A 541883-nucleotide genomic window follows, 5' to 3' on the forward strand; every position below is an offset into this window, starting at 1 on the left:
GTCTTTGCTTTTGTTCTCTTCTGTCTCTGATTCTAACACCAGAGGGTGGCCCTCTCCTTTGAGTTTGCTCCTTATCCAGCATTCATCTCCCTCAATGGCAGGCTTTCTGGGTCAGCTCAGTCCTTTGTTTCCATTCATGAGCTTTGTCTTCAGATTTTCCACTTTGTTTTGACTAGAATATTTCCTTGAATAATGTTTTCAGAAAGGCTCATGTGTTCTCCGTTTGTGCATGTCTAAAATCAATTCTTTTGGGGCGCCTGGGTGGCTCAGTCGGTTAAGCGTCTGCCTTCAGCTCAGTTAGGGAGTCCACTTCCCCCTCTCCCTCTGCCTGCCGCTCCCCCTGCTTGTGCCGTCTGTCAAATACTGAAAACCTTTAAAAAATAAATTTAAAAATAATAAATCAATCAATCAAATCAAATCAAATCAGTTCTTTACCTCTCCGGTGAGAATTATGGATCTAGAATCCTGGCATCAAATTTTTTTTCCTTCACGCTTGGTTCTAGTGTCTGAACATTGAGTGTCGTTGATAAAAAGTCCTCCCTTAGCTTGATTCTTTTTCCTCTATCTTCTGTGTAGAAATCCAGTCCCCCCGCCTTTATTTTGTCTTCTGTCTAGAATATTATAGGATATTTTCTTTATCTTTGGAATTCAGAAGATTCATTAGGTTGTATCAAATATCAAGGAGTTTGTTTTAATATTGTTATCTGGCATCACAGGGCCCATTGCTTTGAAGAGCCAAGTCTTTTTTTTCACTTCAGGGATCTTTTTTTCCTACTACATACTAACATATATTCTGCCACATTCCACCAACAATCCAAGGAAGCTAACTGTAAGAATAATGGTAAAATAGAAGTTTGGTCAGAACCTTAGAAAGCGAATTATCTGTGGTAAGGGCCAGCATGGTAGCCATGGGTGAGTCTCGAATTTGACTCTGAGCTTTCTGGTTGGTAAAGAAATCATTGTATCAAATTGACTATGTTCTTTTGCAAGCATTTGAAAAAAATTAACTACTTTTAATTTATACAAGGTATATGTATGTGGTATTTAAAAAAAAAAAAAAAAGGAAATTCCCCTGAAATGTTGCCAACAAACCATGATGAACCTTTGTTGATATTTTACTATTTATCCTCTCAGATTGTGAATATTTGAGTGTGTCTGTGCATGAGAGACACAGAGAGAGAAAGAGAGAGAGAGAGAGATTGATTATACATACTGTTCTCAAACCTATTTTAAATTGTGACTGTCCTTCAGTTATTTGGCCCTCATGAACTAGAGGCCTACCTCTCTGAAAGAGCTCTATTGTATTGTTAAGCCATATTTTATTTAAAAATCTCCTGGAAATTTTAATTTCTAGTTTTTTCCTATTACTAATATTGCTATAGTGGTTATAGATTACACAGGTTTAATATAAAGAGAAATAGAGGAAAGGTCCAGAGAGTAAATAATTACAGTACAAAGGCATGAGTATTACCATTAAAAAGCCAAGCAATGTGAATTTGAAAATTCACCCAGGATTCTTTGAAAAACTATTCAACTTCATTATAATCAATGAGTTACAAACTAAAGTAATGAGATGCCATTTTCCCCTTATTATATTCCCACAAATTAAGAAATACATATCCAGTGTTTTCCTATTGCTCCGAGTGATACCTGAGTATCTTTCCTGGGATTTTGATAGGTGTAGTCTTTCTGCAGGATGGTCTGGCTTTATTAAAATCCATTTCAGGTTTGAAAGTTTATCCAGAGGAAATAATTCCATAATTGTGCAGAGTAGCAAAGGCAGTATAAAAAATGTTCGTTATAACATGAGGGATCACTAGGGAGAAGAAAGCTAAGTGACTCTTCGAAGGGGATTTCTTAAATTACGATTATGTTTATGCTTTGAAATCTTACATTGCCATTAAAATGATGGTGTCAACCTTCATTCGTTGCCATGGAGAGAAGCCCACGATTTTTCTTAAGTGAAGAGTGGGTAGGGGGAAGTGTAGTTTCAACCTATTTTTATTTTTTAAATAAAAGTGTTTTCTAATATCCGGAAAAATTCTGGTGAGCTAAACTCCACATCTAGCAATGATTCTATTTGTGTGTCGCGTGTAGGGGTAAACTCAATTTTCGTATTTATAGTTTTCTGTCTTTTCTTTATTTTCTTTCTTTTTTTTTTTTTTAAAGATTTTATTTATTTATTTGACAGAGATAGAGACAGCCAGTGAGAGAGGGAACACAACAGGGGGAGTGGGAGAGGAAGAAGCAGGCTCATAGCGGAGGAGCCTGATGTGGGGCTCGATCCCATAACACAGGGATCACGCCCTGAGCCAAAGGCAGACGCTTAACCGCTGTGCCACCCAGGCGCCCCTTTTCTTTATTTTTCTTATAATGATTATATATCTCTTTTTTAGTTAGGAAAATAAAAACTCTTTAAGAAAATACTTTCATTCTTTTGGAAGCAATGACACCATTCCTCACACTCTATCCTAAGTGATCAAAAAGTGGACTGAAAATTATTGTCAAGAATGTACTCTTCCCCCAGTATTCCCCATATTGTTACATGGGACCAGTCCCCATCGAGCTGCCCCGGCCAGAAGCTGAGCAGCATCCTTGAGTCCTCTCTTGCACGTACCCTGTACATCCTATTCGTAGGTGAAGGTACTTGTCATCTCTGCCTTCAGCACATCCCAAATGTGCCCCCCTCCCCGCCATGCCAGTGCAGACTGCCATCACCTCCTTCCAGTCCCCTGAGTGGCTGCTCTGCACCTGCCCTTGTTTCCCCCCACCCCCAATTACAATCCATTTGTCACACCACCATGGCGATCCTGTTTAAACAAAACTGCCCTGTCCCTCCTAACCCTCAGGGATCCTCTGAAGAAATTCCAGATGTCTTCCTATATCTTACAAGACCCCGTGTGATATGGTTCCCGCCTACTTCTTTTCCTCCCCTCCCAACACTGTCTTGTTCCCTCTTGCTCAGGCCACACTGGACAAATCTGGGTTCCTGGACAACTCGAAGCCGACGCTTGCCTTACATTCTTTCTGACTGGAATCCTCTTTCCACCCACATTTTTGCGTGGCCAGCTCTCATTATTTAGATCCCACCTTTAATTCTGCTTCTTTATCCCCCAGTTTGAAATGTCGGCTCGTTTACTCGTGCTGCACATCACCTTGTTTTTGTTTGTTTTCCTCATTCTCTTCACCCCCAGGACTCATCATCCCTTGTTTATTTGGTCGCTTGGTCACTGTTAATACCCTGCTGCTAGAATTTAAACCTTACAAAAACTGGATTCCTGTCTGATGTGTTCCCCATAATCCTGATCTTGACCTTTGCGTGGTGGCTACTCAGTAAATAATTGCTTGAACGAGTGAGGAAATGTCCATCATAACACCATGTACAGCACTGGGAGGAGTTCCAAAACAGCACCAATCGAGGCCCTGGGTTTCGGAGAGCTTTTTAAGTCCCACAGCTCTTCTGGTTTTTGCTTATAGCCTCTCTGCAGCTTTCTCGTGGATTTACCTTGAGTAAGCCGGTGACTGACACAGGAGAGGGAGCTGGGGAGTAACACGACCCGCTGAACTCAGAAGTGCTCTGTCCCCTGCTGACCTGATCTTTGTTCCTGGAGCAGGTTCCTGGCTGCTCTCATTGGAGGAGCTTCCCTCGGAGCTCACCCACATACAGCGTTCCACAGACCCTCTCCACCCAAGCGTGTCTCCCATGCTTCTGCTTTCTCGTATCCTTCTTTCTCCCCATGCTTTCTTAAGAATCCAGGATGTATTTGTCAGAAATCCTTGTATATTTTGGTGTCACTTTTCTTTATTCTCAGGGCAAGGGAGACTTACCCGTTTTGTTTATTTTAGGATGGGAGCGCTTGTTTGAAACTACAGTTTCTGAAGAAGAAAATCAGGAAGTAATGAATAAACTCCTGGGTGACGGTCCTTTTGACTTCAGGTTGGGGAAAGTCTACAAAAATGAGGACAAGCTAGAGAAGCAACAAGTCAAAAAGAACAAACCTTTCAGGAAATTCTTAGTCACCATCAGAAATACCTACGTGAGGGAGAGGAGCTTTACAAGTATTGAGCTCGGGAAAAATCTCAGTCTGAAATCATCCCTTATTAGAAAACCCAGACTTGTTTCCAGAGGAAGGAAACCCCATTCCCAGCAGTATTCAGTTCTGTTTAAACAATTGGGAGTCAATACGGTGCGCAAATGTTACAAATGTAACATTTGTGGGAAAATCTTCCTCCACAGTTCTTCCCTGAGTAAACACCAGAGAATCCACACTGGAGAGAAGCTCTATAAATGCAAGGAATGTCGGAAAGCTTTCAGCCAAAGCTCGTCTCTCACTCAGCATCTCAGAGTTCACACAGGAGAGAAACCTTACATCTGTGGCGAATGTGGGAAAGCCTTTAGTTTCACCACATCTCTCATCGGACATCAGAGGATGCATACCGGAGAGAGGCCCTATAAATGTAACGAGTGTGGCAAGACATTTAAAGGAAGCTCATCCCTGAATAACCACCAACGAATTCATACTGGAGAAAAGCCCTATAAATGTAACGAGTGTGGGAGAGCCTTTAGCCAGTGCTCATCTCTTATTCAACATCACAGGATTCATACTGGAGAGAAACCCTATGAATGTAGTCAGTGTGGGAAAGCCTTTACTTCAATATCACGGCTAAGTAGACACCATAGAATTCATACTGGAGAGAAACCCTTTAATTGTAATGAGTGTGGGAAAGTATTCAGTTACCACTCAGCCCTTATCATACATCAGAGAATTCACACTGGGGAGAAACCTTATGCATGTAAAGAATGTGGGAAAGCCTTCAGCCAAAGCTCTGCTCTGATACAGCATCAAAGAATTCATACGGGAGAAAAACCCTACAAATGCAACGAATGTGGGAAGGCCTTCTCCTGGATTTCACGGCTTAATATACACAACAGAATCCATACTGGAGAGAAACCGTATAACTGTAAAGAATGCGGAAAAGCCTTCAGTTCCCACTCAGCAGTTAATACTCATCGGAAAATTCACACTGGAGAGAAACCTTATAAATGTAACGACTGTGAAAAAGCCTTCAACCAAAGCTCAGCTCTGATTCAGCACCAGAGAATTCACACTGGAGAGAAACCGTTTAACTGTAAAGTATGTGGGAAAGCCTTCCGACAAAGTTCCTCCCTTATGACACATATGAGGATTCATACAGGAGAAAAGCCTTATAAATGTAAAGAATGTGGGAAGGCTTTTAGTCAGAGCTCATCCCTTACCAATCATCAGAGGACTCACACTGGAGAAAAACTATAAATAAAACACATGTGGAAAGTCTTCCAACTGAAGTTCATTCCGTAGTCAATTTCGAAAAACTCATCCTGGGCAGGAAGTGGTGAAGAGTGGTTAATTGTGAGTTAAACTTCAGAATGTAGACCTCCTCAGACATCAGAGACTTCATAATGCAGGTAACAAACATTAGGTGTATTAGGAAAGCTGCTATGAAATGTTTTTTTTTTTCATAGTATTTAAGTTATTACTGACTGTAAGGTAGAGAATGTGTAAGATTCTTTTATCTTCACCCTGGTGATGTGCAAGAAGAGCCCCCAGCTTTTGCAAGCTTCCCTGGGAAGTGTGTTGATTTATGTAAAAGTGCAGCCATAAAATCCAGACTTTAGATTAATCTAGGAATCTGTTTTTTGAAACGGCATTTAAGTGTTATGCAAGCCAGTGTGGATTGTTCTGGAGGAGAAATGTAAGCAGGTGACCTGTAGCTACCTCACTGCCGCTAAAATGTATTCTTTAATAGTTTAAAGGCAAAACGTGTACTTGATGGTTGTGAAAACTTTTTGGGTTGTTTCTTCTCTGCTTTCCAAGCCATTTACCTGAAGAGAAAATCACTCTGTAAACTCTGCAGGCATACGGTCCCGTGAGTTTTCTCCCTGACGACTTGTTCTCAGCTCTGAAGCTGATCTAAAAGTCACTCTATTTTAAGTCAGAAAATGCATGGTAGTTCACTTGGTTTTATCATAAAGTGATTACCTTTGCTGTGTGAGGTTGAGAATTAAAGGTTATTCAGACAACTACTGCTTTTGCAAGTTACTCCACTGATACACATTAGCAGTGATCTTACAGTGTAAGATGGGAGCATGCCTCTTGGCACCCAGGCTGTGCCTGCTTCATTGAGCTCTCTGGTTACCATCCAGGAAGGCCCAGCAACAGTGTGGATCACCGTCCTAGCTGGAGGTAAAGTGAACCAGGTAACTTTCACTCCCTCCCACACTCTGAGGGCCACGAGACAGAAATTCAGAATCTAAGTTCAGTAAATGGGCTGTTAGACGCTTCAACAAGTTAGCATGTTTCAGCATTTTTAAAATGTGAATAATAATTCTGGTGACGTAAAAACAGTTATCTCCCAAGTCAAACTAAACTCGTTGAACTTTATAGAAGCAACATCCTCTAGTGTTGTCCAGTATCACCAGAAGTGGGCAAGCACCTAAGGACTGAACTACCTGTTTTGTTTTTAAAAAGGGGACTAGTTTCTTTCTCTTTGTCAAGAGTTTTAAAAAAAAAAAACACCTCAGAAAAAGTTACTATTGAGGGTGGAGACTGAGCTAAAGCAGAAATCATTGAATTCAACTTTTGCTTCCTGGGACCAACTAATCAGTCTTACTGTTCCAGACTCGTGAGGAACAGACTTTTCTGGGTCATGTTATCCTCCACAGCAGTTCCTCTTTCCCCATAACCATTCTATTAAATTCTCTAATTTCTGGGAAAATTTCTAGGAAAATATAATTTCCGTCTTAGTCCACTTAGGTTGCCATAATGAAATACCGCAGCCTGGGTGGCTTATAAACCACTGAGACCTACTTCTTACAGTTCTGGAGGCTGGGAAGTCCAAGATCATGGCACCTGCACAGGTGTGTCCTGGTGAGGATCGTCTTCCTGGTTCCTAGCCGGTGGCTTCTTGGATCCTCACATGGTGGAAGGGGCGAAGGAGCTCTCTGAGGCCTCTTGTGAGGGCACTAATTGAATTCATGGGGCTCCACCCTCATGACAGTCACCTCCCAAAGGCCCCACCTCCTAATACTTCCACCTCTGGGGTTAGGGTTTCAACGCGGATTTTGAAGGGGCGCACATTCAGACCATTGCATCTCCAAGTAACAGTATAGTCCTAAAAATAATCCCACCAGATATATCTGAATAAAGTTACACAAAGAAAATATCAGGCCCAGTTATTTCTAAGTTGAGGTCTCTCAAACTTGCAAGTAACAGGCCATTTGAGTCTTACGCAGGATCTTCCAGAGGAGACCGTGTACAAGAACAGTGATTCCAATATAACCCAGTACCAAAATTGACAAGGAAAGTACAAGCAAAAGAAAAAATGCAGGCCTACATCATCCATGAACAAACACGTAAAAACTCTAAACAAAGCAAATGTAATCCAGAAGTACCTCAACATAGTTAATGCATCATGATAAATGTGGATTTTTCAAAAGATCGGGCAGGTTATTTAGAATTAGGAAACTTACAGATGCTGTGTACCACCTGGGAAGCTTCAAGGTGCAAAATCCGTATGTTCATCTCAATGCAGACAAAGCAACCAAAATACTCAGCACCCATTCATTGTAAAAAGTCTTAGCCAAGCAGCGGAGAGAGCTTCCTTAACCTGGTAGAAGGGTATTTACCAGAAACCTGCCGAAAAAAATGGTAAAATGTTAGAAGTAGTCATGACAGGAGGAGTGTAGAGAAAAAACAAATTATTCAATAATGAATAATGGCTTTGAGATAAATGGTTCATCCACATAAAAGAAAAATTGGATGCCTACCCTCACCACAAAAAGAATTCTGTGAAAGGCAAAATTGTTTGTCTTTTGGAAGAAGATGTAAAGAATAACTTTATGACCTCACAATGGGGAAGGATTAAACAGGACACAGATAAGCCATGAAATCTTTTTCTATATTTGCTCACATTAAAAAAAAAAAAAAGACATCTGGTTATCAAAATATACCAAAATGGAATTGAAAAGTCAAGACATAAAATAGGAGGTCTTTCCACAACATTTTTGACAAATGCTTATTGTCTGGAAAGTTTAAATACTTTGTACAAATCAGCTTAAAGGAAAAAAAAATAAAAAAGACAACCTTGTAGGGAAAAAAAAAGTGGTCCAAATACATGACTACTTATTTCACAGAAGAGGAAATACAGATTTCTAAAAACACAAAAAGATGCTTAAAAGTGGAAATTAGGATCACAGGATTTTTTGAGGTTCTTTTTAAATAGACATTATTTTATTATTTTATTTATTTATTTTGGTAGGCTCTGTGTCCAACGTGGGGCTTGAACTCACAATCCCATGATCAAGAGTCACACACTTCACTAAGCCAGCCAGGCACCCCAAATTTTATGATTTTTTTTTTTTTAAGATGAGTGAAAACAAAGATGTGTGACATTACTGAGTTTTGGAATGTATGCGGAAGAACTGGAATCCATACTCTACTAGTGGGAGTGTAAGTTGATACAGACCATCGGCATCCTATCAAGTTGAACTTGTGCACGACATAAAACACAGAAGTTCCACTCCTATGTATGTATGATAGATAAATGTGTGCATATGAGCAGTAAGAGACAGATATAAAGACATTCTTAGCAGCACTGATCATAGAAGCTAATATTTCAACGTAGTCTGAATGTTAATAGGAAAATGGAGAACTCTGGAATATTAACAATGTAGAGCAGCAGGGAGAATGAATGAACCAAAGCTATAAGCAAACACAGATGAATTTCAAAGCCTGTTGACTTTTCAGAAGTCAGAGGAAACAACATACGGTATAACAACATGTTCTGCAATATTAAATTGATTTTAAGTGATTTATACATGTAAAGATACTAAAAATAGCAAGTGATTGAATAACAAGATCTTCTAGCCATCCGTGCTGTGTAACGACTCATCCCCAAATTTAGTGGCTTAGAACAACACTTTATTAATACCGTTGGTTCCAATTTGGGTTCAGTTGGGCAGTTCTTACTTGGTGTCTCTAATGCATTTGCAGTCAGATGGCGGCTGCCACTCACCTACGCTTGGTGTCCAGGGAGGCCGGCATCCAGTGATGTCTGCTGCTGAGAGCCCGGTTGGGCACTGGACAGAAGGGTGGCTGGTTCCTGAGAGACACTGTCCCAAGAGCTGGCATTCTAAAAGATCTACAAAGTGTAGACCTTAGAACTCAGCTTTGGAAGTCACATGACATCAGTTCTGTATTCTCTTGGTGGAAAATTATTTATAGACGAGGTCCAGATTCAAGGGGAGGTGATACAAGGGTGTGAATACCAGGGTCGTGGTTCATCGTAGGGACCATATTTGTAGACTGGCTACCACACAAACACACAACTCAGCATGGTGATTACCTCTTGCCGTGAGGCAAGGAAATGACTTGGGGAGGAGCACAGGGCTCCTCAGCTTGGCTGATGCCTGAGAGAGCCTGCCTTCTCAGGAAGAGGTTGCCCAGGCCAGCCAGAATGAGGATCAGTAGGAAGGCCAGTGTGTTTATCAGTAAAAATGATTAAATAGAGTTTTTTGGCCCAACTCTATACTGGGTCATTTGATGTAGGATAAAACAGATCTTACTGCCTGCTCACCCTAGGTGAAGTGCACATCAAGTTTAAGAGGTTGTACCCAAGGGCCACTTCAAGGTCATAGCTTTTTTTTTAAGATTTACTTATTTTAGAAGAGAGTGAGAGCAGGGGGAGGGGCAAAGGAAGAGGGAGAGAGAATCTCAAGCAGACTCCATGCTCAGCATGGAGCCTGACTCAAGGCTCAATCCCACGACCCTGAGATCATGACCTGAGCCGAAACCCAGAGTCGGGTGCTCAACCAACTGCACCCCCAAGGTCATAACATTTTTCGGGCCACTGTTGAATTTAAACATCTCCTTAACAAAACTATCAACACCCCCCTTTCCTGTCTATACTTTGCCTTCTCATTCATCTCCCTAGATCACCAGAGGAAGAGAGATTGGTTCCTATCCCAAGTCAGGAAACACACACTAAACTAAAAAAATGTGCATAAGAGGATTAGGCAAAGAAAGACTCATCATTGAGTTGTGAACATATTCACCTTGCCTGGTTTCTCCTCTTATTCTCAAAGAGGCTTGTTCAGAATCTAGGCAGAAGAGAATACTGTCCATATTTATAGCTTCCTAATAGGCCATTTTCAAAGCAACCTTTTATAATACGACTGACATGCCCGATACATTTAATTTATAGTGTTCATAGTAATGAAATGATTTAAAATGTCCACCTTTTCAGGTGGGTTGGGCCCTTTTCTTGTTGGCTGTTGCATTACCAAACCCGTTTTCTCATGAAAGCTCTGTGAAATGAATAGGCTTTTTTTTTTTCTAGACTGTCCTTCCATTGGCTTTCAACAGTGTTTTCCACATGGTTAGGTTTATGTTGTGCTTTTTTGGTAAGAAACCCACCAAAGCAATTTTGTATTCTCAGTTCATGGTCTTATCACACTGGGAGCCTGGCGATGTTAGTAATTTCAGCTTTATCTTGGTTGAGGTGGTGTTGGCCTTGTCTCCCCCTCTAAAGTCACTGTTTTTCTCTTCACGGTCATTCGTATCTTGAGAGGCGATCTGATGATTGTGGATGTCTATCTGTACTAGACAAACTCACCTCCACCAGTTTTAGCATCTAAGGATGACACTTGCTTTATTGTCATCACAACGGTTTCCACATGGAGATCTCATAATTCTGTCATTTCTTATACTCTTATTAATTGGCTTTCCACTTTAGGGGAGTGTTTTATCTTCTGTTTTTATGACTGGAAGCATGGTTTCTTATGTTATTCAATGGACTGTAATCTGTGAATATCGTTGTGTATGTTGATGCCAAAATTGTCCCAGACTTGGCCTCAAGAGCCCCTGCAAGCTCGTTTCTGTGTCCTTTCTGTCATAAGCTTGAGTCCGTATATAAAATCTGTAAGTCACGTACCCCTACTTCTGTCTGTATAGAAAAATATGATTTTTGACTAGATAGCTTGGGGTTGGAGGAGAAATTGTGGGGTCAAAAACATTTTGGGGGATTTTCTCTCTTTTTCTTGCAGGATCTTCTACTTCCCCCTTTTGCTACTTTCCTCCTTGACACATGGTTTCCACATCACTGTCTTTCCATTAAAAATATTCTCCCCATAAAGCATCACCTTCCCATGGATGTCTCACATCCTGCATGTGTTGTTTTTCTTTTCTAAACTACGGTAAAATATATATAACGTAAGATTTACCCTTATAATCATTATTAAGTGTACAATTTGTGGCACTGAAGATATTCACAATGTAACCATCACCACAATCTATTTCCAGAACTTTTCATCATCTCAAACAGAAGATCTGCATCCATTAAGCAGTAACTCTCCCATTTCCCCTGCTGCCAGCCCCGGTCACCTCTTATTCTACTTGCTGCCTCTCTGAATTTGCCTCTTTTATTTTTTTTTTAAAGATTTTATTTATTTATTTGACAGAGATAGAGACAGCCAGCGAGAGAGGGAACACAGCAGGGGAAGTGGGAGAGGAAGAAGCAGGCTCATAACGGAGGAGCCTGATGTGGGGCTCGATCCCATAACGCCGGGATCACGCCCTGAGCCGAAGGCAGACGTTTAACGACTGTGCCACCCAGGCGCCCCTGAATTTGCCTCTTTTAGATTCCTGACATAAGTGGAATCATACAATATTTGTCCTTTTGTGTCTGGCTGATTTCATTTAGGACAATGTCTTCAAGGTTAATCCATATTATAGCAGGTGTCAGGATTTCCTTCCTTTTTAAGGCTGAGTAATGTTCCATTGTGAATATCTACCACATTATATTTAACCATTCATGTGTTGATGGACAGTAGGATTATTTGCACATTTTGGCGATCGTGAACAACACTGCTGTGAACATTTGCATACAAGTGGACATTTCTCTTGGGTAAATACTTAAGAGTGGGATTGCAGGGTCATATGAGGAGTGGTTGTTATAGTCAAACACTTTGCCACCGTGGCTGCACCATTTTACATTCCCATCGGCAATGTACAAAGGATCCAGTTCCAATGTGGGTGGTTCTACATCCTCCAACACGTGGTATTTTCTGGCTTTCAGGATCCAGTTCCAATACGGGTGGTCTATATCCTCCATCACTTGGTATTTTCTGGCTTTCTTCCTTAATGGTCACACTCACAGGTGTGCAGCAGTGTCGCATTCTGGCCACGATTTGCATTGCCCTGATGACTAGTGATGTTGAACGTCTCTTTTATATGCTTTTTGGCTATTTTATATCTTTTGTTGAGAACTATCTGTTCAAATCCTTTGCCCATGTTTGGAATGGGCTGTTCTGTTGTCGAGTTATAGCGGTTGTTTAGATATCCGGCATGTACTTTGAAGCACTTCTATTCCGTTCTCTTCTACACCTGTACGGTTTTGCATATTTTCACACATAGAGCATACTTTCTCCTCCTGGTGGTGGTTTTATATCCGTTTTAGGAACACTACTGCCTCTTTCCTCTGCCATATCCTTTGTTGTTGTTTTTTTTTTCAAAGAATATGATGGGAGTTTCAGATTTATGCCACAGTCACTACCTCACCTACCCGAAGAAACGTTTTGGTTATCTTCTCAGCAACCACACGTCATGTCTACCCCACTTTTCTTTCTATCTTTAAGTGCCTACTGTGTGCCACACCCAAGAACTTCATTGTGCCCAAGCCAGAACAAACCCTTGTCACCCCTGTGGCAAGAGGTCTAAGAGCTGCTCTGTAATCATCAGGCGTTGCTTTGTGATCTCTGTTTCAGTAAAAAGACATGGGCAAGGGGCACCTGGCCCACTCCTTTGGAAGAACACGTGACTCTTGATCTCAGGGTCATGAGTTCAAGCCTCACACTGGGCATGGAGCCTACTTTAAAAAAAAAGGGCAAAGAAAACAAGTGGGCAAGATTTCAATTTGTTTTAAGCAAATTATGTACAATAAAAAAATTGTAGGTTTTCATGACTCCATAAATGTATAGGGTTGTGGTGGAAAGACCCAGATGGAATTACCCCTTGGATCCCTATTCCAACGCCCTCCTGCCCACGCATCTCTTCGCTTAGGTCAGTTGGGTTCTTTTTCCTAAACAAATGTTTGCAATCACCCTTGAATGTTATAACACACTTTAAACTTATAAGGGAGTTTATATGGGACAAGAAGATGTAAACAGTTTATGGCATGTTTCCATGAGGACATTCACGTCCACAGTAGGATCTGGGTAGCATTTTCTTTCTTTTTTTTTTTTTTATATAACTACATATGCAGATTATTTTTATTATTCTGGTTTAGTGTACTTTTTTTAAAAAAATAATTTCTTATTATGTTATGTTAGTCACCATACAGTATATCATTAGTTTTTGATGTAGTGTTCCATGATTCATTAGTTGCGTATAACACCCAGTGCTCCATGCAATACGTGCCCTCCTTACTACCCATCACCAGTCTATCCCAATCCCCCGCCCTCCTCCCCTCTGAAGCCCTCAGTTTGTTTCCCAGAGTCTCTCATGGTTCATTCCCCCTTCTGTTTACCCCCCTTCATTCTTCCCTTCCTTCTCCTACTGATCTTCCTATTTCTTAAGTTCCATAAATGAGTGAAACCATATGATAATTGTCTTTCTCTGCTTGACTTATTTCGCTTAGCATAATCTCCTCCAGTCCCGTCCATGTTGCTGCAAATGTTGGGTAATCGTTCTTTCTGATGGCTGAGTAATATTCCATTGTATATATGGACCACATCTTCTTTTTTTGGGTAGCATTTTCGACAGTATACCCCGTGTCCCCAAATCCAGCCAGTGCATCGGCCTCCGTCCCACACTGTACAGGGACAGATGTCATTTAGATCATCCACTGCTGGAGAGAAGGTGGAAGGGGCGCTGTTATGCAATTCTAAACACTGCACATACTTCACTTTAGCCTTGGTAACCTTGAACAGGGGGAACAATTCCTATTTCTCCTTTTCCTATAATTTGGTTTTTGTTTTTGTTTCCTCACTGTGAAGAGAAAGGAGGAAGGAAGGGAAGATGGGAGGGAGGGAAGAAAACTAGTCCATCTCCAGTTACACTGCACTGGCCCCACGGAGCCTGCTACATGGGGACAGTGGGTTTCATACTACTTCAAGGATGCTCTGTGTAGTGTAGACTTTTTTTTCCAAATACACGGCCATTTTAAATTTTTATTTTTTTAAAAAAAGATTTTATTTATTTGGGAGAGAGAGCGAGGAAGAATCTCAAGCAGACTCTGTGCTGAGCACAGAGCCTGACGCGGGGCTTGATCTCATGACCCTGGGATCATGACCTGAGCCGAAATCAAGAGTCTGGTGCTTAACCAACTGAGTCATCCAGGTGCCCCACCACACCATTTTTTTTTTAAAGAATAAACTACATTTGAAACAGTGGGAAAATAATAACTTTATAAATCGGATTCTGTATGCTTGGAAGATAAATTCGAAGAATCCTCTCAGAAAATAGAAGAACGCAATTAATGAAGCATCGAGCTTTACATCGGAAACCAGGGATGTACTGTATGGTGACTAACATAATATAATAAAAAAAATTTAAAAAAAAGAAAATAGAAGAAAAGACAAAGAATACCAGAGTGAGGTTATCAGAGATACGAAAGCCAGACTTCAAGAATAACAGTTTAAGATGTTAATGAAGAAAGCAGAAAAAACCCCAGAACTCAGCCTTTCCCTTTTGTGTGTGTGTCCAAGACAAAAACAATGAAAAACCGGTTGCTAGATACTGGGGTAGGGGTGGGGGTGGATAGAAGTACTTATAAATACAGGAAAACAGAGGGGAGGGGAGGGTGAGTTTTTTTTTTTTTTTTAAGATTTTACTTTCTTGAGAGAGAGCAAGCAAGAGAGAGAACACAAGAGGGGGAGAGGGGCAGAGGGAGAGGGAGAAGCAGACTCCTTGCTCTGAGCAGGGAGCCTGACATGGGACTCAATCCCAGGACCTTGGGATCATGACCTAAGCCAAAGGCAGATGCTTAACCAACTGAGCCCCCCAGGTGCCCCAAGGGTGAGATTTACATAACAGTCAAAGTAGAGAAATAAAGGTTACCTTCAAGGGAGGAAAAAAACCAAATTGGCCTCAGGTTTCTTCAGAAAACTGGGAGGGCACTGATAAAAACTAGTCGTGAGAATGTGAAAAAGGAACAGAAATACCAAGACCCAAAGAGAAACCTAAGCAGGCAGTCACAGATGTGACCAATGAGGTTACAGGATAAAATAGATTTACTTATAAATAAATATAAATGATAAAACTCGAGGAAATTGCCAGAATTCGTAGCTGAGAAAGTAGAATATAGATGTATTAAAATTGGATACTGGTGGTCATGGCCTATTAGCTCATACTGTAAAAATTGTAAATGGGACAAAGTAGGGGCGCCTGGGTGGCACAGCGTTAAGCGTCTGCCTTCGGCTCAGGGCGTGACCCCGGCGTTGCGGGATCGAGCCCCACATCAGGCTCCTCCGCTATGAGCCTGCTTCTTCCTCTCCCACTCCCCCTGCTTGTGTTCCCTCTCTCGCTGGCTGTCTCTCTCTGTCTGTCAAATAAATAAATAAAATCTTTAAAAATAATAATAAATGGGACAAAGTAGAATACATTTGCGTTTGGCTTAATATATAAAGGAAGTCAGAAGAAAAGTTAGTTCTTAATTTTTACAGTCAGAAAAATGGGGCATAAAGAGTATTTTTAAAAACATAATTGCCAGGACTATTTTAAAAAATACACTTCATCGTTGAAAAACATTATGTTCAAAATGTTCTTAACATCCTCATCTTTTCCATATTTTGAGCTTTGAGCTGTTCCAACCACTTGCAACGACTCAGCCCATACTGCTGTCTTCTCTCAGAATTTACAGCCATGGCCTTCTAACTAATCCCAGTCTCCCAGCTGCTGCCTTTGACCCTTCGGTTAAGTCTCAGCACTGCAGTCAGAGTGATCATTTAGAAAGCGACATCAGAGGATGGACAAGGGAGACCGCGGGGGCCCTGAGGCCTCTGCCCAGCCTGTCCCCAGGATGTTCCCTGAGGCTCTAGGTCTTGTCCCAAGAAGATTTCAAGGAGAGACGAGACACACAGTTGAGCGGTGTAAGTGGGAAGGTTCATTCAAATGAGAGTACGCTCTCCAGACCTGAGTGCAGGGGAGCTCAAGAGGAAGCTGGGTTTGGGTCTCCGTATCTTTTACTGACAGGTACGGGGTGGAATATTTGTTACTTGGGGAGGGGATTTCCTGGGAGCAGGGTTTCTTGCCTTTTCTCCCTTGCCTGATCAGGGGCTCCAGCCTTCTTTGTCTTGGGTCTGTCTTGGGTTGATCCGGCTTCTTTGTTTTGGGGAGTGCTGTCAGGACAGGTTTCTAACTTCCCCCGTGGCTGACCCTGACTCCCCATTTGCTGGCCTCCAGCATCCTGTTAACACCTAAGTAACTGCCTATTCCAGCATCTCCACTGCTCAGAGCATTATCTTCCGAGTAAGATCCAGGGACCGGGACCAGTAAGAGCCTGCACATTCTAGTCCTCTTGCCTCTGGTTTCTGCCGCCTTTCTGCTTCAGCAACAGTATTCATGCGTCTTCAACAGGCCAGGCGTGCTCCCACCTCCAGGCATCTGCTTTTCAGCCTGCCAGAAAGCCTTCCCACGGATCCCGAACTCCGCTCACTCCTCACCTCTTTGCAGATCTTTCTTCAATGTCACCTTCTCAGTCAGACGTTTCTTAACTACTTTGTATACATTGCAGTACTCCCAACCCCGCAGCCAGGGTCACTGTTCCCACTTTCTTGTTCTCATTAGCGCTCATCACTACCTAAAAACATACCATTTGTTACTCTTGTTTATCATCTTTTTCCCCTCTCCACCCAGAGAATTTAAGCTGCATGAATGCAGAGGTTTTGAGCGTTTGGTTCAACCAGAAATACTGATGTATTTCTAGCATCTAGACAATGCCAGGAGCAAGAGAGGTGTTGAATATTTTTGTCGCTGTTGTTGAATGAATGAATAAATAGAATCTTATACAGCAGTGATAATGAATGAACTTTGCATGTATCAAGATGGGTGAAACTAAAAGTTATTAAAGATCACAGGCTCAAAAGGGATCTCTCAGGGTGAGTTCCCCCCCTCACCAAAGACTTAATTACAGTTTCAGCTCTTCCAGAAATGTAATGGTAAACCAGCCAACCAGGAACCGTGTGATCATCATTAGTTAGGCAATCTGCCTGATAAATCTTTGCCATCTTCTGTAGGGAAACTAACCTTGCAAAAACCAATCCACTTTTTGCCTAGTACAACTTCCTTGTTCCTGCTCCGTCTGCCTATAAAAGGCTTGCATGTAGTACTTCTTGGAGCTCCTTCCTCCCTGCTGGACAGGATACTGCCTGGTTCACGAATCACTGAATAAAGCCAATAAGATCTTTAAAATATACTCAGTTGATTTTTTTTTCAAACAGCATTCCTGGTGAGCGTTATGTCACAGAACATACAGCAGATTCCATTTATATAAAGATCAGAAACCTTGCAAAAAGAAACACTTATTGTGGAATGCAATACCAGCAAGCTAAGCAAGGCAAACGCGTTGCACAATTTAGACAAATGACAGGGGAGCATTGTGGACCGGGCTTCAGAAATTCTGGTCAAATCTCTCTTCAAGCTAAGTGTTGGGCATGTGGGTATTGGTTTCTTGTTTAAACTGTACCTATGCATTCATCATCTGGGTATGCTACGCATTAAAATAAAAACCATAACTAGCTGGTGGGGAGCTGTTGTGGCCCACAGGATTCTCCTAAAGGCCTCTAAATTCGGGTTTTGTTTTTTCAAATCACCTTGCCTGTCTAGCACAACAAGCCCCCGGGAGGATGCAGGCAGCGGGCACTGCGGGGGAGACCACCGGCCTTACCCGTCACGCGCGCGGCCTCGCGTTCCCGCGGACTTCCCGGGGGCAGACAGAGGGTCGAGAGCTCGCGGAGGGCATCTCCCGGGGGTCGCCCAGCCGCCTTCTGGGAAATGTAGTCAGCGCGCGGCCGAGGCATGCCGGGAGTGGTAGTCCTGAGGCTCGCGGGGTTGCGGGACTGCTCCCGGCCTTTCTGGGGCCGGTGGCGCGGGTGACCCCGGCTGCGCTGGGGCGGCCTGCCTGGGGCGGAGACCTCCCGGGGGCCTCTTGCCCGCGGCGGTGGAGCCAGCGCCTGCCTCGTGTTGGGTGGGGAGCGCGGAGCGGGCGGGGCGGCGCGCGGGCACCCGGAGACGCGGCGCGGCCCGCGGGTCGGGGGCCGGTCCCCGCGACCCGGACGGCGGTGCGTTGCGGGCGTCGCAGGTCCCCGGGAGACGCGCGGGGAAGGGAGCGCCCTGCCAGGTGAGCTGGGGCGTGCCGGGACTGCTGCGGGCGGGGGTCTCTGGGGGGCTGTCTTCTCGGAGACTTCTCTGTGATGTAAAAACAATAGCTTGTGGCCGCCGAGCCCTCGGTGTGCCGGCAGTGGGCTAGCGCCTTGGAGGAATTCACTCATTTCATCCCTCGGCATTTGTGCCCTGTAAGGTGGCTGCGCGCAGCCCCCATTTTACAGACGGAGAAACGGGGGCAGAGCGGCCAGGTAATTTGCCACATTCAGCGAGGGCCCTGGGCCGGATCAAGGCTACCCTTCCTGCCCGTTACTTACCATTTTCGTTTCTTTGGCAGATCGCTCCGACTCCGTAAGTTCTCAGCCTCTCTCGCATCTGTAAAACGGGGTGGCAATACTTTTTAGGGTCCTTGTGAGGTGTAGAAACAGTACACGCAAAGCACCCCCGACGCTGGCGTGGAGGAGGCGTGCATCACGGAGTGTCTATGGTTACTCCTACAGCGCTTCCCTCACCTGGCTGAGGTGCCCAGCCCCAGATGACACCCCACACTCAGCTGGCCGAGCTCTCACGCCAGGTGCTGCTCCCCGGAGAGCCCTCAGCAAACCCCGCAGCCGGTGCAGGCCGCTGTGGCCGGGCCCTTCTCTGACGCTTGTCTGGCTGCTCCAGGCGCCCTCCTCCCGTGTCCTCCCAGCTGGGGTTTGTGTGTGAGAAGGAGGGCTGTTTCCCCCTGTGGGTGCTCTCAGAGGTGACCCCTGTGGAATGGGTGTTTAGGAGAGACCGCGCAGCAACAGTCTGGCGTGTATCTGTGCGAGAGGGAGTGTTTAACCACAGTCCTGTGGGTGCGGTATAGTCTTTGGTCGGACCTGACGCGGGGGCGCGAGGAGGAAGGTTTGCAGGTGGCGTTCTATCAGGGAAAGCACCTGGGTGGGTCATGAGGCAGAGAGACAAGGCAGATGTGGGCAAGTGCCTTCACCGTGGTTTCTTCGGGAAGGAAAGGGCTAGGTGGGACAGGCAGACTTAGGATTGGCTGTCTGTGTTTGAAAGTGGCAGCCGGGGAAATTCACGTGCGTTGTGGGTTTTACAGTGTGTACGGTTTAAAGCTTCCTGAGGCCTCCAGGTACCTAGGGGAGAGCCGCAGTTTGCCGAGTCACAGCTGGTAGACCTTAGGTGATGGTAAAGCACCGCCTTACAGCAATTAGAATATCGTTAATACTGGGAGATGGAGATGGGCGAATTGTCTTAGAGCTTCATTGACTTGGTAAGCACGTGTTCTGTGTCATTTCTGTGCTGTGGCTTCATTGCGACCTGGTAGACGTCACGGGTGGTTGTAACTTCCTCTCTCCAAGCCGTCCCTTGACACCAGAGTTCCTCATGACACCTTTTCCTCTCCAGACCTACCCTGTCGCCGGTCTGCACGCCCTCGATAGAAAACCAGAAGGAAAGAATGGCCGTGGATTTGCTGCCCACTAAGGTGACAGTAAGTGAAGTTTGTCTGTTTCATAAATTGCTTTCTGGGTTTAGAGATGGTGGATGTGTTTCCATTCTTTGGGTACTTTTGTGTCCAGCGAAAACTGTGGGCAATCCAGAGCTTTGTAAGTTTTCCCCAGGATGCAGGATTCATGGAGGGAGTGCTGAGGAATGTGCCTCCTCTGTCCCCAGGTCACTCTTAATTCACTCTAAACTCAGTTTATGACCAAAGATCGAGTCAGCTCTGAATATATGCTTCTGGCTACCATCAGTGCTTGGTGCGGAGTATGGCATATGGCGTATTAGACAGTCTTTGTCTTCACAGAGGACACAGTCCGCTTGGGGCAAAGACATGGAAGGAGCAAAGACACCCTCAACGAACATTTATTGAGCACTGACTGTACACAGGATGCTATGGAGAGCACCGGAGTTACAAAGAGGAAAGACGATATTTCCGTCTTCGGGGAGTTCATGGCACTGACCTTAGGAAATGATTCAACGTCCAAGAAGAATCAGGAAAAGATCCTGGGTGTGGGGTCATTTCGAGCTGATACTGAAGGCGAGGGCCGCTGGTGGTGGGCATCCCAGGAGTCCAGCTGAGATTGGGCACTGAGGCCGGCACTGGGGAGGACAGAGGGCTGGGAGTTGCTATGTCGAGCGCAGCTGTGCTGGCAAATTGTGCACGTGTCCCCCTTCTGGATCCAACTGATGTCTCTGTCTCCGCTGATTCTTGTCCCCCTGCTACTTCACACTCCCCTCCTGGGCCTTTCTTGCTCTTTGCCCTTTTGACCTCCATTTTCATTACCTTAACCTTCCGAAGATCTTTCCCAAATCTCTGTCCTCAGGCTGGAACTTTTCCCTAAAGATGCAGTCTGTCATTCCCTAACTTTTAGGGACTATTTCCACATGGGTCACAGCTTCCCCCCAACTCCAGCTCCTGTTACTTCCGTGAATTTTCCATTCTGCCATCCCCAAAGCCTCTGTTTTCATTGCCGATTTCCCCAAAAGTAGTGGTAGCCTACAGGTTACAAATGTGGACCCTGGAACTTGAGTTCCTAAGTTCACATCCAAGCTAGGGATGTGACCTTGGCAAGTTATTTTCCATGTACCTCATTTCCTCATTTGTAAGCAGGATTAATAATATGCGTACCTCATTTGATCCATACAAGAGGACTGTTAATATCTGCATTTAATAGGTAAGGAAGCTGAGGCCTGGAGAAGCAAATAACTTGACCAAGGTCTCACAGCTGGCCTTGACCCCAGACAGGGTCAACTATACAGTTAACATTTCTCTCTGAGAAAGTATATGTAAAATGCCGAGACCAGTGCATGTTAATTCTCAGTAAATTCTGGCTCTTATTACTGTTTTTATCATCGTAAGCAGCAACAGCATTATTTTAGGACCTGCTGAATTTGATATGCCTCTTGCCACTAGGCTAGGTTTTGCTTTGATTCTTGAATTACAAGGGGATGGGTGTTTCAGGAAACCAGAATGTAAAGAGAGGCAAAATGCTGTGCAAAGCAATATCCAGCAATGACCGGGCTGCCCTCTGCCCAGAGGGAGGGCTCTTCACTGTCTGAGCTCTTCCATACCCGCAAGCTGGAGACCGTCTTGGTTGTAGCTAAGGGAAGCTGGAGAGGAGGGTCTTTGCAACCCAGAGCCAGTTTTTTTTTTTTTTGACCACTAATTTACTGAAAACCAAAGATTTGAAAGCAGACAGAATAAAGATGATCATACGAAATACAGAGCATCACTGAATGCCCATTGGCTTCTCATCAGAAACGATAGAATGACATTTTATATGAAAGAAAGAAACTGTCAACCCAGAATTCTATAGCTAATGAAAGTAGTCTTTAAGAATGAAGACGAAAGGAAGTTCTTCAGGCTGGAAGGAAATAATGCCAGGTGGGAGCTCTCATCTTGGCAAGGAAGTGACGAGCATTAGAAATGGAGACTATAAATATAAATATAGAAATACTTTTTGCTCTCAGTTGCTTTAAAATGTCTAGATTGTTTAGAGCAAAAACATACTGAATGGTGGGGTTTATAATATAGGCGGGTATAATGCATATGACAGCCGTGGATCTAAGAGTTCATTTGTGGCTGGCCTGGAAAAGCTCCATCTTTAACTCTGGGGATGCCCGGATGGCTGATTGTTGAGCCCTGGGCACGATAAAAGCAGTGGGTGTGCTGTTTAAGATCCCAGTGCCCCTGGCTGCCCCCAGGGTCGTCATCTTCGCTGATGGTTGGCAGCTGGCCTACATGATTTGACAAGCCTCGCTTGATACACAAAAGACCCCTGCTCAGAGTTTCCCGAAACTTCGAGCTCTCTCGAATCAAAATTCCTCCTATAGATCCAAGGACATGGCCTTGTCCGTGTGTGCAAACAAGGGGAGATTGCACATGGAACATCTCTCAGTCCCCCGGGGCCTCAGTGCACTGTCTTATTGCATCATACCCGTTGCCCCCCATGAGCGTGCCTGGTGAGGTCTGGTGAGTGCTGTCAACTGTCTGAACTGGGAGCGTCTTTCTAACAAGGGGAGCATGAGGAAGTGGTGGTGGAATTTCCCCCTATACTCGCAGGTTCTTGCACTCTATGTGAAATCAAACGTTAGCTCTAACTAGACCATAAAGAACCAAGAACGTATATTATAATTCCCAGAGCAACCAGTACGAATGCAAAGAGGTAGAGCTGAAAACGCAATACACAAATTAAAATAGAATCGAAAAAATTTCAAAACAAATGCACACATCCTGTTAAACAATGTAAGGGTGCCAAGTAATAAACAAAAGATTGCTTTTCTGCCCCTCCACAAACATGAAAGAATAATAGGGGTGGACAGCTTGTTGTATTCTTCCAAATGTATCTGTATAGAGAGGTAGATAGATAAAGAATTTTTCAACAAATATGGATTGTTTTGCAGCTCGATTTTTCATATGAATCAGTGGTGTGTCAAGGTCAAATTCCAAGGTCAGCCATGTAGATCTACCTCATTCTATTTAGTGGTTATACATATAAAACATTTCATGGAATCAGTGTCCTGTAATTTGCTTATCCAGTCTCCTGTTGATAGATTTAGGGCGGTCTTCAAGTTTTCACTACTGTCTTAGTTTCCTATTCTGCTGTAACCAATTGCCACAAACGCACTGGCTTAAAACCACATAACTTTCTTCTTCTGCAGTTCCGGGGGTCCAAAGGCTGAAATCGGTTTCACTGGCTTAAGGGCAGTTTCCTAGCGGGGCTGGTTTTCCCTGGAAGCTCTCAGGGGGAATCTGTTTCCAGGCCTTGTTTGCACCTTGGGCAGCGGCCTGCATTCCTTGGCTCGGGGCCCTTGCAGCCGTCTTCAAAGTGCATGACTTCAGTCTATTTCTGTCCTCATGTCACCATCTTGTCCTCCTCTGGCTGTGACTCCTCTTGGGTCCTAACAGGGATCACTATGATTACACTGGATCCTCCTGGATAATAATCCAGGCTCTTCCCATCTCAAAATCCTTAAGGAGCACCTGGGTGGCCCAGTCGGTTAAGCATCCAACTCTTGATCTCAGCTCAGGTCATGATCTCGGGGTCGTGAGTTCAAGCTCCACATTGGGCTCCATACTAGGTGTGGAACCTACTTAAAAAAAAAAAGATCTTCAGAGTCCTTTTATTTTTGTATTTAAAAAAATTTTTTTAAAGAAAAAAACAGAAAGCATAAGCGGAGGGTGGGGTGGTGGACGGGCAGAGGGAGAGGGAGAATCTTAAAGAGACTCCCTGCTCAGCGCAGAGCCCCAACGTGGGGCTTGCTGTCAACGACCCTGAGATCATGACCTGAGCTGAGATCAAGAGTCGGACACTTAACTGACTGAGCCAGCCAGGTGCCCCCAGAGTCCACACACACACACACACACACACACAGAGTGTTCACAGGTTCGTTACTCAGCCTACCACAACTGTTGGCTTATCCGTAAAGTGCCAGTGAACATCCTTGAACAAATATCCCTACCCAGTTGTGAGAGGATTTCTTGTAGTAGAATCCTAAAAGTAGAATCACAGTGTCAAAACACATCATTTTTTCAGGCATTCCAGCTTTTTCATACAAGAGTTGGGGTCTGGCCAACCTCTGCTTTCTCACATGTTGGGGTTTAACAGGGTTTTCTTGCACGAACTTCCTTTTCTCACAGTTCCCTTTGGCTCCTGTACAGTCTTGTAGGTCCTTGGGGTCTTTTTGTTTCCGTAGACCGTGGAAACCCACGTGACAGTATAGCCGACAGATCTGTCTGCCTGAATTCAGTTCCAGTCTCCACCAATTTCCAACAGGATTACCTTGGGAGGTGACGTAACCTTTCTGAGCTGTTTCTTCATCTGCAAAAGTATTTAATTATAGTATCTTCTTAATAGGATTTCTCTGAAACTCAGCAAAGATACTGTGAACAAAGCTCCCGTCATAGTCCCTAACATACAAGTATCCAATAAACGTGAACTAATATTATTCTTATCACTTGCTTTACAGCTCAGAAATTCCATTTTGTTTCTGTTCTGCTAATGGCATTTCCAGAGTTTTCTGGCATTGCTCTAAGTGTATTCTGATTTTTTTTCCCTCCCCTTTCATGTAATTGGGATTTTGAGTGAGAAGGAGGTGAATGTACGTGCTCGGTTACTCTGACAGGTCCTAGGCTGGGATTGAAATTCCCCATTGGCAGGGACTTTGTCTTTTTCCCCCCTACCCTCCCAGCACGTGGCTCCCAGTGGGCTCCCAGTAGGTATTTGTGACGTAGTTGCTGGGTGGTCCCCAAAGTAACATAAATAGTCGAGGTGAAATACTTCGAATCCTGGGAAGTTTTCAGGATAGGTTGCCACACATCCCCGAGCCAGCCCCGTACCTACCGAATGGTGGAGAAGTTGGTCCCGCTGAGCAGGGGTGGATTTCCCATTGCAGGAGTCTGTGACATTCAGGGATGTGGCCGTGCTCTTCAGCCGCGACGAGTGGCTGCGCCTGGACTCCGCGCAGAGAACTCTGTACCGGGAGGTGATGCTGGAGAACTACGGCACCCTCGTCTCCCTGGGTAAGGACCTTTCCTCGTGATGGAGCGTCTGCCGGGGGGAGCTGCCTCTTTGGGGTTCAGAGTCCACAGCTTCTCTCCTGCCGTGCCCCTGGGAAAGGATGAATCTCTGTGGAGTGGAAAGTGTGCATTGATGTCAGGCCGCCCTTCACGCTGTGCTCTTCTCCTTCCTCTGCCTTCCTCCCACCCCGCCTCCTGACCAGTGTCCTCCTCTTCCAGTCCCTGAGTGCCCGTGTAGAGTCTGAGAAACATACAGGACTGCCGTGTTAGAGGCATTCGTAGCCGGGGCCCCATATCCTTTCTGAGCCGAGCCCGCCTCCTGATCCAGGGCCCCTCAGAAGGGCTGGTGCTGCCTGCTCTGCCTCCCCAGGCTCCCCTCTCTGCACTGTGGGTTCTGCTTTGTGGGCTCTGGGGTTGCCCTTCATGCCACCCATTCAAACCCTTCCTCACGAGCAGGGATTCCGTTCTCAACGCCGAAGGTGATCTGCCAGTTGCAACAAGGAGAAGATCCCTGCGTGGTGGACAGGGAGCTCCCTCGGGACGCCTGTCCAGGTGAGTGAGTGGCTGGGAAACGGGCGCAGGGGATTTTATACATGAGCCGGCCATGAGGAAGCAGTGCTGGGAGAACTTCCCTGGGAACTCTGAGCCAGGGCCTCCTCACAGGAGGCTCCATGGTTGTGATGGTTTTCTCGGCATCAGGAAAGCCCTTGTGTAGACCTCTTTCTTCTCCTCCCTAACACTCCCCTCATTCTCTACCTCTTTTCCTTTCCTGCGGCTTCGCCCACTCCCCTCCGCCATCTCAGCCTCTTGGCCTTCATGGTTTTCTTCCCATCTGCATTTACACACGTTCACGCCCGACGGATTTTAAGTACTTTACACCCTCTGTCCTGTTTTGAATTCTTTGTAATTTCTTTCACCAACCACATTCTTCAGAGTGTTGTCAACGCCCCCATGTCTCTGATTTCTTAACTCCACATTCCCTTTTATCTCCCCGGAGATTGGCCTGTCGCGTCCCAGTTAGAGTCAACCAGCTCTCCTTGACCACTGTAGCCTTTCCAGCCCAGGGGTTGGCACACTTTTCCTACAATAGGGCCAGATGGTACATAGTTTGACTTGGGGGCCATGGGGTCTCTACTGCAACCCTTTCACTCCCCGTTCGTAATGCAGACACAGCCAGAGACAGTGGTACGTGGATTGGTGTGGCTCCCTTCCAGCGACAGCAGCTGGGGTTTGGCCCCCAGATCTGAGGCTTGCACACTCCTCTTCTAGCCCCAGCTAATCTTGCTGGTCTTATCCTAAAACCATAGGTTGTTGGAGTTGGAGGGTCACTTGAAGACGGTCAGGTTTAGTCACCTCTCTTTATATCAGAAGAAACAGTGCATCAGAGGTTGTAAAACACTTTGCTTACAGAGCCAGAGAGCTGAAGAGCAGTGGCAGAAACCTAGATCACCTCTGTCCTTTCTGTTTACCATGTGACGTGGATTTGCAATATTTTGCTTCTGTCTTTGTGGGTTGGCCTTTGATCCACGATTCTTGAATTTATTGGCTTTTTTTTTCACAAATACTTTTCACTTTTATTAAAATACATTCTTCTCTAAAAAGTTAGTGAGGGGTACAGGATAGCACTTAAGATCATGGTTTGAATTGACATTCCTAAGCTCACGTTACGCCTGCCATGGCTCACAAGTGCTCTGTGCCATGGGAAAGTTACCCGCCCTCTCTGAGCCTTGTTCTCCTCTCCCACCCTCTGCGCCAGCCGCAGAGTGATCTTTTCGAAACTCAGGTGTTAATCCTGTGCCTCAAGAGACTTCGTTGTTTCTCGGTTATTATCCACAGAGGCACGTACCATTCCCTACTGTGACCTTCAACCTACTTCATAGCTTGTGTCCATGTTGCTTTATAGGCATCGGTGGCCCCTTCCATGCCAGCTCATGTTCCCGCCAAACCCGCACACTCATTAAGTTTGTGTGTTTTTCCTTCTTGGATTACCGCCTCCATCTTGTCCCCTGAAACCCTCTAACCCTGCAAGACCCATCTGTCCGCCTGACCTGTAGATTTTCCTTATTTCTCCTACTTTGCAGTCACCGTTCATTTCTCAGTCACTCGCATTCACATGGCACTTCCTCCATGCCTCGCACGCGTCCGTGACAGCGCCTGTCCTTTGAATTATAGTTACTTCGTTACTATTTATTTTCCTAATTAGATTGTATATATTTAAGGAAGAGACCGGGTCTTTCTTTGAATTCTGTGCCTCCGGTATCAAATATCCTGCATTGACCTACGAGTGTCTGAATTTAATTGAGCTGCATTTATGATGAACTCCGTGCTGATGAGGCTCAAAATTAAGAACTTGGTGCCGCCTGGGGGCGCCTGGGTGGCTCAGTCGGTTAAGCATCTGCCTTTGGCTCAGGTCATGATGCCGGGGGTCCTTGGGATCGAGTCCCGGAGTCCCGCATCAGGCTCCCTGCTCCGTGGGGAGTCTACTTCTCCGTCTTCCTCTGCCTGCCATTCCCCCTGCCTTTGCGCGCGCGCTCTCTCTCTCTCTGTCAAATAAAAAAACAAAATCTTAAAAAAAAAAAAAAAAAAAGCCCACGGCCGCTGCATCACTGCTCGGCTTCCACTCTGTCCTCGTTCTGGTCCAAGCTGCCCACTCTGCTGGCTTTACCAAATATTCCTGCATCGTCTTACTATTACCTGCGGAAAAGTGGACAGCACCTGTATTATTCTTCCGAGTTCCTCCGCCCATTGTTCAGGACTCTGTGCTTGGCCTCATCCTGTTGAACCCAAATTTTAACGAATTCCAACCTGGATTTCCTTCTTTAGTCAATAAACCTCCCCTGAATGGGTGTACCTTCCCCCCAGATGACTGCTCAGGCCTCCTTTCTGATTCACAGGGTCCTCTTTCTTGCTCTGCTGAAACCCATCCCCTCTCCATTATCCAACTTCCCTCATAAAACCACTGCCCGCTAACACTGTCAATGCTGGTTTGTTGGTTCTCTGAGCCTCAGACCTGAATGAGACGGTCGAGGCTTCTCAGACAAGGGGAAACGAGCTATTCCTGTCTAGTCATTTGTTTGTCTCATGTTATCCTTGCTGATCATTCACTATTTGTTCAATGAATGACTGATTGGGCTTCAGGAATCCAGCACGAGAGGAGAGAATCTCTTCATTTTTAAGGTCACCGGCTCTTTGTAATTTTTCCAACTTACTCTGCCCGTTCATTCATTATCTTTTTTTTTTTAAAGATTTTATTTATTTATTTGACAGAGATAGAGACAGCCAGCGAGAGAGGGAACACAAGCAGGGGGAGTGGGAGAGGAAGAAGCAGGCTCCTAGCGGAGGAGCCTGATGTGGGACTCGATCCCATAACGCCGGGATCACGCCCTGAGCCGAAGACAGACGCTTAACCGCTGTGCCACCCGGGAGCCCCCATTCATTATCTTTTTAATATAAGACATTCTAATTGTGTACTTGTTGTGTCCACAGTAGGGGATTCACAAACAACCGTAAGACGTAGCCAGTGTTCTCCTTGAACAAATACTTGAATTATTTTCAGGTTTCATATATGTATATATTAGTTAAGTGATAGAATATATAAGTAAAACATGTTGTGAAATTCTAAGAAAGAGATGGCTAATTTAGGCTTTACTAGTTAAATTTCTTTAGAAAAACGAGGTTAGAGTAGCCTGATAAGTTTCTGGATGGGCAGGGAATGCCACATTGTGGTCAAGGATGACAAGAGAGAAGGTACCCTGGTTGATCCTTTAAAATCCAAACTGCTGGGTTTCCCATTAACATCATGCAGAAAAATCTGTATTTTTATACAGATTTATAGCCTGTATGTCTTTTTCCTCTTACTATTTGATTTTAATAAAATACGTTTTCTTACTAAAACTCAATGGATTTTATTAACATAAATAACCTAGTTATACTTTGTTTTATTAAGTACATACAATTACCTCATTACAAAGACCTAGTTTTAATCTATTTTCAATCATGGATTGATTAAAGAGAGCCAGATTTTAACCCACAGTTCCTTAGAATCAGTTCAAGCTAAACCCTTTCACCTACCATCAGATCTGACCGTGGGGCTTGGGCATATTTCAGAACTTTGGGGCATATTGACTCCACATTTCTTGCAGACTTTCATTAGCCTAAAAAGATTCCTACAAAGGAGGTTAATCTTCTGGTTGCAGCTTATTAGAGGAGACAAATATATCTCTTTCTCCTCAGGATCAAATAGGAAGGAGAAAAGTGATGGCAGGGTGGTATGAAGAACTGTTATGCCTCCAATCACCAGGGACAGATTGTTGCAGGTGGCCGATTGATTCCGTATTTTCCTCCTCTTTATAGTCAGCATCTTGAATTTAGATCAGATATCCTCAACACAGTCCTGCTTCAGGGCTGCTGTGCGTCTTAAAAGCTGAACGTCCTCTTTTCACAGACGTTGATATGAAATCAGATTCACATACAACTTCACAAAACTTAAGGAAAACATTCCAGAGATTCTAAAATTATTGTGTGTAGAGTTTCAGCGAGAACATGGGGAAAAACATAATAAAAGCCATATGTGAATAGAAAGGAGAAAACAGGGGTGCCTGGCTGGCTCAGTCTATGGAGTGTGCTATTAGATCTTGGGATTGTGAGTTGGAGCCCCACACTGGGTGTAGACATTACTAAAAAAAATAAGTAAGTGAACTTAAAAAAAAAAAAAAAAAGGAGAAAAGACAAGTTACCTGCTTCATTGCTCCATATACAGAGTAGGAAATGATTACCTGAGGTATCCCATGGTATCCAACTGCAGCTTATGAGCTGACATTTTTCTGTAGCCTCATCCCTTCTGCTCAACCAGTTCTTGTCTCTGCGTTTACTTCTCTCAAGTTCCAGTGTTTCCAGCATTAATTTGTCCGCTGTACTCTCCTCCACCACTCCTTCCCCTCTTCACCTCTCTTTCCAGCCCAGATGCAAGACCATATTTGAGATCAAAAGATTTCAGAGCTCTTTTACACGTACTATTGCCAATTTTTTCGTCCCACTGATGCATGTCTGTCTCTCTGGGTAGAGGTGCCATCATTCATGCTTCTGACTCCTTCCAGGTCTCAAGACTCAGCCTGAAATGGAAGCCTTGCCTCCCAGACAGGGCATTTCTATAGAAGAAACATCTCAGGGAATAATGAAGAAAAGGTCCATTAAGTGTAGTCACTGGGACAACAATTTTGGACAAACCTTGGGATTTGAGAGCGGGACGGAACAGGAGCAACCGAAGAAACCTCTTCGGCAAGTCGTGGCCCCCCACAAAAAACCCGTGAGTGGAGATGGAAAGCAGACAAGTCTTGAACTGGGGAAAGGCTTACTTATAAACACAATTCTTGTTACACGGCAGAGTGTTCCTATAGAAAAGATACCCAATATATATTACGCCTTCGGGAAAGATTTTAAACAGAATTTTGACCTAATGAGATGCTTCCAGATTTACCCAAGAGAAAAACCTCATATTTGTCATGCATGTGGGAAAAGCTTCACCCAGAATCTCCATCTGATTGAACACCGGAGAATTCATACCGGCGAGAAGCCCTACAGATGTGACGAGTGCGGGAAAACCTTTAGCCACAGATCCTCCCTTCTTGCTCATCAGAGAATCCATACGGGAGAGAAACCTTACAAATGTAATGAATGTGAGAAAGCGTTCAGCAGCAGTTCGACCCTGATCAAGCATCTGAGGGTACACACTGGAGAGAAACCCTATCATTGCAAGGAATGTGGGAAAGCCTTCAGCCAGTGTTCGACCCTCACCGTACATCAGAGAATTCATACCGGCGAGAAACTCTATAAATGTGCCGAATGTGACAAGGCCTTCAATTGTAGAGCAAAACTTCACAGACACCAAAGAATCCATACAGGGGAGAAACCCTATAAATGCAGTGAGTGTGGGAAAGGTTACAGCCAGTTTGCATCCCTGGCTGAACACCAGAGGCTTCATACTGGGGAGCAGCTGTGTAAGTGCTTGGAATGCGGGAGAACCTTCACACGCATCTCAACCCTTCTCGAACACCGGCGAATTCACACCGGCCAGAAACCCTATCAATGTAACGAGTGTGGGAAAACCTTCAACCAGTATTCCTCCTTCAACGAACATCGTAAAATTCACACCGGGGAAAAGCTCTACACCTGCGGAGAATGTGGGAAAGCCTTTGGCTGCAAATCCAACCTGTACAGGCACCAGAGAATTCACACCGGAGAGAAGCCCTACCAGTGTAATCAATGTGGGAAGGCCTTCAGCCAGTATTCGTTCCTCACTGAACACGAGAGAATCCATACCGGGGAGAAACTCTACAAGTGTATGGAGTGCGGGAAGGCCTACAGTTACAGATCAAACCTGTGCAGACACAAAAAAGTGCACACGAAGGAAAAACTCTATAAATGGAAGGAATATGGGAAGCCTTTGATCTACAGCTCCTCCCTTACCCAGTATCAGAGATTTCTTAGAGCAGATAAGCCCGGTGAAGTTTAATTCTTCCCTCAAGTAATTCAAGACTCCTCGGTGGAGAATAATAAATAGGGCACAGACTCTGGATTGGAATAAGTCTTTTTTTTACTTCTGGAGAAAATATTATACTAGTTCCTGCTAAGTCATGGTGAAATTGATCAGTGGGATTATGAAGAGCACTGATTTGTCAAATTTTCTAAGAACCATTAAATGCTAATAAGGTTTCTAAGAACATAGAAAAAAATTTTTAATTTGTAGAAAAATATAAAAGGCCTAACTTTAAAAAACATGAAAATAATGGAGTATACATTCTGCTTCTTTCATTAGAGTTTATTCCCTTTCTAAGACCAAGCTTCAATATGAATTTTCTTCTAAACATAGTCTTTGAGTTAATAATGTGAATAGGCGTGAGGCCGTATTTGCTAAAATGGCAGGCCAGCACAGGACATGTGCTTTTCCATGAAGAGAAGCTCAAGGTAAAAAGGAATTCTTTAAATTCAAATTTTCATGTGGAAATAATGAAGCTTTTTATGAACTGCCCCAGCGGCAGGCTGTCTATATAAATATATGTATGTGGACATAGGACATACAGACATACACACATAGCTTTAGCATATATGTATATTTTTCCCAGAAGTCTCTGATGATTAAAAAATGTGGTTTCATTAATTTAGAATTAGTTTTCGAAATTAAAATTTTGCCCAAAAGGAATTTCTTTTCCTTTTCCTTATATTATTTCTTAATTTGGTATGATTCGACACTACTGAATAGCATCTTAGGATAGTAGAAGTTTCAGTGCACTGAAGCGAGGGAGACTCATGCAGATACTCTCTTATCTGTTGCAGAAGGTAAGTATTTGCAGAATCTGACCATACACCCCTAGCTCATTAGAGCCAGGAGGAATTCTCATTTAGTTTATTTAGCCTTTCATTTCACTAACAAAATTGAGCTCGTTGGGCAGAGTCAAGGCTAGAATCTAAGTTTTCAGCTCTGGTTTTCTAGGATAATTGTAGATACGAATTATAATCTTTGGCTTCCAACCTCAAGTCCCGAGAGTACTACTATTCACTATTTATTTTGTAAACTGGTTAGGCACAATCACAGTAATTTAATCGGTTCTATGTCTATGTTTGACAGGTTCCCCCAACTGCAGTTTTTAAAATTGACTTACAGTCCCGTTCTTTCTTTTTCTTCTGTGTCCGTAATTGTACCTGCTTTTATAATAACTGTCCATAAATCCTCAGACTCCGCTGAGGTCCAGAGGGCAAAATTGCTTTTGGGGTTTTCATATAGAAGATTGCCTTTTCGTTTGTTTTTGTTATTCGTTTTCTAGGAATTCTTTTGTGTAAAGTGATATGTGAATATTTTATTATTAAACATTCTAGTCATCAGTTAAAATTGGCTTTCCAAACATTGCCATATTTTTAACAAATTTAACATTTGCATTGTCCCCTGGGCCCACTTCCCACAATTTTATATCTCACTTTCACAATTGGTATCATTTAAAAGAAGTGTTCTAATAAAAGAAGCTAGAACCTTCTGTCTGTGAAAGGTTTTAGAATTAAATGCAGGCATTCGGCATAGCATATTTCTTGACCTGCCTTAGCTCATTTGAAAATATCTTTTTATTTATTGAACTATATTTATGAGGAAATGAGCTTATAAAAAGACCTCAGTGTTTAACACTGGACAGAGCCATTTGTTAGATATTCTAGAGAAAAACATGTTTGGTTACCCAATAGCAGTGAGCATGCTTAGTACCCAGATTTTGGTTTCGAAATGCTGTTCCCTGTGAAAAGGAACCCAGGCTCATTGGAGAAATGGCTGATTCCGTATCTGGAGCAGAGAAAGTAGATGTGTCTGAGGTATCTTTTTATGAAACAAAAGAAAAACATAGTATTTAAAGACTAAGCACTCAAAGGATAATGTCAGAAGGACACGGGAGCCATCCTGAGGGTGCTCTCACTGGTCAAATTTAAGATAATTTAAAAATCAAAAATAACAGTCAATGTAAGTGGTTATAACATGCTAAGTAAAAATGAGCCCATAATGAAAACATGGTGGGAAAAAAAGGAAAGCTTTCTATAAACTGATTTGAAGAATGCCATCTTTTAACTGTACAAGGAATGCCAGACTTAGAAAAATCACCATTTTATACCCTTCGTGTAAGGAAACTACGCAAATTCAATGGATGATGAACCCGTTAGGTGAAAAAAAATGTAGGAACATTATACGGTGTCAAAGGTCACAGATACCAATTGCAAAGAAAAGACACAGCTTTCTAATGGAGAGCTCTGGCTGTCAGACTGAGTTTCCCTGCTAGTGGGACAGCCTGACATTATGTGGCTCCTGATGAGATACAGCGTGAGGCTCACGTGATCATCTGTGATGGATTCTTGCCAAGAGTGTTTAATGAAGATCTAACCGAACCTCTTATCCAGCTTTCTGTTCCTGTTTACAAGAAAGACAAGAGATAGAGGAACAGGTTGAACTCCACAATGAGGAAACAGACAAACCCAGAGTTGGAGACTTTGTACAAGACCACTGGTCTGGACTTTTCAAAAAGCCAATGTAGTAGAACAAAAAAGAGACTTTTAGATTAAGGCACTCGAGAGTCATAAGCAAGGTGTGATCCTTAGTTGGCTTCCGATTCAGAAAAATTAGAGCAAGCATAAAAGACATTTGGGAGGGGATACTTGGGGAAGTATGAGGATGGAATGGGTTTTAGATAATGTCGTATGTTTAATTTTCCTAGAAGTGATGATGGTATTGAGGTATTTAGGATGATGCCCTTATTCTTAGGAGATGCATGTAAAAGTTTTCAAGTTTGAAAAGTCATGATGTCTGCAGCACATTTTCGGGTGGGTATGTAAAAAATTAGTCAACTTGTGAAAAATTAGTCAACTTTGTGGAGGATATAGAGATGGTCATTGGTCATCCTTTACATTTTTCTGTATGTTTATAATTTTAATAAAAAATTGAGGCAAAAAGTGAGTGCATAATGTGATGAATATAAAGCTTCCCATCAGAATTTTTCCTTTGTACTTAGGTAAATTTCCTGTTTGAGAATTTATCCCCTGGGGATGTAATCATTGGGAATAAAATAACTTTTGGTTCATTCTTGTTTCACTTTATTTTTCAATGTGGTGCTTGAACTCATGACCCTGAGATCAAGACCTGAACTGAGATCAAGAGTTGGATGCTTAACAAAGAGAGCCACCCAGGTGCCCTGTTCTTGTTCCAGTTTAAATGGAGTATGCACCTGCCATCTTGTCTCTCCCACCAAATATAAACAACAACTCAAGAGACAATGCATGGAGCAGCCATCTGAGAACCCTGACTTGTATGGTAGAAGACAGATTTAAGAAGGAAACCAGAATTTGAAGTAAGACCACTCTGGTACTCCCAGACATTCCTGTGGTAAGGACAGTGGTGGTTAAGCAGGCATCTAAACATTTGAGGGAGGGGAACCCTTATCTCCTTTCAGAGGCACTACTTCCCTGCTACTTGGACCTGGAGGTAAATATATCCATGAGGTGACAGCAGAGAGAGCCCAAAGCCTTGGATTTTTAACCAGAAGACCAGGAAAAGGAAGTAGCCCCTCGGAGCTGGAATGTGTCAGGTGGCGAGAGAAAAAGAAACCCAGAGTATTCTCCTAGAGTTGTGTATACAAACCTGGACTCAGCCCTGATCTGGACCCAGAGTCTCATAATATTCAAAATGTCCAAGATATAATGCAGAATTGCACAAAATATAAAAATCAGAAAAATCCCAACATTTCTAGGAAAAGGACAACAGACACTATCCTAAGATAACACAGATGTTGGAATTATAAAGTAGGTATTACAATAGTATTTCAAAAAGTATGACCATTCTTGAATGGAAGCTTCAAAATTCTCAGGAGGAAAATAGATAATGTTATAAAAAAGGAACCAAGTGGGTATTTTATTTTATTTATCTTTTTTTAAGATTATTTATTTATTTATTTGACAGAGAGAGAGAGAGGCAGTGAGAGAGGGAACACAAGCAGTGGGAGTGGGAGAGGGAGAAGCAGGCTCCCAGTGGAAGAGCCTGATGTGGGGCTCGATCCCAGAACGCCGGATCATGCCCTGAGCTAAAGGCAGACGCTTAACAATTGAGCCACCCAGGCACCCCCCAAGTGGGTATTTTAGAACTGAAACATAAAATAACAAAATTTACCCAAAAAAATGGAAGAATTCAGTAGCAGAATAGAAATGACAGAGAAAAGAGTGAACTCGTAGAATCACATGTGTTATCCAAACTGAACAAGAAAGAAAAAAAATACACAGCCAAATCAACTGGTTGGGGGGGGGATAAAAAAAATTAAATACCCATTTATGATAGAAACTCAGGAAACTAGAAAGAAAGGAGAAATCAACCTAATGAAGGGCATCTACCAAAACCCCACAACTAACATCATGCTTAATGATAATCAATTGAATGATGTTAAGATCAGGAAAAAGTCCATGTGTCCACTCTGGACACTCCTACTCAACTTTGTACTGGAAATCCTTGCCAGTGCAATCAGGCAAGAAAAAGGAATGAAAGGCATTTGGTTAGAAAGGAAGAAATAAAATGGTCTTCATTCAGATGATGCAGTTGTCCACTTAAAAAACCCCAGGGAATCAACAAAGGTGCTCTTAGGACACTAAGAGTTAAACCAGGAGTTTAACAAGGTTGCAAGATACTAGGTTAACATACAAAAATTAATTTCTGTATCTATGTATTAGTGATGAGCAATTAGAGAATAAATTTCAACAAGCTACTCCATTTGCAATAACTCCAAAAGGAAAAAAAGAGAAGAGTTGGCTAATGTGTGGCACCTCTATGTTGGAAACCGCGAAATGTGGATGAGTAACATCAGAGAACGCCTCAATAAATGAAGAGACATGCCATGTTTACAGATTGGAAGATGTCATATAGTTGTCAATTCTCATCAGTTTAAGCTATAGATTTAACACAATTCCAGTAAAAATTTCAGTAGGAATTTCTGTAGATACAGCCAAGCTTATTCTAAAATTTATGTGGAAAGGCAAGGCAAGTAGAGTCGCCAAAGCCATTTTGAAAAAGCAGAGTAAAGTCAAAGGACTCAAAATAATCAACTCCAACTCTTATTACACCCAGGCGAGCTGAGAGCACATTCTCATTCGTACCATTGAAATACCCTAAACCAATGAAAACTGCCTCATCTGTCTATGTTTCTGGTGAGTGATTGTCATTATTATACCAAGAAGTTCCCACGTTGGGTCCCTAATGGTTAGTTACTTAAGGCCAGAAGGTATCTCCCTTCTATTGATCCATATCCTGTGTCCTCTGGTGGACCAATTCTTCAATTCTGTATCCAGATTCTTGCTCTTCCCTCTTTTAGGAAGGATACAGAGGACTGTGGCAGAATAAGCAAGAATAAATCTTTTCAGAATGAATGCAGGACAGAAACCAGTCTTTTCCCCAACCCTGTAATTAGCAGCTAGGAAGTCATGGTGTCAGAGGTGACAAGATTGGTGTGACGTACACCAAGAGGGGCTGCTGGTGGTTGCTTCTGTTCTGTCTTGTTGGGAGACTAGCATGTGGAGAGATTAGTTTGCTTCATGTGTTTTCTTGTGACCCTGTTTGCTTTCGGAGCTTTGTACTGCTGTCTGTTGCCCCACCCAATTCCTTAGTTCTTTCTTTCTTCAACCACAGAATCACATTTCCCACACTGAATGGACAGAAATTTTAAAGGCTTTCTTTGTTAAATATAACATATTCAACAAAACAGTCCCTGGTGTTGAAGGAGCTAAAACTGGAAATAGATCCTGAAAATCGAGACTGGGATAAAAGCTCAACTACCTTTTGAAGGGCAGGGGAAACCATGTTCATCTTGGAAAAAGCTGCTCGTTCTGGAAAGGAAGTTGGTTTCTCAGGGTTAGTACTATGTTGCCCCTACAGGACAAAGGCAAGCTGCCCCAAGTTACAACCAGTGGAGAGGTGAAAGCAAGCATGATAAAACCCAGGGAAGAATCTTCTCTCAGAGGAAAAGAAAGGCAGCGTCACCTGTACCCGTCCTGGGTCTGGGATCCCAGCACAGCAGAAAGTATAGGGTGACAGGCTGTCCCAAGCAGCACAGCTGTGACTTCATCCTGAGCTCTACTCTGGGGAAATATCCTCCTCCTCTTGCTCTGGCACATGTGTGGCTCTGCAGGTGAGGCTCCAAAACAGTGGTGGAGATAGCTGTTCTATAAGGAACTACACTGACATCACCACAAGAATGTATTAGTGTTAAAATGGGTTGTTTCTGAAATTGTCATGAGACATTTATTTCAATAATGACTTAAAAGTTATGCATTAGAATCCTATATAATGTCTCTAGAGTCTGCAAATTTGAAGGGGTATATAGTAAATATTTTAGGCTTTGTGGACCAAAAGACAAGATCAAGGATGTTATGTTTGTACTTGTATAGCAAGGAAGAAATTTCCATACATTTTTAACGATGAAAATAAAAATATAACAATTGAGTAATTTTTGTTGTCGTACAGGCCTGCTACTGAGACTAGAAATCTTTTCTGGGGGTGGGGGGAGTAACTATTTTGCTTAAAGTTAGTATTCCTTATCATCAAAATGGACCTTACCAACATAATCCAATGGGAACAAATCATCTTTCAACAAATGATGCTGGGACACCTAAATGCAAAAGAATTAAGTTGGACCCCTACGCCACCATATACAAAAATAAACTCAAAGTGGATTAAAGACATAAGGCAAGAGCTAAAATGATAGATAAAATTCTTAGTAGAAAATTTAGGCATACATCTTTGTGACCTTGGATTAGGCAATGATTTCATAGATAAGACACCAAAACAACAAACAAGAAAAGAAAAAAAAATGTGTGAATTTGACATCATCAAAATTAAAAACTTTTGTGGACCAAAGGCCACCATCCAGAAAGTAAAAAGACAATCCACAGAATGGGAGAGAAATCATGCAACTCATATATCTGATAATGAACACATAAAGAACTACTAACAACTCAATAATAAAAAGACAAACCAAACAAAAGTGGGCAAAGATCTGAACAGACATTTCTCCCAAGAAGATACACAGATAGCGAAAGAAACGCATGAAAAGATACTCAACCTCATTTACCATCAAGGAAATGTAAGTCAGAACTACAAGGAGATACCACTTCATACCCATTAGGATGGCTAGAATAAAAAAAAGAGATAAAAAGTGTTGACAAGGACGTAGAAAAATTGGAACCCTCATGCACTACTAGGGGGAGTACAAAATAGCTCAGTCTCTTCGGAAAATAATCTGGCATCTCCTAAAATGGTTAGGAATAGAGTTGCTCTATGACTTAGCAATGCCATTCCTAAGTATATACTCAGGAGAAATAAAAACATACATCTATATAATAACTTGTACACAAATGTTCATAGCAGCATTATGCACAATAGTCAAAAAGTGGAAACAAACCAATGGTCATTAACTGACAAATGGCTAAATACACATAGTAGCATCAACAATGGAATATAATCTGGCAATGAAAACAAATGAAACACTGAGAAATACCACTAAATGGACCGATCTTGAAAGCATTGTGCTAAGTAAGGAAGCCAGGCACAAAGGACCACACATGGTGTGGTTTCGTTTATATGTAATGTTCAGAATCCAGCTTGGAGGATTGGGGGAAGTGGGACTCCTGGCCATGGGGTATCTTCTTGGGTAATGAAGATGTTCTAAAATGGATTGTCCTAATGGCTGAGCAACTCTGTAAATATAAAAAAGCATCAGGTTGGACACTTTAAATGGGTGGAATGCGTGGTGTGTGAATTCTATCTCAACAAAGTCATAAAAAAATCTGCCAGTGCTTATCTGTTCATAATAATACGGATCTGCTGATCTGTAATGACATTTTGAAAATTTTGTCTTTGAAAATGTGCTTTCACATGGATAGGCATTGTTAAATTCCAATATTAGTGCATGAGCATGAGTGGAATTGAGCAGATTCATTGCTTGCAATTCATTTATAGAATTTCATCAGATTGTTCTGGGGCACCTGGGTGGCTCAGTTGGTTTAGCATCCAACTCCTGATTTGGGCTCAGTTCATTTTTCATGACCTCAGAGTCGTGAGATTGGGCCCCACATCAGGCTCTGCGCTGGGCGTGGAGTCTGCTTAAGACTCTCTCTCTCCTTCTACCTTCCTCTCTCTCCCTTCCCCCACTCGCTCACTCGCTCTCTCTCGCTCTAAAAAAAAAAAAGAATTTCATTATATTGTTCTTTTGATATTTTCCCATTAGTGTATCATTACATTTCAGTTTAATCGTTTCCAATGAGAGGTTAGGTGGCTCTTCCTCTATTGTACCATTAAATGGATTTTGAAACATGGAAATTTCCTTTGCACTTGCATTGAGATCCAAAAAATCTTGCTAGAACTGAGTCTGTGCTCAGAATCTGTATCTGCAGAAAATATTTATGGGAATAGAGATGGCACTTTTTGTTTTAAATTTTGACAGTGTAGCATGTGTATAAAGCGTCTTGACATTACTTGTGATTCAAATATTAGTTGTTATTGAAATGAATTTGCAGCAGAATAAATCTTGCATAGAAAGTCTGATTTGCCCAAATTTTCAGCTGAATTTATTAAGAAATATTTATTAAGTCTGCAGCAAAAGCTAATTTCCAAAGCCACCCCATGTTTATTAACAGTGGTCAAACACAGTTCTCGCTCAGGAAAATTCCACTCTCAGCCTTGACTTTTAAAAATGGCAATAAAACTTTACTACCGCTAAGTCATTGAGCTGCTGCATAGCAGAGCAAGTCAGGATATTCAGCTTCTATTTCTGAAAGAGAAAATTCACGGAACTGACAATAGTTAAGTCCACAAGGGCAAATGAAGGTCACTATTGGCCACAAACAGAGCTGACAATAGTTAAGTCCACAAGGGCAAATGAAGGTCACTATTGGCACTACTTGCTCAATACAACAGGACAGACTCCAGTTGATTTCCTGCATGAATAAGCACAGGTTTAAGACACTTTACATTTTCACAGTCTTTGTAAATGTGTTCGACTAAGCCTCTTTTTGTGCTTCCCGTGTTTTATATACGTCACATGTTCAAGTCCGTTGGAGCACTTCTTAGTGACTCCACTTTGGGTTATCCTCAATGAGCGTTTTTTCAATGTCTTTAAGAATATTCTTGCCTATAGTTGTTCCACACAGACTATTTATAGACGCTAGTTCTTCCATCATTTTTAAACTCAGCATCGACTCATCAAATAAACACCGACCAAGCAGAATCATGAACAACTGCTGACTCATCCAAAGCCAAAGGAAATCAGTTAAAGTCATCCATCTTACTCTTTACTTGACTATTGATATTGCTAACAATGTCCTCAACCCTTTGAAGGACTGTTCCACTGGAGGGCTTAAGCAAGTTTATCTTCTCTGGACGTATTTCTCTGGCTGCTGCGACCAAACATTTAATTAACTTACCATCAGTAAACAGATTTCCTTGCTTAGCTAACAAATGATCCATCAGAAACTTACTTTGGCTAGCAGCCTCATTTTCATCTTTTAGTTTTTGTGAAGAAATTAGGCTGTGATGAGATACTCCAGTTTTTATCTTCAAATATTCCCTCCATTATTTCCCTGAAAACAGGAATGTTGGATCTTCTCTCTTTTTTTCTTTCTTAGCTTGGCTACAAGTTTATCAATTTTACTGATCTTCTCAAAGGAACAGCTTTTGGTTTTGTTAATTTTCTTTGATTTCCTGCTTTCAGTTTTATGATTTCTGTCCCGGTTTTTATTATTTTTTTCCTGTAATCTAAACTTATATTTCTCTCTTTCTCTAGTTTCCTTAGGTAAACCTTTAAATTGTTGATTTAGATCTTTCTTCTTTCTTAATATATGCTATAATTTTCCACATAATCACTTCTTTTACTGCATCCCATGGATTTTGGTAAGTTGTATTTTATTTTCCCTTATTTAAAACACTTTAATTTTTTTTTCTTGAGACTTCTTCTTTGACTCGTGCGTTATTTAGAAGTGCATTGTTTCAGGTGCCATTGAAAGTGATTATCGGTATAATATCTACCATGTTTGTAACAATCTGCTATTCATTGTACACAATTCTTTATTTCTTATTTTCCCTTTCTTTTTCTGCCTTCTCTGATTTTAACTGAACATTTTGTATCATTCCACTTTGTCTCCTCTCTTAGCACATCAGTTATACTTCTGTTTAAAACCATTTTAGTGGTTGCCTTGAGTTTGCATTATCATTTATGACTACTGTATGTTCACTTGCAAATAATACTCTACTGCTTCGCGTGCAGTGCAGGAACCTTCAGACAGAGTATTCTCCATCATGCTTTCCCATCCCTTATGACGTTGCTGCCCATGATTTCACTTATATCCATATGCTATAACCTCTCGACACACTGCTGCTATTATTACTTAGGACACAATGTTATCTATCAGATCAAGTAAGAATAAGAAAAACACAGGACTTTATTTTTCCTTCAATCTCTGCCTTTCTGCTTTTCACTAGGAAGATCTGACTTTCTGACCTTTATCATTTTCCTTTTCTCTGAAGAACTTTTAACATTTCATGTGAGGCAGGTCTACTGGTGACAAATTCCCCCAATTTTTGTTTGCCTGTGAAAGTCTATATTTCTCCTTCACTTTTAAAGGCTAATTTCACTGAATACAGCATTCTAGGTTGGTGCGTTTTTTTTTTTTCTTTCAACACTTTAAATATTTTACTCCACTCTTCTTGTTTTCATGGTTTGTTGTGAGAAGTCAGATGTAAATTTCATTGTTCCTTCTTAAGAAAGGGATTTCTCCCCCACTCTGGCTGGTGTTAAGATTTTTCTCTTTTCTGTTGGTTTTCTGCGTTCAAACACGATATGGCTAGGTGTTAGATTTTGAGGTATTGATCCTATTGTTGTTCTGGGAACTTCCTTGATATGTGATTTGGTGTCTGTCATTTGATTTTGGAAAATTGAGAATATTGAAGAGAAAACTGAGAAGCCATTATTGCTTCAAATATTTCTTCTCCATTTTTCCTTTCCTCTTCTGATATTCCCATTATGCATACATATATCTTTTGTCTTAGATCTTCTTGGTCTTAGATCTTCTGTTCCATTCATGTGTATGTGTAATCTTTAAAAATTTTTTTATTGGTTAAATCCCTAGGAACAGAATTGCTAGGTCATGTGGAAAGTGAATGCTTAACTTTAGAGGAGGCTGCCAAACTGTCTAACTGGTGGTTCCATTTTGATTCACCAGGCACAGTGTATGGGGCTCCCGTTCCGCCACACCCTTACCAGCACTGGCTATTGTCAGGGGTGGTTTGTTTGTTTTGCTCATTTGTTTTCATTTTAATCATATTAACAGGTTGGCAGTGATGTCTCATAGTGGTTTTAAAAGCATTTTCTCCTTAATCCAGTCATCTGTTGAAGGGCATCTCGGCTCCTTCCACGATTTAGCTATTGTGGACATTGCTGCTATGAACATTGGAGTGCATATGGCCCTTCTCTTCACTACGTCTGTATCTTTGGGGTAAATACCCAGTAGTGCAATTGCTGGGTCACAGGATAGCTCTATTTTTAACTTTTTAAGGGACCTCCACACTGTTTTCCAAAGTGGCTGTACCAACTTTCATTCCCACCAACAATGTAAGAGGGATCTCCTTCCTCCACATCCTCTCCTCAACATTTGTTTCCTGCCTTGTCCATATGTACAATGGAATATTACTCAGCCATCAGAAAGAACGATTACCCAACATTTGCAGCAACATGGACGGGACTGGAGGAGATTATGCTAAGTGAAATAAGTCAAGCAGAGAAAGACAATTGTCATATGGTTTCACTCATTTATGGAACATAAGAAATAGCAGGGAGATCGGTAGGAGAAAGAAGGGAAGAATGAAGAGGGAGTAAACAGAAGGGGGAATGAACCATGAGAGACTGTGGACTCTGGGAAACAAACTGAGGGTTTCAGAGGGGAGGGGGGGGGGAATGGGATAGGCTGGTGATGGGTATTAAGGAGGGCACATATTGCATGGTGCACTGAGTGTTATACGCAAGTAATGAATCACGGACTTTACATCAAAAACTAGGGATGTACTCTATGGTGACATAATATAATAAAAAAAATATTATTAAAAAAATAAATAAAAGCATTTTCTTTTTTTTTTTTAAAGATTTTATTTATTTATTCATTCGACAGAGATAGAGACAGCCAGCGAGGGAGGGAACACAAGCAGGGGGAGTGGAGAGGAAGAAGCAGGCTCATAGCAGAAGAGCCCGATGTGGGGCTTGATCCCACAACGCCGGGACCACGCCCTGAGCTGAAGGCAGACGCTCAACCACTGTGCCACCCAGGCGCCCCAATAAAAGCATTTTCTCTAATGACTAATGATTTTGATCATCTTTCATATGCTTATTTGCCATCATCCGTTCATCTTTTTTAATGATCTGTCTGTTCAAATCTTTGCCATTTGGGAGGTTTCTTTGTTTAAAGCTGAGAATCAAGAGTTTTTTAAAAATAGATTTATTTATTTATTTATTTTTAGAGAGAGAGCGAGCACAAGCAGGAGGGTCATAGGGAGAAGGAGAGAGAATCCCAAGTAGACTCCACACTGAGTGCAGAGCCCAGGGCAGGGCTCGAGCTCAAGACCCCGAGATCATGACCTGAGCCAAAACCAAGAGTCAGGCGCCCAATCAACTGCACCACCCAGGCGCCCCAACACTCAAGAGTGTTTATATAGTCTATAAATGTCTTATCAAATAAGTGATTTGCAAATATCTTACCCTAGTTATGTGGCTTTGTTTTCAGCAAAGCAAAAGTAATCAACCGTATTCAGATATATATGTACACACCCCTCTAGGGTGGAGGCTTTGCCAATTTCTCCTTGAGGTTATGACAACTTCTGATATATTAACCTGATTAATTGAATTGTTAGAGCTTTATAATCATATCACGATCCTTCTCTATCCAGTAATGTTTTTTGCCTGAAGATCAAAAGCTAGCATCTACATAGAATTATAGTCCTTTATATTATAAACATTGTCGTTTAAATTGTCTTAGAAGCAGGGAAGGAACTGTTATATTTGGGCACTTTGCCAGGAATCTAAAGGCTTTGAGTTCTATTCTCTTCTACCGCTCAGCCCAAACCTTTGTTAAAAGTTTGCCACGTTACCAGAAGTGATACCTAGTCCAATTCCAACAAATAGAAATAGACAACTTTGAATTAAACATTGATAAATGGCATCCCAGAATTGTCAGATTGGATAATTCAGGCCAAACATCCTACTGAAAATAACTAAACAGATTGAGCAAGAGAAACAAAACTCTTGAATGCATCAAATAGCTAAGAGGCTATTGAGAAAGCCTCAGCCGCTAGCGCGGAGCAGATCAGAGCCCAGAGAGGTGAACCATAGCCACTAGGAGACTTACACAACATTATCAACTGCTTCAACCTCACTGACATCTGCACAGCACCCTACTCAGCAACAGCAGAATATGCACCATTGTCCAGCGCATGTGACCACATAAAAGGCCATAAAAATGTCTCAATACATTGAAAAGGATTGAAATAATGCAAAGCATGGGGTTTTCGGGCACAGTAAAATTAAATTAGAAAAATCAACAACAGAAAGAAAAAATTGGGAAATACCCAATTATTGGGAAAATTTAAAAAACACTTTTAAATAACCCACGGGCCAAAGAAGAACTTATAGGTGAAATTAGAAAATATTTGAACTGATGGGGCGCCTGGGTGGCACAGTGGTTAAGCGTCTGCCTTCGGCTCAGGGCGTGATCCCGGCGTTATGGGATCGAGCCCCACGTCAGGCTCCTCCGCTATGAGCCTGCTTCTTCCTCTCCCACTCCCCCTGCTTCTGTTCCCTCTCTCGCTGGCTGTCTCTGTCTCTGTCGAATAAATAAATAAAATCTTTAAAAAAAAAAAGAAAATATTTGAACTGAATGCAAATGGAAATACAACATATCAGCTAATTTACAGAGTGCAGCTAAAATAGCACATGAGGGCAAATGTGTAGCCATAAAGGCCTATATTAGAAAACAAGAAGGATCTCAAGTCAATAACCTAAGCTTTCATGTTGAGACACAGGAGGGGGAATCACTGCTTCCAGGTTACTGGATGACCTCGAGCTCTTAGGAGCAAGGTGGCGTTTCTCTGGGATCCGCGTGTCTTCTGTGATGCCCACAGAGGTGGAGCTCTGCTCCTCCTGAACCCAGTGGCCAGACTTGCTCATGTCTCAGCATTTCTCCAGGACCGACCCACCCCAGGATGGTGTGGAGGGCAGCACATTCACCTGTCAGCCAGTCACCATTCTGGTTCCAAGACTGCATCTTTCCTCTGGACTGGTGACGGGGTTCTCAGTATTTGCTCCTGAGCCTACTTCTAGCTGTTTATTTGAATACTTGCTCTGTGACAGACAACTCCCTGGATGTAGTCCTCAGGCTCCACAGTCACTGGGGCCTTAGACAAGTTGTGCATGGGGATACATTGCATAAAGTGAAAAAACGGAAGAATTTATATTGTGCAACCACTAACTAAAAGCTGACATAGCTATAACATTATGGGGGAAAGTTTCAAGAGAGAATTAATGCTGGAAATAACATCTGTTAATTCCTAAAGATGAGGGAAAATGTTACCAAGAAGAAATGCAATTAAAAATTTGTATGCTCCCATTAATGTGGCCTCAAAATAGTAAAATGGCTTCTTTTTTTTTAAAAGAAGGGTAAAAATCAATAAAGCTGCAAGGAGAAATAGAAAAATCCACAATTGGCGAGAGGTATTAGAACAACTTTCTATCACATTAATAGAAGAAGACAAAAAATCAAGATATAAAATATTTGACTAACACATTTGACATAATGGACATTTATAGAACTATATCCAACAACTTCTAGTTACAAATTCTTTTCAAGTACAGGTGCGATGCTTAGAAAAACCACATCCTGGGCCATAAAGGCAACTTCAACAAATTTCAGAGGGTTGAAATCTTCTAGAAAATATTTTCTGACCACAATAAAATAGCTGGAAATCTGTAACAACCCATAACTAGAGTATCTCTTAATGTTTGGAAATTAAGCAACATGTTTTAAAATAACTCTCAGGAGTCACAATGGAAATCAGAAAATATTTGGAATGGAATGATAATAAATAGTTGAAATACCAAAACTTGTGGGGGATAGCTAGTACTGTGCTTAGAGGGAAATTTGTAGACGTAAAATGCACAGAATTTTTAAAAAAGAAAGAAAAGTTGAAAGTTGTGATCTGAGTGTTCACTTAAAGAAACTAGTACCTTCGTTGAACCAAGGCAGTGGTCGCTTCGATGCACGGAGGCTGTGTCTTTGTGTATCTTCTCTGTGTATTTGAGGCTAGTGTCTTGCTGGAGCCCTCACAGAGAACAGTGTGGAAATCTCATTCTGAAAGGCAAACAGTTCCTGGTCCCTGTCTGTTGTCTCCACTTGCCATGAGTAGGTGTGAAATCTTCTGTGTAGGAAAGTGGCGAGTGTAAGAAAAGACCCTCCAGGACGTCTGCATGACCCGAGTGGGCATATGAAAATTTGGGTATAAAATCATGGGAGTATGGCTAAGGAGCGACTCAACTCAAGACAGTAAAGAAATGATGTGGGGTCATGAAGGGCAGAGGGACTGGCCACATGGCCTCTCAATGGGCGTGTATTATGTTCCCTGGGCTAAGGATGCACAGTAAGGCATAAGCCATTGACTATGACCATGCATGGCCGCTTGGTGCCTGGGAGTCAGGGGCTGATGTGGTGTGCAGAGGAGGGGGTGGTGGCCAGGACCTTGGTAATGTGATCATATGCTTCTCCTAGCCATTAACCAGCATGCCTCAGAGAGCACAGACAGAACCTTCCTTGCCTGCCATTCCTTCTATACCTTTGCAAATACCTAGTTTCAGTCAGTTCTGCTCACCCAACTGCACCTTGCCCCCACCCCCACCCTGCGCTTCCTAATACACACACTCACACCCATCCCAAGTTCCTCTCCCCCGTTATAAAGGACTAACTGCACTATAACAATGGAGTCAACACAAGTTACAATGAATAGGATGAGAAATCCTATGCATTCCCAAGCCACCTCCAACCTCAGTACAGATTTGTAAGTTTGCCCCCTCTCCCCAGCACTGTGCACACATGGTCTGTCTACCTCCTCCATGGCTGGGGGTATGGGGAGCCATCTCCTTTTCCTTCAACCTCCCTCCCTCTCCCCAACACTGCAAATATCAAAGAGGGCCAGAGAAAATGGGCTTGTCTTTAAAAGTGGAATACTGATTATGAGGTGTGGGGTTGCCTCATTTAGCAAATAAATGCATAGGACTCTCAGCTAAATTTGAACTCCAAAGAAACACCAAATAATTTTTTAGTATAAGTGTGTCCCCAATTTTTTTTAAGAGACAGAGAGTGAGAGCGAGTGGTGGTGAGGGGCAAAGGGAACGAGAACCTCAAGCAGGCTCCACACCCAGCATGGAGCCCCGCACAGGGCTCGATCCCACAACCTTGAGCTCATGACCTGAAATGAAATCAAGAGTCAGACGCTCAACCGACTGAGCCACCTGGGCGCCCCAAGTGTGTCCCAATTTTATACTAAAACGTTATTTGTCATTTCTCTGACATCCAAATTTAACTCAGCATCTAGTAATTTTTCTGGGAACCCTAATTACAGGAGAGAAGGGGTCGTAATCAGGGAGGAGTTGGAGTCAGGGGATTCTTCATCTTCTCCTGGAGCTAAAGGTTAACTTGGAAGCTACGGGCTACGTGGTGTCTTCTGGGCAGGGGAGCTGGGCGAGGGACCCGTCCTTCTGGGTGCCCCTGGCCCTTCACGGGGTTCCGACTTGAGCAGCCATGGCTCGGTGCCCCCTGGTGCGGCCCACACCCACCCCTTGGCCTCGCGAGGGCAGCACGTCCTTCCACGTGGCCCAGTTCAGGCTGAGGACGGGGGTAGCATACTCAAGGTAACACGCACACACAGGCATGATGTGCAAAAACACAGACATTTTGACTTTAATAAGTTATAAAATCAAGAAGCCAATTTTTTCTCTACAGAAAACAAATGTGTTGATGGCTGTGATCAGTAAGATAAACGCTGTGATTTGAGTTCAGCACCATGATGATTCCTGGGGCGGTTGCCTGGCGTTTGGGGATACAGAGTCCTCCCGCTTCATCTCGAAGGAGCGCTACTGAGCACCATTTATAGACGCCAAACAAACAACCAACCTTAAAATACAAACAGAAGGCTTATACGGGAAATTCCATGGGTTTTCCAAAAGGAGCAGATCAGAGAGCCGGGTCCCCAACCCCAGCAGGAGTCTCCCCACAAACGCAATTTTCTGGAGCCGCAGACAGAGAGCTCTGAGTCTCTCTATGGTGCTCTGCAGCCTCAGCTAGAAACCCTCCTTGGCCTTCAGGCTGCAGGGGCCTCCAGACACGGACACCGGCTCTGGAAGTTCAGGACTGTTGCTAAGCTGGCTCTCCCACCGGTCCTGAGCTCAGTGGGGATTAGGAGTCTCTCAGAGTCTGCTAAACCCTGTGTTCCTTAGACAGAGAGACCTTGGAGGACCATCCGGTTCTAGAGAACTCAGAGGGTATATGGCCCCAGGCACTGAATATGATGGCCTATGGGACGGTGGCCATGCTGGCCTACAGTTCCCAGAGGGCGTCTCTCTCCTTCCAGAAGAAGACAGGCAACCCTGGGTATGTCCTGCCTGGAGCCTCTTCCTGAAGTCTTCCAGCCCCAAGACATGTAGCCCTGCTCTGCCGGGATCTGGGAATGGAGTGTTCCCATCCTGAGCCCCCCAGGCTGAGTAAACTGAGTAATACTCTCCGGTTAGGGTCAGTCACCCTGAGCTTCCTCTGCATTCCAAGACAGACCCACGCAAGAACTGCCCAGTCCTGCAGCCCGTGAATAGCACCAGTGGCCATGGGTTCAACCAGTAGGGGAAAGGCGAGGCATCCATTTCCTGATCAGAGAGAGACAGGAGTGCAAAGTGCTGTAAACCACATCTGTTAAAGAAGTGATACTATGAGAGATATCCAAAAAATGTTTGTTCCAGTTTGCTTCTAAGAGGCAGCAAGCTCCCTTGAGACACCAGGACATGTGTGAGTATGTGTAGGACGCAGTGACAGAGGGGAGGGAGGCCGCCGGACCAGGTGGGGGTGAGAGGCAGTTAGTTATCACCCAGCGGGGAGGTTAAGCATCATGCCAGATAGCGTTCTCACTGGTTCCTACACCCTCACCTTGTCCCTTAGATCACACACAGGCACACACCCACACACACACACAGATCAGAAAAACATACTTAGCACCTCAGACTCAGTGTAAAGTAGCCATCATGGTATTATCCTGAACCTCGGTGTTCCCATCCATAGAATGGGGAATTTTAGAGAGCTCTTTCTCTAAAATCTATGACTGGTGAGAATACAAAGGCTCTAGAACTTTCCTAGGCAGGGAAAGCTTAAGAATTATGTGTGAGGAGCAGCTCAAGGGCCCTGGATCTTATAATTTGGGGAAGTTGAGGCTACAGTTCACAAAATATCCATGCAGGGAGGGGTAAAAATTAGCCACCGTCCTCCCGTCCACCCCCACTCCCTTCCTGTTTCTCTCTCATTCACATCTTGCTCACAAAGCACCATTCTGCCAAAAACAGAAGTTGTAAAAGTTTGGGAACAGCCAAAGATAAAGCGGGTTCTCCCCACCTCCCACCCTGTGCTTCCCTGATCTCACAGGTCCCTGCTGGGACTTCCAAGGCACAGAAGGAGGCTCCATAGGGCTAGACAGGGCAAGGCCACCCCCACAAGCAAAGCTGGTCTTCAGGAGCCAACCTGAGCCTGCAGAGCCCCATCTCAGAACCCCGAGCATGGCCCCCACAGTGGCAGCCACCCCCTCCCACCCCTCTAGGAGAGTCATGGGCCTTGCATGCAGGCCAGGGTTCGTGGAGATGAGAGAGGCCTGAGAGAGGCTGGAGTGCACCCCACTGTCTTCTCGTGGAGAAAACGTGGCCCACTGTTTAGATCTACAAAGTCCTAGTACCTTCCCAGGAAGGAGCAGACGGCTTCACAGCTAAGTCTGGGCTGAGGCGAACAGCGGGCATGAGCACCAAACGGGCCAGGTGGCTTTTCTGAAGTCCTTCCTCTGAGAGGCTTCATCCGGCCAGGCCTGGAGACCAGAGGCTGCAGCCTGGCAGCTCTAGACCCTAACAGACCTTCCAGACCCCCCTGACATATTCTGAGTTGAAGTTTAAGGACTGAGGATTTTCGCACGCAAAGCTAGACTTCTACTGAAAGCACATTATCTGGCATTGGGGGCCAGCTCCCCCAGAGGCAGCAATGGCTGGAGCCCGCAAGCAGCTCTAGCGGGGTGCACCTCCCAGGTCGGTCGTGGTCCCCGGCAGGTGACCATGCTTATCCTCACCACCTGCCTGCCTTGGAAGTCATTGGCATTCAAGTTCACGGCCTCCACTTCATTGTGCACATCTTAGTGATGGGTCGATTAGCAAATCACTTTATCCTAGGAGTCCCCACGGACCTCCCTCGGTCTGGGGAGGGGTAGGAAATGTCCCGCGGCTCCAGAAGGGTTGGTCACCACCAAGGAAAGGAAGATGCCCAATCACTGCTCAGGAACTTGGGGACACGTGTCTCCTCTCTCCGAGTTAGCCTCCTGCCTGCCCTCACTGATGGTGCTCATAGAGCCTCTGTATTCCTCTCCATCCCACACCCGGTCCCAGCACGGGACTTAGAACATTCCGGGGCTGGGGAACAAACACGTGCGGAGCGGGCTGCCATATGCTCACAACCATATGCATAGATGTTTATGTCATTCTCTCTCTCTGTTTTCTCAAAACCCTTTTGGAATCAGAAATGTTTCCTTCATCTCCACGATTTGCCATCCCATGGAATATATCTATAAGCAAGGGGGAAAAAATGCTATGGATGCTATCTTTCCATTTTATTAGAACTTCCCGAGCATCTCTCTCTTCCTCATCTCATCAATGAGCTCTTGGATTCTCTGGTTTCTGGTCTTCTCGTACGGGCTCGGTCGTCGAGGGATCAGGTTGGGCGGCTGGACCTCCTCGTCCAGGCCGCTGATTTTGTAGGGCACGTCGACCGCGTTGGTGTCTGGGTGATCCTCAGTGCCATTGGTGCTGGAGGCATTGAGGGGCACCCGTGGGGGCGTGCCCGGTGCAGGCTGCACCTCCATGATGAGGGTGGGCACCGGGAGGGTGGGCACAAGCTCTTCAATGTCATTGAGCTTCCCGGGCGGTGGCTCGGCCCCATCGTCCACCTCGGTGAGGTTGTCGTGCAGGTTACAAGACTTGCAGCACAGCTTTTGGTAGCCTGGGATGGAGCAATAGCGAGACAAGACTTCCATCCTACAGAACATTGACTTGTCGCCTTGGCAGCGGCCCTCTGAAAGAGAGAAGTGGGACAAATAACCAAAGGACAGGGTAAGGGGGACCTGGTTCCCCCAGAGGAAGCAGGAAGAGGCGTGTAGAAGAGCCCAGAGACGGCACAGCGGCAAGCGAGCTCACGCAGAAAGTCCCTGTGGTTCTGATGTCAGAGCAGCCCCGGAGCACAGTGCTGCCACATAAGCTGTGAGCAATGTTCCCCGCCTCCAGGCAGGCCCCCGGGGTTTTCTGTCTCTCTCAAAGTCTGAGACAGACATGAGGCGTGTCTGTTCTTAGGCAGTGATTCCAACTCGTCTTAAACAATGGGACTTCGTCCGGTTCCTATTTGATAACCCAGCGGTAACCCCCATGAAATCCTGTGTTGGAGTTTGGCCCTATAATAACCTATAAGCAGTAATGATAACAAAATTGAACGTGAAGGAACCAATTTCTAAAACCCAACAGAACATATCCCAGAGCCTTGGTGGTGGCCTCACCATGTTTGCCCTCAGTATGTTCCCATCCTCACTGAACTTCTCTGGATTTGCTTCCCCTCACCTCGACTTACCGCGCAGCCCGCCACACTGAGCTCCTGGCCAACTCCCCAAAACTGCTCCCTAACCTGGTGCCTTCGCACAGGCTCACCCTCCTCCCCTCTCCTTCCTGCCCAAGAAGCTGGCCGCCCACGGTCTAGCCTGCATGGCTTCCGTGACAGCCTGGTGTCTCTGCCCACACAGCTGCCTTCCTCTGGGCCCAGCTCCAGCTCTGTCTACAGCTGTATCAAACTGGACCCTTGAACTCCATGGGAGTGGGGGGTGCCAACCCCCGTGCAGTTGAAACTCCACATCTAACCTTTGCCTCCCCCCAAACTTAACTACTAAGAGTCTACTTTGCCCAGAAGCCTTACCAATCCCGTACAGTCGGTTAACATAGATTTTGTATGGTATGTGTATTATACCCTGTGTTCTTACAATAAAGTAAGCTAGAGAAGAGAAAGCGCTATTAGGAAAATCATAAAGGAGTACAGTGCTGTATTTATCGCAAGAATCCCACGTGTAAGTGGGCCAGTGCAGTTCAGACCTGTGTGGTTCAAGGTCAACTACGGTCCCACCCACGCAACCCCCCTTGTTCTTGTTCTTAACTCTCGTTCACTGTCTTCTTCCCCAGTTTCCTTCCCTCTTCCCTGCCCCCCACCACCTCATCCCACACACAACACAAAAATTGAGAGGACTTACAAGAATTCACTCGACAGGAAAGAGTAAGTCATGTGACAGCACAGCAGGGGATGTCAGATCCCTTGTTAATTTCCGATCCCCAGCCTCAGTGGGCCCCCTACCTACTGTGTCTCTGCTCAGCCACCCTCTGCCATCCCCAGCGAGCATCTCAAACCTTTCCCGCCCTCTCCCTCTGTGACCGCCTCTCCTCCTGAAGGGAAGGAAGGATCCAGGTGGGAAGGAAGGGCCAGCCAGGGGTGAAGCCCCCTCTGATGGCTCTGAGGGCCTGCGCCAACATGGGGCGCGGTCCACACCCATGCCTGCGGCTCCGCTAGCCCATAGAAACTTCCTGCAGCAACAGACAAGCAGGTCCCCTCCGACTCGGGAGGTCCTGACGGCGCTCGCTGCCTGCCCACTGCTCCAGCCTGAAATCTGCCCTTCCGGGCTGGTGACCCCCTGGGTTGGACACTGACTGCAAACCCCTGGAGCTTCAGACACTCAGAGACAGCTACCTACGAGACGGGGCCCTGACCTCCACAGCCCCCAACGTGCCAGAGACCCCGCAGGTCCAGCGCAAGCCTGGGGCCTCTGCTGGACCCCCTGTCTCAGAGAAGGGGCTCTCCAGCGCACAAGCCAAACCCCAGGTGCCCCCCCATCCATTCACCCCCAGGTCCGTCAGTATCTCCTCCTCGACGCTCTCAGATATGTCCGTGCTTCCCTCTCTCCCACCTCCGTGGGGTCAAGCTGCTTTACCTCTTGTCTGTACCGTGCTAAAAGTCTTCTTTCTGCCTGCCTATCTCAATTCTTTCTCCTTCTTGTCCACTATCCTGCTCTAGTCAGAATGCAGTTTTTCAACTGAAGATGTGACCATGTCACTGTCCTGACTGAAGCCCCTGTGCTACCCCTCGTTTTCAGCGTGAAGACCTGTCCCCTTCACCTCTCTGGCTTCACTCAGGCCTTGGACCCCCTGCTTTATACTGTGCTCCCTCTGGCCCCAGGGCCTTTGCACATACCATGTCCACTTCCTCTGTCTTCCTTCAGTTGCTCTCCTCTTCTCTTCTAGGCTCAGCTGAAATGCATCTTCAGGCAAGCATAGCCTACGCTCCCTTGGGGGGCCCTCCCTTTCCTAGCACTCTATCCCAGTTGGCAAGTTCACACTTAATTGTCAGATAAGTTTGCCTGACCTACAAACCAAGTGGAGTGGTCCTATTTGAAGCTCAGGGGTGCTCAGAGCCCCACCTGCTCCCTTCCCCACTCCCTGGCCCTTCTCCCCTTTCTGGCAGCCTCCAGGTGAGCCGAGTGAAAACCACTGAGGCCCAGGCCTCGACAAGACAAGGACAGAGCATGGCTGGAGGTGCTGCTGGGAGCGGGGCCATCCCTGCTACAGAGCAGCGACCTCCCATCCCCTGTGCCTTCTCCTTCACACAAATAACAAGACTGCTGGTAAACCTCTCCCTCACTTCTCTCCCGCAGGCTGGGACCCTGGGAACCAGACGTCCCATAGGTAGAGGGCAGGGGTCAGCTGACGGCACCCATGGGCCAAGTCTGTGCCTCCACCTGGTTTTGTGAAGAAGGTTTAACTGTTACCATCTGGCCGTTTAGAGAAAGCTTGCGGACCTGTGGTCAGGTGCCCGGCAGTGTCCCAGTGCCCAGGTCAGAGCCTGATGCAGAGAAGCACTCGACAAATGTCCTTGAATACATGGGCGAATCGGGGCTAAGGGTCCATCTCCCTGCCACAGGCAGGCGATGGCTGGGGGGCCAGGCCCAGGTTCCTTTGATCAGTGGCTACATTGCTTTATGTTTTTAAAAGTGAGAATGAATGAATGAATAAATAAGAAAGTCAGAGGCCAAGAGCTTGGCTACGCTATTATCAGCCTAGACAAATTTCAAAACCATCATTCCCAACCACTTTTAAGGACACCAATGGTTGGGTATTTTTAAGTTTTATCACTGAGCAGAGAGCCCTCCAAGGGGAAGGGGATTCCACCACCAAGGGACCCACAACGTGTCCAGAGGCAACGGCTGGCGGAGGGTCCCTACACCCAGAGAAAAATTCCACTTTCCTAATACTTGCTCTTCAATAGTTCCCAGTAGCAATGACCTAGCAAGACCCACTCCCTTCCAGCGAACAACAAACCACTGAGAGCAAACCCATTCTCATAAATTGAAGCCATTTGTGAGCCCTTCCCACAATCTTGGCTCCAGCCAAATACCACCTGTGTTCTATTTTGCCCACTAGTTTCCTCCTTTAAATGAACTCTTTTTTTAAAAACTTAAAATTTATTTTAGAGGAAAACTTTACACTACCACCGTTAACGGGAAAGGAGCGGCGGTCAATAAAGGGGACCCTAACCGGGAATGCAAAGAGAAATTTTAAGTGGGTGTTTAATCCCTCAAACTCCAGGAAGACAGCCCTGCCTGTGCGGCTCCAAGCCGCAGAGAAGCCAGCAAGCGTGAGGGAGATGTTGGCACCCCTGCTCAGTGGGGCTTCCCCTCCAGGAGCCACGAAGGGGACAGGGAGCTAGGGAGGGGCTGCTTGGGGGAGCTCAGGCCATATTCATGCACCACCTCAAACCTGCCTGTCTCCCACGCTTCAGGAAAGGCTGGGATGGGGAAAACCTGGTTCTCTTTTTCCTCAGTCGAGCCTCACATAGCATTTCACTATGCAAAGTTCGGGCCTCAGGGTAAGGAAGCGTGGGACCCCCGTTGGCCTGCGTCCTGGTGCACCCCAGCTGTCTCCGGGTGTCGGGAGCCCCTTCAGCGAGGGTTCCTTCTGGTCCGGTTGGGCAGGGACAACTTGGGTGCAAGTTGTCCGGGTCTCCTGTGTCTCTGGAGCCGGGACTCCTTTCAATGACCAGAGCTCTGGGCAGGGTGAACCTAGCCATGCTACTGTGACCCCACACTTGCATGCTGGCACCTGGGGCCTAGCCCTGTGCCCTGAAGCCTGTCTCCATGACGCTGCGTGGCCCCATGTTGTCCTTTCTCACAATCTCCTCCTCCCTGGCACGGGATCCCCTTCATAGGAAAGGCAGGAGAGAGAAGCCCACTGGCGGGAGGCCCCTGTTGGATCCTGACCCACTGTCTGGTCCTGGTCAGCGAGGTGAGCAAACACTCCAGGCCCCGTGGCTTCTGAGGTAAGGCCTCGGGAGACACGGGCAGGCACCCCTGAGCACACGCTCACATGAATGCACAGGCCAGGTGCCCAGAGCCACTGCTGCCGTGCCCTTCTCCTGACCCAGACCCCCAACCTGAGAAGTGGGCGCCTCTCCCTCCCCGAACAGGTCGCCTAAGGCTGAGAGCTGTGCCAGCAGCCAGGGCAATGGCTTGAAAGTGGCTCAGGGTGCTGTGGCCTGGACCAGCCCTGCCTGGGCTCCTGACCCCACATTCTCACTCCACTGATCCCAGAGAGGGGGAGAAACCCACCCCTGGGCCCTTTCCCTGACGGTGAAACCTCCATCTGTGAGGAGAGAACCCAGATGGTCCCACGAGGGGCTCTCGTTTAGCAGGAACCATTCAAAAGTCAAAGTCACAGTGGAGTGTCTCCACGGGCTGCTGTCACGGTTTGAAAAATGCCTGGGATGGGGGGGTTACATCCTGCCGTGGGGGAGGGGCCTACACAGCCACCTTGGGCAGGGGGGCAGGCGGGGGATGGTAGTCATTTGAAGCAGAAACCCAGCCACTAATGCGGCAGAAGGGCAGCCGCGGAGGTGAAGAGAAGGAGCCAGCCGCGGGCCAAACCCACGCACCCAGTTTCACGGAACTTTTATTGACTTTATTTGTGGGATGCATGACAGGAAGTCTTTCCATCGTTAGTGAGGAGAAAAGGTCATTTCCACAGTCACTTTGGCACACACTAACGTTGTCTCATAAAAAAACCAGAAAAGCGACGACAATGGAACCTAGGTATTACGTCATTGGATACATACAAAACACTAATAAAATATCCCTGATAAACCAAAGTGCATATAGACAGAGAGCACGATGCCCAGGACCGTACCGCACCTTCCCAGAGGCAGAGTCACTCACGTGGCCTAGTCAAAGTTGGAAGTTAACAGTCGTGAGAATTAGTATGCGTTACACACCGAGTATTTACATAACAGTAGTCAGAGCCGGGGAGGAGGCAGCGGGATGCTGTTAGCAGGTGGCAGGGGGGGTGGGGGTGCGACACGGGGCCTGGGGCATGTCAGGGGCTGGCGCGCTGCCCTCTGTGTAAGGCAGCGCCCGGGACGAGGCTCAGCAAACAGTCAGTGCCGACTGGCTGCGCGGCCTCAGAGGGGGTCTCCTCTCCGCAGAGCAGAGCGGGCTGGAGCCAGCACGCCCGGGGCTCCCCCCCACCCCGCACAGGCCGAGGGCTGCAGGAAACCTTGGATGAGCCAGAGGGCCTCCCCCTGGGCCTGCGCTGCCTGCCTCCTACCTGGATCACGACCCGCTCTGAAGCTGGAGTCAGCAGCCAATTCTGTTACCTTTCAACTTTAAGGCATTTTCTACATAGTTTTATCTAAGCAAAAAAAGCAATAAAAATTGAGGTAATTCTGTAGTTGTTCACACTGGTAGGTGGCCGCATCCACATCAGACAGTCTCTCTCTCTCTCTCAATCTCTCTCTCTCACTCTCTCACCTCTATGGATGGGGTCATGTGCGCACGATGAGAAAAGGCCATTGGAGCTAATGGACAGAGAGTGAAGTGGCGGTGTGTCCCCATGTCCCACTGGAGGGACACGTCCCCTGCCACCTCCGTGTGACCCAAACTCCCCGAGGGGATGGGGCACGGGGGCCAAGGGCTGTGGAAGTTGGACGCAAAGGCCACAGGAAGCAGGCCACAGTCGCACGAGTCAGGAGGACACACTGAGCACAGGGTCAGCAGCAGCAGCAACAGCAGGGGCGGCCGGGGAGCCCCCAACGCACCCCTGGAATCTCGGGGCTGGGCCACCCGGCGCGGCGACACAACATGGCGCGCCCCAGAACCCGTCTGGCCTCGCCTTGCTGGTGGGCGGCGTCTGAAAGGGGACCAGCGGGTTTCCCCCTTGACTTCCGACCGGCAGCTCCAGCTTGGAGGGATGTGGCCCCAAGAGGTGGTCACCAAGTGGTCACATGTGCACTCTGGCCTCTGGCCCCTCCAGCACCAAGACAGATCTTTGCCCCTTTACACGCCATCACCAACCAGGTCCCGGCCCCCCACAAGAGGCCAGTGCCCCGGGGCCATGCCTCTGCAAGGCGGGCCTCCCGGCCACACAGCCGGGGCAGCTCCAAAGGAGACGGCCGAGCACAGAGGCCCGGGAGAAATCAGATTCAACCGAGAGAGCGCTCAGGAAGAGTCAGGGAAGTTTTCCATAGAAAGAGAGGAGGGGAGCCCACGGCAAGCTCCACAGGGCGCAGGGCATGCACTGGAGGGCAGAGGCAGAGTTATAAACGGGCCGGTTACTTGACGAGGTCTTCTGGACAGGAGAGTCGGGGTCCGGTCGGGACAGCCACTGAACCACGTAGCTCTTCTTGGAAGGATCGGAGATGTTTCCTAGAGAGGAGAGGAAGGGCTGTGGCGGCTAAGGCCCCACACTGGGCCCTCACGCACCCACCGCCCCAGGCATTCGGGGGCAGCAGGAGGGCCCTGACTCCCCAGTGTGCTGTTCATGGTCACCGTGAATCTGCTTCTGTCTCCCAGACCACCGGGGAGCTGCTAGGAAGGCAGTCAGGGCTGAGTTCCTTCCATTTCCAACTAGGGAAAGGTCTCAGCCCTTAGCCCTTCCGTCTAGGTCACAGATGCTGAGTCTGGCCCAGCCCCCCTCACCCTGGGCCTGCTGTACACTGGGGGCTGGGGACCGGGGGCAGCAGAAGGCTTACGGGGACAGGAGCCCAGCCTGCAGATCCTGGCTGTCTCAGGCCGCTCCTCACGGCAGATCCCGAAGTTGTCATCCGCGGTTCGGCAGAGCACGGGCCGCTCCTGGGTGCCATTGCCACAGGTCACCGAGCACTGCAGGTGGAGAATCGCCTGTCAGAGCCCACCTCCCACGGTCAGCCGGGCCTGAAAGAGCTCCCATGCACGTGACCCGAGAACATACGGAAGGTGGTGAGGGGCAGAGGATAGAGTACGTGCTACGGGCCGGTGCTGCCTTGCCCAGGTGGCCGACTATATCTCCCGAGGCTCTGAAGAGAGGATGCATGGGCCTATCTCTCTGAGTTACTACGAGTTAGAGCAAACATACAGAGCCTGACACTTCAGGTTCTCAACGGGCATCTCCCTTTGGGCCCAGGAAAAACTCCTGTGTGCTGGGGGCTGCTGGGAGAGCTCTGACCTCGTCTGGGAGGTTTTGGCAGAGGACCCCTGGACACAAGGCCCTATGCCACCAGCACCGTCACTGGCCCCTCCAGCCCGGCGCCCCCTCTGCCTTACCGCATGGGGCCCAAAGCAGTCACACCCACACTTGGCCCAGCCCCGCAGGGAGAATTCCCAAGTCCTCACATTATATAGTACAGGAAAGGGTGGCCTCGGCAGTCCTGGGCTGCTCAAACCCTACAGAGCCCCAAGGAAGGCCTGCTTTCAGGACCGGGATTTGGGAAGCTCCTGGGGACCAAGCTCATGGAATGTTCTGTCTGGGGGGAGTGTTGCTGCACGCCTGAGGCCCTGAGTCACACTGCACCAGTCTGTCCAGTTAGTTTATACCAACATTGTGCTTGACGGTGAGCACCTGCCTCCCCCTGGGGGGTCTGAAGCTTCAGTAACTAGAGTCGGGCACACACGGAAGCCCCTGGACACCCAGGCTCTCGGGGGCTCCCCTAGTTGGCAGCATTTCCTGTGTGTCGTCCCATGCTGCGCTGAGAGAACAAAGTGCGCCCCTGGGACCTCACTGGGAGGGGACACCTAGAAGCTCGTGCCTGGCTTCCCCTGGGCTTGGCCACGCACATTCCCCCTTTGCTGATTCCACTCTGTGCTTTCACTGAAATACACTGTGAGTGTGATGACGTATGAGTGCTGTGAGTCCTTCCGGTGAATCACTGAGCCCGAGGCTGGTCTTGGGGACCCCAAACCACCAGGCCTGTGAGCTGGATGTCAGTGCTCACGTCAGCTCAGCCCTGGCCTCTGGACTGCTGCTCCAGCCCCTGAGACCATCCTCACTATTCTTCCCAGCTGCAGTCCAAGCCCTCCCTGGCCCATGTTCCCTCCTGCCAGCATGGCCGGCCTTCCAGACCACCCCTCTGCCCTCGGTCTCCCAGGACTCCAGGCTCCTGTAGCACATGGCAGCCTCTGCCTTGCAGAGTGAAGACCCATTCCAGTCAGTTTCTCAGCGGACCACTGACCATGTGGCACCCCCTGGTGCCCTGAGACCCACAGGATATGGCCTGGGGCCAGGAACTGCATCCAGACCCAGGTGAAATGCTCTGACCACCTTGGTCCTGCCCAAGCTGGATTTGGGGGCTGAGGATACAAGGCCGGGAGCCAACAGGACCACTTACCTGGGACCAGGGTCCAGCCCGCCACCGCCCGGGGCAGAGCTCACGGTTGCAGGCGCGGCGGCCCTCGGGCCGGGCGTCGTTGCAATGCTTGGTGTGCACGGAGCGGGTGGTGTTGTTGTGCAGGGGCTGTACGCAGCGCACAGAGCGAGCCTGTGTGCCTGTCCGCCCGCAGCTCTGACTGCAAGGCTCCCATTCACCTGTGACCCACCTGTGGGGGCAGAAGCAACAGGTCAGCCCCCTGGAGAGCCGTCCTGGCTGTGGCCCAGGGGTGCAGAGAGAAGGCAGCCTGCTTCCCCGGGGGCCTCTTCCCCTATTCTCAAGAAGATGGCATAGAGCCTGGAGGGGGCTCTGTCCAAGGTCCTGCAGGTGACAGTTCCACCGCTGGGGGGGCCTTGGGCGGGGTGGGAGGCATGGAAAGCCCTGGGTATGTCCCTTCTCAGGCTCCTGGCTCTGCCTTCTGCCCTCAGTGGCTGCTGACGTCACAGACCCTTCAGGGCAGCAGGGTGGACTCCCTCAGCACCCATCCCCACTCAGCCCCCACAGGTCTATGTACCAACCACCCTCTCCCCTCAGGGCCCTGCAAAAGGAATCTGGGCCCCAAAACACAGCCCTGCCACAGCCCTGTGCCAGAGGGTCAAGGCTGCAGCTGCCACAGTGAGCGGCCTGGGGAACATTTACTACAGAACCTGAAGCAGGCCGGGCCCCTCTGAGCCTCAGTTTCCCCATCTGGGCATTAGCACATGTCATCATCTCTAAGATGCACATGACTGTCTCAGTGCAGCAGGTGCGAAGCAGGGCTGCACCACAAAGCCTGCGGGGTCTTAGACTCCATGACACGTGCTGAGGGAGAAAGAACCCACCAAACGTGGCAGGGGATGTAAGGCCCAGAGCTGCTCAGAGCCTACACCCCACACCTGCCTCTCCACGAGCCCTGGGGGTCTGCCTTCTCCTGTCTTTCGGGACCCCGGGCTAGGGGTGGAGGAGCCGGGCAGCCCCGGGCACTCACACTGGCTGGGAGCACTCCTGTGTGTTGCAAGCTCGGCGGATGGCTTTGGGCTTTGTGAGGGCGTCGCAGAAGCCTCGGTGTACCATCTTGTGGTCCAGCCTCCGGCGGCAGCCATACTTGGTGAACTGGGAGCCTAAAGACGAGAGCTTGAGGGGGCTCATGGGGCAGTGTGGCCCCTCCAGGGGGCATGGAGAAGCAGCTCCATGGGCAGCTTCAGCCCTTTTCTCCCCAGCCTTCTGATGGGAGGGGGGGGCAGTGTGCCAGGGCCGGGCCTTAGAGATGACCAGCCTCGTGTCCACCCAGCACCCCAGGCCCAGTGAGGTGGGAGGCTGGGAAGAGTGGCCACCTTGTTCCCTGGGCCCTCAGCTGGCTTCCTGGGGCAGGAGGGAGGGCTCTATTTCCTCTCCATCGCTCAGCCACGTACTCCACCTTGAATTAACCTGCACTGAGGCCCTGCGATGAGCCAGGAGGTGGCTTAACACAGAAACGTGGCCTGCAAGGCTCCTCCCACCACAGTCTCAGGCAGCTGTTCTCAACTGGGGGCAATTCTGACATCGGGCAATATCTGGGACACTTAGTTGTCACAACTCAGGGTTGGGGGGTGCCTGCATCTAGCAGGTAGAAGCCGGGGATGCTGCTCAGCATCCTATAATCCACAAGACAGCCCCCACGAGAATTACAGAGAGAATCCTAGAGCCCAGTGTGTCAACAACTCCAAGGTCTCTAAACCCCAGGCTAGTGGGTGAGACGGGAGACAATGTGGCCGGACAGCCTGATCTAACCTGGGTGTCTGGAGATGTCCCAGAAAGCAGAGAACAGAGGGACTCTGGTTTAGTGGGAAGGCAGTATCGTGGCTCCCAGGGAGGAGACAGCCTGTGCAAAGGCCCTGAGGCGGGAGCACGGCATGTCCAGGAAAAGCAGCTAAGGCCAGTGTGGCCAGGGCCTGGTGGGCAAGGGGTGGGGGCACTGATGCAGTGGGAGAGGTCAGCAAGCTTCCCAGACCACAGAGACCATGAAGAGAATTTCGTTTTTATCGCAGGAGTAGAGGGAGCTGCTAAAACCATGCCACCAGTGCCAGAAAGGGACCTTTAAGAAGGCACTCTGGGGGTGAGAGCAGACACACAAGGGCCAGCTGGGGAGCAAGGATGGTGTCAGGACGGGGAAGATGGAACAGCAGATAGGTCCAAGAGATACAGAGGAGGGAGAGTCAGCAGCACGTGCTGCTGAAATCCAGGGGGGCAGGACGGCTCAAGGGAGGGTTGGGAGCCATCCACCCCGGTGGGAGCCCCGCAGAAGGAGCTGTCTACCCGCCTGGGCCACAGGATGGGTCTCCTCCACTTTGGCAAAATCCTCTCTGTCCTCTAGGTGTGGGACCTCTGAGGGAGCCTGTCCTGGCTACCTGCTCCTGCCTCTTGGCTTGTCCTGCCCCCCAGAAGCAGTGACCACATGTGGCGGACCAGCATCTTCCTGTCCACCTGTATGTCCCACCCAACTGTGGCCTCTTTGAGGTCCAGGGCAGGTGGGACACCTCTGCAGGAAGCCCTGCCCCAGGAGGGTCAGGAGGCCCTTCTGAATGAACGCGGGGAAGGACCCCCACAGAGGGAGCCCCTCTCCGGGTCTCCAGCACGGCCTGAGTCCCTCCTGTACCTGCCTCGTGAGGCACAATCCACCCAAGCCGTCCTCACACCAACCTCCCGCCAGGCCAGCCCCTCCCTCCCACACCGATGCAGCTGCATGCTGGTGACACCTATGCCCCACGTGCCCTTCTGGCTGCCTTTGGCCCGCTGACCCGAGCACCCCCTTCCTTCCCGCCCTCTGCCCCCTACCAGGTGGGTCATTGCCTTGGCCTCCTGCCTCTGGGGCCAGTCTTCTCGTACTAGGCGCATCCCGCAGGCCAGGCAGTCAGCAGGGCACTGTGGGCTCAGGAAGCCCTTTGCCCAGAAGTCCCCTCCAGCTCTGAGAAGGCCCCTCACCTCCACCGCAGGGCTTGGAGCACGGAGTCCACTTCTTGAGGGCCCACTCGTAGCTCACAGAGTCGTCCTCCAGGACGTTGTTGCCGTCCACGTTGAGTGAGTCCTCGTGGATCATGTACTTGTAAGTCAGCGAGATCCGGGCGTCTCCCTGTGGGATGACCTGCGCCCGGGGATGGTTGTGAACGCGTCTGCCCCACTGTCCACCCGCCCTCGGCGGCCAGTTTAGAAACACATGCCCCAGCCCACGTGCAGACGGTTCTCTTTCTGTGCCGTCGTTATGTTCTAGAAAGTGCCCGAAAGCTCTGAATTTGCTGATCCTGCACCACGGCTGGTGGGGGAGCATGGGGCGAGGGTCCTGCCAGCCTCTGGTCAGGATACTTTCATCCACTGTCAATACATAGACTTATTTTATGTGTGTTTCTGCTCGAGGCCACCTTGGTTTATGCGGCTGACTCGTTCACGCTGACCTCACGGCCGCTGCACTGAAACTCCGGCCCAAATGAATGGGCCAGCACACTGATGGGCACACCACCCACGCTTGTGCTCGGAACACCCGACAGCACTCGACGCTACGCCTGGGGCCACTCCGAACGGCGAAACCATCCCCCCAGGTGGCACAAAACTGTGGAAAGTGCAGCCCCACACGCACGGGGAAAAGGACCCTGGTTTTCAGCACAGGACTGAATGAGGAGCAGAGCGGCCCCCCGTTCCGCCTCCGCGGGGACGACTCAGATCTCTTGTTGCTCTGCCCGCGGTCTGGGAATGGCTGTGGAATCACCACCAGCAGAGACACAGGGATTACTAACTCGCTTCGGCAAGCAGGTGAATTTGCCAGTATGGAGACAGCAGCCGCCGAGGCCCGGCTGCGTCTGCGCTGCCACAGCCAGGTCACCGAGGGCACTTCCGGGGGTGAGGTCCCTGCAGGTGAACTGAGCAGAGGGGCGCACGTGCATGACACACACCCATGCCACAGCGGCCCGCCCTGGTATCCCCGGGCTCAGGTGCCCAAACCCAGCCACGGGCACTCGCCTTCGAGGAGGAGTTAAAGGCCCCTGAGCCTTATCTGGAGTGTTTTAAATTTTTCCCAAATAAAACATTTTACTTATGCAACTGAAATTAACTTTCAAAAAACGATTAGAAAATCAAGACCCCAGGGCACGTGGCTGGCTCTGTTAGTGGAGCGGGTGATTCTTGATCTTGGGGCTGTGAGTTCGAGCCCCACGTTGGGTGTAGAGATTACTTAAAAATAAAATCTTGAAAAAAAAAAAAAAAGAAAGGAAAAGAAAATCAAACCCCCTCTGGATTCTCATCACCAGGAGCGGGTCTTGGATGCAGGAGAGTTGGGGTCTAGCCCCGCTTAGGGACAAAGTCCCATGTGACCTGGGTCTGGGAGTCTAACCTCCTGAACCCCACCAATCACTCCTGGGGCACTGCAAGATTTGGATGGGATGGCAGACGTGAGCAGACATGATGAAAGGTGGCCGTGAATGCCATTTGGAAGGGGAAACTGAAACCCTTAGAGGGGAGAGTTTGACTACGGTCTCCTGGGGCCCAAGGCAGAGCCCAGATTCTCATGTCTCAAGGCTCCATGTCTGACATAGATGGAGACCTTGGTCCAAAGGGCAGGCCAGGGGAGCTGTTCCAAGAGGGGCCCGAAGGACCCAGCGTCCCCAGCGTCCCCAGGCACCTCCTCCATCTCCATCCCAGGCAGGCCTGGCCCCTGCCAACACTTACCAGCACGGTGATGGTTCCGTGAAGTGGGCCCATGGTCTGCAGTGTCTCCCGGCCGTCCTCATCCCGGTACTCCCACTCCACACCCATAGCAATGAAGGTTTTGGAATTGGGATCCACGTCATTCTCTTCATTTAAAATGAACTTGCCTGTCTCCAGGTTCTTGACGGCTGAGAACGGCAGAAGACAGCCCCCCCGCCATGATCACTCAGGGGCAGGAGCCGGGCACGTTGGGAAAGAGGCTGGCAGGGTCCACAGGACTGGTGAGGGGAGAGGTAGGGAGCAGATCCTCCTGTCTGTCCCAGCCACCCTCTGCCAGGGACCCGTCTGTGCCAGGGACGGCCCAGATCGCGTGGGAACCAGCCTGGCCCTCTGCTGCTCGGCGGAGCTACACTTCCCAGGACCTTTTCCTGGATCTGCCCCCACAGGCGTTGGGGGTGCAAGGGCTTCACGCAGCCGCTGTCGGGGCCACCTCCCTGCAATCTAATCAGAGCCACTCTCTCCTGCACCCCCCCCCGCCCCCTGGGCACACTGCTGGGGTGAGGCTTCCTGCCATCGGGTGGGTATACGTCCAGCTGAAAAGCAGAGTCTCTTCACCCCAACCTGGTGCCCTGTGAGGTCCCCACACATGGTCAGAGGCCTGGCTTGACCAGGGGGTAGCATGGGCCACAGGGAATACCCCAGGATATGCAGGTGTCTGAGCCAAGAACCAGGTGGTCAGGAAGCCCCAAGCTTCCCACAGTGTGGATGGCAGCTACTGGGGGCCTGCTGGAAGATTTTAGGAGGGCCCCAGACAGGGATCACAGAAGGAGGAAGTTGGTCCCTGCACAGGTCTCCGGTAGTGCTTGGTCCATGCCACAAAGGAAGCCTCAGCAGGGGCCTGCAGGCCCTCAACTGGCCACCCACCTTGGCTCCTCTTAAGCAGAGAGATCAGGCCCCAGACCTGGAGCCTGTAGCAGGAAACTGTGTAGATAGAAGTGTCTTTCCCTCCAGGAATCAACTTTAGATTTACTTTCCACTTAAGGCAAGTGGTACTGGTTTTGCATTTTGGGTAGCAATATAAAGTTTTCTCTTAAAATAGGGAAGAAAGAAAAATGTGCATTAAAACAGAGTGGGGTGTTTGCTGTGTGTCAGTGGAGGTGCCCGACAGTGGCACTTTGGGAGCCCCTGACCCAGTCCAGTCTCCAGGGCATGAGGAGGAAGGTGGGTGGGGCCCAAACTGGGAGAAGGGACTTTCCAGGATCTCCCCAGTGACCCCCAGCATTACTTTGGACTTGAGCCCACGACCACCCAGGAGGCAGGACCAGGTGCCTTCAGGGGGTGGAGGTGAGGATGGGTGAAGGCTGCAAGGGGTCATGGGAATCTCGGAGGGCACGGTCCCACGGGCAGGCAAGGTCACTCAGAGTTTTATGAACATCCACATTTGCAAGAGATGCCAGAAAGCCCTATTTCCAGGTAGAATCTCTTGAGTTTAAAATTAAACTAATTGGAAATATGCAAATACAGGTTGTGACCCCATCCGCAGGCCAGCCCAGGCGCCTTCTCGTTGGTGTGGTGGCTGCTGCCCAGGACTCTGCCTGCCTTCCAGTGGGTAGGGGGGCCTTCCCCCTTGGCCTTGAGATGGAGGAGGGGGTAGGCAGTCACCATTCTGTGGGCTGGGAGTATGGCATGCTTTAGACACATGTCCCTCCCCAGCTGCTGCCAGAGGAGCCTTTCCACCAGGAGGTGACCCCAGGAAAGATCCCCGTGGGCTGAGCCAGGGACAAGGGAGATGGAGCTGCGGCTGGGCCTCCCAGCCTGACCTCTGACCCCTGGGCTCTCTAGCCACCCCCAGACCTGCTGCGCTTCAGAGACTCACCCAGGTGGTGGCTGGTGCTGTCTGCCTCCTGGATAAGCAGGTGTCTGGCTCCTGCTGGGATCTCAAACATCTTGATGTAACCTTTGTTGGGATGTGGGGAAACAAAGCCAAATGAGTCAGAAGAGGCTGCTGGGATGCGGGCAATGCATGGAGGGGTCTCGCCCTCGAAGGCTGTTCCAGAGGGCTCCACGTTTCGTGGGCTTTGACCGCCCACCCGAACAAGGGCCGACAGGAAAGGCAGTGTGTTCCAGCAGGCCAAAGCCCTTCTGCTCCTCTTCAAATCCCAGGTGCTCCCTGGGCCTTTTCCCTTGGAAATGTGGCAGGAACCCTCGGGACGACCCTGGGGCCACACCTGGGCTTGAAGCTAAGATGCCATGTCTGGGAGGGAGGCCCTCAGTGAACTGCTTGACCTCCTGGACCTTAGCCACTTAATCTGCAAACTGAAGACCCCTGGGCTCCCGCAGCCTGGTGCCAGCTCTGAGACATGGTGATGGCCCTCTTCTAAGAGGCAAACCAAAGTGGCTTCTCCCCATTTCAGACAGCGGTATAGACACTGCAGGCTCACCCAGAGAGCTGTTTTTCCAGAGCTCAAGTCGGCCGGGGACCCCCAGTTCCCCAGCCCCATCGGCGGCTCCACAGTCGTGCTTAGCAGCCCAGGGCAGTGCTCCTGACAGCCAGCTGGGGCAGGAGCCGGGAGCAATGGACCCAGAGGCCAGCTGGGCAGCTCTGGAAGGCAAGGGAGGGGTGCCCTATGCAGGCCCCAGCCTCAAATAAAGACTGAGATCTGCCTTGTGCACCTGTAGGTTGGCATTCTCTGCCCTGACCCCCAAGACCTGGCTTCCCCGTTCTGCATTCACCCTGACTTAGGCTATGCCTGACTTACATCCTTCTTCCACATCAAGGCCACCCCCTCCCCAATCCCGCCGGGTGGCAGACAATCAGGCACTAGGGGCCAGAGGGAGGGGCTCACTCACCGAGCTTCTTGGGGGAGCGTGTGAATGTGCCCTTGACCACTTTGCAGTGGGTGTTGTCCCCTCCACACACGCCGCACTTGTCCTCCTGCTTGCTGGAGCCGATCACTCCGTCGCAGCCCACCTTCTGCAGGGAGACAGGGTGCAGTGTGTACTGGAGAGCCCTCTCCATGTGAGCCCTGGCCTGATCTATGCCTCAGGGCCCTGCCATCTGTTTCCTCTGCCCACGCCTCCCTTCGCAGTTCCTGATGCAGGAGAAGGAGACAGGGCTTTGGAGCAAGACAAACCCTGTGTGCCCACCCATGGACCAGCCACTGCTGCCCCTCCTCTGCTCATCTGGACAGTGTGACCTCACAGGGCTCTGCACAGCCTGACGGGGACCACCTGCCGAGATTGTCCTGGCCTGGCGAGCTACCCTCTGCATGGACGTCTCTGTCCCCATGGCTGTGAATCAGACCTGGCCTCTCCCCTTCTCCCAGGGGGCGACGCAGTGCAGCCCATCTGGGGCTCCCGCCCAAAGCTCAGGCCCGCACACCCCAAGAATGCAATGCCCCCTTTAGTCTGTCTCCAGGGTGTCTGCACAGGAGGTGACAAGAATTGGTGAGAACAACTGGGCCTCCATTCGTTCAACAAATCCTCTCAATATCGCCCACTCCAGTGTCAAAATTATTCCACACCGAGCGGGGATGCTCCCTTGCCCTGAGCCACCTGGTGCAGGTAGTAATAAGTTCAGGTTCCTCTCCTCTCCATAGCTCTGGAAGCACACCATTCCCCAGGGCCAGGGAAACTCCACGGAAGGAGCTCTTGCAGGACAACAGCCCTGAGCATTTAATGTGAGGCCACTCTGTCCTAGCTCCGCCAAGGAAGACAGCCCAGCCTCTGAGCTGGTCAGCTCCCTCTGCCTGTCCTAAAGTGCGCCAGAGTGTCATGGGTTTCCCTTTTTGCCAAGCCTACCAGGAAGCTCAGAGCCAAATTTCCCCTTCATGGTAATCCCAACCACCTACCTCTAGAGAAACCCACTTTTCCCTCTGCTCTTTGACTTCTGACATTTGTCTTATGAGGCCCTTTGAGGGCAGGGGCTCTGCACCATGAAAGCGCTACAGAGGAGTGGTTCATGAATCATGTTCGAAGGTATGGATAGACATTGATGATCTTTGGTCTTACCCATCTATGTGTAATCATAAGCTCTTTGAATCATTTTTGGAAGCGAGCAGGGTGAAACACAATCAATGAAATGGACATGCTGATGTTTATTTTAATGATTCCCGAGGGGAAAATTAGCCAAGGAAGACAGCGTGATCTACCAGGGAAAAAAGAAGACCAAACGAAACATCAGTCCTTAAAGGCGCAGAACCCTGAGCCGAACGTGCACACCTTGTTTCTAGGTGTGTGGTCTCCGGGGGCGCACTGCTCAAACTCTTGAGTTTGTTTCCATGTTTGTGACATGGTGTCAGAGCAGCCCAGTGTGCGGGGGCTGTTGCTACAGGCGAGAGGAGATGGTGCTCGCAGTCACAGGCTCCCTTCCTCGGGAAGGCTGGAGGTGATGCGGGGTGGGAGGGGGACTCCCTTTCAGGCCAGGACAGTTACACTCCCCGGGAGAAGGGCTGCTCCAGCCTCTCACCTGAGGGGGATTCATGCTCAGTTCCAGACAGAATAAACCAGAAGCAAAAAGCCTCAGAGCCATTGAGGCAGGTGGGAGCCAAGGCAGGTGTGTGCTGGTGCCAGGGAGCAAAGCAGCATCTGGAAGGTGCTCTCCCGGACTCCCGGACTTCAAAGTCCACGCCAGATCATGCACCTTAAGTGAGAACCAGCTCTAATCTAGAAGCTCTTCACTGGTTCATGTGCTCTTTCTAGAAAGGCTTGCAGCCCATGTACAACCCAAAACACTAATTAGAAATTCAGCTGGAGGATATCTGGACAGAGGGAAAACGAAGCAACAGGCTGCATTTCAAGACACTTGCTCCAATGGAGACTTTGTTCTGAGAGTCACAGAAGGTGAGCAAAAGGGAAAACAGAATAAATTAACTGCCTGATCTGTCAGAACGCCAGAGATATTAAAATAGCCTGTCACCCTTTTTCCTTACTTCTCAGACACATTTTTCGTATCCTTTTCCTTTTTCTGAAATCAAGGTATGTCTAATAACCACGGCGGACAGGACCTTGCCTGCCCTGGAGAGGAGCGGTTTCGTCTGGGCAGCTGCTGGGCAGCTCATCGGGTGGCGTGACTGCCAGGCACAGGCAAGCACCGTCCCCGGCTCGGGGAGCCTCCAACCCGGGCAAGTGTCTACGGACCTTCAGGAGATACTGTTTTAACACTCGGTGGTCTGAACGAGGGGGAGCGTGCTCCTCAGACGTTAACTGAGTAGAAAGGTTGATTTTGAAAACCAAGGTCCTCGCGTGGGCCTGAAATCTCGCTTGCGGTCCTATTGGGGTTGAGAGCTCCGGTGGGGAGGGCTCGTGTCCCCAAGTGGCTCTGCGTGGCTGCTGCCCGCGGAGGCCACGGCCAGAGAGGGCTGGCAGCTGGACTCTGCTCAGATTCAAGCCCGGGGGTGGGGGGGAGACACTGGTGGAGGTGGTGGGCTCCCTGTCCCTCGGGGAGGGGCCCACAGGCAACGAGGTGCTGCTTCCCTCCCTCCCATCTGTTATGAAATCCTGCGGGCAAGCCCTCAGATCAGGACAGATGCTAGCTTCTTTTAATCTCCGCCTTTCTCATTGCAATTTTCGGATGACATATTGACAGCACACTATTACTTTCTCAGGCCAGTGGACTGTGCCCCTTATCCCCTCGGCCTCATTTAATTTTTGATGCTCTTTTCATTCCCTGCTCTGTGGGCGTGCGTACACGTGCATCTCTGGTCTCCTGACGCGTCTTCTGCTGTCATTTCACCCTTAACCTTCCTGAGGTGTTGTGTTTTGATATTCCCTAATTGACAGCGTCCACTTGGACATGATTTTGGGGCCAGCATGAGATTCTTTTACAAGACGGGCTGCACATCCCCAGGCATTGTGAGGACTTGGTACCTCGTCTTAACTACTGCTCACATCTTCGGTGCGGCCCCAACCTTTCTGTCTCCTTTGCTTTAGAACTTCTGCATTATGACCACATATAAACGTAAACATTTCTATTTTCCAATGATGCAAAAAATCTCTCATCTTGCTGTTGTTCCTTCAAAATCACCATTAATTAATGAAATGCTTCATCTGTTTCTCGACTGTCAATGGTGGGAGCGAAGCTCTGGCCCCCGAGACGGTGAATGAGTACTCTGGCTTCTCTGTTATGTTCACGACCACATCAGAGCTGCCGTTTAAAGCAACTTCTATTACTAAATGTTTCCCACGCTCACGGCTTGTGCTGGTCATTGTTCTAAAATTTTCTGTGTCTTACAATGTTCTGTTTTGTTTTTAAAAGATTTTATTTTTTTAATTTAGAGAGACAGAGAGTGTGTGCGCACGAGCAGGGGGAGGGGCAGGGGAGAGAGAGAATCCCCAAGCAGACTCCTGGCTGAATGCAGAGCCCGACGTGGAGCTCAATCCCACAACCCCGAGACCGTGACCCGAACTGAAATCGAATCAGATGCTCAACCGACTGGGCCACCCTGTGTCTTATGATGTTTTGACATCTTAAAGAACTTGCTGGCCAGGGACAGGCTGCCCCTCCCTCATGCCTGCTCTTGGGGGCAGCAAAGGGCCGGTCTGGGAGCACGTTTCATATGTAAACCAACATTCCCCCATCACCCCCTTTTTTGCGTCTCATGCATGAGCTGATACTTCCCCTGCTCGGAATCATCCCCAGGCCAGATACCAGGAAGCCAGGGCCTCCCCTCCAGCCCGGAACCCTCCTGCATTGTTCATACTCACCCGTCCTCAGCTGTTTCCTGTGCCCGGCCTGCCTTTCCCGAGGGAACCCCCATAAAAAGCGCTGCCCCCCCACTCCTTCCCCACCCCCCGACCGAACCTGGTGCTTCCCCAAGGGGCCCTGCATAGCGAGGTGAGCCCTTCCCTTGGGAAACCTAAGTAACCCACTCTTCCTTCAATGGCATTGACCTCTCTGGGTCATCACTCAGTCACCTTCATAAATTAAAATACCACAGGAACAAAGGCAACGGTGCTATCTTTGTCCTCAGTATGTGGTTTCAACCCCTGAGCAGACTGTGCAGCCTGGCCTCCCTGCTAGACTCAGCGCCCCCCCGGCCTCTGCCGCTGCGTCTGGAGGAGCTCCTTTGCTGCGGGCTGTGGGCCACCCTCTTCTGTGAGCGGACAGAAGCCCTGAGCACAAGTCTGGCGGCCCCGCACCCCACCTCCTCACTCTCCTGGCCTCACCCTCTTTCTCGGGGGCGCCTGCAGCAAACTGCCAGGTTTTCTGCCCGAGACCTCCCGAAGATGCCGTCTCTCAGGAAAACAAGACGTAAGTCAGCCTCTATGGTCCTACAATCAGTCCTGCCTCCTCAGACTCTAGGGGCCCCTCCAGCTGTTTCTAGGGAGCCTGACAGAGGGCAGGCCTGTGCACACGCCATGATTGTATGCCAAGCTTATCCCACCCTTGTTTCTTGCGACAGCCTGAGATTGAAGCCGAAGACGCAATAGTGATGGAAAACACAGCAGGGCATTTCTACAAAGAGCCGAACCAACGAGACCCATGGTGGGCCCCCCTGATCGAGAACGAGCTGTCCGGGGCCCAGCGGAGTGCAAGGACGTGGCAGCACTTTGCTGCGGGTCGCCTGTGAACCACGTGCGACAGAATCACCCGGGAAGCATGTAAAATTCACGCTCCCAGGCCCAGCCTGGAGCTACAGAATCAGAACCTCTGAGGTGGGGCCCTCAAGCTCCCCGGGGGCCCTAAACGCACTCCAGTCCGAGAACCCTTGGCACAGGGAAGTGATCATGCCTGCCCTGCTCCAGGCACTGATTCCGACACTTTGCATGCTCAGCTTCTGTGAGGCCATGAGGCCACCCAGCAACCCCAGGAAGCCGACACCCTGGGGGGGGGCACGCCCCTGAGCCCCCCCCCCCCCGCCCGAGCACTCACCCTGCACTCCCCGCGCACACAGAGGCTGAAGGCGTCCTTATAAGAGCAGCGCGTCCCATCGTGCACCATTCGCTTCATGGACACCACCTCACCGGTCTCCTTGGACTCGCAGTAGAGGTGGCACCTCTCCTTGGCTGGAAGGGAAGCGGCAGGATGTCGGCGAGGAGGGCCAGCTGCACGGCTGGCTTTCACCCCAAGCTTGTTCAAGAGAAGCACCATGCAAGAGAAAAGTTCTCGCCAGACTCTTCATGGGATACACTCGCCCCCTTGCCCTGCCACATGCCTGCCCTGGGCCTGGGACAGAAAGCAAAAGGGGGCAGGTGACTACAACCCCCTTGGGGACTTTGACCCTAGGCTATTGGATTTAGAAAGAGCTTTTCCCAACAGAGCCAGGCTGATGTTGGCACAGATCCCAGAGGCTCTGACAGCCTTTCCCTGCAGACTGCAGCCCCCCTCTGAGATGGAGACCCTGTCTGCTCTGCCACCCACTCCCAGAACCGCACAGGCTGGGTGTGTGGCAGGTGCTTGGCTGCTGTAACGCACATGGGTGATGGAGACAGCACAGCAGGCCTGTGTCTGGTGGCCCGCCCCTGCCCAGTGCTGGAAGGGGCAGGAACGGTATGTTTAAAGTTCTGGGACTGGGCCCTGTAGCAACACCTGCTGACAGCCCCAGCCTGCCCACAGCCTGGGCATGGCTGCTGAGCACCCGCCCCACTCCATCCCGGGGGGCTCACCGTCCCGGTGCTCGTGGGGCAGCCAGTGGTGCTGGGCGTCACCGTGCTCAAAGTACAGGTCCCACTGCCGGCATTGCTCCTCGCGGAAGTCAGCCAGGGAGTCAGGGCAGTCCTGGGAGTTGCAGAGCTGGAAATCGTAGCCAAGGCCTGAGCAGGTGCGGCCCCCATTGGCCGGGCTGCAGGAGAAAGGGGAAGGCCTTGCGGCTTGGTGCCGCCAGGAAGAGGCCAGCATGTGGGGTGCCACTTGTGGGATTGTGGGGATTCCTGCATCTCAGGCATGGGGATGCAGCTGTGCAGAATGAAGGGACCCAGCCCTGACCCGTCCTGTCTTAGCTGCAGGCCCCGGGCAATCCCCCACCACCCATTAAGTATAGAGCGGCTGGTAATCCCTCCCTCTGGGACCCCTGTGGGACGGCAGCGTCAGCTGGGCCCCCATGCACGCCCCCCCTAGCTCCTGTCCCTGTGACTGAACCAACAGTGGGCTGTGGCTGGCTGTTAAGACTCTGCCTTTTCTGGGACATAAATCCCAAGATGGAGGAGGTGGGGGAGTCTCCTCTACATCCGGGCCTGGTCCCGTGCCTGACCCATGGTGGGGACTCAACAATTCCAAACCAGCAGAATCCCGCCGCACAAGTTCCCAGCAAGGGTCAGGAACGCAGCAGACACTCTGTTTCCTGGCTTCCCCCCACCTCAGAGACCTGGGCTGAGTTTCCCTAATTTCCTCACTTCGCTGAGAACAGCTCTCATCCACAAAGCACTAGCCCCGCAGCAAAGGCCAGAAAAGGCGCCAGTGGTGGGTCGGCAGGTCCCTCTGGCAGGCGGGGTGGTGGGCACAGCAGGACTGCACCCCGGGAGGAGTGGGTGTCGCCTCAGTGTCGCCATTTGCCCAGCATGGCAGCGCCAAGCAGAGCCTGGGGCCCCACCGGAGACTTGGGCAAGGGTCACGCTGTGCCCACGTGACAGGGGTGGTCAGTGCGACTGCATGTGGCACAGCAGAGCGGACAAGCACCGGGGCTGGCTTCCACGAGGCCCCTCCCCCAGGGCCGTGTTCTTGAGGGAAGGCGGTGGGAAAAAGTGATACAAGAAATCTGCGGAGAAAGCAGCAGGAGGCCTCCGTGTTGGATGGGGTGGATGAAAAGAAGGAGCAGCTCTGAGATTTACACCAGGGCTACCACCCATGGGGTCACGGGGAATGACAACCCGACCAGGGCGTCCCCAGGACAGTATGCAGGTGTGGGAAGCAGCAGGAAGGAGGCGCACTGGTTCCAACGGAGAGCCACGCAAACTCCAAAATAGAAAGTGAGCTGGAGAATTCAGGGGAGGTGGGCAAGGAAGACCAAGTGCAGAGCCGGAGACGAGACCGCCTGTGGTTTTGCTGTCACAGAGTGGGGAGAGCGAAGGACACAGGGGGAGCCCGGGCTAGTGAGCAGGGGCAGCTGGGAACTGCACAGCATCTCCAAGCTGGCCCCCGTGCTGCGGGAAAGGCCGCAGACAGACGAGCGCAGGGAGCCACAGCTTGCGGGACAGCGTGCGATACGGTGGTCACCCCCGGGGAGGATGCACGGAAGGGCAGGTGCGTGGGGCCTGCCTAGGTTGCTGACACAGAGGCTGCATGGAGCCCAGGAGCTCTGAAATGCTCTGGGCCTCGCAGCTGCCCAGGTCGCCCACTGACGCTGGTGGAAACAGTTGTCATGGCTCCCTGACAGCGCTGTCTGACCAGCACTGATGTGGAGGGAGCGCCGATCCTGGGCCTGATGGCTCGTGTGAACAGACAGCTCTTGTCTCGGTTGCACTGGTCTCTTGCTGCCACCAAGGAGGCTGGCAGCCGGAGGAGTAAAAACCCCGTGGAGCACGCAGGTGAAGAAGGACAGAAGAACACGGGGCCCGTCTCCCCAACCTCAAGCCTGGCCTGGAGATGAGTGCTCCAGACCTGAAGCACCCAGAGTCAGGCACCAGGCTTCAGGGTTTGGACGCCAGGGGGGCCGGGCCAGATCTGCTCTCTTGACTGTGAAGCCTGGACCAAGTCACTCTATCGGCACATGAAGGGGCAGCAGAGATTAAGTACAGGTCCTGAGGCCTGCTGCAGGCCAGGTGCCGTGCTGTGGGATGGGAGCCCTGGCGGTCCTCACCCAGCACCCCAGAGCCTCTGTAGTTCTAACGTCCTATCTTGTCAATCTCGTATCTCATCCTGAGGCAGGTATAATAGTCCCAGGGCTGCTTGAAAGGAGCCGGGACGGGGTACTCTGCATCTGACCAGGATGGGGCCTGGAGCCCTCGGGTAGGAACTGGTCAGAAGCACGGGGAGAATTCTCCAGGCATGATCTGGGGCAACTGGCCCCAAGCACAGGTGCCCCCTGAGGTTTGGGCTTTCCCACTGCTGGACCCCAGGGCATGGGTCCCTTCCCGACTGATGTGGACTCGACCTCTCTCCCCAGAGCTGAGACTGCTGACCCCCTCTGGCTCCCTGGGGGCCAGTTCAGGGCCTAGCCAAGTGGGGCATGGGAACTGCTGCAGAGGTCAGAGCCCAGCCCGTCTGGAAGGGCCTCAGAGACCTGCAAGGCTTAAGTTTTGGGGTCACAAGCTCCTTTGAGAAGTTGATATGAAACTGGAAACCTGCTCCTCCAGAAAAACACACATGCACATAAAGTCATACCCAATACTCCTGAGGCTGTGGTGGGACCCAAGGCAGGGTGATGAGCTTAGGACTCAGGCTTAGGGCTTAGGGCCCCAACCCAAATATCGAGGGGGTCCAGGTGGCTGGAGTTGGTGAGTGAAGACAGCTGGGTTGGGCTGCCCCATGAAGGGGGTGGCCTGAGTTGTTCATCATCCACCAGTCTGTATTTGGGCCTGGTGTTGCAGGGATGCCCAATCTGGAAGCTGGAAATAGGATTCTCTTTTTTTTTGATGTGAAAGTCCAGATATTTTTGTATTTTCTTGTGAACCAAGATCTTTAAAACATCAAACAGGCCAAAGAAAGAATGACAAAAGCCACACGTCTTCCTGCAGCCATGGGGCATCCCCGGGAAGGTGGAAGACCAGAGTAAGAGGTCATCTGTGGGGGGTCCCGCTCACATGACTGTACCTACACCCACAATCAATCCATGAGGTAGGCTACCTGAGGCCTGGGGGGCTCACTGATGTGCCCTGAGTCACACAGAGCTGCAGGGGCCCAGGCTGCACAGCCCCCTTTCCATGGGCAGCGCACTGCATGAGGCAAGGTGCAGGACTGGCGGGGGCCAGACCTGAGAGATAGTCACAGGATGGGGTGAAATGGGGGGCATAAAAGGAACCTGGGGGAGGACAGCAGAGCACAGGGCTTGGGGCCTGCATGGGAGGCAGGAGGGGGAGCACAGCTGGGAGTGGGAGCCTGGCAAGCACGGGGACACCCTCCCTGGGCGACCTCAACCATACACGCCCAGGATGGCATGTCGCTGCCCCTGCCTCTCGCCTGACTGTACACAGCTGCTCTCCTGCTCAGCCTCCAGCATCCGGGAGCCCAAGAGGGCCCTCCTCCTTATCCCCATTTCCCTGTCTCTGCTACACCTTCTGTCTTCCATGCCCTTGACCAAGAAGCGCAGAGTAAGTTGGTGTCTAGAGCAGGGTGCAGGCCAGGTTGGGGGAATGGCCCCAGGCCAGCGGCCCAGGGGACGAGGTTTCTAACACTCCAGGGCTGGCTCTGCCCCAGTAGGCTGTGTGACCTGAGTCAAGACCCTTCCCTCTCTGAGTCTCTGCTTCCTCCCAGGGATGGTGACGAGGCACCCGGGCTGCCTGCCCTACACCCTCTCCAGAAGTGACGGACAGCCACGGGGGCCCTGCAGGATAAGGCCGGCCAGCGAGGGACCTGTGAGGGGCCTTGGGGACCTCAGCTATCACACAGGAGGGTGAGAAACAGTGGGGCCAACTCACTGTGGGTTGTCACACTGGCGGGTCCTGAACTTCACGCCTGTGCCACAGGTGCGCGAGCAGGAGCCGAACGGACTCCAGGCACCCCAGTTGCCATCCCGTTTGAGGATGTCAGGCGTCAGCCAGATGCAGTGTCCTTTGAAGCAGTGCTGAAAGACAGAAGGTTACTCCTATGACCCTCTGTTCCAGGGCCACTCAGACACCTCATCCTCTTCAGCCTGCAGTTCCCCTAATGTCTGCTTGGCCCTGGAGGCACTGGGAGAGTGGACCTCATGTCCCCCTAGAAGTTCAGAGCCCCATCAGGAGGCCCAGTGAGGTGCTGGCCTGCCTTGTTCCCCTTGACCGCCACCCCGGCCACCCACCATCCTCCACGTCTTGTCCAGCCCACTCTGTCCCCTCAGCCTGAGCGTGCCCCACACCCCACACCCTACACCATGTCTCCGGATGAGGCCACAGGTGTACCTACACAGGGCACGTTCATAAAGAAGCAACCAGCAGGTCAGGCCAGTGACTCCAGAGACATACAGGACCTACCAGCTTATGTTTAAAGGACATACAATGGAAATGAAGGTCGGGTGACAAGCTGACACGGTAAACATTCATGAATGCAGTGAGCACAACACCAGCGCTCAGGGAACACAGACCTACAGCTCGAATCTGGTCGCACTGCTCCCCAGCCCCCCACGGGGAGGACACTTACACAAACTAGGGCCACTTTAGGAAGACGATTACAACATGTAAAACACTACCTTAGATCTAAAATGGAATACTGATTTAGAAAAAGAAAAGACATCACAAAAAGTTAAAAATTTAACAATGGACCAATACCACACACAACCAAAAGCAGAGAACAAGGATGTTTATCTAATGAACTGACTGCCACAATTTTTCCTGCAATTCCGACGACGTACTCGCCCATCCCCTCTTCATATGACCCCCGACCTGCGGGTACAGGCACAGGAGTCGGACGGACTCCAGGAGCCCCGGCTGCTGTCTGGTTTCAGGATGTCAATTTTGTAGGTCTGTCTTCCATATTGAGAACAGAAAGATAATGCTGCCATTCCTCGGCGAACTTTCTCTGTAAGGGCCGGTGGCTATTTTGGCTACGTGGTCTCAGTTGTAACTACTCAGCTCTGCCACCACAGCATGAACGCAGCTATAGACAACACATCAGTGAATAGACATAGCTGTGTCCTGATAAAACTTTATTTACAAAAACAGGCAGCAAGTGGAAACGTCTACAGTGGACCTACACTGGTGAGCATTATTTTTAAAAAAACAACCACTTAAAGTACCTGGAAATTGTCCTAAACTCTATACAACAGATGGAGAAATATTGATTCAAGAATGTCTATGAAATCTTGGTAAGAACAGTGGAAGTCTATGGCATTCAGGCCACAACCCTTGCCCATACCTTCCCTCCAGCTCAAGGGGCCAGAAGCTTTACGGCCTGGAAGATGGAGCTATCTATCCTCCCTGCTCCCAGTCTGGGGCTACGGTTTGACCCTGGGAAAGGCAAGCAGCTGGCACCTCCCAATTCACAATTTTGTGTTGCAGAAAGTCAACTTCAGGCAGTAGAGGCCAAGAGGACTGGGTCTCCCATTGCTGCGTGAAGACTCCACCCCGGAGAGGTCAGGCCAAGAATACTGGCTCTTGACAGCCCCTTTCCCAGATTGATTGTAGGGCAGAGGTCCCATTAAAAAAGAAAAAAACCAAGAAGAGTAGGGGCTGCCATCCCCACCCAGTGACCACTCGTAGGCCAGGATGTAACTCTGGGAGAAGTGGGCCACCCTGGCCTTCATTCCAGTGCAGTGGTGTAGTGGTCTTCCCGGGAGATAGGCAGAACAGCCAGCTCCATAGCTCTCCCTAGGGGGACTGACTCTATTTGGAACAGAGCATGGGGAAGTTCATACCTACAGGCATTGTCTAAAACAAGAGAAATCTTAGTAGTGAGTTGAGCAATTAAGAGGAGGCCAGGAGCTCCATGATGCTAATAGCAATAAGTAAAATGGTAAAACAACCAACAGCATAACAGAAAGAACCAAGGCAAGACAGCTAAGAGCCCTCCTGGGGTCTGAGTAAGGCTCAAACATGGGCAACATCCTGCTTTTGTGAAAGGCTCAGAATTTCACTGGGTCATACTGTGGACAAGTCGTACTTGACGGCATTCTCAAAACCACACGGGAACCGGTTAGCAGCTAGTGAAATCTAACTGGGTGACACCAGTAGAGGCAGAACAGCCAGAAGTTTCCTGGGAAAATCAGAGAAGGAGACAGAGACAACCTGGCTAATACCACTGTCCGGGGGCGGGGGGGGCGGGGGGGGGGATTCGGGGGGTTGTCTGGTCAGGGTGATGACACACAGGCCCAAGGCTGTGACCTCCGAGGAGGTGGGGCAGTATCAGCTGCTGCACAATGCAGGATAAACAAATACAGTTTATGGAAACAGTGCAGCCGAGTCGCTAAACAAAGAAACAAGCAAACAAGCAAACAAGCAAATGACAGGACAACAAGGTACAGGGGCATCAATGTCTGAGTCTCTTCAGTGTATTATCTACAATGTCCAGTTTCTACCAAAATTTCTGAGACATGAAAAGAAACAGGAAAGTGTGATCTGCACCCGGGCTAGTAAGCAGGTGATGGAAACTACCTCTGAGGAGGCCCCGATGTTGGACTTAGCAGGCAGATTTCACAACAGCTCCAAGAACAAAAGGGAACCATGTCTAAAGAACGGAAGGAGGGGAAAGGACAATGTCGCACCAAATACAGAACATCAGGAAAGAGGTAGAAAGTGCTACAAAAATGTGAACAGAACTTCTGGAGTTGAAAAATACAAAAACTGAAGTAGTAAATTCACCGAGGGCTCAGCAGTGATCTGAGCTGACAGAAGTGAGAGTCCATGAACTTGAATACAGATGGGTAGCAATTCTGTAATCTGAAGAGTGGAGAGAAAAAAGAATAAATAAAAATGAACAGAGCCTCTGAGAAACATGGAAGGACCACTGAGTTCACGGCAACATGCATAGTAAAGGTGCTGGGAGGAGAGAAGACCAAAAGGAGAGGAAAATATTCAAAGACATGATGGGTACTCAAATTTGATGGGGGAAAAAACCTATACACCCAAGATATTTAACAAACTCCAAGTAGAATAAATGTAAAGAGAGCCATACCCAGACACATGATAGTCAAGTTGGTGAAAGACAAAAAGTCAAAAGCAGCAAGAGGAAAAAGACTCATCATGTATAAGGAAAGCCCAATAAAATCAAGAGCTGACATTTAATCAGAAATAATGGAGGTCAGAGGCAGTGGTGTTAACCAAGAATAACCAATTCTGCCAACAATGAAGGTGAAATAGAAATATTCTCACACAAACGAAAACAGGAGAATTCATGGCTAGCAGACTGCCTCGTAGGAAAACACTAAAGGAAATTATTCAGACTGAAAGCAAGTGATACCAAAGACTAATTCAAATCCACATGAAAAAAAACAACAACAAAGAGTGCTGGAAATGGACAATTTTCTAGAAAGACACAGACTACCAAAACTGACTTAATAAGATACAGAAAATCAGAATAGACCTATAATAAGTAAAGAGATTAAATGAGTGATTTAAAACTTCCCACAAATAACAGCCCAACCCCAGATGGCTCCATTGGTGAATTCTACCAAACGTTTAAAGAAAAATTAACACCACTCCTTCATGAACTCTTCCAAAATACAAAGGAAAAAAGAAATTTCCCAATTCATTCTATGAGGCTAGCATTACCCTGATAAACCAGACAGAGGTACCGCAAGAAAAAACTGCAGACCAATATCCCTTGCGAAAATAGACACAAAAATCCTCAACAAAATCCTAGCAAACCAAATCTAACAGCATATTAAAAGTTTATACACCATGACCAAATGAAATTTATCCCAGGAGTGCAGGATTTAATATCTGAAAATCAATGTAATAAGCCATATTAACAGACTAAAGAACAAACTGTATTCACAGGATAAAGAACAAACTGTATGATTGCCTCAAGACTCAAAAAAAGAAATCTGGCAATAGCCAACATCCTTTCCTGAAAACACACATACACACACACACACCAGACAAGGAGTAGAAGAGAATTTCCTCAATCTGATCAAGAACATTGAGGAACTACCCATAGCCAACATCATGCTTAATGATGAAGGAATGAACTATTTCCCCCTATTATCAGGACCAAGACTTCAAGTCAACATCATATGGAAGTTCTAGCCAGGACAAGTAGGCTGAGAAAAAGAAATTAAAGGCAACCAGATTGGAAAAGAAGAAGTAAAACTATCTCTATTTGCAAATGACATAATCTTATATACAGAAACTTCTAAAGAACCCACTAAAAACCTATTAGATCTAATAAAGAAATTCAGTGAGATTGCAGGGCACAAGATCAACATAGAAAAATCAGTTGTATTTCTATGAACAGTTTATCCTATAAATAAACTGGAAGGGAAATTAAGAATTTATCTATAATAGCATCAAAAAGAAGAAAAAAACCTTAGTAATATATTGAACAAAGGAAGTATAAAACATGCACAATGAAAACTACAAAACATTGTTGAAATAAATTCAAGATCCAAATAAACAGAAAGACATCCCATGTTTATGGATCAGACTGCTAATATGTCGATACTCTAAATTCAATGTAATCCTGTCAAAATCCCAGCTGCAGTTTTGCAGAAATCGAAAAACTTCTAAAATTGACATGGAAATCCTCACCAACACCTGTTATTTCTTGTCTTTTGGATTCTAGCCATTCTGACAGGTCAAAGGACCGGAAACAGCCAAAGCAATCCTAGAAAAGAAGGAAGTGGGACAACTTGCACTTCCTACTTCAAAGTTTAATACAGAACTGCAGTAATCAAAAGAGTGTGACTCTGCCTTAGGACAGACAAATCTGTGGATGGAACAGAATGCAGAGTCCAGAAACGAACGCTTACATGCAGTCAGTGGGTTTCCAACAAGGGTAGCAAGATGATTCAACAGAAAGAGAACAGTCTCTTCAACAATGGGCTGAGATGACTGGGTGTCCACATGCAGAAGGATGAAGTTGGACCCCTACCTCACACCTTGCACAAAAGTCAAATGAAAATGGATCATAAGCCTAAGGGTAAGGGCTATCCTCAGAATGCAACACAGAAATAGATCTTACTGACCTAATGGCAATGGTATCTTAGATACAAGACCAAAAGCACAGGCAACAGAAGAAAAAAAATAGATAAGTTGGACCTCTCCAGAATTAAAACATTTGTGCATCAAACGATACTGTCATGAAACTGACAAGACAACCCACAAAACGGGAAAAAGTATTTGCAAACCATGTATCTGATAAGGGACTTATCCCTTATACTTAACCCCGATAAGGGACCTGTATCCAGCATATATAAAGAACTCTGATAACTCAATAATAAAAAGATAAATAATTAAAAAAAATAGCAAAGGATATAAATAGACATTTACCCCTCCCCCAAGACACATATATATGAATTGCCACCAAGCACATGACAAAGAGATGCTCGATATCATAGGTCACTAGGGAAATGCATGTCAAAACCACAACGCACCGACACTTCACATCCCCTGGGATGGTTACAACAAAAAGACAGATGGTAACAAGTCTGGGCGAGGATGTGGAGAAATCAGAACCCTCATGCAGTGCTAGCTGGAATGTAAAACAGGTGCAGCTGCTTTGGGAACCAGTCTGGCAGTTTCTCAAAATGAGCAACGGAGCTACCATGAGATTCAGCAATTCCACTCCGAGGTACATATCCAAGAACAGTGACGCATTCCACCCATAGCTTGTACAGGAATGTTCACAGCAGCATTTCTCATAACAGCTAAAAAGCAGGAACAATTCAGATGTCCATCAGCTGGTAAGTGGATAAATAAAACACAGCGTACCTGTACAACGGATGAAAATTCAGCCACTAAAAGGAATGGGGTACCAACACGTGCTACAACACGGATGATGCTTGAAAACACTATGCCAGTTAAATAAAGCCAGACACAAAGGACACATTACATGATCCCATTGATAAGAAATGTCCAGAAGAGGCACATCTACAGAGATAGAGAGTAAATAAGCGATTGCTCAGGACTGGGATGGGGGTGGAGGGGAGAGGATGAACCAGAGAGACTGCTAATGAGTACGGATGGCACTTCTTTTTGGAGTGAAAACAGTGTTCTAAAATTTGTTATGACAATTGCACAACTCTGTCTATACTGAAAACCACCAAACTGTACACTTCAAAATGGGCAATTTTGTTTTATTTTTTGCAAGTTATTTATTTATTTGAGAGAGAGAGAGAGAGAGAGAACAAGCAGGGGGAGGGGCAGAGGGACAAGCAGACTCCCCACTGAGCAAGGAGCCCTGCAAGGAAGTCGATCCCAGGACCCTGAAATCGTGTCCTGAGCCGAAGGCACACGCTTAACTGACTGAGCCACCCACGTGCCCCTAAAATGGGCAATTTTAAATGTGAATTGCATCTTAACAAAGCTGCTGTTGGGTTGGTGGGTGGGGAACAAGGTGGCAGGTGGCACTGCTCTGTGGGTGACAGCTTGCTAACCCTGGCTCTAGCCTGTTGAGGGACATATTTTCTTTTTTAAATTATTGATAATTTAGAGAAGTTATTGGTGGTGTCATGGGAACATTTAGAGGATCGAACTGGAGACACTGCTCTCCGGTGTATTTCCTGATGTGGATTTCAGGGCATTTCAAGTTTTCTTGGTCAGAGCCTGATTTTAAACATAACACTCAGTAACTGTTGCTGTTGACGTTGCTGTTGTAGGGGAAACGTTCTGAGCTTGGGATTGTCTTTGATGTTGTCAACATTTCATGTCAAGTCAGAAAGCAGTTTAAATGCTTCTCCCATGTGTTCATCAGATTCACTCCCCTTCATTAGCTGGATTGTCAAACATTTCAAGAACCTGTCTGTTACTTCCCTATGATGTTTATTTCTTCCACCTAATGAATGGCTGCTCTGGGTTTGATCTGAAACCTTCTTTTGTTACAATTAAATTTCGGAAGTCGGAGTTACCTCTCCTGATTTCTTTACTCCCTTTTCCCTCTCGTTTTCTATTAATTTTTATCTGAATTTTTTTAAATACATAAATCTGAAAGTGACAAAAGAAGGTACCTTTATCCATCTACCTGAATCGCAGCTTGCCATTTCTCCCTTATTTTATTGGAGTGTTCCAGAACAACTTTCCAAAACTGCAGAGCAACTGGCATATTCAAGCTTCATCAACATTTCGAATAAACTTTTTGCATCCCATTTGCACTCAGATTTCTCTCCTGGTCTTTGAAAATTTATTTTAGCACCCCTTATATTTTGTAATACATATGTTGTGAGGCGTGGACAGCTTTTTAACAAGCAGACCATCTGGTTACACTTAGCCTTTTTAAAGAGACATCCAAGCCGGATCTGTGCTTAGAGGAGCCCATCTGCAAGACAGACCCCGAAAGCAAACACAAACTATCGTCCATATGGAAGCCGCCGTGACCTCAGGTCCAGCTGAGGCTCCTCCTGTCCACGCATACGACACGTTCCACAGTGACCCTGAGGGAGCTGGCGAGCTGGTGGGAGGAGTGTCTCTGGACGTTATTCCTGCACCTGGACAGTGACAGTAACTTAACTGTATGTGAAAGATACTGAGACCACGTAAATAAGCCAATAAATGGGCCTCAAATGCAGTTTCTCCCTAGCCAAAGCCACAAAGCACCCACAGCCAGTGAAAGAGGTCTATTGGAGGGGAAGGGGGGGTGAAAAGAGAAGTGATCTTAACTGATTATGGTTAAAATATCTTACTTTTGCAAAACTTATGAACACACACAACTGTGCAAACACATGGCAAGGCCCCTCCCGGGGCCCAATAAGGGGCCCAGTGGAAGTGAGAGGCCCCGGAGCTCAGGCATCCTAAGCTTCATGGTAAATTCACCTCTGCTTCTCTCTCAAAACCTTCTGCAGGCACCCGGGCTGCGGGATTCAGACTAGCTCTTTAGCCCGGCACCAAAGTCCCTGCATGACCGGCTTTTACTCGCCTCTCCTGCTTCATCTTCAGCCACCATGCCGGTCGCCTGGCCACTGACTGCTCTCTGAACAGACCACACTGTCTTTCCTCCCTGCCTCTGGGAATGCCTCTGCTCAGGAGGCCCATCATCACTGCACTTCCTTCCCCCACACCCAGCGCTGCAGACGCCAGAAGAGATCCCCCGCCAGGCTCAGGCTCTCACTCCCTGAGCCACGAAGCATATTGGCTCCTCATGCTCACAGTTGAGTCCCTCTCCAGGACACACCCTCAGCCAAAGTGTGCTGCCTAGCCCAGAGTCGTGCCTCTTTCCTGAGGACAGCCACAGCCAACCACTGGTCAAGCTTGGGCACAACTTCAGAGTCGTGCCAGCCTAGAGCTTTTTGGGTTGGGGTCTGCTGAGCCCCATATTGCGGTCGTATTGCTGTGTGATGCCTTGCTCTCCCCATAGACAGTGATCCTGCCAGTGCTCCCCAGGAAGATGGCTGCAGCTGCCATCTCCATGCCCAAGTCACTGCCAGGCATGCCTCCTGGATCCCATCTCTCAGATGGGCCCTCCCTGCCTCCCCTACCTCTCTGCACATCTCTGTCGGGGAGTTTCCTTTCCTTCCTTCCTTCCTTCCTTCCTTCCTTCCTTCCTTCCTTCCTTCCTTCCTTCCTTCCTTCCTTTCCTCCCTCCCTCCCTTCCTTCCTTCCTTCCTTCCTTTCTTCCTTGGTTCCTCCCTCCCTCCCTCCCTCCCTCCCTCCCTCCCTCCCTCCCTCCGTCCCTTCCTGACACAGGCCCCGCATCCTTCCTAACCCACCGAAGGACTCCCAGACCCACCTTCGCACCAGTGTGAGCCCTTGTGAGGTGTGACAGAGGCAGCCACCCTCTGGATTCCCCTTTCTGGGCTCTGGGCAAGCGGTCAATGGCTCCACCATCATAGGCACACAACTGGCAAGCCTGGGATCAGGCGGGCCTGGCTGCAGGCCACTGGTGATGCTGGTCATGTCCTTCCAGGCCATGGTGACCCCATCTCTCACCCCAAAGTGCCCCTCACTCAACCATGGAAGGGAAGGGAAGAGCCCACAGAAACGCTGGCTGGTGGCCCCCTAGCTGGTGGTGAGAGGGGGGCTGGCAGACAAGGAAGAGGGCCCAGGTAAGGGGGTGCTGTGGAATGAATGTTTGTGTCCTCCCCAAATTCATATGTGAAAGCCTAATGCACTAATGTGATGGTATTAGAAGGTGGGGGCCTTTGGGAGGTGACTGGGTCACGAGGGTAAAGCCCCTTACAAGATCGGTGCCTTTAGAAGACACGAGAAAGATGATTCTGCAACCCTCACCAGAACCCAACCATGCTGGCACCCTGATCTCAGACTCCAGCCTCCAGAACTGTGAGAAATACGTATCTACTGTTTAAGCCCCCAGTCTGGCATTTTTGTGATAGCAGTCTGAGCTGACAGGACACAGAGGGAGGGAGCGCTCCTGGCATCTCTGAAGGCTGGGACCGGGACCCAACCGCCAAGTCACTGCTTGTCGAGAGAACCAAGGACCAGGAGGATGGAGAAGGCCAGACAGTGGTCCCCTTGTCCCTGTTGGACCAATCAGTCCCAAGTCTGGAAACAGGGAGCTGGGCCCAGGACAACTCAGAACATCCCACAGGCCCACAGCGTGACCGCCTCCTCCATGGACTCAGCTCCAAATGCACAGAGGCAATACTCAGGCATTGTAGAAAATACGAAGCAAGGCAGGAAGAAGGGAAAATCACCCTTCATTCCGCTGCTCAGAAGCTATCCTTCCAATATTTTGGTTTCTTTCCTCCTGGATGACTGTGAGCCTTTAACATTACCCCAAATGAACAATTTCATACTCGGATACCTCAGAGCCATTATTTTAAAAAATATGTTTAACGTTCTTAAAATGCTTTATAAACATACGTTTAAACGCCTACAAATACTTCCATGCAATGGAGAGGCTTGAACATGTACAAGCATGAAGTCGCTTGTCCTGAGTGAATTCTGAGCCCAGGACAAGCTGGCAAGGCTGCCTCGTGGGCGAAATACCGTGGAGAGCGCTGACACACCCTGCAGGGGCCCGGGATCCTACTGGGTGGCTCTGAAAGCCTGCCAGGCAGGACTGCTCTGTTTCAAGGAAGTGCACGCGTTCAGCATTTTGGAACCCCTGTGATCCTCACCCTTCCTCCACCCACCAGCGTGCCCCAAGCGGGTACCACATGCCAGGAGCCTGAGCTGTGAGGGCCAGTGAGCTGGACACTTAGGTGACTTGCCAGAGAGAGAGAAAGGATGGCTCAAGGTCCCACATGAGGAAGGAGACCCAGGGCTCCACCTCCGAGGCCCAGATCCTGGGCTGTCCCTGTCACTGCCTGCCCGGCCGTTCTCCACTCTCCAGGGAAACAGGAAGCTTGACACAGGACCACTGCAGGGCCTTTCCACCAGACACGCGTCTCTGAAACGGAATTCATGAAAACCGAGGGTGGGTGTCGCTTCCCCAAGATGCTGCATGCGAATGTGAGAGCATATGGAGGACTCTTTCCTGCCAAGACACACTGAGGCAAGAGCCATCTTTGACCTCCTCCCTGGGCCTGCAGGCCGCCCTCTGCCCTGACCCTGGCTCACGCAGGGAGGGCAAAGGGAGTCCACCAGCCTGGCCTGCAGGGCAGAGACATCTGGGAGCACCCTCTGTGCTGGGCCTGGCCCAGCTTCAGGGTATCCAGGGCATGCCTGTTGCCAGCACCCTGAACAGGGCGGGACAGGAGCAGACTATCATCATGGCCTCCTGGGGAACCATATGGAGTACTGTGTCTTTTGTTTTCTGGATTCTGACCCTAAAGGGACTGCCCCTCCCAGGATTAGCCAATTTCTAGAGACAGTGAATAACTCATACAATAGTGTGGTTTTTAAATGCAAACCAACCAATCCAGAGGTTATGATCCAAACACATCCTCTATCAGGCTCTCATACTCAAGGCCCCATCCCCTGCCCAAATCACCCCAGGGACAGGTACCAGATGATTCAGAGCAGTCCCTCTGGCCCAGAGCCCACTGACATTATTCACACTGGCCAATCCAAAGTCTGCTCACCCTGCCTCGCCAGTCCCTTCCTACAGAAACCACAGTCGCCCCCACCCTTTGCCTCCTGGCCCACCCCAGTGCTTCCATGCACGGCTCCCTGCAGCCCTTCCTTCTGGGATCTGGGAGAAACAAACTGTGTTTTCACTGGTAATCATCTTCTGGTCTGTTGGCCTCACTCTGCCTCAAATTTTATATTAACATGCTGTATTTTAAAACACCTCCCCTCCCCATCTCATCTGCCCTCCCTGGCCCTCCTCACCAGGCTCCTGCTCTGCAGGATCCCTCCCTGGATTGCTCGTCTCACTTCCCCCTACCTTTCAGGCTTCAGTGGGGTCACTAACAGGGAAGACTCTCTGAGTTTCCTGACAGGCCACTCGCGGGCCCTGTCCTTACTGCCTGTCACGGCCGCCTCTTCCCACGCACGGCCGACCCCCACAGGTGGTGAGGTCTGAAGGAGGCAGAAGGGGGCCGACACATGCAGTGGATGTGAATGAATGAACGAACGTGCACCTGGGGTAACCAGGCAGCCTGATGCGCAGGCCCACTGCTCGCTTCTTTGCCCAAGGGCAACACACTCACCTCTCCCTTCTCGGCCAAAGCCACCTCCTGATTCCTGATTCCGTGGGAGAGCTCTGGACCACTGGCTCTTGCTCCTCACCATCCTTATCCTCTCTGCTTCATCTCTCTGAGGTGCTGAACCCCAGGGTGCTGCCGACATCCCCTGCCTACCCGGCCCCCCCAGTGTCCGAACCCAGGGAAGGCTGTGAATGAACTATGAAACCAAAAGATGGAGGGTGGGTCGTTCTTTTGCATGCTCTCTCCAGGTCAGCCCTGTGTGTGGAATATAGATCCGGATTGTTCTGTCTCTGGGAAATGGTGGATATGGGCAACTGAGTAAGCAGGGGCCCAGTCTGGCTGTGGAGCCCAAGAGGGGACGATGTGCTTGGGATGAGCTGCTGGAGAGCGGGCACAGTGAGGATCCCAGGCAGTCGCACTGTGTCCCAAGCCTGGGCTCTGGCACCCCCTGCCCGGGGCTGGGGTCCCCGAAGGAGAGCTGAATAATTCACAGTCCTCATCCCTGAGATGTCCTGCTATTTCTCCAACCCGGCCAACCTCCCCCTGCTCCCTCCTCACTCCCCTCTCTCCTTGCCCCTGTGGCTTTTCTTGCAGGAAAGGGAAAGATAAGGGAGGGCTGCCTTCCAAATATAAAATTGCTTGCAGTAATGAGTAACATATTGAAAGATATGAACGCACACAGGCAGAGGAGTCTGATAGGTCCCCCAGGAGGTGCCCCGGCCTCTCCCTTTGCCCCTCCACCCACAGCCTCACACACCAAGAATTCCTGATGTGGGTCAGTTTTCGCCCTGTGCTCTGGTGAACCAAGGCAGCCTGAGCCCAGTCCCAGCTCTGCCCCCAACACTTTCAGCACAGCTCTGTCTTTTAACAAATAAAATGTAATTGTCTTTACTGGGCTAAATGAACAAAGGATCCCACCACCAAAATGAATGAAGGGCAATGACCAGGTCAGTGGTTTCTATGAGGAGAAGCACTTCTGCCACGTGTGCACCTTCCTCACCAGACCCCCCTGCTGGGGCAATCGGAAGTGCAGGCATTCCCTGGCCCACCTTCTCCCAGCAGCTGGGGTTCCTATGGGGTAAAAGCCAGCCCTGCAACTCTGGGCGGGTACGCCTGTGCAGGGCGGGCCCCTGATCCACCTGTCTTCTCTCTGTGAAGGGTGGGACAGCAGAAAGTGAGGACACAGTGGGGTAGGAAGCTATGCTGAGCTAGTCTCAGCCCCCAGCTCGGTGTTTACTGAGCTCATCACAGGCGTTGTGGCAAATGCTTCCAGGCCCCCGCTCCCTCCACCGAGCTCCTGTGGGGAGGAGGGCTACATGGTCAGTTCTGGCTTCACAAGGTCCCTGGCATATTATCAACCACATCCCACCTCCAACTTCTAACAGTTCATGAAGTCGGGGGGCACAGCTCAATCACCTGGGTGCACCCTAAAAATACCAATTCCCAGATCTTCAAACAAAAATCTGTACACAGATGTGCATAGCAGCATTATTCACAAATGCCAAAAGGTGGAAACAACCCAAATGTCCCGCAGATGAACAGATAAACAAATTGTGGCCTAGCCCTACAGTGGAATATTATTCAGCCATACAAGGAACAAAACACTGATGTGTGCTACAATACGGATGAACCTTAAAAACGTTCACTGAAAGCAGACAGACACAAAAGGCCACATACTGTATGATTCTGCCTCTGTGGGATTCCAGAATGGGCAAATCCACAGAGGTGGAATGCAGATTAGTGGCTGCCAGGGGCTAGAGAAAGGACAGGAACGGGGAGTCACTGCTTAATGGGGTCTCCTTTTGGGGTGATGAAGAAATTCTGTTACTACATAATGATGACGGCTGCACGACATTGCGAATGTACTAAAAAGCCGCTGAACTGTATAACGTGGTTAAAATGGCAAATATTGGGTCATGTGAATTTTGCCATAATTTAAAAAACAAAAACCAAGGACAAAACCAAAACCAAAGCAATTCCCAATCCTTACTTCAAAACCTACAGGGGTGAGCCTGGGGATCTGTAACTTTAAGAAGGTGTACCAGGAATTAAAATTAGTCAGAATTTAAGGCCTACATGGAGGAATCTCAGGCACAGATGATCTGCGGCCCTTTCTAGGCCTGATGTTGCGGCCCATGCGCTGGTGTGCACGCCCCACTCCCGAGCCCCACACTGCCAGATCTGTGGAGCTGGGCGGTCACCCAGGCTCATCTGCATAAGCCAGCCCCCAGCCGGTGACTGGCTGAAGAGAGGGCACGTGACCTTATCTGAGCCTATGAGAATCAAGCCGAGAGTTTTGGCTGAAAGGACACCGTGAGAAAAGCCTGTCTTTTGTCAAGTTTCTGGAGGGTGGGAAGTGGGTCTGGGTGGCTGGCAGGTGCCGGGAGCAGCCACGGAGCTGCCTCAAGTCACAAATGTGCCCTCCAGGGGGCACACACGGAGGCCACAGGGATGGAGAGGCTAAGCCTGATGCTGAGCCTCGGGACCCAGTGGCCAACAGCCCCCAGTGCTGGTCTTAAAGTGAGGTGACCAGTCACCTACAGTGTCTGTGGGGGGACAGAAGGCGGCTCCTCAGAGGAGGGGATTCCCAAGTTGCGGGGGGCGAGGGGGTGCTTGAAGCACAGAGAGGAGCTGTGGGACACCAGGTTTGCTCCGACCGAGAACTAGTGCGTTGGAAGTAGAGGGGGCAGAAACTCTGGAGTGTCACCTGTGAAGAGTTCTTAGAAAGGAAGCAGGGGTCCCCCCCACCCATGCTGTGGTGCCTGTCCCTGGAGATCTGTGCATACCACACTGCCTGCCCTCTGCTCCCACTCACCTTGCCTGGTGCACACATGGTCCCGTCCAGGGGGGGCCCCTTCTTGGTCTTGCAAAAGTAGGGGTTGTCAGGGTGGCTGCACCACAGCTGCTTGCACGGGTCGAAGGTCCGGAACTGGAAGAGAGCACTGCAGCTCGCCCAGCTGCCTCCCACTGCCGGAACCCTCCGGGGGCCCGCCCTGTCCCCCAGGGTCCTCTTGGACAGGGCGGACGCAGGCACACCTTGGCTGCCCAGGACAGGCCTGTGCGGTGCCCTGCGCCCTGTGTGATTCTGAGGCCGTGACAACCTCCAGCATGCAGTGGCTGCTTCCTGTCACCTGTCTCGGAGCCTGCACAGACAGCTGGGAGCCAGTGTACCTGGCGGGAAGGCTGTGTGGGCATCCCTCTGGCCCAGGTAGGAGTGGCTGGGAGGGGCTGTCACTGCAGGGTCCCATGGGCACCTACTGTCCGCCCGCTGAGGACTCCACCTCCTGAAGCCCTCCCCTCTGTCCTTCTCTTGCTTCAGCCTTGGCCTCTGTTCCCTGGACCACAGTCACCTCTTCTCTGGCCTTTCCGCTTACTGTCCTTCCTCCAGGATGTCCCTCAGGGATCCAGCTGAAACTCAGACATGGCCATGCCACTCCCATTTCTAGAGCTCCCCATTGCAATGAGAATCAAGCCCACCAAATTCTTTAGGCAGCTACGCAAGAGCTTAGACCACCTCCATCAATACCTGAGCCCACCACTTGCAGCTCTGTGGCCTTAGGCATGTTACCTAAATGCTCAGTTTTCCTCAAATGTAAAATGGGAATACTTCGCTTGCTTCCTTCCTGCAGCTGAGAGGAGCTTTAGGTCTGACACTAATGGACACTAAAGCTCTTGCCACATTGCCTTGGATCAGCAGGTTGGTTCTGATGAGTGGGGTTCCTGCTGCTGGCTCTGCCCTGGTGCCAGACCCCAGGGACAACTGGTTGCGCCTCTGTATGCTATGTGCCCTCACCTCTAGGCCTTTGCACATGTGATTCCTGCCTTCTGCAATGCCCTCTCCTCCCACTAGCCTTTATACCTCACTTCTTTCTCAGGGACGCCCTCCAAACACTGCAGGCAACACAAGGGCCTCATCAGCACCCCTCCCCCCATCCCTTGCGGATCCCGTGGTCACAGCCCTTGTCACCAGGACCATGTCTGGTCTGGCCAGGTAGGCACTGGGTGCTGAGCGGGTGAGGTGAGTGGATGCAGAGGGAGAGACTGACGCTCTGGAGGCCTGCTCCACCGCGCCCTCAAGAACCACCCCAACACCCATCACTTCCTAAGAAGCTAGCCAGACGGGGCAGGAGCACCCAGGGGTGCTCGGACACTCACCGCCGTGCACATCATGTAGCCCAGGCCGAAGTCGAAGCGGCACTGCTCGTTCATGGAGTAGTGCAGCCCCGGGAGCTGGGGCAGCGCTGGCCAGTCGTGGGCAAAGGGGTCGTCCCGCAGGCAGTCATAGGAGCTGTGAGGGGACACGTGGGTGCCACAAGCAGCCTTCAGCGGGGAGCGTCCAGACCATATGAGGCAGCTGCAGCCCCTTCTGGAGTCATGGTGGGGGGCCTGTCTGCACACTACAGCCCTCAGCCGTGCTGCCTCAGTTTCCCTGCTGCATCTCTTTTCCTTGATGTAAGCTCCGGGGCATCCCATCAAAGGTGCAGCAGCTGTGCCCACTTTCCATTCAAGGCTGAGCCCCCTGACAATGGGACCTCCCCCACCATGCACACACTGACCTGAGGGCTCTCCCTTCCTTCCCCTGCACCTTGGGCTGGAGGACTGAAGTCTGAGGCCTCAGGTGAGACCCAGGCACATGGGGGGTTGGGGCATCCATCCTCCTAGAGCTGAGCCCAGGGCTGCGGGGTCGTCCTGTGGTGGTACTCACTGCAGGTAGCGGCTCAGCTCCTGCTGGCTGCAGCGGGACCAGTGGAAGCGGTGGAAGGCGGCCTGCACCAGGGGCGCCATGATGCTGCCCAGCCGCACCTCGTCGCCACAGCGGTTGCCCTGCCCGTCGTGCTCCATGCCCAGCCTATGGGGGGGGGGGGAGGGCAAGGCAGCCTCATTGGACCCTCCCCTGGCCGCACTGACCTGGCAGCCGGGGGGCCGCCCCAGCCTCCCCCAGCGCCTCCCCGGAGCTTTCACTGGTCTGCGCTGAGTCGGGTTTTCCACCAGCTAGATTCTTTTTTTTTTTTTAATGATTTTTTATTATATTATGTTAGTCACCATACAGTACATCCCTGGTTTCTGATGTAAAGTTCGATGATTCATTAGTTGCGTATAACACCCAGTGCACCATGCAATACGTGCCCTCCTTACTACCCATCACCAGCCTATCCCATTCCCCCACCCCCCTCCCCTCTGAGGCCCTCAGTTTGTTTCTCATAGTCCATAGTCTCTCATGTTTCATTCCCCCTTCTGATTACCCCCCTTTCTTTATCCCTTTCTTCCCCTACCGATCATCCACCAGCTAGATTCTTAAAGCCAGGGGCGAGCGGGAGACGTGTCCAGAGGCCGCCCCTTGGCATCCTGCCCTCCAGGGGGCACTGTTTCATGAGCAGGCAGCAGAGACGGGAGGGGGTGGGCATCCGTAGCCAGAGCTTCTACACACTCAGCAGTGTGGGCTCACGTCCCTGCACCCACCCAGTGGCACTACCAGTGTCCCCAAATTCAGGGGGTGCCTGGGGGCTGCACACCTGGGTGGAGCTGTGGCTTCCCAGTCTCCGGCTCTCTAATTCCAGGCAGGGCTCCCTCAGAGGTGTGTAAAATAGTGTGTAAAATGGGGTAAGGTGTGTAAATGGGTGTGTAAAATGTAAGGAGGCGCCCTGCCTGGGGGGTTGAGTGACATAATGCCTGGAAGGCCCTCAGCACCCTCTTGGCCCTTTGATTTGTTCCCTTGGCAGAACGTGGACCTCAGGCCTGCCCTGTGCAGTGCTGGGGTCAGGACTTTACACCCCAGGTGCTTTTCACACAGGATATGTCCCCCCCAGGGCACAGAGGCTCGATCTTCCCCAAGCAACAAGGACAGCGAAGCCACTTACACGTGGCCGGTCTCGTGGGCCACCACGAATGCTGAGGAGAAGCCATCCTCGTGGTTCAGAGTGCAGCTGCGGACGGGGTGGCACATCCCAGTGACAGGAGCATAGCCTGGGAGGAGACAAAGGGCAGCTCTAGCTCCCAGGCCCAGAGCTGGGCCTGAATCAGGGGTGCCCTCCCCAAAGCCCCCCAACATCCCCAGAGCAAACGAGCCAAACCAACTGCCCCCCTCCAGCTGGCACAGCTCAGGTGACGTGCACCCCAGGCAGCCAGCCTCAGCCCTGCCCATCATTGTCCACACTGCAGCCGGGGTCCGTTTCCCAGATACGGGTCTCAAGTGCTAGGACTCCCTGCCACCTTGGCAGCTTCCTGCCTGCTGTTCTCTTTCCTGCCCCCCCATCTTCCCACTTTGCTGAGTAACCTTCTGGTCCCCCGGACAACACCTGCCTTCCACACCTCCTCCCACTGCTGTAGGAACCCTGGTCCTTGAGCCCACTCCCCCTCAGGAGGGTCTTCCCTGGGTCCCCCGTGGCTTCTCCGGGTCCTGTGAGACCCCAGCTAGACCCATTTCCATAGCACACACACAGGGAGCAGTGAGGGTGGACCCCCGAAGCTGCTCAAGGGCAGAGCTCAGGGACGAGAGCCAGCAAGCCACACTGCCCTGCTGTCACGTAGCCAGGACTGGCCAAGAGGACCGAGGAGTAGACCAGCTGCAGACAACAAGGCTGTCGGAGCTCTCAGCCAGTGAACCTGCACTCTGGCTGAGGACAGTCTGAGCCATATTCTTTCTGAAGGGTTCCCCATTTCCAAGGGTCTGTGGGGAAGGAGCCAGACCCAGGCAAGGTGCCTCCAGAGGCAGAGGGTGGGGGGCGGGAGTGGGGAGGGTTGGCTGCAGCAGGCCACATCCCCCAGGCATAAGATGCCCAAGGACACACCCCCCTCACCTGCCCAGCCCCATCCCCACTCAGGTGGCTTAGAAAGAGCCACTGAATTCACAGGTAATGGTGAGGAGACACAGCACATTTTGCTGTGTGGCCCAAAGAAGCAGTCAGGAAATGGAGACACACAGGGACCAAGGGGAGGACTGAGGAATGAGCAAGAACAGCCCAAGCAGGGAGGCGAGAAGGCCTGCAGGTGGTCGGCCCTGGGTGGGCTGAATCTGATCACAGAGTGCGGTTGTTCTTCAGATGTCTACACGGAAGCTTAGAGGACAGCATGCCCATGGGTGAGGAGGGGGAGGCTGGAGGGGGGCATGACCCCGAGACCGCACCTACCACTGAGGAAAACCAGGGAATGGGGCCTAGCCACTTGCCCCCGGACAAGATAAAGAAGTACACACCGAGTTGTGTGTGCAGAGGGGGGCCTTTGCTAAGACACCACCTAGAGGCCCACCAAGCAAGGAGCCTCCACCCTCGGAGGCTGACCTAGCCTCACTCCTTGCAGACCCCACGGGGAGGTCCCAAGGCAATTTGTTCGAGGGGAAGAGTAGAGAAGAAAGGAAGGAGGGCTTGGTGTTAGACTTGTCTGTAAAAGCATCTTAATCGAACCACTGTCTTTCCCCCCTTGTAATAAACAGGAAAATCTGTATCTTATTTTTTGCTCTGCAGATTTTAAGACGATTGTTCTAGAATCAATGTCCCAGAGCCAGACTTGGAGATCTTCTCTTTGTTCGTTGTATGCAAAGCCTGCATGTGCCTATTCACACTACCTAGCATATTACATGGGTCTTTACAGCCTGAAGGTTTGCAAAAGTGTCTTTATGTTCTTCTTTAAACCCTTCCCGCTTATTTTATTTTGCTATTGCTCTTTCTTTCTGGAAATCTTTTTAGATAGATATTGTACCTCTTGGATTGAACCCGTATGTCTTCGTCCTCCTATTTTAATCTTTTTGGATGCCCTTGACTTTTTTTTTAAGATTTTATTTTGATTGATTGATTGATTTAGAGAGCATGCACAAGCCGCAGGAGGAGCAAAAGGAGAGGGAGAGAGAGAATCTCAAGCAGACTCCACACTGAGCACAGAGTACAAAGTGGGGCTCAAACTCACAACCCTGAGGTCATGACCTGAGCTGAAATTAAGAGTCAGGCACTTAACCAACTGAGCCATCCTGACACCCCTGCCCTTGACTTTTTATTTCAGCTTCCGAATTTTCTATTTTACCCATTATATCTTTAGTTTCATAAAAATTCTTTGCTGTTCTCTAATTCTTCCTAGCAACCTGTGCTGGGTTTATGGAATGTATTTTCTCAAACATTCCGGGAACTATCACAGTTTTAAAAAGTTCTTCCCCAGTCTCTAAATTATCTCTGTCTCCTCTAGAGTCAGTTCTCTGATTTTATTTTGCATCTTGGTCTGACTTTTTTGTGGTGTAAGTTTTTTAAGAAAAAAAACGTCTTGCCATCCTTAGCTGTGCTTTCATACTCTGAAACAGAGGAGGAGGCCACTTGCTAGAGAAGTTTTGGTGGTTTCTCTCCCTATGGATCAGTTCTACTTCCCACTTGAGCTCTCACCTGGACAAAAGTGCCGACAGAGCGCTCTATCACCTGGCTTCCTGCTGTGACAGGGAGCTAGCAGCCCCTCCAAATGAAGAGGCACCAACACCAACCAGGAGCCTTACTCTGTGCTCGGTGGGATCTGGAGTCCCACTCTGTGCTCCCACCTGAATCCTATTGTGGCACCAATCTGTGTGGCTAAGGGGGCAGCTGCAGGGCCAGAGAGATGTTTGTTAACACAAACTGATCTGGTCTTTGGTCAGGGTCACTCGGGAAGTCCCCCTAATTATGCAGATATGAGCAACTGGGCCGCAGAAAGAAGCTAAAGGTCAAAAGAGTGGAGGAAGATGCAGGGCAATAAGTGTAAAAATTCATGGAAGGAAGTGATGGATGTAATGACCATGTACATGATATAAGTCTACTTATTTTTATAAAAAGGATCACTAGAATGATCAACCAGAAACCAATAAAAATGACTATCTGTAGAAAATGGGAATGGGGTAAAATGGGTCCACTCTTCTGAATATATATTTTATATAGTTTTTTAAAGCTCTTTCTTTTGAAGTGTGATACACATCCATAAAAATGCACAAGTCATAGGATACAACAAGTGAATCATCACAAAGGGATCACACCTGTGTAGCCACCCCCCCCCGCCCCCCCCGTTAAGAAATAGAACTGTATCAGCACTGCAGCAGCCCCTTCTTGCTGCCTCCAACCAGGACATCCTCTCTCAAAATTAGAGAAAATATTTGCAAATTGTACATCTGATAAGGGGTTAATATCCAAAACATACAAGGAACTCAAACAACTCAATAGCAAAAACAAATAAACAACCCAATTTAAAAATGGGTGGAGGACCTGAATAGACATTTTTTTCAAGAAGACATACAGGTGGCCAACAGACACATGAAAAGATGTTCAACATCACTCATCATCAGGGAAATGCAAATCAAAAACACAATGAGGTATCACTCCACACCAGTTAGAACGGCTAGTATCAAAAAGACTAAGAAACAACAAATGTTGGTGTGGATGTGGGGGAAAGGGAACCCTTGCGCATTGTTGGTGGGAATGTAAATTGGTGCAGCCACTGTGGAAAACAGTATGGAGTTTCCTCGAAAAATGTAAAAACAGAACTATCTTATGATGCAGCCATTCTACTTCTGGGTATTTATCTGAAGCAAACACAACACTAACTCAAAAAGCTGTCTACAGCCCCCATTAACTGCAGCATTATTTACAATAGCCAAGACATGGAAACAACCTAAATGTCCATCAGGGGATGAATGGATAAAGAAGATGTGGTGTATATACACACAGGAATATTATTCAGCCATAAAAAGGAAGTTCTACCATTCACAACAACATGAACGGACCTCGAAGGTATTATGCTCATTGAAATAAGTCAGGCAGAGAATGACAACACCCGTAATCTCACTTGTATGTGGAATCCAAAAAATAAAAAATAAAAGCCAAACTCATAGATACAGAGGCAGTGGGTAGGGGTAGGCAAAATGAGTCAAAAGATACAAACCTCGGGCTATAAGATCTGAGGATGTACTGTACAGCATGAAAACAGTAGTTCATAATACCGTATTGTGTATTTGAAAGTTGCTAGGAGAGTAGATCTTAAAAGTTCTCATCACAAGAAAAAATCTTATAACAATGTGTGGGGATGGATATTAACTAGATGGTTGTGGTCATTTCACAATACATGCATATATCCTATCATTTTGCTGTACACCTGAAACTAATATAATGATACATGTCAATTATATCTCAATGAAAAAAATTAAATTAAAAATCGGAGGAGTGTCAAGCTTCATTTTCCCCCCAATTTGGATATTTGCCTGACCTGACACCATTTGTTGAAAAGACCATCTTTCCCCTCCACTTCACAATAAATCAAGCGTCCATCCGTGCGTAAGTTCAAGTCTAGACTCTCTGTTCTGTCCTAATGATTCATTTGTCAACCCTTGCATCAAAATACACTCTTCAACTACTGTATTTCCGGGAGCACTGAATGCTTCGCTCCCCTTCTCCAATTGCTCTTGACTGCTCTTGGCCCACTGCATTTCTAGGTGACATTAGAATCAACTTGTCGCTATCCCCAACTATTCTGCTGGATCTGAACTTGGTCGGGAGTGCACTTGCATTCTCCTGCAGGTCAGTTTGGAGAAAACTGATTTCTTTACAACAGCGAGTCTCCCTATCCATTAGCATGGCATGCCCACTTCACTGATTTCATCTTTTATAACTTCCGTATGCGTGTTTTACAGTTCTGGGGGTCCAGATCTTGGACATCTTTTGTTAAACTTATTCCTAGGTGTTTGCTATTCTTATTCTTTTATTATTCTAAGTGGTACTAGTTTTCAGATTTTAATCTTTTGCTGTTAGAATACAGAAATTCAATTGATTTTTATATATTGACATTATATCCAGGAAATTACTCAATAATGCTAATGATTTATTTGTAGACTTTTTGGGTTTTCTATGTACACAGCATATTATTTTCAAATGAGAGATTGATTTCTTCCCTTTCTGACCCTTATATTTTTATTTTTTTCTTGCCTTATTTCACTGGCTGGGACTTCCACTACAATGTTGAAGAGAAGTGGTGATAGCAAGTATTCTTGACCCATTCTCAGGTCTACAGGAAATCCTTTCAACATTTCACCATTATATATGATGTTTATTAGAGCTTTTTTTTCTGGTAAGTATCCTTTATTACATTTAGAACATTTTCTTCTACTCCTAGCTCAATGAGACGTTTGATCATAAATGGATATTGATTTTTGTCAAATACTTTTTCTGGATCAATTGAGATGATTCTATAAGCTTTTCTCCTTTGTTCTATTAATTTGGTGAATTACAATGACTGATTTTCGTATGTTAAACTTTACATTCCTAGGATAAGCCCAAATTCATTGTCACATAGTGCTTTTTATACGGAGCACTGGATTTGATTTGCTAATACTTTGTTTGAGATTTTGTGTGTATATATATATGTATATGTATATATGTATATATATATATATACATTTTGTGTGTGTGTATATATATATTCATGGGAGAGACTGGCCTATAATTTTGTTTTCGTAATGTCCATCTCAGATTTTGGTATTAATGTTAGCAGGTGTCATAAAATCAGTTGGAAAAATGTTCCTTTTCTTTTCATTCTGTGAGAGTTTGTGTACGATTGATACTATTCTTCCTTAACGATTGGGAAAAATTCTCTGGTGAAGCAATCAAGTTCTGGAGTTTACTTTGAAGGAAGGCTTTTAATCATGAATTCATTATCTTTAGTTGATCTGAGACTACTCAGCGTTTCCTTTTTTTCTCAGATTTTATGTTTTGTCAAAGAATTTGTACCTTTCATCTAAATTAACAAATTTATCAACATAATACCGTCTCATTATCTTATTACCCTTTTTAAAGTAAGATTTGTAATTATATCCCTTTTATATTCCTAATCTTAGTAAACCTATATTTTCTTCTTTTTTTAAACTAGCATGGCTGGGGGCATTCCAGTTCTTTTTTTTTTTTTAAAGATTTTATTTATTTATTTGACAGAGATAGAGACAGCCAGCGAGAGAGGGAACACAAGCAAGGGGAGTGGGAGAGGAAGAAGCAGGCTCATAGTGGAGGAGCCTGATGTGGGGCTCCATCCTGTAACGCCGGGATCACGCCCTGAGCCGAAGGCAGACGCTTAACCGCTGTGCCACCCAGGCGCCCCAAGGGGGCATTCCAGTTCTAATTTGTGTTTTTCAAAGAACCAAATTTTGGTTTTACTGATTTTCTTTACAGTTGTTATCCATTTCAACAATTCTGCTCTTATATTTATAACTTCCTTCCTTCTACTTTTGTTGAGTTTAGTTAGCTGTTCTTTTTTGAATTTCTTGAGATAGATGTTTCTATGATTGACTCTTCAGCCCTTTTGGTTGATGTGGTTGGTTGGTAAGTTGATAAGGTTATAGATATAATTTAATCATTAAGTTAGCTACATCCACAAGTGTTGATATGTCATGTTGTCATTATCATTTTATTTAAAAATATATTCTCATCTCTACTGTTACTTCCTTGAACCACAGATTACTGATGACCATACTGTTTAATTTTCAAGCAGTCGTAATTTTCCGAGTTATCTTTCTTTTCCCGTGTGTGGTTTCAATCTTCTGTATTCTGCTGAGATTTCCCCATGGCCCCGCGTAGTCTGTTTTGATATGGCTTAGTGCTGCACTCATCAAGAGCGGGTATTCCTCAGTCGTTCGGCGTAGTATTCTATAATTCATTAGGTCGTTTCTTCATTCAAGTCTTCTGTATCCTTACCAATGTTCTCATCTGTTGTTCTATCAGTTACTAAGAATATGTTAAAATCTTCAATTATAATTGTAGGCCTTGTCAATTTCTCCTTTTAGATCTGTCAGTTTTATATAGTTTGAATTTTTAAGTGAAATCCTTTAACTTCTAAAGATGGAAAACTTATTCCAATTTGTTTTTTAAAAATGAGGGGAAGCAAGCAACTCCGCCTTGGATCCTGCCTGGTCTTTGGGCTGCCAGCCCCACGCTCTACACATTTCACCACCCATTTCACCACCTTTGACCTTTGCTGTCCCCCTGCGGGATGCAGTTTCCTGGGGGAAATGGCAGAGGCCCTGGTGGTTTTCCATGAGCCAGGAGGTCACCAGCACTTATGCAGCCCCTCACTGGCTAAGGCGGCCACAGCCTCTCTTTGCCCTGACTCCCTTCCCAGCCTGGACCAAGGCTGCTGGGGACACTTGCAAGGGCCAGTGGCTCATGCCCAGCCTCCCTCCTTTCTGTGCCCGTGCGGAGCTTAGGCTCACCTTGCATGCCCGAAGGCCCGAAGTCTTGCCGCGTGAGGAAGATGGCGTGATCGTGGTACTCGTCATGACCTGTGTCCGGCTTCTGCTGGAGGTAAGCCCAGCGGCAGACATTCTCCAGGCTCTGAGAGGGGTTCCCGATCTCAATGAGGCTCATGGACTGCAGGGGGGCGGGAGAGACGGAAGCGAGGGGTTAGCATCTGGTGGACGGGATGGGAGCTGAGCAGGCTGTAGTGCTCAGAGAACCCCTCTGCTGGGGCACTGGTCCAGGTGGTGCTGAGTCCAGTCTCCCTCAGGACCCACCTCCCACTTGGCTCCACTCTTCTGAGTGGAGGGAAGGCTCCCCACAACTCACCTGAGTGAGTTTCTCCACAAAACCACTGCCCGCTTCTCACGTGAGACATAGAAGCCAAGCTCTGAGGCCATCCAAGGCCTCCCACAGTCCACCCTGCCCAGCCCACTTCCAGGGTCCCCTGCAGTGGTCTATCAGGCTCTTATTCTGGGCGACCCTGGACAGGAGGCAAATGCAACACGGATCTCATGCTGAAGAGCTCACAGTTCTGGCAGGGTCCAGGGCAGGGGAGATGGAACTCCCAATGTGGTGTGCAAGCCCAGGGAAGGGGACGGGAGCCCTATGTTGCCCCCCTGTTTGAAGGTCTTACGGCATGGAGGAGAAAAACTGCACCAGATATAGCAAAGGAGCCACATACAGAACAGGGGCACGGCGATAATTCCCTCAGGAACCACGGATAGGAAGCCACTGGAAGCCCCACATCCCATTTGTATCATGACGCGTACCCAAGAGCCAGGGCTGGCTGCGGGATGGGCAGCACGGCAGCCCGCTCTGCACCATGGCGTTGGTGTTCCCTCTCTCAGTAAGATCTCACAACCACCCTGAGAGGCAGGATAATGAGGCTCAGAGAGGTCAAGTAACTTGCCCTTAGCCACACAGCTGGGAAGCCTAAAACCAGTCTACATTCAATGCCCTGCCCTAAACTGCCTCCCCAAACAAAACATACGTCATATTGTCCCCAAAGCAAGCCTCCCCATGAGGCATGCTTCCCAGTTCTCTCAGCTGTCCTCACACCAGGCAGTGTGTATGCTTCTCTCACTACGGACTCCCACCACCAAAAAGCTCCCTCCATGCAGAGTCGCAAGCATGTGCTTCTCTTTCAGGACCCATCTGTCCATAAAGGAGAGATATGCATTTCCTCGTAGACATATATGCAGGTGTTCTCTTTCTTCTCTGGCATAAATACATCCATCAAGCATAGCCACATATTCCTTTTCATGTATATAAATAGTGAAGAGTAGATATAGGCTATTGCTGGTAAGCCAGGCTGTTCCAGAAGCAGGAGAATGATTCAAGGCCAGAGAGGACGCTCACTGCCAATGTTCTCATGCATTATCCAAGTCAATGAATGACTTACAAGATGGCGCACCAGTTCCCAAGTCCCAAGCAGAGAGCACCTGGGAGATAAGAGTGCTCGTTATAACGAGACATAGTGAGTCCTAATGAAGGAAGTCACAGACTGGGGTGAGCGGTGTGGTGACCAGGACCTGCTGGACACAGGCATAGAGATGGATAGCCCAGGAGAAGCCACAGCAGGGAAAGGGAGGTGCAGGACTGCCCCAATCATGACCAGGCAGAGAGTGTGACTACCTCTGGCCAGAGAGCTGTGAGAGAAAGTGCCCTGTGCCTCTTCCTGGTCGGAGTATTTAACTGCCCACAGGAGACCCTGCAGAGATCTCTCCTCGCTATCAGCAATGTCGAGATGGTGGCTGCTCTGTCACCCAGGCCCTGAGCGACAGAGACACGGAACACGTAACAGGAGCAGGAAATAAGTGTCTGTTGTCACAAGGCCGTAGCACAACTTTGCCCACCCTGACTGACACAGGAGAGGCAGAGGGAGTGTGGCATCTGTGTCCCATCTAAGCCAGGCACCTGCAGGTCAGCCCGAGTCCCTGCCAGGCAGTAGCTGCCTCCAGAAAACCTCGAGAGGTCACAGCTCTGAAGAAGGAATCTGAGAGGATCCCCTTCCTAGGGAACGAGCTTTGGGTAGAAGGAGAAGGGAAAGACTCTCATGGGCAGATGTGATTTGGGGCTAGAATTTGGGGCCTGTGCTCGTACCCACTGAGCTTAAGATTGCCAGGGCAAGCCCCAGTCAGAGAGAGATCGCCAGGCTGCTACTGAGCGCTCGATCTAGGACAGCCACAGAGCCCCCACTGGAGTGCGACCTCCCCACTCAGCAGCCTTGCTGGGCTGCCTCCCACGGCAGAGGCTGTTTCCTCCAGGGCCGTGTCTACCGCCCACGTGTCAGGAGGTTATTGCCCATGATGGGCTGGCCTGCCCTCGGGGTCCTTAGGGTTCCTCGTGTTGGGCTAATTCTAGTCTGGTTCCCTCCAAGGCCCTGGTGGGCTGCAGTTACTTGTGCCTCGACTTGTCTGACAACAGCAGCCCAGGCCCCCTTCGCTAAAACATCCCCTCTGTCCACCTGGGTCCGACCCCAGGCTCCGCTGCAGGAGGGCTCAAGGCCTGGCTGATCCCAGCACCACATCTTTCTGGCACGGTGATGGCTTGGAGTGAGCACATAACCAAAGTGGGCCAGGGAGCTGGAAAGGTGTGAGACCGTGAGTCTGGAGCTGCTGGCACCCCACCACCACCACCATGGGAGGAGACCCCACCTGAGGAAGAAGCTGACACAGAGAGAGCAGGGCCCAGGCTGGAGAAGGGTCAATTCCCAGTGTCCTCACATGACCACCCGGCTCACCCAGGCCTGAGGCCAGCCTGCTGTGGATCTGTTCTTTATGTCACTACATAACAGGTGATTCCAAAAATGCATGGCCTGAAAAACTCCAAACATTTATTATCTCACTATTTCTGCGGGTCAGGAATCCAAAAGCGACTTATCTGGGTACTCTGGCTCAGGGTCTCTCCTGAGATTGCTGGCAAGCTGAGGCTAGGGCTGAGGTCTCATCTGAAGGCTCCCCTGGGGGAGGACCAGCTCCCACGCTTGCTCGCATGGCTGCTGAACCAAGGGTTCCTGCCGCACCCAGAGCAGTCACCTACCACAGCCTGCTTCCTCCAGCAACAGCGACCCCAGAAACGGCAAGACAGTGCGCATCCAAGACAGGAACCATAGTCTATTTAGACGGGAATCTCGGTCCTGCCCACACTCAAGGGGAGGGGACTATGCCACGGCATGATCACCAGGGGTTACCAGGGGCCCTCCTAGAGGCTGCCTGTCGCAGAGATGCGTCTCATTTGTGTGTGTCACTCGCTACTGAGAGTCTTGAGCAATGCTCTTCTTCCTTGGGGGAACCACGGGAACCCCAGTCAAGGGCAGTGGCTGGTCTCTGGGGTCCAGCTGGTGCACCCCACCCCAGTGGGAGAAGAGCTCTGGCCACATCTTTGAGGAGTCCAAAGTCTGGCCAGAAAGACACACCCATTTCAGGGCCAGAGGGCAGGAAAAGGACCATGCGGTTAGGGACAGAACCAAAGGCAGGAACCAGGCTGAAAGAGGCTGAGAGCGAGCAGGAGGGGAAGAGAGAGAGGCCAGAGCACTCAGGAGGTGGGCTTGTGGGAAGTGCTGGAAGGGTGTTGGACCTCCAAGTGCTGACGGGGCCAGGCAGGTGATGTAACTCAGTGAGGCAGGTTGGCTGTAAGAAAAACAGATCTATCTTTTGTGTTGCCTGTTGAGAAGGGATAAGCGTACACAGAAATATTTCCCCACCATGGTAAAGAAAGTAGGGGTCGATCAGTGGTAAGCAAGCACAGTAGCAAAGCCAGGAGCCCCTACACAGTTGTCAGGGTGACAGTACCCAGCACCCCGTTACTGTAGGTATGCAGAAACGGGGACCCCCCAAATTCCCAGATGGGATTTCTGGGGCCAATCTTTGAATCCGGAGCTTCTAAACTAAGCCCATCTCCTAATAAATGTTGACCCCACTTAAAGTCAGTTATGTGGACAAAACAAAACACTTGCCCCCGGTCACCGGGTTGAGAACCCCAGAATAAAGGTCCTCAGGCAGACAGCCCCGGAAACATGCCCTTCTCAGCTGGCCCCGACACCAGCGAGCGCCTCCTTCCTCCCAGAGATTCCTATGGTTCAGCCCAGCCGCCCAGCCCCTCTGGCAGCCCGAGTAATTTTGCTGCTGCGGCAGGATAATTTATTGAAATATTGATTTGCGTTTTGTTCTCGCCTTGTTTCTTTGCCCATTTCAAGAAGGCAGCCTGCCACGTGCATTCTCGGATCCCATGGGGGCTTGGGCTGCAGGGTCTCGAGCAGAGATTGTCTGGGACCCCCTCTCAATTTTTGGGTTCTGAGGACACTCCCCGGGGGGAGAGGGGTGGAGAGAGGGGCTGCAAAGGGCTGCACCAGGATGGAGTGGTTCTTGGGAGGCAGATCTCAGAGAACGCTGGCTGTGTGCTGGGCTCTGGGAGCGAGTGGCCCAGATGGGACTCTGAGAGAGGGAGGAGGAGGGTGATGTCAGCTTTCGGGCATCCAAGAGGCAGAGCTGCTTGTATATCCTCTCTCTCTGCCTATGTCTCAACTTTCTCAGGGTTCTGGCCCATCTAAGATGAGCATAAAGGAACCTAGGACCAGGATCCTCATCCTTGCTGGGTCTGGAGCATTCAGGACAGTGTGGATACGAAGGGCCCAGACTGAGAGCTGATAGTGACCTGTGCTCCGTAGCAGGCACTGGGCCTCTGGGTCATTGAGGGGGGAGGGGAAACGGGAGGGGGACAGTGTGGAACAGGAGCATTGCTGGTGCCCTATTAGCAGAGTCCAGATCACACCGTGACAGAAGATGAGCAGGGGAGGTGTGGGGCTGGTAGGTGGGGGAGGAGTGGGCTTCTGGCTTTGGTGGAAGGTGGCAAGGGGGCCTACACGGGATGTGTGAGGAGAGGAGTGCGAGCTTGCAAGGGAAGTGTGGGGTCCGCAGCTCTTGGGGACACCGTCAAGGGATTGTCTTCTGCCTGGCTTGCTTGCTTGGTAAGAGCTTGGCAGTTTTGCTTTGGAGCACTCTCCCGTTTATCCGGGTACAGCTCCTGGGGGATCAGTCCAAGTGCTCTGCCCACCCCTGACAAGGGCTGGCCTGGAACCGCAGAGGCTCAAAAGGACTGAACAGGTTGAAGCAGGCTTTTTCCTGGAGAAAACCCCCCAAAACAACCTCCCATGAGCCTCTGCCTCCTGCACCCCAGATTTAGCCTTTCCTCCACCTGCTCCTCCCACTTCCTGAGAGCCACCTGGCCCTCCCACAGGTTTCTGGAGCTTTGGAGGACTCCTGGCAGACAGAGATATCCAAGCAGAGGAGAGAGGAGAGCCCAGGAGAGGGGTCTGGGCCAGCCCACGTGGGTCACTTGGACTCTGACGGTTCCTCCTGCTCCAACCCCACCCCCATCTCTGCCACCCAGCCGCATCCACACAGCCCTCTGATGGGCCCCACTCTCTGGGGCCCCATGGACCCTGCCCTATTTTTGCCATGGACCACAGCTCTTGAGGGAGACGAGGAAACCTCTATTTCTCCCATCTGGATCTCCTTCCAAAGTGCCAGAGACTGTGAGAGTTGCCAGCTCGCTTGGATCACCTGCGTTCCTCCCAGCCCTCAAGGCACCTGTCTCTTGGCTGCCTGCTCGCCTCTACACGGGTTTCTCTAGGAAAACCTGTTTGTACAACTCACCTGTTCCCACCTGTGCAGGGATGGGGACCATGCGTGAGCCCAGCAAGTGGGTGGCCACAGCACCGGCAAGGACCTCGCAGATGGGACGCTCCTCCCCCCGGGGGGAGCCGTGGGCCCCAGCTGCACAGAATGAATTGCAGTACAGTGGTGGTCATGCTGTGTTCACCATGGAAGGGGCATTTCTGCACCCTGGGGGCTGGGTGGGTAGCTCCAGGTTTATAGGTAGCCCCTAATTTAAACTGTACAATTGCCCTAAGATATAGCTGCTGTTATTATCCAGAGGAGGAACCGCATCGGGGACAACTGAAGTAAACAGCCCCAAGTCTCACTGCTACACCGCGGTGGAGGTGGGTCTGGAAGCCACGCTGCAACCCGAAATGTTCTATTCCCAGGGCCAGAGGGACGGGAAAGCAAGGGTGGGGCCCCGAGGTGGCCACCAGGTGGCGCTGCTGCCACAAGAACGGCAGTGCAGGGTCGCCGGCTGCGAGGACACCCCATGCTAGGCTGCTGCTCTAAGCCCAGGCAGGCACAGGGCAAAGGGGACTTTGGAGGCTAGAGACAATCTCTGGGGTCCCACCCTACATACGCCAATTAAGACCTGTTCAGAAGCTGTGTTCCAATCACTGCTCTCTGACATTTCCATTGTTTGCCCTTGAATGAACTGAATTACTTATGTTCTTCCCTCCTTCTGTCAAGGACCAGTAGCCTGGAGGCTGGTCTAGCAGCCTGGAATAGCATGCAGCCCTGGGGCAGCTATACTGGTGCAGACCGGGTCGGGGAGCCCCACAGACCCCAAACCTGTCCAGCAGCTCGCCAGGGCAGGTGACGGGGGGCTCACCTGGGCAGTATGAGAGTCCCACGGTTGGAGACCTGCTCATCTCTCCTCCGCGTGTGCTCTGGAACAAGTTACCTCACTGCACTGAGCTCCCCACCTGCAGAATGGTTGCAACCACAGTACGGAGCCAGGAGCACAGGGGCTTCTGTCAGTGACGGTCAGCACCTACAAATGTTCCCTGTACCGGCGCTGCGGTGGCAATGATGATAAAGATGCAGGCTTGATGCCAGGCCCTTGCAGAGCCGGCCCACCTTCAGGGGCTGCCTGCAGCTCATGTTCCAGGAGATCGGGCTTCAACCCACCAAAGCCGGCTCAACTGCCCCGGGCAGCGTGCCCAGAGCCCAGACCTGCAAAAGCGCAGGCCCGCTGGCTTCAGGCGAGCAGAGCATGCTTCCTGACCTTGGCACTGCTGACACTGGGGGCCAGGTACTCCTGTTGGGGATGCTGTCATGTGCAAAGTAGGGGGTTCAGCAGCACCCCAGTCTCTGCTGCTGGATGCCACTGGCATCCTCCTGGGGGGACAGCAAAGTCAGCCTCCGTGGGGAAGCAGCCAAGGGGAGCAAGGGGAAGGAGCCTGGGGCTTGCACACCCCACCCAGTGGACTAATAGCATTGCAGCCTCCTCAGAGCAAAGTAGCTCCCACGGTGTGACCCACACAGGCCACCCGCCTCCTGGAGCAAGCATCCTCATGCGCCTGCCCCGTGGCTGCTCTGTGCGAATGAAGTGAGCTCAGAGGTCATCATGACGGACATCTCGGACGGGAAACAGGCCTGAGGCCAGAAGGCGAGCCCCTTCTTTCTCTGCTTGGGACTCCCACCCCATGAAGGCACGCTCCAGACATTTTCGCAGAGCCTGGGAAGCTATTTCCAGAGAAAGCCAAGCTGCCAGCATGGGATTCTCAGCACGAACCTTCCCAGGCTTAGCCATGGCAGCCTCTGAGGGACAGGGCCCAGCCCCTGCGAATCCTCGCGCTTCTCTGGACCCTGGGAAGTCTGGCTCGGGAGGTAGGCCGGGATGACAGGGGCCAACTACCATTAAGTTGGGGCATGGGACCCAGACTCTGGGGAGACTGGGAACTGTCCCTGAGGTACTCCAAATCCCCTCATACCGATAGGGCAGCTGAGGTCCAGCACAGGTGAGCACTGGCCAAGGACGCACAGTAAGAGAGACGGTGGCACTAGGCCCTGGGACACAGAACCCTCGTCCCCCGCACTCTCTTCTCTTGCTTCCCACTAAGGCATGCACAGCCAGAATTTCTTAGACCTTTCCCCTCCAATGCTGAAAAATTCGTACGAGCGCTCCACACTTGGTCTTGACTTGGGTCTTTCATGACCAGATATCTTATGTTCTTCTCTGATTGTCCCCAAGTCTCTGATTTCCATTTGCTTTGATTTCCATCATCCTAGGAAATATTTAAAATGAGAACAGTTCAGTAGCTTTGGTGCCTTCTCAAAAAAATCAATTGAAAAGCCAGTTGCTATGCAACCCTCAAGTGTTGCTGATGTTCTGCTCCCTGGCTGATGGCATATTGTATAAAATAAGATAATCTCTTTTCTTCTGTCTCTCTTTTTTTTTTTTTTAAGAAATGGAGAAAAATGTTGTTTTAGGAAAAACTTGAGATAACTCAGAGGCTTCTCATAAGCTGGAAGACAAACAACATGTCACTCGTGTAAATACTCCTGATTTTATCCCCTCTGGAGCGTCGTGGGGTCTGGGGACAGGCTCGGGGGAGCTGGTCTATTCCCATCACAGTTTGGAATGAATGACAGGATCTGAATACGTGGGCCACTTTCTGCCCCGAGTCTGTCTTGGCGTCATTGCCCCAGCTGAGAACCCCAGATCTTGGGGGGCGCCGCTCAGTCCCCTCTCCTCACAGGGGTCCCGGCTACACTCATCTTGGCTTGCCTGATGCTTAAACCCGTGCAGGGATGGGGTTCTCCCTCCTTGCCAGGAAGTAGGAGTTCCCTGAAGAGCAGCTCACCGGAACACACGTGCAGATGAGCCAAACCCCATCTGCAGACCCCCAGTCTAGAAGCCCTGCCCAGTTGCTCCCTGAATGAGGAGACCTCATTCCCTCCGACACAAATGCTGGGCTACTTGTTCCTCAGACCCCGAGGGTGGGTGGTCATCGGCCCGGCCACTCCATCCGGGGCCACCCCTGCTCGATTTCCTTCAAGATGCTCCCCTCAAAGGAAACTCTGAAACGATATTGTTTCACTTGTGACTTCACGGGGAGCTCACGCTGGGTCTGGAGAGCACGCAGGGCCCCGGATTGACCTGCTCCTCCTGCTCCCACGACGCCCCGCAGAGACCTCCGAACAGGGCCTCACCCCCGGTGGCTGTGCAGAGCGGGGTCTGCGACCGGCGGACACACCCTGTTAACCGATACTCCAGCAGTATCGGTCAATGATGGACCTTCGGGGCTGGGGCGTTCCGTGTGTCTGGTTCAGCGACCTCGGTCCTACGGCTGCTCTTCAAGGATGGTCACTTTCCTGTGTTGCCGACTGCTCCAGGTCAGTGGGACAGGCCCTACTTTCCCGTAGCTGCTGCTCCTGAGTCCTGTGGCCATGACTGTGCTCACTTCAATCACCCAGAGCCCACAGCCAGGCACACCGCGCGGTCCCTGGGTTCCTAATGCCCTGTGCCCAGGGCCGAACACCCTGCTCCAGCAACACTGGACCAGCAGCTGGGGCCTCCCCCCAGTCCCTTCACGTCAGGGTACCTGTGCAGCGCCAGCTCCCCTGTGGTTGGCCAGCCGTGTCCTCCTAACTGTACTATCTCCCTGCCTGCCCTGCTGCAGCGTGTCCTCCCTCAGGAAACTGAGAGCCACACCATGGAAGCTGAAGGAGCACTGAGCATCAGTCAGGCCCGTAATTTTCTGGAATCTCCCAGGGCACACGATAGGAGCCGGCCTCTCCAAAAGACCTCCACCACAGCTTCATGGGCCTGACCTGGGCCCACGGGCTTCCAGGGGACAGGCAGGGTGGGGCAGGGCAAGGTGGGCAGAGCGTGGGGTGAGCTTTGCTTATAGGAGACTGGTCTGCCCAGCTGGGTCCCCAGGGGCCAGAGAGGGCCAGGCCGAGGGGACTGAGGATGGGCAATCCCCCACATTCTGCTGTGTTCTCTATCCTGACTCCTCTGATGTCATCCACAGAGGTCTGAGGCCAGTCTACTGAGCCCTTGGCTGGGGCACAGTGGGTGCTCTCTGAATTTAGCTCTGAAAGCACGCATCCCACTCCAGATTCTCCCTTCTAATCCCTAAACTCCTTCGCAGCATGAAGTCGGGTGGGGGGTTGGGAGGGGCATTGGTCCCCCTGTGCCCCTCTTGGTTTCCACTGTACTGGTCCTGGTCTCACTGAGGCTGTCCTACTGCCCAGGTGGGCTGCCAGTCGTGGCCTCCAGGCAGCCCCACAGCCTGCCCACCTCCCCATATGTCCCTGGGAAGAGCAAGCTGCAGCCTGACAATGGGGTCCATGCCCACTCCCCTTACTCCCCACTCTGCCTACGGGAGACTTGGGGGGTGTCTCACATGGCCGTGGCAAGGAAGAACCCCTTCCCACAAGGCAGCACATAAGAGGCAGGGCCAGACTGGCCTTGGCTATGAGGTGATTTGGCCTCACCTGCAGGTAAGGCCGCTCACCTGTGGCAGCCTGCATTCCAGCCCAGATGGCTTGTTCAGAGGTCCCCTAAGCATGCAGGTGGCAGGGTTCCTGGGCCCAACCACAGGAAAGGGAAGACAGTGACCCTGAGGGCAGAAGGACACAGACCCTTCCCCACCTGCCCCCAAGCCACCACAGAGAGGAGGTGCCAAGTGAAAGCAGAACGTCCCTCCTATGTCCTCCTTCAAATCAGGAATAAAATGTTGGACATGTCAGAGCCCTGTGGCATGCTACTCAAGACCCTACCGGATGCATTCAGTTAAACGGGATTACTTGGACTCTACCAGTTTTAAATGCTTTTTTAAAAAAACGTAAACCAGTTTTGCATAATTAAAAATGCACTATTTTAAAGGAAACATGCTTATTGTGACATGTTAAGAAAATTCAGTAAGGTGCAAAGAGGAAAATAAAAATCCATGGCCTACCACCCAGAGAGAGGTATTAGTTACCTTTGATGTATTCCTTCCAGTCCCTTCTGTACAGATACTTATACACAAAACTAAGATCTTACTGTAAGTTAGGCTCCTTTTTTTCAAAAAGCAAACAAGTTAACTTTAGGCTGTAACCATTCCCCAGTGCTCTCTAGGATGCTTTGGAAATGGGATTTCTACCACATAGACGTATTAGAATTTATTTAATTAGACCCCTATGAGTGGACGGTTCAGATTTTCTCCCGTTGTTTACATTAGAAATAAGGCCATGGCCTTTGTCTTCTTCCTAAACCTTTGTCCACAGCTCTGACAACTGTTTTGAGATAGAGTCACAGAAAGGAATGAATGAGGGCAGTGGTGAGTACTGTCACATTTCCTTCTAGAAATATGTGCGCATGTATAGTCATATTGGAAAATTGTCTTGCTTCATCCAACCCAAACCAGCAGTTATATCCCTCTTTCTAATCTTAACACGCTGATGCTTTAAAAATGGTAAACTGTTTTATTTATTCACAGTACAATTAAATATTTCCTCCTTTATTTTTGGCCATTTGTTTTTTTCTTCTGTGTACCGTGACATCCACCGCCAATTCTCTTTCTCCTATGATTTGTAAGAGCTCTTCACAGATTAGGATATCTTTGCCATATTGCAAGTGTTTTTCATGCTTGGGCTTTGTCTTTTAATTGACAGAAGCTTTATATTTTCAGTATTCAAATATATCTGTCTTCCCCTTTACAATTCCTTCTCTTCTACTTAGGTTTATGGAGCCCTTGGCAACGGATGTTTTCTTCTTGATCTTTGTGGCTTAAGTCATGGAATGTGCTATTGGCCTGTATTTATCATATGTTACATTTCATTTACTACATATGAAATGTGTATCAGTCCTACATTGATTTTTGACACTTAATAGCCATTTCGCTTACATTTATCACACAGTATCTACAGGGAGTGTGTTTTCAGAGCTACGGAGCTTCCTCGATTGATCTGTGCACGCTTATGCAGATACGGTATGATTCTAATTTTTTTCACTTCACAAGATGTCTGGAGTAAATCTCTCCCTATTTGTTTAGCTTTCAAGGTTTTTCCCAGCCAGTCTTGACTGGCTTCTTAGGCCTCCAGATGAATCTTGGAATCATTTCATCCAAGTTCCAATTATTAATTTGGGAAACATTGATATCTCTACTGTCCCGTCTTCTTGTAGGGAGCTCTCATTTCTATCTCTTTCCTTCCAGTAACAACGAGCAATTTTTTTTCCAATAGGTCCTACGTGTATCTTGTTAGGACAAGGCCAGGTATTTTATATTTTTGGTTACGTTTGTCAAGAGAACTTTTCATTCCCTATTATACCTACTACTAGGGCCTTGTGGCTTCATGCAAAAATTAGTGATTTTTACAGAATTATCTTACATTTGGGGGCACCTGGGTAGCTCAGTAGGTTAAGTATCTGCCTTCAGCTCAGGTCATGATCCCAGGGTCCTGGGATCGAGTCCCGCATCGGACTTCTTGCTCAGTGGGGATCCTGCTTCTCCCTGTGCCCTCTGTTCATGCTTTCTCTCATTTTCAGTCAAATAAATAAATAAATAAATAAATAAATAAATAAATAAATAAATCTTTTTAAGAAATGTTTAAAAAAAAAGAATTCTCTTATATTCGGCCAATTCACTAAGCCTCTTCATTAACTCTAAAATCTTTACAGTGGATCCTTCTGGGTTTTCCAGGCACACCATCATCAGCAAATGATTCTTACGGTTTTATCTGTTCTTTTCTGACATTGGCTCCACATCATAAAGACACTGTCTGGAATTTCCAGAACCTCAGTGACAAAGCCACCTTCTTGTTGCCAACTTTACTGTGACCGCCTCCGGACGGGTGGCATTTTCCCAGAGTTCTGTAGAACACTGACTCCAGGAGGAGAAGGGTTCCATTCAGAACCAGGTTTGAGAAACCATGTGTGCCGATCCATCTCCTGAGATTCACCAGGCACATTTCTGTCCTAAAGCCTCTGAGAAATTCTGCTGTCAGGAATACTTGTTTTATGTTCTTTCACAAGCCTTTCCCAGACTCGTTTGACTGTAGAACCCCTCTATTTTCCTGTGTGAACATCGACAAACATCCTAAGAATTAGCCAGGCAGAACGCTTTTGGGGACATGTGCTTCTTTCTCTACCTTTAAATAAAATCTTGGTTGTCATGTTACCATCTGTTTTCAGATTTTTGAATACCAGGAGATCCTCTCCCAGCTCCCATGCAGCAGGTCACACCCCTTGCCCCAGCGGTGCCTTCAGCGTCAGGAGCTCCTGGGCTCGCTCTTAGCTGCCCCCCGCTGGGCATACTTCCCTGTGCACCGCTCCCCCTCCCCCCGCCACTGGTGCCTTTGCAAGCAATGCTCAGCTCTTCTCTCGAAGCTCCAGACCCCCATGCCGGCCTCTCCCTGGCTGTCTCTACTGGGATGGCACTGGGCACCTCAAACTCAACATATCTCAACTGAACTCATTGCCTTTCTCTCCAATACACTCTTCTCCTGTGTTCTCCATCTCAGGGGTGGCATCATCATGCACCTGGCTGCCCAAGGCCTGGGCCCAGTGTCTCTCCACCTTCATCCACCCACTCACCACCCCTGCCCTCGGACTTGGTCTCCTACCAAAGTTCTCCTTCATCTGCCTTCCTTACTCCAGCCCATGGCCATGGTCTCAGTAGAGCCCACTGCTGTCCTCCCTTCAATGGTGCACCCTTCCCAGCCAGGCTCCCACCCCCCATTCTGCACACAGGAGTCCACGGATTGTCTTAGAAATGCACATCGGATCCTGGAAACATCCCTGTGCTGATTCTTCTCCCTTTTACTTCCTTCTAGTCGCTTGGCCTGACCCCGTGAGGCCTGCCTGCCCCACCTTTGCCCCCACGGGTCTCTGACCCCTCATTATAATCCTTTCCTTGTCTGTACCTCTGCTCTAGAAACAGCCCTGGCGGTCGGGGACCACCTCAGTGGCCCAGCACAGAGCTTGGCACACAGAAACCCTTCATGAAATATGTGATGAACTATATGAACAGACTTCCTGATAAGCCAACAATCGCCTTATTCCCAGGATAAAACCTATTTTATCATGGTGGGAGTTTCATTTTATGTGTTATTGAATTAAGTTCTTAAAGTCTCGGGATTTTTTATATCTATTTTTAGAAGGAAGACAGGTCTGTACATTGTCTTGGACATGCTACCTTTGGCAGCTCTGAGTATAGGAATCACACTGGCTATAAAAATAAATTGGGTGGATGTCAGAATATATATATGTATAGCTCTGAAACGATTTCAATGGTGTTCTATTATCCTTGCTTAATAATTCCTTAGAAATGAATAAGAATGCACTGGCAAAAATAGATGGTCTGACTCTTGCTTTAGAGGTAATTTTCAGAGAACTTTGAAAACGCTGGAGAACTTCAGCTCCCGCCATGGTTATGGGACTGATTATCGTGTTTTATACACAAATATTTTGCAGTCCACTTTGAAATATTCTCATTTCCCAAGAAATCCTTGACTTGCCAGGATCTCTGTCTACCTTCAAGTTCTCACTCTTCTACAAATGGTGGACTGGGGTCATGAAAATCTACCGGCCCGCAGCAGTGAAGGGGAGAAGAACCACAAGAAGAAATGGCTTTGGGTGGGGACAGTTTAGCACAGAGCCTGCCAGGGCATAGTTAAAATAAACCAGAATTTGCCTCCTTGGGCAATCAACACTTACCAGGCTAAATAAGAGCCAAAGCTTTGCCAGCACCGGTAAGCAATTAACCATGCACGATTTCCAAAATTTCCTTTTTAACCAATATGGAGGCAACCAGGGGCGGAGGGGACGCAAGCTGCCACCTGGTTCCCAGACCAATCCGCGGCTCTCCTCTTTCTATTTCCAGGGCCGACCTGAAGTTTCCCATTTCCCCCCTCCAGCAGTAAAGGGAAGGGGTGTGGGATACAACTGTGCCCACGGCTCCCCAAACTCTCCTATAGCCGAGGAGGGTATGCGCATCCCCTGCTCCACTGATTACACTGGGCATCCAGAGGGAGGGGATGGGGGAGAGCCCAAGTGCAGGTCTAGCAGATGCCTAGTGTGGCAACTGCCCCAGATGCCTCCTCTTCTGCCCAGATAAGCAGAAGAATAAGGTTACATTATGCACGCCCCTTCTCATCTTTTAGTTTGTGCTTCCTCCTTCTCTCTCTCTCTTTTCTAGATTCATATGCCAGAAGTTTGCTTTTTGCCACAGCTCCCTTCTTGATTGGGTCAATTATCTCCATGTCCTAATTTCTTAATTCTGCTTTTCTGAAACTTATTTCCGTTTTTTTGTTCTCCCTAGGTTTTTGGTTTGTGGCTCTTGGTGACATTTGTGTTAACATTACTGAGTTCGATGCAGGGTTACTGTGTATTCATTCTCTCTTGTGCAATCTTGGGAAGCACCTGCAAATTTGCCTCTGAATACAGCTTTGGCCACACCCCACAGGTTCTGATCTCCAGTACTATCATTTTCATTAGTGTTCCAAGTAATTGCAGTGCTCATAGTCTCCCTCCTAGCTGGTTGTTTTTCAAATGTTTAAAGACATTGGATTTGGGGCACCTAAGTGGCTCAGTTGGTTAAGGGTCTGCCTTAGGCTCAGGTCATGATCCCAGGGTGCTGGGATCAAGCCCCACATCAGCCTCCCTGCTCAGTGGGGAGTCTGCTTCTCCCTCTCCCTTTGCCTCTCCCCACCACTCAGGCTCTCTCTCATCTCTTTCTCTCAAATAAATAACCAAAATCTTTAAAAAAAATAAAGACATTGGATTTTTTTTTCCAGTTAATATATCCCTTCCCTCCACCCTATTTTAGGGCACGGAGTCAGAGAATATAGCCAAAGAGTTTTAGCTGTATAAAATTCACTGCAATTTTCTTTACAACCTAAAGCACTTTTGTAATTTTCAAGGGTTCTATGATTCCTCAAAAAGAAGGCACATATTTCTGTAGGGCAAAGGAAAAAATGATATAACTGCTAATTTAACTTCGTACATTATTATTATATTATTTGAAACTTCTATGCCTTTTAAAATGTAATCTGTTAAAGGTCTTGAAAAGAGTACAAAAGATTCCCGCAGTTAGGTTTTCATCAATTTCTCCCTTGGCCTCACAGTTCGCTTTGATATACTTTATGTTCTCTGTGGGGAGCACAAAGGACCATGACTGGTGTCCTCACTGTGGCCGCTTCTACTTTGGAGTGACATGCTTCCTGGGTAAAGAGAGTGGTCTCAACCCAGCCATTCGAGCCCTTCGTTGTCATTTTTTATGCCACGGGCCTTATAAGTTGTGTGCAGTCGGATTTTATTTTTGGAGACTGAGAACCTCTGTCTTTGGGCAGAGGAGTTTAACCCTGCACCTAATTACCACGTCCAATGATTGATTTTGTACATACTGAGTGAAGTCAGACCACGGATTCTGGAATTCGGCTGCGAGGGTGAGAAGCCCAACTCCCAGGGAGCCAAATGACACTGGCCACTCACCCAGCACACCACCAACCTGCTTTAAGCCTCAGTGTTCTTATCTGTGAAATGGGGATCGTCATAGCTCCCGCTCCCCATCTACGCTTGCACTCAGTGAGTGAACACAGGTAAGGTCCTTCTGAGCTGCCCGGAACAGAGCTCCTTCCTTCCTCCCCATCTCTCCTTTCTCTGCACCCTCTTACCTTTCCATGTCAGGTCACTGTCTCTAGGGTCTTTCTCCCCCTGCTACACGGACCCCCACACGCTGCTAGGAAAGATGGCTCCAAGTTTGACAACAAAAGGGGGCAGCAGGAAGGGGAAGAGAGCCCAGTTAGGGTGGACGCTATGCAGAGAACAGAGAAGCTAAGGAGGGGAGGACACGGGGAGAAAAGGTGGGCGGTGGGCAGGAGGCCAGGTGAGGGGCCAAGTAACCTCAAGTTTCTGATGCTTTGAGGCCTGGGGCCACACTGACCCTAGAGGGACTGCCCCTCCTGAGGTTAGCCAATTCCTAGAGATACTAAGCCACTGGCTCTGGAGCATGCTTTTCAAATGCAAACCAACCAATTCAGAGTCTACACCCCCAGCCACCTCCTTCAAGGGGCTCTGCGGCTCCAGTCACCCCCGGGGAAGGCACTAGCCAACTACGGCCAGAGCCCGCTGGAATTATTCACGCTGGCCAGTCCTATGCCCACTCACCCTGCCATACCCAGCCCTTCCTGCAAAAACAACAGCTCCCCACGCCCTCCGCCTCCTGACCCACCGGGGTGCCACCCCGTGCGGCCCTGTGTGGGTGACGAACCATCTTTTCCATGGTAGTCATCTCTAGATTGGTTGGCCTCCCCACACCTGAGTAATAACAAAACCTACATTTTAAAACAAGGGGCAAGGTGAAAGGGGGTCAGGAATATGGGCGTGGCTCATACGTTTCTTGTTTCTTTCAGGTACCACACGGCAGCTGGGGACAGGTGCCAAGGTTTTGGCCTTTAGAGGAGGCCCGTGCCGCACTGGAGGGCCCCCTTCATCCCACAGCGAACGGGGGCTCTGCAGCGTTGGGAAGACACCGGCTCACTCACCTTCCCGTAGCTCAGCAGGATTATCCGCACCAGGACGACATTGATGTGGGCCCCCAAGGACTCGTCATGATAGATTTCGTTGACCTGAAAGACAACGGGGGGGGGGGGGTTGTCAGCAGGAACTACAGGCCCAAGGACCACCTGCCGCTGACAAGGGAGGGCCCAGGGGAGGCCCTGCCGACTCACCCACGCCGTGCCGTGCCCTCCATAAAACAGCCTCAACAGTCCCCCTCTTATGAAGCTTTGTGAGCACTGAATTTCCCCACGTGTGCAAAGGAACGGTGCTGGTGAAAACAGTATGATGCCATATTTGTCACCACACTAAATCAGATTACCCGTAGGGCCCCCCCCATGAAGTCACAGGGGACAGGGTGCACACCCCTACACACAGACACCCTTGCCCAGCTTTAAGGGTCTAACTCGATTTTTTAGTCCACAGTGAGACCACAGCCCTAAAAGCCAGTTTTTCTTAAGAGAGAAAGGGTTTCCCTCTCTCTCCATCAAATAAAGAAATAAAATCTTTCCGGGGGGTGGGGTGCCTGGGTGGCTCAGTCAGTCGAGTGTCTGCCTTCGGTTCAGATCATGATCCCAGGGTCCCCACAGCCAGCTCCCTGCTCAGTGGGGAGTCTGCTTCTCCCTCTCCCTCTGCCACTCCTCCTGCTTGTACTCGCTTGCTCTCTCTGTCAAATAAGTAAATAAAATGTTAAAAAAAAAAAAAAAGAGGAGAGAGAGAGAGGGTTTTTTATCTCCGAAGTATCGCTTTATCTCTCATGGGCAAGCCCGGCCAATTTGGCTCACGGCCTTTGACCGAGAGTCATGGTGTAGAAGTGAAGAAGGCAGTGACACGGGGAGGTCCTTGCTGCAGCTGGGGGTGGGGGGGGGGCAGGAGGGAGGAGAGGGCAGAGAAAGGCCGGGCGGAATGGCTAGGTTTCACTGTGCTTCTTCCACCGCTAACCCCTCGCCTATGCCTCGAGTTGGGGGACAGGGCAGAGAGGGTAAAAACAGCCCCAATATTTGGGAAGAAGCCAAAGGTAGAGAGAGCTTGCTTCTGCTGTCTGGGACCTGGGAGGGACAGGTTCATATCAAGAAGGGGTGGCTTCGGAAGGCCCAAAGGACAGTAGCTCCCAGCTACACTTAGGGGATCCAGGGACGGTGGGCAGGATAGTTGGGGGCTGGCCTGGGGCTGGGAGGGGGGCACCACTGGGCCTCGGAGGGAGCCCAGGGGGTGCTGGCCTGCAGGAGAGGAGACAGATGTTGCTTGGCCACAGAAGAGAGAATAAACCCCGACTGACCCCAACTGCAGGGCCTCAGCCTGGCAGAGCATGCTGGGACAGATGTGTGTAGATGCAGGGTGCCTAGGCCATGAACCACCCCTACCCATGGGCTGAACTGTGTCCCCCCAAATTCATTACTCCCAACAGAATGCAATTTGGAGGTGGGGCATTTGAGAGGCAGAGATGATGTCATGAGGGGGGAATCCCCATGATGAGATTAGTGCCCCTACTGGAAGAGACACCAGAGAGCTCCCTCACTCGCTCTCTCACTACCATGTGAGCACATAGCAAGAGGGAGGCTGTCTGCAAGCCAGGAAGAGAGCCCTCACTAGGACTGACACCTTGATCTTGGACTTCCAGCCTCCAGAACAGGGAGACATTAATGTGTGTCATTTAAGGGACCCAGCCTGCGGTATTTTGTCAGAGCAGCCTGAGCTCTAAGACAAGCCCAGAGTCAGCGCTTACCCTCTGACCCGACTACTCCCCCTAAAGCCTTCTGAACCGGAAAAGCCTGAGCCACCTCTCAGGAGCCAGGTCACATTTTCCCTTCTATCCCGGAGTGAGGGTGGCATCAGATAGAAGAACCAAAGAAAGCTGCCTTTTCCCCCACGCTTGAGCTTTAGTGTGTAGATCTCGGTCCAGCCATGCATATAACCCCCCAGCCCAGCAATGAGCCCCTTACAGATTCGCAATGGGACTCCTCAAACTGAGCCACCCTGGCCTCTCATTGAGCCCACCAGTCCCTGGGTCCAGAATCACCTGGCCTGGCCTCTCCCTCTCCACAGACCTCAGCAGGTACCCAGCTGACCCAGGAGAAAGCTATTGGCCGCAATGCACGTTAGCATTTGGGATTCAGCAGTGAACCAGCCCGGAGCTGGCCCTCTGTCAGGAGGTAGAGAGAGACACTCAGAAATCGCAAAAACAGCTTCACGACCATGACGATGCTGATGAGGACCTTGAGGGACAGGCAGGGAACCTAGAGGGCATAGTCATGGTGAATTTGCCCTGGTGAGGATTGGTGGGCCCCCTAAGGATGAGGCATTTCATCTCAGAGATAAGAAATGAGAAGAAGATACATCAGCAAAGCCGGCATAGTGCTCCTGGCAAAGAAAGCAGCATGTGTCAACATCCTGGGGTCAGAGGCAGTGATGAGTGTTCTAAGGACTGGGCAGGGGGAGAGGGCCCCTGAGGCCAGACCACACAGCTATTCAGGTAGTGAGAAGGGTTCCAGTTCTCTTCAAAGAGCAGTGGAGGATATGGAGTCATGAAAGAAGGATAATGACACTGCATTTTACAAAGACGACTTTGGCTCCTTTATGGAAAGCAGATTTAAGTGCCCACTATAGCATTTGAGGTATCAAGTGTGGGGCTCAGATCTGGGGGTGAGTGGAGAGAAGGAACAGATGTGAGGAGTGATATGAACTGGAATGGGGGGCAACTCTTACACATCCCCGGGACACTCTGCGCCACCTCAGCCCCATCCCCTTGTTGGCAGATGGAAGCATTTCATCTTAGCTCTGCATGGCGTCAGGGAAGGAAAAATGTCTCGTGGTCACTCCCAGAGCCTCCCCAGAAAACTAGGGGTCGAGGCTCCCTCAACACCCTGACCGTGTCTCCCCAGGGCCCGCGCTCTAACGGCACTTCTCAGAGCTGGTCTGGGGTGCACCTCGAAGGGACCTGCCCCCTTGCGTGCCCGGTGAGGCTCTAAGCCCAGGTGTGACAAGCTTTAGGAAGACAGGAAACCTGCCTTGGTATTCGGAAGGGATTCAGGGCTGAGCTCACAGCACTAGCTCATTTTATGCTCCCAACAGCCCTTGGAGGCCAAAATGCGAGGTGGTCAGTCCCACCTGAGCAATGGGGAAGCTGAGGCTCTGAGTGAGGGGTGCTTGCTGGTCCCCACAGGGAGGAAGGAGAGGCAGGGCTGGTCCCCTTCCCACTTCCCGGCCCAGACTTCGCCCACCAGGGTCCAGGATCCTCCTGTTCCCCTGAGCCCTGCCACTGTGCCCAAAGGTAGCCGCTTTCATCTCAAGTAAGGGGTCCTGTGTCCTTCGATACTGAGCAGCTCTGACCCTGACTCCTGATTCGGGACCGGGCATGACCAGAACCCCAGGAACCCCACCCACTCAGCGCTAAGCTCTATGAGGCAGAGGCCCACACCTGCTGGGGCTGGTGGCAAGGCGACCAGAGTCTGGGGTGTCAGGCCACTGAGTGGGGGCCGGGCAGGGGAGGCCCTGCCTTCTGAGCTGCCCAGTGGCTGCCAGCTCGCATCGGCTGGGCTGGGCTGGGCACCCTGCCCCCAGCCTCCCGAGCTGCAGAGCAGCGCACCCAGCAGATAGCCAGTGAAGAGGCCAGGCTGTGGGTCAGGCTGGCAGCTGGGCCTACTCCAGAGACGCCCCAGCCCTACCTCCCTGGTCATTTTCATGGTAGGCCTTTCATGGTTCTCTCCTCGAGGAAGCCTCTGTCCCTTCCAGAGGGGCCATGGCTCCACACAGGCTACTCCTCTGGGGGAGTTGGGCTGTGCCCTGGCCTCCCTCTGTGACACCTTTCCGAGAATGCAGGGCAGTGCTGAGAAGAGGGGTCCCCACAGCCCTTTGCCTCTGCTCGCCTGAGGAGGGGGCCGTGCCCTGCCCGCCAGGGGAACATGAGCCTTTCAGGGACCTGTAAGATTGTCACAGCCCTTGAGCCCACGGGATGCTGCTCAGACGCTGCTCAGATGCTAGAAGCCAGCAGGGCCCACCTGGCCATGGAGACCAGTGGGAAAGATGAGTACAATTTCCAGCGAAACGCTTGCATCCTTAATAGGAACAGAGCTACAATGTTTCTGCCGAGCAGAGAACTGACAGACGTGGCAGAGTGTCACTGAAGACGGAAGGCAGCCTCCAAACATCTCCCTCACGTCTCCCCTGTCCTCTCTTGACCCCGACCCATCAACCAGATAAGCAGGCAAGGGCGGGATCTCCCCAGTGCCTTTCTGCCTCTTGTCCTGCCCACACCCCCGCCCTGCACTGTTTTCACCACAGTCACCACTCAGCAGATCCGGCCTCCTCTTCCTCTGCCTGAAACCCTCAGTGCCCCCCCCGCCCCCCTCTCCCCACCATGCCTTCAGGAGCAGCCCCAGCCCCTCGGGGCTCTCTCGAAGCTGGCCCTGGCTGGCTTCTCTGTGCTCCGTCTGCTTCCTACTTTGCTCTGGGGCCCCCTCCCCCCCCACCGGCTCGATGGCTCCGCCTTCTGCAAAGCCTGGCTGCCCTCTCCAGCTGCTTGTGCAGTGGCTCATCCCTGGAATTCCCTCTCTCCCTCTCCAGCCCCAGAATTCTTGAAATATCTGAAGAGCATCTGCAAAAACAAAGTCATGGTAATAAATGTGTTTCAAAGAAGGGGGGGCAGTTACGCTTCGGCTTAATTCCCATCCACTCCAAGGCCTTCCCACTGCAACTGGAATAAAATCGAAGCCCTGCTGCCTCTTCTCAGGCTGCCCTGGCCTTGCCCACTGTGGTCCAGCCACTGGACTCTGGGCACCTTGCCCACAGAGCCCATCCCGACCTCAGGGCCTTCGCACTTGCTGTGCCCTCTATCCACTCATGCTTTCCCCCCCACACGACTGTCTCTGCTCACCCCAAAAGTACCCCCTAAAGTAGTTGCTCCCAGACTGGACTATGCACTTGATGTGAGAGGCACCTTTCCTCCTTGCTCACTGCTGTGTCCCCAGCAGTGTCTAGCACCTAGGAAAGGCTCAGTAAAGAGTTTTGAATGAATGAATGAATGAATGAATGAATGAATGAATGAATGAATGAGTGAATCACTTTGGAGAATGTGGAATGAAAGGAAATGGGCAAACTGTGTGACAGGGGCGGGGCCCACAATGCCCTGTAATGACTGAGACCCTAGCTAAGTGCCCAAGTATGTTCCCCATCCCACTCCACCTCCCCCGGAGACCTGTGTGCTGGGGAGAAGCTGCTCTCCTCTGCCCAGACCACAGGGGGAGGGGAAGCCAGGACAATGTCCTTGAGCCCTGTCTTGAGAAATTGATCCTGGAATCTTTAAACCTTGGGGGAAAATGTTCAAAGCCACAGCCCTTCTCCGTGCAGAGAGAGGCCAAGGGCTCTCTTGTTTGGGGAAATACATTGTAAAGCACCTTTTGCTTATGCAAAGATGCGGCCAAGCTTCTGTTCTGGAATAGGCAATAAGGAAGGACACAGGCTCTGCATGATAATGTAAAAGTTCGCCTTCTTTGTGGCAGAGTTCCACCCTGGCCACCAGTGAGCCCTGGCAGGAGGCCGAAGGCTGCTGGGCAGAGGTGACTTTCTCCTCTGCTGGGAGGATGGGGGGATGGGCGGGCGAAGGAAGGACTGGGCAGGGCCGGGGCTCCCTACCGGGGCAGGCAGTGGTAGAGCTGCCGGCTGGGTTACCATCCTTTATGCCCAACTTACCATCTCTTCCCCTGAGCTGCACTTTGGCAACTAAGACCGCAGTGCGAGCTGCACCCGCCACCACACCGGAGAACAGGCCAGGCCCGGAAAAGTCTGTCGTGAGGCCTCAGGAAGTGGGGCTCACAAGGTGCTCGGCAGCGGCTTCTCCGCGAAGCCCTGAACTAACTGGGAAGAAGTCGGTCTCTCTGAGGACCCTCAGGAGACAGCGTGGAAAAAGCGGTGTGGGAAGCAGGGGCAGAGAGGTCTGCGGACTTCGGAGGAAGATGTTCATCGGTGCACATCTCCAGACCCACGAACAGGGCCGCAAAAGCCTGGTCTTATTGCGCGAACGAACGTGTCCTTTACAGATCTTCTCCTCCCACTGGTTTCTCAGCAATGCTTCACAGGCAACGCAGGTACAAACGTGGCCCTAGCCTCTCTGCTCAAAAGATCAAATGGCCACAAAATCCAAATGGGCAGGACTGGTTGTACCATACAACAAACATGGGAGAGGGGTAGAGTCCTCCTTCAACACCGGGTCCAAGAACACGGCCCCAAGAGCCCAAGACTCTTCCAGTGAGGCCCAAACTGTTCCTGTCCCTGCAGGTCCCCAGGGTGGAGACAGGGCTCCTCCACCCCCAGGCCAGCAGCTGGATGCCCAGAACCCAGTGGAGGCTCAACGAATGTTCACCAGGCAAACAAAAAGCAAAGCTGCCTTAGGAAACAGTCCCTGTCGGTGCAGATTACCGCTGGAGCTGCCCCTTCCCTGTCTCTCTGTCAGGCTGCACAGGTTCCAGGGTGGGCTTGGCCACCCTCCCGCCCTGTGACCCGGGCCTGGCACATGGCCTGTTTGTGGCTCAGTGTCCTGATCCATGAAATGGAGGTGATGGACCTCACCCCTCAGGCTGTCACCAGGACCGGCCTCAACGCTGTATTTAAAGCATCCAGCAAAACCCCAGGCATATAGTACGCTCCCAGGCCCGCTGGGCGCTCTCCTCGGGGCCACCCAGAAGGGCCTTGGTGGACAGCAGTGTATGCCAGGCATTTTCCGAAGCCCACGCTGCTGCCCACCAGAGGGGTATGTGTGCGTATGTGTGTGTGTGATCCACACCAGGGGTTCTCCCTGCCAGGCCCCGCTGCGGGTAAGGGACGGCCACCCCACCATGTGGGACCAGACATTCCCACTCACTGACCAACAACTCATCAGAAAGGGGGTAATGCTATGGAACAGAGAAAGACAGACTCTGCTGAGGCTGCAGGCCAGGGCCTGCTGTTCCCCTGAGGCCACTGGCAGGGAAGGAGCACAGAGAAGGCAGGGATCTTGATTCTTGCTAGCAGCAACCCCGGCCCCGGAGAGCCCAGGGGCATAGCCTCTCTGATGTTCCCCGGAGCTCCTCGGCACTACCTGACCACAGAGCCCCAGGGACCGACATGGTGTCTCAACCAGAAGAAGCTTTTGGGGGAGGGGCCCCTCATGGCAAGACCTCATGGCACCCTCACCTACCCTCAACCAGTCTGAGTTTGAGCATGACCTTCACCCCTGTGCTGTGATCTCTGTCACCTGTGTTCAACTGGGCACAGTGATGTCATCTGAAAACAATGCTTTTTCTTGCCTTCTGTGATTCCCATTTTTCTGCTGCCCTTTCACCATTTTGAGCCCAAGAAAGAGAGGTAAGATGCCATCGTGAGGAGGTGTGGCCAAGGTACCCAGGAAATCCCTGGGGACAGCAAAAGGGGAGGAGAAAGTGCCTTGCCTGATGAAGGAAGTCAGGGAAGGCGGCTGAGGAGAGGTACGACATCAGACCCAGGGTCACGGCGCCCCATCCCTGCCACTGCCCCCCACACCCTCAGGGTCAAACAGATAGATTCTGAGGGCTATGGGTCCTGCTTCCCACTTGGACTCTGATGGCAGAGTCCGCTCCCAATGTAGCGCTAAGTGCCAGGTGAGAAATGGGGGGGCTTGTGCGAATGAAGCAGCCCAAGCAGCAACCTGGTTCCCCCCAGCCCCAGAGGGGTGTGCGTGGGCTCCAGAAGCTCTTGTCTTATGCTGGCTGTGGACCGAGAGAGGCTGCAGAGGGGACAAGGCATCACAGCACCTGCCCTGGACCAGGTGGGGCCCGGCACACCTGAGCAGTCCAGGTAAAGGGCCCCAGGGCTGGACCCGACACCCCCCCCCCACAGCAAAAATGGCCAGGGCTCAGGCCAGCATCCCCACTGCTGCCAGGGCCCCAGGGGTCTCCACGTGATGAAGGGGAAGGGAGGGACCCTGCCAAACAGGCGTTGACCCAGAAAAGACTGAGAAAACCAGGACAGTTTAGACTGTCATCTGTGTCCCCGGCACAGGCAGGGCTCCCAAGGAATTCAGAGCTCCCAGCAAAATTCAGCAGCTTTGCTCCAAGCCTCCTCTCAGCATTCGACTCACTGCCAGGCTTGTCTGCCGCGAACACAGCCCTCTCTGAGAGTGGTTCACTCACATTTAGCGCCCTTCCTAACATCCAGGGCATAAGGAACCTCCTTGAACACAGTAGGAAGTGGTTTTGTCCTTGCACGCGGCACGTGGCCCTTCCCACCATCAGAGTCTGTCTGAGTCACCGAGCTCCCCTGCCAGCTCTTCCTTAACCCACCTGGGCCCAGGCTCAGACCAAACAGCCCGAAGTGTGGAGCATGGGAACCAACTGGCAGAAGAGAAGGCAGATGAACGCCCTCTGCTACCCAGGGAACCCAGGACCAAAGGGACATGTCTTGGAGGCACAAGTTCTCGTTGCCAGACATGCGCAGGGAGGAGGTTTGTGCACCGCCCTGCCCCCACATCTGGCTGTCTCCCGCTCCCCGGGCCCATGTCCCATGTTCGCTGGGTGCTTGCTATGCTAACTCGGATGCTGCTCCCCTGCAGGCTGTTTCCTCTGCCACCATCACCATCTTGAATGCCCTCATGAGTTTGTTAGATTGTCAGCTGCCCTCTCCCTCCACTGGACCTGCGCCCTGAGAGCCGAGGGGCTCGAGAAACTGTTAGCTCTTAAAGCTTTAGGATGAAACCCAAGCTCCCTCCATCTGGCTGGTTCCATCCCCCTGGGGCCTCCGGGCCCCAAGTCCCCAAGCCTGCCCCACCCCACCTGTCCCATTCCTGGGACACGCCAAGGGTGTGGCTCCTTCAGCAGGAAATAGCCCCAGCTCTGGGCTCCCCTCCACGGTGACCTACTCCCCAGTCAGGCAGAGGGTGCTAGCTGGGCCCCTGTCCACCTTACTGACCTAAAGCAGGTGAGTGTGTCCCTATGAGAGCCAAGCTTCTCAAGGACAAGAGCTGGGCTGGTTTGGCAGATGTCACAGACAAAGGAATGACTATGACGCCTCGTTGGTAAGCTATGACCTTCTAAGACCTGTGCCGAGTGCCTCCTCAAGTCATCATCTTTACCTCCCACACCCTGCTGAGTGAGCTTTATTAGCGCTGTTTTACCAGTGGGGAAACTGAGGCTCCAAGAGATTGAGAAATTCACCTACTGAAATACAAGTGGGAACTGGGGCAAAGGCTTTTTTTTTTTTTTTTTTTAAGATTTTATTTATTTATGTGACAGAGAGACAGCCAGTGAGAGAGGGAACACAGCAGGGGGAGTGGGAGAGGAAGAAGCAGGCTCCCAGCGGAGGAGCCCGATGTGGGACTCGATCCTGGAACGCCGGGATCACGCCCTGAGCCAAAGGCAGACGCTTAACGACTGCGCTACCCAGGCGCCCCAAGGGGCAAAGGCTTTTGAGAGTGCCATTTGGCAAATCTGAAATTAAAACCGTGCGTCCTTGTGACCTGATGATTCAAGCTTCTAGCATCTACGGTGGAGAAAAAACTTTGATCATAAGGAAGGGACAAAGACACTTAGCCTACTGGGACATCTTTTCCATGGACAGGTAGAGTCTATTTTTTTTTTTTTATGGGAGTCTGTGGGACCTAGTCACTTTATGAGAATTCACTCACTCACTAATTTACTCAAAAGGTGTTTACTCAATACCTATTATGTGCTGGGCCCTTTGCTAAGTGCTGAACATGCAAAGCAGATAAGCAAACCCCCTGAGTTTGATGTTCAATGTGTGTCACACTTTTCTATGAACTCCTAATCCTCTCGAGACCCGCCACCAAGCATGCCCCTGGCAATGGAGCAGGACCCCCCAGGATCACTGCATGGGAATTTGGCACTGATGGAGCAGGCTGGCAGCGAAGCGCAGGCTGGCCCAGACCGGGAGCCAGTGGGGTGCCACACTCTCTGCTTTTCCAGCTCCGCTGTCACCTCCTTGCTGGAGTCTGCAGAGACAAGGTCCGCAGCTGCCTCTAGCTGTCACCAAGGAGTGACGATGCCTGGCCCTCCTTGTCCACGAGGACTCTAACTCCTGCGTTGACAACCATCAGCTCCCCCAGTGAGGCCAAGGGCAAGCTGCTCCCAGATTTCCACATCACCTGTCAGCTGGCCTCCTGGAGAGGGGAGGGAGGTCAGGGAGAATCCTGGGGGTGGGGTGGGGTGCCACACGCTTCAGGGAAGAAGAGGTAGCATGGTACCCCCCCACTGGAACTTTCTCCACCTACGTGATCATCACTGCAGCGGGGGGAGGTGTCTACTGTCCTATTGTCTATCCCGCCCCCACTGCAATGTGAGCTCTGTGCAGGCAGGACGCCCCCCCACACACACACACACAAACACCAGGCTTCCTCAGCAGCACATTCCAGCTAAGTCTGGCACAGGCAGGTGCTCTGTAAACAGCCACTGGATGGGTGAATGAGTGAGCGAGCAAATCTTAGAGAGAACAGGAAGGCACAATAGATAGAAAAGCCAGAGGAAAAACCAGGAGAGGCACAGAAGTCGATGGAAAACGATCTGGGGCAAGGGCAAGTGATGTCAAACGCTGCTGGGAGATCCAAGAGCCAAGGTGAGAACATGCCTTGGCTCTTCCTCAAGGATCTGGGAGCGCTCGCTCTTTAGGCCACAACAGCAGGGAGGGGACAGGCACCTGGGCCAGGTCCCCAGGGAGGGCCCATCTTCCCCCACGCATGTGAATCCCATCTGCCATGCCCTAGCTGCACCACTCAACCTCTCTGAGCCTCGCTGAGCTTACCCAGGAGAGGGAACTCATGGAGCCACCGGGACAACGTGGACACGTCAGCTTAGTGCCTCCTCACATGGGGCTGCCAAGCATAAAACCTCAGTCTCCCCAGGCTGTGGGGGGAGGAGTTTCTGATAACAGAAAGCATGAGTCCCACACTCTTAAAGAGAGAAGTTTCTCTTTTTAGACCCCAAACAAACCTCATCACTTCCCTGTCATAGTATGGCAGGGGACCCCAAGCATCAACCCTCTTGGGTGCCCCTCAGCCCGACACAAAAGGCTTTGCCAACCTCATCTCCTGCTTCACTCCAGCACCCTACACCCCGGCAGGGCCCAACCTCATACTGTGATGCGGTGATGCCACTGGGCCTTTGCACATGCTGTTCTATCACCTTCAGCAACACCTGCACGCACCAGGCTCCCCTCCTCGTTAACCCCTGCCTCTGCTCTGGGGCAGCTCAAGTGGCCCTCGTCTGAGGCGCTCTTCCCTGTGACCTCAGAATGCCCTCAATTTGCACAATCAGCACTTACATTAACCACGGTGTCATTACTCTTCCTTTCCTTGCTCCCCAGCCCTCTCACGTTCCAAACTCTCTCAGCACAGGGACATGACAGCTCGCTTCTATACCCCAGTGCCCAGAATGGGGCCCGACTTAGGCCAGGGGTTCAGAGAGTGCCCAATGCACAAACACATAGCCAGGAATGGCTCACGTCCACAGGATGCTCTCCACGGGCCCAGCATGCTGCGAAGCACTTTTCTGGTGTTTAACTCGAGTCACGCTCACGCCAGCCCTGGGAGGTAGCATTAATTATCCCCTATCACGGACACAGCAGGGCAGGCAGTTGCCTCCTTTCTTCTAGGCCAGAAGGAACCATCCACCAGCTGACTGGCCAGACTTGTCCTGCGGTCGTGTTCTGATTCACTTGTACAATGTGAGGTCTTAATTTCAATTTGTTGCTGACATTGAAAAATAATTAAATTTCCCATAAAAGTTGGATTTCCAGTTTCTCATGAAAAAACAGAAGAGCTGGCAACAGTGGGTCCACTTCTTCCTCTGTGACCACTAGTGCTCAGGACCAAGGAGGGGACCTCCAGGGGTGTGGCCTCTCCTGTCACCCCAGTCCCCACCACTCCCTACTGCCCACAGCCACCTTTACCCGGGCTTATGCCTCCTGCCTGGCGCCTGTCAGCATAGGAGAGTGTGGCCCCATCTCAAGCATTCTATCTGCCTCATGCACACACCGCCGGCCCTGATGGCTGTATCTCCTTGGCAGCACACGGGGCCGTGTTCTCAGGCCAATGGGACACGTGTGAAGATGCCCCGCTATTGCCCACAGTGCCAGCACAGCCCGGGGCCTGGGGCAGCTGCCGTGCCATGATGGGAACTTCTGCTCCCTGTTCTCCCACTCGTGCTCTGGCCAGGCCCAACCCCAAACGTGCCCCCCCCGCCCCCGCCCCGTGCCGGAGAGCCCTGCTCACTTCCCTTCAACTTACGGGAAGCCAGTTTCAGCGTCCGGTTCCAGACATGGTTTTCTCTTTCCCAGGAACCAGAGCCAGAGACATGCGAACGGGGACTGGGGGCAGCGCCTTCGCCCTGGCTAGTTTGTAATTCCAGGGCCAGTTCACGAGATGACACCGCCCCCCTCCCCTGTCCCCCTGGGGGACCAGCAGAAAACATTTCGGTCCTGCCAAGGCCTTCCCCACCATCACCACACGGCCCCAACATTCTTGGAAGTTGGTGAGAAATGGAGCCTGTATGCCTCTGATTATTTGCAAACCCTGGCAGGGCTTTGGTAAACCCAGGCCAATTTCTGGATTAAATTAGAAAAGAAAAGAGGAAAAATATCGGAATCCTGGCACAGACAGAAATCATTCATTCAACAAAACTTGTTTAAGAACATACTGTACAGAGGCCTGTCCCCATGCTAGGGGTGTCAAAGGGTATGGCCTCTACTTGTAAAGCTCAGAAGCCTCTGCAGAGCACAATTCTCTGTAGGCCTAAGGAGCGTATCTGCCCTCCGCAGAAGAGATGATCTGGGGGCTCAGGAATTCTTCCGGAACACAAGCAGTTAACACAGCTGGGAGAGACAGCTCTGTCTGTCCAGAAATCTGCTCTTCCTACTCTACTGTTTTAAAATGATTCTTAGGACCAGCTCATTTCATTGCTTTTGAAAGAATCCCCAAAGTGACCTCACAGGTCCACTGAGCTGGCAAGGCTAGGGTCGGGGTGGGGGTGGACGGAGGTCTGAGCTAGGAGAGGGTGGAGCTTACTCAGCTCAAGGGCGAGGTCCCTGATGGTGGCCTGCAGGAAAAGGCTGCTCCAGCTGCAGAGGACTGGTGGGCTGAAAAGGGTGAGGGGAGCCTAGTCTCCTGGGGACTATGCAAGCCTTTAGGGGTTCTCAGAGTCTGTGGAAGGTATAAAGATGAAGAAACCAAGCGCAGGGCAAGGTGGGAACTTTGCCAGGTATGTAAAAGCCAGGACTAAGATGTAGCCGTTTCTGGCTCCAAAGCTGGTCCTCATTCTATACCAGTCACTTCACTAGTACAGACACACAGTGGGACGTGAATGCAACCTCTAGAGCACTGGGGCCACAACTCAAGGTGAGCTCAGAGCATGCGGGAGATTTCTTTAGAGCCGGATAACAAATATTTCCTCAGCACCAGGAAGTGACCGTGTTCAGTGCTATGGACCACATGTCTCTGTCCCGGCTACTCTGCTGTGATGGCCCAAAAGCAGCCACAGACTATTCATAAATGAGTGGGTGTGGGCTGGATCCCAAAACTTTATTTTAAAAAAAGGATGATGGGCCAGATTTGGCCCTTGGGCTGTAGTTTTGGGAAACTTACTTTAGAATCTCTGTTTATCTTGAAAAGTTCTGTGCATTTTGCTTTAATTCAGTAACATGCCCAAGGCTGGTTTCATATAAAATTGATGTTTTAAAATGTTTGCCATCCAAAAGGAGTGGCACTTCTGGGGCACACCGTGGTGGCCTCAATGGCCTCGGTGGTCTCTGTGGCCTCTGGCGGACGTTATCAGAGGCAAAGAGAGGATCGTGGGCCACCTTCTGGGGCAGGCCATCGCCCACCGCGATAGTCTGCCTCACACCTGCAAGGAGGGCAATGGGACCAGCAGCTCCCTAGGCAGTTCTCTTTGTGGCTACTGAGATCCCAAGTAACACACAAAGGCCTTTGGTTTCTCAGGGAAGAGCAGGATTAGTTAGTGCTTCAGCTAAAGGCTATAAGCCCACATAAGCAACACCAGTTTGGGGCCCAAATTGTAGATTTCTTGAAGTCTTGGCACGAATTTCACTTTTCAAAATGCACGTGTGAACATGTTCCTTTAATCAAGGCTCTAGTCTTCCCATAAGGTATTCGTCACCTGAGCCAGGAGAACAGCCACCATCTGTGCCTGGCAAGGTAACTGGAGGGGCCATGAACAGGGAGGCTGCATCCTAGCTCGGCTCCTGGGGCCTCCAGACACACACGGCCACAGCACCAAGTTTGGAAGCACAGACTAGCTCAGGGGCTGGCAAAGCAGGTCTGTGAAAATGTGGTTATGCCCCAATATACCAGCAGGTGTGTTCAGGCGTGTTGACCGCAGCCCAGCCTGGGAGCATCAGGCACAGCATGGAACACATTTCTAAGGAGAAAGGGTCAAACGGAACAGCAGTTCCCAGTGCACTGAGAGCCTGTGAAAGAGGGGAGTCCTGGGCAGAGGGAGCCTCCTCATTCCCAGAGCTGGGTCCAGTGGAGGCCATAGCATGAGCCAGGGTTGAAGGCAGGCAGGAGCAGGAGCAGGAGCAGGAATGGAATGACAGAGGAGGGAGGCCAGCCGTTGAGAGCCACATTGAAGCAGGGAGCCCAGGTGGGGCCCAGCAGCAGTGCGGGAATGGGGCCTGAGGAGCCAGCGTGGCTAGACAGGCCACCTACCTGGCCACAGCTCCTAGTTCTGCTCTCACAGCCCTCCCAGCGCTAGCAGGGAGACCCTTCCTCCCTTGAGCAGTGGATAGAGGCTCTCAGATGGGCTTCCCAGCCTCTCTGACCAGACTAAGGACCCCAGGGCCAAGGGGACGGGGCCTAATCCCGGGTTTGCTGGCAATCTTTGAGGCTCTGGCATTTGAGAGCTAAAAACCAGTGTGAGGGCCCCAGAGAATGAGGTCACTGCCCAAAGCCTGTCCCCAATGCTCAGAAGGCCCTAGCGCCCTCTTAGGCACAGCCTTCTTCACCTGGGCAGAAAGCCGAGAGTGGGTGTAGCTTTGGGCTGAGCCTCTGGACAAGCAGGAGGGCCATGGAGAATGGGGCCCTGAGGCAGGATGCACAGACCACATCAGGTATCTGGGGATGGCCAGGCTGGGCTGCGGGGTCTCAGTGCAGGGCTTGTGTTCCCGAGTTCATGGACCAGTGACCAGGGCCCTTACCTTCAGTTTGCCCTGGGCCCCAGGGGTTTGATAATAGGACTGGGTATAGGGCTGCTGTGGCTGAACTCAGTAAGAAAGGCCAGGTGGTCAGTGCAAGGCCATGGGTTTGGGAAATGATGCTGCTGACAACAAGCCATGGGAGTCTGCCAGGGGAACCGGAGTGAAACTCCAGAAAATTAACTGCTGGGGGAGGACATGAAGTACCAAACACAGCACCCAAGGGAAAAGCCGAGGAGAGAAAGATCTCAGGACACCACTATACACAAAAACATAAACCATCACAAACTGCCCCCAAACAAAACAAAGGGCAAAGAACCAAACCGTGGATAATATTTCCCACCCACATGACAAAGAAAAAATTTAGCCTATTCTAATATAAAGATTCTTCAAATTAACAAGAAAGAAACTAATATCCCAAGAGAATAAAGGACATAGATAGGCCCATCCTAAACATGGAAGATGATTGCTGTTTTAAAGTATATATATATATATATATATATATATATTTTTTTTTTTTTTTAACAAACGCAACCTCATTACCATAAAATAAATACAACTTAATGACAAAAAGCATATCCCAGCTATAGCTTTCAAATTACCATAGGTGAAAAGGATTCAGTGGTATGAGGAGGAGGGGAAACAGGCATTTGCTCAATGGAGTGTGAATAGGTGAAACCCTAACAGAGAACATTCCAGCAGAGAAAGCTTTAGAATGCACATATCTGTTGACCAGGCACTACACTTTTAGGGACACAGTTTAAGGAACAGTAGTAAAGGACAAGTGATAGATTTAGCTGTAAGGATGTTCACTACAGCTTAGTGGCCGATTTGACCTCTAATAGAGAAATTAATTTTGTTATATGAATATGTCATATCAATAATCAGTTACATAAAAAGTATGCCATGTGATTCAATGTGATGCCACCATTAAAATGTGGTAGTAGGAGAAAATATTCACATACCTATAGGAATATATTCTAATTTTCCATCATAAATAATATGTTGTCTGTGTTAGATACAGCATCTTTTAATAAATGAAGAATGTTATTTTCTAGATTTAGGGAGGAAAAGTAGGAAATAGAACCTGCCAGGAGGTGCTGGAATGGGTTGGTGAGGGTGGGGAGTCTGAACGCCATGAGACCTTTTCTGCACCCAGGTGGCTCTTGGGATGCTCAGCAAACATTTCCAACTCTTGTCACCTTCCAGAGAGTCCAAGATGGAAAGAGGGACAGATTGATTAATTCCCATTTCCCTATGAAAAAAAAGGGAATAAAATGTCTTGCCCATAAATGCAGGAAGGAAGTGGCACCTCTAACGATTTCCCACTGCCCTTATGGTCACATCCAAGTCCCTCTCCACATCCAGTGACTGGCCCTGCTCACTGGAAACTTCCCTTCCTACCTGGGCCCCTTGTTCCCCAAATAGCCTTTTCTCACACTTTCGAATGTGCTAACCTCATTCCTGCCTCAGGGCCTTTGCACCACCTGTTTCCTCTGAAAACTATTCTGACCCTTCCCACAGTAATCCACTATCAGTCAAGTCTTAGTTCCAATGTTAATTTCTGTGCATGTCCTTGCTGACCACCTGTATAAAGTGGCCCACCTTTCCCAGCCTTTCTCCCTTCTCCACCTCACTATTTTATTTCTTTCATTATCTTTATCTGAAATTATCTCTTTTGCTTTTCACTTGAATATTATCTGTGCCCCTGGCCAGAATGCAAGCTATGGCTATGTCCTGTCTTGCTCACAGCTATACCCCTTGCCTGACATATAGAAGATGCCCAAAGAACATTTGTTGACTGAATCGTCAGGTGCCAGGTGTATTAATCAGCACAGGATGAGCTATGCTGCATAACAAAGTCTCCACCTCATCAGGAGCTTAACACAATAAAGCTGGTATGTGTTTCCTTATACACGTCACAGTCCAATGCAGGCTGAATGGTCCTGCCCCATTTTGTACCTCCACCTACTGGAATGTATGGCTCCCAAGATCACTGTGTTAGGGAAAGACAAGAGGGAGGGACACACTGGCTCTTAACTGCCTTGGCCAAGAGGTGACACACATCACTTCCTTACACGGAGGCCACTAGGTAAAACTAGCCACACAGCCCCAGATTAGGTGCAAGGGAGACATCCAAGGAACCTGAAATGTCTATGTCACACCAGGACCCACACATCCCAGCCCAGACTCTGCCACAAAGAGACCCCAAAGGGAAACCCTACAGGCAGAATCACCCTGAACGATGAGGGAAACCAGCCTAGCTGTGAGCTGCTAGGGTCCAACCACACCTGCCTCCTGCCCACCTTGGCCTCTGCTCCTCCTCAGAGCCTGCATTCCCTGGGTCCCTGCCATCAGAACCCCCACCAGACCCTCCTCCCAGGACCTTTATGGTCTTCCTCAGGGGATACGCTGTGTCCATCCAGGGCTGATCCCCAAGCCTCAGAAGCTGAAAGCGTTTCCACCCTGGCCCCGGACGACCTCACAGCTGACCAAATGCCTCACTTGGAGCACAGTCTGGGCCAGCTGCCGCCACATCTGTCCTCCACGTTGCTGGCTTGGCTCTGGGCTGGGAAGCCCCATAACCAGCTGTGTACTTACGGAGGGAGGGAGACCTGCCCTGGCCAGGCCTTCCAGGGCCACTCGGGGCTCCAGCTGCAGCTCCAAGCAAGCCAGCACCCTAGGGTCTCAAGGCCACAAGACGGTAGCCACTGGTCACAATGGTGATCTAAATCCAAATGTAAATTAATTACAAAGAAATTCAATTACCCACTGAATGGCTACCATCCAAAATAACAAGTATTGGTGATGATGTGGAGAAACTGGAACCTCAGGCCCTGCTGGGAGGGAATGCAAAATCGTGTGGCCGCTGTGGAAACAGTATGGAGATTCCTCAAAAAATAAAAAAATAGAACTGCCCTATAGTCCTGAAGTTCCACTCCTGGGTATATACCCGAAAGAACCGAGAGCAGGGACATGAAGAGGTATTTGTACACCCGTGTGCAAAGCCACATTATTCACAATAACCAAGAAGTGGAAGCAAACCCAGTGCCCCTTGACGGGGGAATGAAGAAACACAACACGGTAGAGACACATAACGGGCTATGCTTCAGCTCTAAACAGAAGGGCATTCTGGCACGCGCCATGGCAGTGATGAACCTTGAGGACATTATGCTAAGTGAAATAAGCCAGTCGCAAAAAGACAAACAGTTGTCTTAGATGAGGTGCCTAGAGTAGTCACAATCACAGAGACAGAAAGTAGAATGGTGGTTGCCGGGGGCTGGAGGAGGGGGTGGAGAGGGTTAGTGTTTAATGGGGACAGTTTCTGCTCTGCAAGATGAAAGACGGCAGGGGATGGACGGTGGTGATGGTTGCACGACAGTAGTTCACGCCACTGAACTGTATGCCTGAAAACGGTGAAGGGGGTCAACTTTACTCATAGTTTACCACAGTCAAAAAACTATTTAATTAAAATTGTAAAACTCCCTTGAAAATAAAATGAGATAAAAATTCAGTTCTCCCATCATGCCAGCCACGTTTCAAGTGCTCGAGGGCTGGCTTCTGCGTCGGACAGCGCAGAAGGTTTTGTTGGACAACGTTGCTCTGGGAGGTCATCCTTTATCTCATGTACTCACGATTCCTCAGTCTCCCTCCTCCCCAAGACCACCAAAGGGGGTGTGACTTCCATCAGCTCCTGGGACTCTCTTCAGGGTGTGCACGGCCCTGAAGGAGGACACAGAGCCTTACAGAATATTAATTGTCAGGGCAACGCACGCTCAGGCAGGGTGCCTCATCTCCCCCGCCACACTGGGAGGGGGAGCTCAGGTTAGAGGGGCAGACATCCCCCCTCCTCCCTGGGCCCCAGACTGAATGCCATGCTCTGGGACAAGCATGCGTCCAATAAACGCTTGCTGGATGCCACAGGGAAAAAAGACTTGCCCCAATTACTTTTCCTCAGCTCCTCCAATTTATCTCCTAAAATCCTTTTTTTGCTATGATAAACTATGTTTCAACTTAAGAATGTTTGCATTTCTCAGGCTTTTCAAGAAGCTAACCAAACCATCCTACAATCCGAAGTTGGGGTCCAGTGGAGCTTGAGGGCGTACATGAATAAACTGAAGTTTACTCTCCGGCAAAACCAAGAGAAAGTTCGAGACTTCCTCCTCCTGGCTCATGCAGCACGGGGCATGTGTGACAGAGGGACCCTCCACACCAGGTCATGGTGGGTCCAGGAGTCAACCCAAGTGTGACATAATAATAGATACATACTGGTCTCTGCCCGCCCCCTCCCCCTGTTCCTGACACAGACCCCCTAAACCCTGTAAATGTCCAAGGGACAGGGGTGACAGGAGCAGCCCTTTCGACTGTACCCGAGTTCATGTGATGTGGTGACTCTTGCTGGGCTCTAGATAGCTTCAGGATGGGGGCTGGCTGCCAGAGGAACCCACCCGGTGATCAGAAGGTTGGAACTTCCAGCACTGCTCCCCGCCCCCGCCCCAGGCGTCTAGGGAGAAAGAGGAGCTGGGGATTGAGTTCAATCACCCACAGCCAAGAAAAACTCCATAAAACCCCAAACTGTGGAGTTCTGCAAGCTTCCAGGTGGGTGAGCACACCGAGGCGCTGGGAGGCTAGTGTGCCCGAAGAGGGCAGGGAAGCTCTGAACGCCTTCCCACCTGCCCTGCCCCATGCGTCTCTGCCATTTGACTGTTCTGGACTTGCATCCTTCAGAATATACCAGAGATCGTAAGGAGGGTTTTCCTGAGTTCTGTGAGCTGTGCCGGCAGACATGTGAACCTGAGGAGGGGAACACTTGATTTATGGCTGGGGAGTCTTCCGACCAGGTCAAACGGGTGACGACGCAGGACTTGTGAGGGGTGTCTGAAGTGGGGCTGGTCTTGCCCCGTGGGGTCCGTGCTAACTCTGGGAAGTTAGTGTCGGTGAGGAAAACCCACACATCTGGCATCAGAAGAGCTGGTGTGACTACAGAGAACAGTTCTCCTTCAGCAGGACCCTCAGCTGGGCTGGAAGGCAGGGTGATGCTGGGGGAAGAGCGCACGTTTTCAAGGCTGGCGAGAGGTTACATTACCAGTCTCACAGAGTTAGTGCAAAGACTGCCTACGATGATGCCCGGCGTGGGCCTGGCACCTGGTCACTCATGACGGCAGGCATCATGGTTGTTTGATTATGATTACAATAAAGGTACTTTTCAGAAACGAGATGAGATTAAGTGTGACAACACTCTCCAAAACAGAACACGCTCTGCAAACCTAATGGACTTCGGCCACACTCTGCCCATGAGAGGGCTGAATTCCAGAAGGTCGATGACTCACCTAAGACCAGCGGAGAAGAAGGTGGACAGACAGGCAGGGGTGTCTCGTCCCAGCCATCAGCTCACGCCCATCCTCCTGCCCCTGACCTGCCCCTCCACGGGGGCCCCGGCGGGTCTTGCGCGTGGACTTGGTTACCTCTGTCAGCCGCCCCACTCCACCCCTGCTACCGGCCCCCACTTACAATGTTCATGAGCGTGAGCAGGTACTTCTGCACGTGCTCCTTCCCGTGGAACTGGACCACAGAGTCGTCCACGCCCAGCAGGACCTCGATGTTGTAGTCGCCGTCGGTGGCATGCCTTCGCGCCCTGCTCCTTGAGCCATTGACACGCTCCTCCAGGACACCCAGGGCGCGGCTGAGGTTATCCAGGCTGCCCGGCGGGGCCCCTGGAAGGACAGAGGACACAGTCTGCAGTAGCAGCCCAGGCTCCCCAGGGACATCCAAACAGGGCAAAACCCCACCTGGGTGCAACCTGGCACCAGCCTGGCCATCACCTTGGTGAAAACTCATACAGTACCCACACGGTCCCCATTTTACAGAATGAACTGAGATTCTGGGAGGGCAGAGTGCATGCCAAGTGGGCTCAGACCCAGAAGCATGCAAACCAAGTCCACGGCCATCACTGAGCCCGGGCCTGGCACCCAGCAATGAATGGAGAGGCTGAGATCATGCCGCCAGGAGCGGGCAGAGCCAGAACCAGCTTTTTTCACTCACTCACACATTTGAATGTCCGAGAAGAGCTGCCCAGGTGCCAAAGGGCTGGCCTCCCCGGTGTGGCCACCACATTATAACTAGGGAGACTGAGGCCCAGCCCTGGTGGTGTGTCCTTAGGCAGCTCCCCTCCCGGAACTTTCCTCCACTGAAGCAAGGCCCCTCATCTGTGGGCCAGGCCCACCTACCCCCCTTCAGGGTCGAGACCTCCCATGGGCACTCCTCCCCCAGGCACAGCCGTGCCTACCCCTGGGCACTAAATGGACACATGGGTGACTGCCTGACTGAACTGTGCAGGGGACCAGGGCCCTCTAGTGACAGCTTCCCCACAGTCTGCCTGGGGTGGGGGAGGGGGTCCAAGGGGCCTCAGCCGAGGGCCCCAGAAGGTCATCTCACTGTCTGCACAGCTGCAGTGTCTGCCTCGGCTCTCTCCTCCTTCATCCCTGGACCTGGAGCCCACTCTGGACCAGAGCTCAGGCTCCCAGCCCTTCCCTGCCCCCACCTCTCAGGGTGGCAGCTGAACTGACCAGGCTGACCTTTGTCACTGCTGGCAGCCCCAGACCACCCTGCCTGCTAATAAAGCCTTCTGGAAGCCCCCTGCATCCCTGTACTGGTCTCTGTGTCTATGCTGGGGCCGTGACCCCAGGGTCCTGCTTCTCCTTGGCATTCCCAGATACCAGCCCTGGGAAGGGCCTAGGATCTCAGGTCTTCATGCCATCACCCACCAGGGTGTTGTGTCCAGTCCCTGTGGTCCCTTGTAGCTGGAGGTGGGGTCGATGCCCCCTGAAGCACCACCTTTCTACAAAGAGTCTTCCAGAATAATTCTCACTTGTCCCCGAAGCCTCTCGTCTGCTGCCTCCTCCAGACGGGAGCAGGAACTCTCTCCATGTCCCAGGGGCACATGGCAGATGCTGGAGGCAGAACAGGGCCTCAGAAGGCAGCGTGGCAGCTCAAAGTCAGGCGAGGCAGCCTGCCCTCGGCTCCGCCCCACCACTCGGTGCCCAGGTCTCCTCAGCCAGGGCTGACAAACGGGCCTCTGTGGTGTACACGGCTGTCCCCACTTTACAGACAGAAAGACTAATGGAACTCCAGCCCGGCTGACTCTCAGCCAGGAGCTCTCTCCTCTGCACCTGCTGTCTGTGAGGTTTGAGGCCCAAAGCTGCCATCTGGCCACGGGACAGGCACCAAGGAGGGAAAGTGGGGATGAAGAAGGTGAAGGAGATGAAACCAAAGGGGGGGAAGGGGGCTCTGAGAGAACCAAGGACTAAGTCAGGCAGGGGCTGAGTGGCTGCTTGCATTTCCATACTTCCTGGGTTCCCTGTGGCCCCTGCTCCAGCCCTGCCATCCCCTGGGGCACGCTGACCTGCACACGTGCGCGCACACACACACACACACACACACACACACACGCACAGGGCCCCTCCAGGGGCGGGGACGGGGGCTGGGAGGGCAGGCATGCAGGCAGCGCCCATGCAGAGCTGCTCATTCTGCCGGGCTGCCTGGCGATGATTCAGGGCCATCCGTGCTGCTCCCAGAGGAGACACCAGCTACTTAAACCTGACAGGGGGTTTGAGGAATTGCTACTCTATTTTTACACATTTATTTCTTTGCATTTCCAACAAGCAGGGACAGCTCACCTTCAGAACCACCTTGGGAAGCAGAAAAATGGTAATTTCCATTAAAAAAAAAAGAAAACCCTTCCCCGGGGAAGAGGCTAAACGTTCCCCTCTGCCCCTGTCAAGCCAGGGGTCACTGATGGGTGGTCCCTGGGGCAAAACCAGACCACAGAGGCATGTATTAGCGCCACACGGTGTTTTAAAAATAACTTATTTGGTTGACAGTGTGTCAAAATTGGGAGAGTTCATGTTAAACAAAATCTAGAATAGCATCTTCTCTTGAGGAAGCAGGACATCGGGTCACCGGGTTAGGGGGAAGTGACGGGCAGGTAACACTGGGCTGAGGATTGACACGACACACTGGGCCCGCGTCCCCAGGCCACCTGGCCTGCTGCTCTCGCTGCCCTCCTGCCCCCTGAAGGCATCGGAGTGTGCCCCTAGCCCTAATCCTGGGAGCTGCTGTGCAGTGCCCTACTCCCAATGTTCCCTGTGGGGGGGGGGGTGTGGTGAAGGGGCTGCCACTGGGCCAGAGCTGGCTGGGACGCATCCTGTAGCTGCTTCTGCCAAGCAAGCATGGTGTTTGGCTCAATTTATGTTACGGGTCCATTAAAAACACCAACATGTTCTAAAGATGCGACAGAAATGACAATTTCACCCCAAGCATAATTATTACTGTTCCAGGTATTCCTTTAATCATGATGATTTGGGGGTGTGACTTGGACATGATGTTCTAGAACACCTTCCCCCAAGACCCAAGCCCTGTAGGGATGCCCCAAAGTCCAAGGTCAAAGTGCAGATGAGGAGAGGGGCAGGTGACAGCCCTGCCCTGCAGTCCAGCCCCTGGAAGCCTCAGCCCTACTCAGGCCTGGCAGGACATGGGAGCAGCCCCAAGATCAGCAGGGTCTGCCAAGCTCCCAGGCCCAGGGCCACCCGAGCAGCCAGGCTGACATTCCTTCCACCGTGTCAGTCTTGGATGTTTCTTCCATTTCCCGACAATGGGCTTAGTCCTGGAGCCCAGGCCAGGCAGAGACCCTGACCACACCCTGGTCCTAGCAGGCCTGTCCCTCATGCCAAGTCCTGCTGCAAGGAGCTCCAGCTCCTGTCTGGTCCTGGGTCAGCTGCCCAGGAATTCTGACACCAATGCTGGCCTTCTGGGCCCGTCCATGTGTATTGGGTTGCTCACCTGGCCTAAGGGCCTGTGCTCCTCTCAGTCCTTCAGGGTGGGGGTGGGCTCTTTGCCACTTTCCCCTCCTCCCCCTGGAGCTCCTGCACGCCTACAGCCCGTGTGCTAAGCCACAGTGACACAGAGCTCACCCCGCCCTTTGCTCCATCCCTCACTACTGCTTCAGGCCAGGATAACAAGCTGTCAGCACAGCCCATCTCCTGCTGAGGTGGGACGACAACACCAGCCTAGCTCCTGTTGCCCTCTCTACACTGCCTCCCGGACAAGAAGTTGCTGGTCCCCACGGGTGGCTGATCCATGAGAGACAGAAGACTGGGTCCCTGCAGGCCAGGGCCCCCCTGACTGGGGGCATGTGCAGCGGGACCCCATCTTTCCAAAAGGTAACAAAAGAGATTTTATTCCCGGCATTCCCTGTGCTGGGGGGAACCCTTCTGCATGGCAGCTGGGGCTTCTGTTGCTCATGTCTCAAGCAGAGGATGACAAGGCAAGAAGCTTCCAAGAGCTGTCCCCAGTTTTCAAGTCTCCAGAGGGGATCAAGCAGGATGCCCCAGAGAATCAAGGAAAGGGCAGGATAAGGGGAAATAGAATTGATCCAGGGAATCCCAAAGCACCTGTCCTCCAGGGAATCAGTGGGTCACAGTGGCCGAGCTCATCCAAAGGCCTTGGAGCACAGGGTGCTGCCTGCACCCCCCCCCAATCTGGGGGTGGCCTCGGGGACAATATTCTGCTGTCCCAGCAGCCATCTGATCCCCACCTCGAGAAGAAGGCTCCTCACTGTCCTCATTTCTGTCCCCATTTTAGCATCAAGGAACACCAGGAACAGAAAGATTAAGTGACTTAGACAAGCCACACAGCCAAAGAGGAGCTGGGGCCCAGCCTGGGCCATGAATCCCACGTTGTTAACAGGCCCCAGAGCCGTCCCCACACGTCACCAGCACTGAGGGATGGGTTGGGGAAACCGAAAGTGGCAGAAATAGAAACATTTAGCCTGGAGAAGTGAGGCCTCCAGGTCCTGAGCCTGCAAAGGCCTCAGGAGCATTGTGTGGGAGGCGTTGATTTTGTAGGTTCAAGGGCACCTGTGTGTTTCCAAATCCCACAGCCAGGACTGTGCCACACTGACCTCTTCACCTGGGCCGCCCTTCCTGCTGCTGCTCCTGCCCAAAGTTAGCACTCCCCACCAGGCCTAGCAGGAGTCCCTCAAAAGGCCCGGAGGGAAGGAGGTCCGCAGCCCTCCTGCACTGGCCTCAGGGACACGTGTGCTCCCCATCTGCCTCCCCCACAGAGCTGGCTGCACATCTCCGGGGGACGGGGCACACAGGGCCTTGAGAACACACTTCTCAGTGACAAGGGAAGACTGTCCCCTACCCATGGAATCATCGTCCCCTCATTTCTCACTGGACCTGCTCCTCCTCATCCTTCAGGTGTCACCTGAAATGTCACCTCCTCAGGGAAACGAGGTGTATTTCATCCTAATTAAACTAGGCTCTCCCCTGCCCCAACGTCTCCCTGACAGCATCTTGTTTTCTTCCGTCATAAAACACCCCACCATGTGCAGTTCTAATCTCATTTGTGAATCTGCTTGGGTGTCAATGGCCTCTCCCGCCTTGGAGAGAGGTCCCCTGGAAGACAGGGGCCACAGGGTCTTGTGTGCCTCGGTTTCCTGAGTGCCTGACAAGTCACGGCAGGGCTGGGAGGGAAAGGAGCCAGGGCAGTAAGGCAATGGGAGGGAGCACAGGGCCCCACAGCAGGGCTCGAAGGAGAGGCAGGCGCAGCAGGGCCAGGGAGGCCAGACTGGGGGGAGGGGGCAGGAGCAAAAGTGAGGTGACAGGTAGAGGGACAGGAGCTGGCGCAAAAATCCAGCTGTAAATTACTTAACACACGACAAAGCTAAGATAAAATGACCCAGGGGGAGTTAAGACGAAGGGGGCAATGAGAGGGGTACCATGCAATTTCCAACAACAACAACAAAAGCCGGCCTAATGATATTTCTGAGATAAAATATAATCCGAGGCATCGATGGGATAAACGGACACACAATGCATTGAGAAGATATAAAAGATACGAAACATTATCATATGATTTCTCTCATCTATGGAACATAAGAACTAGGAAGATCGGTAGGAGAAGAAAGGGATAAAGAAAGGGGGGGTAATCAGAAGGGGGAATGAAGCATGAGAGACTATGGACTCTGAGAAACAAACTGAGGGCCTCAGAGGGGAGGGGGGTGGGGGAATGGGATAGGCTGGTGATGGGTAGTAAGGAGGGCACGTATTGCATGGCGCACTGGGTGTTATATGCAACTAATGAATCATGGAACTTTACATCAGAAACCAGGGATGAACTGTACAGTGACTAACATAATATAATAAAAAAACATTAAAATAAAAAAAAGATACAAAACTTTATGCACCTAACAATGCTTCGACCTCTTTCCTAAGGAAAAAAGAGACAAACCACAGTTCTGTGTGCATTTTTATGCATTTACTTCAGAAAACAAGGGATGAATTAGATTAAACACGAGGTAGGGCTGTCGGGGAACTGCATGACGGAGACCGCCTAGTGCTTAAACCCAGCAACCTGAAAACGTGCCCTTTCCAAGCACACACGGGACAAGTCCCAAATGTGACTATGTATTAGGACAGCAAGAAAACTCAAAAATCAAGTCCACGGTCACCACCACGAGATAAAATCAGAAAAAAAAAGAAGAGACCAGACCAGACCAAACACCAGAAATTAAAGATACAGTCTTATATAAGCCTAGACTACATGAAGGATAGAAATTCCAATCACTGGCTCAGTTTAGGACACCGGAATAAACCTCAGAGGAAATTGAGAAAGCAGTCAAAGAAAAGCCTAGAAGGTTTTACAAGACAGTTTTACCAAGACTACAAGGAAGAGACGCTTCCCATCTGATGTACAATGGGCATGCGAAGACCCAACACCTTCCTTTCTAGCTAGGAAACAGAATGGGGAAAAGGGCTTATCCACCAGAGCAACAAACCCCATGAAATATCTAGGAATGAAGAAAAAGAATGAATGTATAAAGACCACAAAGAGTAGCATGACATAGTCCACGACTCCCCAAAAGTACAAAGGAAGACCTCGATAGATGGAGATACGATGCGATCCTGGATGGCAAGTAGATTCTCCTCCAAATCTGTGTACAAACTTAGTGCAATCTCCATCAAAGAATTACAAAAACCCAACAAAATAACCAAGGTGATCCACCTCCAAATCAACCTACAAAGTCAACATGATCTCCATCAAGGAATTATGAAAACCCAACAACATAACTCTAAGATGTAACTAGAAGACTATATATGAGAGAATAGCCAGAAAAATCTGGAAGATCTTGAAAAATAATAGTAACGGGGAGGTACTTATCTTTCAAATTAACTGAACATATTACAAAATACATTTACACTATTTGTATGTGTAATATATTAACATGTTTAATATTACAAAACATGTTAGTACATAGTGACACTGGTGTTAGGAGAGACAGATCAGTGGTACTGAATACATGCGACGCCTGGGTGACTCAGTTGGTTAAGTGTCTTCCTTTGGCCCAAGGCATGATCTCAGGGTCCTGGGATCGAGTCCTGCATTAGTCTCCCTGCTCAGGGGGGAGTCTGCTTCACCCTCTCCCTCTGCCCCCCTCCCCCGCTCGTGCTCTCTCTGTCTCTCTCTCAAATACACAAAAATCTTAAAAAAAAAAATGGTACTGAATACAAAGTCCCAACACAGATCCAAGCATAGGAGGGACTTCTGGGTAAGATGAGAGATTGAACACATGCATCCAATTTGTCTTCTTCCTGGAACCCCATTACAACTTTGGTAAAGTGATTTTTTTTTTCAATCACAGGGCTACAAGGACAAGGACAGCAGCTGAGGAAATACTAACAGAACTGTTGGAGGCTGGAAAGCAGATGGTCTCGTAGTAATGGACTTCGTATATCTGAGAAAGTTGAATCCCAAGCTGGCAATGAGGAGAACCCAGAGACTCTCCCAGTCTGCGTCATAAAATTCGCCACAGGCACCAAACGCTTCTGGACGTGGGAGTGAAGGGCAGATTGAAATAAGTAGGACTAGTTGGTGGCAGATGCCAAATCCCCTGCCCGTACACCGCGCCCCAGGAACAGCCCTGATAACTAACACTGGCATTGGTCTGGAAGCGCATTCTCTCTCCGAAAGGTGGAAAAGAAGTTCTCTGGGCTGCAGGCACCACGTGTGGCTGAAAGCAGAGGCACCAAACTAAAACCAGGAGGACTAAATCAATGTGGAGGCACTAGCTCCCTTCCATAATTCACCCCCAGAATGCTAGAGGTTAGGCCTCCCCCCACCCCAAGCAGGACATCGGGAGGGGTCTGCTCTAGGGAATCTGGTCAACCAAAGACAAAAAGCTAGTATCTCAGTCCATGGTTCGCCCTGCCTACATGCAACGAGCTCCCACTCACTTCTTTTGTTGCCCAACCTTACACATGAACTGACAGCCAGGGATCACCAGCTCTCCTGGGAAAGCCCAGACGTGGCCGATGGAGGCCAAGACAAAGCAAACAACTCAACAGGAGCAAAGTGGAGGAAAAAGAGACCGTACAGGAAGCTGAGGGGAGACCTACCATCACTAAGTTCTGAGAAGAGAGCTAGGAGAAGGTATTATATCTGTTCAACAAGGACAGGACGGGAACAATAGAAAGCGTCCTTTGAGATTAAAACCATTTCAGCAGAAATGATAAACTCCGTGGAAGGACTGGGAAGATAAAGTTGAGAGATCCCCCGGCCGGTAAAACAACGAGACAAAGAGACTTGAATAATCAGGAAAAAGTCAAGAACAGTAGAGGACCAGACTGGAGGTTTATCATCCATACAACAGAAGCTTCATAAAGATAGAAAAGGGAAAACAGAGAGGGAAAGAAGTCATGAAATAATTCAAGAAAACGTCTCACAACGGGGAGGTGTAAGGGCCCAGCTACCCGGCACCGTAGATGAAAGTAGACCCGCACAGCGGCACAGTGTCATGGTGTTCCAGAACACAGAGAAGATTCTGCAGACCGTCACAGAGAAGGGGAGGTAACCGGGGGAGGCAGTTACAGAGGGGCGCACAGAGCATGGGGGTCAGAATGGCTTCAGACGTCCCCAAATTCAAAGAGGAAAACAATGGAGCAAAGCTTTTGAAAGCCTGAAGCAAGACTATTTCTCAACTAGAATCCTATACCCAAATTCTCTATCAAGAAAGTGGAATAAAGACATTTCCAGACGTGTAAGTTCTCTAAAGTTTTATCTGTCCAGCACCCCTCCTCAAGAAGCTACTGAAAGACGCACTCCTTCAAGGAAGTGGAAGATGGGAAACAGGAGACCCAACACCAGAGATGCGGAGGGAATCCCTTGGAGGATGACGGATTGCTCCCAGGACGGCAGCTGTGCTCCAGATGTGGACAGAGCTGAGCCATCCTGCAGCCGTGTGACCCCAGAGACAGCCGGCCATCATGAAGACCCTCCCACTTCCATCAGGCCATCTTCTTAAATCAAGGACAGAACGCCCAGGACGGCTTGGCCCAGATTCTCATCCGGATCTGGCTTGTCTTGACCATGTGCTCCCGAGAGTCTCTCCCCTGATGCTCTGCTGAGCGCATGCACGTCCCTCACAGAAGTTCTCAGCCTTTCCCTGAGAGCGGGAGGCAGCCCCTTCCCTCTGACCATCCTTCTGCCGCATGTCCAGTGCCTGGTCCATACCTCAGTCTTGCCTGACACCCCACTGTGGAGAGCCCCGTGTTTCCTAAGACTCACTGGTGACCCTGCTTGCAACTTCCCCAGAAGGGGCCTTGTCAACTTCCAGAGAAGGGGAAGTCAGGCCACAACCCAAAGACTGTCCTCACTTCCTCCTAGAGCCTCCATCGGGCAGGGGCAGTGCTACCCTCTCCTTGCACAGCTAGTGTGTGCTTACCCTCCATTGTAATATTAATCACTCTTGACATTCATTTATATACAAACTGTAAGTAGTCCATCAAAAAATAAAATAGTGAACAGAATTAGTAAATGACAGGGTAGGAGTTGGAAAGCGGGGGTTGGTAACTGGTGGGAGTAGAGCAAGCATGGACATTCTGGCACCATTCAGCCAATCACGCGTAAGAGCCCCTGCTGGCCAGTAATTTCGCTCTTGTCTATGACATAAAGACACAGGATAGCTATAGGATATCCCAGGCGCCTCCTTGGAGCAACCCTTGCCCTGTGGGCCATTTTTCACTGCCCTGCACAAGGCGTGCAGACAGGCATGCCTCTCAGGTCCTTAAGGAAGCAAGGCAGCGTTGCTTGGGCAGGTTTTGGGGAGTTGGAGGCAACCTGGCTGTCATCAGAGGGCAAGAGGAGGGGCAGAATGTGGCAGGTGCACCCCACACAGTGCTATGCGGAAGTCAAAAACTTGACATCTGCATACGCGACAGAGGCATACACGACAGAGGGATCTTGGAAACGGAGTGCCAAGCGCAGAAAGTAAGAAACAGCTAGATGTACAATGTAGCACCATTCAGACCAGTTAGACATATCCATGCTCAAGCAAGGAGCAACCCTGATTTTGCAAAAATATACAATGACCGAAGGATACCCTTTGATCACCTTAGAATGGCCGCTCCCCACAAGGCGGGGAGGAGAGGGGAGCGAGCCAGTTGTGCAGATTTTTAATGATGTTGGGACAACTGGTCACAGATGGAGGAAAAGGTCAAATCCTGGCCTCAGGTGGTAAGCAAAAACAAATTCCAGGTGGACTGGTGGCCCGGGATGACAAAAATGAAGTCACGAAAGTGCTAGAAGAAAACTCAGCTAAATGCTTTTTTATGATCTCAGTGCTGGGCAGCCTGTGGACTCCAAGGCCAAGGCCAATATGCATTCCAGGTCCCCCCCCCCCGCCCCGCCCCAGAACTGACCCAGCCTCTGCTGGGCAAGCACACAGGGGTTGGGCATGCTCACTGGGGGCCTGCTGCTGCCCAACCATCAGGCACATGGATGAGAACCAATATCTCTCCCTTCCCCCATGCTAAGGAGTCCCAGAAGCTCAAATCCCGATGAGCAGGACTGTAGGCAGGGTTCCAAATAAGGGGAGAGTGATACTTACAGAGCTAGACCAAGGCCAGAGCACCAGCCCAGGCCTCCTGCTGCAAACCACCAGGCCCCAGCATAAGTGGCAGGCCAGGCCCAGGGGACCAGAGTCCTGGGCACCAGTAGCCTGCAGCCTCCAGGAGCATGTTGGTGCCCCCACCCAGGGGAGGTCATCCAGGAGGAAAGTCATCCCCTCCATTTGTTAACAACCTCAAGACAAGCCCTCCGTGACTGCAAATTCCCCTAAAGATGATCATTAAGATAAAATATGTTTATGTAGAAGCATAATCAGGACACAGCAAAGGGCCTGCTTGGAAGCAGGCAGGCTCTTTGGAGGCTCTGGGAAGCAGAAAGCAGGCTCAGCCCCGAGGGGGCCATCAGCACAGAGCCCCACTGGTGAGCTTTATTAAAAGAAGCTCATTAGGATTATTTCATCCCAGCCCTTTATAATTTTATGACCAGATCGGAATTAATTTTTTGCAATGCTGGCAGGCGTGGCTCATCCAGTGTCTTTTTTATGACTCGAGGTGGAGGGGAGGCATGGGAGGGGCCCCTGGGGGTGGGCCAGCCCCTCAGTACTCGTTCATCAGGGCCGCATCTGTAACAGCATCTGTAACAGCTGCCAGGACTCTCAGAGACAAGAGCTGGAAGGTCTATAAATTGCCTCAAGTCCCAGGCCTGCTTGCTTTTTCAGAGCTTCAGGTCAGAAATGGGAGCTCCGGAGAAGGGAGAAATTTCTCTTGGCTTCTCCATCAGGAACTATCCCCAGAACGTGCCCTTCCAGGGTGTGGCGCAGCAGACACTCCTCGGCGGTGGACGTGGAATATCCTGGCCTGCCTGGCACCCACCTGCCCAGCTGGAGAGTACAGAGCCGCCTGCATTGCACCACATGGCAACCTGCTTCTCCTTTAGGTACTGCTCCGTGACTTCCCTTTGATGTTCAGCCACCCTTGCCACTCCCAGGCCACACGCCTCTGGGGGAGCCAAACCCGTGGAGCCCTTACCCCAGGAGCACCCACATGGCCCAGGCAAGCCAGTGAACCCTGGTGACAAGCAGAAATGAAGAGAACAGGTGACACCACTTAGGTCCTGAATCCAGCCATGCCTAAAGTCGTTACATCCCTGGGCTCTCCAGCTCTGGGTCAGTTCATTTGGATTTCTATCTCTTGTAGCCACAAAAATCCTAAAACGTACCGCCCTACACACACATGTGTAATCACACGCACTGTCAAAAGTAAGCTCAACACTGTGGTTTGATTTCATAGCCATATGCCCTCAGACCGTTAGCATCAGCCGGTGCCACTCTGTTGCACCTCCTCCTTTTGGAGAGAGCCTGGTGCAGACAGAGTGGGGACAGGGAAAGTCCACTGTGGATTAAAGGTATGTGGCCAAGAGAAAGGGGCCAGGCTCTGGCTTGGCCCCCACAGATATGTGTCCTTGGGAAGTGAGAGGACCTGCCAGATACCACAATGGCCCTGGCAGAGGTGTTGAGGCCACCGAGGTTGGGCCCAAGCCAGCAGGGCCATGCTGAATGACCAGGAGCCCTGAGCCCTCCCAGGCTCCCTGCAGCAGCACTAGGCCCAAAGCAAGAGCACCAGCCCAGGTCTCCTGCTGCAAACACCAGCAGGCCCCAGCTCAAGGGGCCCACCGTCTGCAGCCTTCATGCAGAGGGCCCCGAACGCCCCCTTTCCAGCTCCGCAGCCTCACATCAGCCACACGACCTCGGCTCCTCCACACCTGGCCTCGCCCCACACTACCCTCCTGACAGCTCCTGAAGCCCCTCTACCCCCAGGGGTGCATGAGGGCTCCTTCAGCAATCAGGTCCCTGAGGTCCAGGAGCTGAAAGCCTACTGCCCTGGCGAGCTCTGGTGCACAGCCACTGCAGGGCAGGTCGGTGGGACCGGCTGTAGTCTCCAGGGCACCGAACGTCCTCTCTGTGGGCAGTCAGCCGAGGGAAGGGGAGCTAGCCCCGAGTTACCTCCCCACCACCGCTTCCCAGCACACAGCGGCCAGATGGCAGGATACAACGGAGAGACTGGCAGATCGCTTAATGAAAATATTTACTGTGAACTTCAGAACAAAACACAGACACCCACAGGTCCCAACAGAAGGGAGGATTCCCCGGGATTTCATTTTCAATGTGGGGGAAGTGGGAGGCTGGCGAGTGGGATGCTGATGGCCAATGTCGGAGGCCACGGACCTGGAGGCTCCCCCCTCCCATGCACATCTTGTACAAGTGCATCAGAGGCAGGTAAATCCCATCGCCAGCTCCCTTCACACTCCTGAGTCCTGGATCTGGACATCTGGCAGCCTCCTGGGCATCACTCCCCAGAAGGTCCTCAGGTACCCCACACAGAATTCCAGGACTGAACACCTCCACCACCCACACCCACACCTCCAGCTGCACCCCCCCTCCACCTCAGGCCATGGCACCTGCGTGCACCCAGGCCCCAGCCAAGAGGAGGGCCTGCTTCTGCCCAACCCACAAAGTCCACTCCTTCCTCACCCTCGGGGTCCCTGAACCTGCCCCCCCCCCGCTCTGCTTGGCCCTAGAGCATGCCTCCCCAGGAACAGGCTCCTCATTGGTCTTCAGATTCTCCAAATCCAAGTTCCAAGGCATTTCTCTTCAGCTGCCAACCTCAGATTCCTGTGCTGAGCCCTGTGTCATGCGGAATGGGTGAAAACAATGCAGGGAGGGGTCCCAGTGCTTTAGGAGGGGCTCAGTGCCAACACGCACACAGGAGGGGTGGGCTGCTGCCCAGCTCCGCCAGGAGTCCTCTCAGACCAGGCCATGATCCAGATGCACGAAATCACAGCTGCCTTCCCAAGCCCCCTCCCCCAGCCCAGGGACAGTCCCCTACTCCCCCACCACTCCCCGCACCCCTCTCCAGGACCCACCAAGGCCCAATCACATGGAGGGGATGGGGCCAAGATACTTGGCTCCTCCCAGCTGACGCCAGGACTCAGCGTGGCAGTGCAGGATGGGCCGTACTGTACCACCAAGCCACCTTAAGACAAAGAATTCTCCAGACACCCTCATCAGTGGCAGGATGGGGAAAGGCCCCTACTGATGACAGTGAAGATGGCATCGGCAACGTGGAGCACCAGGGCTTTACAGACATCCCTCTTTATTCTTCACGGCAGCCCCGCAGGTCAGGAAGGAACTCTCTCTGATGCAGATGAAGGAGCGTGCTTGAGAAGGTCACACTCGAACCCACGGCCTCACAGTGGCAGGGGGCGGCCAGAATCCAGCTCAGCCCACCGCACAAGCCTCAGATGGGGCCACTCGGAGCCAGCTGCACTGGGGCCAGTAGATAACAGGCTGCTCTAAGGGTCAGGGGACCTCCACCAGGCTGGGGACCTCATCCCAGGTCCACGCCCACCAGGACCCTGCAGACCCCAGTTCTGCCTCACCCTGTGCACGTCCAGCCCCGAGGTATGGGACTCTAACGAGGACCCAGAGAAATGAGAGTGTTTCAGCCCGCTCAGCACCCCCGCTCAGCACCCTGCGGGCCTCGAGCCTTGTATTACTGGTGTCTTGCTATGAGCTGGAACTTGAGATGCTCTGCGTGGTGTGCTGGGTGGTAGGAGGGAGACACTGAGGGTCCACTTTCAGGGCCACTGCACACATCGGTGGCTTGGACAGCTCCAGGGGCTGGGGGCGCTCTTCACCTTCACACAGACTCTGCTCACAAGTGCGTGCCCTGGGAGATGCGTGCGCACAGGGCCCTTCCACTTTATGAAAACCCGGCAGTGGAGCAGACAGGAAAATGCACCGGAAGATCCCAAAGATCCCATACAGGGCAAGTCAAAGGGGGCAGGATTTCTACCAGGAGAGACAGCCCACTGACCACTGTTCCTCATGTCTGTCCCTATCTGGAGTCTGCTGAAGGAGCAGACGTGAGCGACTAGGGACTGTCCCTGGCCCTCTCCACTGATGCGGGGGCGCAAGGGGTGCAGTGGGGAGGCCTGGAGGGAACTGCGTCTTGACTGATGGTCCACGGAGTAGGTAGGGGGACACTGGCAGGGTTAGACACCTCGGATCAGCCCAAGAGCTCCGCAGGGGAGGGACTCCTCTTCCCGAGTCCTCCACCAAATCCTGCCGGGTCCGGGAGCCCCGAGCGCCCCCATCCCCCTGCCTTCTCTCCCAGGGAATGTTGGGCAGGCCCTGCCTTCCTTTCTGTTTTTCTGGCCTTTCTCTGTCTTCCACGGGGAGGAGGCACAGGAGGGGACTGCCGTGAACCTCCCCTTTAGGACCCAAGGTGCAGACGGGGTGGATACCACATAGAGGCACCTGCCCCCTGGGCACATCATCCAGGCCCGCAGATAATGGGGTTCCATCCTGTTTGTCTTCTTGTGTGAGCTCAGTGGGTTCAGAAGCCTGGGGGGCTGGTGTCCCAGGGGACACCAACTAGCCCTGGTGGACCCCACACATCCCTCTCCCATGATCCTTCCTGCCTTGAAAGACCACGCCCTGCAGGCACTGAAGAGGGAAGGGGCTCCCCTGCTCCCCAGAGACGTGGAGCCACCATGCTTCCACAGCGGCCAAGGCACACTCGCTACATTCCCCACCGCACCAGCCTCCTGTCAGCCCACGGTGTTGACAGGGCTTAATTTGATCAGCCCCATTTAGAGAGGGGAGGAAATGAGAAATCAGAGCAAGTGCTGAACGCTGTAAATTTAATCCATGACACAGTCCCACACAGGCCTTTCCTAAGAAACTGGGGAGGGGGGGGGATGCACTCCAAGTCCGGATCCCGTGGCCACCCGAAGGCTGCCCTTCCCGCAGACAGGATGGCACAGAGCCAGCTCACCAGGCCCCTGGCTGTCCTGGACAGCCCAAGGGCTCCAGAGGACAGGCCAGGCGGCTGGGCGGGCAGGGATGACAAAAATCATCACGTTCTGCTTTAAAAGGTCTGGGGTTTTCTTTCCTAGGTTTAAAGCAGATGTGACTCAGCCAGGTGTGCATGGAGACACAGTGGATGAGTCGCTGCTCTGGGTCCGGGCTCGCCAGCTCGTGGACCGTGGAGCTCCTGCCTGGCCCTGCCAGGGCGCTGGGGCCGCCATCACTGTTGTGCACGTAGGGCACCCAGCCACCCGGGGACTCGTGCGGAGGGGGCTTGCTACTCCCATCTCCTGCACCACCGAGTCGGACACTAAGACCCTGTGTGACCCAGGCCCAGTCCCCCTGCCCCGCCTGTCTTGCTTGCTGGCTTCTCCCCCAGCTCAGGTCTCTGCACACTGCTCCACGGGGCATTCCAGCCTCCATGGGTCACCCCCGCCCCCAGCCTGCCTGGCAAGTCCTGCCGCCTCAAAGTCCAGCCCCAACCCTCCTCCTGTTTGGGACAATTTCTGACCACTTGCCCCCTCCACCAGGCCGAGTTAGTAGTTCCTTCCCTGGCCCCCAAGCCCTTCATTTCCACCCATCCATTCATTCAGTCATTCGCTCATGAAGCATGCCAGCACCAACCACCTGCAAGGCCCCACGCCACATGACCCCCACGACAGCAATCTGCAATGTCACTATCACAAACTTGCTGACTTGCTCGCACACATGCACACTTGCACACACACGTGCACACTTAAACCCATGCTCATGCTCACACATCCAAACTCACACCCTCTATCATGAATTCCTGGAAGACCGAGGCCGCCCTTGGCTCCTCTCCAGGTCCCCAGACACCCACATGGGGCCTGACAAAATAAATCAGTAAACCTGTTGGCGAGCGGAAAACCAGCGTTATCCTTGTGCCACTGATGAGCAAACTGAGGCCGGGAGGGCAGGGGAGGCTGCAGGCGTGGAAGCAGCCACGGCGAGTATTTTCTTGGCAGGAGCGGTTGCGGGCAGACATTCAGGAAGGTGCGGCTGCTGTTGCTGGCCGTGGTTTACAGGGGCAGGGCACGAAGGCAGCGGGGGGCTGGCTGTTGCCACTCACCTCTCCTTCTCCCCCTGGGAGGGCTGCTGCCGTGGCTCCCAACACCCCCACCCCACCCACCACCTGCAGGCGCCACGTGACACCGTGCCCCGGGTCCGAGCACGGGCCAAGCATGGTGCCAAAGCAACCCCCCGGGGCCTCCACGGCCCTCAGGATGCCCAAGGTGCCAACTGCATGGACTCGGTGGCTACAGGGACAACAGTTTGGCGAGGCTGGGTGCATTCCATGATGTTCTCCCCTTTCTCTCTCTGACCTTGTTTACTATGAAACATAGGGAGATGGGCTGTATTTCCAGAAAGAAATATGTTCTCCCCCATTTTTCCTTGAAACGTGAGGCCCTCTTGGCTTATGTTTTATTTTTCCACTTTTCACTTCCATAAGAAAAAGCCTTGTGGGAAGGTGGCCTCGGGCCAGGGCCATGGGGCCACGGCAGGCGCTGGGCATGCTGGAGAGTTCGGGTGGGCAGCACTGCCTAGAAGGGTACGGGTCCGTGTTGCTGGGACTTATCTTGGTAAAGAAGTCCAAAATCTGGATTTGCATGTGAAGTCTCTGACCTTGAGTTACTGGAAAGCAATTCCGTAATAATGGAAGTGCTGGGCTGCCTGGTGAAACCAGCCCAAGGGTTTCCCAGGTCAGTCTACAATCTTGGCGCCCTGCTCAGCACGCCCATTTCCCAGTACTGTCCTCCTACCTTCCTGGGGAGCCTGTGGGACCACACGGTCTTGACAAACCAGAGCAAGCCGCCTGTCTGCAGCCCCGCGGTAACTGAAACTTCCTCAGCCGCAGCTCATGCCCACTGTTTACCTGCGTCTCTTTCTTCTACAAGCCAGCTGCTGGTGGGTATGATTTATTGTGAGATCCTCACACGGAAACCCAATGAACACTCGCTGGTCATCCCCACAGCGACAAACACTCGGTGAACCCCAGGCCCTTCCTCTCTCTTGGGGGTCTTGCTCCAGTCCCACATAAAGCCACGGGCCCTCCAAACATTATGTGCACACAGAGGACCCATGTCCTTAATATGTAAAGTGCTGCTTCAAATCAACAAGAAATAGCCCAGCAGTTCCAAAGTAAAATGGGCACTGGTATAAATGGACAGTTCTCAAAAAAGAAAACCAAGTGGCTTTTACAGATCTGAAAAGATTCCCAATAAAAGATTCCCTCTATTATTTAATAAAATACTTGTGTCAGATTGTCAAAATACAAATGTGTGAATCAGGCACACGTTGATAGAAATGAGCGAGGGAGCCACAAGCGGGGTGTGGCACAGAGGGCCGAGGGGAGGGGAGGTCGGGGCAGAGGCCACTGGAGCCCACCCCATGTGGAAGATCCTCACACTGAGGACAGGGCGAGAGATGTGGCTCAGTCTGTTCTTCAGACCAGCCCCCATTTCTGTGACGAGGGGGATGTGGCGGCAGAAAGGGGTGGAAGGACAGAGGCAGCAAGACGAGCACACAGAGGGCTGAAGGGCAGTGTCACCATCACTGCGGAGATGCAGGAAGTGGGAGGCTGAGCCAGGCACCCTGTCACCCTGGGAAGCCCCTTGCCTCAGGGGGAACCCCAGGAGATGCTGGGGCATGTTGGGCCTGATGCTGCTGTGGGGACCCCAAAGACAGACGTCCACGAGCCACTCGGGTATGAGGTGTCTGGGGCATAGAGGGAGGGCTGGGCTCGAGGGTGGTCTGGGGTCCTGGGTGCATGAGGTTAATGGAAGCCATGGGGTTTGCCCTCCGGGATGCATAAGGGGAAGGACATCAAAGCAACTGCAAACAGGTGAACGGAAAGTTACGAGCCTCATTCTTGACGCCTGCCCATTCCCCAGAATCCTGCTGTTCTGTCCTGTCCAGCCAGGGAGGCCAGACGCGGTCCACCTCGCCACAGCTCAAGGCCTCCAGCAGGATGGGCCGGGGGTCCCTCCACCCCCCACAGTCTAAGGTCAGCCTGGGTGTGAGATGGGAGGAGTCCCTGTCCAAAACCTGGCTCTCAACCCAGTGCAGCCACCTGGCATGTGTCTGTCTGATGCCTCCCAGAGCAGCAAATGTGCCCACAGCTGGAGTACCCCCTAGACGTGTCTGGGTCTGCCGGCCCTGCCCTTGGCACCAGCACGATCCCAAACAGCCAAGCCTAGCTGGTATTCACCACCCTGCCAGTCCCACCCTGAGCACCCACAGGAGCACCCCAGGGGCAGTGCCATCACACCTGTCACCTCGTTCACTGATCTAACCATCCAACCGGAAGTCCTCATACCCCTTCCAAGAAGAGTGCTCAGACTCAGTCTGGACAGAAATCTCAGTGGTGAGCGCGAACCCTGGATAAGCTCGGCCAGTCTAGCAAGATCCCCTGCTCCCCACCGACACCTGAGAGGAGCTCTGGGTTCTGATCCCAGCAAGGCCACTTACCAGGTGAGACATGGCCAAGCCACTCTCCCTCCCTGGGCCTGTTCCCCTGTCTGAAAAACAGGGTATGTGTTCAGTGCACATAAAATAGCGGAAGCTCAGGAAAAGTGAGGGGTCTTAAGGGCCTCACCAGAGAATCGAGGTAAAGGAGGGGACAGAGAGTCAGACTCAGATGGCTTGGAACTGCCCAAAATATGGGAATGGGCCACAAACACCAGACCCCTGCTTCTTGCCCCCTTGCCTGGGCCTCCAGCTGCTCCCACCGAAAACTCTTTTGAGGGGTCTTGCCCTTGTGCTTGAGGCTCAGGGGCGCATCCCCCAAGGCTCAGCCCTCCAAGAAACACCCCTCCCTGGCTGCTCTTGAAATCACCTCCAAGAAGAAAGAATCACTTCTGCTTCCAAAGACATCCCCAGGCAGGAAATGGGCCGCAGGCACCATGAATGTTTAATTACGTTAATTGTCCAAGTTCAGAGTGCACCCTCGTTCCCTAAGTACTTTATGGGAAGTTGTAATTAAGCGTGAAATGGCTCACTTGTACAACTCCCCTTTCTCACCCTCTCCAGGCTGCGGGGAGCTTCCCACGGCCACTCAGCCTCACTAGCTAATGCTCACCTTCGTTCTTCCTTATTCAGTTTTCTGACCTTCTCTCCTGACATCCCCGTCCCGCACATTCCTGTGCTTCGGTACATAACACCAAGCACCGCAATTACTTAACTACAAACCTCCTGTGGAAATTCGCTTTTGACTTTGTTAGAAAGCACCGTAATCAAACCTCTGAGAGTCCCGATCGATGGGTGGCCTGTCGGAGGAAATACATGCAGGATTAAGTGGCTTAGCAGAAGGAGGCCCCTGCGGGCGGGCGGGTGGGTGGAGTAGGCAGGCAGGTGGGCAGGTAGAATGACTAGAAAGTCTAGCCTGGCCCTCACGGGGCCACCAGGTATGGCAAGTGTTGACCCCGAAATGCTCCCCTAGGTCCAGCTGTGACAAGTATGTGCAGGTCTTGAGGGGGTCATTCCACATACATACTCTGGGACCTGCCCCTGCAGAGACCAGAGGGAGACCTGGCCTTAAATACAGACCAGGTACATACTTTTGACAGTATGTCCCAGGAGGCTGCACATACAGGTGCACAGGGCAGGCGAGGCATGGAGGGGGGAGTCAGGCCCATCTCGGGAGCCCCCACCTGTCGGAGACTATGGACTCGGCAGGCGCTGGTGCTGCGCGTTTCTGTCTGGTGTGAGACTACCTTTATCTCACACCCGCACGTAACATGTGCCATGACTCACGCACCGGTGCAGCACCCCTGCATTTTTTAAAACAGTGGGGGCTCTCCAAAAATGAAAGTGAGCCAGGCCTCTCTTGTACATCTGAGTCTGCGGTTGTGCATGCTGTTCACACACACACACACACACACACACACACACATGCACACGTCTCATGTAGAGACCCCTGGGGCCGAGTAGGGGATGAGAACCAGGCACCAAGGCTGGGGGACTACCCAGTGCCCAGGGTCCCCCTTCCTGGAGCAGCTCCCCCGATCCTAGCAATCCCCGTCCCTCACATACGCACAGCCCTCTTCTATCCATTCAGTGCCTCCCTCACTGGATGCGGGCCCTGAGCCAGGCAGGGCAGGAGAAAAGCCCACTCACAGCTGTCCAGCCCCTCCTGCCGCTGGGACTCTTCCAGGTCCTTCCCCAGCCTGGCTTCTGCCTCCCCACTGACTCTGTCCTCCCAGTAATTCCACTCTGGCTCAGGGCGGCCAGACTCCATTCATGCTGTCTGCCACAGAGGCATCCCCAGCAGGCGTCCAGGGACATCACCATCCCGTGCACAGCCCTGGCACCACAGGGCTTGACCCCTGCTCTGCCAGGAATTCTGAACACATGGCCTCATGTCACCCAGGTGGGAAGTCCCAGGAGGAATCTGCCAGCTCTGCAGGGAGATGCTCGGTAAGTGAGCAAGGCCAGATCCCCGCAGGAGACGGAGCCCAAGAGACTTCAGCTCGCCCACGCCCCAGTCTGTCTGCTCACCACGGAAAGCTAGGCATCCTTGGGGCTTCACACTCACTCCTCCCTCCACACCTGCTGCCCTACCTCCAGGACCATGCGTGGGCCGACAGACACCTGCCCCTCTGCAGTCTGCATCATCCGCCAGGCTCCAGCCCCAACCCCCAGCTGTCCACAACTCTCCTGGGCATCCAGGGACACTTCCGTGCCAACAGCCCCAGACAAGCTCCTCACTTTTCCCCACCCCAATCCTGGAAGATGTCAACGACCCTATTCCCCCTCTCCCCCAGATCCTGGGAGTTATCAGATGCTGGCACTTCCTACCCTGTTCCCTGAAATCTACCCCCTCCCCATGGTCCATGGTGGGGTCATACCTCATCACCTCCAAATAGCCAGCAGCAGCCTCCTTACACACCTCACACGTCAGACCCTGCAGCAGTGCCTGGACTAACCCAGGAGTGTGATCCTCACCAGCCAGGGCCTGCTGATAGGCCTGTCACTCCACACATTTGTGTCCCGCCCAGGAGACCCCCAGTGTCCCTGCATTGCACTTGCAGCTGTGGGTCTCAGAAGATGCTGCTTGCTCTGCGCCTGCCTGCCCTTTCTGGCACACTCCCAAACTCAGCTCCATTCCCCAGCTCCTCAGCCCTGCAAACAGAGCAAGTCACTCTCTTTTCTAGACTCTCACAGCATTCTGTACTTTGTTAAAACACAAACCATGTGGATTATAAAGTCATGAGCTCCTGAAGGAGAAGAATGTGTTGGATTCATCCTTGGGCTATCAGTCTGGACCAGGGTGAAGGTCTGTGCATGCTGGAGTGAGGGAATAACCGAAGAACCAAAAACAAGCCTACCCCCACCTGCAGGACACCATGAAGCACTCGGGGTGTGTGAAACTGAGGCAACATCCTTTGCGCTATGGAGCCAAGTGCCCACCTGTGTGTGTCTGAGTTTTGCCAAGTATGCCAGGCCCAGGCCCAGTGGAAATCAGCTGGACCCCAAAAAGAATTGGCTGGTAGGCCTTGAAGACACCTACCTGGCCCCGTGGTCTCAGGTTCTAGGGACTGGTACTACAGAGAGTTCTAGGTCACAGGGGAAGGGCCTTGTTCTCCAGGGGAACAGTGAAAGGGCTCCTGTGCCGGGCCATGCCTTGGAAGAGGAAGGGAGTTAGGAGGGAGGCAGGAAGGAGGGTGGACCACTTCTTCCCAGAGCAAAGTTAGAATCTAGTACTGACACCAACCAACTTGCTCCTCTCTATTGCAAGGCCCCCACATGAACTGCTGAGCCCCATAAAGAGCTCCTAGGAGCCCCCCAGGTGCCCCCTGCATGAGGACTGTTCCAACAGTCCTCATCACCTGCCAGGGTGTGGGTCATCCCCTCACCTGGCTCAGCCCCTTTTCAGAACTCTTTGAGCCTCAGCCCTGCTCCTGTCACCTCTGTGTCCACCTGGCCCTAGCTCTGGTCCCAGCTGCCTTCCTTGTTACAGCTGCACTGAGCAGTGCTCCCAGCCATACGACAGTGCTCGGCCATGAAGGCCCCTGCCACACCCTAGCTGCCAGAGATAACTGTGCTTTCTGAGATGCTGACCCCTCAGGTGGCTGCATCCTGCCTGGCCCTTTGCCCCAAGGCTGGCTCAACTCTGATGGAGGGAAGGGCTGCCCCAGGAGAGAAGAGGGGCATCCCCTCTCTGAGTAGGTTCCAGGTTATCCCTCCCCCACCAATCCTGTAGACTCTGGACCCAGGAGCCACACTCCCTCCCTTCTCTGTGGGCAATGAAAGGGCAAACACTTCCCCCAGGTGCTTGGGGAAGATGGACACCAGTCCCAATGGTCCTGGCAACCCCCGTGAGGACAAAAGAGGAATCTAAGTACCAAATCTGCCAAGAAACCCTCACCTCTAGGCCGTGACTGAGGTCCTGAGGCCCCAGCGAAAAATACGGAGACAAAGCCAGAGACCTTAAGCCGGGGACATGGACAGCCCATCACGACCTCTGATACAGGGCTTTTCAAAAGGCTTTCCCCCTTTGAGAACCCTTTAGTTCCTTTGAACCCAATCACATCAGGTAGTGATGCTTCACAACAGTAGGGAAGTGTGGCCACCACTGTCTAAGGTCAGTGGATGGATGGTTATCGGAGCCACCATATGACAATGTCTGGAAGAGTTTCCTGCTCTGGGGCCTCTTCTGGAACTCTCGGGGTTCCCAGGAGTTGGGGGGGGCTGGCTTCAACTGCAAAGTGTCAAGGAAAGGAGCAAGCGTGTCCCCTGGTCTTGCCTTCATCCCCGAAATCACCGGGACACAAGAGCCCAGTGCTCCCCGTCCTTCAAGTTACCGACAGAGGAGGCACAAAGCTACAAAGCTAAAGAAGCTGCGACCTCTGTCTCTCCCAAATGTGCTGGAGCACGGGCTGCTCTCTCGAGTGTCCATGTGGAAGGAGGGCGAGTTACCCAGAACGGGGAGCTGCCCCCATGAAAGCCGTGGTCATCCTACAACACACACACCAAGCCCTGTCCTTAGACCCTGGCAAAGCCACGGGCTCTGGAAACAGCTGAGCTGCCCCATGGCCTTCCAGCCACACAAGGGGGCATGGATGTGCTTCCTAAGCCCTGAAGGAGGCCACAGAGGAGTTGCAGGGGGCAGCTCTAGTTCCCCGGAACATGCCGACACCTCTCCGTGGAGCAGGGTCCCAGCCGTCGCCTGCTGGCATGCACAGATCATTCCTCCCACCGCCCCCCCCCCAACTGACTGAGGGCCTCCTACGGGCCCAGACTGCTCCTGGCACACACCTGCCAGCTGCATGCCACCCCCTGCTTAGGGGGCTCCCGTTCTACTGGAGACGGAACGTACAGAGCGTGCTGACGACCGTGAGTGCCGTGGTGAGCAAGAAGGAAGAGCGGGGAGACTGAGGGCGCTGTGGCCACCACAAAAGACTCTCTAAAAGGGGACATGTGAGCAAAGCCTTGAAAGAGGTGAAGCAGGAGCCATGGGAGCACTGGAGGCGGCAGGAAGGGCCCGTACAGGGCCGGGAGGCCAGGATGGCAGAGTGAGCGGGACAACGAGAAAACAGCAGGCAGCAGGCACAGGGCGGCAAAGGGCCAGATGGCGCAGCGCCTGGTAGATCGCAAGGATGCCGTCTTCTAAGATGAATGACGTGGGGCCGCTGTGGGGTTCTGAGCAGAGGACAGACAGGATCTGAGTGAAGACATCGAAGAAGCACTGATGGAGAACCACAAGTGCAGGGTTCCATTTCTACGAAATGCCTATGGAAATAGGCAAATCCAGGGACAGGCAGGAGGTTCGTGGTTGCCTAGGGCTGGGGGAGGCAGGAATGGAGGGTGATACCAGAGGAGTGAGGGGTCTTTTGGGGGTGATGAACATGTCCTGCACTGACTGTGGTAATGATTGCACAACTCTGAGAATATATTAAAAGCCACTGACTGTACACTTTAAGTGGGTGACTTGTATGGTATGTGAATTATATGCCAATAAAGCTGTTTGAGAAAAAGAATCCCTGCGGCCGCACTGGGACAGACCCGGGGAGGGGTGTTGCTGGGGGTGCATGCCCCATGGCCACACTGGGGACAGAATGGGGGCACTGGGGGTGCACAGAGACCCAAGAGGAGGCTGCTGCAGCCATCAGGCAGAGGAAGATGGCTTGGCCCGAGGTGGGTGTGCGGTGGTCAGTTCTAGTGAATTTTAAAAGGGAAGCCAGCAGATTTCCTGACAGGTTGCCTGCGGCATGTGAGAGGGAGAGAGGAATCAGCGATAACTCGAGACCTCCACTGTGCCAAGGTTTGCCATCCACAGAGATGGTGGGTGCAGCAATGGTGGGGGTAAGATAAGGAGTTTGCTTTGGGGCACGCTGAGTTCAATATCTGTGTTAGGCATCCCAGGGTCAAGGAGGCAGTGGGACTAGGAGTCAGGGGGAAGGGAGAAAAGTCTGGGCTGGAAGTACAAGTCTGGGAGCCATCGGCATTTCGATGGTGCCTAAAGCAACAAGATGGATGAGATCACCAAGGTGGGGTGTGGAGGGAGACAAGAAGAGCTCCAAGGATGACGGAGCCCTGAGGGACACCGACACTCAGGGCGGGGAGAGAAGGGAGAGGATCAGCAAACACTAGTAATGCGGTCAGAGTCCAGGAAAACAGGGCATCCTGCAAGCCACGTCAGGAGCAGGAGGGACCCACCCTGACACAGGCCACCAAGGGGAACTGAGCACTAGCCAGCAGATGTGGCAACGCGGAAGTCACCAGTGACCTCGGGGAGGCCAGGTTTAGAGGAGTGATGAGGGCAGAGCTGATCGAGTGGGGGTCAGAGAGAATCTCCCATTCTCTCAGGAGGAACTAGAGACAGTGATTCCTCTTGAGGCCATTTTTCCATAAAGGGAGCCTAGAAGGGGACAGTAGCTGGCAGGGGGGAGAGGGATCAGCTATACGTGAGGATGGGGACGCTGGGGGTCTGCTCCACCCTGACAGACACAGCCGGGACAGGCATTCACACAAGTCCTGTCATTGCTCTGGCCCCATAAACGTTCTCGGATTCAGAGCTGAGGTTCCCCCTCTCCCGAGGGTTTTGTCCCAAAAGGGAAGTGGAACATGCAGTTGGATACTCCTGGCAGAACTCGATGGACCCCATGGAGGGCAACCTTGACGAGCCTGGCCCAATCCGGGAGGGGGTGTCAGGTTCGGTGAAAGAAAACAAACCCACCCCTCAGGAGAACTTCAGGAGAGGAGCTGGCTTGAGCCTTGGTTTTGCTGGCAGACGGGCATAGCTACATGGATGAGGTAAACCCAAGCCCTTCGTGGAAGCTGCTGAAGGACAGTGGAACCCTTTGGCCAAGAAGACACTGGAATGTGGAATGAGGAAGACAGGAGAGAACCTGCCAGAGCTGCAGGGCAGGCCGCCAGGGCTGGGCTGAGCAGAAGAGTCGGGTCACTGTGGCCGCCAGGACCATGTGCAAACACCTAGAGACCGCGCAGGACAGTGTGGACAATTCCCTCGTCCCCCGGTCTGTGTGACCCTGGACCGATGGCCAGTGCTTGCTGCCCCAGACAACTTCCAGGAGGCACAAGCTGCCAGAGATGACCTCAAGCTGGTGGAAAACCAACCCAGGGAGGCCCCCCTCATCCAGCAAAGCGAGGCAAGATCAGTTTGTTATCCTGCACTTTCGTGAGTCAGAGTTTTCAGCCTCATTGCTATCAAAACAGAGTCAAAATCAATTTGATGTCCAAAATGACATGAAAATTGCCGTGTCAAAGGCCATACTGTAATTTCAATTTATTAAACCCGAGCAACCGCAGCCCTCTTGGAGAAGTTTACCTCTGGGCAGGATTCAAGTTTGCTCTTTGTTTTACTTGCGCAACTTGAATTCATTTCAGCGTTTCAGGAAACAGCCATTCGTTTTTGCAGGAAGAGTGCAGTTAAAAGAGATGCAGCTCTCACAAAGTCTGTTTTTAAATTCTGAATACGTGAAAGAGACTCACAGCGCGTGAAAATCAGTTGCGAGCAAAATTGTGCGTGTGTGTGTGTGTAAGCACATTTTAAAAGGGGCAAGTAGAGGCCGTTGGTTAACTTCCCAAACCAGCACCCCTCTTTCTGCTGGGAAGAGCCCTGCCTCACCCCATGTGGCTGTGGTGTGTGCAGATCCCATCCCACCTGCCTCGGCTGGCCCATAACCCGCACCTGGGGCTTCACTCCCCTCGCTGCGGTGACTAGCACAGAAGGTGGTACGTGACTGCAAGGAGGCTAATCCCTGGTGCTCCGTGAGATCTGGACACTGGAAGAAAGAAACCTTCCCTCCCTGGATCTGCGAGCTCACAGCATGAGCCTGGGGCTGCTTATGCAGGGAGCCGATCTAAGGAGGAAGTCTCTGCAGAAGAGCCCAAGTTGAAAGAAAGAGGGAGAGACAGAGCCTTGGCAGCTTCCTGTGGGCCAGTTGTGCCTCCAATCACATGTGCCAGTACATTTCCTTTTTTGGCTTAATTAGATTTGTGTCTCCATCACTTACGCTGACAGATACAGAGTCCTCTACTTTTGTCACTGCTCTGGTCCCAAGCGAGGAGAATAACCGGTCTTAAGAGTTCCACTTCTGGAATGGTGGCATGACAAGCCCCATGGACCTGTTTCCCAGCACAACAGCCATAACTGATGGAAATAATTGAAAGGAAAACCAACAATAACAATTTCAAGTCTCTGGAAACTGTCCTAAGGGCATACAGTAAATGAAGTATCATTTATTCAAGAACATCTACTGAATCGGGGGGGGGGGCAATTCAGTAAGAACAGCAAGAGTCTATGGCACTTGAATCATAAATTACTCCTTCTTTTCCCCCCAACCCCACCAGTTCAATCTAAGGGAAGCTCTACCCTGGGTGGGTGTGCCCAAGAAGATGGGGCTCCCTCTGCCCTTGGCTCTCAATCAAGGGATATAGTCTCTCAGTGGGGATAGGCTACCTGCCAGCGTTTCTCATCCCTTCCAACTCTGAGCTGCAGGGGTAGAATTCCTGGTGAGTGTGGCTGAGAGATCAGTGGCTCCCTTCCCCCACCCAGCTCCCACCCATGGGGCAGAGGCTCCACCCCAGGTGCAACAAGGTGAGAATACTGGGGTCCCATCACCCTTGCCCCAGCTTGTTTGTAGGAAAGAGGTTCTGTGATGGAAAAGGCAAGCCCAGAAGAGCAGAGGCTCCCTCTGATGTCCAGGGCCTAGTGCAGTGGCTCGGAGATTTTTGCTTATGGAGAGTGGCAATCCGGAACAGATTGCTCCTAAACTCTCCCCCCGAAAAACTGACTTTATTTGAATCTGGGTATGGATAAGTTCAAGCCTGAGCATGCTCTTGAAAACAACAGAGATTTTGGTGAATGCATTTAAGAAGAGGCTGGTAGCTCTGTGAGAGCAACAGGCTAAACCTAGGCCAGCTAGTTTACTAAAGAGAACAGGAAAATACCCAGTTATGAAGACCCCTTTGAGGGGTAGAACAAATCTCAAAGACTGGCCTTAAAAACTAGCCCTAGCTAAGTTCAGTTGGATTGGACTATGTAGCAACTTACGCTCCAGGCCATTGCTGAAAATAACAGAGCCATTGGCCGTCAATTAGTGGAGCCTAAAAGCTGGGAGTGATGCCAAATGAGGCAGACAGCTTAACAGAGAGATCAGGGAGATACAAAGAGCCCCCACTAAAGCCACTGTTGTCCCAGGGTGACTGTGCACCTGCCCAGGGCCGTGAGTGCCCTCTGAGGAGCAAGATCAGAGGTCTCACACTGCTGGGGACACAGACTTCACTACAATAGTCAAGGCAGGCCAAGAAACAAATAACTAAGCAAACAACAACAAAATCAAGCCCCAGAGTAAGGAAGGGGAAACAGTATCCAGAGTTGCTACATTACCTAAAATGCACAGTTTCCAAAAACAAAAAAAGTGAGACAGGCAAAGAAAGAAGAAAGTGTAACCCATACGCAGGGTGGGGAGGTGGGGAAGCAGGCAACACAAACTGCCCGTGAGCAAACCCATATGTCAGATTTAACAGACATCTCAAAAGAGCCATTTTAAATACATTCAACGAACTAAAGGAAATCATGACTGAAGAAGTAAAGGAGCTATGATGACAATGTCTCATCAAATAAAAAATGCCAACAAAGACACTGCAATTATAAAAAAAGGAACCAAACGGAAATTCTGGAGTTGAAAAACACAGTAAGCAAGAGGGCACAACAGTAGTTTTAAACTGACAGAAGAAAGAATCTTGAAAACAGATCAACAGATGTTACATGATTTGAGGGACAGAGAGGAAGAGAATGAAAAAAGGAACAGAGCCCAAGAGGAAGGAAGAACACCATTAAGGGCATGAATGTATACATAACAGAAGTACCAGAAGGAGAAGAAAGAAAGGAGCAGAAGAAAATAGAAGGGTGGCTGAATAGTTCTAGAATTTGATGAAAAACATTAGTCTTTGTATCCAGAAATGTGACAAACTCCAAGTAGGATAAATACAAGAGATCAACATCCAGAGACATCACAGCCAAAAACAATGAGAAAATTTTGAAAGTAGTACCTGAAATGACTTGCCATATATAAGGGAGCCCCACTGGGACTCATAATTGACCTCTCATCAGAACTAATGGAAACCAGAAGGCATTGCAATGGCATATTCAAAGTGCTGAGAGAAAAACACCTGTCAATCAAGACTCTTATACCCAACACAACTATCTTTCAAAAATTAAGGTGAAATATAGGCAATCCCAGATAAACAAAAACTGAGATAATTTGTGGCAAGCGTCTTACAAGACATCCTAAAGGACATTCTTCAGGTTGAGAGCAAGTGACCCCAGATGTTAATTCAAATTCACACACAATAAAAGAAGAGCACCAGTAAAATTAATTACATAATTATAAAAAAGCATAAATGCATGTCTCTTCTCCTTTCTTCCTTTAACTGATTTAAAAAGCAATGCTGTAAGGATGACATGTATATAATTGCATTGTTGGGCCTGTATCATATAGAAATGTAATACATTTGCCAATAACAGCACAAAGGATGTGGGTGGGAACAAAGCTGTGCTGGCACAAGGAAATGATACCAGATGGTAACCTGAATCCACAGGAACAAAATGAAGAGAACTAGAAATGGTAAATAAGATGGTTAATACAACTATAAATATATACTTGTTCTCCTTTCTTTTCTCAGTTTCTTCAAACATAAAATTACATAAAATATTAATTACAACAACATGCTGCTGGGTTTATAAAATACACAGATGTATGATACACAGAATTATAGCCCTTGAAAGATGTCCACGTTCTAAATCCAGATCCTATGAATATGTAAGATTACACAGTAAAGAGAAATTAAGGTTGCAAAGTGTCAGATAATTTTATGATAGCAAAATTATTCTAGGTTAGCCAGGTGGGCCCAATGTAATCCCAAGGATGCTTAAAACTGGAAGATGGAAGCAGAAGAGAAAGAACCAGAGAGATAGTAGATGAGGTACTTGCCCTGATGTTACTGGCTTTGAAGCTGGAGGAAAGGGACCATAAGCCAAGGGATGAAGGTGGCCTCCAGAAACTGGAAAGGACAAGCAAACAGATTCTCCCCTAGAGCACCCAGAAGAAACAAAGCCATGCCAATAGCTTGATTTTGGCCCAGTGAAAACCATTTCAGACCTCTGACTTTCATAACTGTAAGATAATAAAAAATGTTTTAATTTTTTTAAAAGATTTTATTTATTCATTTGACAGAAAGAGAGACAGCCAGTGAGAGAGGGAACACAAGCAGGAGGAGTGAGAGAGAAAGAAGCAGGCTCCCAGCAGAAGAGCCTGACGTGGGGCTCAATCCCAGAACTCCAGGATCACGCCCTGAGCCGAAGGTAGATGCTTAACGACTGCGCCACCCAGGTGCCCCAATAAAATTGTTTTATTTAAGCCACTAAATTCATGGTAATTTGTCACAGCATCAATAAAGAACCAATATAAGATGTAGAGGAATAACAGCTCCAAGAGGGATAGAAAGAAAGTTGTATAGGAGGAACAATTCTATAGCTTACTAGAATTAAGTCAGCATAAATCTGCAGTAGATTCGGATTAAGATAAGATGTAATGGTAAGAAAAAGGACATCACCAAAATAGTACAGTGAAAAAAAACTCCAAAACTCTGTCCCTTCACCAAAGCAACAAACAAGGTGGTAAAATGTGTCAGAATCAACTTCCTTGGAGCTCCATAATTTAATTTCAAAAAATTTACAATAACCAAGGAAATGCCTAATGAAGAAAGAAGCCCTGTGGCATTTTAACCGACCTGCTTAGCCTTCCCCACTCCCAGCTCACAGGCAGCCATGAAGAAGGAAGCCAGTACCAGTGGGAGCAATATGAACCTTAGTTCCAAAGAACTGTGGCTTGTGTTTTGACCTGCCTGGTGGATCCCTGAAGAATCAGCTTTAGGGCTTGCCTTTCTTCACCTGCCTTGGAACTTTCCGAGTGCTGAAGTGGGGCAGTTTGTTGAACGGGTTTAAAGGCAAATGTATTAGCTACAGCCACGTGGCACAAGGGATGACAACTGGGACAATGCAAGCCATACACAAATCAAAAACCTTGGGAAGGAAGAGGGTGGGGAAGGAGATAACTTGGAGAAGTCAGGTCTTTGGAAAGATCTCACACACACCAGGGAATCTGGAAGGCCACCCACACACCCAGTGTGGGGCACATGTTCAGAAAAGACCCCAGAAGACCCAAAGCTTTCATCTTTGGCTGACATTTATGCTCTATGCAAATAGGAAGTGAATGATAACACAGAGTTGGAAATGCTCTGGCTAAACATTGGAGGGGTGCCCTAACAGAGTCAATCTGCAAAGACCGGGAGAGTACTTTTTTCCCCTTGGCCCCAGGCATTTAAGGAAATCTCTGTCAAATCGCTAGCTGATCACTAAGCTAACAAAATAGTCTTTAATTGCCCTACACAACAAAGAATACAGAGTTTACCAAAGGAGTTTTATTTTTTATTTTTTAAAGATTTTATTTATTTATTCAACAGAGATAGAGACAGCCAGCGAGAGAGGGAACACAAGCAGGGGGAGTGGGAGAGGAAGAAGCAGGTTCATAGCGGAAGAGCCTGATGTGGGGCTCGATCCCATAATGCCGGGATCATGCCCTGAGCTGAAGGCAGACGCTTAACCGCTGTGCCACCCAGGTGCCCCTACCAAAGGAGTTTTAATAAGTCACTAAACAAACAAACAACAACCCACAACAAGCAGCAGCAACAAACCCTGAAGAGGACGGAACATCTGATTTCCAGAGTTGCCATATTATAATATTCAAAATGTCCAGTTTCTAGCAAAAAAAAAAATATGAGGCATGCAAAGAAATAAGACAGTATGGTCTATTCACAGGGGAAAAAAGAAATTAAAAAAAAAAACTTTCCCTGGAGAAGTTCAGACACTGGATTTAGTAAACAAAGACTTTGAGTTGACGGTCTTAAATATGTTCGAACAGCTAAAAGAAACCATGAACAAAGACCTAAAGTATAATAGGAGAAAGACGTCTCACCAAATAGAGAATGTTAATAAAAAGAAATTATTAAAAAGTACCAAAAGAAATTTCGAAGTTGAAAAGTATAATAACTGAAATGAAAAATTCACTGGATGGGTTCATCAGCAGATGTGAGCTATTCAGCAAACACAGAGTTAGGTAAATTACCCAGGATGTAGAGAAAAAGGAAAAAAGAATGAAGAAAATGAGCAGAGTCTAGATCTGTGGGAAACCATCACGTGCACCAACATACACATAATGGGAGTCCCAGGAAAGGGAGAGAGAGAAAGGGCAGAAAGAGCATTTAAAGAAGTAATGACCAAAAAATTCCCAAATTTGATAAAATGTGAATCTACACATCAAGAAGCTCTAAGTTGGATAAACTCAAAGAGATACAAACCGAGACACTTTATAGTCAAATTGTCATAAAGTAATTATTAAAAAGACAAAGAGAGACTTTTAAAGGCACCGAGAGAGAAGCAACTCCACACTTACAAGCGATCTTCAATAAGATTAACAGCTGATTTCTCATCTGAAACTATGGAGGTTTCTACATAGTGGGGTGACATATTTAAAGTACTGAAAGAAAAATACTGTCAAGCAAGAATTCTATATTCAGCAAAACCATTCCTCAAAAATGAAGGAAATACTAAGACATTCCCAGAAAAACAAAAACTGAGTTTGTTGCTAGTCAACCTACCATGCCAGAAATGCCAAAGGAAGTCCTTTAGGTTGAAATAAAAGGAGACTAGTCAGTAACTCGAATTCATATGAAGAAATAAAGAACACAAGTAAAGGTAACCACATGTCCTTGGATTGTAACTCTTCTTTTTTTCCTATACAATTTAACAGACGAATGCATACAACAATAATTATTAATCTATGTTAATTGGCATGCAATTTACTAAAATATAATTTGTGACAGTATAATAAAGGTGAGGAAGATTGAGCTGTATAGGGACAGAGTTTTTACATACTATTAAAACTAAGTTGACATTAATTCAAATTAGGTTGTCATACACTTAATAAAATAATTATAATCCCCTGGTAGTCACTACGAAAATAACTTTAAAGTATACAAAGATATAAGAAAAGAATCAAAATAATACACAAGAAAAATTAAACACAAAAAAAATACACAAGAAAAATATTGGAGAAATTGAGGAACAAAAAAGATATGACATGTAGAAAATAAACAGCAAATAGCAGATGTAAATCCTTCCTTGTCAGTAACTGCTTTAAATGTAAATGGATTAAACTCCTGAATTAAAAGATGCAGATTGGAAGAATTGAATTTTTTAAAACCATGGTCCAACTGTATGCTGTCTATGAGAGTCCCAATTTAGATCCAAAAACACAAATGTTGAAAGGGAAAGGCTGAAAGGATGAAAACAAATTCCATTCGAATAGTAAGCAAAATAATATTGTACTATAATGATATGATGTGATAAATATTTTTTCAGTGGCAATCATATTACCATATATAAATGTTTCAAAATAACACATTATACACCTTAAATCTACAAATTGTAACATGCTGAATTTATCAAATAAAAAAGTTTTAATAGTAAGCAAACTACTAAAGCAAACTGGGGTGGCTATACCAATATCAGACAAAATAGACCTTAAGTAAAAATATTTTGTAACATAGGGTGCCTGGGTGGCTCAGTCAGTTAAGCATCTGCCTTCAGCTCAGGTCATGATCCTGGAGTCCCAGGATCGAGCCCTGCATCAGACTCCCTGCTCGACGGGGAGTCTGCTTCTCCCTCTCACTCTCACTCTGTGCTCACTCTCTCTCTCAAATAAATAAATAAATAAATAAATAAATAAAATATTTTTAAAAATATTTTATAACAAAGAGGAACACTATATATTGATGAAAGGGCCAGTCCGTCAAGAAAATATATATGCATCTAAAACAGAGTCCCAAAATACATGAAACTGAACCTGACAGAATTGAAGGGAGAAATAGTTGGAGACTTCAATATTTCACTTTCAATAATAAATAGAATAACCAGCCAGAAAGTCAATAAGGAAATAGAGGATTTGAACAACATAACCCAACTAAAGCTAAAAGACAGAACACCCCAGCCAAAAACAGCCGAATATACATTATTCTGAGGTACAGTGGAACATTCTCTAGGAGGCCATGTGTTAGGCCACAAAACAAGTCTCAATAAAGTTTGGAAAACTGAAATTAAATGAAGTATCTTCTCCAGCCACAATGGGATAAAACTAGAAATCAATAACAGAAGAAAAACCGGAAAATTCATAAGAATGTGAAAATTAAACATACTCTGAAACAATCAATGGGTCAAAGAAGAAATTATAAAGGGAATTAGAAAATATCTTGAAAGAAATGAAACTAAAACATGAAATATCCAAAACTCAAGGGATGCAGCAAAAGCAGTACTCAAAGAGAAATTTACAGCTATAAACCCTGATGTTAAAAAAGAAGATCTCAGATCAATAACCTGATTTATACCTTAAGGAACGACAAGAAGAAAACTAAACCTAATGCTAGCAGAAGAAAGGAAATTACAGTAAATACTCGAACACAAATAAAATAGAAAATAGAAGAAAACAATAGGAGAATCGATGACACCAGAGGTGGTTCTTTGTGAAGATCAACAAAATTAACAAACATTTCGCCAGATTGACCAAGATAAAAAGAGGGAAGGCTCAAATTACTAAAATTGGGAGGGGGGAATGGGGACATTATTATTGACCTTATGGAAATTTTAAAAAAGGATGATAAGAGAATACTGTGAACAATTTTATACTAACACATTAGATAAACTAGACAAAATGAAAAAGCTCCTGGAAACATAAAAACTTCCAAAACTGGGTCAAGGACTCATAGAAAATTCGAACAGACCTATAACAAGTAAAGAGGCTGAATCAGTACTCAGAAACCCCCAACAAAGAAAAGTCCAGAACCAGATGGCTTCACAAGTGAATTTTACCAAACATTTAGAGAATTAACACCAATCTTACTCAAGTTCTTCCAATAAAACTGAAGAGGAGAGACACAGACATCATAAGAAGACTTCAGACAAATATTCCTTATGAAGGTAGAGGCAAAAATCCTCAACAGTATACTAGCAAACCAAATTCAGCAGCGCATTAAAAGAATTATACATGTGACCAAGTGAGATTTGTTCCAGAAATGCAAAGGTGGTTTAACATAGGATAATCAATCAATATAATAACACATTAATTAGAACGGAGAACAATAAACCACATGATCATGTCAAGTGCAGAAAAAGCACATGGCAAAATCCAACACCCCTCCTGACAAACCACTCAATAAACTAAGAGTAGGCGGGAACTTCCTCAACATGATCAAGGGCATTTAGGAACAGCCCACAATTGATGTGGTACTCAATGATCTGGAACAAGACAAGGGTGCCTACTTTTGCCACTGCTATTCAACATAGTATGGGAAGTTCTGGCCACAGCAATAAGACAAGAAAAAGAAATAAAAGGCATCTAAACTGGAAAGGAAGCAGTACACTTCTTGAGGGCAAATGGAAGATGGATGCTAAGGACTATGATGAAAATGTTCAGAAGTTGATTGTGGTGATGGCTGCACAACTCTGGGACTGTACTTAACAAAACCACAGAATTGTGCACTCTGAATGGGATGAATTATAGCATATGAATTATAGCTCGAAAAACCTATTATAAAGAAAAAATAAAAGAATGACATGCCCCTTGACCTCTGACTTCTCAGAGACATTCCCAGTCAGGCCCAGGCCCCAGGTGACATTTGGTGGTGACCCATGTGACCGCTCACACATTAGGCACCAGCAAACAGGGCCTCTTGGTCCTGCTCTGTGGCTGTCCAGTGTTGCGTAGTGCAAGGTCCTGGAAGGACACTGGGTTAGCTGTGTTATCACTAAAAAGGAGAGTGTGAACTGCTAGTGAAAGACAAGCGTGCTCTTCCTTACAGCACTAATTCCCTCACAGAGACAGCCTCTGCTCATATCCAGACAGCCACAGAGTCAGCTCCCAGGCACCTTCCATTCTGACCCCCTCCCCAGTGGCTTCTGCCAGTGGGGCCCTAGCTGACTGGACAGGAGAGCCCCAGAGGTGTCCACAGTCCCCCAAGGGAAGAAGTAAAGACCTTGTCTGCTTGTCCTCTTGTTCATCCCTCACAGGGGCTCAGGAAGCACCTGAGGCTAGTGTAACAGAAAAAACCCACGTTCTGTCTCACACCAGCTCGGGTTCAAGTCCCAGCTCCTCCAGCTTCTCATTGTGTCATCTCTGAACCCTCCGTTTCCCACCCATAAATGGGGGTCGTCTCTCCAGGCCCTTGAGAGATAGTATATGTGAAAATGACATCCACGTGATACTGGAAGAAAAGCTTGAAGAGGCTTGCCAGACGGGGAGGGCTTGAGCTTCTTACCCCAAAAAAGCCTCAGGAATTATATTTCTGCCAGTGAGGGATCCACTCCAGCACAGAACCAATGTGGAAAGTATTCTCCAGCCAAAAGAAGCAGAGCTCAACCCCCCTCCCCTGCCTCCCTAATTTCTGGATAAAATATACAGGCCGGGGTCTGAGAACATCCAGTCCTGGGCTGGGAAAGAAACCAAGGGACAGAAAGAGAGAGGCTGGTCTCTGCTGATGGGGAACAAGTAGCAAGGCCTTCTCAGGTGTCTGCACGGGAGCCCTGGGGATACAGTCTGAGAACTCACAGTGAGCTGACCACAGTACATACGCAGACTTCCAACTGTGCTGTGGATAGTAACCAGCCCTGACTCTCCCATGTGGTGGTGGGGGGTGCGTCATGCTCAGGACACTTTGCGGCGGGCACTTCCTCAAGAGGTTAAACAGAGTTACCATAGGACCCAGCAGTTCTCTTCAGTTTGTAGCCAAGAGTAATGAAAATATCCATCCACACACAAGCAGGAACACAAATGCTCATAGGGGACAAGACAGCCCAGGGACAGACACTGCGTGTGGAGGTGGCCCCGGGGTCCCACAAGCCGGGCCCGGGACTGAGGCTCACCTCCCGCCCAGAGCCAGGGCAGTCCTTTTCACTGAGTCAGCTCTGCCACCCTGTGAAACCCGAAGGGAACAGGCCCTCCCAGTGCTGTTTAAGAGAAGGCAGGGCCCATAAAGACTATGTTTTGTTTCAGCCCGCACCATATTTTTCTTAATACAGAAATTCCTCGCGAAATTACAAATTTTTGACTTCTCTTGAGAAACCAAAAGATCTGGCAACACTGAGCCGGCATCCTCGTAAGAGCAGTACTCATCAGAACTGAGAGGTTTTCTGCTTCATTGATTTCGGCTCTCATTCTGTGTTTTTCTTCCCTTCTACTTTCGTTTGGGTAAATTTGCCTTTTTCTCTCCTTACACTGGAGATTTATTTCTTTAATTTGCAGCCTTTCTCCTTTTGAATATAAATTTCCATCCCAGTTTTTATATTTAGTGCTTTTTTTAAACCACTCAGATGTGTTTTTATAGTTCCATTATTATTCCTTGTTTTATTGTTTAAAGTTTTATTTTTTAAAAATTTCCCAATGATGGGGGTTTTTGTCAGGGAGGTTGCTAATTTCTAGCTGAAAAGCATGACGGTGAGGGAATGTGACCTACATTAGAACTATTCTTTTAACGTTTGTGAGACTTGTTCTTACCGATCAATATTTGTGTTGCAAATGTGCTCAGGAAGAATGAGGTCCCTCAACTTGTCAGACGCAGAATTTATCTACGTCCCTCAAATCAAGCTCATTGGCGGTGTTATTCAGAAACTTCTTTGTCTTTGCTTAATCCAGCACTAATTGGGAAAATTGGCTGAAATCTGGCAAATTTGCCGGTTTCTCCATTTCTAACAAAGTTTCCATCAAATACGTTGAGGCTGTTACATTGAATGAATGGATGACCCTTTGGAGTGTTCTGTCATCCTGGGGAAATGAAGCTGTGCTCGTTAGATGGTGACCTGACACCTTGAGTCTGCGGGGTCTGAGATTGATGTCCTGGTCACGGCTTGCCTTTGGCTGGCTGCTCGGTGTTTCTGGCTTCCATACTTTTCCTGTCGACCTTCCCTTGCATTTACGCTTTACTTGTACCTCTGGGGCTAGGACGCAGCTGGCTTTTGCATTTGGGTCTGGTTCAGCTGATCTACTATGACAACGTCTGTCTTTGAACTGGGGTGTTCGATCCGTTCACATTTGCTCTGATTATTGATATAAATTTGGACTTGATTCTCTTATCTTAATCTATTATTTCAATTTCTTTTTTGTTGTCGTTGTTTTGTTCCTTTTTAACTGTTCTTATAAAAATGGCATCCCTTTTCTCTAACCCATGCTCTCATGGCTGTGGTGGCCCATGAATACATGCACGTACACACGCAAGCCCGTACCAGTTCCAAATGTGAACACCAGCTCCAGTTCAGTCTCTGCAGGGGGTCTCATGTTTTGTTTTGTTATTTTCTCTCTTGGGGTGAAGGTTTGCATTGTTATTTCTCAGATTCTAACATTTCCCAGTTTAGAGCTTCCCAGTTTAGAGCTTAGAAGCTAGCTTGCCATCTTGGAGGGAACCTTGAGTAACACTTCCGTGTTGACTCCACTGAGCCCCCTTCAGGAGCGTGGGGGAGGCCACCTGTCAGTGGAAGCCTGTGCTGGAATTGTGTTGCCAACTTTATTTTCTTTTATTATTTGCTTTTATTTTTCTCATCATGATAAGTGCACTCCTTAATCCCCATCACCTATTTCACCCATCCCCCCATCCACATCCCCTCTGGTAACCATCAGTTTGTTCTCTATAGTTAAGGTCTGTGTCTTGGGACTCCCGGGGGGCTCAGTCAGTTAAGCGTCCACCTTCGGCTCAGGTCATGATCTCAGGGTCCTGGCATCAAGTCCCGCATCGGGCTCCCTCCTCAGCGGGGAGCCTGCTTCTCCCTCTGCCTCTGCCTGTAACTCCCCTGCTTGTGCTCTCTCACACTCTGCCAAATAAATAAATTAAAAGAAAAAAGAGTCTGTATCTTGGTTTGTCTATTTTTTTTCCTTTGCTCATTTGTTTACTAAATTCCACACATGAGTGAAATCATATGGTATTTGTCTTTCTCTGACTTATTTTGCTTAGCATAATACTCTCTAGCTCCACCTATGTCATTGCAAACAGCAAGATTCCATTCTTTTGGTGGCTGAGTAATACTCCATTGTATATATACACCCCTTCTTCCTTATCCATTCAACAGTCCATGGACACAGCTGATTTCCGTAATTTGGCTACTGTAGATAATGCTGCTATAAATGGAGGGGTGTCTGTATCCCTTTGAATGAGGGCTTTTTGTATTTTGCATTTTCTTATTCTGTGTTTTATTGTGTGATTACTGGATTGTGGGCATAGTTCTATTTTTATGTGCTGGATTTTTTTTTTTACCATAGTCCCCACTGCTCCCTATTGTGTTATGCCCCTGGGCTTCACAAAGGCACATTGCTGGCTATTCTAGGCATGTGTGATGCAGCCACTGTCACAACGTGATCTCAGGCCCATCTCTGGATCTGGTGATGGGAGCGGGCAGAGGAGATGCAGCTGCCCCGAGCTCAGCCAGCCCTAGCAGGGCCCTCCTCCCTCTGCCACTGAGAGCTACTTCGCAGACTTGTAGCAGTCACAGCACTTGTACCATTCAGCAGCAGTAGCAGTACTTTATATTCATGTCTCCAGGCACATTCTGCTCCCACATGCACGGAGACTGCACACCCTCCCTGACGTCCTCCTGAGGGACAGGCCTAGGGAGCACATGTGACAGGACCTTAAACTCAGTGTTTTTCGAAGAAATGAATAAAGTCCCTTCATCTCTGCTTCTGGAAGGGACCTGGAACCAACAGAGAAGTGGTCATGGTCACAGACAAGTCAGGAGGAGCCAGGAGGCCCGAGCTAGGAGTCTGAAGAGTGTGGTCAGGGGCACAGGAGTGTGGCACAGGCTCTAGAAGATGTGGTGTGACCCTGCAGAGCTGGGGCCAGGGGAAGAGCCTCAGAGACCCGATGAGGGTCAGGCCCGCCAACATGGAAGGAGAGAACCAGTCAACGTGGCCACGTGGGTGAGCCGTGAGCCTGCATGCCAGCAAGACGGCTTATTTTAAAAGACCAGGGGTAAAGCCAGACCCAGAAGGCCACAACTGTGTGATTCCGTTTATATGGAGTGTCCAAAATAGGCAGATCCACAGAGACAGGAAGCGGATTCATGGTTGCCAGGGGCTGATGGGAGGGTGAATGGGGAGTGACTGATACATTCAGGACTGACAGGGTTTCTGGTTGGGGGGGAATGAAAATGTTCTGGAACTAAATGGTGCTGATGGTTATACCACATTGTAAATATTCTAAAAACCACTGGATTGTAGGTTTTAAAGAGGTTTAAATGGTGAATCATATGTTATGTGAATTATATGCCAGAAAACTAATAAAAGGCCAGGGGCAGCACCTCACGTGCTTATAGGAACCCAGAGGAGATGGAAATGAATGAACCCAGCTTGGGGGGTGCAAATGAAGAATACCTAAGCCACCAGGTCACACAAACTCTCCCTGTCACAGACCCTCTCTGCCTGGCTGTCCTAGACCAACTCATCATAGTGCCAAGAACACAGAGAAATAGATTTCGGCTAAAAGAAAGACAACAGGGCACAATGATGAAGGATCCCAAGCCCCGGGCTCCAGACTGAGGAGTCCGTGAGATGGTGGGGACTGGGAGAGAAGCGAACGTCCTCCAACCCAGGAAGACCCACTGGGGCCACAAGGGAGAACAGTGGAGGCTGGGTGCTGTCAAGGGTCCTGACTTCTCGGGGAAAGCTGAAAATCCGTATTTGTGTACAAATCCTCTTAAATATTAGCTCAGTTTGTTCAATTTGTTTTGTGCCACTGCAGGAGAACAGCACACCACGGTGTCTGACAAAGCTTGTGGCAGGCCATTCTCATCTTCCGCCCAGGCTCTAGAAGGCCCCGGGTGCATAGAGCAGGCTCTAAGGAGAAGTTCTACAGCCCTGTCTCTCGGGACCACCCCGTACCGTACATCCTTCTCCAGGATGCCTGTCCTGGTGCAGCAGGCCGAATTGATAACCACCCCCAAGACCTCACTGGCCGCTCTACTTCAAGACCCATTGCCTCATGCTGCCTCTGCTTTCCACACCTGAACTGGCGAGGCAAGAGGGCAAACTGGTCTGGTCCCAGGCTGCCCCCTCCAGAGCCCAGGGCACAGGACAGCAGCCCAGCAAACATCTGCTGAATAAATGCGGTGTGAGCAGCAACCGCTGGGAAGGAGCTGGAGGTGCACAAGCCTTGAGAATTCTTTAAGGAAACCTTTCTCTTCCACATCTCGTGGCCTAGCAGCAATCAGGAGAGTGAAGGGCAGCTGCAGTGTCTGTAGGCTGTGGCCCCTGGGAGGGACTGTGGAGCTTCTGGGATGGGAACAGGCACAGGGAGACCCAAGGCAAGACTTCCCCACCCAATCACGACAACACCTCATCTGTTAGCACACAGGGCTCTTCACAGTTTTGATGGGGTCTAATCCTCCCCAGAACCCTATCAGGTAGAAACCCCTTATCTCTGCTTTTCTGTTAAGGACACAGGCACAGAGATGCAGAGGGAGAAGCCAGGATTTATCCAGGTAGCAGGACCTCAGAGTCTGTGAACACCCTGCCTTGGTCCCTGGAGCCCCAGAACAGCTACCGGGCCTTGGGGTCTGGCTAGAGCAGTCTGACTCTGGCGAGTTTCCTGGAGCTCATCAGACCAGGGCAACATCAGCTGCCCATGCGCCAGGCCTGTCCAGCGGGTTAGCAGCACTTGTCATGGTTTGTCCTCTTGTCTGCCTCTCCCCACAGCAGGGACTCCTCAGGGGCATAGACCAAACTGGGCATGCTCAATGCCTAGCACAGGGCTGGCAACAGGGCACTGGCAAACACCTGTTGGATAGATGGATGGATGGATGGATGGATGGATGGATGGATGGATGGACAGACGGAAGGACAGATGGGTGAATGAGTGAATGAATGGACTCTGACACTGGAAAGTGAATCCTTGCATCCATGGCAACTGAGCCAGAAACTAAGTCAGGGGTGGGGGTGGTAGCAGTGCCATTTCTAGGCATTTTAACTGTAGAATTAGTTGGGCTTGTCCTCAGATCCGTTCTAGATGGGTGAGAGGAAGCTGAACATGATAGCTCAGGACAGCTTCCTTCAGGGACCAGTAATGCCAAGGCCAGTTACTGAAGTGGGGCAGAAGCGGGAGCCTGTCAGGGAGGGGGAGGTATAACCTTGAATTGAGCTGGTGTGCCCCCAGTCTCTGCCAGGTCTGCAGGGCCCCCTCCCTGCTCTAGAATCCACCTTAACTCAGAGAGACGAGGCAGGCCACCATAAGAGCCTGAGGAGGGAGCAGGGGTCTGTTTGGTGGCTCAGAATCGGGGCCTGGATTTGGGCCTGGGGGTGTCTGACCCAAGACCTGAGCACCACAGCCACGTGTTCCTCCAAGGGGCAGTTCGGGGTGTGGGTCGGAAGCTGGGGAGAGGGGACAGGGCTGAGGCGTCTGATGTGGCCTCTGCATCTGAAACAGACGGGACTTAGATCAACCTTACCCTCCATCTTCCTTGTGTCCCTCCACTGGTGAGGTCAGACCCTTCCACCATTCAGTCTCAGGATCCCCCAACTTCTGTCCCCTCTTCTGCAATTGAGTTGGGGCCTGGCTCAGGAGGTCAGCAAAGGCCTGAGGCCAGCCCCTAAGACTGTGGAAGTGGGGCTCACCCCACCTCCTTTCAAGGGGCAACAGTTGAGCCCCTTCAGGTGGGAGCACAGGTGCCTCTGACCCAAGCTGGAAGCCCACTGGCCACCTTGGCCCAGGGCACACCAAGCCCCCAGGTCCCAGGCTGTCTGGCCTTGTGACCATAGGTATCCAAAGGGTCCTGGGACTGACTGAAAGTCAGGGACACAGCGTCAGGGTGACTCATGGAGCTCTAAGAGCCTGAGGCTACCTCCAAGGCCCACGGGAGTAGGACTTGTCCAGGATGCATCCAAAGACAAGCCAGACACGGCTGTGCTGGCACCCAGCCCGGGGAAACTCCTCAACGTCCCACGGCTCATTCCATGAAGACACAGATGTGTCTGTTCCGTGCTCGTGTGTGTGTGTGTGTGTGAAAGAGAGAGAAACAGAAAGTTTGTACAAGTATAACCGTCCACCAGAGGTCATCTTTGTCCCGGAGCCTCACTCCATTGCCAACCAGGCCCGGCAGGGCCAGAATGAGTAGGTGGGCCAGATGGGAAACAGTGGGGAGAGAGGACTGTGTGCACGCCTCACACACACTAAATACTGGCTGCAAGGAACAGGCCCAGGGTTTACCAGTCCTTCTGATTCTTCTGAGAAACTGAAAACTACGATTTTTAATGTGAAACTTCCTGATTTTCAAGCATATAGTCACAGTTTTTGAAGACACTGTGTGAGTGAAATAAAGCAGGGGGTGGGGTGTGGGTCACAGCCCAGGAGCCTTGGGATGAGGCCTGGCTTTAGTCCAGTGCCCTCAATTTTGCAAATAAGGAAACTGAGGCTGGGCCAGAGCAGGGACCAGCAGGCCAGGGCCACACTGAGTCCCCTGGCTCCCTCGACTCATTGGCAGCCACAGCCCTTGGGGAGCACCCACACGTTCCAGGCAAGAGACACCAAGAAAGAGGGGCGCGTACCTTCCTCACCAAGGGCCCGAATTGAGTTTTCTGAGGTGGCTCAAGGAGGGTCTTGCAGTGCTGGCCTCTTCCGGGCATGAAGACCCTGAGCCCCTCTCCGTCTAAGGCCCTGGGACAAACCCAGGTCCTATTTTGTCCTACTGGTGATGAAAGTCAAGAATGTAAGTAGCTTTTGGGATATCGCCCAGAACAGAGGAACACGGTCATCTGACCACAAGCCTCTTGCACCTATAATCGACCATTTGCTCCTCAAGCTGCAAGGGCCTTGAGAATGGACCATCATCCCAGGAAAGCAGAACCTCAGGCCCCTGGGACTCAGGGCCTGACGTGTCCACCCAGCCCCGTCCAGCCTAACTGATGGGTCGGGCTGCCCCAGTGCCTGGTGGGGAGGGAGGCCGTTTCTGGGGGTTTGGGGGCTGATCCCAACCAAACAGCCACCCCGCCCAGGTTCTGTCTGGAGGCCTAGATGGAGCCTCCCCCTGCCACACCCCCCCTAATGCTCTGCAGATGGGCTCCCCCAAAGGCCTCCAAGAAAAACACGACGACCGCAGATCTCTCCTCACAGAAACGGAACCTCTGGAACAGTCTCTTGTGACGTTCCCGAAATGAAAATAAAAATTCCTCTGAAGTGTATTTCAGCTCTGAGGCAGCACTGGCTGCATCGGGAGCTCGGTCCCAGTCGCCACGGGAACACTGTGGGCTCGGGTTCCCGCGTACCGAAGCCACCCCATGACCCTCTCACACCCACCGCCACCAGGGACCTGCTTGGCCCATACACAGTCTTTGAAAATTTCAACTCGGCTGCCAATGTTGGAAAAATTAAGAGGTTTTACATAAAATCACAGTTTCTGGCTTCTCCTGAGAAATCGGAAGCCCTTTTGCAGCTGACCCCAAATTGGCCTGTGCCCCCACACCAGCCTACCCCTGCCTAGGCTGCCCATCCAGCCTCACCCTGCCCTCAGTGGATCTGGGCAAGGATGCAGAGACACGAGCTCCTGTCCTAGGGGCTATGACCCGTCTAGGGGTCCAAGCCTCTGCACCTCCTGAGCCTAGGCGCTGGGTGCAGATTCACACACCCCGTGCATAAGCTCCAGCCCGTGGCTCCGAGCCGCATGGGTGGGGTCTAGCAGGCCACCACGCCCCTCGTCTATAACCTGAGCCCCTTTGAGCCCCCAACCCAAACAACCTTAACTGAACTTCGCTCAACTTGAACCCCTGCATCCCACTGGGGACTCAGGTCTGTGCTCTGGGGGTCTCGGGGCGGCCCTTAGTCCTTCACCCCACCAGACCGGCCCAGTGTCCCAGCTCTTTGTTCTCCTGATTCCTTCACCTGCCCAGAGCACTGTCCTCTCACACCTGACCAGTGCTGCCCCATCCTGTGAACTGCCAAAGCACTAAGGATCAGGGGTAAACACTAGCCCCTGTGGCACACCCTGGAGTCCACGGAGTCACTAAAGAAACTTCCAGCTAGGAATCTGCAGATGGCGTTTTAACCCGTCCCAAGCATGAGTCCAGAGGCTCTGGATAGAAGCCTTAAAAAAAAAAGCCCAAACACACGAATACCTCCCAGGCCTGGGCCCCAGCGAAGAGATGATTCTGGCAAGCGCCACCTCCCCTGGGTCTGCAGGCCAGAGTGGGGGCAGAGGGAAGGCGGGAGGGGCCTGGCCAGGAACTGGGGTGCTGGCTCCTCCCTGACCCGGGGGCAAGCCTGGATGGGAATGTGGTTCCTTCCGGGGCCAACGTTCTCCTCTGACCACCACGGAAATGACTTGCCAGGACCCCCAATATTCCTGCAGCTCTATGGCTCCACGTTGCCTCCTCTCCATCCCCCTGCCACTTGGGTCCAGGCCACAGTCTCTCCCCTGGGCCACATTAGTGGCCTCCTCCACGGAAACAGACCATGCTGTTTCTCCACTTAGAGCAGGGCACCACCCCTCCCTCTAAGACTGAGCCGCGAGACCCACCTCCATTTACCCCTTGGGCCCTTCCTGCCGCACCCCCCAAACAGGCCACATCCACTCCCCTCAGGACACTCAGCCCTGCTGGCTCCGCCCATCTTCTCCCCCAGTGAACTGCAACCCACACTTTCAGATGTGGCTCCAACTCCCAGTTACTGTGGTCGGTTCACGGTATTTCCCAACATTTCTAACTGTGCAGGCCTTTGGGGACCGACCGGGTCACCACAGCTGTATGAGGGCGGGGGCGGGGGTTGAAAGGGGGCTACGTCTGTCTGGTTCTCAGCATCCCCGAGCCTGGCCCAATGCCGGGCCCTATGTGGGCCAACTGTAGAGATCTGGTGAATGAATTGAATGAATGGGTAATTGAACAAGGGATATGGTTTCCACGGGGCACTTGATGTCCAAAGACAATGGCACAGGGAATGGCAGCCAGAGCATGCTGAGGGCAGCGAGTCTCCCCCAGGACAGCAGGAAAGGCCCAGGATCACCTGGCACCCCAGGAGGCCCTTGGCCCCAGCAACATTCCAGTTCCACCGGGACAACACCAAGAACCCACAGCCAGGAGCGTAAGTGCCGTGGCAAGCCCTCAGACACCAACCAGGCGCAACTGCTTCCCCAGGAATAAGGACCACGTGGCCAGGCTTCCAGAGCAGCCATATTCCTTCCTTCTTTTCACAGATACGTAAGCACTGACCATGAGCCAGGCACTGCTCCCAATGCTGGGAATTCCGCAGCGAGCCAGAGATTCTCCCCACGGCTAGTAGGTGGAGTGACCCGAGATACTCCTGCACGCCCTTGCTGCGGCTTCTGTTGCTGCATATGCTCAGAAGACTGCCTGCATCCCCAGAACGGCCAGCCTGCAGGTGGGAAGCCCTGGGGGGTGGAAAGGAGATGCTGCACAGGGAGCCAGCCAGGCAGCCCCGGCTCCAAGCCTGCTCCTCCCTGCCACACACGGAGCTCTACAACTTACCAGCCGTGTGGCCTCCAGTGCCTCGGTTGTCATCTGTAAAACGGGCACAATGGGGTTGTTACACGGATCCCTGAGATGATGCGCCTACAGTGCTCTGGGGAACGCCTGCACAGGTGAGGCCATCCTCCCATAGGCCCTCGATAAATGCGTGTCCCTGAGCCACCGGCGCAGCTCCGGGGGCAGGAGAAGAATCAGTAACGGACTGGGCTCTGGCAAGACTGGCTTTTGTGCGACGGAAACCAGTAACACTGAATAGAAAAGGGGAACCAGAGCCTGGGGAAAAGGCTTGTATCAAACGTGACAGAAAGTCGATAAGCAGATTAAAGGTCTTATCTCCGTATGTAAGACCCCAGGAGATGAACGGGGCAAGGACTTAAACAGGAAGAGGAGACGCACCAAGTAATCAAACACCGGAAGATCATTCATCCTCGCTGGCGATCAGAGGAGCACAAAGTAAGGCAAAAGCAGCACTGCTTCCCTGCTGGATCGGTGAAGTAGCAGTGAGCAAAGCCCCCTGTAGTGGTGAGGAAGTGGAGACACTGGGGGGCCGCGCTGGGAAACCAGCCTGGTTCTGCTCCGACAGCTGTGAGACTGTCGTTCGCCTGGATTCCATGATTACTTCAGCCACTCCGCAAGTACTTCCTGACAGCTGTTCAGAGCCAGGGCTCAGGGCGTCGGGCTGGCTCGGGCTGTGGCCTACAGGGTCAGCAACAGGAGAGGGATTCGAGGCCCCCTGCCAGGAGGGCACTAAACTCAAATAACAAGAGAGGTTGCACTAAGGGCACGCACGTTAGTTACCACCGCCTCGAAACGCCGCTGGGCACACAGCCTGCCCTGCACACCCTCGCAAGCTCCCATTCACCCCAGCAGGTCCAGGGCCCCTCCCCCTGGCGGCAGAGTGGGAAAGAAACACCTGGCCTGTCAGAGGGGCAAGGACGCATGGACATCCTCAGGGACCCTGGGCCGCACGCCGTGCCCGGCAATCCTGTCCCACAGACCAGGGTCTCCATGTCCAGGAGTGAGAGGAGCTTCAAGTGCCCACCTGTGCAGCCGTGTCTGGGGTCCCTGCCCCCACCCCAAGAGTCTGGAAGCCAAATGGGCTTGGCTTGTGGCCAGCACCATCTGGTTTGGGAAACCCCCTTGCTCTGAACCAGGGCAGCCAGGAACAGTGCATGGGGCAGGGCTCAGAAGTCCGAAGAACAGGCCCCAAATCTGGCTTCTGCACTTGGCCCAGCCACCTAACCTGACTCTTCTCCCCCAGGATCCCCACCTTAGTTGTGTCCCCACCATCCCCCATCCTCCTGGAGCCATCCTTTCAAGAGCCAGGAGCCTTCCCTGGTCCCTTCCCTCACACCCACGTATGTGAGCTCTACCTCCAAGGCGCATCCTGAACGCATCTGCCCACCATCTGCCATCAGCCACCGGGCCCACCCAGGGCGCCACACAGGCCTCCCTGCTCCCACTCTCTCCACTGAGAGCTCTCCAACAGCTTCCCACTGCTGGGAGAACAAGGCCCACCTCGCACCACAACCCCACTGACCCAGCCCTCCCCACCTCCCTGGACCCAGGGTCAAGTGCTTCTGCACCTGCTGCCCCCCTCTCTGGGACGGTGTTCCCCGGGGCAGCCAGGTCCGCCTCACCTCCCACCTGGAGTAGCTCCCTCCCTTACCTGCCCTCTCTCATGTTACCCTTTCCCTGGATTTTACCTCGCTCCCAGATTTACCCCTCTGTTCACCGTGTGACCCCACTGGCTGGCAAGCTCTGGAAGAGCAGGGATTTCACATGGCTCATTCCCTGATGTATCTCCAGCACCCAAACCAGCCCCAGACACAAAGTGGGTGCACCGTAAGAATGTGAACGACTGACTGACTGACTGACTGACTGAATGAATGAATGAAAGAACAAACGTGCCCCTCTAAGCCTCAGTGTTCCATCTCAGGAGTACAGCTGTCATTTCTATTGCTCCCCCCATGACTGGGGAGCATCACTGGGCACCTGGTCCGTCCCCAGCCCTTCACTGCCATCCACCTCCCTGCGCAGGCCCTGCTCCAAGGCCATCTCCTCCACCCAGTCCTGGCCCCGGACTTTTCTGAATCTCATGCAACCTCTCGCCCGAGCCCTGATCTTGTCCCAGCTGTGCACTTCGCCCTGCCTGGACATCCCCCAGGAGGTGTTCTAGCCACACAGCTGCAGATGAAGCCCACATCCCAGCACTGAGCCCAGACCGATGGGGCCAAAACAAAGGTATGGAAGAGACACCGCAACTCCGGTCCCAGAAGCCGGCCCACGTTCCAAACACGGGTGAGCGTGTGTGCATGTGCAAGGGAGAGGGGGAGTCTGAGAGTAGGAGGGGGAGAGAGTCAGACACCAACCTTTCCCCCCTAATTGTGTGACCTTTTCCCAGCTCCAAGTTCCTTCAGGGCCAAGTGCACAGCGCTGCTTGGTATTAATTTCAAAGAGAAATGGGTCAAGGAAAATGGGAAATTTTTCTAGAAAACACTTTAGGCGTGGAGCTGGCTGAAGTGTCTGCTGCCCTGTGGAGATTTCTGAGAGGAAACGGGGACTGTGATCAGGGGTAATCAGGGGTGTCTACAAAGTGGCAGAGTTCAGACCCTAGGCCCAGACCCAGTTGCTGCTTCTGGGGCAGGGCCTTCTGTCCCCTTCAGACATCCCTGGAACTATTTCTGCAGCCCCATCCCCCCGATGCTGGGAGCGAGCACTTCTCACTGGCCACGCGGCCCCTCTGTTTGCTCAGGAGGCCTGTGTCCTGGGACCCTGTCCCTCTGCCCCTCGTTGTGTGGACACAGCACGCAGGAAGCCATGTCTCCTTCACAATCATTCCAGGAGGGTACCCGAGGTGTAGAGAGAGGCTCATCGGGGTCCTCGGGGATACTCAGGCCCAGCTGTTCCCACCCCTGGCAGGCCGGCTAGTACATCTGAAGCACAAATGCCACAGACATGTTAAGTTGCCCCTAGAGACATCACGTCTTTTCCAGAAACATCCCAGTCTGCTGTGCTGAGGACCTGCAGAGAGCAGGCCACGCACAGCCCACAGCCGACGCGACAACCAGACGCACTGCTCTTGCTAATTAAACTCCAGACACAGCCGAAGCAGACACAGCTTCACTCCCCAGCTGCGTGTTATCTGGAAAGCAGGCATGGTTACCGCATGCCAACGACGAGAAGCTCTTTGGGGGACATCAGCAACACGAACATAAGGGAAGGAAAGAAGGAGCAACAGTTGATTGTGTCCGTGGAAGAGAGAGCCACGGAGAGGGGCGACGAGGGCAGAGGACCTCAGAGCCTGAGACAAAGAGCCGGAATCACAAGGACAGGTAACAGCAAACATGGAGCAGGCGCCACACCGCGGATGAGATGAGGATTGGCTTGTCTTAACTCCCACCATTACGATCCATTTTACAGATAAGTAAACCGAAGCACCACAGGGGTAGGCACACTGCCCAGGCAGGTACACTCGACCTCTACACCAAGCCACCTGGCTCCTCCGAGAACTGTCCCTTGCATCTGAGGGCCACACCCAGGCCAGAGCCAGAGCCAAGCCACTGTCCCCTAGTGGCACTCATCATCTGTTCACCGTGCCCCGGCAAAGATCAGGTCTCTCCTGGGCCACATTCACTTGGCTGGCTCCACCCCTGAACAAGATCCCACACCAACTCAGGAGGAGACAGGGAGGGAGGGGGTGCAGGCCAGAGACACGGAGACAGCTAAATTTATGTCTGAGGTGAGCAGCTGAGCATGTGGGCTGTTCTTGGGGAGGCACGCCTGGCAATTCTTCACCGCCGTAATGCCTCTGCCCTCATAACCCACTGGACAGGGCCCCCGTCTGCAGACCCCAGGCAGAAAGTGCCCCCGCTTGCCGACAGCTCTGGGGCGCTCTCCAAGTCTGAGCCCAGACCACTCCAGGCCTCAGAGAGTGTGCAGCCTCGGCTGTCCCCGTGCCAGCCCCCGCCCACCCCTCCAGCATGAGGCCACGTCACCGCGCTGGCGTCTCCTCCAGCCGTCCAGGGGGCCGGCCACAGAGCGGCGGGAGTGCTGAGGCCTCTGCCAAGGGTGCGCTCAGCTCTGAAACACGCCTCCCAGAGCCCAGAGCCGGGCCAGCTGCCTTGGATTTCACAACCAAATGCTTGTCCTTGGGTTTCCTCTGGTCCCTGAGCTGCAGGCACAGCCCAGGGGTGGAATGAGGCAGAGGAACGGACAGGGCCCCAGGAATCGAGCACCGAGGCACCCAGGCTTTTGGCTGCACCTCTGAGCTGGCTGGGCGGGGCACGAAGCCAAGTCCGGTGTGAGAGCCCCCCAGGTCGCCACCTGAGAGGGCCAGGCCCAGCCACAGGACTCCAGCCAGCAGCTCAGAGACACAGAAGCCCCCAGATGCCAGCCAGGCCTGGGGCTCAGGATGCAAAGCCAGCCGAGGGCCTCTCTCCCCACTCCAACAGAACCCCAGGCTTCAACATTTAGATACCGTGTATGCTGAATCACGGCTCCCAGGATGTCACAGCCTCATCCCCAGACCCTGTGAGTGTTGCCTTTATGGCTCAAGAGACTCAACCTATCCTTAACTTAATCACATGAAAGATCTTGAAATGGGTAGTCTCCTGGATTACCCCAGTGGGCCAAACGTAATCACAAGTGTCCTTGTAAGAGGGACACAGAGATTGGTCTACAGGAGAGGAAACTGTGACTGTGGGAGCAGAGACCAGAGCAATGCAGCCACCAGCCAAGGGATGTCAGCGACCACCAGAGCTGGAAGAGGCCAGGAAGAGATCCTCCCACTGGGCCTCCCACCGAGCCTCCAGAGGGAACCCACCTTGCTGACACCTTAATTTTTGCCCCTTCAGATCTGTTTTGGATTTCTGGCCTCCAGAACTATAAGAGAATAACCCTGTGTTGTTTGTGGTAATGTGTCTCGGTTGTCATAGAAAACTGAGATGGACGTCAATCACTGTGAAGAGGAAAGCCTCCCTGAGCTGGCCTCCAGCAAGTTAGCGCCCCCTCCACGCCCTCTGCAGCCCTTAGCCTCTCCCTTACACCTCACACCCACTGCGTCACCCAAGTAGGCCTGGTGATTTACCGGCCATTAAGTGCAGCCTTGCCCACCTCCCATCCATGGCCTGTCCTGACAGGACTCCACCCTCTTCCCAACCCCTCAGGACTCCCTGCCTCCAGCCTGGACCACAGTGGACTGGCTGTGACACAGAACGATCTCTCAGGCAACTTTCCTACCAGGGCTGCTCACTGCCTATAGGACACCATCCACACTCTGGAACATTCCAGGCTGCGGGTCCCAGCATCAGCTCTGGCCCCCTGGCTCCTGGCACTGCACACCTACCTCCAGCTTCTCCTGAGGCAGCCCCTCCCCGACTCCTCAGAAGCCTAGAAACTCCTAACTGGCTCAAGCCAATGTCACAGGATGGACGGAAATGTGCAGTGGGTCAGCAGAGGAAAGACTGGGCCGCCAGGTATAGAGACTGAAGGCCGGCCACGTGGAGGAGCCACGCGGAACAGCAGAGAGCGCCAGCACCCTGTCCACTCTCTCTCACCAGCCCCTCCTGGCAGTGGCAGGGCAGAGCGCTCCCGAGGGTGGCACGCCTCCTCTGCCCGCCAGGGAGGATGCCGCAGCCTGACAGCAGCAGGCAGAGGCTTGGCACGGGCTGCTTCCAAGGAGGTGGCAGCCAAGGTCACGGGCACTGAGCTGTCTGACTTCTCTTCCTTCAGCCGGGGCCCAGTACAAGGCAAGGTGGGAGGGCACAGTGGCCCATTGGGTGGTTCTGTGGGATGGGAACCAAGCCCCTAGGCAGGAACACAGAGCACCCCCCTGTAGGGGGCCGAGAAGAACAGCCCCCACTAGAGCATAGAGGACACTTCTGCCTCTGCCTCTTGTAAGCACAGGTGGCCAATGGGGGACATGTTTTATTTGGCTCATATGGTGCTTTTTAGAAATGTGAAGCAACATTTCAAAATCACGAGGGTTCCCATAAAAGTTCTGATATCTGGATGCTCTTGACAGTGAGGGGATCACTGCCCCAGGCCCACACTCCCACCAGCTCATGGTCAGGGGAGCCGAGGAGGGGCCGCCCCTGTGGACAAAGCCTCTGGTCGGCCCTGTGCCCATAGTGAGGCCAGGGCTGGATGCCATGGGCCCATCACACTCCCGCTACTGTTTTCCTTTTAGTAGAGACACATTCTCGGTGCCCATCGCCTATATCAAAAGGAGGGAAGTGAAAGTCAGGCCAAGCACTTAGCCTCTGCCACAGTCCTCACTGGCATCGCTGAGTCCTGGCAGCCTTGGAGTTTATGGCTCTTGTCTTGGCATAGCAGTACTCTCTGCTAGTGGCACCATGTGTCTAGCAGGGAGACCACATGCCCAGCTTGTGATCCAGGGATCTTTCCCACCCTGTGGGGACCTTCAGCCTCCCGCACACAGCCAGGCCCTTCGTGTCTGCAGCCAGGCCAGCTTTGTGCGTGTGGTCTTGGGGCCTGCCTAGCCACACCATGGCCCAGCCTCTCCAGGGCCCACAGTCTGAGGCTGGACGAGGGCCCAGCAGAGGCAGAGGGAAGGGGTCCTGCCTGAGCTGCACCTGAGCCCTGTCCCCGGACAAGGAGCGAGGGGTGCCTGCTCCTCCACAGACACGCCTCCCGCTCACTGTGCAGCCAGCCATGCACGGGAGGGCGGGGTCACTTCCTATATAAGCTGAGTGGTGGCCCCCAAAGATACCAGGTCCTTCCTGGGACCTGTAAACGTTTCCTTACGTGACAAAAAAAGGACTCTGCAGATGTGATTAGATCACAGATCTTGAGATGGGAGAAGATCCTTCTGGACTATCTGGATGGGCCCTAAATGCAATCACATGCATTCTTGTAAGAGAGGCTGAGGAAGATTCACACACACACACACACACACACACACACACACACAAACACGACCAAGAGGCAGAGACTGGAATGATGTGGCCACAAGCCAGGGGATCCCGGCAGCCACCAGAAGCTGGAAGAGGCCAGAACAGATGCCCCTGCAGCCTCCAGATGGAGCACGGCCCTGCCCACACATGACTTCTGCCCGGCGATACTCATTTCAGACTTCTGCCTTCCAGAACTGTGACAGAATGACACACTGCAGCTGCTTGCAGTGACCCAGCTGGTGGTAAGACGTCGAGGTAGCCAGAGAGTAGGAGGCAGTGACATGCCGGGGTCCCCAGTGCAAGTACGATGCAGGGCTTCCGGCCCAGACTGGGGCTCCTCTTCCCACACTTGCCGGCCCTGGCGCCCCCTCAACAACCCCAGACAGGGTGGACAGATGGCAGCCAGGGCAGGGCTTGGGCACAGGCCCAGCAGTCCAAGAGGGACCCTGTCCATGTATGTGTGCAAGTGCAAACACACACGTGCATGCACACACACACACACACACACACACACACACACACACCAGGGAAGCTGATGTTACACAATCCCTGGACAGAGGGCTGGCTCAGAGTGGGGACAGACAACGGGACCAGGTGTACCTGAGAGAGGGCTAGTATGGAAGAGGCCTGGAAATGCCTCAACCACCTGTCCCCAAAAGGCCACCCTGGCCCCCTGGCCTCAGCTCTGCCCTTCTGCCCCTGCCGGGCTCCTGGGCCCAGGAGAGTGGAGCAGAGACACTTCTGCTATATCTGCAGGGCCATGAGGAGAGAAAAGGCACGCCCTGAGACCCTCCTGTGGGGCCCAAGAGCAACACTACTATATGCTACACTGCTCTATGCACACGCCAGACCTGGGCCTGAGTCTGTGAAGACATGTGAACACCTTCATTTCCCATCCATTTCCCCAGGGCAGTCTGCAACCCAGCAACTGACCTCAGATGATGGAGACTACTGGTGATAACAATTCTCTGAGGCTAGGTGAACCCCCCGAGATCACTCCAGGAAGGCTGCTGGCTGCTCAGGGAAAACAGGAGTGTGTCTCAGGACCCTGGAGGAGCCATGTGGGACATACCACCCCCCCACCAGGCATCCCTACCCCCAACCCCACCCCAGCCAGATGCCCACCTCCCAGACTGGAAGGCCCAAAGCAGATGCTTCCCCTTCCCCAGAGGACCCATCCTACCCACTGCCCATCACGGGGTTTCAAACCCACTTCCAGGAGCTGCCTTGGGGGAAGAAGGACAAAGCCTCAAGTCGGTCCCTCTAGCTTGCTTCAGCCACAGCCATGACGATCTATCAGGGTCCCCATCAGAATTCACTAGGAAAAAAGGACCGCCTGGCTTACATACACACACACACACACACACACACACACACACACACACTCGCCTCCTAGGGTTCTGTGCCCAGCACAGAGCAAACATGCCCCGCCAAGGACACTGCCTGCACATATCTCCTGGCTACACTCTGGGCCCTCACAAGGCCCAGGCTAATGGAAAGCTGGACCGTCTGAGGTCACCATGGGCCATCAGCCCAGCCCCAGCATAACATGCATTTGGAACCCCTCCAGCCAGCAAGTGGGCCTGAGCCCAGGGCTGGGTGGGAAGGGACATCCAGGGAGAAATGTACTCTCTGTGGACCAAATCACCCCCATGGGGTCATGCTGACACTGGGCACAGACATCACGGAAAGGGGACTTGGCCCCCGACCCTGGGCCTGTGGCCTGGCACTACCACACACAGCCCACAGTCTGGAGCCCACATGCCCACAACCCAGGCCTGAGGCCCAGAGCCCAGCCTGGAATACCTTCACTGCACTCCACCACCTTCCAGCATCTCAGTCTCCAACCTGTACAGCATCTACTTTTTTTCTTTTTTAAGCTGGGCTCCACACCCAGCGTGGAGCCCAATACGGAACTTGAACCCACAGCTCTGAAATCAAGACCTGAACAGAGATCAAGAGTCAGACGCTTAACCAACGGAGCCACCCAGGCACCCCTCCCCAGCATCTTCTAAGGCCACTGGTTTCTGAGTTTATCCTGAGTTTGAAATTCCCTTCCCGCATTCTGAGTTCGAAGCTCTCACCAGCAATAGGTGGATGGCAGGGGGAGGGGAGGACGGATTTAATAGATGGTCCCAAAAGACCAACAAAAGCCCAGAAAATGAGGCAAGGCCAGCACAGCCACGGGGAGAGCTGCCATGTTCAGGAGACAGGCACCATATGGAATCTGGGATCAGAGACAGCCCCTCTTGGCAGACACCACCTCACCTGGCCTAAGCAGGACCCAGAAGCACCAAGCCCAAGGCCCAAGGTGCCAGCTCTCTGAAACACAGGCATTTCTAATTCCACTGGACAGAGAAGGCAGAAGCCAGAGGCCTGAACGTGCCCGACGGCAGCTGGCCAGCATGGGCCTAACCCCTGGTCTGGGGCACTTCCGCTGCCCCATTTTCACTCCCACTCCCACCCTACCAGGTAACTCTCCATTCCTCCCCCTGCAGAGAAGCCCAAGGGTAGGACAGAGGCAGGAAGGCTGAGGCTGGGGAAGGCCTGGCAGACAGGCGATTCATCACGTGGGAAAAAGGGTCCACCCAAAGTATTGATCGGCTCCAGAGAGCGCTGGGCTTCCTGAAGGAACAATTTCTGTGCAAAGGTATCTGACATCACTCCTTGAAATTAGAATGGTGCCCTGCCAGCCTGCACCCAATTTATCTGTCAAGCTTGGAAGTCAGACCAAGAGACCTAAAATAAATAAGCCAGGACTGTTTGGGGTGATGGGAGTGTCCCGGCAAATCACAGCACAACAGGGTTGGCCCCGGGCAGGGCAGGAGCGGGGGGCGGTTCTGGGGTTCTCAGTCAACATGCAGATGAGCCTGACATAAGACCAAGGCCTCCGGGCCCCGCTGTTGCCACCTGCCCTGGCCATCAGCAGCCAGGGGGCCAGGACCAGAAGCTGAGGGCTAGCCCAGCCCTTAACCGGGCATAAGCAAGGCAGTCTCATTTGATCCCTGGGGCCCTGAGGACCATGAGGCCTGCTAGGACAATGGTCTGACCCCAACCTGGTCTCACTGCAGCCTAGAACCCAAGATTCCAAGAATGCTGTGGAGGTTTGGGCTTGAGGTCTCAGAGGCTGCAGCCGGGGGCTGTCACCAGGCCCACCCAGAAGCTCCTTCCACGCTTCCAGGCCCAGAGTGCGCTTTGGTTCTAGGTCACAAAAGAAAAAAAATCGTTTGAGTCTGTGCACAGGCTGCGGAGGCCTGGGGGGGCCCCTCTGGGGTTGTTGTCACGCACTTCCCTCCCCTTCCTCCTTTTGACATGCCCATGTATCCCAGAGGAAGTGGGGTCCGAACGGGGCCAGAGGAGAACTCAGGGCCTTTCTCTGTGAGCAGCCAGGCAGGGGCGGTCAGCCGTGATTGCAGGGAAGGTGGACTGCACAGAGGAAGAGGGAGGCTGTCTGGGGCCAGCAGACATCTTCTTGAGAGGCACGGGCTTAGAGACCTGAGCATATGGGCCCCAGGCCCAGGTACAGGCCTGCTCCGTGCTTCCCCCGCTCCTCGACACTAGCTGGACCTCAAGCAGCAGAAGAGGGTCCCCTAGGCAGCCCCCACTGCAGGCTATGGAGGTCCCAGACCTGCCAGCTTGCGGCCCATGTGCAGCAAGAGTAGAGGCCCCCACCCCAGCACTGCAGCACCCGCACTGTCCAGACTGTCAGTGAGAGCAGGGCTCAGGCTCAGGTGGCTGGGTCCCCCAGGGGAACAACCAGGCCCACCAAGCAGCCTTACCTGTGTCCAGGGCCTGTGGCCCCCCCAGAGGAGGGGGCCTCGGGGTGGGTGGCCGGCGATATACCACATGCACACGGCCCTGCTCAGCCTCCTTGGCCGCCAGCCCCTTCTCCAGGGGCTCGATGAAGAACTCCTCCTCCTCCATACGGATCAGGCCAGCCTGCAGGGCAAAAACGAAATGGTTCAAATTCCCAGAGCACAGCAGATCAATGATGGGCAACAGCAAGGAGGACCTCCCACCAGACTGACAGGACCAGAAGGACCCTGCCCGGCACCCCAGCTAGGCACCAGGCTTGAACCCCAAACCAGGGAGGGTACAGACAGGTGATCCCAGAGATCCCATCTGTTCAGAGCCTCCACTTCTAGTCACTGAGGCCAGAGCCCTGGGTGGTGGTGAGCCCCGTCGGGGGAAGAAGCTCTGTCTGGGCCATTCCCACCCCGACCCCCGCTCAGATGACCAAAATCCAAGATAAAGGCCCAAACTGCCAACTGGGGACTGAATCTGCCACAGACACGTTCAGGTGGACCCACAAGGTATTTTCAAAGTTCTGAACCCGACACTCAAAATGATGAGATTTCATGTTTCAAAACCGGAATTCCAGTTTCCCTTGCAAAACACAGGCTGACCCCAGTGCATGCTGCCGAGCAGTGGATGCCCCGTATGGAGCAAGCACCCCTACAGCTGACCACAGTCCCTGTGTCCCCAGCATCGGTCACCGGCCCAGACTACAGCACGGACCTGCTGCCTCCCCCAAGATGGGCCATAGCCCTCCCCTGCTGGAGAGCCCTCACTGGACCCCTGTCCCCGCCAGGATTTGGGTTGCTCTGTGTATACTCTGGCAGCCAGGCCCTCAGCCTGCCACTGCCTCCCAGGCCCTGGCTCACACATCTCACCCCAGCGCCTGGGACAGTCCCATCCTGCCAATACAGCCCTCACGGCTGGCCCTCCTCACCTTTGTCATCTGGTAAACTCTCATTCTCCCTTCAGCACCTGGTTCGGATCCCCCAACTGGCACCCCCCCCCCCCCAGCCAACTGCAGGCACACAGCCCTACTCCCTTTGGCCCTCCAGCCATCACAGCCCCGTCTAGCTCCCATGCTTCTCATTTTCCATCTATTACCCATAAACCAATGGTCCCACATGGGGGGCTCCCAATGTATTGACCTGCAGATGTATTTCCTTGAGATCACACATTTATGACCCACTCGGGGTGTTTCGGGGGTTTTTAACCATTTTATTGAGATATGATTGGCATGTAAAAGGATGTGCATAGTTAATGTATACAATTTGATGAATTTGGGAATGAGTACAGACTCATGAAACCACTGCCACTGTCAAGGGCATAAACATATCCATCACCTCTCAGAGTATCTTCTTAGCCCCTTTAACATCATTTTTTCGTGGTCAGAACACTTCATATAATAGCATATTTTAAGTATACAATAGAATATTGTTAGCTATAGTCACTGTGCTGTGTAATGGATCTCCAAAGCTTACCTTGAATAACTGAAATTTTGTACCCTTTGACCCCTCCCCGCAGCCCCCGGCAACCACCATTCTATTCTCCACCTGCTATGAGTTTGAGTATTTTTTAAAAGATTGATATATTTATTTGACAGAGAAAGAGAGAGAATGTGGTGGGGGAAGGGGTAAAGGGAGAGAGAGAATCCCAAGCAGACTCTCTGCTGAGTGGGGAGCCCCACACAGGGCTCGATCCCATGACCCTGAGACCACGACCTGAGCTGAAATCAAGAGTCGAAGTCTGAACTGACTGAGCCACCCAGGTGCCCCGAGTTTGAGTATTTTAGATTCTACATTTGTCTTTCTGTGGCTAGCTTATCTTACTAGTATAATATCCTCCAGTTTCACCATGTTGTCCCAAATGGCAGGATCTCCTTTTTTATAAGGTCTGAGTAATAGTCCACTGTATATACGAACCACATTTATCAATTTGTCATCTACAGACGGACATTTAGGTTGCTTTCATGCCTACTGTGAATAATGCTGTAATGAGTACGGGAGTGTAGCTATCTCTTCAATATTCTGTTTGCGTTTCCTTTGGATATATACGCAGACATGGAATTGCTGGATCATAGGGTGCTATTTTTAATTTCTTTTGAGGAACCTCCTTAGTGACATGTGACATAGTGACAGAAGCAATTCACATTCCCACCAATAGTGCGCCAAGGGTTCCCTATCTCTACATCCTTGCCAACACTTGTTATTTTATATTTTTCATAATCATTCTAACAGATGTGAGATGATATGGTTGGTTTTGATTTGCATTTCCCTGATGTTGAGCACCTTTTATGTATTTATTGGTCATCTGTACGTCGTCTTTGAAAAAAACGTGTAATTTAGGCTCTTAGCTCATTTTAATCAGATTCTTTGTTTTTCTGCTCCAAGTCGTCTAACTGCCTTGTGTATTTTGGATATTAACCTCTTAACTGAAATATGGTTTGCAATATGTTCTCTCCCATTCCATAGGCTGCCTTTTCATTTTGTTGATGGTTTCCTTGGCTGTGCAAAACCTCCTTCATTTGATGTAGTCCCGCTCGCTGATTTTTGCTTCGGTTGCTTATGCTGTCGATGTCATATCCAAACAACCATTGCCAAGACCAATGTCAAGGAGTTTTTTCCCTATATTTTCTTCTAGTTTTAAGGTTTTAGGTCTTACACTGAAGTCTTTAATTCATTTAGGGTTAACTTTTGTGAGTTATAGGTATAGGACTGGGGTCTTGTTTCATTCTTTGGCATGTGACTAGTTAGCCCAACATCATTTATTGAAGAGATTCTTTCCCCATTGAGTATTCTTGGCTCCCTGGTCAAAAATAAATTGACTGGATATGTGAGGGATTATTTCTAGGCTCTCAATTGTGTTCTATCAGTCTATGTGTCAATACCATACTGTTTTGATTACCGTAGCTTTGAGATCTAGTTTGAAATAAAAAAGAATGATGCCTCCCCCTTTGTTCTTTCTTAAGATGGCTTTGACTATTTGGGGTCTTGGGTTGTTCCATGCAAATTTTAGGGTTGGTTTTCTATTGGAATTTGGAATTTTGATAGTGTTCCACTGAATTTAGAGATGGCTCTGAGTAGTACAGACATTTTAACATTATTAACCCTTCTGATCCATGAACACATTATATCTCTCCATTTATTTGTGTCTTCTTTAATTTCTTTCATCAATATCTTTTTTCTTTTTTTGGTGTATAGGTCTTTCACTTCCTTGGGTAAATTAATTCCTAATATTTTTAACATTTTAGATGCTATTATAAATGAACTTGTTTTCTTTCTTTTTCAGATAGTTCATTGTTAGTGCATAGAAATTTAATTGATTTTTGTATGTTGATTCTTGTATCCTGAAACTTTAATACATTTGGTGATTAATTCTAACAGTTTTTGGCAGAGTCTTTAGGATTTTCTAGATATACAAGATCATGTAACCAGGAAACACAGACAATTTTATTTTTTCCTTTCCTATTTGGGTGCCTTTTCTTTATCTTGCCTGACTGTTCTGGTTAGAAGTTTCAGCATTGGGGCAGCTGGCTGCCTCAGTCAGAAGAGTATGAGACTCTCAATCTTGGGGTCATAATTTCAAACCCCATATTGGGTGCAGAGATTACGTAGAAAATAAATAAATAAACTTTTAAAAAAAGAAGAAGAAATTCCAATACTAAGTTGAATACAACTAGTGAGAGTGAGCACCCTTGTCTTGCTCATGATCTTAGCAGGAAAGCTTTTAACCTTTCACTACTCAGCATGATGACAGCTGTGGGCTTGTCACATACAACCTTTATGATGTTGAGCTACGTTCCTTCTATAACCAATTTTTTGAGAGTTTTATCATGAAAGGAGGCTGAATTTTGTCAAATGTTTCTTCTGCATCTATCGAAATGATCCTATGAATTTTATTTTTCATTATGTTAGGGTGGTGTACCACATTTATTGATTTGCGTACGTTGAAATAACCCTGCATCCCAGGGAGGAATCCTCCTTGATCATATGCATGATCCTTTCAATGTGCTGTGGAATTTCGTTTGCTCGTAGCTTTTGGGGAATTTCTGCATCTATATTCCCCTGGGATATTGGCCTGTAGTTTCCTTCTCTTGTAGCATCCTTATCTGGCTTTGGTATCAGGGTAATGCTGGCCTCATAAAATGAGTTTGGGAGTATTCCATCTTCTTGGATTTTCTGGAAGAGTTTGAGAAGGATTGGCATTAATTCTTCTTGAAATGTAGAACTGGTAGAATTCACATGTGAAATCATCTGCGCCTGGGCTTTCTTCGTTTGGAAACATATTTGATTTCTAGTTCAATCTCCTTACTCATTATTGGTCTGTTTAGATTTTCTATTTCTTCCAACTCGGTCTTGGTAGGTTGTAGGTTTCTAGGAATTTATCCATTTCTTCCAGGTTGTCCAGTCTGTTGTTGTATATTTTTCATAGGATTCTCTTATGATCCTTTATACTTCTGTGACTTCAGTTGTAGTGTTTTTTTAAAATTTTATTTACATCTTAATTTTATTTGGCTTTGTTGATCCTTTTTAAATGTTTTTCTGTTCTCTGCTTCATTTATTTCCGCCACGATCTTTGTTATCTCCTTCCTTCAGCTAACTCTGGGCTTAGTTGGTTCTTCTTTTCCAAGTTCCTTGAGGTATAAAGTTAAGTTGTTTATTTGAGGTCTTTCTTTTTCACCGTAGGTATTTATCACTATAAACTTCCTTCTTAACTGCTTTTGCAGTATCACAGAAGTTCTGGTATGCTGCATTTTCGTTTTTGTTTGTTTCAGGATATTTTCCCAATTTCCCTTTTGAGTTCTTCTTTGACCCACTGGTTGTTCAAGAATGTGTTGTTTAATTTCCACATATTTGTGAATTTTCCAGTTTTCCTCCTGTTGTTGATTTCTAGTTTCATACCACTGTAAAAGTTATTTGGTATGATTTCAGTCTTTTGAGAGAGAGTGAGAGACTAAGAGAGAGAGAGAGAGAGACAGTGAATGCACAGATACAGAGGGAGAGGCAGAAGCAGACTCCTTGCTGAGCAGGGAGTCCGACACGGGGCTCGATCCCAGGACCCTGAGATCATGACCTGAGCCAAAGGCAGAAGCTTAACTGACTGAGCCACCCAGGCATCCCTTCACATGTTCTTATGTTACTAATTGGCACCCTTTTGTTTCAGCTTAAAGAACTCTTTTTCAGCATTTCTTGTAAGCTGGGTCTAGTGTGATAAGCTCTCCTCAGCTTTTGTTTGGCTGGTAAAGTCTTTATCGTGCCTTCATTTCTGAAGGACAACTTCGCAAGATAAAGTTATTCTTTGTTGGTAGTTTTTTTTACTTTCCTTCAGCACTCTGAATATATCCTCCCAGTTTCTGTTGGCCAGCAAAATGCCTGCTGAGAAATCTGCTGAGAGCTTTATGGGGGTTCTCTTGTAGGAGAGAAATTTTTTCTCTTGCTGCTTTTGAAAAGTATTTCTTTGTCTTTGCTTTTAGACAGTTTTATTATAACGTGTCTTGGAGATCTTTTTAGATTGAAATTTAGGGGTGATCTTCATGAACATGGATGTCCAAATCTCACCCCAGGTTTGGGAAGTTCTCAGCCATTATTTTTTTAAATAAACTCTCTTCCCCTTTCTCCTCTCTTCTCTTTCTGGGACTCCCAATAATGCATAGATTGTTTCTCTTAGTGGTGTCTCCTAAGCCCCACAGGCTTTCCTCATTCCTTTTCATTCTCTGGCTCTTCTGACTGGATAATTTCAAATGATCTGCCTTCCAGCTTACTGACTGTCTCTTCTACATGGTCCTGTCTGCTATTGATGCTCTCTACTGAATTCTTCACTTCAATCCTGTTTGGTTCTTTTTCACATTTTCTATCTCTTTGTTGAACTTTTCATTTTGTTACTGTATTGTTTTCCTGGGTTTTGTTAAATTGTTTATCTGTGCTCTCTTAGAGGTCTCTGAGCAACTTGGGAAGAATTATTTTGTGGGTTTTTTTTTTAAGAGTTTATGTATTTGACAGAGAGGCAGCGAGAGAGGGAACACAAGCAGGGGGAGTGGGAGAGGGAGAAGCAGGCTTCCCGCTGAGCAGGGAGCCCGATGTGGGGCTCGATCCCAGAACACTGGGATCATGACCTGAGCTGAAGGCAGATGCTTAATGACTGAGCCACCCAGGTGCCCCTATTCTGCATTCATTATTAGGCGATCCATGTATCCCCATCCCTTTTGGATCAGTTACTGGGAGTCTACTGTGTTCCTTTGATGGTGTCACATTTTTCTGATTCTTCATAATCCCTGTAGCCTTGCAAAGGTTTCTGTGCATTTTCAGACTTTATGAACTGACTTCAGTAAGGAAAGACCTTCACCTTCAGGTGGGAGTATGCTGTGACCTCAGATCTAGTGGGCAAAAGCAGGGCACCAACCGCAGGGGGTGTGTGGTGGCTCTGGGTCCAGGAGGAGGCAGGGTAGGGAGGGAGAACATGACATCGCATTGGGTTAGGCTGCTAGGATCCATGAAATTGACAGCTGCATGGTCTTTGGTGAACACTGCAGGGGTCTGCAATGGCTACAAGCACTCTTGGGGTCTTCAGTGGCACCTCCAGGCCAAGTGGCTAGGGATCAGGGCAGGCAGTGGTGGTGGCCAGAGCTGGCGGTATGCACACACTCAGCTGTGGGGACCAGCTGTAGCTGCCTGTGTAGTGGCAGGGTCTGGTTGCAGACATACACATGACAAGCGCCAGGACCAGCAGAAAGAACCAGAGCCAACTATAGAGACACTAGCAGTTACCAATGACCTGGCTGTCAGTGTACATTCCCATGGCTGCAGGGTCTCACCATGGGTACACACATGGCCGTGGAAGTTGATGACACGAGTTAGGTCAGGGGCATGCATGTGCACAGCTGGAGGGGCTAGCCCTGTGTGTACATGGCCGTGGGGGGGCAGCCATAGGGTCTAGGTTGCTGTTTTGCACTTGTGCAGCCACAGAGGCCCGGGCAGGCTGCTGATGCAGATCCCATGCGTAAGGGGATGGGAGGAGGGAGCCGGAGGGATTCAAGCAGCTAGTTTCTGTGAACGTGAAAGCCTGTGGGGTGCAAATCCAGTGGGAAAATCTGCAGGGGTTCACAGCAGCTGTGCTGGCAATTGGTCTTCTCGGCAGCGAAAGCTGCTGGTGTCCCCTGCATAGCAGACGACTGGGAACCATGGTCACCCCTCATGCGGGTAACCCCTGCCCTTCTATTTCCTAGCTGTCTCTGGACATCTCAGCTTCACTGGTCTCTGGATGGGATGACACAGACTGGGTCCTTTGTTCACTGCCCAGAGAGGCTGGGGAAACTGCTTGCTCACCGACCACTCTCTTTCCCGGTGTGGGAAACTCGTGCTGTGGAGTTCCCTCTTGGCACTGAGCAGCGCTGGCCTGGGGGACGGGATGATGTAAACAACATGGAGCTGCCTTCCTTTTTGTCTTGCGACGTTTTTCTCAGGGTTTTTGTTCTACTGTGTTGCCGAAGTTTCTTAAGTGGACTCCAGAGCTCTCCCAGAGTTGTTGTTTGTGGATAGCTGCCTAATTATTCATCTTTGTTGAGGGATGGAGGCTGAGTCCCCTACTCTGCCAACTTGGTGACCTCACTCAGGGCTTTTTAAAAGCTTAAATTAGTTGCTCCAGCTTAAGAGTCAGAGGATTTCACATAAACGACCAGATTTTCAAATTCTCTCAAAACATCAGAAAAGCTGGCACTTCCTGTTGCCCATCTGACACACCAGCTGAGCTGGCACTGGCCAGGAGTTCCCTCGGGTTCTCCTCTCGAGCCTCCAGAGACAGCAAAGCCCTGCCCAACACCTTGACTTTGGCCTCCAGACCTGAGAGAGAATAAGTTTCTCTTGTTTTCAGTAATGTGTTACATCAGCTGCAGGAAACTAATACAGGGTCCCAGTGGGCAGTGGGAGGAAGGGGGTGGCCATTCTCTGAGGGGCACAGGATGAGAGAAGCAGGAACGGCAGCCCCCCTGAAGACACGGGTTTGCAGCATCTTGGACTTCCGGGGAAGGGGTCCAAGATGCAGAGGAAGAGTAGGAGCCAGAGCTATGGGGGCCAAGACCGGGGTGCCAAAATCACCAGTTGGTGGGAGGAGAGAGGGGAGGTCAGGCCCATGGGAACTCTGCAGGCCCCCACACTCTGATTCATACCTAGATCAAAGGGTCCTGCCAGGCCAGACGGGGAGTGAGCAAATGCTTACAGATGAGTGAATAAATGACCACAAAACAATGGGACTTGTCCTCTGAGACACAGACAGGAAGGTCAGGGACACCATGGGCCATCCCCTTCCACCACCATGCGGGTAAGGGTGGACAAGAGCAACAGTTTCTTCCTCTCTAGTGCCATTGACATCTCCCATGTTTGCGGTTTAGGGGCAGACTGGTGTCTCAAACACATCTTATTAATGGAACCCATTCAAGTACATGTAGGAACGGCCCATGGCACAGGAGTAGGTGAATGGTCCAGAGTCAGCGTGTCGGGTTCCCAACACTGTTTCTGTCTGGCCAGGTGACCTCAAGCAAGGTGCGAAGGCTTCCTGGGCCTATAAATGGAGTTGGTCATCCCTCCCCCTCACGTGTGCAGCCCGGGCCACAGAACAAGGGGCACAGCTTGATGGTGCTCTGCAACCCATGTGATGGCACCCGCCTGCTTGCTCTCCAAATGAGAAAACTGAGACCGGGGTGGGGGGGCAGCCTGCCGGGGACACACAGGGTCTAGGAATCAGACCCCGGCCCCAGGTGGAAGGAGCATCTCCTGGGCAGGCCCCTGGGCTAGACCAGGCCTACTGCGGCAATTAGGGCAGGATATCAGCAAACAGCAAGGCAACCCCCTCATCTGGAGGGACCCTTGTACCCCAGGCGGAGGGCCATCTATGCCAGAGGCCTACAGCCCTGGGGTTATTCCAGAGGGACCCAATGTGACCATGACCCAGAACTCAATCTGGTGAGGAGCAGCCCTCTCTGGCCTCAGAGATCCCAGGACAGTTAGAGGTCTCCCTCCATGCCAAAGGTCAGGCTCTCCTCCCTGGCAGGCCTCCAGGTGGGTTGACCCAAGGGCACTGAATCTACTGGATGCTGTCCTGGGCCTTGCCAGAGTCAGGAAACCCAGGCTCAAATTGGCCGAGCAGCCTGGCAGGGACTCTCCCAAATGCCCATCTGAAGGGCACTAGTGCTCACTGAGATCAATCTGAAGTATGATGCCCAGTTACTCAGATTTCCTCGTGAAACCAGAGACCTCTGACACTACTCATAAATGGACAAGTCAGACACTCCTCACCGGCATCAACTCATCTTGCAGGTATGGTGGAATGCACACACGGATGTCAGACTGATGACCATGGGTGGCCCCTGCCCCAACACCAGTGACTAACCACACTGGGTCCAGAGGCTGACCACCCTGAGACCGCACAGGCTGCCCACCTCGAGACCAGCACTGCCAGCCCAGGACCAGTGGATGACCCCTGAGACTAGCACTCGGTCATCCTTCCAGACCGCCGGCCAGAATAAGCTTGGTGGGGGGCTCTGCAGAAAGAAAGTGGGGTTCGTTTCACTGCCTGATTTTCAAGCATCTTCGTATGCATCCCAGGGATGATCTGTCTCAAAATCTGCAAAGGAAAATTGACGAGAGAGCAAGATATGGAACGTGGGCTCCGTTTTGCAGAGTTTTTTTCCAGGACTTGGATTTTCCTGCTGCCAGGGGCAAGTATATCTGTTTCTACATGTAATTTTTATTAAGAATCTGTTTCCTCTCCCCATTTAATAAACATGAAATAAGTCCCTGAACCATGCTAGTCTGTCCAGCCTGGTGTCTCTTAGACCCTGACACTGGTTCTTACCCCAGACCCACTCTGCTCTTGAACTCTGTGACCATCTGCCCAACCCAGCCAGGAGGGAGGCTCACGGGGAGGACTCAGGCGCTACTGCAGGGGCCTGGAACCTGGCTCTTTGCTCATCAGATCAACTCACTAGTTTCTCAGAACTTGGTAAATTATCAGATGCCTGCCCTACTCCTTCCTTCTAGGCTCTCGGCTCTGTTCCTTTGCTGTTTGGTTTATGACAAAGTAGTCACTGGAAAGGAAAACGAAGAGTTAAAAAAAATGTATAAGAATCTAAAGGCTGAACAGATATCCTCTGCTACTTTGAATTTTAAAGTGTTCAAAACACTGATATCCTGAGAGCCAGGGTCTCACTGGGAAGCAAGTGTGCCTCCTGTTCCCATCCACAAGGCACCCAGGTCACTGTCCTTACGGGCTCCTTCAGTGGGAGCCACAGGCTGGAGCATCCAGCAGGGTCCCACATGTGCGCGACGGGGACCAAGGCTGTCTCTCAATCTTGTCATTCTTGTAACCTCCTGTACCAAGACTGTCAGGTGCCTGTCAAGGTTGCAGTGGTGACAGTCGAGAATAGAAAAAAAGAAAGAAGCTGGTCCAAACACAGAAGGATCCAGACTCTGACAGAAGACAAGACAGCACACGTCTGCATCAGCTTGCTGTCACCCAAAACTCGACTTTGCTTGGAAACACACACGCGCGCGTGCGCGCGCACACACACACACACACACACACACGTGCTCTTGCCATAGGAATGCCCTGAAATGCTGACATGTGGTAAGCTTTCCACTCCTGGAGCTATTTTAGCTCTCAAAGAACATATCCCTTCTTTTCTCCTCCCCTTTGGTAATGATGGTCTAGTGGGTGCACTGCCAAAGTGGGGTCCACCACTTCCAGGGCATCCTTCCTCTCCTAGCCACCTGGGGAAGGGGAGAGCAGCCCTGGATGTTTTATGGCGGGGGCAGTCGGGGGGGGGCACTGGACCCCAACCGCCACACATCACAGGCCTGAGAACTAAAGCCCATGGGATTTGAGCCATTCTGTCCCAACCAGCAGGGGTTCCTTCACCGTTCAGCCCCCCAGAGGATATTTTACATATTCATTTTTCCACTTTTCCAAAAGAAGCACCAGCCATCTGTGGGGGGCACTGGCCGCCAGCAAGTGAGAGCAAGCCCGTGGAAACATTTGACCTCTTCCCTGTGTCTCCATCTGCTATTGCTCTGCACCTTCCAGAACATCCCCTTCTGGAGGAGTCTGTCTGTGGATGCCCTTGGGGCAGAGTCCCTGCCTCCCCTGCTCTCTGACTCATTTGGTGGACTCATGTCGGGCCCTTGCCATGTGCCATCCATGCCCCTCCTTCCTTATGCGGAGCCATCCCTCCCCGCAGTGTGCAGGCTAGAATTTTCCCTCCCAGTTTGGAGGGGAGGCTGTCTCTGGCGCTAGGCCTTCTAGTGTTTTCCCCAGCCAAGTGACCACAGATAGGTCCCTTAGTGCCACAGTCCTGAGCCTGGGTACCATAGGGCCTTGGTAAGTTCACCCGGTAGGCCCTGCCCTTTCCTGGTTTCAGGCCCCTCAAGATAACTTTGTTCCAGAAAATACCTCTTTTGTCCAAAGCTGCCCAAGGTCGGTTTCCGATGCTCAAAACCATGAAGTCTCAACACCCATGTGCCCCAAATGCCAAGCTCCATACCCAGCTGGGTGCTAAAGAAAGCTGGACCCCACTTTGAAGGACAAGGAGAAGGGAAAGACCATCAAGGGGAGCAAACACTAGATACAGAGCCAGAAGACCTGGCTTCAAATCCTAGTCTGAGGCCAGTCTTGTTCCCTCTGCAACCCCTGGTTCCCTCATCGGCAAAGTGAGGAGCTGGGCCAGGTGATTTGCGAATTAGGCACTGGTCATCTTTCCATAATTCCAAAAGGACCTAGGAGAGCTCCAGTAGAAAGACCCCAAACAAATAACTAAGAGCAGGAAACCCTCTCCTTTCCTGGATCATTGCCTCTGCCTACAAAACAAAGGCCAAGGCCTCCCTGGGGGCCACAGCAGCTCACTCTCTATCTCTGAGCAGACCTCCATGTGCCCCGCTCCTTGCTGGGGATCCCCGCTCTGTGCCTCAATGTGGCAAGCCTCTGCCCTTCACTCCTAAGGGGCATGATGGTACCTGAGTGACCCCTGGGCTTGAGTCCCCACTGTACACCAGGTGGTCTACAGAGATCTTCAAATATGATGCAATTTCAAACCTCCCTAAAATTCTATAAGGTGGAACATTCCATTTCCAGGGGACTCTAAGGCCCAAGGAAGTCAAGCTACTAGATCAGATCTCCCAGTGGGGCAGGAGCAGGCTTGGGAACACAGGCCTGCCCCCCAACACTGGCCCACAGGAGATCCAGTGGGGGGGGGGATACCAAACTCCAACATTCTCTTCACCACCATCACAACTCCTGCCTTACCCAGTTTTGTTAAATTCTAGCTGGATAATCCCATAGGCTAAGATTCTGAGTCTGAATCTTGATCTCTCTGTTACAAAAAAATTGAAGAGGCATTAAAGACCTGTTAGCCTCAAACTGAGACTCTCTTTGACTCAATCCAAAAGTTTAAAATAGAATTGAGAGAGGAATAACTTTCTCACTATGAGACTTGTGCTTTTTTAATACATAACAGCTTTACTGAGCTATAATTCACATATCATACAATTCACCCACTTACACAGTGTATAATTCAACCATCACCACAATCAATTTTAGAACATTTTTATCACCCCCCCCCCAAAAAAACCCCGTATACATTAGCAGTCACTCCCATATTCCCCCAGTGTCTCCCCCACACAGCACAAGCCAGCCCCTGGAAACCACTGATCTATTTTCTGTCTCTATGGATTTGGTTATTCTGGACATTTCCTATAAACAGAACCATACAGAATGTGATCTTCTGTGGCTGGCTTCATTCACCTAACATCATGTTTTCAAGATTCCCATGCTGTAAAATACATCGATACTTAAATTCCTGTCTTGTCATCAACTAATAGCCCATCGTATAGATGTGCCACATTTCATTTGTCCATTCGCTGGCTGATACACCTTTGCATTCTTTTGACTTTTGGGCTCTTGTGAATCACTCTCCTTTGAGCATTCATGCGCAAGTTTTATGTGTGGACGGAGGTTCTCATTCATTGTGGGGATATACCTAGAAGTGGAATTGCTAGGTCCTAGGGTAACCCTATGCCACACTGTTTCCCAAAAGCAGCTGCACCATTTTACATTCCCACCAGCAGGGAGTAAGGAAGCAGCAGTAAGTATTCTGACCTCTCCCTCTCCTCGCCAACACTTGTTATCACCTATCTTGTTTCTTCTAGCCATCCTTGTGTGCGTGGAGTGGCATCCCACTGGGGTTCTGATTTGAATTTCTCTGATGACGGAAGATGTGATGAATCTGCTTATTGACCGTTTGTTTCTCTTCTCTGGAAAAATGAATACTCAGACCCACTGCTCATTTTGCAATTGGATTATTTTCATTTTTTCATTGACTAGTAAGAGGTCTTCACATATTCAAAATACAAGTCCCTACTGGATTTGCAAACATTTCCTCCTCATTTTGTAAGCTGTCTTTTCACTTTCTTGATGGTGTTCTTTGAAGTTATAAAAGACGTTTATAAAGTCCAACTTACTTTTCTTTTGTTGTTTGTGCTTGGTGTCCTACCTAAGGCTTTGCCTAACCCCAAAGAATGAAGACCCACTCTTCTATTCGTTAAGAGGTTTAGCTCTTATCTTTAGATCTACAATCCATTTTGAGTTAATTTTTTATAGGGTATGAGGCAGCAGTCCAAATTCATTCTTTTGCATGTGGATGTCCAATTGTCTCAGCACCATTTGTCGATGAGACTATTTTTTCTTCCATTGAATTGTCTTGGCACCCTTGTCAAAAATCAACATGAGGATTTATTTCTGGATCCTTAGTTCTACCTCATTGATCTGTACATCTATCCCTCTGCCAGTACCACACAGTCTTGATTACTGTAGTTTCGTAGTTAAGTTTGGAAATCAGAAATTATGAGTCCTCTAACTCTGTCTTTTTCAGTGTTGTTTTGGCTATTCTGGGTCTCTTATATTTCCATATGAACTTCCGGATCACCTTGTCAAGTTCTGCCAAGAGGCCAGCTGGGATTCTGATCAGATCCCGTGCTTCTTCAATGCCATGTTTGGTGCCACATTAACCCACCTCTTTTCCTAATGCTTAGGGAACCATGGCCTAGAAAGCACACTGCCTTAGACACTAAGAGATTGGGATGGGAGCCTGAAGTCTACAAACTAACCAGGTACATGACCTTGAGCAAGTCAGAACCTCTAGGAGCGGGGGACATAGAGGCACTGTGCCCCACCTCTGCTGCTGGACAGAGTCCTCTCCATAGCATCTGTCTCAGCCGTGCTTCAAACCCCTCCCCATCGTTCCTTGCCTGCTGCTTCATGCAACCCAGGCTTGATTTCAAAATCAAGTTCCCACAGATGGGGAAATCACAGTTGAAAGTACCAGAACTGGCCTCTGCATCCATTCCACTGTGATAATTATAATTACAAACCAGATGTTGTTTGCCGTACATTCTCGAAAGGAAAACTATGCAACATAAAAATAATCCCTAATTCAACTTTAATAAGTTGGGGCAAAAACTGTCAAACAAGTCCATAAAAATGAAGGAGAGGGCACAGGAGGGATGAAAGAAGTAGCTTAATTGCAATTAATTTCTTAATCTTCCACAGAAAGATCAACAGTTACTGATAAGCTGCTAAACTTGATAAATACTAGTTTAAGCATCCTATTTGAAGTTGTAAATGCCACAACCTATAAAACTAACATATGCACTCCAAATTCCTGGAAATGAAGGCGATTAGGTCATATAGTAAATACCTAAGACTAGAAAAACAACACAAGAACATAAAAACAGAAAATGTAAATAAGATGACAAGTAACAACAAACATATCTGTTACAACAATAAATGTAAATGGTTAGATTGCTTTCAAAAATCTCTTTGACTTGCAAAAAAGTTACAGAGCTTACAAATTCATGCTAGGTCTAAAGAGTTTTGCAGATGAGACTTTTTACCACTTAAAGAATACATCCATGATGTACTGTTGACTAAGAAAGGCAGGCCCAGTGGCAGTATAATGCTCTTATGTAAAGTCACATATATCTCTGTGCCGAATGTTAGCTGAGCCTAACAAATCAGGGCAAGGCCTCCAAGTCACTCTGTTTCAATTCCAATCCTGGCCTCGGTGCTGGCTAACTGTGTGGACTCTGTGCTTCATTTCTGCTCCTACAAAATGAGGGTAACAGTATTTGCACACCTGGGGTGATGGTTAAACAAGATACAGCATGCAGCACAGTGCCTAGCACACTAGCCAGTTATTATCATTATCAGTAACATGAAATGAGAAGGGTCTGGAAATATGTGTGACAAAGAGTTAACAGTGTTAAGGTTTGGGGTGGGTTCTGCTTTTTCATTAGTATTTTCTGTATTTTTTTTTTAGATGTTTACAAAGGACTTCTATCAATGGGTTCAAAGAAAGGAAGAGGGAAGGAGTGGGAGCAAGAAGAGAAAGATATGGGAGTAAAACAGGATAGACAAAATGCCAGCAAGAGTGCCTCCTGGAAGCCAGCGCAGGGGCTGGCCTGGCGGTCTTCCCACTAAATGAGGCTGCACCAGGGTGGCTCCCATGGGAGCTGGGCTGTCCAGCCTGTGAGAGTCCAGACTGTCTCCATACTTGGCCTCCGAGCACACCAGCGCCAGAGAAGGCCTCCAGGAAATGGAGCTAGAAATCCCAGCCTGGCCAGGGCAGAGGGGTCAGTGGGTCAGATTCAGACCCTGGGACCACGACAGGCCTGCCCATCTATCACAAGAACTGACACCCGTCCCTGACAGATGCTCCAGTTGACATTTCCCAGGTCTCGCTCAGCATGAAGACTGTGTCGGGGAATGTCCCCAGTCACAAATTAACATTCACATAAATAACAGGGTGCTCTCCACTAAAAAAGAAAAATGACTCTTGATGCAAGAACGTTTGCCAAAATATTGAAAAGTGTAATTTTTCTTTCTGAGCTCCCATATCTCACCAGCTGGGCCCCAGCAGATTGTGGCCTTGAGACGTGAGGTGGAGGAGAGCTCAAGGAACAAGGTCCAAGTTCCTTGTTCAAGGTCCTTCTGACAGCCCCTTCCCTCGGCTGGCATCCACCCTGGGGCAGCCCAGTCCACACAACACACACACCAGCTGGAATTAATCAACCTCTTTGCCCTACTGTCGCATCAGGCCTCCCTGCCTCCTTGAAGGCCATGCACACCCACCTTTCCTCCCGTCCTCTGACTTGGCTGGGGGCCAGCACTTATGAGCTCCTCCACCCCCAGCACGGTCCCGACAGAACCTGCATGGGTGGGTCAAGCCGCTGGGGGGCAGGGGCACTCGTCTAGCAGCACCAGTGTATGCTTTCTTCCTAAACGTGTGTCATTTGGGGTGCTGAGGATCGTTGTGAGGGGGCTAACACCTCCATAAGCAATGTTAACTGGTGACAGGGACCTTGGGCCAAGGTGTCACCAGCCATGTGCACCCATAGAACCCCAGGCCCCAGAGACACACTGCCACCCAGCCATCCCAGACCCCCAGAAGACTCACCCTGGTGAGCAAAGCCCACTAAGTCCTACCACGGGGCCCACAGGCCTGATGACCCCAGGACCATTCCTCGGCATTCACCCAGGCTCACTCTGCATCTGCCAACTCCAATGCTCTGAGAAGAAGCTACCAACATACCTTCCCTCAAGACAGTAGGGCCAATGCCACGCCAGCACCACTGTCTTAGTCTGCTCAGGCTGCCACAACAAAGTACCACAGTCTGGGCTGCTTCAACAACAGAAATGAACTTCTCACAGTACTGGAGGCTGGAAGCCCAAGATCAAGGTGTTTGCAGGGCTGGTTTCTTCTGAGGCCTCCTCTCCTTGGCCACTTTTTCCTTGTGTCCTCACATGGTCACTCCTTTGTGTGTGTGTGTGTCCAAATTTCCTCTTCTTATAAGGACGCCAGTCACATTGAACCCCATGTGACGTCATTTTAAACTAATTAACCTCTGGAAAAACCCAATCTCCAAGTGCAGTCACATTCTGAGGTACCTGGGAGGCTAGGACGTTGATCTATGAATAGGGGGTGGGGACACAATTCAGCCCGGAACAGCCTCTATGCTCCAATGTCACCCAGATGTGGTGCTGACTATTGGCAGAGGTGCTGGGTGGTCCCTGGGTCCTGAAATGACAGAGCTGAGTGGGGCTGCTTCTCAGAGAGCACTCCAGGTAGCAAGAAGGAGGGGTACCACCTGGGCTGGGCACCCCTGAATCAGGCAAGGAGAAAGATATGACTCCAGTGAAGTCAGAGCATGCCCAAGGCTGGCCACATGGGGCACCCAACACTCCCCCTACTAGAGTGGACATTCCAGGCCCTGTGACACAGAGCAGTGAGTGCAGGCCCAGGGGGATGGGAATGCTGCACAGCCAGTTTTAAGAGGAACAGGCGAGAGGACCTGCCTTCCAAAACCCCTCTGTGGGGACCAGCAGGAGCCCCACTCCTGCCCCCACTGGGGGCAGCTCCAGGCAGGCATCTCTCCTCCATTCCTGTGGAGAGGATGGCTCTATCCCCAGAGGTAGCTAGGGCTTCTGCCATGGAGCTCTTCACATGCCCCCAACACCCCCAAATTTCCCAGGAATCCCAAGGCTGAGCCTACACAGTTGCTAGAAGGGAATGCAATTCTAGATGGGTAGCATGATCCAACACTCTTTCCAGAGAGGAAGCCCCAAGTTCCAGGGGCCCAGGAGGCCGAGTCCTGCTCCTCCAGGAGGGTCCACCTGGCCAGAGGGGAGACGTGGGCCACCGAGCGTCCAGTGGCCCAGGTGGAGGACAAAGATTGGTTTGGTGGGCAGGGCTTCTCCCCAGGGGTTGTGGGGCAGCTGGCCCCCACAGGAAGCAGGCAGCCTCAACCTGGAATCCCCTTCACACAGGTCTGGTCGGGGTGGGGGCAGGGCAGCCAGTCAAGGCCACAGCAGGAAGCCGGGACGCTGTGTCACGGCCAGAACAGTGAGGGGGAGATGCACTGCCTGGCGGATGTGCCCCTCAGCGGCAGAACAGACACAGGAGCCCTGACGGGGAAAATGCAGGCCTCGCTGTGCAATGCTGGCTCATCCCTTCTCTCTCTAAGCCTCAGTTTCTCCCAGAGGTCAAAGGAAGGACTGAGAGGGTGAGACTGGGAATGGAGGGGACCTGTCCTCTGTGCCCACATGTACTGGGTCCCCAGGTCTGGAAGTTTTCCAGGCAAAAGAGCCTGGCTTACTCTTTTCACCAGGGGCTGCCCCTTCCCTGGGTCCCTGGGCCACCGGCCCCTTTTTGGACATCTCCGTCCTCACAGGCACAGAGAGCCTGGCACCCTGCCCGACTCTGGTTTCTTTCAAATCCGGCTTCTGTTCCTGCTTGGATCTCTGGGGCCTGCCGCGGTATCCAGGGCAGGCTGACCGCCGACCGTCCTCTGCCCGCCTGCCCAGCTGCCGCTCCCGGGGCCGGCAGCCCTCCCAGGGCCTGAGGCTCTCTGCGGCCCCTTCGAGTCCAGATTTCCCAAAACAAAAATCAGGCCACGCCATCTGACGAAGGATCTTGTCTGGTTTATTTATGGGAAGAGCCGGGGCTCTAAGGGCCAGGCTCTCTGGGCCGTGGCCAGGATGCTCTGCAGGCCTTCAGACACTCCCCGTGCTGTGTCCTCGCTTGCCGAGAGCTGTGCCGGGTGAAGTGCTGGGCTCCAGCACCAGCAACCTTGGGATGTTCATTAAGTCCAGAGCCAGGACGGCAGCCCACATGGCCCTGGGCCGCTCTGTGAGTTGCAGGAGCCTAGACATGGAGCCAGAGTAGCAAGGCCAGCCATGACCAAAAGCACCACATTCAGGATAAAGGCAGGCTCAGTGGCCCAACTGTCACTGAATGCCACTGCTGGGCACTTAGGGGAGGAGGACGCGTGGGATCGGGCACCCCATGAGATCCTACTCCCCACAGGGGACCAGGCCACCAGGCCTCACACGAGGAGACGAGGGCAGAGTCCAGGGCAAGAAAGGTGACATCAGGCAAATGTCCGGTACCCATCCTTCCTCCAAATCCCTGCCCCACAGACACCCCTGGCACTGCCTGGCATCCGTGCAGGGCAACACAGCCCACCCACCAGCAGTGATGAGCCTGGGCCCGCAGAGCCTCCCCTGGAGGCTAGGCAGGTGAGCTGGTGGCAGCTGCAGACCAGGCGGCTTCAGACCACATGCACCTCATGCTGTCCCCAAGAGAAGGCTGCTGCCCCTCCTCCTTCAGGCCTCCACCCGCAGTGGTGCCTCCTCCTCAGGGCCGGCTCGCCTCACCCGCCCAGATGACGTGGTGTGGCTATTGTGGAAAACAGTGTGGCAGTCCCTCAAACAGTTAAAAATATAATTACCATATGGCCCAGCAATTCCCCTTCCAGGTATATGCCCAGAAGAACTGGAAGCGGGGCGTCAAAGGGATATCTGTACACCCACGTTCTCAGCGTTATTCATAACAGCGGAGACGTGGAAGCAAAGCAAGTGTCTATCAGATGAATAAACAAGCGGAATATAGTATATGCACTCTGCACCGGAATACTACTCACCCTGCGAAATAAAGGAAACTCTACAGCATGCCATGGCACAGACGAGCCTGGGGGCACTGTCCTAGGCGAAAGAAGCCAGTCACAGATGCCGCGCGATTCCACGCGTGTGAGCTACTTAGAGTCGTCAAATTCCTAGCGACAGAAGGGGGAATGGCGGTTGCCAAGGGCTGGGGAAGGGGGACAGAGTTTCAGTTTCGCAAGATGGGAAGAGTTCTGGGGATGGATGGGGGTGGTGGTTGCACAACAATGTGAATGTGCTTAACACCACTAGACTGTATGCACAAAAAAGGGTTAAGATGGTAAATGTTATGCGAAGTGTATTTTACCACAATGAAAAAAAAATTTTTTTAATCACACCCAAGCGTGGCTAAAGGCCAGAGGATCCGATCTCACTTGCCAAATCTGAGATAACTTGAACAAAACAATAAATAATGATAGTAATGGGTTATAACCCACAGAATAAAATAAATATCCACGAGTCCACACTGGTATAAATAAATAATTGAATAATAAATGGAGCAGGAGGAGAAGCTGGTCCTCACAGTGGATTCAATTAATTGACGTAGAAGAAATGATGGCAGATACAAGATCACCATGGTAAACACCACCGTAAGGATCACCACAGGTGAGAATCATCCACCGATGCTAAGAATCAGTGTGAGAAAGTATGCTGATAAACAGAACGTTCGCATAATCTCAAAGTATCTCTCCAGGAGATACCTATGAATTAAGAAGGGAAAAACAGTAAGTTTACAGGGGAGAACCCCCGCAGATGAGGGCAGGGGTCCTCAAAGCAATGAGGACCACTCCTGCCAATAGCAAAACAACTGGCCATCACGTACCCCGACGTGGCATGCTGTAGAGCACACATGCCTTTTATGCCACAAATGCATAAACTCAGTCCTCGGTCTGACCTGAGGACACATCAGACAAACCCAGGGGGATGCCCGCTCTACTAAAGAACTGACCCGTCCTCTTCAAAAGTGCCTAGGTCAGGAAAGACAGATGGAGGAACGATCTCATACTGGAGAACGCAACGGAGATGCAACAATTAAGCACCACGCGGAATTCTGCATGGGATACTAAGCCAGAAAAAGGTCAGGAGTTGGTACGCGGGTAGGATTCAGATGCAGTCCAGAGTCTGAGTGACAGGAGAACATCGTATCCATGTGAATCCCCTGGTTTCCATCACTGTGCTGGTTAGACGTTAACGCTGGGGGAAGCAGGGTGAAGGGACTTTCGGAAATTTCTGTGCCGTTTCTGCAACTTTGTTCTAGGTAGAAGTTATTTTTATATATTTTTTAATTTAGATTCAATTAGCCAATATATAGTATGTCAGTCTCAGAGGTAGTGTTCAATAATTTATCAGCTGCGTATAACACCCAGTGCTCATCACATCATGTGCCTTCCTAATGCCCATCACCCAAACTTTAAACACATAAAAGAAAGAATGCACCTGAGGCCACTCTCAGCACCCTCTGGCCAGTACATTCTTCATCGTTCGCTGGTTGCCTGTTGGGCACGTGCTGGCCACTTCCCCCTGGAACAGAGGCACCAGGCTTGGCTGTTACACCCCCGTGTCCAGGGGCAGGCCCTGCAGGAGCAATGAGTTCCCGGGGATGAAGCAGCAAGTGCAAAGGCCCTGAGGAGGAAACGAGCCCAGTGCATTCCAGGAACACCAAGGAAAAAAGTGTGGCCAAAGCAGTGTCCTTGGGCAGAGGCCCACGACTGACTCCTACCCATGTGTACCCTGCTGCTCCCCTGGGGAACCCTCTCCAACCCTCCAAACGGCATGTGGGGCCCACCAGATGCCCCAGGAGCTCCAGGATTCATGCCCGCTAGGTTGTCCCAGGGTCTTAGGCAAGCAAGCCACCCCCACCAGCCAAAGGGGTATGTCCTTCATGGACATGAATGGGACTGAGCCATCAGAGCAGCACCCGACACCATTGTTTTGGTGACTCTCAATCACATCAGACACAGAATGAGTTCAGGACTCCGGGCTCTGATCCCCAGGACCTGGCTCTGAGCCTGGGCCACACATATGGGTTCGTGCATTGGCTCACACCCATCTGTGCTCCAGCTGCAGTGCCACCCCTGGTTTCTGGCAGCCAGCGCTGGGGCAGACAGCAGCAGGTGCCCTTTGCCCTGTGCGCCCAGGGGCATGGCCGCACACTCTCAGTGGCTGCACCTGAGGGTTCTCAGAGTTATTGCTCTATGTCCTGCTGCCCAGTGATGCCGCACGTCACCACTCTTCTAGGCTGGGCCACCGAGGGATGGCATGCTTCGAACAAATGGTGCGGCTCTTCTCACTCTGCCTGCTGGCAACAGCATGCTTCAGGCAGGGCTGTGCTCCACGCTGAACGCTCCGGTTATAGGGGCGCAGCCTAAGGACCGCAGGGAGGATGTGGCTGGAAGAGGTGTAGTCCTTCACTGACACTAGAGATTTCCAAACGGCAAATGGGACATAACCAGAAATAAACACCAGCTCACATTTCCTGCGTACTCTGGGCCAGATCTGCACCAGTGGTCGTCATCAACGAAGCATGGTAACAACCTTCGACAGAGCCAGAGGCCAGCATTCCCAGGCAGATGGATGAAGCCTAGTCAGGGGACACACGATCAGCAGCACTAACTGAATACATGGGACTCGGGAATGCAGGGCAAGAGAACTACGGTGTCTCTGGACAGGAGGGTTCCAGAGAGCCATGCATTATGAATAACAACTGCACTGCTACCCTTTCTGCCTGCTGTGGGAAATATAAATATGAGCGGCTACTTGACAATAAAGAACACAGATTGATGGTTTCTGGACCTGACAAAAGAGATAATGCATGTGCACTGAGGATTTTTGCAGGCACTGATGGGACAGGAGACAGACGGGTTAGCACCCCTTCTCCCCTATTCCTCTAAATCTGCATCAACACTTCACGATATTCCACGTGGGCTCAAGGAGCTTGTAATACATTTTTAATCGTATTGTTATATATAGACAGGGGCCCTGCAAAAAATATTTGCTCGGAACTCCTGCACACCCTAGGGACAGCCGTGCCTCTGGGAACAGTCTAGAACTGTTAATAATGAGTCTGAGTGGGCGGGGGGGGGGGGGCAGGAAGATCAGCTCATCCAACATGACGTACTCTTCCTGGATTGTACAGGACCACAGTGTGGACAACCTAAGCCCCCACCCCACCTCAGAGCCCTGACCACTGCCCACAAAGCTTCCTGAGGCTCTGGCTGGGGTCCTCCAAGACACCCCATTTCCAAACTTCATTTCTAGCCCTCCATGGCTTACCTTTTATTCTCTTCTGCCCGTGGGAGTTGGGGGTTGGTTTCTATGGGTCACTGTTATCAAAAGAGAAGCTGGGTCACCATCAAAGAAAAGCCGGGTGCTGCCCGACCTCTGCCCTGTCTTCCCAGAGGTGGGCAGAAACTTTGCGTGTCAGCTCTGTCCACAGGGCCCCTGAGCCATTCTTCCTGCAGTTCTAGGCACTGTGACCCACCTACGAGGGCCTCTGGCTTCTTGCTTAACCGCTCGGAGTGAGTGCTAACCCGCAGCCTCCCTCCTTGTTGAGATGGCGGGTAGATGTGGGAAAGCAGCCCAGCCCAGTGTCCCTGTGCTCTCCCCAAATCAGGGGCACAACTCTGTGCTGCTTTGTCCTGACAGACTCGCACTTCCTCAAAAAGTGCTAATCTTCACGAAGGAGGCTGGGGCGCTATGCGTTCCTCCAAGTAAGTCAGATTAATTAGCTGAGTCACACATGAGGGGCCTCTTATTCTTGCAGGGTTTGTTTACAGGTCAGAAATGAGACCGGCTAGAAGCTCCCTCTAGGTTTTGAGCACCACCCAGCAGGACCAGCCCGGCCCAGGAAGGCCAGGCAGACCCAACTGCTTCAACCCTGGGACCCCACACCTTTAGAACCCCGGGCTCTGGGAAGCAGCAGGGCTGCCCCAGGCACTGGCCCTGTCCCCCCAGCGCCCCCCCCCCCACAGCACTGCCAAGGGCCCCACTGTACCCGCTAGGTGGCCTCGACACTGAGCTCTCAGCTTCCAAGGAGGGCTTGCCGGCCAAGTGAAGAGGGGCCAGCTTCTAGAGTAGGCAGGAAATGTCAAGATTATCCCCCCAAATCCCTCAATTCCTGTACAGTTGAGGAAATGTGGGTTTTATAGACACCCAACATGAGAACTCTTTCCCACACCAAATGGGGAGCGCCACCGAGGCAGTCTAAAGAGGGAAGAAAAGAAAGTCCACATGCGGACATCTGGCACTGAGACCCTTTCTGTCGGCCCGTCACTACTGCCTCCCAGGGGAATAGTGCAGGGGCGAGGCCTGGAGAGCTCCTGCTGCAGTCCATTGGTTTCTGCTCCAAAACAAGGCCTCTAGCTCCCGCCTGGGGGTTGCGGGTTTGTTTGTCGTCCTCAAGGTGGGACAGCATCCAGCGCCAAGACCAGGCCTTTACAAGTGTTGAAGAAACAGGTTCTGGACTGGGAAGGAAAGCTGGCTTTGAAAAGACATAAAGACGAATGTGGCTTCTGCTTCTCTCTTTCTCTGTGGCGCACCCGGCCCCCTACAGCTCTGTCCTGCCCTGCACCAGAAGCTGACTGGGTGGGCAGCCTCTCCCTGGCTCTTTTTGCAAAGAAAGACACGAACGGGAAGTCAGAGGCTGGACAGAGAGGCTTCTCTCTCTCTGTGCTTCCCCCTCTCGGTGGTCCCCAAATTCCACCCACCCCTGTGAGTTACATGAGGTATGCCTTCATTCCACTCCCTGCTGGTGGGGCATCTGAGTGGATCCTCCGGGACGCTGGCTCCTGGGCATTACCCACAGAGCAGCACTCACTCTCACAGCCCGGGGTGCTGGCCCCACCTCCTGGGGTTGGGATAGGACTTCCACATCTGGCCAGATTCCTGCCCTGAAGCATACAGGGTTAGCCTGCTCCCCGCAACCATGACATGCAGGCAAACAGAATCCAAGGCTCGCCCAGACATTCTGAGCCAAGCACACAAGCCCCTCCCACTGCTGCTATGGGCGGTCCCCACCAGGAGGAAAGAGTCAGGGTAGGATGACTGGATGCTCTGGAAGGAATTTAGGAACAGCCCATCAAGGTCATTCTCTGCGCACACACCCTGAACGTCTCTTCCAACTGAAACAACTCGAAGGGTCTGTGCTGAGAACGAGGGGGTATGCAGGCCACATACCGTGGGAGGAGGCTGTCCCATGAAGAGGGAGGGACCCTCCAACCCAGGGCACCCCATCCGGGGAGGAAACAGCCTTCTAGGTCATGGTCCGGAAGACCATGCACACAGCCCACAGACCTCCCAAGCCCCCTCCTGCTGGGGACATCCTGCCCAGTAGAGAAAGTGGCCTCACCACCACAAAGGCCCCCACCAGCTAGGGAAGAATACAGAACATGCAGACAGGGGCACGTGGGTGGCTCAGTCGGTTAAGCCTCTGTCTTTGGCTCAGGTTGTGATCCTGAGGTCCTGGGATCTAGCCCCATATCCAGCTTCCTGCTCAGCAGGGAGCCTGCTTCTCCCTCTCCGTCTGCTCCCCCTGCTTGTGCTCTCTCGCTCTCTTTCTCTCAAACAAAGAAAATTTTAAAAAGAAAAGAAAAAAAAAGAAAGAACACGCAGACAGGGAAGGCTCAGTCCAGAAGCAACAAGAGCAAACAACAGCCTGAGACCAGTGAGGTCTAAATTTTCCTGAATACGGTTATGAAACATAGTATAAAAACCAAAGACAACTCTTGAAACAGAAGACACATTATTTAAAAAAACCAACAGTATCGACAAGTTTAAGAAGCCCAAATCTATAAAAGATCTATAAAATCGGTTTGGTTGGTACATGGTTGGGAGCGAGATGCTCCCATCCTCTTGAACGGAAAGAGTCCACAGATGCTGTTTGGTTTCTGGTGGTGAGTCTTAGAGAAACTTGAGTTTAAGAAGGTTTTAAGAACTGAGAGTTAATGGCTAGCAGGATAAAAACAGGATATATATCTTCTAAGTCACTGCAAAAAGGAAAAATGTAGAAAACATAGTCTAGACAGCAAAAGACAAGAAAAATATTTTAATCACTAATTAAGCAAATCTTTGCTGAGCCGTGAAGGAAAGGAAGACGCAGGCTGAGGCCCGGGGCAGGAAGAAGCATCGAGACCAAGGCCAAGCTCCCCCGTGAAGCCCGTGCATTGTGGGTGGTCTTTACCAAGACGGGGAGAACTCAGGGGTGGAGGCAGGACTGAGGCCTTGCTCTGTTCTGCTCCGGAGGCTGAGGATGGAGGGCCTGGGACAGAGGAGCCAAGACTTCTGTTTTGGAGCTGTTGCCCTCGAGACAGCCGTGAGTGGGCCGAGCAGACGTGTGGAGAGACAAGACCAGATTCCAGGGAAAGGCCAGCCAAGCCATCAAATGCCAGAGGATGGTCACGATGGCCCAGAGGAGGTGCAGCAAAAGGAGAATGGGGTCAAGCCCCAGGACTCCACCATGTGCAGGTGGGGAGAAAAGGAAAGCCAGGAGCCACAGCTGTCACACACGATGCTGTGATGGTGTGGGGGGAGCGTGGGAGGCCTGAGACATGGGACAAATGACTGCATCCCACGGTTGGGGGGTACCTCAGAGGCAAGGTTTCTGAGAGAGCTGGAAACAGGCCAGTATCTCCAGGGACAGACAGGGCCACCATTCAGGGGCAATAAATACCAGGGCCTGACCATACTATAGTGGGGAATGGCCTCCAAGGGAGCTATGGGAGCGGTGGGAGCAGTGCTGGGCAGGTGGGCTGACGGGGCCCACCTGGAGCATGGAGGGGGTTCATCCCGCCGGGAGGGGCCGCTGCCAGCCTGAGGCCTGCAGTCAGGAATTTAAAGATAGATTCTTTAGCTAGGTTGGGAACTTTCTCCGGCTTGGAGGCCAGAAAGTGAGGTGGAGGGATGGGGTTTGGCTCCGCAATTCATCAAAGAAGCCAGGAGTTGAGGCGGCATGAGCATGAAGACAGGCAGCAGGGCAGATGAACACAGGGCTGGGTGGCAGGGTCCGGGGGTGGGGGCGGGGCAGCCCGAGTGAGGGAAGGGGTGTGGGGCCTGCTGAGACCAGCTCCTCCGCGTGCCCCTGAGCATGGCCCACTGGGGGATGAGAGGGGACGAGTCTCACATGGAGATCAAGGCCAAGAAATGATGACAACATCACAACCACATGCATCACTAAGAACGGGCAATGAGGTAAACCTTGCAGCTAAAGACTAATCAGTTTGAGGTGTTTTCCTCCATTTTATTAAGATACAATTGACATTCAGCACTGTGTACATTTAATGTGAACAGCGTAAGGACCTGATTTCCATATGTTGTGAAATATTCACCACGATAAGTTTAGTTAATATCCATTGCCTCATATAGTTACCAAAAAAAAGTGTTTTTCCTTGTGATGAGGTTCAGTTTGAGTTTAAAAAAATAAGCAGCGAGCTGTTTAAAAAACTGGCAAAAACACCAAGTGACAGGCAAAGAAAAATGCACTTGTGGAAAGCAGGGTGTCTTTCACATCATAAAAAGAGAATTCAGATCAAGAAGCAGGAAATGACTCGCAGAGACCCCTGTTTTATTGACAATTCCTGGTGAAAATAGGCAGTCACAAAGTTTGCAAACCAAGTGACTTCCGCGGCCTCCCTGGGCTGCCGGCACATCTCCTGACAGGAGTGGAGGGATGTGGGTTGTTTTAGTAATGAAGCCAGGAAGGCTGATTTATGGGGGGACATGAAAGCCTAGAGCTGAGAGCACATGGCAACATTTCTAGGAACTGATCCCAGCCTCTCCTGCCAGCCCAGCCTGAATGCCCTGATCTGTCACCCTCAGCCTCCCACCCCTGGCCCAGCAAAGCTACAGCCTAGATCCCTACGAGGGGCGGCTTCTCTGGAGGCCAGGGGTGGGGAAGGGGGAGGCTCCCTACCTGTTCTTCCCCTGCCCACACACTCTCTGGCCGGAAGCCCCCAGCAGAGCCTGCCGTGGTCTTGGTTGTGCCCTCCTCACCCCCTGCCCCAACATTTGGAGCCGGGCCTGTCTCCTAGAGCGTCCCTGAGGACCCCCTGTTCCACTTAGGTCCTGGCATCATAGGGGCGTAAGGCCCAAATGTCTACACTCCAAATGATGAAGACGCTGCTGGCGTGACCCCCTCAATCTCAGAGGAGGAGCTCCCCATCTAGGCCAAACCAACCCACGCTGCAGCACTAGCCTGACTTGCTCAAGAAACTCCTCATGTCCCTTGTCCCTTTCCCCCACGGCATCTTCGGCCACCTCCTCTCCAGGGACAGCAACACACCTGGGTCTGTCTCTCCAATTACCCTCCAGTTACCACCAGAACTTCCCCTCCCCTTCACACACACCCTTCCAAGCAGGTTGGCCTCCCCGACCTATGTCTCCTGTCCCACACACTCAGCACCCATGGCCTCTGCCCCATCTCTCCCAGGCCACTAGGGACCTTCACACCGTCCTCTTTCAGCTTCTCTCAGGCCCCCTCTGGTTTCCATGGCACCAGTGGCCACAGGTTCCCTCATGCTGCACTGGCCTTGTAACAGACCAGTCATTCCCTTCAAAAGCCCCTAACATTCACAAAGCTGAGCGAACAGCCAGAGACAAAGACAACTGCAGAAATTCCCCAAGGCTCAGAGCACCCAGGTTGTCCGCCATGCTCGTAACGCCACAAAAAGCTGGCCTAGACCGGGGCATCCCTGCCAAGTCTCCAAGGAGACCAGCTCTCCTCCTTCCTCCGGAGTCTGGCAGTGGTGTTCGGTGCCCGAAGCTCCGAGGAGCCCAGGGTGCTGGCTGGGAGACTGGATACCCAGACGCCTGGCAAGAGGGTGCAGACAGGCTCCCTGGAACTGAGGAAGAACCCAGGGGCACCCAGAAATGTGTGAGGGGGTAGGGGTGGAGGCAGGGGAAGTGGGCCCTTGCAGGAAACTGGGTTTGGGTTGGGTAGAGATGGGTGTTGCTGAATGGGTGAAGGAAACTTGATTTAAACCCACAGGTATTGAAATCTGGAAATAGGGATTAACTGGACTAGGAATTAACACCAAAGGAACAACCCAACCACACGCAACAGCTCAAAAGCTTTTTAAACTTTCCCCTAAATCACACAAGTTATTGGAACCAAAAACACAAATGCTTTTTTTTTTTTTAATGACAAGAGAATTCAGCACATTAAAATCTGAGATGAGACCAAAGCTGCCACCAGGAGTAAATTCACAGCCTCGAGTGCTCCAGAATTACAGAACAGGATGAAATATGTGAAGTAAGCCCCCGAGAAGGTAGAAGAGAGACCAAAAATGAACCTAAAGTAAATAATAAAAACCTCATGTATGATAGGACTGTAAAAATACACATACGTAGAAAAATGGAAAATGGTCCCCAAAATATCAGTGGTGGCCATATTCATTTCTATGGCTCCCATAACGAGTAACCGCAAACACCCATTATTTTCCAGCTCGAGAGCTCAGAAGGTCAATATGGGTCTCACTGGGCTAAAATCAAGGTGATAGCAGGGCTAAGTTCCTTCGGGAAGCTCTAAGAGAGAATCTGCTTCCTGGCCTTATCCAGCTTCGAGAGGCTACCACGTCCCTTGGCCTGTGGCCCCTGCCTCCGTCTCCAAAGACAGGAGTGTAGCATTTTCACATCTCTCTCTCACTCTGATCTCCTCCCTCTGCGTCCCCTCTCCCATGTGTGAGATGCCTGGGATTACACTGGGGTACTAGAGCGTCCTGGACAGTGTCCTTATCCTAAACTCAGCTGGTTCGAACCTTCCTTCTACCTGCAGCCTTAATTCCCCCTTCTTGTGGAACAGAGCATGGCCACAGGCCCCAGATCTGGACATGGAATCTTTTGGGAGCCATTATTCTGCCTTCCATGCTGGTTATGTCAAAATGGTAGGATTTCAGGCTTTTCATCTTCTTCCTTACATTTTCTACACTGTTTGATGTTTTGGGGTTATAATGAGCATATATTTTGTATGCACAAAAAATAACTTTCAGTTGTGAACATAACAGAAAACCAAAAAAGATAATAATAATAAAGGAAGAAAAGAAAGAATAAGAAAAGCATCCTGCCACAGACCCCACTGGGGCCTTTGCAAATGACATTTTGACCTATCTTTTGTCCTCTTCCCCTGACTGTGACCCACCTGAGGACAGGATAGGCTTTTTTCTTTCTATGTCCCTAGCACTGAGCACAGGCTTTTTTTTTTTTTTTTTTTCAAACTACAGCAGCCTTAAGCAAATATTTCTTGAACTTAGGATAAATCCCTTTTAAAGGAGGCCCTGATTCTGGGGGGAATGATGTGCACACTCAAAAATGTACTTCAAAGCCGAGATCCAAATAAACATAATGATATTACTGAAAAGCCCTCATACATAAAACTTAATTCAGAAACAGCCTGGGAAAGGCGAGCCAGCAGACAGATAAAGTGTTAGTGCTTGGGCTCTGGAGAAAACCCTTCTTCTGCACAGAGCCAGAACAGAGATGTTAAAAGCCAGAGAGGCTCCACAGAGCAAAAGTCCTCAACACAGCCCCCCCACAGACACCAGCTGGCTGAGACCTCCTCGCTGCAGCAAACCCCCACTACCCATCCTGGCCAAAAGGACAGGCTGGTCCCCACTGCAAAAATGCCCCACTGTGACCCAGCCCCAGGCTCTGGGGATCTCACCTGCCCCTGCTGCCCCAGGGAGAAACCCCAGAAAGTAGAGGGCATTGCTCCAGGGCCCAGCCTGGAAGTGCCACCCCTGAATCTACCGGGCTGAGGGAAAGAGAGAATCGGGCCCAGCTGAGACCTGTGCAGGGCTTCTAGATCAAATCCCTGCCCTGTCACTTCCAGGCTAGTTGACCTGTTTCCGTCAGTTCTTTCACCTGTAAAATGGCACAATATTACCTACTTCGCAGAGTCATCAAGAGATAAAAATGAGATGATGAAGGCAAAGTTAACTCAATTATCATGTTTCCCATTTTACAGATTGGGAAATTGAGGCTCAGAGTGGTTACATGACCCTTCCAGGGTCAGAGAGCTTAATGACTGGCTGACCCAGGTCTGCTGTCCCCAAAGCTGGGCTCTTCCCGCAACCACACTGGGACAGAGTTGCCAAGGGCCTGCCCTATGGCTCATGGACACCAGTCACCCTGACACAAAGCTGAGCACACACCTTCTTCCCCAGGCAGTGCCTGAGTAACTGAGGGACCGAAGTGGATTTAAAGAGTCTCGCTCTTGCTGGAGGGGAGGCGGGTGGGAGAGATGAGGTGACTGGGTGATGGGACATTGGGGAGGGTATGTGTTATGGTGAACACTGTGAATTGTGTACGACTGATGAATCACAGACCTGTACCCCTGAAACAAATAATACATTATATGTTAATAAAAATAAATAAATTAAATAAATAAATAAAGTGTCTCCCTTGTGGGTCAGTTGGGTTTGAGCATGCTGAATTCTGGATTTGATGCAGAACGTGGAACCAACCCCCCCACTGGGAAAGGAATATAAATTAAGACATGACCCCATCTGCCCTGCAGCCCCCCAGAAGTGCTCTCTCACCCAGCAGAGGCTTTAAGAGGGAGAGGCAGCAGAGAGCAGGGTGGCTGTGGGGGGTGCGAGAGAGACAAGAAAGGTCAGCCTCCCACATCTCCAGAGAAGCTGGGTCTACGCACGGAGCCTGTGAGCACCCGTCCAAGGCAGCCCAGGCTCCCAGCTCAGGGGCTCCTGGGAGGACCCTGAGAAGCCAGACCTGGCCTGGCATGGCCCTTCAGCAGCCTCTCACCAGTTTCAGGAAGGGAAGCACAGAGCAAGTTGGAAGCCCATGCAGGTGCCACTTAGAGCAAAGCCCTCGGCAGGCACTCAGCTGCCAGGATGTCTGCATCTCACGCCACCACACTTATGAAAATAGATGGGTGTCATGCCAGAGCACCCCAAGCTGAGAATACCAACATTCTCAGCAGAGGCAGAACTGTCTCCTACTGGGGTCCTCTTGGACCAGGAAGGAGCTCTGAGGGCCTGAGGGCCAGGGGTCCAGCTCCCCAAACCCACTTTGCCAGCAGCACCATATAGATGTGTCCACACACACGTGTGCGCGTGCCCAACATCTGTGATTTGGGGCTGGATGCGGACCATGGGAACCACCTCCTACTGGCACAAATGAGCAGCAAACAAGCAAGCAGGATAAAGAGAGGGAAATACAAGACAGAGACAGGACTTTGGAGACAATAGCACAGGATGATGTTGTGGGAATGTGTGCAGGGAGAGCTTCTCAGAGGACGTGATGCTGGAGCTGAGGCCTGAATGACAACAAGGAGCCAGTTATTCAGAGACCTAGGGAAGCAGGTTCCAGGCAGAGGGAACAGCAGATGCAAAGGCCCTGAGGCCAGAACGAACCTGCCATGTTTGGGGAAGGGAAAGAAGGTCACTGCGATTGCACTGCGGAAAACAAACAGTGGGCAGGTTGGGGCCCATGAGGCCAGAGATGTGGGCGACACAGATCATGGAGAGCCCCATCAGCTGTGGTTAGAAGTGCACATTTTCTGTTCTCTGTAGTGGGAAACCCCTAGCGGTCTTAGGCAGAGGCTGATGAGATCCGGTCCCCACCTCATTTGCTCAGGGCATGTTGCAAGAATTGTAAGGGCAGCAAACATGAAAGCAGGGGCCAGCAAGGAGGCGGCATAAAGCCTCCCTCCCCCTCTCCCTACGAAATGCTCTTGTTCAGGTGGGACCTGGCTACGGCTGAGTGCCTGTGGATGAAAGGCCCTCGCCAGATCACAAACTGCCTGACACAGAGCGTGAGGTCCCAGTTCCAGCTCCAGGTGAGATGGAGTGAGCACGCTTCACCTCATCTCCCCCACTGGATGCAGCTACACAATATGGACTGAATGCATGGAGCAGCAACGGGAGGATTCTGGAAGATAAACAATAACATGCGGATTAGAATTACATGTGCAATTGGGAGCACCACCAAATCAGCGGTGCATTTACTACCTTTCTATCTCCCAGTGTCCCCTCAGCCTCAGAGACGCGGGGACAGAGAGAACTCGAGAGAAACCCTCTAGCTGTAGCTCAAAGTGCACACTCAGAGAGTGGAGGAGCTCCCCCATTTTTTTATTTCCTTTTTCTTTTCTCCATTCTCTCACACTCCAGTCCCGGCCAGCCCACGGGCACCTAAAACTCTGAGGGAAGGGAGCCTTACTCTGCAGCAGAGGGGCTGTGGTCCCAGGAAAGTGAAGCGAACAGCCAACTCCTGTTGCTCTTTTCCCTCGGTGTCCTCTCATGCAGTAGCAGGCAGCATGCCACACGGCAAGGCCCAGAGAGCCCCGACTTTCTGGCCAGAGAGCCTTAGGGAGCCTCAGGAAACTGGAAAATACTAGGGAGCTAGTGGACACAGCAGAGCTGGAGGAACCAGCGCCATGAAGTCGTGTGTCATCTCTTGGGCTCATCCCCCGAGCTGCGCATCTGGCCCTAAACAATACAGCACAGCCTTTGGGAACTGAATTACGAGACAAACCAATGCCCAGGTCCCAGACAGCACCCCCAAGGCTTGGGAAATAGACCCAACTTTGAAGAGAAGGCAGGTTGGAACTTGCAGCTTGAACCTAATCACTGTCAATGATCTGATCAACAAAAAGATCAGCCTCCTCCAGGGAATTCAAATAAGACTACAGCAAGACGATAGCATTTAAACAAGGCTTCACGTCTCACAGCACAGTATCAGGATGTCCAGGATACAGTCTAAAATTACTTGGCATCTGAAGAGCCAGGAAAATCTCAATTTGTGTGGGAGAAGACAGTCAATAGATGTCTACACTGAGATAACACCTATGTTGGGATTATCTGACAAAGATTTTAAAGCAGCTATTATAAAAAGGCTCCATAAGGTAAGAGCAAAAACTCCTGAAACAGACAGAAAGATAGTATCAGCCAGAGATGGGAGATATGAGAAAAAGAATGAAATGGAAATTCTAGAACTGAAAAATACAATAACCAAAATAAAAAAAATCCCTGCAGAGACTCCACAGCAGAATGGAGATGACAGAGGAATGAGTCAGTAAACTTGAAGGTCGACCCATTAGAAAGTATCCAATGAACAGCAGAGAGAAAAAAAATATTTTTATGATGAAAAGAGCCTTAGGGACCTGTGGGAAAATACCCAAAGATGTAACATTGATGTCACCAGTGGTCCAGAAGGAGAGGGGAAAGAGTGCAGTGACGAAAAAAATAATTGAAGAAATCACGGCTGAAAACATCCCAAATTTGATGAAAAATACAAATCTACAGATTTCAACACCATAATGAACCTCAAACAGGATAAATCCAAAGAAATACACTCCCACACATGCTATAATCAAACTGCTGGAAACTGCAGACAAAGGGAAAGTCTTTAGAAGATACAAAGAAAAACAGTGCATTACTCACAGGGGGGAAATAGTTAAAATTCTCATCGAAACCATGGAGTCCAAAGGAAGTGGGGAGATACTTTTTTAACATGCTGAATGAAAAGAACTATCAACCCAGAATTCTATTTCCAGAAAAAATACCCTTCAAGAATTACGGAGACACAAAGATATTCTCAGATGAAGGAAAACCATGAGAGTTTGTTCCCAGCAGACCTACCCTAAAATAGTTGCTAAGGGAAGTTCTTCAGACAGAAGAATGATGCTAGAAGGAAAACTTGTACATTAGGAATAAAAGAAGAACAACAGAAATAGTAAATATCTGGAAAAATATAATAGACTGTTCTCTTAAGTAGAAAATTATAATGTTGTAGGATGAGGTTTTCACTGTACATAGCTGTATAAAACAAAACTACAGGAAGAGGGCGAAATAAATGGCCCTATATGATACTACAGTTTCAGCATTCAACTTGAAGTTGTAAAAATACTGGTTCTCAGTAGACGGTAAAAAGTTAAGAATGTTTATTGTAACTCTTAGATCAGCCACTAAAACAGCCATATAAAGAGTTATAGCCAAACACACAGATAAATTAAAATGGAATACTAAAAAACATGTTCAATAGTTTAAAATATAAGAGCAAAATAAACCCAAAGCAAGCAGAAGGAAGGGAACAATAAAAATAAGAGTAAAAATCAATGAACCTGAAGACAGAAAAATAACAGAGAAAATCAATGAAACCAAGAGCTTGTTCTTTGTAAAGATCAATAAAATTAATAAATTTCCATCAAGACTGACATTTTTTTTAAAGGAAAGAAAATACAGAATTTTTTTGAAAGAATATCACTAAAATGACTTCACAGGCATTAAAAAGATAAAGGAACACTATGAACAACTCTATGCCCATAAATTCAACTTTTATTGAAATGCATGATTTCCTCAAAAACCACAAACTACTTACTAAAACTCACCGTAAGATGAAGTAAATAGCATGAAAAGTCCTATAACTATCAAAGAAATTGAATTCATAGTTTAAAAGCTTCCAAAAAAGAAATCTTCATGCCCAGATGGTTTTACTGGAAAATTCTACCAAACATTTAAGGAAGAAATGATATTAATTCTACACAATCTCTTTTAGGAAAAAGAAGAGAAGGAAATATTCCCAAACTCATTTCAGAAAGCCAATATTACATACCTTGATACTAAAACCAGACAAAGATAGTTCCAGGGTAAAAGAATTATAGACCTATATCCCTCAAGAACAGATTAAAAAAAAATCAACAAAATATTGGAAAATCTAATCCAGGAATGAACAGAAACTATAATATACTACAAACAAGTAGAATTTATCCTGTAATGCAGGCTGACACAATATACAAAAGTCAATGTAATCTGCCATATTAACAGACTAAAGAAGAAAAAAACACGAAATCATAACAAATCATGCAAAAAAAAGCATCCAATAAAATTCAACATGCATTCATGAGTAAAAATTTAAAACTCTCAGCTAACTAATACAGAAAAGAATTTCTTCAACCTGATAAAGACCATTTACAAAAAAACTAAAGCTAATATGATACTCAAGCATAAAAGACTGAATGTTTTCCACCCTAAGATAGGGAACATTCTCACTTCTCCTATTCAAAATTGTACTGGAAGTCCTAGAGAGTGCAAAGAAAAGAAATTTTAAATACCTAAATAAATGGAGAGATATACTATGTTCATGGATTGAAAGACTCAACACAGTAAAGATGTCAATTCTCCATAAATTCGTCTATAGATTTAAGGCAATTCCAATCAAAATATGAGCAGGGTTTTTTATAATAGAGACAAGGTTATTCTAAAATGTATAAGGAAAGGCAAAAGAACTAACATCAGCTGCGATGATTTTTAAAACCAAGAATAAAATGGGAGAAATCACTCTGTCCAATATCAAAACCTAACATAGTTATATTAATCAAGACAGTGTGATGTTGGCAAAAGGATAGACAAATAGATCATGGGGCTGAGGTTGACAGTGGCTCCGAAAACAAGAAATATGCCAGGGCCCAGGTGTGTGTCCTCAGAGAACTCCAACCACGTGCCTCAGCTGGGGGCCACAACCCCCAAAGCGGTGCAGCTGGCAGTGAGAGGTGTGTGTGGCAGGAGGAGGGCAGTACTGACTCTGATCTGGAAGAAGCCAGAACAGAAAGATTCCAGGATGTTCCTGGGATCCTACCACTCTCAACTCATTGGCTTTCTCAGAAGCTGTCCTGAGTAAGGCCAGGGAGAATACAGCTCATGCCCATAAATGCCCATGAGTGGACCTTCTCTGCTAGTGTCCTAGGGAGGGACAGGAGGTTGAGAACCACAGGATGGCAGGGCCAAGGATCCTCTCAGCTGGGCCTGTGTGCCTCTTGAGTCCCACAGCACTCTGCATCTGCATACCTCCACACTTGGGATGCAGAAAGCTAAAATTCTGGCTGCCCCTACACAGCTCCTAGAATACCCTGAACCTCTTCCCCACTTGGCAAACCACTACTCAACCTTCAGGATCTGACTCTAATGCCCCCTCCTCCTTCTACAGACACAAACTTGGGCCTATACAGAAGGTGGGGGGTGGGGGGAAGGCAGGGCAGGGGCAGGGCCAGTAATGAGAAAATAATTAGTCAGTAAAGAATGTGCTCTGGAAGAGGCTCAGTGCCCCCACTTCCCATGCACAGGGAAGCCAGCCCAGTGGGAACCAGCCCACCACACCTCCCTACAAATCTCTGATCATTAAAAATGCCCACATGCTCTGTTCCAGCCATTCTGCTCATAATAGCCACCCTACAAACACTACCCCCACTTCAGAGCACTAGGAGATGGATTCACTGAGCTGTGCTTTTAATGGCAAAAAGCTGGAAATGACCCAAGTACCCAAAGCATGTGTTCCTGGAGGAAGGCAGATGCCCAGGGAGGAGTGTCTGGCCCCAGCAGGCTAAAGGGAGGGCAGGAGGCCTCTGTTTTGTCCATCAGCCTTGCTGGACCTCTAATCTCTACTGCTAGGCCCTGTACCAGCAGAAATCCAAGCAGATAAACCTGACCTTGGAACCGACACCCCAGAGGGAAGCAAAGCCACAAAATCATTTTCTGTAGCACCAAGTGCTCCTGCAGGCACTAGGACAGTAGTCTGAGCTCTCAGGGAAGGTCCCTCTGGGGACAGCCTTAGTCCTACAACAAGGCCTGACAGGAGCCAGGGCCTGAGGGGCTGAGGAAGCACACCCGGACAAGAGGCTCTGAAGGGGATGGGTGTCAGCCAGCAGCTGGGTGGGGTATGAGCTGAGGGGTCCACCCAAGGGGGTCAGTCCTGCCTCTGTTATGACCCCAGAAGCCCTTGGGGGCCAGTTCAGCACCCTCAGTAGAGAGTGAGCACTCACCAGGGGCCAACCTGAGTGTAGCCCAGACCCCCTGCCAGTGTGGGGCAAACACTGCTGCCCACACTGCATCCCTGTCCCCAGGTTGCCCATCCCTGCTCTGCACTGCCATCCACCCCAGCAGATGCTGTGGGGGCATCCCTACCCTCCACAAACCACATTGGCCATGTGGGGCTCCAGCACCCAGCCGACCTAAGGTGGGCATTGCATATCATGCAAGGACAGCTCTGTGGCACCGCAGAAGCTCTGCCCACAAGGGTTCAACAGCTTAATGACCCTGAGCCTGGGAGCCCACCATTCTGTAGGGGGTTCCCATGACAGGCTGCACCATTTGCTGACAGTGTCATAGAGCACTCCAGGCTGGAAGCCAGAGAAAACTGAACCTGTATGACCTTCATTCTCCACACAGGTGTCCAACAGAATCTCTGAAACATGAATCAGACCTGTCACCCACCTGCCCCAAACCGTCCAGCCCCAAACCCTCCAGCGCTTCTCACTGCATGACTGTCCCACCATCTGACTTCTCCTTCACTCAAAGTTCCTGTCACTGAGATCTTCTTTCCGTCCTTGGCGCATTTCAACTTAGTTCCTGCCCCAGGGCCTTTGTAACTGCTGTTGCTTCCACCTGGAAGTCCAGGTCTTGACTCAAAGGTCTCCTCCCTAGAAGGAGCTTGGCTAAAAGTGCCCCTTCCCCATCATGCTCCACTCTACTACTCTGTTCTATTTTTTATAACACCATTTTCCAATAATTGATGTGTGGGCTCTTTAGGGGGTCACTGACTGCCCTCCAACCAGAAGATCTCAGGAGAGAAGAGTTTTCCTTGCTGGACCTTCAGCCCCCAGACTGGCGTATGGCACCTCACAGGCACTCCATAAACACAGGAAAGTCACTTCACCTTCAGAGCCTTCATTCCCCTCTCAAGGTCACTGTCTCACACAGTGGGCCAAGTTCATTTCCTCCTGGTGTAAGCAGGGTGTATACAAGAGCAAGTGCAAAGGAAGTGTTTAGATCGAGAATTCTGGCGTGCTGAGTTCTCTCTGGTTTATAAAACATTGGGCTTGCTTGCTCGGAAGTGGGAAGACAGACACTGGGAGTTGTCTGACACGCACTGTCTTAGCGGCAGGAGGATCTGAAGGGATGTGGGGAGGCTCCGGGACCATCTGACAAATGACCGCCTCGGGGATCTGCAGAACTCAGCAGCACCAGGAGAGCGCACTTGAAATACCAGCTGGAAAGGTCATGCACGCCAGCTGGAAAGGGAGCTGCACAGTCCCACAGGCAGGCACAAGGGGGGCACAGGGTGGCCGCCACTGCTCCCAGATCAAGGGTGCAGGTGGGCAGGGGGCCGTAGGGATTCCCTGTAGTGTGGTAACCACCCACGAGGACTTCATTTTCTTTTCCCAGACACATATTTTGGGAGGAATTCTTTTTAACTGTATGCACCGAATAAATTCTCCCAAAACGACATCTCCGCCCATAGATGGGGGCTAACAGGAGATGACACCCCAAACCCTCCCAGAGAAGTGCCTCCTTCTTGGGGTACATCTGGTGTCCTCCATCACTGGTTTCCTGGCCCCAGACCATGGTGTCACCCAGGAGCTTTTTAGAAATGTGGGATCCCAGCCCCACCCCTGCTGAACCAGAACCTGTGCTTCTGTAAGTTCCCAGATGATTTGATGCTCATTAAAGTCTGCGAGTAGTTACCTCTGTGTGTGTGTGTGTGTGTGTGTGTGTGTGTGTGTGTGTGTGTGTGTGGTGAGAGCAGCCAGTTTCCATTATCCGATACAGTATCGTTAACTATAATGTGCACGATGCCCGTTAGATCTCACCCTACAGAACTGTAAACTTTGTACCTCTGACCAGAATCTCCCCCTCTCCCCTTCCACCCCTGCCCCTGGCAACCACCATTCTCTGCTTCTCTGTACTCGGCCTTTTTAGACTCCACATATCAATGAGATCATGCAGTATTTATCTTTCCGTGTCTGGCTTATTTCACTTAGCATAACATCCTCCAGGTTCATCCACATTGTCACAAATGCCAGGATCTCATCCTTTATTGTTATTATTTTTTTTTTTTTTGAGAGAGAGAGAGAGAAAGAGCACATGCTCATGAACGAGGGTGGGGAAAGGCAAAGGGAGAGAGAGAATCTTAAGCAACCTCTATGCTCAGCACACAGCCCAACTCGGGGCTCAATCTCAAGACCCTGAGATCATGACCCGAGCCAAAATTAAGAGTTGGATGTGGGTCACCTGGGTGGTTCAGCTGGCTGAGCGTCATGATTGTGGGGTCCTGGGTTTGGGTCCCACATCAGGTTCCCTGCTCAGTGGGGAGCCTGCTTCTCCCTCTCCCTCTGCCCCTCCCCACTGCTGGTGTGCTCACTCTCTCTCTCAAATAAATGAATTAAAAAAAATAAAAAGAGTCTGATGCTTAACCAACTAAGCCACCCAGGCACCTCTCTTCCTTTTTTTAAAGATCGAATAATATCCTGTTGTGTATATATATATATATATACATATATGTTCTGTGTGTGTGTATATATGTGTATATATATATACACACATATATACATATATACACAATTCTTCATCTGTTGATGGACACCATAGTAATCATTTCGCTATGCATTAGTTGATCAGATCATTATATTATACACCTTAAATATACATAATTTTTATTTTTTCAAAAAATTAATTTAAAATAAGTATGAGATGCCCTGCTCTAGACCCTCCAGGGTGCCCTGAAGGTTAGTGGAGGTCCCAAGAGGAGCCTAGGTTGCTGAACCAACTCCTGCCTTGTCAGGTGTGTGGCCTGGACAGTGAAACTCATCGTGCTCACTGAGCCTCAGCTATAAAATGGGAGGAACATCTTGGCCTGGCAAAGGGGCTGGGAAGCCCTGGAGAAGCGGGGCTCCACACCACAGCCACACTGTGGGGTCAGGGGACCTTTGTCCAGGACAGGCTGTCCACCCCCCGGCGCACAGGCTACCTCCACCTGCTGCCACCCACCTGTTGGCTAGCTCACTGCTCAGGGCCTTCACCCCCTCTATTCCACCTCAGGGTGAGGCCAAGGAATCCCTGAGGGCAGGACCAGGGCCTGCCCTCGACCATCTCAACGACAACAGGAAACCATCTTTCCAAACCACTCTCCAAACCAGATTATATAAGGGAAAGATGCGTATGTGCAACAGATGTTTGCTCCAACCCCTTCAAGCAGGAAAGCCATGCCCCCTCTCCACTCAGGGTCCGGCCACCCCGGCCCAGGACGAGCTGGCCTCTGACCGGCACTCCTCTGGAAGGGCCTGGCTCTGAGCTGTCCAGAGCCCAGTGTAAGCCCAGCCCCTCCTGAGGGCTCTCTCCCCGCTCTCAGCTCCCTGCAGGGCAGGCGCCAGTAAGGCCCAGTGACTGGCCACGGTCAGCCAGCTGTGAGCAGCAGCAGAGAATCAGAGAAACATAAACCTGTTGGCAACGGCCCCGCCACAACGAAGAATGTGAATGGACACCTTGCCACACAGGGCAGAAGGTAAAGATGAGGGACACGGGAAAGAGAGACGGGGTGGGGCACCGGCAGCCCAAGCGCACTAAGGGAGGTCTCCAGACCCCACTGCCCTGGGCTGACGGAAACAGCAGCCAAGGTGCAAATATGGTATTAAAGGTCCACAGGGTGTGGTTGGCTAAAAAATGGCCTCCAAAGATACCCTGCCCCCGGGTCCTAATCCCTGGAACCTGTGAATGTCACCACATGGGGGGGGGGGGGGGGACACGACTAAGTCGATGTGATTAAGCTAAGGATCTTGAGATAGGAAGCAATCCTGAATTGCCAGAGTGTGGCCCAAGCGCAATCACACGGCCAATTCCCTACAGACGGAGGCAGGCGGAAATCAGCCAGATGCACAGAGAAGGCCACACCATAGGCACAGGCACAAGGAAGGGGCTGACCTCTGACCTTGAGACAGGTGCAAGGCAGACGGCCACAAGCCAAGGGATGTTAGGGGCCACCAGAAGCTCCCTGGAGCCTCAGGAGGGAGCACGGCCCTGCAGACATCTTGATTTCTACCCCCAGAAGTGGGAGAGAATACACTTCTGTGAGTGAAGACAGTAAATTTGGGGTGATCTGTTCCATCCGCCACAGAAAACTGACAAAACAGGGAACCATGATGTGGGCTAAAGTTCACCGTGACAGAACTACTCGGGAAGAATGGGGGAGGGGCAGCGGGCCTGCCAGTGAGCTAGATCCTCCTCTAGCAGGAAGTCAACAGACAACGTAGAAACGTGACGCCCCAACAGCATTACCATCATACCTAAACACAGAGCAGTGCCTGCCAGAGCTCCTTTCTCAGGAATGGCCTGTGAGGAAGGCAGACATGTGCACACACATACTCATATCCACGCACACACGCATGCACACCTACGTACCCGTACACACTCATAAGCATGCCCTCATTCATACACTCACACCCACACATGCACTCACACACGCTCGCCTATATGCACGCTCCTGTATACACAAATGCACACACCTGTACACACATACACTCACATGCACACTCACACTGCTTGGGTGCATCACATGGACACACCCACACCTGCAATCACACGTGCACTCACACACAGACACGCACATGCTCGCGTGGTCTTGCACACTCACAATGCATTCTCATACTTGCATATATCCTCACATCCATTCATATCCACACATGCACACGCTCATACCCCTGTACGTCCTCACACAGAGCCAGTGGGGGAGCCAGGGTATCAGGTCGGGGCACAGAGGTTCTTGACCAGAACCCGATGGGGGCCCCCTGCACCCTCGCGTGCACACGGCCACCCGTGGCTCAGGCTCCAAGCACTGTGCTCCTGCGTCCACTTGGAAGCTTCTAATGAGGTGCAGCCTCAGAGCAGGCAGGGCTGTGCCAGGGCCAGGGCTGGCACCTCCCAGGCTCCCGGCCCCTTCCTGTCCCCTCCCCACCAGGTCGGCCCCTGTCCTTGTCTCGCTCGGCTCTCGGGAAGCACCTCTCGCCAGCCATCTGGGGCTTGGCTGGGCCTCAGCCTCCTGGCTGCCACGTCTCACTCAGAGCTGGGCAGGCGCCAACTCTGAGCTAAGTGAGTGTGGCGGGGTGGAAGGGGGGTGCAGGGAGCTGGGCAAGGACGGGGCTCCTCCCCCTCTCCCATCGTGGCGGAACAAACACTGTTTTCCCCTTTCCTTTTGAAACAAGAGGAGTAAATCCCCCAGGCTCTACTCAGATCCCCCAGGGCTCACAAGCCCTACTGCCTGCTCACCCCTCTGCAGCCGCCCAACCCCCCGGCCACATGCCTCCTCTCCTCAGCACGCACACTGCCATGTCCCCGCTGGACTATGCCCCCATTTTATAGATGAGGGAAATGAGGCGTGCAGAGGCCACCGTGACTGCCTGTCACAGAGCCCATCAGGGCTGACCCCCCAGCCAGAACCCAACCCCCTGACTCTGGAGAGCAGCCCTCTTCCACCCAGCCCTCAGGGCATCTGTGCACCCAGGTAGTGTCCTGCCTTAGCCTTCATGCCAGCAAACTCTCTACCTGATGGGGAAGGGTCCCCACACCTCCCTGCACCTAGACCGTCCAAGAGCCATGGGGACACAGGGACACCCCCTCGTTATGGGAGGAGCCTCAGTCCCTCCTGACCCTGCCGAGATCTCTCCTCTTCCTCTCTACCCCGCCCCTCCCCTCCCTTGGAGCCTAATCACAGTCAGCCACGTGCCCTCCTCCCAGTCATTCAAGCCAGGAGCCTGCTGGAGGTTGTCCCGGATTCCTCCTCCCTCCCACTCACGTCCTCAAGCCTCAGCCTTTCCACTTCCCAGTTATCTCTTACCATCCTTCCCCTGACCACCTCTCCTGCCTGGGAACAGGCCTCACACATCTCTCTCTTCAGCTGCCCCTGACTCAGGCCCTCCCTGTCTAGCACAGCCTCTACCCTACCCCAGAAAGCTCTTCCTAAGACACACACCACAAGGCAACCATGCACAAGACTACATACCCCACATTCTAGAATGCACCAAGACCAGATCACTGTGTGAGGGTTGTGTCAAGGTCCTGGGGTTGGCCTACGCACTGCTGTCAGTGAAGTGGGGACGTCTCCAACGCACACTCATTTCCCACCATCATTAACGCAGAGAGCCAGGATCATGGGTTGCAAAACAGAAGGTGGAGTCAGTAGGTGCACACAGAGGTGGAAGGAAAGCCAGCTCCAGGACTTTCCTCCCCATTTCCCCTGTCCCACTCACCAGCAGGGGTATGAGCCCACCCCCACATCACCGGCCACAGTCACTGAACTCCACGGGGAATAAGAGCTCATGTCAGAGGTGCCTGCCCTGTGAAAGAAAGCCCAAACGGCCCATCACAGATGAGGGAGAACTGAAATAAACACGATAAGTATTCCCAAAGAGATGAGGAGCAACATTAGCGAGGTGGAGCAGGAAGGAGCAGCTACAACGGAGAACGCTTTAGGACACATGTTTGTGCCTAGAAAAAGAACCCACTCGCTGAACTGAATGGCAGAACAGATGAGGCAAGAGACCCCCTGAGAAGCTGAGATCCAGTCAGAGCTCTCACGCTGGAGGCTTAGGAACCAAGAGAGTGAAGGTGTGAGAGAATGGTCAGGTGATACGGATGAACCTGGGGTGGGGGAAGAAGAAATATTTGAAGAAATAATGGTCATGCATTTGCCAAAACTAGAGGGAAGATTTCATTGTAAATGGATTCACAGAGAGGTGATGAAGACATATCTAGGAAAAAAAAACAAACCCATACCTAGACACATTATAGTGAAGCCCAAGAACATCAGAGACAAAGAAAAGTTCTGACAGCTGCCAGAGAAAAGGAGCAGATCACTGCAGAGGAAGGCTCCAGACAGACATCCAACTCCAGGATCAGGAGCGTGCACCAAGCGAGGCAGACAAGAGACAAGAGCACCAAGAAGTAATATTTGCAAAGAATTCAAGAGAAAGATCTCACCTGGGGGAAGAGATGGCACATTCCCTGAGGCCAGAGCAGTGCCAAGCAGCTGAGTCCCCTCAGGTGGTGGGCACCAGCTGAGGCCATACCAGAGCAAATGAGACCCAGCCACCCAGCAGGGCAGCACCCTGGGGGGGCACTTAAATAGCTGGGGTGGGGGTCCCCCGTGAGGTGCCCCAGCCACAGCACTGGGGGGCTCACACCACTGTGGGCATGTCAGGCTCCTGCCTAGGTCCCTTGGGGGCTCCCCACCCCACAGAACATCCCCTCACTCCCCGGGATGGCATTTCAGACCCTCCTGGTGTGTCTTTCCAGGAAACCATGTGCTCCAGAAGAACGGGGCTGGGCTCAGGCTTGCCTGCCTCCTCAGTGTGTCCACAGGGCCTGGGCAGAGAAAGGATGGAGAAATGTCACCAGAAGACAGAGTGGGGAGAAAGGAAGGAAAGAGAAAGAAGGGAGAGTAGGGGAAAGGAGGAAAGGAAGGCGAGAAGGAAAGATGGAAAACACCAAGCCAGGAGGAAAGAAATTCCAGCTAACTCTTGGCAACACAGGGCACAGGAATGCAAGGACGAAGGCAGAGCCCCAGCCCTGTGGCTTCTGGGATCCTGCTGGCTCAGCCCTCCACACGGAGGCCACCTGCAGGCCCTGGAGCCCATCTGCAGCCGACACCCTCAACGCCAGCTCCTCCTAGCAGCCCCTTCCCCCAGCACCTTGGTTTCTTTCCTCCTGATGGTTTCTGGTAATTCTTCATTAATTGGGGCTTGGGTTCTAACGAGAGCCATCATCGTCCCCAAAGACTGGCTCAGCTGGCAGAACAGGTGATATCACAGTGCAATATCACACTGTGTGGCCAGCCTGCTCGGGTGCTGCCCCTCTGACCCCAATTTCTGTCACCAACACAACAGGGAAAAAGCAGGAAGGCCCCAGAAACCCAGAGCAGAGCTATGCACAGAGACACGCAAACACGTGGATGTCCAGGGAGGCTGAGACACCAGTCAGCAGTGAACCCTCTGCACAGAGAGGTGCTGAGCATGCGTCCCTCCCCGCCGTTCTCACGTCGCCCTACTGCCAACCAGAGGGGAGGCCACAGAAATTCCTTCAGCCCAACTGAGGGAAGGGAACTGGATCTCCTGCCCTGGACCTGAGCCAAGAACTCTGCTGCCATCAAAGACCACTGGGTGTGCAGGCTGGACACACACACTGAGGACTTACCAGGAATGCTGTTGGCGTTCAATAGCATGCATGTCCCAAGAATCACAGGGAAAGTTCACATATGGCTGGGCCATAGAGAGTGGGGAAGCAGGGGCAGACTGGGCCCAGGGAAGGTTCTGGTACCCATACGGAGGCCCTCTGAGGTCCCAGGGCGCCTTGCCCATGGCTGGCTCAGAGTCGGGACCCAAAGAGTGGGTAACGGGGAGTCCACGTCCTGCTCATCTGCAAGCCCTCCCCAGGTCAAGGGGGCAGGCTTATCCTGGGCCAGATGGCTGCCCTGGCCACGAGCTAGAGGGCCCTCCCTGGACCCAGCAGGTGGGGCAGGCCAGCCGTCTGCCCTTCCAGCACAGTGCCCCACCCCAGGGCTCACAGCGCCTGGCCCAGCACAGCCACTCTGACAGAAAGGGCCATTCATCTCAGAGCTTAACTAGCCTCTTCCAATTAGTGAGGAATAAAATGGCAGCGTTTACTCGGAAGAACTGCAATGTGAGATTATTAATTAAATGCACTGCTGCTGAGCCGCCACGCACAGGAGGCCAAGCCCTCATTAAAACAGCATGAGACTCAAGCCGGGAGAGGGAGCAGAGGCGGATGGGGAGAAGAGCCGAGCGGGCGGCAGACGAGGAGCAGACGGGCCTGCGCCGGCCACAGCAGCCCTGCAGACCCTTTGTGGAGAACATGCCTGCCACAGCAGCGTCAAGCCCTTTCTCAGCAAGGTTGGGAGGTGGGAAGAAACCAAGGGCGCACAGTAGGTGCTCCAGCAAACACTGGGTCTCCTCCTTTTGAAATCTTAAGGGTAAGAGCCCAGTCGCCGGCACTGGTCCCCATGGGGCAGAGAAGAGCCCCTGCCCAGGAACCAGGTCGAGGGCAGCACCAAGATCCCCCTGGCTCACGGTGGAGCTGAGCCTCCCAGGGCAACTTCCAGCGGGGGGTTGGGGACACTGCTGTTACTTTCTTAGGCCCTGAGACTGAGCTCTGGTCTCCTGTGGAGGAGGAGGCCTGAAGGGCCATCCAGGAAGGCCAGACCCCAACCCAAAGCAGCAGGCCCGGGTCATGGACAGAGCTAGCCACTGGGCAGGAAAGGCCTCTGCACCATGCACTTGGGGAAAGGGGGATCACTCGCCACGCTGACTCTGCTTACCCCCTGCATGTTACTTCTCTTCTGTTTTCCTCCAGCCATGAGGGAGGTCTTCTGAAAGATTGTTCTCAGGGTGGAAATGGGGCTGGGCCCATTTCTAGGTTGTTCTCAATTATGACTGTATGTGGCCAGTAGATATGCCCTCAACACACACACACACACACCCCATATGTGCATTCACATGTACATGTGCGCCTGTATGTGTCTATCACGCATGTATCACATATGCACGGCACACGTGTGCATCACACGCACCTGCGTGCGGCTCACATGTGGACTCACGCACACCACATGGACACACATCCATTGCACGTGTATACACAAGTGCACACGTGTACATTATTCACACACATGCATGCACATGCACACCCATGCACACACATACATCACACAGGCACTCACTCACCCTGTTAGCTTGCCCCCATTACCTGCTTACTTACTTGCGTAGTTCTTACCACCATCGGAAATGATGTTTATTTCTGTCTCCCCCACCCCACCCTGCCTACATCCATCCAGTCTAAAGGAACAACCCGCTGTCTGCCAAGGGAGGGCTGTGACCCCATTCTCACCCAGAGGCCACACAAAGCACGTCTGCAGGCTGGATTCTCCCCCAGGAGCTCCTCCTGGGCAGAGGGGTCATCATGCCTGGCTCCCCAGCACCTCACCTGAGTCCCCACTGGCCTGCACGCTCCTACTCACTGTGCCGTACCTCTCATAGCCCTGATAACGCCTGCTCTCTGGCTCCTGAGGCAGAAGGAGTGCCCTGCCTGGCCCCAGCGCCTGCTTTTCTGCATTCAGGCCACTCCTGTTGCTAGGCCTGAGGGTTCCCAGGGCAGCCGGTAGTTGCTCCATCAACCTCCTGGAGACTAATGCTCTCCTTCCAGACCTGGCCAAACTCCTGGGAGAGGGGAGAAAACCCACTCCTGCCCCATGTCTGCCTCCACATCCTTCTCTCTCCTACCCTGTGGAGCAGCAGCCCACTCCTCCAGCCACCCAGGGCTCCCAATCTTTGCCCCGCCTCTTCCTCAGGGACCTGGGGACTGATAACATGGCCCTTGCATTCCTCAAAAGCTACTCTCCTACCCTCAGATCAGATGAGGGGAAAGGGGGACACATGGCCAAGCCAACCCAACCACATGAACACAGCTCGGGGACAAGGACTTAACACAAGCTAGTCCATCAGATTAAATCCAGAAACCGTTGCTAGAACTATGAGGAAAGAAAAGTTGTTTCCCTAAGGTTATTTCCCCTGGGGGTGTTCAACTATGAGAATGAGAGATGACAGCTGCCTAGTCATTTTTCTTCTTCATGTGAAGAGCATGAGTGAAATCAACACAGAGGACAGTAGAAATGAAAGAGAGACTGAAAATTTACTTAAGCACCTGAATCCAGCCATACCTGAAGCTAGTAGCCCCAGATATTGGGGCTTGGGGTTTTTTTTAGATTTATTAACCAATCAATTCTTTTTTGTTTAAGCCAGTTTCATTTGGATTACTGACCCTTGCAGAATAACTCCTGACTAATACATTCTTTCTCTCCCATCTCTTCAAACTTTCCCTCTCTCCTACATCCTTGTCCTCAGTGTATGAACACACTCGAGCCACCTAAAACCCTCTGTGCAAAGGGGCAGTGTTCAAACATACATATACATATGTGCACGTGTAAATACTGCATGCACACACGTATAGTTGACTGTGGAACAGCATGAGACTGAACTGCATGGGTCCACTTATATGTGGATTTTTCTCTTGTTAATTCTCTTTTTTATTAACATTTTTATTTATTTATTTGACAGAGAGAGAGCACAAGCTGGGGAAGCGGCAGGCAGCAGGAAAAGCAGGCTCCCCCACTGAGCAAGGAGCCCAACACAGGACTCGATCCCAGGACCCTGGGATCACGACCTGAGCTAAAGGCAGATGCTTGACAGACTGAGCCACCCTGGTGTCCTCTTACGAATTTTCTTAATAACATCTTTTTCTCTAGCTATCTTTATTATATGGATGCAGTATATAATACATATACAAAATACGTGTTAATCAACTGTTTATGTTATCAGTAAGCCTTCTGGTCAACAGTGGGTTCTCAGTAGTTATGTCTTGGGAGAGTCGAAGTTATAAATGGATTTTCAGCTGTGCAGGGGGTTGGTGCCCCTACCTCCCATGTTGCCCAAGGGTTCACCGTATACTCAAGTCTTCCCAAGAGGAAAAATCCTCTTTGACTGGACACCTCCCCCTAGTACAGCACTTGTCCCCATGATGCACCCTCTATTCTCTCACCTCTCAGAGGCCAGCCACCCACTCCCCAGATCCCTGGCCCTGACATCTGCAAAGCCCCCTCCTTCATGTCGGACCCCATGCAGTCTCCCACTTTAATGAGCCTCTTGACTCTCCCTCACAGAGCGGCCCCTGCTCAGGTCTGCACCACCTCCTCCACACGTGCCCTATGTGGTGGGGGACCAAGGAGCACCATTCTCTGCTCCTGCCACCCTCTTCCTTCGGTGCCCACCCTCCCTGGGCACATGGCACCTACAGCCCTCGGCAGAGAGCCCCCCACTGGAGCTCCAGCCAGCCCTTGCTCCTGTACACATGACCTGCACTCCCAACTGCCTCAGGCCTCCTCCCCGGGAAACTGCCCCAGCGATGGTTTCCGAGCCAGCATGCCTCCACCCTCCCTCCTACCCACCAACCCCGAGTCAGAGGTCTGGGGGTGTTCCTCCTTGGCCTCTCCCTCACCCCCCAGGCCCAGAGTGTCCCAAGCTCCCCTCCCGGCCTCTTCACGTTTCCTGAGTAGAATATGCCACCTCTGGTCTGAGACGTTAAGGTAGGGTATTAAATGATCCATTAAAATGTCTGTTTTATACACATAGTAAATAAAAGCAGGTCGGAGAATGTACAATACGGTCCCTCTTCATAAGTATGCTTGTCCCCATGTGCGTATATGTGAAAGACACACCCTAAAATGTTGATGAGATTACAGGGGATTTCAATTTTCTTTCTTTGGTTTATTTATGCATTCTGTTTAATTCAATGCTTTGGCACTCTCGGATTGAAGACAGAACAAAACATCATAAACCATTGTAAACCATCCCAGGCCTGCTGGTGCCGGAAATTCCAGAATCTGAGGGACCCAGCACAGGCAGGGAGAGGATCTGAGATGGCCCCCTACCCATTCCTTCCTCGGATTGGTCCTCACCCACAGCCGCAGGGCTGAGGCCCAGGAGGCTCCGAGAAGTGAAGAAAACTGCCCAAGGTCACACAGGAGTGCACCCAAGGCCCTGTTCTCCTTCTGTCACTCAGGTCCTCACTACAGGCTGTGATTCACCCCCTCGATTCAGGGCAACCCCTGAAGCAATCCCGGGTGCTCCCGCAGGCCCGAAAATAGAGCTGCATTGCCACAGAAGACACCCAGGAGACATGAAGAGGCCAGGAGCCAATTCTAGATGGCTCAGCACGGAGTCAGGGAAGCCTCTGGCTGCCTCAGAACACAAGAAGCAGGATAGGAGGCCCCTCTGGGAGGGCACCGGATGGGGACCTTGGCAGCTCCACAGGCAGGTAGCGCCTGGCCAGGAGGCTCAGTAACCCAAGCGTGGCAGACGGGAGGGCCACAGAGGCCATGGCTCCGTCCCGTGAGGCCTGAGGAGGAGTGCCAGGGAGACAACAGGGCTCTCATACACAAGCTGGAGTATGACCCTCAACTGCACGTGGCCCCAAGGAAGGGCGCCTGGCAAGGCATCTCCCAGGACCTGGTCCTGCCCGTAGACAAGGACAGGAAGGAGGCAGAGCCTCCACGGGCTGAGTGCCCTGGAGCCAGGACCCACGGCCTCCACACAGGCAAGGAACCCTCCCAGCCCCACAGCTGGCAGGGGCTGCACAGGAAGTGACAGGGGCCCAGTGCCCTCCAGAGGCGAGCACCGACGCAGCTGGTGGTGGAGAGCCGGCCGTGTGTGTCTGACGTAAAATCCGTCCGCGGTCCCCTGCTGACAGGCCTTTGGCTCTGTTCCCCCCTAAGCAGCTCTGAAGGAAAACAGCCTGGCAGGAGGGAAGACAATGGGGGAGGATGGGTTTCCTATCAGACACCCCCCTAGCCTCCAGCTAGACGACTCCCAAGCTACAGACACAGAGAACACTCTGGGGAGGAGAAGGCAGCAGGACATCACCCCTCACAGGGGGCCAAGAGCAGACCAGGACAGCCAGCACCTTGATCTGGACACCTCGTCCTGCCACGAGCCACAGCACTCACCAGGGTCTCTTGGGGCCACCACAGTGGGTGCCATACACAGGGCAGCCACAGCGGGGACCTGTCACTGCCCTCAGGGAGCTCCCTGGAGGGCTCTTCAGCCCCACTTCAACAGCTGGGAGAGAACACTCCATTCTCACTCACAGCTGAGGGCGGGCATTCCCGGCCACTCTGGAAGGAGGCAGCAAGCCCACCACCGTTAGCGGCACCTGTGCCCGTCAGGACAGACGGGCTGGGGATGTGCATCTCCCACTGTCACTGGCGAGGTACACTCAGCACGACTCACATGACAGAGGTTATGACATGTGCTGATGGGTCTTGTTATTTCACACATTAATTGAAAAGCCAATGAAACACTTGTACACAAATGTTCATAGTAGCGTTATTCGTAAGAGCCAAAAGGTGGAAACAACCCAAACGTCCATCAACTAATAAATGGATTTTTTAAAACTGTGTCATATTCAGGGGCGCCTGGGTGGCTCAGTTGGTTAAGCATCTGATTCTTGGGTCATGATCTCAGGATCGTGAGATCGAGCCCCACATCAGCCTCCACACTTGGCAGGAAATCTGCTTGAGATTCTCTCCCTCTGCCACTCCTCCAACTCATGCTCACTCCCTCTCTCTCTCTCTCTCTCTAATAATCTTTAAAAAAAAAAAAAAAAAAACCAACAACTGTGTAGTGGCGCCTGGGTGGCTCAGTCGGTTTAAGCATCTGCCTTCGGCTCAGGTCATGATCCCAGGGTCCTGGGATTAAGTCCTGCATTGGGCTCCCTGCTCAGTGGGGAGCCTGCTTCTCCCTCTCCCTCCAGCACTCTCCCTGCTTGTGCGTGCACACTCTCTCTCTGTCAAATAAATAAATAAAACCTTCAAAAAAAAAACTGTATTATATCCATACAATGGACTATCATTTGTCCATAAAAAGGAATGAAGTTCTAACCCAGCACGCCAGCAAACAGAGGCTTGGACGCAGCTCTGTCACCTGCCACACAGGGAGGGTCACCTTCGACACAGATGGTAAGCAGTCAGCCGGGCATGTGGGGCTCCCTGCACTTCAGACAAAGGCCCAAAGGTCATTGGCTCTGCTGCTCTGTCAGCTCTGCTAATGCAACCCGAGGTGGACACACAGGGCCCCAGCTTCCTTGCCCGGTCACACTCCTGACTCGTCCCTCACACCCTTAGATGATTTTTTAGGTTCAACAGCAGCCAAGATAACCGGTCCCCTCCTGTCCTGCAACAAGGGCTCTTTTCAACGTGGGCACAGCTAACTATTGATGGGAATGCATGATCTTTGAGAGCTCCTGTCCTAGGCCCATAGGATGAAAGAGAGGAATTTAAGGTGGACAGAATAATCTGGAAGTGCTCACTGGTCATGATAGCTCTTGAATGCTGGTTTCTCTGGGCCCATGCTTTACCCAGTGGGTGAGGGAGAGCCACTAGAAGCACTGAGGGGGAGGACACAGCCGGGCTAATCCAAATGGGAAAAACAGGAGGCAAGAGCAGAGAAGAGGTGGACAGAGGTCCAGGACACAGAGAAGGCAGTGGGCGCCCACTGCTCCCCCAACAACAGTGGCCTGGTTTCCCTCTGGCACCCAGGTCTCGAGGCTTCATACCATAGACTCTGCCCCCTGGAACCACTGGTCATGTGACCAGGCCTGGCCAATCGAAGCCAGCTCCCTGCGCTCTGTCTGGGCCACCGTGATTCCACCAAAACACGTGACCCAGCCTGAAAGGATAAGAACCAGCCTCAGGACGCTTGCGGCAAGCCCAGGGCAAAGAAAGGTCTTTCTGGGGTGGGAGTTGGTGCCCGTGAGCCTACAACTCCCCCTGAGGAGAGCCTGCTGAGGGCAGGCCAAGGAGAAAGGAGGCGGAGCTGAGACAGGCCCGAGCATCCCCTTTTGGCCTGAGCCGGTTTGCACTGGGTTATCTATCACTTGCAGTGGCAGGAGTCTGGGCCTGGAGATGGCCTTCCGCAAGGGAGAGGACGGCAGGTACCAGTGCACAGGTGTGCATGAAAGGACAGGAGCAAGGCCCCAGCAGCCTCTAGATTCAGGGCCCAAGAAGAAATTAGGAGACAGGCTCTCCACTTCTGGGGATGTTGGGAGGAAGGGACACGTGCTCCTCCTTCCCTGGCCAGCAGCTCCACCCTCAAGGGCCGTTCCTCCATCTTTCAGGGTCCACTCACCATCGAGGCCTGCCTGCCAACTAGACTCTCTTCTCTCCTTCCAGGCTGGAACTCTTTTCCACATCCTGGCTAATTGTGTTCAGGTGGAAAGGATTTGGTGGAAGAAACCGCACGTGCATATGCGTGCATGTGTGCGTGTGCCCACCCTCCAGCCCTGGCAGCTGCCCCAGGAACACTGCATCGACAGGAAAGGATGGAGGACCGTCAGCCTCAGCCTGTGTCCTGACGGGCTCTGGGTGATGTCAGCGGCTCTTGGCCTCGTCCCGTAAACATCTGTTCTCCTTATTCTGACCCAGGAATTCCATTTCTGAACAGTCATGGCCTCATCTGGCAACAAGTCCCAGGCGGGTTATGGGACGTGGGACCCTGCCTACCCCCCACTCCTCACCCCCAGTGCGAGCCCAGCCCACAGAGTACTCCAAGCTGATTAATATCTACGCTGCACTCCATGTGTCTCCAATACTTCCGTACTTTGGTTCCTTGTAGCAGCGCCATAAGGAAAATATTACCTCGTAGCAACAAGGGCCACTAGCTACTAAGTGCGGGCCACGGCCACGGGCCTTACTTCCTGTAATCCTCCTAATCACCCACTACAGTGGTTACTGCCGTCAACGTTTACCTCTCACAGATGAGGGATAGGAGTCTCGGTGAGCGAGAGAAGGAGCCAGAAACACACTTGCTGGAGTGGGACCACGTCTGACTTCAGCGCACAGGACCTGGTCAGAGACGATGATAAACTGACACCCTGAGAAGGAGGGAGAGAGGAAGGGATGGGGGAGAAACGACCGGCTCCAGAGCCCCTGCAGGATTCACCTCAACGTAAGAGAAAGTCTCTGCTGCCAACGCAGGAACCATGCAGGGCAGGAAAGCCAGGGAGGAGGGCAAGGCGGTGGCCACAGTGGGCGCTCAGGGAGCCCAAAGCTGTGGCGTCCCTCTGGAGGCTCGGTCCCACTCGTCCCTAGCCCACGTAGTACAGGCCTAGGCGCTCTCCCAGGTTCTCAAGAGAAACTGAAAATCTGGAGCTTTGTGAGAGATTTGTCAAACACTGGGAAGGCCAAACAAAACTCATCTGTGGGTGGACATGGCACACAGCCCACCAGTTTGCAAACTCTGCCCTGCACAATGAGAACACTGAAATGCAGAAATATTTCATTGGTAAGGGGCAAGGTGGGGACTCAAATGGGGCGTCGAAGTCCAAATTCATGTGGAGTTTCACGTTGGATCTACCCGCCAGCCTTCCCCTGACAGTGTTGTACTGAAACACATCCCCAGCTGAAACCCAGGACAGTCTTTCAAAGGCAGACATTTTCCTGCCAGCCCTGCAAATAATCCTGCCCTGGGTACACCGCTCCCCGGGGCTGCAGGGGAGCAGTAACAGGCCACAGGGCCGAGAAGAGCTCCTTGATCTAACGGGGCGGTGGGAGGGGGCACCGGTCATGGCCACTTATCCCCTACAACACACATCCATGTCCTGTGCTCACTTGACACAACAGACCAGGAAAAGAAAAGCTGCTCCCCCACGGGTAAGTGAAGATACAGGGTCCACTTATGCCAAGACGTGCCCGCCAGCAGCATTCCCAGAACGAAAAGGAGGACCTGGTTCTTGTCACCCCTAGACAGCAGCCAGCCAGCCTCCCTGAAAACATGGTTTAGCTCCCATGCAAAATTACTAAAATTCAATTTTTACACTCTCACCAACATAAGAAGACATAAAATGAATAAATATTGAAAAAGAAGACACAAAAATATGAATGGCAGGAGATAATTGTACACTTCTTAGAAAATCCTCCCCCCCAAAGAAATTCACCAAAAAAAAAGGAAAAAAATAATACGGAAGTTCATTAAAATGCCTAGATGCGAAATAAGTATAGAAATTTGCATATCTGGAAGGCAAACCTGGGAAACATCCCATGGGGAGATTTTACAAGGCTTTTTTTCATGATTATCCGTGTTTTGCACTCGTGCCACTGTGATAACGGAAGACTGATTTTGCTGTTGCGCACGAGGAAGGGAGTCACTGGATGCAAATGAGGAGGACCAGGTGGGGCCTGGGTGGGGCTTGGGTTCCCGGGTCAACTGTGGTTGTCAAGTGTTTAGCTGCAGTTGCGCAAATGCGTATTTAATTTGTACCAACATGCTGACTGTAGCTCTGTTTGCTCTTTGGGAAGGAAAGCATCCCAACTCGGAGAATATCATTAATCGGCAACAAGTATGTCCCAGGTACCCTTAGTAAAAAAATGCTCATCCAGTCCACTAGGTCTAAAAATGTTCCTAGTTATCCATAATAACCTACTATAAAATAGGATCTAAAAGATCCCGTTCACAATGGTGATAAAATTCTAAGACCCGTAGTAATAAACCTACTGGGAATAGATTTTAAAAGATGTGAATCAATGTTCTTCTTATTGCCCTGAGAAAATGAAACATCATGAAAATGCCATTTACCTGTTCAACAAAGATTTGCTGAGACCTGCTGTGTGCTGGACACTATTATAAGCATGTGATATCATCCAAAACAAAGATCCTCTTAGGATACTGTTTAAGATCATAAGCAAACAAATCCCAAAACTATTTGGAAAATGGACAAAAATGATCAAAACATTTTTTTAAAGTCACGGTTGTGATACCTGCCCTATCAGATATTAGAACGTATCATTAAGCAACAAAGGGCTTCCTGCAGGTACAAAATAGAACAGAGGCCAGAAATTAGCCAGAGCACTTCCACGAGCTTTGCAGACGAGGGAGTGCACATCCCAAAGGCACAAGGAAAGGGGCGAATTCAGAAATGAATGGCACCAGGACACAGAGTGGCAACTGAGAAAAAATAAGTACTTAAAACCCATACCTCACAAAGTATAGGAAACACACTTCACTTGAATTAAAGGAGTTAAATATTTAAAAATCAAAATATATGCCACAGAGCACTTCTCTGAAAGACTATTTTCTACAACCTGAATAAACAGAAGGAATTAACAGCAGAGGCCTGGCAGAGTTGACCAGAACTCAGAAGTCGGCAAGGTAACAGTAAGAAAGGCAACACTATGGGTATAAACCTGCCCCCGCTCACAAAGGGTGCATGTACGCAGGGAGAAAGGGAGATGAATGCATCCACAGACTCTGGTGGCCTTGATGGTGGGACACATGCCTGGCACCACCTTCACACCCCTCCAGTGGCCACTGTCCTCCACACAGCTTTGGCTACCCTGCACCCTCCACTCCATCCACTCCCAGACCCTGAGCAGAGGTTGGCCTCCTGCACCCCCGTGCACCCCAGGAGCCCTCATGCAGGACACCGCCTGCACAACCTTCCAAGGCAGTCTTGGGTCAGAGCACAGCCTGGTCCGACCAGCTTGCCCAGTAAGGACACAGCCCACAAGTGCTGGGCACCCCAACAGGAAAAACGGCACTTGAAAGCCAGGCCGCCCTATCTGAAGTGGGGGCTACTCTGACAGGGTAGGGGCTCGGCCTTAACCTTATTTGCCAACATGCACAAGAGCTTGGCCTCCAAGGAGAGAAGGAGGGCCCTGCCTCCTGCAGTAATGAACCCTGCTGTGTGAGTTGGGGGTGGGGTGATGTGTACCTCAGGACAGCAGAGATTTCCTCTGGAGTTCCAGCTGCAGCAGCAGGAGCCCAGGCTATGGGCTCTGTGTGACCTGGGGTAGGTTACTCCCCCTCTCTGAGCCCCACCTCCCTCCTAGTACAAGGGGAAGAGATCCTGTTCCCAGTGTCATGGGCAGTGATGTGTGAATAGGAATGTGCAGGCACAGCCTGGGTCAGAGTGTGTGGCCAGTGATAAAGAGCCCACCACCAAGCAAGGGTCACCCACAACTCCTGGTTGACCAAGTGGGGAGCTCACTTTGGGAAAGAAGGGGAGACATAGAGGAGAGTAGAAGGGAGGGAGGAGAGAAGAGGGCTTGGCAGGGTGGGGAGGGAGGGAAGAGAGACAAGAGAAGGAAGGCATGCCCAGGAAATAAAAGGACGGAAGGGTTTCTGGCCTCTGAGCCAGGACCCTGCTCTACTGCCTGGGGGCTGCTCAGGAAACAGGCCTTCCCTCTGTCAGCTGTGCTGAGCCCTGGCCTGGGACCTCTCCTCACTCTGTGTGCAGGTTTCAAACCAGCTACTCAGGGCTAGGACACACCCAAACGCCTGAGAGGCCCAGATCTCAGCTCAAGGCTAGTGAGCTCACACCAGTGGCCAGTGGTCAGCCAACGGAGCTAAGGAGCTGAGGGCGGAATGGAGTCAAGAGGGTTGGGAGATTCACAAGGCCCGGGGTCTGGCTGGGGGGCACTGAGGGGTACCACAGCAAACAGTGCCGCTGCCCCCGCCCCTGCCCAACAGGGCCTGCAGGATTAGTACCCAGTATCAAGTGAGTTCTACCCACCCACTGCATGGACAGTCAACCTCAACCTCCATCTGACAAACTCTGTATTTCCAGAGGAAAGAGCAGAGGGCAGAGAGGGTTAGGAGCTGACACCTCAGTGGCAGCTTCCATGGTCCCAGGCCACCTGGAGGCCTAGCTGTCCCTCTTGGACATCATCTCCTTCCACCCCAACCCTCCCAAGGAGTTTGCATCCCAAACCCTTTGGACGGAGGACAACGGGCTTGTGCCCCTTCACTCCCTCAAAGACACAAGCCCTCCAAGACAGGTGGCATGGCCACTGAGGAAACTGACGGTCACAGGCGAGCCAACTGGAGAGTCAGCCCCCCAAACCTGGTTCTGTCCGACCTCATGCCTCCTGACCTTCCTCTAAGTCAGTGGGTGCCCACTGGCTGTGCATAAGACTCTTCTGTGTAGCTCTTGAAAAACACAGACCCCCAAGTCCTAACCACATCCGATAAATCAGAATTTCTCAGGCTGGGGCCTCGACACAGGCATTGTTCAAAGCTGCCCAAATCCCATGCCCATCTGTGGGGTGACAGATAGACAACACAGTGGAAAACAATTTTATTCTCTACACAACATGACACAGATTTTTCTCTACAGGGAACGACAGTCTTTGAGAAAAGACCTTCTAGAAGCATGTGGGAATAAAAGTACCAGTGGGACCTGGGGCGGGGGAGGGGGGGAGGGCGTGTGGGCAGGAACCAACCACTGAGCAAGAGGGTAAAGTCTTCGGTAAGACTCAGGAGGTTTGCCTTGGAAAAACTGAAGGTTGGGAGAGACACCACTGAGAGAAGGAGAGCCCACTGTGTCAAGGTGGCAATTCCCCTCCACGTAGGCTTTCTAAGAACTGGTTCCAGCTCTCCTGGAAGCCACCTGCTCGGCTGGGCAGTTCAGCCTCCTCCACCTTCCTCAGCAGCGCTCCCCAGATGCTTCCTGTAAGGGGGCCAGACAGCTGTAAACGGGGCTGGCTTGCATTTCAGGACCAGCAAGCAGGCAACTCCAGGGACCCGCCAGCAGCCCCAAGTCCCAGGTCCTCAGGAAACACAGCCCCTGGGAATTGTAGAACGCCCCTGGCTTTGGGGGTCGGAGGCGGGGGTGGGTAGGGTTGGTGTGTGAGGTGTTAGACACATTTTATATAGATTTCAGCTCCTTTGCTGATAAAAATAGGACCTCAGAAAACTAGAATTCAGAGGATATTGCCTTCCCACGAAATCCATCTTAGTCCACGAGCAAGCATTATATTTTATTAAGCAGAAAAATGCCAGGGGCGTTCCCATCAGAGCCAGGCACAGACGCGGATGCACAAAGCTGCTGCTGTTACTTAACATTACTCTGAAGGTTCTAGATGGTGTAGATTGGAAACGAGGCTCCGAAATTATCATCATTTACAGACAGTACAACTGTATACCTAGAAAACCCAGGGGAATCCACAAAGATATATTAGAATTAATGAGTTCAATCAAGCAGCTTGATAAAAGATAATTATATAAAAATCAATAGCCTTCCTGTACACCAACAATAGACGGAAATGATTCCATAAACAATAGCAAAAAGGAAAAAAAAAATCCTTGAAATGACCCTGATTTAAAACAACGGGTGACCCGTATTAAAAATGTATAATACTTTACTGAACAACATCAAAGCAGAATTAAATCAATTGAAAAATACACCGTGTTCCTGGTAAATACTGTAAATTATGTCAATTCCTCCTTTAATTGGTTTCTAAGTTTAATTTAATGTCAATCACATTCACAAGGGATGTTTTTAACCTGACAAAACAATTCTAAAATTCAATAGAAAGAAATAAACAGAGGTGACCAGCCAAGAAAATTTTGCAAAAGAATAACAGCGAAACGGGAAGTATCCAGCCAGATGTCTCAAAGCAGCACTGTCCAACAGAAATGTAATGAGAACTTCACATGGAGCCACGTTGGAAAAAAAAAAAAAAAAAACAGGTGAAATTAATTTCAGCAATATATCTTACTTTATCCAGTATATCCGAAATATTATCATTTCAACCTATACTCAATACTTGGAGATTATCAATGAGATATTTTCTATTCCTTTTTTTGGTACCAAGTCTTTGAATACTGAGTATTTTACACTCGGGCACCTCTCACTTCGGACCAGCCACGTTTCAAGTAGTTGCTAGCGTCACCTGCCTCACAGCTACCATGGCGGACAGTGTCACTGCTTTAGCAGCTAATTCTTAGATATCACAGCCTTAAGGCTCTAGTGATAAGCACAGTTTAGTACTGGCAGAAGAACAGAGTGACAGAAACATAGAACTGATCTGTGATATTGGTTAACCCGACATTTCATTTGCAACTGATGGGAGATGGCATCATCCATTAAAAACACATATATATTCATATTTACAGTTCTTGAGCCACTTTTGCTCGTACTTTCAGAAGCTCTGTCCCAATCAGACTGGCCACTTAGACCAACCTTGCATGAAACAGAAATACACCTTATTTGCCGTGTGGTCCCAAAACCCTGCTTTCAAAGGAGAAATAGCCAGGTTTGGAGATGAATCCTTGAATACGCCGCTTACAGGGCCAGCAAGGGCTAGTCCCTCTGGTATGAACGGCCCAGTCTCTGTCGCTGCTCTACTTCTCAGTATGAGAACTGCATGCCAGCAGCTCTCAGACAGGGCCTTGAAATCACTTGTAACATAGTAATAACAGCAACAACAACAATGAAAAACTGCACATCCAGGACTCTAGACACACATTTTTCACATCTACCACCTCTAAGTCGGGATGAAACCACTGGGTCTTACCACCACCAGCAGCCGGCAGCAACCACGTGGTGGCACTGCCTGGCATGCACCAACCCGACCATGGCGTGTCGCTCATATGCCATCCCTTACTTGAATTGCGTGTAGGGTCAGCACTTCCTGTGTTGAGATCCCTGCCACCCAAAATGTCTTCAAAAAGTCACACCATGATGGCAAAAAAAATTTTGGTGTGTGCACAAAAGCACAGAGACAACGCAGTGGGTAGCTTTGGTGTCAACGAGGAATGTCCTCGGACTGTAACTCCATACTTTACCAAAGAGAGGAAGACACCCAGAAGCGAAGAAGGCAGTCACACGCTAAGTAAGCCAAGCAAGTGAAAAGGGAGGAATGGCCCACTATTTGGAGCAACTAGAGGCAGGGAGGCTGGTGCCTACGCCTCTTAGGACTGTAGTTAAGGTGCCATGGTGCAGTTTAATGGAGAGTGTCTGCTCTCACTTGATGTGCCCTATAATTGATGGTACCTTAGATCTGATGAAATGCATAAATGGCCAGCATTTCCCAAAGGCCTGGGCTAAGTACCTGTTATGTGCACCCATCCTTCCAATGCCCAGTAAGGTGAGTGTGGATAGGTTCCTCCTTCCCCTTTGCAAGCCAAAGAAAAGAGGTTTTTGTGCATTTTAGCCCTTGTCCAAGCTGCCCAGCTATGCAGGGCAGAGACGACCATTTGACACAGAAGCCTCCAGTCCACACCAAGTCGGTGCTCACGTGAAACCTGCAGGGCAAGGTGGGGCAGTGCAGGGCCTGCCTAGCCCCTCTGCACTGTCTGGGCTTGGGTTCTGGATGCAGAGTTCCCTCTGCCTCCCAGCAGAAGCTGCGCGCACCACTCCACAGACCTAGAGTAGACGTGCAAGGTAATTGAAATTCATGGATGAGCCCGAGGAGCCAGCTCCAGGCTCTGTAATAACTTCTCCATATTAATGGCAGCACCGCAGACCCGGTGGACAGTTGACATTTAATATGAAACATAAGCAGCAGAGCAAGAGGCTCCTACCTGGGCCCTCCCATTCCAGAGCGCCTGCCAGTGGGGGAGGAGGGAGCCTGAGGTGGTGCCGAGATTCAGAGGGCTAGGGTCTTCCTCTCCTCTCAGTAACTCTCCCCCCTCAGTCCCCTCCTCGGCAGGAAGCCCCTGCCAAGAACATACACGACCATATGTACACACTCACACTCAAATGCACATGCTCACTCAAATGGGCACACATGTAAACCTACAGACACGCACATGCACACTCACACACATGCTCACTCCAATGCATAAAGTCACAAGCATAGACACACATTCGCATGTGGGCACATATTCATGTCACACTCATACAGATATGCATGCACATGCATACGCAAGCACACCTTTCCACAAACACACATACATTCCATGCAAAGGCGCACAAACATGCACATATGTTCCTCCACGCTGCCCAAGCAGGGGAGGGCAGTGAGGGTAACTAGCAGGAGGTAGCCTGCCTGCTAGTATGAACCGAGGGTCCCAGGAAGGGCCTCACATGCAATGGATCTCAGGGACCAGAGTGGGAAGGCCCAGGCCACAGCTCAGGCCACCACACAGCAAAGCCAGCCTGAATGCTAGGTGGGCACACCAGGCCATGATGGGGTGTCCCTGTGGCTCAGGGCGGATGAGTTCCTCCATGACTGCTCACCCTGGCCATGGCACTATGGTCCTCACAGCAGGCCTAGATGAGGATCCGGCCTTCTCCATCTCCCAGTGGCCCCCTGGCATCACTCCGCACTCACCAAGCGCTGGGGGCACAAGGGGATGGGCAGCCCCGGCTGGCCATGGGGCAGAAAGAGCCTGAAGCCTGCCAACAGGGGAACGGGCAGCACGGTTACACTCCACAACGAGTGCCAGAAACGCACACGACCACGCAGTGGAGTCTGTGTACGGGGTGGCAAGGTGACAAGGGGTGACTCGGGAAGAGCTGGCCTTCCTGGGCTCAGGCTCAGAGATCGGTGACTGACTGTGCTGGCCCTTCATGAGGGGCCGAGCTGGGCTCCACTCTGCCTTTCCCTAGAGGAGTCCGTGGAGAGAAGCGATCCCACACCGGGAGAGCCCACAGATCCCAGTAACTCACCGAGCCTCGGTTTCCTCATCTGTGGAAGGGGCACCGCAGTGGCTAGTTCACAGGACGACTGCGGGGACTGGGTACATGCGGCAGAGCAAGGAGCGGGTGTAGACGGCCTTTTCTTGAGGGGCAGCGCGGGCACCAGGGCCCGCAGCCGGCAGAGGAGTGACGAAGTTGGCGGGCAGCGACTCTGCCACCGCGGTAGTCCCGCTCCTGGCGCTCTAGCTCAACTCTCCTAGGCCACCGCTGGAGCATGTGACTCGGGCCAGAGCCAATCAGCGCGCGGCATTCCTGGGCCACAGTGATTGGCTATGGGAAAGTCCTGTGACCTAATCCCGGCCAATCAGAGTGAAGCTCAAGACCGAGGCGGGAAGCTCCCCAAAAATAGCTTCCCTTTCCCACCAGGCTGTCTCTGGGGGCGTGAGGGGTGTGGGGACAGCCGCAGAGTCCCACAGGGGAGGAAAACTGGACGAGCGAGGTTCAAGGGGCACCACTCCACGCCTGAACCACCTACCGAATCCCATGAGTCCTCAGAGGCCCTTTATTTATGTGTTAAAATACACATAACGTAAAATTTACCATCTTAACCACTTCTAGCGTCGTTCAGTGCTATTAAATACATTAGGAATGGCGCGACCATCACCAGAACTCTTTTTTCTTGTAAAACTGAAACTCTGTAACCTTTAATAGTAACGCCCCATTCCCCTCTTCCCCCCAGCCCCTGGCAACTACCCACTGGCCGTCTGTGATTTTAACGACTCTAGGTGGAAGACAGATGAGTCGGTCTCAGACCACTGATACACCTACACCATTCCGAGGGGCCACCACGAGGCAAATGGGGTGGTGGGGCAGGGTCACGGGCTGCTACTCTGCCCCCTTGAGCACAAACCCCTGACCAGTCAGCCTCCATCATGGCAGCCACAGGTCAGTGCACGTCCCTACCCTGCCCAGGCAGGCAAGAGCCCCTAGGAAGCTCCTTCCCTTCCACCAAATCACTCCCAGTGAGAAGTGGTGAGGAGGCCAGCCAGAAGTTTGTGGATACCTTGGAAGGGGGCATGGGGTGGCGGTGATGATGTCATGCTGGATTTTAGCAAGTGCCCCAGCCCTTGCCAGCAGGGAGCCCTAGCCCATTTGATGATCCTGCTGCCAACACACCTCCCAACACTTCCACACCTGCCTCTGGAGGCCCTGTCAGGGGACCTTAGGGCCCACACAGGGTCTTCACACTGGACAAATGATATCAGTAGACTCAGAAACACAGTTTCTCTGAAGAAACAGTGGCGGGTTCAGCAGCAAGGAGCCCACACTCCCGGGGGAGCAACGATCTCTCAAGGGAAGTGGGGCTTGGGCTTGTGGGGGTCCCCACTTCTCCCTCCTCCAACCCTGTCCCCTCACTTGAGTCTGATCCCCATTGGCCCCTAAGCCACCTGCAGTTGCCCTGGAAGGGTCCCAGAAACGGTTAAGTCCAGCCTCCAGTTTCCACCTAGACAAACTGAGGCCAATGTGGGAGGATTTGCCCAGGGTCACAAGATGACTTGTCAGAGCCCAGCCCAGTGTCGCCTCACCCCCACACAACCCTTCCCCATACAGAACTGGGGGGGGGGGTCTTCCCTCTCCTACGTGGTTTGATTTAGATCAAGGGTTTTGACCTCAAGTTTCATGCACCCCAAAGTAGGGGCAGGAAAACTATAAAACCACGTTGTGCACAAGTACTTTCCTATAGGAAAGGAGACAGAGCTTTCAGCCATTCTCCAAGGCGGCCTACCCCAGTGAGTGCAGTCATTCTGGGATTGGCAAGAGAGCAGATGAGGAGAGACAGGACAGCTATGGGTACTGGAGACACTGGGTCTCAGGAGCAAGTCCCCAAAGCTTCCATAAATAAGCTTTTGGCCCCCACTTCCTGGAAACTCTCATTTCACAGCTCCCAGCTGAGCTCTGCCTGGTCAGAGCTGGGCCCTGCAAACATAGCTGGGTACACGTTACCCATGGTACAAGTTACCAAGAAGTACAGGGTGCAACCTGGCATGAGAATTTCTAGGATGGCTTCCTGGATGAAATGCCATTTAGCGGAGACCTACAGAGTGAGCCAGGTAAAGATGAAGGGATAAGAGTGGTCCAGGCAAGGGCACAGCCTATGCAAAGGTCCTGAGCTGGGGGTATCCTATGTTGGGAGAACTAAAAGCTCAGTGTGATGGGGCATAGGCAGGAGGGGGACACGGTGACAGACGAAACTGGAGGCCACTGGACCGGGTCATAGGTGGCCTTGAATGCCAGGGTGGTAGGTTTGGATTTTTTTTTTAAGGGCAATAAGAATCATTGAAAGATCTCAAGCAAAGGAGTGACATGATTTAATACACGGTTTTTGAAAATCAGTGTGGCTGTTATGTGTAGAAAGAGTTGCTGGGGAGTGACCAATTAGCAGCAGCTGAGGATCACAGTTGCAAAAGACAGGGCTTGGGGGGCATGGTGGAGAGATGGGAATGGGGATAAAGTCCAGAGACATCTAGGATGGTGGCTGGCCGGATGTGGGTCACAGAGAGGGAAGAGAGGGGTGATCCTGGGATTCCCACCCAAGAAAGGGTGGGGTCTGGAGGAGAGTGGAGACTGCATTCCATTTCAGAAGCATGGGGTCACCCAGGGAGGGAGCCCTGGAGGCAGCTGGGCAGGCAAGTCTGGAGTCCAGGAAGAGATCTGGACACGGGGACCCGGAGTCCAGGTGGAGCGTGGTGGCAACTGTTTTCATCTGCCCAGCACATTCACCTTCCTCTTGCTTTTATATAAAACACCAATCCATTCCAGAGTTTGGGGATCTGACCCTCATTTTCCTCCACAAAGGTGAGCAAGAGACTCAGGCCAGGCCTACATCACAACGATTGGTTCAAAGAGGGGCCTGTAACCCAAACAGGGCCCATCACAGCCCTCTTCAGGATGCTAGCAGGAACCATCCAGAAAGGAGTGCTCTCCATTTCTGATTGCTACCATGGAAGGCAAGTTAAGCTAGGAGATGCTAGTGTTCCCCCCACATGGGGAAGGCCATGTTGAGACAAACACAGAGAGTGGCAAAGCTGAAAGGCAGAGAACATGTGCTGAAACAAGCCCTGAACCCCTGGATCCAGCCATGCCTGAACTCCTCAGGACCCCAAGGATAATTGGGCCCATGACATCCCTTATTTATTTCATGCCTTGTAAGCCGGCTTTCCGTCACTTAAACTGAATGAGTCTTAAACAACAAGGAGAGTAATAAGCCATGAGGAGGCTAAGACTACCCTGTGTAGATTGCCAAGAGCAGGGGCCAAGGTGGTACCTCTGCTCTTCTGACCTGAGGAGCCCCAAGACCCAGGGACCTTGGAATATCCCACAGCCCCTTTGGCGTTCCTGAGATCCTCTCGCTGCCCTCCAGGCAGTGTCAAGGCAGGGTGAGGGGTAGGAAACCCTACAAGGGATGGCTGCAAGTCCTAGGCACCCTCTCCCCCAGCCCTGTAGCCCGAGCCTGCCCCACCTGCCTGCCCTGCTCTAGCACCTGAGCCAGCTGGAGCCCAATGTGTGGCCTCGAAAGCAGAAGCCTTGTGAGGAAAAATTCAACTCATCTTGGTCTGTTAGGCCAGCAAATGATTTCTCTCTGTAGACCTTCGTGATTCTTAATGTCTATAAAGACTGGACAGGGGGGCCTGGGTGTCTCAGTCGGTTAAGCCTCCGAATCTTAATTTCAGCTCAGGTCGTGATCTCAGGGTCCTGGGGTCGAGCGGTGTTGGCTCTGCACTCAGCGCAGAGTCTGCTTGGTATTCCCTCCCTCTGCCCCTCCCCCACCCCCGCTCAAGCTCTCTCTCTAAAATAATAAATAAAGTCTTTAAAAAAAAAAAACTGACAGAGTAGGTGCCTAGCAGCCCCCAGCCCACAAAGCAGAAGCCCTTGGGCCTCTCTGAACCTCCGCCACAGGAGGGGGGCTCTGCCTCACAGAATCGTAGGGGCTCACATTGAGCCCCCCAGGAAGGGTGTACACTGCCCCTCCCCCCTCAGACTTCAGGATGGGACCAGACCTCAGAGGCCAGACCCTTCCCACTGCCCAGCCCATGAAGACTTCCACCCACTGGCCCTGTCGGGCCCTATCAGGCCAGAGAGGTCCCCAGAGATGCCCTGAGATGGGAGGTAGAGATGGGGCAGGGTGCTTCAGCCCTACTGGAGTCCCCGCTACCATCACCCAGCTGTAAAGACTCAGGCAACCTGCCAGGAGCTGCAGGCTGGAGCAGGTCAGCAGTGTGTCAGCAAGCCACTCAGCCATCGGGCCCGCTCCCAGCTCCCACAAACAACAGACAACGCCCTTGACTCAGAAGGTCTCCAGGAGTCAAAACAGGGAAGATAAGAAATGTTTTAAAGAAATGCATTGCTTCATTTTTAAAGTCTAGTGAGTATGATCTTGGACTCTGGCAGACATGCATTCAAATACTGACGGCAAAGCTTGAAGCAAGCTCTCAGCATTTGGAGCCTCAGTTCATTCATCTGTAGAATGGGGATAATATCAGGCATAGGCCATAGGATGTTGTGAGGATAGAACAAGGCGATGCAGGCATTAGGCACTCAGCAGGGAGCCTGGCACATAGTAGGAGTAGCAAACTATGACTTACTACTATTACTATTATTACCATTATACTATTACTACAACAGGCTTCTCACTGGGTTATAAAAAATAAGATTTTATTTATTTATTTGAGAGCGAGAGAGAGAGAGAGAGAGAGAGAGTGTGTGTGTGTGTGTGTGTGCATGAGTGTGGGGGAGGAGCAGGCAGAGGCAGAGGGAGAAGCAGACTCCCCGCTGAGCAGGGAGCCCGATGTGGGGTCCCGATCCCAGGACCCATGAGATCATGACCTGAGCCGAAGGCAGGCGCTTAACCAACTGAGCCACCCAGGTGACTCCTCACTGGGTTTTTAATGAGCATATATGAACGATATGAAATTAGCACACTTATCATGTGGCCTGAAAGGTACTAGGAAACTATAGCAACGTGACACGCAAGAATCCTTCGTTAAGCATAATTTTCTCATGCATCATGAAAAGACAAACCTTAACATTTCCCTGTGAATATTATGAACAACTTCTGTCTAGTGGCTGTAAAAAAAAAAAACAAACAACAACAACAAAAAACAGCAACAACCCACAACAACAAAAAAAAGCAAAGAAACCCTGGAAACTGCATTTACCAGCCTCTCTGGGAATGAAGTGCACAGCATGTCTTATGAAGTATGTCTTCATGTGGCATTTCTTGAGTCTGCACCTCTACCTGAATCCAGAAGAATCCACGTCTTGGCAGGCTCAGAATCCCCATCTCATATTAACTGAGGGAACAGCACCTCTTCCGCTTTCTATGTCTGGGGTTCTGCAAATCCCATGTCCAGCTCCTCACAGGAGCACCAGACCCCAGGCTGGCCAGAGTGACACCCAGGACTCAGCTGGAATTATTCAGAAAAAGACACTGCTGGAGCCCCCAGACTCACCACAGAAGGACTGCACCTGAGAACAAAGCCAGCACATAAGAAGACAGAGGCAGGAAATGGCAAGTGTCCTAATGACCTAGCGGGAGCGCCTGGATTCAGCCATGCCTGAAGACTTACCATTACGTGAGCTAATAACTTCCCATTTTTTCTTTAAACTAATTTAAGTGGTCTGTCACTTGTAACTGAAAGGATCCTGACAGATATAATGAAATAAGACTCCCCTCAATTAGGAGACTGCTGTCCACAGAAAACAAAGCTACTCCTGCTTTCCTTTCTCTCTTTTTTTAAAGATTTTATTTATTTATTTATTTTTAGAGAGAGACTGCACACACACAAGTGCCTGGGACCCTGCTCCATGGTTTCTTTACACATCTTCCAGGAAGACATGTTCTGCCAAGAAGGGTTTCCACGGTCCCATCTGTGTGGGAAATGATGGATTACTCAGAGAACCAGACATTTCTTTATTATGGAACTTCTCAGAGATCCTGATGGGACCCCTGAATCTCCCAAGCGGAACGCAAGGTGCACCATCTCCCACACCGGTTGTCCACTGAAACCCATTTGCAAGGAGCAACTTGTGGTGGAATGTGTAGAACTTTCCTGCAGAAATGGGGCTGTTGAGCCTTGCTTCTCAAAGGGAGCCTGAGGCCCAGGAGCATTGGCCTTGGAGCTTATTAGAAATGCAGAACTTGGGGCGCCTGGGTGGCTCAGTCGGTTAAGCAGCCAACTCTTGATTTCGGCTCAGGTCATGATCTCAGGGTCTTGAGATCAAGCCCCACGTTGGGCTAGACACTGGGTGTGGAGCCTGCTTAAAAGTCTCTCTTTCTCCCTCTGCCACTACCTGCCCTCACTCATGCTCTCTTTCTGGAAGGAAGGAAGGCAGGAAGGCAGGAAGGCAGGAAGGCAGGAAGGAAGGAAGGAAGGAAGGAAGGAAGGAAGGAAGGAAGGAAAAAATGCAGAACTTTAGGCCCCACCCCAGATGCGCTGAACCAAAGCTTGCATTTTAACAAGATCCTGCCATACCTGCTTCTGTGTGCTTTGCTATCTATGAAGGAAGAGCAAACGCTGCAGAGGCCGGGGGCCGATGTGGCATGGTGGTTAAGGGCCTGGGTTGTAGAAGAATGAGGTGCATTTATCCCCATAAGGCCTATTGGGAGGGAGTACACAGGTATTGCCCATCTCAGTGTCTTCTACCTGCCCGGACTTGGGAGCCCTATGGCACAAGGGGCTGGAGAGAACCAGTTCAGATTCGTGCCAGCATGGGCTATGTGGTTTTGGGCAAGTCACTCAACCTCCTAGAGCCTTATCCAAGCATCTGCCAACCAGGGATGACGATCCCTCCCCTGCAGGATGGCTGCGGAGGCCAGAGCTTTGCATTATGTATAGAGCCCCAGGCCTATCAGTAATACACAGAGACTCAAAAGGTTAAAGAATTAATTAGTATAAAATGAGAAGAGACACACCAAAACAAAAAGAAGGAAGGAAGGAAGGAAGGAAGGAAGGAAGGAAGGAAGGAAGGAGAGAAAGAAAGAAAGAAAGAAAGAAAGAAAGAAAGAAAGAAAGAAAGAAAGAAAGAAAGAAAGAAAGAAGGAGGAGGGGAGGGAGGGAGAAGGGGAGGGAGGGAGGAGGGGAAGGAGAGAGGAGGGGAGGGAGGGAGGAGGGGAGGGAGGAAGAAGAAAAGAAAGAAAAGAAAAGAAAGTGGAAGGAAGGAGGGAGGGAGAGAGGAAGGAAGGAAGAATAGGAGGAATGAAGGGAGGGAGGGAGGGAAGAAGGAAGGAAGGAAGGAAGGAAGGAAGGAAGGAAGGAAGGAAGGAAGGAAGGAAGGAAAGGAGGGTAAAGAACTAATATTGATGCCCCAGTGTCTCCAGGCCATTTTTCATTGACAGCATTCAAGGCCCCTCAGGCAAGCCCCAGCACATCTTCCAACTCCGGTCTTCTTTCCAGCTGTCTTGCCCCTGTGCAGGTGTGTGGCCAGTCCTTGTGGCATCTCGCCATGCCTGTCCTGACCAGGCCAGCGCATACCTGGTCCCTCTGCCCATGTCCTTCCCTCTGCTAAGATTGCCAACCTGCGCCTTTGCCTGCTGCCTACTCATTCTCCAAATAGCCCCCAGGAGCCTGCGGTCAAGGCCCCGGCCAGAGCTGCCCCTCAGCCCATCAGCGGCCCTGAGCCCCCGGTGGGCACCAGGTCAGCCACACCTCTGACCAGCACAGTGGACAGACAGCACGAGGAGGTTCTGGCTAAATAAATGAATCACCAAATGACAGATGAAGGAACAATACAGAGACAAAGCCTCCCTGAAATGCTCTCCATCAGGAATTTCTCAGTACACAGGAGCTGGCCCACCTACAGACTGCATGCAAGTCAGCTCCCCCAACCCCTGGAGTCCCCAGCACCCTTTTATTTAGGAAATTCACCTGCAGCATCAAATGAGACACACCTATGAGGCCCCAGATGGCCTCAGAGACGACGGACACATAAAGGCTGCACCACGATAACCCAACTCCTCCAAGGACATTTACGGTTGTTTGCAATATGCCTGGGTTCTAACTAAATCCAGCCAAAGGCAGTGATTTTCCGAAGCAACAAGTGACATTTCCTGTGTCTCCATAAAAAGAACACCAGCGGTTGTGGGGCTCTGGTTAAGTGCAGACTCTGCAGGCAGCAGCAGGACAAGCCTGAGGACAGGGGGGCTTAGGGGCCAGCAGGGCTGGGAGAGCGGCCACGCGCTCGGCACAGCAGGGCCCTGAGCGGCAATTAGAGCAGAACTCACGGTGGGCGGCTTCAGATGTCTGGCCAGGCACGGCCAGCCTGCCCACCGCACCCCCAATCCAAAATAGAAAACTGCAGTGGTTTCTGCCGCGTGCCAGGCCCTGGGGCGGCCGGACAGAGCACCGCCAATGTCAGCCGCCTCCCTGAGCATTGATCCAGGCTTCCTCTGAGCCCCCCCCCCCATGCCAAGCTGTGGTCCCTGGGGGCCCCTGGAGACAGGAAAATGTCCCAGGCCTCCAGTCATGCTGGGTGGCCCAAGCAGTCCCAGGAGGGGACTCAGCCTCTCTCCTTGTCCTTCAGAGGCTGCCCATGAGCACCAAAGCCTGCATTTCCAAACGCTCCCCTTGGCTCAAAATAGAGAGAAAACCGACTTTTCAAATTACCAGCTGGAGTTCAACAGGAAACCACAGCATAAAAATCAGTGGCTCCCGGTCAGCCAGGGGGCAGAGGGATAACTGGGCATTTCAGCACCACTGCCTGCCTGCTCCCTGGGCCGGCACCACCTGCACACACGGAAACAAGAAGATGGACTGTCAGCACATGTGCCCCATTGCACACATATCGCACACGCTAAGATGCACGTGGACACACACTCAACAGATACCCGGACACCCGAATGAGCGGAAAGCCACAGATACACACATGCACAAGACACACAATGGGACGTTCACATATTAGCACCAGTACCCAGATAGGAGCACACACGAACATTACAAAACACATGTGCAGACACACGCCTGGTTACAAGAGGAAAAACTGCGCCCCCCAGGGCATAAGGGAGACCGCACTCTGCTACTTGAGCAGAGCTTTGGAGATCCTGACCCATCGCATAAATCACCCCTCTGGGACCAATCAAAGTAACTTGCCTTCGTGCCAACCCCTTCCTTCGGTGCCCGGTGCTCCCTACACACAGGGGTGCAGAGGAGATCCTCAGTGCAGGCCTTGGAGTCACAGGTAACCAGCTTCCAAATCCCAGGCAAGGGCAGTGGACAGAAAGGAGCGAGAGAAGTGAGTACTCACCAGCCCGTCGCAGTTGCTGAGCGCCACGGAGGAGGCTTCAGCCAGGCCCGCCACGTCTCCGACGTAGAGGCAGGTCCCAAGCAGGGGCTCCACGCGGGTGGCGCCCGACTCGCTTTGCCACTCCACGGTGGCGCCGGGCGCCACGAGGCGGGCGTTGGGCCGCAGCCGCAGGTGCAGGTCTCGGCCGAAGACTGTGACATTGTAGAAGAGGCGGCCGCCGGGATCCTCCTCGTTGTCTGCAGGTAAGCCCGGGGTCTGGACAGGGGCGGCCCTACGGGCTCGTACCCGGGTCTGGGCCGACACCGCCGACACCACGTGGGACACCAAGCGGCCCTGGGCGTCAGTGCGCACCGGCACCGCCAGGATGCGCTCCGCTCCGTGCCCCAGGGGCCCGCCTGCAAAGGGAAGGGGCGTTAGACCCGCCAAGACCTCGGAGCCCCAGAGCCCCGCAGCCAAGCCCTGCAGCCCCCCCAGCTCCCACCACCACCACCACTACTGAGAAGGGAAGGGCATTCCGCCAGACAACCCCCAGAAACTAGCCTGCACCTCCCCGGCCTTCTTCGGACTGGGAAGGGGCGTTAACCCGGCCACCACTCCGAAGCCCCGCCGCCCCCAGGCGGTCTCCCTCTGGGACCCTGCCACACAAGCGCTCTGCCCCCTGCCCGGTTCCGGGTTGGGGCTCCGAGAGCTCCTCACAGTTCCCCTGGGGACGGCCCCATCAGAGCGCCCCCGCCCCTTGAACCTACCGTCCTTGGCAGGACGTGGGGCGGCTCCGAAACCATTGCCGGTTAGCCCCTTACCCGTGCGCCTCGCCTCTACCCCTCCGCGGCGCCCGCCGCCCGGGCGCCCTCACCGCTCGCCTCCGGAGCGGCGAGGACTCGGTTCCCCCGGGCACGCGCGGCCTGTCCTCCGTGTCCAGCTCTCAGCTGGACCGATGCCGGGCCCCCTCCCCGCGAGCCCGAGGGCAGGGAGAGGTGGAACAGGGTCTCTCGGATCCTCAGGGATTCCCTCCGGGGCGCCCCATCAGTTCTCAGGGCCCAAAGCTGCGCGCTCAGCACCCGGGTCCTCCCGAGCGTCCCCGGACGCGAGCCCCGGCGCCGCCTCGCCCTGGCTCCCCAGGACCCGCTGGGGCTAGCGCTGCGCTCTCTGCCGCGGGGCTTTCCCGGCCCTCCATCTCCTTGCTCCGCGTCCCGGGAGCCGCGAATGCTCCGAGGCTCCCCCCGGCCGGAGGCGCTCGGGTGCGCCGCGGGGCGCCCCCTGCGCGACCAACCCGGCCCCGAAGTTGGCCAACTTGGCCCCGGGCGGGGCGCGCGGAGTTTGCCCAAGTCGGGCTGGAGGACGCCTGGGGAGGGGGCGGTGGAGCACGCGGGGCGGGGCCCGGCGGACCGGGGTCGTGGGGCGTGGGGGCCCGGCAGCACCTACCTGGGGGGTCGGCGGCGGCGGCGAGCCGGGCGTCCGCGGGCGGCGGCGGCAGCAGGAGCGGCGGCGGCAGCAGCAGCAGCAGCAGCAGCAGCGCGGGGCAGAGCAGGCGGCGAGTGGCTCCCGCCGGCGGATCCATGGCAGCCGGACCGCAGCCGGGGCCCCGCACTCGCTGCCGGCGCGAAAGTTCCCCGCGCGCCGCCCAGCCCACATCTGGGGGCAGCTGGAGCCGCCCGCAGCTGCAGCACCGCAGGGCGCGGGGCGGAGGAGGCGAGGCGCGGAGGGGAGGGCGGGGGAGCGCGGAGGGGAGGCGGGGAGAGGGAAGGAGCGAGCGAGAGAGGGAGGCGGGAGGGAGGAGAAGGCGAGCGAGGGGGAGGGCGGGGACGGCGGGCGCCTCAGCCTGCGGTGACCCGGCGCTTCTTGGCGCGGCCCCTGCCGCTGCCGCTGCCGCCGCCGCCGCCGCCGCCGCCGCCGCCGCCGCCGCCGCCCGCTCCCCTCCTCGCGCCGCCGCCGCCGCGGTTCCCGGCTCGCAGCGAAGCAGAGACACCCCGAGGCGGCGGCAGAGTAGCGCCGTGGGCCGGGCCGGGGGAGCCCCGCCGCCGACCACCACCGGGCGGGCCCGCGCCCTGGTGGCGCACAACCTCGGACGAGCGGCGCCCGCCTGAGCATCCCCACTCAGAGAGTCCGTGGGGCGCCTGGGTCCCACCCGTCAGCCTCGGGGCGCAAAGAGCTGCCTCACCCTCACTGGGCGCCCTGGGGCAGGACAGGGGGCAGGACGGGGACTGGGTTGGGGAGGCCTGAGCTGGAAACTCCAGAGGCTGGAAGACGCTTTTATGGGAGGGTGCGTGCACTGCAGGGACTATCCCAAATATCAGCTTTTACCCTTACAGAGAGATGCAAGGTTCCTTCGTCCCCAACTCCTCTCGGCCTGAAGTTCCCCTCCATCTGCCTCCCCACCCTTTTATTGCAGCCTCTGAGTAGGGCCTCCTCCACCCAGGCGCGGGGGCTCTCTCTCCCAGAGCTCAGTCAGGTTGCTGCCCTCACCTGCCCTGCATCCCAGAGCCTCCTGGCCTTTGCACTCCCAGGCCTGCCTAAAATAGCCTCTCTGCACTCCACCCACCTTTTCCAACTCAGCATCCAAGCATCCCTCTCCATCCTGGAGCAAGTTTGCTGTCCAAGCCCATCCGCAGATGCAATCCCTCCTCTCCAGCACAGTCTTCCCGCTGCCTGGAGTCACAGTCCTACCAAGCCCACTGTCCCCCAGCGCAGTGACCTTCCCTCCCCAGGTCCCACCTGGAAACCCCCTCCTAGGCATGTGTCTGTCAGGAACATCTCTGCCCTGTGTTTTCAGACTTCCTTGGACGGTAGACACCTGTCCTTCTGGATTTTCTCATTGGCCCTGCCTCAGGCCTGTGTGGCCAAGCGCTTTGGGGCTGGCCTTGGTCAGGCAGGGTCTGATGACTCAGGAGGGCCCAGTCTTACGGGGAAACACATGACTTGCACAACTCACTCTAGCTGTGATTTCGCATCCCCGGTTCCGTCATCTTCAGGACCTGGGTGTGAGGGCTCTGCAGCTCGATGGCCATCTTCACCTGGAATCTTCCCTCTGTGTCACCTGAGGGTGCCCAAGACAGGATCCAGCCCCCAGGCCTAGTGAACATTTGTTGTCAACGCTAAAAATAGTGAAATTTCACGTAAAAATTTAGATTTCAGATTTTTCTTGAGAGATTGGGAAGTGTCGCCACATGGGGCCTGCATTTCTGCTTATCCACCATGAAATGGGGCACACGCCCTGCAGTTCTCTATAGGTCTTCTTCCCCCACCCCTAAGCAGGCATCCACTTTCATGACCTCCAATGACCTATCTGGTTCCAGAGAAAGTGGATGGTGATCAGCATAGGGGAAGAGAGATGACTTCAGAGCCAGGCATCCCGGGGGACTTCCTGTAAGAAGTGGCATGGGTTGACTCCTGAAGGGTGCGCAAGCCAGGTAGCCCAGAGCTGGGTCCAGCTAAGTGCTGTCTTGAAACCCATGACACTCTGCCACCCGTTCCTCCTGTGCTTGTCCGCGTTTTCATCTTCCTCAAAAGATGAATAAGACCCAACCAGCAGCCTCGCCGACCTCAGGGGTCATGTTCTACTATCTCACCTGCTTCCCTGCCAGCTGTGGGATTATTACCATAATGCTCCTACCAGCACTGCTGTTCTTTGTACAGTACTTAATCATGGCCTTAGGTTTTTAAAGGATACTCTAAATCAGCACCGTAAACGGAAAGGCCAACATCTCACCATAATTCAAAGATAACTGCCAAACATAAATAAAATGAAAACAAAAAAAAAATGTTGTCAAATTCTAGATACTACTGCTTGCAAAAAGGCGCTGAGGCTGATTCGCAAGTGTTGGGAAAGCGTGAGGCAGACTAACAGAAGCAGAGACCGTCCCTCTGATACAAGCAGAAGGAGAAGAGCAGAATTGGGAAGGGATGACTTTCTCACTTTGCGATTGGATATTTTCAGACGGGGCCACATACCTAAATTATCTTGCACACTCTGACATTCCAGCTCTAGGATACTTCTTGGAAAGAGGGTTTGTCTCCCTGACGCTCCTGAAGAAGCCTTGGCACCTGTTGCTTCCCACATCACCCCTGGCCTCCTGGGGCTCCCCCCCAGGCATGAGTGGGAGGCAGATCATGGCCCTTGACCCGCCGTCCTTGAATCCCCACCCTGAGATCCCACAAGGCTGAGCGGGAGAATCAGTCACACGTGCGTTGCAATTTACTGCTGAGTCCTTCATGTAGGGGGCCCTTGTTGACTTGTCCCAGATCCCTGACCACCTGTCCTCAGCTCAAGGAAAAGGGGGGGAGCACCTCCTACATCTTCAGATTTCCATAGTTTCGGATGTCTCCTTTTCCTCTTTTGGTAAATGCTGGCCTAACCCTGGTGCTTGCCCCTCCCTCTGGTCTTCTCTCCTTCTCCTTCAGGTGAGAAAAGTGCGACACAGAAATCCCTCATGATTCTCTGCTCAAGTATTCCGTCTAGATCCCGAAGGCACAAACTAGGGACCACAGGGGCAACTCAACTGCAACACTTGATTCGCACATGTCACTTGGGTCTGTTTTTAGTTGGACTTGAATGTCTTAGATCTGGTTTGCTTGACACTGTCCCCACCACTCCCACTGTCCTGCACCTCCTCGTGGCTCGCACCTGTTACCAGCCTGGTCCGTGAAGGGCTGGGGTCGCAACCGTGATCTAGAGTAGCCCCACGTTGCGGGAGAGGGATGAGGACAATTCAGGGTGATGTCGGGCCCTCCAACCCCCTTAAAATCTTCTCAAGAATGTGAGGTACAGAAAGAGAAGAGGACCTTTCCTGGTCACCTCGGGTGTCACAAATCACTACCCGTGTCTCGGGGCAGGGACGGGAAGAAAGAACATCTTCCTATCTGCCTGGCCCAGCTCTGGATGGGAGGGGGTGCCCTGCCTGTTCTGAAGACTTGGGGCAGGGCTCCCGGATCTACCCTCGAGCTTCCAGATTGTACAGACTTCATCAGAGCCATTCCTGTCCCCTGGTGGCCACACAGAAACCAGAAATTCTTCTGCCCTTTGACGAGGTCACCGTCCTTGGCAGGCCCTGCCCGCGCTGCGGGCAACAAGCAGATGGAGGTAATAAGAAGATGGAGGTTTCACTGTCCTTCCAACGAGCGAGCTCCCAGGGGGGTGGGGGGAGGGACCTAGACTCTTCCAGTCTGGCTGGGTGGGGGGTGGGGGGGGACCCGTTGGCAGTGCATAAAAAGCCGTGAGTTCTTCATGACCTTGTCAAGGGGCCTCTGAAGACAGCCGCTCTGTCACCCTCCGCTGTTGGCAAACGGTGGGTGCGGGGGCCCCGTCCGATGCACAGGCAGAGTTCTGGCCGGGAGCGGCCTGGGTAAGCAATGTGTCAGGGCAACGCTGATGGAACAGAATGTGGAGGCCGGGTGTGTTTGGGGAGTGTGCTTCTTGTTTCCTGAGCATGCACGCACGCACACACACGCGCGCACACACACGCACGCACCGCACGCACGCACGCACACACACACACACACACACACACTGACAGGGAGCTGTGTCAGGCAAAAGAGGAAACAAGGGCAGCAGTGTTTTTCATTGTCACATCCCTCACAATGGTGTCCCACCACCGCTGGGATCCATTCTGCCTGGAAGGGAAAAGACAAAGTGCTTACAGTGCGAAGGCTTGGGGATCCAGGCTCAATCAACACTTCTAAATGGAGACCCAGCTGGAGGCTCAGACTCAATCTAAGCAGTAATGACCCGGGAAAAACGAAAGCGCAGTGCCTCCTTGTGTTTGTCTACTCACCTGTAGGCTCCACCAGGCAGAGAGGCAGTGAGGCCCGAGAATTTTCAAGGCAGTGTCTGGGGGAGGGCAGGTGGTGACGTCCTAGGCCCACTGGGATCTAGGGTCTAGACCCCTGTGTCCAGCTGTTTGGTCCAACTCTCCCATCTGAGAAAGCCTCTGGGTCCCTTAAGATGCCCCGGGCTGGAGGTGACACTGCCTGCTTAGAACGTGAGGAAACGCATGATCTCACGTAGCAGGTGCGTGGCGGGCGTGGTGGCCCCAGAGCTCCACCTGCCACCTGGGTATCATCTTTGCTCCTGACCACGTAGAGGGACAGCCGAACCACACGGAGGTGTCCTGTCCTCTCCCAGAAGGGCCAGCTAACTCTCCTCTGGTCTGTGGGCCAAGGCTGGGTCACATGCCCATTGCTGAATAGGGCAAGCCTGAATCGGCAGCAGTCTGGGGCAGAATGCGTGTTAGAGGTCAGCCCCACCCCCCCCCACCAAGCACCTTGCTTGCCTTTATTTCCAGAGGAGAGCACGCCACAGTCCATGCTTACCCCTGCCTTGTGAAAGAAGACATCCCTCGTGTGACTTTATGTCGCACTCCCAGTCGACACCCTCTGTAGAGCACAGAGAATTCATGTCTGTACATATAAATCCTGCCCGTAAATTGTGAAGGGCACGATCCTACCGCGGGGTTTTGTGTCCTAACACGTTGTAAGCCTAACTGGGTGTTTCCTCCCTTACAATCCAGGCAATGTCAGCCCGTGGCCCTGGCCAGTTGCTGGATCCCAGGATCCCTGGCCTCCAAGGCTTACAGGTCACACTCCCCTTGTGTCAAATTTCTTGCATCCTGTTTGCCCGACCCTGCCCCGTTTCCAGCATCTACAGTGTGGGCATGAAAAGGGCCGAAGCTTCCAGCTGGGGCTGGCAGTGGTGCTAACCATGGGATCCTAAAGCCGAGACCCCCGTGGGATAAAATTCTGGATGCGGGGATGCAGGCCTTTGGCCATCACTGCAGCCACTGGAGACTCCCTGGGGACCCCTCTGCTCTTCCAGAAGGTCCAAGGAGGCCTCGCTCCCACCCAAGGCCCCATCCCTGGTGGGAAGGTCCTTCTCGACTGGCTCCTGCCCAGCAGCCCCAGATGGTCCCTCCTCCTCTGCAGAAACTCTGAGATCGGACACAAAGTCCCCGGGACACCCAACATGGGGCTCAAGGAGGAACTGGTCACTTCTGCTCCCTACAAAATAGCGTCCCCTTCTTCTGATCATTCCACTGAAAGAGAACAAAGATATACATATGCCTGTATCTCTTGGATGGTATTTTAAAGTGCTTGGTTTTGGCGAAATAATCATCCCTGTGCCCAGCTGCCCTTACAGGCTCTGCAGGTCTGGCTCAAGGCAGCCCCTCAGGAGAACACTTTTCTCTTCACACTGACCCCGACGCCTCTGGCTGGTCCCCAGGGCCGGTCCTGATGGATGCCATCCCCCTTCCACATACAGGGCCCCTTCTTAGCTACGTCTCCAGCCCCTTCCCTGGAGGAAAAGTCTCACTTTCCTGCGGGCTTAAGAGCAGGTACGCCTACCACCCGAGCCAGGTCCACTCCGTACTGTTAATACGATAACCCCCAGCATCCCCATCAGATCCGCAGCTGCTCACAGCCCCATCTCCACCCCACCCCCGCCCCTTCTCTGATCCTCCTTGGCTCACATCTGGCATCTCCTGGGGGCATCCAGGGCCCCTCCCTTCTCTGCCCCCCCACATCAAAGGGGTCACCAGCTCCATCCACCTTCTCATTAGCTCTGGGACCTGACCCTCCTTCCCTCTAACCCGGGCCTGGTCACCTCTCCCGTGCCCACATGACTGTCCCAGTTGGACACTAGATGCCTGAAGTCGAGCTCACTCACTAACATGCCTTTCTCTCCTGCTAGCCAGATGGGTGTCTCCAGCACCCCACACACAGTGATTTGCACACGGCCGTGCTCAGCCCCTGCACACCCTCCTGTCTCTTTGTCTGTAGGGCTGGGATCACACACCTCACCCGTCTCCCAGGGTCACACAGAGTTTGGAGCCTGGCACCCCCTTGTTTTCAATGCGGGGTCAAGGGTGAGAAGTTCCTTTGGAATAATGAGGCGGACCTCCTAACTAGAGAGCTCCCTTCCCCACCCTGTCGGTGTTACTACTTGGGCATCACGGCTCAGCGGCATCGAGGATTTCAACTCCTCGAGGTAGCCCTGAGACCAGCAGGTTGGACTCTGTCAACCACTTTCTGGTCTCGTGACCTTAGGAAACTTACATAACCTCCCCATGCCTCAGTTTCTTAAATTGATCCATAGCAGAGCGGGCCCTCCATACCTAAGCTGGCGTTGCTTTCTATCCCTCCCTGTACCCAGCTGAACACATAGTACAGTATTGGGCTCTAGACGCAAAACCATGCTCATGGGAAACTTTCCAGCATATTCTGACCGCATGCTTTTTTCATGTCATCGCTGACTTGAGAACAAAACCCTGGCTGTACGACAAGACATGGGTGGCTGGGATGCCAGAGTTGCTTTGGGCCTAATAAATAATCTTGCCAAAGGCTTGCAAGGAACTAGTGTGAGGGACAAAACACAGTCTGGCACGTAGTAGGTGCTCAGTAAATATTTGCAGAAGGCATCAACAAAATAAGATAATTTCCAAAGGTCGATGCTATGAAGAAAATAAAAAGAGGCACGTGATATAAAATGCATGGGACAAGGAGGGGGAAGGTGGGGGAAGGTTTCGCTAATAGCTGAAGTCACCAGGAATGGTCAGTCTAAGCAATGAGCATCTCAAGCAGACAGACCAGCAAATGCAAAGGCCCTGAGGCAGGAAGGAGCTTTCTCTGCTCCAGGGAAAGAGGATCAGCAAGGCCCAGGGTGGTTAAAAAAAAAAAAAAAAGGAAGGGAAAGTGGGAGGAAGTGAGAAAGGGAAGGGGGGGAGCAATGAGAGATGGGGCAGAGCCTTGCAGGTCTCAGGCAGGAGGTGGCATTTTGTTCTAAGAGGGCAATTTAAACAAGGGAATGAAAAAAAATCACGTTCATCTCAAAACACTCTGACAACCGGGAGCCCTCACTAGGACAGTGGGCAGGGGCTTCCCAGCCCTCTTTTCAGGAGAAAGATCACACATGTCCAAGCCCCATGACTTTCCCCATCTGCCCTGGTCAGAGATGACTGGCCAGGCTGGGCACCGCGGTTTTCTCTTCCTACTGGAGTGGACAGATGACGACACAGGGGTCAGTGCGGCATCGGAGCTACTCTGCTGGTGAATTAGCAAAGATCTGAAGTCAACTGTCTCCCTCGATCATCATGACATCTTACTAGGTAGAGCTACAACATTCCTTCCCACTTTCAGAAGAAGGAGCCAAAGCTCCGGGATGTGGTCCCCAGCAGAAGGGAGCTGATGGGACCCTACAGACCCCCACCAGACCCTGAGCACTCACTTCCCACAAGGGTGCTCCTCCCAGCCCCCCGGCCTCCTGGGGTTCCGACCCGAGCACCCTTCCTACAAATCCTCCGCTCTTGGCCTCAAGTAGCCACCTTCAGCTTTGGCTTATGAACTCAAGAACCCTAAAGTATGGGGCATATGGGGCAGCTCACTGGTAGCTGACAGTTTTGTGCTTTAAACCGAATTATTTGCCAAGATTTTTAACAATCAAAAGCTTTCCCATGAAAATATGCATCTATGGCTTCTCGTAGGTGGGGGGAGGGGGGAGCATATCTGACCGTGCTGGGCCCACCCAGCCATGGGGCAGCCACAAGCCGGAGCAGGGAGCAGAGCACAGCACAGCCTTCGGATGCTTTCCCCACCCCCACTGTCCTGGCTGGCTTCACAGAGCCCACCTCTGTGACCTTCAGATGGGGTGAGTGGCCCCCGGATGACATACGAGGCCCTGGCAGTGCAGGGATGAGAGGGCCAGCTCTCCAGCATAGCCACCCTTTCCATCCCCACCACTCCCCTGCTTCTCTACCATTTCACAGTGGGAGCTCCACAGCAGCCTCCAACTCCTGGAACTTTCCAAGATGCTCCTTTTCATGGTCTCCCCCCCTCCATGGTACTAGCAGCCCCCTTGCTGCTCACCCAGAAATCACCCCCGTCCCCTGCTGAGGATGCATGGCCCTCCAGAGGAGGAGTCTGAAAGCATAGGCTGCTGGGAGGGGGGTGGGTGGAGGGGGTGTGGGCGTGAAGGGGTGGGTTGTTGCCACAGGAGGACTGCCATTTCTGGGGGCTTGAAGTGAATTCAGGGCACCTGACAGGCAACTGTCCCAGAAGCCAGGAGGCGAGAACGTTCACTTGCACATGCATGTGCGTGCATACACACACTACACCACACGCGTGTGTTGGCCCCTGTGCACCAACAGGCACGTGGACGCACACTGACCTCCAGCCCTCCAATGCCCACAGACCCAGACTCACACTCCAGAGCCCGGGCCCCGCCCCGGCCTCCCTAACTGCATTTCTGAAAATGAGAAAGAAGAAATCTAATGACTCTCAGGCAGCCGCTGTTCCCCCACGGCGATTTCCCATCTCCTTTCTGTGCGGCCACAGCAACAGGGCAGCCTGAGTTCTCAGCCGAGCCCCAGACTCCTTAGCAACCCTCGGCGGGTCGGCTCGAAGCTGTTCCCTGGCCTTGGCCAGCCTGTGGCCTCTGAATGTCCTTGCCTGCCCTGGCTATGAAGGCTGTGGACAGAAGCTGCCAGCTCTCCAGGCGTTGTGATGATAGTGGGAGCCCCTGGTCAGCTTGCTGGGGCCGCCGAGGCCCCCCAGTGGGCTTTCTGTTCTCAAGGTCCTCCGCAGCTTTTCCCCATCATTACTGAACCCAAGGGCTCTGCCCCAACACTGAGCATTTTCAAACCCAGTGCCCAGGGCTGGGCAGAGAATGCCTTCCCTGTAGGTCTGTGCTATGGTATCTGTCCTCCTCCTGACCCACTCTGCGGACCCTCTGATGGGGAGCCCCTCCTCCAGCCATTCCACACAACATCTCAGACAGAGTCCAGACAGGTCACTGTTGGCCACAATGTTGTTTTCCATTTTTGAGCAGGCAAATCATATTATCAGCCACCCTGTCAAACCTGAGGTCCACTGAGACCCTCTGATCTTTTTTACATAAACACAGTAAAGCCTTCCCCTCACCCCTGGGTGTTGGCGATGGGCATTTTGAACCCGACCACGAGTGTCACTGGTTTCCTTTTACTGGCTCTATGCTGTAAGATGATTTGGTGCAGACCTGAGCAACAGCAGGGTCACAGGGCTGGGTGGCTCCAAAGATGACCGAGACCTAGTCTGAGGGACTAAGGCCCTACTCTCTTGAATCCTCCCAGGGTGTGAGATTGACCTGAGAATCGAAGGGCCAAGGGCGTCCTGGGCAAACCCTGAGCTCTGGGAGCAGCAAGCAATGAAGGGCAATGTGGCTTAAGGTCCATCAAGGACCCCCTGAGTGCCAGATTTCCTGTCACGTGGCACCAGGCCAACGGATGCCTCCAAAAAGCCAGACCTCCTCTCACCAGACATGGACCTCACTGGGCCCTGGGCCTCCACCTTGCCAGACTTTGGACCTTGGCCTCACTAGACCCCCCAGCCTTGTCCCCACCGGCCCCCCGCAGCCCTTCAGCAGCCTGCCCCAGGGCGGGGGCACTTCTGTGTTACTAGCGCAGCTCAAGCCTCGTCCTCCCCTCTGGAGGAGGCTCAGTTGCCTAAGGAAGTGCGTTCTGCAGAAGCCCTACTCCACCGAGCAAGCTGTCATCCTGGAGAAAAAAATAAAACCCTCCCAGCCTCACTTGTAACAAACTTGGTCTGTTGTGCAACTTTGCAGTACAGAATGTGCGTGTGCCCAATCTCCCGGCTGTTGCATAATTTTCCAGCTGTTTTCAGGACTATTTCATTCTTCGTCTGGCATATTTCACAAGCCATATATAAAAAATTAGATACATGTAAATATAAAGTTGAGCATATGTGTGCAACGAAGCGACAAGTGGAAAGGAGGGGAAGGAGGTGGGGGCCAGGACTTAGGAAAAAGGCAGATGAAACAAGTGTAAACATTTTGAATGCCACCTTCTAGAAGTCTGGGAGAGTAGGAGAACTTGGACTCAATTTAAATTTAAAGCGAGACATTTGTCCAGTAAAATCTATTTCAACGTGGTGCTGTTTGATTTCCCTCTTCGCCGGGGGTTATTTTCTTTTTGTTTTTGGGGGTTTGGGTTTGTTGTTTTAAAAAAACAAATCCCTAAAACCCCACGATTTTTGTAAAAAAAAACAAAACTCTGTGGGCATCTTCTTGCCAATGATTTCTTAACAGAATAACCCAAGATGGCCTGGTAAGGGGCAGAAAGGCTGAGATGACAATTCCCCTCCAGCACCTCGTCCTCAGTGTGGGACCAGCCTCAGGGACAAGTCTGTACTTCCTCCTCACGGGAATCCTGAGTTGCTGCTGGGTCCCCCCGCCCCGGGATCTGTGGGTTCCAGATCACACAGGAGGACCCTCTCCTCCTGAAACCAGCATCTGCCCAGAATGGCGCCTGTGACAACTGAGCAGAGGGACCCGCCAGGACCAGCCGGTCTGCAGCCCAGGCCACAAGCAAGAGGCTTGCAGGCAGAATCCTGCCCACAGGCCTGTTTGGTTGGGACAGCACAGTGACTGTCTTTTAAAACTGAATTAGATATACAGCTACAAAAATGAAGAGACTTCTGATTAGAAATGTAGATTCTGGGGGCGCCTGGGTGACTCAGTCGGTTAGGCATCTGCCTTCGGCTCAGGTCACGATCTCAGGGTCATGGGATCAAGCCCCACGTCAGGCTCCCTGCTCGGTGGGGAGTCTGCTTCTCCCTTTCCCTCTGCCTGGTGCTCCCCCTGCTTGTGCTCTCTCTCTCTCTCTGTCTGTCAAATAAATTAATAAAATCTTTAATTAAAAAAAAGAAGAAAAAGAAATGTAAATTCTGGGCTTCTTCGGATCAAAGAAAATACCTCGGGGGCACTGGACTCCACGTGGCTACTGGAGCAGAGCTTAGGAGAGGCTGTCTCCTCTGTTTCTGCCCTTCCTGACCGTATCCATTAACGCGCGCCTCCCGAACCTCCCTAGGACCTAGGGGCATAAGCAACAAGAATTCTCTGTGACCTCACCACTCGGCATGTAGGTGGAGGCACTCACTCTCTTGGCAGGACAGGTCTGCGGGGCAGCTGAGGCAGCTCTGCTCCACCCTGGCCCGGGGCACAGAGACAGCAGCTGCTGAGGGAAGCTCATCTCATCGAGGAGGTCAGAAGTTTCTAGAATAGAAAGCACAAATACACACACAATGCTTCTGAGACCTGGGATCCAAGCCAGCACCCCATCCCTTCCACCCATATTCCCTGGACTAGGCAAGACTCATGGCCCAGCTTACAGAAATGGGGCAAATGTCCTCTCCATCCTAGAGACAGAAGCCACAGAGGCACAGGACTGGATAGTGTTCCCCAAAAAATGCACGTCCACCCAGAACCTCGGGAAGGGACCGTATTTGGGAACGGGGTCTTCGCAGATGTGATTGATTAAGATGAGGTCATACTGAATCAAGTGGGTCTCTAAGCCAACGTGAATGGTGTCCTCAGAAGAAGGGAAGTGGAGACACAGAGACAGAAAGACATGGAGAGCACAGTATGATGATAAGCAGAGACCAGGGCAATGTCTACAAGCCAAGCAGCAGCAAAGGTGGCCAACGGCTCCCATGAAGCCAGGAGAGAAACATGGAACACATTCCCCCTCAGAGAAGAAACTAACTTTGCAGACACCTTGATTTTAGATTTCTGCCCTGCAGAACTATGAGACGTTTCTCTTGTTTCGAGCCATCAAAATTTGTGGTAATTTATCACAGCGGCCCCAGGAAACTACCACAGGATGGGTAGGGAATTGGGAACAATGATATAATCTAACAGACCGCCCTTGTGGACATAATTATTCTGGACTTCCCCACTTGCAAAAGACACTCACTCCCACCCAAGACAACCAGTCATGGCCTCAAGCTTGAAGTCCAGAATCTCATGTTCTAACTCACACCTGGATGCGAGCAGCTCGTTCCGGAGACCTATGGCACAAAAAGAGAAGCCATCTCCGCTCCTCCTCCCCTCCACCCCCTGATACGTGCAGAGCAGGGACACGATCACCCGACAAATATGACCATTCAAAAAGGACAGGAGGCCCCAAACAGTCACTGATCCGTAGCAGCTCTTAAGCCCTGTTGGAGAAACACCGCCAGGAACTCTACCCTGGGGTAGGCATTGTCCTGTAATTAGGCGCCAGGTCCTTTCCCTGCAGATGGATACCCCGTCCTTTTTTGTCAGTGGCTCTTCGCTCTATTCTCTGGGAAATCCTTCCTTCCCTTGGTCACTTCTGAGAAGGACACTGGAAAATATGCCCTCCGTGGCAGCTGGAGGTTTTCTCAACCAGCGTCTTGCTCATAAAAAATTAGTGGCTCGAGATTGTTTTTTCCTTCTTGAATCATCTCAGTCTTTTTTCCTCCAGATTGGTGGGCTTTTGCCAATGGAGTTCTCTCAAAAATTGTGGGTTTCCTGTGTATTTCATTGCATGGGCTAAAAGCCATATTCACAGCTTAATTCAAGACATGTCTCTCTGCACTTAATGACAGGTGGGTAGCTCTGGCTGCCGCAGAACCATTCCATTGATCTTTCTAGTAACTACTAGGCATCATTTAATTCTTCCAGATGCCTTCCCCAGGGGAGTGAAAGCTACGCCTCTGCTTCACTCTCTACCCCCATGCTATATCTTAACAGCAATGCTCTTGATTTGACTTTTCTCCGAGGCTGTCTCTTAATTTGAGAATCTTTCACTGATTGGAGAAGCTGGGACCTTGAAATAGTTTTCTTTGTCAACCCAGCAAGTCCCAGATTTTCCAGACTCTTCCTTCTCTCTCAGTTCTTTCTGAGATCTGGCCAGCTTGTTCCTGGGCTGCGTCTTCTTTGTACTTATCTACAAATGCCGGCAACGGGAGTCCACTCGTGACTGTGACATTCTCCCTGGACACTCCCAGCCCACGGCCAGGAGCGCGTTAGGTATGTTTTTTAACCTCCAACTCACTGCAATTTGAACAAAGGTTCCACTGCTCCATTAGACAGGCTGTCATTTTTCTCACCTCCTATGATAGTTTCTGGTTCCAAAACCACCACCGTATGTTGTAGGTTTCTGTTCTAGGTACCATTTTCTGTAGCAGATACCCCCCTGCAATCCTAACACTACACCCAAGAACCTCACAGCTTAGAGCAACAATAATGCACGCTCAGGCTCATAGCACTACTCCCGATGTGTGCATCCCGGAGCGCCGGCTGCAGGGAGCCCCGTGCAGCTCCCAGAGGAAGCATAGCTCACGGAGGAGGCCAGAAGCTTCTAGAAGGTTGAGTATGCAGGCTCCAAACCACTACATGGTCACTGCCACTGAGGTTCCATGGGCCAGGAGAACCACATGAATGAGGCAGGACATCCCCGCGACTCTAGAGGGAGAAGCTGCAAAGTCACTGCGTATGAGGTATGGACACAGGGATGCGTGAGGAGATGTGCACAATGATGTGACCCAACACACCTTAGATTGAGTTTTCCTTACTGGGCATTTTTTCATACCCCAAAAGTACTAGTCCGTAACAAGTGAAACGATCCCAAAAGCAAGTATTTCTTCCCTGGGAAGCTCCCCCATGTTTCTCCTTGTGCAGAGAGAGGAAAGAGGTCACATGATGCGTGGGTCTCCTCGTGCAGAGCACGAAGCAAGACGGATGCAGGGAAAGGGCTGTGAGCTCGCTGGCAGCTCTCTGGTCCTGCTTCCAGGACATAGCAGGCTGGAATGTTCTTTCCACTCAGGGTTTTGGGAATCACCTCCACCCCTGTCCTCAATGCAAAGTCCCTGGTTCGCTCAGGACAGTTCAGATGGGTTTCCCTTCTGCATTAGTACCCTTGTGGCTGCTTCAACAAATCGCCACCAAACAAGTGGCTTAAAACAACAGAAATGCATTCTCTCCCAGTTCTGGAGGACGAAATCAAGGTCAGCAGGACCAGCTCCCTTCGGGGGCTCCAGGGAAAAATCCGTTCCTTGCCTTTCCCACTTCTGGCGGCCACATCTCCCCAATCTCTGCCTCCTGGTCACATCGCCTCCTCCTCTCCCACGTGTGTTTGTGTCATGTCTTCCTCTGCCTCCCTCCTAGAAAGACATGTGTGGTTGCATTTAGGGCCCACTCATATAATCCAGGATAATCTCATCTCAGAGTCTTCAATTTATTTGCCAAATAAGGTCACATCTACACTTTCCTTGCAACCAGTTGTCCCTGGCAAAGACATGGGAGTTGTCCAAGACCACACCCAGAATGGGGAGAGGCAAGTCAGCAAGAGTGGGATCTTGCCTGCCCAGAGCAGAGGGAGGGCATCCAGGAAGAGGGGGCAGCGTGGGCAGAGGTGGGAGGCATGAACGTGCATGGTGCATTCAAGAAATCACCCCAGATTTCAGCTACCTCGCCTCCTCGGGGACCACAAGAGATCACCAAAGGGCACAGGCATTTCCTCTCTGTTCTCTGAACCTACAATTAAGTCCAAGCCAGGCACCGCTTTTCCCTAATGAAAATGTCTTTTATCCGCGAAGCTGACCCTGTAAAGCAAAGCCCTGCTTTGATGAAACCAGTCCTTTAGAATGAAACATTTTATCCAAAGCCATAACACGATCCCCGTGAAATGAAACCCGGAAGACAGGCATTCTAAATGCCCCAGATGCTGGTTTTGATTTTTTTAAATTGTCAGTTAAATTAAAGTTGTGCCGTGGAGACTCAATGCTCAGCTTGCCTTCCTGGAGGTAAAAGCCCTGATACACCTCCCCCAATGCCATCTTCCCCTCCCCCTCCTCCCCCTCCTCCCCCTCCCCCTCCTCCCCCTCCTTCTTCTCCTGCGAAGCTCTCAGAAGCTGGAGGCAGTTCTCAGTTCTCGCCTGCAGGCCTGTTTCCCTTCTGGGTCTGAAAGCCAGGGAGACACCCCGGGGGGACCAAAACCCTTCGCTAGATAAGTGGGGAGCCCGCTTTGTGTCGGATCCTGTCCCAGGACAGCAGAGAGGTCCTGCCCAGCTACACGAAGGCTCAGAGGTTGACAAGAACTGGTGGATCTCTCATGATGATATAGAAAGTGACGGAAATGGGGGGCGCCTGGGTGGCTCAGTCCTTAAGCGTCTGCGGCTCAGGGCATGATCCCAGAGTCCTGGGATCGAGCCCCACATCAGGCTCCTCCGCTGGGAGCCTGCCTCTTCCTCTCCCACTCCCCCTGCTTGTGTTCCCTCTCTCTCTGGTTGTCTCTTTCTGTCAAATAAATAAATAAAATCTTGAAAGAAAGAAAGAAAGAAAGAAAGAAAGAAAGAAAGAAAGAAAGAAAGAAAGAAAGAAACAGAAACGGACTTGGGCTGACTTTGCAACCCAACCACCCTGCGTTCACTCCTTGGTGAGTCAGAAACTGCGTGGGGTTGAATTGTCGCACAGAGAAAACTTTATTTGCAGCAAATAAGGAGGTCACGGGGAATGGCTTCCAAAGCCATGACTCCCGGAGCAAGGGTGGATGGGTTCCTTGTGTTTGAAATTAGGATGCATATTCAGATGGGGAAGCCGGGTCCTCCTATGTAGAGATGGGCATAAGGTCACACATGCACTTTAAGGAAACACGCCTATACACACATTGCATGTTACGTAAATGAGGCTTGCCCTCCTCCTTGGGTGGGGATTGTAGTATTATAATGAGGTAGAGGTAATAGTTGGTCATTCTAGAGGTCACTCCACCGTCCATCTGCGCAGGAGGCGGGGCTTTAGCTCACACTGGTCTGGGTGGTCTGGGCCGGCTAGAGATCTTGTGGGGCAGCTGCTGTTGCTGGAGGGGCGGTTTTGCTTTCCATTAGCCGGAGTTAAGGGATAAGCTGGAAAGAGAGCTTCAGGGAAAAGGTGGGACAAAGGTCGGTGAGTCCAAGCAGGTGGGCAGTAAAGGTCAGGCCTTGGGGTCCTGCTGGTGATAACTTAGGCAAAAAAGGAATTTATCATTTTCACAAAATTAAAAATCAAGGGGTAGTTTGGCCTTGGCCATCTAAAATAATGTCCCCAGAACCCAGTTTCTGTCCCTCCAAATTTCTTTCCCCTCTTCCTTCAGGTCGTGCCCTTGGGTCACCACACAGGAAGTCTCCTCATGGTGCCAGGAGGGCTGCTGCAGTTCCAGCTTCACATTCGTACAACCTCAAGCCCCGACGGAAAACAGTTTGCTTCCCCAAGAGCTCAGACTCAGTCCCAGGTCTCTAATGGGCCCAAATTGGGTCAGGTGCCCATCCGCGAACCCATCCCATGGACCAGATGATGAAATTTACGGAGGGGCTGGGCCTGAGCCATGTAATTCACCCCTGAAGCCAGGGCTGGATCAGCTTCACCCCAACTACATGGCCCACAAGGAAGGGTTATAGTGGCCAGAAATCCATAAGCGTCCCCTAAAAGTTCCAACTCAGAGCATGCCTGCTAAGCCACAAAAGAAGTTAATTCCTATAACCTGCATTGTCCAGTGTGGTCGGCCTGGCTGCCACAAGGAGATACCACAGACTGGGGGCTCACATGACAGTAGTTTGTTTTCTCAGAGGTCTGGAGGCTGGAAGCCTTAGATCAAGCTGCCAGCATCGTCAGGTCCTGGTGAGGCCTCTTGCTGGTTTGCTTTTGACCAACTTCTCTCGTGCCCTCAAGTGCCCTCACGTGGCCTCTTCTCCATGTGCGCAGAGACAGAGAAAGAGAGAGAAAGAGACCTATCTCTAGAGTCTTTCCCTCTTTCATAAGGATACCAGTTAGATCAGGGCCCACCCTTGTGACCTCATTTAACCTTAATTCTTTCTTTAAGGCTCTATATCCAAATACAGTCACACTGGGGGGGTAGGGCTCCAACATATGAATGGGGAGGAGGGGGTAAAATGCATCCAGAATAGGGGTTCTGTGTAAGCACGGCAGGAAATCCCATGAAATACCAGCTTAATAAGCAAGTGAGGAACTGTCCAAGATCAAATAGGAGCTGAAAGTCAAGGTTACAATCACACAGGCCACCAGCCAGCCCAGCTCTCTTCCAGGACCACCAGAGCCCTGTGGGGAGAGGGGAGCCATGGGGCAGTCTGGCCCGGAAGACTCCACTTACCTCCTTTTAGAGCACACTCTCAGACCCCAAACGGGGGGTCTCCTAGCCCCTCCTCAAAGCCACCCATCTCTTTCACTCTTTCCACACCCTGCGCTCACCCCTTATGACCCCGGGCTCTGGCACAGCTCTCGATCGTTGGGAAGGTTTGGGGCGGTTTGCTCGCCAAAGATGGAATCATATCATATGTATCAGCAACTAAGGGTTCTCACTTGCTAATGCATCATGGACATCCCTCCAGGACAGTAGCTAGAGGTACTTCCTGCTTTCTTGTAATAGCTGCTTCAAAGCCCAGAGCTGCAATTTATTCAACTCCCGTGTTTATTGACATCTTTAGATTGTTTGCTAGTCCGTGTGTGTGCGCATGCGCGCGGCTGCTACCGCCAGCAGCCCTGTAATAAACATCCCCGATTCCTTGTATATTAGTACTTTTAGTTCTATAGGGTAGAACTAGTCCCTAGGGTGGGATTGCCAGGTTAAAGTTAATGCGTATTTTTAGCTTAACAGATATCACCAGATTTTCCCTAAAGGATTGAGCAATCAGCAGTGTGCACAGTGTGACCCTTCACCCACATCCCTGCAGCGCCCGGTGTCACGGCTCTTTTGGATTTTTACTAATCTGGTATGTGACCGTTTATTGTCTATAATTTGCACCTCTTGACCACCAGAGGGGAGGCTGAGCCTGGTCATATGGGTCTATATGCTCTTGTGGTGCCCGAGGGACACTGAGGGGTCAGAGAAGGCTTTCCTGAGGCCACGGGCTCTGGGTATGCAGGAACTTCATGAATGAGGCTGGAGAAGACGAAGGGGAGGGGAGAGGAGGGAAGAGCAGGGTGGAGGCAGGGAGGACTCAGCAAGAAAGCTCAAGCTGGTTCCAGAATAGGAGTGTGGACACTGTGAACTGGAGTCGGGAGAGCAGAGCGATGGCCAGGGGCTGCGGACAGCACCAGGGGCGTGACACAGACCTTCCATTTAAATGCCTTTAAAGGGATCCCTGGGCTGGGATGAGGAACTTAGCAGAGAGCGCATTCCAACCCAGCTCTGTCACCAACTAACCCTCACCTTAGGCATCCCCCTTCCCTTCTGGGCCTCAGTTTCCCTATCTGTAAATTCAGAGAACTGGTCCAGTTGATCTCCTAAGCTCTTTTAGCTCTAAGATAATCTGAGAGGTCCAGCAAAAGCCTGAACTGAACAGTAAAAGCCTGAACACAGAGCAGCCTGGTTTTAGAAACATTAATTGGAAAATATTTTTAAAGTCAATGGGTGCCCTAAGATTCAAATTTCAAAGGGAATTCCCAAGAACCAGTTTGGTGACCCTGGGACCCCCTCACTCTCTTCCAGGGTGTGGTTGGACCCCAAAGAGGGAGTCCTGCCCCAAGGGGGTGGCCGGGCAGTCCAAGCGAGGTCAGGAGCACCTGGCAGGAGCACACGCAGGGACCCAGGGGCTCAGGAGAGAGGTTCCAAGAATCTGTGAACTGCAGAGCCGTGTCTCAGCAGTGACCCCCACCTGTGAACCTCCCCAGCTAGCCCTGCTCCCACACACTGTGCCACCCCCACTTCTCCCTGCTGGGGGGGCAGGAGGCAATGAGAGACAGAGACAGAGATACCCCAGGCCTTTCCCAGGCCAACAGTCCCCCAGGGGGAGAGGAAGGTGCCTTATTATTGAACAAGATAGAATGGGACAGCTAAAGGTATTGAAAAGACACAGCATTTAAGGTGTAAAGAAGACGGTTTATTTCAGAAGGGCCAGCCTGGGTGAGGACTCAGAGGAAGTCAGCAGACTGGACAGGTCAGCGGTATGAGGCTCTCATTGAGGGCCCCCAGGGCTCCACTGAGAAGCCAGGTTCTCCCTAGACGAGACCTTTCAGCACCTCCTCCCCAAACCTCCACCCTGCATCGTGCAGCCCCGGCACCACCACCGGTGGGGAGATGCTCAGAACGGCCTCCGGCCTCCCCTCCGGTGGGCTAGTTCAGGCGCTAATGAAGACGTCCTCTGCAGCCCAGATGATTAGTGAAAAGGTTAATAGGCCCCCCAGTGGGCCAACAGCCCAGAAACCTCAGGGCTCCAGCTCTCCTCTGTTCCCATCACCCAGCCCCCAACACAGATTCGGGAGATGTAGACCCAGGCCCCCACAGAGAGAACCCGAGGTGCCCCCCCCCCCCCGCCCAGTGTGTGCAGAGCACTGAGGACCAGGCAGCAAAGCACCATCAACATCATCTCAGGGTCTGGGGGAACTCACTGGAAGGTCCTGGCTCCGGGACATTTCTCAGCAATGCCCTCAAAACTGCCCTGGGCCTTTCTCCTCGTCATCCCCTGTCCCTACTTTGTCTTCTCAGGGCCACTGGCCAGCCCACTCCACCTTGGCCTTTCAGATGCAGATGGTGAGACAGCATAGGGAGGAGTGGTTTCAGCAGGTCCCAGGTCCCATCACCGAAACTTCAGAGCCTCGCTTCCCCCATCTGACCAATGGGGTTCATGCAGAATTTCAGGTTGACATGCAGGGAGGGTGAGGACCAGAGTGGTGATTAGGAAAGCCATCTGTCCACCCCCCCAGAGCACTGCTTAGTGGGCCAGCTCCCCAGGGCTGACCCTCAGGCTCAGGAGTCTGCAGGGAGAGGAAGCAGAGCCCATACAAGCCCCAAGAGCAGGGCAGGCCTGGATGTGGCTGTCCCCAGTCACTCTCTCTAAGGGAATGGCCGCTCCCTCCACCCTCTCACCTCCAGCTCTATCCCAGGAGCCTTTCTGGCTGCAAACCCATCCTGCTCCCTCCGCTGATCTCACTCCTGCTGCCCTGAGGGTAGAGCCCAAGCCCTGCCCTGGACTTCCAGCCCTGCAGGCTGCCTCCCCAGCCTCCCTCTGTGCCTCTCACGGGTCTCCCCTTCCAGCCCTCTGCACCATCCTGGAAGACACCTCATGTGTCCCCGCCTCTGTGCCTGCCTTGGGCTTCCTCTGCCTACAATCCCCATGTCTAGTCTCTCCCCCGATCCTACCCATTCAACAGGAGGCCGACAGCCTCAAGCCTGGGCACAGACTCAGGGCGGCGCCAGGAGCCGGGGATGTGCAGACGACCCCACCAGCCAGCGCGAGTCTCTCCTCAGACAGGAAGGGCATGGCCACGTCCTCTCCCACGCTGCTGGGGGAAGACGCTCTGGAGCAAGCTGACCTATTAAATGTACCTGGAGTCTTCAGTCCTCCCCAGGGCCCAGGAGAACTTGATATGGACCCACTTTGGCCTCCCCATCGTAGAGAGCGAGGAGGGGGAGGCCTGCCCCCTGTCGGGGTCAAGTTTGAGTGTCGGAGATTTCGCTACCTCGGGATCCAGGTCTCCTGTATGATGGCAACTGAGAAGAGAAGTCAGCAGGCCCTGCCCTGGGCTGCACATCACCAAAGAGGTCGTTTCCAACGTGGTACCATCTAGAAGGCAGAAGAAGGGGGGGCTTGGACGTGGGGCTTCCTTCCCCCTCCAGGCCTCAGCTGTAGATTTTAGGGGGTATGCTGGAAGGGAGGGTCTCCTGCCTCCCTGACCCCCACCAAGACTTCAGGAAGAAATGGGGGAGGGGGTCATCGCCTTAGGGGGTATCGGGGCCCCTCCTCCACCGCAGCTGCTGGACCCAGAGGCCCCGCTCGCCCACTGCTCTGAGTTTTGGGGTGTCATAAAAAAGAGGAGTCTAAAAGAAAAATGTATTAAACTTAAAATTAACAATCCACATGCCCCACAAGCCGGCAGTTCTTCATTTCCACCTTGGCGAGAAAAAGCTTGCCGGCATGCCTAAGGGGGCCTGTAGAAGATTGCTCCCTTCGGTGCTGTGTGTATATGGCAAAACAGCAGGAACGATGGAGATGTCCGACCCGCAGCAGACCCGCCGAGTAAGCTGCCCCCCACTGCACAGAGGGAGAGCTTCGGACGCTGGCACAGACGTGCACTCACGCCGTCGTGGGAAGGGTGCAAGGGGCAGAGCCACAGCACACGATGCCATTTACACATGACAACAACAGAGACCTGCTCTTGCCCCTCCTCCCCCTCCTTCCCATTCCTCCTCCCCTTGCTCCTTCTCCCCCTCTTCCTCTCCTTCCTCTCCTCCTCTTCCCCCTTCTTCCCTCCTCTTCCCCTCCCCCTCCTCCTCTTCCCTCTCCTCATCTTCCTCCTCTCCCTCCTCCTCTCCCTCCTCTTCTCCCTCCTCCCCCCCTCCTCCTCCAGGCCAGCTACTCCCATAACACAGAGGGCCCCTGGCTCAGCAGCTGGGGTGCGGTCCCCTCCCTCTGCAGCTTGCCACTCCGTAGGGTTATCTATTCCCAAGGGTTCCATCCACAAACCCCCAGCCCTGTGCCCTGGGGCTTGGGAACACCCACAGCGGTCCACACGGGTATTGGTTCCTAGAGCTGCCAGAACAAGGTGCTAGAACAGAAATCTCGTTCCTCACAGTTCTGGGGGCTGGAAGTCGAAGACAAAGGTGTCGGCAGGCAGTGCTGGTTCCCTGAGGCCTCTCTCCTGGGCTTGCGGATGCCCGACTCCGCCCCGTGTCCTCACGTGACCTTGCCTTTGGGGGGGTGTCTGTCCTCATCCCTCTTGGCTGTGGACACCAGTCCCGCTGGATTAGGACCCGCCCTAATACCGGCACCTTAACTTCTCTAACGCTTTAGAGATCTCTCCAAATACCGTGGTGCTCTGAGGTACTCGGGGTTAGGACTTCAGTATATGACGATTGGGGGCGGGGGGGGGGGAGAGACACACTTGAGCCCATACCACCTGTTCAGCACTTATTATGAGTAAGGCGATATTCTAAGTGCCTTAGCCTTCATCTCATGTAATTCTCTCAACCCTCCGCTGCGGGCACTGTTTCTATCATGCTCACGTTACAGATGAGGACTCCGCAGCTCAGAGAGGCTAGGGCAGTTGTCCAAGGTCACCCAGCCGTAGGGCTGTGGGCCTGCCTGCCATGCCGCAGCTGCTTCGTTTCCCACTGCTCCTTCCCCACACTGTGTGCGCCCTGTCTGCCCCCCTGCTAGAAGGGAGGGGGGCCATGAGGGTAGGAGCAGATTGTTCCCTCGCTGGTGCCTGGCACAGAGATGGTGCTGGACGAGGGAGTGAGGACTAGAGAGGGGCATGTTTGGGTTAACACAGTCCCTGCCCTTCAAGGACCGCAGCCTCCCAAGGGGCTTCTCTTTGAAAGCCCGGCTCAGAGCTGGGGCCCCAGGCCTGCCCAGACACCAGAGCCTGTGGGGCCCTTTGGTAAAAATCAATGCCGTGGCCGGCAAGCAGCTGGGCCTCGCTTCCCAGGGCTCCACCGTATCCCGGCAACAACACGCGCATCCCCTTGTCTGCAAGTCCTGAGGAGATGCTGTTTTCAGACACCAAAGCCCAGCCAGTCCCAGCTTGAGCTCCCGAGCCTGCAGCCTCCACGCAGGGCTCCCGCGGCCTCCCCTTCCAGGCCACAGCCTGACGCACCCAGGGTGCGGGGCTGAGGAAGGTGTCCAGGTCAAAGACCCCACCGGGCGAGGCCCCTGGGTTCTGCTGCCCTCCCAGCAGCCAGTTAATCCTCTTAGATCAGGGCAAACTACAGGGAGGCCGGTGTGAAAGGCGAACAGCTCGGATGTGACAAGCGTCTGTAAATAAATGCATGTGCGGACCGTTTTATGGGGAATCGGGAAGGTATTATCCTCACGCACTGGGGGCAGCTGCAGAAATAGGCGCCAGCCCAGGCCCAGTGGAGACTCGGGGCCCATCCCTGTCTGGTCAGAGCTGCTGCCAGCCATCAGCGTGTGTGTGCGTGGTCAGGGTACCCAACCCCAGAGCGCAGGGCAGCGGCGAGACCTTCCTCTGGCACTCTGGCTGGGCAGGAATGCTGGTCAGTGGCCCCCCGGGGAGGAGGCAGGAGGCAGGAGCCCACCCCAGCCCTTCCAGTCCTTCCCCTCCAGAGTCACGTACTTTTAAGTCCCCTGTTCTATATTTCTTCTGTCTTACTTGTTCCGTTAGCTAAGGCTATTTCCTCCTGTACTCTAAACTTTTAAAGATCTTTGCAGTTCTTGTCCTGTTTCATGGAAACAGCTTTCTGGAAGCTGCCAACCCACTTCATCTGGCTTATTTATTTGCCTTTTATTTACAAATTGTTGTTTGATTTCCAAGAACCTTCTTTTTTCCATTTGGCCTTGTCGGTGTATAGGAGCATTTTTGGAGAGAAGAGCCCAGGCTTGGGAATCTGGAAGACCCCCGACCCACATAGGACTCTGGATAAGCTGGTGACCTGGCCTCTTAGAGCTCCATTAGCTCTTTGAACCTTAGTGTCCTCAACACACACACACACACACACACACACACACACACACACACACACACACACACAAAAGGAGGCAGTCATACCTACAAGAAGATTCATACCTATGCAGTCTTGTCACCAGAAAAACTGACTTATTTAAAGAGCCTGGCTCTGGTTGGGAGAGGAGCTGTCCATCAAACACAGTGCCTGTCCCCTGCTGCAGGACTGTCCATGCTCACCGAGATGGACAGCATCCTTCCCCAGGGCTTTTTTTTTTTTAACTGGACCTAAGGCTGGAGGCCATTTCTTTCTGGTGGAGAGGTCATGAAACAGGTGTTTGCAGGTGTAGGGACCCTAAATGAGAAGCTGGCCTTGGGGAGGCCCCAAAGGCAGACAGGGGAGGGTTCTGGCATGCCAATACTAGTGCCAAGTCCCCGTTCGGTTCTGAGAGCCTTTGAACTGGTTTCGTCCAGCTTCTGACACTCACAGCCAAAACTCCTAACGCAAACATCCTATGGCTCTTGCCAGGTCCCCAAAGGTGGAGGCTTCTCAAGGGCCAGCCCCGTTCTGACGCGGCCATGGTCTGCTCTGACCTGAAGCGGGGGCCAATGGATGGCCCTTGGCTGCAGGGAGAAAGGATGGAAATGGACTACAGCAGGACCAGTGCTGGTTGTGGGTGGGGAAGCCTGGTCTTCCTTACCGAAGCCCATGCCTGCTTTCAGAGGGCTGCCGAGAATCACTGGCGGCCCCTCTCTACGCATGTTCTGATCCCAGCCCAGGGCCTGATCACTGCCTGTCCCCACCACCCCACAGGCAGCCCCCTCCCAGCTGGGATTCGTCTGGAGGTCTCCAGAATACAGGATCTCTTCGCAGGTGTTTTTCTTCTCCACACGGCAAACTCACCAGCCGGACACTTCCCAGCTGTGACACTACATGGCAGTGAGAAGCCCTGCAGTCATTCTTTCTCACTCCCACATCCAGTCCACCAGCAAATCTTGTTGGCCCTGCCTTGAAAATAGATCCAGAATCCACGCACATTTCATACGTCCACTACACCCCCGCCATCACTCACTGGATGAAAGCAATGGTCTCCCTGCTACCGTTTCACATTTCATTACCCTGCAGACCAGAACCAGAAGAAACCTTCAAAAATGTGGGTCTGATCTGGTCACTCTTCTGCTCAAGACCTTCCATCTCACTCCAAGCAAAAGCCAGAACCCTCCCCATAAGCTACAACTTTATACAACCAAACAGCTGCCCCTGGCTCACTCTGCTCTCCCCTCTGGTTTCCCTGTTCTTCCTTAAACAGGTCATGCCCATTCCCACCCCCTCTGCCTGAAACCCACTCCCACCAGATATCCATAGGACTACTTCCTCATTTTCTTCAGGTGTCAGCTCAACTGTTCCCTTACCAGTGAGAACTTCCTGGCCACCCCATACAAAACAGCCACTTCCTTACCCCATCATAACTACAACACTAACTACCTCCCTCACCGACTTCACCTTCTCAGCACATAGATCCGCTGACATTCTATGCATTTATCTGTTTTCTGTCTACACCCACCAGAATGTACACTCTTTGTGGGCTGGGACTTTGTTCTGTTTTTGTTTTTTCACTGCTATATGCTCAGTGTCTAGGACCTAGAAAGGACTCGATATTTATTTGTTGAATGAATGAGGAGGTTGCCTCCTTGAAGACGCAGTTTGAGCTGAGACCTGAATGGTGAGAAGCAGCCAGCATTTGAAGATCTGAAGGGAGGTCTTCCAGGAGAGGGAACAGCCAAGACGCTCAGGCAGCAACAAGAGACTGAAAGGGGTTCTTCATGGCTGGTGCACAGTAAGTGAGGGAGAGTGGCATCAGGCGTTAAGGACAGAACCACGTTGTAGGTCATGGTGAGGAGTAGGGAGTTTATTCTGAGGGTCCTGGGAAGGCTTTGGAGGGTTTTTATTAGAAGAGCTAGCTAACCTGATTCATGCTTTTAAACTATGATTCCCACTCCCATATGGATAGTGCAGTGTAAGGTGTCCAGAGGCAAAGTGAGAAATTAGTGAAGAGGCCACGGAGACGGGCCAGGTAAGCTAGGTAAGCTGTGACCCTGCCTAGGATGAGGGCAGAGCAACTAGATGGATCCGGGAAGGAAGTGGGGTCAGAAGCTGCTGAGAACCCAAGGAGGGAGGGCAAAGGTCCACACTCAGGAGTATGCTCTCATGAGCTGGTCACTGCTCCAGCTGGTTACTTTATCCCAGCACCTTCCAAATGTGGAAGTGCTGAGAGAAGCTTCTGGCTGCTCTGAAGATGTTTGGAGTTCAGGGTGGACTTCACTGAGGAGGGAACATCTTTAGCTGTGAAAGAATTTTTCTACACAATACCCGAAGTGTGGGTCCCTCCACATGCGAAAAATGTTTGGGTAAGGCCCAGGTGTGGCACTGCAGCCATGTTCCTGGACTAGGGTGGAGAGCCCAGAAATCCAGGCCCTTCCTCTGAGGCTTTAAGCCCCTCACAGTGTTGTGACCGTCCAGAGCAGGAGGAGCCCAGCTGGAGAGTCCTGAAGGTAGGAGAGCACTGAGTAGAATCCAGACAGGAGTCCAGCTGGAGGAGGGGCCAGAAGAAGAGCAGCCCACTGAAGGGAGAGTCCAGAGGGGCAGGAGCCCTGCCGGGGGAGGGAATAGAGGGGGAGGAGCCTACTGAGCAGGTCCAGAGTGGGGGGGGCCCAGTCGGGGGAGTGGCCAGGAGGGGAGCAGCCCACTGTGGGGAGAACACAGAAGGGGAGGAGCCCAGCTGGGGTAGGGTACAGAGGGGGAGGAGCGTACTGAGCAGTTTCCAGAGTGGGAGGAGCCCAGTTGGGAGAGTGGCCAGGAGGGGAACAGCCCACTGTGGGGAGAGCGCAGAAGGGGAGGAGCCCAGCTGGGGGAGGGTCCAGAGGAAGAGAAGCCCACTGGGGAGGGGTAGGAGAAGAACCTCAGCCTGGTACCGAGCTGGCTGCCAAGCCCAGCAGTGGGCTGTGCTCACAGACAGATGCTCACTCTGGCTGTGTTGGACAAGGATGGCCACCCGCCACACCAGCCAAGTCCACCCTGTCGGGTCCCACCCAAAAGCACGGGCAGAGACGCGGGTAGCAGCAGACCTGTGCCTCACTCTCCAGCAAGCGATCAGGAGTGCTGACAATTCTGTGGGTGCCGGGAGGGAGGTGTTGCTCATACAGGCCAAACCAACCCTTTGGACCGGGGCCAGAGCTGGTCTGTAAGCAGGGGTCTCCTCGGAGGCTGCAGAATCTTCTTGAAGCAGGCTCCTTGGAAAGAGGAAGATTCCCATGATCATGCTTATTTAACCCAGCACACCCCCTTCCTCTTCAGAGACCAACTCTAACCCACAAGGGGTGAGGCGGTTTTTAAAGCCACTCATTAAAGCTGTCTTCATATTCCTGTCCCAGAGCCACGAAAATGTCTCGCCTCCCATTTACATAACCGAGGGAGACCCTACCACAGAGCAAGAGATGTGCGTAGGGGAGCCTGATGTTCATAGAACAGCCTGCAACTTCAGAAGAGAACAAACACACATTCGGTCCCTGCAGGGTCCCTCTCTGGTGGGGGACCTGTGCCAAGGCGGGCAGGTGTCAAAGCACGTGACCTGGTAAGGGAGGGGACAGAGTTTTGAATGCCTTGCATGTGGAGCTCCATGGGAAATGGAGGTGGGGGTGACTCAGCCAGTCTAAGGGGTTTGGATATCACCCTGGGAGGATTTTTGTCGGGAATTCAGGAGAGGGATTGAATGTCCTAAATTTGACCACAATGTCTCCGTTGTTCCAGGAACCAACACACTAGACCCCACATGATTGTTCGGGAAAAAATTCTCATCCTAGGAGGCTGGCGAGCAGCGTGCGGAGATTGACAGAACAGGACACAGGACAGGGAGGTAAGACCCGAGATGGACACAGGATGCCTCCCCATCGGTAACAGGGAACATGCATCCCTTCCGGCATCCGTAGTATGTCAACCGTCAAGGACTGGATGGTGCATATTCCCACCCCCACGCCCACCCCAGAGCTCCGTGTTGAGTCCAGCTGGGCAAAGGCTCTGCCTCCAGAATGAGCTTGGGCAAGCTGGAGGCACTGGCTGTGGATGGAAAGAACCGCGAACTGCCAGGGCAGGAATTCTGGAATGTTCTCCCATGAGCCAACATAGTACTCAGATCTGGCACCTTGAGTACACACCCTGCCTCCTAGCCATCCACCCAGGACCCCAGTGCTCTCTCCAAAACCTAGAAGTGATCCCTTCACTCCCTTGCCGAAAAGCTGTCCATTGCTCCCCAAGTCTTACGAGATAAAGGGCAGCCACCGTAGCTTGACCTTCAAGGCCTATTATCCAGCCTAGACCCCCCTTCACCAACCGCCACCCCCCACCTCACCGCCAGCCCCAGCTCCACATGCCCTCCCATTCTCCAAGCCTAGATGCGTCATGCCATGGCCTGCAGACCTCCGTGTCCCTGACCAGACCAGCGGGGCTTCGGGTACCCATTAGGAGGCAGCAGAGTGGCAAGAGCTTGAGCTTCCAGGTCTTCAGACATGGGGTCACATCCACTAACTCCTGATAGGGCCTCAGGCAAAGCAGTTACTTGCCTGTAAATGGGGAGGTCACGTAATGATGTAGAAAGTCATGCTCCTGCAGCATGGGGGGGGGGGGTCCCATCGCCTCCTCTTCCCTTCACATCGCTGGCCACCTTCCTTCCACTTCCCTCGACAAGGGTGAGTTGGAGAACCAGGACCTAAGACAGTACACTGCACAGGCTTGGCCCAGGCATTGGCCCAACAACCTCAGTGGGTCCGATCAGAGTGAGCCTCAGGTTTCCTGGGATAGAAAGTCCCCTATCCCATGGGTGCCTCAGAAGAGGTAGTGAAGGTGGGTGGTCGGGAACGGCTGTAGTTGCATCCTTCCGTGTGGGAGCCAGGCTAAGGATGAATTCAGCAGTTGGAGATGGCAGAGCCAAGAGAACCCCAGAGGGCTGGAGCTGGTTCTTCACGATGTCATTGGAATGACTGGATCAAGCCCCACCTGCAGCCGATTATCTCTGGACTTGTCAGTAACATGAGCCAATGGTAAGCCACTTCAAGTGGGGTTTTCTGTCGCTTCCAATTCAGACTCAGTGGACCCCACTGCCCAGCCTTGGGTGTGAGTCTGGTATGCCAGCTGTCAATAGGGACCCTCTCCACGACACTTGACCCGGGGTCATCGGGCAGAGGCCTACTTTGCCTCCTCTCACCATCCCAGCTGCTTTCTTGAATGCTCAGGACAGAGACCATATCAGAGGCACATTTGCATGCTCAGAACCTACTCATGGGGTGCCCCCACACACAAGCACTCAAATGTATAGGCCAAATTAATGGTCACTCCCAGATGGAATCGAAGCAGAATTCAAAAGTAAATGGGCACCCCCAGAATTCAGCTTGCATGCCGGTTTCTACTGAACCTCTTCTCCAACTAGGAGAATATAAGGATGTTGAGAGAGGGTTTTAAAGATTTTTTTTTTTAGATTTTTTTAAAATTTATTTGACAGAGAGAGAGACAGCCAGCGAGAGAGGGAACACAAGCAGGGGGAGTGGGAGAGGAAGAAGCAGGCTCCCAGCAGAGGAGCCTGACGTGGGGCTCGATCCCATAACGCCGGGATCACGCCCTGAGCCGAAGGCAGACTCTTAACGACTGCGCCACCCAGGCACCCCGAGAGAGGGTTTTAAAGAGAGATTTGGGGTGCATTTATTCGAAAAGAGCCACTGTCGTGCTATGAATGGTCCCCCACCTCACCGCAGGGGGTGGCTGTGGGATGCTGCCTCCTTCACCTCTAGTCTAGTGAGGGTGCTTCCGTGGAACCACTTTCCAAGTGGAGGTCACAGACGCTGAGGATTGGGGTCTGACCCCCACATGGGAGCCAGTGCCAGCTGAGTCATTGCCATGGAGCACATGGGGGGGAACTACCCAGTTGGAAAGAGCCCTCCTCCCCAAGTCCCTCTGGGCCAAGGATTCAGGATGCTGCAGATGAGCTGGTCCCCCAGTCTGAGAGGATGAGGGGCTGGGGGCAGGGGGTCTGCATACAGTGAGCCTGCAGAGAGCCAGAAGCTGAAGACACCAGGGGGGCTGGCAGGGAATGAGGAGGGTGCTCACCTGCTAAACAGCTATAGCCACTCCCACCGCCCCCATCCTGAGGCTTCCTCGGAAAGAGGGACTTTCCACCCCAGGAACCCCAAGGCCACAGAGGCTGCGAAGAGTCCAGCAGGGAACTTTCCAGCAACCATCACACAGTACATATGAGAGGGACAGCCCCACACTCAGGCCAAGAGCAGGAAGCCAGCCCAACCTAGTAGGTAAGATGAGGCTGGGGGTTGGGGAAAGCTGGAGGTGAGAAACAGAGAAGAAGCCAACCCCACCGAGTTCCTGCGGCAGGACCCCAGCCGGAAGCAGGTGTGGGGTGGGACATCCCACCACATGTAGAGTTTAGTCACTACCTGGAACAGGACATGCTAACTTCTGATGGAGTCTGTGAGAAGCTTGAGACCTGCCCACTTTTCCTCCAGGGAGGGCAAGACTTCCCCCCACCGAATACATTTTAAAGGGACAGTAGCAGAAAAAATAGTGCAGCATCATTTTGGTTCCCACGTGAGGGGTGTTTGCTCCCCAGACCAGCTGGACACACGTGTGCCTTCCTCCAGCTCTGTGTGAGTGTGCCTATCCCTCATGCTCCCACCAGCATCGAGTTTTATGGCATGCATCTTTTAAAAACAGCAGAATAATGTGTAAGGTGATAAGGTCTTCTGGCTTGGAATTTCCTTAATGACTTGCAAAGTGAAACACTCCTTGAGACATTGGTTTACTGCTCGGTTTCCTTTTTAAATACATTTCTTTTTCACTTGCTTGGGACACGTTGTCCTGGAGGATTCGAGTTGTAACGAGCCCTTATATTTATATTCATTTTCCCCCATCATCTTTCGGACTCGTTATTTCCCATCTATTGCTGCTTTTAATCGTGGTTGTGTCCCATCTCATCTTACAGAGCCGCCTTGGTTTGGCTGTCATCCCGAGCCTCGTCACTGGGTCAATGCACAGGCTCCGAGGCTTACGGCCTGAGTTCCAAGCCAGTCGACTCTGCTTCACGATGATCTCCAACAGGGTTCTTACCTCCCTCCCCAAGGGTCAAGATCATCACCTGTAAGGTGCAAATAGCAGCTGGTGGCCAGGAGCAATAAAAACAAGTTAAAAACACAAAAAACAAAAAAACACCTATGTAAAACGCATTGCGTAGTACCTAGCTCCCATAGTAAGCATTAAAAAAAAAAAAAAAATCTAGGGGCGCCTGGGTAGCGCAGTCGTGAAGCGTCTGCCTTTGGCTCAGGGCGTGATCCTGGCGTTCTGGGATCGAGTCCCACCCCACGTCAGGCTCCTCTGCTGGGATCCTGCTTCTTCCTCTCCCACTCCCCCTGCTTGTGTTCCCTCTCTCGCTGGCTGTCTCTCTGTCACATAAATAAATAAAATTTTTTTAAAAAATACGTTTAAAAAAAAATCTATACTCTCCTGCGGTCACCACTATCCTTTGTCATTTTTTCCTTCCAGAGCTGAGACAACATGCAACAACTTTTCCATTGCTTTTTTTTTTTTTTTTTTTTTTGGACTCACCTTCCAAATCACAAGGAATGTCTCTGGGATATAATTGGATGAAGGTGTCTTTCACCCTAGATGAAGATCCAGTTTCCCCACCTACATTTTTTTATTTCATGGTTCCTCCATAGAGGAACAAGTAACTTTGTCGATTTATTTTTAAAACCTGGAATTCGTGCGACTATTTATTTATCTACGGATGTGTGTATTTATGTAGACCTCAACTGCAGAGACTTGTGCTAAGGCCGTACGCCTCCAATCACAGCTTTGTTAACACACACGCATGCAAGCCCCTGATTTTTCCCTTCTGTCCATTTCCCCACTCCCATGCCCATCCCCCCCCAACGTTATGGCTGATGTTTCTGACCCAACCTTAAAGCGGCATGCAGGTTTGGACTGGACACGTATTGTTGCCTTACATAACAATGTTGAGCTACAAACTCTCTTCTCCCGCTTCCCTGCCTCAACACCGTTCTTTGAGCTCTGCCCAGGAAACTGTACGAACAATGCCTTCAGTGTTCTTTCCCGCCGTGTGTACGTTGCCCTGGGCATCTGCCACCTTGAACCTGTAACATTCCTATGGCAGTGAACCCAGAGCCTATAACTCCTGCATTCTGCTATCAGAAGCAGAACCATAGTCATAATCAGAATAGCTATGCCTGTCCCCTCAGGCATGCTTCTCTCGCATTCCTGGGTCAAAGGCACGTGCGATTGCCCCCAGAATGACTGTTCCTGTCCACACTCCCACCAGCCCTGCCTGATAGTTCTAGCACACACACCCTCCTGACATTTAGGGTCATGCACTGCTTCGATGTCCCCGCTCTGCTGGAGGCACAATGGCATCTCACTGTTGCTTTAATTTGTGTTTCTTTGACCACTGGCATGTTTAAATCTCTTGGGACACGTGCTGGCCATTTGAGCATCATCCCCTTCCGAGAACCGCCTCTTCTTCTCCTTTTCCGGTTTCCTATTGGGTTGCATGTCTGTCTCTTACCAGTTAGCAGGGGGCCTTCCTTTATTCTAAATAGTAATCGCTTAGCAGTTCAAGACATCTCAAATGCCTCCTCCCAGTCTGTCTGCCTTCTGTTGACTTGGGCTGTAGAGTTCTCCATTGAACAGATAACCTTAACTTTGATTCAGCGAAATCTATCTATTTCTCACCTCTGGTTTGCAATGTGGGGAGTCGAAAGAAGTCCCTCCCCAGCCCTGTATCACAAAGATGTTGTCCTGCATATTCTTCTGCCAACTTCTCCCTTCCATCTGTCAGCCTTTAGTCCATCCCAAGACCACCCAGATATTGGGGTGAAGTAGAAGTGCTGTTTTAAAGTGAGTCAGTTTGACATCAGCCCTAGCAACTTCCCTCTAGATACGTCTCCTGAGGCAAAGAAAACAAAAGCAAAAATTAACTATTGGGACTCCATCAAAATAAAAAGCTTCTGCACAGCAAAGGAGACAATCAACAAAACTACTAAAAGGCAACCAACAGAATGGGAGAGGATATTTGCAAATGACGTAGCAGATAAAGGGTTAGTATCCAAAATGCATAAAGAACTTACCAAACGCAACACACAAAACACAAATAATCCGATTTAAAAATGGGCAGAAGACATGAAGACATCCAGATGGCCAACAGACACATGAAAAGATGTTCATCATCCCTCATCATCAGGGAAATACAAATCAAAACCATGATGAGATGTCATCTCCCACCTGTCAGAATGGCTAAAATCAACAATGCAAGAAACAACAGGTGTTGGTGAGGATTGGAGAAAAAGGAACCCTTGTGCACTGTTGGTGGGAATGCAAACTGGTGCAGCCACTGTGGAAAACAGGATGGTGGGTCCTCAAAAAGTTAAAAATGGGGCTACTTTATGACCCAGCAATCACACTACTGGGTATTTACCCAAAGAACGCAAGAACGCTAACTCAAAGGGATATTTGCACCCCTCTGTTTACAGCAGGATTGATTATTTACAATAGCCAAATTATAGAAACAGCCCAAGTGTCCATTGATAGATGAATGGATAAAGAAGAAGCGGTCTACGTGCACAATGGACTATTTTTCAGCCATAAAAAACGACTTGCCATCTGCAAAGACATGGATGGAACTAGAGGGTGTAAGGCTAAGCAAAATAAGTCAGTGAGAGAAAGACAAATACCATATGATTTCACTCATATGTGAAATTTAAGAAACAAAACAAACAAGCAAAGGGAAAAAATAAGAAAGAGAGAGAGACAAATCAAGAAACAGACTCTTAATTATAGAGCACGATCTGATGGCTACCTGAGGTGGGGAGGGGGGAATAGGTGATGGGGATTGTGTTGAGCACCAGGTGTTGTATGTAATCATTGAATGACTAAGGTGTGCACCTGAAACTAATACAACACTATGTTAATTAGCTGGAATTAAAATAAAAGCTTAAAAAATTTAAAAACAAATAGAGCGAGCCAGTTTTCCCAGCCTCATCCACAACCCATCCTTTTTGGGTTTTTTTCATGGTGCCACCTGCGTTGTGTATCAAGTTCCCAGATACACCTGCCTTGATTCTTCCATATAAATTTCACAGTAAGTTCGTTGATTTCCTCAACAATTCCAGCTGAAAAATGGATCCGATTTCATTTAATGCCTAGATGAGTCTGGAGGACTCAAGAGCCTTATAGCATTAAAAGATCTCATCCACGCTCATGGTAATTTCTCCATTTGGTAAAGTCTCCCTTTACATACTTTACTAGAAGTTTACATTTTTCTACAGAAAGGTCCTGTGTGTTCTTTGCTACATTGACTTCAAGACGCTTTTCTTTTCTAATTTTATTTATTTAAGAGAGAGAGCACAAGTGGAGGGGAGGGGGCAGAGGAAGAGGGAGAAACAGAATCTCCTCTGAGCAGGGAGCCTGACTCGGGGCTCGATCCCAGGACCCTGAGATCAGGACCTGAGCCGAAGGCAGACGCTTAACTGACTGAGCCACCCAGGTGCCCCTTAAGATGCTTTTCTTTGCTGTTGCAAATGGTGACCTTTTTTCAATTTCTTGGTCACTTTTCATTAAGAATTTGTTTCTGTAAAGCATCTGATAGTATTTTTTAATATTACCACTTCTACAGTGCATTTGCAGCATATGTGGTTTTTTCATTTCATTTTTCAGTAAAGATAATTTATTTGGTTGTCAACATCTCATCATCTGATAAGACCAGCAGAGGGTTCGGATAGTAGCCAGCTGTTTTTTGGATTGTTTGGAGAGAACCCTGTAAAATTGTACTTCCAGAGATAATTCTGCTATTGCCTCAATACTTGGAATTTCAAAGGTCCTGTAAGTACTGATTCTCTTACAAAACCATGTTTTAGCCAAAGAGTCTTCTGTATTTTCCACTCTGAAATTGAATCAATAAAGGAAGAGCTTTGTTTTTTCAGAAAAGGTACTTAGAGGGTTTGCCTTCAGTGCATTCCCCAGTTTATTATAAAAGATAGAATTCAGGAATGGCCAAATGGAAGAGATGCAGAGGGCAAGGTGTGGGGAAGGGACACAGAGCTTCTGTGCCCCGTCTGGGCACGCCACCCTCCCGGCACCTCGATGTGGTCACCAACCTGGAAGCAACATGACCGATTTCCCAGTTGGCTGTTGCTGCTGAAGAGGGAGGCTGTTGGCGACAGTAAGCAGACGATGGATGCATCCAGAAACCTTACTTGAGCTCCTTGCTAGTTCTATTATTTTTGTCTGTTGATGCGGTTGTGTTTAATAGATATATAATGTTATCATCTTCATAGAATGAGGACTAAGTCTTTTTCCTTCTAATCCTCAAGTTCGGTCTTTTGCCCTTTCCATTCCTCAGACCATTCATGGAGACCCCAAATATGGTGTTAATAGTGGGGGTGCCATGAGCCTGGTCCTGCTCACAGTGTGAAGAGGTCCAAAACATCATCAACCAAGTATCCTGTTTGCTGCAGGCTTTTGGAATGTAGTGGTTGTTATGAAGTTCAGGAAGTGTCTATTTCTGTCTATTCCGTCTAGTTTTCTGACAGTTTAAAACAATTATATGTAGGTCCCGGATGGTGTTCTTCTAAATCTAGTAAGATAATTAAAACCAGCCTTCCTAAAAATGTAATATTAAAAAAACAAGCGTGCACATTGTCCCCATGAACACCTAGAAAAAGCTAAAGGAACAAAGACGTCTCCTCAGCACCCCTGGGGACCCACTTGCTGAAGTGGAGTTGCCTCTGGAAAGAACAAACAGGAGACTGCAGGAAAGAGAGGGTGGTTCCTAACGCACTTGGGGAGGGGGGGGGAATGGCCACCAGGCTGGAGGAGGACTGTTTGCTGCAGTCAAGTAATGGAGTGGGGGTTTCGGGGTGACCATCTCTCATGGCCTCATGGGCTCAGGGTGTCCATTTCCTGTCCCCATCCCTTTTCGTTCAGACCCAGAACTTCAGCATCCCATGTGTCTCGCAGTGGGGCAGGCTGGAGTCAGGCTGGCCGGGATGAAATGCGGGAAAGAGTCCATACGGGGTGAATAGCCACGTGGCACAAGCGCCCGTCTCTCCCCTCCACAACCCCTGCATTTGCTGAGCACCAGACATCTCTGAATCTCAGAAGAGCGCAGCTCCTAGGACCTGGAATAGAGACAGTCCCTGAGGGGCCGTGCCACGTGGTCAGAGGGCAGCTCAGGGCCATCGAGCCCAGACCATGGTGCTCAATCTGGCTCCATGTTTTAAACTTCTGGAAAGAGATTGCCCAACCAGGAAATGTGCTCTCCAGTGACCACAGACCCCACCACCACTCTCTCATTAAACATCTAGCTTGATTGATCTATGTTAAATATCTGGCCCCTCTGAACATTGGAGTGTGTGAACCTCCCGTAAGCACAGGTTAAGGCTCTCCCTCCTCTACAGATCCAAGGATGGTTGGTCTGATTTAGCACATAAGGTTTCCCGAGGGAATAAGCGACACGCTCTCCATTTCGCGTAGAGTTCAGAACCCCTAGACAGGGTGCTGAGAGCTGAACCAGATGGTGGCCCAGATGTGTGGGGTCCCTCTTCTCTTTGAGTTTTCTCTCAGTAACTTGCTACTGAAGGGTCTCCTGCCAGAGCCCTGAAGAAAATGAATCACTTCTGATTGGGCTCAGACAACCACATCAGAGCCAACCCCTCAGGGAGTCTGTTTATTTAACTGTCTGGGGGCACCTGGGTGGCTCAGTCAGTTAAGCATCTGACTTAGGCTCGGGTCACGATCCCAGGGTCCTGGGATCAAGCCCCACATCGGGCTCCCTCTCAGTGGGGAGCTTGCTTGTCACTCTCCCTCTGCCCCCACCCTACTCATGCACTCTCTCTCAAATAAATAAATAAATAAATAAATAGTCTTTTTTAAAAACTGCCTAGTGGTGGGCGTGTGGCTAAACCCGGCCCAGTGAATCTGTGCGGACGGCAAAAACAAGTGAGGTTAGACGTGTACGAGAAAAAGCACACTGCCCCCTGAGCATACATTTTCATTTGTGTAGGAGACATGAGTAGAGAGACTGGGAAACATAGAAATGAGGAAAACAACAGCATAAGTGTGACGGTAAATGGCAACCATCAGTCTGGCCAAATGTTGCTATTTGTCAATGCCTTGTTGACAGATACGATTTTCAAGACCAGTGGAGAGATTTGTTTTTAAATGAAATCTTCTGATTTTTTGAATGCTGGTTCCTTAAAAAACACACACACACACACACACACACACTATGTGGGATACGTCCACGTCCACCATGAGGGAGTAATTGCCATCACACTTGTCCCTCTGCTGTCAACATATATAATGAGACAAAACACCCAAGGCTTAGGTTGTCAGGCATTGGACAATCACCAGCTTATGACTGCACCCCCAAGAGAAGGAAGCACATCAGGTGAGCCCCGTGTGCCTGTGGCTCTTGACTGAGGACAATTTCCTGACCACGGCCTGTGGAGTAGAGAGAACACAAATGCGTTGAGGAAGGAGACATCACAGTTCAGGTTGTTAAAGCACCTGAAATGTAAAGCGTTGGGTAACACAGAGGAGGGAACTGTGTAGAGGGGCCACACAGATTTCTGGCTGAGACCCGGACTGCACGTGTACGGAGAAAGAAAAACCCAGCAGAAACCAGTGGGCACATAGTTGAAAGTAGAACTCTCATATTGAAAGTCACACGGCACTAGGAGCTATTGGGGTTCTGCCCCAACCTCATTAAGGTAAAGAAACTGAATTAAGACATTCATCTGAGACGCAATATATATCCCACATCTCATGAGTAAGAAACATGTCCTGGAGCAGTGGTTCTCCACGGGAAAGAATGGGTAGTTTGGCTCCTCCCCCAAAGGACGTTGCCAATGTCTGTGGACCTTTTTAAAGTCACGGTGGGAAGTACTACTGCCATCTGGTGGGCAGAGACCGGGGCTGCTGCTACACATTCTACAGCACACAAGATAGTCCCCACTACAAAGAAGGTTCTAGCCCCAAATGTCGAAAGTGTCAGGATCGAGGAGTCCCACCCTGGAGTAAGTGCTACCCTATACCCCTGCAGCAGCTGGTAGCCAACCTTCCAGATGGTCCCCAATGACCCTCGCTTCTTATTATTCATACCTTCATATAGTCTCCCCATGGAGAAGCCCAAGTAAAGAGGGACCGAGGCCTCTATCATAGCCAGCAGTGAGCGGAGGTCTGCCAACAAGCACATGAGTGAGCTCGAAAGCATATTTTGCAGCCACAGTGGACCTTACATGACTACAGCCCCAAATGTCAGCCTGACTGCAACCTTGCGAGAGGTTGACTTGACCCAGAACCACCAAGCCAAGTCACTCCCAGACTCCTGATCCTCACAAATGGTAGCATAATAAACTTTGTTTTTTGAAGTGCTTAAGTTTTGGGGTAATTTGTTACACGGCAATGGATCCATCGCTGCCCTGGCAAAACCTAAAACCAAGCCTTGACAGGATCAAGAACTGCCAGTAAATAGTCTGCCAGAAAAAATAAACCTCAAAACTCTTTAAAGGGAGTAAAACTAAGCCAGATTCCTTAAAATGTACAATTTACAATGTCCAACATTACAATGTTACAATAAAAATTGCTGGGCATGCAAAGAAACAGGAAAATGTGACTCGTGATCAAGAAAAAAAGCAGTTGACAGAAACAGATCCTCAGATGACCCAAATGTTAGAATCAGTGTACAAGGTCTTTCAAGAGCTATTAGAAACATGTTTAAGAACTTAGAGAAAAATAGGGTCCTAATGAGTGAACAGATGAAAAATATAAGCAGAGAAATAGAAATTATGAAAGAGAAAAATGGAAATTCTGTAACTAAAAAGAAAATATCAGAAATCAATTTACTAGATTGGCTCCAAAGCAAATTTGAAGTGTCAAGAGAAAGAGCCAATGAACCAGAGACAAATTCATAAAAATTTCCACTCCTCAGAAAAGAAATTAAAAATTTTTAAAAACATGAACAGAGTCTCAGTGACCTGTAGCACATTAGTCAACAGAAGTCTAATTCAAGTCTCAAAGGAAAGCAGAGAGAAAATGGGAGAGAAATAATTTTTTAAAAAAATAATGGTTGAAATGTTCCCAAATGTAGTGAAAAGCATCAACTTGCCAACCCAGAAATTAAATGAACCCCCAAGAAGGATAAATACAATTTAAAAACCACAAGTAAGCACATTATAATCAAACTGCTGAAAACCGAAGATGAAGAGAAACTTTTAAAGCAACGAGAACAAAATGACAAAACAAATACAGGGGAACAATGACTCCAATAACAACTGTATTCTCATTAGAAACAAGGGAGGCTAGAAGATCACAGAATAACGTCAAAATGAAGAAAGAAAGAAAACTGTAACTGAAAAATGTTATATCCAACAAAAATATTCTTTTAAAATGAGGATGAAATGAAGACATTTCAGACTGACAGAAGTTGAAAGAACTATCTGCCAGCAGACCTGCACTATAAGAAATACTAAAGAGAGAGGGAAAAATAAAAGAAGTACTGGTGAGAGTTCTTAGACTGAAGATAAATGACACCAGATGGAAACACAGATCTACAGGAAGGAAAGACAAGCACTGAAAAGGATAAACATCTACACTTAAAACACTAGTTTTTCCCTTAATTTCCTTAAAAGACAAATGTCCATTTAAAGCAAAAGTAATAGCACTACAAATTGAAGTTTACAGGGGCACCTCAGTGGCTCAGCTGGTTAAGGGTCTGCCTTCAGCTCAGGTCATGAACCCAGGGTCTTGGGATCAGGTCCCACATCAAGCTCCTTGCTCAGCAGGGAGCCTGCTTCTCCCTCTGCCTGCCACTCCCCCTGCTTGTGTTCTCTCTCTATCTGACAAATAAATAAATAAAATCTTTTTTTAAAAAAATAATAAATAAATTGAAGTTTATAGGGGTGTCTGGGTGGCTCAATCAGTTAAGCATCCGACTCGATTTCGGCTCAGGTCATGATCTCAGGGTCATGAGATCAGGGCCCTTGTCAGGCTCCATGCTAAGTGTGGAGCCTACTTGGGATTCTCTCTCTCGCTCTGCTTAACATTCTCTCTCTCTCCCTCTCCCTATGCCCCTCCCCTGTCACTGGTGCACTCTCTCTCTCTCTAATTAGATAGATAGATGATGATAGATAGATAGATAGATAGATAGATAGATAGATAGATAATAAATAAATAAATTGAGGTTTAATATATACATTATTGGCATGATTTAAATTATGGCAATAGTACAAAGAATGGAGAGGAAAATGAAGTTATACTGTTACTAGTTTCTTATATTTGTGAAGTGTAAATAGTAATGTGTGAAACGAAACAATATTAATTATAAGTAGACTGTGATAAGTTAAAAACACACACTGTAATCTCTAAAATTACTAAAAATAAAAATAAGAGGAATAGCTTAGATGCCAATAGAGGAGATAAAAAAAGAATTAAAAAATACTCAATTAATCCAAAAGAAGCCAACAAAAGAAGAATAGGAACCCAAAGCAGATGGGACAAATATAAAACAAATAACTAGATATTACACTTAAAACCCAGTATATCAATAATTTCGTATAAATGAGCCAAACACTCTAATTAAAAGGAAACGATTGTCAGAAGAGATTTTTTCTTAAGAACAGATTTTTTAAAAAGCAATGCCCAACTCTATAAATGTGAAATATAAGTACACAGATAGGTTAAAAGTGAAAGAATGGAAAAAGATGAAAATGGCAAAAACTAAGAAACCTACTATGGTTATATTAAAATAAGACAAAGTTGGGACACCTGGATGGCTCAGTCCATTAAGCATCTGCCTTCAGCTCAGGTCATGATCCCAGGGTCCTGGGATCAAGTCCCCCATCAGGCTCCTTCCTCGGTGGAGAGCCTGCTTCTCCCTCTGCCTGCCACTCCCCCTGCTTGTGCACTCTCTCTCTCTGAAAAATAAATAAACAAAATCTTAAAAATAAAATAAGACAAAGTAGACTTCAAGTCAAAGAATATTTCCACAGATAAGGGGGAACATTCCATAATGACAAAAAGGATAACTCAACAGGAAATCAGAAAAAACTTAGCATTGTTTGCACCTAAAAAAGGTGAGCTTCAAAATTCTAAAGCAAAACTGACTCAAGGAAAGAGAGAATTAGACAATTCCCAAGTCATAACTAGAGATTTTAACACCCCTACCTCAATAGTTATAGAATATGGAAACAGAAAATCAGTAAGGACGTAAAAGATCTGAACAACACTATCAACAATATTTATCTAATTGACATTTTCAGGGTATCTCACTGAACAACTTCAAAATACACATTTGTTTTCAAGGGCACGTGAATGTTCACCAAAATAGACCATATGCTGGGCAATAAAATAAGTCACAATAAATTGTAAAAGATTAAAATCTAAGAGTGTGTTTCCTGAGCACAATGGAATTAGGTTAAAAATCAAGAACAATAAGGTATCTAGAATATCACCCCAAATATTTGGAAAGCAAACAGCATACTTTTAAAAAACTTATATGACATAGAGAAATTAGTAGCAAAATCAGAGAATACTTTAACTGAATGATAATGAAAAGATAACAAATTTTATGAAATGCACTTAGAAGAGTGCCTAGAAGAAAATTCACACTTCTAAATGTCTATAACAGAAAAAAAGCAAAGATTAAAAATCAATAGTTCTAATTCACATCTTAGCAGTCTAAGAAGAACATATTAATCCCACAGTAAGCAGAAGGAAAGAAATAATAAAGAACCAAAATCAATCCAATATAAAACAAGCAAATAAACAGAGAAAACTAACAAAGCCAAAAATAGCTCTTTGACATGATTAATAAAATTGTAAAAACTCCAAACAATTTCTTGATCAGGAAGACCAATCAAGAAAAAAAAGCACAAGTTACAAAATACCTGAAATAGAAGTTATCACTAGAGATCTGACAGATACTTAAAAAATTAGAAAATATTGGGGCACCTGGGTGGCTCATTCAGTTAAGCGTTTGCCTTCGGTTCAGGTCATGATCCCAGGGTCCTAGGATCGAGCCCCGCATCGGGCTTCCTGCTCAGCTGGGAGTCTGCTTCTCCCTCTCCCTCTCCCTCTGCCCCTGCTCATGTGCTCTTTCTCTTGCTTGCTCCGTCTCTCAAATAAATAAATAAAATCTTTTTTAAAAAAATAAGGAAATATTATTTAAAATTTTTATGACAAATTCAGCAATTTAGAGGAAATGGACAAATGCCTTGAGACACAAAAGATTCCAAAAGTGACACAAGAAAAAAGAGAAAACATGAATAGCCCTTCTTTTCAGCATCCTATTGCTTCATAGCCAATTCCAAAACTTAGTAAATTAAAATAACAAAAGTAGCAATCCCTTTGTTGTTGCTAAGTTAATTTACCTCGGCTGGGTGTTTCTTCTCCAAATGGTATTGGCTGGGATGACTCACTCCGCTGTTTTCAATCAGCAGCTGGACCAAACTAGAAGTTCCAAGAATGCATTACTCACATGTCTGGTACCTCAGTGTTCCTCCAAATGATCTCTCCACTCGAGCTTCCTCTCAGCAGTGTGGTCTCAGAGGAGTCAGATTTTTTGCATGGTGGCTGGCTTTAAGACGGAAAGCAGGAGCTGCCAGGGCTCATGAGGGGTAGATCTAGAACTGACAGAGCATCATTTTCTCATATTCCATTTTTCAAAACAAGTCTCAAGGCCACCCCAGCAACAAGAGAGGGAGATCCATGTAGAAGCAAGCACACAGAAAAGGAGGCGATAGATGGCATCCAGCTTTGCAGACCATCTACCACAATGTAAATCTATTAAAAACTATAACCAAAACGTTCCACAAAGAAAACTCCAGGTCTAAATGATTCCACTGGTGAGTTCTACCAAATATTTGAGGAAGAAAAATTACCAATCTTACGCACATAGATGCAAAAGTCCTCAACATAGGACTAAATAGACTCTAAATAGAATCCTGCAATATGTAAAAAATGACAGTAAATCATGGCCAAGTGGATTCTAAGAGATGCAAGCTCACCATTCAAAAACCAGTTTATAATTCATACCACTAATGAAATTAATGAGAAAACCATACAGTCATTTGAGTAAAGGCAGGAAAACAATTTGACAAAACTTAACATCAATTCATGACAGAAATTCCCAGCGAACTAGGAAGAGAAATGAAATTCCTCAATTTGATGGAAAAAAAATTTATGAAAAAAGTATAATTTGTGTCATACTAAGTGGTGATATACTGAATGCTGTCCACTGTCACAACACCCATTGAACATTATGCTGGTGGTCCTGTATACCTTAATAAAGCATGAAAAATAAACAAAGGGCAAAAACATTGGAAGCAAGTCAATAAAACTGCCTTCATTTATAGAAAACTTGATTGCCTATGTAGATGACCATAAAGAATTTACCCCAGGGTGTCTGGGTGGCTCAGTGGTTAAGCGGCTACCTTCGGCTCAGGTCATGATCCCAGAGTCCTGGGATCGAGGCCCACGTTGGGCTCTCTGCTCAGTGGGGAGTCTATTTGTCCCTCTCCCTCTGCCCCTCCTCGCTGCTCATGTTCTCTCTCATTCTCTCTCCCTCTCAAATAAATAAAATCTTTAAAAAAAAAAGAGTTTACATCAAATTACTGGAATTAATAAAGAAAGTTAGCAAATTCACAGTTACAAGGTTAAAACAAGAAGAATTGCATTTCTATACATGAGCAGTAAAAAAATTGGAATATAAACATTAAAAATGTTTTATTTACAACAGCATGAAAAAACATTACATACATACAAACACATTTAACAAACAATGCCTAAGATCCCCACACTGAAAATTACAAAACACTGCTGAGAGAAATTCAAGGAGACTTAAATCAGTGGAAATATATACCATGTTCATGAATCAGAAGACTTGATATTATTAATCTGTGCGGTCTCCCCAAATTGATCTTCAGATTCAAAATTCCAGCAAATTCTTTTTGTAGATGTGAAAAGCTGAATCTAAAGTTTACATGAAAATGCACAGAACCTAAAATAGCTAAGACAATTTTGAAAAAGAATAACAAATCTGGAAGCTAGTATCTAATTTTCAAGACTTACTATAAAACTATGATAATCCAAATGATAGTAGTTTGGGTAAAAAAAGATAGACAAATGGATCAATGGAGAAGAACAGAGTCCAGAAATAAGCCCAGACATATATGCTCAATTGATTTTCAGCAAAGGTGCCAAGGCCATCCAATGGGGAAATGCACTGGTTTTCTATTGCTGCATCACAAGTTAAGACAAATTTAGAAGCTTAAAATCATATGGATTTAGGGGCACCTGGGTGACTCTGTTGGCTAAGTGTCTGACTTTGGGTCAGGTCATGATCTCAGGGTCCTGGGATCAAGCCCGGTGTGCAGCCCAGCATCCAGCCCTGGGTAGGGCTACGCAATCAGCAGAGAGGTTACTTGTCCCTCTGCCCCTCCCCCTGCTCCTACTCTCTCTCTAATAAATAAATAAAATCTTTTTAAAAACTGATACGGATTTATTATTCCACATATAATTATATGTGTCACATAGTTATGCAGTTCAGAAGTCCTAGCAGGTACACCTGGGTTCTCTGCTTGAGGTCTCAAAAGGCTCATAAAATCAAGGTGTCCGCCTAGCTGCATTCTCATTTGGAACCTGGACTCCATTTCCAAGTTCATTCAGGGTGAGAGAGGATTTCAGTTCCTTGCAGTTGTGAGGCTAAAACCTTTAGTTCCTGAAGTCCACTCCCTCTTCTCTGCCATGTGGTCCTTCAAGCCAACGAGAGAATCCCTTTCACTTTGAACTTCTTTGACTTCTTTTAAGGGCAGTCCAATGAAGGATAATCTTCCTTTAGATTATCTCAAAGTCCACTGATGAAAGCACTTAATTACATCTGCAAAATCTCTTCTGCCATAGAACATTATATAATCACGGCAGTGATGGCCCATTCACACCCAAGAGGAGGGATATATATATCTGTTTTATGTTTACATATAATATAGAATTTACATATAATTTATGTATTATATATACTATAATTACATATATAATTTATAATATATTTACATTTATATGCATATATACATATGAATACAAGTAAAATGCAAAATGAAGACCTAACTTGAAAATTCCCTGACCAGAAAAAACCATTTAAGCCGTGTAAGTGAAACAATTTAGCTTATTCTACTAAATTAGGAAAACTTAACAGGAGGCTTCTTGGAAATGTCTCTGCAAATCCTAAACGAAACTGAAGCTGTTACCCAAAGCTGGCATGAGGTAACTGCTTTTAACCAGTCCCCCATCACTGGGAAAACCCTCATGCTATACCCAATCATTGGGGAAAGTAAACAGCCTCTGTACTTTCCCTGCATAGACTGTCTTTTTTAACAATATACTCCGGGCCTCCTTCCACTGTGGGTTTGAGGGCTCCCGGTTGGCAGACTCTTCTTATATGCACCAAAAACCCCTTGCTAGATACTATTTTACTGATCTGGTGGTTCTAATTTTGCTATTTCTGGGGTTTTGACATATATATATTTTTTTCATTGAACCGTACACTTAAAATTATATTTAAATACATTCGATTTTAAAAATAACACCATACAGTCCAAATAAAGTCTGCTCGTTAACTGGATGAGACTCATGTGTTACCAGTTTGCAAACTGAGCTGGTGGATCAAATGGGGCAGGGACCAGACTTCCCCAACCCTCCTGACCCCTTACATGTGGGCCAATTGCATTATAAGTTCTTAAGAAGAGACTCTTTACAGAATGTAGAGGTGGAAAGAGAAGGGCGGGTGTGCCTGGGTGCCTCAGTCAATTAAGCATTGAGGCCTTTGGCTCAGGTCATGATCCCGGAGTCCTGGGATCGAGCCCCTGCGTCAAGCTCCCTGCTACGCGGGGAGTCTGCTTCTCCCTCTGCCCCTCCCCCTGCTCGTGCTCACTCTCTCTCTCTCAAATAAAAATAAAATCTTTAAAAGAAAGGGAAAGAGAGACAGAGATAGAGGGATGGGAGGGAGGGAGAGAGGAAGGAAGGAGGGCGAGAGGGAGAGGGAGAGGTAGGAGAGGGGAAGGAAGGAAGGAAGGAAGGAAGGAAGGAAGGAAGGAAGGAAGGAAGACACCAATTGTTATCTTTCCCAACTCTTCATTTGATCCAAGAAAGGCCCTTCTCAGGGCCCAGCATCATCTCTGGAGACTACTGTGGCCTGCAGCAGGTGCAGTGGTGATAACCCTCTTCGCCCAAGGCTTGATGCATCAGGTACCCAGGTTAGTGAGCCAGGCATTGTCTGGACAAACAAGTGTGTGCTCCGTCTTATAACTCAGTAATGACGGGAATGTCCCCAGTGCTCCCCCAACCTACCACCTCTTCCTGGACACATGAGAAGACCACACTACCAGTCTCCCTCAAGGTGGGGTTGGGACAATGTGATTAAATCCTGACCAATAAGAGGTGGGTGGGAGGAATGGACACCACCTCTGGAATTAGTCATCAAAAATAAAATTCCTTTTCTGTCTTCCTCTCCACAAGAGAGGAGACCATGTGATCTAACTGATAAGAGATTCGGGATGGAAAGGACCCAGATTTCACAGTCACTGCTTGGCAAAAGCTTCCCAAAAGAACCACCCAACACACTTCTGGCTTTGTGTTAGCAAGAAATACATGTTTATTGTTCTTAAACTCTGAGAATCAAGAGCTGTTTGTTACAGCAGCTAGCCTAACTAATCCTTAATACAGGCACATTACGCAGACTTTCGGGTGTCTATCAACTTATATTACCGTGAAAAACATCAAAAGAAAAAAGAAAAGTTTGTTGGTTCTTGTTACAATTAAAAACAAAGAAACCTCAACAGTTACAAAAAAAGAAACACCCAGTTACCAAATGGGCAAAAGACATGAACAGATATTTCACCAAAGATAGAAACGGCAAATAAACATATGAAAAAAATGTTCAACACCAGTAGCCACAAGGAAATACGAATTGAAACCAGAATGAGATATTACTATGCACCTGTTAAAACAACCACAAGAAAAAAATAGCGATAACGCCAAATCGTAGCAAGAATGCGGAGATCTCTCATTCATCACTGATTGTAAAATGGTACCAGCCCTCTGGAAAATGTATCTACCCGTGTCTCACAAAAGTAAACATGCACTTAGCACACAACCCACCCCTCGCCCTCTTGGACTTTCACTCCTGAGAAATGAAACCTGATATTCACACCAAAACCTATGCATGAATATTTACAGAACCTCTACTCTTTAATGATGAATAAGCTCTGATATATCCATACAATGGGACATGATTCAGCAATAAAAAGGAATGAATTATGGATTCATGCAAGAACCTGATGAATTTCAAGGGAATTATGCTAAATGGGGAAAAAAGTCCATCTCAAAGAGTACATACTATATTCTTCCATTTATATCACATTCTTAGAAATGACAGAACTATAGAGATGAAGGACAGCTAAATAGTTGCTTGGGGACAGAGACAAGAAGAGGGGAGGAGGGATGTGAATATAAATTAGTGACAGAAAGGAGTTCATTTGCAACAATGGATTTTTTTTAAGCTTTATTGTTCCCACACACATAGTAAACACTACTAGGTATCAGCTATTATCATTTCTTTGATAGGGTATTTTCCCTCACCACAATTATAGGGCGATTTTCCCATGTACTTTTTCCTCTTTCATACACACATTCTAGAAATGCATCAAACGATGTAACTAAAGGAAGAGAATATTATCCGAAAAACAACATGAAAAGGAGTAAATACATTCCCGGGCAAACTTGGCCATTATTTTAATAAGGCATCTCTTCCATGGGAACCGGTCTTCATTTGCATGAACTCCGTAGCTGATAGACTTTTCTTAGGAAGTGAACATGAAGCAGAGTCTTCCCGGTGACTTGTTCGTATGCCCAAGAATACAGCTACCGGCATCTCCAAGTCCTGCGTCTTGATTGTGATGGTGGTTACTGAATCTACATGGAATCAAATCGCACAGAACTACACACGCAGGCGCACACATGCACACTCGTTCACTCTCACGTGTGCGTGCGCCCACATGCACACTCATGCACACAACGTGCGCCCTCATAGGCGCGTGCGCCCACATGCACACGCGCATGCCCGCACGCCCTCACATGCGCACAGGCACACATACGATTGCAAGTTGCAAAGCGGCGAGAAAGCCAGACTCTGATAGTCTAGTTAACAGGGTTAACGCCGATGTCACTTTCCTGGATTTTTATATCGCACTGCAGTTCTGTACGATGTCACCATTGGGGGAAGCTGGGGCAAGCCTAGGAAGAACTCTATGTACAATTTTTGCAGCTTCCAGTGAATTATTTCAAAATTAAAAGTTATTTAAAAAAAAAAAAAAAAGCAAGCACGGGACAAGACACGTGCAGAGATGATCTCAACCGCCCCAAGCATGTACTTGATGGGCCTGTGGGTGCCGCACTAAGTGTTCTTACTGTGATTCCTGCCCGCTCCGACAAACCAGTAGCTCTCCTCCGGTTTTAATAACAGAGATGACTTGTTATTTTTTTCTTCCCAGTAAGCCAAAATAGCAGCAATAATCCCCGCCATCCAGGCGCATGAAGGAAAGCTTTAGAAGCAAAACTCTCTCACTGGGTCCTGCTAGAAGATAGAGAGTAGCTTTGGTCCCTCTGCGGCATAAATGCTAACTGAGCACCACTACGTGCCAGGGATTGTGCTCTGTCCCAGGGAGAGTCCATGTTGTGGGTGACCCCTGTGCAGAGCCTCGCAGCCCTGCAGCACTGAGCTGGGGGCTGGCAGGTTCGGGCCTGACCCAGGTTTCCAGATGCAGCAACTGGGGGACCTGCGAATGGGGAAGACAGGAAGAGGGGCAGACGGAACAGGGGAGAGCAAGTCCAAGTTTGGGATCGGATGGGATGTCAAGCTCAAGGCTTGGAATTGCTGAGTTGAGGGCCATTCGTCTACACGTGGTCTCAGAGTCAGGGCTAGAGAGCTTCGCCTGGGATGCTTTGCAGTGAGAGGGAAGGGGGCCAAGGACTGAGGCTCAGTTTAAAGATTGTATCAGGGAGGAAGAGGCAGAAAGCTAGGCTGAGAAGGAGCAGTCAAGAGAGCAGAAGGGAACATAACAGAATGTTGAATCAGGGATGCCGGGAGAATGAAGAGTGTCGAGAAAGAGGGAATCTCCGTGGAGGGTCTGTAGTCTGTGAAATTCCACGGAGGATCCATGAGCTTAGAAACAAGAGCAAAGATGTGTCTGTGAGTTGGAGACATGCCGGTCACCCTTATCACACATACACATGGGAAGCACACGGCCTTGGGGCCACTTGATCCATGGACACCTGACCGTGCTGACCTGGGCCTAGGGCATGCACCATTGCCCTGCAAAGCAGTGTGGGAGGGAGCATTTAGAAAGTGGCTGTCTGCTTGTCAGAAAGGGGACCCTCCCTCTGTGTGCCTGGTTACCCTATGGGCACCCTGGTCCCCCACCTACAGTATGTCTTTCCTGGGGGTACAGATACTCTGGAGGAAAGGGTGCCTGCTTAAGGACCACTTTGGGTTGGGTCTACCAGTACCCGTGGCCTCTTGACTTCCATCTAAGAGTCACCAGTGTGACCGACCCCAGCTCCCAGCTCAGGGTGGGCATGCCCAGCAGTTCCAGTTACAGGCTGAGTCCTGTGGTTGGGACATTTGCTGGAAGTTCTAGGCAAGAGGTCCTCTGCATCCACTGGGGTGAGTAAGCCAGGAGCAGGAGCCAGAGCTCCAGAGGTCCCACGTGAGGAGCATGTCCCTAGGGAAGAAGCCTCAAAGAGGACAGGGGGCCGAGAAGGTCCAGGGGACCAACCCCAGCTGCACCAGGCTCTCCCATTCCTGGTGAGTTTCCCCACTGAAGCCCAGCAGGGACGGGTCTCTGAGAATAAACCAACCCAAGCTTCACGTCCTTCCATTCAGGACCCCTCCCTGCTGGACCGGCCTCCCTGACCCAGGAGCTAGCCAGAGCCCCAGTCTAGCCAGCCAGGCTCCGTCTGGACTCCCAGTGGCCACCATCCATGTCCCCACCCAAGAACCGCAGACCTAATGCCTGAGCACCCCACCTTGTTCTGAGGACCTGATGGCCCCCAGCCTGGTCCCCACCCCCACCCGCTCCATCCCTTTTCCCCCAACCAAAAGTCCTGGGAGACCCAGGAAAATGGTGCCTCTCCCATGAGAGAATTTTGTCCCCAAGACTCCTGTTTAGATTCACAAAAGGCAAGACCCAGGTTGCTAGCCCCCTTCCATGAAATGCCTTAGCCAGCACGCTCCGAAATTAGGCAGTAAACTTCCCTCTGGGAATTTAAAGACACCCCTCCTGCTAATTCTTCAGGTCCTGAATGGTTTTCACAGCTCATTAGAACCTCCAGGATAGACTTGGCCTCCCTAACGAGCCCTGTGCTTCCTCCGCCGGGGAAAGCACTCCGGCCCTAATGAGTTTTCCTCGGCCATAAACGCACACGCTGAGGGTTAAGAGTGGGGAATTAGCATTTACGGCACATCCCAGCTCTAACAAGGCCAAGCAGGCGCTCTTCCAGCAAGCCGAGAGAAATGCCACCTGTAGGGGGGTGGAGGGGGGTGCTGAGCAGAACACGACACCACACCTCTGTCTTCTCCCACGAGAACAGCGCGTCTCTGTTCTGCTTCCTCCGCCCCTCCTGCCCTGCACGGCCCCAGCTCCCAGCCTGGCTCCCAGGGCTGTGTGGGCGGAAGTGCCAACCGGCCCTCCTTCCCACAGCTACATGGCCCAGGGGCAGAGGGCCCAAAGCCATCTCCAGGGAGCACCCACAGTGGCAGGATGGGATGCCCACTTCCAGAAGAACATGCCAGGCTTGCTGGCTGAGGCACCAGAACCTTCCATGAGCCAGGTCATGGGGTGGGCCCCGCTCTCGGACCCAGGAAAGCTGCGTGGCCTTGTGCACCCCCATCCACGTTGTGTGTTAACAGAGCAGGCTGCCACCAGGCGCTCCAGCTTAGAGGTCAGGCCTGGCAGAAGCCTCCTAGGAGACCATAGGCTAAGCTATGAGGTCCCACTTCGGCCTGCTCTGGGAAAGCTGGGGCTTTCCCTCAGGCTCATTTGTGGGGTGAGTCCTGGACCCAGAGCAGGCACTCGCAAGGCCTCACCCTGATAGGGGACGCCCTGTGGAGCCCGTAGCACCCTGCTTTTCTCCTGCTGCCCCCCACCCCCCGGCGCCGGCCCCTGCTCCCTCTGGGCTGGCTGGGGAACCATGTTCTGGAAAGCGAGCCATGTTCCCTGTGCACGTTAAACCCAGAGCCAGCAGCAGGAGTCTGCGTGCATGTCTGTCACAGAGCAAACAGCTCTTGCCTCTCGGGCCTTTTGCCAGCCTTTGATTCATGCAACTCAGAAAATAAGACATATTTTCATGCAGTTTTGCCACATTTATTAAGGAGAAGTGTGTTTAATTGACTGGCTCAAACCTGCCTTCCTGTGAACCGGGCAGCGGCTTCAAGCTCTGCCGATCCGTTCCTCCAAATTGATCTCAGTCTTTCCTGGGTCCGGGTCAAAAGCTCTAAACCAATAAAAGACAATAAAAGTAACCAGAACGCTGGGCTTCCAAGTGACCACTTCTGGGAGAGCATTCCTCCCCAGTCTTGCTTCGGAGCCCTTCCCCCTACCATCTTGTTTCCATAATCCTGAGGCTCAGGCAATTAAAATAAAATATCCTTATAGTCTCTAGATGTTTACTAGACCAGCTGGTAATGAGCTAGGCAGGATCTTCTCTATTACATAAAGGAAAAGAACAAAGAATTAGGAATATGGAAGACATTCAAATGTCTTAATTAGTGCTTCCATCTGTAAAAAAGTTTCTCCATCACTAACAGCCGCCCTCAGAGGCCTATCTTGGGAAGACCACGGTCCCCAAAGCCCCAGTGTGGACGGCATCGGCATCCGAGAGGCCCCGGCTCTGCTCCCAGCCCCATCGCAGATCCACCCACGGGACTCGTGGGACCCCGGGGCAGCGGGGGCTGGCAGGGCCCCCTGGCTGGGCCAGAGCTCTGCGTGGTGGACTCTAGGGAGGGGAGAAGACCAGCAGGGCCTGTGAACGGATGCGGTCCGGGATGAGCCAGAGCCCTGAGCCCCAGACGGCTCCTCGATGGGGGAAGGGGTGGCTGCTTCTCTGCCATACCAGTGGTGAGCACGAAGCCGGCCTCCAGAAACTTCTCTGGCCCTGGTCTCTGCCTCACCCTCCCTGGAGACCTATTTGGATTTTCTCTCAGCCTCCCCTGAAGACTGAGCATCAGAGAAGCCAAGGGATGGACTGCCCTTGACCTTGGGGCCATCCTGGACCCCGCCAGGCTGGGCAGCCAGGCTGGGGTGGTACATGGGAGGGGACGGAATGGAGGGAAGGAAAGATTCTGAACAAGGTAGTGGAGTCGGGCTGAGCATCTGGCCTTCACGGTGATGTCATCCCAGACAGCTTCCTCATAAGCGCAGCCCTGTGTCCTGAGTCCCGCCCTATGCCAGCAAGCCACCACAGTCGCCACCACAGTCGCCCTCTTTACAGGTGACGACAGCCAGGCACAGAGAGGAAAACACCTACGTCAACCAGCCAGCGGGTGGTAGAGCCGGGATTAGAACCCTGGTCTCCCTGAGTCCCGGGAGCTCTGTGCCCTGCACACACCCACGCCAGCAACGATCCTCGACCTCCTAGACCTGTGGCCCAGGCATGCTGGCCTTTGGGGGGCCACCCTGAACCCACCTCTGTGCTCACCAGTCCCCTCCGACCATGGGCCCCACCTCCCCCCCGGGGATCTGCAGACCAGGAGCAGAAGGGGGCCTGCCTCACACGCCTCCAAGCTCAGCACCCAGCGCTGGCCCGACGCAGAGCTCAGTCTCAGTCTGTCCCGGCTGAACTCCACTGCGTGAAGGCTGGAAACTATTTTAAATGAAACAACAACGGATGGCTCCTTTAAAAGCCAAGAATGAGAGAGGAAGAGAGCAAATGGGACGTGCGTGGGGCTCCCAGCATGTCCAATTTAACGGTTCAAGACGTTTCTACTATTGAAAAATAATTCTTTCCTATAAAGCATCTCGGTCAAATGTTGGACAAAGCCCTCTGTACTGGGCTGGGCCGCTTCCCCGCCTTTATGGGTCTTCTGTCTTAAATCTTTCAAAGAAAACTTCTAATATACTGGGCCCTCGGGTGACAACTCCCTCATTGGTCAAATTTCCTGAAGACCTGAGGCTTTCAATACCCAAACTTCAATTTGATTCAACAGACATGTAGCATGTCTACAAGAAGAGTCAGACGGTGCCCTTGCCTCGGAAGAGCTCACTGGAGAAGAAGGCTCAAAGCCAGAGAGTTACAGGAGCTGTGGTCAACGCCCGGCTAGACGTTCTCGTATGAGTGCTGCAGGCCAGAGGAGGGAGTTAGCTCAAGGTGGGGCCTCAGTCGGGAGGAGGAGGGAGGGCTTCATGGAGGAGAGAGCATTCCTGTTCTTAAAGAAGGAGAATTTATAAGGTCAGCAAGTCAGGATACTCCATGTATAGAGAACAGCGCGAGCAAGGGCCAGAGGACATGAAATGATGGGCGTGTTGAGGCCAAAGGGAGGAAGGGAGCGAATCTGGGAACAAGTACAGAACAGGCGGCAGAGGAGGAGGGGGAGCTGGAAGGAGACTCCAAACTGACATCAGTCCGACAGACGGACGGTCGTAAGGAGGCCAGCTCCGGAGCCTTTGATCTCCCACTAGCCCCACGCCACAATGCCTTTGTGTTTCTCTCACCTGCTTGTATTGGGGTTTTTTTCCTTTTATGTTCTCTCTTCCACGTAGGCCTGATGCATTCCCTTCGTGGCAGTTGTGAATGGCTTTATTCATTGAATCGTTTACTCCACAGATAATCTACGGAGGAGGCATTCCGTGCAGGATCCCAGGGAAGGCACAGAAGCATCAAACGATCCAGGGCCTACCCCTTCTTCCAACACAAAGGAAAAGGCAGAGGGCAGCAGGGACCACTGAGGATGGGGGCCCCAGCTCAGCAGGGCCAAGTACTCATGGAAGGAGTGGGGGCGGGGGCAACGTGTCCCAGGTGGACACACTCACTCCTCGCAGATGCACGCAGACACACAAATTCGCTGCTTCTCTGCTGTACCCCTTGGAAACCATCTATCCAAACTTGCTGGAAACATACTGAATTAAAAATCGCTGGTCAACGCTGCCCCCGTCTTGGCTGCTGTCTGGGGTGGTCCCAGCCCCTGCTGTTGTGGCCCCTGAGGTCCCCCTCCCTGGTGGATGCCTTTGTTCAGCCCCTGTGTTTCCTCCATCTGGATGGACCCTGCATCCTGCTGGGAGCCTGATGACCCTGAACTCCCTCGGTGGGGGCGGAAGGGGTCAACAAGTGTGGAACATTCCAGAGCCAAAAGCGGCAGGCTCAGAGGCATAATTTGGTCCCTTGCAGATTCTTCCCGAGCTCTGGCCAGCCAGGCCTGGGGTGGATGTCCTCTCCCCATCGTCCCCTGGGCTCTCAGGCCCTGCCATGACTGAGGCCGGGCGCTGGTCTGCTTTCTCCAGGGAGCGCAAGAATGGGGACCTCTAAGGTGGCCCCTCAGAGCAAGTGGGAGGCCAGATCCTCAGTGCCAAGACAGCCCCACGGAGCTGTGCCAGGAGAGAATGAGAGCTCAGCCCCCGCACTGCCCACCCACACCCAGGAGTGGGATTCCAGCCCGAGATGGCTCCACACAGGGTGGACTGGCCTGAGTGGGGGCCTCATCTGGGTGGGTTGCTGCCTCTGCTCAGGCTGATAGGAGTCACGGCAGGCAGGGAAAGGGGCACAGAGCAGGCAGGTCCAGCAGCCTCCGCCAGGCCCTGGCTGAAGCTCCCGGCCCAGGTCCCAGGACTGGCCCCAGGGTGGGAGTCCAGGTGGGGCTGCTCTAGGGGTGAGGCGTTCTCCCTGGGCAGCCCAGGGCAGAGGTGGGGACCACAACTGGCCTGGCAGGAGGTTCAGGACCAGGGAGCCAGACCCCAACCCCAGCCCAGGGCCCAGTGCTTGGCCGGAGCCCACCCCTGAGGTCACCACCCGGGACAGGGCCAGCGGCTGAAGATGTGACAGCAGCAGCCCAAGCAAGTCAGAGTTTCCCAGGCCCGGCTCAGCTGCTCGAGGCCAGGAGAGGCCGGCTCCAGCCCTGCAAGAAGGAGTGAAGTTGTTTCAATTGCAATGGAAAAAAACAACACCCGAAGGAATGGGACAGTCCGCCAGGTCTGCAATAACCATCCTGTCCTCTGGGCTGGCCAGCGCCCAGCAACGAGAGGCTCCAGGCACACGGGCCCGGGGCGCAGATCCACGGACGCTTCATCACCGCTCCCGGGAGGCTGGCAGCCTGACAGCCTCCCTGCAGGCCCCGCGCCTGGATCCTGGGACAGACACGAGCCGCCAGTGGGGTCACCAGCGGGAGTACAGCACCTCGTCTGACCACCCGTCATCCCCTTGGCTTCTGTGATCTGCCCAGGGCACCGCCCCGCTTTGAGCCTCTGTTCCCTCCTCTGTGAAACAGGGACATGAATGCACGTGGCTGGCGTGAATGGAAATACCCCAGGAGGTGGTAAGCCGGTGGTGTTTGTGGGTGTTATCAGAAGCTGTTTTCTGACAGAGTTCTAAGGCCTTGACCCACCAAGTGACCTTGAAACCCAAGGACACGGACTTACTCCCCAGACGAGCAAGCAGGAGGGCGGGCCGGGGAGGAAGGGAAGCAGACCAAGACCAAGGCAAGGGAGGCGTCCTCGGCTCCAGAGAGGAGAGCCGCAGGACGTGGCCGCCTCCCAGCCTGGGTGTCCCCAGGATGAGCCGCTTCTCACGGCGGCAGAGCTTGGACGTGTCCCCGACACCCCCGCAGAAGGTGCCCCAGCAGCCAGGACAGACCACACCCAGAGTGACGTCACAGGAACACTCACCATATACCCTCGGACTGGAGCCCCTTCACTCTCAGGAGTGCTGTGCCCATCCTTGTCCCTGTCGCCCGGCAGAACCATCAGGATTCCTGTCCCTATTCCGTGTACCCTGTGGCTTTCAAATCTGGCCATCGGGTGGGTCAGGCACTGTCTGCTCCCCCCACTGGATGGTAACGCCGTTCGTGGGTTGGTCTGCCGCAGCTTATCCGCAGCAGAAGAACAGTGCCCGAGACCGGGCCGTACGCCACATGCGTCCCTACACACCCTTCTCCCGAGCAGCACTTACCCTGGCAACACGAGCAGTGCGTCCTCCTGCTGGCCCCACAGCCCTGCTACCCACCGCTGGGGCTCCTCATCTCTCTGGCCCCAGGGGCAGTGATGGGAACATTCTACAGTGGGCTCGGGTACTGCTGGTCTTCTTAGTGGGCCTGGCAACACAATTTCAGCATATAAATCCAGGTAACTAAATGGGCCCAGCCCGCACCTACCCCAGCCCCCCACCCTCGCCATGCCCCTGACCTTGGAGCAGGGTGGGGAAGGACTGACCCTTGGCCCAGCCCAGAGGCCAGCAGAATGGAGCCTGCCTGGACCCGAGTGCTTGGTGGGAGTCAGAGGGGGAGCCCTGTGACCTGTTCCCCCTCACATTCTAGGGCGATTCTCCCCCACACCCCACTGTCTGCTCTGGCCCCGTCATTTGAGGGCCTGCAAAGGGGCAGGAAACACAAAGTGTGAGAGTGTGTCCACTGTAGCCCCCACTCTCCAGGGCTCTCCAGCAGGCCCCCACGGATGCCCATCTGCATGCCTCCCAGTTTTCACTGAACTGGGACCCAAAGGTGGACAGACAGGCCACCCCTGACCCAGTGTAAGGGGCTCACACCCAGACTGGGCTTCACCCACACCAGGGGTCGGCACCCCTCATGACCACAGTGTGCTGGACTCAGCCTAGGGGGCACCGAGGTCGAAATTTCAGTTGAGCTGGATCGGGTGAGACAAGAAGGTCAGGTGTGACAAGTGGGCCAGGTGGGACCGGTGAGTCAGGTGAGTCAGAACGTTCCAGTGTGACAGGTCAGGTGAGACAGGAAGCTCAGGACAGGAGGGTCAGGTGGGAAAACTGGGTCAGGTGAGACAGGTGGGACAGGTGGGTCAGGTGGGACAGGTGGGACAGGGAGAAGAGAAGGGGAGGCAGAAGGAAAAACACAGACGTAAGTCAGGAAGAGAGAGTGAGCGAGCCAGACACTGTGCTAGTGAGGAGACAGACCTGAGATTGGGGGTCACCACAGGATGGATCCAGGCAGGTCACCATGTGTGGTCAAACTGGGTGCCCCTCCCCTCACAGTCCACAGTGTGGGGACACCTTGGGAGCCGGGCTAGAGGCCTTGGCCTCCACCTCGCAGAGAACGAGGCACCTTCGAGCCTGGGCAGGTTCAGCTTTAGAAGGACTGGCCAGCAGTGTGCACTCTCGTGTCGTGAGCGTCTCCTAACCCTCACACCCGCCCATGAGGAAGACATGTCATTACCCCAGTTGTGAGGCTTGGAGCCCACAGCGCCCCCCGGCTGTTATACCCACCGGCTCCCCCAGACCCTCTGAATGGAGAGCCAGACCTGAGAGCAGCAAGACCAGGGGACCAAGAAAGGAGAGGGGCCTCTGCATGCAGGAGCTGAGAATGCAGGGGTCCCTCAAAGACAGGAAGGCAGACGCCAGGTGACAGCATGAGCTCAGGAAGCCCAGGAGGGACTCCAAGCCACATAGTGACCTCGGTGGTCCTTCTTTGGAGGTGACCCTCCCACGGAAGCCCCGTGACATGTGCTGGGCATCATCGGGGGCTGAGCGTGGACACAGATGGGCTTGGCTGGCCCTGCATCCCTAGGACCCCTGAGCTGTGTCCCTGTCAGGTTTCTGGCCAAGGCTTGGCCCCCAGTTTTCACCAGACACCAAAGGCCAACTTGCAGGTGCCAGCAGCTGGGCGGTGAGGGGGAGAGGGGAGAGGAGAGAAGCTGGGAGCTCAGAGAACCAGGATCTCAAGAGAAAAATGAAGGACTGTGGGTCCGACTGGCTCCCAGGAGAGTCACATGGAGACTCGGTCCAATGTCCCGTCGGAGCACGCCACCCCAGGGGAGATGCAAAAGCAAACCCCAGGAAAATCCCCCCCCCCCCGCGCGCTCGGGAAGCAGCTTTATTCACATGGCCCCAAACTGGAAATAATCCGAATGTCCCCAACAGGATGACCGTGGTTTTTTTTCACAAAATGGAATACTCCTCGGCAATTTTTAAAAATCTACTAATACGCATAAAAACACGGACGAACTTCAAAAGCATTTTGGTGAGGGAAGGAAGTCAGACACAAGAGAGACCTGCGTTCTAGAATAAGCCAGCTCGTCTATGCGAACAGAGCAGATCAGTGGTTGCATGGGGCTGGGGGCAGTGGGGGCGGGTGGGGGGGTGCGAATTCACTGAGGGGTACAGGATACTTCCGGGGATGGTGGAATGTTCTATATCTTGATTGGGATGGTGGTCACATGTCTATACACACTCATCAGAATTCATAACGTGTACACTTAAAAACTGGTGTGTTTTACTATCCATAAATTAGGTCTCCACAGACAATTTTCTAGAAAAGCCCTCAGTGGCTTCACATTACATCTAAAATCTCAACTCCTCTGGGGCCTGATCCACTCCCTGCAATGAGCTCCCACCTTCTGCCTGGGGGCTCCCTTGGCTCTCCTACCCCCATGTTCTCCCAGCCCCCATCTCAGGCCATGCCTGAAATGTGCTTCCAGAATGCGTTTCCTGGAGCTCTCCAGGCCTGGCCCTTATCATGGTCTCCTCGGGGCACCCCCCTCCCCCTGTCCCTGCCAGCATGGCAAACTGCTTCAGTCCCCTTCAGAGCATCTCTGACAGTCAAGCTGCCTGTGTCCTCTCGGGGGGCCACCCCAGACAGCAGTCACCAGGACAGTCCCATCCCACTGCTGGCACCAAAAATGTGGGGTCGAGGCCATCACGTATCCAGGGCAAGAAGGCAAGAGGTTCATAGGGGCAGGCACTTCAAGGGGAGCAGAAGCCCCTCGAGGCTGGGGTGCCCGGGCTGCGGGGACCAGAGCAAGGACTGGGAGGGAAGCAGGGACATGAGGTAAAGCAGGAGACCTCTAGCTGAGCAGTGATGTCTGTGTGCAAAGCCCTTCCTGAGGAAAGGAGGGGGTGGGGGTAGAATGCAGGCATGCCTCCCTCCACCCTGGGGCTCACCCGAGGGTCTCTATCCTCCCTCCCTGCTGTCCCGCCTTGGGCAAGTGATCCCCACCAGACATGACTCAGTTTCAAATGTGTACTGAGTTCAAGAGAGTCTTCTCGAGGACGCGGCTCAGTGCTGACCATCAGCGGAGGCTGGCTCTGGAAGGACACGGCCATCTAAGCTGGTCTCGGCTTCGCCCTCTCCGGCCGCAGCCAGTGACCCACAGTGACTTCAGAGTTGATGGGGTCAAGCCACGTTGGACAGATGAGTTACCTTTTGATTTAGATCAATTAAGCCATGGTGGCTAATTTCATCGCATCAGAAAAAAAAAAATGTAAACCTTAGTGATATGAATCATTCATGTGTCAACAGGGCAGTTCCGTACTATGCGTGACACATAGGAAGGGGATTAGTGTGTGAAGTAAATAAGGCAGCGACCAGAGGCAAACCGCCAGCCTCCGGACTGTGGATGGGACTCATGTCTCTGAACAAAATTCCTGGGGGAAGGGCAAAGTCGGCAGAGCCATGACCAACTCTCCTGCCCGGTCATTTCACTCACCCTGACGACTTCTCTAAGCTCGCTCTAAAGAGGGTGCCCCTCCACCTGCCCACCAGTCCTAGCATCACCCTCTCTGCCCCCCGAAACTGCAGTCAGACCCAGAGACACTGACTCAGAGGCAAGAGCCAGAGAAGAGCCCAGAACTTGCCACAGGGATTGGTCCCGGGGTAGGCTTGTGACCCAAGTCAGGCCAGTGAGACAGGATGTTTGCTGGGGTCTTCTAGGAAAGATGCTTCCCTAGTCTACAGAAACTTCTGAGAAAAAAGTCATTTCAGTAAGAAAGAGCCTGACCCTAGTTGGTGCTGCCAACCACTGAGCCACCAAGAGGAGAGCCAGCCTGAAGATGATGCCAACACCATGGGTGGTGAAAAGCAGCAGGGATGCCTGGCCCCCACGATACCACTGCATGCTTGATCGAGCCTCTCCTGAAGTCCATACTATCCCTGGAGATTTTGAATATACGAATCTCATAAATTATCTTCAGATGCAGCTGGATTTGGGGGTTCAAAACAATATCTCCAGTCCCCAATCTCTCTACTCCTTGTCTCCAGTCTCCTCTATTAGTTTCCTTTTAGCTCCTCCTCACTGACCCACCCTGCCACTGCCACCCGCAAGGAGAGGTGAGCATCCAGAAGGAGGACCTGTCCATGCAACCGGTGGCCTCCCCACCACACCATTCAACCACCCACTCCTATGGCCAGCCGGAAACCTTCCCATCGCCGAAGACAGCCCCACCTCCGAGAAGGGATCCCAAACTTCACACCTAAGCCAACCAGGGCTGTCCCGGCCCCCATGCACTGCCCCTCCTCCAGGGCCTGGATCTTGTCAACACCCCCAGCCTCTCGCCCTTCCCTGCTCAGCCTGGAATGGGTGGTTGAGCCCCTCAGCTGCTCTCCCGCCAGTACCCACAGCAAACTTGGCTTCCATCCTTTGCCAAAAAAGCCTAGAAAAGCCCCTATTCCCGGGTCAGTGAAAATGTGTCTTTTTCCAAACACCCAGGGGAGTGAGGTTTCCAGAGAGTCACCCCACAGAAATCCGAGGTTCCCAGTGGCCCTCAGCAGCACTCACGCCGAGCTCCAGCTCCTATACCCCACTCTCAGCTGGCTGTGCATTCTCCCTCCAGCAGCCCCCTCCTCAGAGCCTCTCCGTGGGCTCGCAGTGGACGCTTCTGGACCGCACGGGTCCCCGCTCCGCTCTGGATTCGCCTTCCTGCCTGCCCAGGTAAGGGTTAATGAGACTGGCTGTCACTGAGATGTTTACCCACCTCCAGACTCCGGATGAAGATAGAAATGGTATTTATGATTTCTACCCAACGTTTCTGGAAAGGATTTAAGGTGCTTACGAGGATACACATATATAACGAGATTGCATAAATTAATGTGGGAGCCAAAAAAGAAAAACAAGTGTAGGGCCGTAAAGCCCAGCAAGGGAAGAGGCTAACCCGAGAACTAAGGCCGTAGGAGCTCTAGGCTTGCTGTGGGCGAGCCACAAACGTGTCCCAAAGCGATCGAGCTGCTCCCCGGAACAGGAGAAACTGCTAAAAGCTTCGGGGTTGGTAAGAGTAAAAGGCACACACGATTACCCAGGAGACATGCCAGGGTATGCATTCCAGAAGGGGCTCCCAAGGGCCTGAAAGCCAAGGACAATAGGAAGTGGGAGTGATAGGCCTTCCTCCCAGGCTGTGGGCTTGGAAGCCGGGAGTGGCGGGTGAGTGGCAGCGACGGGGATGGTTCTAGCCCCCCCCTGCTCCCCACACTTGGGCAGTGAGGGGATTCTACCCCCACTGTGCCCTGGGAATGGCACCCCCATCTCTCCTATCCACACCCTGAGGACGGCAACCAGCGTCTGGGGAGAGCCCTCCAATGACTATGCCCCGGGGGCCACTCCTGCTCGGGGCAGCGGAGCACCCGCCAGACCCTGTGAGTCCCCTCCACTTCTGCTTTGGGCCCCAAAACTTCACTCCCTACCCGGTGCGGCCTGGCTGTATGACGATGCTAGACAAAAAGAGAAAGGTTTCAGCTAAAGATCCTGCAACTATCTGGGCTTTTCAGGGGGTGCCACAGAGTGAAGGAGCCCCCCAGTTCTGGTGACTCACGTCTCTGGAGGGTCCCCTGACGACCAGGGGTGGTGGCATCTGCAGGGACTGCATGGTAGAGACGTTCTAGGTTACAAATGCCGGCAGCACGGGGTATCGTGGACGGGCAGGTGAAGACCCTCAGGGCCGAGCTTGGGTCTTCCAGAAACAGCTGGGGAGACCATGGGCGAGGCCAAGACCCTGGGGTGTGCTGCTGCCCGAGGGGGAGGAAGGCGAGACCTGAAGCCACTTAGGCCTTAATGCAAAGAGACTTCCTCCGTACCCCACATCCGGGAGGCCCAGGACAGTCCTGCTGTAGTCCATTAGTTCTGTTCTTACGGCATCTGCTGTATTTCTTTCTGATTACAGAACTAACGTGTCCTCAATTAAAAAAACTAAAACAAACAAAAACAATAACTTTTAAAATGCAAAGGAAAAACACAAAAATGAGCCATAATTCCACCACTTATTGCAGTTAGGGCCGCTCCCATTCTGGCGTACAACCTCCTAGTCTATTTTAATTAATACGTATATATTTTGGAAAATCCTTGTTGCAAAACCACGGTGGCCAAAATAAAAATAAAAAAGACAAACTGGGGGGGAAATTTGCAACTCCTATCACCAACAAAGAGCTAATTTGCGAATACACAAAAAGACCCTAGAAACCAGTAGGAAGAAAGTAGATTCAAAATATATGACAGCAGGGGCGCCTGGGTGGCACAGCGGTTAAGGTTAAGCGTCTGCCTTCGGCTCAGGGCATGATCCCGGCGTTATGGGATCGAGCCCCACATCAGGCTCCTCCGCTATGAGCCTGCTTCTTCCTCTCCCACTCCCCCTGCTTGTGTCCCCTCTCTCGGTGGCTGTCTCTATCTCTGTTGAATAAATAAATAAAATCTTTAAAATATATATATATATGACAGCAATAACACGTAAGTTAGAGGAGGGGGTAAATGGCACGTAAGCGTTCTGTGGTCTGTGTCATCTGGGAGGGAGAGGAGGGCATTGATCAACCACAGGCTTTGACAAGTTAAAAATGTGTAGTAAATTCTAGGGTGACCACTGTCACCGAATTTGGGGGAAGAGGGAGTCAGGACAGCAGAGGGCGCACGCAGAGGGAGTGGGTCCTGGGATGCTGGTCTGTTTTAAGTTCCAATCTGCTTGTTGGTTTCCTGAGAATTTAATTCATAATTATTCATTTTATAGTATGAATACGTTTTATATACTTCTCAGTGTATGTGCTGTATATCATTATTTTATTTTTTTAAGATCTTATTTATTTATTTGAGAGAGAGAGAGAAAGCACGAACAGGGGGAGGGAGAGGGAGAAGCAGGCTCCTTGCTGAGCAGGGAGCCCTCTGTGGGGCTTGATCTCAGGAATCTGGGATCATAACCTGAGCCAAAGATGGACACTTAACCGACTGAGCCACCCAGACGCCCCTACATCTTTTCTTTTTTAAGATTTTATTTATTTATTTGTCAGAGAGAGAGAGAGAGCACAAGCATGGAGGGGGAGCAGCAGGCAGAGTTCTGGAGAAGCGGGCTCCCTGCTGAGCAAGGAGCCCGATGCGGGACTCGATCCCAGGACCCTGAGATCATGACCTGAGCCAAAGGCAGGTGCTTAACCAACTGAGCCACCCAGGCGCCCCTGTATTTCATTATTTTAAAAAAGAATATTAAAAGATGCTAGGCCCCATGCACAATAAGTGAACATCTTTCCACTATTTTTCAAAGATCAAAAAGTCCGACCACAGTCTGCCACTGTGTTGACAAGAGAAACAAGAAGTCACACAGGCGGTGGTGATATGCAAATTGGTGCACCGACCGTGAAGGATACTTCGGGGATTTCCACCCAATTGTACAGGATACAAAGCTCTGCTCACTTCTAGGGTCTTTTATCTACAGATCCCGTCACACATTTGCAAATTTACTGGTACAAAAGCTTCTTCACTACAGTAGCAAGAGATGAGTAACAAGCGAACCTACCCATTGCCAAATAAATAATGGTCCGTCCGTATGGTGGAATATTATGCAGCCTTTCAAAGGGCACTCTCTGTGGGATGAGATGCAATTATCATCAAGTCACATCAGTAAGTGAAAAGCAAGATACAAAGCCACGAGTAGGGTGCCCTGCAGAGTCTATGAAAGCAGCTCCGAGATGTTGCATACATGCAACTGTCTGAATATTCACCAGGTGGGTTGTGTTTTTTTTTAAGATTTTTTTTTGAAGATTTTATGTATTTATTTGGCAGAGAGAGAAAGAGCACAAGCAGGGGGAGTGGGAGAAGCAGACTCCCCTCTGAGCAGGGAGCCCCATGCGGGACTCGATTGCAGGACCCTGGGATCATGACCTGAGCTGAAGGCAGCCGCTTAACTGACTGAGCCACCCAGGCGCACCTTATCAGATGTTTAGAACAAAACACCTCCAGGAGGCAGCGTGAGAAACAGATCGTGCCGGGTGGTCCTGATAGGCTTGAAAGCTCATGGTTAGGAATTCTATTTTTCACTATGCACCCTTTTGTGTGTTAACTTTAAGACAGAAAACAGGGGCGCCTGGGTGGCTCAGTCGGTTAAGCCGCTGCCTTCAGCTCAGGTCCTGATCCCAGGATCCTGGCATCGAGCCCCACCTACTTCAGGCTCTCCGCTCAGTGGGGAGTGTCCTTCTCCCTCTCCCTCTGCCTCTCCTGTTGCTTGTGCTCTCTTGCTCTCTCTCTCTCTTGCTCTCTCAAATAAATATATAAAATCTTTAAAAATAAATAAATACGTAAAACAGAAAACAAACATCCAAAATTATCAGCAAAAATGATGGCGGGATTAGATCATACTCGAACCGTGACTGAGCCCGGCCACCCCTCCGCCTACCAGGTTTGCAAGCAAGCCGCAGGAAGGGGAGGGAACAGTGACAAACGTCAAGTGGAAGAATCTCTTTCATTATTAGCTGGGTGTGTGCCCTGCTCCCCCAGGGCAGGATGCCAGCTCTGCAGCGCACCCTCGGAGGGGAAGGCGGACAGAGGAAGAGCCAGCCCCTGGCTTAGGGGGCACTGTCAGCCCCCAGGGAGCGGCCACCCCCTCCCCATGAAGGAACCCGCGGCATCCTGCGTCCGGTGTCCTGGGGCCCGGAACTGAGAAAGTCCCAGCACGCACCCATACCTCTGCCCGTTTCTGCAACACGCGCCTCATTCTGTTCACGCTGTATTAAAGCCTGCTTTTTCCACCCACAGCTCATGGGGCGCGTTTTCTCACGACGGTAACTCCTCTTTAACGCCAGGTTGTTTAATGGCCAAAGTCGACTCAACCGACTCACTGTTACACATTGAGATTTCTTCGTTGTCATAAGCTGTGCTTTGATGAAAACTGGTGCGGCTGAATTTTGGTGCCCAGCCTCAACTGTATCCTTAGGAAAGTATCCTGAAGTAACCCTTGGGTGGAAACACCTACAGGGTTCCTAGCCCGCTATGCGCGGTGTCACCGCGATGACACAGTTCACGCTGGCAAGAGGGTCAATCTCCCAACTCGCTCCCAGGCCTGGAGTGCAACATGGCTTTATCTTTGCCTATGTAATAGTAGGGGGTGGGGGGAGCACCTCATTACTGCTTTCATTGGCACCCTTCGATTACTAATCGGGTTGAGCCTTTTTTTCTGTTTATTGCCCACTTGCACTTCTAACACAAATCTCCCATTTTGCATATCCCAACACACCCAGCCTCTTCCCGCTCCCCCTCTTTGCTCAGGTCCGAAGGTCCTTCCTCATACGCCCACAGCTGTCGAAGTCCTCTGCCTCCTTCAAGGTCAGCGCCCTGCCCCCGCCCTCCTACCAGGCAGTCATTCCTGACTTCCCACGCTCTTGGCTCGGGGCGCTCGCTGCTTCAGTCCTGCCTCTAGTCACCATCTGCAAGCCTGTACCCCGCCGTCTGAACCAGCTGTTCTCTTAACCCCTCCAGCCCAAGGCTCAGCTGCGGTATTCCATCTAAGGACCCCGGTCAACAATGTTTACTGGGCACCTACTGCCCAGCTATGGCTCCCGGGCCAATTCGGACTCCGTCCCTGCCCGTCAGCCACTGGGGAGCCTGGAGCCAGCTGCTCCGAGTGTCTGACCTGCAGCCCTAGGCCCGGAGCCCTGCAACTGTCAGCTCTCTTGAGTAAACTGAGCCTCAGACACAGAGCAGCGGCTTCCCCGGGCTGCAGGAGAAGACGGAACTCTCAGCTCAGAGCTCCCTGTAAGAAGCTGAGCCTGAGTGGGGAGGAAGGTGAAGGCCCTGGAGGCGACGGAGGAGGAGGAAGAGGGATGGGGGTGGTTCAGAGGACAGTGATATTGACGTTTGAAGATTGGATCCCATTATTGCCTGACCACATTCCGTAGCTGTCCAACATTGGCCATCTTAGGTCATGCTCTCTGGTCCCTGGGTTTTGGCAGCCCACCCCATAGGAGAGATGAGAGCATGACCCCTGGGGAGGATGATGGGGACCCCAACAGCACCAAGAGCTGGGGTCGATGGGAGTCACAGTTCTCTGGAGATGCTGTCAGCATGAGTGAGGAGTGTGCATGCTGGGGAGGCCCCTGTGGGAGGAGGCAGAATGAGAAATGAGGAGTTGCTCTGGGTCCCTTCTCAGTTGTGCTGGGGTCCCTCTGGAAGTGCCCCATGGGGCAGCAGCGCCCTAGGCCTCAGTGCCAAGATGCTGAGCAGCACCTGACCCCTGGCACTGAGACCCCGAGCCCAGCCCCAGCATCTCCTGACACCCCAGGGACGCTCCTGGTGTCATCAAGAAGGCGAGTCTGCAGTCAGGGTGACCTTGGCTCCCAGCACTGGAGGAGATGACAAATTTCTTTTCTTCCTGCTGAAAACATAATCCATCCTTTCATGGATCTCTGGGGACCAGCGGCACGGCACATGCGTTATGGAAGCTTTTGCCTGCGCGCATTTCGCTTGTCTACAAGACTGGCTCGGCGCCCACTCTTCCTGAAGCCCTTCAGAGGCTAAGAGCGTTTCAGTGCCAAGGGTGCATTCAGGGATGTTCCTGAAAAACATTTTATTTCTCTATCAACTGCTGCTGTCCTGATTTCTAGGCTTGAATTTCTTAATGCAGGCAAGAATAAGCTCCCCCCACATGCCAGGCACTGGGACGCAAGGGTCCAGCATGGATCTCCCCTCCCTGGCCGTGGTTGTGCCGCACACTCGGGGAGTGCTTGGATTCCCAATCCAGACCTGTGGGCAAGAGGGGCTTCCCACAGAACGTAACACAGACCCTGAGACCTGAGGCTGAGGGCTGCTCATCAGGAGAGGGGTGGGAAGGAAGCCTCTGTGAGGATGGGCTGGGGTAAACTGAGGCCAGACCCCCAAAAGGCCAAGGACACCAGGCCATTAAGTTTGAACTTCATCCTGAGAGCCATGGGGAGACCTTGAGCAGCGTTAGTCAGGAAAATGACACTGACAGATTTACATTCTAGAAGGATCATGATGACAGCCTCTGGACTGCAGACCAGAACTGTCCCTTGCAGGAAGGAGCATTACTGTAGCTTTCTGGAGAAAAGGAGCAGGCTAGATATCTCACACCATACGTCAGGATAATCTCTAAATGGATCAAAAATCTAAATGTATAAATGACACCACAGAGGCATGGGAAGAATTGAGTTTTACAATCTTGAAGCAAGGAAGGCTTTTCAAACTATGACGCAAAATTTAACAACCGTGAAAGATGGATGGAACAACACCCTGCAAGGAAAAGCCACCATAAGCAAAGTCGAGAGACCAAGTGGGGGAAAAATATTTGTGACTCAGATCACTGTCCGAGAGCTAATATCCCTAATATATAAAGAGCTCTTGGAAACTAAGAAGATAAAGCGCAATAATGCAATAGGGGGGAAAAGAATGATAAAGAACACGGACAGTGAAATACAAAGGACCCTGAGACACAAACCAAGCAAATTAGGAGAAATGCAAATAAATAAAAGAAGAAATGCATATTAGCCCTGCACTGGCTTCTCACTCTCGGGGCTTGGCAGAAAGGCCGATCTGACAGCACCCCTTTGTTGGTGAAACTCTGAAGGAAGAAGCATCACCCCACAGAAGGCAACTCTCCAAAGCCTATCAAAACAGCAGATGCATTAACCCTCTGACCTACAAATTTCACTTCTGGAAATGTATCCTTTAGATATGCCTGTGTGTGGAGAGCAACAGATGGGAAATCTAAGTGAAACCACTTGTTTAAAAAAAAAAAAAAGAAGAATGGGCCTGGCCCAGCTACCTGAAGAGCCTGCTGACGCCCACACCTGGAGATCTTTCCATCTGCCCGTCAGACTCCCAGAGCACCCTTCACCTTGCCTGGGGCCCCCAGAGCTGCTGTGTGACGGTCCCGCCCCTGCCTGTCTTCAGATCAGTTTCGGCCAGCGGGGAGGGGCCCAGGAGGAGAGGGAAGCGGAGACATGTCTGGCCACCTGAGGTCACGGCTCCTGCCCAGGCAGCCCCATCGGTCACTTCTCCCCCTTTCCCCTGGCCCCGCAAGTCCCCGCAGTAAGGACGAGCGACCGCCCCCTCGTGACTTTGCTACCTCCTGCCCACGCCTCCCTGAAGAGTCCTTCTTCGTGCACGCTCCTCGGATTGCCCAGTTTGAGTGAGCCATCTGTTTCCTGCCAGGCCCCTGACGGATGCAGTAGCTATTTATAAAAAGGACGAGGACGTACTCTAGGTATCAGCCTGGAAAGATCCGCGGGCGCGTTGTGAGGAGTCTAGAGAGTAGTTACCTGTGATGTGAGGCCGGAGGCAGAGGGAGAATACGGAGCAGCATTGGCGTGTATGTGCTTCAAGAAACACTCCAAGGACCCGCAGGAGGCTGAGAAAGGGGGTTCTCGATCGGGGGACAGAGCAGGCAGATGAGGGAAAGGGCAGGCAGGACTCTCGTCTGTCTGTCCTTTTTATTTGCAAGGTCTCGCTGTGGGCACCAGCATCTCCCAGGCCCCTGGCCAAACCCACGGGGGTTGGGGGGAGGGGTCTCTTCATAAGTCAGCAACCCCTGCCCTGAGCTCGGAACATAATGTCCCTCACAAGCGCGGCAGGAAGGGTTCCCTGGGCAAGCCTCCAAACACGATCCGAGCAGGGCAACACAGGAGAGACGCGTGATCCCCTCCCTGCCACGTCAGCATGTCCATGAACCCTACCAAACCACTGGATCTTCTAATAATAATTCGTTTTCGAAGGGAAAAAATCACTTGCAGTCTTTGAGTCTCTCCGGGGACCCTAAGAGGATCCGGCAGCCCCTCCCTCCCCTGCACACAGGCACACATTTCCTGGTCCCCTCCCCTCCTCCTCCTTCCAGAACACCCTCTCCCTGCCTAAGGCTCCTCCTGGACCGAGTTTCATTTGCTATGAGCTCCCATGCTGGGCTGGCCTTCAAATTTGGCTTGACCATGGGCGGGGCACCAAGCGTCTCTGGTCTTGGAAATCATTCTAGCCCCACTTCCCGGGGTGCTGAGGGAAAGTGCCAGCCTGAGTGGGACCCGGGTTTCCCTTGTGAGAAATTCATTTCTGAGCCCTTGCCTTCCCTGCTAAAAGGCCAGGTGGGCACTTTGGGCCCCACATCAGGGCTGGGCGCTTTACAGCCTTTAGCTGATTGAAGCATGGGACCACCTCCGCAGTAAATGTTACTGTCCCCATTCTGCAGATGGGAAAGTGAAGGCTCCGAGAGCCCCTGCTGGCCTCCCTGACTGCCTCAGGTAGTCTGTACCTAGCCTCAGACTCCTATCCACAACTCCCCCATCAGGGTCTGCAGAAGGGCACATGTCCAAGTGTAGCCCCTTGCAGCTGCCGGGGGGGCCAGAGGGCAGCCACTCAGAATGCTACGAGAAAGAGCTGCTTGGGGCTACGGAGGAGAGGGACTGGGGTCTTGGATGGGTCTGAGGAGGCCATGGGACTGAAGGTACCCCTGGTGGCTCTCATCAGAGTGGGGCCCAGCTGGCGACCAGGTCCAGGCCCTGAGAAGCCAGCGGGGGCATATTGCAAACCACGAGGCTATCAGGAGTGACAGGGCTGGTGGCCGCTCTTGGGGACAGAGTCTGAAAGCAGAGCAGGAGCTCCTGCTGGTCCCGGGGCGCCCAGGATGCTGGTGTCACAGACAAATGTGGCTCAGCTTCCTACACACCCTGGGCTGCACTGCTGGCCGGACACTCCTGCGCTGGCTAGCTGGGACTGGGGCCCAACGGAGGCCGGGAGGTCTGGAAAGGGAGAGGCAGAGGCTCGCAGAAGGACAAAACAGAGTGAAGCTGAGGCACGCACCCCTCTCCTTCCCTGCAACGTCTGGTGTAGAGGGGGGCGGGGGCAGGCGAGGCCCCCAGTGAACAGTGGCTTCTGGACAAAGGGAACCAGCAATTCACTCCCTCCCCTGTCCTCCAGATCCCCAGGCCCATGGGGTAAAGGAAGGAATGGGTTTGTTTGTTGTTTTCTATTGAATTCCTTTTTGGGGCTGGCAGGAGATTTGGGATTATTTCCATTTTCTTTGTAGACGTGAGTTGCTGAGAGTAATTTACCATTAAACTAAGCACGGCAGGAATGGTCACAGCCCCCGACCTGTGACAGGTACCTGACCACACCAGTTATTCACATTGGGAGCAGTGCCCTTGTTTACACTGGGGCCCACCCTGGGAGCACTGTCCCCATCCACAGGGGAGCACCCCCCACCGACCTCATCACTAGCTCTCTGGCTGGCAGGGCACCCCTGGACCAAGACCGCTGACCCATTTCAAGACCAGGCCTTGGAAGCCACCTGTCTGTTCTAATTCTCATCTTCAGAGTTTGAATCTCAACAAGCCTTCCCCTTGGATTCCTAAAGGTTGAGGCCATGTGTAAAGGAAGACTGGGGCCTGAGTAAGTCCCTTTGAAACCCCTGTGTGTGGCTCAGTCGGCTCCTTGCACCAGAGGTGAGCAACCTGACATTCCAGCCGCCCTCCCTGGGCCCTGCCATGAGCTTTCGGGGATATGCACCGGCTTCGCTGGCATGAACCCAGCCGCTCCAGGCCAGAGGGGCAGGGAGGCAGCCAGAGACGGGCAGCCCAGGGGTCAGATGGAGAGTCTGAAGGAAGTCAGAGGAGCAGACTCCACGACTGGGAGGGACAAGGAGGCCGGCGAGGTGGCCGGACCCGTGGCTGGTGATGGGGCAGGCTGACAGGGGCACCTGCCCTGGGGGCCCCAACTCCCTGCTCAAGTGGAAGGTTCCGGACCCTCCAAAGCATGTGGCCACAAGGGACAGCCGGTGCCCAAGTTCTGGCCAAGCCAGCCTGAAAGGGCCCCAAATGCTCAGGACAGCCGGGTGGTGGCTGCAGGCAGGCTGCCTGCTGGCGAGGTGGCGTCTTCTGCTGGAACGGGAGAGGTCACAGTCTGCCCATTTATTTGATGTTGGCGAAACATGTGAACCACTACTAAGAAAACTGTAGGGACCCTTGAGCATCCCAAGCCCAGCATTCCGCTTGCAGAGGCAAGCCCGGCTCTCTGTGTGGCGTACGTGTACGTGTATATGTGCTCGTTTGTCCACATGCATGCAAGATAATAGTGCAGCCCGGAGCCTTATAGGTGGACGTGCACGCAAGCTCAGCTCTCGGTGCTGGGCGTGCGATCAAAGACAAGGAGCAGCTTTCCCATCCGTAAATAATGCAAGCACCTGCTTGCTCGCCCAGATCTGCTCAGGCTGCCACAGCAAAGTCCCACAGGCTGAGGAGCTTCAACAACAGAAATCTCTTTCCTCAGTCCTGGAGGCTGAAAGTCCAAGATCGAGGTGTCTGCAGGGTTAGTTTCTCCTTGTCTTGCAGATGGCCACCTTCTCACATGTCCTCACCTGGTCATCCCTCTGGTGCACCTGGGCTAATCTCTTCTCATTAAAAGGACTCCAGTCTTATTGGGTTCAGGCCCACTCATACGACCTCATTTTTACTTAATACAGTCACGTTCTGAGGTACTGGGGGTTAAGACTTCAATATACGAATTTGGTGGGGAGACAAAATTCAGCCCAAAATATCCATGCCCTGAACCAATTAGGAATCAATTTGGCTATGAGTAACAGGAACTGAAAGCAAACAAGATAGAAGTGTAGGCCTCTCTCACGTTAAAGCCCAGAGGTGGGCCAGCTAGGGCTTCCTAGAAGCTCTGCTCCCCTAAAGTCCCCAGGAACCTGGCTGGTGGCTCCATCATTGCCTGGCCTCCCTTCCCTAGATCTCCTGATGGATGCTGTGGTTCCAGCCATCACAGCTGCATTCCCAACCTTAGGAAGGAGGAAAGGACAAAGAAGAAGGGATGCATGGTACCCACTGGCTACCTTTCAAGGAAGATTCCAGAAACTGCCCCTCCACCCTTCTTGCATGTCAATGCCTAAACCTAGTCATGTGGCCACAGCTCATGGCAAAGGAGACCATGAGATGTGGCCTTTATTCTGAGAAGCGCTATGTGCACTGAAAATGTGGAGTCTGGTCACTATTGAATAACAGGATGTGGGGAATAGAGGCGTGTTCCAGTCTGCATCACACGTTCTTTTTTTTTTTTTTTTTTTTTATTTGTTTGATGGAGAGAGAGACAGACAGTGAGAGAGGGAACACAAGCAGGGGGAGTGGGAGAGGAAGAAGCAGGCTCCCAGAGGAGGAGCCTGATGTGGGGCTCGATCCCAGAACACCGGGATCACGCCCTGAGCCGAAGGCAGACACTCAACAACTGAGCCACCCAGGTGCCCCTGCATCACACGTCTTGCCAGCAATTATTACTTTAGCCTTTGCATTTACCTAAAATGGTATCTTGCTGTTGTTTAAATGTGCATTTCCCTAGTAACAAGTGACGTGGACCGTCAGTCTGTTTGTCGTTTCCCATCTTAGCATTTCCTTAATTTTCTCTTCCTGGAATTTCCCATTTTCCTTTTGGTTTATCTTTTTCTTATTGATTTATAGAACTGCTTTGAGGGGCACCTGGGTGGCACAGCGGTTAAGCGTCTGCCTTCGGCTCAGGGCGTGATCCCGGCGTTATGGGATCGAGCCCCACATCAGGCTCCTCCGCTATGAGCCTGCTTCTTCCTCTCCCACTCCCCCTGCTTGTGTTCCCTCTCTCGCTGGCTGTCTCCATCTCTGTCAAATAAATAAATAAAATCTTTAAAAAAAAATAAAAAATTAAAAAATTAAAAAGAACAGGTTCGATATCCTGGTATTAATCCTTGGTCGTTTTTAATATGTCGCAACTATTTTCTCTTTGTCTGTCATGTTTTACATCTGTTGACGGCATCTTTGGTCATAAAGAAAATTTCCAGTTTCATATTACAAATTGTAGCCTTCCTTTTATGGTTGATTTTTCATTTGTGTGTTCTTTAAAGCATTATATGTACCAAAGTGATAACCATATTCTCCTCTATTTCCTTGAATACTTCCTTCTTGTGTTTCCTCTGTTAGGTCTTTGATTGATATGGATTTTTTTTTCTAAGCCATGAATATGCTGTGACCGATACAAAGAGCCTATTTCTCCTATTTATTAAAAAGAAAAACGCTCTTCCCACTGAGTGAAAATGCTGCCTCTGTCTTGTGCTAAATTCCCATAGGCACACGGATCATTCTGGATCATTCTAGATCATTCTGGATCATCCTGGATCATCAACCAAGCCCCAGGGCTGTTGTGTTTCTTGTGCCAACACCACACGATTCCAAGCTCTAGAGATCCCAGCATTCCAGATCCCTCTTGGAAGAGCCCATTGTTTTTCTTTGTCAAAAACACCTCATTCTTCTTGCCCGTGTTGTCTTCCTTATGAATTTCGGGGTCAGTTTAATGAACTTCATGAAAAATCCCCCCTACTGATATTTTTCACTGAACTTATGTTAATCTGAGGAGAACGAAGTCTTTTTTTTTTTTTCTTTTTTCTTTTTTTATTTTATCTATTCATGAGAGACAGAGAAAGAGGCAGAGGCAGAGGGAGAAGGAGACTCCTGACTGAGCAGGGAGCCCAATGTGGGACTCGACCCCAGGACCCTGGTGATCACAACCTGAGTTGAAGGCAGACACTTCACGGACCGAACCACCCAGGAGCCCCTGAGGGGAATGAAGTCTTCAGGTTGAGTGTGGTATTTCTTATCATTGACTGAGATTTTGTTGTGCTCCTCACTGAGGTTTTGTGATTTCCAACATTTGAATCCTCCCACTTTGGGCCAGATCCGTTCCCAGTCATTTTCCAGACTCCGAGGCTCTTGCAACTGGCATCTTGTTTCTATCACATCTTTAATTAGTTATTGCTACAGTGAGGGACACTACCACTCTCCACGGCGATCTGGTTTGCCATCTTGCCGGACTCTAATTAGCTCCAGTAATTTGACAGGTGACTGACTCCTCTTGGATTTTCTAGGTAGAGGGTCATCTCTAACTGTAATAATGACACTTTCTATTCTACTCCTTTGCAATTTTAGCTTCTTTATAGCCAAGACTCCATGCTTCCACTACAAGCAGTGAAAAGCACTTGACTTTATCTCAGTCCTGACTTTCAGCAGGAATCAGCCTAATATTTCACCATTAGATACGATGTTTGCTTTAGATTTCGGGCGGACATCCTTTATCAAGTTAAGGAATTTTTCTTTTATTCCTAAGAGTTTAGGGGTTTGGTTTTGGTTTTTTTTTTTTTTAAGATTTTATTTATTTATTTATTTGACAGAGATAGAGACAGCCAGAGAGAGAGGGAACACAAGCAGGGGGAGTGGGAGAGGAAGAAGCAGGCTCATGGCGGAGGAGCCTGATGTGGGGCTTGATCCCATAACGCTGGGATCACGCCCTGAGCTGAAGGCAGATGCTTAACTGCTGTGCCACCCAGGCGCCCCTTGGTTTTGTTTTTTTAATCAGGAATAGAGTAGGTTCCATTATCAGTAGCAGTGAGGATGTCGTTCAGACCAACCGGACTGAGGAAAAGCAGAAGAACTGGACCAAATATTTTTAAATCTGTCAGGATGACAGACAGATTTAAAAATCTGTCAGAAAGCTAACAAGATCATGAAGAATTCCCGAGCCGGGATGGCAGACCCTGAGGGAGGATGGAGGCCCAGGAGGTGAACCCCATAGTTAGGACTATGTGGTAGCCAGCTCTAGGACCCCTCCCCGCTCGTGTACAGACACCTTCTTCAGGTTATTCAATCCAATATTCAGCTAGGCACTTCTGAGGAATGATTTTGCAAGTGTGATTAATGTCCCAAATCAGTCAATCTTATGGTAGGGAGAAACTCCCTGGTGGGCCTGACCTAATCAGGTGAGCCCTCAAAAGGGACAGGGTTCTCTTCAGCAAAGGAGATTCTAAGTGTGGGGGAGATTCTCTTTTGTGGGCTTGGAAGATGCAGGAGGCCTACGGCAAGAGAGGCGGGCAGCCTGTAGGAGCTGAGGGCGGCCCCTGGCTGACAGCCAACAAGGAAACAGGGACCTCGGAGCTCCAAATGCAAGGAACTAAGAGCTGCCAGTGACTGCAATGAGCTTGAAAGTTCACCCTGAGCTCCAGGTGAGAGGCAGCCTGTCTGACACCCTGATTGCAGCCTGGCGAGACCCTGAGCAGAGAGCCCAGTCCTCTGACCTACACACCTGTGAGCTAATGAACAGGTGTTGTTGTAAGCTGTTGCTAAACTTGTGATTTATGACGCGGCATAGAAAACAAATACATTTGCTGCTTCCAGAGAAGCCAGCCGAGACCCTGAGTGACACTCCGATGGCTTCACGAGGGGATCGAGGCCAGGACCTGCAGTTTGAAAACTGAAACTTACATCTTGAAATAATTCATGGATCCAAAAAAAAAAAATCACAACGCGAGTTAGAATATATGTTGAACGTATCGATAACGAAAAAGACCACCTGTGGAAGTTGGGGAGATTGCCACGGAAGCCGTGCTTGCTGGGAAACATGGTTTTGAACGCAAGTATTACAAAGGGCGAGGCTGGAAATAACAGCGAAATGAACCAGGGAACGTGAAAGGAAAGAGGTGATTAAAATATAAGCAGATGCCAATTCACTTTTTCAGGCAGCCAGTAAAGAGGATCTTCCAAGCCAAACGTTGGTTTTGGGGTTTTTTTTTTTTTTAAGATTTTTATTTATTTATTTATTTATTTGACAGAGAGAGTGAGTGAAAGAGAGAGAGCACAAACAGAGGGGAGTGGCAGGCAGAGGGAGAAGCAGACTCTTCACTGAGCAGGGAGCCCGATGTGGGACTCGATCCCAACACCCCGAGATCATGACCTGAGCTGAAGGCAGATGCCTCACCGACTGAATCACCCAGGTGCCCCCAAATGTTGGTTCTTTAAAAAGCAAAATAAGAGGTTCCTGAGGGGCTCAGTCGGTGAAGCATCTGCCTTCGCCTCGGGTCATGATCTCAGGGTCCTAGGTTCGAGCCCCACGTCGGGCTCCCTGCTCAGCGGGTAGTCTTCTTCTTCTGCCTCTCCTTCTTTGCTCTCTCTCTCTCTGTCAAATGAATAAATAAAAACCTTAAAAAATAAAAGCAAAATAAAAATCGATAAGCTCTGTGGAGCTGTGGCAAGATTAACACAGAGGAGGCATAAGAAAACAATGTCAGAAATGAGAAAGAAGGCAGCGCTGCGGATCTCACCGACGTTCAGATGAGAGGACAGGAGTTAAGCGGAGTTCCCATAGGACCCAGCAGTTCCGGCCCTAGGGATCTACCCAGGAGAACGGAACATGCGCTCACACAGAAACACGCCCGCAGGTGTCCGTGACCGCGTTGTTCAAAGCAGGCGGAAAGGAGAGTCAAGTCAGATGCCCGTCCGCTGATGGGTAACAAACTGTGGCATATCCACCCAAGGGAACATTATGGAGCCACAAAAAGGAGAGAAGCACTCACACAGGCCACACCACGGACGAACCTCGAGAATCTTGTGCTGCGTGAAGGAAGCCAGCCACAAAGGCCACGTACTGATCGTGTGGGTCCGTGTATATGACGTGTCCAGAACAGGCAAATCCAGAGATACTGAAAACACATGAGCGGTTGCCAGGGACGGAGGGAGGAGGACTCGGGGAGCGATGCGGATGGGCACAGAGGGGATGATGAGAATGTTCTGGAATTGAGTAGTGGTGATGGCTGCACAACATTGTGAATATACTAAAACCCACCCAGTTGTACGCTTCAAGGCAGTGAATTTTCTTGGGAGATGAATTCTGTCTCAATAACAAATTGCAAAGAAGGAAAAGCTAAGAGGTTATCAGAAACAAATGTATGCCCACGCGTCCGAGGGCCGAGGGCAGCTCGCAGCACGTCACCCTCCGTCCCTCTGTTCCGCCACCCTCCGAGTATGTGATGCAGGACAGCTGCCCAGGGACCTGAGTTCACTTGACCTCGGTTCCTCGACTAGCCCAGACTCAGCAAGAATCTGCTTCGATTACAAATGAGCATCTGCTTGGCTGAGCTAGGGTCAGTTGTCCCCACGGTCGGATCAACTGTGGCCAAGGCAACAGGACCACGTGGCATAAGCTTAGCTGTGCCGGCCCAGCCTGGGGAGGGATGGGGAGCCATTCTCAGAGAAAACAGACTGGACAAAGACCCCCACACGGTGGCCGTTCTCCTCCAAGTTGTCTCTGTCCCTCCCAGAGTGAGGAGTCCAGCACTGGGTCCAAACATTGAGATTCCAGTGGAGTACACAGAGGAGAATCCTGTCCTCCACTGTGCTAGTTCTCTGCCTCTTATAATGTGACCTTGCCACACTGTTGGCTCAACCTGAACATAGTCACCATACTTGGTTCCTATCGCCACTGTAATGAATTTCCACAAATTCAGTGGCTTAAAACAATGCAGATTTATCCTCTTATGATTCTGGAAGTCAGAAGTCCAAAATCAGTATCACTACGCTAACGTCAAGGCATCAGGAGGCTGGGTCTTTCTAGAGGCTCTAGGGAAGGATAATCTGCTTCCTTACCTTGTTCACCTGCTAGCAGCTGCCCTGGCCTATGGCGGCCACCCTCCATCTTCACGGAGTGTCAGTCTTTGATGCTGTCCTATCTCTGCTTGCTTCACCACATCTCCTTCTTTCTACACTCAAGTCTCCTCCTGCTCCTCTCTTACAAGGACACTTGCTAATTACATTTAGGGCCCACCCTCGTAATCCAGGATAATCCCCCATCTCCAGATCCTTAATTTAATCACATCTGCAAAGCCCCTGTCACCACAGGGGTAATATTCAAAGGTTCCAGGGATGAGGATGTGGACATATGGGGGAGGGGGACATTATTCAGCCTCCAGTCACCCCGAGCCTCTGCCCACCCCTCCACGGCCCCGGGTTGGGGTCCATGCTGTCATCACATGGCCGAGCCCTGTGCTCTCCCTGAGGAAGGGGCTGCTATCCAGCAGGCAACATGGCTAAAGTCCCAGGGGATGACACAGAGGATATGTTGGCCTAGAGGGCCAGGGCCTCCCCCGTCACCCAGCAGGGCAGGTGCAGCGGCCGAAGGACCTCAGATCGGGGCCTCAAACAACTCTCTTTCCCACACTGAGCTGTGACGGGGAGAGAATCTGAAGGGTGGCAGCCCACTGGGGCATATATGCTCAGCCCACCCTCCCCCACGGGATTGCAACCACGGGAGGCTGCCGTGGGGCCAGGCCAGCAAGTATTCGGGCCCTTCAAGCAGCTCCCCATAATGGGGAACAGGAAGGGAATGTGGCTGCCCCCCGAAGCCAGGGTTGCAGGGCCCCAAATGCCAAGCTAACAAGTTTGGACCTTTGCCCAAGAGAAACAAGACAGGAGCTCCAGAAGGGTCTGGAACAGGAGAGCAGTGTGGCTGGAAGAGTTTATCCCACACATTCTGGGGCGGTGGCAGGTGTGGCCCTGGAGAGAGACAATGGCAGCAGAGTCTAGGGGTCCAGGAGTGTGTGCCTGGCTGGCCACGTGCTGTGCACAGCTCTGCAGGGAGACAGGACACGGGGCTGGGGCCCAGGGACACAGGACGATGGTTGTTCCTGGAGCTTTGGGCTGCCCAGGCCGGCTTCCCAAGCCCTGAGCACTCAGGGAGGGCTTTGCTTTAAAGGAAAGCTGGTCCTGGGCAGACATCATGGGTTAGCGCGTGGCAGAGCCACCTACCCAGGCGCCCTCCTACCGCTGCACATTATTAAATTATTCCTGGGGAATTTAGGAGAGAGGCATGAATAATTCAAAACAAGGGATAAAGTCAAATCTAATCAAGTCTGTCTGCCGCCTTGAACTTTGGCATGACGACCGGCGCGTGCAAGGAGAGCCTGCAGGGACCTGAAATGAGAATCAGGGGACAGGATTTGCACTCAGACATTTCCAAGGAAGCTCTGTGGCCAAGCCCCAGACCGTGGCTGCAGCAGCAACTCCTGCCTCCCAGCCTCCCGGGGCCGGTGGGTCCCCCTCGTCCTGCACCGGGCAGCGTGGTGACAGGCTCCCTGCGGGCACTCCTTAGCCATGGTACTTTGGGAAGGTGCCTGGCCCTGCTGGACCTCAATTTCCTCATCTGTAAAATGGGAATAAAAATGTAATCTGCCTCACGGAGTTGCTGTGAGCATTCAGTGAAGAATTTGCCGGCACCAAATGCAAATGGGCCTTTGCATCACTCCATCCTTTCTAGAAACACTTGCCTTTCAGGTCAGGGCAACCTTCCGAATCTTAATGAGCGCACGTGCCCAGATCTGTGTTAATTTATATGATGGCAGAAATGCCATCATCTCGTGAAAGAGCTACACGTCCACTTGGAAGTTCGAGCAAAAGGAGTTCACTCTCTTCTCCACAAATGTCCACACGGGGCCACGGGGTTTGGAAGGTAAACGGGGGAGACCTAAGGCAACGCCCAAGCACACATCATGAATGCTGACAAGGGCGCGTCCCACCGCATCAAAGTGAGGTCATTGCTGGACTGATGCCCACAGCGGGACCTCAGTGGCAGTGGCTGGTGGCCCCCACTTGCTCAGGCAGCACCTCCAGCCTTCCACAAACTCCCCCCAGGTGTGGCGTGGTCTCCTCCAGGTGCGGGGGTGCTGGCGCTGTGCCGGGGAGCTCTACACCTGGGGACCCTTAGGAGGGGTTGCCTGGCACTGCTGCAGTGGCTCGTCCCAGAGATGAGCCCGAGGAAGGACCGCTCGGGTCACGTGCTCACTTCCATCAGCACCTCTGCCGGTCCTCTGGGGCCAATCCGGGTGCCTCCATCTCCCTCCACCCCTGTGTCCTCATTTGTGAAAATGAGAGTGAAAAGCACACCGTTCCAGTACTGGCTTGATGGCAGCTGTCCGGGGATGAACAGTATCCCTCCCTCCAGCATATGATGAAGCCCTACCCCTTGGTACCTCAGAATATGACCATGTTTGGAGACAGGGTTTTTACTTTTTTTTAATATTTTAATTTATTTGAGAGAGAGAGAATGAGCATGAGTGGTGGGGAGGGCCGAGGTGAGAGGGAGAAGCAGACTCCCCACTGAGTAGGGAGTCCCACTCGGGGCTCGATCCCAGGACCCGGGGATCATGACCTGAGCCAAAATCAAAAGTTGGAGGCTTCACTGACTAAGCCACCCAGGTGCCCCTGGAGACGGGATCTTTAAAGAGGTGACTAAGGTCAAAAGAGGTCACGTGCGTGGGCACTAATCCAACATCACTAGTGTCCTGACCCGAAGAGGAGATTACGTCCCAGAGGGGCACGGAGGGAAGACAGTGTGAAGACATGGAGAATGAGGCCGTCTATAGGAGGAGGAAGGAGACCAGAAGGGACCAACCCTGCCGACACCCTGCTGTTGGACTTCCAGCCTCCACATCGAGAGGTTAATTTCTGTTGCTTAAGGCTGCAGCCCGAGTCGACTGATGCAGGCACATGAACTCTTTCCATAGCACTTCCTCCCACAGATGTGTACCTGACACCTGGCCTTCTTCCCGGCACTGGGCTCACACAGCACGCAGGCTGGCCTTCGAGGCACTTGGTCTAGGGGCTTCCAGCACCCCCAACCCATCACAGTAGGAGGGCTACAAGTGAGGTATCTGCTGCCTTGGGCCCCACCTGTGGTCAGGCCATTGGGCAGGAAGGGGGCTGCTTGACATTTGGGGCTCTGCCGATGCTGCTGAGGTGTGGGAGACCCTGGAAGGGGTGGGGCTTCCAGCACGATCCAACTCAGGGCCAAGATGCATAGACAAAGAGACATCAGAGGTGGGGGTGATTGGCGTGGAGGCAAGGAAAAGAGAGCCATCCATGGAGAAAGGCACAGAGGTGGGAATGGGTGGGCTGACCTGGAGCCCCCCTGGCCCGGCGGAGGGCTCACAGCTGAGTACTGAGCCCCCAGCTGGGATGCCCGCTGTGGCCGGGCCAGCCAGCAGGGAGGGAGGGAGGCTGGCCCGGGACTGTGAACCACAGAAGAGCACCAGACCCTCCAAGGGTCATTGCTGGAGCACCAGATACCTCCAAGGGGTGGCTCCTCCCCAGCTCCTGCCTCAGAAACAGCAGAATGTCAGCGCAGGGCAGCCGTCCGCAAAGAGATTGTGAACATCCCCCGTTCAAGGTGATGTTAGCAATTTATCACCGCGACTGAGGCAAGCAAAACAATTCCTCTGGCCGGATCCAGATCAGGTGTCCACACTGCATCTTCCCACCATGGCTTCCACCTTCCCTGACACCCTTGGCCCAACCCTCCCCTCCCCCAGCTGGGGGCCTCGGATAGGCCGGTGGGTGGGGCCGCCCGATGTCCTCCCTCCCCGAGCTGGGAGCCAGCCCTCCTGAGCCGCACCCTGCAGGCGGCTTGCCCTCCTCAGTTTTCTGCCAAACCTTGCAGGGCTCAGCTCAGCAAAGGGCAGCCGTTCTTCTTTCTGACATTTTCCAGATAAGTGGATGATTTTATTCCGGAATTTAGGAGCGACCTTTATCTGCTGTCTGGAAGGAGGCATCTGTCACCAATGTGAAGCCTCCGCTCCGTGGCCCCAGTGAACACGGAACCTTGTCCTCACAGACACCCAGTGTCTGAGGCAGGCTAGCCATGGCAATGGGGGGCACCCAGACGGCGCAACTGCCCAGAGATGCAGCCCGGGGAGGTGGCAAGTGCAGAGAGCCACGGGACACAGGCAGGCATGGCCAGGGGCCAGTCCTTCAGTCCCTCAGTGCCAGGCACAGAGACAGGTCCAGGGTACGCATCCCAGGGGACGGGACATTAGGAGGAATGAACTGCCTAGAAGCCACCAGGATTCCTCTGATCAAAATCAGGGTGATGGCAGCAAGAAATGAATTTGAGAGGGAGGAATCGCCCACCCCAGGCAGCCAACAATCCGCCCAAAGCAGCAGCCTGGCTGGGCATTTACCGGACCAAGGAGATCGCTCATGGGTTGCTGCAGATAAGGCTGCCCCTTGGGCTTGCAGACCCTGAGCAAATATATTTTGGGGTTTTTTGTTTTGTTTTGCTGTTTTTTATTATTGAAGTATAGTTGACACATGGTGTTATGTTAGTTTCAGACGTACAACATAATGATTCAACAAGTCTTGGGCAAATATATTTTATGGGGCCTCTGTCCATGTAAGCTATTTGGGTCACCCCCAAATCAGCATCTCAGCACCATCCCAGCAGCCCAATGTCACATGATCCCACAAAAGGAAGACCTCACCAGCCAGCAGGAACTGTTCACTAGGCCACCTTCCTGGAACCCGGGCTCAACCTCAGGGCCCACAGAATAACCATCAGCCTGAGTCCTCAGAGCTCTTTGAGGCATGTGCCCCACACACTGGGGACAGGGTCGGGCTGTGCCTACTGAGGACAAACAGGGACCAGGGCCTATGCAGTTCCCCCTTCAGGCTTGGAGGGCTCCACCTGAGCACCCCCGCCAGCCCTGGCTGGTCCCAGGCACTGGAGGGGGACTTGGACAGTTTCGAGGGAGATAGCCCACAAAGTGTAGAGGGCTCAGGGGACCCAGGGCAGGGCCCCAACCACCAAGGTCTAAAACAATCCTGAATGCAAAGGCCCCAAGTATGGGACCAGGGCATCGCTACACCCTCCCTCCCAGAAGCTAGGGCTGAGCCTGACACAGGGGACAGAGAAGGTCCCAGATAAAAAGGAACTTGAAGAAAAGGAATCCCTGAAGCTAGGACTACCCATCCAAGACAACTTGCAGACAGCATCACCCTTACACATCCCAGGCATCAGGTCATTCAGAGTGCAAACGGTGCCCCCTCCCGCCTCCTCCCCTGCCCAGCAGCCCCCGCCACCCACAAGCTGGCCCCTCCATGCCAGGGCAGGGTCTGGTCCCTTTGCCAACCTCAGAGCCCATGCAGATGCCTTCTCCCAGAGACTCTGCCCAGAAACACAGGAGGCTTTCTTTGCAGACCCACAGACCAGACAGCGTTCATCTCTCAGTGTCAATAAATCCCACGTCTCCAGGGCAATGACTTTTACTTGGTAAATACTAAGCAGCAAGGGACGGCCGGCAAGAGCCTCTGGTCTAGGAGAACTGCAGCCAGCGCTCTGCCGCCTCTGGTTCACATCTCCCTCCCGAGGCTGTGGTTCTGCATGGAAGAGCAGAGGGTCTGACAGGACCCCCGCCCACAAGAACAGGAGGAGGAGCCAAAGCTCCTCTCCAGCTGCATGAGGCAGCCTGGCCCAGGGGACAGAACCAGGTCTCTGGGGTGTGGCCTAAGGAGGGCGGCAGCGGCTCATGCAAAAATCCACCCCACCACGTAGAACAAGCTTGCCAGCTTATCAGCAGTCGGAGGGAGCAGGGGGTCCTAGACGCAAGGAGGGGATCCGAGGAGGGGGTGACCAGGAAGTGAACGTGTGCTGTCTTCTCCCGGGTCCCCTTCCTTTGGGGGGGCCACTCCACCGTTCCATAGGGATCCTCCCTTCAAGTTTCGAGGAGACAGAGCCCATGTTCCTGGCCCCAAGGGTGGGTGGTGTCTCAAGCTTGGCCCATTTGTATACCCCACTCCCTGACTTTCGACAGTCCCCCTCTCGTGAGTGGCAGAGACCCAAGCTCGGCCACCCTTGGGCATTCCCTGCCTTCAGAGAAACAGAGAGGTAGTTTCCTCAGGGTCTGCTTGCTCTGGGGTTGAGCGTAGTTCTGGGGCCTTCCTCTTGGGGATGCAGACTGCTCACTTCAAAAACATCCAAAGTCCTGTTGCAGAGTGAAGATTCATTCTCCATTATTGAATCTATATGAGAAATTAATATTACTCCTAGTCACATGACTCTGCCTTCCCCCCCACCCCTCGTGAACTAATAAGTACATTGCTCCTGTGCTAAGGGAGAAGGTTCCCCTCCTCCTACTGTGTCAAGCTGCAGTGACTGCCTTTACTAAACCGTTGGGAAGGGGCGGGGCAGAGCTAGTGTCTCCACATGACCTGTACTAGGCTTGGCTTCTCTCCGGGACTAACACCCAAATATCTGTTGGATGGATAAGTGGATGGATGGATGAATGGAATAAAGAGAGAATGGGTGGGTAAATGGATGGATGGATGAATGAATGGAATAAATAGATCATGGATGAATGAATGGATGGATGAAATAAATAGATGATGGATGGATTGATAGAGAGATGGATTTCTCTTAGGAGAGAGTACGTTTTTTGAAGGTAAGTCTGTGCCTCTCACTTCCTTGTTTTCACCCACAATGAATTCCACAAAACAGGCTTCACAAAGTATTTCTTAACTGGCCATTGCCCTCACATCCTGAATGTGCTATGTAACATTCGTATGAAAATCTGGTAAAAATCAGTGGGAGTGCATGGCCCTTTCCCAAAAATTACACTTACAAGCTCTTTTCTGAAAGCTGCTTGTATGATGATTGTATCCCTTAAAATGTACTTTGAAAATGTAACTGATTAAAATGTAATGGCTTAGGGGCGCCTGCCTGGCTCAGTCAATGGAACATGTGACTCTTGATCTTGGGGTTGTAGGTTCAAGGCTCACGTTGGGTGTAGAGATTACTTAAAAATAAAAATCTTGCAAAATAAGTCAATCAGAGAAAGACAACTACCATATGATCTCGCTGATATGTGGAATTTAAGAAACAAAACAGAGGATCATGGGGAAGAGAGGAAATAATAAAACAAGATGAAATAGGAGAGGGAGACAAACCATAAGAGACTGTCAAGCATAGGAAACAAACAGAGGGTTGCTGGAGGGGAGGTGGGGGGGATGGGATAACTGGGTGATCGGCAGTAAGGAAGGCATGTGATGTAATGAGCACTAGGTGTTATATAAGACTGAGGAATCACTGACCCCTACTTCTGAAACCAATAATACATTATGTTAATTGAATTTAAATAAAAATAAATTAATTAAATTTTGTAAAGTGAAAAAATAAAAACAAAAAACATCTTCTAAATAAATAAATAAATGTAACTGTTTAAAAACATGCATATGTTCTTTGAGCAATGTGAAAGATGCTTAAGTAAGAGAGAAATAGTCTTATTTTCCTATTTAGCATAAGCCTGTCTCCCTTAGCTCCTGGGATAAGTAGATAGTAACATCGTTTAAGAAAAAAAATTTTATAAACATTTCTATTCATTTTTCCAAAAACACAAACAGACACTTTTTCCTCTATCCGACAAGTTAAATCCATGCAAAAGTTGTCAAGGTCTCGGGGCGCCTGGGTGGCACAGCGGTTAAGCATCTGCCTTCGGCTCAAGGCGTGATCCCGGCGTTGTGGGATCGAGCCCCACATCAGGCTCCTCCGCTATGAGCCTGCTTCTTCCTCTCCCACTCCCCCTGCTTGTGTTCCCCTCTCTCGCTGGCTGTCTCTATCTCTGTCGAATAAATAAATAAAATCTTTATTAAAAAAAAAGTTGTCAAGGTCTCAACAGCAACTCAGAAATCATAGACTCTTGGAACGAACAGGACCCCCAAGCAGAGCACACAGTAACACCCTACCAACTCCCTTCGTCTTACGCTCAAAAAATGGAGACCAGAGTCACAAAAGGCCTTGGTGTCAGATATAGAGAACACAAGTTCCAGTGCTGACCTAGAACCTTCCATTCAATCAGCAAGCCTCTGCCATGGGATAAGTATCATGACAGGTGTTAGGAAGCAGCACCTCCCCTTCGAACTTACCCTGTGCCTTCCTCCCAGACTTTCTCCTAGCTGTGTCCCTCTTCATGTGATAAGGTGTTCACAGGATCAAGGGGAGGTGCCCACCCAGAGTCCACCTTCTCACACTCTGGACCATGGTTTGGGCCCCCCGGACCCCACACATCCCTGCACAAACAGCCCAAGCTCACTTTCAGGATCCAGTGCAGACCTGTCCTAGAGCGTGGACAACCAATAAACGTAGGGCATGGCCAAGAAACATGTTTTCAGGGGTGCTGAAGCTTGGGGCGAGAAGGGAAAAGTGGCTCCCTCTCCACCACATTCCAGCACAGAACTCTGAGGACTCTGAGAATTCTAAATTCAAATCTGGCTTTCCGGGCCATTTTAAAGATACATTTTTCAAGATTGGAGCCAGAACATATTTTATCTACCAGTTTGTTAGCTCAATTTATAACTGTTAAATATTCAAGCCAGCAGTTCTCAAACTTTTTGGTTTCAAGACCCCTTTACACTCTTAAAAATTATTGAGAACCCCCAAAAAGTTTTTGTTCCTGTGAGTTATATCTATCAATGTATACCGTATTATAATTTCTGAGACATTTTTAAAACATCCATTCATTAATTCATTTTAAAAAAAATAATAATCTCATTTGCATGCTTATATAAACAACACATTTTTTTTATAAACCCTAATTATATTTTCCAAGACAAACCAAAAAAATGTAGTGCAAAGCATGCCATTGTTTGGCAGTTTTGCAGATCTCTCTAATGCCTGGATTAAGCAAAGACAGCTGGGTTCTCATCTCTGTTCCTGCCTTCGGTCTGCCGTGATGTGTTGTTTGGTTGAAGTCTAAGGACAAACTCTAGACTCCTACAGAGATGCAAATAGAAAAGAGGGAGGTGTTTTAATAGCCGTTTCAGAGAATAATGGGCATTCTTACTTGATACTACACCAGAACTCTACAAGTAGCTGTTTCTTAAATATTAGTTGCCGAGGCCAGAGGGAGGGTGAGTGAGCACTCAGGGTGCAAAGCCAAGGAGGCACGCCCTCTTTCTCAGGGATGCGGGGTGCCTACACTTCACCCCATCCCTCTAATATTAGCCCTACTGGCGGCAATGTGAACTCTGAAACCACAGTGATAAACTTTTTAAATTCTATTCCACTAAACTTTATTCATCTGTCTTGTACTTTGAATGGGTCTCTTGCCTATGCATGATTTTATAACCATTGGGACTGGGATTTGATTTTACTCGACTTACAAAGTAACAGATTAACTTGTAACTGTTTCACGGGCGCTGGCAAAAGACACGAGATTCCCAGGTCAGAGAAAAAAGGCTTCATTACTCACAGCATGCCTCCACAGCAAGCAATGTGAGCCTCAGCCTGTAGGAGGGAGAAAGCCACAGGGGAAGGCTGTCTTTCCCAACAGAAACATGATGCATGATCATTCAGAAAATGTTCATTCACTAAGTCATGCAGCTGTTCCAAATATTGACAGGTTTCTTTAAACAATATCAGAAGGCATTAATGTCATCATTAATCTCATTAGAAGAGCTTTTAAGTATTGAGCAGCTATTAAACTCACAGCAGCTGGTGCACATTTACCAAAATTCTAATTTTTGCTTGAAAGTTCAAACTTTATCATTGACCACAAATACTATCAGTTGTTTGCCTTGAAGAGAAAGGCTCATTTTGTTCATTTTCAAAAGAATGTCTTCCAAATACCCAAATCTGAAAACCACAGTGTGTCTGTCAATTTTTTTAAAGGATTTTATCTGTTTATTTGAGTGAGTGAGAGAGAGAGAGTACAAGCAGGGGAAGCAGCAGGCAGAGGGAGAAGCGGACTTCCCACTGAGCAGGGAGGCCAATGCGGGACTCGATCCCAGGACCCTGGGATCATGACCTGAGCTGAAGGCAGACGCTCAACCGACTGAGCCACCCAGATGCTCCTGTCAGTCAATCTTTCAAGGAAAAATTGTGTTCTGTAAAAAAAGTGGCTAGTTCAGCTTGCAACTCAAGAAAGTGTACAGAGGCTTTTCCTTAAGATTACTGTCATGTTTCAGAACGTAATAAATGCTTTCTGTGTACCTACCATCTCATGACACAAAAGACCAAAAAGTCATGCACTCAAGGGACATTCTTAAATAACAGTGATTTTTGTTTTTTAACCAGGAGTGTAGAGGGTAAAGTACACAAGGACGGCTAGCCCGTTTGGGAGACGCCAACTTGATTTGAGTTAAAGCAACAGCAGCTTTGCCCACCATTGTTTTATACCACCAGGGCAAATGTCAACATGAAGAAAAAGGCAAATGATGTCTTATTATTAACATGAAAATAGTGTCGGGCTGCCTGGGTGGCTTAGTCGGTTAAGCATCTGCCTTTGGCTCAGGTCATGATCTCAGGGTTCTGGGATCAAGTCCTGTGTTGGGCTCCCTGCTCAGTCAGAAGTCTGCTTCTCCCTCTGCCTCTACCCCTCCCCCCAGCTTGTGTATGCTCACGCTCTCTCTCTCTCTCTGTCAAACAAAATCTTTAAAAATATATATGAAAATTGTTTCTACTTCACAGGCCCTCCGAAAGGATCATGGGGCCCACAGGGGCCCAGAGACCACACTTGAAGAACGATTTATTAGTTTACACACTTAACCCTTGGGCCTCTGTCTGTGCCCTTGCACTGGGCCCCATAGATGTCAGAAAAAGACCTTCCAGGGTTACAAAGACATAACAGAAAGACACAGTCTTTGCCCTCAAGGAATTCATGGTCTTCAGTGGTGTTCAGAATCTTAGATAACTTCAGGGACCAGGAAGCACAGATGTGGGAGAAGGAGCTGGTGGGGACCCTGGCAGAATGAAGAGTGCAGACATAACTCTGGGGGCAGCCCACCATGGCCAAATCTTCTAACTCATCAGGAAAAGCCAGAAACCCAGATTTTTCTATGTATTGTCCCATCTTTTAACAGTTGGCAACAAACTGTCTTTAAAAAAAATGTATATCTTTTGGGCAAAATGAACTATGGATGGGCTAGATTCAAACCATGGGTGCCAGTTTGCAACTTCTGGTCTAGAGGGAGAGCCAGACACAGAATTAATTACAGTGCATGCTAATCTAATGGACTCGCAAGTGCCCTGGGAGCAGAGCGCTAGAAGGGCCTGAGAATCACAGCTTCCCTTTCCTGAGAATGCAAAAGTGCCTGGGGATCTCCATACGCTTGTTTCATGTATCCACTTGACAACCTAGGTAAGAACTGCTATCACCCCTTATTCTTTATACTTTCCTTTTTTTTTTTTTTTTGAGAGAGAGAGATGGGGAGGGGGCAGAGGGAGAGGGAGAGAGAGAATCTTAAGCAGATTCCATACCCAGCTCAGAACCCGAAGCGGGGCTCCAACTCATGACCCTAAGGTCGTGACCTGAGCAGAAATCAAGAGTCAGACTCTTAACCAGCTGAGTCACCCAGGCGCCCCTACCCCTTACTCTTTAGATGAGGAAACTGTGACAGGTAAACTACTACCCCAGAGCCACAATATCCCATCCTTACTGCTCTTCCACTCACTTCTACTTCTCTAGCCCCTCTGGGTTTCTTGCTGCACCTTAAGACAGTACATTTCTGCCTCAGGGCCTTTGCACACACTGTTCCTTCTACCTGGAATGCTCTTCCCCCAGAAGTCTTTCTCCCCTACTGCATTCAGATCATCTATTTCTAAAACCATCTTCTCAGAGGGCCCTGCCCGGACAACCTGGCCTATAGTAACTGCCCCCACGCATACACTGTATACCCTCACGCTGCTTTATTTTCTCCTTAGTGTAAATAATTTTCGGAAATGATATGATTTATCTTGCTGTGTGTTTACTATCTGTTCTGCTCCCCACCACCATCACTGCTGGGATGCAGCTGTTTTTGTGGGAGGGCGTCCAGCACCTAGGACAGCACCTTTGCAGAGGGTAACGGCTCAAGAGAACTATTCGCTAAATGGATAGAGAACACGTGCCACTTGCCTCTGGGCACCAGGCTCCAGGAGACAGAATACAAGACAGTCCAGTCATAGCTTGTGAGATATTTGCAATTTTCTTGTTAATTGCAAGAGGTCTATTGGCAATGAAATGTGAAACTCTACAAGAGACAGGTTATGGAGAGGGAAAAATCTGTTGAGTAGTAAAATAGTCAAAAACCCATCAACAAAGAAACGGGTAAGTAAATTGTGATCTATACATATAATGGAATATTCATTACCCCAAAGAGAGAGACAGAGAGAGAGAGAAGTATTCTCAACAACACGGACGCATCTCGTTATGCCGTGTGAAAAAAGCCAGACACAGAACAGAAAATACTGAATGAGTCCATTAGAGGATAAGAAGAGGCAAAACTCTTTTGTGATAGAAATCAAAACAGTGGGTACCTCTTGAGATTTGGGAGTATATGGACTAGGAAAGGAGAAAGGTGGCCATGGCGAAAAGTACCTGAGCTTTTGTTTTAGTCATCTATGGTAAGGTAACCAACACAGAGATAGCTTTCTTTGAAATAAAAGTTACCACTTAGATTCCCAAGGGAAGAGGGCATGCCAGGGCACGGGGTGGGGGTGGGGACACAGAGAGAAGCACCAGGGTCAGTCAGGAGGCAGAAGGAGCAAGGGGAGGGACGCCTGGGTGGCTCAGTCAGTTAAGAATCTGCCTTTGGCTCAGGTCATGATCTCAGGGTCCTGGGATTGAGTCTCGCATCAGGCTCCCTGCTCAATGAGGACCCTGCTTCTCCTCTATCTGCCACTCCCCCTGCTTGTGCTCTCTCTCTCTCTCTCTCTGACAAATAAATAAATAAATATCTTTAAAAAGAAGATGAAGAAGAAGGAGCAAGGGGATGCCTCACCAGAGCCCGTATCATGGTTTCTGAGGGAAGAAAGGGGTGAGGCGGAGGGCAAGTTTGAGCAAGTTTAGGATTGGATAGTATGAATAATTTCGGCAGGCTCTGGGCTCTAGGGATGGGTCCCTAGTGGTCTGGTAACTGGCTCTGGGGTGATTTAGAAAGGATATTGCTTGGTGTGTGAGAGTCAGCTGGAGGAGGTGGGGCACGGGCTTGGGAGTGGTTGGTTTGCATATGAAGGGCACACTCACAGGCAGCTTGCTCCCTGTCTCTAGAGACATCTCTGGGAGACATGGTCTCTTCCCAGCCAGCGCAAAGCATTGGAAGATGTCAAAACATCATAAAAGACAGAAAATTCAAAACAGGATTAATGCAGGAGCCTTACAGACTGCTGGTAAGATTCACTATAAACATTTCCTGAATATCGATATGCACTTTGTTACATGATACCTCATTTTTTAAAAAATTCCAATATCGAATTCGATTGGAAGAAACACAGAGACAAAGGAACTCGCTGACTCTCGCCAGTCCCCACGCAGGTCCCTCGTGCTCTTTCCAGTATCAGAATCCTTCTCCTTAAGCCTAGACTCCAGTCCCAGGAGTCCCGGCACTGTCTATCCCTTCCAGCCTCAAGGCAACATGGCCTTAATGCAGGTTAGCACCTTCGTGCCAGCCTCAGTCTCTTTCCTGCTGCCAGGGTAGAACTTAGCAAATTCTCCCTTGACTTGCTATTTCTCCTGAGTGTTCCCATAGGAAAGCCAAAAAACAAACAAACAAACAAACAACAACAAAACAAAACAAAACACTGCTGCCCACTGCCACTTTCTCCCTGTTCTTTTCAATCCCCCCAAGCTTCTTTCCACCCTCCTGGGATGCTTGAGGGGAAACTGCCCATTTAGCAGCATGGACTTTTATCCCATTACTAGAAATGAGGCTTTCGAGGCTGGAAGTTCTCGCTAAGCACACGGGATCTACTTTGGGGATAAGAACAGGGGGAGGAGTAGAGCCAGACGGCCAGGCTGAGGCCAAGCCTGAAGGCAGCCTGGGGCAGTGGGAGAGTGACCGGACCCTCTGCGCACAGGCAGGGAGACCCCGGGGATGCCAGCCTGATGCTGGGCTGGGCTGGGCAGGACCTGCTCATGTTGGATACAGATGCTCTTCTGACCAGGTCCCTCAATCCCCACCCTCTTCTAGCTGTCAGGCCACTAAGTTAAGGGCCTGTGTCCTAAGGTCCCCACCCCCAGGGGCTGGATGGAGCCCCTCACCTCTTCCCCACACCTCTGCCAGAGGAGTGGGCAGTCACTGCTGGGGATTAAAGCAGAATGGGAGTGAGAAGTACCTGTGGGGGTCATCGGAGTGACCACAGAGATAGTGGAGCACATTGTCGGCAGCGTCACCTCTAACACTGCCCGGCTAAACACGGCCCAGAGCCGAGGGTCCAGAGGATGCCTTTCGTGACACCAAATTACAGGATTCAAGTCTCTCCAGCCTGGGACCACCTCAACCATGAGCCATGAGGCTGCTCCCAGCGTGATTGTGCAGTCTTACTATGAAACGCCTTCTTTGGTGGTGACCAAGCTCTGGCCCTGGCACGGACAGTCTGGGGGGGCGGAGGGGCCAGACGGCTCGCACAGATGGGCGCGCAGACAAACAGCCCACAGCCCGGGGTGCTGGCTCTGGCCCCCTGTAGACAGCCCTGGTCCAGGCGCTGCATTAAGAGTCCACTCGGACAGTCCTTCCTCCCTCCTGGAAGGGAACAGCCTAATTATAACAGCTCCTGGCCTGCATGGCTCTCAGTAGAGAGCAGGCCTGCCCTGCCAGATGGGCCCGCTCGTTAGGATGGGGAGCGTGGTATTTTTTATGCAAATGAGGGCAAATAAATCCATCAGAGAAATGTGAACAACAAACAGGATCAGGAGCGTGGACTTCATGGGTCCTGGCAGAGAGGAGAGAGGAGGGGCTGGGAAACGCCATGCCCACCCCCCCACCCCCCCTCTGGGGATTGCCCCTGGACACTCTCAGCCCAGGTGCCCTCAATTCGCCTGCCCAGGCCACCCAAGAGGGAAACTGAGACCTACAGAGCCCCATTCAAGGCCAAACAAGGGTACCAGCTGGGCTTGGCCTGACCTGCCACCAGGGACAGAGGACTGTCAGGGGAGAGTAGGAGGGCACTTGGAGCTGGACAGGGGTGAGGTCAGGCACACAATTGTCCAGCCCAGCTCCAGTAGCTTGAGCGACCCCAGCATATGAATGGACACTAGCCAGACATAGCCAGCAACCAAAGGGCTAGGGAAAAAATCACCAGGGTCCAGAAAGGGTCTGTTCAGATCTCCTGGACATCTCCAAGACATGACTCAACATACCCAGTCTTGCCCCAGGATAGAAATTTCCTTCTCCATTCCTGCCCCGTCTGTCAGATGGTCCAGACCTGGGGATCTTCTCAGACGCTCTCTTCAACTTCTCCCAGGCACTCTGCCCATCCTGCAGTCCCACCAGCCTAGCTTCTAATTATCCTCAGAGAGCCCCCATGCGTCTCCATCTACCACCTCCTCTCTGCCCCCAGCGAGGGCATGTCCCGGTGATGGACCCCAAGCCCTCACCTCCCTCGGCCCAGAATTTATCTTCTCAATGAGGCCCAACCTGACCACCCCTTTGAATACCAAAACCTGCCTTGTTATCCCCCTTCTCCTGCTCTTCTTTGTCTTCCTGTAGCATTCATCACATTCTAGCACATTAAATACTGTATTCGTTGATCATGTTTAGTGCTTATTACCTGCCCTCCCCCAATAAAATGTGAGCTCCATGAGAGCAGAGGGTCATTGCCCATTTTGATCCCTGATGTGTCCCAAGTGCCTTAAATAGCACTTTTACATAGTGTTACATATTAAATATAATACATATTCTTTGAATGAGTGAACATGAAATGTCCCATGACCTCCCTTGTAATGCACACCAGGTGAGAACAGCCCTGCGTCTGACCAACTCCCCACACTTGACTTAGGATGCAGATTAACAGGGTATTTTTCAAGTGCCATCTAGTCCAAAGTGGCAAACTTAACTCAAAATGACTTAACAAGGGGCGCCTGGGTGGCTCAGTCGGTGAAGCGTCTGCCTTCGGCTCAGGTCGTGATCCCAGGGTCCTGGGATTGAGCCCCATGTTGGTTGGGTTCCTTGCTCAGCAGGAAGCCTGCTTCTCCCTCTCTCTGCCTTTCCCTCCCCCCAGCTCATGCTCCTCTCTCTCTCTCAAATAAATAAATAAAATCTTAAAAAAAAAAAAGATGACTTAACAAGAAAACCTCTTTGTTGGCTCATGTAACTAAAAAATCCAAGAGTAACTGTCTGAAGGCTTGGCTGGATTCAGATGAGCAAACGATGCTGTCACCACTTGATCCCGTCAGCGCTGGCTTGAGCCTCAGTGTGACCCCAGCAGCTTCAGGCCAACTCCCTCCCTGCCTCAAGCCCACAAGAGAGTTTCTCTTTAAAAGTCCCAAAAGTACCTTGCAGGGCCTGGTTTGACTCAGGTGTACAGCATCTCCTCCACCCCACCCCGAGCCAATTGTCATTCTCAGGGAATGGAATGCAGTGATCACCCAGCCCTGGGGTGCTCAAGTTGGCCTGAACCACACGGAGTCAAGTGGAGGAGAGTGAGCTGTGACCAGTAGGGACCACGACTGCAGAACAGGCATGAGCTGCTGTCCACCCCTATGCAGAACAGCCCCCAGGCAGTCTGGTCGATCCCAGTGCTGACAGTGTTGACCTGAAGAGTGACCCACTTCACCCAAAAAACCAGAGTCCCGCTCTCAAAAACCCAGCTTCCATCCAGATGAGAAGTAATGTGAGACAGTCAAGATGTCAAATATCCCCTTTAGCCAGAATCTGCAAGGTGGCTTTCTACCCGTTCTCCTGACTTACCCTCCACCACCCCCCAAAACCAGAAGCCATTAGGTCAGGACTAAGAAGGATGGTCACCAACATCACCATCATGCAGCATGGTTCTAGAACTGCAAGACCATGCAATTGGACATGAGAACAGAATACGAAGTTTAAATATTCAAAAAGAGCTGATGATATTTGTATATGACACCATTACAGACCAGGAACACTCAAGAGAACTGATTGAAAAAAAAATACACATGAAAATAACAAGGTCGTTCAAGGAGCTATAAAATTTATATCCAAAATTTATATCCAAAAATTCTATCCTATAATTTGTTACAGGAAACAAAAGTAATGCCAGCAAGATTATGCAACAAAAGAAACCATATCGTTCACAAAAAAAGGGCCAAATTTTTTTAACTGGGAATAAACTATATGAAAAAAATTATTAACATAAAAGAAGGCTTGACTATTTGGACATATCTTGTTCTTGAACACAATATTGATACAAAGTGTAAAGATGTTCTCCTAGATTCCAGAGTATCCCCCCAAAATTCACATCCGTCCTAAAACCCCAGAAGGCGACTTTATTTGGAAATAGGGTCGTTGCAAATGTAGCTGGTTAAGATGAGGTCATCCTGGAGCAGGGTGGGTCCTTAATCTAAAACAACTGGTGTCCTCATACGAAGAGGGCGAGAGACACAGAGGCACACAGAAAGAATGCCATGTGACAGTCGAGGCAGAAATGCGAGTGATGTATCTACAAGTCAAGAAATGCCAAGAACTGCCAGTAACCACCAAAAGCTAAGAGATAGACTTGGGACAGATTCTCCTCTAGGCACTTGATGAAGGACAGTGCCTGCTGACATCTGGATTTTGGACTTCAGACCCTCCAGAACTACAAGGGAATAAATTTCTGTTGTTCTGAGCCCCGGAGTTTGTGGTGAGTCGTTATCTCAGTCCCAGGAAACTAATGCAGATATCGATTCTCCCCCATATTAACTAGAAGCTTAATCCCATCCCAAAGTCCTAACAGGATTCGGTTGGGCTCCAGGTTGGGTTTTGCTTGCTTTCTTTTTTGGTTGTTGTTTGTTTGTTTGTTTAGGATAGTATTTTGTTTAATTTTTTCTTCACTTTGTTTCTGGAAACGAAGATATTTAAAAGTCAGTCCAGGGATGCCTGGGTGGCTCAGTCAGTTAAGTGTCTGCCTTCGGCTCAGGTCCTGATCCTGGAGTCCTGGGATTGAGCCCCATATCGGACTCCCTGCTCAGGGGGAGTCTGCTTCTCTCTCTGCCTCTGTTCTTCCCCCTGCTTATGCACTCTCTCTCTCAAATAAATAAGTAAAATCTAAAAAGAAATATAAAATAAAATAAAATAAAATAAAATAAAATAAAATAAAATAAAATAAAATAAAATAAAAGTCAGTCCACAGTAACAGACTCATAAATACAGAGACTCATAAATTCTGACGGTTGTCAGAGGGGAGGGGAGTGGGAGTTGGGAAGAATGGGTGATGCGGAATGGGAGGGGCAGGCTTGCAGTTACAGAACGAATTAGTCACAGGGATGAAAGGTACAGCATAGGGAACACCGTCAATGTAATGTAATAGCATTTTATGGTGACAGATGGCAGCGACACTTGAAACCGAGTAGGGACTGGACCCAGGTCCCCTTAACCCTGGGCACAAAATCCAGCATTCTTTGGCTGCCTCCATTAAGAACAGCAACAACAACAAAAGCTATAGCTTGGTGCCTCTTGAGGTGCACATCTTGCAGGAATGCGGAGGGAGGGAGCTTCCTGAGAGGAGGATGCTTACTCCAAAGACTGGCAAAGACTGGACCAAGCCGGTCTGCGCCAAGAGGGTCCCCAGTGCTGAACTTTCACGGACTTTCCCCTCGTTATAATACTAAAAATCACACCCAGGGGTGGAGATTTAACATGCAAATTAACAGGACGTAGGAAGAAGCGTGTTCCATCAACTGCGCCTGCGCGCCCACTTTCCTGGAATGCCCCGCCCCCCGCATGCTTATACCTCACTCTTTTGGAGCCAGCCCCACACTTTTGTCAGGACTGCGTCTCCCTTCCGCTGCACCTGTTGCTCCAATAAAGCCTCCCCTGAGCTTCTAAATTTGGGGTCCAGCCTGGTTTCTATGGTCGCTGGGTCCAAGGACCCCAATCCAGTAACACCCTTGTGATGAACTCAGCATAACATATGCACTTGTCAAATCGCTATATTGTACACTCGAAGCTAACGCTGAGTGTCAACTATACTTTCATTTTAAAAATAAACTAACATAAAAGCTGGGGGTGGGGGAGTCCACCTATCAGAATGAAAATGAAGTTTTATCCAGGCAATTCCTAAAAACCAAAAGCAACAAAGCAGGACCAGCACGCTCTTCGGAATGTGATGAACCCATGAGGGATACCGCTACCAAGAGGGAATGAGGAAGTTCAGAAATAGTCTGAAGTACAGCTAGGATTTAACACATGAGAGAGGAGAACCATCAGATCAGTCCGCAAACGCAGATCGTTCGAGAACAACTGGAAAGGTGACCAGCTAAAGGTAATGCTAACAAAAATTAATGCCTAGCAGAGCTGGGCTCCTTTCACTAGAATGAAGTCCTGATGGGTCAAATATTTAAAGCTAAATGATTTAAACAGAAATGTCCGATTCAAGATGGTGAGCCATATTCATATCATATCTCCTATTCCCCAAATAGCTAAGAAATGGCAAGAGAAAACAGCATTTTCAAATGTATAAGTCCCCCCCCCAACAGTACAGGGAAGAGGAGAAAGCTGCTTTTGGTGGACCCCATAAATTGAGGAATTTCTGAAAATAAAAAGGCAAGTGAGGTCCAACTTCTATAAGAGAAACCAGAACAGAGCAATGTCATAGTGAAGTGAGAATTCTGTTTTCTCACCAAACCTTTGTGGTGCTTCTTGCAAAGGGGATCCCCGACACCGAATTTGCAGGAGACCCGAAGCCAAGGATTCTCAGAAGGGGCGCCTGGGTGGCTCAGTTGGTTAAGCATCCGACTCTTGATCTCAGCTCAGGGTCGTGAGATTGAGCCCTACATCAGCTGCTGGACTTGAAGCTTAAAAAAAAAAAGTTTCTAAGATAAAATCCAGCATTCTAATAAGAAAAAAATACCACTCTTCAGATAAAATTTTCTTGCCATCTTCCATCTGCAAAGATTTTACAAAACTGAAGCACACTCAGAAAGACTTTTGCCCCGATAAACTAAGGTAGAAGATGGAGCTGAGGTTGTAGGAGACACTGCGTAAACCACCACAACGTTCCCAGCCCCACCACGCACCCCTCGCCATGTTTTGCTCACAGCTCTTTCCAAGAGGAAAATAAACAATTGGGGATGCAGGGCTGCCCATACACCCCACAAAAGGGAGACACCGAGGATGCTGGCTTCAGACAAAGCCCAAATTCCCTTCTCCTTCTCTTTTCCTACACACATACTTTTCCGAGAGATCGCAAGCTTTTGATCAGCTCTCCTCCCAGACCTTCCCCCACAAGGACTGCATCTGCTAAAACAGAATCTTCCTCCTGACAACATCACTGAGTTTGGCTGAGTCCTGCTGATGTTCCAGCAGCCTGGCGTGAGCTTTGGGTTAGTTCCAGAAGTTGTGATGGATTTTCACTTATCACTTCCTTGGAGCTGGCTCCGTGACCGGTGCAGAACACACTGGCCTTTGCTGCACAGTTGGACCCAGATTCTGTGTGTTCTTGAGAAATGGGAGGCTAGGCCCCTCTTCCCGATCCTCTCCCCATGGGCAGCAGGCTAAGGAATACACACAGCTAAGGAATACACGGTCACCACCGGGGAAGCAGCCACACCAGACAAACCTGGAGACATCCTCACCCCTTGTCGTTAAAATTAAAGCAACACTGAAATTTCATTACACACCCACTGAGTTAGCAAAGGGTAGGAAGTTTAGGTGACAGGCCGGGATACCAGCAAGTGTGTGATGAGCCGGGCCCACTTCCACACACAGGTCTACGAGCTTGACCCTCCCCAGGGCCAGGGCCTGGGTCCTGGACGCTCCCCATTTCCCTCCGCTTCTCAGGTCATCTCTGTCGCTTGCAACCAGAGTCCTAACTGCAACAGGGACTTAACACAGAGATGTTTAGTGTATCCTTGCAAAATTAGAGACAGCCTCAGCTTGTCACACCGAGCTTACTAAACATACTGGTAATAATACTAATAATGACATATCAGCACAACAGAAAAGGATGGAGCCTTAAAATGATAGAAAGACTAGGGGCGCCTGGGTGGCTCAGTCGGTTAAGCAACTGACTTCCACTCAGGTCATGATGTCAGGGTCCTGGGATCGAGCCCCAGGTCGGGCTTCCTGCTCGGAGGGGAGCCTGCTTCTCCCTCTGCTCTTCCCCTTGCTTGTGTTCTCTCTCTCTCCCTCTCTCAAATAAAATAAAATAAAAATCTTAAAAAAAAAAAGAGCTATAACTAAAACAGGGAAACTCAGAAAGATAGAAACACACAAGGATGAACAACTTAGAGCCAGGAAATGCAGCCAAAAGAATCCAACGGAGAAGGTTGGATTCAGGATAAATAGCATTAAATAATACAACGAACGGCCTTTTGTTACAGTCAATGGTACAATTCCCAATGCGACTACTGATGTCCCCGTAATAAATGGCATAGCACCAGTTTCCGTCAAGCAAACCTTACAGGAGGTATGAAGAACGGCAGACACCTTTGTAGTAACAGCCTGAAGTGCACCTCTTGTTGCCAATCACAGCACCGGGAGACAAAAATAAGGATTAATTAATTAACTAATTAATTAAAATAAATAAATAGAAGCTTCAGCAAATAATCCCTTTCATGCATCTTCACTTAAAAAGCTTCCTCAAGGGAGGCCTGGGTGGCTTAGTCGGTTGGGCTTCGGCCTTTGGCTCAGGCCATGATCCCAGGGTCCTGGGATCGAGTCTCAGGTCATGATCCTGGGGTCCTGGGATCGAGTCCCACATCAAACTCCCTGCTCAGCGGGGAGCCTGCTTCTCCCTCTGCCTGCTGTGCCTGCCGCTCCCCCTGCTTGTGCTTGCTGGCTCTCGCTCTCTCTCTCTCTGACAAATAAGTAAATTTTTTAAGAAGATTTTTAAAGCCTCCTCAAGATATTCACACACACACACACACACACCTGTGCGCATGCACGCACACACATGCAATATGATAAAACACTCATGACACCCGGCTAAGGAAAGGAAGAACTCAGAACGAGACCTAGTTCGTGCTTCCAAATGGCTAAGCAGTGGCCACCTGTGATGGGGCGAGAATGGGGCCTCGGCTGGCCTTCATGCAACCCTCACTCTGCACCCCAACCCCACTGCCAAATGACCGTGCTCGCTGTGGCTCTGAGGCGGGGTATATTTTGCAAATGAAGACACCAAGGCATCAAGAAGTTAAGTAGCTGGACCAAGACCCCGAGCCTCAGCTCTTAAAGGAAAAGTAGTCCCTGAAGGGCGTGGGGACCGTTCAGGGCCTTTTCACTGGCTGGCTTGTTTTCAGATTCCATTTTGGATTTTTCCGCCATCTTTTCCAAAGAGAATAAAATCAACGAGAAATCTACGAAAGGATTAGCACCAGACTCCCTGTCTAGGAAACCAACCCTGATCCCTCCTGCCACCTCTGGACTCACCGCTCCGTCCCCTGTCCTCTTCGGGACACGGCTGTGGCTGGATGTCCGTCCCCGTCCGTGCCTGAGGCCAGGCCATGGTGGATGCACCGATGAGGTAATGATCAACAGCAGGGGCAAGGGGCCCAGAGGCATTCTCGCTGTAGGACCTCCCTCTGTCCCCAGGGTCCCCAGGGGTCTCTCCTTGGCCCTTCCCCCCACTCCCCTACACTGACTGGGCATTCTCCCTGGATCTCAAATCTACTTCCTCTCCCCCAAACCTGGCACCCCCTGCCCAGGGTTCAGCCCAGCTCTCCATTCTGGAACGCTCTTTCTTCTGTTTGCCACTCCCCTATTCCTGTTTCTCCCTGACCCCACCGTGGCCCTCAAAGGAAATCCACACAGCCTGTGTGCTCCCATGCCCACCCCTGCCCCTCCACACACTGCCAGCTGCCACCCTCACACCAAAAGTTTCACGTTCCCAAACACACCCCTTTGCAATGCTCTTCCCCAGCCCAGCATGCCCTTCCCACTGGCTAGGGGATTCTGGTTTTTAAATAATCTCCTGGGGGCATCTGGGTGGCTCAGTCGGTTAAGCATCGGACTCTTGATTTCAGCTCAGGTCATGATCTCAGGGCTCATGTGCTGGGAGTGGAGCTTGCTTGGGATTCTCTCTCTCCCTCTCCCCCTGCCCCGCCCCACTCCTCTTTCTTAAAAAAAAAAAAAAGGCTTTATTGAGATATAATTCACACACCATAAAATTCAGCATACAGTTCCATCGTTTTTTAGTATATTCGCAGAGCTGTGAGACTACCATCACAATCAATTTTAGAACATTTTCATTACCCACCCCCCCTAAAAAAAAAAAACCCATTCCCATTAGCCTCCCCTCCCTCCCTCCTTCCAGCCCAAGGCAATCACTAATCTACTTCATGTGTCTACAGATTTGCCTCTTCCGGACATTTCACGTCAATGGAATCACAGAGCTGGTCATTTATAACTGAATTCGGCCACTCAACATGTTTTCGAGGCTTATCCACGCTGTCCCATGAACGGGGACTTTATCTCTTTACCTTGCCAAGTGATAGCCTATTGTATAAATATGCCACATTTGGGGCACCTGGGTGGCTGAGTTGGTTAAGCATCTGCCTTCAGCTCAGTTCATGTTCCCAGAGTCCTGGGATCAAGCCCCACATCAGCCTCCCTGCACAGTGAAGAGAGCCTGCTTCTCCCTCTGCCCCTCCCCCACCCCATGCACACATTCTCTCTCTCTCAAATAAATAAATAAAATCTTTTTTAAAAATATGCCACATTTTGTTCTACGCAGCAGTGGATGGATTTGGGCTTCGTTTCCACTTTGGGGCTACTGTGAATAACGCTGCTGTGAATATGCATGTGCTAGTTTTTGTGTGAACATACGTTTTTATTTTGTCAGGCACCTACCCAGGAGTGGAATTGCTGGGTCCTGTGTTTAACCACGTGAGGAATGGCCATGCTGTCTTCCCAGCTGGCTGCCGTGTTTTATGTTCCCACCGGCAGTGTGTGAGGCTCCCAATTTCCCCATGTTCTCACCAGTATTTGTTGTTATCTGACTTTTTTATCCTCGCCGTGCTGCTGAGTGTGAGGTAGTTCTCACGGTGGCTTTAATTCCCATTCCCGTGAGAGCTAATGATGTTGAGCGTCTTTTTATGTGTTCATCAGCCACTTGTATATCTTTTTACTTAAAAAATAGGTATTCTGGGAGCGCCTGGGTGGCACAGCGGTTAAGCGTCTGCTTTCGGCTCAGGGCGTGATCCCAGCGTTATGGGATCGAGCCCCACATCAGGCTCCTCCACTGGGAGCCTGCTTCTTCCTCTCCCACTCCCCCTGCTTGTGTTCCCTCTCTCGCTGGCTGTCTCTATCTCTGTCGAATAAAATAAAATAAAATAAAATCTTTAAAAAAAAATAGGTATTCTGGGGCACCTGGGTGGGTCAGTGGGTTAAGTGTCTGCCTTCGGCTCAGGTCATGATCCCAGGGTCCTGCGATCGAGTCCCACATCGGGCTCTCTGCTCAGCGGGGAGCCTTGCTTCTCCCTCTGCCTGCTGCTCTCCTGCTTGTACTCTCTCTCTCTGTCAAATAAATACATAAAATCTTTCAAATAAAATAAAATAAAAAATTAAAATAAAAAATAGGTCTTCCTCTACAATCTCTTTCATTTCTGCAATGCCAATAATATACCCCCTCTTTTGCCTAGCAAAATTGCATTTCTCTCCTAAGATCCAGATATTACTTCACCAGCTCGCCACCTTCCCATCACACACACGGACACACACACACGTGCACACATGACTTCCTCGCCATGTTCTTCCGTGTTCACGACGGCCTCAGTTACGCCGTCACGGGGACACCTTGTCACTCTGTGTTGCAGCCTGCGTGCTTACATGTCAGGCTGTGAGCTTTCCAGATCAAGACTTCACCACTCCTGTCTGAGTGCCCGGCCGCCAGGGCGGGGCTGGCTGGACGGTCACCAGTCACCGAACTGGATGACTCTGTGTTGACCTCAAAGAAGAGTGTCCTTGCTTTCTCGGGTGGTGCCTGGGAAGAAGACAGTGGGTGTGGAGAAAGCAGACATGAAGGTAAGAACCGGAATGGGGGCACCTCTCCACCTGTGCGTGACGCCCCAAGCCTTCCTACCAGGTAACGCATGCTCCCTGCGCCCTGTCAATTAGCCACTAAGGAAACACAGCGCGTGGTGGGCTCTGGAGGCAACGCCACACTATTAGCTCTTCACAAAGTCCCTTTCTGTAGCCCTCTTTCTTTCTCCAGAGGTATTTGGCAGGAGGGTCTTAACAGATAAGGTTTGAAAGTTAAAACCAGTTCCCACTAACGCTCTCCCCACGTCCTTTGGACGCTATCGCCAGCCATCGGCGTCTGTAATAAACACCCGGGGCTGAACAAAGCCTAGCAGGGCTGCCTCGTCAGGGCTTGGGAGGCTTTATGGGATCCCTGTGCTAATTAAAATTCACTCTCCCAGACAGCTGTGATCTTTGGTGTCTTATGTACCTGAAAAATGTATCTTGACATTTAAGCCGTACTCGCTGGGATGGTGCAAGTAGCAGCAATAAGCCACAAATTCCAATCAGAATGAAAATGCTAGATTCTGTGCTGAGGCTTGGTTTGAAGGGCAAGGACACCCAAACTCCTAAGGTTTGTCATTAATCCGTCAGCATGCAGAGGAACAGCCTCTCTCCCTGTCCTTGGGATGACAAGGCCATCGCCACCCAAGGCCTCCTCTGCCTTCCCTCCCAGGCCCCCAGGAGAGAACACCCACCCAGCTCTATAAGGACAGCAGGGTTTTTCTGTCTTTGGGGGCCCAGGCCATGCATTCCTGCTCTGACATGTGTCTGCGATGTGGGCCCCAAACTTACTTCCCCGTCGTGTCTTTGCAGGCACCACGGTTCAACCAGAATGCCCCTCCCCAGCGGCCCCTAAGCCACCACCCCCTCTCGGTGTCTCGTTTCACCTGTACCCCACCAACCAAGAAAGATCAACCACCTCCCTTCTGGGATCCCACCACCCCACCCCACCCATTTCTGGTGCAGACAGCCGTGACAGGGTCTGCCATTGTCTGTTCCCACATGCAGGGAAGGCAGTGTCAGCTCGGGGGTATGGGTGTGGAATGTGGAGCCCAAGGGGAGATCCACCCCGGAGGTTAGGAAAACCCACCATGGGCCTCGTGGTCATAGCAGGCCCAGAAAACAGGAGGAGCCCCCACCAGGGAAGACTGTTCAAGGAAACCTTATCTTTGTTCTTTCTGCTTCCTCTAGGAAATGGCCAGAGAACACAGCTTTTGCAGGGGACAGAGTCGAAGGACAAAGGGGGCAGGAGGGCAGGCCCAGGAACAGAGCAGGAGGTAAACACAGAGGACAAGGATCCTGGGACAGGTGCCCTGAGACTGTTGGTGACGCAACCAAGCCGCTCCCCACTCCATGCTCTGGGTCCCATCTGTCATTCGGCCACCGAGGCATTGTGTTTCGTTAACAATACAAATGTATTACCTATCCGCAAAATAAAATTCATCTTAAAAATATGCTTAGCAGCGTGAGGTGGGAACATCCCAAACCGGTTGCCAACACCACTAGTGCCCTGGGACCCCACAGGCAGGTGTGGTGAGGGTGTGTGGGCAGGAGGGGTGGGAGGCGCCCCGGTTGGGTCAACACCACCAGCTGTACCTTGGGGATAGCAGGATGAAGTGGTCCAGCTTTTAGGGTGCTTGCTGCTGGAGAGATTCCTATGCTCTCCATTTAACATTCTCTGTAACTCGGGACATTCTGACCGTGTCCTGGAGGCTGAGGCAGGAAAATCCCACAGTCCAGGCTCTACCTTTACTCTCCTCTATTGCTGTGTTTGGGGGCCACCCAAGGCTGTTGGAACCGTGACATATACAAGTCCCCGACAAGACATTTGCTGGCTTGATCGCTAGGCACCCCGTATGTTTTGTTGTGTCGGTAAATTGATTTTCTATCATTTTTTGGAGCACAGAAACGCCATCGATTTTTTGTGTATTGATTATATATCCAGCAACTCATTAAACCACCTTATTAATTCCAGTTCTCTGTTTGTAAATTGGGAGGGGGGATTCTATTTATATAATGATATCATATATCAAATATCAGATATCAGACAATCATTACTATTTGGTCTCCCTTTTTCTTTTCTTTTTTTTAATATTTTATTCATTTATTTGTCAGAGAGAGAGAAAGAGAGCATGAGCAGGGGGAGGGGCAGAGGGGAGCAGACTCCCTGCTGAGCAAGGAGCCCAATGTGGGACTCGATCCCAGGACCCTGGGATCATGACCTGAGCCGAAGGCAGACGCTTAACTGACTGAGCCATCCAGACGTCCCTGTGTGCATGGTTTTTTTAAATCATGAGTGGCTTTTGAATTATATCAAATTAGTTTTCCACATCTATTAAGAATATCGCCTGCAATTTTCTCCCTCTGCCCATTAACGCGCTGGATTCACTAGTAGACTTTCCAGTGTGAAATTAACATTGAGTTTCTGGAATGTCACAACCTTGACATGAACTGTTGATATTCTTTTTTTTTTTTTAAGATTTTATTTATTTATTTGACAGAGATAGAGACAGCCAGCGAGAGAGGGAACACAAGCAGGGAGAGTGGGAGAGGAAGAAGCAGGCTCACAGCGGAGGAGCCTGATGTGGGGCTCGATCCCATAACGCCAGGATCACGCCCTGAGCCAAAGGCAGACGCTTAACCGCTGTGCCACCCAGGCGCCCCTGAACTGTTGATATTCTTATCTATATTGCTTAGATTCACTGTGCTGGTACTTTACTTACAAGTTTTGGCATCCATGTTCAGAAGTAGATTGGTCCATAATTGACATTTCTCCTCATTTTCTATTCTAGTTTTAGTATCTCGCTTATTTTAAGTATTATGAGATGTGCTGGAGAGTAGTTCCTCTTTTACGAGCAGAACAGTTTAAGACTAAGATGATCTCGGGGCACCTGACTGGATCAGTCTGTGGGGCATGCAACTCTTGATCTCAGGGGCATGGGTTCAAGCCCCACGCCAGGCATAGAGATTACTTTAAAAATAAAATCTTAAAAAAAAAAAAAAAGACCAAGAGTAATACCCTTAAGGTTTTTTTTAAACTTACCTCAGTCTATTATTTCCTGTATGAAAGATTGTTTGCTAATGACTTAGTTCCTTTCAATGTTACTGGACTATTCATTCAGCTTTTCTGTTTCTTCTTGAGGCAATCTGTTTAATTGTATCTTCTAGATGTTTTTAGAATGTTTCGGATAGAAGGGCATGGAGTCATCCATATTATTTTCCTGCTATCATTTTCATTTTCGCTGTATCTTGCATATATTTTCTTTTCATTCCTGAACTTCTGTGGTGCCTTCTCTTTCTCCAGCTTTATTGAGATGTACTTCATATCGCATTAAATTCACCACTTACTGTGTTCAGTTCTGTGGTTTTCAGCGTATTCACACGGTCGTGCAACCATCACCGCCATCCAATCTTAGAACAAGTTCAACATCCTTAAAAGAAACCCCATCCCCATCAACAGTCGTTCCCCGTTCTCCCTGCCCCCTTACCGCCTGAATGGGCTTTCAGTATGTAGTGTACACTGTTTCAAAAATCAAAACAACAGGGGTCCTGGGTGTCTCAGTCTGTTAGGCATCTGACTCTTGATCTCAGCTCAAGCCTTGATCTCAGGGTCGTGAGTTCAAGCCCTGTATCGGGTCCCGTGCTGGGTTTGGAGCCTACTTAAAAAAAAAAAAAAAGTCAAAATGACATTAAGAGGTATAAAATAGGCATCAAAATAGACACAGAAAATTCTAACTCCTACCCCCCCATCTATAAGCATTTTCTGTTTATTGTTTCTGTATTTTCTTCTGCAAATAGCAGGAAATGCAAATATATTTATTCCTGTTTTCCACCCTGTCCTTACAGAAAGATAATATAATTCGTACACTATTCTGCACCTTCTTTTCCACTTACCATATTCTATAGCACATCCTCCTTCCTTTTTACAGGGGTGGTTCATGTTTATTTAAGCGGATCCCTCTTGACAGGCCCGTGGCTCCCTTCCAGTTCTTTTGCCATTACAGACGATGCCGTGCTGTAACAACCTCATCCACGGGCCGCGTCGTTCCTATGCATATCTGTCTGTACAACTGAGTCCCAGCAGCGGGACGGCTGGGTCAAAAGATGAATGCATTTGAATTTTTTATAGGCGATGCCACGTTGCTCTCCATAAGGGCTGTACAATTCTGCATCCTCCATCACCAGAGCTAATTCCTTACCGACACACCAACTATGTCCTTTCAAATGTTGGGTTGTTGCCAACTGGTTTGTGAGAAATGGTGTCTGGGTAGTTTAATGTGGATCTCTTAGGAGTGAGGTGGGACATCTCTCGATGTTTAAGGACCATTTACATTCCTTTCTCTATGAACTATTTCCTCTGCTCATTTTTCCATTGGGCTCTTGGTCTTTTTCATACAAAAGAAGAAGCTCTATTTAAATTATCTCTTGGGGCGCCTGGGTGGCACAACGGTTGAGCGTCTGCCTTCGGCTCAGGGCGTGATCCCGGCGTTATGGGATCGAGCCCCACATCAGGCTCCTCCGCTATGAGCCTGCTTCTTCCTCTCCCACTCCCCCTGCTTGTGTTCCCTCTCTCGCTGGCTGTCTCTATCTCTGTCGAATAAATAAATACTTTTAAAAAAAATTAAAAAAAAATAAATTATCTCTTGCCATGTACGATGTTGTGATTTATAATAAGAAATATGTATTTGGTCTTTGTCCCATTTCTGGCACAAGGAGCTACCAAAATCTCAAGAATTTCTTAAGAGGCCAGAGAGCACAACGAAGTTGTCTTTTGTTATGTTAATAAGGTGACTTTTGGACCCCACCTAAGGATGTGGGCTGGCTGCGGAGAGAACCAGCCAGAGATTAGAGGGTTAGAACTTTCAGTCCCATCCCCTGACCTCCAGGGAGGGGAGAGGGGCTGGAGGTTGAATCAATCTCACCAGTGGCCAATGATTTCATCAGTCGTGCCTATGGAATGAAGCCGCCATAAAAACCCAAAAGGATGGGGTTCTAAGAGCATCCATAATTGTTTCCATAATTGTTTCAAATTATGGGGTTGGTGAACACAGGAAGATTTGGGGAGAGCGGCGCTCCTGGAGAGGTCACGGAGGCTCCGAACCCCTTCCCCACACCTTGCCCTAAGCATCTTGCACATCTGGCTGTTCCTGAGTTCTGTCCTTTCACAACAAGCCAGTGTTCTAGCAAGCAAAGTGTTTTCTCTGGGTTTTGTGAGCCACTCTAGCAAATTAAACAAACCCACCAAGGGGATCATCGGAACCTCCAATGAACACCTGGTGGATCGGAAGCACAGGTGAAAACCTGGATTTGTCCCTGGCATATGGGTGGGAGAGCAGTCTTGCAGGACGAGGTCCTTAACCTGTGGGATCCGATGCTCTCTCCAGGAAAACAGCGGCACAACTGAGCTGAACTATGGAGCACCCAGCTGCTGTCAGAGAATTGCTTGCTCGGTGGTGTGGGAAAACCCTTCATGTTGGAATTAGGGATCAGAACCCTTGATTCTGTAACGATCCATTCCAAAACTTAGTGGCTTAAAAGAACAATGATTTATTGATCCTCAGGATTCTGGGGTCGAATGAGCTCAGCTGGGGGGCTCTTCTGAGATTGCAACCAGCTGGGTTTACTCACCTGGCTTCATTCACCTGGCAGCAGGGCTGAGCTGGACAGTCCAAGAAGACTTCACTTGCTTGACTGCTGTGTCTTGGTCCTCCCTGTGTGGCTTCTTCAAGGGGCTGGCTTGGGCTTCTTCACGGTATGATGGTCCTGGGGAAGTCAGCTTCGTGCATGTGGCCACCTGTCAAGAAGGAGGACACAAGAAGCCACCAGTCCCCTTAAAGCCTAGATTCAGAAGTCCTAGAACATCATCTCTGCATTCTATCAGTCACAGAGTCACAGGCCAGCCCAGACTCAATGAATGGGAAATAGACTCTACCCCTGAATGGGAGAAGGGGTGTGGGGTACAAGGAAGGAAAAAACTAGTGGTGGGCATCTCTCAAGACCATCTGCCATCTAATCGGTATTAGGCCATTTATCCCTTTGTGAAATTAGTTAGAAATATTTTTGCCAGTGTTATCATTTGCCTTTTGACTTTGCTTATGTTAGTGTGTACGTGTGTGGTGGTTTTTAGCTTTTTATTTTGAAACAATTATGGAATCACAGGAAGTTGCAAGGAGCATAGAGAAAGGTCCTCTTGTGCCCATCACCCAGCTTCTCCCAGGGATAGCCTCTTACGTAACCACAGCACAACATCAGCATCAGGAAAATTGGCGTTGGTACAATGTGTATCATTTTATCACATGTTGAGATTCATGTAACCACCACTGCAAATCAGAACTCATCCATCACCACAGATGTCTCCCTCTAGAGCTCCTCCTTTATAGTCATACCTGCTGCCCTCTCCCCACCATACTGACCCCTGGCCACCATAAATCTGTCTTCCATCTCTGCAGGGGGTTGGCCTCCAAAAAGCTAAATCCAATTCCTAATCCCCAGAATCTGTGCGTATGACCTTATTTAGAAAAAGAGACTTTGCAATTGTAGTTAAAGATCTTGGGTGCCTGGGTGGCTCAGTTAGTTAAGCGTCTGCCTTTGGCTCAGGTCATGATCTTGGAGTCCTGGGGTCAAGTTCTGCATGGGTCTCCCTGCTCAGCAGGGAGTCTGCTTCTCCCTCTCCCTCTGTCTTCATGCCCCCACTCACGTTCACCCTCTCTCTCTCAATCTCTCTCAAACAAATAAATAAAATTTGAAAAAAAAACTCAAGATGAGGTCATTCAGGAGTTAAGGTTAGCCCTAAATCCAATGACAGTATCCTTCTTTTAAAAAAATATGTATTTCACCCACTGGCACAAAAATAGATAAGATCAATGGGACAGAATACAGAGCCCAGAAATAAACCCATGATTATATGGTCAATTAATCTTGGACAAAAGAGGCAAGAATATGCAATGGGAAAAAGTCTCTTCAACAAATGATGTTGGGGAAACTGGACAGCCACACGCAAAAGAATGAAATTGGACCACTTTCTTATATCACACACAAAAATAAACTAAAAATGGATTAAAGACCTAAATGTGAGACCTGAAACCATAAAACTCCTAAAAGAAAACATGCGTGGTAATCTCCTGGACATTGGCGTTAACAAAATTTTTGTGGGTATGTTTCTGGACTTGTCGCTATGTTGTATTTTAGCTGCTCTGATAGACATGCAGTGAAGTCTCAGCATGTCCTTCATTTGCATTTCCATGTTGTCTATGGAAATACATCTGTTCTTGTGCTTACTTGCCAGCTGTGTATCCTCTTTAGGGAAATGTCTCCCCATGTCTTTTGCCCATTTTCTGACTGAATTGTTCACCGTAGAATTTTGAGAGTATATGTTGTAGATACGAATCCACTGTCAAATACATGGTTTTTACAAATATTTTCTCCCAGTCTATAGCTTGTCCTTTCATTTTCTTAACAGATTCTTTCAGAAAGCAAAGTTTTCAACTTGGGTGAAGTCCAATTTATCTGTTTTTTCTTTTTTTAACAGATTGTGCTTTTAGTGCACGTTCAAGAAATCTTTACCAAGAACTATGTCCTGAAGATTTTCTCACATTATCTTCCGAAAAAAATGTATAGTTTTACATTTAACACTTAAGTATTGAGGCCATCCTGAGTTAATTTTTGTGTAAAGTGTAAGATTTAGGTCAAAGAACATTGTTTTACCTAGGCATGTCCGATTATTCTAGCACCATGTGTTGAAAAAACTATTCTTCCTTTAATTGTTTTTGCACCTGTATCAGAAATCAGTTGGCCATACTTGTTTGGGGCTATTTCTAGATTCTGGATTCTGTTCCATTGTTCCCTCCACCACTGATTGCCTCCACCCAGGAGCCGAATACTTTATTCTTCTTTTTCAAAATTGTTTTAGCTATTAGAGTTCCTTTTCCTTTCCACATAAATTTAAGGATAATCTTGTCTACATCAAAAGAATAAAAAATCTGGGGCACGTGCCTGGCTCAGTCGGTAGAGCATGCAATTCTTTTTTTTTTAAGATTTTATTTATTTATTTGACAGGGACAGCCAGCAGAGAGGGAACACAAGCAGGGGGAGTGGGAGAGGAAGAAGCAGGCTCCTAGTGGAGGAGCCTGATGTGGGGCTCGATCCCAGAATGCCAGGATCACCCCTGAGCCGAAGGCAGATGCTTAACGACTGTGTCACCCAGGCGCCCCGAGCATGCAATTCTTGATATCAATCAGAGCTGCAAGTTCAAGCCCCACGATGGGTATAGAGATTACTTTAAAAAAATAAAATTTAGGGGCACCTCAGTGGCTCAGTTGGTTAAGCATCTGCCTTTGGCTCAGGTCGTGATTTTGAGATCCTGGGATCAAGCCCCGCATCGGGTTCCCTGCTTAGCAGGGAATCTGCTTCTCTCTCTCCCTCTGCCCCTCCCCAACCCCCACTCCTTCCTATCTCTCTCTCGCTCTCTCAAATAAATAAAATCTTTTTTTAATTAAAATTAAAAATAAATAAGTTAATAAAATTTAAAAAATCTGCTGAGATTTTGATAGCAATTGTGTCAAACCTATATACCAATTTGGGGAGAACTAATGTCTTTACTATGTTGAGTCTTCTAATCCATGAACACGGTATGTCTTTCCATTTATTTAGATCTTCTTTGATGTCTTTCACTAGCACTGTGTAGCTTGCAGCATATAAATCTTGCACATGTTTTGTTAGATTTTTACTTAAGTATTTCTTTTTTTAAGCAATTATCAATGGTATTAAATTTTAATTTCGGTGCCCATGTGTTCACTGCTAGTATATAACAATACAATTGATTTTATATTCTGTAGCCTTGCTGAAATCACTTTCAGTTATAGGTTTTTATAGATTACTTGGGATTTTCTGTGTAAACCCTACCTGTTGTCTACAAATAAAAACAGTCTTTTTCTTTTAAGATTTTATTTATTTATTTATTTATTTATTTATTTATTTATTTATTTGACAGAGAGGGAGCACAAGTAGACAGAGTGGGAGGAAGAAGCAGGCTCCCCGCTGAGCAGAGAGTCCGACTCAGGGCTCGATCCCAGGACCCCGGAATCACGACCAGAGCGGAAGGCAGACACTCAACAGGTGAGCCCCCCAGGTGCCCCAATAGAAATAGTCTTATTTCTTCCTTTCCGGTGGTACACATTTTAATTTTCTTGACTTGCACTAGCTAGGACTTCTAGTACTGTGTTGAATAGCATTGGTGAGAACAGACATCCTTCTCTTGTTCCTGATCTTAGGGGGGAAGCATCTAATCTTTCACCATTAAGTATGATGTTAGCTATAGAGTTTTTGAAGATGATCTTTATCAAGTTGAAGAAATTCTCCTCTTATTTCTAGTTACCTTAGAGTTTTTATCATGAATGATGTTCAAATTTGTGAAATGCTTTTTCTGTATCAATTGATAAGATCATGTGATTTTTCTTTGGTTTATTAATATGGCACATTGCATTGATTTTTCTAAAAGAATTTATTTATTTGACAGAGAGAGAGCACAAGTAGGCAGAGCAGTAGACAGAGAGAGAGGGAGAAGAAGGCTCCCCACTGAGCAGGGAGCCTGATGTGGGACTCAATCCCAGGACCCTGGGATCATGACCTGAGCCAAAGGTGGACATCTGATGGACTGAGCCACCTAGGCATCCCGCATTAATTGATTTTTGAATATTGAACCAACCTTGCATCCCTGGAACAAACCCCACACGGTTATGGTATCTAATTGTCTCCATACATTGCCAAATTCTATTTGCTTATTTTTTTAATAATTTAAAAAATATCTTACAATTTTACATGTCATTATACCTCAAAAAAGCTGAAATTAAGAAATAAATATAAATTAAATTAGCAAGGAGAAAAGAATTTTGCATCTATATACATGTGAGAGATCTGCATGGTATTTAAATACATCATATGATATATTACATATGTTATATATATATATATTAGTCTGTAGTTTTTTTTAATCTTTTGTCACTTGTCTGGCACTCTCTTTGTCTGGTTGTGGTATCAGGGTAATAGTGGCTTGATTAAATGAGTTAGGAAATGTTCTCTTCCATTTTCTGGAAGAGATTGTATAAAATTGATGTTAATTCTTCTTTAAATGTTTGGTAGTATTCACCAGTGAAATCGTCTGGCCCTGGAGAGTCCTTCTGGGGGAGTTTTTAAATTATGAATTTAATTTCCTTAATAGCGATAGAGCTATTTATATTAACTGTTTCATATGGGTGAGTTGTGGAATCTGTGTTTTTGAGGAATTGGTCCATTTCATCTAAGTTGTCAAATGTTCCTATATGGAGTTGTTCACAGTATTTCCTTTTTATTCCTTCAAATGTGTCTGCAGGGTCTGCCTTATTCCTGACCTTAGTAATCTGCATCTTCTCTCTTTTTCCCTTTGTCAGCTTTGCCAATTCTTCGTCAAGTTTATTCACACGTTTCAAAGAACTAGCTTTTTGTTTCATTGATTTTCTCTATCGTTTTGTTTTCAATTTCATTCATTTCAGAACTCATCTTTATTATTTCCTTCCTTCTGCTTGCTTTGCATTTAGTTTTCTCTTTTTTTACTAGGGTCTTGGGTCGGAACTTGATTACGGATTTAAGATACTCCCCCTCTTTTAATGTAAACATTTAGTGCTATAAGTTGCCTTTTCAGCGTGGCTTTAGCTGCATCCCACAAATTTTCATGTTATATTTTCATTTTCAATGTATTTTTTTTTATTTCCCTTACGATTTCTTGGGATGCCTCAGTGGATCAGTCATCTAAGTGCCCAACTCGATTTTGGCTCAGGTCATGATCTCAGGGTCATGAGACTGAGCCCTGTGTTGGGCTCTGCACTGGGCATGGAGCCTGCTTAAGAGTCTCCCTCTCCCTCTTCCACTGCCCCTCCCCACTCGCACGCTCTCTCTTTAAAAAAAAAAGAAGAATTTCTTCTTTCATCCACGGATTGTTTAGAAATGTGCTTCTTAGTTTCCAAGTGTTTGGAGATTTCCTGTTATATTTCTGTTAGTGATTTCTAGTTTGATTCCAGTGTAGTTGGAGAACACATTCTGTATGGTTTTGGTTCTTTTACATTTCTTGAGTTTTGTTTTATGGTACCACGTATGGTCTACCTTGGTGTATGACCTGTTGGTGCTTGAGAAGAATGTGCTCTGCTATGTTGGGTGGAATGTTGTGTAAATGTCAACTCGATCTTGGTATTACTGATTTTTTTTGACCTTGGTATTGATGATTTTCTGTCTAACTTGTCTTATTAATCATTGAGGAGAGGTGTTGAAGTCTCCCACTAGAATTGTGGAGTTGTCTATTTCTTCTTTCAATTTTTTTTGAAAAAAATTTCTGCTATGCATATTTTATGGTTCTGTTGTTTGATGCATACACATTTAAGCTTAATATGTCTTCCTGGTGGGGAAAGGGCTCCTTGGTACTGCTGGGCAGGGTTGGGAGTTCAGGCTCCTAACTAAACCTCTGCAGATAGCACCCAGCCCAGAGGGGGAGGGGTGCCTCATTAGTGCTCCCCACAGGCCTCCACTGACACATAGGGGATCATCTCATTACTGCTGAGCAGTGATTAAAGTCCTGACTCTCCCTAAGTCTCCTCTGACGACACCCCAACAAGGAGGTAAAGGGGTACTCTATTATTGCTGAATGGAGGTGGTCCAGGCTCCCCACAGTCTCCACTGACATAGCAGGGTGCTGGGGTGACATTGCTTTGTTTTCACCCAGTGGGGATACAAGTCCTGGCTCCTCACTTGACCTTCTCTGACACCACCCAGTGGTGAGGCCGTAGATTGGGGTGGCTCATTAGCAAGTATGGAAGTCTAGGCTCTTCACACAAGCTTTGATGATGGGGGGGTTGTCATTTTTCCTGTGGAGTCTGGCTGACATAGAGTGGTTATTGTCTAAAAACTTTCTGTCTTGATAGGCTGTCTCCCTCCTGGTCCTCTGGCCACAGACAGCTGGCTTTCTTGAGGCCTTTTGTCACTCTGCCCTTATCTCTCCACCTTATGTTTGTTTTCCAGGAGTTTTAGTTGTACTTAAGAGGACTAGGGGAAAGTGTATCAACTCCATTTTTCCAGAAGCAGAATGTTTTCATTCTTAATATAATGAAATTTATCAGACCTATTTTATGGCTTTTAACTTTGAGTGATAGAAAGGATGTCCCCATTTCAAGGTCATAAAGAAATTTGCCATGGGATCTTCTAGTAATTTTATGATTTCGTTTTTTTTAATTCAAGTCTTTGATTCATTTGAGACTTATCATCATGAGCATTGTGAGGTATGAATCCAACTTTATACCTTTCCAAATGGCTACCCAGTTTTTCCAACAGTCGCTGCTATTTGATGTATAGGTATGTTTTGTGGAGAATTGTAAATTTCAGCACCATAAAATATTCTCTTTGACTCATTTAATACTTTTATCTAAGTTCTATCTTTTCTATATTCAGAGTACAGCTCTATTTTTTTTTTACATTTAGCTATTATGCCTTGCCCATTCTTTTATTTTTAACTTTCCTGAATCTTTGTTTTAGGTTTGTCTCTAGTGTGCAACACAGACTTAGATTTTACTTTGTGATCTAATCCGAAAATCTCTTTTAAAAGATGAGTTTAGTGCATTTATATTTATTGGTATGAAATATGTGTCTTTTTAGTTCTATTATATAATGTACTTACGTATTACATATTCAATACATTATTTTATTATTGCTCTGATTTGGGCAAGGTTTGTGTTTTTATAGGACTGATTCCTAAAATTATGCATAAGGGGCACTCGGCTGGCTCAGTTGGAGGAGCATGTGATCCTTGATCTTGGGGTGGTGAGTTCGAACCCCACGTTGGGTGTAGAGATTACTTAAATTTAAAAATATAATAAAAAATAAACTAAAATTATGCATAAGAATATCTGTTAAATCTTTTGTTTTTCCCCTGGCTCTATGCCCCAGGACCTGAAGTAGAGTCAAGAGTCAGTCAGTCACATGTCGCTGGAGCTGCTGTAGCACCAGGATGGAACCCCTTAGCCACGGCCAGACTCACAGGCCATGAACAGTGCTCATGTGTTAAATCTTTATATACTAACCCTTGCCCCCTCCTTTTTCAGATGTTCATTATCTCCCTACTATGAACAGTAGCAGGGGAGGGGGGGTGGTTAACTTCCATCTCCCTCTTTCCCATTCCCTCCCTGTCCTCTCCATCCCAATTTAGGACATCCATTTTCTTATTCTTTACCATTGTGTGCCTAATGCTTGCTTTATCTTTGTTTACCTTTGACTTAACCTACCATTTGGTTTGTTCGTTTTAAAAATATCTTTAACTCTTGGGGCATCTGGGTGGCTCAGTCGGTTAAGCGACTGCCTTTGGCTCAGGTCATAATCCCGGGGTCCTGAGATCGGGTCCCACATCGGGCTCCCTGCTCAGTGGGGAGTCTGCTTCTCCCTCTCCCACTGCTGCTCCCCCTGCTTGTGCTCTCTCTCTCTCTCAAATGAATAAATAAAATCTTTTTTTTAAAAAATTCTCAACTCTTAACTATAGAGAACAAACCAGTGGTCACCAGAGAGAAGATGGGAGGGGGGATGGGTGAAATAGGTGATGGAGATTAAGGAGAGCACTTGTGAGGAGCACCCTTGGTGTATGGAATTGTTGCATCACTATATTTTACACCTGAAACTAATATTACACTGTATGTTTACTAAACCGGAATCAAAATTTAAAAAGCTTAATTTGAAAATAAATAATAAATAAATAAATAAAATGTGTAAATGTCTTTAACTTTATTGCATACAAGGCAACCCGCAAATTTTTTCTACTTTCTACTTTCTTTTTTTATTCTACTTTCCCTTTTCCTCCCATTTCTTGTAAGTTGTCAGGACATATGACATCAATATTAGCTCTGCAATTATTCTTATCCAGTGCTCACCATCAGAACGGTAGCCAAAGTTTCTGGTCATCTCATGCTTAGTGAACCGCGTCCTCTAATAGATTCTTAGGTAAGTGCTCAAGGGAACCCTGTGGTTATTGAATGTTTAACACTTGTCTCTAGCCCTCATACAGTTTAACTTGGCTGGATAAGCCTTGGCTCACGTTTCCTCTTATTGGCAATCTTGTGGCTGTTACTCCACTGTCTTCTGACTTCATGTTGACTTTGAGCGATGGGGAAGTGTGATGCCAACTGATTTCCTTTCTCTCAAGTAACATTTTTGCCTGACTATGCAAGAGTCTTTCTTTAAAAAGTCTATCTTTTAAAAGTCCAATCATTTTTTTAAGATAGGTATCAGCATTGACATTCTGTGTCAATTTCTCCTGGAATGCATTGTGCTTTCTCAATGTATAGATTAAAATCTGTGTTTCAGAGAGGCTTTCTTAAATAATTTTTTAAATGTTTGTTCTGATTTCACTCTTTCGGTTTCTTGCTTATAGATTCCGATTATGCATCTATTGGGTCTCCCTTACCTGTTTTCTCTACCTATCATTTCTATTAAAAGATCATTTTTAATTGATTTATTCTATTGTGGTAAAATATGTATAAAATAATATTTACCATTGTAGCCATTTTTTAAATTTTTTTCCAATATTTTATTTATTTATTTATTTATTTATTTATTTATTTATTTATTTGAGAGAGAGATTGAGAACGCAGGAAAGCAGGGAGGTCAGGGCAGAGGGAGAAGGAGAGAATCTCAATCAGATTCCCCACTGAGCGTGGAGCCCCATGTGGGGCTCGAACTTACAACCCTGAGATCATGACCTGAGCTGAAATCAAGAGTTGGGCACTTAACTGACTGAGCCACCCAGGTGCCCCCATTGTAACCATTTTTAAGTGTACAGTTCAATGGCATCAAGCACATTTATTTTGTTGTAACCATCACTACTACCCATCTACAGAACGTTTTCATCATTCCAACCTGAAACTCTATCCTTAAACACTAATTCCCTATTCCTTCTGCTCCTGGCCCTTTGGAACCACTGTTCTCCTTTTGTCTCTATGAAATTAACTGCTCTGGGTACCTCATATAAGCAGAATCACACAGCATTTATCCTTTTGTGTCTGGCTTATTTGATTGAGCAAAACGCCTTCAAAGTTTATCTATGTTGTAGCAAGTATCCGAATTTCCTTCCATTTTAAAGCTGATAATATTCCATTGTACGAATATACCCATGTTTTGTTGATCCATTCATCCATCGATGAACACTTGGGTTGCTCCCAGCTTTTGGCTATTGTGAGGAATGCTGCTATGAACACGGGTGTGCAAGTATCTATTCAAGTTCCTGCTGTCAATTCTTTGTATATACTCAGAAGTGAAATTACTGCATCAAATGATAATTCTATGTTTAATTTTTTGAAGAACTGTCCTACTATGTTCCACAGTTGCTGCACCATTTTACATTCCCACCAGCAATGCACAAGGGTTCTTCCATCCATTCCAGCATACTGTTTTCTGGTTTTTGATCCTAGCCATCCTAATGGATGTGAAGTGGTACCTCATTGTGATTTTTATTTGCCTTTCCCTTATGATTACTGATATTGAGCATCTTTTCATGGGCTTACTGGTTATTTATTAAGTTCTTGAGAGACATGTCTATTCAGACCCTTTGCCTAATTTTGAATTGAGTTGTGTTTGATTTTTCTGTTATTGAGTTTTAGAAATTCTCCATATATTCCGGATATCAATCCTTTATCAGAGAGGAGATTTGCAAATATTTCCTCCCATTCCATGGACTACCTTTTTATTTTGTTGATAGTATCCTTTGATGCAGAGAAGTTTTTAATTTTGATGGAAATCCGATTTGTCCATTTTTTCTTTTGTTCTCTGTTCCTTCGGTGTCATGTCTAAAAAATCATTGCTAAATCAATGTCATGAAAATTTCCCCTGTGATTTCATCTAAGGGTTTTATAGGTTTAGCTCTTACATTTAGGTCTATTACCCATTTTGACTTAATTTTTGCATGTGGTGTTACGGAAGAGTCCACCTTCATTCTTTTGCATGTGGATATCCAGTTTTCCCAGCACCATTTCATAGCACCGTTGCAAAGACTGTCCTTTCCCCATTGAATGGCAACACTGTCAAAAATAATTTTTAAGAGTGAAATCATGAATTCATAAAAATACAAAATAAACTCATTTAAAATATTTTATTTAACACATTGATTAATGATAAAATGAATAAGACATCATTCATTTCCGTTCAAAGGAGAATTCAAAGAACAGAGACCTATATAGAACATAAAATGAATTTACAAAGAGATATAAAATTGACTTTTTTTGGTGGGGTCCGTGTTAGTTTCCTATTGCTGCTCTGACAAGTTACCACAACTTTACTGGCCTAAAACAGCAAATCGATTATCCTACAGTTCCAAAGTCAGGAGTCTGAAGTGTGTTGGCAGAGCAGTGTTCCTTTTGGAGTTGTTAGAGAAAATTCCTTCTCTTGCCTTTTTCCATTTCTAGAGGCTGCCTTTATCCTTTGCTTGTAACTGGGCATCTCTCCAACCTCACTTCCATGGTCATAGCTCCTTTTCTAGCTCTGACCTTCCTGGTGGTAGGGACCCTCATGATTACATTGGTCCCTCCTAGATAATTCAAGATAATCTCATCTCAGGAGCCTTAACTCAATCACATCTGCACAATCTCTTTTTCCATGTGAAGTAATGTATTCACAGATTACAGGGATTAGGACTCGGACATCTTGGGAGGACCCTCGATTCTGTCCACCTCAATGGGGGGAAATAATTCCTTCCATCAGAAAGAATTAATTTGCATAGAAAAATCATTTGCATTGCTATGGGTTTTCTGCACGTTACAAGATTACAAAATAGCACAAAGACAATGAAAGGAGCAGACCCAGGACGGAACAATCCAGAAGCTGGTGCTTAGATTTTCATTACACTCCAGCGTTTTTCATTGAAGACACCCAATAATCTTTTTGGTCCATTTCAAAGTCTTTCACAGTTTATCCTGGTATCTTCAATCTGTTTCATCCCTTCATTTCTATTTCATGTTCTTTTTTCATTTCTAGCCTCTATATAACTTATTGTGCTTTCTGCTCCATTCTTTCTTGAGCTCCTTTTAATTTAGTGTTCATTTCCTCTTTTTAAGATTTATTTATTTATTTGAGAGAGAGAGAGCGTGCACGTGAGAGCAGGGGGAGGGGCAGAGAGAGAGGGAGAGAGGATCTCCAGCAGACTGACCGCTGAGCACAGAGTCCATCATGGGGCTCAATCTCAGGACCCTGAGATCATAACCTAAGCTGAAATCAAGAGTCAGATGCTTAACTAACTGAACCACTCAGGCGCCCCTATTCATTTCTGAAATTATTTTGTTTTTTTCTTCTATTTCCTAACCTCTCCTAGTCCCTATTGTCCACCCACTATCCATCCATCTCTTCCTTTTTTCTATTTCTATCCCGAGGTCCAAAATTATTTCTGCTTTGTTGTATTCATCATACCTTCAACTAAGGTATTTATTATTATTATTATTATCATTATCATTATCATTATTATTATATGTTGGAAGGGTACAATTTCCCCCACATTTGAAAACATTTTTCTGATGTATTTTCTTCAACTGCAGAAAAATTCTATTATTTCTTTTCAGGATTTTCCCTCTGGTATTCTGTATGAACGTGCAATTATACCTATTATGTTACTGATAGTTTAAGTGTGTTCTGTGTTCTTGAACCAGCTACTAGCAGGGGAATCCCAGGTGTTGGTGATATTGGGGGACACGCCTCCAGGGCTCCCTCCTCTGCAGCTATGAAGGGCGGTTTCCTCCACTTATGGCCCTGCTGAGTCCAGCCGCCAGTCTGGAAGGGCTCCTCCCAAGCTCACAAATGCATGGAAATTAAGCAATACATTTCTGCATGACCAATGGGTCAAAGAAGGAATCAAAGGGAAATTGGGAAATACTTTGAGATGACCGGAGATGAAGACACAATGTACCAACACTTATGGGAGGGCAGCTAAAACGGGGCTTAGGAGATATATAGCTGTAACTGCCTATATTCAGAAAGAGGAAAGATCTCAAATCAAATAACCTAACATTCTACCTTAAGACACTGGAGAAAAAGAGCAAAGTAAAACTAAAAGAGGGTTCCTTCCCAAGCTCTGAGTCCCTTCAGCACCACCACCCCCCAACAGCTGGTGCCCCCAAGGGATGCTGGACCTGCCTTCCAGGGATACATTCTCTTCCCAAAGGGGTTCTTTCTGGGTTGGCCACTTCTGAGCCTCCTCCAGGCCCATCCCACCCACTCCTTCTCTCACCTCGTTCCACTGATTTTAAGTCCTATTCACAGTAGTGCCTCCACAGGGAGGGGCCCCTCACCTTCCAGGACCCACTGGTTAGACTCCTCCCCACTCCCCCCTCCAGTCCTGCTGCCCCACTGTGACAGCTCTGGGCTACAGTTAAATGTAATTTGAGTCTTGGAGATTTCTTCTGTCTCCTAGCTTCACTAAAGGTACAGTTTTGTTTTATCTTGGGGAAGGGGTGTCAGGCAGAAGCGGGGAGGTCTAGAACTAAGCTCCTGCCTGGTGCTCCGAGGAGCTTTATCATCAAGTAACTCAGTCTTGACCACAGCTCAAGCAAGAGGGCACAGGAAGCTGTCCCAGCCCACTGGACTGGGGGAGGGGGGGTCTAGGCTGCTCTAATGTGGCTTTTTCACCAAGGAGCAGAGGATACTGCCCTCTTGCATGCTCAGTACCCCATTTTTTTCCTGGGATTATTGAACCACGATGTAATACTGCAGCTCAGTTCTGATGCTAACCATCAGGACTCCACAAGTGAAAACACAGAGCCCAACACGCTTTCTCTCACTTGCAGACACAAGCTGCAAGTTTAGGGGTCCCCAGACCACCTGAACTTCTGGCCAGCTGGTTACAAATCTGGGGGTTCCCATGATCCCCTTAGTTTCGGCAATTCACTCAAGTGGCTCCCAAAACTCAGGAAGTATGAGGCTTACAGTTTTATTATAAAGGATATAAATCAGGGGGCACCTGGGTGGCTCAATGGTTAAGTGTCTGCCTTCGGCTCAGGTCATGATCTCGGGGTTCTGGGATCGAGTCCCGCATCGGGCTCGCAGCTCAACAAGGAGTCTGCTTCTCCCTCTGACATTCCCCCACTCGTGCTCACATTCTCTCTCAAATAAATAAATAAAATCTTTTTAAAAAGGGGGGAGATATAAAAAGAACCAGCCGAATGACTAGACACATAAGGCAAGGTCTGGGAAAGACCCAAACACAGAGCTTCCATGTCTTCTCCCCCAGCATCAGGACAAAACACCCTCCCTGTACGTAGAGGCATTCACCAACCAAGAAGCTCACCTAAGCCTCAATGTCCAGAGTTTTTATTGGGATTTCATGACATTGACACAGTTGATTGGACCATTGGCCATGTGGGGATTAAACTTTATCTCCAGCCCCTCTTCTAACCCAAGGTTGGGCAATTGGGCTGGCATCTGCTGGCACAAGGCCCTAAGTCTCTAATCACATGGTTGGTCTTCCTGAGTCATCGAGTTAGCATGAACTCAGGTGTGGTCCAAGAGCCATTGTGAATAACCACAGCTCTCCTGTCACTCAGAAAATACCCAGCATTTAGAAGCTTCATCCCAGAAATCTAAGACCGAAAGCAGACAAATTCTTTATTATAGCACATAAGGACTTTCGGGTAAGTGTGCCCAGAACAGTGGGAGGCTAAAACCTGTCATCAGAGCAGCCAAAGAGACCAAGAAAGAAGGGCCCCGGAAAGAGAGGATGGCAGACAGGAGAACTGTTTCCATAAAGAGCTCCATAAAGAGCTGTCTTGAGACTTGTTCCTCTGGCCTCAGAAGACAAGCCAGGAATGGGCAATTCTGGGTCCAGGAGACAAGTTACTCATTAGGGAAAATGTTCTTCCTATTTGAAGTGATTTGGGAGTGTGGCTGCAAATGCCCTGGGCTCCCATGGAAGCTCTGAAAGAAAGACCCTGCTCCAGGGAAGGGACCAGGTGACCCCCAAGGGTCCCTGCAAATCACAAGGGCCTAGCACAGCGCCCAGACCTCAACACACACTCAGTTAACATAGAGTCAGTCTGTGTCACTGCCCCTCCAAGTTTTGGCGTATTATGGGGGAGGGGGATGGAGGAGTAACAGGGGAGCCCACCATCCTATACAACAGGATGCAAAAGGCCCTCTGGGAAGGGCTCACTGGTCATCTTTCCTCCTCACGTCCCCTCTTGCCATGGGCTGGGTCTACTCGGCTCTTTTCCCATAGCACCACCCTCTTATCCTCAAATTCCTGTACACAACCCCCGAATGAGACTCCAGGACAACGCTGCTCAGCCAGAAACTCCTAAGGCGAATGTTGAGTGAAGCGCCAAGGACCACTGGCCTCTGGTCTCCATGGCCCAGAGACGAAGCTTTGACCTCTCCTTTCTCAACATCCCCTGTGTCTGCTCTTAGCTAAGCCCTCACCGGAAGGGTGGGTTAGGGTAAGGTGATTCCTTCTGCCTTACCAGCCGACCAAGCCCACCATCGGTCACCCTGCTGCTCATCCAGTCTGTCTTCCTGGGCACTTTCTCTGGACTCACCCTGCACGAGTTCACTGGGATTCTGCAGGGCAAGGCTCCATGATATCCCCTCTCCTCATTCCCCACCTCTCCTGTCCCCTATGCATGGCATCCCCAGAAGCTGCCCTTCTTTTCCTGTGTCCATGACTTTCACACTCTCCTTAGGTAGTCCTAAGATCCATGTCTTCCCATCCCACCCAAATGCTAGAGAACCCCAGTGCCTATTTCCTGCCCAAGTCCTCCTCCCATCTGTGGATGGAGACACTCAACCGTGGTTGAATCTGGGACGGGAGGAACACGCTTTTCACTTTATTCATCTCCAACCACTTAAATATTTCACAATTCTGTGGTTTGCCAACTACGATGGTTAGTTTTTTCTTTGTTTGTTTTTTAAGATTTTATTTATTTGAGAGAGAGAGAGAGCATGAGCAGAGGGAGAAACAGAGGGAGAGGGAGAAGCAGACGCCCTGCTGAACGGGGAGCCTGATGTGGGGCTCTATCCCAGGACCCTAAGATCGTGATCTGAGCCAAAGGCAGACGCTTAACCGACTGAGCCACCCAGGCGCCCCTATGATGGTTAGTTTTATGTTTCAACTTGGCTAGGCTGTGGTATCTGTTTGTTCAAATCCCCACACACACACTAGTCTAGATGTTGCCACGAGGATATTCTGCATTCTACAACCAGTTAACTTTATGTAAGGGAGATTATCCTGGATAATCTGGACAGGTCTTAAGAGCACGACTTTCCCTGAGTAAGAAGAAATCGGGGCCCGTGGGCTGCAATGTCAGCCCCTCCCTGATGCTTCCAGGCTGCCCTTCCTCACGGCTTCTCCTGCAGTCTACCATCACATAAGCTTTGCAATAAATTGATCAGTCTCCTCTCTCTCTCTCTTTCTCTCTCTCTCTCTCCATGTACAGGCTGATTGTGTTTCCCTGGTAGGCCCTGACTGATGTACTCCCTAACACCAACCCTGAAACTCAGACTCACCTTTCTCCCCTCTGCCCCCACCATCGTGCCCGCCCGGGCGCCCTCCCACCGGCTCCTCATCCTGGGGCTCTGCGTGGCCTGCCTTGCAGCTGTCCATGCCAGAAACCTAGGGGTCACCTCCCTCCCACTCCCAGTCAACTGGTCCATCCTGGAGGGCTCTTGAATCTGCACCCAGCCCTCCACCCCATGCCCCTACCTCTTCTCCTTCTGGCCTCGGAGCCACCATCTCACTAGGCTCACTGTCCCCATGACAGCTTTGTCCCCCTCATCCCAGCCACCAGCCGCGTGGTCTCTGAGAAGCCCCCTTCCCCTGTGTAAAGGCCTCTCCCATGTGCAACATGGCGTCCCCACCCCAGGCTGGTCGGCTCTGCCCGTCTATCCTCACACCTCTCACTCCAGCAGCTGCTCCCCCAGTTCCTGGCCTGGAAGGAGCTTCCCTCTCTCTCACCTCCGCACCTTTGCTTCAACTTTCCCTCCTGCCCAGCTACCTCACCTGTGCCAGGCAAGGTGGCTTACAGCTATCGGGCCTCCAGCTATCCCCCGGCTGGCTGCTTGCTTCCCTGAATCCCCAGCAAACTCAGCTTCACTCGGAGCCTACTTCCAGGCCGAAAAAAGCAAGAAGTGCTCAAAAACATCTGCCCGAGGAATAACAGGATGACCTGATGTACCCACTCTTTCCGTCCTCCCTTTTCATTTTCCTAGTCAGAAGACAAACCAAAGCAATGCGTTTAATTAGTTTGGGAGTTTACCAAAGGGAATTTCCTCGTCTCTGTTCATGACTTAACTGCAGATGATTAGGACAAAGACTATTTTGCCCCTTAAGAAAACGAAATAAATCTGCTTTGACTCCTATGCAGGCTTAAATGGAGTTTTTCTTTGTTTGTTTCCCAGTGGCACTCGATACTCCGGTCTGTTTGGTGGTTCTTCAATAGGTCCCAGAAGAACACGTGACTTCAGGCTCCGTGTTCCAACAGCCCCCACCACTGGTGCCTTCATGACTGTATCAGATGGAATTCGCTCAGAGCATCCTCCCTTCCCAAGACAGAGTCCTTGTCCCTGACCTTGAGCCTTGACCTCTCCATCCCTGTCGTGGGATTCTTCAAAGCATTAACTTGTTAGAGAAAGTTCCGGTCGCCACAATCCCCTAGATGGCAGAGCCCGGAGCCTGACATCCTCCCTGCTGGGCAGGGCCGACGGGGTCCCTTTCCTGCAGGGCTGGCCAGTCCCAACACCATGGGACAGCAAACACAGCAGCCCTGGCCTGCTCATACAAGCAGCACTGGCTGAGAAAACACAGACCAACTTGTACCCGACTTTGACTGCCTTCACTTGCGATCCTTCCCCTCGCTCCCCTGGCTCTCAATTCCTGGGATCCTGTGATAACATGTCCTCACTGGAAGGACCAGGGATAGTGACTAACCCGGCATTTCTGGGCTACAGCAAGGCACAGTCGCCAGCAGTTAATTAAATAAAGAGATCAGACAAACAGATGGGCAGACCCTAAATTCTAATAGCCTGGTGCCGATCGCATCTGTGAGGACGATCCTGGGGTCCTCTCTTTCCACCGTGGAGGGCTCTTCCCCCTGCCCTTTGCCTGAAGCTCAGTCCGTGGGGTTGGCCTCATCCCCAAGTTCTAGGCTTGCTTCAGAGAGACGTGCTGTCCCCCAGTACTTTTCCACCCTGGCATTCTGAATTCCTGCTCTTCAATCCGCTTGGAGACAAAGTCACACTTTTTATAGGCTCAGAACTTGAAGGTCCTCTCACACAGAGCTCAGACTCATAAAGGGGTAACAAAAGACATTCTCAAGCTCCAGGAACCAAGAAGAGCGAAGGGGGTGGCTGCCAACAGCAGAGCAGGTGAGCCAGCTCTGAGCTGAGCCAGCGAGCCACCTGGCTGCCTGTCCCCGCGGCCCACTGCCATGGAAACCGCACACAGCATCGCGGCTCCCAGCACCCTCGAGGAGGCAGGCGACGGGGTTTGGCAAGGCCACTCTGTGGGTAGAAAACAGCTAAGCAAATCTTCAGGAGGCTGGCCTTCCTGTCTCGGGTCTGACACCTGCTCTTCGCGGCTGTCTGGGACCGGGGATGGCCTCTCCCTCGAAGGTGGGAAATAATAGCACAAGATTAGGGGATAAGAAACCTTGACTCAAAGTCTCCAGCCACTTGGTGAGCTTGAAGTGACTCAGTGTTTCAATTACTGTGCGCTGAATGGCAATGATGAGGACAGCTCTTGAGAAGCCAAGTGGGAAAGTGGCCCCTCATTGTTTCCAGTCAGAACACAAAATACAGACGTGACCCCTCCCGGCGCAGGGATTCTCTCCCGGAGCCCCTCCATGGGATGTGACAGACAACTGCTAAATGGCAGGATTACACATTTATTACCACGACAAACCACGGCAGGTCCGTGCTCAGAATCACCAAGTACAGCCGCTAGTCTCTTCCGCATCCTGCACAAGCCAGTGGAATTCACATCAGTGTGGACGTGGCTCTCACCATCTCCTCCCTCCGCTGTGAAACCTTCAGTGGCTGCCCATGGCCCGCAGGAAAAATCCAAAGCTCTTGGTGTATAGCAGCCCAAGTTCTCCACAATCTGTTCCTGATCTTCCCTCCCACTGCTCAGCAGCTTGGACCTGGCCCCCAGCCACCCGGTGCTCCAACAGCATCCCTTCAACATGCTGGGTTCCCTTCAACCATTCCTCAGCTGGTGCACCATGAAACAAGCAGAACACGCTGTCTACTTAGGAGCAGCTTTCCTTGTGCTAATGGAAACCTGGATAATACCCGGGAACAAATGCAACGCTTCAAGGGAGAAGGTGCAAGTAGGGTTCTTTGTCCCCGAAGACAAGGAAGGATTAGACATTCCCTCGCGGGGGGAGAAAGAGGCGCTCTCAGACATTGCTGGAAGGGAATAAGATGGTTTAACCCCTGTAAGGGGACAGCTGGCAAAACCTGCCAAAATTATAGATGCAGGTACCCTTTGAGGCAGCAATCTTGCTTCTGGACATCGATTCTGCAAACACCCCAGCATGCATACAAATGGCAGATGTACAAGATTATTCATTGGGGCATTCATTGTAATGGCAAAAGATTGGAGACGTCCCAAGAGGTCCTCAGTGAGGGGCTGGTTAGTGTGCTATGGCGTCCACCTAGGGGACGGGACTCCAAGGATCTGTGAGAGGCAACAAGGGAGGTCACTGTGGACCCACATGAAAAGAGCTCCAGGATATATTGGCACGTACACAACATGCCACCCTTTTTAGGACAAGAAAATTAAAATTCATATTCATATACAATTGCATAAGGAACCATTAGAAATGGAAACAAGAATCTAATAAAAATGGTTACCCAGAGAAGGTGTGAGCAGTGTTGAAACAGCAGATGAGAATGACTTCCCATATCACTTGATTCTTGAGCCCTGTAACTTATCTCTCATTCAAAAGTTAAAAACGATTGGAAAAGGATGATACCCCCACAAACACAAAACATTGTTAAGTTCAGTAACTACCAAAATGCGTGAAGTGGGGGGTCCACTCTGACCCCCGGAACCTACATCATTTGCCTTTTCTTCCCCATAGAGAGCGTCCTTGAGGGAAAGCATTTTGTCCTTTTCATCTTTGTGCCTCTAGGAGTGAGCACACAGTAGGCACTCAGCAAATAGTTATTGACTAGATGGCTGCTGTTTTGTGGAAACCGACAGCCACAGGGGGAAAAAAAATGACAAGACGCCGGTGCACATGATTGGGACTGTTCACTTTATTTAACGAGAATCACCATAGTGATGAGAGACAAGTGAGAGGAATGGCAGTGTGGTTGCTAACAGCAGCAGCTCCAGGCCGACAGGCCCTCTGAGGCAAAGCCTGGACCATATCCGAACAAGGGGCTCGTTGCTGGCTGGAACTTTATGCTTTGGGGGGATTTTATTGTAAAGTTTTATTCATTTTAACAGCAAATGCGGAAAATGTTTAAATATGCATTATCCCTTAAAATGCGTAGCTAAAATACAGGAGACTCGGTTTTCTTGCCATTTTTTCTTTGCTGATTGAAAAAAAAAAACAGGAAATGAAATCTGGTTTATATATAATTTGTCACACATGTAATATATCCAACTTTGTAAGCACTCCAAGTTTTCATTAACTCTGCTGAAATATATTTACATTAAGAAATCTCTCAGCCCTAATGTCGTTAGTTTCAAACTTCCAAACTTAGTTGTTTTGCTAAAAATGCAGATCAGAGCCAGATGGAGGACTGAGCACCCCCATTTGACCTCCCTCCTAACCAAAATCCCATTAAATAACAGAAAATTCTTGCTTAATTAGAAAAGGCAAAAAAGAGAAAGAAAAGGAAAGGAAAAAAATTCATAATGGCATGGGAAAATAAGAAAGATCACCCTCATTGGAACATAGCATTTGTCCCCAAGCCAAATCTGAGGGTGTGAATACTTGGTCCAGAGAGGCAAGGCAGTGACTACCCCAATGACTACTGACCCTCCAGGAAGGACAGGTCACCTCTACACTCTCAGAAGACCAGAACCCAGGGGCGCCTGGGTGGCGCAGTCGTTAAGCGTCTGCCTTCGGCTCAGGGCGTGATCCCAGCATTCTGGGATCGAGCCCCACATCGGGCTCCTCTGCTGGGAGCCTGCTTCTTCCTCTCCCACTCCCCCTGCTTGTGTTCCCTCTCTAGCTGGCTGGCTGTCTCTGTCAAATAAAATAAAACAAAATCTTAAAAAAAAAAAAAAAGAAGAGAACCCACCCCACCTGAATAGTCATCAGAAGCAGGTATGATCACAAGAATGAGCAAACTAGTAGGGATTTTTAGATACAAGGATGGCAGATGGCCAAGAATCACCAAACATTTGAGAAAACCAACACCACAACAGAGTAACATCGAACATAACCTACAAGAATTACAACCAAAGGAAATCAATAGAGAAAATAAAAATGTTCTAATAACTATACTTTCTATTTTTTTTAAAGATTTTATTTATTTATTTGACAGAGATAGAGACAGCCAGCGAGAGAGGGAACACAAGCAGGGGGAGTGGGAGAGGAAGAAGCAGGCTCATAGCAGAGGAGCCTGATGTGGGGCTCGAACCCAGAACACCGGGACCACGCCCTGAGCCGAAGGCAGATGCCCAACCACTGCGCCACCCAGGCGCCCCTAATAACTATACTTTCTATCTCCAGAGAGATAATAGAGTATTTTCCATCCATAAAAAATTAATTGCAATTAATCAAAACCAAAGATTAACTTCCAACACTCAATAGATAGGATGAATGTCAACACCAATGCAGGTAAGGGGAAATTCGTAACATGAAAAATCAAACCAAAGAGTCCCCCTTAGGCTTAGTGTGAAATGACAAAGAAATAGAAAAAATGTGAGTTAAAAGTCATGAGATGTGGAGGGAAGTCCCAGAAATTCCAATATATGTATGACAGAAGTTCCAAAGAGAGAAAACAGATACAATGAGAGTGAAGACATACCCAAAGAAAGAATGGGATGGTAAGTGGGGATTCAGAGCTGAAGAAAGACACCAGTCTTCAGACCAGTAGGTTCACTGAATACCAAGCAGAGTGAAAAAAAAGTGAAATAGAATTTCAGAAATCTAGACACATCATGGTTAGAGTTTGGAATACCAGGGACCCCTGGGTGGCTCAGTCGGTTAAGCGTCTGCCTTCAGCTCAGGTCACGACCTCAGGGTCCTGGTATCAAGCCCCGTGTCAGGCTCCCTGCTCAGTAGGGTGTCTGCTTCTCCCTCTGCCTCTCCCCTCTGCTCATACTCTCTCTCTCCTTTTCTCTCTCAAATGAATAAATAAAATCTTAAATTAAAAAAAAAGAGTTTGGAATACCAAGTGATGAGAGGAAAATCCTACTCCCTTCCAAAGAGAGGGAATAGGTTATCACAGGAGAATGAAAATCAGCGTGACATTAGACGTATCTATCATCAACCCTGATAGTAGAGCAAGTCCTTTAATGCCCTGAAAGGCAGAAACAAAAAAACAAACAAACATTTTTAACCTAGAATCCAATACCCAGCCAAACTAACATTCAAGTGGGGATCAAAATAAAGACATTTTTGAGCACATGTAGGTTCACAGAACCTGTAACCTGACCCCAAGAATCCAAGAAAGTGAAGATGCAGGATCCAATAAATAACAGAGGGGTAAACAAAATAAAAACTTAGAGTTGATGCATAACATTTTTTAAAAAGTTAAATTTTAGGGGCGCCTGGGTGGCACAGCGGTTAAGCTTCTGCCTTCGGCTCAGGGCGTGATCCTGGCGTTATGGGATCGAGCCCCACATCAGGCTCCTCCGCTATGAGCCTGCTTCTTCCTCTCCCACTCCCCCTGCTTGTGTTCCCTCTCTCGCTGGCTGTCTCTAGCTCTGTCAAATAAATAAATAAAACCTTTAAAAAAAAAAAAGTTAAATTTCAACCTGGAATTAAAATCTTAAACACGCTCAATGTGGTAGGGATAATGGGAGCAGCAGGGAGGAAAAGAAACAAAATCAGTCTCAAGGTCCACACACCACTGTCCCACTGCAAGAACGGATCTTTTTTTGCAAATCACCCCATTAGAAGTGCCATACTTCTGAAAATAACTTAATTTAGGGGTGCCTGGGTGGTGCAGTCATTAAGCATCTGCCTTCAGCTCAGGGCGTGATCCCAGAGTCCTGGGATCGAGCCCCACATCAGGCTCCTCCGCTATGAGCCTGCTTCTTCCTCTCCCACTCCCCCTGCTTGTGTTCCCTCTCTCGCTGGCTGTCTCTGTCTAATAAATAAATAAATAAAAATCTAAAAAAAAAAAACTTAATTTAGGATTTTTACTAAATTGCACTGATTCACTAAATAATTGAACTAGAAAGCCAGTTTAGCTTTTCTAACTTAATGAAGGTATAAATTTTTGCCTTTGAATTTACTCAAGGGCAGGGGTAAGGTGGGAGCACATCTAAGAGATTCATTTCAATTATCACATATCATTTTCAGCACCCTCTAAGCAGCAGTATGTTGGGTCATGCTAAGTGGAGAGCCCCCTGGGATGGAAGAGAGAACACATATGATTAAGAACGATGCAGAAAAAGCTGAATCCTGACAGGTTCCTTTATAAAGAATACTGAGTTGATGCAATATGAAAAATAAGAATTCCAGGGCACCTGGGTGGCTCAGTTGTTAAGCGTCTGCCTTCGGCTCAGCTCATGATCCCAGCGTTCTGGGATTGAGCCCTGCATCGGGCTCCCTGCTCAGCGGGAAGCCTGCTTCTCCCTCTCCCATTCCCCCTGCTTGTGTTCCCTCTCTCACTGCCTCTCTCTCTGTCAAATAAATAAATAAAATCTTTAAAAAAAAAAAAAAGAATTCCTCATATATCAACATATTGAGTTAAACAGCAATCTCTTTCATCCTTTCAAATCCAATAAAGAAATTTCTTTTAGACAAGAAATAACAAGTGTTGGTGAGGATGTAGAGAAAAAAGAACCCTTGTGCACTGGTGGGGGGAATGCAAACTGGTGCAGCCACTGTGAAAAACAGTTTGGAGGCTTCTCAAAAAATTAGAAATAGAAATACCATATATTCAAGAATTACACTTTTGGGTATTTATCTGAAGAAACAAAAACACTAATTTGAAAAGATATATACACCCCTGTGTTCATTGCAGCATTATTTACAATAAATAGGATATGGAAACAATCTAAGTGTCCATTGACTACTGAATGGATAAAGAAGAGGTGGTGTATACATACATAATGGAATATTACTCAGCCATAAAAAAGAACGAAATCCTGCCATTTGTGACAACATGGGTAGACCTTGACGGCATTATGCTAAGTGAAATAGGTCAGACAGAGAAAGATACATACCATATGATCTCACTTATATGTGGAATCTAAAAGTGAAAAAAAATTAAAACTGAGTTCATAGATACAGAGGACAGATTGGTGGTTGTCAAAGGCAGGGCAGACAGGGGGAGATGGCCAAATGGTTGAAGGGGGTCCAAAGGTATGAACTTGTAGTTATAAAATAAGTAAGTTCTGAGATGTAAGGTACAGCATGGTGACTCTAGTTAATAATACCATATTGTATATTCAAAAGTTGCTAAGAGGGGTCCTGCGTGGCTCAGATGGTTAAGCATCTGCCTTCAGCTCAGGTCATGATCCCAGGGTCCTGGGATCAAGCCCCACATCGGGCTCTCTGCTGAGCAGGGAGCCTGCTTCTCCCTCTCCCTCTGCTGTTCCCCTTGCTTGTGCTTGCTCTCTCTCTCTCTCTCTCTCTCTCTCTCTCTCTCTCTCTGTGTGTGTGTCAAATAAATAAAATCTCTAAAAAAAAAAGAAATGAAAGAAAGAAAGAAAGAAAGAAAGAAAGAAAGAAAGAAAGAAAGAAAGAAAGAAAGGAGAAAGAAAGAAAGAAAGTTGCTAAGAGAATAAATCTTAAAAGTTCTCATCACAAGAGGAAATCTGTGTAACTGTGTGTGGTGAAGGGTGTAAACTTAGACTCACCGTGGTAATCATTTTGCAGTGTGTGCAAATAGCAAATAATTATGTTGTAGACTTGGAACTAATACAATGTGATATGTCAATTATACCTCAATTTTTTTAAAAAGAGGGAAAAAGAAACTTCTTTTAATTTATAACAATAGACAGCAGGAGTAGTAGTCTGAAGTATTGGCCCTGATTCTTCAACCCACCCCGCACGCACATCCTCGCCCAACCTCGTTGTGGATGGGACGCACTTTCCCACCCCTTGACTCAGCCAATAGAACGTTAGCAGATTTGATACGAGCAAAAATTTGAAATGCGTTTGTGTGGTCAGGGGTGCCCACCCTCAGACCCCTGCCATCACCCAGTGATGAGCATGTCCCTGCTAGTCCCCAGACGAGGATGAGAGACATGAGGAACGCAGCTGTCTGGCCTCCCCGCGGCATGAAGCAGAGCCACACCAGCCAGCCCGCAAACGCACAAGTAGGAAACAAGTAGTCAATACTGTGTGTCATTGACAGGTGGGGATGATTTGTTAAGCAGCATAACTGTGGCAATAACTAGCTGATACTTAGAGGGGCAGGTGGCAACTGTCACTGCCACAGATGTGAGGAGTAATTCCTGAGTTGCTGCCTTACTAACATGGCTTCTCTCACTTGTAGATAGAACATCCCACTCTGGTAAAAGTCGCAGCTTCCCGGGAGTGGTGTGGTGACGTGGACACTCTTATATGCTGCTGGTGAATGGGTAAACAGGTGCCTTTTAGAGAGCAATTTGGGGATCGCTGTCAAGATTCTAAAAAATGTGGGGCACCTGGGTGGCTCAGCCGGCTAAGCGGCCAACTCCGGACTTCAGCTCAGGTCTTGATCTCAGGGTCATGAGTTCAAGCCCCACATGGGGCTCCACCCCCGGGTGGAGCCTACTTAAAAAAAAAAAATTCTAAAAAATGTTCATGTCTATGAACCCAGTTGATTTCATTTCTGAATAATGATCCTAAGGGAGTAATCCTAAAAAGGAGAGAAGCTTTATGCACGATGGCAATGTGGTTTCTAATAGAAAGAGCATCGACTGCACATTTACACTTTTACAGTTTTCACATGCATTTCTCATTCAATGCTCACAACCTCTGTTTTGCAGAGAAGGATCAAGAGACTGAGTCACCTTCCCGAGGCCCTTCAAACACAGACCTCTGGCTCCAGGGCCCACGGTCTTAACCTCCATGCTCTACTACCTAAAATGGCCAAAGAAGATATGTGATTCATTCACATTCTGGAATGTTATGTAGCCATTTAAAAATAAAGTACACAATCATTTTTTAAGTGCTTCAAAAATAGATGATGATATAAAGCTATACAGAAAAAAAAGTAGAACACAAATTAACCATCTAAAATCTTTCTCAGAATAAGGCAGCGTAGAAATACATTAATAAGCAAAACTAAATGGGGGCGCCTGGGTGGCACAGCGGTTAAGCGTCTGCCTTCGGCTCAGGGCGTGATCCCAGGGTCCTGGGATTGAGCCCCTTGAGGGGCTCCCTGCTCAGCGGGGAGTCTGCTTCTCCCTCTCCCTCTGCCCGCCACTCCCCCTGCTTGTGTGCTCGCCCTCTCTCTCTGTCAAATAAATAGATAAAAACTTTTTTAAAATTAAAATAAAATAAAACAAAACGAAATAAAATAGAATAAAAGACTTGACACGACCAAGTTTTGCTGGGCTGTGGAACAAGTGAAACACATACATTGTTAGTGGGGGTGTAAATTCACGAAAGCCTTGTGGACAACTTTTTGGCAGTTTCCCATAACGTCAAACATTCTTTATGATCCAGCAATTCCACCCCTAGGGATTGACCCAAGAGAAATGAAAACATGTATCCACACAAATCCTTGGACAAGAACGTTGATTGCAAATTGAAACAACTGGAATGCTCAACAAGGAAAGGGATACACAAACCATGGTGTATTCGATCAGTGGAATACCACTCGACAATTCTTTTTTTTAAGTGTTCAATGATTCATTATTAGCGTATAACACCCAGTGCTCATTTACAACACGTGCCCTTCTTAATACCCATCACTGGGCTACCCCCCATCTCTCCACCCCCCTCCCCTCTGAAACCCTCAGATTGTTTCCCTGAGTCCATAGTCTCTCATGGTTCGCCTCCCTCTCTGATTTCTTCCCCTTCAGGTTTCCCTTCCTTCCCCTAATGTCCTCCATGCTATTCCTTATGTTCCACATATGAGTGAAACCATATGATAATTGTGTTTCTCTGCTTCACTTATTTCACTTAGCATAATCCCCTCCAGTTCCATCCATGTCAATGCAAATGGTGGGTATTCATCCTTTCTGACGGCTGAGTAACATTCCATTGTATATATGGACCACATCTTCTTCATCTGTTCATCTGTTGAAGGACAACCCAGCTCCTTCCACAGTTTGGCTACGAAAACTGGTACAGCCACTTTGGAAAACAGCATTGAGATTCCTCAAAAAGTTAAAAATAGAGCTACCCTATGACCCAGCAATTGCACTACGGGGTATTTATCCCAAAGATACAAAGATGTAGTGAAAAGAAGGAGCATGTGTACCCCAATGTTCATAGCAGCAATGTCCATAATAACCACTCAGCAATTTAAAAAGGAGTGGTTTGCGGGTGGTGCAAAACCAAGGAAGAACCTTCAAAAAGTGTTTTTTAGACAAACAAGCCAGATTCAAAAGAGTACATAGTTTATGATACGTTAATATGAAATTGAAAACCAGAAAGAAAAAAACCCCACAAAAACCTAATATTCTGGGATAGAAATCAGCATAGTGGTTGCTTGGGGAGGGAGAGCAGATAGAGTGGAAAGAGAAAGGATAGAATTTTCTGGTGGTGACAACGATGTTCCATATCTAGATTGTGGTGTGCCTTACACAGATATATAAATATTTGTCAAAAATCACTGAACCCTACACTTAAGATCTGTACATTTCACTGATTTTTTTAAGATCGTGGGCTCATGATCACGGTCAAACCCGTCTGCCCGATGGTGGGGATGGAGGCCGAGAATGGCAGGCGAAGAGCAGCAGGAACGAGGAGGCACGGACTGGACAGCTGAAGCAGCAGGAGGCTGGCCTGACCCCACCTGGGCAGCCCCGCCTGGAGCCTCGTGGGCCCTGGGGAGGCAGGGCAGAGAACCCCCACCCTGGGCGCCCTGCGCAAGGACCCTCTTCCCACCTTGGCTCGCCAAGGGTCTTATGCAACTCCGTGGCTACGTCGGTCCATTCCGAGAGCTGAATGTGGACCAGGCAGGCTTCCTCAGCGCTCTCACAGGACAGAGATGCATGGGCAGGTCTCGGGTCACTGCGACAGAGCTGGCCTTGCCACAAGTATTAAAGAAGTGGACACCATGGGGGCCCATGCGGAGCCTACAAATAGTGTCAGTGATGTGGCCGATGGGGACAGGGGCCTTGACCCAGGAGGGCAGGGCGAGCGGAGGTGAGGGGAGCAGTGGCAGGGCACCGCAATTCCATGGCCACCTCTGATGGGATGAGAGGCACCTGCCGCACCCCACAGAGGCTAGGAGGGACCAAGATAGGAGGGCTGAGGGCTGCCACATGGCCAGGAAGGGCACCTGGAGATGTACCTTAGCCCACAAGGTAACAACCAGAGACAACTGGGGTTACTCAGGCAAGCCTCCCTGAAAGCCCCGGAAAGATGGAGAGAGACGGCCCGCCCCAGGAGGCTGGGCTGCAGCATGAGCAGGTGAATGCATGGCGCCTCGGAGCGGCCAAGTTCACGTGTGGACTGCACAAGGCCATATTTGGACCCACCGGCTGGTGCAACCTGGGACTCCACGCTAATATTCAGAAGGCATCGACGGCGGAGAAACATGTGCGGAAACACAACTGGAGAGAAAACAAGACAAAATGTCGATAGAACCGACATTTAAAAGAAAATTAATCTTTTAGCAATAAGATTACAAGTGATTTTTCCCTTCTCTGTACATGTGGGTTCTTTATAACTTTATAATTTAAAAACATTGAAATGTGGGGCGCCTGGGTGGCTCAGTCAGTTAAGCATCTGCCTTTGGCTCAGGTCATGATCTCCACCCCCCCACACACACCTGCAGCGGGCTCCCTGCTCAGCAGGAAGTCTGCTTCTCCCTCTGCCCCTCCTCCTACCCCTATCCCCACCCCTGCTCATGCTCTTGCTCTGTCTCTCTCAAATAAATAAATAAACTTTCATTTTAAAAATAAATTAATTAATTAAAACATTGCAATGTATCTGTGGACATGTGATTACATATAAAACAGTGATGGTCAAACAGTTTGCTTTGTATACTCTCGTGCATATATTTACATATATATCCTAGATGCATATACTCATACACATATGCGTTTGCCTTATGCTCTTAAAAAATCATTGCAAATCCCCTAAAGAACTTTTGTTTCTGTGAGTTATATCTATCAGTTTGAACTGTATTAGATATTAAAGCAGAGATTTCCAAATATTTATTTATTTTAAAATGGCAGCTTAAAAACCCATCGCATGTTAACATAAATAACATTTCCGTGAAAAATAATGATAACTTTGAACATCTTGGTGAGAAAGGTGGCATTCTGCTCACATTTGCGAATCTCTTTAATGTCTGGCTTTAGTGAGACAGCTGGATTCTCAGATCGGCTCCAGCCTTCAACCTGCGGCAATATGCCACACGGAATGTGGTCTCTGGAAAATTCCACTGCACGCTCAAGGGAGAAAGAATGAAAAAGGCAAATGACATCTTCGCGTTATTATGAAAATAGTTTTGGCCACACTTTGAGAACTGCTAGTATAGAGTATAATCACAGCTCTGTAAAAACAGACTTAAAAATTTACGAAGAAAAGTGTCACGGTGCCCCCTAGTGGTACCTTTGATTATTGCAATCGTGGTTAACAAACTCTTGTCTGTGTATGTGTATGTGCGTGCACACGCACGCTTGTGGTACAGTGTGTGTGCATTTGTGGTGTAGTGTGTGTGCTGTGTGTAGTCACACGAGTCATGTGTGCAATGTGGTGTGTAATACATACATGCGATATGTGTGTGGGTGGGTAGTGTGGTGTGTGTGTTGCCTGTATGTGGTATTGTTCGCATGTGGTGTGTGTGGTACATGTGTGTGTGCACGCGTGTGTTACATTGTATGTGGTACGTGTGTATTGTGTCTGGGTATGTGCACACATGCTGTGTGTGCATGCATGCGTTGCACGCATGTGTTGTGTCTGTATCTGTGGGTGCACGCACGCTCAGGACTTGCACATAGGAGAATGGAATTATCACATCGCCACCTTCTGCGCATGTGCCTGGCCTGCACCAGGTGCTTTACTGTCAGGGAAACATCTATGACACGGCCCAGCCCAGGGCTAGGCAGGTGTAAGTCCTCAGGAGATGCTCACTCTTCTCCGCCAGCCTCTGAGTCGGGCATAACCTCCCTCAACAAGGAAGACTTTTGGAGGTGCAGTGCCTTGCTCAAGGTTCCACAACTCGTAAGTGGTGGACCCAGGACTCAGACCCGGGTCTTCTGATCACTGTGGCATTCAATCACCTTGTACTGAGGGTTACCTTTAAGTTAGAAAGGTCGTCAATATGGTATGATCAAACAATGTGTTAAAAGGCAGACAAATTTCTGAATAAAAATAATAAGACAGCATCACCTCGGCATCCTCTCCGCTCCATTACACTTGATGCACGTGCAGATTTGGAAACACATGAACTGTCACGCACGAGATGCCCGGCACGGTGCGAGACACTTTCACGTTCAAGTATAAACCGCACACGTACACGTTCTCAATCTCAAAATGCACGTGAACCAAATGCAACTCTATTTTTCATCACTCAATTATAATTTCGGATTCCAATTTCTGTAAGCATAAGCTAGTCCCTCCCAGGAACACTCAGCCCCATCCGCGGACACTTGGCCCCATCCGCAGTCACTCACCACTTCGGGCGCGGTGATCCCACCCTGCCCTCGCCCTTTTCCTCGGGTGGAGCCACGCTTCCGGCTGAGGGACGCCAGGCTTCCGGCTGAGGGACGCCTGCTCCCAGTCCACATCGTCCTCCTGCACCTGTGCCCACCAGCATCCACTGAAATCCAGCCCGCCCTCAGCCACGGCCACCTGCTGGAAGGGGAAGCACTCTGCATGCTTTTGCCAATGCTGTGAGGACTCCTGAGGTTCTCTCCAGAGTGAGAGCCAAGGACACGCAGCTGCTCTCCCCTTCTCAGCCCCTGGGGTCTTTCGACCTTGTGGCCAGCCCGCTCCCCGAGCCAAGGGCCCTTCTCAGCACATCCACGGCCCAGCCCTGGGGGCTCCTGCAGCCCGTGGACCCACCTCCCAGCACCCACACCAACCTCCGTTCCTCCCCACTCTGTTCTTCATGCAGAAAAACGTTTAGACAGGCGCGCCTAGGTGGCTCAGTCGGTTAAGCGTCTGCCTTCAGCTCAGGTCGTGATCTCAGGATCCCTAGATGGAGCCCTGCATCAGGCTCCCTGATCAGTGGGGAGTCTGCTTCTCCCTCTCCCTCTGCCCCTCCCCCCATTCATGCTCTCTCTCTCTCAAATAAGTAAAATCTTTTTTAAAAAACCATTTAGACAGAGTCCTTCAGGATTTGTCTCTTGAGAGTCAAACCAAGTCAAAAAGATCTTGATTTTCAAACATTAGTCCCCTCTGCTGTGAGTTCCTAAAATCCATTTAGAAACTTGCTGGCATTTTATTCTCTCTGGGTCTGAGATCTCAGGGTCCTCCCCTGGCTGCACCCAAGAACGAGCCCTGAGAAAGCCCACAGGGCCCACCCTGAAGGTAAGAACAGTAATTAACATGCGTGGGACCAACTGCATGCCAATATGACCCAAAATATATATTTGGAGAGCCCAAGAAACAGGGAGCCAGATCCTTGCTGGCCAGCGTGCTCATTACTGCCTTCCCCCTGCCCTGAAGGAAGGAAGGACTTCTTCCATGCCTCATGCCAGCTCCCCAGATCCTGACCAGTGCAGCTCTGGAGGGACCCACGTCCCTGACATGAGTAGAAAAGCAAAAGCCACGGGCAATATAAGCAGAGGTTCTCAACAGAATCCCCGGGGAGATAGGGTATATGCACATTCCTGGGCCCCACCCCAGAGCTCTGGCTCAGGAGGTCTGGGGCAGAGCCTGGGAATCTGCATTTCCAAGAAACTCCCAGGAAGTGCCAGTGTCACTGGACCAGGACCACGCTGGTGTGAAGGAGCCAGTGGCTTGAGGGAGGGGGACAGAGACTTCTGGAGGGGCCAACTTCAGAGAAGAAACGAAAGACGGCATTGAGAGAAGCAATTGTGATGAGAACACTGAATGAGATAGAGGTACCGATATAGACAGATATGGACGGATAGATACTTGGTAATATCTTCTTGACTCTCCTTAAGAGTTCTCATTACAGGGGCGCCTGGGTGGCACAGCGGTTAAGCGTCTGCCTTCGGCTCAGGGCGTGATCCCGGCATTATGGGATCGAGCCCCACATCAGGCTCCTCCGCTATGAGCCTGCTTCTTCCTCTCCCACTCCCCCTGCTTGTGTTCCCTCTCTCGCTGGCTGTCTCTATCTCTGTCGAATAAATAAATAAAATATTAAAAAAAAAAAAAAAAAGAGTTCTCATTACAGTCAGTGAAGCATCTGCCCTTGACTCAGGTCCTGGTCTTGGGGATTGAGCCTGGGCTCCCTGCTCGGTGGAGGGGGCTGTGTTTCTCCCTCCCCCTCTGCCCCTCCCCCAACTCATGAGAATGCACATGCACTCTCCCTCTCTCTCTCTCAAATAAATAAAATCTTTAAAAGAAGAGTTCTTGTTTCTAAATTTTTATTAGAATTTTAACTTTGTCATTTACTTATACATTTTTATGTATTTGTATATTTTATATTTATATTCTATTTGTATTTATTTTTATTACGGTTATTTATTTTATACACACCCATCCATACGTTATATACACAAACATACATTCAGGTTATAAAATTCAGTAGAGGTGGTAAAAAAAATAAATAAACTGGATGTTGCTGGTAACATAATTCGTGATCCAAAAGGTCAAAAGGAAGAGGCGACAGTATCACCCCCTGCACACACCCCAAATTCCTGCCCCCTCGCTTCCTTGAACTCTCTTGATGAAACCGTGATTGGGTTAAATCCAACTCTCCTGGCAGAAGGGGGCTGGGAAAGTCACAAGTCACATGGACCTGACGGGCCTCACTTCTGTCCCTGACCGTGAACCTCGACAGGCAATTCCTGCCCAGGCCACACTGCACTTCCCTCTTCTGTCCACTACCTGGTGTGCAGAAGGCCAGTTCACGCTTCCTCCTCCCTCCCCCAGAATCTGCCCCACCTTCTCTACCTCCCACCTGCTACCTGAGATCCCCAGCTTGTCCCTCCTCACCTCTTCAAGGCTCTGCTCCCACAACTCTCTCCCTCTCCCCTACATCATCAGTTCTCTCTCTACAAGATCTTCTTCAACAGCATATAAAAAGGCTGTTATCTCTCCCAGCCAAGAAGAACGAATGAAAACACCCTTGGCTTGCCCCTACTTCCCCTGCCAGTATCTGCCCTATTTCTGGTCTATACTTGCCTCTAATTCTTCCCCACTCACCATCTCTCTTTAGCTTACTTCAGCCAGGCTTTTGCACACGGATCTGACCAATTTCTCTTCTCAAGGTTACAGATCATTTCCACCTAGATCCCATGGCCATTCCTCAGTCACCACCCAGCGCCCCATCTTGGCCACTCTTTTCTCCTCGTAACATTTTCCTCCTTGGGTTCATACTATCTCCTGGTCCTCCTTCCGCCTACCTAAATGTTCCTTCTCTGGCGCCTTTGCTGGCTCGTCCTCTTCTCCATGACCTTCTGTTCCCCTCTACCTCCTCTGGCTCCCTTGATGACTGCTCATCCAGAGCTCCTCCCAGGCCTTCCCGGCAAGCGGAAGACCACATGTGACTGACTCTTGCCGATGAGCTGTGAGCAGAAGACACAGGTCACTTCCCAGCAAAGCCTGCCACATGACTCTCCAGCTGTCTTTTCTCCTGATGCAGCTATTTGGAGAAATCCTCATGTTGACGTGCAGGACCAAAACACCAAAGCAGCCTGATCCCTGAGTCACTCTATGAGAGACAGATGTCCTGGAAATGAGCCCAGACCTGTGTCAGCCTTCATGTGATTGAGCAATAGGCTTCTGTGTCCAGCTACTGGGATTTGGGGGCTATTTGTTACCGAGGCAGAACCCTAACCTATCCTGACCAATACAGTCACCTTATCCAGTATTACAGCTTTAAATACGATGTGAATGCCCCCAACTCGCAGGTTTATAGATCCAGCCAAATTTGTCTCCTAGACTCCAGACTCAAATATGCAACTGCTTACTCAACACTCCATCTGAAATGTGAAACATCTCACACATAATGGATCCAAAACCGAATTCTCAATTTTACCCCCATAGCATTTCTCATCTCAGCTGGTGGCAACTCTACCAGCCGTCATAGTCCCTAGGTACCAACCTTCCCTGCTACCCCAACCCCAGCTACTGCTACAGCACCTTCCCTGCTCTCCTGCTTCTACCTTACAATTTATTTCTACATACTCTATACCTGTACGATCTCTTCCACCAGCTTAGCGAGAAAGAGCCTCTTACAACCTAAGTCAAATCAAGTTATTCTTCTTTCTCAAAACCCTGTAACGGCCTCCCATTGTAGGCAGAGTAAAACCAAAGTCTTTTTCTTTTTTTAAAGATTTTATTTATTTATTTGACAGAGGTAGAGACAGCCAGCGAGAGAGGGAACACAAGCAGGGGGAGTGGGAGAGGAAGAAGCAGGCTCCCAGCAGAAGAGCCTGACGTGGGGCTCGATCCCAGAATGCAGGGATCACGCCCTGAGCCAAAGGCAGACGCTTAACGACTGAGCCACCCAGGCGCCCCAAAACCAAAATCTTTACTGTGGAGTCTGGATCTATTAGCCGTCAGAATCCCCGCACCCACTCTGGGCCAGTCACACCAGCTTCCTTGCTCTTCATCCAACATGTAGGGCACCCTCCTTTCTGAGGACCTTTGTAATAGCTGCTCCCTAGAACATTCCTCCTCCAGGTCCTGAAAATGTCACTTCCTCACCTTATTTTCTTAAGTCTCACCTTCCCAAGAAGCCTACCCTGAACAGCTACTTAAAATCACAGAAGGTTTCCATCTCACCATTCCCAATCCTTCTGACCTACTTTACTTGTCTTTTTCTTTTTTTTTTTACTTTTTTTAAATTTTTAATTTCTTTTTATGATTTATTTATTTATTTATTTATTTATTTGAGAGCGAGAGAGAGAGTAAGAGAGAGAGCACATCAGGTGAGGGGCAGAAGAGGGAAGAAGAAGGAGAGAGCATCTCCAGTAGACTCACCACTGAGCGTGGAGCCAGACGCAGGGCTCGACCCCACGACCCCAAGATCATGACCTGCCGAAATGAAGAGTCAGACGCCCAACTGACTGAGCCACGCAGGCACCTCATCTCCTCGTCTTTTTCTTCCTTAATACTTTTCACTTTCATATATATCATAAAATCTTCTTGATTTGATACATCTCCTCACACTAAAATATAAGTTCCATGAAGGTAGTATTCTTTGTATTGTTCATTGATACAACCCAAGTGCCTGTATTTGGGCACAGAAGAGGTCCTCAGGTGTTTGTCAAATAAATATGTAAATAAATAACTCCCCAAACACAAAAAAGATAAAAAGATCATTCATGAAAAGAAAAGCAACTCGGACAACAAACAATGAATAGTTGCCCCAAAACGAAAGAAGGAAATAAGCAAAGAAAAGTAATAATGCAAGATACAACCCATGAAAACTTCCCCTATCTGAAAAAATATTTTAATTTTCCATTTGAAAATGTCAAACTAAGTACCAGGCAGAGGTCATTTTTATTTATTTGTTTTTTTTTAAAGATTTTGCTTTTTTAAGTAATCCCTACACCCAACATGGGGCTCGAACTCACAACCCCAAGATGAGGAGTTGCACGCTCTACCAACTGAGCCTTTAGTCACCCTTAGAGTTTATTTTTAAAGTCATAAATACAGACATTTCCCGTGGAATCTTTAAACTGCGGTGATCAGGGGAGCCTGGGTGGCGTAGTCGTTAAGCATCTGCCTTCGGCTCAGGGTGTGATCCCAGCGTTCTGGGATCGAGCCCCACATCAGGCTCCTCTGCTAGGAGCCTGCTTCTTCCTCTCCCATTCCCCCTGCTTGTGTTCCCTCTCTTGCTGGCTGTCTCTCTCTGTCAAATAAATAAAATCTTTAAAAAAAAAAATCTTATAAACTACAGTGATCAGAGGCTCCTGGGTGGCTCAGTCAGTTAAGCATCTGACTCTTGATTTCAGCTCAGGTCAGATCTGAGGGTCCTGAGATTGAGTCCCGCGTCAGGCCCCAGCTCAGCGGGGAATCTGCTGGAGATTCTCTTTCTCTTTCTCCCTCTGTGCCTCCCCCTTGAACTCTCTCTCTCTTTCAAATAAATAAATAAATTGTAAAAACAAAAACAAAAACAAACAAAAAAACCAAAGAAAATCTACAGCCTTCCGGAAAGAAAGAACAAGAGCCTCACCAAAGAAAAGAAAATCACACTTGCAATGTATTTCTCAGAAAGTCCACCATAAATATGCCCTTTCTGAGGAAATTATTCAAGGATATTCTCATCAACATGAAAATTAAATCAGAACAATGACCTCGAGATAGGAGAAAACAAAGTGTACAGGAAATACTGGTGAATGATAAATCGAATAAAAATGTACCTGCTTTATGAATTAATTACGCCAAAGTGTGCATTAGAAGCTGGGTGCTACCTCTCCACCAAATCAGGAAATTCCCAGATTTCCATTATATTCCAAATATCCAATATATGGATATTTCCATATCCATGGACATGGGATACAGGAGATGGGCCTGAGCAGGCACACAAAGCCCGGATAAATGACTTGGGATCAGATCTTATAGGACCGGCCCCTTCTGCGTTGCTGCCATTCCCGCAGCCCCACCCATGGCCCCAGGAGGATTCCCTCCGACCTCGAAATGAAGAGGGGAAAAACACAATACGCCAGCACCAGCCTGCAGTGGACAGCCACACCGGAAGTAAGAACACAACAAGTTTTAAAGATAAGTGGAAATATTAGGTGTCAAAAATATAACAGCACAGGGGCACCTGGGTGGCTCAGTCGATTAAGTGTCTGACTCTTGATTTCGGCTCAGGTCATGATCTCAGCGTCTTGGGATTGAATCCGGGGTTGAGATTTTCCCTCTCCCTCTGCCTCTCCCCCACCTCTCTCGCTCTCACTCTCACGCTCTCTCTCTCTCTCTCTATAATGTATACATGTTTATAAAATACTAGAAATAAAGATCACAATAGATGGTATAAATAATAGGAAAGGTAAAACTGAAGAGAGAACTGGTCAGTTGGAATATCAGATGAAGGACCTTTCCCAGAAAGAATCGGGAAAGGGTAGTGAGTTAGAAAATATAGAAAGGATGGGTGCCTGGGTGGCTCAGTCGGTGAAGCGTCTTGCCTTCAGCTCAGGTCATGATCCCAGGGTCCTGGGATCGAGTCCCACGTCAAACACCCTGCTCAGCGGAGAGCCTGCTTCTCCCTCTGCCTGCCCCTCCCCCTGCTTGTGCGCGCGCGCTCTCTCTCTCTCTGTGACAAATAAATAAATAAGATCTTTAAAAAAGGAAGGAAGGAAGGACGAGGAGAGGGAAGGGGGAGGGAGGGAGAGAAACTAAGAAAGTTTAGAAAGTAAATAATGTATTACTAAATAACTCTTAGTAGAAAGCAAATTAAGAAATAAAACTGAACCCGAGAGATGTCAAAATTTGTGGATGCAACTAACAGTACTTGAAAGAATATGTGTATCTCTACAGGCATTTATTGGGAAACAAGAAATATTGAAAATAAATGAAATAAGCATTCAACTCGAAAGAACTGGAAGAACAGCAGACCAAATCCAAGGAAACGAGAAAAGGAACCATAATGAAGAGTATCACAGATAAAAACATAATAGGAAAGACTAGTAAAGATGCCAGATACTCATAAATTATAAATTAAACCTAGACAAAATGGATACATTCACAGACAAAACTGAAAAGAGCAAAACTGCACAAGAAGGAAAGATCATTTGACTAGGTTAATAATTGTGTCTTCATTGAAATGGTGGTCAAAGACCTCGCTCCCATCCAAGACTAAACAAAAAGGAAAAAGCCTGGCTCTGGCCCAGTCATTTTACACGTGAATCCTTCCAGACTTTCAAGCAAGAATTAGTTCTCCTCTTACACTAGCTGTTCTCTCCAAATACAGCATCCACTAGCCTCCCCTGCAGCTAGCAGCCCTTGAAATGTGGTCAATAGAACTGGGAAAGCAAATTCTTATTTTTGGTTCACCTTCATTAATTTTAAGTTTAACTGAACAACCAATACTGAATTCCATTATTGGGGGAAAATTTTTTTAAAGATTTTATTTATTTATTTGACAGACAGAGAGAGAGAGAGCAGGAGTGGTGGTGGGGAGGGGCCGAGGAAGAGGGAGAAGCGGGTTCCCCGCTGAGCAGGGAGCCCAACCCTGACCCTGACCTGGGATCATGACCTGAGCCACCGAGGCGCCCCTGGAAAACTTTTTTTATGCTGTTCAGTTCGGTACTTCCTAAACTTATTCAGTCACGAAATCTTTTTAGTTTTCCTTTTAATTTGCATGAAGTAAATTATAATTCACTATTTTTGGTGTGCGGTTCTGTGAGCTTGGATAAAATGCATAGGACCGTGTAACCGACATCACATTTGGAAGGCAAAACAGTTCCCTAGCCCCACAACTGTCCCTGGTACTTCTCCTTTTTAGCAAAGCCTTTCCTCCACCCCTCACCCCTATCAACCACCGATCTATTCTCTGTCCCCATAGTTTTGCCTTTTCCAGAATGTCATTATAAACAGAATCCTAAGTGTGGAATCTGTGGATGTAACTATTCGAAAATGTTTCCAGATGTTTGAAACAACTCGGGGATGCAGATCTACTTTTTCAACTGTAAATTTATGAAATCTAAATACACATGATGTACTGCCCATGAAAATATCCAAATTAATGACATTGGTGCACACTAGCATGAACCAACACAAAATTAATTTAAATAAGATACCAGACACAATGGCAAAGATATATATGCAAATATAAAAATTATTTCTAGATTAACCCATTTGTACAAGGCCACTATGGAGAAAACTCCGACACTCTCTTAAAGGACAGAAAGGCAGGCGCTTGTGTGGCCCAGTTGGTTAAGCATCTGCCTTCGGCTCAGGTCATGATCCCAGAGTCCTGGGATCGAGCCCTGCATCAGGGCTCCCTGCTCAGCAGGGAGTCTACTTCTCCCTCTGCCGGCCACTCCCCCTGCTTGTGCGCGTGCTCTCTCGCTCTCTCTCTTTGACAAATAAATAAATAAAATCTTTGGACTCCTGGCCTCACCCCCAACATGCACGTGCATGGATCTGACCCCAAACAGGACAGAGGCTTTGAGGACTGCATGACATGTTAGCCAAGTGACCAGGACTCAGGCCTCTTTAACATACAAAGAACCAGGCCATTGTGATCAATGTTCAAAAGAAATGACAAGTAACACACCAACTTCACGATGACCCAGCTGTTGAAATTATCAGATCTTAAGGCAGTTGGGGTTCTTCTCCTAGGCACGTGGTGGGATTGCACGCCCCACCCCCGTGAAGTGAGGCATGGCCACGTGTCCACTCTGGTCAAGACAAATGCGAGCAGAAGAGCCTGGCTGACTTCCATGAGGAAGCCTCTAGGAGCAGAGATCACTATTCCCCCCCCCCCCCCGCTCCTTCCCTCTGCTGGGATGATGACAAAGTTCCACAGGATGGGGATTCTGCCAGCCTCGTCTCCGAGTGGGAAAAGAGGGAGGAACTCCTGGCAACGAAGGCAGCCCTGTGGTGTGATCAGGAAATAAACCTTTTTTGTTTAAAGTCACTAACACACGGCTATGGTTCTGAGCCCTGGGAATACAGCAGTGACCCAAGGGACAAGTTTCCCTCTGAGCTCCATTCCAGGGAGGGGGAGGAACCATACTAAATAAAACTGCAACAGGAAAATGTCAGGAACTGATAAGTACTGTAGAGGAAATTAAACTGGGTGAAGTGAACGAGAGGGACTGGAGGCTGGGAGGGGTATCTTAGAGCAGTTAGGGACTGTGTCTCTCTGCAAAGCTGAATTGAGCTTCGATATGAAAGATGTTGATTAAAAGTCCAGCAGAGGACACCTGGGTGGCTCAGTAGGTTAAGTGTCTGCCTTCGGCTCAGGTCATGATCCTGGGGTCCTGGAATCAAGTCCCATGTTGAGCTCCCTGCTCGGTGGGGAGCCTGCTTCTCCCTCTTCCTCTGCCCCTCCCCCTGCTTGTTCTCCATCTCTCTCTCTCTCTCTCTCTCTCTCTCTCTCTCTCTCTTTCCCTGCCAAATAAATAAACTAATTAAAATCTAAAAGAAGTCAATCAGGCTAAGACTAGGAGAAAATCATTCCAAGCAAAGAGGGGAAAGCATATACAAAGAATAAGTGTGATGTGTTTAAGAAACAGAAAGAAATCATGTGGGACTTAAGAAATCTACAGATAGGGGCGCCTGCGTGGCTCAGCCAGTTAAGCTAAGTGTCTGCCTTCAGCTCAGGGCATGATCCCAGGGTCCTAGGATCAAGCCTTTCGTCGGGCTCCCTGTTCAGCGGGGAGCCTGCTTCTCCCTCTCCCCACCTCTCACTCTCTCTCTGCCAAATAAATAAATAAAATATTTTTTAAAAAAAGGAAATCAACAGATAATGATATTAAATAAGGTCAGAAGGATTGGCAGGGGTTAGATCACACAGGGCCTTGTAGGCTGTCATCATAGCCTACATGGATGAGAGAATGAATAAGGATGGATGGATGATGGATGGAAATTGTCAAATCCTGGAGGGTTAGAAACCCAAATCCACTTTAGACCACTAGATGGAGCCAAACATTGATATTTGTTCCTTAATTGTTCCCGGCTTTGGCAGAAATTTAAAAGCATTCATAATATTCCTCCCTGGGAACAAGACAGGCTTCAACTCTCCTTAGAGCAGAGGAGAGGTTCTCCACTAGTGAGGCTACTGGGCTGTTAGCTGTGCAGACGTATTGATGTCCTTGGCCTTGAGGTGACCTAGTAAAGTCTAAGGAAGCCAGATTCCCCAAGTGTTACCTCTATCCATTCACAATGCTGTGTTATACAGCAAACATTATCATGTTCAAGGAGGGTCATGATGTGAAAAAAAAAAAGAAAGAAAGAAAGAAAGAAAGAAAGAAAGAAAGAAAGAAAGAAAGAAAGAAAGAAAGAAAGAAAGAAAGAAAGAAAGAAAGAAAGAAAGAAATTAGGAGGTGCAACCTTAGAGAATGTTGTGTGCTTCATGTCGCATCGTTCAAGAAGAGTGATTTGGCTTTTTTTTCAAGATTTTATTTATTTATTTATTTGTCAGAGAAAGAGAGAAAGCATGCAGAAGCAGACGGAGCAGCAGGCAGAGGGAGAAGCAGGATCCCCACTGAACAAGGAGCCCAATGCAGGACTCGATCCCAGGGTCTTGGGATCATGACAAGCTGAAGGCAGACGCTTAACTGACAGCCATACAGAGGCCCCATAGATAATACATATTTTTATAAAGATTTTGTTTTTATTTATTTGACCGAGAGAGAGAGAGCACAAGCAGAGGGAGCGGCAGGCAGAGGGAGAAGCAGACTCCTCACTGAGCAAGGAGCCTGGTGCAGGGCTCGATCCCAGGACCCTGGGATCATGAGCTGAGCTGAAGGAAGTCACTTAACTAACTAAGCCACCCAGGTGCCCCAGATAATACATATTTTATAATGCTCCATTGACTATTCCGAAATGCAATTCATTGATAATAAACCTACCAATACTCAAAATTTCAAAAAAATTAATATCAAGTCCTATCATAAAGGAGAAATAAATCCATAAAATGTATTTCAATATGTAAATAAGTCACCACTAACACTGAAAGAAATAAGGTAGCCAGACACTTGTACCTAAGATCGTCGTGATTGTGACAGACAGCATAGGTATTGTCTTAATATCAAAAACAACATTGTTGTAGGCGATGCGATTTTCTGAAATGGTTAATAGCTCTTCGGTTCTGAGCAAATCAATTTAGCTGCATTCTGGGAAGGTTCGGAGTACATTTATGGTAGTCATATTGCTGACCAGTATTCCCTGCTCTCCTTTCCCTAGACACTGGTAGGATTGAACTTTCAAACTCCCTTGAAGTTAGAGGCGGCATGTACTTGCTTTGGCCAATGAAATGTATATAAATGGGGACGCCTGGGTGTCTCGGTTCTTTAAGCATCTGCCTTTGGCTCAGGTCATGATCCTGGGGTCCTGAGATTGAGCCCCACATCAGGCTCCCTGCTCATCAGGGAGCTTGCTTCTCCCTCTGCCTGCTACTCCCCCTGCTTGTGCTCTCTCGCTTTCAAATAAATTAATAAAATCTTTTTTGAAAAAACTATTTTTCTAAAAGGAGTTTATGTTTCTATACAAAGTAGAATTCGGTCCAGGCTTGGTCATTATAAACAAGCTCTTCACCTACATGAATGTTCACTGGTATTGAAACGTCTTGAAGGATCTGGGTCCATTGCTTGGTAATTCCAGAACATATAACTTCCCTGTTCAAGGGACTCCAGTAAAGACTACCGGCAAACCCCTGCATCACCCTGACAGCTCAAAAACCACCCCCACAGCTTCCCCACGATCTCCCGGCCCCACTCTCCCCATAGAAAACAACTGGCCTTCAGGGACCAGACCGATCATAGACACCCAGGAGACAGCTGGACCAAGATGCCAGGAGAACCAGGGGGCTCCTAAAAGGCCCGCCACTGCCCACTTCACCAGTTCACTGACACCAGGAAATAGACTCTTAGCTGCCAAAGCTTCCGATGTTTCAAAAGGGCCAAAATCCAGATTTTCATGCCAAATCTTTCGATTTCTAAATATCTGCAACAACCTAATTTTCTTTCTTTCTTTAAGATTTAAACGCTCTGGGAGCCAAATACAACCGTTCTCCTAGTTTAATGAGGCCCCTGTGTGGCACTTTGCAAACAAAGTGTCCAATGCTAATGACATGTGAGTTTCCGTTTAGCCAAATTCCCTTTTTTTCCAAGTGAGGCAACAGACGGGGAGTGATTGCCCGCCAATGGATCGTACCTTGTGGGAGCCACACAGTGGGGGTAACAGTCCTCACATTGCTAACGCCTGCCATGAGCTCCTCACTGCAAAATCTTATTTCTTGATGAGGCAGGTTCTCTTATTATCCGCATTTAACTAATTGACAGAATCCAGACCTTCTGATTCCCAGTCCTGCCAACCTGTCGTTATGTAGGGTTTTTTAAGTAAAAAATCCTGATTTCTTGCCTCGCCTGTCCCAGTTTCCTTACCCGCCCTTCTAGGGCTTGTTCTGCAGAAAAGTGGCGAAGTAGAAAAAGTAAATCATGAAATGAAAATCAGAAAGAGGAAATAGAGTAACGACGAAACTAAAGCCTTGGGGGCTGCGTTCCAAGCCAGGCAGAGGGGACCCCCGCTAGGGGAACAAGCCCAAGAGTCATTTTCTGGACACGAGTCCTCCCGACTGGTGGGAATATGGTGCTTCTCATGTTGTGATTTGTACCTTCCTGAACCTTTTTGAGGTTAAAGAAAGGAGGGTAAGGGTGGTGAAGAGAAAGGAGAACTTCGCGAACGGAAAAAAAAAAAATCCCTGCCCGCCCGCGCCGAGCCCGCCGCCCACCCGCGCGCCCGCCCGCGCCGAGTCCTCCGCCCGTCGCGGCCACGTGACGCGGCCAAGATGGCCGACGGGGAAGACGGCTGCCCGGCGGGGCGGGAGGCGGAACCGGAGTCGGGAGAAGAGTTCGAGATCGTGGACCGGAGCCAGCTGCCTAGCCCTGGCGAACTACGGACCGCGGCTAAGTCGCGGACCGGGCCGGAGGGCTGGTCGGCGCCCATCCTGACCCTGGCGCGAAAGGCCACGGGCAACCTGTCGGCGAGCTGCGGGAGCGCGCTGCGCGCGGCCGCGGGGCTGGGCGGCACGGACGGCGGCGCGGACGGCGCGGCGCGCACAGGTAGGCTGCGGCCGGGCACGCCCCGCGCGCGAGCGCGCGCCCGCGGGACAGGTGGCCGTTTGGCGGTGGGAACCGGGCTGGCGAGGGCGTCGAACCTCTGCAGCCTGTCAGACGAGTTGTTCAGAACCAACCTGTTAGCACACGTAACTACTGGTCTGTGTTTCTTTATGCCGCGCAAGCCAAGTCAAGAGAAATGCGCGGGTTTGGAAGGTCTGAGATTGGGCAACTCCCCCAGGAGACCCTTCTAATTGTGTGCCCCAGATGACGTCCGGACTCCCGGTGGCGGACTTTAAGAAAATGTACGAGTTTAAGCTTAAGTTGTCAGCATTAAGTTTAAAAGTGCTCAAGAACTAAATCCAGTTCCGCTGTGCCGCGAATCTCCAAACGCCAGCCTGGCTCATGGCTCGGCTGTCCTGACACAACCAGGAGTGCGAGCTCCGAGGTGGAAGTCAGGAGGCGGTGGTTCCAGACGAGCCTTGCCGCCAACCCTGTTGTGTGAGGCGCGCAAGTCACCGCGTTTCCCAGACTGAGCAGTAGGGATTTTTTTTGTTCACCCAGTGAACTCTTCTAGTTCTTTTCAGCCCTTGTTATCCGGACTAGAGTTTCAGCACGTTGGAAGAATGGAAATAATGGAAATACTAGAGGATGATGAAATTAAGAGTGTGACTTGGAAAGCCCTACAAAGCCAGATATTGAGAGCTGTGCTCACCAATAGAGTAGCCACAACACACGTGTGATGTTTAAATGTTAAAGTAAAACTAAAAATTCAGTTACCGTCTTCATAGAAAGTGCTATGGGGCCGAACTGATCGAAGACCGCTAAGAATCATAACGTGTCTCTGAGGTTTCTTGATTCCCTCCTACCCACCCGTGAATTTGCTGCTTAGAAGTCATCGCTGACCCAGCAGAGTGAATTGTGAGAATTTCGGTGGTTAAGAAAGAGTAACGAGTAGAGAAAAGTTTACAAACACACTTGTTTTGAGAATCTGGCAGCGGTCAGTAGGACTAGAAGGTAATGAGGGAGCCTTTCCACTCAGGAATCTGGTTCCCACCGGTTCGCTGCCTTTGCACACACCGTGGGTGTTTGTGAACCAGCCGTTGGCGGTAAGTCCCGAAAGTCAAGGCATGAGGTGTGTTCTGGTGGCCTCTGAGATCATGTAGCAAGCAAATAATAAATGTTAGCTGGTCGCTGATAGATGCCATGTGCCAGTGCCAGAAACAGCACCTAGCACAGAACAATTAATAATAAATATTTGTTGACTTACTGGGTGCCAGGTATTAGTCTTAGATCTGTACCTGCGTTAATTTGTTTAACCTTCAAAGTAACCCTAGGAGATTACTTTGGCTTCCTGGTGTGCATCAGTGCAGGCTTTGATCTCTGAAATCACCCGGGTACTCCGAGATACCCGACACTTTAAATCTGTATTATCTTCGTTGTTTTTTGTTTTTTATTTTTTACGATTTCGTTTATTCATTTGACAGAGCGAGCACAAGCAGGGGGAGCTGCAGGCAGAGGCAGAGGGAAAGCAGACTCCCCACTGAGCAGGGAGCCCAATGCGGGGCTCAATCCCAGGACCCTGGGATCACGACCTCAGCCCAAAGCAAACCTTAACTGACTGAGCCACCCAGGTGCCCCTGAATACTTGCTTTAAAATGTTACCCCACTTGAGCCGTGTTAGCACAGTGTGCCACAGTGATCCTGCACTCTATAGTTGTCTTGTTTGTTTGGTTTTTGGTTGTTGTTGTTTTAAGTAATAAAGGGAGGTGGTAAAAAAGAAATCAAACCATACAAAAGATGATTCAGTGTAGAGTATGTCTTCCTGCGCAGGAACTGTCCCCAATCCTGTTGTATCTTTCAGAGAGCGGTTATACATGCTTTCATCTCCCCACGCAGTGTTCACACGAACCACAGGACACACAGCGGGTTCTACATCTTGCTTGTTAATGTCTTTTCCTGAAGGATGGGTGACCAAGCATGCGTGTTCCTAAGAGTTAACGTGCTCAGCACAATGGCTTACACAGGGGTGCTCACTAAATAGGGCTTGCTTGCTTGCTTAAAGATTGTATTTATTTGGGGCGTCTGGGTGGCTTATTCGTTGGGCATCTGCCTTCGGCTTGGGTCATGATCCCGGGGTCCTGGGATCGAGGCCTGCATCAGGCTCCCTGCTTGGTGGGGAGTCTGCTTCTCCCTCTCCCCCTGCTTGTGTTCCTCTCTAGCTGTCTCTGTCTGGCAAGTAAATAAATAAAATCTTTTTTAAAAAAGATTTTAAAAGAGAGAGAGCACAAGCAGGGGGAGCAGCAAGCAGAGGGAGAAGCAGACTCCCCGCTGAGCAAGGAGCCCCATGTGGGACTTGATCCCAGGACCCTGGGATCATGACCTGAGCGGAAGGCAGACGCTTAACTGACTTAGCCACCCAGGCGCCCCAAGGGCATTCTTTCATTTTAGAATTATTTAGATATATATTTGCCATCAGACAGGTGGTACGTATTATGCCTTTCTCTGTTCTTCTTCCATGGGAAATTTTATTTTCCACGTGTCCAAGTGGCCCTCCGCACCTGGTGCATCTCCTTTTGCAATGAATCACAGTAACATTTTCGCAGTTACATTGCTGAGCTCAGTTTAGCCCCTGAGATGCTAAGTGAAAATTCCTGACAGTTGGGAAAGTGTTAAAATTTTCCTCCTTGTCAATAGAGGGGAACACTGTATTGTATTATAAGATCCTTCAACACACCAAAGGGCTACTCAAAACTAAAACTTAAATTTATCAAGAATCGGGGCGCCTGGGTGGCTCAGTCGTTAAGCATCAGCCTTCGGCTCAGGGCGTGATCCCAGCGTTGTGGGATCGAGCCCCATATCAGGCTCCTCCGCTAGGAGCCTGCTTCTTCCTCTCCCACTCCCCCTGCTTGTGTTCCCTCTCTCGCTGGCTGTCTCTCTCTGTCAAATAAATAAATAAAATCTTTAAAAAAAATTTATAAAGAATCTACTTACTCCTCTATAATTGAGACCCCAACAACTTAAACCCATACAGCCCACTCCCCATCCTGCATACTCAGTCTCTCTACCAAAGTGACAACAAGCTGTGAGCTGTTTGTGTCTGGTAGTTGCATTTTATAGGCTGCACAGTATAAAAGCATTAAAACAAAAACATTTGGGGGTGCCTGGGTGGCTCAGTTTGTTAAGCATCTGCTTTCAGCTCAGGTCATGATCCCAGGGTCCCATGATCGATCAATTGATCGATCGAGCCCCGCATCAGGTTCCCTGCTCAGCAGGGAGTCTGCTTCTCCCTTTGCCTGCTGCTCCCCCTAACTTGTGTGTGGGCGTGCGTGCTCTCTCGCTCTCTCTCTCTCTCTCTCAAATAAATAAATAAATAAAATCTTTTAAAAAAATAAAACATTTTTTTTTTTTTTTAGCCAGCGAGCAGGCTTTACATAAAAATCCAGACGTCCAGGTTCTGAAAACTGCATCTGACCCTGGGGACCAGCATTCCTCCCGCCAGAGGGTGGTGCTCAGCAGGGTTGATCCCTGGATATCCATGGGGCCCCAGGTCCCCTCCAGCTCATCCTCCCGCAGCAGCACTCATTTCTGTTCCAGGCCTGGCCCCTGCGCAACAGTCAAGATTGAGATCCCTGAAGAGACCATTTATTTGGCAATTTAGGAAGCATAGAACTTGGTGACATCCTGCGTGTTGTGCTGATGTGCTAAACTCTTATTAATGAAGCTTAGAGATGTGAATAGCTTGGCCAGAGTCACAAAGCCAGTAAACTTGAGAGGTGGAAGGGCTTAAAGATCCACTTCACATTTTCCATAGCTCTAAATGGAGCACGATGGGAACAGGTGAGTCATGAAGCAGAGGGATGGATGGCAGAACACAGCCACATACCCAAGGACGGTGATGGTGATGTGGGAAACAAAGGCCAAAGAAAAACTAAATTTCCTTACTACCTGCAGCTCATTGATAAGTCCTTGAAACAGGCCGAGTGACATTCCCCTAGGAACTCAGCTGTCTCCATGTTGATACTTTGCTAAGGGCAAGAGGCGATCTTAGCCCAACCCCCAGGGTCCTTTAAGTGTACTTTTTTTTTTTTGGTAAAGATTTTATTTATTTATTTGACAGAGATAGAGACAGCCAGCGAGAGAGGGAACACAAGCAGGGGGAGTGGGAGAGGAAGAAGCAGGCTCATAGCAGAGGAGCCTGATGTGGGGCTTGATCCCATAACGCCGGGATCATGCCCTGAGCCGAAGGCAGACGCTCAACTGCTGTGCCACCCAGGCGCCCCCTTTAAGTGTACTTTAACATATAAAAATTCCTTTAGAAATTTCCTTTATCTCTAAACCCCCCAAGATACATGTTGGCAATCATCCCCCAAGCATTTGATCCACCAATAATACCTCTAAAGGGTCTCGTGACTAAGGTTTATTAGATGGTAATAAATGACCTTTTCCCAGCAAGAGCTAGCCCCCTCAAGGTCCTGGAAACCTTGCTTCCAAAATTCCTTAGAGACTTATGCTATCCCTAACCCCTTCCCAACTTGAAAGTATATAAGGGGCCACTCCTCGTGACCCCAGTGCAGCTCTGTCTGCCCATGGGTCCTGTTCCCATGCTTTAATAAAACCACCTTTTTACACCAAAGACGTCTCAGGAACCCTTTCTTGGCCGTCAGCTCTGAACCCCAACATCTTTTTTTTTTTTTTAAGATTTTATTTATTTGACAGACAGCCAGCAAGAGAGAGAACACAAGCAGGGGGAGTGGGAGAGGAAGAAGCAGGCTCCTAGCGGAGGAGCCTGATGTGGGGCTCAATCCCAGAACGCTGGGATCACGCCCTGAGCCGAAGGCAGACGCTTGACGACGGAGCCACCCAGGCGACCCCCCCAACATCTTTCTGACATCAGTAGGAACCACTGCCACCCAGCTCTGATCACCTAAAACACTAGCTTTCACGTTTTTTGCTCACATGACCCCCTAAAAAAGTCTTTGGCTCTTAGGGTTGACATATAAAATTCTTCGTCACAATTTTAAAGTTTATGTTTTCTGGCATACTGTAAATATTAACTTTTTAAAATAAAAGTGTTACATCATTCTTTAAGTGGTATGTAAATACCTAAATGGTTTGATAGGCACTACATCCACCTTAAAAATAAATAATAAGTGATTTGAAAAATTTACATTTTTTTTTAAATTTTTCTTTTTGAGTAATCTCTACACCCAACGTGCACTTCAGACAACCCCAGGATCGAGTCGCATGCTCTACCAACTGAGCCAGCAGGTGCCCCTAAAAACTGTACATTTTTCCCTTGTATTCCTTGAACTTCAATTTCTATTCCACTTCCATTATGTTTTAAAAATTTGTATTAGTCTTCCTATCATACATCTCGGGAAAAAAAGAAAATAAAATTCAATAAACTTTTCTTGTGACTAAAGCTCTAAGTATATAAAATATTTTTCTTGGGGCGCCTGGGTGGCACAGCGGTTAAGCGTCCGCCTTCGGCTCAGGGCGTGATCCCGGCGTTATGGGATCGAGCCCCACATCAGGCTCTTTCGCTATGAGTCTGCTTCTTCCTCTCCCACTCCCCCTGCTTGTGTTCCCTCTCTCGCTGGCTGTCTCTATCTCATAAATAAATAAAAAATCTTTAAAAAAAAAAATTTTCTTGTGGAATGAATTACCATTACAATAATAAGAAATGCTAAGTTGACAAAAGGGTATAATTTGTATACATAATTATTATAAATTTTTCTTGTTATTGTTTCTCTTAATGGGCTGGTTTGGTTTTTTCATTACCATGTATCCATAGATGAAAATATATGATTTACTCATAAAATATGATGGGACTCAGCAGCAATTTTATTCTCATTTTTTGGCTTTTTATAGATGCGAGCCCTGAGAAGCCTGATTCATATAAACAGGAAATAGAAATGGACAGTTTTGTTATAGTAATGTCAGACTTTTTAATTCCTTCCAAGTTATGTGCCCCACGTCACACTGATCTTTTGTCAAAAATTATTTTTTGTTTAAAAAAAATGAAAATCACCTGACTTGCAAAAGGATGCAACCCAATCATATTAAAATTCTCAGCCTCAAAATGTTCCCCCAAAAAAGCCTTTATCCAGACTTATTAAATGAAAATTATACCTGTAATTCTTTCAGTAGTTACCTTGTTTAACCCAGAACACTCAAAACAGTTGGGGACACCTGAATGTTGCTTATTTCATTATACCTTTGCCAACACAGTATTTTTTGACAAAAAGACTTAGTTTATGTGTACTTCAAATCCATGTTCAGGGCACCTAGGTGGCTCAGTTGGTTAAGTGTCTGCCTTCGGCTCAGGTCATGATCCCGGGATCCTGGAATCAAACCCCGCATCGGGCTCCTTGCTCAGCGGGGAGTCTGTGTCTCCCTCTGCCTGCCTGCCTCTCTCTCTCTCTCTGCAAAATAAATATATAAAATCTTTTTTAAAAAATCCATTTTCGGGGCGCCTGGGTGGCACAGCGGTTGAGCGTCTGCCTTCGGCTCAGGGCGTGATCCCGGCGTTATGGGATCGAGCCCCACATCAGGCTCCTCCGCTATGAGCCTGCTTCTTCCTCTCCCACTCCCCCTGTTGTGTTCCCTCTCTTGCTGGCTGTCTCTATCTCTGTCGAATAAATAAATAAAATCTTTTAATAAAATAAATAAATAATAAAAAATAAATAAATAATCCATTTTCTTCAAAAAACACAGCTATAGTTTTGGCCCATCTAATATATGGAACATGTTCCTCAAGTTAATGGTACATCCTAGGGAGGAATATTGAGGCTGGCTGAGAATAATTACATATATTTGTGGGAGGAAAAAATGTTTACTTTTCTGAATTCAGGCTAGCCGGCAGAGAGCTAGAGATGGTCCCCCTAAAGCAATGAGAAGTTGGAAGCCATTCATGTTTTAGGTGACTTGAATCATCAAAGGAGGCTTCACCTCCACTTGGTGTGTGGGACTCTCTGGACCGCAGGTCAGTGTGATGTAGTTTTGAGTAGCGTTGGTGAGGTCCGGAGCCAACGGCCAAAAAAGAATTCTTGAGACATCTGGTGCAAAAAGGTGATGTTTAATGGGATAGGACCAGTGGGCAGAAAGAGCTGCTGCACTGGGGCTGGGAGGAATGGCTGATTATATACATGGGAGTTGGGGGAGGTAAGGAAAAAGGGAGGTGTCCAAAAGGACTTCCATATGCTAAAGAAGATTCAGGATACTGGAGGCCTTGCTATTGTCAAACAGGGGTTGCTTTTCCCTCTAGGAAAGCATTAGCGTTAAGACAGTTGGGAGTTTCCTGGAGGAGTGTTATACTATGCCTGCCTCAAATTTTTGTCAGTGGGGCTACTGGTTATAAGGAAATATAATTTTATTTACATTCCCTTTTGCCTCTGTTTCCCACATCACTGTTGGGGGGGGGGTGATGTTAGGGCTCCAGGAAATTGAGTCCTTGGGTCTCCGAAGTTAGGCTATTGGTAACAGGATGCTTTTGCCTTGTAAATCGCTAAGACATTGGTAAACTGGTGGAGACTCACTTCCTCCAGGACTGTGATCTTTAAAAGTTCACCATTTGTTTTTCCCTTCCCTTAGTTTGAGGGCAGCTGGGAGTGCCTGAGGAATGCCACACAGAGCCAACCTGGGGGCGGGGGAGGGGGGGTGCAGGGTGTCAGCTTGCCTTCTGCTCCCTCATCAGGGGCATCTAGAGGAAGATGTGGGATAGGGAGTGGATCTATAACCTGGCCGCAGGAGTGCAAGAGCACCTACTCCTGGGCTCCCACACAGAGCAGGTTCAGCCACTGGCCGCTGATAAAATCCAATGGCAGGGAGAGGAGTGGTGGTGAACCAAGAAAGGCATTTATTGCCATGAGGCCAGTACTGGGAAGACAGGGAGGAGCATCTCAAAGGTGGTCTACAAAGTGCTGAAAATACTCTAGATTTATATAAGGAAAATGTGGGACAGAGGTCTGTGGGTACCTGCAGGAGCACGGTAAAGGCCACGCCCACCCTTGTCTTGCTGGCTCAGGGCAGTCCTTATTGTAGTTTGGGTTCCCATCAGGGGATGCCTCGCCCGCAGTCTTTTGCGGAGGTAAAAGATAAGCTGGAAAGAACTTTGTGATGAGCACTGGGTGTTATACGTAACTAATGAATCACTGAGCACTACATCAAAAACGAATGGTGTACTATACAGTGGCTAACTGAACATAATTTAAAAATTAAAAAAAAAAAAGAATTAGAAAGTACAAACAGGTGAAAATGGAGGTGGTTGAAGCACCGTTTCAGATCGGGCTGTCCTGTAGAGCTGTGAAACTAGAGGGGCTGGAAGCGGATCTCCTGCAAACATCTGGGCTTGCCTGGCGCGGCGCCAGAATCCTGGCTCTGCATTCTGATGAGGGGAGCGGTGGTTTACAGACCAGGGCGTGGTGTCTTCTGGAGCAGTGAATCTTTACAAATTGCTTCTGTGTTTATTGGTCTATTCAGAGTTTCTCCCTCCTCTTGATGAGGCTGTACAATTTGTATTTTCTTTGCCAATCATCCAGCTCATTAACGCTTTCGAATTTATAAACGTAATATATAAGATTCTCTCGAAATTTAAAAATAATTATATCACCGCCACCCATTTAATCAACCCATTTTTCTCTGGTGAAATGTTTAGACGGATTTTTCTTTCCCGGCAGCTGTCTTCATGGGTGTCTGAGACTTTAGAATTTTGAGTCCCAGGCGGTCTCCAGCCTCAGTAATATTTACTTAATACCTTTATTATAAATTCAATCATAATACAGTTCTTTTCGATTTAGTTATCTATGCGTGCGCTCTTTTAACCATCCTTAATGTTCATATTAATGACCATGAAATCAAACAGCTATAAACAAAGGGTTAATATCAATATTAATTTATACAGGATATACAGATCAATAGATCAGCAAGAAAGTTGAAAGATTTAACAGGCTATTCACAGAATCCGAGGAGACAATGAACGTGAAAAGCTGCTTAACCTCAGTAGTGATTAGACAGCTGCCAGCTAAAACAATACGACCCCACCACCACCACCCCCCTCCGGTCGGCAGATGTTTCGGACTAAATGTCGGTGTGGATGCGGAGGGACGCGCATGGGGTTATTTTTCCCGCTAGGGCTCGATTAATCGCGTGGAGTCTGCATTTTTAATTTCTAGGCTGACAGCTTCCTGGGTATGAGGGGGACATTTGGTGAACATTTGTCATGGGTATCTGATACTGACGGCCCACAAGGTTTTTTTATTCTCAAAACAACGCGACAATATTAATGGGAGTTGAAATGGAAACGTAGCTGAGTTCTGATTGTAGCGGTTTTACATACAAAAAAAATGTAAAACTCGTATTGCCCACTGAGTGTGGACTAAAGATGGGCAACGAGAATTTGAGTCTGCAACTCAGGGGCACAGGCTTTCTTAAAGACACTTCGGTTGACACCGCCAGACAAAAGAACAGACTGAGAGGGCCGTCTAGGGAGGCTGAGGACAGGACCACTTCGGCGGAGAATGCAAAATGGCGCCCGTGAGCTTCGTGGGCGTGGCCTCCGGTTGGGCCCTTCCAATCGGAATGTCCAGGGGCGGAACACTTACCCCAGCTCGCCTTCTACCTTGGGGCGGGGCTTCCTGGAGTTTGCCCCTTTCGTTGGTCGAGAATGGAATTACTGGGTGTGGGAAAGGCCAATCGCGGCGAGTCTTAGTAGGGCCGTCGCCTTAGCAACGCGCGGAGCTGCCTGGGAGAGGTCTCGAGAGACTGACCCATGGCTCAGGCTGCCCAGGTGCAGCTGTGACCTCCAGGGTTCAGAGGCCGGTTGACTACGAAGCCCAGTTATCCGTCCAGCCACACGTCCTACGCTCCGAACTGATCGCCTGACCCCCCGCGACGCCGATCTTCCAACCTCCTCACTCCGGACCACCCTCAGTCCACTAACGAGGCTGTCCCTGTTTCTGCCCCGACAGCTTCCAAGTGCCAGATGATGGAGGAGCGTGCCAACTTGATGCACATGATGAAACTCAGCGTCAAAGTCTTGCTTCAGTCAGCCCTGAGCCTGGGCCGCAGCCTGGATGCGGACCATGCCCCCTTGCAGCAGTTCTTCGTGGTGATGGAGCATTGCCTCAAACACGGGCTGAAAGGTGAGCTTGAGGGGGAGTTCGGGGCGGCGGGGGGCGGAATTCGGGCCAGCTGTTGGCTCAGCATGTATTCATCAGTGCCGAGCTTTGTTCTGGGTTCTGGGATGACGGCAGGGTGCAAAACAGACGGGGTCCCTGCACGCCAGACCCGACATCGAGAGCAGCACCGGCCAGGGGAAATGTCAGGCAAGCTACTTGTGCAATTTTTAGTGTTTTTGGTAGCCACGTTAAAAAAAAAAAGTAAAAAGAAACGTGAAATTAATTTTTAAGAGCACGTTTTATTGACCGCAGTGTATCCAAAATATTATGATTTTGACACATAATCAGTATTTAAAAAGCTTTATTGATGAGCTATTTTACATTTTTCTTCATTCTATGGCTTAAAAACCCACCGTGTGTTTTATACCACATCTCAGTTGCACTGGCTACATTTCAGCGCTCGCGAGCACACATGACTCTAGCGGACAGCCCAGTTCTAGAAGACCAAACAGACAAGAAACGCAGAAACAAACTTAATTACAAAGTGCCACAAATTCAAGGAAGCAGCGAGGGTTTCAGCTAGAGTGAGAGGGGAGGTCTTGCTGGGGAGGTGAACTGTGACCTGAGACCTAAAAGAGAAAGAGTTAGCTGGGCCGAGATTTGGGGCAAGAGCATTCCTTAGTGGGGGAAGAAACAGGTGGGCAGAAGTCCTGGGTGAGACCAGGCTTGGTTTGAGGAAGATGCCAGTGGACTCAGAGGGAGAGTGGGAGGCGATGAGGTCAGGGAAATCGTTGGGGGAAGGGGGGAAGGCTGGATCACGTAGGCCTTCACAGGTCATGTGAAGAGTTGGATTATATTGTACGTGTATCTGGAGAATTTTAAGCAAAGGGAAAAACATGACCTGACTTAACATTTTTAAAGGAACTTCCACGTGTGTGAAGAGATTGTAAGGGGGAGGGGAGTAAAGGGGTGGCCGTATTAGGAGCAAGGAGACCAATTAGAAGCTTATTGGCAGCAAATCGGATGAGGGATGGTGGTGATGATTTGAAATCCAGCATAGATGTTGGCATCATGTAGGAGAGAGAAAGGGGAAGTATTTCTACAAGGTATACATATATATATATGTTTGTTTTATTTCATGGGCAGTAAATACTTGGGGTAAGAGCATAGTTGGGGTATCACAGAAACCCTGTCATCAGAGGAAGGGAGAGCTCATTTGTTACCTGACATCTCTGAGTCCCCAGGACTGAATCAGGAGTAAGCAGTAGAGCTGTGTATTGTCCGTTTGGCTTTTAGGAGAGAGACTGTGGGCGCCTGAGGACACTTTGCAACCTGTTCTTATGAATAATAACCCTGTTGTTTTCCCTTTTAGTTAAGAAGAGTTTCATTGGCCAAAATAAATCTTTCTTTGGTCCTTTGGAGCTGGTGGAGAAGCTTTGTCCAGAAGCATCAGATATAGCCACTAGTGTCAGAAATCTGCCAGAATTAAAGTGAGTGAGAAGTAGTTAACTGATTTAATGTTTAAAAAACAAAACAAAACGCCCTCATATTTACCCATTTTGCAATTCCTCGCTGATAAAACTTTTTCTAATTTAGAACAAATCGGCACAGGAGCCACACTCCACTTACACTTTAGTCTCCGCTCGGCTGCTCATTATCCTCAAAATCTTGAGCAAGATTTGCCCCTACCTGAGCCTCAGTTTCCTTATCTTTAAGATGGGGACAACGATTCCTGCAGGTCACAAGAGGTCATGTAGTTTGCAAAGGTGTTGTGGGGCGCCTGGCTGGCTCCATTGGTAGAGCACTTGACTCTTGATCTCAGGTCGTGAGTTCCAGCCCCAAGTTGGGCATAGAGATTACTTTAAAAAAAAGAGAGAGAGAGAGAAAAGATGTTGTTACCTGAGGAGCGGTTACAAGAGTAAAAGGGGTCATTGTTCTGCTTCTGGAATCTGCGCTTTGGATGTATCTGGGCAGTTTTCAGAATAATATAGTTCGGGCCAGATTTTAGATTCTGGGACATGGGACATTTGTGAAAAGGTGAGACTGACAAATCATTTACCATGTCTGGGTTTGCCCTTGGGATCCCCGTGCATAGTTTCAAAATAAAAAAACTGGACAGAATACAAACAAGGCGACATCATGAAATCTGCATTTAGAAAGAGACCTAGAGATCCTTGGGCCCATGCAAAAGAGCACCGTGCAGTCTCCCACAGGGGGACACCCTGTCCAGCCTCTGACGCTTCTCCTGTGGAGCCAGCCTGTTCTGTTTTCAGATATAATAATCGCCAGCATTTACCAAGGGCCTGCTGTGTGCCAGGCATTGTGCTAAGGACATTTCAGGATCTCATTTAATTCCCCACAACAAAGCCTTCAGGAAAGCTGTTGGGATCCCTGCTGATAAGTACGGAAACCGAGACAGAGCAGCTAAGTAACCTGCTCGAGGGCCCTCGGCAAGTGAGTGGTGGAGCCAGGAAGGGCACACAGGTCTGTGGGATTCTAGAACCCCCTAAGTCCCACAGACCTCCATCGCTACAGAGCCCTGTGCAGTCTTCTCAAGATGAAATAGAAGCCTCGGTCCCTGTCCCTCGTTCAGCCCTTGGGCCTGATCCACAGAAGGTGAAAGCTTTTTGCACTGAGACAACTTTCAAATATGGATTTGGCAAGATCTCAGGAGCTTCCCACTTCTGCTTGGTTTCAGCAGTTCCTTCTGTGGTCCTGCTGCCCACCCCTTCCGACCAGCTTGCTCCCTCATGAGTGAAGCCTCGAGTCGGAGTCCCAGTGCGTTCAGACTGGAGCAGACCAGGGCTGTCCCTCCTCCAACACTCCCACCTCTGTTTCCAGTTATGCACGGGAGGCAGTGTTGAAGTCTTGTGCTAACAAAGAGTTCGCTGTCTGCTAAACGCACCACCTCCGTTCCCTTCTTACTCTGTGGCTGTAAGCAAGTGACAGGCTTAGGTACCGAAATCCTCCCCGTCTCCCGAAAAGGAAAGACAATAGTTCCCTTCTCTTGAGGCCTCCAGAGGAGTAGCCTCACCCAGGGGCCTTGTAGGAGAGGACTTTTTTTTTTTTTTTTTTAACTATTTCATTAAATAGTTACAAAAGTTCTAAAATTTCGACATTATTTTAGAAATTATGACTAGCGTTTTTGGGGGTGGGAGGGTAGTTTGAAACTTGCAGGGTGCATTTTGCATCCTGAGGAATCTCTCTCTAGTTCCCCTGTCTAATTGAAATGAACATATCTTTTGCAGTATGACCGCATCACCCAAAATTTTTCACTGTTTTCAAGTTAGGGTGTGTTGTTGTTTTAAGATTTTTATTTATTTATTTGAGAGAGAGCACCACTGGGGCAGGGGGAGGCAGAGGGAGAGGGACAAGCAGACTCCCCACTGAGCAGGGAGCCCAACGTGGGGCTTGATCCCAGGACCCTGGGATCATGACCTGAGCCGAAGGCAGATGTTTAACTTACTGAGCCACCCAGGCGTCCCCAAAACATCATTTTTGCAATGGCCACATAGCATTCGTGTATATAGCTCGTTTGTTTAACTCCCCTTTGGGCTTTGTGCTTGTCTTCAGTTTTTCATTATCCAAAGAGTGTGGCGGACCATCCCCACACATACATTTTTATGTGCATTCTAACTTACGTCCTTAGGACACATTATTAGACTTAGAGTTTTGTTTGTTTGTTTGTTTGTTTGTTTGTTTTAAAGATTTTTTAAATTTATTTGACAGAGACAGCCAGCGAGACAGGGAACACAAGCAGGGGGGTGGGAGAGGAAGAAGCAGGCTCCCAGCGGAGTAGGGAGCCCGATATGGGGCTCGATCCCAGAACGCCGGGATCACGCCCTGAGCCAAAGGCAGATGCTTAACGACTGAGCCACCCAGGCGCCCCTAGACCTAGAGTTTTGATAACCTGATCACATCGCTGGCTGCAAGTGTGGTGCACGTTTACGTACCCAACATGCCACACGTGTCTGTGGCCATTTGCCACATCATGCCAACGTTCAGTATCTCTTTTTTTTCCTACTTTATTTCCTTTCCTTTTTCCTCTGGTTTAACCTCATTTATTTGGGGGGGGGGGGTGGGGGCTTCAAAGCCTTTTGTACTGATGGAGTTGGATTAATCCCTGTGGGCCTGGCTCCTGGAAGCGCTCAGCCCCTTTAGGTCCCTTTGGTGCAGATGCTGATTATAGGAGTGCCTCGACTACTTTCTTGGAGGTCACAAGTGCCGTCACTCTGCTTAGAACAGAACCTTTCTTTCCTCAAGCAGTGTTAGGTCTACAGTTGGGAGGCTTTTTGTTTTCTTCTGATGTTTAGAGCGGGCTTTTTCAAAATTACCTCTTTGAGATTGGTTACACGACGGCGTGAACGTACCAAACACTAATGAAGTATACACATAAAAAGGTAAATTTTATGTTCTGTGTATTTTGCGACAATTAAAAATAAAATTGCATCTTTGAGCTCATGCCTAGAAACGTGTTAGATATATTAATAGATATATTATAGAGATACATAGATATATAATAGATACATTAATAAGATACAGTAATCTTTTGAAGAAATATTTATCCAGTATACAAACCTTAGATATTTCTTGGCCCCCTGTGAAATTTTAGGAACATATGCGAAGTTTTACTTAATCGTATTTGTTCCAGAAATCAGATTTTTTTTGTGGCTTAAGAGGTTTTTTTCCTCTTGTTAAAAAACAAACAAGCAAACCAAAAATACATGTCCGTGGTACAAAATTCAAACCATACCCAAAGGTTTGCAGAAAGCTGTTTTCTGGGACTTTCCAGACTGTGCTCCACCGAGGCCCCAAAGCCGCTATTCTTACGGTGTTCCCTGTGTTCACGTGCACGTACATGCGGAAATATGTATCTCTTTAGCTAACTTGGGGGCTTGGGGGTTTTTGGTGTCACGCCTTAACAGTTTGATTCTCTGAATTCCAGGACGGCTGTGGGAAGAGGCAGAGCCTGGCTGTATCTTGCACTCATGCAGAAGAAACTGGCAGATTATCTGAAGGTGCTCATAGACAATAAACATCTCTTAAGGTATTTTACCTCCTATCTTTGCATGTCTTTTGCTTTGTAATACTTAGAACATCGTTCTGGAGGTAGTTTTGAATTAAAACAAAAGCGTACGATGTACACAGCTTTTATTCGAATTATTGTTTATCATAAACACCCTTGGCTTAGTTTTTGAAGACTATTCCATTTTTTGAGCACAGATATCTGAAAGTCATTATGAATGAAGATCCATATTACTTTTCACTTTGGAAAGTCATTTCATAGATAATTCTTCAAAAATACTTAAGATTAGGTAACTGACAACCTACTCGATTAAGCTTCAACAAAATGGTACGTATTAGATTTGTGGATAACAGGGGGGAAAAATGACTTTAAAGCTAGATGCAGTGGACAGTTTTAAAGTATGAAAGCTTGGGGCGCCTGGGTGGCTCAGTCGGTTAAGCGTCTGCCTTCAGCTCAGGTCATGATCCCGGTGTCCTGGGATCGAACCCCACATCAGGCTCCTCCTCTATGAGCCTGCTTCTTCCTCTCCCACTCCCCCTGCTCATGTTCCCTCTCTCGCTGGCTGTCTCTCTGTCAAATAAATTAATAAAATCTTTAAAAAAATAAAGTACGAAAGCCTACCTTTTGTAAGAGAACATACCTGTATTACCTATTTTAGGATTCTATATCCATCTTGTAAAATTTTACATCTCTTAGCATCAGTAACGACTAACTGGCTATCCCTGAGATTTATGACTGGTTCATTTTTGATTCTCCTATATAAGCAAAAATAATCCTCACAAACGAATTTTCTCTAGAACATGGGAATTTATAAGGGAAGAATCTCTCTAGAGTTAATGTTTTTTGTCTGTTTGAGTTAAACATATCTTTGACGGAATGGCCTGCCACTCAACATTTTTCATTGTCCTGGCTTATTATTGAACATATCTTTACATGATAAATAGGGATTTCAAATGCTTCTTCAAGCACTTCACGTACTTTGTGCTTTGAGTATAATCACACTGAGTAACTTTGAGGTACAGATTTTGTTCTAATGAACTAATTCTTTTTTTAATTGAAGTGTACTGGATACATAATGTTACATTAGTTTCAGGCGTGCAACAGAGTGATTCCACAAGTCTGCACTATTATGCTATGTTCACGAGCGTAGCTACCATCTGTCGCCATACAAAGTTACGACGACGGTACCATTGACTACATTCCCTGTGCTGTACCTCTCGTCCCCATGACCTCATGACCGAATTCTTAAGACACTGAGTTCTCGTGCACTCACACACACACACAGTAGGTAAACGAGTACATCATTGGTGACCAGGAGCAGTAGTAGACAGGGGATGGAGCCCCCCCGCCTCCCTGCCCCTGGCAAATGGCTGAGGCGTCTGGGAGGTAAGGAAGTAAAAGCAGCCAGTGTGGCTCCGTGGGACACAGGGAAGAGGGAAGGGTTTTATTCTTGGATTGGGGGGCTGCGGGATCTGGCTTTCTGCTGACGTGAGTGTGGAAATAGTACACAGCGGTGCGGAAGAAGACGCCAGTGGGGACAGGAGGGGCGGGGTGATGGTCGGGAACACGGGAGCCAAGAGGAGATGGGAAGGACTGGGGTTCAGGGCCCAGGTGGAGGCCTCAGACTGGAGGTGAGAAGGGGTGGTGAGCATCCCTTCCTGAGCGGCCGGCTGCCTGTTGTGTTCATCTCTTGCAGTGAGTTCTATGAGCCCGAGGCGTTAATGATGGAGGAAGAAGGGACAGTGATTGTCGGTCTGCTGGTGGGACTCAATGTTCTTGATGCCAATCTCTGCTTAAAAGGAGAAGACTTGGATTCTCAGGTAGGATGGGAATCTTGGCTCTAGGTGGAACGCCTTCTTTGGGCCCGGGATTTTACAGAGGTCTGTGGACATGTGCCGAACATTCTTAGGGGCAAATGGCAGAGGGTGTCTGCTCCAGGGCCGTGCCAGGTGCTGTGCTGGGGCAGAGGGGAGGCACTGGGGAAGGGGAAGTCCGTGCCAGGGCATGGAGGCACATGGAGGTGGAGGCTGGGCTCAGTTTTCAGGCCATCCGTACCATGCTAAATGGCTACGCTTTTGTCCCTGGAGCTTCGGGAAGCTGTTGGAGGTGTTTAAGCAGTGTCCTGGCATAATCAGCCCTGGTTTGAGAAAGATCAATCTAGAAACCATCCAGGGAATGAGTTAGACATGGCCAGGAGTGCAGACAGCAAAAACATTGAGCAGACAAGTCCCCAAGGTCAGGTGGGGACTGGGAGATAGAGTCAGGAGAGACTGGGGAAGGGAGATGATGCAGGGGGCATGAAATGAAAGCAGGTAGCAAGGAGCAGGACACCCTGAGGGGCAGGACAGCCCTTGGGAGGCTTTCTTCCTGCCTGGGAGCAGGTGACCAGGACTGAGGCCTACACTCCTGTTGGCAGGGACGGTGAGTGAGTGAGGGGGAGAGACACGGCTCTGCCTCCCCACCTCCGCACCCCTTTAGGGCACATGTAGCTGTGGCTGGGCCACTGCCAGGCCTTCTCCCGCCACAAGTTTGGATCGGAAGAATATAAAGCTTCCCCTAATCCCTCCACACCCAAGCCATCTGTTTTTCCTTTTCTTTCTTTCTTTCTTTTTTTTTTTCGGTCATAACCTCTCTTCTCTTTTTTTCCCAATAGTTTTGTTGTTTTTGCATGTTGAAAATGTTTCAGAAAATACAGAGAAGCATTTTTGAAAAGAACCAAAACCTCACACAAAATCCCATTTCTCAGAGACAGCTAATTAATTTAATGTTACATGTTGGTATCTATTTCAACACATGAATAAGGGTGTGCGTGTGTGTGTGCACACGCTCGCACATATGTGTTTCTACTTGAGAGGTATTTGGACTTTTCCTTTTTTTTTTTTTTTTAAGATTTTATTTATTTATTTTTTTGACAGAGAGATAGAGACAGCCAGTGAGAGAGGGAACACAGGCAGGGGGAGTGGGAAAGGAAGAAGCAGGCTCCCAGCGGTGGAGCCTGATGTGGGGCTCGATCCCATAACGCCAGGATCACGCCCTGAGCTGAAGGCAGACGCTTCACGACTGCGCCACCTAGGCGCTCCTGGACTTTTCCTTTTTGTTAAACCAAAATATGATTATTCCAGGCACACTGTTTGTGATTTTTTTTTTTTATTTGACAGTATGTCCCACACGGCTGTCCGTGTCAGTGGAGATAGGAGCCATTTAAGCGGCTGCATTGTACAAGCATACCTCAGAGAGACTGTGGATCCGTCCAGACCACTGCAATTAAGCAGCTGTCTTAGTAGAGCAAGTCATGACTTTTTTTGGTTTCCCAGTGCATATAAAAGTTATGTTTACACTTTACTATAGCCTATCAAGTGTGGGATAGCACCATATCTTTAAAAAAATCGATGTGTAAATAAATAATAAAAATAAAAATAAATTAAGCTAAATAAATTAAAAAGTCAATGTTAAGTGTGTTTTAAAGATTTTATTTATTTATTTGAGAGAGAGAGCACGATCAGGGAAGACATTGAGAGGGAGAGGGAGAAGCAGACTCCCTGAGGAGCAGAGAGCCCAACTCGGGGCTTGATCTCAGGACGCTGGGATCATGACCTGAGCCGAAGGCAGACACTTAACCGACTGAGCCACCCAGGCGCCCCCACACCTGTATTTTAAAATACTTTCTTGCTAAAAAAATTCTAACCATCATCTGAGCTTTCAGCAAGTTATAGTCCCTAATCACAGATCATGATAACAAATCTAGTAATAGAAATTTGAAATACATGATTACCAAAATGTGACACAGGGACATGAGGGGAGAAAATGCTGTTGGGAAAATGGTGCTGATAGACCTGTCCAGCATGTGGCCACCACGGACGTTCAACTTGTAAAAATGCCGTGTATGGGAAGTACAGTAAAGCAAAGGGCAATATAATGAGGCATGCTTGTATTCCATTTTATGAGCATACCATAATTTATTTAACCTGTACCTTAATAACTGAGGTTGACTCTGTATTACAACAGTATAAACATCCTCATGCCTCTTCGCGCTGTTGTCCGTTGATTTCCTTAGAAATTTTGGGATTTCCGTGTTAAACATTCTACATTAGTGTTATAATGTCATGAGGAGCATTCTTGATCTTTTTCAATCTCATAGACCAAAACAACTCCTCTCAAATTTACATTTTTTTTTAAAGCATGTTTAGTTTTTTTTAAAGATTGTCTTAGAGGGGCGCCTGGGTGGCTCAGTCATTAAGCATCTGCCTTTGGCTCAGGGCGTGATCCCGGCGTTCTGGGATCGAGCCCCGCATCGGGCTCCTCCGCTGGGAGCCTGCTTCTTCCTCTCCCACTCCCCCTGCCTGTGTTCCCTCTCTCACTGGCTGTCTCTATCTCTGTCAAATAAATAAATAAAATCCTTAAAAAAAAAAAAAAGATTTATCTTAGAAAGTGAGAGTGTGCACGCACTGGAAGAGAGGGAGAGAATCTCAAGCAGACTCCCCGCTAAGTGTGGAGCTGGAGGCGGGGCTCGATCTCACAAACTTGAGATCATGACTTGAGCCGAAATCAGGAGTCAGTCGAGGGTGCCTGGGTAGCTCAGTCGGTTAAGCATCTGCCTTCAGTCATGATCTCAGGGTCCTGGGATCAAGCCCTGCATTGGGCTCTCCGCTCAGTGGGGAGTCTGCTTCTCCCTCTCTCTCTGCCCCTCCCACTGTTCGTGCATGTGCACGTGCACACGCACTCATGGACTCTCTTTCTGTCTCAAATAAAATCTTTTTTAGAAAATTTAATTAAAAATAAAAGGTCAGTCATTTAACTGACTGCGCCACCCAGGCGCCCCCATTTATTTTTTAAAGTAGGCTCCATGCCTGGTGGGGGGCTTAAACTCATGACCCTGAGACCAAGAGTCACATGCTCTACCAACTGAGCTAGTCAGGCACCCCACCAAATTTACATTTTTGAGAACTCAGGCGGTCAAGTATTTTTTACATGTTTTATTTGCCATTGGTGTTTCAGTTTTTGTGTTTTTGTGTTTCAATCTTTTTCAAAGATTCTATTTTTGCATAATCTCTACCAACCGTGGGGCTCAAACTCATAGCCCCGAAAGAGTTGAATGCTCTACTGACTGAGCCAGCCAGGCGCCCCAGCAGTCACATTTAATGGACTTTTTCTTTTATTGTGCTTAGAAAGTCCTTCCCCATCTAAAAATTAACCTAATTTTTTAAATCAACTGTATTATTTACATTTAAGTAATGCCTGTCATTTCTTTTGACATAGCGTGAAATGGGAGTCTAGGTATCATTTACAAACAGTAAATAGTTTTCTCAATATCGCGTATCAAGTACATTTTTCTACTAATTTGAAATTTCACCTTTATTATGTGTGAAATATCCATAATCCAGTGAGGTTTATTTCTGGACTCAGAGGCCTAGTCTCTGGATCTCTTTATCCTATGTCAGTAACAGTCTTCTTTTAAGATTTTATTTATTTATTTGAGAGAGAGTGAGCACAAGGGGGGGTGGAGGGCTGGAAAGGCAGAGGGAAAGGGAGAAGGAGACTCCCCGCTGAGCAGGGAGCCCAGGACGCTGGGATCATGACCTGAGCTGAAAGCAGATGCTTAACTGACTGAGCCACCCAGACATCCCTGGACTGTTATTTATCGTTATTACCATTATTTAAGAGACAATCTGAGGGAACCTTTGAAAAGTCATCTGAAATGGCGATAGTCAGCTGTTTTCATTCTTTTTTAGTTTTAAATGGCATTTCCATATGTGTGTCTGTGCTCAGGGTAGAAGTTTTTTTTAATTCTAGTAGACGTCATAGCATTACATTAGTTTCAGGTGTACAGTATAGTGACTCCAGGCTTCTGTACATTTCCCTGCTCTATTCTTCAGCTCAGTGCCGCGCACACGCCGCCATGATGCGTGAATGCTTGCTGTTGATGCCTGAGGGAGCCTCTTCCTCATGTCTAGAAAGTACTATTCCAAATTTGTTTTGCGTTTTTATTAAAAATGAGCATGCAGTGCCATCACATACCTTTTTTTGGCATCTTTTGAAATGTCATATCTTTTAACCCAGAAATATAATTGAATTCATTCGTAGGTTTCCTGTTGTCATATTACCCCTGCATCCCTAGAATAAACCCAGCGTGGCCATCGCGCGTCACTCTTCCAGCGTGCGCCTAGATTTAACAGGTCTTTGTCCCTTTGCGGTGTCCGAATTGTGTTAATCTCATAAAATAAGCTGGATAATGTTCTCTTCTTGTTTTCTGGAACTGTTTATTAGAGCGGGAGTTATTTTTTTTTATTTGAAGATTTCTTCCTGGTATGATCTCTTGAGCTTTATGTCTTTTTTTTTTTGGTCCTAGTTCTTTGACCACTTTAATTTTTTACTTAGCTCTTAATCAGTGTATTGGTTTTCTGTGTCTTGGGACGATTTTTTAGTCATTTATATTTTTCCAGAAGGCATTTAGTTCATTCAGATCTGTTCGTTATAGGAGAGGATTCCCTTACAGCTTCTTAAAATCTCACTTTTCTCATTTGCAATGTTGTGCACTACTAAATATTGATCATACTTGATAGAGATTTGTCTACTGTGTGGAATTTGAAGAACCAGCTCTTGCTTTTCTTGATCGTTCTGCTTTGGGAGAAGGGCTTTATGTACTTTCTGATCCATTAATGTCTACTTTGAGTGCTAACCTTTCCTTTTCTTTTCTTTTTTCTTTCCTTTCCTTTTCTTTCTTTCTTTCTTTCTTTCTTTCTTTCTTTCTTTCTTTCTTTCTTTCTTTCTTCCTTCCTTCCTTCCTTCCTTCCTTCCTTCCTTCCTTCCTTCCTAAAGATTTTATTTATTTGACAGAGAGGGAGCACGAGCAGGGGGAGGGGCAGAGGGAGAGGGAGAATCAGACTCCCCAGCTGAGCAGGGAGCCTGATGTGGGACTCGATCCCAGGACCCTGGGATCATGACCTGAGCTGAAGACAGACGCTTAGCCAACTGAGCCACCCAGGCACCCTTCTCTCCTTGTTTTCTCTTCTTGGGTTTTTGTTTTTTTTTTTTGCAGTTGAAAATATATTTCTTTTTTATTAACTTTTATTTAATTTTATTATTTAATTTTTTTTAAGATTTTATTTCTGAGTCATCTCTGTACCCACCATGGGGCTTGAACTCACAACCCAGAGATCAAGAGTCACATGCTTCACCCACCGAGCCAGCTAGGTAGCCTTTATTTTTATTATTTAATTTTATTGCAAATGAAATGCATGCTTGTTGAAACAAAGTTCATACAGAAGCATATCGAGTGAAAAAATTCAAACTCCCCTTCTCCCCTCCCCCGTCAATCCCACTCGTCCCCATAGATAATGATAAAAACGGAGGAGAAAGTCTTTCTAGAACCAGTTCTACTTTTTCTATGCATTTATGTGTACGTAGGTTTTGTTTCAGGTTAAATCCTTTCTTGCTCCTGTGTCTGGGGAAGGAATCACCAGCCAGGTAACCGGGAGCCATCCCTGTATCTCACAGTTGGGGGTTGACTGGGCTGAGAAGGAGGCAGGCGCTTCTTGACCAGGAGCTCTGTGATTGCAGTCAGGTTGGTGGGAGGGGCAGCGGTCGCTGAGGCTTCCTGTCTTGTCCGTCTGTCTTCCGGGCTGAGAAGTGACTCGGTGAGCTGGGACTGGAACAGGTTCTCTATCTTCTATCCTCATGTGCTCCTGGCTCCAGGGTAGCCAGAGTTCCGCTCCGTGGAAGCTCAGAACTTCAAAGGTCTATGCCCCTAGAGGGAGAGCCAGGAAGAAGCTTGTGTTGCCTTCATTAATGTGGCTGCAGAAAGCGCAGCATCATTGCTGCCGCTTTTTACTCGAGACAGACACTGAGGCTGCCCAGGTTCAAGGGTCCCGAATGTAGATCGGTGGGAGGTGTGACAGAGAAGTTACAGAAACCGTCACACATTTATGGCTTTCACATAAATGGTGTTACTATAGGGACACCTGGGTGGCTGAGCCGGTTGAACATCTGACTCTTGGTTTTGGCTCAGGTCGTGATCGCAGGGTCGTGGGATCGAGCCCTGCTTCGGCTCTGTGCCCAGCATGGAGTCTGCTTGGGATTCTCTCTCCCTCTCCCTCTGCCCCTCCCCCCTGTGCTCATGCTCGCTCTCACTCTCTCTCTGTCTCTCAAATAAATCTCTTTTTAAAAATGGTGTTATGGGACACCCAGGTGGCTCAGTCAGTTAAGCGACTGCCCTCGGCTGAGGTCATGATCCCGGCGTCCTGGGATCGAGTCCCACATCGGGCTCCCTGCTCAACGGGGAGTCTGCTTCTCCCTCTCTCTGCCTTCCCCCTGCTCGTGCTCACGCTCTCTCTCAAATAAGTAAATAACAACTTTAAAAAATGCAAATAAAATTAAAAATGGTGTTACTATAAGGAGTTAATGCTGTACCTATCCCTCTGGGACTTACCATTTTCTCCTGAAGCTTTCTTCATGTCATTATCCATCCATTCATGGCGTTCTTTGTTACGGTTGCGTAAGGATCTATGATACAGCTGTTACATGAGTGATAAATATCTATTGATGGACCCAGTTTTCCCATTTTTCAAATAGGAATGGCTTCATTTACCCACACTGGAGGGGACAGTGGCAGACCAGGCTCTCATTCTCTCCCAAGTGCTTTATTTCTGGACAAAGCCCTTGACATTCAGATGGGAGGGGTTTGGGTCTTCCCTCGTTCTCCACAGCAGCAGAGAATGTTCCCTGGAAAATGGGTTGGGACCATTTCACCCACAATTTAGGGAAGGAAGGAGGCAGAGTGTCAGTTAAGGTTACCTACCACCTTGCTCTAGCGATCCAGGCCTCTTTTTTTTTTTTTTTAATAGTTACTTTGGACCTAAAGAACTTTGTTGAGCTTTGTCAACAACTTGATTGTTGAATAAATATACAAAACTGATCTTGACGAGGGAGTAAAATTTCAGAATATTCCCTGAAATTCTGATTTTTTTTTTAAAGATGAATTTATTTTAGAGAGAGAGAGCAGGAGGGGCAGAGGGGGAGAGAGAATCTCAAGCAGACTGCCTGCTGAGCACGGAGCCCAGTGCGGGACCTCGATCTCACGACCCTGGTTCAATTAATCGCTATCTTATAGAGCTGGTGAGCCCAACTAAATGTTTGTAGGAAAGAGGCAGGGATGTAAATACCCAGAATTTTAAAGACGTAAGGTTTGTGGAAAACGGGAGAAGTTTCTCTTATTTAAACGCATACATTTTACGTCCCTCAGGTTGGAGTGATTGATTTTTCCCTCTACTTTAAGGATGTGCAGGAGCTTGATAGCGGCAAAGAGTAAGTACCGCCCTGCCTGCTGCCTGCTCTTCACATTTTTAATGAAATTCTGGCAAAGAATGCTACATTTGTGTTCGCTTTGTGTGCCATTTTCATTTTCGTTGGGTGTTTTTAGTTACAGAAATAATACATTAATATTCCCATGTGCAGGGAGTTGAGCTCTGCAGAATGGAGAGGACAAGTGAAATGTCCCCACTCACACTGTCCCCGCATCTCCAGCTCAATCCCACGCCTGCTCCTCCCCCAGAAGAAGCTACTTGTGTGTCCTCCCACGGCTTTTCTAAACGCCTTGCGGGGATATATTTGTTGGTAGTATAATTTGCCTTACGGTTTGTTTGAATATAAACGGGACGGTACTATTAAATAGACATGTTGCCTTTGGATTTGTTCTTCGATCCTAGCGTGTCTTGGATGTCTCTTCTTGCCACGCGTACCTCTCCCTTGTTAACGAGAGCATTCTTTTAAAGGAGCTGTTCTGGGGGGAAAAAGGAAACAAAGCAGCTTGTGTGTATAACATGCTACCACTTGAGTTGTGGTAACGAAGGTCCGTGCATATTTATATGCCGTACTTCCGTACTCATGGACCATTTCTAGAGGAGCTCACAGGCCTGCTAACCCTGGCCGCCTGGAAGGGAAGAGGCCGGGAGGCAGCCATGGGAGGGCTTTTCACTGTAAACCCTGGGGTCGTGTTTGGATATCTTATCACCTGTCTTTCGAATGTGTTCTGACAAGGATTCCCACGGTCTCTGTGCCCTAGCAGCACACCTTATCTGGCAGTGGGAACCCTGTTCATGCTTCAGGCGTCTTGAGGACGAGGATTCACCCACTTGAGACTTGAACAAAAATATATTCTTGGGGCGCCTGGCGGGCTCAGTCGGCAAAGTGTGCGACTCTTGATCTTGGGGTTGCAAGTTTGAGCCCCACGTTGGATATAAAGATTACTGAAAAATAAAATGTATATACACATATATAGTTAATGTAAAGAAATGGAAATAAACTGATTATCTTATCATTAAGGGGAGAGGTGAATAAATTATGGAACATTCAAAATATTCCACTCCGCGATATATTATGCAGACAGAACAAATTTGACCTATGGGGGAAAGTAGACTTACAGGCATTTCCACAAGGTATTATCCAGTGAGAAAAGTAGGATACTGAGAAGTGTAGACTGTTGCCCCCTGAACAGCACGGGTTCAAACTGCTCAAGTCTACTTACACACAGGTTTTTGTTTTTTTTTTTTTTTCAGTAAATACAGTACAGTACTGTAAATGTGTTTTCCTTATGATTTTCTCTCCTTTTTTTTTTAAGATTTATTTATTTATTTTAGAGAAGAGCAGAAGGGGGGCAGAAGGAGAGGGAGAGAGAGAATCTCAAGCAGACTCTGTGCCGAGCGTGGAGCCTGGCGTGGGGCTCTCCATCTCACAAACCTGAGATCAGACCTGAGCCGAAATCGAGTCGGCCACTTAACCGACTGCACCACCCAGGCGTCCCCCCACCTTATGATTTTCTTAATAACGTTTTCTTTAACTTATTTCATTGTAAGACTATAGTCCATAATACCCATAACACACAAAATATGTGGTAATTGATTATTTAATTGATAAGGCTTCCAGTCAATAGAGGGCTATTAGTGAAGTTTTTGAGAAGTCAAAAGTTATATGCCGATTTTCAGCTGCACAGGGGTTGGCGCCCCAACCCTTGCATTATTCAAGGATCAACCGTGTATCATTTTTATAAACAAACCTAAGAAATCCCTAATATATCTTTTGTTTCAATTACATATCCGATATATATGTATAATACAGACGGATATTATGATCGTATGCACATAGGCTCAGCAGACTGTTCCTGTGGGTTACCTGCAGAGCTGTGTGAAGGGCATCACAGGTAAAAGAAAAAAATGGACCGTGCTGAATAATCCAGCACCTGTGTAGAATGAGCCCCTGTGTGAACACATGTATGTAGGTAAAGAAATTGTGGGGGGGGGAGGGAGCCTAACTTTAAAATGTAAAAGCCTTTTTTTTTTTTTTTTTTTAGCCAGACGGGTCAGCTTTATGTTTTGAAAAGCCTCTGGTCCCCTTTTCTGAGCCACCTTCTTTCCCTTCAGCATGACAAGGGCTGCTTCATCTGCCACCTCTGAGGCCATTTGCACATGGCCATCGGTGTTTGCACCTTGTGTGCCAGATGGCTTTCTTGTCTCTTTCCAAATGCCTGGTCTGCCAGGGCAGGAGGGCGTCTGCCGGAGGCCTGCTCACGTTTCTGCATCTCCCAAGGCCCTGGCTGCTGTCCCCATGACACCTCACCCCTTGGCCAGCTTTGCCCTCTGTTCACTCCGGGACCGGGACGGGCAGACGTTACTACTAAGGTCTGACTGTCCCTTCGTTTCCTGATGACATTAGTACTTCCTCAAGGTGATCGGCACGTTGGGGGATGGTTTTCAAAGTATTAGCCACGAATAAAAGGAATTTCTCTCTTTTTATGCTCTTTTTTAAAAGGCACGAAAGAATTACTGATGTCCTCGATCAAAAAAATTACGTGGAAGAACTTAACCGGCACTTAAGGTAGGACTCGCTCCTTTTTCCAGTGTTACAGTTCGTTCTCAATACCTGATTATCGTTTCATGGAGTATTTTTCAATTACCATATATTCATAACTGACTCTTTTTCCAAACCAAAAAAAAAAGGTTATCATGCTTGTACAGACTAGAGAAGTATGATTTCTTGATAAGGAGCCTTGGGAATTCTTTGGTTCTTTGTTTTGTGCAGTTAGACAATGTAGGAAGTCACCAGATTACACCTTGAGTCTCCACCCCTCGCCCCTCAGCCACCCAGTTGGAAGTCACTGCCACGGGAAACACTGTTGCTGGTAGGAATCAGCAAGCATCCCTCTGGGGTGCCGGGGCAGTATAAAAGGGTTGAAAACCACCGGGCTAGACCTTTGATGACAATTCAGTAGCAAATAGCAGGCGTCTGTACCTTGGTTTTTCATTTTAATTGGAAAGCTGCTGCTGTCTCATGAAGCACGAGCCGATGGCGGTGTCGGTGGAGAGCGGGCAGAGATTCTCAGTCTGACGTGTTTGGGAGACCTCCTGTTCTCTGTGTCTCCGAATCCGCTCCGAGAGTGTGCGGCGCACGTTAGCTCTGCTCCACGGGAGCAGCCCCTCTGGCCCCAAGCGCCAGTGAGACAGCTGAAGGAGCTGGCACGTCGTCGGAGAGCAGGGACAGCTGCTCCAGGTTCTCCTTAGCTGTGATGTTGGCTGCTATTGTGAGACATTCTTGATAGATCCCTCATTTACTGAGTGTTTTTATAAGGAGCAGAGGTCAGATTTTATCAAATGCCCTTTCGCATCAAGGTAATCATGACTTTTATCTCTTAATCTGTTGATAGGGCGTATTTGATTAGTAGATGTCTTCATACTGAGCCATTTCTCTATCACAGGGATACGCTCTACTTGATTGTAGTTTTATTATATTTTATTCTTTAAAGATTTTATTTATTTGAGAGAGAGAGAGCATGAGTGGGGGGACTGGGAGAGGGAGAAGCAGACACCCTCTGAGCAGGGAGCCCGCTGTGGGGCTCGATCCCAGGACCCTGAGACCATGACCAGAGCCGGAGGCAGACACTTCACCGTATAAACCACGCAGGCCCCCTTGATTGTAGCTTTAATAATCATTTTTTCATATGTAAACTGAGCTGATTGCTCTAGAGTTTTCCTCTCCGGCATGGTGTCAGGGTTATGCGGCTTCACAAAATGAATTAGGAAGAGCTTCTGGTTCATGAGCATTATTTGCTGCTTGAAAACATGAAGCTTGGGGTGCCGCGCTGGCTCGGTCGGTGGAGTGCACAACTCTCGATCCCAGGGTCGTGAGTTCGAGCGCCATGTTTGGTGTAGTAAGTACTTAAAAAAATTTTTTTTTCTCAAAGAAAACAGAAAATGTGAAGCTCAAAGCCTTTATTGAGGCAGTACTTTGCCAGCTTTTCAGTTTTTCCTCAGTTTGTTTATCTAGGTTTTTTTCCTTCTGAAGATATGTCTCTTTTGGTCATTTATATTTTCTAAGAAAGGTATAAATTTTAGTGACATTTTCTAAGTTATATAGTTGGAATAGAACTGAAAATTGTATACTTTTAAAAATTGTAATTCCCAGGGTGCCTGGGTGGCTCAGTCGGTTAAACATCCGATGCTTGGTCTTGGATCAGGTCTCGATCTCAGTCATGACTTCAGGCCCCACGATGGGCTTTACCCTGAATGTGGCGCCCACTTAAAAAACAAACAAACAAAAAAAACAAATTGTAATTCCCTCCTTATCTTTTGTTTTGTTTTCCCTTTTTCATTTTGTGTCATTGTGTTACCCCCCACCCCCGGCAAATGTTCGAACCTTGATCCACTAGCCTCGTCAGGTTTGTGTCTTTGTCCCCCCACGCCCCCCACCCCACTGGCAAAAGGCACCAGTTCGGGGGAGTAGGGCCTGTTGCCTAAAAGTACAGGCTCTGGAGCCAGAGCACCTGGGCTCAGACCTTGGCGCCCCCCAGAGGGAGATGCACGTGAGTGAGTTTTCCAGTGTAAGTTACGGTATCCTCATCCGTGAAACAGGTGACAGTAGGATTCACCGACAGGATCGTGGGGAGGGTCACGTGAGCTGATGCTCTGAAAGTGCCTCGAGCAAACGGCCTGAAAGGAAGCTACTGCTTGTTATTGTTGCCATTATTTTTATTGTTTATCAGATTTACATTCGTTTGACATGTTTTTCAGTAGGAAAGTAGTACGGATCACTTAAAGAGTATTTGAAAAATGAGGCAAAGTATAAAAACGATTTAAAAACCACCTTTGATCCTACAGCCCCAAAGTACCAGTATCTTGTTACGGATACGGATCTAGATACGTGACCACCAGCACATTTTGGTTCCCATCTATCGTGTTAGGGAGAAAAAAACTATTTCCTTTCCAGCTGGCTAAAAGAGAAATGGGTAGCATATTTTGGGGGAAAGACATTGAGACCTTTGCCGTAAATGTACACACTCGCACACATACGTACGTATTTAGAATTCTCGTCTCTGAGTTCGTTGGAGACCCTCGGCTCTCCATCCATCACACAGGAAACCTAGGAATGTGTTCTCATCGTTCATAGGCTGCGGAGACAGCCTTCATAAGCTCACTGTTACTTAATGTATTGTTTTCTCTAGCTGCACAGTTGGGGATCTTCAGAGCAAGATAGATGGCTTGGAAAAGACGAATTCAAAACTTCAAGAAGAGGTTTGTAACTTACTGAAGTTCTTAGAACACAATGGCCCGAAGTGAAGAGACGGTATGGTTGGTGTATCCGGCCGGAGCTTCTCGCTGGTTGGATCGGGAATTGCTAAGCGTGGGTTGAGCTGCACGGGGGGATCAGGCGTTCTCAGAGTTCTGCATCCTCAGAATGTCTGTGTTCAGCCCTGTCCGGGGCTTCCCGTGAGCCAGTGCAGCCAATCATGAGCCAGTTCTAAGTGACTTAGGTTTTACCACCTCACAGTGCACCCGGGGAAGACCAGGCCTCCTTGGGAAAGCCCAGCTCCTGTGATGAATGTGCTTTTCTCTTCCTCTCTACCCACCTTCCTCTGATGTAGTCTGTCCCCCTGCTGCCCAGAAGGCACAGACTCTGTTATGAGGTAAAAGTAACCCTCGCGCACCCCTTCTATGTGTCGGCCTCTCAGGAACATGGAACCAGTCTCCCCACAGTGTGGTCTTTCTCTGCTTTCTCACTAGGAAGAGAGAGAATGAAAGGACAGGAAGAAGGAGGGCTGAGGCCGAGGAAGAAAGCTTGCTGCCAGCTGCCCGGCAGTCTCCTTGGTGGACACATCTTGTCTCCTGTTAGCAGGAGGGGGGTTGCTCAGCCTTTCTGAGGCTTTCCACAGGTAGCGGTCCCTGGCTGCTCGGGCCTCCCCACCAGGTCTCCCTGGGGAGGAAGAGGGCTGTGACAGGGGCCAGGGCGTGACCCCCACCTCGATGTGGAGGCAGGTTATGGCCACAGGAGAGACACAGAGCATGCCTTTGTGTGGAGGGCCCGGTTTGAAGGCTTACTCTAAACTCACTGCTCTCTCCCACAAGGCCAGCCCTAAAAAGCTTTAAGGAGAGGAGCTCAGATTTGTGTGAGGAAAAGGAAATTCAAAGGTGGCGTTCATAGATGGGCTTCCCGGGAGCAGCTTCACCACACCTAGAATTGGAGGACCCATGTTTCCCTGGGATGGGTGGGCCTCTGGGCCTCAGTTTAGGTAGGCAGGTCTTTGAGCCTCGTGATTCTCATCTCCAAACTGGATGATAACCCATACCTTACAATGTTGTTGTAAAAAATAAGTGTTATATAAAGGTGCCTAATACAACACTTGGCGCGTGGAGACACGCGTGGAGTTTAGATCAAACAGATTGATTCTTTGTTCTCCCTGGTGAGGTGGCATACTTTCAATGAAGTTCTAATTTTAGTTTTTGAAACTAAACAACTGGGTTATTTTTTTCTTCAAAGGCCAACAATTGTAACAGAAAACATGCTTTAGAGAAAAGTCCCGCTCTTCACGGTGTGCTCTGTCCGTCTTCAGAGGAGGGAAGGGAATTAGGGTCTGGCTTTTGCCTGCTTCTTCCCTCATAGCAACTGGCACCTCCTAGAGCCTTTAAGTTTCTTATTTGGGTGCAGCAGTTTATGGTTAGAAACCCCAGTCATGGGTTGTGAGTCCGTTTGGACTTAGATGCTGTTGACGAAGAGGAGCAAGGAGTTCAGTGCTTCACGGTCCCCCCCTCAGTGAGTGACGCCAGGAGTACAGCCAAGTTCCAGTCTTCTTTTCCCTTCCCCAGCCTGCCCTTCTCTCCAGGCTGTGTGCAGAGGCTGGGTAAGGAGGGGTTGGTGGGTGTGCTCACGCCTCTGCCTGCCCCTCCTGAGAGCACCCCCTCAGCAGGTCCCCGAAGGCATTCTGTTGTATACACTTTGCCCTAAACCCTGGTAACTCAAGGACAGGAAGATGCCTTTCCAGGGCCGGTCTTCAGTGGTTTGGTCGTGACTCCTTCCCCAGAATGCTTTCACTCTCCCCCTAGGGATAAAATATCCTTTGGCTTATTGGCTGGAAAAACTGAAAAGAATGAAGAATCAGAACAAAAGCCCATAATCCCTTTGCTAAGTAAGAGCTACTGTTATCATTTTTATCATTGTTTATATAGTCCCCAACTTTTCCTAAGCATTTTTAACCTAGGTGATTTTTTTTAAATTAGAGGTGAGAACATCCTATAGAACCCTTTTTCCTATCGATATTATACCCTAAGTATGTTCTCAAGTCATCAAAAGCCTTTGCAAACATTCTGATGCTACATGTTTGTTCGTTGCTCCCACTGTCATTCGTTAAACCGTTGCTCCAGTATTAGGCATTCAAGTGTCTGTCATAGTTTGTGTCGGTAAATTTTTGCCCACATTAGTTTGCTCTCATTGTTTTACAACTATTTCAGTGTATTAGCTATTCAAAACCAAGAAATAAAATAAAAAACAAAGTATCAAATATGTGGAAATCTATCGTCACTTGCGAAGGTGCCAGGCGTCAGCTTTTAATTTGAACGGTGAGATTAATTTTGACGTTAAGAAACATAAAAATCTTTCTTTATCAGCTTTCAGCTGCAACAGACCGGATTTGTTCGCTTCAAGAAGAGCAGCAACAATTAAGAGAACAAAACGAGTTAATTCGTGAAAGAAGTGAGAAGAGCGTGGAGGTGAGACGCAGGTCTCATGGCGGGGCGGGACGTTGCAAGCACGCACACGTCCCATACGCACGTACGCGCGCCTGCCGCTTGCACGCATATGTCCGGCACGCTTTACGCGTGTATGCGCCCCTGGCGCACGCCTCACGCATGCGTGTTTGCATCCCCGACAGACTTCAAGCTCCCGGTGCGGCAGTGACGCAGGCAGCACGTAATACGCAGCTGCCTCGTTTGGTGCCACTGCGCGGTCCCAGCTCCTCGCGGGCCGCTTGGACCGCCGCTCCCGGACCTCTGGGCCTTTGCGCTCCAAACCTCCGCTCACGTGCCGGGTGCTGTGCGATGCCCCCGGAGCCCGTGGGTGGGCCTGGGTGCCCCGCCCCTGCTCCCACGGCTCTTCGCGCCTCCCTCCGTTAGAGAACCCATCTCCTGTGCTGCGGAGCTGCTGGCTGGCGGCCATCTTACTTGATGACCCGAGATCAGAGACCGTAGCTGAAGAACATGCCAGATAAATGAAAATCCACGCTGAATTGGGGCCATTCCCACTAAGAACAACTGCTCTGCTTTAAACAAAATTAAATATAAGTTGTTTTCCGAACCCAACTTTTCAAAAGTCTGTTGGCTTGCTCTCATCCTTGACGTTCAAAGATATTTTTGAAATATCTTTTAACCTTTCTCTATTATGCTTAAAACATAGAAATTGTCCTACATCTTTAAAAATTATGGCATATTTTTTAATGGTTTTTTTTCTTACTTTAAATAGGCTCCATGCCCAACGTGGGGTTTTGAACTCATGACCCTGAGATGAAGGGTCACATGCTCTACCGACTGAGCCAGCCTGGCATCCTCCTGGTGTATTTTAAAATATTTCGTAGTTCGCTCACTTCCATAAGCAAACCATTCTCCTTGGTGTTCTTGTTTGACACAGATAACAAAACAAGACACAAAAGTTGAGCTGGAGACTTACAAGCAGACTCGGCAAGGTCTGGATGAAATGTATAGTGATGTGTGGAAGCAGCTAAAAGAAGAGAAGAAAATCCGTTTGGTGAGTGTGCGGGACTAGGCGTCTTCAGAAAGAATTCCCCAGTAGCCTGTCAGGTTCTTTGTCCGCACTTTCCACAAAAGTGCTTAGATCTGCTTTTAAAAACGAATGAGTTTTTTGGGGCACCTGAAGCGTGTGTCTTCGGCTGGGGTCGTGATTCCAGGGTCCTGGGATCCAGCCCCTGGTCAGGCTCCCTGCTCAGTGGGGAGTCTGCTGCTCCCTCTGCCTCTTCCCCTCCCCCCTGCTCATGCTTTCCCCTATTTCTCTCTCTCAAATAAAATTTTAGAACAAAACTTTTATAAAAAGTTTTTAAAATGTGAAAAAATATATTCATAGAGAATCGGGAATTGTCCCTTAAAAAAATTTTTTTAAGGGGCTTACTTAGTTTACCACTAAGTTCTTCACTTTTTCGAATTTTATAAACCTTTATCAGGGATCACTGTGAGACCAGATTCATGGTTGCTTTGCCAGTACAGTTGCTTTGCCTCAGTCCCAGCCTCTAGTTTGTTCTTTCCACCCAATCTGCATACCAGTGACCAATGTTTTGTTTTTTGTGTTATTTATGTAGGCTCCACACCCATCATGGGGCTCGAACTCACAGCCCTGAGATCAGGAGTCCCGGGTGCTACCAACTGAGCCATCCAGGCACCCCAGCCTTGGACCTGCTTTGTTTCTTTCTTTGTACCAATGTGGAGACGTGTGTCCTGAGTTACCCAGGACAGAACTGGTTCAACATGGTCACACCCTTGTTGGCCATATTCTAGCAACCCATTCCAAAAACTCTAACATGGCAACGTGACGTTGCTGGGCAGATGTTCTTTCAGACTGTGCGCTCTGGTCTTTGGGTCTTTGGGTGGCTAGAACTCGAGGCTGAGTGCCACGTACCAGCTTTATATTGACTGCATACAGAGCCAGTTTTCCTCAAAATGAGAACAAGGGGAAAACTTAATCTAGTCCTGCTCCAGACAGACTCTCCTAAATCTCCCTAACCTGTTCTGACTTGGGTTTTTCATTTCTGGCACTGCCCAGGATACAGCCTCAGGTAAACACATCTCTGTATCTACTTCAATAACATTTTCCTTATTAATACCCTCTTAAGGAACTAGAAAAAGAACTGGAGTTACAGATTGGAATGAAGACAGAAATGGAAATTGCCATGAAGCTGCTAGAAAAGGACACCCACGAGAAGCAGGACACCTTGGTCGCCCTCCGCCAGCAGCTGGAAGAAGTCAAAGCGATTAATTTACAGATGTTCCACAAAGTTCAGGTGGGAGTTGGCTTTATGTCTGTCCCACAGCCTGTCTTTTGCTGCTTGTCGCAGGCTGCCTCTCGGTCTGTCCCCGTTCTTCCTATAGGAGAGAGAGGACACATCTGTGAGGCGCTGGCATGTGGCAGGCCCAGTCCCTAGGCCCTGTCGTGCATTCCTGTGCTTACTTTATTTGGGCCTCCCAGCAGCCCCTGAGAAAAGTTTATAACGTGGGGGAAACGTAAGTGACAGGGCAGAATGCGGTGACTGCGTCACATCCCTGGGCTGGCCCAGCTCCTAAGTAGAGCTGACAGTAGAACCATGTCTTCCGAATCCAAACCTGAACTCGGCCTGTTGTTCCCTTCACTGTCTCCGTAGTGTCTGTCCCCTTCTACCTCAGTGACTGGGCACCCCCAGGAGGTGGTGAAGCGGAGGAAGGAGCGATATAGTTAGTATTGTCTTTCCAAGCTCTGCCGTGACGTTCGTCTTTCCGAGTTTCCAGCCGTGCAGCTGGCTGCTCGCCTCTCCTATCGTGTTCAAGTGGTCCAGGGGAGCTAGGCCAGGAAGAATCACTCGGGCCACAGTTTGAAAGCGAGCATCTAAAATCACAAAGCTCGGGAATCTGGGTGGCTCAGTCGGTTAAGCGTCTGCCTTCAGCTCAGGTCATGATCCCAGAGTCCTGGGATCGAGCCCCCATCGGGGCTCTCTGCTCGGCGGGGAGTCTGCTTCTCCCTCTCCCTCTGCTCCTCCCCCCTGCTCCTGCGTGTACTCTTTCTCAGTGTCTCTCTCTCTCTCAAATAAAAAAATCTTTAAAATAAAAAATAAAATCACAAAGCTTCCTTGCCCAGAAGCTACAGCAGCACCCGGGACCATTCTCTGTCGTTCTCAAAACTTTCTTTTTCTTGAAGTTCTGTTTTCTGTTTTTAATGCCCTTCTGTCCCACTTCCTTTTCCCTAGCTGATGCGTCTGTGTGAGAGATGGCATGAGGGCAGACACACGTGTTCTTTTGTCCTGCCTTTTTAAAACTGTTATGTAACCAACATTATCATAATAGCAGCAGTTGGAAATTATAAGGAGAAAATGGAAAATAGTTTCACTGTTTTCCCCCCTGACACATTCTCTATTTTAATTTGTTCATGTTTTCTTCTGCTTGGGGTCCATCTGTAACTGTAATCTTAATGCACATTAGGGGAAGCCATACTGTCAGAATAACCTTGCGGACTCTAAAATAGAGAGCGTTCCAGACCAGCAGTTTTGCTCCCCGCAGTCCCACAGGGACCCAGGCTAGTGGCAGCTCCAGTTGTCCAGGCCACTCTCATCGGTGCCATTCTTGCCAGTGGAAGGGGAGAGAAAAGCAAAAGTCCAGAGGCAGGATTTCTTCCCAGACAGTGAGAGAAGTTGCACACATCATTCCATTCGATTCCACAGCGAAGGGCCAGGCAGCACGGCCAGGCGTGGCTGCGAGGGAAGCCTAGGGCTGGCATGTCTGGGCTGCCAGACTGACGAAGGGGAGCACAGGGGTTAAATGACGTAGTTGTCGCTACCTCCATTGGCCCCACTGAGCTCCTGGAAGTCCCATCCAGTCCCAGAGTCCTCACTGTCCGCAGCCCCTGGGTGACTGGCAGAGCTCTCCATGGAGCCCACAAGGCCTGTGTTCGAACTGCAAGACCAGCTGTCTTTCTCACAGTAACCCGTCCGGCCCAGCAGAAAATGGTGGAGCCACACAGGATTGTCAAATGCATGTTTGCAAAGGGAAACAAGGGACACACAGGGCAGACTCCAGTGTGCTGTGGCCCTCACTGCATCTCTGGGCAGGAACCATGAAGGCTGGCCAGGGAGCCGGGGGTGCCGTTTGTGAGCCTGTCCAGCTACCCTTCCTCTGTTGACTGAAGAACTTGACAGCCAACCTCGGTGGTCCCTGAGAGGGCTGCCATCTCCATGGGCCACGGGAAGCAGGCTCTTAGGGCGGGGGGCCTTCCTGGGGGCTGCACGGTTGTCGCAGCCAGCTCCTTCCTGGTGTCAGTGCTGGCCTGGAGGTTGTCTTAAGGATCAAACAGTCACAGATATTCTTCAGGCCTGACTGGGGGCTTTTGGGACAATCCAGTCCCCTCGGTCATTGTGTGTTTCTCCTCAGTCCGTGTGTTGGTGCCCACGGTTTACTGTCCCATTTATTCAGCACAGTTCTGTGCCTGCCTCGTGGCTTTGCTCCGTCAGTCCCTCCCTCCCGTCTCACATCAGCAGCCAGCCGTCTGCTGCAGCAGCCCGCAGAGTGCTTCCCGCACCCCTGCCCTCTGCTGCAGCATATCGTGGGGCCTCCGGGGCTCCCTTGCCAGTTCCTCTCACTTCCTTCAGGGCGCAGAAGCAGGTGGCTTTTCTAAGCCTCAGGCCGCTGCCCTTGGACTCTGTCCCATGTCCCTGTGGACCCCTCCTCGCTCTCGGCACCCACATCAGCACTCTGGCTCTTCACAGCCACCGTCCCTGGAGCCCTGGCGCGCTGGGCCTGGATTCCACGTCCAGGTTTGGGCAAGTGGCAGTTCTGCTCATTGTTCGGCACGATGAACAAGGGTCACCGGCTCTCTGGCTTGTCCCACCTGCTTTGAGGCGCCCTCCCTGTCTGCTGGGTCAATGCCGCGTACAGCACATCTCCTGGCATCCCTCAGTGTGGGGTCCGCCGTAATAAAACACCCCTCGTTTTCTTTTCTCCTCATCCCTGCTCCCAGCCTTGCTCCTCTGGGCCCACGTTCTAGAGTGTACGGGTGTTTGTCGTTCTAAAATGCATATCATTTGAGTACGTGGATTTTAATTTACATGGGCGGTATTGCACGTGGCTCTCGTCTCTTCCTTTTTCGCCCTCAGAGCTACACGCATCCGGGGTGTACCTGGTTTGGGCTTCAGAGTGGTTAGTCCTGGTGAACGTGGTCACTGCCTCTTGCCTGTCCCCGCAGCGGTGGACGGTGTTCCTGCCATTCCACTGGCACGAGCACCCCCGTGGCGGCTGGTTTACATGTCCCCCCGGGGGATCGGGAGGGTCTCTGGCGGACAGAAGCTGGAGTGCCTGCCGGACAGACACTTCCTGTGTGTCCTTGGTTTGCGGAAGCCCAGCCGCGCCGCTGTCCATCACACCCACACACGCCGCCCCCTCCAGCCCTGTCTGGCGACGTCTGTATTCTGAGTGCGCCTGTTTTATGTGCGTTTGCCGGCCTAGTGAGTGTCAGCGTCCCTTCATATGATTGGTAGCCGTTCGTGTTTCCTGTTCTTGCCTGTTCGTGTTTTTTGTCCTTTTTTTTTTTTAATTGAAGTATAGTTGACATTAGTTGCAGGTGTACAACATAGTGAATGGAGTTCTTTTACACACAGCTCATCACGGTAAGTGCCGTCACCCTCTGTCACCATACAACATGATGACAGTATTTTTGACTCTGTTGCCTATGCTCTATTTTTCATCCCCATGATCTATTTAATATGTAAGTGGAAATTTTACCTCTTAATCCCCTTCACCTGTTTCTTCTATCCCCCGCCCCTCTAGAAGCCACCAGTTTGCTCCCTGTATTCTTGAGTCTTTTTCTGGTTTGTTTTGTTTTCTGGATTCCACATATAAGTGAAGTTATGTAGTTTTTGTCTTTCACTCTCTAACTTATTTCACTTAGCGTGATTCCCTCTAGATCCATCCATGCGGCAAGATCCCATTCTTTCCTGCGGCTGAGTGATACTCCGTTGTGTGTACCCCCCACATCTTCTTTATCCGTTCATCTGTTGATGGACACTTGGGCTGCTTCCACATCTCGGCCCTTTGGAAATAATGGTGCAGTAAACATAGGGGTGCAGGTGTCTTTCGCGTTCGTGTTTTCATTTTCTTCGGTGAAATTGCTGGATCATGTAATATTTCTATTTTTACTTTTTTGAGGAACCTCCGTCTGTTTTCCACAGCGGCTGCACCCATGTACATTCCCCCCAACAGTGCGATGAGACAGGCGCGAGAACTGTGTTTAATAAGTGAAGCAGTAAACTGTGGTCACCGACACGGGTTGAGGGGAAATAAGCCAGAGACAACGACTGAGGGAACTGTATTGTCAAAGAAACCACGAGTCAGGCCCGAAGAATACCTGTGACTGATCCCTGACGCAACGTCCAGACCAGCAGACTTACACCAGCAGGAAGCTGGGCTCTACGTCCTCTACCAGCACCTGTTACTGCTTGTCTTTTTAACACTAGCCGTTGTCACCGGTGTGTGGTGATAGCTCTCTGTGGTTTTGATTTGCATTTCCTGCCGGTTAGTGACGACGGGCATCTTTTCACGTGTCTGTGGGCTGTCTGGATGTCTTCTGTAGGAAAACACCCATTCGGGTCCTCTGTCCATTGTTAATCAGATTATTTTTTGCTGTTGTTTGTTGTAGGCGTTCTTTGTATATTGTGGATACTAACCCCTGATCAGACATCTCATTTACAAATGTCTTCTCCCATTCAGGAGGTTACCATTTCGTTTTCTTGATGGTTTCCTTCAGTGTGCAAAAACCTTTTAGTTTGATGTTGTCCCAGGAGTTTATTTTTACTTTTGTTTCCCTTGCCAGAAAAATGTTGCTAAGGCCAGTGTCCCAAGAGATAACAATCTGTGCTTTCTTTTAGGAGTTTTATGGTTTCAAGTCTCACATTTAGGTCTTTAATCCATTTGAGTTTATTTTTGTGTGTGGTGTATAAATGTGGTCCGGTTTCATTCTTTTCCACGTAGCTGTCCAGTTTTCTCAACACCGTTTGTTGAAGAGACTGTCTTTTCCCTGTCTTATATTCCTGTCTCCTTTGTCATAGATTAATTGACCATCTGAGCTTGGGTTTACTCCTGGGCTCTCATCCTGCTCCATCGGTCTGGGCGTCCGTTTTTGTACAAGTACCGTACTGTTCTGATTACTACAGCTTTGTGGTACAGCTCGAACTCTAGGATTGTGATGTCTCCAGCTTTGTTCATTCTCAAAATTGCTTTGGTTATTTGGGGTCCTTTGTGGTTTCATACAAATTTTAAGGATTATTTGTTCTAGTTCTGTGAAATATACTGTTGGTATTTTGATAGGGATTGCATTGAATCTGTAGATTGCTTTGGATAGTATGGATTTTTTTTTTTTTAAGATTTTTAATTTATTTATTTGACAGAGATAGAGACAGCCAGCGAGAGAGGGAACACAAGCAGGGGGAGTGGGAGAGGAAGAAGCAGGCTCATAGCGGAAGAGCCTGATGTGGGGCTCGATCCCATAACGCCGGGATCACGCCCTGAGCTGAAGGCAGACGCTTAACCGCTGTGCCACCCAGGCGCCCCTCCTTTTATTTCTTTTTGTTGGCTAATTATTGTGGCTAGGACGTCCAGTCCTATGTTGAATAAAAGTGAGGAGAGTGGAAATCCTTGTGTTATTCCTGACCTTAGAGGAAAAGCTCTCAGTGTTTCCCCAGGGAGCCTGATGCTAGCTGTGGGTCTATCATATATGGCCTTGATGATGTTGAGGTATGTTCCATCTGCACCTGCTTTGTTGAGAGTTCTCATCACAAATGAATATTATATTTTGTCACATATTTTTTCTGCATCTGTTAAGATGCTCATACGGTTTTTACCCTTCATTGTTAATATGTTGTGTCACGTTGAGTGATTTGCAGATATTGGGCCAGCCCTGCATCCTGGAACAAATCCCATTTGACCATGGGGAATGATCCTTCTAATGGATCGTTGCATTCAGTTCACCAGTATTTTGTTGAGGACTTTGCTTCATCAGGGATGTTGACCTGTAGTTTTCTCTATAGTGCCTTTGTTCTGGTTTTGGTATCCGGGCACGGCTGGCCTCATAGAATGAATTTGGAAGTTTTCCTTTCTCTTCTCTCTTTTTGGAATAGTTTGAGGAGGTTAAGTATTAACTCTGTTTAAATAAATATTTAGTAGAATTCCTGGGAAGCCATCTGGTCCTGGACTCTTGTTTGTTGGGGGTTTTTTGATTACAAATTAAGCTTCACCACTAGAAACTTCTTATTTCTTCCTGGTTCAGTCTGGAAGATCATAGGTCTCTAGGAATTTATCCATTCCTTTTAGGTTGTCCAGTGTGTTGGCCTAGGGTTTTTCATAGCCTTATCTTACAGTCCTTGATATTTCCGTGGTGTCAGTTGTTACTTTTCCTCGTTCATTTCTGTATTTATTTGAGCCCTCTCTCTTTTTCTTGCTGAGTCTGGCTAAAAGTTAATCAGTTTTGTTTATCTTTTCAAACAACCAGCTCCCGGTTTCATATGATCTTTTCTATTCTATTGTCTTTTTAGTCTCATTTCACTTGTATCCCCTCTTACCGTTATTATTTCCTTCCTTGTACTGACTTCGGGCTTTTGCTCTTCTTTTTCTAGCTACGTTAGGTATAAGGTTAGATTGTTTCTGTGAGATTTTTCTTGTTCCAGAGGGAGGCCTATATCACTATAAACTTCCTTCTTAGAACTGCTTTTGCTGCATCCCAAAGATTTTGGACCATTGTGTTTCCATTTTCATTTGTCTCCAGGTACTTTTTTAAATTTCTCGTTTGTGTTTCTTCTGTGTTTCTTTTTTCCTGTAATTGATTTCAAGTTACATACTACTGTGGTGGAGAAAGATGCTTGATACGATTTCAGTGTTCTTAGATTTATCGAGACTCCTTTTATGGACTTACATGTGATCTGTTCTGGAGAACGTCCCACGTGCGCTTGAAGAGAATGCGTATTCTGCTGCTTTAGGATGGAATGTTCCGTATGGATCTTTGAAGTCACCTGCTCCAGTGTGTCAGTCAAAGCCTCTGTTTCCTTACAGATTTTCTGCCTAGATGATCTATCCATTGATGTAAGTGGGGTGTTAAAGTCCCGTCTTAATTGTATTACTGTCAGTGTCTATCTTAACGTGAAAAGTTGCTTTATGTATTTAGGTGCTCTGGTGTTGGGTGCACAGATATTTACAATTGTTACGTCTTCTTGCTGGATCGATCCCTTTATCATTACATAATGCTGTTTTGTCTGACGTAGGTACTCTACCCCAGTTTTGGGTTTTTTGGTCTCCATTTGCGTGCAATATGTTTTTCTATCCCTTCCTTCGCTTTCAGTGTGTATATTTTTAGGTCTGAAGTAAATCTCTTGGAGGTAGCATATAGATGGGTCTTGTTTTTTTTATCTGTCACCCTATGTCTTTTGACTGGAACATCTGGACCATTTACATTTAACGTTATTACTGACTGGGCGCCTGGGTAGTTCAGTCAGTTGAGCGTCCGACTCTTGGTTTCCACTCAGGTCACGATCTCAGGGTCGTGAGATCAAACCCCGCATTGGGCTGCACGCTCAGCACAGAGTCTACTTGAGATTCTTTCCCCCTCTCACTCCCTCCCTTTCTGCTCCTCCCCCCTGCTTGCACACACGCACTCAAGCCCATGCTCTCTCGCTCTCTCTCAAATAAATAAAATATTTAAAAGTTTCTACCGATAGGGGTACTTGGGTGGCTCAGTCAGTTAAGTGTCCATGTCTTCTTGATTTCAGCTCAGGTCATAATCTCAGGGTCATGAGAATGAGCCCCAAGTAGCTTTCCCTGCTCAGCAGGGAGTCTGCTTTGCTCCCACTGCTCCTCCTCTCGCCTGCACACTTGCACATGCGCGCATGCCCCCTCACGCTCTCTCTCAAATAAATAAAACTTAAAAAAAATAAAGGGGTGGCTCCGTCAGTTAAGTGGCTGACTTCAGCTTACGTCATGACCCGGGGACCTGGGATCAAGCCTCGTGTTGGGCTTCCCTGCTCAGCAGGGAGTCTGCTTCTCCCTCTGCCCCTCACCCGGCTCATGCACACGCACGCTCTCTCTCTCAAAATCGTAAATACATTTATTAATTAATGAATAAAGTTATTACTGACAGGTGTGTACTTATTGCCTTTTTGTTCATTGTTTCCTGGTTGTTTTTGTAGTTCATCTCCATTCCTTGTCTTGCCCTCTTCCCTTGTGATTGATGGCTTTCTGTAGTGGTGTGCTTAGATTCCTTTCTCTACTTTTCGTGTATCTGTTGTAGGTTTTGATTTGTGGTTACCGTGAGGTTCATATATAACGTGCTGCGTATATAACAGTTTATATTAAGTTGATGGTCTCTTAAGTTTGAACACATTCTAAAAGCACTACAGGGGCTCCGGGGAGGCTCAGATGGTTGGGCATCTGCCTTCAGCTCGGGTCATGATCTCCAGGTCCTGGGATTGAGCTCCGCGTTGGGCTCCTGGCGCAGTGAGGAGTCGTCTTCTCCCTCTCCCTCTGCCTCTCCCCCTGCTTGTGCTCTCTCTGTTTCTCTCTCTCTCGTAAATGAATAAATAAAATCTTTAAAAAAAAAAAAGAATGGGATCATAGGATCATAGGATGTACGTGTGCATGTATGTATGTATTAAAAGCTCACTCAGTGTGAGCTTTTAATACATACATACATACATACATATATACATAAATAGGAGCACCTGGGTGGCTCAGTCGTTAAGCGTCTGCCTTCGGCTCAGGTCATGATCCCAGGGTTCTGGAATTGAGCCCTGCTTCGGGCTCCTTGCTCAGCAGGAAGCCTGCTTCTCCCTCTCCTACTCTTCCTGCTTGTGTTCCCTCTCTCTGTGTGTCTTTCTCTGTCAAATAAAATATTTTTTAAAAAATTGATAAATAAAAGCACTACATTTTGGGGGCGCCTGGGTGACTCAGTTAAGCGTCTGCCTTCAGCTCAGGGCATAATCCCAGGGTCCTGGGATCAAGTCCTGCATCTGGCTCCCTGCTCAGTGGGGAGCCTGCTTCTCCCTCTCCCTCTGTTCTTCCCCAGTTTGTGTGTGTGTGCACGCACTGTCTCTCTTTAATAAATGCACTACATTTTTACCCTCTTTTTATGTAGATGATGTCATATTTTATATTTTTTTGTTTTGTATATTCCTTAACTTGTTTTCGATAGAATTGATTTCCTGTTTTTACCCTTATTAGCTTTCTAAGTGATTGCTCTACTACCTTTATTTTATGTTTGCTTTTACAAGTGAAGTTTTTCCCTTTCATGATTTTCTTACTGTAGTTATGGCCTCCTCTTTTCCACTAAAGAAGCCCCTTTAATATGTCTTGTAAGGCTGGTTTAGGGATGATGAACTCCTCTCACTTTTGTCTGGGAAACTCTCTCTCTCGTACCAGGCAGAGTACTCTTGATCATAGGATTCTTCCTTTCAGTGCTTTGATAACATTATGCCTCTCCCTTTTGGCCTGCAAAGTTTCTGCTGAAAAATCCACTGATGACCTTATGGGGTTTCCCTTGTATGCAACTATTTACCTTTCTCTTGCTGCGTTCAAGATTCTCTCTTTATCTTTAATCTTTGCCGTTTTTATTATAGTGTGTCACGGTATAGACCTCCATTGCTTCAGCTTGTTTGGGGCTCTCTGTGCTTCCTGGACCTGGATGTCTGTTTCCTTCCCCCAGGTTAGGTTAGGAAGTTTTCAGCTATTAATTCTTCAAATAAGTTTTCTGCCCCCTTTTCTCTGTCTTCTCCCTCTGGGATATCTATAATGCGGATACTAGCATGCCCGATGCTGTCCCAAATGTTCCTTAACCTGTCCTCTTTGTTTTCTTGCACTCGTTTTTCTTTTTACTTTCCATCTTCCATCTGTCTTCCAGATCGCTGATCCAGATCTCCTGCATCCTCTGATACACTGTCGATTCTCTCTGGTGTATTTTTCATTTCAATTCTTGTGTTCTTCAATTCTTGGTTCTTTTTTATAATTTCTCTTTGTTGAAGTTCTTACTGAGTTCATCCACTTATCTGTAAGTCCAGTGAACATCTTTACAACTTTTTTTTTTTTTTTTTTTTACTATTTATTTATTTATTTATTTGGGAGAGTGTGCACACAAGCTGGGCGGGGAGGAGAGGGGAAGAGGCAGAGGGAGAAGCAGACTCCCTGCCAGTCAGGGAGTCTGGTGCAGGGCTCGATCCCAGGACCCTGAGACCATGACCTGAGCTGAAGGCAGATGCTCAACTGACTGACCCACCCAGACGCCCCCTTTGTGACCATCACTTTGAACTCTTTATCCCGTAGATTACTTACCTTCGTTTGATTTAGTTCTTTTTCTAAAGTTTTATCTTGTTCTTTCGTTTGGAGCACGTTCCTTTGTTTCCTCTTCTGTTTGACTTTGTATTAGAACAGCTGCCTCTCCTAGTCTTAAAGGAGTGAGTGGCCTCGTGTAGGACCGCGCCCTGTGTAGACTGCATGTACCTGGTGTCTTTGGCTGGAGCTGTATGTAGCAGGCACATGCTGGGGTTCCCAGGGCACGCCATGGAAGTCTGGAGCTGAGGGGGGCATGGGCCAGGGGGTCCCAGGGTGCTCCACATGGGGTGGAGGGCCTGGTGGGATAGCTGAAGTGGGCTGACCTGGGGGTGGAGGGGTCCTAGGGTGCTCTGGGCAGTAGGTGTCCTGGCAAGTCATGTAGAGCTGAAGCAGGGGTGGGCCTGGGGTGTCCCAAGGTGCTTTGCACCCATACTGTGTTGGCAAGACAGCCGGAGCCGGAGCAGGCACCATCCGGGGTTCCGATGTGTGCTGCACTGGGTCCGCCTTGGTGGGACAGCTGGAGCTTGGGTGGGCTCAGACGGGAGGGCCACCTCAGGGGGATGCCTGGGGCTGATGAGAGCCAGGGAAGTGGGGCTTACTGAGGTGTCAGGCCGGCTAGAATGGCCAGACCGCGCTCCTGTCTGTGCTGTCAGGGTGGAGGGGGACCACGAGCAGTGGTCTTCACCAGCACCTCCACCGCCAGGGAGCATTCCGGCAACTCCCCCGGCGCCTGGCAGACGTTCTGGGTGTCGTTCACCCACAGCCTAGCTGCTGCTTTAAACTGCAGCTTCTTCCCGTGCCGCAGGGCGGGCACATCTGCACGCAACCCCGGCAGGGCCGTCCCGCCCCACTACACACGCAGCGTCAGGTGCGGGTTCCCATCCTAACTGCCTTCTCCTCTCCTCCTTCTCTGTGTGGTCCCTCCGTTCTTAGGGGGAGTCACGGTACGCGTAGGTGTAGGTTTGGGGTGTCTGTGGAGGAGGAGCGTTCAGGGTCTTCCTGCGTCACCGTCGTAGGCCCTCCCCTTGTCCCGTCCTTGTAGAGGAGCAGTAGGTCCGTGTGTAGTCTGAATACTCGTCCCTTCCTGGGTCACCTGTGTGGATCTCCTCTGCTCTCTTCTCTGGTATCCTTGGGTCCTTATTGTTTGGTGTAGTCAAGTGTGCCGACTTTTCATGATAGGGGCTGCGGTTTGGGGATTTTAAGAAGCCCTTTCTCAAGCCTAGGTGTCAGAGACATTCTACACTAGTTTTATGCACCTGACACAGTTAGGTCTTTAATGTCTGGAGTTCAGCTTCTTTTACAGCTTTACCGAGGGATCCAGGTGTGGTTTTCTCCATATAGGTAGCCACTTCAAAACCAGTCCACTCTTTTCTCATGCCTATGTGGGGCCACCCTGACTGTATATCAGGTTCCTACAGAAGACCTCTCTTCTGTTTGTCTCTGAGTTACCTAATCCCCATAGCTTTTTTTTTTAAGATTTTATTTATTTATTCGACAGAGAGGCAGCGAGAGAGGGAACACAAGCAGGGGGAGTGGGAGAGGAAGAAGCAGGCTCCTAGCGGAGGAGCCTGATGTGGGGCTCGATCCCACAATGCCGGGATCACGCCCTGAGCCGAAGGCAGTTGCTTAATGGCTGAGCCACCAGGACACCCCCCTAATCCCCACAGCTTTGTAGCGTATTTTATGTCTGTTCTGTGGCTGTAACAAAGCACCACAGACCGAGTGACTCGACGGAGCTTCATTGTCTCGCAGTCTGGAGGCCAGGAGGCTGAGCCTGGGCGTCAGCGCAGCTGCTCTCCTCCGAGGGCCGTGAGGAAGGCCGCAGCGTCCTCGTCTGCTAGCGCCTGGTAGTTGCCAGCCGCCGTTGGCGCTCCGTCACTTGCCGTGCTCCCCGTGTGCATGACCGTGTCCAGCTTTCACCCTGTGATAAGGACACAGGTGGTACCAAATTAAGGGCCCACCCTGCTCCACTTTGACCTCATCTTTACTAATTATGTCTGCAGCGGCCCACTTCCCAAATAAGGTCACGTTGTGTGGTACGAGGGGTTAGGACTTCACATAGGGACTTGGGAGGGATGGAGCTCAACCCATTACAGAGCTCAAGGCTGCCCTTCTTGCCCCCTATTTCTTCCCCTCTTTTGAAGATTGACTTTTCTATTTGTAAACCTTTATTCTTGATAAGAAAATTTAGAACAGATTATAAAGTTCCTTTTAGAAATCCAGCTGAGGGGCACCTGGGTGGCTCGGTTGAGCATCTGACTCTTGGTTTCTGCTCAGGTCATGATCTTAGGGTCATGGGATCGAGCCCCACACTTGGCGGGGAGTCTGCTTAGGATTCTCTCTCTCACTGTACCCCTCCCCCACTTGCACTCACACACTCTCTCTAAAATCTTTAAAAAAATTTTTTTAGGGGCACCTGGGTGGCTCAGTTGTTAAGTGTCTTCCTTCGGCTCAGGGCATGATCCCGGGCGTTCTGGGATCGAGCCCCACATCAGGCTTCTCCACTAGGAGCCTGCCTCTTCCTCTCCCACTCCCCCTGCTTGTGCTCCCTCTCTCGCTGGCTGGCTGTCTCTGTCAAATAAATAAATAAAACCTTTAAAAAATAAAAAATAAAAATCCAGCTGAACTGAGCTGGGATCGAGCCCCAGGCCGGGGCAGTATGAGCAGCGGGGGCAGGTAGGACTGGAGCAGAGCCCAGGATCGAGGTGGGAGGTCCCAGGCTGAATTTATTTAAAAAAAAAAAAAAAATCCAACGGAATTTCGTAAATGGAGATTACATTGGATTTATAGGTTAACTTGAGAAAAAATTGACCTCTCTAGTGTATAAAGTCATTCCATCCAAGAGCAATGGGGTAGATTTTCATTTAGTCAGATATTCGTTTTTCTCTTTTTTTGTCCCTTTCTTTGGGTAAGAGTCTTGCATTTTCTCTGGGCGAGTTCCTGGGTTATAGTGCTTGTTGCTCAAGTGACTGGTGCCTTATTTTGGCTTCATCATCTGGTTAAGTCTTATTGGTAGAGAAGAGCTCGTGTGTTTTCACGCCTGATCTTCGGTCAGCAGCTTGCTCACCACCAAGGGCTGACAGTTCCTCTCTTGATCCTCTTGGCTTTAGGTGTAATTGATCATATCATTGGCAAATAGAGTTTAATTTCTTTACCCTCAATTTTTTTTTTTCTTAGAGCATTGCCGGGCTTTCCAAGACTGTATTACACAGTAGAAGAAATAATGAGCAAACTTGTGGTCCTGCTCTTAAAAGAATTGCATCTAAAAGTTTCTCCATTAGCTATAATGCTTGCTCGATGTTTGCTCTGTGATCCTCAGTGAGTTAAGGAAGATAACTTGTGTTTCTTGTGTGCTTAGAAGTTTTATTATGGGGGCGCCTGGGTGGCACAGCAGTTAGGTGTTTGCCTTCAGCTCAGGGCGTGATCCCAGCGTTATGGGATCGAGCCCCACATCAGGCTCCTCTGCTATGAGCCTGCTTCTTCCTCTCCCACTCCCCCTGCTTGTGTTCCCTCTCTCGCTGGCTGTCTCTATCTCTGTCGAATAAATAAATAAAATCTTTAAAAAAAAAAAAGAAGTTTTATTATGAATGAGTGTTGAATTTATTAAATTTTTTTTTCTATATTGTATCTATTTTGTTTTTCCAAGGTTTTATTTATTTGAGAGAAAGAGAGAGCACAAGCAGGGGGAGTGGCAGAGGGAGAGGGAGAAGCAGGCTCCCCGCTGATGGAGCCTGATGTAGGGCTCGATCCCAGGACCCTGGGATCGTGACCTGAGCCAAAGGCAGACGCGTAAGTGAGCCACCCAAGAGCCCCCACTCTATCTATTTTGATAGTCATGTTCTTTTTTTTCCTTTATTTGTGTCATAGTTTATATTGATTAACATTCCTGGAATCCTACTTGACTGTGATGTATTTCCATATCCTCTTGATGCCGTTGACTAATATTTTATATATAATGTGTGTGTTTATATTTGAGATGGACCTCCAGTTATCTTTCCTCTTACTAACCTTATTTGCCCTCAGAATCAAGTTTGGGCTGGAATCGTAAGCATTCGTGCTCTCTTGAAGCTCTCTTTCTCTGGAGTAATCCATGCAAGATAGCAAGCCTCTGTTCTCAAGAAGTTTTGAGAACCCACCCATGGTATAGGAGTCACCTAGGTCTGAGGCTTTGGGGGCAGAGTGACTTTGATGCCCATTGCAATTTCTTAAATGCTTATTTGTGCTTTCTGTTTCTTCTCAGGACAATTTTGGTATATTTCTTCCAAAACATATCTTGTTCAGGTTCTCAAATGTTTTAGCTCATAGTTGTTTATAATTGTCTTTTACGAGTTTTTAAATCTCTTTCATGCATGATTTTCTTACTTGCATTTTCTGTTTTCTGTATTCCTTCTTACCAGAAGTGTGTCTTCTCTAATCATCTTTTCAAAGAACCACCTTTTTTCCTAATACCCTGTATAGTCTGTTCCGTGTTTCATTGATTTGTACCCTTACTAATTCTTCCTGATTTCTTTGGGTTTGCTCTGTAGTTCATTTTCAGCTGCTAAAATGCATGCTTAGCTCATCTGTTTTATCGTTTTTATTGTTATTATTTCATAAAAAATGTTATTTGGGGGCGCCTGGCTGGCTCAGTCAGTAGAGCGTGTGACTCCCGATCTCGGGGTCGTGAGTTCGTGCCCCACCCTGGGGGCAGAGTTTACTTAAAAAAATAGAAATAAATAACAGGGGCGCCTGGGTGGCTCAGGCGGTCAAGCGTCTGCCTGCAGCTCGGCTCATGGTCCCGGGGTCCTGGGATCGAGCCCTGCATCGGGCTCCCTGCTCAGCGGGGAGTCTGCTTCTCCCTCTGCCGCCCCCCACTCGTGCTCACTCACTCTCTCTCTCAAGTGAATAAATAAAATCTTTAAAAAAATAAAAATAAATAACAAAAATGTAATTTGAAGCTAAAAATTGCCCACAAGTGCTGCCTTCGCTGCGGCCCTCCAGTTTTGACAAGAGCATAGCATCGAAGTCTGTTTCCCACATCTGAGTATCTCTGAAACCTACATGCATCTGACAGTCGGTTGCCTGACGTGTTCCCGGTAGCAGGTTTTTCTTTCGTAGTGGTGTGTAAAATTAACACACATCTTACACTCAGTGCGTTTTCAGTACCATACGATATTGGACAGTGTTTTCACTAGCTTTTACCTCTGAGTTTTTCACAGTTCTTCCTCTGGTTTATATTTTTGGCTCAGTAGCTTTAGTAATAGGCCATTTAGTTTTGTTTCCAAGGTATGAGGTGTTTTTAGTCATTCTTTTGTTGTTAATGTCTAATTGTATCATTAAGGTCCAAGAATATAGTCTGTATGTTATTCTTGGGAATTTATTAGGACTTCCTTCGGTCTTCAGTCTTTCTGCATTCTTTTATTTTAATTTATTTTTTTGAAGATTTGATTTGTTTGACAGAGAGAGACAGTGAGAGAGGGAATACAAGCAGGGGGAGTGGGAGAGGGAGAAGCAGGGAGCCCGATGAGGGCTTGATCCCAGGACTCTGGGATCAGGACCTGAGCCGACGGCAGACGCTTAGCGACTGAGCCACCCAGGGGCCCATGTATCCTTTAATTTTAAAAGTGTCTCTTGTAGACACACAGGAACATGGTGTATTTTGCCCCCCCCCGCCCCCGGTCCGCCGCCATCTGGTCCTTCAGTACCTGCTCTGGTTCAAAGCCTGGATTCAGAAGTCATATAGTCGTGGGCGTGACCATGCTGCCCCATTCACGCATGCTAGTCTCCACCCCGGCGCTGTCTCTGAGCCTCCCTTTGCCTAGAGAAGGGGGACTCACCACCCCTGCCGGGGCAGGAGAACTCGCACATGTGCCGGGCACGTGGGAACAGCTCAGTAACGTTGTCAGATCCCACTCTGAAGTTCTTTTTGAAAAGGAACGTGGACCTTTTGTAGAGGAAAGGCTCATTACTTCCTTCTGGGTCTTTCTGTTGATAAAGCTGGGAACTTCAACCCAGTTTGTCTTCCGGCGCTGTGGGGAAGAGCAGCAGTGAATGAAATGTTCCTAAACGTGCTGGGAAAGTACAGGGTGAAATCGGACCCGCTCTTAATCCCGAGCAGGCACGGCGGTGAGGGGGTGGCAGAGTGTGACCCCTTTTCCTTGCCTTGGCAGAATGCGGAGAGCTGTTTACAGCAGAAGAATGAAGCCATCACATCTTTTGAAGAAAAGAACAACCAAGTTATGTCCAGCATGAAACAGATGGAAGAAAGGTAATCAGCAACCCCCCCCCCCCGCCCCCAGCACACACTCCCTAGGAGATGGGGACATTTTCTGGACCTGGAGTCTCTCTCTAAAGTACAGATGACTTGGGATGATGGTCCTTTGGGATCCTGGTCTTGTTGAAGGGGGCTGATACCCAGCCTTGTCTAAGTGTGTGTTCCCTTAATCAGCCTTTGGGTTCCTGTATCACAGTGTCTTCTCAGGGTCAGACCGATAGGGTGAGCTCCTTATCACAGCCACATTTACCCATCAGTCAGTGGTGGATCACAAGAGAGTCTGAAAACACACTCACGAATGTGGCAGCTGATTTTCTTACAAAGGTGCAAAGGCAGTTCAGTGGAGCAAGGAAAGTCTTTTTAATAAATGATGTTGGAGCAATCAGACATCCATAAGCAAAAAAATGAATCTCAACCTATACCTCATACCTCATATAAAAATTAACTGGAAATGGATCACAGTCTAAATGGAAAACTTAAAATTTCTAACTTTTAGAAGAAGACATAGGAAAAAATCTTTGTGGCTTTGGGTTAGTCAAAGAGGTCTTAGATGTGACATGAAAGCCTGGGGTCCATGGCAGAAAATTTTGATAAATTGGACTTTATCAAAACGTAAAAAACCTTTGTTCTATGAAAGACACAGTTAAGAGAATAAAAAGACACGTTACAGGTGGGGAGAAAATTTGCAGATCACATAACTGACAAAGTACTTGTATCAGAATGTACAAAGAACTCTCAAAACTCCACAAACAATCCAATTTAAAAATGGACAAAAGGCTTGAGCAGACACTTCACCAGAGAGGATATACGGATGGCAAACCAGCACACAAAAAACTGCTCAGTGTCACTAGCCAGCAGGGGGCTGCGTGTTACAGTCACAGTGAGGGGCCGCGGCGCACCTGTTAGAACAGCTAAATACTTTTTAGTGACAGCACTGAGTGCCGACAAGACTCGGGAGTGACTAGAACTGCCCTGCCTTACTGGTGGGGATGCCAGATGACACCCGCCATGGAGAACAGTCTCTTAAAGCTGAACATCCCCTTCCCCTGTGACCCCACAGACCCACTCCCGGGTATGTGCCCAAGAGAAGTGGAGACTAATGGTCACACAAAAACCCGTTCGCAAATGTTTAGGGCAGGGCTGTTCATGTAATTGCCAAAACTAGAAGTGAGTGCGAGGTCTTTCATCCGGTGAGGGAGAAACAAACCGTCAGCCTGTACCGTGAAACCATCCTGGGCCGTGGCAAGGAACGGGCCATGGATTCGCAAGCCCGGAGTGAGGTCAGATACTGAGCTGAGCGAAAAAAGCCAGGCGCAAAAGGTTATAGGAGGAATTAAGACAAGGCCATGGTATCGGAGAGCACATCAGTGGTCGGTCACCAGGGTTTAGGGGTGACTCCAGAGGGCCGCACTGGGGAGCTTTCCCCGGTGACGGAGCGGTGGCTACACGGGTCTATACGCGAGCTCAAAGCCGTTTCACTGTGTGTCTATTTAAAACCCAAGCCACAAGAAAGTGAACAGGTGCTGCGCGCGGGCTGGAGGACAGCTCCTTTCTCACGCGGGCCTGGCTCTCGTGCAGGTTGCAGCTGTCGGAGAGGGCGCGGCAGGGGGCGGAGGAGCGCAGCCGCAAGCTGCAGCACGAGCTGGGCGGCCGGACGTGCGCGCTGCAGCAGCAGCTCTCGCAGCTGCATGAGCAGTGGTAGGCGGGGCCGGGGGCGGGGCCGGGGGCGGGGCCGGGCGCTCCCGACTGGACGCTGCCCGTGTCCTTCCGAGTTTACCCCTGCGAGGCTGGAATCAGGCCCAGTGATGAGAAATGCCAGTGTCCCCCTTTCACGAGTGAGCGCGTTGGTTCAGGGGGTTCGGGAATGTCCCAGGGCCACTCAGCTGGTGAGAGGAGGAGTGCGGTGGCTTTTACCCTTCCCCCCTGCCCCCGACACACCTCCCCCCCCCCCCCCCCCCCCGCGTCCTTCAGTGGGAGCTGGCTCTGGGTTGGAAAAAGCACGTGTTTCAGTCTCTCCTCTCAGGTCTCTGCCTGGTAGAGGATCCCACTCGTGTGGTCCTAAGTGTTTGGGGCTCTTTTCCTTTCTGTCCGCTCGCGTGCTGTCAAGTGCATGCCTGCCCTGCTTGCCCTGGTGGGGACCTGGTCTTCCCTCTGGAGGGGCAGGTAGCCCTGCCGGAGCAGGAGCCTGGGCTCCCTGCTCTGGTGACGGCTTTAGGTGCCCGTGTGGCACTTCTGATTCCTGTGAACTCCCCAGTTCCTGTGCAGAGAATTGGGTTAGAGATTGTGCTTCGTCCATGCACCTCTTCCTCTGAGACTAACTCAAGTTCGTTTTGGGAAAACAGCTCGAGTCTAGAGAAAGAGTTGAAATCAGAAAAAGAGCAAAGACAGGCCCTTCAGCGAGAATTACAGCAGGAGAAAGACACTTCTTCTCTACTCCGAGCCGAGCTCCAGCAAGTGGAGGGATTAACAAAGGTAAGGCAGCCGTCCCAGGGAGGAAAGAGCTGCTGGGCAGCTGCTGGCATCTCCAGGAGCCTCTGCTCGAGGCGGCTGATGCGCGCACAGCGGCCACTCAGGGAGCGGTGCTGTGGGGAGAACAAAACAGGGAGACGTCCGGCAGTGGCGGTGGTAGTCCGGGAAGCGTGCCAGGGAGGCTGATTCATTCGTATGACGAGCGAGGGTCAGCCATGCAGAGAGGCGAGCGAAGACCCTCTCAGGCAGACCGCAGGAAGCATGGGGGTCTGTTGTGGTGGAGGAGCAGAGAGCGGGGTCATGGGCAGAGCAGGGTCGTGGCGAGCAGAGGAAGGAGGCGTTGGAGCTGCGGCCTCGGGTGGGCAGACCAATCGCAGGCCCCCAAAGCTGCACAAAGGGATACTGAGCGCAGTAGGAAGCTGGCGGATCCGTTTTGTTTTAGGACTAGCTACTGTGTGGGAACGGGCGGGCGATGGGGGGGCTTGCAAGAGAGGAAGCAGTAAACACCAACACTTTCCAACAAGTGCCAGTCCACACCTTCTCCTCCGAGTGGCTTGGCCACTCTGCCCAGGGTATCCTGGTTCCCTGGAACCATCTGGTCCTGCTCCCGGGCCAGCCCTGGGAAGCCAAGCAAACCAGAACCCTCCATTTCCCCTAGACGAGACTCGAGCCTCGTCTCTCCCTGGAGTCACCTTTTTCCTCTGGGGAAGCCGAGGCCTGGATCCTGTGGCGAAGCTTCAGAGAGTGCGAGGAGGTTGGGGTGCCAGAGTGACATCTTGTTCTGCTTGCAGAACTAGACCTCTCCATGACCGTAAGGCAGGCTACGAGGTTCCCCTGTGATAAAACCTCCAGCCATCTCCCCCGAAGGCAGGATGTCCCCACAGCGCTGGTGGGAGCTGGCTGCAGCCTGGGTTGCAAGGGGGTGTCTCTGGCCTCCGCAGCTTCTCCCGCCGGGACCGGCACACCATCCACACACCTGCCTTAGCAGAGGGTCCATGGGGATTTCGTTGTGTTGAACATGGTGACGGGTACTGCTGCACAGTCAGATGAGCCCGCAAAAGCCCTTTGATCTCTGTTGGAAAGTGTCTAAGAGCCCCCCCGCCGGGGGAGCCCACTGGGCCAGGGGTGGGGGCCGCTGGGGAAGGGAGAGGTTCATCAAGAGCCTCTCAGGCTATAAGAGGGGAGAAGAAGTAGTGGAGGGCAGAAGAGGACTTCCAGAAAGTTCTTCATCTTGCCCCCTTTATTCCACTTCAGAATACTTTGGTCTAAGATTTGAACTGCACACCTTCCTGCACCCCACCTGCACTTACGTATATATACAAGAAACAGAACATGTCTAACGTCGTCAGGGTGCCCTTGTGACCCTGTGTCACCAGGCGCTGGGGCAGAAGGCCCAGGGGCAGCTGGGAGGGACGTGCCCACCACTCAGGCCTCACCCCTGCTGCTACCCGTCGTCAGCCCTGAACCCCAAGTCACTGTCCTGGGTTTTTGTCGGGGCCCTCGCCAGCCTGGGTCAAGGGCGCCAGCCCTGGATAACTGTGGTTTTTGGTGTGTGAGCGTCACTCCCTACACGCGCACATGCTCTCAGTGCGTGAGATCCCGCGTCCTGGCCTTGGTCAGCCTTGGTTGTTCATTCTCCGGAAACTGAGACCAGCCCTTGCCAAAAAACCGTGTATTCAAATGAGCCTTTGCTGTGCGGGTGTCCCCACTTCCGGGTAAGGCTCATCTGCGCCTGTTTAGAGGCAGTTCTCTGTGTTTAAACAGCCTTTTAGTAGCAGCTCAGGTGGGCAAGGCCTTGCTCGCCCTGTGCGGGTGACGGCTTGCACGTAGCTGCTCTGTCGCACGTCACTGTCCCCGCGGCAGGTGCGCATTCTGGAGAAGCAGGCTAGTGAGAAGCCAGCCATGAAATCACCCCAGCTGGAATGAGATGAGCACAACAAAACTGCTTTTTGCTCTTGAAAAACGTGCTGACCTGCTTGTCGCTGCGATGACGTGAGTGTGTCAGGCCTCTCTCTGGCTGGTCCGCTCTAGGAGCTGCGGGAGCTCCGGGACGAGAAGGCGGAGTTGCAGAAGGTTTGCGAAGAGCAGGAACAAGCCCTCCAGGAAATGGGCCTGCACCTCAGCCAGTAAGAAGCCCGCCCCCCTCCCCCACCAGGCCTGCCCCGCTGCCCCCAGAGTCACACCAGCCTGCCCGCCAGGCCCCAGACCACGTCCTGCTGTCCGGGGAGGGGAGGGCCGGGCGGGAGGCCTGCTGGGTGTTCGAGGGCGACCCCCCAGGAAGTCCGGCCTCGGAGACAGCGCCGATGTAACTGCTGCATTAGGGAATCCCTTCCAGTGAGCCCTCCTGTTCACTAGCTCAGCCCCAAGCGAGCCAGGGGGGCGGCGGGGGGGGGGGCTGCTCCCGTGGCCTGAGGATTCCACCTGCCGGAGCAGCAGCACGGTCGCCACCTCCCTCTCTGGATAGTCACGCCCACCAGCATCTGTGTCTGGCCTGCGGGAGCACAGACCTTACTACCTCTGTCTCCTCTTTGACCTGCCAACCCCCCCCCCCCCGCTGTGTCGCAGTCCAGCCAGGTTGCTCTGGCCCCAACCTGGCCCGTCTGATAAGTCACACTGCGGTTTGTAGAATGTGTTCATTTGTGTGATGATTGTATTCTCAGAGCCACTGGGGAGCTTTAGTCTCCCTAGGAGTCAGGACTCCTGGTTGCAGAGAGACAGAAATCCAACTCGGACTGTCTCAGGCCAAAAAAGCCATCGGAGTCTGTCTCTCCCTGTACCTCTGCCATCCTGTCCGGTGCTCCCTCGCCGGTGGCTCCGGCCCCCCACCAGAGTCCTATTCTGGCGCCTGCCCCAAGCACGGCAACCAGGGAGATGGGGGCCCCGGGGGAGCCTGTGACCAGACAAGGTCCAGAGATGGGGACCCGCTAGAAACACACTGCAGGAGGGCGCGTGTCAAGTCGTGGGGGTTGCTGCATCAAGGGCGCTTCCTTGGTGCTTTCTCCCTCGCTCCCTTCCTCTTCCCTCCATCTTGCAAGCCGGGTGACAGAACAGGGCTCCCCTCAGATCCCTGCACCAGCTAGACACAGCTGCCTGGCCAGCTTCTCTCTCTGGGCCACATCCGCATCGTTCCCAAGTTGTGTTTCCCAGGGACGTGCTCGCACATTCGGGCTGCCGTCTCAACCTGGGGTCCCCAGGTGTCTCCCCCTGGGCAGCTTCTGGTCCTGTCTGGCTGCAGGCCTGTCCCTGAGCTGCTCGGGCGTGATGAACGCCCTGATTACTCGGTTTCCCAGTCTCGTCTGTGTCTCAGAGCCCTGCCACTTTGGCACTTCAGTTAATCCAGTGACAGTTCAGGCTAATCTCAGCTTTTAAGAAAGGGCTCAGAACCCCACCCAGCCTGCCATTACAAATACATACCGTTTCATCATATCTGGGGTCATTCTGCCAGTGTAGGCCATGTTCAGGCCCGTCTTCTTTGTGGATGACCGAGAAACTGTTCTTCCCCTAACAAGGATGGAGCAAGAATAAGTGAGCCAGTCCTCTGAGCAGGACTGTTCTAGAGGGAGCAGGCAGCAGGAAAAGGGCCGGGGTCCCTGCAGATTCGGGTGCCTGCCGTGGGGAGTCCCCGCACCCCCATTCAGGCACATGTCCCATGCAGGAATGGTTGCCCAGAGAAGCCAGAAACCGGACATCTAGGAAATTATCCCCAATTTTTAAATGCTTGCAACTACTTCAAAGTCTTCTGAACCCTTGCAGGCTCAGCAGTCTGTTCTTGGGCCACGTTCGGTCCACAGGCTCCGCCTCAGAGTGCGGCAGACGTGAGCCAACACGATGAGGGGACTCTGGGATGACAGAAGCGGAAAGCGTGTTCTGGAACAACTCCTGTGTGGGGCTGCTCTCTCCTCAGCCCTGTGTCCCTCCCAAAGCCAGACAGACAGTGGCTGTGGGCTTGCTGAGTTTGAGAGCCTTGCAGGGCTATACGTCATCTTCATCTTTTTTTTTTCTTTTTTTAAGGTCAAAGCTCAAGATGGAAGACATCAAAGAAGTAAACAAGGCACTTAAGGTACTGGACTGTTGCCGTTACTAGCCTCGGCCTCGCCGCCCCGGCTCAGCTCCTGCTAGAGCCCTGTGCGCTCCTCAGCGCGGCCCGGGGATGGGTGCCTCGGGTAGGCAGCAGGCCCAGCCTGCAGCCTTGGTCCTGATTCGGGCCCCTCAGCTGGCCGCTCTAGTCGGGTAACTGGCCTGGATCCCAGCTGCCCAGAGACCCGGGGAGTTGGAAATAGGGAGCGTGAGACCTCTGCCTGCAGTGAGGGGCCCGAGGCCACCCTGAACCCGGCGCTGTTTCCAGACCATCTCGGGGAGGGCCAAGGGATGCTTGCCACCCAAGGGGAGTGGGGACACGTGGACCAGCGACCCTGTATGGGCCAGACGGGAGGAGAGGCAGTTCAGGAAGGGACAGCCCACCTGGGACAGGCGAGCCCACCCTCCGCCAGATTGGAGATCCTAGCGCTCTCCTGGTCGGAGGCGAACTGTCCCAGCCGCTCACAGCAGCTCAGACGTGTACTCAGCGGCACTGGCCTCCCCTCCCTTGTACATGGAAAGTTCCCTGAATGGAACCGCTGTGAGCGGCTTGTCTTTCACCACCCCAGCCCTACCCAGATGTGTTGGACAGCGACAGCCCCACAGGGACGAGCTACTGGGCATCTCGCTGCAGCTCCTAAGGCCCCTCTGTCCCCGGGAAGGTGATGGCCACCAGATGTGAAGGAGCCAGAAAAGCTTATCAGGCCTTTGGCCCCTTGGAGTGCTCAGTTCTTCAGCTGAGTCAACGGCACATCCTCGTTTTCCTTTAGAAAGATCTGCAGAAAGGCAGCTGTAAGCCTCAGATCCCACCTCCCCACACTGTTCTGAGGGTTGGGGGCTTAGCACGCAGACAAGGGCTTCCCATCCCCCCGGTGCATTGCTTTCTGTCCCTCAGCAGGGACCCACCGTGGCAGATCTGTCTGGTGTGGCTGGCGGGGCCGGCCCCTCACCCTCTTGCCAGGTCAGCTGGGAGACGCTGCGGAGCAGGTCTCCGCCACGGTCAGGTTGCAAGCATCAGATCCGGGCTCTGGTTACTGGAGTCTCGGGTTGACGGGAAGCCGGGGAACCTGACTGGAGTCCCGAGGTGACCTGCAGGGGCCGGGAAGCCCGGAGGCGGAGGGCAGGCAGTCCGCGGCACCTGAGCTCCAGCCGTGGCCACTCTAGTGGGAGGAGGCAGTCCCTCAAAGGAAACCCTCCAAAGGCACTGATGTTGGGCGGTCAGAACACAGCTACGGGTCCGTCAGAGCCAAGCCAAGCCTGTGGTCTTTCCCCCGCAGGGCCATACGTGGCTGAAGGATGATGAAGCAACGCACTGTAAGCAGTGTGAAAAGGAGTTCTCCATCTCCCGGAGAAAGGTACGTGGGGTGGCCCTGCACCAGCTCCCACAGGGGCTTCGCTTCCACTGTTCCCGGTGGCGCTTGCTGGTGTGCTGGCCCACGCACATGCTTCCCAGCTTGTCCCCACCCGTCCTTTCAAGGACTGGCAGATTTCTTTGGGAGCTGGGGCTGCCCGCGTACAGAACGCTACGTGAGTGTATCATCCAAAGTTCACTGTAAGCAACAGGACCAAGATCTGGCTCGATGAGGCAGAAACAGTCTGTAGAGAACCTGTGGTTAGCGGGGCGCAGGACAGGCATCCACACAGCACCTAAAGCTCCCTGGCGATCTGGGAGGGCCCGTGCCCCAGGGACTCTGCCTCTGCGGGTGCATAGCCTGCCTTCAGGTTCCAGAACGGGAGGTCCTGCACCCCGGCCTTTGGTTGATGGGACTTTGATGGCCCCATTGGGCAGGACAGGGGCAGAACACAGATCCCTGGCAGAATTGGAAACTTGTACAGCCCACAGACGTACCCCACCCACCACCGTGCGGCTGTGCATTCTCCCGCCCCCGTCTCATCAGGCCTCTGTGGAAAAGAGGGAACGCTCCCCACTCCTGGTCAGTGCCTCGCAGTAGGTTCAGAGGTGAGAACCGCCCTCCCGAGGCTGCCCTTGAGATCGGGCTCGTGCACGAGGCCTGCTGGAGGCTGGGGCCTCACCGTCCCCACCCCTGAATGGCCTGGCCAAGGTCCAGCCTGATGGAGGCAGGCCAGTCGGCAGAAGCTACGCGGATGCTTGTCCCGCCCCGTGCCGGGGGCATAGGCAGCTCCCAGACTCCGTGGGGAGGGGCTGGCTAAAGAAACCTTGAGTTTCCATGAGGCGCACAGATGACGGGAAACGAAACGGGGCTCTTTGTGGGGCCGACGAGCAACTCCAATAAGACGCGCTCTAAGAAGGGCCTCAGTCCCACCAGCACACACCCTCCACCCCCACTCTGGGCTTAGAGGACCAGACACGGAAGCCAGGTCGGGGCCCCTTCTGAAGGGACACCTGCTTCTGGGGGAGGGAGTCTAAGCCGTTAGGCACACTTGCAAAGGTGCGCAGCCCGGCAACAAAGCGCGGCCCGCCTTGACCGCCTCTCTCGTGTCCCCCAGCACCACTGCCGCCACTGCGGCCACATCTTCTGCAACTCGTGCTCCAGCAACGAGCTGGCCCTGCCGTCCTACCCCAGGCCGGTGCGCGTGTGCGACAGCTGCCACACGCTGCTCCTGCAGCGCTGCTCCTCCTCCACGGGCGACTGACTGGCGCTCGGAATGCAGCGTGCCCCCCGGGGAGGCGCACCCCCAGGGTGTCTGCGGTGGACCTGTCCGGATCGAAACTCCTCCTCCTCCTCCTCCTCCCTTGGCTACGTCACTGGCTTTGGCTCAGATGTAACTTCATGATTTTGCTACTGTCATTTTTCACTTTTTGCAAAATGACGCGGTTTTACAGCAGTTGTACTGGTGTAGTGAGCTCCCAGTTCCTCTCCCCCCGCACTGTGCCTTCCCTACTTCCGTCGAGAGATTGGCCACGTCACACCCTTGTGAATCTGTCTCTAGACCTGCAATAAAATCCTTTATTTTTCACTCTGCTGCAGAAAATGCGGGCGTCCCAGGCGTCGGCCTCAGAGCCACCCCCGGGTCAGGACCAGGACTAAAGACCCTTGGGGAGGTGAGGGTCAGGGCGCCTGCTGGGGTCCAGCACAGGCTGGGCCCTGCCCCGGGAGCGGAGGACCGGGCCATGATCTCCACCGGCAGGCCCAGAGGAAGTGACCTTCCCCCGTCACCAAAGCTCAGGTGTTCTTTACGCAGCAGGAAGCTGACACACGATGATACAGAGGTGGACCTGGGGGATTCCGGGTGGAGACACCTGTGGGAAGCACCTGCCAGGCAGTCATTTTTTAATTTCCCAAGCAGTGCTAGGACAGGTGCTCTTGTCACCTGTGAAGACAGACTCTGCGCATGCTCACCCCCACCCCAACAGGGGTCCATGGTCTCCCACATTCAGGTGGAGGAACCAAAACTAGTGCCGTAGTACTGCCCAGACTAGTCAGTCCATCCATTTGCGGAGCCCTCAGTGGACCCCCCCCCTTGCTCACCGCCCGGTCCCCACCACCCCCCGTCCCTCCGGCCTGCTTCCTTGCCCAGCCACTGCTGGAGGCCCTGGCTCCCTCCTTCGTGGGCTCTAACCCTGCAGAAGGGCCTCCCACCCGGGCTCCGATTCCACATCTGCCGCTCCCCTAAATCCGTCCGTTATATGAATGGGAACCTGGGCAACTCGGGCGAGGTTAGGTCCCAGGGTCTGCGGGCCCAGCTCCAAAGCCACGTTCCTTCCAGGAACTATGGCAGCGAGAGCAGCTGCCAGGGGGCCCCCCGCCCCTTGTGCCACTTCCTCCAAGCGGCTTTTTAAATCTCACCCAGAGACCCAGAAATGCTTACACGCTGCCGCACTGCCCCCAACTGGCCTAGCAGGAAAGATCGGTACCTTGTTTGCAATGCACCCCATTTGGACTGCAGCTTGCCGGGGGGGGGGGGGGAGCCTTAGGCGTGTCACTGCACCTCTGGGCCTTAGCGCTCATCTGCACACACAAAAGGAACGTTCTGACAGCTCTGCAAGTAGGATGTTCCCACTACCGCGCGGCCCTCAGTGCTCTTCCTCACATCCTAACCGAGTTTCTTTTCCCCACCTCCCTTCCCCAGCCACAAGCAACAGATAGTCCACAGGCATTATTCACCCAGGATCCCGGTGCCAGTTAGCAGTATTTAGCTGCGTGAGACAGACTCCTCTCCTCACACATCAGAGGTGCCCCTGAACTGTGGGGCCCTCCGGCGGTGGTCTGGCAACCTTCCTGACCTGGACTAGGGACCACCGATGGCTAGAGCAGTGCTGCTCAAGCTGACACGCACAGGTACCTTTACCAGGAACAGGGCAAGGCGATCACATTAGAACGCCAACTCCCAACAGCACCTGGACGTTCTGGTCCCCGCTACCAAGTGCCCAGGTGGTTCTGATGCGAGGTTCCCAAGCACCAGAATGGCCCGAGACTCACTTTGCAAAAGCCAAATGGTTCTGCATTCTCCTAGCCCTCCTCCCCACCGTTCTAGTTACAGTCCCTGCTCTTCCTCCAACTGGCCTTCTCTCAACACGTGTTCCTTACGTGAAACAAGGTGGCTGAAGGACCCAGGGAAGGCACCCTCCTGGGGCCTTCTTGACAGTCGGTTCCACTCCCAAGATGCTAGGGGCAGAACCAGGTCTCTAACACAGCTGAAGACCAAATGCTCAGAACTGCCTCCCCTGAAAGCTATTTCTCTAAACCAGACCAGCCAGAGGATGCTTTCATACCCCAGCCTGACGGCAGACCTCTCCCCTCCACCCTGTGGGAGGGCACCAGCCAGCAGGGGTGCACCCAGTCCTCACGGAGGGCAGGCAGCACACAGGATCTGCAGAGCCTTTCGTGCCCATCTGTGCAATGCTGCCATCTACAGATGCTTAGAAACAGGATTCTAAGCAAACCTCATCCAAGATCAAAGGAGAGCACGTTCGGCAGTTAGTGAGTGAAAATGGCTTCAGATCCTCAATAGAGCGTAAGCTTGAGTCTTAAGTACCTACTGAAGGGACTCTGGGGATGACACCTTTAAGAAGTGCTTAATGCCTGCTACTCAGTTCCGAGTTCGACCAAAACAAATGGATTTCAAGTACTGAATTAAACTACTCCTTTTTGCTCAGAAATGACTCGGTATTCTACCTCCAAAACTATAAGCAATTCTGCTAAGTGGACCTGATCTCTAGGAATCAAAAATAAGACCAAAAGACTCCCATTTGGAAGCTAGCTCCTTCTAGAGCACACCCCCCCCTTGCCCCATAGAAGCAAAACTTCATAGGGGCCGCCAGAGTGGGAAGGGCAGCTGGGAGTGGGCCCCCCTCAGCCCTCACCCCCCGCCCCCGGCCCTGCCTTCTCAGCCATGTCTGCCACAGGCCTCCAGGGACACGCGGAACATGCAGCGGGAGTACTTCCACCTCTCCGTGGGTTTTGTGCAAGCGCTTAGCAAGTCAAAGGCAGTTCAGGTTAGGTCCTGTGCAGCCAGGCCAAACACGCAGCCCTTCCACAAGGGCCCCCCGAAGCTACGTTTACCTTCAGTTGCACTGGAGGGAAGAGGAGTCTGCCGGCCTCTACACAACAGCCTCGGCTGCCGAGCCTCTGCCACAGCCAGAGACGTGGGCCACTGTCACCTACGCCCCAGGCAGGAAGAGAGCACCAAGAAACAGTCCACATGACACTGAAGCACAGACAAGACAAAGTGCAGTTTTTAAAAGGAAGATTTATTTGACAAGTTTCACTTAGCGCAATACACCTAAAAGGAAATCACGATACAAGGAAAGGTTTCAATCAAGGCCTCAGAATTTCATACAAACACCAAGACCAAAATCCTAACGTATGGTGTTGCGTCTCAAAGTCCCCCATTAACTTAAAAAAAAAAAAAAAAAAGCTTCAACTTACGTGCCTTAGAGGTTATTAAACGAAACTAGAATTAACAAACATGCCAAATGTGTTCACTTTTAATTGTAGACACAGCCCCTATATTGAGTTTTACAAAAAAAGCATGTCTTTCAACATGCATCCCGACAGTGTTCCATGTCATGTGGTAGAAGAGCAACATTAACATAATTCAACTGCTTTAACCTAAATACACTTGCTGCTTAAGTACATCCTACAAGAGAACTAGAGAAAAGCTGAAAATTGTTTAACAGTTCTAGTTTACTCAGTTGTTACATCCTACATGAATGTTTATGTTCAAAAATACTGAACCTGAAGTCTTTAAAACAATCCTGATTTCCACTTAGAACAACCATCAATCACAAGCTTGTATTGCAAAACTGTTAAACTTTTTTTTTTTCTTTAAAAAAACGCTGACCGAGAGTCAGGGATCAGGATCAGTTACATCCCCCATCCCCCACTCATACTGGCCATGCCAGACATCCCTCCCATTCCGTTCACGCCCACCGACGCACGGCTCCCGCTACTGTAGTAGCTGCTGTTCACCGCTCCTTGGCCGCCTGCGGAGAGACCGATGGGACAAGTCAGCAGGATCATCGGGTCATCAGTCGAATAAAATATAGCATTCCAAGAAAAAGTTTAAAAAGTATACGAGTACAAATGGCTGCTGTCCAAGTGGCGAGAAGCATGTTTGGGAAAGGGGACTCCCGACTCCAAACAAGTCTCAATTAACCCCTTTTCTCTGCAGTACCAACTTGCCAGACTCTCGTGCTACCATTTAATTGGATGCTTCAGGATCAACATAGAAAATTAAGTTTAAAGGAAAACTAGTGTTTTTCAAAAATTGCAAAATTACTTCATGTTGTTTTTAAAGCTAAGCAAGGCATTTTAAAAAAAAAATTTACCGTAAACATTCACAATGTGTCCATCGAATGGCATATATGAATAGGGAGGACAGGGGCAGTCTCTCGCTTTTCCTATTCATGGTGGGCAGGAAGTGAGACGACAAAAGTTGGGACTAAAGGCAACTCACTGTGCCCAAAATGGCAGCCTCCATGGAGTTAAGTCAGAGCCATTGACTGCTATAGAAATAGTGTTATTACAACATATCAGTATTTGCTATTGGGAATTTAAATTATATTTTTTGAGAAAATATTTACCTATGCAATGTTTGATTGAAAATCACTGGAGTTTTCCTGTAAAACTTGGTCTGCAAAAGGATTTTGTAGGGTAAGACTATAATACCAAAATCACCATTCTTTAGACCAATTGAAAAAAAATAAAAATAAAAGCAATCCTAGGATAAAACTGACTAGTAAATACGGTCCTAAACCCAACCACCATTCTACTATTTAAAATTCTCCCTCCATCTAAAATGGATTTAATACTAACCAAAAGACAGAAAAAAAAATCAACAGTTTAATTTTTTAATAAATGGAGGCAGATGTTTTCTGGCTCGACATTATTCCAAGTTGCAATGACTACTTTTAATTTATAGAACACTTCCCCCTCCCAATGATTGGTTCTGAAAATTAAGCTATTAAGAACAAGTTACATTTGGATCAAAAGCAAACATTAACCCAGTTTCACCAAAAAGGAAGCCTGCATACTCCCCCAACTAGAGAAACCTGCCTAAAACTTATTTCAAGTATATAAAAAAACACGCTTACCATATCCGCTCATGCTGCTCTGGCCGCCATAGCCGCCTCCATAACCACCACTCAGCTGCTGACTGGCTGGGCCGCCGTAACTGGACTGGTTTGCTGTTAAGTTAAGAGAACATTAGGACCTTGTTCCGTATGTAATGTGGTACCTGGTGGTACCGGGCTTGTAATTCTACATCTATGATTTTCCAGTCTGGATCTGATATCACTACAACCCTCTGCCTCCTCCTGCCTATTGCCTATGACCGAACTACCTTTCTATCATATGAACTAGATGAACATTTATAAACCAAAAGGCCAACAGTCTGCACATCAGCAGGACTAAATCCATGATTCCGTAAAGTAGAGGCATTTCTGAGAAGACCTTAGGATACTGCTTAACTGCATTTAGTGGGGTTCCCCCCCATAATTTGATACAGTAATGTCATACACAGGTTATCACTAAACACCTAATTATGCCCAACTAACCATGCCCAAAACTTCACTGACCTTGTGCTTTTAACTAAGTATTTTAGACTTCTACTTCATACTTAAGACAATTCAACTAGCTTCTGCAGTCCCCTCCCCCAAAACTACTTAAAACTAGTTATCTAAACAGTTTTATTTAACTCACAAGGATTTAAATAAGCCAGACACAAAATTCAAATCGAAACCTTTGCCTAACTTAATTATGCTAAACTCATTAAAATATAAATTAACTTAACTTATATAATCGACTTATATAGATATAAACGTTTTGGTTTTTAAAAAAACTAACGATATTTACACAAGCCCATGCCTCCCATCATTTGGCTACCATAAGCACCACCGCTTGCTCCTGCTGTAGAATTCAAGAAGAGTTCTACATATCTGTGTTCTGAAATGAGAGAAAAGGCATACAAGGTTAGCTTAAAAAAAAGACACTAAAGTGATATTTACACAAACCCATGCCTCCTAGCATTTGGCTACCGTAAGCACCACCGCTTGCTCCTGCTGTAGAATTCAAGAAGAGTTCTACATATCTGTGTTCTGAAATGAGAAAAAAAAAAGTTTGAAAGTGTTTGTTGGTGAAAGAAAAAAAGATAAGCACTTTAAGTTCTTAAACAAGCAGATCTGTGAACTTCAAATACTTTTGGTAAAAAAAAAAAAAAAAAAAAAAAACCCTAGCTGCTTCTCAGCTGATTACGCTGGTTTCAAAACCCAGCCTTTCGATTTAAACATTCATCTAAATTATCTAAAGTTCGTCAATTAAGACTATACTTCAAAGTCCATGTTATCACAAACCCCTTTCAATCATACTAATTTTTAACACACACCAAAGACTAACCCATTAATGGGGAACGAATTTCTCATACGTCCTTACTATTTCTCTATCACAAACACTGGTGACTCAACCATCTGTTACAGAGACCCCAAGATACTTAAAAACCACACTTACGCATATTTGCTTTGTCTTTTGACATAGCAGCCACTGCATCTTCATGAGTTGCAAACTCGACGTCTGCTTCACCAGTTACTCTGCCATCAGGACCGATTTCAATATGTACTCTCACAGGGTTGAGCGGTGAAAAAAACTAAATACAAAGTATTTCATAGAACGAAGTCAAAGATCTACCGTCACAAAAAAGCACAATTTATAACCTACAGTTTTACTTAATTAGAACAAGAACCAAGTTTTTACTGCTACCCTGAACCAGACAGCTCGTAAACTGATCCTACACTTACATTATAGATGTCGTTCTCAGTAGCTCTGTAAGGTAATCCCCGCATGTGTACACAATGTCCTGTTGTGCTCTGGAAAGTAGAGCCACCATCCCCATATCTGTGATCAGACATTCCTGAAAAACAATAATTGAGGTCTAGATGGACAAGAGTGTAAGTATCCTTCAGTTGAGAAATTCAATTCTTACCTTACCTCTTCCAAATCTATCCGACCCAAATCCATAGCCATCATTATAGCCATTATAATCATCATAGCCTCCGTAACCTGAAAGACAGTAAGTACAATCAACCAAACGAAAACTTGAGGAGGGACAGAGCTGGGGACGCCTGCATATCCTCACGTACCTCCTCCATAAGCACCGCGCCTCATCCGTTCAAAGCCAGCTCCCCTGCCAATGCTGTTATACCCTCTGCCAGCTCCAGGTCTGTCATAGGGACCTGGCCGCTGCATGGCCATAAGCTTTCGTGGTGGATCATAGTGAGTTCTAACTTCAGCTCGACTGCTCTTAAAGATTTCGATATACCTAAAGCATTGTTCATAAGGGAAGGGGATGGGGAGGGGAGAGAAAACATTAGTCCATTTCGTACAGGTATTTAGTTACACAAGAAAACAATGTAGTCATAGCCATGAAACTGACTAATATTTAAAGCCAGATTTCTTATATTTGCATAGGCAATGACCAGAAATTCACTCAATTTTAAGATTTAATGTAAAATTTATAAAGTAAAACTCACTCCTCTGAGGCAGAGAGCCCTACCTTAGGGGTAGAGAGGAGTACTATAAATAAATGTCTTAGGAGGGAAAGAATTCCACTCAACTTTCAACATTTCAGGTCTTAAATCCATTGGCAACATGTATAGCAAGTGGGCTAAAAAGCCAGCCTCCACCAACAGTCTAGCCCACACTACACATTTCCTTTCGCCAATAATACCCCAGGCCTATGCTTTTAGTAGGAATCAGCATAGGTAAGCGCATGCTTCAATGAAAAATAGTCACAAGCAAAGAGAATAAAACCTTTTGTGACAATTTCTTGAAAGCTATGCTTATTAATACATATGCAGAATATTTATACAGCAAGAAAAAGTTTGTTGCATTTCAACTTTAAAAACAAGATCAGAAAGTATCACATTTTCTTATGGTAATATTAATTTACTAGGTGGGTGTTATTACAGCTAAAGCCAGGTTTGCATTAACATTTTTTTAAAGCCATAGTCTCTCAACTCTATTGATTAGAATTAGGAATCTTACAATATTGTCAGGGAGATCAAATTTACGGGGGACAATTTTAAAACCTAAACTTTCATCTCAGTGTATTATGGGACTTTAACATAGGAAATTTAGATATTGTGGCAAAACATCGATTAACTGGGACTAGAAAATAGATTATTTCTTCCTTCTAAGCAGAGAGAATATGGATTTAATTGTTTACCATAAGAAAAGTGACAAATCCAACCAACCATCCATCCCCACCTGTGCCCTATTCTTTCCTTGTGTTTCTTTAGAGCCTTTTCAGCTATTTCCTGTGAAGCAAACTGCACGAAGGCCTCCCCCGTACTCCTCCCCTGGAAGTCCACCGGCAATGTTATCCCATTTGGCACGATTTCCAACCCTTCAACCCAAGGACAAATAACCCCAGTAGGGGGGCAATATTAACATCACAAGCCCAGAAATGATTCTTCTTATAGCTTTAAATAAACCAGAATTTTAACTTTAGGTGAATGGTATTGCTTTCAACAAGTACTCTTTACATATGCATTGTAATAATATGAAGTTCCATTATTACAAAGTATAACTCAATTCTTAACACACCCCATGGCATAGTATGTAAAAAAAAAAAAAACAAAACAAAAAAAACACTTGAACACAGGATGCATTAAGAATTCAACAATTAACACTCTAATCTATGCAAATAAATGTTGAGAATTACACAAGAATTTAATAAAGTTTCAAGCATTAAATACAACAGTTACTAAACTTAAACACCTTTTACCTCATTTTATATTTCAATGTTTTAAGTTAGTGGAACTTCAACTTTTAAAAAAAATTACACATTTAAACATTTTATATACAAATTGAAACATTGCTTAAGTCATATAATTGACAAACATACAATCTAAACTTTTCAACAAACAACTGATCTACACAGCACAATCATGCACTCTTATGCTCTAACAGTAGTATGATTCACTTCTGGAAATTCCGTCTATGAAAAATCCTTTCCGTGGATACATTCCCAAGCTTACAAAAAGGGCTTAAAGCACTTTCCTAGAAGATATGAAATTATGTTCATATTTAACGTTGACAGATAGCATTCAATTCTCACCAATTTAGACAAAAACAATCAAAACAGACTTGATTTCAAAAATTCTGGCAAAATATTAGGATTTGACACATAACTAAGTCAAGATTTTAATACATACTACCCTGAACCATGAAAGGATTTCTTGTTCTTAATTCCATTTATCACATCATATTAAAATAGTTATTTAAAATATGATCTAACATTCTGCTAAACATGCAATTTTATCAGCTCTTCAGCATAAAAACATTCAAATACTTTAGGCCCAGAACAATTTCAAAACACTTTCTGTATTCAGAGACTGAAACTACATTCAAACTACTTCTACATTAGACTTTTAGTTAGTTTATGTAATTCCCTGGCTAAAACCAGTTGCTTCCATAAAAGTTTTTTTTCACAAAGAGAATTATACCATTAAAAAGACATTTCTGGGCCCATGACCCAAATGTGTCTTAAGACATAGGCACTTGCCATAAATTACAACAACCTAACTGATACTAATCTAACGTTAAGGGATCTTACCTTTAACTTGAAGTACTTTGCTGAACAGCATTGTGAGGAAAGTAGTTAAGCTGTTGAGGACAATCCTCAAAGATCTACTCTGAACTACAACACTAAATATAGGCAAAGTTAGCATTTTGGAAGTACTTGATTTCCACCTTTAAGATGGGCTTAAATTATTTGAAGGTCTCCAGGAAGAAGAAAACATTTAATTCATCTGTATATACTCACACCTGTTTAAGTATCTAAGCTACTGGACTTTAAGGTCTATTAAATCACATGTTGCCAGAAGCTAGCCAGAACTCACTGCTCAGCATCAAACGCAACTACATACCTGAGAAGAACTGAACAATTTCTTCCTTGCTACATCCAAATGGGAGTCCTCTAAGCCGTACAAAGCCATCATTGGCCGTGTCAGGACTATTTGGACCAGTATGCTTCAACACCCAATCCATTTCAACGTTGTTTGACTTGAATACTGAAAGAGGTGCTTAGAATTAGTCAATTTTGGAAAGTTAGAGAACAAAGTTCAGACTTCCTGGGTCTTTAGATAATCTAGGAAGAGCTGCCATAAACTCCCTTAGATGACCATTTCCATGCGGTCAAATACCTAAAATTCAGAAGGGGTAAGATAGAGCTCTATGTGTTTAATATTTTATTTACTGTTACTAGGGCAACATAAATCAAACCTTCAACATATCTGTGTCCCATAGTTTCTCTGTCTTTTTTCAGGGCCAATTTGACTTCATCTTCTGATTCAAGTTCAACAAAAGCCTCGCCACTCGGTCTGCCTTCTCTGGTGTAGATGAAACGAATACCTTGAGCCCCATTTTGAATTTTGCAGTCTGGAAAGAAAACAACCGTTAATACAGAATTTAAAACTAAAAAACCACCTCTGGGTGATACAGATGAAACGCCTGTTCATGCCCCTGCTACAAAGTAGAGCTTCTGCAAAGCCTAGAATGACCCACAGTACCAATTCCCAGGGCCGCTTTCCACTTCTTAAGCATGTATCTTCCCCCAATATTTCTACTCCCTGGACACCTTCCCTGGCATCAAGAAAACTTCTCCAAGTCCTCTCCATTGAACATCCTTCGTAACCTCTCATAAACAAAGTCTGGACTCTGATTGTAAGCCATCTTCGGAGTCTGGTTTCAAGTTTTGGTCTGGGGCACTTGATGGTTTTACCTTACTAGCAGCAACATACAATTTTTCCTGCGAATCCAAACTGCAAGGCCAATACTCACCTAAAAGGGGATCAATGTTAGCAAGCTAAAATGCTCCAAGTTGCACAGCTGAAGCCAAACCCAGTCTTGCTCACTGCAAGGTGGCTTCCAGTGTACTTGGTTCTCGTTTTACAGGTCGTTTTCCGTTACCAACGCTAAATTCAGATAGTAAGTCAATCCTACAAGTGTCCTTCCAAAACCTGTAAATTTCTTCCAAATGTATCAGTCTAAACTCACACTAACAATAAGAACAAGGACATTTTGGTAGAAATTATTCAGGAAACCTACATACTGGAAAAAAGCTACACAGACAAGTGAACTTCCCTGGGCTTCAGTATCCTCTACTGCAAAGTGAGCCAGATCAAGAACTAGATGAGCAAGAACTCTTCATAATTACCAAATCTGGATTAGCAAAATTTTCTGAAATTAAGAAGTGACATTTAACTTTCTGAAGTCGAAAGCCCCGCTTCAAGGACATACCGAAATTGGAAATAAGTTGTTATACTTTAAGGATTTGCAAAACGTTCGTATCGTTTGGGAAGTTTTCACATGATGGAGAGAAAAATCCCACTTATCCTTTAGAAAAGACAGCCGTAGAAAGATTCGTGCTTAAAGGTAAGTAAAGCCGACAAAAAAATCCGCCAGAGAGGCCGCACTCACCCCCAGAGGGCTCCGAGGGCGGGCGGGGCTTTCGCAATTTCCATTGCGTAACAGCGGCCGGCCAGGCGCGAGCAGCCCAGCGGGAACGGCTGCCGCCCGCGCCCCGCCAGGGGGCGCCCCGGGCCGGCCCGCCCCGCCCCGGCTCGCCCGCCTCCCGGCCCGACCGCCCGCCCGCCGGCCGATCCCGGCGGCGAACTCCCGCCTCCACTTCAAACTCACCAGAAAAAAAACGCTGCACTTCGTCTGCCGAGCAAGACCAGGGCAAGCCCCGGACCTTCACCACGAATCCCTCTCCGCCTTCGGTGCCCAACATCATCGTCTCCTAGTGGGTCCTGGCGTCGACACAGACTGCAAGGCGGGGAAGAGCGTCAGACCCGTAAAATGGTCAAATTAAACTGCCCTCCGCCCTCGAGGCGCCCGCCGGCCCCCGGGGCCCGAGGAAGAGCCGAGCCCGTGTGGATGCCCGAACCCCGGCGATTCCAACACTCAACACCCCTTCGGCCGGCGGCCGGGCCCCCGAAGCCACTCTGCACCCCAAGTGCCGCTGCCCCAAGCCGAGGGGGCCCTGGCCTAGCGCCAGCGTGGAGGCAAGGAAATGGCGGCGGCCGCTTCCGCTCCGCCTCCTCCGACATCTCACACAATAGAGTCGACGCGGCCTGCAGGCCTCGGCGGCCCCGCCGCTACTCGGCGAACTATTCCTGACTCCAAGCGGCAGCCCTCACCTTGCCAGGGCCCCCCAGGCTCTACAGAGGTCTGGGGGCAAGCAATCCTCCCGAAAACGGCATCCTCGGGGGCCACTGGGCGGCAAACAGAGAGCGACAAACACTCACCTGAACACACGACTTCGGCGTGGCTGAGAAGAAATGGCCAGCGGGCGCCTGCGCAACCTAAATAAGGCCCTTTGAACAAGCTCTGCGCACGCGCAGCTAGGTGCCCGCACCGCCCCCTTGCGTCACACGGAGCTCAGACGCATGCGTAATTTCATGAGCCGGGCCCAGTCTAGCCAGAGCACTATTGTACGCATGCGTTTTGGGCTCATACCCCGTCCCATGTCCAGAAACCCACTGGGCTTTTTTGCGCCTGCGCCATCCCGCGATTATTGAACTTGGAGCCTCCGCGGTTTATTATTTAGTTTCATGCGCATGCGTCTTCCTTCAAACAGTTCTGTCGCCTTACCCGCCAGAATGGGGGAGGGGAATGGCGGCAATCGATTCCCCTTAGGGACCGTATGTAAGGCGATCCCGAGCTCTGGGTTGTGGTGAGGTGGCTGTGTTCCTACCCCTACCCCAGCCCATTATCCGCGCTCCGGGCTCACCTGAAGGGACAGCTGCTCCCTGCCCTGGCGCCGCCTGTACCCCTTTTCTCCCTAGAGCCAGCCCACGACCACCTGGGCCTCTCCTGGGGGCTGCAACACCAAGAGCATTTCCGAGGTGTGTATGCCTCCACTCCCCTTACCTGCCACCGTCGGGCCTGGGGTCCGGACCCGCTCGGGGTTCCCGTGCCGGTGCCTCAGTCCTGTACCCCACTTTTGCCCTAACGAACTCGTACCCCGCGACCCCCGCCGCGGCGCCCCGGGGTAGGCGGGCCCTGAACGCCGCCGGGCGCTCGCACGAGAAGGGGTGGCCGGATGCCACGTCCCGCTGCGCCTCGTGAGCGCCAGACTCCGCTCTTCCGAGCAGGTTCCCGCTCAATTCTGCCAAGGCGAAGTGGGTACCGTTAGGTCCATTTCCCGGGTGGAGACACTGGGAAAATGACCCCGGGTCCCCCGTGTGTGCGTATGGCACAAGACGAGTGAGGTTCGTGATTCCCACCAGCACTGCGGAAAACCGACCCGCCTGTCCTCTCCGGTCAGGCCTGATGGGCACAGGCCGTAAATACATTAACAATAAGGTAGTGTGGGACCGTTAGTGAAGGCCTCTCTGAATGCCGCCATGGAAAGACGCGGGCGCAGCGTGTCCCTGCCGAAGTGCCATAGTCTGGAGTCTGAAAACAGTTCCGACACGTTTGAGAAAACTAAAGAAAGACATCGATGGAATAAATAGGGACGGTGATCCAAGATAGGATCCCAGAGGTGGGGAAGGGCCCGATCTTGAAATGCTCTTGACTGGCCATTTAGGTCTTGGCAAGGGTGTTAACTCGAAGTGCAAGGGGAAGACGGTAGCAGGTCTTCAACAGGGAGCACTAGAAGCTGTTTGTAAAGGAAAATTCAGCGGCTGGGAGGGAGAAGGACACAGAAGAAACAGGCACGGTTAATAATGCTGCCTGCCCTCAGATGAAAACAGAGCTAGAGGAAATGGCATTTTAGCTGGAGTCACGGAGATGTGGACTCCCAAATCTTCCAGACAGTAGGTCTATCTCTGGGTGATTCAAAAGTAAGGAGAACATGCTTTTTGCTCTCGAATGCCGTCTTCGGGATATCACAAAGACACCTCCCAGAGGTTTCTTCTTCTAATTTTTGTTTTAATTAAGGTATAATTAACATCCGGAGGTGTCTTCTTAATAGGCTACAGCATTTGAGAGTTCTGGTCTTATTAAATGACCAAGGAACACTGGTTTATGATCAGATGAGGGGAAAACCCTGATCCCCTTGGTATTGCATTAAAAAATCATGTTTTTACCTTTTAACAATATGGCCACACTGCTACAATGTTTATTTTTCCTAATTCTTTTCTATAGTTTACTGAGGTTTTCTTCCATAATGAGAATGGGGGGCACCTGGCTGGTTCGGTTGGTGGAGCAGGGGAGTCTTGATCTTGGGGCTGTGGGTTTGAGCCACCACATTATTTAAAAAAATAAATGTAATTGTTTGATCATCATAGAAAGACTAGATCATCTCCTGAGGATAAGTTTCTAGAAGTAAAATTATTCGACAAAAGAATCTGAGTCTTTCGAAGGCCACTAATAAAGATTATAGCACTTCACAAGCCTCTCTGTGGTGTGTGAGGGTTCCATCTCCCTTGTTTTGCTGGCACTGAAAATTTCCTTTCCACTCATCTTTGCTAATGTAATACTGAGAAAAACCATTTGCGTCTGTCTGATTACTAGCGAGGTAGATTAAATTTTATACATTTATAGCCAACTCCCTGTTACATAGATCAACAGTTTGACGTCTTTCTCTAGTGATCTTTTGGACTTTATTAAGGCTATTAACCCCTGGCCACAGCTGTCCCAAATATCTTTCTGTTTGCTTACCTTCTTCTTATTTTAATATTTATTTTTTTAAGACTGATTTGTTCTAGAGATAGAGCACGATCAAGAGGGGCAGAGAGAGTGGGAGAGGGAATCTCAGGCAGACTCTGTGCTGAGCGGAGCCAACGTGAGGCTCAAACTCATGATCCTGAGATCGCGACCTGAGCTGAAACCAAGAGTCTGTCAATCAACCAACTGCACCACTCAGGGGCCCCTGTTTTAATATTTAAATTTAGAAAGAAAGGGGGCGCCCGGGTGGCTCAGGTCGTTGAGCGGCTGCCTTCAGCTTGGGTCATGGTCCTGGGATCGGCTGCCTTCAGCTTGGGTCATGGTCTTGGGATCGAGCCCCGCATGGGGCTCCCTGCTTAGCAGGGAGTCTGCTTCTCCCTTTCCCTCTGCCTGCTGAGCCCCCAACTTGCGCTCTCTCTGTCAAATAAATAAAAAATAAATAAATAAATAAATAAATAAATAAATAAATAAATAAATAAATAAATAAATAAAATAGAAACAAGGATGTTTTTAATTTTGATGAAGTCAAAACCATGGATACTATCTTTTACCTTTTTTATTTTACTTTCTTTCATCTAATTTTAATATGACAGTTATGTCATCTTTTTTTCAAAGATTTTATTATTCATTTAGAGGGGGGGGCACAGAAAGAGGGAGAGAGAGAATCCCAAGCAGACTCTGTGCTTAGCCAGGAGCCCAACGTAGGGATCGATCCCACGACCCTGAGATCGTGATCTGAGCCAAAATCGAGAGTTGGACGCTGAAGCCACCAAGCCACCCAGGCGCCCCGACAATTATGTAATCTTTATTGACCTTAACAAGGAACAAACATACAAACTGGTAAAAGTTCACGATGAAAGCACTGACCTCCTCTCCGCTTTGACCCCCAAGTACTTTCTTTTATCTTTAAATTTAGAAAGCCATTTCCCATGCAGAGAGAAAGGATGTATTTATTCATCATCTATCTCTTTCATCAGTTCTAAAATAACATTTCTTCACAGTTTAACCTCACTAAAATAGGGATGTGTCTTTAAAAAAACAGTGGCATGTTATAGTTTAATTAGCAGCATTTATTTTCTCAGTGATACTAAAATAATGGTGTGTCTTAAAATCAATGACATCTTAGTTTTGATGGAAACTGATATATTCCACTTTTTAATTTTTGTGATGACACATGATGAGCCATTAAAATTATGTTTTTATGGCTACCTGGGTGGCTCAGCCGGTTAAGCGTCTGCCTTCAGCTCAGGTCATGATCCCCCGGTCCTGGGATTGAGCCCCACGTTGGGCTCCCTGCTCAGCGGGGAGCCTGCTTCTCCCTCTCCTCCCCCTGCTTGTGGGCTCGCTCTCTCTGTCAAATAAATAAAATCTTTTAAAAAAATAATAAAATAAAATTACGTTTTTACAGATTTTTTTGATATTGTGAAGAAATGTTTGTGATATAATTGTACGTGGGGAAAGAGCAGAAAACAACATTGACAAGTAGTATATAGACCATGTAAAACTATGTTAATGTTACATTAAAACACTGTGACCACAAAAGTACAAATTAAATAAAATAACAGTGCAACACCTTTTGCCACTGATTTTTCAAAGTAATGACTGTTAAAAAGAGTAATAAAGAGCTGGAAAGAATGCACGGAGGTGACTTACACAGGCATTGCATTGCGTTTGGAATGTAAATTGGTACAGTCTCTTAATTTACATTACATCAATTACATTACATAGAGGGCTATCAGCAATATATTATATATTCAAAGTCTTAAAAATATACGTCCCTTTTGAGGGGAATGTGGCAGGTTCAGCCAGTAGAGCATGGGACCCTTGATCTTGGGGAGGTGAGTTTGAGCCTGACGTTGGGCATAGAGCTTGCTTTATTCATTTATTTTTTTTAAGATTTTCTTTATCTGTCAGAGCACGATTGCACAGGGGGGAGGGCGGAAGCACGGGGGGAGAGCACCAATCAGGGGGTAGGGCAGAGGCAGAGGGAGAAGCAGACTCCCCACTGAGCAAGGAGCCCAATGCAGCACTCAATCCCAGGACCCTTGGATCATGACCTGAAACAAGGCAGATGCTTAACCGACTGAGCCACTAAGGTATTTAAAAGCTTATTTTTTAAAAATGACAAGAATGTTCACTGCAGCATGAAATAAGGAAATTTTACTAAACAATTTCAATGTCTATTGTATTGAATAAAGTGGTACAGCTTTACCGTGCATTCTCACCTGGGGTGATATAACCTGTTTCCCGAGTGTGGGGGGACGCGAATACAATTTTCACTATTACAATGGTTTAGGGCCACCTAAAAAGATATCAATGCTATTAACGTTTCGTGTGGGGAAGCATTAGGGGAAAAACTGTCCAAAGAGTCTCCTTCGGGTGGCAATCATGAAAAAAACATTTTGAGAAAAACTGATCTATGTAATGGAATACTCTATAGTTATTTTAAAAAGTGGCTCAAGGTTAAGCCTCCGACGGTGGCTTTCTGCTCAGGTCATGATCTCAGGTCATGATCTCATGGTTGTGGGATCTAGCCCCCCCCATCGGGCTGGGTGCTCAGCGGGAAGCCCGCTTAGATTCTCTCCCTCTGCGTCTGCATCTCCCCCCTGCTCGCAAGCTCTCTCTCACTCAAAATAATTCTTTAAAATATTTTTTAAATAATAAAAATGGTGATTTAAGGGTATATTTTTGAAAAGCTGTTTACAATATTCGTTGAGTGAAAATTCATGAAACAATAGCACGGCTCAGTTTTCTGAAATACGTATAACGACACACATGGACAGAATGTGTATGTGAGCGTCCATCCACACACACAGGGTAAAACCCGAAATGCTCGCAGGGACTTCAGATGGTGCGAGCATGGGTGAATTGTCTTGTTTTGTTTTGTTTCTCGGTATCGTCCGTCGTCTTGATGCCCAACACTTGTTATTTTGTAGACAGAAAACTTCACGACCCTCTGCGTGCTAAGACAGAACGCGAGGACGCGAGTTTCTCCCCATCCTCCCAGCACCTCCGCACCGGGAGCCTCCCGAACGCGCTCGGGGGCGGGGACCCCATTTTGGAGCTGGGGACTGAAAGCCACGGGAGCCCGCCGCTTAGAGCCCGGGACCAGGCTCCCAAGTGCGCCCCCGCCCCACGCGGCGAGGCTCTGCCCTTCCAGCTGCGGGGTCGCGGCTGCGTCCAACGAGAGCGCTCCTCCCACCCCAACGGCTCTGAATTCGGGTGTTTGGGGCAGCAGAAACAAAGGCGGAGGCGGAGCGTCCCGGGGGAGGGGCCTGGCTCTCCGGGAGGAGAGAAGTGCCCGGCAGACGGCCACCGGGAAAGGGGATCCTAACACGCCCCCTTCTGTTCGCTCGGCGCATCTCCTTTAAGGCCAAATGCGACTCCCGTTAGTTGTGAACATTCTAGGTCTGGACCGTGGTCCCCCAAGGCTTTAACGCAGCCACTCATGGTGGTTGAATCCTTAAAGCCAGGTGTTCAAAATGCACTGATGGCTAATGGCGTTGCTTCCATTTAAAAATGTATTGTGGGGGCGCCTGGATGGCTCAGTGGGTTGAGCTTCCAACTCTTGGTTCTGGCTCAGGTCCTGATCTCAGGCTGTGAGATCCAGCCCTGTAAAGTCTCCCCAAGGAGCCTGCTTTTCCCTCTCCCTCTACTCCCTGGCCCCCCCTAAAAATGAAATAAATAATCTTAAAAAATTTTAATGTGGTAAAATATACATAACAAAAAAGTGCCCATGTTAACCATTTTTAAGTGTACAATTCAGTGGGATTAAACACATTCACAGCGTTGTGCAACTAGCGCCACCATTCATCCCAGAATGTTTTCATCTTCTCAAGCTGAAAGGCTACCCTTTAAGCACTAACCCCCCGTTCTCCCTCCCGAGTCCCTGGTGACCTCCATTCCACCGGCTCTAGGAATTTGCCTATTCTAGGTACCTGATGATATAAATGGAATGGTAGGGTATTTGTCTTTTGTGTACGGTTCATTTCACCCAAAGCAATGTTTTCAAGGTCAATCCACATAGTAGCATATGTCAGAGTTTCCCTTCTTTTTCAAACTGAATAATATTATTATATGCATAGACTACATCGTGTTAATTCATTCATCCATGAATGGACATCTACGCATGGACATCCATGAGTGAACCATGAGTGGTTCCAGCTCTTAGCTATTGTGAATAATGCTGCTTTGAACTTTGCGGTACAAAGTTACATTCTCAGCTTCCCATTCTTCTAGGTACCTACCTAGGAGTGGAATTGCTGGATCATGTGTAATTCTATGTTTACCTTTTCGAAGAACCACTCTTTTCCATAGAGGCTGAGCCACTTCACGTTCCCACCAGCAACGCACAAGGCTCCCAGTCTCCCCAAATCCTCAACCACACCAGTTATTTTCTGGGTTTTGTGTTTGATTTCGTGTTTTTGCAGCAGCTGTCTTAGGGAGCGTGCGGTGGTATCTCACGGTGGTTTCCATTTGCATTTCCCTAACGAATAGTGGTATTGAGCACCTTTTCATGTGCTTATTGGCCATGGGTCTGTCTCCTTTGGAGAAATGTCTATTTAAGTTCCTTGCCTATTTTTAATTTGGTTGTTTGTTGTTGTGTTGTCAGTAAGTTTCAGGGGTTCTTTATACATTGTGGATACTAATCCCTTACCAGATATATGATTTGCAAATATTTTCTCTCATTCTGTAGATCATTTCTTACATTTTTTAAAGAAGATTTTATTTATTTAAGAGAGAGAGAGCGAAGAGAGAGACAGCATGAGGAGGAGGGAGGGGTACAGGGAGAAGCAGACTCCCCGCTGAGCAGGGAGCCCGACACGGGGCGCGATCCCAGGACACTGGGACTATGACCTGAACTGAAGGCAGATGCTTAACCAACTGAGCCAGCCAGGCGCCCCCAGTCCCTTACCGTTTTGAGTCTTTGTAATTTCATTCTCTTTTCAGAAGGTTCTTTGACCCATTGCTCACTAGCTTCTCACATATGCATTCATTTCATACACTCATTCACCCAAAAAAATGTTCCAGTGCATTCCATACACCAAGCTCCAGGCTGAGCACTGGAGGCATAATCACAGGGCAAAAGATCCCTGCCCTGGAGGAGCTTGTGGTTGAGTGGGGGAGGTGAACAAAAAACCCAGTAAGTCTGAATTCGGTCCATGACCATAGATTCTGCCACGTGCTGTGCAGGACAGCAAGAGCCCTGAATGTAATTTGGGGTTGGGGAAAGCTGCTGAGAAAGTGGCACTTAAATTGGGATTTGATAGGTGATAGGGCCTGCTGAAGGGCAGAGTGACTGGGCAGAGGCAGCCCAGCTTTGAGGCTGGGAGGCCTGAGGCCAGACGTGGTTCAAGGCTCATGCTGCTCAGTGGCGTGATCCAATTTATGTCCTCAAAGATTTGTCTTGCTGCTGGGCTGCCAATACTTTGATAAAGGAATCCTCTTTCCTCCCCCACCCCACCCGACCGACATTCACCACATCCTGCCTTGAACCCATAGGCAGGCACCCTCTGGCTCAGTCTCCGTCATCCCTCTGTCATCTGATGAGTGCAGTTGATCTCCTGGGCTATCCTCTTGTCCTTTGCCCAGTCACTCTCAACACAGAGTGATTTTTCCCCCTGCTAACAGCTTTACTGAGATATAATTCATATACAGTTTTTTAGTATAGTCACAGAGTTCTGCCCCCATCACCACATTCTATATTTAGAACATTGTCCTCACCCACAAAAAGAAACCCCTTACCCATTATCAGTCCAGAGTGATCTTTCAAAACTGCAAATCAGATCACAAAACTCTCCTGCTTTGAATCCTTTGGGGGCTGTCACTGCACTTCAAGTTAAGTCATTTTTTTACTATGATGGGACTCGGCGTACCTCTCATCTTTTCCTGACCTCTTCACCCACTTCCCTAAGCTCCAGCCGCACTGACCTCTTTTCTGCTCTTTTCCATCTCAGGCCTTTGCAAATGGGGATTCCTCTGCCCAGAGTACTCTCCCCTAGCTGCTGGCATCACCAGCTCCTTCTTTGGGTCCCTCTCCATCAAATTCCTCTCTTTGAATCATTCATACCTTTTCTACACCCGGTGATCATCTTGCTTATTTATGTGATGACGTTTTTGGACTGTTCCCCACACTAAAATGTTGGTTCCATCACTAGCACTGGGACAGAGTGCCTGGCACATAACAGGCATCAACAAGTAAGTGTTGGATGAGAGAAGGATGAAGGAGAGGAGGGAGAAGGACAGGTGAAGGCCAATGCCTGGGAGTGGATGAAGGCGCCATTCGCTGAGGTGGGGAGGGCTGGAGGCAGGCAGAAAGGAGGGGACTTGTCAGTATCTCCATTTGGGACATGTTCAATTTGAGATGCCTCCAAGATATCCAAGTGGAGAAGTCATATGAGAGCTGGAGTTTTATAAGTTTAAAGCCAACAAGAGTAGTCTAGGCGGGATATAAAAATCTGGATATCACTGGACATAGAGGATATTCAGGGGCACCTGGGTGGCACAGCGGTTAAGCGTCTGCCTTCGGCTCAGGGCGTGATCCCGGGGTCCTGGGATCGAGCCCCACATCAGGCTCCTCCACTGTGAGCCCGCTTCTTCCTCTCCCACTCCCCCTGCTTGTGTTCCCTCTCTCGCTGGCTGTCTCTATCTCTGTCGAATAAATAAATTAAAAAATCTAAAAAAAAAAAGATATTAACCTTTAAAAAAAAATAAAAATCTGGACGTCACCGGACATAGAGGATATTTAAAACCTTAGGGATGAATAAAGGGGCTTACCCTTGAGAATGGTATTCCATTCCAATATCGGGCATCGCACAAGCTAAAGATTGGAAGGTTGCGTCAATGAAAGGAAAAGAAGAGAGAAAAAGGAGGGAAGGCAAGAAGGGAGGAAGATCGTAAAGGAGGCTGAAAATGAGAGGCCAGAGAGAGGGGCAAAGCCTGGGAAGCACGGGGTTTTAGGTGGGAGAGTGTGGCCCACAGCATCAAATTCTAGTGAGAGGACTCAGAAGGTAGAGCAGAGACCCTGGAATTTGGCGACACGGAAGTCACTGGCGTCTTTAGCAAGAGCAGGTTAGGTCGAGCAGAAGGGGTGGAAAGCAGAGCGGGGCACAGAGGGGAGTAAAGGAGGGCACACGCAACACCCACCCACTCTCCTTTGAACACAAGATAATAAATGTGCGTTGGTTTGAGCCACTACATTTGTGGTAATTTTACTGCTTGTGGTTATAGCAGTAACAGGAAAACAATACCAGGTGGTAATCCAGGAAATAAAAAGGGTAATTCATTTTCTTGTAAATCAAGGAGAAAAAATCTTGTGAATATATCCATGGATACGCAGAAAGGCACTTGATAGAAAGGAAGGAAGGAAGGAAGGAAGGCACTTGATAGAGTCCTTAATCTATTCTTAATAAAGTGTTAAGCTAAAAAGGAATAGAAGACTATACCTAAATATGGTAAAGACTATTTACCAGAACCCAAAATCATAAAGCAAGCCAAATGGATTTATCCAGGTTGTTTCTACTGAAATCTGGATCAAGACAGGGGTAACCACTCCTCTTCAGGATTGTGTTGGAAGGTCTAGCCAGACAATGTTATTAGAACTGGCTTAAATGATTTTTTTTTTAAAGTCATCTCTGCACCCAGTGTGGGGCTCAAACTCACAACCCTGAGACCAAGAGTTGCATGCTGTACCAATCAAGCCAGCCAGGCACCGCTAAAGCTGGTTTAAATGATTTTAAAGTTCAATTTAAGGGGGCGCCTGGGTGGCGCAGTCCTTAAGCCTCTGCCTTCGGCTCAGGGCATGATCCCGGCGTTCTGGGATCGAGCCCCACATCAGGCTCCTCCGCTAGGAGCCTGCTTCTTCCTCTCCCACTCCCCCTGCTTGTGTTCCCTCTCGCTGGCTGTCTCTATCTTGTCTCTATCTCAAATAAATAAAAATCTTTAAAAAATAAATAAAGTTCAATTTAAAGTTTAATTGGAAGAACAAATGCCTGAGTAGATCCCAGAATTTTCGGGACAGAAGAATGGTGGTAGAGTGGAACAGACCACAAGATAGACAAGAAGAATTCAGAAATAGCTCACAGAGATATATGGGAAGTTAATATATGGCTAAGACGGCATATCTGTGGAGTGAAAAAAAAAGGGTCATTCGTTCCTTTTAAAGATTTATTTTAGAGAGAGAGCACAAGTGGGAGGGGCAGGGGGAGAGGGAGAGAGAAACTCAAGCAGACTCCCCACTGAGCTTGGAGTCGGATGCAGGACTTGATCTCACGACCCCAAGATCATGACCTGAGCTGAAACCGAGACTCAGATGCTTAACCTACTATGCTACCCAGGTGCCCCGATGATTAATTTGATGGGTGGTACTGACATTATGAGCCATGTTTATGAGGACAAAAAACCCAAAAGCTGGACTCCAAACCAGTGGTTCTCAACTAGGGGGATTCTGCTCCAGCTGGACATTTGGCAATATCTGGTGACATTTTGCTTGTCATAACTGGGGTTGGTGTTATTGGCCTCTAGCGTGTAGAGGCAGAAATAATGCTACTAGACATCTTACAATGCACAAGATAGCCCCCACAACGAAGAATTATCTGGCCCCCAGTATCAATAGGCCTGTGGTTGAGAAATCATGTTCTAAAATAACACAAAATACCCAGGGCGCCTGGGTGGCTCAGTCAGTTAAGCATCCGGCGTCGTTAGACCAAGCCCCAAGTCGAGCCCTGCCAAGCACGGAGTCTGCTTAAGATTCTCTCTCCCCCTCCCCTCCTCCCCCTGCTCGTGCTCTCTCTAAAATAAATACATAAATAAAAATTTTTAAAATAACGCAAAACACCAAAATACTTTTCTGATGCACTAAAGATTTCATAATAAATATTTAAATAAAAAAGAACGTATTAGAAGAAAAAAAGAATAATACTTACCCAACTTTGGAGTGGATAAAAGCCTGCTAAGTAAGTCTGGAAACCGGAAAGCCAAAAGGAAAAGATATATTTGACTGCACACAAATTTTAAACATTCCGAGAAAAGTGGGGCGCCTGGGTGGCTCAGTCGTTAAGCATCTGCCTTCGGCCCAGGGCCGGATCCCAGGGTTCTGGGATCAAGCCCCGCATCGGGCTCCCTCCTTCACTGGGAGCCTGCTTCTTCCTCTCCCACTCCTCCCGCTTGTGTTCCCTTTCTCGCTGGCTCTCTCTCTCTCTGTCAAATAAATAAATAAAATCTTTAAAAAAATAAAAAAATAGGGGCGCCTGGGTAGCGCAGTCGTTAAGTGTCTGCCTTCGGCTCAGGGCGTGATCCCGGCATTCTGGGATCGAGCCTCACATCAGGCTCCTCCGCTGGGAGGCTGCTTCTTCCTCTCCCACTCCCCCTGCTTGTGTTCCCTCTCTCGCTGGCTCTCTCTGTCAAATAAATAAATAAAATCTTTAAAAAAATAAAAAATAAAAAAATAAACATTCTGAGAAAAGGATATAAGAAAATAAATAAAGCAAACGATAAGCCGAAAAAATATTTATAAAATATGTGAAATACAAAGAGTCAACAGCCCTAATATGCAATTGAGACCTGAAACCATAAAATTCCTACAAGAAAACATAGGGGATAATTTCTTTGACATTGGCCAGAGAAACATTTTTCTAGATATGTCTCCTCAGGCATGGGAAACAAAAGCAAAATGAAATTATTGGAACTACACCCAAATAAAAAGCTTTTGCAGGGGTGCCTGCCTGGCTCATTGGTGGTACCTGCCACTCTTCACCTGCAGGTTGTGAGAACAAGCCCCATGTCGGGTGTATTTTTATTTTGGGGGGTAGCATTTAGTTTTTTTTTTTAATAAATAAATAGAATCTTAAATAAATAAAGATCTCTTTTTTAAAGATTGTATTGATTTATTTAACAGAGAGAGAGACAGCCAGCGAGAGAGGGAACACAGGCAAGAGGAGTGGGGGAGGAAGAAGCAGGCTCCCGGTGGAGCAGGGAGCCCGACACGGGGCTCGATGGGATCATGACCTGAGCCAAAGGCAGACGCTTAACAACTGAGCCACCCAGGTGCCCCAATAAATAAAGATCTTTAAAAAAAAGCTTCTGCACAGTGAGAGAAACCATCAACAAAATGACAAGGCAATCTATGGAATGGAAGAAGATATTTGCAAATGATATATCCAATAAAGGGTTAATATCCAAAATTTATAAAGAACTCATACAACCCAATACCAGTAATAATAATAATCCAATTTAAAAATGGACCGAGGACCTGAATACATATTTTTCGACAAAGAGGACATATAAATGGCCAACAGACACATGAAAAGAACTCAACATCATTCATCAACAGGGAAATGCAAGTCAAAACCACAGGGAGCTATCACCACACCCCCATCAGAGTAAAAAGACAAGAAATAAGTGTTGGTGAGGATGTGGAGAAAAAGGAACCCTCGTGCACTGTTGGTGGGAATGCAAACTGGTGCAGCCACTCTGGAAAACAGGATGGAGGTTCCGGAAAAGGTTAAAAATAGAAGTGCCATATGACCCAGTAAGTCCACTACTTGGTATTATTCTAAAGAAAACAAAACACTAATTCAGTACGATATGTGCACCTCTATGCTTGTTTCAGGTTTACTTGGCAATAGCCAAGATACGGAAGCAACCCAACCGTCCGTCAATAGATAAATGGATAGAGAAGAGTGATCGATGGATAGGTAGATAAGATAGATGATAGATAGATGATAGATTAGATAGATGATAGATGATAGATAGATCGATCTACCTATCCGATATATACATATATATCTATATAATGGAATATTACTCAGCTAAACGAAGCGATGAAACCTAGCCACTTGTGACAACGTGGATGGACCTAAAGGGCATAATGCGAAGTGAAATAAACCAGACGGAGGAAGACAAACACCATATGATTTCACTCATACATGGAATTTAAGAAACAAATGAAGAAACAAAGAAAAAAGGAGACGAACAAAAAAGATTCTTTTTTTTTAAAGATTTTATTTATTTATCTGAGAGAGAGAGAGCACATGACCAGGAGGAGAGGGAGAAGCAGGCTCCCCGCTAAGCCCCGAGGGAGCCCAATGTGGGGCTCAAGTAGGGTTCCATGCAGGGCTCGATGTGAGGCTCGGTCTTAAGACCCTGAGATCATGACCTGCGCTGAAGGCAGACGCTTAACGACTGAGCCACCCAGGCGCCCCAAAAAGAAAGATTCTTAAATACAGAAAACAAAATGGTGGTTACCAGAGGGCATTAGATAAAGAAATTAGATAAAGATTAAGATATACCTATCATGATGAGCTCTAACTAAGGTATAGAATTGTTGAATCATAAAAACAAATGTGGGGTGCCCGGGATCGACTCCTGATCTCAGCACAGGTCTTTTTTTTTTTTAAGATTTTATTTATTTATTTGACAGAGAGAGAGCCAGAGAGCACAAGCGGCGGGGGGGGGGGGTAGATGGCAGGCAGAGGGAGAGGGAGAAGCAGGCTCCCCGTGAGCAGAGAAATGGTGCAGGGCTCAATCCCCGGACCCTGAGATCATGACCTGAGCTGAAGGCAGATGCTTAATGGCTGAGCCACCCAGGCGCCCCATTAGCACAGGTCTTGATCTCAGGGTGGTGAGTTCAAGCCCCACATTAGGCTCCTTAAAAAACAAACAAACAAACAAACAAACAAACAAACAAACAAAAAAAACTGTGAAAGAGTCAAAAACCCTAACACACAAGTTTTTAACAGACCAGTAAGAAAACAAGACACATAAATGCAAGTAGTCAGAGAAATGCAAATTAGAGCAGCAGAAGGGTTGGCTAAAATTAAAGAGCAGTTCATATCCAAAATCCCTGATCTTCAACCCCAACTTCACAAAGTCTCGAAAACCAGAAAGACGTTTCGGCTTTGTTAAGTCTAAGGCCAATTCATTCAGCAGCAGGACTTTAACCTGAGCTAATATGAGGCTATCTGCGATCTTTTTTTAAAAAAAGATTTTTATTTATTTATTTGGCAGAGAGAGCAGGAGAGCACAAGCAGGGGGAGCAGCAGAGGGAGAGGGAGAAGCAGACTGCCTGCCGAGCAGGGAGCCCGATGCGGGGCTCGATCCCAGCACCCTGAGATCATGACCCGATCAGAAGGCAGACACTTAACCATCCGGGACAACCGGGCGTCCCGAGGCTATCTGCAGTCTTGACTCATCTTCCCGGGTGAGAATATTTTTATCCTCTGTTGCAGAAGCATTAACTAATGCATTTGATTACGAAGGGCTGCCTCAGAGCCTGCTGGGGGTGTCATACAATTTCCTAAAGTCCAAAAAGTACTGCACTGTGAAACACATGTAAGGATTCAATCCGCAGGGAAGCAGAGCCAGAAAAGCACGCATTGGCAGATTTTCAAATATTAAAACGACCTTGCATTCCTGGATTGAATCCTGCTTTGTCACGATGTGTTATCTGTTCATAGGACGTTCGGTTTGATTTGCTGATAATACTTGACAAGGATGTTTAAGTCCATATTCACCTGGCCTAGCGGTCTCTAACTTTCTTCTGGAATCTCTTTGTCAGTTTCTGTCTGTCCTGGGTTACGCTGGCCTCGGAAACGGAACTGAATGGTCGGTGTTCCCCCTTCTCCTCTATTCTCTGGGTTCCTATGAGACACCGTCCAGGCCTGGATTTTTCTTTCAGGGAAGGTTTGGATAACAAATTCCATTTCTTTGCCTGTGTTTCTTTGTTCCAGCATGTCACAAGGCCGGTAGATATCCGCCCCTCTAACTCTAGATCAGAATTTGTGTCCCATGCTCAGCCGCGGCCAGGCAGGGAGATGGCTCTGCTGGGATTGGCTTAGACAAGTCGGGATTGATCCTTGAACCTGGGCAAGGGGCTCCCTCTGTAAGGGTGGGACCCAAACACTCAGGCTTCTGCTGGCAGAGGAGCAGGAACAGGGATGACGCAGGATGAGGCAGGGGGAGAGGAAGGAAATTTGAAAGATGGAAGACACAGAAGAGACTAAGATAAATCCAGAGAGATCATCGTCATTATAGAGCAAGTTTGCTGTTCGCCAGTACAAACAGGGCTCAGGGGCGCCCGGGGGGCTCAGCTGGTGAATCGTCTGCCTTGGGCTCAGGTCCTGGGATCGAGTCCTGCGTCTGGCTCCCTGCTCAGCAGGGAGTCTGCTTCTCCCTCTTCCTCTGATGCTCGCTTTCTGTCAAATAAATAAATCAAATCTTTAGAAAAACAGAAATGGGGCTCAGAGCAGGGAGTCGAAAACACAAGTTACTTTTTTCCCATTCGAGTCCTATGAAGTGTGTGCATATTACCCCACTTCCGCCCACCCTCTCCCCTTAACCCCTGCTGGTGCAGACGGCAGTGCTTGTGAAGGCTGTGACCACCCTCGACCATCCACTTGGGAATATGAGACAGAGGACCTTACAGGCTGGGGAAGAGACCGGACAGCCGGGGCTGGAGGCAGGGAGGGCTTCCGCAGGGAGGAGCAGGATTGCCTCGGAGTGGTGGAGTGGTGTGGAATGGCCCGAAGGCTCGGAGAGTTGTCTCCAGCCTGCCGCTCCCGGGGCTGCGGTGCAGGTGTGCACAATGAATGGGCCAGTCCTAACGGAAGGGCTGGGACCTTGGCCTCACACCGTGGTCTGCTCCGTCCACATGGATGGAGTGCCAGCCTCGATTTGAGGACAGCTTGACCTGCCATTCACTGTTCAAGAATAAAGTCTAGGGGCGCCTGGGTGGCGCAGTCGTTAAGCATCTGCTTCAGCTCAGGGTGTGATCCCGGCGTTCTGGGATCGAGCCCCGCATCAGGCTCCTCTGCTGGGAGCCTGCTTCTTCCTCTCCCACTCCGCCTGCTTGTGTTCCCTCTCTCGCTGGCTGTCTCTATGTCAAATAAATAAATAAAAACTTAAAAAAAAAAAAGAATAAAGTCTAGATTCTCAGGGCTCATGGTCTCAAAGGAAACAATCTGCCTGCCTGCCTGTTGGCTAGTTTGCTTGTATTCTGTTTTGTTCCAGAAAAGGAGTTAGGATGCATTGGTCAGGTTCGGTTATGTGATGCTATGGTAACACCCCCACATCTCAGTGGCTTAACACAACCAAGTTGATTTCTCACTGCTCAGACCACACAGCTTATTCACCAAGTAAGTCACATGGCCAAGCCTTTCTTCAAGAGGCCAGGAAATGAAACTTTCCCATGGTCCTGAAAAAAGAACTGGAAATCTCCATGAACGCTAGGAATGACCACCCTAGGTGTCTGTGTTTCTATATACACGCGGAAGAGGAAAGGCCTCTTGCAGTAAAAATGGAGCACCTGGTTGGTAGCGTCGACAAGTTTCACGGAGCCTTTGAAGGCTTCACCTCTGTCAGGACCTGCCCAATCGATCGATCAGTCAGTCAGTCAACCGGGGGACTGGCAGCAGCATCCCCAGAAAGACTGGCCCCATTGGTGATGCCTACTCTGCACCAAAGCCCTTCCCTTCTCACCTTCCACATCCTTCCTCTGGGTTTTCCCCAGTCAGGGCTGACTCTGCCAACTGATAAGATGTCGTTGTTGGGGGGACGCCTGGTTGGGCATCTGCTTTTGGCTCAGGTCATGATCCCAGGGTCCTGGGATCGAGCCCCGCATCAGGCTCCCTGCTCAGTGGGGAGCCTGCTTCTCCCTCTCCCTCTGCCATTTCCCTTGTTTGTGCTCTCTGGCTGTCTCTCTCTCAAAAAAATAAAAATAAAAAAAAGACGAAGTCATTGGGTCCTGCATTTGACAAATAATTATTGTAGAGTTGCGTGAATACTGAGTCAAATGAGTCTGAGCCATGTAAGACATCCCTGTGGCCCTGGGCTAATAGGAAAGATAAAGCCCAGACGTGGTCAAGCCCAAGGGCAGGACAGTCACTTTCAGTGGGAGGGAGGGCCGTGGGGGAACTTTCCAACAGAGCAGAAAGAACCACTGTGGGGAGGGACAGTCGGGAGCTGGGGGCCTGGGTTCTGGGAGGAGAATGGGGGAGCGCACACAAGTTTGGACAGCGGGTTCAAGGACTGTTTCCGAGTCAGCCCCCCTTCCTGCGTGCTTCACCATCTTTGTCCATTGAGACCTCTCAGCAGTCCCAGATCTCCAAGGAACAGGATGAGAGATGCACAGAGATCCAGCAAGTGGGCAGAGAGGAACTGGACTGCAGGCCACGTCCAAATCCAGGGCCAAGCGCTTCCACCACTCCAGCCTGTCAGAGAGCCGAGGGCACCTGGACAAAAGGAACACTAGACTTGCAAGCTCCAGGGAAGGCAGTGGAAGGCATACTTCAGGGGCAGGGCGCTGCTGGGGGAGAGGGCTTGGGCTCCTGGCTGGTGAGCCACTCCAGGGAGAGCGCTGCCGAGAATCTCAAGGCAGCCTCGCAAGCCCGGAACGTGCAAAGCACGCCCCAGCCCCAGCAGTGCCAAGGAAGGGGTCGCCCTTCCGGGAAGAACCACGGGCTCCGACTTCGCGTGACCAGCAGGGGGCGCCCGATCCCCTCCCGAAACCCGGAGAACGCTGACGGAGGGGCTGTGCCTGGGAAGATGGTTCAGCCTGAGGTCCCCTCCTTGCTTGTGCTTTGAAAAAGTGCTCGGAAACTATTTTCACCGGTTCCGTCTGTGGAATTGCACTGGGCCGGAGTAAGGACTTTTGTTTTTCGTTTTAAACCCCTGCGTGTTCTCTGTCAAATAAATAAAATATCTTCAAAAAAAAAAAAGAACATGGTCGTTTGCATGAAAGCTAGATTTTTTTTAAAAAAGTGGTGTAGCCGTACAGGAATACAATGCAGACTTAAAAGCATTCTGACATTCTGACACATGCTACAATACAGATGAACCTTGAGGACATTATCCTAAGTGAAATCAGCTAGTCGCAAAGGACAAATACTGTATGAGTCCTCTTATATATGATACCTAGAGTAGTCAAAATCATAAACAGAAAGGAGCGTGGTGGTTGCTGGGGGCTGGGGAGAGGGTGGTGGATTGGGGGTTTGATGTTGAATGGGGACAGAATTTCAGTTTTGCAAGATGAAAAGTGTTCTGGGGATGGACGGTGGGGATGGTTGCACAAGAATGGGAAAGGACTTCATGCCACTGAGCTGCGCCCTTAAAAATGGTTAAGATGGCAAATTTTATGTTACGTGAATTTCACAATTTTTTACAAAGAAACCAAACACAGACAAGAAACTTTGGATTCATAGAGGAATAGTTCATGCTACGTTCACCCAGTAGAATACAATACAGCTATAAAAAAAGAATGAGGGGGTGGGTGCCTGGGTGGCTCAGTCGGTTAAGCATCTGCCTTTGGCTCAGGTCGTGATCCCGGAGTCCTGGGATCGAGCCCCATATCAGGCTCCCTGCTCAGTGGAACGCCTGCTCTCCCTCTCCCTTTGCTGCTCCCCCTGCTTGTGCTCTCTGTCAAATGAATAAATAAAATCTTTTTAAAAAAATACAAACATTTACCTAGTGGGGAGGAAGGATCAGGTTAGAAGGGACAGAGGTGCAGTTGGACCTCTCCATACCTATCTTTTTCTTTTTTTTAAGGTTTTATTTATTTATTTGAGAGAGAAAGCGTGCCTGCAAAAGCAGGGGGGAGGGGCAGAGGGAGAAGGAAAAGCAGGATCCCCACTGAGCAAGGAGCTTGATGTGGGACTCGATCCCAGGACTCTGGAATCATGACCTGAGCCGAAGGCAGACACTTAACTGACTGAGCCCATCTCCATCCCTATCTTGTTTCATACTTCTGCATTCAGAAATGTGTAAATGTGCACACAATTTTTTGAAAACCTTAATTAGTATAGAGTTTGTTGGACTGATTTCTCTGCAATCTCCATAAACAGGGGGCTGGTGGTGTTTTTTTTTTTTTTTTCCAAGATTTACTTATTTATTTGAGAGAGCGAGAGGGTGCAGGGGGAGGGGCAGAGGGAGCAAGAATCTCAAGCAGACTCCACGCTGAGCACAGGCCCTGATGCAGGGCTCGATCTCACGACCCTGAAGAGATCAGGGTCATGAGATCCTGACCTGAGCCGAAACCAAGAGTCAGACACTTAACCAACTGCACCACCCAGGCGCCCCATTAAGATTTTACTTTTAAGTAATCTTTACACCCAGTGTGGGGCTCAAACTCACAACCCCCGAGATCAGGAGCTGCATGTCTGTTGGCTGAGCCAGCCAGGCACCCCCAAGAAGATTGGTGATTTTTGCGATTTCTTCCACTAGGATGGGTATATTTAAAAAACAAGCAAAACAAACAACCCCCCCCCGGGGGGGGGAAAGTAACAAGTATTGATGAGGCTATGAAGAAACCGGAACTCTCACACATTGCTAGTGGGAACGTAAGTGGTGTGGCCACCTCGAAAAATAGTCTGGCTTCCTCAAAAACTGAAACAGAGTTAGCATACCCAAGAGAAATGGAAACACATGTCCACACAAAGGCTGCTACACAGATGTTCATAGCAGCTTTATTTAGAATACCCCCAAACTGGGAACCACGCAAATTTCCACCAGCAGAGGAATGGGCACAGTGTGGTATTTCCACATGAGAATACACTACTCACTAGAAGAAAGGCTTGCTGATGTGCCTGACAACATAGATGGACCCTGAAATACTTTTGAAAGGATTCCATTTGCAGAAAATTCTGGAAAATGAAAAGTAACCTATAATGATAAAAAGCATATCAGTGGTGCCCTGGGGACAGGGGAGAAAGGAAGGGGGTGCCCTTAAGGGGCATGAAGAAACTTTGGGGTATGATGAATGTGTTCATTGTCTTGATTGTGGTGATGGTCTCATGGGTATATAGATACATAAGAACTCGTCAAATTATACACTTTGTTTTTTCGTTGGCTTTTTAAAAGATTGATTTATTTATTTTTAGAGAGAGCACAGGTGCAGGAGGAGGGGCAGAGCGAGAGAGAGAGGGAGAGAGAGACTCTTAGGCAGACTTCCCTCTGAGCATGGAGCCCGACGCTGGGCTCGATCCCATGACCCTGAGATCATGACCTAAGGCGAAATCAAGAGTCAGACATTCAACCGACTGAGCCACCCAGGCGCCCCCCTAAATTATACACTTTGAGTATCTGCAGTTAGTTGTTCACAAAATAGCATGAGATAATAAAAAATACTTAAAAATTTTAAAACAATGTAAGTTTTAGATGATATCTTTTTTTTTTTTAAGATTTTATTTTTAGGTAACCTCTACACCCAACATGGGGCTCAAACTCACAACCCTGAGATCAAGAGTCGCACGCTCCCCCAGCTGAGCCAGCCAGGTGCCCCGATATCTTCTATTTAGTTAGAAATTCCTTTCTATTTCTAGATTATAGTAAGAATTTTTCTTTCAGGTGGAATATCTATCAAATACTTCTTTTGGCATCTATTATATGGTTTTTCCTCCTTTAATCTGCTTGTATGATACATTTATTGATTCTCTAGCATTAATTCATCTCTGTATTCCAGGGATAAATGCAACTTGATCATGACACATCGTCATTTTAATACGCTGCTGAAATTGATCTGCTAATAATTCGCAGGGATTTTTGCAGCTTTTTATTACTATCTAATGTAATTGCTTCCATCTTCCTGGTGAGAATGGCCTGTGGCTTTCTTTGGCACACGGTTTGCTCTCAGCCATCCTGGCCGTGCGCAGAGGAATGTTCTCTCTGTTCTCTGGAAGAGCTTGTTCTTTGACGGCTGAGATGATCTGTTCCTTGCCAGTGTGGTGGAGCCTGCCTAGGAAGCCAGCTGGGCTTGGTATTTTCTTTGCGGGGAGATTTGTAATGACTATTTAAATCTCTTCAATGGTTACAGGAAAAATTCAGGCTTCTCTTTTTTTCTTTTGAAAAAAAAATGTATTACAGAAAATATCCACCACACGGAAGTAGAGAGAATGGTATGGTGAGCTCTCATGTACCAGCTTCTACAATCAACAGCTTATAATGCATGTTTTCATCTGTACCCCCACCCACACCTCCATGCCACTGACTGGCCTTGCACTTTCCCCGGAGAGTTGTGCACCTGCTGGTGTAGCGCCAGGGCATGGGTCTCAAGGGTCCCCACCCAGCCCACCCCCGGTCCACACCCACCTCCGCCCGTGGAGTCCCCACGACGTTGCTTCGTCCCCTTACTTCAATCAGCTCTGGCTGATCACAACTAGGACACAGAGCAGTTGAAAACGAACTGAGTAGGTGATATTATGATATTGCTAAATATATTAGGAGGGGACAGGAAGCAACAGACAGGCCATTGGTGGTGGCTCCCAAGGGGGCAGCGACCAAGGCTCCTGCTCTATGGCTCCAGGCAGTGATGCCATTGGCAGCCCTAGGCCACCCTGCTTCCCAGGGTTCCCCACAAGGCCTCCTCTCTGTTGGCGCTGTCCTGGTAACCACGCAAGTTCTGTGGCCTTTGCTCCCTCCCCAGTCCCCTTTGGCTGCCACAGGCTTCTGCGGCAGTCCCGTCCCACGTGTGTGCAGATGACAGGGGACATCCTGGGCACAGGCTTCTGAGTGGACTCGTTCTTATGCCCGAGGATGGACAGCAGGCCAGGCGCTGCACACGGTGGCCTCCCAGACTGCTGGGGGAAGGGGTCCACCCAGCCAGGAGTGGCCTCCAGAGCAGCAGAAGAGACACGCCTGTGTCAGAACTGACGGGTGAGGGGTGCCTGGGTGGCTCAGTCGTTAAGCGTCTGCCTTCGGCTCAGGGCGTGATTCCAGGTTCCTGGGATCGAGCCCCACATCAGGCTCCCTACTCCGCTGGGAGCCTACTTCTTCCTCTCCCACTCCCCCTGCTTGTGTTCCCTTTCTTGCTGGCTGTCTCTCCATCAAATAAATAAAAAAATCTTAAAAAAAACAAACAGGGGCGCCTGGGTGGCACAGCGGTTAAGCGTCTGCCTTCGGCTCAGGGCGTGATCCCGGCGTTGTGGGATCGAGCCCCACATCAGGCTCCTCCGCTATGAGCCTGCTTCTTCCTCTTCCACTCCCCCTGCTTGTGTTCCCTCTCTCGCTGGCTGTCTCTATCTCTGTCAAATAAATAAATAAATAAATAAACAAATAAATAAATAAATAATCTTTAAAAAAACAAACAAACAAACAAAAAGAACTGACCGGTGTGGCAGTAGTGAGGGTCCGGTGACCATGGACAGCTGTGGGGCACAGAGCCGGACGGAGGCACGACAAGTAGAAAGCCGGCGTGAGGCTGCTGCCATTTCACTCCCAGACAGACTCTGGGCAAGCAGGTGGTTGCGCGGGAAACATCCGGGCCGGCTGGGTCCCCTATGTTAGGCGGGGGCCATAGTCCCGTCCTAGCCGGCGTGAGCCCAGCACACTGGCCCCCCTGGACACAGGGCTCGGTGGTCACATCCGTTCCTCTCCAGTGATCCTACGCGTGTTCTTGAAAGCACGTCTGTCCGGGAATTGCAGGCTGTCTTCTGGCCAGATACTAGTTTTCAGATAAGGTCCGTTTTTCCTCTTCGAGGCCGTGCTGCTGCTCGTGACCCTCTGGCTGATATTCCATTCTGGACCCCAATCTCCGCAGTCGCCGCTCACCACGTGTTCTTCCTTTCTCTTGTGGTAAGATACATGGGACAAAAAATGGACCATCTTCTCCATTTTTCGGTGTACAGTTCAGTGGTGGTAACTACATTTACAGTGTTGGGCAGCCATCGCCACCATCCATCCCCTGCGCTCTTCTCTTCTGGCTCAGCTGGAACCACTGGCCGTTTTTACTGACCACTGTTAGTGCCCAGCTGCCATCCGTCACCGGGCTGGTCCCGGGCTCATCACTGCTGCCTGCTGAGCCTGCTTCTGATTCTGGCATTTGCCTCCTGTTATGGACTGTGTCCCCCCACCTGCCCCCTTCAATGTGATGGCGTTGAGAGGTGGGGCCTCCGGAGATCAGGGTTCGATCAGGTCATGACGTGGAGCCCGTGTGATGGGATTAGGAGTTGTGAGACAGCTTGCTTCCCCCTCCGCCACGTGAGCACACGAGGGGAAGTGGGTCATCCGCAAGAGAGCCCTCGCCTGGCCACGCTGGCACCCTGGTCTTGAACTTCCCGCCAATTTCTGTTGCGTAAAAGCCGCCCAGGCTATGGAATTTTGATTGCAGCCTGAACGGAGACCCACCCAAAGGGTCTGAATTTGGTCCGTCACGGTCACATTTCTCCGCATCTCATACTGCCTGGTCTCCTTGTTAGGCTTTGTAGGCAGGACAGGTCTCACTCCACATTTTCAGGGCTGCAGGGAATGTGGTTTTAAAATGTTTCTCTGTAACTTACTTTGTACGTCAAACCTGCCACTCTACCGCAGTGGTAGAAACTAACTTCAACGTGGAGCTTTCCCTACCTACCTTTCCCTAGGACGCGCCTAAATACTGAGCCAAGAGGAAGGCATTTTAACAGCAAGACAGTCAGATCTCTGCAGGCGCGTCTCTTGTCCTTGTTCCCCAGCCCCTTCTACTGCTCACTCTTTGCCTGCCTGTTTATTTTGCCCCTATGGACACCATGGCATTGCCAGAGAGCTCTGAGGAGCAAGACCCTCCCCCCAGCAGCCACCCCAATCTTGCTGCAAAGTATGGTAAGAATGCCCTTCTGTCTTATTAAGTATCACATCATCGTCATCCGAACAGCTAAATGCCATTCGAGAACCCCCTCATTTCCAAGGACACTAGGAAACCCAGCTCCGTGGCAGCATCTCCTGCTGTCAACTCTGGCCCACAGGGGTCAGCCCCCCACAGCTTTTAGATGACTCAGTGTCCCCATGACTCTCTCGTCCCCTACTGCTTTAGTGGAGGGACCGTCCTCTGGGCAGCTGCCAAAGAACAGTCTAATAGGGACACCTGGGTGGTTCAGTAGGTTAAGTGTCTGACTTCGGCTCAGGTCATGATCCCGGGGTCCTAGGATGAGCCCCACATGGGACTCCCAGCTCAATGGGGAGCCTGTTTCTCCCTCTCCTTCTGCCCCTCCCCCTGCTCACGCGCGTGCATTCTCTCTCAAAAAAATTTTAAAAATCTTGGGGCGCCTGGGTGGCACAGCGGTTAAGTGTCCGCCTTCAGCTCAGGGAGTGATCCCGGGGTTATGGGATCAAGCCCCACATCAGGCTCCTCTGCTATGAGCCTGCTTCTTCCTCTCCCACTCCCCCTGCTTGTGTTCCCTCTCTCGCTGGCTGTCTCTATCTCTGTCAAATAAATAAATTAAAAAAAAAATCTTTAAAAAAATTTTTAAAAATCTTAAAAAAGAAAAAACAGTCAAATGGTGAATCTTCTGGTTTTATGTGATAAACCCCCTCTAACATCCTCACTCCCCGCAGCCTTCAGGCTCCTTCTTCAAAACTCAGCCAAGGCAATTCTGGTATCCCCAACACATTGGCTTAGGCCACGATCGTGTCCAAACTTTGGAGTCATTAGGATAAGCTCTGGGTGTTCTTGGCAGGACTTTAGGTGTTGAGTCATGGGAAATGCTCTCCATATCAATCAGCTCGCTACCCAATATTATACATCCCACCCCCGTCTAGTACCCTCAAGATCCACTCATGCGTGTGCTCCCCTAGATCCCATGGTTCGATCTGTCCTGCAACTTTGTGGGCGATTGAGCTATTTCCTCCTAGAGAAGGGATTGTGCTTCACTGCTGAGGCTAAGCGGAGACCCAATTCTAGTTTTTGGTCTGGGGGCAACGAGCGGAGGTGATCTCGAGAGTGACCAGCATCATTTCATAAGACATTCAGCTCAGGTGCGATCTCTGCATGGCCTCCGGGCAAGATGAGGCTACCCTTCTCTATCAAGGGGAAGGAAGCAGCAGGTGCTGGCCAGGAGGATTCAGGGGCTCTGGGGCTCAAGATTCTTAGGTATATCCATCCAAACATCCCCATGCCTTAGGATCCCATCCCCCTGTTTGATGCCCTGTGACTTTGGCACAGGAGAATTGTGGAGGATGGCAGGTCTCCTCTGCAGCTCGGCCGCCCTTAGGAATACATTGTGGGCCTCGCTGTCAGCATGCTCTGCTTCCTGGCTGCAAAAGTGAGCATCTCCTTACATTGCCTCAGGAGACTTTCTGGCTTTCGTATCATGCCCTCCGTCGAGTGGGCTCACTTGAGCCTTACGTTCTTTCTGCGAACTTTCTAAAGCAGGTTTAGAAAAACTAGCCACCTCCATAATCCTTGTAGCTACAGCTGTCTTCCTATCTTTCAAGTGCCAAAGCTACTCCATAAGCCAAGCTCTCCCTGCAACTTCTATCTCATTCCAATCAGTCAAATGCTCCAGGACCCGAGGGGTTAGCACCACCCCACTGACCAATAGTGGTGAGAGGTCACTGTTGCCTTCTGAATGGTGGATGAGCCATAGTTCTAGATCCCTATCCCCACAGGCTCCCTTCTAGGGCTCCCTACTGTTTTAGCTTGCATCCCCATAAAGCAGAGCCTGACCCTAGAACTTGGGTGCAGTTCATTGGGCAGAGGAATCCTGGAAACGGGAGAGGGAGTGAGGAGAATGACACAGGGCAGAAGGAAAATTCAACAAAGTGTATTTTGGGGCGCCTGGGTGGCTCAGTCATTAAGTGTCTGCCTTCGGCTCAGGGCATGATCCCAGTGTTATGGGATTGAGCCTGCATTGGGCTCCCTGCTCTGCTGGGAGCCTGCTTCTTCCTCTCCCACTCCCCCTGCTTGTGTTCCCTCTCTCTGGCTGTCTCTCTCTCAAATAAGTAAAATCTTTAAAAAAAAAAAAAAGTATATTTTGGCTCCTGCCCCTTATGGGCTGAAGGTTGCCTCAGAAGGCATTTGCTCACCTGCTCTCCCAGGCTAGGCCTTTTGGGTTGAGAGAGCTCCTGACGCTTAGGAGAAAGCCACAGTAGATGCTGGAAATGAGGCCCTGACAGTGTCCACGGAGCCACCTACCCCAGCTGCGGCTGAGGTCAGAAGTGGGCTGATCGGATGGAACCAAAAGTTCCAAAACGTCTAGTACACCTTTCTTGCCTTAGAGGGGATCAGAAATCGGGGACAATCAATGCCAAAGGCCACATGCCATCGGCTCCCTGGGATTCAGGGGCCTGCCTCTGTAGACTTGTGCATTCTAGAACTATGCGGAGAGGGCGCAATAAGTGTTGTTAAGGACTTTTCTGCACTGAGATACAGGCAAGAACAGAATGAAAAGCCCTGTGGAGCGTAAGTCCTAGTTGCGGGGGGGAGGGGGGGTGAAGGGGGCGGGATGGAGGAGACTGACAATAAAATAGACAGCGTGCCAAGTGGTTACAGACGTTAGAAAACAAAACAGGAAAGGGGGATCCGTTGTCCTGCTTTGGTTGGAGTGGGGAGAAGACAGACTCCTTTAAACAGAGCCATCAGGGAAAATGTCGCTGAAAAGGTGACACTGAAGCAGACACCTGAAGTGAGTGAGCGTGAGTAAAATCAGCCAGACACGGAGGAGGAGGAAAGGGGAGGAGGAGGGAAATAGTGCCCAGGAGCTCGCAGTGCTTTGGAAGCCAGGTGAAGACAGTGTTTCCAGGAGGAGAAGCAGGAGGGGTCAACTGCAAGAAATGTGGCTGATGGGCCAAGACGAGGATGGAGAATTGGCCCAAGTCAACAACATTGGAGGGTGATGGCATCCGTGAGGAGAGTAAGCTAGGGAGAGCAAGGGGTGAGACACCCAAACTCGAGGGGGATTAAGAGCAAAGAGAGAGGGGAGGAATTGAGGACAGTGAATACAAGCAACTTTTTGGAGTTTAGTTACAAAGGGAAGCAGAGAAATGGGGCAGTAGCTGGAAAGTCATGTCGGGTCAAGAAAGGATAGGTTTTCCAAGATGGAAGATCTACCAGGTTCTCTACTCCCATTTCCCTTCATTTTCCCTCTCGCTGCTGACAAATCTGTGGCCTTTTTGACCTCCCTCTTCAAGCCCAAAAATATTTTTGCAAAGCTCTGATCCCCAGAGAGTTCTGAGCTGTAGGAGGTGAAAGCCACAAAGAGTCCTTTGTTCCTGCTTTCTGCTCTGTCACATCTCTCCCTGGGGCAAGGAGCTTGGCTGCCTTCGTCAGAGGGTGAAATTCCACAGCAGAAAGAACAAAGTCAGATATCTCAAAATATCATCCTGCTCCATTTATTTCGGGCCCTTTAGCCACTTGGATGCCTTTCCCTAAACATAGGGCTCCCTATCTGCCTGCTGCTGGTCTAGCAGGGCCAATACTTTACTCTAGAACTATTTATTTTCAAGTAGTCTGGCCAAAGCAATATTCCCTAAACTTTAGGCATTCTTGGATCGCTGTTACAATTTTGGCTATTTTCCCATACCTCATATAGTTTTTATATAAAGCACTTTCCTTTAAATTTTGTGTGCGTATGTGTGTGTGTGTGTGTGTGTGTGTGTGTGTGTGTGTGTGTGTGTAAACTGCCTAATATAAAACTCACTAAAGTGTACAATTCGGTGGCTTTTAGAACATTCACAATGTCCTGCCACCATTACCAAACAGTTCCAAAACATTTTTCATCACCCCAAAAGGGAACTCTTCACCTGCCAAGCAGTCCCTCCCTTCTTCCCACTCCCCCAGTCCTTGGTAACTGCCAGTCTGCTTCCTGTCTCTATGGATTTGCCTAGTATGGATATTTTATATAAATGGAATCACATGGGGGGGGCCGTGGCTCGGTGGGTTGAGCATCTGACTTTGGCTCAGGTCATGATCCCAGGGTCCTGGGATCGAGCCCCTCATCGGGCTCCCTGCTCAGTGGGGAGTCAGCTTCTCCCTCGCCCTCTGCACCTCCCTGATGCCTGGTTCATGTAATCTCTAAAAAAAATAAATAAACAGAATCATAAAATACATGGTCCTTTGTGTCTAGCTTCTTTCACTGGTATGGTTTCTCCATCAGTCCCTTCTCTTGGGTTTGATTTTTTTCTAGTCTACCATTTTGATTCCCTTCTCATTTCCTTTTCTGCATATATTTTTCTTAGTTATTTTAAAGATTTTATTATTTTTTTTCATTTTAAAAAATTTTATTATGTTACATTAGTCACCATAGAGTACATCATTAGTTTTTGATGTAGTGTTCCATGATTCATTGTTTGCGTATAACACCCAGTGCTCCTCGTAATATGTGCCCTCCTTAATACCCATCACCGGGCTAACACATCCCCCACCGCCCTCCCTTCCATAACCTTCAGTTTGTGTCCCCAGAGTCCATAGTCACTCATGGTTCGTCTCCCCCTGACTCCCCCCCTTCATTTTTCCCTTCCTTCCCCTAATGTCGTCCTCCATGCTATTCCTTATGTTCCACATATAAGTGAAACCATATAATTGTCTTTCTCTGCTTGACTTACTTCACTCAGCATAATCCCCTCCAGTTGCATCCATGTAGATGCAAATGGTGGGTATTATTTATTTATTTTTTAAGATTTAGTTGAGATAGAGAGAAAGCACGAGGCGGGGAGGGGCAAAGGGAGAAGAAGAAGCAGACTCCCTGCTTGGGGTGGAGAGGAGACTTGATCCCAGGACCCCGAGATCATGACCTGAGCCAAAGACAGTTGCTTAACCGACTGAGCCACTCGGGTGCCCCAAGATTTTATTCTAAGTAATCTCTACTCCCAATGTTGGGCTCGAACTCCCTAGCCTGAGAACAAGAGTCACTCACTCTTCCAACTAAGCCAGCCAGGCCCTCCCGCTTTCCTGGTTATTTTAAAAGGACAATTTATTTCACCACCATAACTATTTTAAATAATCTATGTCAATATAAATGTATAATTATTAAAATACAAAAAAGCACTGCTCAAAAGAAATGTTTCTCAACTTCGTGTCTAATGACATGTTTTGTGTTGTTTTGCTGCTTAAAGTCACGATTTTATACAAAGTAATTGTTTACTAATCCCTAGTTTACTCCTGAAACCAAGTTAGGCTGAGGCAGGACACCCATTTCTCTCACAGCGGTCATAGGGCCCTTGGGAAATGAGTCCCTGGTCTCAAGTTTCAGTGGATCCAGAAATGCACTGTCTATATTCCAGGGAAAAGGTTAGGGATTGCAAGGACCAGTGTAACCACCTCATCTGTGCAGCGACACCACCCACAAGTACAATACACTTCCCAAAGCACCTTACATAATACCTTGTGTGTATGGGAGTTGGGGGAATGGGCTCCCCACGTCCTGGGAAAGAACACTGATCCAGAAGGACCTAGAAGGAGATCAAAATCAGACACCTACAGCAAGGAAGGAATGAAGTGGCCAAGAGGTGACAGCTACACTTCAGTTCAAGGGAACTGCTGCTGGACAGAATGAAAGTCCAGGGTGACCAAGTTTCTTTTTCAGGAGAACACAGGAAATCTGGATTTTTAATGTGAAATCTCCAAATTCTTAAATGTTGGCAACGAATGCAAAATATTTAAGCGACGTGGGTGGAGCAAATGCTATCTGTGTACAGGATTTGCCCTGGAGAGTGCTTGTTTGTACCCTGGGTGAGACAAACCCTTTATTCTATGGAGGAGAAAAGGAGGCCTGTAATAGAGAAGCCATATAGCCAGGTGGGAGAGGCTGAGCCCAGGTTCGAGAAAGCTGAGTAAAATACACTTACTCTGGACTCAGGCCGAACGAAACTCCTCTGGCCGGCGCCGCGCCTCTAAGCCATGGGGGGAGTCACAGGCAAGGTCCCGGACCCCGTCAGCCTGCCCCGTCAGCCTGCCCGGCTCATCGCACCCTTCATCACTGAGCGCCCGAGGTTTCGCTGCCAGCCCCGGCGCCGACTTGGTCCTCGGTTCCTTGGGCCAAGAATGTCACTGCCTGCCCCCGCTTGCCGTCCTCGCGCCCCTTCCCCTCCCCGTTGGCACTGCCTGTTGCAAGCCCGGCTCCCACCCCGCGTTCCCAGCAGGCCGCACACACACCTTCCTCCACGGCCCTATCGCGCCCTCCCGCGCCCGGCTTTTGGCTGAGTCACCCGTCCACACTGGGCACTAAGTGACAGTCCCTACCCGCGAGTCGGGAGCCCGGGCCGGGCCCACTTCACCGCCCACGAACGCGCCCGGGGCCGGTGGCGAGGAGCGAAGTGCGCGTGCGCGGCACGGGCTTTATTGCGTCACCGCGACTCCAGAGCGCGCGGCTCGATCATGAGCACGCCGCCCGCGCCCTGGCGTTTTCTCATCTTCCTCTGCCAGGGGCGCGCCGCAGGCGCGGGGCTGGCCTGGGTGTCGAGCTTCTTCTCCAGCAGGTGCATGCGCGCCGTGGTCTCAGTCAGCATGTCCATGAGCAGTTCCTGCTGCAGCTTCAGGTAGTTGTTCTCCTCCAGCAGCACCTGGCTCTTGACCCGCTGCACCGGCGGCTTCCAGCGCGACATGGTCGGCGAGGACGGCGGCGGCCGCGACCGCACCGGCAGCCCCTCGACGCTCCACCGGCCGCCGCGGAACACGAAGGCCTCGTCGTTCAGGCGCGTGCGCGGCGCGCCGTAGCTGAGGCCCAGCTCGGCCTGGCGCGTCCGGTGGTCCAGCAAGTAGAAGGTGGACATGGAGGAGATGCGGCGCAGCGGCGGGCGCCGCGGCGAGAAGCGCCTCGAGAAGTGGTCGGTCCAGAACTGCCGCACCTGCTCCCACAGGCGGCCAGCGTGGTCCAAGGCCGGGCACCTGAAGACCTCCAGGGCGAGGGCCGAGTGGGCCTTGTCGGGCGCTCGGGTGCCCGGTGCCGAGCCTAGAGGACGTGGGCGACCCGGGCTGCGCCCTTGCCTCTGGAGCCCCGGTGTCCAGAATGATGAAGGCAAGGCAGGGGCACTGCTGGGGAGCAAGAGTCCGGGTGAGCAGCGTGCTTGGACGGGCTGTCCCGTCAAACCGCGAGGACCGGTGGACAAAGCTCAGCTCTGAGGCTGGCGCTAGGGTCTAACCAGCCGCTGGTCGCTGACGACCCCATCCCTGCACACTGGCGGTGACAGCAGTCTCCTGAAAACTACCTTCCCCAAACACCACTCCGTGTCAGGCCCAGGAGACATATATGAAGATGAAGGACCACATCCCTGGCTTTCTGAGCCTTAGGCGGGCTGCTGGAAGGGATTATGGGCCCGGGAGAAAGAAACAGTAGAGACAGGTACTTAAAAGTTGAGCAGGGCTTTGCCAGGTGAATTGGGGGGTAGATAAGGGAGAGAGCCTCTAGGCAGAGTGAAGAGCCAGGTACAGCTTGAATGTTCCAGATGTGGAGAAGAGCTTGGAATAAGTATGGTAAGAGGGAGCTGGAAAGGGACCAGGACCTAAACTTCATTCTGGCACTGCTGGATGACAAAGCCAGGATTCAGAAAAGCATTCGGTGGGATGTCTAAAATAACCAATGGCATTATTGCCACGTTTGGTTATTTTATAAAGAGCTCTGGGCCAGGCCTGGTCTGGGCAGGGGTTCTTAGCCTGTGCCCGCCCTCAAAATGCTACTGGTCCAGCCTGGAACCCAGATGTGTGTGTAGATGACAGTAGTTCAGTATGCTCAGTGACATCCTGGGGGCACGTGCCAGGGGCTAGGACCTATGCTTAGGATTCAAGATCATACGGGTTATGCAGACTACACGTGACTTTTCTCCCAAGCAGACTACATCCTCAAGGAAGCTGAAGTACAGATAACAAGTCTCAGTGTCTGTCTCCCCCGAAGCCTGGAAGTGTTGACTCTATTCTATGGGAAAAGGACTATATGTTCTCTTTTAAATTCCTCTTCTCCCCCATGGAGGATGAAAAGGGAAAGAACCCTCTGTCATGCCTACATCAATCCAATACACGCTTATTCCTCTTGCACATAGCTGGGCTGAGGGGATGGTACTATCCCCTAGATCTGACTCAGGGCGACATCCCTGAAAGCCCAAAGAGGGCCCAAGAAGGTGCAGCCAGGCCCACCCTTAAGGCTGCATCTTCCTAGAGGGCCTTTTCCCAGTAATCCTCACTGCAGGTTGTGCCTCACCTGGGGGATGTGTTGGAGGTGCTGAGCTGCTGTCCCAGGCCTGGCCCGATCTCTGAACCACTCAGCTGCTGTCCACCAGCTATGACTCACAATGCCTCCAGGCCGGACCAGCCCAGGACAGAAGGGGTGCCCACAGTTTAGCTATAAAACAGACTCTGGGCTCTCCCTGTATTCATTCAACACATGTATGGGGTGTTTGCTGTGTTCCAGGTACAGCTTTGCAGAACTGGAGATAGAAATTTGACGTAAGGGAATGAACAAGGTAGTCCCTCGTGAAGCTTACCTAGGATATCATGGGTCAGGTTCCCAGAGGCAGAGCCTGAGATGAGAATTCGTGCTTGAGTGATTTATTGGGGAAGCGCTCTCAGGAGAAGGGTGTGAGGGAAACAGGATAGGGCAGGGCGGGGAAACAAACTAAAGCAAGCAGGAGAGTGGCTTGAAGTGGAAATTAGCTTCAGCCCCATCCCATAGGTAACTGCATAAATTGCACCGCAGAGTTAGGCCTCCTTACCACAGGAAAGCCAGTATTTTGTACCTCCTCCCTTCTCTCCCACCCCTCATTTCCCATCAGTTATTGGCAGGGCCAGCTGTGAGTTTTCAGCCAACACTTAAGGCATGTATGGGGTGGGTGCATCACCAGGAAAAGGGATCTGTGGGGCCCCAACAGCATAGAGGAGGGAGGAAGAGAATAAATAAAAATGAATAGAAGGGGCTCCTTGGTGGCTCAGTAGGTTAAGTGTTTGCCTTCGGCTCAGGTCATGATCCTGGGGTCCTGGGATCCAGCCCCATGTTGGGCTCCCTGCTCAGTGCAGAGTCTGCTTCTCCCTCTCCCTCTGCCCTTCCCCCCTGGCCCGTGCTCTCTCTCAAATGAATAAATGAAATCTTTAAAAAAAAATGAAAATAAATTACTAAATGAATTAGAATTTGACTTTGATATGTACAATGGAAAAAAAAAACAAATACAGGAAGTGACTTTAGTACATGGTGTTTAGTGAAGGCACTTGACATTTATGCTAAGACCTGAATGATGAGACTGCATGAAGATCAGGGGGCTGGAGACAGAAATGAGCTGGGCCTGTTGGAAGGACAAGCACCCTGTGTCGAGGAATTCGAGGTAATGAAGTCAACCCTACCTGCCAAGCACACCAAGTTGACTGCCATCACCTCAACTAGGCATTCCTGACCCCAAAGACCTCTTCCTGGCGCCTCCCAGTTAATTCAGCGTGGCCCTCCAAGGAGTCAGGCCCAGCTCCAGGGGAGCTCATTTCCTGGAGGAGAGCCAGGTTGTAGCATCGCCTCCTGGGAAATTTTTTTCTTGAACAGTCTTATTAAGGTATCATTGACAGAGCACCTGGCTGGCTCAGTTGGAAGAGTGTGCAGCTTTTGATCTTGGAGTCGTGAGTTTGAGACCTGTGTTGGGTGTAGAGATTACTTAAAAAAAAATTTTTTTTTTAAAGATCTTATTTATTTGAGAGGGAGAACACGAGTGATCGAGCAGTGGGGAGGGGTTGAGACAAACAGATTCCATGCTGAACACAGAGCCCCACACGGGGCTCGATCCCACGACCCTGAGATCACGACCTGAGCCGAAACCAAGAGTCGGATGCCCAACCAACTGAGCCACCCAGGCGCCCCCAAAAAGTAAAATCTTAAAAAAATTCTTTAAGTTATAATTGACAATAAATGACATTTATTTTTAAAAAAATATATTTTGAAGATTTTATTTATTTATTCGACAGAGATAGAGACAGCCAGCGAGAGAGGGAACACAAGCAGGGGGAGTGGGAGAGGAAGAAGCAGGCTCATAGCAGAGGAGCCTGATGTGGGGCTCGATCCCGCAACGCCGGGGTCACGCCCTGAGCCGAAGGCAGACGCTTAACCGCTGTGCCACCCAGGTGCCCCTATTTTTAAAAAATTTTAAGTAAGCTGTACACCCAGTGTGGGGCTTGAACTCATGACCTTGAGAGCAAGAGTCTCGTGCTCTACCGACTGCGTCAACCAGGTGCCCCATCAACAACGTATTTATAATGTATAACTTGATACATTTTTATAACTTGATGTATGAACTCGTCACCCAAATCAAGATAATGAAGATATCCATTACCTTCAGAAGTTTGCTCTGCTCTCATCACTACATGTTCTTTTGCATTTTCTGGAATTTTATATAAATAGAATAATTTAGTATGTCCTTTTTTGGGCGCTAGCTTCTTACGGCGTAATTATTTTGAGATTCATCTATGCAGCTGCCTTCGTGAACAATTTCTTCTTCTTGATGACTATTTCCCATTGTATGGCAATACCACATTTTTGTTTTTGCGTCTGTTTGATGGAAATGTGGGTTGTTTTCCAATTTGGGAGCTTTCACAAATAAAGCTACTATGAATATGTGTGTACAAGTCTTTGTGTGGCCATATGCTTTCATTTCTCTTGAAAGAATACCTAGGAGTGGAATGGCTGGGTTATATGGTAGGTGTATGTTTACCTCGCTATAAAGCTACCAGACTTTTTCTGGAATGGTTGTACCACACCCCCAACAGCAGTGAGAGAGTTTCTGTTCTTCCACATACTTGCCAATACCTTGTATGGTAAACCCTTTAAATTCTCATCGTTCTGGTGGGTATGTCTAAATTGTGGTTTTAATACCATTTCCGTAATGCCTAATGATGTCGACCGTGTCTTCACGTGCTTCTTTGTGACCCTCTTTGGTAAATTAGGGTCTTTTTCCATTCTTTCTTTCTTTTTTTTTTTAACTGGATCGCTTGTCTTATTGTGTGTAAGGAGTTCTGTTAATGCTAGATAAAAGTGCTTTGGTGGATATTTGCAAATATTTTCTCCCATTCTGTGGCTTTGCCTTTCAAAGTGAAAGTTTTTAATTTTGATAAAGCCCGGCTTATCAATTTTCTCTCCTGTAGTTCCTGCTTTTTGTATCATATTTAAGAACTCTTTGCCAAACCTAAGGTCACTAAGATTTTCTCCTCTGTTTTCTTCTAGAAGTTTTATGGTTTTAGCTTTACATTTAGGTCTGTTACATTTTGAGTTAATTTTTAAAAAATAATTTATTTGAGAGAGAAAGCATGAGTGGTTGGGGGGGCGGGGCAGAGGCAGAGGGAGAAGCAGACTCCCCGCTAAGCAGGGAGCCTGACATGGGGCTCGATTCCAGGACCCTGAGATCATGACCTGAGCCAAAGGTGGACACTTAACCGACTGAGCCACCCCAGCGCTCCTTGAGTTAATTTTTTAAGATCAATTTATTTAGAGATTAATAAATTAAGATTAATTTATTTGTTTTAGAGAAAGAGCACAAGTGGGAGGGGCAGAGGGAGAGGGAGAGAGAATCTCAAGCAGACTGAACTCAGAGCCTGACACAGGGTTCTGTCTCATGACCCCGACAAGACCTGAGCTGAAACCAAGAGTCGGACCCTTAACCAACTATGCCACCTAAGTGCCCCTTTTTTGAGTTAATTTTTGTTTATAGTGCGAGGGGAGAGTTGATTTTTTTTTCATATAGATGTCAATTCGACCTAGCACCAATTACAGAAAAGATTAGGCTTTCTCCCTAGTTCAGTCCTGTCGTTCATCCTGTGACTGTCCGAGTGTTTCTGGACTGTCTGTTCCTTTCCATTGGTCTCTTTATCCTTGCACCGCATCGTATTTTCTTAATTACTGCAGCTTACTGGAAGTCTTAATATCTGGTAGAGTATATCTTCCGGCAATATTCTTTAAAGATTGCTTTGGTTTTCTAGGTCCTTTGCAATTCCATATAATTGAATTTCCATCCTAATTTTAGAATTTGAATGTCAGTTTCCACAAATAAACCCTCATGCTCACTGTTCAAAGCTCTCCCTTCCTATCACGAGGACACTTGAGAGCTCAGATCAGCCCTCAGAAGGTTGTCTGATGGACGTGGAAACAGAGCCCAGGAATATTTTAATCAAGCCAGTGATTCATTCTCTCTGTCATTCTCTCCAAATTGTGTCTGTGTTATTAAGGCTTATTTTCATTAACAGTCTCAATATTTCAGGCAAGTCATGGGTGGCCATGGTCTACAGTAACTTTCTTTTTTTTTTCTTTTTCTTTAGATTTTATTTATTTGTTTGACAGAGAGAGCACAAGCAGGAGAACAGCAGAGGGAGAGGGAGTGGGGGAAGCAGACTCCCCACTGAGCAGGGAGCCCACTGGGGGCTCGATCCTGGGACCCTGACGTCATGACCTGAGCCGAAGGCAGACGCTTAACCAACTGAGCCACCCAGGTGCCCCTACAGTAACTTTCAATTTCCCTTATTTCCTTACAAAAAAGGGAAAGCTATAAAACCCAAGGAAGTCTTTATTTGATGATTTGAATGGGAAAAGTTCAGAGAGATGAGGAACACTTAACATCTTAACTCCTTTCGCAAGCCGACCTGGATTCTGAGGAATTAAGAAACTGTGTCAGTGTCACCGCTGAAAAGAGCAGATCTGGCGCCCTATAGGAAAGAAGCGCCAGGTACCAAGAGGTCTGAGTTTTAGCATAAAGTTCATTCTAAGGGCACAGAGGGAAGGAGAAGAGGACCTAAAAACAAATGTTCACTTCCTCACACCACAGGCAAATGCGTAGCAACTGTGAATGTCAGTGGATCCCTTCTCTTGGCGACCAAGAGGAATACTCCCAAAACCAAGGAAGCAAACTCTCGTTTTGCCCCATGGCTATTTCACTTGGTTTCTGAGATACTGTTCTTGACATTTGCCCTTTCCCGAAACAATGAGACGTTCTCTGTGCTAACAGAGCGGGGGAAAAAAAAAAAAAAAGAATTCTGCATCTGTATAAAATATGAGAGAAGTCATTTAGATAGTACGGGGTGGGGGCGGACTGGGGTGGCTCAGTCGGGTAACTGTTGGATCTTGGTTTCAGCTCACACCCTGATCTCAGGGTCGTGGGGTTGAGCCCCATATCGGGCTCCGTACTGGGTGGGGAGTCTGCTTGAGATTCTCTCTCTCCCTTTGCCTCTGCCCCTCCCTGCTCACCCTCTCTCTCTTAAATAAATACATAAATTTTTTTAAAAGTCATTCAGTTAGTACAAAACACGGAACACAGTCATAAAGAATGCACATGCTTCACTCCGCCTTTTTACGAAGAGCAAGTTAAACAGGAAAGGATGTCCACCTGCTCTGTGGCTTATCTTCCTGGGCTTTTTTTTCTTTAGCCTCTCCTCCAGCCCTCCTCTTAGGCTTGGCGGTGACAGAAGTGGGGTGCAGGGCAGCGATCAGGTTAGCCCCAGTAGCAGTCTAGAGGTGGCTATTCCTTCTGCCCCTCTTCCCCATGCTGCTCCCAAGCCATTGCACCTTGAAATTAGTTCCATGCATATTCTTTGGAATCTGTAAATACTCTATGAAAAAAATGTTTAAATTTTCTGTTTTTTAAAAAAAAAGATCTGGGAAAAAATGTTCATGCGTATTCTCTCTGCCCTAGATAACCACCTTGTAACTGGGAAGCATCACTGAACCCAAGAATCTGCATCTGGGCTTGAGCGGTGGAGGCTAAGGAGAGGGGAAGGTGAGCAGGCAGGCACGGGAACGCCAAACTTCGCTGGGGAGTGGAAGATTTCAAAGTTTTTTTTTTTAATTTTTAAAGATTTATTTATTTATTTGAGAGAGAGCACAGGCAGGGGGAGCGGCAGAGGGAGAGGGAGAAGAAGGGGAGCCCCACGCAGAGCTTGATCCCAGGACCCTGAGATCATGACCCGAGTCGAAGGCAGACGCTTAACCGGCTGGGCCACCCAGGTGCCCGATTTCAAAGTCTTTCTGAAGAGTCAAAAGTAGACTAAGCATCATATCACAGCACAGAGCGTGTGCCAGGTGAGTTCCAAAACATCTGCCTTGGGGACACTGGGACCAGATCACAGGCCATGTAGCACTTACTTTCAGCAGAAAAAAAAATTTTTTTTTTTGTTATCCTACTTAAATGTGAATTTGAATATTTTTGACTAATAGGTCATTTATACCTTTATTATGCTTTTATATTTGAAAGTTGGAAATAAATAAATGTATGGCAAGTTTACGTTTCTACGCATTCGAACAAGATTGTGAGGTGGGTTAATATTTTGGAATTTTAGCCCTTGTATAGTTTGTCCTAAATAGTTCCCTATTCCACAGGTACCTGTTATTACCTAAATGAAAGCGAGGCTTTCTGAGGAAAACAAAACAACTTTCTGGGCTTTAAATCGTGTTGGATTATGAAAGCCTGACTTTTTTTTTAACTGTGAAGTTGGAAATTGTGCAAGGAGGGGCACCTGGGTGGCTCAGTCGGTTAAGCAACGGACTTGATTTCAGCTTAGGTCCTGATCTTAGGGTTGTGAGATCAAGCCCTGCGTTGGGTTCCGCACCGGGCGTGAAGCCTGCTTAAGATTCTCTCTCCCTCTCCCTCTGCCCTTCTGCCCCCACCCCGTTCATGCGTGCTCTCTCTCCCCCCAAGATAAAATAAAATTAAAAATAAAATAAAAATAGGTATTTACCCCAAAGATACAGACGTAGTGAAGAGAAGGGCCATATGCACCCCAATGTTCATAGCAGCAATGTCCACAATAGCTAAATTGTGGAAGGAGCCGAGATGCCCTTCAACAGATGACTGGATTAAGAAGTTGTGGTCCATATATACGATGGAATATTACTCAGCTATCAGAAAGAACGAGTTCTCAACATTTGCTACAACATGGACAGCACTGGAGGAGATAATGCTAAGTGAAATAAGTCAAGCAGAGAAAGACAACTATCATATGATTTCTCTCATCTATGGAACATAAGAACTAGGATGATCGGTAGGGGAAGAAAGGGATAAAGAAAGGGGGGGTAATCAGAAGGGGGAATGAAACATGAGAGACTATGGACTATGAGAAACAAACTGAGGACTTCAGAGGGGAGGGGGGTGGGGGAATGGGATAGACCGGTGATGGGTAGTAAGGAGGGCACGTATTGCATGGTGCACTGGGTGTTATACACAACTAATGAATCATCGAGCCTTACATCGGAAACCGGGGATGTACTGTATGGTGACTAACATAATATAATAAAAAATCATTAAAAAATAAAATAAAATAAAATAAAATAAAAATAATAAAAATTGTACAGGGGACACCTGTATACCCTTTATCCAGATTCCCCTACAGTCAATATTTTACCCTATTTCTTTTATCATTTCTGAGCCATTTACATATATCATGGCCCTTTGCCCCTAAACACTTCAGTGTGTATTATCTTACGTGTCCAGAGTGCAGTTATCGACCTTATGAGTTTATTTCGATACAAATTACTTTAATCAACCATCCGTATTTCAGTATCGTCTGCTTACTTATAATGCCTGTTAATAGCGTTTTCAGTACAGGAGCCCATCTAGAGGTAGGTATTGCATTTAAGCATTGCAAAGGACCCTTCTGTACTGTAGGCAGACACCCTAAAACCATGTAAATGTCCTGTTCCTCATCAAAATTTCCCCCCAGATTTAGTCTCCGTTGGCAATTCTTGCCTGAGCCAATCTTTGCCATTAAGTTTGCAAAACGATGCTTTTCTAGCACTAGCACTAACTTCATATTTGTGAGTGGGTTCTCAGCATTCTACTAGAAGCAAGAGGTCTCCCTATTATGAGATAATAGAAAATCTATATACTCTCTATCTCCCCCTCCCCCAATTCCTAACACAGGGCTTCTAAAACCCTTCTAATTTCCTGAGTGGTAACAGTACTGGGTGCATCTTTTGCTGTCATATTTGCTCTTTGACCCTTATTTTGATACAGACTTTCCAAATCCCTTGGAATTTCCCCGGTAATAGTAGTGTCTTTAGTTCTAATGAGGTGACTCTTGATGAACTCCTGCATGGAGGCGGGTCACCAGAAAGACCAAGCCATGATTAGAAGCTTGGAACGTTGAGCCCCATCCCCCATTCTCCAGAGACGGAAGAGGGGCTAGAAATGGAGTTAATGGGGGGCGCCTGGGTGGCTCAGTCTTTAAGTGTCTGCCTTCGGCTCAGGGCGTGATCCTGGAGTCCTGGGATGGAGTCCCATATCAGGCTCCTCCACTGGGAGCCTGTTTCTTCCTCTCCCACTCCCCCTGCCTGTGTTCCCTCTCTCGCTGGCTGTCTCTCTCTGTCAAATAAGTAAATAAAATCTTTAAAAAAAAATTAAAAAAAAAAAGAAATGGAGTTAATGACCGATCTTGCCTTCGTGATGAAGACTTCCTGAAAACCCCCAAAGTATGGGGTTCAGAGAGCTTCCACGTTGGTGAACACATCTGTATGCAGGAAGGATGTCATACCCCAACCACAAGGACCCTCCTAGACCTCGCCCCATGTAGCCTTTTATCTGGTTGCTCATCTGTATCCTTGATCATATCCTTTCATAAGCTGGTAAACTTAAGCATTTCCTCGAGTTCTGCGAGCTGTTCTAGCAAATAATCAAATCCAAGAGGAGGTCGCGAGAGTCTCTGATCTGGAACTAAGTTGGACAGACATTGTGGGTAACCTGGGAACCCACTACTTGTGATTGGCATCTGAAGTGTATTCAGTCTCATGGACTGAGCCTTTCACTGGTGGGATCTGACACTAGCTATCTCCAGGTAGATGATGTCGGGGTTAAATTGTACAGCACCCAGCTGCTGTCACAGCATTGCTTGGTGTGGGGAAAACTCCCACACCTTTGGTGTCAGAAGGGCTGTGCGTATGGTACTGGTGCGAGTAAAGGGGAGACACAGGAGTGTAGTGGTTTTTTAAAAGTTTATCTATTTTTAGGTAATCTCTACACCCAACGTGGGACTCGAACTGACGACCCTGAGATTAAGAGTCGCATGCTGTCCCAGCTGAGCCAGCCAGGTGTCCCTAGGTTTTTTTCTTTACATTTTATTAATTTCTATCTTTTTCTTTTAAAAACTGTGTTGACATTTTCATTTTTCACAGGCTTACAATTATTTTGAGTTTCAAATGGCTGTGCTCTCCCCCTGGAGATTCTTTTTTTTTTTTTTAAAGATTTTATTTATTTATTCGACAGAGATAGAGACAGCCAGCGAGAGAGGGAACACAAGCAGAGGGAGTGGGAGAGGAAGAAGCAGGCTCATAGCGGAGGAGCCTGATGTGGGGCTCAATACCATAACGCCGGGATCATGCCCTGAGCCGAAGGCAGATGCTTAACCGCTGTGCCACCCAGGCGCCCCCCCCCCCGGAGATTCTGATATAATGTTCTTGGGGTACAGCTTGGGCACTGGGATTTGCAAAAGCTTTCCAAGTGATTCTAATGTGCAGACTAGGCAAATAAATATCCCTTGCAAGGTGAAACATAGAGACCAATGCAAGAAAACAGAAAAAAAAAAAAAAGCAATGTCTAGGGAAGATATACAGAGGAAAAAATCTTCAACTGGAAGTATACAAGGATAGCAGTCTGACGAAGTGAGAAGATCAACAATTTATCTCCAGAAAACGGTGATAAAATTGGAGAAAAAGGAAATTGACCAAAAGCAAAGGAGGAACTGAGAAGCGTTTATCCATGAAAAACCACTGAACTCGGGGTGAGGACAGTCTGTGGCATTCTTGCCCAGAGCTGCTCACATTCCCCCAGCCTGGTCAGCAGGGCAGCCGACCACGACCGGGCAGGCTGTACCACCCAACAGCTCCACAGACAGAGGGGGCTCACTGCATTTGGAACAAACCACAGCGAGTTGCTCTTACACACCCACTAGAATGGCTACAACAAAAAAGACAGACAAGAGCAGGTGTTGGTGATGCTGTGAAGAATCGAAACGCTCTGACCTGGGACTGTGAAATAGAACAACTACTTTGGAAAACGACCGGGCAATTTCTTCTAAAACTAAACATAAATTTACCACATAAGCCAGTGGTTCTACTCCTACGTTGTACCCAAGAGAAATAGAAATGTTTGTATAAAAACTCATATACTGATGTTCATAGCCCTGAATTGGAAACAATCTGAAGGTCCATTGGCTGTTCAGTGGATAGACAAATTGTGGCATATCCATGCAATGGAATATTATTCAGCAATGAATGGGAATGAATTCCTGATACATGTTGCTTCCTGAATGAACTGCAGGAACATTAGGCTATATGAAAGAAGTCAGATTCCAAAGACTACATATTTTATGAGTTCACTTATTATTTTTATTCCTTTTATTTTTTGAATTTAAGCTCAATTAGCCAACATAGAGCACATCATTAGTTTCAGATGTAGTGTTCAATAATTTGTCAGTTGCCTATAACACCCAGCGCTCATCACATCACGTGTGCTCCTGAATGCCTATCACTCAGTTACCCCATCCCCCCCCAATATGTTTCCATTATGTGATTTCTCTAGAAAAGGGAGATCATTAGAGGGAGAAAGCCATTCGGTGGTTGCCTGGGGTTGGCTGGGAATTGACTGCAAAGAGGTGCTAAGGCCGTTGGTGGCTGACATATCCTAAATTTGGATTGTGGTAATGGCTGTAGAATTTTATACATTTACTAAAAATCATTGAATCATTTACTGACAATGGGCAAACTTTATGGTATGTTCATTATACGTCAATCAAGTTAAAAAAAAAAACCTACGTGAGGGTAGAATACAGAGATTTTTTTTGATGTGCAAGATTTCAACAACACCTCACTCCACAGTCTGGGGAAGCAACAGGAAGACGAAACTACCAATTGTGGTAGTAAACCAAGAAAAATGGAAGATGGCAGGTTATTTTTTTTTAAGATTTTATTTATGTATTTATTTGAGAGAGAAAGCACAAGAAGGGGGAGGATCAGAGGGAGAAGCAGACGGCCCGCTAAGGGGGGAGCCCAATTCAGGACTCAATCCTGGGACTCCGGGATCATGCCCTGAGCTGAAGGCAGATGCTTAACCGACTGAGCCACCCAGGTGCCCCAAGATGTCAGGTTATTAAGAGAACATTAGGGGCGCCTGGGTGGCACAGTCATTAAGCGTCTGCCTTCGGCTCAGGGCGTGATCCCGGCATTCTGGGATTGAGCCCCACATCAGGCTCCTCCGCTGGGAGCCTGCTTCTTCCTCTCCCACTCCCCCTGCTTGTGTTCCCTCTCTCGCTGGCTGTCTCTCTCTGTCAAATAAATAAAATCTTTAAAAAAAATAAGATAACATTAAAAGATATGACTGTACAAAGAGTCTGTAGCAGTTTTATACCATACAGCCCAAAATTGGAAACAACCCAGATAACTCTTCCTTGGTGAATGAATAGATAAACTGGCATGCTCATACAACGGATACTACTCAGCAAGTAAAAGGAACAAATTCACGATAAATGTTACTGTATAAATGAGGATCTTGGAACAATTTGTTGACTGAAAGAAGCCAGCCACCAAACATTATATACTATATGGTTCTATTTATATGAAGCTCTAGAAAAGAAAAATCCCTAGTAACAGAAATCAAGTCAGCTTTTGCCTGAGGCTGGTGGTAGGGATGGGCTGGGAATCTCTAGGAGGGAACGGTAGTATAATAAAAATGGGTCTTTGTTCTGGGTTCCTGGTGCACAGCTCCTGAAATGCTTGGAATTTCCGGAGCGATAGGAGTGTCTTTTTTCTTTTTTTAAAAGATTTTACTTATTTATTTTGAGAGAGGGAGAGAGAGAGAGTGCAGGGGGAGGGGCAGAGGCAGAGGGAGAGCGAGAATCTCAAGCACACGCCACACTGAACGTGGAGCCTGACTCAGGGCTTGATCTTAGGACCCTGAGATCAGGACCTGAGCTGAAATCAAGAATCAGACGCTTAACCATCTGTGGACCCAAGCGCCCTAGGAGGGTCTGTTGTTATTCATAAGAAGCCCCTTTCAGCCACCCCTGAGTTTATGCTAATATGGTGATTATGGGTGGGCCTCTAGATAGCCACAGGTTGGAGGCTGGTTACTGCCTGAGAAAGAACTGAATAGGAATGTAGGGTGCCCCTTCTGGCTGAGTGCCCCCCTTCTCTTTCAAGCAAGGGAAGGTGGGGATCAGCAAGGGTGAGGGAGGCCTTGCAGATAGGATAGAGGGGCAGATTAAGTTATAAGAAGCAATTGGATAGGAAGGGCGGATGGGTCAACAATTTTGTTTACGGTGAGTTTTAAACATTTTATTTTTTAAAACTAAATACAAAAGCGGGCATCTATGTGATTTTAAGTAAGCTCTGCACCAAACATGGGGCTTGAACTCAAAAGCCCGAGATCAAGAGTCGTATGCTCTACCAACTGAGCCATCGGGCGCCCCCATTTAGGTGATTCTTTATTGAAAAAATAACATACACATGTTATTAAAAAGCCTCCTTTCCACTTTTCACTTGCGGAACCACATACTGCACAGCAGGTACCTGAAGCTTAAGTCAGAAAATGAACAAATCCACAGGTGTGGTTATGGCACAATCAATAAGGAGCCAAGTGCCCCGACAGATAACACTTGGATTTCTCCATCTCTTGGTAAATACGGCATTATCCTCGTGGAGATCTGATTCATGAGAGCTTCACAGTTGGAAAACACTTCAGAGAAGCAAACGACCTCCTGGGGCCCTTCAAAAGATCACCTCCATGCGTGGAAAGAAGAAAAGGACCATTCATTTTAGAGGGGGGAGACTTGGCAACAGGGAAGACCAGTTCAGCAGACTTATTAGAAGGATGAACTGCGGTCTCTACAGTGATTATTTTTGTAATCTGGTCAGTTAATCAACAGTGACTGCTTTTAAATTGGGGGAAAAATATTCCTTGGGGTTTGTCCTTTGCTTCCTTCTTTGCTTTTTGTTTGTGTGTGTGTTTTTTTTTAAAGATTTTCTTTTTTTTTTTTTAAGATTTTATTTATTTATTTGACAGAGAGACAGCCAGCGAGAGAGGGAACACAAGCAGGGGGAGTGGGAGAGGAAGAAGCAGGCTTCCAGCGGAGAAGCCTGATGCGGGGCTTGATCCCAGGACTCCGGGATCACACCCTGAGCCGAACCAAACGCTTAATGACTGAGCCACCCAGGTGCCCCAAATTTTATTTATTTCTTTGAGACAGAGAGAGCACAAGCAAGAGAAGTGGCAGAGGGAGAGGCAGAAGCAGGGAGCCCTACTTGGGGCCCAATCCCAGGGTCCTGGGATCATGACCTTAACTGACTGAGCCACCCAGGTATGCCTTGCTTTCTCCTTTGAAGAACATTATGCTTTAACCAAAAAATCCCCAGCAGGACTCTTAGCAGGATCTCCAGTCCTGTTCTGTCTTGAGACCAGACGGGAGCCTCAGGATCAGCCAAGCTTGAATTCCCTCTTTTTGGGGGGTTATTCCGTTCACCTCTAGTCACCCAGGCTCACACTCCCGTGTTGGCTTTGATTCCTCTTTCCCTAGCCTCCTGAGTCCAATGGGCCATTCTTCAGTGTCAACATTTAATGCTTTTGTTTCTATACAAGCTGCCATTCCCTGACCCTGCTCTTAAATCAACTCCAAGGAGTGGCTTCCTAATTGGCCTCACAGTCTCTCTGTCTTTCAGACCTCCCTGGAATAATACTAAAATAATCTAAAATAAAAATCTAAAATCTAAACCATCTCCCTGCAGACTCCTTGGCTCGGCCCTCAAGGCCTGCCCCGAACCCAATCCTGGAGCTAACTTCCCATCACTTTCTTAGACACCTTTCTCCAGCCAAAACACTCTTTCTTAGACACCTTTCTCCAGCCAAAACACTCTTTCTTAGACACCTTTCTCCAGCCAAAACACTCTTCCTTAGACACCTTTCTCCAGCCAAACAGTCTTTGACACCTTTCTCCAGCCAAAGAAATAAATAAAATCTTTAAAAACACTCCAGCCTAAACACACTCTACCCATTTTCCTGTCTTTGCATATGATGTTCCCTCACGTAAGGAAACCTTCAACTCTCCTCCAACTCTCCAACTATAGAAATGCTGCATATCCTACCAGGTCTTAGCTCTTTCCCTGTCCATTCTAGATGAAAGCAGTTCCTCCCAACTCAAAGCTCCATTACCTTCTCTCTCTCTCTTTTAAATTATTTTTTAAAAATATTTATTTATTTATTTGAGAGAGAGTGAGAGCAAGAGAGATCACAGAGGGAGAGGGAGAAAGAAGCAGGCTCTCTGCTGAGCAGGGAGCCCGATGTGGGGCTCGATTCCAGGACCCTGTGATGAGGACCTGAGCCGAAGGCAGGCGCTGGTCTCACTGAACCACTCATGTGCCCCTTCATTACCTTCTCTTGACGATTTATTTACTTATATATTTATGTATGCATTTATTTATTTATAATTGACAGAGAGAGCACAAGCAGTGGGAGGGGTGGAGGGAGAAGCCGACTCCCGGCTGAGCAGGGAGCCTGATGTGGCTCTCGATCCCAGGACCCTGGGATCCTGACCTGAGCGAAAGGCAGACACTTAACGGACTGAGCCACCCAGGCGCTCCTTCTCTTTACCTTTTAGCACCTTTACTGGAGTAGCTCTTTTGCTCACATACAGTTCCTATAACTACATTTTAAGCTCATTGTTTGGAACATGTGGCATTCGGAATATCAGAAGTAAAATTCTCTTACATAGATCTGGGGGTTGAAGAACTGGAGAATACTAAACTCAGACAAACACCGAACTCTGACTCCTCTTTTCTCCTTCCAAGTGGCAGGAGGGAATAATGCTGGTTCCTTGGATAGGCGACACACCTGCTGATTCTAGTTTTTTCCATCCTAAGATTGAGCCTTTGGGTCTCCAAACAAGCGGTCCTTTATAGGATCTATAAAGGTCTAGAAAAACCATAGACCATCTCCATTTTCTGAGGTTCTCAGCATATTAAAACTGAAGATGTGTTAAAGGGGGTTACAAAAATTGTGATGTGTCTGAAATCTTCCCATCCTTTCCTCTCCACCCAGCCGTCAGTCTGTCTCCGTGCCCTTACGTTTCATCTTATTTAAGGAAACATCGCAAACTGAAAATGGAAATAACCTTGGGTTATAGTATTCTGGACTCTGCTGGGTAAGGAGGCGGCAGGCTGCTGCGCCCAGAGAGATGACTCTGCAGGAACGGTGGCGCCTGGTTACACAGCGCTGTGCAGTCAACGCCAGGCCGGGCCGGGGAGCCCGCGCCGGGTTCCATCCCGGCCCCGCACATGCCGTCTCCGGGAACTGGCCCTTCCCCATGGCCCAGCGGATCTCCCACCCCTTCTCCCGGCTGCCATTTGTCCCCCAAGCAAAGGGAACGGGATACCCATCCCGGAGGCCAGGTCCAGGCACCGGCAGCGTAGGCACCCAAGAGGTGGGGATGAAACGCCGGGCAGCGGGCCCACTAAGGCACCAGGGCAACCGGGCGCCGGAACGCCTGCCCGGCCAGCCCCGCCCCAGGGCGCGCGCGCCCGAGGTTCCCGATTCCGCTGCGTCCCG

At 49.6% G+C, this 541883-nt stretch overlaps 6 protein-coding genes and 1 non-coding gene across 22 annotated transcripts in view; 4 read left to right on the forward strand and 3 right to left on the reverse strand.

Annotated features, from left to right (window-relative positions):
- ZNF879 (zinc finger protein 879) overlaps window positions 1-10976 on the forward strand; it is a 16524-nt gene extending 5548 nt beyond the window's left edge. The window contains exon 5 of the mRNA XM_045794965.2: window positions 3847-10976. Within this exon, the coding sequence (XP_045650921.1) occupies window positions 3847-5294 (1448 nt within the window). The 3' untranslated portion in view covers window positions 5295-10976. The remainder of the gene's footprint in view (window positions 1-3846) is intronic.
- A 7086-nt stretch (window positions 10977-18062) lies between these two features.
- ZNF354C (zinc finger protein 354C) lies at window positions 18063-34472 on the forward strand. Of its 3 annotated transcripts, XM_087862389.1 has the most exons (6): window positions 18063-18375; window positions 19752-19836; window positions 24744-24870; window positions 25324-25419; window positions 29964-31305; window positions 31337-34472. In XM_087862389.1, exons 2-6 carry the CDS (start codon window positions 19804-19806, stop codon window positions 31392-31394), a joined length of 1656 nt encoding a protein of 551 aa, XP_087718515.1. In that variant the 5' UTR covers window positions 18063-18375; window positions 19752-19803; the 3' UTR covers window positions 31395-34472. The 3 variants fall into 3 exon arrangements, with proteins under 3 accessions (XP_087718515.1, XP_087718514.1, XP_045650926.2); XM_087862388.1 differs by having other exon boundaries at window positions 29964-34472; XM_045794970.2 differs by having other exon boundaries at window positions 18244-18375; window positions 19752-19830; window positions 29964-34472.
- Window positions 34473-48385: 13913 nt separating this feature from the next.
- ADAMTS2 (ADAM metallopeptidase with thrombospondin type 1 motif 2) lies at window positions 48386-270768 on the reverse strand. The gene is made up of 22 exons (XM_045794972.2): window positions 270504-270768; window positions 269082-269476; window positions 197475-197634; window positions 140408-140610; window positions 119719-119802; window positions 102550-102706; window positions 95216-95321; window positions 94063-94206; window positions 93513-93645; window positions 92173-92286; window positions 77662-77807; window positions 73756-73931; window positions 73022-73155; window positions 67999-68122; window positions 67025-67105; window positions 65170-65336; window positions 63436-63595; window positions 61463-61595; window positions 60457-60664; window positions 58846-58975; window positions 58430-58519; window positions 48386-51816 (listed from the first exon to the last, which is right to left on the reverse strand). Exons 1-22 carry the CDS (start codon window positions 270637-270639, stop codon window positions 51359-51361), a joined length of 3639 nt encoding a protein of 1212 aa, XP_045650928.2. The 5' UTR covers window positions 270640-270768; the 3' UTR covers window positions 48386-51358.
- Window positions 270769-369141: 98373 nt separating this feature from the next.
- TRNAG-UCC (transfer RNA glycine (anticodon UCC)) lies at window positions 369142-369225 on the forward strand. The gene has a single exon. It is a non-coding gene; the product is annotated as a tRNA-Gly (tRNA).
- A 52775-nt stretch (window positions 369226-422000) lies between these two features.
- Window positions 422001-482523, forward strand: RUFY1 (RUN and FYVE domain containing 1). Of its 2 annotated transcripts, XM_045794973.2 has the most exons (18): window positions 422001-422283; window positions 432249-432422; window positions 433771-433888; window positions 437344-437445; window positions 439121-439244; window positions 446663-446724; window positions 449224-449289; window positions 451910-451979; window positions 454347-454448; window positions 455362-455478; window positions 456575-456742; window positions 472934-473031; window positions 474616-474735; window positions 475380-475509; window positions 477538-477632; window positions 479518-479566; window positions 480861-480938; window positions 482053-482523. In XM_045794973.2, the coding sequence occupies exons 1-18, from the start codon at window positions 422010-422012 to the stop codon at window positions 482197-482199; spliced, it is 2094 nt and encodes a 697-aa protein (XP_045650929.1). In that variant the 5' UTR covers window positions 422001-422009; the 3' UTR covers window positions 482200-482523. The 2 variants fall into 2 exon arrangements, with proteins under 2 accessions (XP_045650929.1, XP_045650930.1); XM_045794974.2 differs by lacking the exon at window positions 474616-474735.
- Window positions 482524-485236: 2713 nt separating this feature from the next.
- HNRNPH1 (heterogeneous nuclear ribonucleoprotein H1) lies at window positions 485237-494468 on the reverse strand. Of its 6 annotated transcripts, XM_045794979.2 has the most exons (14): window positions 494315-494468; window positions 493704-493832; window positions 492288-492443; window positions 491933-492076; window positions 490269-490407; window positions 489143-489321; window positions 488991-489062; window positions 488801-488934; window positions 488514-488649; window positions 488045-488104; window positions 487863-487952; window positions 487103-487195; window positions 486593-486642; window positions 485237-485992 (listed from the first exon to the last, which is right to left on the reverse strand). In XM_045794979.2, the coding sequence occupies exons 2-13, from the start codon at window positions 493798-493800 to the stop codon at window positions 486593-486595; spliced, it is 1350 nt and encodes a 449-aa protein (XP_045650935.1). In that variant the 5' UTR covers window positions 493801-493832; window positions 494315-494468; the 3' UTR covers window positions 485237-485992. The 6 variants fall into 6 exon arrangements, with proteins under 6 accessions (XP_045650935.1, XP_045650931.1, XP_045650936.1 ...); XM_045794975.2 differs by lacking the exon at window positions 486593-486642; XM_045794980.2 differs by lacking the exon at window positions 487863-487952 and having other exon boundaries at window positions 488015-488104.
- A 5872-nt stretch (window positions 494469-500340) lies between these two features.
- On the reverse strand, window positions 500341-525184 carry CBY3 (chibby family member 3). 8 transcript variants are annotated; one of them, XR_015724624.1, is made up of 4 exons: window positions 524599-524683; window positions 523741-523808; window positions 516777-517904; window positions 515741-516691 (listed from the first exon to the last, which is right to left on the reverse strand). XR_015724624.1 is itself a non-coding variant. In XM_087862392.1 (3 exons), exon 1 carries the CDS (start codon window positions 525126-525128, stop codon window positions 524703-524705), a length of 426 nt encoding a protein of 141 aa, XP_087718518.1. In that variant the 5' UTR covers window positions 525129-525184; the 3' UTR covers window positions 500373-509875; window positions 516777-517904; window positions 524599-524702. The 8 variants fall into 8 exon arrangements, 6 of the variants coding, with proteins under 6 accessions (XP_087718522.1, XP_087718518.1, XP_087718519.1 ...); XR_015724623.1 differs by lacking the exon at window positions 524599-524683 and adding an exon at window positions 524205-524477; XM_087862392.1 differs by lacking the exons at window positions 515741-516691; window positions 523741-523808 and adding an exon at window positions 500373-509875 and having other exon boundaries at window positions 524599-525184.
- Window positions 525185-541883: the final 16699 nt, after the last annotated feature.

The sequence above is a fragment of the Ursus americanus genome, chromosome 5 (assembly GCF_024610735.1).
Source record: "Ursus americanus isolate L20-20 chromosome 5, mUrsAme1.1.p, whole genome shotgun sequence".
Classification (NCBI taxonomy): Eukaryota; Metazoa; Chordata; class Mammalia; order Carnivora; family Ursidae; genus Ursus; species Ursus americanus.

Bases quoted from the DNA above. Each gene is read 5' to 3' on its own strand.
- HNRNPH1 (XM_045794975.2), bottom strand. From the start codon at position 493,800: ATGATGTTGGGCACCGAAGGCGGAGAGGGATTCGTGGTGAAGGTCCGG. The intron at 489,322-490,268 runs GTGGGGATGGAT...ACAATGCTTTAG, and splicing joins AAGGAAAGAATAGGGCACAG to GTATATCGAAATCTTTAAGA. The intron at 485,993-487,102 runs GTAAGCGTGTTT...GTCTCTCCGCAG, and splicing joins GAGCAGCATGAGCGGATATG to GCGGCCAAGGAGCGGTGAAC.
- RUFY1 (XM_045794973.2), top strand. From the start codon at position 422,010: ATGGCCGACGGGGAAGACGGCTGCCCGGCGGGGCGGGAGGCGGAACCG. The intron at 455,479-456,574 runs GTGAGTGTGCGG...TACCCTCTTAAG, and splicing joins AAGAGAAGAAAATCCGTTTG to GAACTAGAAAAAGAACTGGA. The intron at 477,633-479,517 runs GTAAGAAGCCCG...TCTTTTTTTAAG, and splicing joins ATGGGCCTGCACCTCAGCCA to GTCAAAGCTCAAGATGGAAG.
- ADAMTS2 (XM_045794972.2), bottom strand. From the start codon at position 270,639: ATGGATCCGCCGGCGGGAGCCACTCGCCGCCTGCTCTGCCCCGCGCTG. The intron at 68,123-73,021 runs GTGAGTGCTCGG...GTCTCCCTGCAG, and splicing joins GTGTGCGCGGGGAGTGCAGG to AAGGTGGGCTGCGACGGAGT. The intron at 63,596-65,169 runs GTAAGTGTTGGC...CCCCGGGCGCAG, and splicing joins ACGGAACCATCACCGTGCTG to GTCATCCCACAGGGAGACGC.
- ZNF354C (XM_087862388.1), top strand. From the start codon at position 19,804: ATGGCCGTGGATTTGCTGCCCACTAAGGTGACA. The intron at 24,871-25,323 runs GTAAGGACCTTT...CCTCACGAGCAG, and splicing joins CGGCACCCTCGTCTCCCTGG to GGATTCCGTTCTCAACGCCG. The intron at 25,420-29,963 runs GTGAGTGAGTGG...GACTCCTTCCAG, and splicing joins CCCTCGGGACGCCTGTCCAG to GTCTCAAGACTCAGCCTGAA.
- CBY3 (XM_087862396.1), bottom strand. From the start codon at position 525,128: ATGTCCACCTTCTACTTGCTGGACCACCGGACGCGCCAGGCCGAGCTG.